We start from the raw sequence: 552358 nt of genomic DNA, 5'->3' as shown, positions 1-552358 counted from the left end.
AATTCTAATTGCAATTTTTAACCTTACCATAAGTGTATATAACTATATACACATATGATTTTAAGTGCTTAATTTTGACATAACTGAGGTTTATACGAAATTTGCAAGAATCGTGGGAGAAAACTCCTGTATACCCCTCACCCAAATTCTTAAAATGTTATCAACATTGTATCAAATTTCCTTTCTCTCTTTCTGTGTGTGTATACACGCCTTCACAGGTAAAGATTGTTTTCTGAACTGTTTGAGAGTAAGTTGTATATGTGATCCTCCTATACTCCAAGTTCTTCCGTTGCGTGTTTCCTAAAAAACAAGGACATCATCTTACATATGACCACAGTACGGAAGTTACCATTGTTACAACGGTAGCTAATCTACAGATTTTATTCAGATTTCAGATCTTATTCAGATTGTCATAGATATAGATTTTAAAATGTATTATGTAACATTTGATATGTAAGAATGCTTGAAAACGATGAAATGTAATAACAAAATGGTCATCTGTCAACCAATCACCAAACTTAAGTTCTAGAACAAGGTCAAGAAACTATGGTCCGCAGGCCAAATCCCGCCCGCTGCCTGGTGTTGTGGCACAGTCACACCCATTCATTTACACCTTGTTTATGGCTGTTTTGGAGGTACAAAGCTGCAGAGTTGAGTAGTTGTGACAGAGACCTTATGTTCCATAAAACTAACACATTTGCCACCTGACCCTTTACAAAAAAGTTTGCCATCCTCTGGTCTAGAGCAGAGCTGTCCAGTAGAACTTTCTGTGATGATGGAAATATTCTATAAATCTGTGCTGTCCAATACAGTAGCCACTAGCCATGTGTGACTAGCATTTGAAATGTGGTTAGCGTGTCTGAGGAACTGAGTTTTATTTTTTTTTAAAATTGTTTAAAAATTTTTATATTTGGCCGGGCGCGGTGGCTCAAGCCTGTAATCCCAGCACTTTGGGAGGCCGAGACGGGCGGATCACGAGGTCAGGAGATCGAGACCATCCTGGCTAACACGGTGAAACCCCGTCTCTACTAAAAATACAAAAACTTAGCCGGGCGAGGTGGCAGGCGCCTGTAGTCCCAGCTACTCGGGAGGCTGAGGCAGGAGAATGGCGTAAACCCGGGAGGCGGAGCTTGCAGTGAGCTGAGATCTGGCCACTGCACTCCAGCCTGGGAGACAGAGCGAGAATCCGTCTCCAAAAAAAAAAAAAAAAAAAAAAAAAAATTTTTATATTTGTAAAATAGAGATGGGGGGGTCTCACTGTCTTGCCCAGGCTGGTCTTGAACTCCTGAGCTCAAGCAATCCTCCTGCCTTGGCCTCCCAAAGTGCTGGGATTACAGGCATGGGCCACCATGCCTGCCCCTGAATTTTAAATTGTATTTAATTTTAATTAATTTAGAGTAATTAATTGACTGATTAATTAATTTTTTTGAGACAGGGTTGAGCTCTGTCTCCCAGGCTGGAGTGTAGTGGCGCCATCATGGCTCACTGCAACCTTGACCTCCCAGGATCAATTGATCCTCCTACCTCAGCCTCCCCAGTAGCTGGGACTAAGGCATGTGCCTCCATGCCCAGCTAATTTTTTGTATTTTTTGTAGCGGTGAGGTTTCACCCTGTTGCCCAGACTGGTCTTGAACTCCTTGACTCAAGTGATCCTCCCACTTTGGCCTCCCAAAGTGCTGGGATTACACATGTGAGTCACCATGCCTGGCCAATTAATGTAAATTTAAGTCAAAATGTCTACATGTGGCTAATGCTACCATATGGGAAAGCATAGTTCGAGAATGTCACTTGTATCTTTTCATCCACTCGTAAACTCCTTCCTATTCTACTTCCCTGTGTCCTCACTCCCAGAGGCAGCAACTCTCTTGAGTTCTGTGTTTATCATTCCATTTCTATTGCAACATATAATTATCACATTTGTTTTTGAACTTTATAAAAATGCTATCATTCTGTATCTAGTGTTTTGCAACTTGGTTTTTTTCATTCTGACTTACATTTCTGCCATCTTGTGATGGGTAATGGAAGCTTATTCATATTTCTTCTCTGTATGATTCACTGCGTACCTATACCAAAATATAGTTTTACCCATTTCCTGTTAATGCCTGTTGGGATGGTTTTCATTTTTTGTTACTGGGGACATTCTTGTACATATTTTTCTGGTGCCATAAGTTCATGAATTTCTTTAGAAGAAGAATTGCTAGGCAAGTAGAATATCAAATGTTCAGGCTTACAAATGGTACCATCTTGTTTTCCAAGATGTTTGTTTATGCTTATTTATGTTCCCACCAAGCAGAGTGTAAAAGTTCCTGTTGATCCGGATCTTTGCCAGCCATTGGTGGTGTCGGCGCCTTCTTCATTTTGCCAACTTAGTGGGTGTAAAATTATATCTCGTGTTGTCTTAATTTGCATTTTTCGGATTATTAATGAAGTTGATCTTCTTTTCAAGTGTTGATTGGTCTTTTGTGTTCCGCTTCGGAGAAATGCTCTTGTTCATGTCTTCTGCTCAGGTTTTCAGCTGGGCTGTCAGCTGTGTGTGTTGCAAATAACTTCTCCCAGTTGGTGGCGTGCCTTTTCATTTTATTATGTCTTGATAGAGAAAATTGCTTAGTTTTAACGTAATTAAGTTTATGAACATATTCTTTATGGTTGGTACTTTTGATCTTGTTGAAGGAAGCCTTTCCTGTTCTGAGGTCATAAAGATATTCTTCTATATTTTCTTTTATGAGTTTAAAGATTTTGCCTTTCCTGCTTAAGTTTTGAATCCAACTGGAATAGATATCACTTATGATTTGGGGAAAGGATTCAATTTTATGCTTTTCTGTGTAGATATTGAGCTGTTCATTTATTGAATAGCTCTTCCTTTCCCCAGTGATCTGCAATGCTACCTCAGTGTCATATATCACATTTCCATATATTTGTGGCTCATTTTGAGGCTCTTCATTCTATTCCATTGGTCTACTTAATCATCCCTGTGTCAATCTCATTCTATCTCAGTTACATTACATTTATAAGTCTTGATATCTGATAGGGCATGCTATCCCACCTTGTTTTTCTCCCCAGTTTTGCCTGTTCTTGTGCCTTTGCTCTCCTAAGGTATTTTAGAATGAACTTGTCAGGATCCACACAAATTCTGTTGTGATTTTGATTGGAGTTGCATTGATTTTATAGATCAATTTAGAGGAAATAGATACCTCCAAATATTGAGTCTCCTTATTCATGAAGGATTTTAAAAAGTTATTATTTATTGTCTCTCTTTTTTCTTTTTTTGAGATAGGGTTTGCTCTGTCACCCAGGCTGGACTGTAGTGGCATAATCATAGCTCACTGCAGCTTAGAGATGAGGTCTCACTATGTTGCCCAAGCTGGTCTCCAACTCCTGAGCTCAAGTGATCCGCCTTCTTTGTCCTCCCAAAGTGCTGGGATTACAGGTGTGAGCCATTGCGCCCAGCTGTGTCTTTAAGGTTTATAATTCTTTCCTTCCAGGTCTTACGTATCTTTTGTTATTTTTATTTTTATTTTTTTGAAATTGTAGATGATATATATTTTTAAAATGCATCTAGCCGGGCGCGGTGGCTCAAGCCTGTAATCCCAGCACTTTGGGAGGCCGAGACGGGCGGATCACGAGGTCAGGAGATCGAGACCATCCTGGCTAACATGGTGAAACCCCGTCTCTACTAAAAAATACAAAAAACTAGCCGGGCGAGGTGGCGGGCGCCTGTAGACCCAGCTACTCGGGAGGCTGAGGCAGGAGAATGGCGTAAATCCGGGAGGCGGAGCTTGCAGTGAGCTGAGATCCGGCCACTGCACTCCAGCCTGGGCGACAGAGCGAGACTCCGTCTCAAAAAAAAAAAAAAAAAAATGCATCTCTTAAATATAATTGCTTTAATTAAAGGTATCTTTCTCCTTTCCTCTTATGTTGTTTTTAACATCCAGTAACATTGTTTAATCTCTTATTCTAACATTTTATTTGTAGATTTTGGGGTTTTTCTTTTTCTTTTCTTTTCTTTTTTTTTTGAGATAGAGTCTCACTCTGTTGCCCAAGCTGGAGTGCAGTGGCACAAAATTGGCTCACTGCAACCTCTGCCTCCCAGGTTCAAGCGATTCTCCTGCCTCAGCCTCTCAAATAGCTGGGATTACAGGCGCTCACCACCATGTCCGGCTAATTTTTGTATTTTTAATAGAGATGGGGTTTCACCATGTTGGCCAGGCTGGTCTTGAACTCCTGACATTAAGTGAGTAAATTTTCAATGTTCTCACTACAAGAAATGATATGTATTTGAGGTGATGGATATGTTAATTAGCTTGATTTAATTATTTCATATTATATTTATAAATCATAATATCAGTTTGTACTCCATAAATATATACAAGTATAAGTTGTCAATTTACAATAAAAAATTTAAAAAACTTTTAAAAAGAAAAAAATGTAGTGTTTCTCATGTAGTCTGTTAATGTGATGAGTACATTTATAGATTTATAATATTGAAACTTCCTTGCAGTTCTAGGGTACACCCAACTTAGCCATAAAATACTGTCATTTTTATGTACTGGTGGATTCAAGTTGTTATTATCTTGTTTAAGACTTTGGTGTCTATGCTACTGAGTAAAATCGGCCTGTAATTTTCCTTTCTCACACTCTCTTTGTTAGATTTTGGAATCTAGGTTATACTGTCCTCGTGGAATGGGCTGGGGAGTGCTCTGTCTTTTTCTATTCTCTGTAAGGGCTTTTTAAGTTGGAATGGTCTGTGCCTTGATATACAGTTGATCACAGTATTTCACTTTCTATCTTTCTAATATCTTCTGGATCTGTAAATATGTTGCCTCAAAATTTTTTAATAAGAGTTTTTGGTGACTTCTGTCTTTTACTTTCCATCAATCTTGCCAGAGGTCTGTCTTTTATTAGCCTTTTCAAGAAACCAATTTTTGACTTTGTTGTGTGTGTACATTTTTTTTACTGCATCTTTGCTTTGATGTAATTAATTTTTCTTCTTAGCTTTATTATTACTTCCTGTGGACTTATTTTATGGTTCTTTTTATAAGCTCTTAAGTTGGGGCTTCGTTGATCAATTTTTGGGCTAAACTTTCAAGGTTCAACATTTTATTAGAAGTGCTGCTTTGGCTCTCTTTGTTTTGATAAGCACTGTTTTCTTTCTCTCTTTCTGTCTTTTTTTTTTTTTTTTTTTTGTCTTTTGAGATGGAGTTTCACTGTGATTGCCCAGGCTGCAGTGCAGTAGCGTGATCTCAGCTCACGGCAACCTCTGCCTCCCGGGTTCAAGTGATTCTCTTGCCTCAGCCTCCTGAGTAGCTGGGATTACAGGTGTCTGCCACCATGCCCGGCTAATTTTGTATTTTTAGTAGAGACAGGTTTTCTCCATGTTGGTCAGGCTGGTCTTGAACTCCCAACCTCAGGTGATCTGCCCACCTCGGCCTTCCAGAGTGCTGGGATTACAGGCATGAGCCACCACGTCTGGCCAATAAGCACTGTTTTCATTATCATTCTGCTCTAAGTGCCTTAAAATATATAGTTATTTCTTTGACTTATGAATTACTCAGAAGAAAGCTTTAAACTTTTCAAATGTATGTGAATTTTAAATTTATCTGTTTCTCACTGAGTTCTAATTTAAATGCAGCACAGTTAGAGAAAATGATGTGTGTGATGATGATTCTTTGGAATTGAGTCTTGCTTTATAACCTAGCACATGGTCAATTAAAATAATTTTTATAATCTCAGTATTTTGGGAAGCTGAGGTGGGAGAATCCCATGAGACTAGGAGTTTGAGACCAGCCTGGGCAACATAGTGAGACCTTGGCCAAGCATGGTGGCTCATGCCTGTAATCTCAGCACTTTGGGAGGCTGAGGTGGGAGGATCATGAGGTCAGGAGTTCGAGACCAGTCTGGTGAAACCCCGTCTCTACTAAAAATGTGAAAATGAGCCGGGCGTGGTGATGTGTGCCTGTAATCCCAGCTACTTGGAAGGCTGAGGCAGGAGAATTGTTTGAACCCAGGAGGCAGAGGTTGCAGTGAGCCAAGATCACGCCATTGCACTCCAGCCTGGGCGACAGAGGGAGACTCAGTCTCAAAAACAAACAAAAACAAAAACATAGTGAGACCCTGTCTCTAAAAAAAAAAAAAATTAGCTGGGCATGGTGGTGAGTGCCTGTAGTCCCAGACACTCGAGAGGCTGAGGTGGGAGGATTGCTTGAGCCCAAGGGTTCAAGGTTACAGCGATTTATGATTGTGCCACTGTACTCCAGCCTGAGCGACATAATGAGACTCTGTCTCTAAGAAAAAAAAAAATTAAAAAAAATTTAAAAAAATGTGTGCTTGAGAAGTTTAGTCTCTAGATGCAGCATTCCATAAGCTTCCATTCCACTTTGCTTGTTATATATTATTCAAATCCTGTTTGACTAATTTTCTGTCTGCTTGACCTGCCAGTTATGGAGATGTGAGTATTCAAATCTCTCTCCATGAGAGTGGGTTTTGTATTTTCCCTGCAGTCTCATCAACTGCTGATTTCTAATTTTTGAGGCTACTTTACATGTAGATTAAGAATTGTTGTGTTTTCCAGAAAAAGCTAACTTTTCTATCCCTTTTAAGATGCTTTGCATCTTAAAGACTGTTTTTCTTCTGATTTTAGTGTAGCTCTCCCAGCTTTCTTTTTTTAAAAATTCCTTAATTTTTTTTTAGAGACAGGATCTCGCTCGCTCTGTCACCCAGGCTAGAGTGTAGTGGCGTGATCATCGCTTACTGCAGCTTCGAACTTCTTGGCTCAAGTAACCCTTCCACCTCAGCCTCCTGAGTAGGTGGAACTATAGACACACACCACTATGCCTGCTAATTATTTTTTATTGTAGAGATGGGGTCTTGCTATGTTGCCCAGGCTGGCCTCAAACTGCTGGCCTCAAGCAATTCTCCCAGCTCGTCCTCCCAAAGTGCTGGGATTACTAGTGTAAGCCACCGCATTCGACCTCCAGTTTCTTTTGATTAGTGTTTGTGTGGTGCTTCAATCTATCTCCTTATGTTTCAGTGTTTTAGATATGCCACCATATGCAGCATAGAGCTGGATTTTTAAAAATCCAGTCTAACAATATGTATTTTAAATAGCGCACATAGACTTTTAGTTTATTGTGATTATAGATACATCTTGAGTTATTTTTGTTATCTTTCTTATTCTATTCCCTCTCCTCCTATTCTTTCTCTTCCTACTTGTTCTTCCTTCCTTTGGATTTATTGAGTTTGTTTATTTTCTTACTCTATCCTTTTCTACCTCCTTTATTGATTTGGAATTTATATACCCTACTTGTATATTTCTATTGAAATAGATAGATTGCTTCTATATTTCTATTGAGATAGATAGATTCTATTGATTGCTTTTGAAATTCTATCCTGCATACCTAAAGAAGTCTCAGGTTATTAGTATCTCAACCACCTTCCTAAATAATAGAAGGACCTTTGAACCCTTTGGCTGTGATCTTCCTCTACAGGTTTACATACTCTCTTTTTGGTGCAGTTTTTGAAATATTTCCTTACTGTTCCCACCTCTTGTCACTATTTTACATAATATTTGTATAGATTTATCTGTTTGTCAATTTCTTTGCTTACTATTCTTTTCTGCATGCTAGTCTTTCCTTCTGGGGTAATTTCCCTTTTTCTTGTAGCACATTCTTCAGTAAAGATTTGTTGTTGGTAAATGCTTTTTACTTTTCTTTCTCTGAAATAAAAAAATCCAGAGGTTTCCATTTCACCATCAGCTTTGGAAGATGGTTTTGCTAAGTTCACAATTCTAGGTTGACAGTTATTTTCTCCCAGAACTTTGAAGCTCGTCCCTGTCTTCTGGCTTTCACTGTTGCTTTTGAGAGGTGTGCTGTCATCTAATTATCCTTCCTTTGTGGGAGGCATGTCTTTTCTATGTGGTTGCTTTTAAGATCTCTGTCTTTGGTGTTATGCAGTTTCACCACACTGTGATTAGCTGTGGATTTCCTTTTATTTATGTTGTTAGATGTATATTACGTTCCCAGTGTCTGTGAAGTCATGCCTTTCATCAGTTCTGGAAAGTTCTCAGCCATTATCTCTTCAAATATTGCCTCTCCCTCTTTCTCTCTCTATCCTCTTTCTGGGACTTTTGTTCTACCTGCTCTTGCTTTTAACCTCTCTTTCATGTTTTCCATTTGCTTGTCTCTGTGCTGAAAATTGTATAATGTCTTCAGATTAATCTTCCAGCTCACTCTGTCTCATCAACTGTGTCTAAAATGCTGTTTAACCCATTTGTTGAATTTTTGGTTTCAACAAGTTATTTCATTTCTAAAAGTTCTATGCTGTTCTTTTCCAGATCTATTTTTAAAAAATTATCTCTTGTGATACGATCACTTTTGTGATTTCATTTTTTATTTCTTTAAAAACTTCAATTATAGTTATTTCATTTACTGTAATGATAATAAGTACAATTTCTGTTATCCTTAGGGATCTGTATCTAATGTATATTGTTTCTGCTAAGAATTGTCTCTCGTGCGATTGGTTTTTTTTTTTTTTAATTGTGGATTTACACTTATAGTTGGTCCTCTGTATCTGTGGGTTCTGCATCTTGGATTTAACCCATCGAGGATGGAAAATACTTGGAAAAAAATTCCACTAAGTCTCCAAAACCAAAACTTGAATTTGCTGTGTGCCAAGTACTATTTTGAATCCATCAGAACAAAGTGATATGTACACATTGTATTAGGTATTATAAGTAACCTAGAGACAATTTAAAGTATATGAGAGGGTGTATGTAGGTTACATGCAAATACTATGGCTTTTTGTTTTGTTTGGTTTTGAGACAGAGTCTCACTCTGTCACCCATGCTGAGGTGCAGTGGCACAATCCAGTTGCTCACTGCAGCCTCTACCTCCCAGGCTCAAGTGATCCTCCCACCTCAGCCTCCCAAATAGCTGGGACTACAGGGGCACAGGTGCACACCACCACATCCAGCTAATTTTTAATTTCTTTTTAGAGATGGGGGTCTCACGATGTTGTCCAGTCTAGTCTTGAGCCCCTGAGCTCAATCATCCTTTCACGTTGGCCTCCCAAAATGCTAGGATTACAGGCGTGAGCCACCATACCCAGTCCACTATATCACTTAAGATGAGGGACCTGAATATCCACAGATTTTGGTATCTGTAGTGGTCCTGGAACCAATTCCCCATGGATACCAGGGGATAACTGTATATTCTTTGGCAATCTTGAGTGCCAAAGTTGGGGATGCTATCCTTCAGAGAGGCTTTGTTTGCTGCCTGGTGCATGTTGTGGGTAGCAATAATAGTGCTTATTACATAGGATTGTTAGAAATATTAAGTGGGGCTGGGTGCGGTGGCTGTCTCCTGTAATCCCAGCATTTTAGGAGGCCGAGGAGGGCAGATCACTTGAGCTCAGGAGCTCGAGACCAGCCTGGCCAACATGACGAAACCCCATCTCTTACTAAAAATACAAAAATTAGCCGAGTGTGCTAATTACAGGTGCACACCTGTAATCCCAGCTACTCAGGAGGCTGAGGCATGAGAATTGCTTGAGCCTGGGAGGTGGAGGTTGCAGTGAGCAGAGATTGTACCACTGCACTGCAGCCTAGGTGACAGAGTGAGACTCTGTTTCAAAAAAAAAAAAGAAAGAAATAATAAATAATAAATGAAATACCAGATGCAAAGTACTCAGCTTGATGCCTTACACATAGTAGCTGCTCAAAAAATATGTTTTTTTTTTTTTTTTTCTGTTCAGGATTGAATTCTTTGAGGTTAGGAACCCTGTTATTTTTTATTTTTTATTTATTTTTATTTTTTGAGACAGAGTCACCTAGGCTGGAGTCCAATGGCGTGGTCTTGGCTCACTACAACCTCCGCCTCTTGGGTTCCAGTGATTCTCCCACCTCAGCCTCCCGAGTAGCCAGGATTACAGGCACGCGCCACCACGCCTTGCTAATTTTTGTATTTTTAGTAGACACGTGGTTTCCCCATGTTGGCCAGGCTGGTCTTGAACTCCTGACCTCAGGTGATCCGCCCACCTCGGCCTCCCAAAGTGCTGGGATTACAGCTGTGAGCCACTGCGCCTGGCCGGAATCCTGTGTTATTTATTTCGCTGGTCTCCACTCCACCTAGTGCAACATCTGGCACAAAGGGACCTTTAACAGAGATCTGATAAGTGGATGTGTACATGACATCTCACCTTTCCAGACAGAACTACCCTTCTTGGAGCATCTCTTGTTTCCATAGCCTGGGGCTCTGCAGCCCCCCACCCTGTCCCAGGCAGTACTTTGAAAGCTGTCAGAAGACCAACTACAGTTGTCTATTCTCAAAAGATTAAATCTAGTCAAGAACCGAAACATGTAGAGAAAATTCTAGCTTTTCTGAGCTCTAGCTAACAGGCAGTCCATATGCTGGGGTCCCCGAGTCTGTTATCTCCAAGGTTGCCTGACATAGTGCCTACCCTCTGCTTATGCTGAAAATCCTCCATCTGTTCTTGTTTTCAAATTGTTTAGAAGATTTAGAAGATTTTATGATGTCACACCATGTCCCGACGGGAAGCCCCATGTGAGAAGCTTCTTTCAGAATTTGTTCCTGGAAATATTTGTCCCTGTGGAGGAACTGATCTGCTTCCTCTTTTCTGATAGTAAGAGTGTTTCAGTTTTTACACTGGCGGCCAGGAAGCTCAAATCCAAATTTCCAGATTAATCACAGCATCTATGGCAACCCTTAAGATTGCCATTTTTTCTCTTGAGCTATAAGAATCCATTGAATGAAATAATCTTTCCCATTGGAATGCTATTTCATCTCCTTTTGGGAAAAAAATGAAGCAGGCATGTGTTTCGAAATTATGACAACGGCATGGTCAATGGAAGCCATGTAGGATACTATTGAGAGCTGCAGCTCTGGAGTCAGACTGCCTGTGTGCAAATCCTAGCTCTGCCCTTCACTCACTTAGGGCTTGTGTGCAAATGTCTGGTGGAGCCCCAGCCCTTCGGTTAATGTACCAGGGAGCCAGTAACTAGTCGCAGCCCCCTCTGGGCCTCAGCACATTAGTAAAATAAGTTCTTAAAATTCTGAAGAGAAGCAAAGGACGTTAAAGACAAAGAGAAAGCCTTTGGTGAGGAGCAGGTGACTTAGGCAAGAGCTATTTCTGGGCATGGAAGGGGAGGAATCAGGGGTCACAGGTTCTGACCTCGTGGGGCAGGGGAGGGAGGAGGAAGAGAGGCAGAGAGAAAGTTCAGAGCTCCTGCTAGACAGGGTGTGGGGAGTGGGCATTTGGAGTGAGTTGCCCCTCCCAGCCTGTGCCCTTCAGCCCTCCTGGAACTCCTGACTGGGCCACTCTTCCTTGTGGGGGGTGGATAATGGAGAGTCAGAGTCACTCCTCATCCGGCCTTGGGCTTGGTTTTTGGTTTTGCTATGGCTGCACCAACGGCTCTTTGAGTGATGTGGCCAAGATATGTGGGGGTGACGGTGGAGGGGTGGACTTGGGGGGACAGGTACATGCAAAGGTAGAAGGCAGCCACTGCCCTTGAGGGCAATCTGCAGTCTCACTGGGTGACCCAGGCAGTCTCTGGAGGGACCGAGCAGCAGACACCACAGGCTGAGTCCCTAGGCGCCCTCGGGATTTGGAGGAGAGGGGCAGCTAAGCAAAGCTGGTTTTTGAAGGAAGGCTTCTGGTACAGGTGGGAGAGGATGTGGGGCAGTAGAACAGAGGGGAGTGGTCCATGCCAGGCTCCGAGGGAACTGCAACGCTGTGGTGATGGGGCAGGTGATTTGTTTCAGGGGCAGTTTGGGGTGTGGCCCCTGCCGTCTGAGTGTGTGGCCCAGAGGAGGTGCCCTTCAAACCTGCCGAGCACTGAGATGGTGTACCATGAACCCTATTTGGAAGAGGTTCATTTAGAAAGATTGCTGGTATTGGGGAGGGCAAGTTGAGGGCTGACAGACAGGGCCAGGCCTACATCATTCTGCTCCTGTTTCAACAGTCCCGACTGTATCGCCAGTGCCCCCGCGGAGGGGCTCACTCCCATGCCCCAGACCTTCCAGTGGCTCCCCATGGCTGCAAGCTCTTCATGGTCTGATGGTGGATGGGGATCCAGGGAAACCAGGAAAACCAGCATGGGGCACTCCTCTGGACTGGCAGCCTGGCGGGGCGGGAGTGGTGGGGGGTTGTGGAGTAACTCTGAGAAACCGAGAATGGGATCAGGAGTCCCTTTGGGCCCAAGCCTGGTACTCAGAAGGCAGAATTTTTCCAACAGGTGACTTGTGGGGAACAAAACATCAGAGAAGTCCTTGCTGGGGCAGAGATTGGGCACTCCAGGGCAGGACACAGGGGAGAAGAAAAAGAGCTGGGTGTCAGAGTGGATCTGAGCAGGAAGGCCGGTGTGAGCCACTGCACTGCAGAAAGACTGTGAGGGGGAGTGTGGGGCAGGGCGTGTAACACGAGGAGGGCTTCACCTGCCCAGAGAATTGTGGGGGCAGGGATAACATAGGAGCTCAGAGTCCTCTGCTACCCTGCTGTCTGGAATTTTCCATAATAAAGAGCTTTTTGAAAAGAAGAACGCACATTTTGCTACAGTCACTGTCATCATTTCTAGGCCCCTGAGATGTTCCATCAGCCTCCAGAATGTCCCGGGGGAGCCCCCTGCAGCATCTTGGTAGCCTGTCTGCCCTAGACAGGGTTCAGGTGCCTCCCCTGGACCTGGAGTGATGCTTCTTGAAAAATGTCTTCTTGGGGCCGGGCGCGGTGGCTCAAGCCTGTAGTCCCAGCACTTTGGGAGGCCGAGACGGGCGGATCACGAGGTCAGGAGATCGAGACCATCCTGGCTAACACGGTGAAACCCCGTCTCTACTAAAAAAATACAAAAAACTAGCCGGGCGCGGTGGCAGGCGCCTGTAGTCCCAACTGCTTGGGAGGCTGAGGCAGGAGAATGGCGTAAACCCGGGAGGCGGAGCTTGCAGTGAGCTGAGATCCGGCCACTGCACTCCAGCCTGGGCGGTAGAGCGAGACTCTGTCTCAAAAAAAAAAAAAAAAAAAAAAAAAGAAAAATGTCTTCTTGGGATGGAGAAGGCCTTTCTTTTTTCTTTTTTTGTATTTCTTAATAGAGACGGGGTTTCACCGTGTTAGCCAGTATGGTCTCGATCTCCTGACCTTGTGATCCGCCCGTCTCAGCCTCCCAAAGTGCTGGGATTACAGGCTTGAGCCACCGCGCTCGGCCGGAGAAGGCCTTTCTAAGCAAGGCACAAACTCAGAAGCCATAAAGGAAAGTACTTTCAGGTTTGACCTCATAAAAATAAAAATCTTCAATAAGACAAATAACACCATAAACACAGTTAAAAGACAAGCAACAGACTAGGAGTTGAGGGGTAAAAAAGAAAACAGCCTCAACGTTCCCCACAAACATCTCTCTGTATGAGGAGAGAAGTCAAGAGGAATAATTTCTCTGAGAGAGGTCTTGGTGCAGCGGTGTCTCCACTGGACCAAACGTGAATTAACATAACGAAACTTCCTCTATCAGCCAGAAACGACATCACCCTTTTTAGGCAGACCACTGGCATTAGTCGATTTTCACACTGCTGATAAAGACATACCCAAGACTGGGTAATTTATAAAGAAAAAGAGGTTTAATGGACTCACAGTTCCAGCTGGCTGGGGAGGCTTCACAATCATGGTGGAAGGCGAAAGGCACATCTTACATGGCAGCAGGCAGGGAGAGAATGAGAACCAAGCAAAATGTGTTTCTCCTGATAAAACCATCAGATCTCCTGAGACTTACCACCATGAGAACAGCATGGGAGAAACCGCTGCCACGATTCAGTGATCTCCCACCGGGTCCCTCCTACAACACGTGGGAATTATGGGAGCTACAATTCAAGATGAGATTTCGGTGGGGACACAGCCAGACCGTATCACCACCTCAACAGGGAAGAGTTTGTAGTTCACTTTTCATGGCTTCCCATTTAACAGATTCCTGGGTAGGTTTATGGGGCCAATAGCCTGACACACCTCGCATAGAGCTCTGCAAGTCACGAAGTGGCTAGTACCTCCTGCCACAAGCTAGTTCCTGTGGAGAGTTTGCATGTCTCTGTCTCCCAGACATGATTCTAGTTAGTTGATTCCCCGCCACCAGCACAGCATGAATAATGCCATCCCCATTCCCTGCCCATCTCCTAGTGATCAAAGGCCCAGCTTGAAGGAAGCAAGGAGGATGGTTCCATGCAGGGGACACTATGGGCAGGATAAGGGGTGGTGGCGAGATGTGCACACTCATGGTCATTTGGATGGCCCCCAGGATCCTCAGGTGCCCTAACAGCCCAACTGTGGCACTTGTGATGGATACAGGGATCCTCCCCTCCAGCCGCCCTGCCAAGTGGTTGCTGATACCCTTAGGGTATGAGTGCCTGGCTAGTCCTGCCAGGCTGTCTTCTAGGGAGGCCACAGAGCAGGGACTTGACACATGCAGAGAGTGTGGATTCCACTCAAGTGAGGACGAGGAAGATGGTGGGTGAGGTCTTACGACATGGAAGGGTGATGGTTCCACTCACTTCACGGGCATCCTGGAACCGAGGGTTCTTAGGTCCAGCAAGCTCCTGGGCTGTCAAACATGTCAGTGTAGGCTCGGGAATGGGGGTGCCGCCACTCTGCCCTGCTGGACAACTTTGCAGGCCACTCATGGAATCCCCAGGGTAAATGGGGCTCTTGAAAGAGTGATAGTTGGCCGCGCACGGTGGCTCATGCCTGTAATCCTTGCAGTTTGGGAGGCCAAGGTGGGAGGATCACCTGTGGTCAGGAGTTCGGGACCAGCCTGGCCAACATGGTGAAACCCTGCCTCTACTAAAAATATAAAAATTAGCCAGGTGTGATAGAGCATGCCTGTAATCCCAACTACTCGGGAGGCTGAGGCAGGAGAATTGCTTGAACCCAGGAGGTGGAGATTGCCGTGAGCCAAGATCGTGCCATTTGCACTCCAGCTTAGGCAACAAGAGAGAAACTCCTTCTAAAAAAAAAAAAAAAAAAAAAAAAAAAAAAAAAAAAAAGGAAGAAAGAGAGAGAGTTTCAGGAGTGGTCAGACAGCAGCTGCTCAGAGCTGCCAGACCCCCTCATGCTCCCATCTGTTCTGAGTGTGCAGATCAAAGGGAGGGATGGGGCCCTGGCAGAAGGCTCAGGACCCTCCTTAGGTATACTGCCATGTCATTGTGGGCACTGGGGCAGACAAAGTCACACAATGAGAAACTGTGCCAAGGGTGGTGGGAACAATGGAGATGCCCCCAAATACCATCCTTTGACCTTATGAGCCCCACAAGATGACTTTGACCATCTAAAGAGGGACAGAACTCCAGCGAGTTCAGCCTCAGTTTTTCTGTTCCCAGGTGGCAGAGAATGTCAAGCACAAATGGGAAGAAGCCTGATTTCCTCTTTTTTTTTTTTTTTTTTTTAAAGACAGGCTCTCCCTCTGTTGCCCAGGCTGGAGTGCAGTGGCACGATGATGGCTCACTGCAGCCTTGACCTCCTGGGCTCAAATGATCCTCCTGCCTCAGCCTCCCTAGCTGGGATCATAGGCCCATGCCACCACACCTGGCTAATTTTTAAAAAGGAATGGAAAACCAAACATCGTATGTCCTCACTGATATGTGGGAGCTAAGTTATGAGGACCCAAAGGCATAAGATGGATATAGTGGACTTTAGGGACTGGGGGGAAGAATGGGAGGGGGCAAGGGATAAAAGACTACAAATAGGGTGCAGTGTATACTGCTCAGGTGATGGGTACACCAACATCTCACAAATCACCACTAAAGAACTTACTTAGGTAACCAGACACCACCTGGACCTCAAAAACTTATGTGAAATTTTTTTTTTTTTTTTTTTTTTTTTTTTTTTTTTTTTTATGGAGACAGGGCTCTCCTTACGTGGCCCAGGTTGGTCTTGAACTGCTGGGCCGAAGCGATCCTCCCTCCCACCCACAGCCTCCCGACGTGCTGGGATTACAGGCATGAGTCACTGTGCCCAGCCAGAACCTGAGTTCTAAAGGCAGAGGCCCACGTGAGAAACTCTTTGAGGCGGTGAGTCACAGAGGATGAGTCTGTACGTTTCTCGTCTGTGAGAGTCAAAGCCCATGGGTTGAGGCGGATGGCTTGCCTACAATGCCCAGGTTTGTCCTTCCGGGATTCGTGAACCACACGCAGTGGCTCCTGTGGTATGAGAGAGTCGTCCTTTAGCGTGTGGGTTCCCGACTGGCATTCCCAGCTGGAATGCCCAAGTCTGGGGCCACTGTTTTCATCGTCCTGGCTATTGGGAAAGTGTATTTGCTTGGGGGCTTAAACAAAAGGAAAGCTTCTTTCTGTGTCGTGTAGAAGCCTATTCGGAGCAGCCCAGGGCTGGAGAGGGGCTCTGCAGTGTCCCGGGCACAGGCTTCTTCCAGCTTATTGTTCTCATCCCCAGGGTGCGGCCTCATTCCTGTGGTCGCAGATGGCAGCTCCAGAAGCAGCTTGGAGGATGGGGTGCAGAAGGGGTGCGAAAGGCCAGCCCCAGCCTTCTTTGCAGTAAAGTTCCAGAAGTTGCCACACAACACTCAGATCTAGGTTGGGCATGGTGGCTCACACCTGTAATCCCAGCACTTTGGGAGGCTGAGGCAGGAGGATCACTGGAAGCCAGGAGTTCAAGACCAGCCTGGGCAACATAGTGAGACCCCATATACAAAAATAAAACACAAAAACTCTTCAAATTAGCCAGGCAGGTGGTGCACCTGTAATCCCAGTCATTTGGGAGGCTGAGTCAGGAGGATCACTTGAGCCCAGTGAGCCATGATCACCTCCACTGCACTCCACCCTGGGTGGCAGAGCAAGACTCTTTTCCCCAATCCCTCCCAAAAACCCCAAGGAACAAAACACTCAGATCCAGGGGCATGGTGATGTGACCAGACCTAGCTGCAAGAGAGGCTGGGACATGTGGGTTTTATGTGGGAGGAGAGCACATGTGTCAACTGGGGGAGTTTAATGGAATTTTGATAAATATGTAGAAGACATATTCAACAAAAAGAACAATGGCACCCATTGCCACATTTTTTATTCATGTGATATTCATATATTGCTTGCTATGTGTTAGTCATTCCAACTAAACACTTTCCAGGTATTAACTTGTTTAACCTTTTCAAGAGTCTGTGGAACAGCTAGCAGTGGCTCCTGTTTTTTTTTTTTTTTTTTTTTTTTTGAGTTGGAGTTTCGTTCTTGTTGTCCAGGCTGGAGTGCAATGGTGTGATCTTGGCTCACTGCAACCTCTGACTCCCGGGTTCAAGTGATTCTCCTGCCTCAGCCTCCTGAGTAGCTGGGATTATAGGTGCCTGCCACCATGCCCGGGTAATTTTTTTTTTTTGTATTTTTAGCAGAGATGGGGTTTTACCATGTTGGCCAGGCTGGTCTGGAACTCTTGACCTCAGGTGATCCACCCACCTTGGCCTCCCAAAGTGCTGGGATTACAGGTTCCCGACGAGTAAGCCATCATGCCCGGCCGGCTCCTGTTTTATAGATGACAAGAAAGCTTAAGTGAAAGACTTGGGGTTACACAGCAAGTGAATGACTGACCTAGGACTGGAAACCAGGCAGTCGCTTTAAGGTGTGTGCTCCCATCTCCTGCACTATTCTGTCACCCACACGGGGCTGCCGCCATAGGACTCAGCTGCTGCCCTTCACTTGTTTAGGGGGTGGGTTAGCCAGGCCACCAACCTCTAGGGTCAGCTGAGAGACTGAGCTATTGGGCTTTGAGTGTCCCTTGCTGCAGCCTAAGCAAGACAAGCCCAGGTGATGCCAGTCACTGCCAGAAGGGCCATGAACATGGCCATGGAACCTGGGGCTGCCCAGGAAGCACAAAGCCACTCAGCGCTAGCAGCTGCCCCTTACCTGGTAGGGAGACTTGGGACTTTGCCTGTGTTCAAGGGGCTGGTGGAGGGGGATAGGGTAGGTTGGGGTGAGCCACAGCAAACGTGATCAACTGCCCAGAGGATGAGAAAGTGCCTCTGAGTAGCTCAGGATGGATGAGGCCCGTCATGGTGGACAATGGGGGTACCCTTAGATAGAACCTGAGGACTGTGACCCCAACCCTGTAGGGAGTGGAAGGTGAAAGGTGAGGACAGGCCAGTGAGAGTCAGGGTTGTGATATGGCAGAGTGACCTCTTAGGCTGGGCACCTCCTGCTCTCCATGCATTGGCTTAACCCCACCATTTTTTTTTTTTTTTAGAGATGGTCTTGTTTTGTCTTCCAGGCTGGAGTGCAGTGGCATGATCTTGACTCACAGCCTCTGCCTCTCAGGTTCAAATGATTCTCCTGCCTCAGCCTCATGAGTAGCCGGGATTACAGGCACACGCCACCACGCCCATCTAATTTTTTTGTATTTTTATCAGAGACAGGGTTTCACCATGTTGGCCAGGCTGGTCTCGAACTCTCGACTGCAAGTGATCCACCTGCCTTGGGCTCCCAAAGTGTTGGGATTACAGGCGTGAGCCACCGTGCCTGGCTGGCTTAACCCTTTTGAACGGAAGTGCCCACCTAGGTGGACGGGAAAACAGGGGAACTCATGGCTGATAGGGGAGTCTTTCCCCACAGTGCAAATGAGGAAAGGCTTCCAGATCACAGAGCCAAAAAAGCAGCAAGGATCCTTCTCCTCCCTGTGGCCTCGGGGCAGAGTGGCCACACTATGGGGTCTTCTGTTTTGTGTAGCAGTGATTGTCTTGGGGGACTCAGCTGAGAACGGGGACTCTGGTGTCCAGCCTGGACGACCACCCCTTTTTGCTCTTTCCTCCCAGGGCCTATGGGAGAGGCAGTGGACGTTCTCTGCAGGGTGCTGAGATGATATCTTGCAGACAGTCTAACGGGGTGGGAGCATTTTTCTTCTCTTCCGGAGCCCTTTCACCTGTCCTGGTGGGGTGGTGGTGGCAGCAGCGGCGGTAGAGATTCAGCAGGAAGAAATGGAAAGATATCCCTTTACTTGCATTGAGGAGCCAGGACCCTTCCTATTTCTAACGGTCAGCTTTCCCTCAGCACTCAGGGAGCGAATGTGTGCGTGTGCACACCCATGTTGGGAGGATGGGGGTTACAGGGGGTTTCTGATGTTCCTTTAAATTCTCTCTTCCGAGCATTTCTGTGAGAGGAAAGAAGCAGAACTAGGGTTGTGTGTGGGGCAGTCCTACAAAGGGAAGGACCAGCCAGGGGACAGAGAGGCAAACCCAGAGGCCATGAACAGCTGGAAGCCATGACCACTCTTAGGCAGGAGAGACAAAGAGAGGACGCCAGGTTCCTAGAACGCAAGGGCTGAGTTAGCCTCGTGGTGGGCCTGGCAGCGAGGAGGAAAACAGTGGCTGTCAGAGGTGCTACCTGAGGTGGGAGGGAGGCTGGGAAATGCCCTGGCCCTTCCTCACATCCTCCAATCTCCCACCAAGGCCTCTTTCTGATTGGCCAAATCCAGTGAGAAGCCCGTAGACCAGGAGCCTGGGACACACGGCCTGCAGGGTTCAGCCTCCTGCTGCAGAGTACAGGAAGGGCAAGGAGGGGCTCTGTGGGCCAACAGATCTGGCACTGACATGGGGAGAAACAGGAGGAGAAGCTGGTGGGGAGACTCGGGGTGGGGGCTATCTCCCAACCATGCTGCATAGCAGGGCATTGCCCATGGGTTGCTGGAGTGTCCTGCCAAGGCCTAGGACCAGAGGACTGACCCGGCCTCATGTCTGTGGTATCTTGTGGGTGCCCTGCTCCCTAGTAGGGGATGAGTTCCCTGCTGGGTGCACAGTCCTTACACAGCACGAGCATGTGATCCTCTGGGGCACACAGTCCTTACATACTGCAAGCGTGGGAGCCACCGAGGCAAGCAGTCCTTACTCATCGTAAGCATGCGATCCTCCAGGATGCCCTAAACCCTCAGGGGGCCACAGGGACCTGGTGGGCCTGGGAGAGGTGGCAGAGGAGCTCCTGGAGCTGTCCTTTGTGGCTGGAGAGGGGCACAGCAGTTGGAAGGTACTTCTGTAGTGGTGTGGAGGGAGGCACTGGACAACACACAGAGGCGATTGTAGGTGGCCCAGGCCATAGGATGAGAGAAAATCATGGATCTGAGAGATTTCAAGGAGGGAGAATCAGTAGGACTTAGACACTGATTGGATGCGACCAGGGGAACATGACATGGGATACATTTTCCATCAAATAGGAGGGGGAAATAACGATGGTCCCAGGTACCCATGTGTGATGCGGGCAGCCACACCCCCTGGGAGCTTCTAAGGGCAAGTGCCTATGTCATACATCACACCTGGTTCAGAGAAGCTTCCAGGGAGAGCAGGCTCTGGGGGAGGGGCAAGTGGGGCTGTGAGGCTGCCTCCCGCCCTATTCTGGGCTGCCAGATCCCTGGAGTCAGGGGGCAGGTGGGGGTGCCCAGAGGAGCCCCACACCAGATGGAAGGGTGGGGTGAGCCCTTGGAGCTCTGGGCCCAGTCTGACAAGGGCGAGGCCTGCCACTGGCCTGAGCCTGGGGACGAAGGGTTCAGCTGGCCAGACGCCTGTGTTCCGGTCTGGTCCCTGAAGCTCTCCAGCATCCTGGGACACCCTGACCCATGCTCCTCAGGCACAGGGACCCCACTCCACTGGTCTGTAGGCCTCCAGCCTTTGCTACCTGATCTGCAGCTACGCTGGTCAGTTCCCCCCCACTCCTCCTCAGACCTCGACCCTGATGGACATCAGAGCCACTCCCCTTGTGACTTGCCTCTTTCCCTGCCCAGGTTCTCAGCTCACTGCTGGGCTCGCTGCCTTTCCTGGGAAAGAGGAATTACCGGCAGGTCTGAGGGCAGCACAGCTTCCTCCTGGACATGAGAAAGCAGAAATCAGAGATGGCACCACTGGGCTATGAGCCCTGGGCCCAGAACACAGACCTGGGCCTCCACCTTGTCCCATCACACCCATTTCACAGGCCTAGAGAGGGGATGTCATTTCAGGTCACCAGATGGTGCTGGGGTTAACCCATCCACAGGCCTGGCCCTTGAAGGAAAAGAGTCTCCCCGAGTTAGTGACTCGCGATGGGGTCCATTTTCCTTGCAACGTCCCCAGCTGCACCCCGACTGCCCCAGGTCCAGCTCTTCCTCTGGGCGGGCCTTTGCTTGTGTGCTCCCTGGCCTGCGTGCCTCAGAACCCCCCTGACTCCCAGGCACTGCCTTCAGCCTCTTCCCCCAAACCAGACTGTGGCTCCCCCATGTTAGAAACTGGGTGATCCCCTCTTCTCTGAGGTCTCCAGTCCACGGAAAAGTCTTTCAGACTTGAATGAAAGATGTTTCTTTTCCAGGGCTGGGCCCAGACCCTGGGGCTTGGAGGGAAACATGCAGACTTGGAGAGCTGTGACCTACCCCATGAGCCTGGTCACCACCTTCCCCTGGGCCTGTCCAGGAGATTTTGGTGGGGTCTGAGACAGGGAGAAGGACCTAGGGATCCAATCTAGTGCCTTCCTGAAGCTCCAGTCTCCCCACCCTAGCTGGCCATTGAGAGAAAGAGACAAAGGTCTCTTGTATATTCCTCCTTATGGCCAGCAGGTGGCGCTGTGCCCCCAGCTTTTCAGGCCTCAGGGCTCGGCTCTGCAAGTTTGCTTTGCCCAGGCGGGGGGCTGGGCTGCAGCCTTGGAAGGCCCCCTGAATCCTGCCAGAAGTCCCTCTGTGGCCCCCTTCCTGCCTCTGCTGGTGGTATCTGGTGGGGTGGGATGCCTCCCAGGCCTCAAGAAGTCTGAACACAGATTCCTGGCGTGCTTCTTGCCCCGGCTCATGCTGTGCCGAAAAGCCTCTCGGCTGCCCAGGCTGTCTCTTCTCTGTATTGTGCACTGTGTTAGGCGCGGCACACCCGTCAGCTCCTATATTTACCAGCAACTGTGTGAAGTAGGTGCCCATTGCACAGATGAGAACACCACGGTCAGGAAAGGCCAGCAAGTCCACTCAGGTAGCGTGTGGTAGGGCTGGGCGTGCTACCCAGGCCTGTCGGACGCCCACATGTGTTGTCAACCCCTGCACGGGACTGTAGCTGCGTTCCGGAGGAATTACAGCTCTTAGGCTAAAAGTCCCAAATCAGGAACTCTCCTAGCCTCCCTCACCCCAACACTGGGATTCTTTGTCCACCTACTCAAGGCCCTAAGCCGAGCCCCAGGGAGCAGTCTAAGCCTGTGTGATGGGGGGGGTGACACAACCTCACCACTCCTTTCTGCTGTTGGTGCAGGGGACAGGGACCAGGATGAGAGAGCAACCCTGGGAACCACAGGGTGGCAAGGAGTGCCCAGCTCCTGTCTCTGTCCGCGCTTTTCACACCGGGCCTCTTCCTCACCTGCTTCTCCCTAGCTCTGCCCTCTTCCTCTTCCTCAGCTGTCTAAATGCGTCTCCCTCCCCGACTCTGTCCCTAGTGCCCCCTTTTACTCCGTCAGCCTGTCTTTCTCTCTTTTCGCGTCTCGTCTTTCTCCAACAGAATCGGAGTTAAGTGACAAAAGACAAATGATCTCCTCCTGCCAGGGTTATTAAAATCATGTTCTACAATTGAGCCGCCAGGAGAGCCCGGCTAATGACGGATGATGAGGCCACAGCGTCCCCGCAGCTGGGAGTGAGGTGATAGGCCCGGCTGCAGGATTACCACCAGTTACTCTGGGCCGAGTGAGCAGCTCTTCTCGTCTCCTTCAAATCACCTCCCTCCTGCTCCTGCGAGATAAAGTCTCACCCCTGGTGGGGAAGCTGGAGCTGGGGTGATGGGGGAGGAGCTGGAGCTGCCATGTAGCCCCCAAGGTCACACAACCAGTAAGTGGTAGAGTGGGTACTTGAACTCCAGACTCCAATGTTTTAAAAATTCATTAGGCAGCCTCCCCTCTGGGAACAGGGCGTGAGAAAGGGGCGTGAGAAATTATTTTGTTTGCCAGAAAAGGATAGTCCTTGGTCAACTAGACTTGGATCCTACTGGGCCACAAAAAGAGTAAACAAAGCCGGGCGCGGTGGCTCACACCTGTAATCCCAGCACTTTGGGAGGCTGAGGAGGGCAGATCTTGTGAGGCCAGGAGTTCGAGATCAGCCTGGCCAACATGGTGAAAACCCATCTCTACTAAAAATACAAAAATTAGCTGGGTGTGGTGGCGAGCACCCGTAATCCCAGCTACTCGGGAGGCTGAGGCTTGAGAATCACTTGAACCCAGGCGGCAGAGGTTGCAGTGAAAACACATTGCAGCAAAGTGAATTTGAGTTAGACACTAGGAAGGACTTCCCAAAGGAGTGGGCTCTAAAATAGACGGTTGGATGTCTGTGGTTTCTTCCTTGGATGGTCTTTCACAACAAGAGGGGCCCTCTTGGCAGTCTTTCTAAGCTAGACAAGGTGTGGTGCTGTGGAATCCAGCCCGTGGAATTTGAGGATGAAACATGCTGGAGTCAGGGAGGCTTGACAAGGTAAACTGCAGAAGAGATAAGGAAGCCTATATGTTAGACGCAGCCCTAAAGCCCAGAGCCCGGCTCATATGTTAGACCCGGCCCAGAAGCCCAGAGTGGGTGAGGGAAGCCAGGGCCCTTCAGGCCGGCGTTGGTTTCCCGAGTCAGCTCAGTTGTAGATGCTGCTTCGTGTGGGCAGGGGGTCACAGCTCACAAAGCCCTCCCATGTGCAACTCATTTAAATCTCTCATCCATCCACTGGGGCAGACAACTGAGAAATCATTATCCCCATTTTGCAGATGAGAGAATGAGTCTCCAAGAGGGGAGTGAGTCAGTCAACGTCACACAGAGACAAGGCCCTTGTGCTGTGGCTCAGACCCCCGGCCTTCCCATGTCACCAGGCTCTGAGGCCAGTGGGGGCTGCAAGCTGCCCTGCACCCTAACCCACCTTTTCGTTCCAGTCTGACCAGTTGCTCCTTAGCTCCCCCACCCTCGGGGTGACTAGTCGGGGAAGGGCTGGTGCCAGCACCACAATCTGTTCAGGACGAATGAGTATCTCTTTTCCATCTGGATTCTATTATTTTTCAGTTTATCCTGGTCAAAAAACACAAGATGAACGTCTGGGGGAAAAATATATATATATATACTCTTTGAGAAAATTGAAAATATATATCATTGTTTGGGGTTGGGGGCTCAGGGGCCCTGGAGGTTGGCTCTCCCGGCTTATTCCTGGGTCTGGCTCAGCCTGTCTTTGCACACAGCCTGATTGCAGGCTCCGGGGGATCTCCAGGGGAACTCTCTCCCAGACTTTGGGGCTCAGTCTGGGATCTGGTCTCCTCTGTGTGTGTGTGTGTGTGCTCAGGTGCAGGGGGTGCTGGGGAGGAGAAGAGAAGTCTCAACCTCTTTCCCTGGGGATATGAGCATTTCCTGGATACTTCTGGGAGCTCCAGATTTTTCCCTATAGGAGAAATACCCACTTCAGCAATAATAGCCGGGGTGTACCGAGGCTTTACTATGTACTAGATACTCTTCCAAATACTTCCCATGTCTTCTAAGGACTTTTCATCTCTTTTATTCCTCACACAAACCCTGTATTTAGGTACCATCTTCTCCTTCTTGTAGCTGAAGAAGCTTAGGTACAGAAAGCTTCGGACACATGTCCATGTTCACATAGCTGGGAAATTTCAACCATTCAAATCCAAGTAGTTGAATTCCAGAGTTCACTTCTCGACCACGACTCTATAGAGCTTTCCTTCACTGGAAAGAGAAAGGGAAGAAGGCAGGGAGAGGGAGAGAATGTGCACATAGGAAGGACGTGAGCACGTCTAACGATGTGAGCACGTCTAACGCGTGTCCCTGGGCCGGACTGTGTGTGGTACACAGCTGCATGTGTCCTGCGTGTACTTGGCTGTAGGTTCATGTATCCATGCCTTCATCACCCACCTGCCCACTCATGTTCATCTGTCTGTCTGTCTGTGCATCCATCCATCCATCCATCCATCATCTGTTTTATATTTTTTTGAAATGGAGTCTCGCTCTGTCACCCAGGTTGGAGTACAGTGCTGCAATCTCGGCTCACTGCAACCTCCACCTCCTGGGTTCAAGCGATCCTCCTGCCTCAATCTCCCAAGTAGCTGGGACTACAGGCGCACATCCCCACACCCGGCTCATTTTTGTATTTTTAGTAGAGACGGCGTTTCACCATATTGGCCAGGCTGCTCACGAACTCCTGACCTCGTGTGATTCGCCCACCTCGGCCTCCTGAAGTGCTGGAATTACAGGCATGAGTCACTGCGCCCCAGCCCATCATCTGTTTTTAAGTGTGGGGTCACAGGCATGTGGCTACTTCCAGGTGTGTCTGTGCACATGTGTGCATAATCGGAACGTGTGTGATGGGTGTCAGGACACATTCAGATGTACAGAACTGTCACCCTCTCCCATGCCCTCTCCTGAAAAGCCACAGGATGGAGGAAGAGGCCCAGCCTCAGCAGGCCTGCTTTGGTCCTTGGCTCCCCTCCGAGCCCTAGCAGAGAGTTAATTAAATCCCTTTCCCAACAAGTGTGGTAATTAGTGCTAATGGTTCCACTTCCACTCAGAGGCTGGAGAGGTTCCTGCTGTGTGTGTGTGTGTGTGTGTGTGTTGTGTGTGTTAGGGGGTGGGTAGCAGGGCCCTCTCAGTTCCAGAAACTTATGGGGTGTGGAGAGGGGCTTCTGAGAGCTCCCCAATCTTCTCCTGCTCCTGTCTCCTGATCTTACGGGCTCCAGGAGGCTGGGAGTGTGGTGGGTCTCCTGCCAGCCTGCCTGGGAAGAACCTGGTTGTGGTGCCCTTAGCTTGAGGACTGTGGCTCTCTAGGAATCTGTGTGTGACCGAGAGTGTGCTTCTATGTGTGTGTGTTTGTGTCTGTGCGCATGCACAAGGGACACTCTGAACCATGCTGTGTGCATATAAATGACCATATATAATAGTGATATATGAACGGTGCCCCCTGGAGTTGTACGACGTGATGTCCCTGATTCACAGACCCCAAGTTGGCATGTCCGTGATGTGTGCATGACTCTGGGTTTCTGGGTGTCCTCTGTGTGTTTCAAGGTGTACCCGGAGGTGGGTGCCAGTGAGTGTGTGCCTATGTGTGTTTACGTGTGACAAAATGCAAGGAGCAGCAGGGCCGCTGGCTTCTGGGGCCTGACTGACACCCCTTGCAAATAAATGTGACAATGAAATATAGTCCTGGAATTGCTTTGGATGCTCCGTCAAGCAGGCGACGCGGAATAGGTGAAGTTGTAAAGTGTTCCCCGGGGAGCTGTGCGGCTGAGTGACAGCCCCACGCTGGCTCCCGCCTCTCTGCCTGGCTCTCCCTTGTGAGACCCTGGGGCTGAAGACTCTTATCCTGACCACAGCCTGGGAGACTCGGGAGGACCCGCTTCCACAGCCTCTGAGGAGTGAGGGCAGAGGGGACCTGGCAGGGCTCCATCCCTTCACCGTTGTCTCATTGATCTCTTTGGGTGGAGTGCCCAGAGTAGGGCTGTGTCCCGTCCCCGTCATATGCACTCAGACTGGGCTCTCTCAGGACAGGGTCCTGTCTCCCCCCTCAGACTGGGCTCTCTCAGGACACGGCCCCGTCTCCCCACTCAGACTGGGCTCTCTCAGGACAGGGTCCTGTCTCCCCGCTCAGACTGGGCTCTCTCAGGACAGGGCCATGTCTCCCCCCTCAGACTGGGCTCTCTCAGGACAGGGCCATGTCTCCTCCCTCAGACTGGGCTCTCTCAGAATGGGGCCCTGTCTCCTCCCTCAGACTGGGCTCTCTCAGGACAAGGCCATGTCTCCTCCCTCAGACTGCACTCTCTCAGGACAGGGCCATGTCTCCTCCCTCAGACTGTACTCTCTCAGGACAGGGCCATGTCTCCTCCCTCAGACTGCACTCTCTCAGGACAGGGCCATGTCTCCTCACTCAGACTGCACTCTCTCAGGACAGGGCCATGTCTCCTCCCTCAGACTGGGCTCTCTCAGGACAGGGCCCTGTCTCCCCTCTCAGACTGGGCTCTCTCAGGACAGGATCCTGTCTCCCCCACTCAGACTGGGCTCTCTCAGGACAGGGCCATATCTCCCCTCTCAGACTGGACTCTTTCAGGACAGGGCCATGTCTCCCCACTCAGACTGGGCTCTCTCAGGACAGGGCCATGTCTCCTCCCTCAGACTGCACTCTTAAGACAGGGCCATGTCTCCTCCCTCAGACTGCACTCTCAAGACAGGGCCATGTCTCCCTTCTCAGACTGGATCTCCAGAGGGCAGAGTTCTGCCTTCCTCTCCGGGGCTCCCTTGAGCAGGGATGTTTCCCCTAAGATTGGGAGACCGCTCAAGAGAGGGCCGAGTCTCCCTGTGAGGCCCAAGCCCCTGAGCACCCTCCGCTCGGTTTATGCGTGTATTGCACACTCATGAATGCATATCAGGTTGCAGATTTGGAGGCTGCAGAACTGTCTGCATGAGCCTTAGCTCTGGAGACCTGGGTTCAAATCCCACACCCGCTAACTTCATTAGATGTGATCTCAGTGAGGTAGTAACAGCTTCCACAAAGTCAGGGTGCTGCTTAGGGCTCTGGTTAGGGACTGACAGGACACTTTTTTTTTTTTTTTTTAAATCACAAAGGTGCCTTCTGCTCATTAAGCCATGTGCCCCCCCAGGTGGCACCTCGTTCTAATCATTAGGCCAGGGGTGCCTTGCTAAATTCTCCCCAAATAGCAGGGCAGGCTACCGTGGTCCTGCACAGAGGGTGTGGTGAGGACGCGTGAGGTGTGCCGTGGAAAGTGCTTGCTCAATCAATGCCTGGCCTGCGTCCAGCACCCATGGAGCCAAACACCACCTCTGCTGGGTCTTCTGGTGCTGGCAGTGAGTGCCAGCGTCCTCTCTGGGTCTGCCAGCTGCGTGGGGGACACTTTGGCCTTTGTTTCACCCCTTTATCTTCTTGGGTGTCCACTTGCCCTTAGAGCCAGAGGTTGAAGTGTGTGTGTGTGTGTGTGTGTGCGCGCGCACACGCGCACACACACAGGCAGGGGAGGTTGCAGATCGAAGTTTGCATGAGCCTTAGCTTTGGAGACCTGAGTTCAAATCCCACAGCTGCTAACTTCACTAGCTGTGACCTCGGTGAGGCAGTAACAGCCTCCTAGGGGAGGGCTGTGGAGAAGGCACAGAGACTATTCCTTTTCCTCTTCCCTCAAGCTGTGTCCTCTCAGATCTCCGTCAGAGACATCACGGTCCTTCCGCCGTGCGTGGTGGGACTTCCTGCATCTCTGTCTGTGCTCGGGGATTCTAGGTCGAGTGCGGAGACTGCACACACAGAGGGAAGCTCTTGCCATCTGTCTTGCCTCTCAGGCGGCAAGCCCCAGGAGGGGCTGTGGGTTGGGACAAAACCTATCTCGGCTGCTAAGGAGGCCACAACCTGTCCCCGGGCAGTGGGACATCCACTGTACAGAGCCTGCAAGGACTGTGAACCCCATGAGGGCCCTGACCATGGCTTCTTCATAGCGACATCCCTGCTTCCTCACACTGAATAGCTGCTCAATAAATATTTACTTCATGAGTGTGATATGATACAGGATCCATCAGCATCTGTGGCTTCTAGCATTGTGTGTGGCATGACAAAAATGAAGGCCGAGATTGCATGGCTGCTGGAGAGGGTTCTGGAGTATTCATAGCCCGGCAACCTATTCCACAGGACAGGGGTCAGCAAAGTCCTGGCTCCAAACTGATTAGCAGAGAAAGGTTTTCACGCTTTTCTAAGCTCCAAAGAAGCAAAAACTTCCATGTCTCCTTCTACCAATTTCATCTCCATCTCCATATGACTTTCTGGGCAGGAGAGACAGTTTGGAGCTGTAACTTTTGCTCTTCGTCCTGAAGGCTCTTGGCCCAACCTTGAATCTTCCAAATAGGCCAGCAGCTGACTTTTCACTTGGATATTCCTGAATTTGAGACTATGGGTAACAGAGAGAAGGAAATGGACATGACCACTTTCCCCAACTCAGCCTTGCTTACAGACAAGGGTGTCATCATTACGCCTTTAGATGGAACAGAGCTGTGTATTCTGGCCAATTCAGTCAGAACAAAAGGAAGCCATTATGCAAATGTCTGATCGTTTAAAACCACTCTGGCTTTCCTTGGAAGAGAATGGGGGAGGAAGCCACGTTCGAAAGTGTCTACCCACGCCTAGGTCGCTGCTAATTTCATTTTAATCTTACACCATTGTATGATGAATAATTACATACCTCATCAGAGTGAAGGGAAGACAGAAAGTGCTCACAGGGAGGCGGGGGGCAGAGGGGTGGAAAGCACAGATGTTGGCTGTTCTGCTGAACAGCAGGCAGCCTCGGGCACAGACTCAGCCACCCGGTGCCTCAGTTTCCTCATCTGTAAGACAAGAATGGCACTTCCAGGGCTTTTGCGTATGAAATGAGATTATGCATATAAAGTGTTCAGTTCATTGCGAGGCAAAATATTAGCTAGTATTATAGTGTTACATTCAGGTGCCTGTATGCGTGTGTGTGTGTGATGAATGCTTTCGTGTGTGTGTGTTTGTGAGGAACATTTGTGTGTATTTGTGTATGTGATGAACACATGCATGTGCACATGATGGATACATGTGTGTATAAGTGATGGATGACTCTGTATGTGACAGACACGTATGTGTGTGTCAGGAACACTGCCTATGTGTGTGTTATGATGGACTTATGTGTGTGCATGTGATGAATACCTGTGCGTATGGGTCTGTGATGTGTATGGCACCTTCATGTGTGTGTACACATGACAGGCACCCACACATGGGTGTGTATGTGAAGGGCAGCTGTGAGGTGACTGCATAGGAGCACGTCTGTGCACGTGGAGGCATGAATGTGAAACAGTGTGTACTATTCACATAGTGAAATAATAGAATAAAGTGAAAGAGCAGAGCATAAGCCAACAGCACGTGACTGAGAACTGGGTCCTGTGAGTCTGGTTTCCATCCCTACCACACACTTAATACGTCTGTGGCACAGAGCAGGCCCTGCTGTCTATGTTCTCATCTGCAAACTGTGATAAAAGTGATAGTGATAACTGTAGTAATGTTTAGTGAGTGCTCACTATGCACCAGGATAACCAACTTCATTCTGGCTACCCCACAGGATAGGTATTAGATGCAAGGGTGGTGCAGGAGTGCTTTACACACCAAGACATCTTGGCACACAGGAGGGGAGGCTACTGTGGATGCGCACACGTGTGTGTGTGTGTGTGCGCACAGCACAGCGTCTTTCTCTGTTTCAAGCCTGGGCTGAATGAACACACGCCTGTGTATGGACAACTGCACCCACCTGGGTGTCTATATGTTCCCCGCTACATGGCCACACCTGTGGTTTAATGTCATACCTGTGCTCACACACGTGCACCCAACTCAGTGCATGCTCACCTCCATGTCCACATGGCACATGCGTGGGTACGTGCAGCTCTGAGGCTGCACCTGTAACGAATGGTGGGCCCAGGCAGCCAGGGACTGTGAGTGAGGCTCAAGCCCCTGAGATGGGCTTTCTGCTTAGCACTGGTGAGATTAGAAGGTCAGGAGATCGAGACCACGGTGAAACCCTGTCTCTACTAAAAATACAAAAAATTAGCCGGGCGCGGTGGCGGGTGCCTGTAGTCCCAGCTACTCAGGAGGCTGAGGCAGGAGAATGGTGTAAACCCAGGAGGCGGAGCTTGCAGTGAGCCGAGATCGCGCCACTGCACTCCAGCCTGGGCGACAGAGTGAGACTCCGTCTCAAAAAAAAAAAAAAAAAAAAAAAGAAAGGGCTTACAAAAATTATCAGGGCATGGTGGCAGGCACCTGTAATCCCAGTTACTCAGGAGACTGAGGCAGGAGAATCACTTGAATCCGGGAGGCAGAGGTTGCAGTGAGCCGAGATCGCGCCACTGCACTCCAGCCTGGGTGACAGAGCAAGACTCAGTCTAAAAAAAAAAAAAAAAAAAAAAAAGAAAGTACCCCCACATCTGTGTCGAAGGAGCTGACCTGAACCGGTAACTCGTAGACTCTCCAGCCCCTTTGCTAAGCAGGAATTCTCTCCATAACCCTCTGACAAGTGCTTGCCAAGTTTTGTGCGCACACTTCCAGTGACGGGGAGCTCATTTTCCCCCCAAGTGACCTTGACAAGATGCCCTTTCTGGCTGCTGCCCTGAGCTGCCTCAAGTCAGTTTGCCCACGGTTTCTCCTTCTGCCCTCTGCGGCCACACAGCAGCAAACCTGCTCCCGTTTCTAAAGTGTTCCCCCGCCTTTTTTTGTTTTTTGAGATGGAGTCTCGCTTTGTCGCCAAGGCTGGAGTGCAGTGGTGTGATCTCGGCTCACTGCAACCTCTGCCCCTGGGTTTAAGCAATTCTGCCTCAGGCTCCCAACTAGCTGGGACTACAGGCATGCACCACCCTGCTCGGCTAGTTTTTTTTTTTTTTTTTTGTATTTTTAGTAGAGGTGAAGTGTCAACATGCTGGGCAGGTTGGTCTTGAACTCCTGACCTCACGCTCTGCCTGCCTCAGCCTCCCAAAGTGCTGGGATTACAGGCGTGAGCCACTGTGCCCGGCCAAAAAGTTATTAATTTTTTATGTATATTTCCAGAGATATTTTAAGATACGGAAGGCCATTTTAAGATATTTTAAGATATTATAAGTTTATTTTAAAAGATTTTAAGGAAATTATTATTATTATTATTTGAGATGGAGTCCCGCTGTGTTGCCCAGGCTGGAGTGCAATGGCATTATCTTGGCTCACTGCAACCTCTGCCTCCTGGGTTCAAGTGATTCTCCTGCATAGGAGGCCTCCTGAATTGCTGGGATCACAGGTGTGCACCACCACGTCGAGCTAATTTTTTGTGTTTTTAATAGAGATGGAGTTTCGCTACCTTGGCCAGACTGGTCTCAAATTCCTGGCCTTAAGTGATCCACCCACCTCGGCCTCCCAAAGTGCTGGGATTACGGGTTTGAGCCACTGCGTCCGGCCTAAAGCCTATCTTAACATACACATGGATTCCCTCTTTCTCTCTCTTTCTCTCTTCCCTCCCCAGCCCTCACTTGTGGTTGCTCCCTTGTCTGCCAAACAGCATATGGTTGAACTCTCTTTTTTTCTTTTTTTGAGATGGAATCTTGCTTTGTCACCCAGGCTGGAGTGCAGTGGCATGATCTTGGCTTGCCACAACCTCCGCCTCCTGGGTTCAAGCGATTCTTCTGCCTCAGTCTCCCCAGTAGCTGGGACTACAGATGCATGCACCACACCTGGTTAGCTTTGGTATTTTTAGTAGAGACGGGGTTTCACTGTGTTGGCCAGGCAGGTCTCAGACTCCTGACCTCATGATCTGCCTGCCTCAGCCTCCCGAAGTGCTGGGATTACAGGCGTGAGCCACTGTGGTGGGCCGGAACTCTCTTTCTATCAGTTTTCAAAGGGCAGACTGTTTACCTTTTGCTGTTTCCCTTCATGCTCTTGGTCCTAATGCATTGTTCTGGACTTTAGGGGTCATTTTACATTCTTCTGTTGGCCCTTCCAGCTTTATGGCATCTTTTCATCTTCAGATGTATTTGTCGTGCAAATCTGCAACGACCCTTTCCAATGACACTGCCTCTGAACCATTTAATCAACACGCAGCACAGCTTCAACCAACATATGATAATATTTTACCCAGCCTGCATTTTACAGAAATCAACATTGCTCTCTTGGGAGAGCGCCAAATGCGTTTCTGAAATATCTCTCGTGCTCTTGGACTCATCATTCCAGAAATGTTATTCAAAGTGGACGTTAGCAGGATGTAACCTTTTAAAGTGAACCGTTGTTGATTCCTGGTGATTTTTCTTTTCTCCCTGAGGTGTTAACAAATGACGATGACCACCCAAAGGTGAACATAGTGAGTGCTCTCCACCTGCCGGGCACGGTTTCCAAATCTTTACATACGTTATGTTGTTTACCCCGGCAAACAACCTTATGAGGAAGGTACTATTGCCATTCCCATACAGGGAAGGAAACACTTTCAGAGAGGTGAAGTAACTTGCCCAAGGCTATACAACTTGTAGGAGGCAGAGCCATGCTGCTTTGCTGGTGATATCCCATCAGCGGAATAATGTGCTGTGGAGTTCTGCCAGGGATTGGCCCGAAGTTTCTGCCCCAGGCACCACCATCATCTGGTTGGGCCTGCTTGGCACAGTGATCCAGGCTACTTGATGGGGTCTCCTCTTCACTGGGCTCCAGAGGGCACTTCACTTGCTGGGTGGCCCACACTCCTCCCTGGTGAATCTTCTTAGGGCAGTTTTGTGGAAAGAGTTTTAATTCACAGGAACTGCAGCAGCAGGTGTGAGTCTGGCAGTCACAGCCAACAGGACTTACGGGGACTGGGGATAGTGTAGTAAAAGGTAATGATTAAGAGTATAGGCTCAGGGTGAGGCCTCGTGGATTCCAGCCGGGTTCCATCCCTTCCTGCTGTGTGTCCTTGGACAAGTTACTTAACCTCTCTGGACTCCAGTCTCTACATCTCTACAGTGAGGAGAATTACAGACGATGTGTGGAAAATGGCCAGTGTCAAGGAGGTGCTCTGTAAATGTACCATCATCCCAGCCTCATTTGTCAGACTTCAGTGGCCTGGACCCTCCTCTCTTATCAATTTCCTCAATTAATTTCTCTCCAATGGCACAATTAAGGTCCTGGGCTGGGCAGGGTATTGTTGGGGCTGGAGAGGTGGGTGGGCTTGGTTACTGGCCACTCTTGAGGTTACTGGTGTGGGTTGGGGGTGGGACAGCCAGTGACAGACTGGGGAGCTGAGACCTGGAGAGAGGAAGTCTGGGTTGGCCTGCTCTGTCCTCTGAGGAAGGGGGGTTCCCTGGCCCCTCCCAAAGGAGAGTGGTTCCCCTGCTGGCGCTGTGACTGTGTGGTCTTTTTGGGGTTCTGGGTCTGTCCTATGGAGACACTGGCCCTTTGCCTGGCCTCTTCTCAGACCAGGGGATCCCCTGGAAGGAACCACATGTCCTGCCTCAGATTCGACTTCTCCAGCCTTGACTTCACCTCCACTCAGACCAGGGCCTCCAACGACAAGGCTGCCTCTCCCCTTAACAGAGCCTTCCCAGAACACGTGCAAGGCTGCCCTCTGACAGGGGCTATCTCAGGGCAGGGATGTGCTGTTCCTCTCAGAATGGGAGGTGCCCAAAGAGAGGCTGTGCCTCCCCAGACCAGGATGTGAGTTGGGTCTTCCCCCTTAGGAAGCTCCTTGAGGGTCAGAAATGTATCTCTCCCCTCACGGTTGAGATGCTCAAAGAGAGGTTGTAGCTTCTGCCCCACAATCTGGGGCTCCCCAGAGACAAGGGTTGTGTCTTCCTCCTCAGAGGAACTGGGGTTCCCCTGGGATCAACTTGTGTCTCCTCCTTCAGACTGGACCTCCCTAGCCCCTTGTCCCTGGGCTGGACTGTCTCTTCCCTCAGAGTAGGGCTCCCAGGGCGGGGCATTTGTTACCCCGTGGCTGCTCCCCCATGCCCTGGCCAAGAGTTCAGTGCCAGGCAAGTAATTGAATTCTTGCACGTTAACAAGTCAATCATGGAGTCTTAATGAGTTCCGAGTAATCTCAGACCTGCATGTTAATTGAATAGCTGTCCCGGTTCTAATCCACTGGAAGTTAATCATTAGGGAATTAGGAAATGTCAGCTGGGAACTTCATTAAGCTAGTGAGGGTGGGGTCTGGCTGGGAGAGGGAGAGATCCAGGGATGCAGTGATGGAAGAGAGTCCTGAGTCGTAGGATGGGGTGGCCCATCAGGGGGTAGGAGTGGGGCACACGGCTGCAGGGGTCCCAACCTCTTCTGAAGATCAGGGTCAGGAGCGACCCCACCCTGAGTCCTGGGAAGAACCCCTACTTCCCCTGTTCCTCGTCCCGGGCTGGTCTGGCACAGGCCTCCCTGCCCCTGCCTTGCCTCAGTCTCCAGTCCAGGAAAGCCCAGGAAGAGGCAACGATGCCCAGAAAGTGCTGAGTGCACAGCAGGGCAGGCACGGGAGGGCTCAGAAGCAGGAGTTCCCTCACCCTTCCTGGGTCTGCCACACCCCTGCCCTGCCACCAGCTCTCCTATCCCTCCTCTGCCCTGCTGTGTACCCCGGGAGGCAGAACCTGTGGAGGGCAGAGACCCCTCTGGCTTCCAGTTGTATCTGGCTAACGGGAGGCTTCTGTAAGGGGGCAGCCCAAGGCTTCCCCATCCCTGTTGCCCCCTTAACCCTACCCACACCTCTGCAACCAGGGCAGGTGTGAAACCCTCTCTCTGGAGCCCTGAGCAGTCTGTTTCCAGCCAGAGCCCTGATTAACACACCAGCCAGAATGATCCTGAGCCACGGACGGGTGTGTGTGTGTGTGTGTGTGTGTGTGTGTGTGTGTGTGTGTGGTGGCGGGGGACGGGCTGGGGGGCAATGCTGATTGGATAGAGCCTTGCCCAGTATCAGGGCAGATGCCCACCAGGGGCCTGGCATCTCCATGTCCAGTGGGGAGGCAGCAGCGGGCTGGGGTTGGAGCTTGGAGGCCACAGCTGGGATGACACTCCAAGTGAATTTGCGGCAGAATGCTTCGCCCTGACTGGCGTCTGGCCTCGGAGTCCTGAAAAGTCCCGTTAGGAGGAAGCTTTGGGTTCCAAGTGTTGGGCAGACAGAGATCTTGGTTTATACAAAGACTTGGGCTGGGCTCTGGGCTGTAACTGGGAAGCTGGGCAATTCTGGTGATGCGATGCGGGCGAGAGATGGGGCCTTGGGCTCTAAGGGGTGGGGGTCCTGGGGTCAGAGGTCTGTGCAGTAGTGAGCTCAGGATGGGTTGGTAGGTGTTTTATCCAGGGTTCTCCAGAGAAACAGAACCAACAATTCCAACTGGTTATGTAAGTATAACCAATTACTTTTTTTTTTTTTTGAGATGGAGTCTTGCTCTATTGCCCAGGCTAAAGTGTAGTGGTATGATCTCGGCTCACTGCAACCTCTGCCTCCCAGGTCCAAGCACTTCTCCTGCCTCAGCCTCCAGAGTAGCTGGGATTACAGGTCTCTGCCACCATGCCTGGCTAATTTTTGTATTATTAGTAGAGGCAGGGTTTCACCATGTTGGCCAGGCTTGTCTCAAACTCCTGACCTCAGGTGATCCACCCGCCTTGGCCTTCCAAAGTCCTGGGATTATAGGCACAAGCCACTGTGCCTGGCCCCAATTACTTATAATAAATCTTTTTATATATAATATATATTATACATAGAGATTATTTTGTATATAGTAAAAATACATAGAGATTATTTTATATATAGGCATATATAATATAAAATATAAATATATAGAGGTACATAAAGAGACATATATAAAAATATATGTAATCATATATGTAAAAATATTTATTATGGCTGGGCGTGGTGGCTCAAGCCTGTAATCCCAGCACTTTGGGAGGCCGAGACGGGCGGATCACGAGGTCAGGAGATCAAGACCATCCTGGCTAACAAGGTGAAACCCCGTCTCTACTAAAAAATACAAAAAACTAGCCGGGCAAGGTGGCGGGCGCCTGTAGTCCCAGCTACTCGGGAGGCTGAGGCAGGAGAATGGCATAAACCCGGGAGGTGGAGCTTGCAGTGAGCTGAGATCCGGCCACTGCACTCCAGCCTGGGTGACAGAGCCAGACTCCGTCTCAAAAAAAAAAAAAAAAAAAAAAAAATTTATTATAAGTAATTGACTTGTGTGATTATGGAGACTAAGAAGCCCCAAGGTCTGCAGTCAGCAGACTGGAGACCCAGGAGAGCTGATAGTATAGCTCCAGTTTGAAAGCTGGCAGGCTCAGAAAAAACCAACCAAACTAAAACAAACCAGAGAAAGCTAATGTTTCAGTTGGAGTCTGAAGGCAGGAAAAGACCCATGTCCCAGTTCTAGACAGTTGGGTAGGAGTTCCTTCTAACTTGAGGAAGAGGCAGACTTTTTGTTTTCTTCAGATCTCCAACTGATTAGATTCAGCCCACCACACTGGGGAGGGCAATCCGCTTTAGTCAGTGTGATGTTGTGAAATATGGATTTGCTCTTCATCCAGCTTCCTGGCATACACGTCTAAAACCCTTGGAATCTCTTAGGTGATAGGTACCTTCTTGAATGCTAATGAGATGTCTGGTGGCTGGCGGTTCAGACCCTGATAGCCTCAGGATGGAGCCTGGTTGCCAAGGAACCAACCACATGATTGGAAGGTTGGCATTTTCAGTCCCATCTCCGACCTCCTGGGAATGGGAGAGTTGCTAAAGGTTGAGTTGATCACCAATGGCCAATGATTTAATCAATCATACCTAAGTAATGAAGTCTCTATAAAGGCTCAAAAGGACAGGGTTTGGGGAGCTTGCAGATCACTGAACATGTGGAGGATGATGCACCTGGGAGGGCATGGAAGCTTTGCAGCCCTTCCCACATGCCTTGTCCTATGAATCTCTTCCATCTGCCTGTTCATCTGTGTCCCGTGTAATATACTTTATAATAGATCAGTAAACATAAATAAAGTATTTCCCTGAGTTCTGTGAGTCACTCTAGCATATTAAACTGAGGAGGGGATCCTGGGAACCTCAATTTATGGCTTTTTGGTCAGAAGCACAGATGAAACGATCTGGGGCTTGCAATTGACATCTGGAGTGGAGGCGGTCTTGTAGGACTGAGCTTTTAACCTGTGGGATCTGACACTATATCCAGTAGATGGTGTCAGAATTGAATTGAATAAGAGGACTCCACTGCAGAAATGGTTGTGTGTGGGGATTTTTGATGACCAGAGGTGCAGTGTTCTGTGTTAAGAGTATATTTTTGGCCGGGTGCGGTGGCTCAAGCCTGTAATCCCAGCACTTTGGGAGGCCGAGGCGGGCGGATCACGAGGTCAGGAGATCGAGACCATCCTGGCTGACACGGTGAAACCCCGTCTCTACTAAAAAATACAAAAAACTAGCCGGGCGAGGTGGCGGGCGCCTGTAGTCCCAGCTACTGGGGAGGCTGAGGCAGGAGAATTGCGTGAACCTGGGAGGCGGAGCCTGCAGTGAGCTGAGATGCGGCCACTGCACTCCAGCCTGGGCGGCAGAGCGAGACTCCGTCTCAAAAAAAAAAAAAAAAAAAAAAGAGTATATTTTTAACTGTGTGTGAGAGTAGAAAACACAGTTTGGTTTTTTCCTGTCTCAAACACTCAGTCTACCAGCTAAAATGTTAATCTCATTAAGAAAACACCTACCTGTCCATCCCCCACGCACCCAGAATGATGTTTGACCAAATATCTGGGTACCCTATGGCTCAGTCAAGTTAACACATGAAATTAACCAGCACAGTGGTTCACTCCAGGCTTTGAGCAATGAGAGTAAAAGTCCTTCCCAATTCAGCAGTCCCCAAAAGTTGGGCAGAGAAGAAGAGCCTGGTCTGGGAAGGGTCCCAAAGCCAGTGGCCACTGCTGCCCACTGCATATCCCATCTCTGGCTCCCTGTGTTCAACCCCGACTTATCCCTGGGGGCGGGTGGATTGGAAGATATAGGTGGTCAGTTCCTGCTCTCATGGTCTGGGAAGCTATGGAAGGAGAAGCCATCTGGGCTCCACCTCTCTCTAAGGCTCCAGCTGTGAATCTGGGTAATATGCGTGCCCCTTTATCCCAGCATTCACATGTGTTTCTCCCTAGTCAGTTTTCCTTACCCTGGACTGGACAAGTTGAGATTTTGAACAACTATTCTGGGCTTAGAATGTGGCCCCATCAAGTGTCTGGGTCTCTATGGTGGGTTAAAGATGGCCATGTATTCTTTGCCACTCCTTCCATAAGAGGTGGAATATATTTTCTTTCCCTTTGAATTTAAGCTGGCCTCTGACAGCTTTTACCAGTAACAAAAGTGATGCTGTGTAATTTGTATGGCCAAATCTTATGAGATCTGCAACTTCCACTTGTGTTGCTTGTGATACTCGTTCTTAGAAGACAGCTGCCATGTAAGAAGTCTATCCTACTGCCATATTGTGGGGAAGCCTAAGCTAGCCACATGGAATGAGAGAGACCATGTGGAGCAGCTTTGAGGCACCAGACATATGAATGAGATCTCATTGACCTTCCAGCCAAATCCACTTGTCAGCTGAATGCTGCCAGTAAATATACCAGCTGAACTCACACAGAGCAGAAACACCATTCTGCTACCAAATGACTTGGTGTATTGGGACTTCTGTGAGGCCAGCACTGGCAGTCCCAACTGGGACATGGCTATCACAGCCAAATGGTGATTCTCAAACCACTGCCAATATCCATTGTTGTTGTTGGCATATTTTTCTCTCCCCTGGGTATATAATTAGGGTACCTTTTCTGGCTATATCCAAGCCGTGGCTATATCCACATGTAGATGACTTGGATCCACATGTGATGACCCGTGCAGCCTGAGCCCCGCGTAGGGTGCTTCACCAGACAGAGAGTCATCAAAGGTTTTCTTTTCTCACCACCTCCATTTTGTGATCCCATTCCCATAAGAGATCATGAGGTTTTGTGTTAAAAACGCTCTGCAATCCATATACCTGAAGATCGTAGCTTTCCCTGATGGCTGGGTGGCCCCAAAATAGCAAATGCGAGTCACTGGCTGAGCTGTGGTCACAGCCTCTCAGAGACCTTGCAGTCTAGCTCTTGGATCCACTTTGGAGTTTGCTGGGGCTTTGCAGGATTAACTTCTCTTTCTTCTGGGCTCCCATGGTGCTCTGTGGGAACATCTGTTACTGCTTATTTTATTCTCTGGTCTTCTCCCATGAATTCCTATGTGCCACCCTGGCCCGAAGCTGGAGGGACGAGCGATGGCTGGCTCCCTTTAGTCGTGGATTTTTAGCTGAGCTCTAGCACCTCGATGTTGGTAGGACTCTTCCCTACCCTGAGCCTGATGGTGAAGGTTGCTATTTCACCAGACCAGCTCACTGCCTTGAAATGTTTTAAAGCCAATCCCTCATTCTGTATGGATTTCCCACCACAGCCTTGATTGGATCTTTGTTTGAATTTGGTTTGTCCTAGTTGATGACCTTAAGGGGCCACCAGCAGTGTCTCTCTGAGCAGCATTTGGTTTTGTCTCTCCCAAAGTCCCCAGAACACTGGGTCTGTGCAAAGTGGCAAATGTGCCCTTGTGGGCAAGGTTCTTGCTGATGCTGTTGGTGCCAAGGACTGTAAGCCCCTGGTCTATGGTTTCTAGAATCCATGTCCCTTTGGGAGAGCCAGAGTTGCATCTGCAGCTCCGTATGAGAAGGCCACCACCCGTTCCAGGCTTGAGTCCTGCTGCTGCTGACACCAGCCATTCTTGAGCCTGGATGCACTCAGTCCCCTGAGACTGCGTTCATCTGGCATGGGGAGAGGAGCTCATTTCCAGCCGCACTTTCTATCTGAGCTCCCATCTTTCCTCTCTCCTGGTCATGTTTGTTTGTTCAGCCCTGTGTAGATTGGGCAGATAGGGCAGCTGCAGGTCAGACACAGGCAGAGTGGCTTTCTCTGTGCTGTGGAGGACAAGCACGCTGGCCTCAGGCACAGCCCACTGGGTCACCCAGCTTAGCCTGGTACGTCCTCCCAGTGAACTAACCTGCTGCCCAGCTAGAGTTCCTGCTAAGAGGCCGGGAGATCCCAGTTCTCTAGTTTTTAAAAAGAAATCTGTCTTTCAGCAGGCAATCAGCCAGTCTTCCTGAGTTCGAATCCTGTCTCTGTCTCTCTCTGCTGAGGGAGGTGGATGAGTGATTTCAGACAACCTCTCTGTGCCTCAGTTTCCTCCTCTATACAACTGGGAGAATAACAGCACCCATTTCATAGGACCAGCAATGAGAACAGTGCCTGGCAGCTAAGTTCTCAATAAATGTTATTCTCCCTGAAGGCCAGCATCTGGATCTATGTCCATAATGGTTTGTTTTCTACCTGCTTTCTTCCCTTCTTCTCTTCTTTTTTTTTAATTCTTATTTTTTTAGAGATGGGGTTTCACCATGTTGCCCAGGCTGGTCTCACACTCTTGGGCTCAAGAGATCCACCTGCCTCGACCTCCCAAAGTGCTGGGATTATAGGCGTGAGCCATCACACCTGGCCTCTTTTTCCCTTCTTTTCTTCCTCATACAGCTATTTAATAACAATGATGATGGCCCCCGGCACAGCCCGCTGTTGCCAGATTGCCAGATTGGGGATCTCCTTGTTGCCAGATTGGGGATCTTGGAGTGAAGGGCACCAGGTCCCTGTCCTGTGGATTTACAGGCCAATTGCAGGCAGTGGGCTGTGGAGAAGTAAGTGATGTGCCCGGGGCAGGTGGAGCACAGAGGCAGGTGGCTAAGAGCTGCAGACGCTTATGGGAATGCCTTCACTGTTTATGGGAACCTTCACAGAGTGAATAGATTTTGAGCTTGTCCTTCAGGGCTTCCTTAGGTTAAGGTGAGTAGGGAGGTGACAGGTAACTGTAGGCAGAGAGAACAGGAGGTGGGGAACTATATGGCAGGTGTCAAGAGCAACTACATTGGTGACATAGGCTAAGACACCAGGCTAGTGGACAGCTTGGGAGTGGGTCCGAAGGACCTTGAATACCAGGTTAAAAATGTGGCTTTTACTCCTACTGTTTCAGGAGTCCTTGCAGGCTCTTGAGCAGACAGGGGACAGGGTCACAGTAGGGATCTGAGAAGGCAAATCTGGCATGTGAGAAGGATGGAGGTGGGCTGGAGGGGAGTTTGATCAAGGGCTTCCTGTGCTGGAACAGAGGTCTAAGGGGTGGGCCCAGAGGAAGCCCCTGCTGTGGTTTGAATAGTTGTCCCCTCCACACCCATGCTGAAATTTCATTCCCAATGTGGCACTATTGAGAGGTGGGGCGTTTAAGAGGGGATTGGGTCATGATGGTTCTGTTCTCATGAATGGATTAGTCCATTCATGGATTAATGGGTTAATGGATTATCAGGGGAGTGGAACTTGTGGCTTTATAAGAAGAGGAAGAGAGACCTGGGCTAGCACCTCAGCCCTCTTGCCATGCGATGCCCTGTGCTACCTCAGGACTCTACATAGAGTCCCCACCAGCAAGAAGATCTCACCAGATGCGGCCCCTCGACCTTGGACTTCTCAGTCTCCAGAACTGTAAAAAATAAATTCCTTTCTTTTACACATTTTGCAGTTTTAGGTATTCTGTTATAAGCAGCAAAAGACAAACTAAGGCACTCACCTTTGCTGCGTCCAGACCCACTGGGGGTTCCTGGCCTTCCATCTGTGTGTGGGGGCTGGGTTGGAGTTATTCTACCGGTGGAAGGAAAACTGGATGGCACACCCTGGGGTGGGGCTGGGGGATTTGGGCCGTGGTGCTGGCTGAGGGGCCACTGGGAGAGTGCCCTGTGGGCTGGGTCTCTGCAGGCTGATAAGGGATAATTCCTGCTTGGCTCAGAAGGAACACCTCCTCCTGACTTCTTGCTTTGGGGTGTGCAGATATTCTGGGTTTTGATGGCACTTGTGTCCATTTGTGCATGTCTGCATAACTGTGAGTGTGCACACAGGATAAGTTTTTGCTCTCATACAGAAGCAAAAACTTAACCCATGTGCACACTCACAGTGTTTTGCTAATCTCTGTATCCCCAGTGCCAGACATAAGGGTGTCTATGCATGGTTTTTCAATGAAGAAATGAATATTGAACTTAAGCCTTATGCTAGCCCTTGGAGGTAGTTACTTTTGTTATCCTCATGTAGAGATAAGGAAACATGCTTAACTTTCAGAGAAGTTAAGCAATTTGCTCAAGGCCACAGAAATAGTAAGGGACTCAGCCGGTTGCAAAGCCAGGCAGTCTGTATGAAAGCCTGTGTCAATATGTATAATAATGGCAGCACACGCTTATTATTATGTGCTGGGTACTGTTCTATGTTCTTCTATTACAGATTAACTCATTTAATCCTCACAACAACCCACGATGAGGAAATTAAGATTCAGAGAGGAGAGGTCACTAGCTCAAGATCACACAGCAATGAGAAGCAGAATTGAGATTTTAACCCAGGTTAGTCTGCCTTCAGAGGTTTCACTTTTCACTGGCAGACTCCATTGTCTCACAGGTGTAAGCATGTTTGTATGTGCACACATGTGTGTGCGTGTGTGCAGATCAAGGAGAGAGAGCCAATCTAGTGGGAGGAGGGGCAGGAAGCTTTATGAAGGAACAGCATCCCCAGCCCCCAAGGGAACACTCCTAGTCCTACTCTCTGTCTAGGCACTGGGGAGGGGCAGAGATTAGGAATGCTCCTCTCGCTCCCTTGCCCAACACATATCTACAGTTGGGACTGCAGGTGGGGAGGAGACTGTGCCCAGATCACTTGGATGACCTTGGGCAAGGTCCGACAGCCTTGCCCCTGTTGGGCTTGGGTGCCCTCCAAGTGGCTGGAGAATGCCAGCCTCCTTGGTCTTGGGGTCCCTCCCCTAGACCATTGCTCACCCCTCCCTTTTTTTCCTGTATAGCCTTCCATTTCCCTTCTTCCTCCTGTTCTTTCTCCCCTGCCTCTAGTCCCCTAAGTAAGGCAAAGGGAAACTGGTATCTGGAGTTCCAACTTGTCAGATGTCTGGTCTTGGCTGTGCCTGTCTCCCCCGTCAACACTGTTTGAATCCTACTACAAATAGCTTTTAATGCCCAAAGAGAAATCTTTATTTTTCTCTCCTCCCATAACAACTTATGTTAGGGGATTGAGATCAGGAGGAAATATAGGATGGGGATGGGTAGAGGGTGGGAAGGACAGAGAATGATTGAATTCATGGAAACATACTTTTATAGTTTCTCAGATTTCTGTCTCTACTTCTATGGTATATGCAGATTCAGCACCTGCCCCTAACCACACTCTTCCTTGGCCATCATCATGATCATCACCATAATCACTGGTATCAATGAAAATAGTTATTGAGCATGTATGTATCAGGCATTTGGTGTTGTGTGGTCACAGGGTATTTATTTCATTTCATTTCATTTCATTTCATTTTTGAGACTGAGTCTCACTTTGTCATCCAGGGGTCTCACTTTGTCGTCCAGGGTGGAGTACAATGGCATGATCTCGGCTCACTGCAACCTCCACCTCCGACGTTCAAGTGATTCTCCTGCCTTAGCATCCTGAATAGCTGGGATTATAGGTGCTTGCCACCACGCCGGACTAATTTTTTTTTGTATTTTTAATAGAGACGGGGTTTCACTATGTTGGCCAGGCTGGTCTCAAACTCCTGACCTCAGGTGATCCACTTGCCTCAGCCTCCCAAAGTGCTGGGATTACAGGCATGAGCCACAGCACCTGGCCGGTCGCATGGGATTTTAAATACCGTGAAAAACCCTCCAGTGGCTCCCTGTCTTGTCTGCAGTGACCTCTAAAGTCCTTCTCATGGCCACAGGCATCTCTTTGGGTTAGTCTCCTGGCGTGCCTCTTGCTCACGTTCCTCAGCAATATTTGGTCCTCAGACACTGTGGGCATGCTTTTGCCCCAGGGCCTTTGCACCCACCGTTCCTCCCATCTGGACATGACTCCTCTGATAGCCACGTGGTTCTCTCCTTTACTTCATTTAGATCTTTGCTCAAATGTCAGGTTACAGAGGAAAAGACTCTGGACAAAATATAAGCACTTCCCATCACTGTCTACCTCCCTTCTCCTGCTTCATTTTTCTTCAGAGCACTTATTACTGCCTGAAATACAGTGCTATTTGTTGTTGTTTATATGTTTCCTGTTTCCTTAAGAGAATTATACTCCTGAAGCGCAGGGGTTTTGTTTTGCTAATCTCTGTATCCCCCAGTGCCAGATGTAAGGGTGTCTGTGTGCGGTCGTTCGATGAAGAAATGAATATTGAACTTATTTAAGCCTTATGCTAGCCCTTGAAGGTAGTTACTCTTGTTATCCCCATGTAGAGATAAGGAAACACTTACAGAGTAGTTAAGCAACTTGCTCAAGGCCACAGAAAAGGTAAGGGACTCAGCTGGTTTGCAAAGCCAGGCAGTCTCACTCCAGATCTCTCATTTTTACCACTATTTTCTGTTTGCACCTGATCTTGGCGCTGTTGACCTCATGCTGTTCTCTATTGTGACCAGGTCAGGGGCTGGCTGAGTGGGCTACAAAAGGCAGGACTTTTCATGGACTCTGCTCCTGTGCCGCCTCACATGGCTTTTCACTCTTAGCCTTCCTGGAGTCCACATCGCTCTGGCGAGGAGCCCAGGACAAGCACTGGAGGTGAGCTGCCTTGCAGGGAAGAGAGAAGCCGTCACCAGCCCACTGCCCGATTCACTAGCCTGGTCCTCCCCTTGTCTTCATTACACTGAGACAAAACAATTCTTTCCCAAGAAAAGTCACACCAGAGTGGGTGACACTGGGGCCAGTACAGGTCACAAGACGATTCAACTCAGGTTTCTTTTGCCTAAGGAAGCCTTCGATGATGTTAATCTTTACCAGCCTCCGTGCAGTTAGACAGAGCCTTGAGATAGTCCCAACCAATGAAGTGAGTGGAGAGGACGTGTCTCATTCCTGAGCAAGGCATTTAAGAAGCTGGACGCTCACTTTTCCCACTCCGGGGCAACTTTGGAGGTCCCATGTTCCAGATGGCACTGCTATAATGGCAGGGTCACACTCTGTCAGCCCGGGTCCCTGAATTCCACTATGGGAGGCAGAGACTCTCTTGCGGAACCAGGTCGAGCCTGCACCGCGGGCCAGAAAGAAATCTTTGTTGTGTTATGCCACTGAGGTTTTGGGATAAATGTGTTCCTGCAACTTGGCCCAGCCATTCCAACTAATATACCACTTCTGATCTGTTTTTCATATCTTCAATATTAGTGGCCTGTATCTCATTCGCCACCAGTGGGAGTGGAAATTGGTACAACCTTTCTGGGAGACGAGCTGGCAGTATGTGTCTATGAAAAGCCCTGAGTAAGTGTATTGTCTTTGACTCAGAAATTTCACTTCTAGGAATTTATGCTAAGGAAATAATTGAACAAGTTCAGAAAGTTGTATGGATGAGGAGAATATTCATTACATAAAATAGTGAGAAATTGGGTCAGCCTAAATATCTCACAAAAGCAAATTGGTTAAATAAATTGTGGTCCGGCTCTACGATGGAATCCTAGCTGCTGCCAGTGGTACATATTTATTGACACAGAGAGAGCCACACTCTATCGCAGTGCAGCGTATGCATAATGTGAGCCCATCTCTGTTAAAAAAAATATATTTGCAGGCCGGGCGCGGTGGCTCACGCCTGTAATCCCAGCACTTTCAGAGGCCGAGGCGGGCGGATCACGAGGCCAGGAGATCAAGACCATCCTGGCTAACACGGTGAAACCCCGTCTCTACCAAAAATACAAAAAAAATTAGCCGGGTGTGGTGGCGGACGCCTCTAGTCCCAGTTACTCATGAGGCTGAGGCAGGAGAATGGCGTCAACCCAGGAAGTGGAGCTTGCAGTGAGCCGAGATCGTACCACTGCACTCCAGCATGGGTGACAGAGCGAGACTCCATCTCAAAAAAAAAAAAAAAAAATATATATATATATATACACACACACACACACACACACACATTTGCACGAAGACAGTCTAGAGGATAGTCAGCAAACACTTGACAATGGTAATTTCTGGGTGTGGAATCTCAGGTGATTTTACATTTATTGTTTTTATTTTGCCTCTTTTTAGAATTTTTATCAGCAATTTTGTATCATGTGTATACTTAAAAATTAAATGGGAAGAAAAATCACTGTGGATTGTGGACAGGTGAACCTCTAAGTCATGATTTCCTTATCTGAGAAATGGGCATAGTCATACCCACTTCACTGGGCAGTGGCGAGGATTCGGTTAGATCATGTGGCATGAAACACCTGCACTTACTTGGTGCTCAAAACCCATAACCTTTGTTATCAGTTATCAGTGAACTAAGGAAGCCTTAGAGGCTAATTGGTTCATTCATCCATCCATCCATCCATCTATCCATTCATGCAACAAGCATGTCCTGAAACCTACTGTGCACTTGGACATGTACTGAATAAATATGATAATAGCAAGAAGAATAGCAGATACTTGAATGGTATTTAGTGGTGCCAGGCACCATTATAAGCACTTCACATTGATTCATCTACACAATAACCCTATGAGGGGGTACCACTCTTAGCCCCATTTTATAGGTTATGAAACTGAGGCACAGAGAGGCCAAGTAACCTGCCTGAAGTCACAGAGCTAGGAGGAGGCAGAGTCAGGCAGTCTACACTCTCAACTGCTGGACTATACCATCCGAGGAAGATGGAGGTGGTGTCTGCCCCTCTATCAGGTCCCATCTTGCTCCCAAGCCAGGAGTAGCAGGGATAATGCAGGAGGGGCCCTGGCTGGGAGAGGTGAAGGTCTGAGATACTGGAGAGGTGATGAGCAGGCGATTAGGGGATTTCTATTAGTATGAACCCCCTGTCTGAGCTGTGGATGCAGGTGGGACTGTGTTAGGGGAGGGAGCAGCCTCTGACCTTGCCGCTACCTGGCTCTCTGAACCCAGGCTTGGCTCACAGGAAACTCAGGCTCCAGGTGGGTGGGGGCACCAGCCTCTGGGAAAGCTGGGTGGGAGCCAATAATGGCAGCATGGCTGATATGTACTGTGCACCCCAAGGACCAGGTGCTGGGCAAAGCACCTTCATGCATTATCTCATTTAATCCTCACGGCAACTCTGTGAAGTAGACACTATTTTACAGAACAGGAAACGGAGGCTTGGGAAGGTGAAGCGCCTTTCTGAGAGCCTCACAGCTAGTAAGTGGGAAGCCTAGATTTAACCTAGCATCCTGGGCTAGGGTCTTAACCACTCTGCTAAATGTCCCTTGGGGCCGGGGCTCCTCCATCTCCCATCCTCCCTCAGGGGGTCCTGGAGACCCTGGGGAGCTGGAAGACTTCCTATTTCAGGGACACCTTTGGCAGCTATTGCTGCCCCTGCAGCTGTTGTGGGTTGGCTGGCCCCAGCCACAGAACAGGGCAGAAGCAGGAGAGGAGCTGGAGGCCTCCAGGGCCAAATGGGACCACAATGGGAGTAATCTAGGGGCAGGAGAGCCCCTCAGGAGTCCCAGGAAACAGGCTGGAAGGGAAAGAATGAAAGGATCGCCCATGCCTTGGGCCGTCCCTCCAGCCGTCCCCCATGCTTGGCACTGCACTCAGATTTTCTCCTGCTGTCCTCACCACAACGCTGGGAGGATGGACTTATTACTCCCATTTTACTGATGAGGAACTGGAGGCTGGGAGTGGTGATGGGACTTGCTCAGGGTCCTCCAGTGAGCTGGAACTGGTACTTGAGTCCAGGTCTGAGTCCTTATGATCCTAAAGCCAGGATACTTTTCTCTGCACCAGCTGCTTCTGCTGGGATCCCACTGCCCCTTTAAGGCAAGTTATCAAAGGAGGATCTACTGTTTCACCAGAAAGTAGAGCATGAGCTGAGGATGGGGTGAGGTGGAGGGACAGTGGTCCCTAAGCAGTGCCTGGGTGTCTGGGACTCTTCTGGGACAGGAGAACAGTTAATGGAACATTCTTAGACCATCCCCCACTTCGGCCCAACCGTTTTGGCCATTGCCCCAACTTGGCTCTCTGAGTAGTGGCCTGAGCCCTGGGGGATCACTCCAGCCCCAGCAGGGGTGGGGGCACTCTGCGCTGTCTTCTGTGACCTACAGGCCTGTCTGACCTTCCACCAGAGTATGGGATTAATTCTGTTGTTAAAAAAATTCCTTGGCGCTGTATCTTCTCTTTTCTCAGCAGAGTCTCTGAAAAGAATCGCCAGTCTTCTCCATCACCCACTTCCTCCTCATTCTCTCTTGAGCCCAGTCCAGTGAGACTTTGTCCCCCATCGGTCCACTGGGTTCCCAGTGGCCTCTAAGTTGCCAGTTCAGTCATCAGTTCTCAATCCTTGGTGGCATCTGAGAGCTGATTATCCTCTTCTCCTTGAAACACTGTCTTTACTCAGCTTTACTCAGCTTCCAGGGACCCCTGTCCGCCTTCTCCTTCCACTCCCTGGCTGCCCCTTCTCAGTCCCTGGCAGGTCCTCCTCCTCCCAACCTCTGACTGGTGGATGGCTCTGGGTTCAGTCCTCAGACTGTTATATTTTGGGGTCTGTGTACATGTTTTCCTGGGTGCAGGGAGCTGGACCAAGTGATAGCTCATCCTTATAGATACATTATTTACTACTGGCTCATTCCTCTCAGTAGACAAACATGGAGTTTTTAATTCTGCCAATAATATGTACGTGCAATATAATTCTGCTACATATATATATATGTATATATGATTTTAGAGGACAGGAAACAGAGGCTCAGGGAGGCGAAGTGCTTACTGAGAGTCTCACAGCTAGTAAGTGGGAAGCCTAGATTTAAACTGGGGTCCTGAGCTAGAGTCTTAACCACTCTGCTAAACGTCCCTTGGGGCTGGGGCTCTTCCATCTCTCATCTGCCCTCAGGAGATCCTGGAGACCCTGAGGAGCTGGAAGACTTCCTGTTTCAGGCACACCCTTGGCAGCTGTTGCTGCCCCTGCGGCTGTGTGTATATATATATAGTATATATACATCTATATTATATATACACATATATACATATATACATGTATTATATATAATATATATATTTTTGTGGACTTTCTATTTTGTTTCTTTGTTCTATATGTCTATCTTTACTCCAAAACCACACTGTCTTAATTATTATAGCTTTAAAATCAATCTTGAAATTAGATAGCATTAGTCATCCAACTTTATTCTTTTTAAAAATTGTTTTTACAATTCTAGGTCCTTTGCATTTCCATGTACATTTTAGAATCAGTTTTTCAATTTCTACAAAAAATCCTGTTGATTTGATTTTGAGAAGGGACAGCCTTACCTTAGTCCCAATCTTAGGGAGAAAGTATTCAGCCTTTAGCCATTGGTATAATGGTACCCTAGGTTTTTCCGTTGATGCCCTTTATCAGGCCAAGGAAGTTCCCTTCTATTCCTAGTTTAATTTGGGGGGAGAATTGCCATCTTAATAATATCGAATCTTCCAACCAATGAACAAGATATATCAATTTATTTAAATCCTCTTTATTTTCTCTCAGCCATATTTTGTATTTTCAAGGTATGGGTTTTGCATATCTTTTGTCAGATGTATCACTAATTATTTAAGAATTTTTGATGTTATTGTAAGTAGTATTGATTTTTGGATTTCAATTTCCAAATGTTAGTTGCTAGTATATAAAAATGTACATTTTTTTCTATATTTTTCTTTCTTTCTTTTTTTTTCTTTTTTTTTTTTTATTATACTTTAAGTTCTAGGGTACATGTGCACAACGTGCAGGTTTGTTACATATGTATATCTTTTTTTTTTTTTTTTTTGAGACTGAGTCTCACTTTGTTGCCCAGGTTGGAGTGCAGTGGTGCGATCTAAGCTCACTGCAACCTCTACCTCCTGGGTTCAAGTGATTCTCGTGTCTCATCCTCCCGAGTAGTTGAGATTACAGGCATGTGCCACCACGCCTGGCTCAATTTTGTATTTTTAGTAGAGACAGGTTTCACCATGTTGGCCAGGCTGGTCTCAAACTCCTGGCCTCAAGTGATCTGCCCACCTCGGCCTCCCAAAGTGCTGGGATTGCAGGCATAAGCCACCATGCCTGGGCTTCTATATTTTTCTTTTATCCTACAAATTTTGCTAAACTCACTTATTAGTTCTAGTAGCTTTTTGGGGTAGATTCATTGTATATTCCACATAGATAATCACGTTATCTGTGAATAAAATATTTACCTCTTTTCAGTCTGAATCCTTTTATTTTTTCCTAAGATCTTTGTTTTGTTTGGCTTCATGGCACTGGCTGACATCTCTAGTATGATGTTGAGTTGATGTAAAGGGAGTGGACATACTTACCTTGCTCCTAATCTTAAGGAGAGAGTCTTCAACCTTCAGCCATTGAATAATGACACCATAGATTTTTTTGAAGATCCGCTTTACCAGCCTAAGGAAGTTCTCTTCTACTTCTAATTTGCTCAGGTTTTTAAAAAAATCATAAATGAATACTGGATTATGTCAAATTCTTTTTCTGCATTTATTGATCTGATCACGTTTTTTCTTTTTTTGTGTGGTAGGCCAAATAATGGCCCCCTAAAGATATCCATGTCCTAATTCCTGAAACCTGTGAAACTATCATGGCAAAAAGAACTTTGCTTAGATGATTACATTAAGGATCTTGCCATGGGGAGAGTATCCTAGATTATCCTGGTGGGCCCACTGTAATCACAAGAATCCTTAATAGATGGAAGAAAAAGAAGAAGGAGAAGGAGGAGAAGAAGAAAAGGAACAAGAAGAAGAAGAGGAAGAAGAAGAAGGAGAAGGAGAAGAAGAAGAGGATGAAGAGGAAGAGGAAGGAGAAGAAGAAGAAGAGGAAGGAGAAGGAGAAGAAGAAGAGGAAGAAGAGGAAGAGGAAGGAGAAGAAGAAGAGGAAGAAGGAGAAGAAGAAGAGGAAGAAGAAGAAGAGGAAGAGTGCACAAGAGAGACAGACAGAGATGGAGAGACAGAGAGAGAGAGACTTGGAGATGTTATGCTGTTAGCTTTGAAGATGGAGGAGAGGGCCATGACCCAAGGAAGGGAGACAGCCTCTAGAAACTTGCAAAGACAAGAAAATATATTCTCCCCTAGAGCTTCCAGGATTAATGCAATCGTGTATCCCCTTGATTTTAGCCTAGAGAAATCCATTTGGACTTCTGATTTCCAAAACTGTGAGGTAATTTTTTGTTGTTTAATCCACAAAGTTTGTGGTAATTTGTTATATAACAGAAGGAAATGAATATGAATTACATTGATCTAATTTTGAATGTGAAACCAACTTTGTATTCCCAGGATAAACTTCCTTGGTCATCATGTGTTATCCACTTTATATATTGTTGGATTTGATTTGCTAAGATTTTGTTTAGAATTTTACATATACGTTCAAGAGGGATATTGGTCTGTAGTTTTCTTGTAATGTCTTTGTTTGACTTTGTCATCAGAATAATGTTGGTCTTATGGAGTGAGTTGGAAAGTGTTCTTTCCTTTTTAATTTTCTGGGAGAGTTTGTGTTGAATTGGTGTTATGGTTAAAACCCAGTGTTTCTCCTACTCTCACACACGACTCAACACAATACTTCTGACACCAGATGTATGTGGGTTGTTTCTCCACACACCACGCAGTTCTCCAGTGGACACCAGCTGGGAGTCCTCTAATTGAATTCAATTCTGACACTGTCTACCTGGAGATAGCTTCAGGACCCCCAGATTAAGGGCTCAGTCCCACAAGGCTTCCCCTCACCACAGATGCCAATTGCAAGCCCCAGGTATGACCCATGCTTTTGGTCACCCAGAGGTTCTCAGGATTCCTTCCTTAGATTTGAATAATTTGCTAGAGCTGCCCACAGAACTCAGGGAAACACTTTACATTTACCAATTTATTATAAAGAATTTTTTAAAATTTAAAATAATTTTTAAATTAAAAAAAATGTTTTTGAGACAAGAGTCTTACTCTCACAGGCTGGAGTGCAGTGACATCATCATAGCTCACTGCAACCTTGAACTCCTCCGCTCCTGTGGTCCTCCTGCCCCAGCCTCCTGAGTAGCTGGGACCACTGGTGCATGCCACCATGCCCAGCCAATTTTTTATTTTTACTTTTTTGTAGAGACAGGATCTCACTATGTTGCCTGGAATGGTCTCGAATTCCTGGGCTCAAGCGATCCTCCCACCTCTGCCTCCCAAAGTGCTGGGATTACGGGTATGAGTCTCTGCATCAGGCCTATAAACGATATTAATAAAGGATACAGATGAACAGCCAGATGGAAGAGATGTATAGGGCAAGGCATGGGGGACAGGGCATGGAGCTTCTATACCCTCTCTGGGTATTCCACCCTCCAAGAATCCTATGTGTTTGGCAGTCTGGAAGCTCATCCAAACACTATCTTTTTGGATTTTTATGGAGGCTTCATTAAACAGGAATGATTGATTAAACCATTGGCCATTGGTGCTTAACTTAATCTTCAGGCCTTCTTTCCTCCCTGGAGATTGGGGGTTGGGGCTGAAGTCCCAACCCTTTAATCATGCCTTGGTGTTTTTGAAGCTCTCATTCTGAAGCTGTCTAGGGCCTGCCAGCCATCAGTCATCTCATTGGCATATGCTATGGTCTGAATGTTGGTGTACCCCCAAAATTCATATGTTGAAACCTCACCCCCAGGATGATAGTACTAAGAGATGGAACCTTTTTGGAAGTGATTAAGTCATGAAGATTACACCCTCGTGAGTGGGATCAGTGCCTTTATTAAAGAAGTTGGAGGGAGGTGCCAGGTTTCTTCTGCCCCTGGCACCGTGTGAGGACACAGCAGCAAGGCACCATCTGTGCTGCATGGAGTAAGCCCTCACCAAATACTGAATCTGCCAGGACCTTGATCTTGGACTTCCCAGCCTCCGGAACTGTGAGAAATACCTTTCTTCTATTTATAAAGTATCCAGCATAGGTATTTTATTATAGAAACCAGAATGGACTGAGATAGCATACGAAAGACACTCTTGCCACTCTGGAGATTCCAAGGGTTTTAGGCACTACGTGACAGGAAATGGTACAAAGACTAATATATATTTTACAATATCACGGCTTCCTTAAATGTTTCCTAAAATTCCCCAGTGAAGTTACCTGGTTCTGAAAGTATCTTTGTGGGAAGGTTTTAACTACAAATTCAACGTATTTAATAGATAGTCTTTTATTCCTTTCAATATTTGTAGAATCCGTTGTGATATAATTTCTCTCATCTTGATATCGGTAATGTTGTGCCTTCTCTCTTTTTCCGGGATCAGCCTAGCTGGAGGTTTGTCAATTTTATTGATTTCTTCAAAGAACCAGCTTTTGTCTTTGTGTTCTCGATTATTTTTCTATTCCACAGATTTCTGCTCTAATCTTTATTATTTATTTTCTTCTGCTTACTTTGGGTTTAACTGGCTCTTCCCCCCCACCCCAAGTTTCTTAAGATAGAAGCTGAAGTCATTGCTTTGAGACTGTTCTTTTCCACTATTGGTATTTATTACTATAAATTTCCTAGGTGCTCTTATAGAGGCACCCCTCTAATTTTGTGTTTTCATTTAGTGTTGTATTTTCATTTTCATTCAGTTCAAAATGCTTTATAATTTCCCCTTTTATTTCTCCTTTGACCCCATGGGTTATTAAAAGGGTGTTATTTAATCTCCAAGTATTTAGCGGGTGATTTTTATATATCTCTGTTACTGATTTCTAATGTAATTTTATTATAGTCAGAACTTCATTTGTATGACTTGAATTATTTTAAGTTTATTGAGACCTTCTTTATGACTAAGAATATGATCTATCTTTAAAAATATTCTCTGCGCCCTTGAAAATAATGTGTATTCTGATGTTGGGTGGAGTGTTCTAAAAATGTCAATTAGGCCAAGTTGTTTTATAGTGTTATTCAAATCACCCAAATCCTTAGTGATTTTTTGTCTGCTTGCTTTATCAATTATTGAGAGAAGAGTATTGAAATCTCCAACTATACTTGTGGATTTGTCTATTTCTCCTTGCAGTTCTATCCGTTTTTGCAACATGTATTTTGGAGCTATTCAATTAGATGCAAAAACATTTTGAATTATGCCCTCTTCGTTGACTGACCCTTTGATCATTCTAAAATGAACTTTTTTTATCCCTGGTAATATTTTTATAATCTGAAATCTATTCTGTCTGATATTAGTGTAACTATTACAGCTTTCTTTTATTTAGTGTTAGTAGGCTATACTTCTTGACATCCTTTTTCTTTTTCTTTTTCTTTTTTTTTTTTTTGAGACGGAGTCTCACTCTGTCGCCCAGGCTGGAGTGCAGTGGCGCAATCTCAGCTCACTGCAAGCTCCACCTCCCAGGTTCACGCCATTCTCCTGCCTCAGCCTCCCGTGTAGCTGGGACTACAGGCACCTGCCACCGCACCCGGCTAATTTTTTGTATTTTTAGTAGAGACGGGGTTTCACCGTGTTAGCCAGGACGGTCTCGATCTCCTGACCTCGTGATCCACCCGTCTCGGCCTCCCAAAGTGCTGGGATTACAGGCGTGAGCCACCACGCCCGGCCGACATCCTTTTACTTTTACTCTATTTGTGTCTTTATATTTAATATATGTCTTTGAAAGAGCATATAGTTGGGTACTGATTTTTTTAATCCAATCTGACAATTTTTACTTTTTAATTGGCGAGTTTGGATCATTTACATTTAATGTGATTATTGATGTGGCTAGGTATAAGTTTATCATCTTGTGATTTGTTTTATATTTGTCCCATGTATTCTTTGTTGCCCTTTTTATCTTTTTCTGCTTTCTTTTGGGTAAAATGAGTATTTTTTATATTTCCAATTTATCTCTATTGTTGACTTATTAGCTATAACTTCTGATATTGTTATTTTAGTGGCAATTTTAGGGGTTATAATATGAATCTTTAACTTACCACAGTCTACTTTCAAATAATGTTTTACTACTTCAGGTATAGTGTAACAATCTTTCAATAGCATACCCCTACTTTTCCTCTCTCAGTCATTATTCTATTGTTGTCATACATTTAATTTACTTATATAAAAAATACATATGGTGGCTCATGCCTGCAATCCCAGCACTTTGGGAAGCCGAGGCGGGTGGATCATTTGAGGTCAGGAGTTCAAGACTGTCCTGGCCAATATGGTGAAACCCCGTCTCTACTGAAAATACAAAAATTAGCCAGGCAGTGGTGCCACATGCCTGTAATCCCAGCTAGTCCAGAGGCTGAGGCAGGAGAATAGCTTCAGCCTGGGAGGCGGAGGTTGTGCTGAGCCAAGATCGCGCCACTGCACTCCAGCCTGGGGGACAGAGCGAGACTCTGTCTCAAAACAAAACAAAAAAAAACACAAAAAAACCCCCACAATATATATTGTTATTGTTTAGATAGTCACTTATCTTTTAAAGTGCTTGAAATAATAATAAAACATATATTTACCCACGTAGTTACCACTTTTGGTGCTTTTCATTCCTGGGATCCGTATTTCCCACTGGTATCATTTTGCTTCTGCCTAAAGGACTTCCTTTAATATTTCTTATAATGAAAGTCTGTTGGTGATGAATTCTTTACGCTTTTGTATATCTGAAATAGTCTTATTTTGGCTTTGTTTTTGAAAGATATTTTTGCTGCATTTGGAATTACAGGCTGACTCCCTTTTTTTGGATACTCTAATCACACATATATTAGGTTGTTTAATGTTGTCCCACAGATCATTGATGTCCCCTTCTTAAAAATTTGATTTTTTGCCAGGTGCGGTGGCTCATGCCTTTAATCCCAGCACTTTGGGAGGCAGAGGCGGGTGGATCTTGTGAGCTCAGGAGCTAGAGATCAGCCTGGGGAACATAGCAAGACCCCATCTCTGCAAAAAAACAAACAACTAGCTGGGTATAGTGGTGTGTGCACCTGTAGTCCCAGCTGCTCAGGAGGCTGAGGTGGGAGAGTTGCTTGTTCTGGGAGGTGGAGGCTGCAGTGAGCTGAGATTGCACCACTCTCCAGCCTGGGAGACAGAGTGAGACCCTGTCTCAAAAAAAAAAAAAAAAAAAAAAATTGATTTTTCCTTCTGTGTGTTTCATTTTGGTTAGTTTCTATTGCTGTGTCTTTATGTTCACTAATCTTTTCTTCTGCAATGTCCAATCTGCCATTCCTCCCATCCAGTGTAATTTTCCCCTCAGATTGTTTTTGATCTCTGTAAGTTTGATTTGTGTCTTTTTAATATCTCAAATGCCTCTACTTAATTACTATTATTAACATCTATGTACATTCTGAGTCAGTTTCAATTAATTAATTAATTAATCTTCATTATAGAGCATATTTCCCTGCTTCTTTGCATACCTGATAATCTTTGATTAGATGCCAGACATTGTAATTTTTACCTTTTTGAGTATTTTTGCATTCTTTTGGATACTCCAATTACATATACATTAGGAGTTCTTCATATTCCTGGTTATTTTTGCATTTCTACAAATATTCTGAACTTTGTTCTGAAATGCAATTAATTTATTTGCAGGAAGAGTTTGATCCTTTCAGGTCTTGCTTTGAAGATTTGTTAGGTGGGACCAGAGCAGCATTTACATTTAGGGCTAATTATTCTTCATTGTTGAGGCGAGAATCTTCTGAGTATTCTACCCCATCCTGCACTAATTATGAGTTCTGCTAGTCCTGGTGAGAACAGATCTTATTCCAGGCCTTGTGTGATTGCTGGGTACCGTTTCCTCTACACCTCTGGATGACTATTTGTTCAGCCTTGGGTATTTTCCACATACACGTGTGCTGATCAGTACTGTGATGAATACTTGAGGGGGACCCTCCGCAGGTTTCTGGGGTTCAGGCTGTCTTTATGGTCTCTCTCCTGTTGAGTGCTCTGTCCTGCAAGTTCTTGTGTTTGTCTCCCTGGACCCCCAGGTCTATCTTCTCAATTTAGGATGTTTCTCAGGCACTACTTCCATTCCTACTTCCTGTGATGCAATGGAGAAACTCTACCAAGACAGTACGCTGAGATGGTTTTAGGACTCACCTTGTTTGTTTTCTGTCTCTAAGGGAAACTATCCTTTGTTTTCTGATGTCAAGTATCTTGAAAACCATTGTTTTATATATTTTGTGCATGTTTTATTTGTTTGTTTCAGGCGAGAGGATAAATCTGGCTTCTGTTACTTCATTTTGGATGGAAGCAGGTGTCTCTCTCCATGGCTTTAAACACCATCTATATGGTAATGACTGACAAGTTCACCCCTGAACTTCAGACTCCTATATCCAACCTGGGATAGTCATGGCCAGCACCTCAAAGTCACCATGCCCCAAATGGAACTTTTCACTGCCCTCTCATCAAATCTCTCCTTCCTGCTGTCCCCATCTCAGGAAATGTCACCTAGATGTTCAGGCAAAAAACCTTGGACTTATCTTTTTCCTCTCTTTCTCTCACATTCTATAGCACTACCTCACTAGCTCTTTTTGGCTTGAACTTCAAAATGCATCTCAAATCTGAGACCCTTACATTACCCCCACCACTGATTAAAGCTCCTGTCACTATTCACCTGGAACCTTGTAATAGCTTTCTAACTCCGAACCAACTACGTTCACACTTCATCCCTCTTGCTGTCTGCTTTTTCCTTCAGAATCCAGCAGGCCCTTAAAACTTTTAGCCGCCCTGTGATTGTTCAAAACCCTCCACTGGCTTCCTAACACAACTTAGAACAAAGCCCTAGACCCCTGCCATAGTACACAGGACCCTATCTGATATGGCCTCTACCGCCTCTCCTGCTCGCTCCACTCTGACCACCCAGGCCTTCTCACTGTCACTTGAACTTGCCAAGGACCCTCCTGTGTCAGGGGCCACTTCCTTTCCCAGTGCCAGAATTGCTTCTCCCTACACATTTCCCCATCTCTTCATCCATCTCAGCTCAAAGTCATCCCTCTAGAGAGCCCTCCCATAGATGCCTTATCTGAGATAGCTCCCTGCTGCTTCTTCTCCCCTACTCTGCCTGATTTTTCATCATAGAACTTCCCTCCACCTGGAACCCTACATATTTACTTGTGTATTTATTGTCCCTCTCTCCGTGGAATGTCGGCCTTATGAAGGCGAGGGCTTTGTCTTGGTCACTACTGAGTTCCCTGTGCCTAGAACAATGCCTGGGGTAAAGTAGGTGCTCAATGAAGCAGATTGAGTGAATGAATGAGTGAGCGCTCTTCTTGGCCACTAGGTACGATTAACCGGCTGTGTGACTCTCGACAAGTCCTTTGCCATCTCGGGGCTTGTCTAAGATGGCTAAAAGCCCTAGGCTTTGCTCTTCCGTTCCCCACCACACTAGGCGCCACACTGGAGGGGCTGGGCCAGACGCTGGCCATGCCGCGCTCGGAGGCGCTAGGCGTCGGATAGTCACGATTACCACCAGAGGGCGCTCGATGCCCAGATTACGGACCAGGAGCTCTGGGTGGGTAGAAGCGTCACTGAGACTGTATTTAGGACCTGGGTATGCAGGTAATGTAAATGTGTGTGGGGAATGGGGAGGTATTTCTAGAGTCCTGACTCTGGGGTTCAGGATGTGGGGTCTCAGTTCTGCTGCTCACCCTCCCATGCTTGCTCCGCACCCACAGACAGACCCTGGGGAAAATTTTCACCTATGTCTTCTTGGGGAAGGAAAAAATGGAGTCCACTAGCATGGAAACTGTTTGGGGGGTGCTCAGTGGCTTTCCACATGTCCTAGACCCCAAAATCTCCTTGTGGCTTTGGGTAAGACAAGTAAACCTTCTGGTATCACTGAGCAGGGTGACCCTCTTGTCCTTGGGGTCCCTCCAAGGAGCCAGAAACCTGGCAAACCTGGCCCACCCTCTCAGCTCCCTTTAGGGCTGAGTCCTTCGTTGTCCCTCCACAGGTCAAGGAAGACCCCCTTCCCCAGACTGCAGGTGTTTCTCAGGATCCCAGGGCTCTCGCAGGGCAATCTCAGGCGGGACTGAGCAGATACTTTCTGAGTGGAGAGGCTCTCCTATGAGCAAGCTCATTTCATTCTCTCAATTAGTCGCAGTGTTTTTGCTATTGACTCACATGCAAATGGGAATACCGAGGCCCAGAAGGTAGGAAAGACAGTGAGAGGTCACATATCCGCATGTGGCACATGTAGTTCCATTGCTCCCTCCGTTTTGGGTGTGCCCAGTGCCCCTTTGGGCCATTCCCTTTCCAGAGCTCAAACACAGCCTCAGAGCCTTTGTACTTGCTGTTCCCTCTGCCTGGAACATCTTTCCCCAAGACCTTCAGGTGCCTGGCTCCTTCATGTCCCTCAGGCAGCAGACCAGATGCCATCTCCTCAGAGAGGACTTCCCTGATTACACCCTGTCTCTCTGCCTCACCAGCTTGTCTTATTTCCTCTAGAGCACTTAGCACCGTCTAATATTAATCAGTTTCCTGGTTTCTGGCCTATGCTCTGTTTTCCCCATCAGAATGAAAGCTTCACTGGGACAAGGACCTTGCCCAATGCGTTCCCAGTGGGCCACATTTCACCTATGGCACAGAGTATGAGGAGACCCATGGATATAGAATGAGTGAGTGAGGGGGAGGGAGAGTTGCCTGTCACCCATGCGGGTCCCCAGACAAGGTCTCAATAACACAGAGTCACACCTGACCCTTTCCTGGAAGTCCAGGTTCCATGATGCTTTGGGGCTGCTGTGCCCACTTATCTCTGGGGTTCTTCCTTCCCCATCTGCACCCCCGTGAGAGGGATGCTCCTCAGACAGGCAACCATGGGGTGTTTGATTTAAGAACAGCCAAAACCAAGATGTGAGAGAAGGAAGGAGGGGAGCAGTGGACCCTGAGGATGGGCTCCAGCCCATGGTGGTCTGGAGAGTGAAGCGTCAAGGATCTGGGGTACGGCTGGCCACACCTGTGATTGCAGAGGTGCTGATGCCTTTGTGTTTCCCAACTCAGGCTAAGTGTGTGCATGGGCATCTAGACACAACGACCGCCCTCTGTGAGATGGTCAGAGGTCCTGTCTTGTTAGGAGCTGCAGAGGGCACCCACTTCACTAGGTGTGAGTGCCAAGTGCTCCCAAGAGCCCTCCCAGTGCCAAGAGTGCTGACTTGCAAGATGACTTGGTGACTGGGTGGAGAGCAGATGATGGATGCAGCAGGAGAACGAGTTGTGTTTTGGGCCAAGAGGATCTGGATTTGGATCCTGGCTCAGTCACTTCTGTGCTGTGTGACCTTGGACAAGTGACTTCCTCTCTCTGAGTTAAGAAGAAATGAACTCTGAGAACTGTGCTTTCCTGGGACTAGCTCTGAAACTCCATCCTCCCAGGCTCAGCTTTTCTGTCTAGGGTTCCTGGTCACCATTCAAAGCCCAGTATAAAGCGCCCCTCCTCTGGGAAGCTATATCCCCATCCCATACCTGGAGGTTCAAGTTCTTCTTCCTCTGGGGCCTCTCTATTCTGCCTGTATCTACAGTACATTAGTGTTGTCTGTTTAGATGTCTGACCCCCTTTCATGGTGCTGGAGCCCCTGGCAGGCCGGCAATTGCATTCTTCATTTCTTCATCCTTCCTGCCCAGCATGGGGATGGCACACCGTAGGTGTGGTGGTGATACTGAGTGAGTTGGGTCCCTGAGACTGGGTTGATTTCTCTGCTCAAGGATCCCTCAGGATAACCTTGTCATCCTCATCGCCCCAACATGACTCCTCATCTAGCAATCCTTGCCCTCTGTACCACTTCAGTAGCGTTGCCCAGAGTGAGTTAACATCACCAATGGCACCTGACTTACCATGTTCTAGGCACGGTGCCACACACTCACCACACACTCACGTGTGTTATCTTACCCAGTCCTCATGGCCACGCTATGATACTATTTTCATAGCCATTTTAGACATGAACAAACTGAAGCTCAGGGAGATCAAATAGCTTGCCCGAGGTCACATGGCTCACAAGTGGTAGAGCTGGTGGTATGCTGGTAAATGTTGAATAATCAGCTCTCCAGACAAACAGATACAAGCTTCCATATGTGGAGTTTACTTATTCCTGTGATGCTCCACAGAATTTCAAGTTACCAATATGACATCACTGAACTTGGAGTTGGGAAGAGATGCCCACAGCTGGCTCTTATGGGTGGGTATGAGCTTGCTTCAGCACATCACGGGGCAAACTCAAGCCTGTTTGATACTGACCAATCAGCATTCTCTCTAGATTCCTAAGATCTGCTATTAAGTGATAAAAGTAAGGTGCATTAGGGTACATATCAAAGGGAAAAAAGAATATATATACATACACACACACGTGAAAGAATATACACATATTATGTGTAATTTGCTTGTGTGTGCAAATCTAAAAGGATTTGCCAGGAACTGACCACATCATTGGTTTTCTCCACTGGGTGGTAGCTGGAAGGCAGAGTGGCAGAGAGATTTCCTCTGGGTATTCTTTTGTACTTTAAAAAATTTGAGACATATGGGTGTATTAACTGTTCCAAAAAAAAAAAAAAAGAACAAACATGCAACAAATCCAGATAACTGAGCAACCAACCAATCAACCACAAACAGACTTTGGGCCTGCAGCTCTGCCCTGGGCTGGTCTGTGGGCCTGGAGCTGGGCAGAGGGTGCTGAGTGGCTGATTGGGGCTGCCCACCAGACCACACTGCCTTTCAGCAAGCCTTGGTCTGTGCAGCCAGACTGGTGTGTGGGGATGAAGGGGAGGCCTCCATGCCTGGAGTCTTCCGGGAATGTGAGGGATGGGTGCACTTGTTTTAATTCTCACCCGTGCGGCTTGGTCACTGAGACCATGGCACTGCACTCTAAACTCAATTAGAAATTTAACAAACCTTATAAATCCTCCCCGGCCTGAGCCTTGTAAATCTCCAGAGCGGGCTGGCTTAGCACTTATCCATCTCCGGCTTAATGACCTCCCCAGCCTGGCCTGTGAATGATTCAGGGCTGGCGACAGGTCTAATTAGTGAGCACGAACTGTAGCTCCAAGTATAGTGAGGAGGAAGCGTGTGCTCAGTCTCTGCCCCCGTAGCGTTAGAGAGGTGAGTGAGTCTTAGCCCTTAGTCCTCATCCAGCCCAGATCTTGGGACACTGGCACATGGGAGGAAGGGGCAAGAAGGGTGTGGCAAGTGTCTCTTTGTGTGTGTGTGTGTGTGTGTGTGTTTGTTTGAGACAAGGTCTGGCTCTGTTGCCCAGGCTGGAGTGCAGGGGCACGATTACACCTTCTTGAAGCCTCAGCCTCCCAGACTCAAGTGATCCTCCTGCCTCAGCCACCCAAGCAGCTGGGACTGCAGGCGTGCACCACCACACCTGGCTAATTTTTACATTTTTTATAAAGACGGAGTCCCACTATGTCGCCAAGGCTGGTCTTGAACTCCTGGGCTCAAGCAGTTCTCTCGCCTTGGCCTCCCAAAGTGCTCAGATTATAGGTGTAAACCGCCATGCCCGGCCCTCTTTGATTGTTAATGTAACCCTGGTGTTGACGGTGTGTCCTGTGTGTAATTGTTCGGGGATGGCTGTTGTGTGGCCTCTAACATTATTGCATCAAGGGCCATGTGGGAGCCAAGTAGTTTCCTAGGGAGGCAGTGAGTTTGTGGGCATATCTGAAGCCCTGTTGATGGCATGGGTGGTGAGTGCTTTGAGGGTGGGTTCTGATCTTCTCAGGCCTGAAAGAACTGTGTTCCAGAGACACACATATGAAATCAGAGAGGGTCCAGTTAGCCCCATTTTTAAGAGCTCAGTCTTCAGATTTAGTGAGAGGACGGATTTTCCAACCAAGCTGACTAGCCTTGTGAGGTAGTGAGCTCCCTGTCAGTGGACAGACCACTGGGATTCTCTACCATTAATGGAAGACCAGCTGGGTGCCCCATCAGGCACCAAACCTGCCGGTGCCTTGATCCTGGGCTTCTAAGCCTCCAGAACTGTGAGAAATAAGTGTGTGTTGTTTATAAGCCACTCAGTTTTTGATATTTTTGTGATAGAAGTTCAAATGGCCTAAGACACTGGGCGTGGGTTGGGTCTGAGGCCCTCCCTTTTCACCCATGACTTTTCCTCCTTAAATGCAGGAAGCAGACGGGCATTGGGGTTGCGTGGGTGGGGACACTGGGGTGATAGATGCCACCTCTCACCCCACCAGCCCCTCTAAGCCTCCCACCCCCGCCCACAACCCCAGAACAGTAACCAGGAGGAGGTCTGGGCAATTGGTTCCAACCAAGCCTCCTCCTCAGTGGCGGGAAAGGGAAAGTTATATTTTTATCTATAACTCACGATGAATAAAAATTTAATTACGCTGAAAAATTTAAATTTCATAAGAAATAAATATTAATCCTGGAGAGTGACTTTTGTAGGAAGATAACTTTCAAATGTCGTCAATCTGGAGGTACTGGCGTCTGAGAGGGAGGGGGAGCCTCCGATCAGGCTCTTGGTCTGGCCTGGGGGGTCTCCACTCCTGAGACTGAGGGTTCAAGGACTCAGATCTCCACCTAGCAAAGAGCCCACCTCTCCCCAGCTATGGGGGCAGCAAGGTGGCCACTCTGAAGGCGTGATATCTTCTCCTCTCCATTCCTGCCTCGGTACCCATCAGCTCCCTCCCTCTTTCAGTGGTAATGCATCAGCTGCCATGCACAGACATTTTTCTAGGTGCTGGGGACAGTGCGGGAAGGAACCAGATGTCGTCTTTGCCCACGTGGCGCAGAAGGTCATGTGAAGGAGGCAAACACAAAATCAGTAGCCACCAATACCACTGCCCAGTGCACACCCCTCTGCCGAGCACTGCACCCCGACCTCCACTTGGTTTACTTGACGATTACTGTTATTTGCTTAAAAAATTCAAGTAAAATGCACAAACATAAAGCGCATAAAACATACGCCCACAGCTCAATGACTGATGACCGTTGTATGAATACGCACTCTCCGGGTTAAGGAATGTAACACTGGCTCCCATGCTGGGGATTTGACGGAGGGGAAGGCCCTGCCTTGGGGCCCTTCACAGACTGTTTGATGGATGATTCTTGCTGCCTGGCCAGAGAGAGAAGGATCTGGGGGTAGGGTGGCCTAATATTAGTAACGACATCTCAATACCTACTGAGCATTTATCATATGCCAGGCTTGATTCTAAGTGCTCTGTGAGTATTAGCTCCTTTAACCCTGACAAAGAAAGCCCCATGAAGGAGGTGCTGTTATCACCTGTTTCATTTTCTCAGTGAAAAAACTGACACCCAGAGGGTAAGTGACAAGTCCGGAGTCACCCAGCTGCTGGGAGACAGAACCTGGTGATGCCTGAGTCCCTGGCTTAGAGTCCCCAGTCTCTTCTGTGATGGGAGAGCCCAGGTTTTGAGTCCAGGACACTTGGGATCTGGTGCTCTGGGGAACCTCTGCAAATCTTTTGATGTTACACCTCATTCAAAATGAGATCTGCTGTGCAGCCTCGGGCAAATGTCTCAGTCTCTCTAAGCTTCAGGTTCCTTCAAAAAGGTTTGGAGAAACGGAGAGAAAAATCCTCATTCTGTGCCTCCCAGGGTTTGTATGGGGTGGGAAGAGGTAACAGAGGTGGATATTATAGCCTGGTCATAATTGCCGTCAAACTAGTTCTAACAGTGAGCCACTCTGGGCCATGCCCTCTGCTGATGCAGATGCACCAAGCACACTGAGTGAGGCAGGCCCTGTTATTATTCCTACGGGTGAGGCATGGCACCAGGGTCTCAGGAGGAGTCTGAGGAGGGTGAGGTGGTCACATAAGCTTCCTTGGGGAGTGCTGGGTTAGTGAGGTGCTGCTCTGAGCGTGAGAGTGAAGGCAGGATTTGGGACGTGCTTTCTAGGGGCTCCCACGGGAGCAAAGGCATGGATGTGTGGATGCTGTGTTGGGGGCTGGAAAGGTGTTCTCTGATGGGCTAGGGTGAGGCTGGGCTAGATTCTGAGCTGGCCACCCCAATGGAATCACTTCTCCATTCCACAGTTGCTAGAGCCGAGGCCATCCTGAGCTGGAGTTGCAGAGCCCGGGTCTGCAGATGTGCGGCACCTAGGTGGAAGAATGGGAAAATAGGCCTAGGAACGTGGACTTGGCCTGGCAAGTAAAGGCCTTGACTTTTGAAGCTGAGACCAAGAGTAAAGCAGGTAGCTAGCCCAAGTGCCAGCTTGGGGCAGTGGGATGATGACAAGAGGGCCTTGTCCTGCAGTTGTTAGTGATGTGCCTGGCCGACACAACCATAGCCCATGCGTAGCAAGAGGAGTGTAGAGGAGGCCGGGGCCCAGGGGTCTGATTTGCACGTGATGACCCTCCATGGAGACTGGTGCCAGAGACCTGCACTGCTCCAGGGACCGAATGGACCAGGACTCCTTAGTATAGGAAAATACCTTAGATTTTTATTTGGCTGGCCCAGGGCCCAGAATGACGGTTCTTTAGGCAGCAGATGGGAAATTCATCTTTTGCAGCAAAAACACTGGAAAGTTTCACTACTCCCCAAAGACCAGACCCAGACACTAATATTCACATACACACATTTCCAGAGAAGGATATGCATGCAGCCGTCCGTGTACAGTGTGCATGCAGACACGAGGGCTCACAGAGACACGTGTGCACACACAAATGCCTGTACAAGGCGCCTGGACAACCGTAGGGACACCCGCGTGCTCCTGCATCCCTGGAACCCGCTCTCCTGGCTGTGTGCTGCTGATGGAATGCTGTAATATTTTTCTATTAAATGTTGCATTTGTTGTGCCTTTTAGTAGCTTCCCTCATTAAAAATGATATTATCCCCATAAATAAGCCAGCGTCTGAGAAGATTGCCCGACTCCATTTCTCTTCCTAATTGAGACACTTAGCTTTGATTTGCACGCTTGCACGTACTGAGTGGATTAATTTTCAATTAATGCTCCTAGGCGGGTGGCTATAGGCAGTGTGGGCTCAAGCAGCCCAGTAGCCTGGGAACAGGCACAGTGGGAACTGGGGATAAGGACAGGTGGGGACTGGGAGGACCCAGTGAAGGTTTTTCTCCAGCATTTCCTGGCCACGTGAAAGAGGCTGTCTGGAGCTTTATGGTTTTGTTCTTTGTGGGAAAGAGGTCTCTGGGGGCCTCATGTATGGGAAGCACCCTAGTCCTATACAGGGAGAGGGCCCCCAAACTCTAGTCCTTATCTAATAGAGGCTATAGGGTCTTTTCAATGCTTGGTTGTCACAGGCCCTACTTGGTGGGCCTGGTAGCTTTGAGTAAAACTGGTTATGGTGGCCTCAGTTTTGTCGTATGAACATTTATGCGACATAGGCCCTCAGCCTCTCCCCAGTATAGCCACCTGCACATCAGGCGCCAAGTCTGTGGCCCGACGTGCAGGTGGCTATACTTGGAGGGGAGGGGCTGAGGGCCTATGTCGCATGAATGGTTAAGAGCCTGGGTTCTGTGTCCAGACAGGCCTGGAATCACAGTCCTATTCTGTCACTTCCAGCGGGTGCCTTTAAACCACTTTATCTTCTCAAGACTTAGTTTCCTCATCTGCAAAGTGGGGATAATAAGATCAAGAGCTAAAAATGTTAGGCGAGTCAATGAAACAAGGCAAGTAGTGCTTCGTGCTCAACAATGTTTAGCTCTCCTTCCTCCTTCTCCTCTTCCTCTTCTTGCTCCTTCTCCTTTTTCTCCTCCTCTTCCCCCTCCTGCATGTCTATCCATAAGGTGAATTTCCTACCCATACCTGCCACTCTGTCTGCTTAGATCCTTTGACTTAGACCCGAACCTGCAAAGAGGAGCCTGCTTGCCCCACCTGGGGGCAGCTGCCACTGGGAATCTGTACTAATGGCCTTTCCCCTTGGTGTCTGTGGGTCTTTGGTGGCTCAGGGTCCTGACATGCTTCTTGGTACCCTGGGAATGCCCCCATTCCAAGCTTGTGGTTCCTCTGGGCTCCAGCCTCCTGTGGTTTGGCCTTCCTGTGGAACCCATATAAGAGTGAGCAGCTGCATTTCAGTCTCTGCTCATTGTCACAGTCAAAGACACACCAGTCTGGGAGCCAAAAAATGGAGAAATCCCTTGAATGTTTATCAAAGTCTTCTGAAGAACACTAAGGAAGTTCTTCTGTTCATAACAAGCAGCATTGCATCTTTTTATTTTTATTATTTTTTTTAGACGGAGTCTTCGGAGTCTTGCTCTGTTGCCCAGGCTGGAGTGCAGTGGCACAATCTTGGCTCACTGCAGCCTCTGCCTCCTGGGTTCAAGCGATTCTCTTGCCTAGGCCTCCTGAGTAGCTGGGATCACAGGTGTGGGCCACTACGCCTGGCTAGTTTTTGTATTTTTAGTAGAGATGGGGTTTTGCCATGTTGGCCAGGCTGGTCTCGAGCTCTTGACCTCAAGTGATCCTCCTGCCTTGGCCTCCCAAAGTGCTGGGATTATAGGTGTGAGCCACCAAGCCCAGCCAGTAAAACCCTAATTTTTGCTATTATCTATCTATCTATCTATCTATCTATCTATCTATCTATCTATCTATCTATCATCTATCATCTATCTATCTATTTATCTATCTATCGTCTATCATCTATCTATCTATCTATCTTCTATCTATCTATCTATCTATCTATCTATCTATCTAATCTATCATGCATGGCTGCTGTGCCTCAAACCTGTCCCCTCCCTCTCTCAGGACTCCCACAAACTCCACTTTCCCACCAAATCCAGCCTGTGCTTGCTGTGGTTCAGAGGTTGCAAAATGGTGACCCAAGGGCTTATCTTGCTCATAGACATATCTTATTAGGTCTGAACAATCTTACATATATATTTTTTGAAATACTGGGTAACATAAAATAGTGGATTTTTTTGGAAATGGTAAACAGCATTGAAAAAATGGGGATTTCCCATTGAGTGTGAACTTCCCATTTCACTTGAAGAATCAGCTCTGGCGACACGGGCCACCTCACTCACTTTCGACACCTACCTGGCACCTGTTGGCATCTGAGTGCATGACCCTTGCTCTTGTCTTCCTCTCCTTGCACCCCTTCTAGGCCTGCTCACTTTCTCACATTTACATTTTTTTCTTCTGTGGCCCTTGTGAGGTCATCCCCTGAGCCTGAAGCCGGTGCAAATTCTCCCAGCTCTTGGTCCCTGAGACTGGAGCTCCTCCTTCTCATCCTGACTCCAGGGCCTCTTGCCAGTCCAGTTAAAAATCCTTCTCTTCAAAGCTAACCATCCCCAGCTCAGAGCTCTCCCATCAAAGTGAGAGAATTTTCCAGAACCAGCATCTCTCTCTTCTAGATATAGCAACACCTGCTTTCCAAACTATAGTTTCTTCCCTTGCTGAGGCCAAGGTTTCTCTTGAAGAAACCTGTATTTCCTAATGCCCTCTGCTCTTGTATCATCTGAACCCTCCCGCCCAACCTCAGGACTTCACTCCTCGTGTGGCTCCCATAATTCCAGGTCATTGACTTCTTAGGCAAACGCTGGAGAGATAGATGGTCTAGCACTGGGGCCCAGTGGGCAGACTTAGGCCAAGTGACCTGGGGCCCAACCCTGGTTCTTCTGCTTAGCTTTGTGATCGTGAGGAACTTATTCCATCTCTCTAAGCCTCAGTGTCCTCTGTGAAGCAAGGATGATATTAATAATACCTGTCTCACTGGCTATTGTGCCAACCGAATGAGATACAGCATTAGCACCTTGATACTCAAGGTGGGGTCTTTGGACCAGCAGCATCAATATCACTTTGCTACTTGTTAGAAACACAGAATCTCAGTTCCCATCCCAGACCTGCTGAATCTGCATCCGCATTTCAACAAGATGCTCAGGAGTTCCCTATGTGCCGTCAGGTTTGAGAAGCTCTGGGTTAGTGGAGAAGCTCTGGGTTAGTGGAGAAGCTCTGGGTTAGTGGAGAAGCTCTGGGTTAGTGTAACTCTTGCTATAAGGTAATGGTAGCTGTCACGATTGATAGTCTAATAAGAATCCCTCATACTACGGCAGATTCTGGCAGTGGAGAGAAGACTGTGGGCTCCAATCCCGTTTCTGCAAATTAGTATTGTGTGCCCACTTCAGCCTTCCTCCCTGCCTCCTGATCCCTGTCTATTAAAATGGAGATAATTATGCCATTTCTTGGAGTCGATTTGAGAGTTAAATAAGATTAAGCAGAAGGTGCTTCAGAGGATTGTGGAAAGTGATTCCGAGATATGTAAGCTCTGAGAGCATCTTTGCACATGTTTTATGTGCACTTCCTGCTATTGTTCCCACCTCACTTTATTTTTATTTTGTTTATTTTGTAGAGACAGGGTCTTGGTCTGTTGCCCAGGCTGGAGTTCAGTGGTGCCATTGCAGCTCCTGCAGCCTTAAACTCCCGGGTTCAAGAGATCCTTCCACCTCAGCCTCCTGAGTAGCTGGGAGTACAGACCTGTGCCACCACATCTGGCTAATTTTTTGTAGAGATGGAGTCTTGCCATGTTGCCCAGGCTGGTCTCGAACTCCTGCCCTCAAGCTATCCTCCCACCTTGGCATCCCAAAGTGTGGGGATTTCAGGCATGAGCCATCGCACTTGGCCTTGTTCCCATTTTACAGAGTGAGAAGTTGAGGCATTTCAAAACCCAGGGTTTGTCCAAGCTCATGTAACCAATCAGCTACCGAACTGAGTCTGGTTCTCAGACCCTGAGTTCATGACCAGTGCAAGACCCTTTAGAGATCTAGATCTGCCAAATCAGGCTGCCACCGGGGTCCCGGAGCCTCTCCTCTGCTTGTGCCCCATCTACAATCCTCCAGTGGCCCCTCTCACTGTATCACACTGTTGGCTGGTCGCTTCTTGCTTCTGTGTTGGGGACAATAGTGGCCGCAGACCAGGGAGGGGTGGGGAAAGGAAGGGCGGGGCAGCTCTGGGATCTGGCGGTTAATTAAAACGTCCTCAGAGGAGATTAATCCACAGTCAGTGGCTTGAATCCGCAATGACCCAGCACCTCTCTGGCAGAGCACATGGCCTTCCTGGGGGTGGCAGGCATGAGGTCTGGCTGTCCTCCTCCTGGTCCTTGGAGCCCTGGCAATGGGCAGTGCTGTTGATGCTGCCACCAAAATATTCCCATCTTGTTTCCATAATAGCTTCTGTCACTGCTCTTGACAGGCCAGCCATTAAGTCTTTGGCAAAACTGTAAGAATTATTAACATATGAGGTTTTATATTATTTGACAGCTGTCGGCTCCTTTAGAATTTCCATCACCCTGTCCCCTCCCTTCCCTCCCATCCTTTCCCTCACCCTCCCCCTCCCCACCCCATAAGGATGGGAGGGGCCTCTCAGTCACTGGGGAACAGGGAAGAGAAGCCACTCAAGCTTCACTCACAGTCACTTCTGCACATCTGTGGAATGTTCCTTGTGACCCCTCTGCTCTTAACCTGGAAACTTCCTCAGCATCAGCTACACCTCGTGTACACCCCCAGCATCAATGGCTTCGGTGACGACTCTCTGCTCTCCACCTAACTCCTAACTCTGCCTCCTAAGCCCAGACAGACACACAGCTGTCTCCTGGACATCTGTCAGATACATGCTCAGTATTCCTCACCCAGCATGACCCAAACCAAACTTCTCCCCTCACCGCGCCCCATCTCTTTCTCTGGAGTGCAATGCTCCCTCTTCTGGTGCCCCCTTCCATCATCCATCCCATTCCCCAGCCAGAAATCCGAGGGTAACCCTGGTCTCCTCTTCTTCCATGCCCTCAGGGGCTCAGGTCCCCAAGCTCTGTCTATTCTGCTTCCTAAAAGCCTCTTGACTTTACTCTATCCTCCCCACCCCCATTGACCCCATGTAGGGCTCACCCTCTCGTGCTGGGCCACCACATTTGTTTCCTCACTGGCAGATGTCCTGCTCAGATCCCCTTGGGCCCTCCCATCAGAGTGCCTACCTGTCCCGTGCCAAATGCTTATAGGCTTTCTCTAGGGCTGCAGCTGCTCCCTCCACCCAGGCAGGCAGGAAGTGCTGCAGAGCTAATGCCTCTCCCTGCTTCTCAGGCTGCTCTCAACCAATGGCTGCTGGGAGTACTAGGGTAGGATAGTATTGGGTGTACTTGGGGAGGATAGCTCTGAGGCCCGTGGTCTACCCTGTGGATCACAGGTCTCTGTGGAGTGAAGCTCCATTCCCATGGTCGCAACTGGCTTGATCAAGGTCCCCTTGGCCTGCTGCCTTCTTTCCCTGCCCCACTTCCCCACGTCCCTCTTGGCGTTTCCTGGGATATCCTCTCAAGCAAACTGCTGGCACTCAAATCCTTGTCTCAGAGTCTGCTTCTAGGGGGACTCAAGCGAAGACAGGACTTGCTCTCTGTCCTGTGTGCACATCCGACTCTGTGAGGCCCTTCTCAGGACTCTGTGGGTTGGGGGTGGGGTGGGGGGTGTCCCTAATGCTTCAACTCTTGCTGCTACTGAAAGGGAGGTCTTGCTAATGCCCACGGGCCTCCATCCAGAAAACCTAACTGTAGGCAGTGTTTGGGGACTGTTACTTACATTTGAAAAGGAGTTGCCACAGGCCTCAAACGGTATGCTTTTCTGGTACTTTCATTAAATAAAGTTTAGCATTAACACAGCTATAAAATAATAAAAATATAGGGCATCCATGTTAAAGAGAAAATATATTCTCATATGAAAATATATCACAAAGCTATGCTCAACAAAACTTGTACTGGTTAGCACAAAAATTTGCAAATTAACAGATACGCCAGAAATAGGACCCTAATGAATGATAAAAGTGGCATTTCAAATGAGTGTAGAAAAGACAAATTAGTATGAAATGATGGTGGACAATTGGTTAACTTTTAAACTCACCTACTTCACGCAAATTCCAAGTGGATCAAAATATTCACATAAAAATGAAATCATAAAAGAATTAGAAGAAACAAAGGTGATTATTGCAGGATGAGTTGGGCTTTTCCAAGCATAAACACGAGGGGAAAAATCACAGATAAGACTGTAAGAACCGACAAAATAAAAATAAAGAATCCCAAAGTGAAAAGGCAGATGAAGTGGGATATCTCGGCAGTATATACTGCAGATTAACAGCAACAAAAATCAATTCAATGGGGTTTAGGTGAATCAACCTTAGTGTTCCTTTGCTCGGGACACCTAGTATCAAATACTTAAAAAATCAGTACGAGCTAGAACATATCCTGAAAAGGCAAATAAACATCTGGTCACCTGCTTGTCAAAGTGATTACCCTTATGAGGAGGAAGTTCTTCCTGATGTCCAGCCTGCATTCCTCTTGCTGGCAACAAGAGCCTCTTCTCTCTTTCAGTTCTTAGGGCAGTGGGAGGGCCTTTCCTCAAAATAACTTCAACCCTATGTGTGGCCTCCAGGGTGTCCAGGCCAGGAGGCCTTGGCACCTGCATGTATTGCCAGAGGTTCAGCCACACTTGAGGTCCAAGAGGGCACAGACTTCTTAGAAGGACACACCAGTTTGTCAGCTTGGACGCCCAGGCTCACAGCTGGCCTGATCTCATGTTGTCCTCCTGCCTGTCCCATCTCCATCCTGAGCACGCCCTGATCTACTCCATCCTGAGCCCCATTATAAGCCCCATCTGGATCCCACTCTTGAGCCCTCTCTGTCCCTTACCCTTCCGATCCCAGGCCTTGGTGGGGGCCCCATGGCCAGGTCTGGCCGGGCTGCATGGCCACTCTGAGCCAGGCCGGCTGTGCAGGGAACAGATGGGCTCCCTGTAGACGCGGCAGCGGCGCAGGAGCTAATCCACTTTTATCTCGTTATGGTGACAGCCACCCTGTTAAATGGAATGGACTATTGATTCGGGGCTCACTTCCAGCCCGAGGATTTTCCATCACAGGCCTGAGTAGAATAGGAGAAAAGCAACACTTATTAACTTGGGTGCCAGTCAGGGAGAGGCTGGGGTGGGGGCCGGGCTGGGCAGGCGCAGGCGCCAGGGCTGGCAAGCCAGGCCTCCGGGGTGCTGGGGAGCCAGGCTCAGACCCAGCGTCTGAGGGAGCCTCTCCTTCCCTCCTCCCTCAAGGCGGATAGGGGGACAAAGGTGCAAAGGTGCATGTCGCAGACGGCACGCATGCTCACACAACACTGATGCACACATATGCCAATGCTGACACACATGTACACACAATACTGACACCCACAATGCTGACACAGATATACACAAGCATGCTGATACACAGCAACACTTCTGCCCATCACTGACACACATACGAACCCACTGTTGACACACAGCTACACACTCAATGCTGACACACATGCAGACACACAACATTGACACACACACACCCCACACTGATAGACACACTCATGCAATGCCAGCACACGCATACACACAACACTGACACACATATGCATACAATGCTGGCACATCCAAACACACAATGCTGACACAGAGCACACCACGCTGACACGTGTATACGTATTGGCATGGGCACACTCACATACACACTCAACACCGACACACACATGCACACAGTGCTGACTCCTATCTATACAAATCGCTGACACAGACATACACACACACACCACTATCCTGTATACTCATACACTGATGCACACATATACACACACAATACACACCCACAGAATGCGGATGCTGATTACACAAGTACACAGACACACAGCAACACATACACCCATCATTGACACACACATGAACCTACTTCGACAAAAATCTACACAAACAGTACTGATGCGCGTACACCCAATACTGACAAAATACACACAGGATGCTACATACATATGCACACAGCACTGACACACATACTTAACCAGCACAGACCTACATATACAGCCAAGGCTGCCACATATATACATCCAACGTGGACACAAACACACACACACACAATGCCAACATAGACACACATATACGGATGCTGATACCATGTATGCACAGCACTGACACATAGAAATGCCGGATGCCGACACACATATATCCACAGTACTGACACCTCCTAACACTGTTCCATACATAAACATACGCTCACTGGGCCTCACACTGCAAACACACCCAGTACCCACCAGTATCCACATCCGAGAGACACATGTGCCATGCTGTAGCCTAATGCCATAGAAACAAACACAATAGTGATACTGGCATAGAAATTTGTCACCTATTACTGACACATAAGTTAATGATGCACACACACAAAACACACATAATATTGAGCCACACCTGTGCACACACACACACACGCGCACACATTGGCAGCCTCCTGTGTTCAATGCCTGGTCATTATGGATTGCTCTTCCTGCTTTGTCCTGGGGGTGCCGGGCCTGGACTGGAGAGTAAACCTCGGTCTCAGCTTTTGAGCAGCTTTACCTCTAGTTGGGGAGGGCGGGCGCTCACATAGAACATACAACCACATCATAATTACAGCAGACTCATCTACAGCACTTACCGTATGACCCTCACTAAAACGCAAATCTTCACATAGAAAACACAAATCGTCACAACAACCTTTGGCTGAAGGTTCTATGATTAGCCTCAGTTTGTAGATGAGGGACATGGGCACAGAGAGGTTAAGTGACTTGCCTAAAGTTGCACAACTCTGAAATGGTAGAGCTAGGATTTGAACTCAGGCCTCAGGCTCCAGAGTCTTCAGTGTAACTTCTATAAAGACTGTTTCATTACACCTGCTTCTGGCTGAAAAAACCCCATGTGCCACCGTTTTAGGCCTAGACCCACCTGCACACACAGACACACCCCCACAGTACCTGCATGCGTTTGGAATGAACTACCCAGGGAAATCCACCCCTGTTGGCACTTGGTCACTCTCCTGTGACGGCTGCGTGCCTGGAGGACTTTACTGTGACCCACCCCAGAAGGGAGGGGCAGCTCATGCTGGAAAAAGCCCTGGAGAGGAGTTCTGAGCAGCAGGGTTGGGAACTCTGCCAGGGCAGGGGATGGCTGGGCCAGGAGGTGTCCCATGGAGGCCAGCTCTCCTGGACCTCGTCTTCAGTCCTCCTTCCTCTGCTTGTGCTCTAGAACTGTTTTCCACATCCCAAGCCATGGCTGCTTTATTGCAGCTGGGTTCTCCTAGGGACAAGGGCCTCAGGGAGAAACACTGCCAAGGAACAGATTTTCTCAAACAGAGAAGAGGGGAAAGTGAGTCAGGAATCGAGACAGCAGTGAGTTGGGCCTCGAGGTCTTGCTTCTTCAGCTACATTCTGGAAAGGTGCAGTCGCAGTGACGAAGAGCCGGGAACTGGGCTGGCCTGACCACGTTCAATCCCTGTTCAGCCTGGACCACTTCTGCCTGACTGTAGGTAGGCCGTTCTCTAGTCCTCAGTCTCCCCATCTGAAAAATGGAGCTAAGAAGGTCATTTGACACACTTGTAAAATGGGGGCCTGGGTTGATGCCCTCCAAGGGCCTGCTGCATTTGGACACCATGGATGTTCGACACCGAGAGTTCAGGGTCATTCACAGCCCCTGAGGGAGTCTCTGAGGGCAGTGGTGGAAGGTGAGGCCCACAACCCCCGTCGCCTGCCCGCCCACTCCGCTGCCTGTGGATTTGTGGGGGTGGGAGGTGGGGGGGATGTGGGGGTGGGGGGTTTAGGGTGGGAAAAAGTACTCCTGCCTGTGACCCTCCCCTGACTGTGGCCTGGAGGCTGCAGGTCACAGACTGGCCAGGCCTTCCCAAGGCATTTCTGAAAAGTACGATGTGGTCCCAAACAGAAAATACATGGGGACTTGTCCACTGCCAGTGTCTCTACTGCTGTGCCATTAGCCAAGTGTCCTGTCTGCCTCAGTCAGCTGTCCCTACCGCAGCCCAGCTGTCCCCACCTCAGCCCAGCTGTCCCCTCACCTCAGTCCAGCTGTCCCCTCACCTCAGCCCAGCTGTCCTCTCACCCCAGCCCAGCTGTCCCCCACCCCAGCCCAGCTGTCCTCACCCCAGCCCAGCTGTCCCCTCACCTCAGCCCAGCTGTCCCCTACCTCAGCCCAGCTGTCCCCTCACCTCAGTCCAGCTGTCCCTCACCTCAGCCCAGCTGTCCCCTCACCCCAGCCCAGCTGTCCCCACCTCAGCCCAGCTGTCCCCTCACCTCAGCCCAGCTGTCCCCCACCTCAGCCCAGCTGTCCCCTCACCTCAGCCCAGCTGTCCCCTCACCTCAGCCCAGCTGTCCCTCACCTCAGCCCAGCTGTCCCCTCACCCCAGCCCAGCTGTCCCTCACCTCAGCCCAGCTGTTCCCCTCACCCCAGCCCAGCTGTCCCCCACCTCAGCCCAGCTGTCCCCTCACCCGAGCCCAGCTGTCCCCCACCTCAGCCCAGGTGTCCCCTACCTCAGCCCAGCTGTCCCTCACCCCAGCCCAGCTGTCCCCACCTCAGCCCAGCTGTCCCCTCACCCGAGCCCAGCTGTCCCCCACCTCAGCCCAGCTGTCCCCTCACCCCAGCCCAGCTGTCCCTCACCTCAGCCCAGCTGTCCCCTCACCCCAGCCCAGCTGTCCCCACCTCAGCCCAGCTGTCCCTCACCCCAGCCCAGCTGTCCCTACCTCAGCCCAGCTGTCCCTCACCTCAGCCCAGCTGTCCCCTCACCCCAGCCCAGCTGTCCCCACCTTAGCCCAACTGTACTCACCTCAGCCCGGCTGTCTCCATTTCAGCCCAGCTGTCCCCACCTCAGCCCAGCTGTCCCCCACCTCAGTCCATCTGTCCCCACCTCAGCCCAGCTGTCCCCACCTCAGCCCAGCTGTCCCCACCTCAGCCCAACTGTCCCCCCACCTCAGCCCAGCTGACCCACCTCAGCCCCGCTGTCCCCTACCTCAGCCCCGCTGTCCCCACCTCAGCCCAGCTGTCCCCACCTCAGCCCAGCTGTCCCCCACCTCAGCCTAGCTGTCCCCTCACCTCAGCCCAGCTGTCCCGACCCCAGCCCAGCTGTCCTCTCACCCCAGCCCAGCTGTCCCCACCTCAGCCCAGCTGACCCCCACCTCAGCCCAGCTGTCCCCACCTCAGCCCAGCTGTCCCCACCTCAGCCCAGCTGTCCCCCACCTCAGCCCAGCTGTCCCCACCTCAGCCCAGCTGTCCCCACCTAACCCCAGCTGTCCCTTCACCTCAGCCCAGCTGTCCCCATCTCAGCCCAGCTGTCTCCCGCCTTTATCTAACTACTCTTAGTATAAGCCTAGATGTTCCTGAACATGAGTCACAGTGTCCTCTCATAGCAGCCCAGAGCCCGGCGGCTTCCCCACATGAGCTTCGCCATTCTCTCACATCCACCCACCTGTTCCCCCATCAGTTCAGGGGTTTCCTGTGCCTGCCAGCTCTTCCCTTTATTATGCCAGTGGCCCTGCTCTTGCCCCAGGCCGGGCGCTCCCGCCCCTTTGCTCAGCTGCTCTCCCCCAGCAGCAGCCCAGCTCATCCTCCTCAGGTCCGTCTCGGTGCTGCCTTTCACATCTCCGCAGCTCTTCTCCTGTCACATCAGTCACGCTGTCCCCGTCGCCAGATCTTCTCCCCTTACATGGGTGCACTCGTTCTCTTTCTAGGCACCCTCTCAGTGAAAAGACTTTATTGGGTTCCCCGCCGGCAGCTTCTCGGGCATTGCTAGAGGGTGAGCCCTGCTCCGCCCACACTTTCCTCAGCACGGGGCCAGGGTCCTGGCTTGTGGAGTCATACCTGGCTCTTCCCTGAGAGGGACAGGGTATGGGGAGGAAGCAGCCAAGACTGGAAGGAGAAAGGAGGGTTCAGGCATCCCTCTCCCCTAGAAACAGGAGGGACCCCAGCATCATCCCCAATCCTTCTTGAAGCTGGGAGCAGGGTGTACCTGGTACGACCCCATTCCCCGAGGAGAGGCAGACTCATCTACAGCGCTTATCATATGCCCCTCGCTGGTCTAAGCACTTTACACATAGAAATACAAATCTTCACAACAACCTTTGGCTGTAGGTTCTGTTGTTAGCCCCGGTTTGTAGATGAGGGAGCCCAGGCATGCCACAGTCACACAACTCCAGATAGGAGAGGCGCCCCCCCAACATCTCCTGCCCGATCGCTACAGGAGCAACTCCTGGAATCATCTTCTCCACCCTCATCGGAACCCCCAGAGGAGAAAAGACAGATCTTGATTAAATATGCAAATTCAAGCAGATGGCGGAGCTGGGTGATGGACGGGCTGTCAGGAGAGCATGTCACCAGGAGATATGTGTCTGTGTGATTAGTGTGGGGACACTGTGTGGGGGAGGGGCCTAGGGCTGTGTTGCTGTCTCTGGGAAGTCTGATGGGGGTGTGGGAGAGGGGTGGAGGAGGGAATGCAGTGACTTTCCACCGCAAGTCAGCCAGGATCTCCCTGTGGCCAGCTCACCAGGCCTGTCCTGGCCCCTCTCAGCCAGGATGTTAATTCCACCAGGTCAGGGCTGGAACAGGAGGCTATTAGTTAGTATAATCCGTACCTGTATCTCTGCTCTTGCCATCGGCCAAACAATAAAAGACACAATATTTACACAACTTACCGGGGGAAGCAATATTGAGCCATTGATTTTGTGTCCCTTGGATTTTCACGGTCTAAACCTTAATGGTTTTTAATCATAAAATATTAGCGCTGCAGGGCACTTAGCACTGGCACCTCGCTGGTGAGGGATGACCTCCTCCCCTTCGTGGCTCCAAGGGGAGCGCCCCATGAAGGAGGGGCCAATATCCCCCTGCACACACACCCAGGGCAGCAGAGCCTCCCATGTGCCTTCTGTGGAATTGGCCCAGGCCTGGGTACAGCGTGGGAGCCCCTGGAGGACAGGGCATCCTACTGATGAGTCCCCCCCATTCTAGAGGCACCAGCTCCTCAAAACTGATCTACCTTCATCAGGACTTCTGAAAATAAGAGCTTCTGCCTTTGTTTCTCTCCCTCAGATACATTTTTCACCGCATGTCTGCTTGAGGACCCCATCCCCCTGTCCTGTCTCCTAGGTGGGGTGCTGCACAAGGATCAGACCAGCTCCTATTCATTTCTGTATCTTTGGCGCCTGGCAAAGTGCCTGGAACAGTATTGGTGCTCAGTATTGGTTGAATGAATGAGTAGATGTGTCAGATTCTAAAGGCAGGTTTCAAAAAGGAATTTTCCATTGACTCATTCATTCATTCAACAAATATTTATTGATCATCTACTATGTGCCTGATCTGAGAGATGAATCAGACCCAGGTCCTGCCCTCACTATACTAGATGCTGTACAGGGGACATCCCATATGCTAGGTCCTGGTGGGAGCTAGGGCATGGGCTCAGGGAGGGGATACTGGAGGATGAGATAGGGCTTTTCAGCAGGGATTCTGAGCCTCCTGAATGAAGCTCAGCCTCCTCAGGGGACCACTTTGAAGGCCCAAACTCATGAGGTATGGAGATATGAACAGAACACATGTCTCAGCCCCCTCTCATCCCAACCAGGGAGGGCTTCCTGGAAGGGGCTTCCTTGAATAAGGTTTGGACGTTGTGAGTGTGTTTGTGTGAGCAGGAAGTCCTACTGGCTCTCTGGGAGCGGCTGGTTCCTGTGGTGCCGAGGAAGACATGGGTGGGAGGTGATTGTTGCTGTTGTTTATTTGTACCGAAAATGAACACGTTGCCTACCCCACCCAGCTTCCCCCATCCCCAGCGCCTGCAGGGAAGTCAATAGCAATGGATTACACAGTGAGGGGAAGGCTGAGAGCACAATTGGAAGAAAGATAAAGATAATTAAAACTAATTCCAACTGTTCCCAGAGAAATCAATTTCATAACTTCAGTGTGTCCCTAAACTTGTTCCTGAGGCTCTGCAGCACTGAGCACAGGGCATGTGTTTGAGTGTGCGATGTGCAGACACAAGTGTGTGTGTACACAGGTGCTTGTAATGCGTGCGTGCATGTATGTGGCTTCATGCACACGTGTGCATGTTTGTATGTCCATTTGCATACTTTGTGTACGTTGGGGGGGACACACAGGTGTGCTGGGCAGCAAGTCCTCTAGGTCTCCATGTGGTACCAGCTTATGGCGTAACCTTTGGTTCTGCGCGAGGAGGGATGGAAAGGGTACGAGAGTTAGGGTAGGGTTAGGTTACCCTTCCCTATACCAAGGCCTTAGATGCCACCTGTCTAGTCCAACTCCTCCTTATACACATGGGAAGACTGAGGCCCGGAGAGGGGAGGCTTGCCATGGGGCACGCAGCACGTGAGATGTGGCATTGGAACGAGAATGCTAGTCTCCTGGGTTTCCTCTACTCTAAGGACTTACTGGCCATTGGGACAAGGGCAGCCCGGGTGCAAGGAGTGGTCGATCTGATTTTATATGTCTGGGAGCTCCCACATGAACAACCCCTTAATTTTCTAATTTCTTCATTCTTCTAACATAGGCTGAGAACCTGCTATATGTCAGGCCCTGTGGGTTCTCTAGCTTGTCTGGGGGACTGGGGGTTGTCATAGCTGGCTCTGAGACAGGCTGGTTCCTCTGGCGGAGAGGGCTGCTTGGCTGTGGGGACTGGTGGATGGTGACCTCGCCTAGTCCTTTATGGGGAAGTCTCTGAAGCAGTGTTCAGGACAGAGCCCTAAGAACCATGGGTTGCCAAATGGTCTGCCCTGGCTGAGAATGGTTCTGTCGGCATTGCTGTCACAGCTGGTGACTTCTCACACAGATCTCGTGGTTCGCCTCTCAGGCACTTCCTGGTGTAGCCAGGAGTCCTGCTCACACCCCACAACCCCTTGGTGAGTGTTCCTTGGGCAGCATCTGATATGTCTCTGAGTTTCCCAGGACCTGGCACAGACCCCAACACACAGTAGGTCCTTCTCCAGCACAGGACGGGCACATAAATTAGTGAACCTTTGAGAACTGAAGCGATCCCCTCCAGAAAACCAAGCCAGGAAGTTCATCCCTCTAAATGAACGGTTCCCTCTCCCTACCTGTGCCTGTGTCCTCGACTTTTAAATGGGGCACTATTATCCACATGACAGCTTCAGTGAGTGTGAGACGAGGAGGCATAGCACTTCGTTTCCCCTTCTTATAGGCCCTGAGCTTTTCCCTTCGTTTTCCCTTCTTCTAGCGACTTCGTTTTCCTTTCTAACAGGCCCTGAGCTTCCTTGAGGAGGGTCACTCCATGAGCAAGGAGCCACGGACCAGCTCATGGCCATGCAACTGCCTGGAAGTAGGTGGTGGATGAGGTGACCCTCCCAGTGCCTCCAGGCAAGGTGTTTGGGCACTCCATCCTTGGTCCAGCCTTCCATGGTGGGCCTGGGAGTGGGGATCCCAGAAGGCTCCTGGGCGGCGCATCAGTTCTTGCGGTGCCCCGGATGACCTCTGGATGGCAGCATTGGCGAGCAGGAGCCAGATGGGAGCTGATGGAGGGGGCTGGGCTGGGCCCGTGGGCTAAGACTGCAGCCCCTGTCCTTAAGCCCCAACCCTGTCCCATGGTCTGAGAGCAGAACATGGGTGGGGGTGGGGTGAGGGAAGAAGGCACCTTGGGAATTCCTGGACGGGGGAGTCAGGCTGGTCCCTTCTCTTCCTGAGACGGTCCCTCTGAGAGCTGGATTTCCAGCTGTTGAATTTGGAAGTCAACAGCTGGGCAGGACACTGTGGCTGGAATCTCTTCTCTCAAATACCCTCATACCCTGAGGAGCGGGACCTCCAGGGCTGTGGGCGTGAGGGTGTCTCTGGCAGCAGGGCAGTGGACACCCATACGGCCAGGATGCCCAGCAACCCCAGTGTGAGGAACCCACCTTCTGCTTTGCTCTACCCTTCTCAGCATCCCCTCCTCTCTCTCCCTTTCCCCAGGAAGTGGGAGAGGAGCAGATGGGAGCTGTCAGCAGCTCGTTAGGGTTACAGATGGGGTGCTGGGGCTGGAGAGGGAAGAGGGGAGTTGGAGGGGGCAGAGTTCTTGGCCAGGTCCCCGTGGAGTCCCAGGCAGGGCCCACTGTGGGAGGGCACTCTAGTCTTTCCTTCTCAGTTCTTTTCCAATCTGAGGAGAGGCTTGGGAGAAATCCCAGGCTCTCCGGGCGGCTGCATCTATTAGTAATCTGGAGGTGAGATGGGGTTCAGGGGGCTGAGAAGCTTGCAGGCATCCTTTGTTTTTTCCAGGGCCTGGCCTGCTGGTGCGGGCTGGATGGCAGCACCCCTCCTCACCCCTGTCATTCCAGGGCAGCTCTCAACTTCCCTGGGAGTCTGGGGATAGATATGATATAGGGTGGGAACTTACAGCACCCCCAGATCACAAGGGAGAGGGGACTCAAGACCATATTTGATCTGTAGGTGCTCTGGGGAGGAAACAGTGGGTGGGTCTAGACTGTGGGGCCCTGAGCCACCTGCCTTGGCCCCAGGTGCTGGGGGAGGCAGCCGTTTATACAAGGAGAATGTTTGGGACAGGTCACTGAGCCCCGACTGCCCAGCTAGCCTCTGGTGTCTTGGCCACAAAGCACTGAAGCAGCTGCACGGTGCAGTACCTCAGTGCTGCAGTGACACAGGAGGCCTGAGTGTGGGTGTCTGGTCTGCTACCAACTCCCAGTGACCTTCACCAACTCACTGTCTCTCTCTCAGCCTTAATTTCACCATCTGGTCAATAATAATAATAATAACAATAACAATAGTAATAATGGTTCCCTTCCATTGAACACTTACACAAGATACAACATTTTATGTGGATAATCTTATTTAACGCTCACAACCCCTCTGTGGAGAAATGAAGACTCAAAGGGGGTCAGTGACTTGGCCAAGGTCACACACCAACGGGCAAGAACTGACAACCAGTGCTGTCTGAAGTCAAGGCCTCACTCCTCCCCTGTCCTTTCCATCGGGCTGTCTGCTCTTTCTCTGGTGAGTGGGGGCAGAGGGCTGACACATCGTTCCTTTTTTTTTTTTTGAGATGGAGTTTTGTTCTTGTTGCCCAGGCTGGAGTGCAATGGCATGATCTCAGCTCACGGCAACCTCCGCCTCCTGGGTTCCAGGGATTCTCCTGCCTCAGCCTCCCAAGTAGCTGGGATGACAGGCACGCGCCACCACGCCTGGCTAATTATGTATTTTAAGTAGAGACAGAGTTTCTCCATGTTGTTCAGGCTGGTCTTGAACTCCTGACCTCAGATGATCCGCCTGCCTTGGCCTCCCAAAGTGCTGGGATTACAGGCGTGAGCCACCGCACCGGCCCCGAAACTCCTTTCCTAATGTCTCTCCAGGAGGCTTAGGAGTGGATGAGTGGAAGAGGGGTTATCGTATACTTCTAGATTTAGCCAATAAAAATCCAGGATGCCTAGTTAAATTTGAATGACAAACGACAAGTTTATAAGTATATTCCATGCAGTAGTTAAGATATACCTACACTAAAGAATTACATGTTGTTTATTGGCAACCCTGGTCAGTAGGATGCATTGCATTGTACGTTTACTAATTTCCAGGAATTGTGCTGGAGATCGGGAGATGAAGGCTGGGTGGAAGAGAGCAGAGATATGTGTGGGACACACCCCAGCTTTGCCACTCACTTTGCTAGGGCTGCCTCTTCGGGCTCGGTTTCTTCATCTGTCAAATGGGAAGAAAGGCCTCCTCTTCTGCCTTCCTAAGGGATAATATAAACATCCAACACCCAGTTAGTTGTGAGTGTCTGAATAAACCAGACAGCCTTGCCAAGATGAGCCCTGGTCTGGTTACTGGTGGGCGCCAGCCTGAACCTAGCCCTGTCTCCACCTCCTGGGCAACAACTGGTGAGCCTCCTTGCCCACTGTCACCCCCAGCTCCACAGAGGCCAACAGGGGCAGGCTGGTGTCCATGAAGGGTTCTCACTTACGATTTACAGGAAATCAGTAATCACTTAAACCTCCTGAGTGCAGGGGAGCCCTGGTCAGTGACAGGCCCAAGCAGCCTGTGTTTACAGCTCAGTGCCACCATTGTCCAGCTGGAGAAGCCCCTCACTTCTTAGGGCCTCAGTTTCCTCAACTGTGGTGTGGGTGAAAAGGATGGACATCTCCGAGGTCATTGTGAGAGTGCAGAGAGATGGCAGACAGTAGACACTCAGAACACGCTGGCTCTGCCCTGTCCCCAGCATTATCTCATGGCCAGGGACTCAGATCATGTAACCAACAACCGGGGCCCAACTCACTTGTCACCTTCATCTGCTGCAGACGGATGACAGGGTGGATAATCCGTATTTTGTGGTGGTCTCGGCTGAGGCTTGTCTGCTGGGGTAAGTGACAGGGACACTCATATGTGCTCTCAATAGCTGGGCACAGATCCACACGCATTCAGCCCACACACGAGATACACACACCCACACAGATAGGAGGCTCCTCTAACACATCTCCCCTCGACCCTCCCCTGACTGAGCTTCACCTTTTCTCTGTGAAACACACAGCCTGACGTCCACCCCACGCAGACCTTGCCATCCACAAAGCTGCTCTCCAATGCACTAGCCTGCGGGCCTCTGCTCCCTCAGGCTGAGTTACGGGCTTACAAAGAGTTGGTTGTATTTGTTTCCAAATTGGTTTATACCACTAGCCCTTGATATTGAAATTCACACAATTTAATTAAATAATAAGTACACCACAATACTGTGAGCACACAAAAAGTTGTTTCTATAAAATGAAATTGAAGTCTTTAGAAAGACTCTATAAAGGTGAATTGCTTAAAAAAATTGCTGTCAAATTAGGTGTGGATAAGCAACTCTAAGATAAGGTTGGGAACAAAATTGTGAAGATCTAGATGTGGCACTCATATCACTTTATAAGAGTCTTTTTACCTTCTTGCTCCACTTTAGAGAAATTGAAATTGGAAATTGAGGATGAAGTGTTGTGGGTTTGGTTTACCCAAGAAAGAGGACACAGCTTCAATCATTAGAACCACAGGCAAATGAAAGACTTTGTCCTGCTTTAGAGAAAACTCAAAAGGCAAAAAAAGCATATGCTTTTTGAAATAAAATGTTGATGTTGTGTATTTTGTTATGATTTCCCCCAGAACCAATATTTAGGATTATCTTGCTACCCAAACTAATGGTATTAGTTTAAACAGAAGGCTTTTTCTGTCAGTACACACACACACACACACACATACACACACACACACACACACAGAATCACACACCCTCATAAGCATATCCATGTACACACATTCACACATACGTACCCCTGCACATATACAACCCTGCACACACATATATACACATGGACACATGCACTCACCCAAGCCACATACACACAGGCACATGGGTACAGACATTTTCACACTCCCAGGCTCACACATGTCTATGCAGAGGCACACCTGCCCATCAGTAACTCACACGTACCTGAGTGCACACGTGCATACATACACAAGCTGAACACTTTTCCCCCTGCAAGAACAGCCAAGGCAATAAGCAGAGGCTGGTTTTTAATCAGAAATTCACCCTTTGGTGTTTTTCCTCCCCTTGGCACGCTGGGGGACTGGGGAGGACGATGAGGGGGGAGGAGGGAGGCCGGAGAGGGAGCCGGTGGGAGGAGTCAGGCCTGGGGCTAGATTCATCTGGCTGGCACCCGGCTGGGCAGACATGTGGCTGCTGCAGGTGAGCTGGGTTTGAGCTGCATTATTGAGTGTCCTGTTCCACTTTTATCTAAAATGTAGTGAGCACTGGCTGAGAAGGTGGCCCTTTGGGAGGACCAGGAGGGTGGTGTGGGGAAGGACTCCTGAAAAAAAGGAAGGGGATGCAATCCCAGCTACTCGGGAGGCTGGGGCAGGAGAACTGCGTGAACCCGGTAGGCAGAGGTTGCAGTGAGCCGAGATCGCGCTGTTGCACTCCAGCCTGGGCGACGGTGCGAGACTCTGTCTCAAAAAAAAAAAAAAAAAAAAAAAAAAAAAAAAGAAAGAAAAAAAAGAAGGGGAGCAGGCTTTGTGGGGATTCAGGGTTGGGCTGGGCCTACTCAGCCCAGCTTTCCCTTGCTAGGTCTGAGGAGATCCATCTGAGATTTTCTGATGTGGGGCTTCTAGACCTGCATCAGATCTCTGGGCGCTAGCTAGCTCAGACCTGCTGCATCTGAATCTCTGTGAATCAGGCTAAGGAATCTGCATTTCTAAACTTCCCTTAGTACTCTGATAAGCAGCCAGGTTTGGGAACCTTAGTGGAGAATATTGCACTTCCATGGAAAGACTTCTGTCTTTGGGGATCCCCAGAGATGTGCTGTCTCTCTGGGATCCTTCAGACCCTTCGTGATCTTGGCCAGGAGTGGGGAGCTTTCTAAGAAAAGGGTAGAGAGTCCTGGAGTTCTGGGAGCTGGAGGTAATCTCATCCTTGGGTCCTTTATTTTCTAAAAGGGAAGACAGAGACCTGCAGGAAACAGGACTTGCTCAAGGTCATCGGAGAGTCGATGGAGTTGCTGGGATTTGAGTCCGAGCTATCTGATTCCAAAGCTCATATTTTGTATATCAGTCAGGACAGGCCAGATTGTATGTTGCCTTAACAAACATACCCAAGTCTTGGTGGCTTAAAACAAAAAAGATTTATTTCTTGTTTCTGCAACGTGTCCAGCAAGGGTCAGCAGAAGCTCTGCTCATTTCAGTCACTCATGACCTGCCTTGCCTTTTGTCAGTTTTGGGGCAGAGGGAACAAGCACTCAGAAGGGTGCATTGGCACTGAAATGCTCTGGCCCAGAAGCGACCACACCACTCTGTTCCCAATCATTGGTCAGAACTAGCTGCATGCCTTGCTTCCACCTACAGGAAGTGAATCTCACCACCTGCCAGGAAGGGGCAGAATTGGAAATATTAGGTGCATTGCACCAGTCACATCCAGTCTCTGACAACTGCACGTGACCCTGGAGTCCAGGAGCCCCACTATGTCCCGATGGGAGCCGTCTAGAGGAGCCAGCCTGGGGCAGCCTTCCCCTCCCCTCTTCAAGTCAGTGCCAGCCTCTCCAGCTCTGTCTCTGTCTTCTCCCTTCCCCGCTCATCTCCTCTTAGGCCCACCTTCTCCATTTTATGCTCCAATCCAGGGGTTTTAGGTTCCAGTCCTGGCTTTGCCTCTAACCCATTGTGCAGGGTGACGCAGGATGGGTCTCTTCTCATCTGGTGGACCTCAGTTTGCCCATCTGTATGCTGGGACTCTGCCTCTGAATCTTGGCCCCCACTGCTTCTGTGGAAAGCGTTTCTGGAGGCCGCTGCTTGTTGAGACAACAGACCTAGGGGAACAGACTTTATTTTTCCTCCTTTCCTGTCCCTGTTTTAGAAGATCCCACATATGTTGGGCCTGAAGGCATCCTACGCGTCCTGGGAGCTGAAGGGGCTGCTGCTTCTGCCAGGAAAATTTCTTCTTGAAGGTGGGGAGCTCTCCCCAGAATGAGGCCAGTCCAAACCTGTTTCCTCTCCTCCTCCTCATTTCCATGGGGGTGGGGGCAGGTCCCAAGGCAGCCAGCAGGGGAGCCTTGGCCAGTGTATCAGACTAGCAGCTGGGCAGAGACTCCTGGCAGCTCCCCTCTCCCATTCACCTGGAGACAGCCCAAGAAGTGAGCTTCATATCTTGAAGGGTTTAGATTTGATGTCTGAAAGGGCTTCCTGGCAGAGGCAGTGGCTGCACGGGGGAGTGGAGGACAAGGGAATCTTTTCTGATATGGATTTAATTTTTAATTAGCCTACAAAGCTTAAACATTTCTTACATTTTTAAAATTTGTTTTTAATGTTACAAAAATAATACATTCTCACTATAAAAACAACACACAGAAGTGTGTAGAGAACAGAGTGAGTGTTCCTCCCTCCCCCAAGCCCATCCTCTAGGGGCAACCGGAGTCGGCAGCTCGGTGTGTGTTCTTCCAGGCCCTTCTCCACATACATACAAATGAGGCCAGGAGGTTTTAGGATCCATCTTTATAAAAATGGGATCATGTTTTTGTTTATACATCGAGTTCTGCAAATCACTCACCCACTTACCCATCCACCCACCAATTCACTCATTCATTCACCCACCCACCCACCTACCCACCACTCCCCCACTCCCCCACCCACCCACTCACTCTCTTTCCCCCTCCCCGCAGCTAACCCCGTCGCCCACTCACCCATTCACATTTGAGACGTGCACTGAGCCCCTGCTGCATGTCTGACCCTGTGTTGGTCCCTAGGGCTTTTCCGTGGCCCTCCCTCCCTGGATTCCCTAGCTTAGCTGAGGTGGGGGCACTGCTATTTCTTCCTTAGTACTGGCTGTATACCAGATGATTTCCTACATGTTTCTAATCATTCTAGTGCTAGCTGGATTAAATGCTGCTTCCTCCAGGGAGCCTTCCCTGGGAGGGAGTGAGTGGTGGTCTTTCTCTTGCTGCTGTGAACTCCTGTGCTCTTTTCACTCCCCTATGTACCCCCTTCAGAGCGATGGCCTGTTTGTACCTCCCACCTCCCAGCAGACTGTAAACAGCTCCCTGAAGACGAAGATTGGGGTCAGGTTCAAATCCGTACCTCCCATTTCTGGCACATGGAAGACGCTGGCTCCAAAAATGAGTGCAGCTTCCCGCTAGCCCCGTACAGGCTCAGGACCCAGGTGGTCTCAGAAGCTTGTCAGAGAGAGTGGTGAGTTTCTGCATCTCCTTGTCATAGTGTGAACATCGTTTTGGCTGGGAAACTCACTACCACGCACATAACCCCTTCCTGTCTGCTAGGAAAGCCTTCCTTGCAAGGAGCCAAAGTCTGTTCCTGATACTGGAAATCACATCCAGTCAGCTCAGGATGGGCCCTGGATGCCGGCCAACCAGCTCACCCCACCTTTCACAGATGAAGGCATTGCATCCAGAGAGGTTAAGTGACTTGCCCAAAGTCACACAGCAAGTGAATAGAGGATTGGAATTCTGGCTCCTCTCCCGACCAAAGGTCCTGGTTCTGACCTCTGAGCCTCACTGACCCGTGGGCTTCCTTTGTCTCAGGGGTTGGATGACTGAGGCCCTGAAGTGGGAACCGTTCCTATCCTGACCACCCCTCTCCAGACTGTTTGTGTGTCTGTCCCTGGGGCAGAGCTGACTGGCCTTGAAAGGCTGCAGTTCGGCCCCGCCCCGCCTTGCCTCCTCCTTCTCCAGCTCCTCTCATTTTTCCTCTGAAAGGAAAGAATTAATAGAAAATGTAAGTGAGCAATCTCGCGGACGAGGCGGGTTTTCATTATTTGCGGCTGGGGAAGGCAGGCTGGGGCGAGGATCCCAGTGAAGCATGGATTCTGCCAGGAGCCTCGGGAGATAATTGAGCGGCGGCAGCAGAGGCGGCAGGCACGGGGTGGGTGCAGGCTCGGGAGCTGTATTATCATTAGAATTTACATGACACATTAGCCAGAAGTGGCAGCGTTCATCTTTCTAACCAAATCTCATTTACCAAATGAGCAGCCGACACTTGTTTTATCAGCTGGCTCCTTCTCCACGCGGCTTTCTGCGCAGAGCACTCCGAGTGGGCTGCTGTCCCTCTGGGCGTAAGAAGGAGAGGCGACCGGCAGTTACTGAGTTCCCCCTGTGTGCCAGACACTTGTTTACATGTTATTGAATCCTCCTAATTCTGCCTACCCTCATAATTCCGGGTAGGCAGTGTTAGTCTGCCCATTTATGGGGAGGAAAACTGAGGCGTAGAGAGGTAAGGCTATGCTTTAGTTTTCCACTGTTCTAGCAATAATAATAGTAAATTTAAAAGGGTGGACTCTGAAGCCAGACTTCCTGGTTTTGAATCTTGGCTCTTCCACTTGCCAGCTGTGTGGTCTTGGGCAAGTTACTTAACCTCTCTGGATTGCCCTGTCCTCAACTGCAAAATGGTATTAATAATCATGCCTGTATCAGGGCTATGGTGAGTTCTAAATACAGCACTGAGAGCAAAGCAATGAACATTGAGGGGGCGTAAACCCAATGAGCACCTTGACATGTATTAGTCGTTACTATGATTCTTTTTACTGCTTGCATTTATTGCGCCCTGTCTAGGTGTGTTGTGTTACACACTCCGTTCAAGATAGCATTTGATCTTCTCAACAACACAGCGCTTTTTCTGTTGAGAGACCTGAGGCTCAGAGAGGTGAATTGGCTGGCCCAAGGTCACTCAGCTCCTGAGTGGTAAAACTTTTTCCCGAGCTGGAATCAGGTCTTTTTGAGACCAAGACCGGTGTCCTTCTGTCTGTACCAACTGCTTTCCTGCCCAAGAAGGGAGTCTTCCTTCAGAGAAGGATGGCGAAGTCCTTGATGCTCCTCCCTGAGCTGCTCCCCTCAGCTCTCCCTCTGGCCCCTCCTCTCTGCCCCAAGGGACCTGTGGAGGTGGGGGTTGGGGATGGTGGCTGCTTCTGCCCCAGGAATGTCTTCTGCTAAGCACATCACTCTTGCCAGGGAGGTGGGGAGGGTTAACAACGGGAACCCCTGATCGAACACCTACTACGCTCTGGGCCCTGGGGTGAGACAGAGATGAATGAGATGCAGCCTCCAATGACAACACAAAGGGTATCACTGGATAGAACATGATTAATTGCGGAAGGAGCTGCACGGACAACAGCCAGGGCTGGAGTTTGCAGGCGGAGAGCGCTGCCCTGAACAGGGAGCCGGAGGAGCCTCAGGGCGGTGACGAAGCACTTGTTCATTCATTCAGCAGATATTCATTGAGTGCCCACTATGTGCCGAGTTTTTTTCTAGGAGCTTGGAGCTATCACTAAGAACAAGTCTTTGCTTGTCTTAAAAAAGTCTTTGTTCACCTGGAGTTTAAAATCCCATGGGGATGACAATGAAGCTCATTTCAGTTGGTAAATGCTCTGAAGACAATGGAAAAGGCTGGTGGGGCAGAGGGACTGGGGAGGCGTGGTTAGATGTCGAAGTCAGAGGAGGCTTCCCAGAGGAGGTAGCATTTGATCAGTGACTTGCAGCCGGAGGAGCCAGCTATCTAGGCAGGGGAGACAGTGTGGGGGCATGGCTGGAGGGTGCTGTGTGAGGGGAGGGGAGAAGGAGATGAGGTGGGAGTAGGGACCCTACCTCTTTTCTGAGCAGCATTGCTCCTCTCCAGGTTGGCCTCTTTGTGTCTCTTTGTCTCCGTTGCCAATGTCCTTTTCTGCTTGAAGGTCTTGTGGATGCACCCTGAGGGGTGCAGCCAGCTCCTGGAGCCAGGGTTTCCTCGTCCCCATCACCGCCCTCTGGCCTCACCTGCTGCTGCTTTCTTGGCTCTGCACTCCAGACTTCAAGCTCTTCACACCACTGTGCCTTTGCCCAAGCTATGCCTTCCATTTGGAATTCCTCTCTGTTTCAACTTGGCAAACTCCTGTTCCTCCTTCTAGACACAGCTAAAACGACACCTTCTCAGAGAGGGTTGACACCCGCTCCTCTGAGTCCTTCCATCCCGAGGCTTCCTCTCTTAGAGCACAGGACACATTGCAGTAAAACCACTGTTTCCTGGAGGTGGGCCCTACTCATCAGAGTCTGTTGATGAGTCCAAGAAGGAGGTCCCTTTTTGGTCTATGGCTCTTTAATTTCTGAGGGGACTCCTGGCTGGGGTTGCAGCTGTCACCTTTGGGATCTCTCTCCGTCTCTGAGGCTGAAGGCGGAAGAAGGAGAATTTGCTCTCTTGGTTTCCTCCTCTCCCCCATGGGGAGGTACCCGACATACTGACCTAGGCTGGGGGTGGAGCAGCCCCCTGGCTTGGGAGTTTGCACTTCTGTGCGCCAGGAAATGACTTGGAGATGCTCTGTCAAGCACAAGATATAAATTGCAGGCAGCTTTTAAACGTTTGGAGAGATTGCTTTTTGAGTGGCAACCTGCATCTGTGCATATCGGAGGGGGTGGGGCAGGGCTTCATTTACTCTTCTCTATTCTCTCTCCTCCCTGGGGCTCAGTCCCTTCTTGGCCAGGCAGGACCCTGGCTCAGGTCTGGGGTAAGAGGTAGAGGGCTCTGGGTACCATGGGGCCTGGTTGGAGAGGTTCCCTAGGCCCAGCCTCTGACCTCCTTCCGAGGGGAGCTGAGCGAGGGGTTGGCAGGCCCTGGCCAAGGGGTCAGTGGACAGGCCAGCAGACAGAAAACAGGCTTACCTGCTGGTGGGCAGTGTCCCCATCCCCACTCCTCGCTCTCAAACAAGATAGGCTCAGGGCCCTTGCTTTCAATACCTTTCTGCTAGACCGACTTTCAGGGAATTTGATTCAACTGCATTTTCTTCTGTTTTAGCCACACTCATCAAATCCCAGAGCGGCCCCAGCTCAGCCTAGATGTTCTCATTTTCTAGACCTTCTGGGGCCTCTGTGTCTGGCTGTGCAGGTTACTGAGGCTTGGGGTTAACGGGAGATAATCTGTTAACCAGGATGATTGCAATGAGGCCAACTGCTGACCCCAGAGGCAATTATTCATTTGTTTCTTTGTTCATTCATTCATTCATACAAGAAATGTGTTTGAGTGTTTACTCAATACTAGGTATGGCTCAGCAGCCTGGGAATAGAGGGGTGAATTAACTGGAGTAGGATCTGCCGTCATGGAGTTTACACAGGAATTTGTTCTTTAGCTTCAGTTCAGCTTTCTCGTTGTTTCACTGTGACAGGAACCGTGCTCCCCCCATGGGGAGGTTTGAGGAATCAGACCGAAAGGCTGCAAAAGCCCTGTGAGGCTCAGGGAGGACTTCATAGGTGAGAACCACACCCTGCTTCTGGTGTTGCCCTTGTTAGCCCTGCACCCTTAGGAAGCTTCCCGAACTTTCTGTGCCTCAGTTGTAAACCAAGAGTGATAGTAATGAGGTATGGATGTGGAGGGTTGTGGGAGGATTGAAGGGGAGCCACGCCTGGCACAGGGTGAGGGCCACGGGGTGTTTGCCACCCTTTCCCCCTGTGGTGTACAGAGGTGGGCAGCAGCCAGGTGGGGCATTCCATGAAGGCAGGGCCATATCTGCCCCGCTCACCATCAACTCCCAGGCCCCAGCTCAGGGCCTGGCACACAGTAGGCATTTGGTAAGTGATAAAGGGCACACCCGTCCTAGTAAGTGAGTAAAGGGCATGAGATGCTCGGCTTGAGGAACGACCCAGCTCTGTTCTCAGGGAGCCCCAGCCCGAGGGAAGGAGTCCTGTGTGAGGGGAGCTGTGTCCCAACCCCGGAAAAGCCCCAGTCTGAGGAGAGACATGGCAGAAACTTCTGGTCCCAATTCTCTCATTCTGACTTCCCGGGTGGTTCACCCCTGACTGCTCTTGGAGCCCAGTCCCAATCCTAGCACAAAGCTGAGTGAGGACTTCCAAGTCAGCCCTGGTGGGCTGGTGCTCCAGGCCCCTCCCTGTCCATCCCTGCCCCTCCTTGCCCATCCCTGCCCATCCTCCCTGCCCATCCCTGCCCCTCCTTGCCCATCCTCCTTGCCCATCCCTGCCCCTCCTTGCCCATCCTCCTTGCCCATCCCTGCCCCTCCTTGCCCATCCTCCTTGCCCATCCCTGCCTCTTCTTGCCCATCCTCCCTGCCCATCCCTGCCCCTCCTTGCCCATCCTCCTTGCCCATCCCTGCCCCCCCTTGCCCATCCTCCTTGCCCATCCCTGCCCCTCCTTGCCCATCCTCCTTGCCCATCCCTGCCTCTTCTTGCCCATCCTCCCTGCCCATCCCTGCCCCTCCTTGCCCATCCTCCTTGCCCATCCCTGCCCCCCCTTGCCCATCCTCCTTGCCCATCCCTGCCCCTCCTTGCCCATCCTCCTTGCCCATCCCTGCCTCTTCTTGCCCATCCTCCCTGCCCATCCCTGCCCCTCCTTGCCCATCCTCCTTGCCCATCCCTGCCCCTCCTTGCCCATCCTCCTTGCCCATCCCTGCCCCTCCTTGCCCATCCTCCTTGCCCATCCCTGCCTCTTCTTGCCCATCCTCCCTGCTCATCCCTGCCCCTCCTTGCCCATCCTCCTTGCCCATCCCTGCCTCTTCTTGCCCATCCTCCCTGACCATCCCTGCCCCTCCTTGCCCATCCTCCTTGCCCATCCCTGCCCCTCCTTACCCATCCTCCCTGCCCATCCCTTCCCCTCCTTGCCCATCCTCTTTGCCCATCCCTGCCTCTTCTTGCCCATCCTCCCTGCCCATCCCTTCCCCTCCTTGCCCATCCTCCTTGCCCATCCCTGACCCTCCTTGCCCATCCTCCCTGCCCATCCCTGCCCATCCTCCCTGCCCATCCCTTCCCCTCCTTGCCCATCCTCCTTGCCCATCCCTGCCTCTTCTTGCCCATCCTCCCTGCTCATCCCTGCCCCTCCTTGCCCATCCTCCTTGCCCATCCCTGCCTCTTCTTGCCTATCCTCCCTGACCATCCCTGCCCCTCCTTGCCCATCCTCCTTGCCCATCCCTGCCCCTCCTTGCCCATCCTCCCTGTTCATCCTTGTGCCCTGTGTTCCTGTTGGCTCCCTCAAGCTATTCTCGCAGGCCCCAGCAGCTTCTCCCAGACAAGACCTCTGTCCCTGCTCCTGGGGACATGAGGACCCCATCCCAGAAGGAGTACAGGGGAAGCAGAGCTTCCTGGGCAGGGGTCAAGGATTTGCAGTCAAACTCATAGGGAATCAGTTTGCTGGGAGGTTGAGGGTTGCTTCCAACCCCAGTAAGGCTTTGGGCCGTGCCATGGTCTCTGCTCAGGTGGCCCTGCAGTCATGTCCCCTCACAGAAAACCACCCCTGAGAGGTGGACTCAGCTGGACACAGGGCAGGGGGCCCTTGAAGGGTAGGGGCCTCCTGGGCAGGCATGGAGCTGGGTTGAGGGCATAGGCCATGCAATTCCCCCTCCCCACCTGGAAGAGGGAGCTGCCAGCTCCTCCGCAGCAGTCAGAAGGGCTCCCAGAGGACCTGGCCTCCCCAGCACGCTTGGAGAGCTGGTTATGGTTTGAGTTAATGCTCCTTAGAAGGAGCCGATGGGTCCCTCCGGGGCCTTTCGGGAGATTACAGATTGCATTCAAATCAATCCACCCTGGAGAGGAAGAGGGAGAGGGGAGACGAGTGCACTAAATCAGCCATCTGAGCCCAGGGAACCAGGAAACCTGGAGAGGGCTGGAGGCAGCACTAGAATAGTGGTAAGGCAAACACTTCCAGAGAGCAAACTGTGTGCTAGCCCTGGTCCTAGTAATCTAAGGGATCAGCCCCACCTCGGCCTATCAGGTAGGTGCTATTATCACGCCTATTTGACAGTGAGGAAATAGACTCCGAGAGAGGTTAAGCCACTTACATAAGGTCACAGGGCCACTAAGTGGGGCATCAGGGATTCGAAGCCAGGCAGCCTGGCACCCCAGCAACACTGCTTACCACGGTGCCGCAAGGTAGAGCAGCACCTGGCGCTACATCAGGAAGTGGATACAACCAGGAGCTAGCGCTGATGTTGAGACCTGGCTGAAGCTGTGTGGACAGGTGCTGGCTGCAGCTCATGCCTGCAGAGAATGCTCCCTATCCTTCTTTGTGTCCAGTGGGCTTGTGGGGGAGACATGGAGCTCACAGTCCTGGGATGCCTTGTTCTCGGAGTCTCAGGGTATAGGGGGTCTGAGAGATGGTCCACCTTTACCACTCCTGGCTCTCCCTGCCTGGATGGTTGGCCACTCGCTCGCGCTGAGGCCCAGGACCGTGTCTGCTTCTCCGATATTTTGGGAGGAGATATTCAGGTCTGGGCTATGCTCTGCTCTGAGGGGGCTGGCGGGAGAGGGTTGGGCTTGCGGGGAAAGTTCTAAGGGGCTGGCATTTGCAAGGGCATTTGCATCAGGAATAGCACATGCTCAGTCATGGGTAGCCCTATCTCCTACCCCCGGGCCAAGGGAGATCTCCATCTGACCTCAAGCTGGCTGTGGGATATGACAAAAGTTCCTAACCCGGAGCTGGAGGGAGGGTGGGTGGGTGTGGCTCCAAAAAAGTGAGAAGTCACTATCCTGAGAGACCAAGGAGCCTTCTCTAGCCCTCTTGTCCCCTGGAGTCTCAGGTCCCTGAAGTCCCAGGCCACTTTCTTGCTTAAACATTTTCAGTGATTTGTAATTGCCTGCAGAATAAAGCTCAGTTTGGGCTCCATCTGAATTCCAAAGTTCCTTCATCTTAGCCTTTTGTGGCTAGTCAAGGTACAAGGAGTCTCAAGGGAAGAGCTGGGACGGGGCTGGGAATGTGCAGCCTCCCAGGGCCCCATGACAGTGTCATGGAGGTATTCAAGGTTACATTGTTACCTCTCTGGGACACACACCTGCTCAGGGCCCCGGCCAGAGGGGCTGGCTCATTTGCATGGTTCATTAGGGGATGAGTCCCGTCCTTTCTTCCCCTACAGACTGGGCTTCAGAGTCCCTTTCTCTGTACTTTTGGCTGCCTTATCCCACAGAATCCTGGATTTGGCAGGGTAACTGATACAATGATAAATGGCAAATTGCAACTTCGGGATGTAAACAAAATGCAACATTATTTGTGTCTCCCACTGTGCTTTTGCATTTTATCCTCATGGCTTATTGGTTCACTTTCATGTAAGAAGTCCATTAAAAAGTCACTTTTAGGCATAAAATAGGTTTCAATTACAAAATAAGGATGTACAGTCCCAGACAATAATCCACATTTCAGATCTGATTTAATGTCGAATCTTTTCCCTCTTGTGGAGGGAATCTGGCTTGTGGCCAGAACAGCTGACAGATTGTAGGGGACAGGGCATGCTGTAACTGAGCCCTCCAGGGCTGGGGAAGGGGATGGAGGAAGGGAGGAGGGCAGTGAACTTCCTTTCTCGTTCATTCTTGGGTGCTGACTGACGATACACATCTTCATCCGTTTCCCCTCAGCTTCCACGTCTCTAATGGATCCTCTCCACACAGACTCTTGCTGTTGAGTCCCAGTTCTTCCTGGAAGTCCCCTTGGCCAGGACTCAACGTGGTCCCGAGCTGTTCTCTTTCTGGCTCTGCAGTGAGCACACAGCCTTTGTCCCCTCATGCACTGGGCATGCAGACACCCCTAGGGCAGCTGCTTCTCCTCTGCCATAGTCTCTTGCCTATGGCAGGAGTTAGACCCCAGGATGGAGTCTTGGTCAGGCCCCACACTTCGGTAGGCAGTGTCTGTTGCATCTTGGTGCCTCCGTGGAAACTTCTTTTTAAACTCCCCACGCGTTACGTGTGCCAGAGGACAGTTCTGCCTCCTGCCTACGACTGAGAGGGTTGGCAACAGAGTGTCCAGAACCAGCCGTGTACAGCTGCCTGTGGGGCTCCCCTCAGCCGTTCCCTGCACACTGGCCATCAGGCAATAAGACTGATAGGAAATCGTCAATCTGAGTAAACTATAGAATATTGAATCCCAGCTCTATCCCTAACCTGGTGTGTGACCTTTGTGGATGATATGGCCTCTTCATGCTTCAGTTTTGTCATCTGTGAAATGGGCACACTAGTACTTACCTCATAGATGGTTGAGAAGAATAGATGAGACAACCAAAAATACTTCGAGCAAGGTGCTTGGCACACAGTAAATATCAATAAGTAACAATCTATTATTTCTCTTATTATCTATTACTCTGGAATTTGGGGGGAAGTGGGGGAATGGTAAGGGCATGGGGTGTGGAATTTGGAGCAAGACAGGTCTGGTTAGACTCTGGCTCAAGTTTTGTGACTGACCAAATTACTAACCTTCTCTGAGCCTCAGTTTCCACAGCTATAGAATAGGGCTGTCATTCTGTCATTTTGCCTCAGGGCTGTTGTGGGGATTTATTGAGAAAAAGTCGATAACGCTCCGAACTCAGAATTTAGTTTATACTAGGCAATTGATAAAGCACAGTCATTGTATCCTATTGCTGACGGGAGACAGGGTTTTCCCAGAGCTCTAGGAAGTGCCAGTCCTCACCGATGCCCCTTTAAATCAGCCACTCTGCCCTGACTTATCTGTGCCACTTTAATCACCAAGGAAACAGTGGAGGGACCCAGATATGACTGAGAAGCCCTTGATTGAGAATTACTGCACCTCACAGGCAGGAATCTCTCCTCCGCTGCCCTTGTCCTGGTGTTGCATGGTGGAATGCAGCTCTCCATTGTCGAGAGCTGGGAACTCAGCCTCAAATTTAATGCAAACAGATGAATATCTCTCATCTGTGTTTTATTCCGACTCTCCAAGCCATCCTGGAGAACAGGGCAGTGGCATCTCAGGCCTGTCTTGCTAATGAGCAGGTTCATTCTCCGTACCCTCTTCTTGCCATAAAAAGAGAAGAATTGCTTTTTCTGTTTGGCAAGCCAATATCAATATTTCCAGAGTGATATGACAAAACAACCCCAGGCTTTATGAATCTTCTGGTAGCTTGGGTGAGACTGTGGGAGGATTGCTGGGAATGTGGTTCCCCTCCTCCCTGGTCTCACCCCCTACCCATGCAGAGCAACCCAGAGAGTCAAGCTGGGTTAGAGACCCACAGGTGGAAATGCCCCTTGGAAACAGATAGAGGTCCAGACAGAAGATGGATGTGCCCAAGTTCACAGGACAGAGCTGGCACTAGAAACAGGCTTCCTATCTCCCTGTTCCATACTTTCCCACTGAATTGAGATTTTCAAACGTTTAAAAAGTTACAGAATCAGGCCAGGTGCGGTGGCTCACGCCTGCAATCCCAGCACTTTGGGAGGTCGAGGTGGGTGGATTATGAGGTCAAGAGATCGAGACTACCCTGGCCAACATGGTGAAACCACCGCTCTACTAAAAATACAAAAAATTAGCTGGGCATGGTGGTATGCACCTGTAGTCCCAGCTACTCAGGAGGCTGAGGCAGGGGAATCACTTGAACCTGGGAGGTGGAGGTTGCAGTGAGCCGAGATGGCGCCACTGCACTCCAGCGTGGTGACAGAGCTAGACTCTGTCTCAAAAAAAAAAAAAAAACCCCAAAAAACCAAAAAAACAAAAACAAAACAAAACAAAAACAAACAAACAAACAAAAAACTTACAGAATTGAATACAGAACTCAACATAGAAAACAGATAAAGTGGAGATGCTCTGGTTGAAGTGTGTTTGGCAGAAGGGCAGGAGCTCAGTCTAATGGCCTCCCACACCCTGGTTGGACCTTGAAACTGATTCAAAGAACCTAGGGTTCTATGGCACCCAGTTAAAAAAATTCTGCAGATACTCAACATCTGCGTTTGGGGAAGAATATTTGGAGGTTTGGATTCTAGTCTTTTTGAAATGAACCAGAATTTTGGGATGCTGCTTTGTTGCCTCTCCTTTGACTGTGAGCGTTGGCTAAGAAAGGACAGGGCCAGGTGCAGTGGCTCATGCCTGTAATCCAGCACTTTGGGAGGCCGAGGTAGGCAGATCTCCCGAGGTCAGGAGTAAGAGACTAGCCTGGTCAGCATGATGAAATTCTGTTTCTACTAAAAAAAAAAAAAATACAAAAACATTAGCTGGGGTGGTGCACGCCTGTAGTACCAGCTGCTAGGGAGGCTGAGGCAAGGATAATTGCTCGAACCCAGGAGGCGGAGGTTGCAGTGAGCCGAGATCGCACCACTGTACTCGTTTGGGTGACAGAGCAGGACTCCATCTCAGGAAAAAAAAAAAAAAAAGAAAGAAAGAAAGGATAGAGAAGCTGCCCTTCAGTTTCAGAAGAAAGGGTCAAGAAGAGACCAAGCCTCTGAGTGGGATGGAATCTTCTTCTGGGACCTGACTTCTCTCTAGCTGGGTAGGGTCACCATTTCCTTTTGGTGAGCAGTAGGAGCCAGTCTGTGAGGGACTGCCTCCCTTTCTCTGGATCCTGGAAGGGGAAGGACTCCTGGGTTCTCAGCCCTGGGCTGTTGGGGGCAGCTGTGTGTCCGTTGGCAAGGCAACTCACTGGGCTAAGCTAAGCCTGCTCACCTCTGAAACAGGCACGACATGACCTGGGTTGTTGTAAGATTCAGTGAGCGAAAGGGCATGCAGGTGACTGACCAAGTTCCTGGTTCATAAGAAGTGCTCTATAATTGTTAGTCCTTAACTTCACGTTTTCATTTTTTATTCAACAGATGTTGATTTGAAGCCCTGGGCCCTGGGCTGGTTGCTAAGGCTACGGAGCTGGCTGGAAGGATTGCTGGTTGGAAGAGGTGGGGCTGCACAGGGTTCCTGGCCCTGCTGCTCCTACCTGTGCTGATGCCCTCCCGCCTTTGTCCTCAGCCCCTTCTCACCAGAGCAAAAAGGGATTACGGAGCGCATTGGTTTTTCAAATATTTTTTTCTTTTCTTTCTTTTTTTTTTTTTTTTTTTAAAGCAAGAAGCTGTTTGTGAAAATAAGTAATAATGATGGAATTCTTACTATGGCCTGGGAACAATTTTAGCTCCCAACAATCCTGTGATTCTACCATTATGTCCATTTTGCAGCCGAAACAATTGAGAAAAGGAGGTTAAAGAATGTTCCTAATGTCGGTTGTACTACATGGTGACTCATGCCTATAATCCCAGCACTTTGGGAGACCAAGGTGGGTGGATCACCTGAGGTCAGGAGTTCGGGACCAGTCTGACGAACATGGTGAAACCCCATCTCTACTAAATTCAAAAAATTAGCTGGGTGTGGTGGCATATGCCTGTAATCCTAGCTACTCGGGAGGCTGAGGCAGGAGAGTCACTTGAACCTGGGAGGCAGAGATTGCAGTGAGGTGAGATTGCGCCATTGTTCTCTAGCCTGGGCAACAAGAGCGAAACTCCACCTCAAAAAACCCCCCAAAAAACCAAGAAACCAAACAAAAAAAGTCACAGAGCTTATGCAAAATTCTGATACATGAGGAGGATCTAAATGGGCCTTAAAAAAGAAATTGGAGCTCTGGCTTTCCCTTTACCCCCTCCCTGCCATGTAGTCCCAGCATGTAGTTTAAGCACTGTGGATGCAGGTCAACCTTCTCATCTGCTGAAAGGGAGAAGTGAGGAGCCTTGGTCAAGTTCATTCAGTGAACCCAGTAGCAGAACTGGCACCTAAGCCCAGGGCTCTGGACTCCCAGCTCAGGGCCATATCCTTGGCTGCATCAGGGGACATGGAGCAGCATTTTGGCTATGTGAGATGATCTCCGTGGCCTCTTTTAGTGAGATCACTTCTGCGTCCTCTTCTTGTAGTGGGTCTGGGCTAGGCTGGGCTGATCTGGACTAGGCTCTCCTGTAAGGGAGGCAGAATATAACCCACCTTGAGGGGAGAAATGACTCACTTCTTAGACTCCCAGGCAGCCCCCAGTTCAGACTTCTTTTCTTTCCTCTTTGAACTTCCCCAAGTTACAAACCACACAATTAAGAGCTCTCTAATAAGCCATCCATCTTGTCCCATAAAGAGAGAGCTGCAAGCTCCCCGCCGGCTTCCTCTTCCTCTGGGAGGGGATCAATGCCTTATCTCAGTCGGGCCTGTGTGGAGAGGAAGGAGGGAAATGAAAGCACTTAATTAAGGCGCAGAGGAGCGGAAAGGGAACACTGCATCCTCCCTGCTCCCATATCTCCCCTCTGAAGGCAGCGGGCAGCTGCAGAGTCCACGAGACTCGAGTCTCCTCTGCTCAGGCTGCAGACCCCTCTGCAGGAGGCCAAGGAAGAGGTGTTGAAGTTGAGAACTACAGGGGACCCTAATGTCTGGGCCCAAGCTACAGTTTGCCCCAAACGCAAATGCCCCCCCTCCGCCTTTTTTTTTTGAGATGGAGTCTTGCTCTGTCACCCAGGCTAGAGTGCAGTGGCACAGCCTTGGCTCACTGCAACCTCCAGCTCCCGGGTTCCAGCGATTCTCCTGCCTCAGCTTCCCAATTAGCTGGGACTACTGATGCACACCACCACACCTGGCTAATTTTTGTATTTTTAGTAGAGATGGGGTTTCATCATGTTGGCCAGGCTGGTCTCGAACTCTAACCTCAAGTGATCCACCAGGCTTGGCCTCCCAAAGTGCTGGGTTTACAGGCATGAGCCACAGTGCCCGGCCCGCATTCTTTATTGTCCAGGCTGCTGCCATCCCAAGTGGCCTGGCCCTGGCTGTGGACAGTGAGGATGGGTGGTAAGCAGCAAGCATCCTGCCTGAAAGTGCCCTCCTGGGTCTAAATTTCCTCCATGACAGTGTATTCTGTCAGGTAAGGAAAGCTTTATTGGCTTTATGTCCCTTGATGACTATAAAGGCTTACAGGAGGGAGCTCCTCTTCTGTGCTGCATAGAGGAAGCAGCTTGGTTCAGGATCCATATTTCCCTTCCCTTTACGCCATGGGAAGTACTTAAAAACACCCCTCAGTGCACTGGGAAGGTGAGTGTCCACATGTAAAAGCATCGTGCACTTGGAAGACCTATTGCCAGACTTTTCTGGGCTGTTCAAAAGTCCCTTTGCCACCCGAGGTTCTTCCTTGCTATCCTGTGTGACTTTCTCCTCTGGGAACCTGGCTGTTGACACTTGGACATCTCTTGCCTCCTTGGCTCCTGGTGCCTTCTGTCCTGACTGATGCCAAACTGTCAGCCTTCATGAGCCCTGTGGCTGCCTGGCCTGGATGTGATCCTTGCCTCTGGCTTTTCCAAAGGTGACTCTCATCACACCTCTAGCTTTTCACATCCATTTCCAGGACAGTGGGTGGCACCTTCTTGGCCCCGTGACCCTGACGGTCCTGCCCGCAGGTGGAGGACTGATGGGGTGCGAGTCATTTTCAGAGGATCCGGAGCTTGGATGGAGGGTCCCCAGCCAAGCAGTCCTGTTCTGCCCTGCCCTGGGAGGCCTGAGGTCCGCCTGTAGCCACCACCTCTCCCTGCCTACTCCAGGGATTCAGTGGCGGAGAACTGAAGGTGCTTTGAGCCACAGCTGGGGGAAAGTTGACCGTTCCCACAGGGTGGGCCCTGTTTCCTCGTCACCCATGAGGGCTGGGCTTAGTGGATCTACTCAATGGGACCAAGGGGGATGTTCCCAAGGGGAGAGTCCTCAGTGCCGATGTGCCCCTGAGAGCAAAGGTTTTTGAGATAATTTATTAATTTGATTTTTTTTGAGGCAGTAAAAGGGGGAATGGAAAACTGATCCCATGCCAGGGGATGAGCCCTGTCAAGTTTTTAAATTAACATGAGTGTGTAGAATTGTCGTCCGCTGCTGGTCACCCACAGGTGTAACTACAGTGTAGCTCTCACCTTGGCCTCTTATCCCTCCTCAGCCGGGTATGGGCTGAGCCTTAGTCAGAGGTGTCCAGGCTAGTTTCCTTCCCAGTGCCCATCTCAGCCTCCCCTCCACTTGTCTCTTGGGGTCTGGGTTTCTCTCTTACATTGTTCACTCCTACGTCCCATCTGATGTGGCTGGCCTGCTTCCTGCTAAACTCATCAGGGGCCTTGCTCTTTGTCTGCCTGTTCTTGTTCTGGGTATCATCTTGTATGGGCATCTCCCATGTCCACCTTTCACTCCAGCCATTGCTACCACAACCAACTTCAAGCTTTTGTACCCAACAGCACCTGGGGCAGCTATACCACATTTCTCTCACTTCCTGCCCCAGGGCTTCCCTGTGCAGAGTTTGAGATTCCTATAGGGACACACTCAGCACCCACATATATACAAACCTGGATGTGGGAGTCAGTGAGCCAGCTCATACCAGCTTGTAAGAGCTGATTGTTAGATATTCAGAACATTTACTAGACAGGTGCTAAACCAGCGACAGCTTGAAATGAACTATGGTGGGGGTATTTACACCATGGAAATTGGCAAATAATACAAATCAGTCTCCCCTTCATCCCAAGAGCTGATTTACTAGCACACTACTGGACGGTATGACCATCCAGTATGACCCCACTCATCCTCTGGGGCCACCCTTCACCAATGGGTGGTAGATAAATACTCTCCCCTTTCATTCTTCGGATGGATATTTCTGAGGTGCGTTCTACACAGTGCAGAAGGGTCTCAGAAGGCCCCAGCAAAATCGAGCTCCAGTTTCCCACAGCAATGGCTGGTCAGATAGTGACCTTTGTCTTGAATTTTCATATTTTTCTGTTCTATTCTTTTCAGCCTCCCGTTCCTGTATCCTGAGATACTTTCCAAAATAAATGAATGGGATGTGAACCTTTGTTTCAGACTTTAGTTTTGTGGGTAGGGGCACAGCTAAGACTATTTCTCTAAGTACAGACTATATTTGCTTACCTTGCCTAGGGCGTGCCATCTCTCTGCTTTTATTCCCTTGGTTTTTATTTCTGTGTCTAGCTGTGATTGTACTGAGTCCTCCCAAAGCAATGACTCCTGCGTTGCCTTGGAACACCTTCTGAGAAGTGGAAAGGAATTTAAAATATTCAGTCAATTTGGGCAGAAAAAAGAACATCTTCTGGCCCGGGTACTCTGCAAGTCTCTTGCCTGTTATTCTAGCAACTTTCCTCTATGATTGATTTCAGTTTCCATTTGCAAGTATAACCACCACCTGTGTCTTCTCCTTGTGATTGGTTTTCTCTATCGTATCCCCCCACCACAGCTACCCAGGAACCTTAAAGCTGAAGGTACCATCCTAAGTAATTTGGCCAGCCCTCCCCTAAACAGATTTTACATGTCGTCGTCTTGTTTCTAGTTTCTATCCCAAATCATCGGTCCTGATTGACCTCAGACTCTGCCCGCTGATATGTTGCTGATTGTTCAATGTTCTGACTTGTGACTCAGTTTCTCATTGTTAGCAGAATTCCATGGGTTGCACTTAATGGAGCAGATTGGGTGATGGTTGGGAGAGCTTTCTAACGAACTAGGTCATGAACAGTAGCTATGGTCATCCTTGTGCTTTTCTCCTTGAGATGGTCGTGCCCCAGGAAAATTAGATTGGGCCAGAGTGGAAGGGGGCTGGGCATTCTTCCGCTTCTTGTCCCTCTACTAAGGTCAGGTCCATTTGACCCACATAGCTCCATGAGTTATCTGCCCCTTGTCATCAGTCAAGTCATTAGTCCTTGATGGGGGATGGAAGGAAGGATGAAGAAAGGAGAGGTCATGGTGACCAAGACCCCGAGGGAAGACAGAGGGAGGAGAGAGAAATGGTTATAGTCAGTAGAAAAACTTTCCATCCAGGACCAGGCTCAGTCTGAGAAGATCCCACTAGGCCACCTGGGGGATTGGTACCATCAGGAACCTCCCAGATGCTCCACATCAGGTGCTCCTAGGAGTTCTCTCAATTCTGTCTTATGCCTCGGATGTGGCCTTGAGTTTGCACATCTTTCATATTCCATCTGCTGAACTAAGGAGAGGATGGCAATTTATGGAGCTAGCCTCTCTTCTCTCCCTCTCAGGAACCTTCAGCCCATGGAAACTGGCAAATTTGCAGACTAGTACATTTTTGAAGAACCCACTGGGAGGCCCTAAACAGGAGAAACACAGACCAATGTTCTGAGACTAGTTTCTTCTGTAGCTTCTCTTTGTAAAGAGAAGGCAGACTATTCTCTACCTCCTGATTCCCTGACTTTTGAGTCCCTAGAACTCAGGCCCTATGATAGAGACCAGTTGGGTGCTCTAAATACCCACATGCTACTGCTTATTCTCAGCCTTCCTTGCAGTTAGGCTTGGGCTATGTGACTGGTTCTAGCCAATGAGATGAGTGCAGAACTGATGTAAGTTTCCTCCAGGATGGCTTTTGAAAACATCTCATGAAATTATCCAGTCCTCTTTTCCCTTTCTGTGGCAACAATGAAGGCCACACCTTGAGGATGGCAGTGCTACATAACACAGGAGCTTGGATCTCTGAGTCGCCACTGGAGGAGAGCCACTCAACCCACTGCGTTAGGCAGAATTTTGGCCCCAGTGATCTTTGCTCTTGACTTTATATAATATGTTACATTCCATGGCAAAGAGGACTTGCATATGTAATCAAGATTATTAATCAGATGACTTTAGATAGGGAGATTATCCTAGATTATCTGGGTAACTTTAATGTAATCAGATGAGTCCTTAAAAGAGGAAGAGGGAGGTGCAAGAGGAAGTCAGAGAGATTTGAAGTATGAGAAGGATATGACACCCCATTGCTGAATTTGGAGATGGAAGAGGCCATGAACCAAGTAATGTAGATAGCCTCTAGAAGCTGAAACTGACTCCTAAATGACAACGAGCAAGGAAATGGGAACTTTAACCCTATCATCTGCCAACGAGCTGAATGAGCTTGAAACTGACTCTTCCCAGAGCCTTCTGATACAAATCCTGTTGGCTGACACCTTGATTTTGGCCTTGTGATACTCTTAAGTAGAAGAATCAGTCAAACCCCAGCCTGGACTTTTCACCTATTATGAGATAATACATGAGTATTGTTTTAAAAGCCACTAATTTTTGTGGTAATTTGTTATGGCAGCAAGAGAATACTAATACACCCACCTAGGACTTTGTGTGCATAAGAAAAAAATCTTCTGGCTGGGCATGGTGGCTCATACCTGTAATCCTAGCACTTTAACAGGCCAAGACAGAAGGATCACCTGAAGCTGGGAGTTTAAGACCAGCCTGGTCTCTCTTTAATGAGACCGAGACCCTAAAAAAATTAGCTGGTTGTGGTGGTGCATGTCTGTAGTCCTAGCTACTATGGAGGTTGAGATGGGAGAATCACTTGAACCCAGGAGTTTGAGTCTGCAGTGAACTATGATCATGTCACTGCACTTCAGCCTGGGTGATGGAATAAGACTCTGTCTCTTAAAAAAAAAAAACAAGAAAAAAGAAATCTTTTAAGTCAGAGAGACATCATAGCTTGCCTCTTGAAGCAGCTAATGATGCTCCTTCTGACTAACACAGGCTCTGTGGCTACCAGGGTGCAGGGACCTCCATCCTGGAGGCAGAATGACTAAGAGACTGGGTTCTAAGGCATCTGAATGCCTGTTCAGGCCTCCTGGGAGTTTCAACAGAGAAAGTGCTCAATCAGCAGTGAAACTGAGGTCTCATGAGCCCTGGGGAGTAGGAATATGGCCCATGAAGAGAAGTCTAGAGCAGAGAAAGGTGATTGTCCAAGATTAAAAGCAAGATATTGGCAGAGCTGGGGCTAGAACCCAGGCTTCCTGACCCTAAACCTGGGCTCTTTGCTCAGGCTGGGTGTGAATGAGCTTTTGCATGTGCAGGTGTGCTGGCTCCATGAGTGCCTGCCCTGCTGGATTCCTCTTCTGCAGCTCCTGGCTCTCCAGGGTTAATGCTCCGCTCAGAGGCTGAGAAGTGCAGCCTCTCTACTTTGGTAATTGAAATCAATTTCTCAGCCTTATCTTTAGGAAACCTATATAGTCTAGACTGTAATCTGAAAGCTTGGGCTCAGGCAACTTTTAAATGAAAACCCCTCTGCGAAGGGGGAGAGGGAGAAAAGAACAAGTGGCTCACCTTGCTCTGCAATTTCTCGAGAAGCATATGAGTGTGTAAGTGATGTCTCTCTTTTTCTTGGGGTATTTGGCTTTGGAGTATGTGAGAATGTGTTTAAAGATGTGTGAACTTAGATGTATATGAGGACGTGAGTGTGATGGCATGAAGTGTGTTGGTGTGCATGTGTGGGGATGGGGGATGTGGATGTAGATGTAGGGGTGTGTGTGTGTGTGTGTTTGTGTGTGTGCATGCATGACTGGATACAAGTGTGATGGCCTTCTTTTTGTTTTGTTTTTGTCTCTGAGATTGAGAATGTATGGATGAGGGAGGTGGATGAGTGTGTGTTCATGAGCATAAGTGTGTGTGTGCAGGTGCCCAGAGTAAATTCCTAAGCTTGTAAATATGTGTGAGATCAGAGGATTTATGGGTATTTATGTGTCTCATTTCAGAGGGCATTTCCCAGTGGGGTCTTACCTCTGAATTCTCCTGGGAAAGGAATAGTCTCTTTTAATGCCTTGAGTGGCCTTCTGGAGCAGCCCCTTACCCCTTAAACCTTCATCCTACCCCTCTAGCTTTCCCCTGTGCCCATGGAGGAGAGATCCTGCATTCGCCTGCACTGGATAGGTTTCTCCAGCATCTCCCCGCCCACCTCCCTAAAGCCTGCTCTGCTTCCCTCGGGATGGCTTCTCTCTAAGGGTTGATGTGCCAGTGGACACAGAGCCTTCTTTGGTTGATCCACTGGCCTGGCCATCCACAGCACTCTGCATGGGTCCCTGGGAAGGCTGGAAGCAAGGTTAGGAGGATTTTACAGCCTCCCCTTGCAGCTTCTAGGTGAGGTCTCCCAGGTATCAACCCAGTGGGTGGATGCTCCTTTGTCAGAGCTGTGGTTCTAGACACAGAGGCACATGCAGGTGAGGGGAGCTCCCCCTGCCCCCACCCCCACCACAGCGAAGGGTCCCCCGCCCTCTCCGAAGCCCCATGGATTTCTCATTTGAAGTCAATCAGCCTTGAAATCCCTCCCAGTGCCTGCAGAGTAATTATGGGGCTGGTAATCAATGCCAGACACTTGGCTGCCCAGAGTGGGAGTGGCATAGGTATGGTTTTTCCTGGGCTCCAGGAAAAACTGGAAGTGGTTGTGACAGCTGGGATCAGGAAGGCCTGGCCCAGGAATGACTTTGCCCCGTTTGGGGTTCCTGCCTCCCACTTAGATAGGGGAGATATTGGGAGGTTGGCATTTGAGCAACTGCCTCTCTGAAAGGTGTAAAGGCAGAGGGTGGCTGTGGCATCAGAAAGGATGGGTATTTTATTAGCTTGAGGATAAGGAAGAAGACTGAGGGGTCTGTGTGGAAGTGTGGGGGATGCAGGTGAACGCAGCACAGTAGTGGGCAAACTCATCTTGGGTTGGTGACAAATGAGCCTAGGAAGTGTCTGAGATGGGCCCCTCTCACTTTTCTCATTAGTTCAGGTCCCATTTTAAGATATCCAGACACTAAATGCTTTGATAAGTGACAAGGATGGTGGTGGTGCTAGGGATGGTGAAGGGAGTGATGGATTGAGTGACAGTGGTGACGAGGAGCTGAATGGTGGTGTTGGGGGATTATGCTGCCATCAGAGGTGGCTCAAGGAAAAGGTGGTAGTGATGATTATGGGAGTTACAGGTGATGGTGTTGATGTTTTGGGAGTAGTGAAGGTGATGGGGATTGTGACTAAAGGGACAGTTTTGTTGGTAGTGATGGTGGCAGTGGTGGGGATGTGAGAGGTGATGTTGGTGTTAGTAACTATAGTGTGATGGTTATCACCCACAGGGGGTGGCCAAGGCAGAGCCAGTTTGAACCCTATGAGTTGTCCATGGTGTGAGGAGACATTTTAAGGTACGACTGGCTAAAGCTAGGCAGAGGGTCACCAGTTCAGCAGTCCGGGGGTGTTGAAGGCCCCGTTGGGGCATGAAAGTCTGTGAAGGCAAAGCTTGGATCTCAGGGAAACAGCTCAGATAGAATCAGAATCCCAAGTAGGGAGCTGAGCAGGCAACAGGGATTCCAAGGACCAATTGTATAAGAGACTGGAAACCAGACTCCTTCACCATATCCAAGGGTCAGAAAGATGCTCTGGTTGGGCTTTGGGAGTTAGAGAAATACAGATTAGCACCATGGACAGAGAACAATGATGCTGGACAGGGACCCATCAAACCCATGGGTTGTAACCGAACCCATGGCTTTGTTACAATCTATCTGTGTGGTTTGGCTTAAAGCAGAATATAGAATGGAGAAATCCTGCCCCATGGAGACAAACTCAAGATTCCCCAAAATAATGGATGAATGCATGGGAGGGTGGGTGTAGGGGGAGGGATTCTACAGATCTTAACAGCATTGAACCTGGCCCTAAATATGCTAGAAAGAAGCGGAACCTTGAACCCAGATGGAGAGCCCAAGTGGTAGATAAGAGGACACTCAAAGCGAGATGACTGGGAAAGTAGAACAAACATTGGCTTGGTAACCAGACAGACCTGGGTATGAATACAGATTCTTATTCACTGTATAATCTTGGGCAAGTTACTTAGCCTGAGATTCTGTTTTCTCCTTTATAGACTAGAAATAATAATACCTATCTTGAAAGGATGTTGAGAGGATTAAATACGCTGATGTGTGTCAAGGCAAGAAAACAGGTGCTCAGTAGAGGTGACATCCTCAATTTCTTCAAGGTCACCTTCCTTCACAAATGTCCTCAAGCCTGTCCAGGAGTGGAAAAGTGGATCTGCTATGAGATCCGGAATGCAGAGAGGTAGGCAGGAGCCAAGGGACAGACTCATATTGTTCCCAGGAAGAGCTGGCAAGAAGAGCTCCAAGTCAGCAAAGTTGAGGGACCCATCCTTGCAGCCATGGTCAAAATGCCAACCTGAGGATGGGGAGGAAAATGTCCACTGTTTCTCTGGGGCTTGGCAGCCTCAGCCCTGGTGTTCTGGGCTTTAGCAGCCTTTTGCACTCTTAGGTGTCATAGTCAGATCAGTGACTGCGGACCTGGGTGCCTGAGTCTTTCTTGTTTAAAAAGACTCAGAACCTTGTGTCCTGGGGCAGTCTGAGGGTGCTGCATAATCCTTAAATGACAGGACCTGCTCCTGCCAAGTAGGTAGCTGTGGGCTTACATCTGAGTTTCCCTTTTGTGGCATTGCCCTGTGACAAAGACCTCAGGTTGCGGAAGCAACACACCAGGGTTCAAGTCCTAGACCTTGCTGTCTCTTTCCACTTGTGTGACCTTGGGTAATGTCCCTAATGTTGATAAGACTCAGTCTCCTTTCTTGTAAAATGGGGGTGGTGTTACCAGTTCTCAAAGTTGCTATGAGAATTGAGTGTGGCAGACACTCATCCAAGTGGTTCCCATAATCCCTGCCTTTTGGTGTTCATGCCCTCATGTAATCCCCACTCTCGAGCATGAGCTGGATCTATGACGTGCTTCTAACCTACAGAATATGTGAAATGGATAGGCCATCACTTCTGTGATTGTATTTAACATCACAAGGTGGTAATGCCATCTTGCCCTGAGACTCTTTCCCTTGCTGGCTTTGACAAAGCAAGTGTCCGTGTTGGGAGGCCCATGTGGCAAAGAGCTGAGGGCAGCGTCTAGCCACTGGCCAGCAAGAAATTAAAGCCCTCAGTCCTGCAACCTCGGGGAACTGGATTCAACCAACAAATATGTGAGGGTGGGAGTAGATCCTTCCCCAGTCAGCCTCCAGGTGAGAGCCCAGTCCTGGCTGGCATCTTTACTGCAGCCTTGTGACACTCCTGGCCCACAGACCCCCTGGGAGAATAAATGTGTGTTATTTTAAGCTGCTGAGTTTGTAGTGATATGGTTACACAGCAATAGATGAGTACAGTGAGGAAGAGTCTATAAAGCACTGAGTCCAGTGCTGGCTTGTGGAGGTGCTCTGTAAGGAGTTGTGTTATTACTGTTGTATTGCTAGTCTGCTGGTTACTTGCCTAATGCTGTGTGGGGCTTGGACTTGCACTGTGCCGGTCCCTAGTGGGGCCAGGTTCCATGGCTCTGACTAGCCCTGCTGGTTCTCATACCCTGGTACAGAAAGGAAAGAAAGATTCCATGACTCAAACACACACACACACACACACACACACACACACACACACACACACACCACACACACACCCCAGAGCCTTGGGCCTTGGTCTCCCACGGACTGATCTCCCAGCCCAGTCCACATGATTCTGAATTGCACCAGCTGCATGGACCCAGAGATTGCTGGAGTTTTGAAAGCAGCATCGGTGCACTTTGGAGCCACACTCTCCCTAACCATAACTGGGAAAATCACTCACTGTATGTCTCTTCTCTTAGAGGAGTCGGAAGGAGTAAGGATGAGTGGTTGAAGATGGGCAAGTACAGGTGGGAGTGTGTGTGGGAGAAGGAGTTTCTGCAGCAACTCCGGTGGCCCAAGGACCCAGTACGCAGGAGAGGGAGGCAGAGATGGGGCAGGCACAGGGGTTTCTTACCATGAACCAAAGCTAAGAGATGCAGAAGCACAGAGACGTATAGACAAAGGACAGAGAGAAATGGAGAAACACAGAGACAGAGAAGCAGATGGAAGGAGGGGGAGAGAGGAACAACCAGAAATAGGTCAGAACAGAGTGACACACACTGTGTGTATGCGCATACAGTGACATGCACAGGAAGACACAGGGACACACGACTGACAGGGGACAAAGACTCACTCAGAGAGAGAACCTGCAGAGACACAGACATGGGTACACACTGACATAGAACCCAATTCACACAAAGATACACAGACATGTGAACCCAGACTCAGAGGCAGCACAGTGAGAAATGCAACCAGACACACAGAGAGGCACATCCACACAGAGAAACAAATGTGTGTGTGCATGTGAAACACATATACAGACACACACACACCCACTAGGGAGGGGAGCATGTGCAGAGACAAGGTCAAGCGGCAGTGCACCATTCCTGGGTACACGGCTGACTGAGCTAGGCTGGCCCACCCCACTAAGTGGCTGCTCTTTCACATCCCCTCCAGATGGGGCTGCACAGTGGGGGATGGAGCATTTCTGGGTGATGAATGGGGGCTCAGAGACCTACTTCTTTTCCTGGGCCAGCTGACCCACGCCCTGCTGTGGAAGGTTCCTGGTGCTGTTGGTGGAGGTTTGTTGGGGAGGGGCTTGAAGGAGGGAAGGGTGAGGTACAGGGTCAGCGCGAGCCTATCCATGGCTGCCAGAGGCTGCCCCCGCAGTCCCGTTGTTCCTCTGCCCCATGCAAGGGCCAGACACTAATGTTGGTATCTGTCCCCACCCCTCTACATTCCCCAGATAGACTCCAAGAGGTTTTCTCTCAGGCACTGCCTCCTGAGGCTCTTCAGAGGCCACTGTACCCAGAAATGAGGCCCCCGGGTGACCCCAGGACAAGCTTCAGTGCCCATGCTTAGCAACAGCACCTTGAGGGGCTGGTGTCAGGCTTAGGGTGACTCTGTAAATCAGAGCATTTTGATGCATAAAATCTGGAAACATGAGTCTATGAATTGTAATCGAGCATGACGAAATCTCATCAACAGAAGTAAATATGAAATGCGGGGCGACAGGGAGACGCACAGATGTGGTTTCTGCATCCTGACCCCACACCCCAGCTCTGGCTCACAGCTCTACCCCCAGATTTATTCTCTGCACACACGAAATTAGCTCGAAGTATTTCTGTTGGTTCAGCTCAGCTGCTGCACCCTTCCTGTCTGTTCCTGGAGGAGCTGGAACATTCTTCTGCCCTCCACCTTCATGGCAGGAGCCATCTTACCTTTGTTGTCCACTGAGGCATAGACTCTTGGTTGGAAAACAGTCTGGAGAGGCCAATTTCTCCACAACAACTGCAGACCTGGAGCTAGTAATAGTGGGCATCTGTTTACTATCTTTGTTTGTGCTGAATGTTATTCCTGCCCCACCTTCTTACAGGCCTTCTCAGAGCCGTTGCTCTGCTAATCTGTAAGGCGAAATTCCAAGGAGGACTGAAGCAGGCAGGGTTTCACAGACGTATTTGGCCATAGGCAACTTTCTAGCCACAGTTCATCTTGGCCTCAGCATCTCCTGGGCTAGGATAATGTTGGTATGAGGCCTGTAAGCTCATTACCTGATTGCAAGGCAATTTGGGTCCCAAACAGGACCTCAGCCCGACTTGGGGGGCAGAGGTGTCTCAGCCTTCTGACCTCCTTTTGGAGAGAGCAGGGACTTTGTAATCTCATGGCAGGTTGCAGGGGGGAGATGCCAGGGAGTGGCTTCTTCCAAAGAGCAGGAGTGAGATCTGTCCCTAGTCAGGCTGATCTTGCCTTGGAGTGAGTCATACCAGTGTGTGTGTGTACATGCATGTGTACACGCACATACGTGTGCATGTGCGCATGTGAGCCAGGTACAATGGTAACTCAGCATCTCTGAGACGCAGACCAGACGCTGCATGTGGCGTGTGGTGGAGAGTACAGGACCCCATCTTGGGAGACTCCCCATCAGCAGGAGAGCTGAAATCCTTACATTAAAAAGTCCTTGGTCTGATGGAGTTCTGGACTTCAGGGGCCCCAATCTTTATTTAAGGCATCTGCAATCCCATTGGGAAGAAAACAGCCCACAGAAAACCACACTCATGGACATATACACATGCATATATGCACCCCAATATACAACCACACGTACATATAGACCCAGAATAAGTGTGTGTGTATAATGTATCTCTCTCTCTCTCTCTCTCTATCTATGTAATATACACTGTGGAGGGCAGAATTCTAAGATGGTCCCCAAGAACCCTACCCCCTTGTGTCCATGCCCTGTATAATCTCCTCCCCTTAAGTGTGAGTGGGTAGGACCTGTGAAAATGATGGGATATTGCTCTTGTGACTAGGTTATGCTTTATGGCAAAGGTGAAAGAATTTTTCAGGTATAACTGAAGTTTCTAATCATCTGATTTTGGGTTAATCAAGAGGGATATTCTCCTGGGTGGGCCTGGCCTAATCAGATGAGCCCTTGAAAGAGGCTCTGGAGGTCAGAGAGAATCTTCTACTGCCCTTGAAAAAGCTGCCACGAGGGCTACAGCTATAAGGAAACACGATCTGCCAACAACCACGTGAGCTTGGAAGAGGACCCCAGGCCTCAAATTTGATTGTAATCCTGGCCAACATCTTAACTGCAGCCTGTGAGACCCTAAGCAGAGGACCAGCTAGGCTGTGTCTGGACTCCCAACCCACAAAAATTGTAAGATAATAATTGGGTGTTGTTTTCGGCTAAGTCTGTGGTGATTTGCTATGCAGCAGTAGAGAACTAATGCACAGGCATTCCATTCAGTAAAAGTCACAAAGATACCCAAAGATATCCACATGTACATAGGTGTATATACATGCGGACATTCACATACTTCCATTTACAGGTACACCACACTCACCGTACGCATATTTACGTACATAAATGTGTATACAGACATAAGCGCATATGCATTCTTAGGTGCACACACATGCACATACACACATATATACACACGCATGCATCCATAAACACAGAGGCATGTAAACAATCTATACATCCACATTTACATGAATACTCAGGCACAGGTATATGCACATATTACACACATAATCATACTGAGGACAAACATTTATTAAATGCTTTCTATGTGCCAGGCACTGGCCTAAGTTCTTCATACATATTAACTCACTTAATTGGTAATCCTATAGACGTGCACATGCGTGATATATGCAGCCGACCGGCCTATCACCGAACTTTTGCAAAATACTACACCACCATATACTGCAGGGGCGCAAAGTGAAGAGCTCTCAGCTGGGTCAGTCCCTCAGGGAGGTTTCTGGTGGAGTGTTTTTCTTTTTTCCCTCCTCTAATGCCTGACTGGTGGGTAAGTCCAAGCAACTTCACTCTTCTTCCCTCTGCCAGGAGGGGCCCAAAAGCCACCCACAGGCGGACTGCAGTCTTTCCACTAGGTGGTGCTAGACTAGCATCTGTGGGCTTGATGGGTGGAGTCCCGGCTGACTGGGGAGCAGAGCTTACACCGTGGATGAAGAATAGACACATGAAAGAAAAAACTTCTGGCCATAACACCCCCATTCCCCATCTGTTCCTTTCTGTCTAACACGGTTCAATATATCCTTGGAGCCCTAGGACCACTGGTGTCCACCTCAACCAGGAGCCAAGCCTCAGGTGACAGTGCTGACCAGGTGCTGGCCTTGCTTGACACCCTGCTGAGGACATCCAGACTTTATTAATTTATTTAACAAACCCTTATGCACCATACCGTGTGGCCTAGCCACTGTTCTAAGTTCTTTACAAATATTAATTCATGTAATCCTCGTTAACAATCCTATAACATAGTTACTATTATTATTACCATTTTATAGATGAGAAAACTGAGGCACAGAAAGGTTAGGTAATTTGCCCAAACTCACACAGCTAGTAACTGATGAGAGGGAAGGAGACAGGGCAAGGATTCTTCATCCCATTTTAGTGATGGGGAAACTGTATAGCCCAGTACCAATCGCAGAGTCAGTGGAGGAGCTTGACCTTGAACTCAGAACTCAAGTTTAGCTCAGGGCATTTCTCCCTGGGCCCTGAATTGTATGGAGATAAAGGCTGAGGCTGCTGTTGAGTTGGGAGTTGTGACAGGAGCAGGAGACACCCTCCTTGGCATGCTCCAGTGACCCCTAGGGTTTGGAGCTCAGGAAGCAACTTCCTGGTCAGTGGAGCTCTCTTTGGGATTTTCACCTGGATTCTACATAAAGGCATAAAAGGTAGGGCCAGCTCCCAGGTGATGGCCAGCCATGGGTGAGTCTATAGACTCAGATGCTGGAACGGGCCTTTTACAAGATACACAACCCATTCTACACTCAATTGCGTCCTATAAATCAGGTTAACCTTTTCAACGCAGCTCGGAGAAAATTAATTACTCATATCGGAGCACATGACCTTTTTCCCAGGCAGGATGAAATGAGCTGCTCTGAAGCACTGGGCTCCTTATTCTCCACACTGCGGCATCCTAGCCTTTAGGCACCCACCCAATGACCTACACAATCAACCAAGGATGGCAGTTACCTGTGTGCTTCCCAGGGGTGACCATAATGGGCTATTCAATGCTCCTCCCAGGGACTGGGTCCTCCTCATTGGGGCTGATGATGGGAAAAGAGCACCTCCTTGGTCCTCGCAAGCTCTGGCTTGACTGGGCAGAGAGAGGGAAAAAGGGGAGAGAGAAGCATTTGAAGGTTTCTTTATTCCCTGGGAGAGCTTTTTTTAGAAACCAAAGAGAACCCCCACTGGGTTTTACATGGTAGGTTTGCCACTCAGGGAAGCCCCCTACATCACCCCACACTCTATCAGCATCCAACTAGCTAACCAACATTTGACTAATTGGCCCATCCAACCATCCAAGCAACCAACCCATCACCCACCTAACCTACCAGTAGAAAACCATGCAGAACGTCTGTATTAAATTCTTTGTGCGGCCTTGGGGAATGTGGGTGAAAAAGATGACACAGGTCTTGCCCTCTAGGGGCTTATGTTTCAATTGGAAACAAAAAGTGTAAAGCAGGGAAGAAGATTGTGTAGAATCGTTGAATAGGTAAGGGCAGGCTCTGGATTAATCTTGGAACTTATCTGTTCTTGTAGGGATTGAGTAACTTCTGTCTTTTTAGTACCTATAGTTGTCAGCTGCTGGCAACAGAGGGCGGGTTATCCAGTAATGTGTAGTTGTCCCTAACTATTGTTTCAGCCACATATGCGTGTCCTGGTCCAGGGTTTTGCCTTTCAATTTGGACAGATTTTCTACTTGAATCCTGGCAGTCCTTAGGCAAGTTACCTAACCTTTAATTTTGTTTTCTTACCAAAAAATGGGTATAATAAAACCTACCCACAGGGCAGCTGTGAGCATTCAGTAAGATAATGCTTGCAGAGTGCTTAGCACAGTGCCTGGTACATAGTAAGTGCTCATTAAATGTCAGGTATAATAATTATTATTATCAGTTGCCAGAATGATTCATGGCAAACCAGTGAACCCAGTTCTTAACTCAGTGTTGGAGAAAGCATGTGCTTTAAAGTAAGTGCTCTCAGGGACACATTGCAAGTTTTCGGTCAGTCAGCTTGCTTTTAGGGATTCTGAGACTGAGAGGTCTTTGTCTGTGTTGAAGCATATATGGTGGAGGGGCCTGAACCAATGTGCTTGTGCTCCTAGTTGTACACAGGACCCTGAGTCTCTCACTGTTTTGTTTCATCTAAGGGAAGGACATTCAGTGATCAGACCTCTGAATGCAAGAAGCCTTTCTTCTCATTCTCGCCATGGTTTGGGGCTCTAGATCCCACTAACAGGATCACCTGCCTGGGAGGGCACGAGTGACTGTTTCAACCCAGTTATCTGTGGTCCCCAATCTGGGAGATTTCTTAGATGGTGATATGCAGGAGGGTGGGGCTGGGGTAGGTGGAGATGAGGGGTTGAATGAAACCAGAAGACTCTGTGGACCACAGTCTTCAATGGGGAAGAGATGCTGTTACGGGCAGGGTATGGGAGGGTGGGCACCAAATGCTAGGACAGAGGCAGCCAGGTGAGAATGAGGCTGTGGTGGGGGGCAGCATCCAAGGCTTCTCTAAGTTGTGGAGGGTATGAGTCTAATCAGAAACTAAGGGTGCTCTTGGGGACGGGGCTCATAAGGTGCTCTCCCCCAGGTCCCATTCTCGGCCCTGGTGATCCCACGGTTCCTGTAGCTTTGGCATCACCCACCTTACGATGACTCTGACACAGACTGACCCACCGTCAGCTGTATTCTTGAGTTCCAGGCCTGCACATCTGAGTCCAACAGGACACCACACCTGGCTGGCTCGGGATGCCTCACTCACCAGCCTGATGCTGACCTTTGTCCTTTACACTCGTTTGTCAGAGAAGTGCCAGGCATACCCGAAGGGTGGGTTTCTGTGTGGCTCCACCCCCACAGCCATTCATTGCTGGTTGGACCAACTCGGACAACTGACTCAACTGTGGTCTCTCAGATTTCTCTCCCAGTCTTGGAACTGATTGATACTGGTCAGTTCGGAGCGCTCTTTGAACTGAGGCACTCTAAGCTCAGGAGTGGAGGTGGCCATCTTTGGTTAGACCTATGCGTGGAGAAGCTGAAAGAGAAGGAAGGGGAGATAAAAAGAAGACAGAGGGAGAAGGTCAGGGCTCCCATCAGTTTTGCAGTCGTTTTGAGACTGGGTTCTGGTCCTGTCCTGGGTTTCATAAAACACCCCTATATCTGATAACACTCTGCTTTAAAAAAATCCTGTGTGTGTCCTTCAGGTTCTGTTTCCACCCATCCAAAACCCTTTCATGCTGCTGTTAGGAGAGGCTCCTGCCCTTGCCAGTGCTGGGAGGGGAAGGAGGATGAAGGGGCCAGAGACAGAAAGAGACAGTAACGGAGGCCCAATCAAATATGTGTGACAGGGCGTTTTACAAGGAGTGTGAGGAGGACAAAGAGATCAATAGTCTGTGGGTCGTGTTTGTGTATGAGACATGAACACACACACACTGACAGAGAAATAGCGAGTGAGAGAGAGACTTAAAGTTGATCAATGACATACACCTACGTGCAGAGGGAGAGAGAACAAGGGAAAGTCAAGAGACACGCTCCCAGCAGAGGGAGCAGCGAGGAGACCCACGGAGGACACCGCCGGGGCACACAGAGAACGAAAGTACGATATTTTCGCCATTGCCCACCGGCCCTAGAGGCTGCCTGCCTGCTACCTGTGGGGGTCGAAGGGTCTGTAGATGGCCAGGCTATAGCAGGGGACTAAGACAGACCCTGCCCCTGTGCCTTTCTGCCTCTGTGGACACAGGGCCCATAGGCAGAGGTCCACTTCCAGTCTGGGGAGATTTTCTTCTCTCTGGCTGCTCCTTCCCACCCACCTGGCTGGATGGCCTTAGCTGGATGGAGCTGGAGCAGGAGAGAAACCAGTGCTCGAGCCCAGACACTGATCTGTCTCTTGCCATCATCCTGACCCCAGACATCCGCACAAACGGTCACACTGACATACACACAGACACAGTCACGCAGACACAGACACACACCAACATAGACACACATGGACACACTGATACAGTGACATCTGCACAGGCGAACACACTGACATATGCACAGACTCACCACACAGACACAGGCACACACCAACACACACACCTGGACATACCAATACACACAGTGACATACACACAGGTACACTGACCCATACACACAGATACACGGACACACACCCAGTCATACACATATGCATCAACACTCAGGCAGACACACTGACACACACAGACACACTCACACAGACACAGATGCACCCCGACACACACGCCCGGACATACTGATACACACAGTGACATACACACAGGTACACTGACACAGACACACTGACATGCACATAACCATATGCACACACACTGACACACACAGATACACCGACATACACAGGCACTAATGTACTCATCACACAGACACAGACATACACCGACATACACAGACACACTGACATACACACAGCTGTGCACACACACACACATACACACTGACATACACAGCCATGCTCACACACACACACACACAGTGACATATGCAGGTATGCTCACACAGACACACATAGACACAGATACACAGGTGCAGACACACAGATGTACAAAAGCATAGAGACATACACATGCAGACATGCTCCAATATACACGGCTTTGTAGATTTACACAAATGTATAAGAACACCCACAGACATGATGATCCAGAAATACACAAACAGAGACACAGAAATGCACAGACACACAAATGCAGGTAACAGATATGCATAAAGAGTCACAGATACCCAGACATTCACATATGCCTGCAGGTATGTGTTCAGACCTTCACTGAATGCCAAGGCAGACGTGGGCAGCACAGATACATGAACATAAACACACAGGTGCAGGTGCACCCAGGCACACATACACGCGCAGACACACAGCTCCATGCAGACACGGCCAATGGCCCCGACGTGAGCTGAGCTTGATGGCACAGCGGGTCCTGGTAGAGGGGGTCCTGCTGGTGGGCCCCCAGGTGTTGTCTGGTGATCCTCTCATTTTACAACTGGGGAAAGAATTATGGGGGAGGAGGGAGGTGACTGCTCTCCAGCATGGTGTGTGGTGAGTGGGCTCCAGGACAGGGAGGGGCCATGGCAGGCTCCTGGCAGGCTGGGAGCAGTAGAACCTGAAGTAGCTGGGCTCCTGCTGCAGGCTGTCAGTCAAGCCTGGCTGTCACTGGCCTCAATCTGGCATAGAGAATCTGGGCTTGCAGGAGCCTCCTTGGAGCTGTGGCCTTCCCAAACTCCTACCCAGAATCAGGAGTCATTCGCCTGGTCCTGGTGATGTGGCTGTGTTAGTGTATGTGTGTGCAAGTGTGTGTATCTATGCGTGTGTGTTTGTGGGTCCGTGTGTGTGTATATATATGTAGGTATGCCCACAGGTGTACAGGTTTACACCTGTGAAGGCATGTAGACAAACACATGTTTATCTGCATGCAGACACACATGTTTCTTTCTTTTTTTTTTTTTTTGAGACGGAGTCTCGCTGTGTCGCCCAGGCTGGAGTACAGTGGCCGGATCTCAGCTCACCGCAAGCCCCACCTCCCGGGTTTACGCCATTCTCCTGCCTCAGCCTCCCGAGTAGCTGGGACTACAGGCGCCCGCCACCTCGCCTGGCTAGTTTTTTGTATTTTTTAGTAGAGACGGGGTTTCACCGGGTTAGCCAGGATGGTCTTGATCTCCTGACCTCGTGATCCGCCCGTCTCGGCCTCCCGAAGTGCTGGGATTACAGGCTTGAGCCACCGCGCCCGGCCAGACACACATGTTTCTAGGTTTGATGTGTTTGTACATTGTAGGACATCTATGTATGCATATGTGTGTGCATGTGCATGCTGACATGCATGTGTGTACAAATGCTGTGTATGTTTGTGGATGTGGATGTGCGCACCATGAGAGGGCTGTATTCTGAGCTGTCATCACTGCCACTGTGCTCTGCATACCTCAGCCTGGGGCAGCTCCAGATGTTGTTCCAACATTCCTCATTTGCTGCAGAAAATCAAACAAACAAATGAAAAATTAACATCATTGTTAGCCAGGGATGCTCCTGAACTGAGGAAGCTGCCTCTAGCCAGCCCAGCTGCAGCAGATGGTGGAGGCTCCTGGGCTCACCTTGGGCCTTGGCTCTGGTGTAGACAGGATCACCAGGAAGCTGGCAGGGGCAGGTTGCTGTGGGTTGGGTCCTGATGTGACTGCAGAAGGCTGTCAGCGCCTCAAGGGAGTGTCTGTCTTTCCTACTCATCCCCATCCTAAGGGTCTCCTGCAAGGTGTGGCCCCAGGGCAGGAGGGGAGGAGGGCAGGGGAAAGTAGGAGGAGATGCACTTGCATTGGCACCTAGCATATAGTAGGTGCTCACTAAATGCTGTTGATGACTGAACTTTATGTATACAAGCCATATACATAAAGTTTAGTGTAGACTTTATGTATAGTGAACTTTATGTACACAATGCTCACAACAACAGCATTTTACAGATCAGGAAACTGAGGTTCAGAGAGATTATTTAGGTTGTCCAAAGCCACACAGCTTGTGAATGGAGGTACTGGGATTCAAACCCATCTCTAACACTCTCTCAAATCCAGGGTTTTTTCACTATACTGTCAGTGTGATACACATGGTGGTATTAAAGATGGCTGCAAAATTTCCACCACTTTTCCTGTTGAAAGGTGGAGTCTAATTCCCCTCCCCATGAATCTGGGCTGGGCTTAGAGACTCCCGAAACTAGGCCATAAGAAGCCTTGTAGCTTACACTCCATTAGGATATGGTCTCTCTGAGCCACCATGCAAAAAGTCATCAGACTGTCCTGCTGGAGAGGGCATGCTTAGGTGTTCTAGTTGAAAGTTCTGGCTGAGTCCAGCTTTCCTCATCTCTGCCGAGGCACTGGAAGTGTGAGTGAAGTCAGCTTGGACTCTCCAGACTATACAATTCTCCAACTGAATATTGTCACTTCTGTTGACACTCCATGGAACACAGGAGGATTTTCCAGCCAAACCCATCTTGGATCTCTGATCTACAAAATCACGAGCTATGATTAAATGATTGATGCTTTAGCCACGTAATTTTGGAGTAGTTACGCAGCAACAGACAACTGGAGTAGACACATACTCACATCAGTACACACACACCACAAACACACATGCTTAGATACACATACACCACAAACACACATGCTTAGATACACACACACCACAAACACACATGCTAAGATACACATACACCACAAACACACATGCTTAGATACACAATCACCACAAACACACATAGATGCACACACACCACAAACACACATGCTTAGATACACACTCACCACAAATGCACATGCTTAGATACACACATACCAGAAATGCACATGCTTAGATACACACCACAAACACACATGCTTAGATACACACACACCACAAATACATATGCTTAGATACACACACACAACAAACACACATGCTTAGATACACACACCACAAACACACTGCTTGGACACACACTCACCACAAACACATATGCTTAGATACACACACACCACAAACACCACAAACACACATGCTTAGATACACAATCACCACAAACACACATAGATACACACACACCACAAACACATATGCTTAGATACACACACACCACAAACACACATGCTTAGATACACACTTACCACAAACACACATGCTTAGATACACACACACTACAAACACACATGCTTAGATACACACACACCACAAACACCACAAACACACATGCTTAGATACACAATCACCACAAACACACATAGATACACACACACCACAAACACACATGCTTAGATACACAATCACCACAAACACACATGCTTACACACCACAAACACACATGCTTAGATACACACTCACCAAAAACACATACGCTTAGATACACACCACAAACACACATGCTTAGATACACACATCACAAACACACATGCTTAGATACACACCACAAACACACATGCTTAGATACACACTCACCAAAAACACATACGCTTAGATACACACCACAAACACATATGCTTAGATACACACACACCACAAACACACATGCTTAGATACACACACACCACAAACACACATGCTTAGATACACACACACCACAAACACACATGCTGAGATCCACACTCACTGCAAACACACATGCTGAGATACACACTCACCACACACATGCTTAGATACACACTCACCACAAACACACATGTTTAGATGCACACACATCACAAACACACATGCTAAGATACACACACACCATAAACACACATGCTGAGATAGACACTCACCACAAACACACATGCTGAGATACACACTCACTGCAAACACACATGCTTAGATACACACCACAAACACACATGCTGAGATCCACACCCAGAGCAAGAACGTCTCTCTGTCTGTCACAGGCACTTGGGTCCCTTTCTGATTTCAGTCCTTTCATCACCCCCACCCCTCACATCAGGCTCCTGGGTGTAATTACATCCATGTTTTCTGGGGTGAGAAGTGCTCACGTCCAGAGAAATGACAGTGGCTCCTCATTATCCCCATCTAGTTTAATTGTTTGTGGGGTTTTCTGATTTGAATTCTTCCCAAGGAATCAGAATGAGTAATTTTATATGGAAATGTATGAAAAAACAATGATTACCAGCGGGTGTGGAGTAGTAAACAGTTCTGCTGTGGGTCCTATCCGTGCTTGGCTATGCCTTTCACGTCCATCTGCTCCAGCCTCGCACCTACAACCGAGAGCTGGATGAACTGAATGGCTGGGTAGACAGGCAAGGGAAGGTGTAGAATGTGCTGGAAGGAGACAGAAGCCTTCTGAGAGTGCCGAGAAAGAAAACAACCAAACACAAAAAGAGCTAAGAAGGGTTGTCTTAGTCCTCAGGGTCCTAGAAACTACCTCCCAGACATCACCCGAAACCAGCTGGCCTGGCTGTGTGTGTACAAGTGCACATGGGGATCTAGGAGAGTGAGTGGGTGAGGCGTGCCCTCCTGTATGCACAGGCTGTGTCTGTGGGTGTGAGATGGTATGAGTGGCACTGTGTGTTACAGGTGGGGACACATGTGTACCAGTGTCTGCATATGAGTGTGTGACTATGGCTGTGGGTGCATGACGACCCATGTAACAATGCATGACTGTCCTGCATGGCTCTCTGTGGGTGATTATGTATGTTCATGTACATGCATGCCTATGAGTGTGAGTGTGTGGGACTGGGGAGAACCACATGGCTCTATGTGCTGTGTATGGCCAAGTAGCTCCATATGCCTGTGTATGGCTGTGTGTGACAACGTGTCTCTTGTGCCTGTGCAAGTGTGTGGGCGTGTGTATGTGTGCATGCCACCAAAGTGTGTGTGCGTACGTGTGCGTGTCACCAGGCACCTGTGTGGGCCTGATGCTATGTATTTTGGTGAGAAGCCACACTCCTGTTAAGGCAGAGTGGTGGTAGTGGAAATCACTCATAGTTGAAGGTCATTTCTGATGTCAGGCACTTGGGTGTTCAATAACAGTCATTTAAACCTTTTTTTTTTTTGAGCATTGATGTTTGGAGATACAGTGAAGAACAAAACAGGCAAAGAGATCTGCATTCCTGGAGCCAATAGTTATGTGAAAAGATGGGGAAGAAATAATAATTATAGGATAGTCTAATAATTACATTATCATAATTTGATAGTTTCTATGAAGGCAAAGAAGTCAGGGTTGTATGAGACCTTAAAGGTCCTCATTAGCTTGTGGGGGCAAAGGTTAAGAAGGGCTTCTTTGAGGAAGTGACATTTAGCCTGAGGCCTAAAGAATGAGTAGGAATCAGCTAGGCAAAGGGATATAGCAGATGCGTGTGGGGAGGAAGAGTGTTAAGGCAGTATATGAAAAGACTGTGACGTGTAACAGAGCAAGTTTCTTGGAGAAACTGCAAGAAGCCCAGGGAGGAAGCTGGAAAAGTGGCAGGCACCAGATCTTTGGGGCCTTCTGGGTCATGACAAAGGCTTGGGACTCCTACAGGCAACAGAAGTCAGGGAGAGTTCCCATGTGATCATGGCTGCTGTGCTGAGAGCTGGTCGTCAGGCTGCAAAGAGTGGATGCAAAAAAAAAATCAGAGGGGAGGCCGATGCAGTGGTCCAAGCAAGGGTGGTGTTGGCTTGGCCCAGTGGTGGAAAGTGGTGAAGATGGAGAGAAGGAAAGAGAATTCAAAGGCTGTTTTGAGGTTAGAATTGACAAGCATCAGTGGTGGGTGGCACATACGAGGGCAGGAGAGGGAGGTGTCCAGGATGACTCCAGGCTTTTTGTTCTGGTTTCAGGCTTGTTGGAAGTGCCAGTGGCCAAGACAGTGAAGCAAGAGGAGGACAACATGTTCAGACGGAGGGAGGAGTGAAAAATTCTAATTTGGGCACATCAAGTTTGAGATGCATTCGAGACACAAGGGTGAAAATGTCCAGGAGGCAGTTGTAGACAAAAGTCTGGAATCAGGAAGGAAGGTTTAAGCTGAAGACAGGGGTTTATGTAGAGTGGAAACTAGAACCGGGAGGGAAACCAGCTCTGGTGAGTAGATTGAGGAAAGAGGGGTGCCTTTCTTTGCCTTAATTGCGAAGTCCACTGTTTAGGGACAGTTGAACATGGTCATTAAGACTCTGAACTCTGCTTCTGGGTATATGTCTTTTGATTTGAAGGCAGGAATTTGAGTATTTTTATAACCATGTGTTCATAGTAGCATTATTTGCAACAACCAAAAGATCGAAGCAAATGTCCATTAATAGATGAATGGAAAAAACAAAATGTGGTGTAGACATGCAATAAAGTGTTATTTAACTTCAAAAAGGGAGAAAATTCTGACACATGTGGCAACATAGATGAACCTTGAGGATATTACACTGAGTGAAATAAGCCAGACACCAAAGGACAAGTATGTATGATTCCACTTCAATGAAGTGCCTAGAGTAATCAAATTCACAGAGACAGAAAGTGAAATAGAGGTTACCAGGGGCTGGGGGGAGGGAGGAGTGGCGCGCCACTGTTTAGTGAGTACATGAATATGTGTTTCACTTTGGGATGATGGGAAAGTTCTGGAGATAAATGCTGGTGACAGCTGTACAACAATGTGAATCTATTTAATGCCACTGTATCAAGCACCTAAAATGATACATTTTATGTTATGTATATTTTACCACAATTGAAAAATAAGATTCTAGACTCTGGAGAAACCAGATTACTATATTTGAATCCCAGCTGTCCCACAAACAAGCTGTGTGATGTCAGGCAAGTTGCTGGACCTCTCTGTGATTTGGTTATCTCGTCTGTCAAATGAATACCTTAATAATACCTATCTTAAGGGCTGCTGAGGGGATAAAATGAGTTAATATACGTGCAGTGTTAAGAATGCATCACAAGCTTTGTGAGTTGGCTGTTATCCTTATTAGCAGCAGGCCAGAACCTGGGGGCCTGTGAAGCAGGGCCAGTGCTTTGGAGCCATCGGAGGGGGCCGTCTGCATCCCTGGGAAAGAATGGGTCCCACTTGCCTCTGCTGCTTGTGCGTTGCCCCTGTTGCTTACAGTCACTGAACAGTGAATATTGGGGAACTGCAGGAGGACCAGGCTCTGCAGGTAAAGGTCTTTGGGGCTTGTGTGGTGAAGCAGAGGGAACCTAAGAGCGAGGTTAGGAGGAGAAGGGGAACCTCATGGAAGGACTGGACAGCTTGGTCCAGCCACCCTGTGCTGCTGCCTGGAGAACCTCCTTCCAGATGAGAGTTTGGGTGAGCCTCTGTTACTGTAGTCTGTAATCCCAGTGCTTTGGGATCACTTGAGTCCAGGAGGTTGAGACCAGCCTGGGCAACATGACAACATTCTGTCCCTACAAAAAATTAGCTGGCTAATAATTAGCTGGCTGGTAATATAGTAGTCTGGTGGGCTCCAGAGTCTAGGATCTTATTTTTTAATTGTGGTAAAAGATACATAACATAAAATGTATCATTTTTAAGTGTTTGATAGAGTGGCATTAAATATATTCACATTGTTGTGCGACTCCTGACCCCTGATTCTCTCCTGGCCTTGACTGGGACATGCAGAAGTGTTCAGATCTCCCCGCATCCCCCAGCTGCTTTCTGATCTATTTCCTACAAAGAGCCACTGCGATCTCCGCAACATGAGTCTGATCGTGCCACTCCCAGCTACAGGGAGAGAGAACATGTGCTTTTCATTGCCTAAAGGCCCTGCTTGCTTCTGACCTAGCCTCTCCAGCCATATTGATCCCCAGTCCGTTCTCCATTCCTTTTCCTCACATGGGCTTTAAAGATGCTGGTTCTGACTTCTTAGAAGGATCCTCCACCTCTTACCCAGATCTCTTGATCCCCATCCCCTGAAATCTGCCCTCACTGTCTCTTCTCCATTGGGCCAAGCTCTGGGCTCGACATTGAGGACATGCAGGTGGGTAAGACATGGGCCTGGATGAGGAGAAGGGATACAATGACAGCGGATTGAATAAGGTGCAGCAGAGTGGAGAACCGTCGGGAGAGAACCGTGGAGGGAGAGCATGTCCTATCCCCAACATGACTTCCCCGAAAGGAGTGCTGACTCAGCTAGACAAACACGCCGTGTCCTGCTTACTAGTGGGCCGGGTTCCTGTAAATGCGAGGCCAGGTGCATGGTACAGACTCTCTCTTCTGGTCCTCATGGTGGGATTAAAAGCTGACCTGAGCAGTGTCAGCATTATGGGGTGGCTTTGGGGGAACTTTAGCACCCCCATCTCCATCAGCATTTCCCCTCTGAAGTGGCATGGAATAAAATTTGAAATCAAAACAGTGTGCTTGTTATTCAAACATGCCTTCAAAATAAGTCCTCCAGCTGCCTGTTCTGGTTGAGATATCAACCGTAACCCATGTAGAAATCCTGGAACCAAGGCTGGCGCCAGGCATCAAGCCTCACTTTTTTTTTTTTTTGAGACGGAGTCTTGCTCTGTCACCAGGCTCGAGTACAGTGGCATGAGCTCGGCTCACTGCAACCTCTGCCTCCCTGGTTCAAGTGATTCTCCTGCCTCAGCCTCCCAAGTAGCTGGGTCTACAGGCGTGCACCACCACGCCCAGTTACTTTTTGTATTTTTAGTAGAGATGGGGTTTCACCATGTTGGCCAGGATGGTCTTGATCTCTTGACCTCATGATCCGCCTTCCTTGGCCTCCCAAAGTGCTGGGATTATGGGTGTGAGCCACCACGCCCGGCCAAGCCTCACTTTCTTTTCAAACAATTCTCCTACAGAGTCTCCATTGTTTTGGGCTTGGCCACTGTTTTCATTGTCTATTCTGCATCACAAATGACCCTAAAATTGGTGGCCTGGAAACAGTAAACTTTTTTTTTTATCTTACAGTCTTCTGGGGTTCATCAATTTGGGAATGGTTTAGCTCAGTGGTCCCCAACATTTTTGGCACCGGGGACTGATTTTGTGGAAGACAATTTTTCCACAGACGGGTCAGGGAGATGGTTTTGGGATGATTCAACTGCATTAGATTTATTGTGCACTTTATTTCTGTTATTACATTGTAATATACAATGAAATAATTCTACAACTCACCATTATGTAGAATCAGTGGGAGCCCTGAGCTTGTTTTCTTGCAACTAGATGGTCCCATCTGGGGGCGATGGGAGACAGTGACAGATCATCAGGCATTAGATTTTCGTAAGGGTTGTGCAACCCAGATCCTTTGCAAGCTCAGTTCACAATAGGGTTTGTGCTCCTATGAGAATCTAATGCCTGACAGGAGGTGGAGCTCAGGCAGTCATGTGTATGATGGAGAGTGACCATGAATACAGATGAGGCTTGGCTCGCTTGCCTACCGCTGACCTCCTGCTGTGCGGCCTGGTTCCTAACAGGCCAGGGGGTTGGGAAGCCCTGGCTTAGCTGGTGTGACCCCGGGCCTAGGCCTGTCATATGGTTGCAGTCAGGACATCAGCTGGGGCTGGAGGATCTGCTTCCAAGACAGCTCACTTACATGGCTGTGGGCAGGAGGCCACAGTCCTCACTGGCTATTGGGAGAAGCCCTTAGTTCCTTGTTACACAAGGCTCTTGATACTTAAATGTCCTTCTGACATGTCAGTTAACTTCTCCCAGAGCAAGTGACCCAGAAGGAATGAGTGAGGAGGAAGCCACAGTGCCTTCTGTGACCTAGTCTCTGAAGTTGCTCACTGTCAATGCCACTTGATTGTATTTATTAGAAGCAAGTCACTAAGTCCAGCCCACTCAAGGGGAAGGAAATCTGGCTCCATCTCTCTCTCTTTTTTTTTTTTTTTTTTGAGACAAGTTCTTGCTTTGTTACCTAGGCTGGAGTCAGTGGCCTGATCATGGCTGACTGCAGCCTTGACCTCTTGGGCTCAAGTGATACTCCCACCTCAGCATCCGAAGTAGCTGAGACTATAGGTGTGTGCCACCACGCCCAGGTTTTTCTGTAGAGACAGGGTATTGCCATGTTGCCCAGGATGGTGTTGAACTCCTGGGCTCAAGTGATCCACCTACCTCAGCCTTCCAACGTGCGGGGATTGCAGGTGTGAGCCACTGTGCCTGGCTGGCTCCACCTCTTGAAGGAAGGACTAGCAAGGATTTCTTGAACTGTTTTTTTTTTTTTGTTTTTTTTTTTTTTTGAGATGGAGTCTCTGTCACCCAGGCTGGAGTGCAGTGGTATGATCTCAGCTCACTGCAACCTCTGCCTGCCGGGTTCAATTGATTCTCCTGCCTCAGCCTCCCAAGTAGCTGGGATTACAGTCGTGTGCCACCATGCCCAGCTAATTTTTATATTTTTAGTACAGACGGGGTTTCACCATGTTGTCCAGGATGGTCTCGATCTCCTGACCTTATGATCCGCCTGCCTCTGCCTCCCGAAGTGCTAGGATTAGAGGCGTAAGCCACTGTGCCTGGCCAGACATTTTAAAAAACCACTACAGCCACTAATGTGGTAAGGTTTAGATTCAGGGTTAGGACATTGGACACTGACCCAGCTAAGAATAAGGGGCCATTTTGCTGTTTTTCCTTGGGTGTGTAGTTTAAGGAGGAATAATTAACAGAAAAAATGCACGCATTCCTGGGCTCTCCAGGCCAAGGCCACCTACTAAATCAAAACTTCATTTAGAATACGAGTAAGAATGACTAACTCTGCCTGGGTGAGGGGGAGAGAGAGGAAACCAGGGAGGGCTTTGCGTAGGAAATAACACAGTAACATTAGGTCTTGAAACAGGAATAGAAGTTCTTGAGGAAGACAATTCATGAGGCAAGTGCGGCAAAACAGGAAAATACAAGCTTTGAAGTCAAAAATGACATAGGTTCGAATTCTGGCTCAGTTACTCGCTGTGTGAGCTTTTGCAAGTCACTTCCCTTCTTTGGGGCTGTTTCCTTACCTGTAAATTAGAGATTATAGAACCACTGATGCCGCGGGCTTATTGTAAAGACTGGTGATTGTGCACGTGAGGTGCTTGGCAGGCTGTGTGTATTCAATACACGGTAAGCCAAAATCCTTGTTAGTGGGCACCCATGTTCAGAAGTCTGGCCCTGAAAAGGTCTGATGTGTGGGGAGCATGGATGGCAATTCTGTAGGCTCAGTCATGTTCACGGAGCTCAAGTTCTTTCCTGTCTTCTGCCTCAGCCCAGCCAAATTCACTGCAGTCATTTACTCGACCAGCCAATAATGATTAACTTACACATGGAGAAACCTGGGTTCCTGCCAGGCTCAGGCTGGAGGCACGGCTGAGGGAGCAGGTGAGGAGGGGGCGGTTTTGTCTCCCTTGTCTGCTGTTCCCAAGTCAGTTCTAGGGGCAACTGACGTCCGTCTGAGGGAGTCTCAGAACCGCAGAGATGAGTCTTGTCTGAGTGCCCTCCTGTCAGCCTCATCGCTGCCCTGCTGGCCTGCTCCGCTGGCCTGGTGACAGCCGCATGCTGTGGACAGGTGTTAGGGTGGGAGAGATCAGTGTATCACACGTGTGGTGGGCAGGGTGGGTCATGGGAGGGCGAGTTAGGTGGTTGGAGGGGAAATTGCCTGGGTTTGCTGGGCAGGTTCTGTGCTGACTCCGTATCAGTTTCCCTCCCTGGCGTATGTGCGCAATGGTGACTCCACGGCCTGGCTGCAGGTGGTGGGGAGCTGGGCTTTTCTCTGCAGTTCATCCTGGGTCTTAGAAGGACAAAGTGGGAAGAGCTGGGAGCTGTGTTCCTTGGGCTTCATGCTACTCATGCCACGTTTTTTCGGGGGTTGGGGACATATTTCGTCATATACTCTCTGAACCCTCCAGAGAAATTCGTCGTACGTGTAGTCTTCCTGTAAGACAGAGCAGGGAGCTCATTGGAAAGGAGAGCTAGAGACCCCAGTGAAGATCCCAGCTCTCCTTGGGTGACCTTAGACACATTATTTTACCTCTCTGAGCCTTAGTTTCCTCATCAGTTGAAGGGGGATCCCAGGCTGCCAGGGCTGTGTAAGTTCAGATGAGCTAATGGCTGTGGGTGAGCTTTGGCTGCTGTGGGGATGGGCCACGAAGGCAAGAGTCGGGGGTCTCTATGCTCACTGGACTCCTGGAAGGGTCTGAATTCTCTTTGATGGGATGGGCCCTTTCTGTCAAGGGTAGGGTCTGCAGAGTCTTTGGTGCCAACCCCTTGTTTACACAAACCCTGTGCACACAAAACCCAGGTAAGCATGTTCTTAGAAAGAGGTTGCAATTAGAAGCCTTGAAGGCAGATGTTCTCAGAGAGTAGGACCTGGACCAGCAGCATCCACTGGGAGCTTTTCAGAAATGCTGATTCTCAGGCCCCATCCCAGACCTCGTGAATCAAACTCAGGCATTGGGGCCAACCCTCCCCTCCAGGTGATACTGATGCTGAAATTTGAGAATGGCTACGCCTTCCGCATAGTTGCCCCTCCTTACCAGCTGGGGGCTCCTCTGAGGGAGGGGGCTTCAAGGACTATACCGAATCTCCCTGCTAGAGAGAACCCTGGGCAGGATGGGGGCCTCTTCCCTCTGACTGACTGAAGACGTCCCCGAACCTCACCAGTGGGGTTGATGCCAGGATATCTGCATAGCTCATTAGCTCACTCTGGGCTTCCTCTTAATTAGTTTTGCAAAAAATCTTCATTTAAAAAACCTAAACTCATCAGAGAGAAACACAGGTCCTTGCTAAGTTTGTCTTTGTGCTCGTGTGTGCACGTGTGAACACACGAGTGTGTGCTGAGGGAGGGTGTGTTGTGGGAGTGCAGGTGAATTGGAGGGTGTGTGCTTGGGCATGTGGGTTTCAGCGACTGTGAAGGTGCCTATGTGTGAATGCTGTGTTGTGTCTGTGCTCACACAGCCTCTTCATCTCCAGGGGTCCCCACGAGGCCGGTCACTCCTCCCTTTCTCACAAGTCACTATTTCTAATGGAGCCAAATTGCAGGGAAACATCAGGCTTTCAAACTTCCTCTGCCCTGGTGTTTTGCTTGTCTGGTGCCCATTGCTCAGCACCAGCTTGCCTAGTGCCCCCCAGCTCTGGGTCTTGTGGCAAGGACAATGCCCTGGCCAGCCAAGCAGCCAGGGGATAGCATTGCCTCCACTACTGGGCCATCCTTTGGGTCCAGTCTGAGGATATGAAGAGCCTGTCAGGTGTTGCCTTACCTGTGTGCCATCACCTCATGCCTGGAGCCTCCAACCCTCCTTGTTCCACCTGGGGCCCCTCTGCTCCTCCGATTGGACTGCAGATCCTCAGGCTGCCACCTCTACCCTCATCCTTACCCCTACCCCCACCCTTCGGAGAATCAGCCAGCAACAAGGCTGCCTATGGGATTGAGGAGAAGTACAGTTTTGTGGTGAAAGGGTTGGGGGTGTCTAAAGATGCTTAGGCATAGAGTCTGGGGGTACTCCCCTATCACCCCGTCCCCACTCCCCTACTGCAGTCTCTGCTGGCAACAACCCTATTTGGAGCCCAGTAAATTTATGGCATAATCCTGCATGGAAATGCATGGAAATGCTGCCAATTACCATCAAGCCAAGAGAGGAGGCTGCATCCCCTGGCATGCCCTCCCCAGTCGGCTGTCTGCAGGCTCTCAGTCTTCCAGAAACCACAGGGACTAAGGAGCTAGCTGGGACGGCCTAGATTGGTGGAGCGGGACAATTTGTATAAAACTCTTTATTCATCTCACCTGGCCTTGAAGGTTTGCAGCAGGAACGGCGCCTTTGCATTAAACCTGAGCAAACCAGGGAAACGTCATTCCCTGAGTCTCAGCAAAGCCGACAGCTGATGCGATTTATCTAGCTGAGATCAGTTCATCAAATTTGGGAAGAGCTGAGCCACTGGAAAGACGGGGGAAATCAGATACAACTGCGTCTGCTTAAAATGCAAAGGCTTGTGGAGATTTTGGAACACTGTAAGGAAAGTCTCAGTGAAGCCAGGAGGAACGTTTAGTAGGCACCAAGATGGAGGTGGGGGGAGTGCTGAGGGAGGGGGAAGTTCCTGCTCTGTTGGGGAGGACGGAGGCTAGGCGGAGGGCTTGTGCACCTGCACTCTCTGCCCTGTGCTGACCCCTGCTGGCCTAGGGTAGATCCACTCCAACAAAGAAGGAATGACACCTATGATGTGAAGATTCAAACTGGCCTCTGGGGCTTTGGGGTGTGGGTGATGTGAAACATGGCCCCATCCTTGAAAAACTCACAGTCTAATGGGGGAGGCAGAGACATGACAACTTGTACACATAATGAAGTCTATGTCCAGCGTCCAGGGTTTATAACAGAGGCTAAATGTGCTGATAAGAGACCAAGGGCAGGAGAAGGTCATGGTGAGGCACTCAGATAGGCCTGGCTTAAAGCCTGGTCTTTCCACCTATGTACCAGCTGTGTGTCCTTGTGTGAGTCACTTAACCTCTCTGAGCTTCACTTTCTCATCTGTGGAATGAGTGTAACAATTCCTGCTTCTTAGGGAGTTGGGAGGGTTGATGAGATATTGTTATATAAAACGGTTAGCATCAGACTTGGCGCACAGCAAGTGCTCAGTAGTGGAGCTAGCATCCTGCTGGAGGATGTGGGAAGGGCTCTGGGAGGAGGTGGGGATGCCAGCTAGGCCATGAAGGATGTGAAGGACTTTAGTGCATGGAGAGGGTAAGGGAATGCCCATAATTATGAAGAGAGGCATAGGAGCTGGCTGGCTGCTTGTCACTGTCCCCACCACAGTCCTGGTAGAGGAAGAGGGGGAGGCTCTGAGGACTGGGGTGATGGGGGTGCCTATCTTAGTGGAGCAGGGCCTCTCCCCTCCCCATAAGTCCCTGACCCCGGGAAGAGGGTGTTGTGCCCCTCCCCCCGTTAAGCCCTCCCCTTGCTCCATCTTGCTTCCCTCCCTGTATCTTGCTCCCCGCTCCATGAGGATTTATCAGTCCTCCTGCGATAGGCTTAGCGGGGACCAATTTCCTGCTATCAGTCAGAAGGGGTGGCATTTGTAGGGCAGCACCCAGGCCTGGGAGGGGAAGGAGGGACCCACCGTGCCTTTCCTCTGTGGCTGCTTATTCTGGGCTGCCCTCTGTCCTTCAAGTCTGTCTGCTTTTCCCTCTGGCCAGGGCTCTGCAGCCAGGAGGATGAGGAGAGATGAGGGGATGAGGCGAGGTGGGGCTGGGCTAAATGGAGGGGTAAAGCTGGGGGAAGGGGTGGCAGGGCAGTGGGGGCCATCGTTCAAAAGAGCACTGAGTTTTGTACGAGCAGGTACTCCTGAAACACGTCCTTAATATTCTGGATTCCTTCAACTCTGTGGCTCTGCATCATTCAGAGCAGGAACATGGGGGCTTGTGACAGACTCCAGGCCCAATGGGAAACTGAGGCAGCAGCTCAGGTCTAGGAGCAGGTAAGCAGAGGCTGTGACTCAGGTCTCCTGGGCTCATGGATCTCAGGGGTCCAGGCTGTGGCAGTCCTCTCTGCCTTCACAAGAACATTATTAATTTAGAGTTCTGGGTTGGCCTCAGGACTGCAGCTGGCCATTGCCAACAGCCTCCTCCAGGAAGCTTGCCTGGATGCAGCCAGGCCACCGAGGCCTCCCTTTGGGCTAGGAGTGATACCTGGGTCTGCAGGGCCTCCGCAAGTCCCTCTCTTCTTAACTAGACACAGAGCTACAATCTATTGAGCACTTATTACATGTCAGGCCCTGGGCCAGCACTGGATAAATATTAACTCATTGAATTCTTTATCGACCTGGAAAGACAGACATGATTAAAATTATCCCAACTTTTAGGGTAGGTAGATAACCGCTGAAGGTCTTCTTTCAAATGTCATCTTCTCAGAGCCTCCTTCCCCGACTGCCTATTTCTCTATCCCCTCTTCCAGTCCACCCCTGGCCTTCCCCATCTCACCATTTTCTTTTATTTTCTCCTTGTTTATCATCTCCCTCCCCTACTAAAGTGTAAGCTTCCTGAGGACAGAGACCTTGTCTGTCTTGTTCCCCTTGTGTGTCTCAAACAACGAATATTTGTTGAATGAATGAATGCTACATAGCTAATATGGACAGAGCAAGGATTCCAACAGGGTTGTTTGGTCCAGAAAACATGACCTAGGCTGAGGCAGGTGGATCACCTGAGGTCAGGAGTTCGAGACCAACCTGGGCAACATGGTGAAACCCGGTCTCTACTAAAAATACAAAAATTAGCCGGGTGTGGTGGCACGTATGTGTAGTCCCAGCTACTCGGGAGACCAAGGGAGAAGAAAACACTAGAACCTGGGAGGCAGAGGTTGCAGTGAGCCGAGATCGCACCACTGCACTCCAGCCTGGGTGACACAGCGAGACCCTGTCTCAAAAAACAAAAACAAAAAAAACCCCACAACCTGCTTGTGGTCCCTGCAGCAATGCTGACTGTCTCTGTCAAGGCTAAAGCAGTGTCCAGGGGAGGGGTCATCCCATGTAGAGGAAGCCTTGGGCCTGGGGTCCCAGTGAATCTGTCTCAGTCCGATGGCAGCCATGGAATGAACAGTGTTAAATGTGAGATGCTAACGTTCCCACCCCAGCCCCTCTTGTGGTCAGTGGATAGAGACAGAGACTAGTTTTGAGTAGCTGGGGTGGAGGTAGGGGGCTGTGAGAGGAGTGATGACTTTCTTTGCATTCAGCTGGGCTCCTTACCATCCGGGCCTGCTCTGGATTTGCTATCTAGACTGAGCACAGCGGGGGTGATTGGGGGGCTCTGCACAGCTGGTGCTGCTCCTTGAGCTCAGCTGTTTGTTAGGATTGGTGGTTGGGGGAGGGATTCTATTTGTCTGAGAATGACGGGGACGGGGAGAAGGGCTTTCTGGAGATGAGTGGCAGGAGAGATAAGCCTGATGTGTGACTTTCTGATGCTTCGTTGGTTTGAAAATGAGTCCTGGGCCCAGATATAGGATTGGCAGGGGGATCAGAGAGGGCTGGGAGTCAGGAGACTGGGTCATAGTGCCAGGGGAGGAGGCAGCTGGGTCCTGGGTCACCTTGACTGGTCTGCTGGGGAAGGATGGGTTGCCAGGCTGGTATGTTTTGGAATCAGCCTCAGTGTCTCCAAGTGCCTGGGCTTGCCTTTGCTCCTGTTCTCTAAAGAAGCCCGAGTGGTTGGAGCTCACAGACCAAGGGCCAGAAATTACACTGGTGTCAGGTGTGGGCAGGCCTGGACATCCTCCGTATGCCTCTCCATATCCACCCTCTCCCCATCTTGTGCTGCAGAAGGCTGGTCCATGCCCACACCTCAGGGGGCTCCTTTGTCCCTCTGCTGGTTGGCTTGGCCAATGGGAGACATGGGCAGGGAAGAGAAGAGTGGCCATAGCTTTCATCCCCTCCCTCCTTTCCTGCCATGTGGTTGGGGGTTGATTGCAAGCCTCTACCAAGGTCACAGCTGCTGTCATGCAGCCCTCCCCCTATAGCTACAGTCTTTAGGTTCCCTTCCCTTTTAGGCCTGGGATGTGACAACTCTCCACTCTCGCAGGTCCCGAGGTCCTACACCACTCCTTGTTGACTTTCCTGCTTCCTGCCTATGCCTCTGTAAATAGTCTTTTTTTTTTTTTTTTTTTTTTTTTGAGATAGAGTCTCACTCTGTTATCCAAGCTGCAGTGTAATGGCGCCATTTTGGCTCACTGCAACCTCCGCCTCCCAGGTTCAAGCGATTCTCCTGCTCAGCCTCCCAAGCAGCTGGGATTACAGGTGTCTGCTACCATGTGCGGCTAATTTTTGCATTTTTAGTAGAGATAGAGTTTTGCCATGTTGGCCAGGCTGGTCTTGAACTCTTGACCTCAGGTGATCCACCTGCCTCGGCCTCCCAAAGTGCTGGGATTACAGGTGTGAGCCACTGTGCGTGGCCTGTAAATAGTCTCTTTACTAATTTCTGTTTAATTTGAATGTGACATCCCTTCCCTGCTGGGATCCTGACTAATGTATCACCCTTGTTCCAAATGGTTGCACCTAAGCATGACTGGCAGGCCCACAGATCTGTCTCTTGCTTCAGACAACAGTATTTTCGTGGAGCAGACCCGGGACTCCCCCTCTTTTAGCTTCGATTGCTCCCAATCTCCTCTTTAGTCACAACCTCCAGGACCATCTTCTTGGCCTCCCTCTGCTTCCTGGACCAGCCAACACCGTTTCTATGATGAGCTCCTTATTGCTGACGAGCCGTGAGCTTCCAGATTCATTAGAATTATTTCACGCATGTGGAGGCTGCCAGCAATTGTCTGGTCCACCCGCATCTACAGGCCTCCTGGACCCACCTCTCTCTGGGCTTTCATTTCAGTCTTGATGATGTGGCTTGGAGGGCATGGGACAACTTCGAGTTGGTGGAGGAGAAGCCTGAGGGCTCTGAAAACTTGAAAATTTGAAAATGTATTGGAAACGCAAAACCAGCCCTGTGGTGCCAAACCAGGACCCTGGCTGCACCCTCTTCTAGGACATGCAGAAGCCATCCCATGATGAGAGAAGTGAAACCCTGGATCGCACGGTAGATGCCCTGGTTCAGAAGAACCTGAACCAGGCCCTTTTGCACCTGAGTTCCCTGGGTTCTGTCCACACAGGCCCCACCTCTCTGAATTCCTGGAGAAGCCACTTTCTTATCAAGAAGATGAGCAAGCACCTAACCCACCTCCGCAGGCAAAAGGCTCACCCTCAAGCAGGACAGGGACCTTCTGGACCCCAGAGGGCTTTGAGGGGCCTCTCTGCACCTCTCTGGTAGCAGGGCTTCTGCCTGAGCTGCTTCCTGCAGCCATTAGACAGCTTTTTAGCCATCCTGGAGCCCTCGTCCAAGCCATGGACCAAATGGAAACAATAAAGCTTTTTGCATTAAGGAAAAAAAGTGCTCCCGTGGGTATTCCCAAAATGGTCATCAGTATAGAGATCATGGAAACACGTGTGTTGCCTAGATTTCCAAAGGCTGCTTTCCTGCCTATGCAGGTTGGCCCAACCTCGGGGCAAAGGGAGAGCCTCACTACTAGGGGTTAGGAGACATAGGTGGCAGATCCTCGGCCTTTCCCTTCTCTCTTCTCAAGATCAGTTTTCTCATCTATAAAATGGTGGTAATGATAAGTGTGGTGACCACTAGGTGCCTGTATATACATGACCCCATTTGTCTTCCTGGAAGTCCTGTGAGATGGCCTCTCTTCACATCCCTAGCTTATGGGCAGGAAACAGGCTCAGAGAGGCGAATTGCCTGGCTCCAGTTCACACGGTCTGAAAGTGGTAGACTAGAATTCAGACCAGGTCTCTCTGTGCCCTACACCCCTTTGCCTTCTCTGCTAATCTTTTTGGGCCATTTGAGACAGAGGGAGGGGTCGCTCCTCGTTCTTTTTAATGGCTACCTATATCTCATTGGATGCACACCCCACTGTTTAAGCAATTGCCTATGGATGGACATTGAGGTTTTTCTCATTCAAAAAATTCTTTCTGATAATGATACTAGGAATAATTTTGTATACTCATCAATTCATACATGTTCATGCATATCTTTTTGTGTAATTCCTAGAAGTGTAATTGCTATGGAAAAGGGTATATTGATAGATGTTACCAAATTGCCTATCTTTCCATAGAGATTGCACAGGCAGCAATGTGAGATGCCAGCTTCCTCTCGTCTTCACCAACACAGTATGTTAGCAAGCTTTTTGATCTCTGCCAACCTGATTGGTAAAAGGTGTATCGGGTGATTTTATTTCACATTTTTCTTAGAGGTGAGGTTGAGCACCTTTTCAAATGTTCAAGACCTATCTATTTTCTTTGCTGGGGACTATTTTCATATCCTTTGTTCGTTTTTCTATTGTGTTGCTGGTCTTTTTCTCAATAGAATTGTAAGACTTTTTTTACACAAGTGGGAAATGAACCCTTTATCTGTGACAAGCACCAGATATTTCTCTTGGTTTGTTGTCTTTTGACTTTGCTAATAGTGATTTCTGCCATGAGGAAATTTTCTATTTTTATATATACACATTTAGCAGCGCTTTTAATTTTTTGGCTTCTGGGTGTCTTGTCAAAGGCCTTCTCACATGAAGATTATTTTTAAAAACTTCCCCATGGTTTCTTCTAGGCTGCTTATTACTTCATTTAAAAATATTTAAATCCTTGAATTTAAACAAATTCATCTGGCATTTATTTTGGTATAAGGGGTGAGAAATGAACCTAATTTTAATTTTTTCCTCAATGGCTGCCCCATTGTCCTAATAACATGATTGAATAGTTCATCTTCTCTTCAATGACCCCCCCCAACAGCTGTATTGAGGTATAATTGACAAGTAAAAATTGTTTGATGTATGATGTATAACATGTTTTGATATATGTTTCAAAATGACTGAATCAAACTAATAAACATCCATCACCTCACTTTTTGTTGTGGTGAGAGCTATTAAGCGCTAATCTCTTAGCAATTTTCAAGTATACAATAGTATACAATATATTATTAAATATATAGCTACCATGCTACACAATCTGTCTCCAGAACTTATTCATCCTATTTCATTGAAACTTGGTACTCTTTAATCAACATCTCCCAATTCCTTCCTCTCCCTGCCCAAACCTGGCAACTGCCACTCCACAATATGCTTCTATAAATTAAACTTTTTTAGATTTCACATATAAATGAGATCATGCAGTATTTGTCTTTTTGTGCTTGACTTATTTCACTTAGCATAACGTCCTCCAGGTACAGCCACATTGCCAAAAATGTCAGGATTTCCTTCTTTTTTATGGCTGACTAGTATTCTATTGCATACAGATACTACATTTTCTTATTTATTTATTTTTTGAGATGAAGTCTCGGTCTGTCGTCAGGCTGGAGTGCAATGGCACAATCTTGGCTCACAACCCCTGCCTCCTGGGTTCAAGTGATACTCCTCTCTCAGCCTCCTAAGTAGCTGGGATTACAAGTGTGTGCCATAACACCCGGCTAATTTTTTGTATTTTTAGTAGAGATGAGGTTTCACCATGTTGGCCAAGCTGGTCTTGAACTCCTGACCTCAAGTGATCTGCCCAACTCGGCCTCTCAAAGTGCTGGGATTACTCTCAAAGTGCATGAGAAACTGTGCCCAGCCCAGATACCACATTTTTTTAAATTCATTCATCTGTCGATGAACACTTACGTGGATTCTATATCTTGGCTATTGTAATAATGCTGCAATGAACATGGAAGTGCAGATGTCACTTCAAGATCCTGATTTCAATTCCTTTGGATAGATCCAAATTTCTTTGAAATTGCTGAATCCTATTTAATTCTATTTTTAACTTTTTGAGGAACCTCTATACTGTTTTCTATAATGAATGGCTATGCCAATTTGCATTCTCACCAATAGTGTACAAGGGTTACTTTTCCTCCACATCCTTGCCAACACTTGTTACTTTTGTCTTTTTGATAACAGTCATCCTAACAGATGTAAAGTGATATCTCGTTATGATTTTAATTTGCATTTCCCTGATGATTAGTGATGTTGAGAATTTTTTCATATACCCACTCACCATTTGTATATCTTCTTTTGATCCTTAATGGTTTTGAATGCTCACGTTTTAAAATTTTTCTGTGTCACGCCTGTAAATCCCATCACTTCGGGAGGCTGAGGCAGGTGGATCATGAGGTCAGGAGATCGAGACCATCATGGCTAACACGGTGAAACCCTGTCTCAACTAAAAATGCAAAAAATTAGCCGGGTGTGGCGGCGGACACCTGTAGTCCCAGCTACTTGGGAGGCTGAGGCAGGAGAATGGCGTGAACCTGGGAGGTGGAGCTTGCAGTGAGCCAAGATCGCGCCACTGCACTCTAGCCTGGGCGACTGAGTGAGACTCTGTCTCAAAAAAAAAATTTTTTTTTCTGTGCTTTTTGTTTTGTTCCATTGACATATTTTTCTACTCACAACTTACTACTATACTATTCAAATTATTGCAGATCTATAATAAGTTTAAATATCTGATAGGGCTAGTTTCCCCTCTCATTACTTTTCAGAATTTTCCTGGCTCTTTTTCATGTTCTTGTTTTTAAATATGAACTTCAAACTTACCTGATGACACATAACATTCTTATTGGGGATGAGTGCAGTGGTTCACATTTATAATCCCAGCACTTTGTGAGGCTGAGGTGGGAGGATCGCTTGAGCCTAGGAGTTTGAGACCAGCCTGGGCAACATGGTGAGATCCCATCTCTACAAAAAAAAAATTAGCCAGGCATAGTGGTGCAACACTGTGGTCCCAGATACCCAGGAAGCTGAAATGGGAGGATTGCTTGAACCCAGAATTTCAAGGCTGAAGTGAGCCATAATCATCACTGCACTCCAGCCGGGGTGACAGAGCAAGACCTTGTCTCAAAAAAAAAAAAAAAATTCCTGTTGGTATTTTTATTGGAAAATGTAAGTGTTACAGAGTAAGAGAATACTGATACAACTTCATGATGTTGATTAGTCCTATCTAAGAACACGATGTGTCTTTCCATTTGTTCAAGTCATCTTTTGGGTCCTTCAGTGGCATTTTAGTTTTTACAAAAATACATATTTTGCACAATCTTAGGCATTTTATCTTATCATCTGTTCTTCCAGTATATGCCCCAACTGGTTGTCATTGTAAAATATGAAGGCCAATTATTTTTGCATATTAATTTTATAGGTCACATCATTGAATAGTTTTTTAGTTGATTCTCTTTGGTGTACAAGGTATACAGTCATATCTTCTGCAAATGATAATTTTACCTTCCCTTCTCAATTTTTATATAGTTAAATTATTTTTCTTACTTTATTGCAGCAGCTGGTACCTACAGAACAAGGCAAGGTAATAATGAAGATATTGGATGTCCCAGTCTTGTTCCTGACTTTAATGGGAATGCTTATAGTATTTCTTCATTAGGAGTTAAGGTGAATATATTTTATCATGTTAAGAAGTAGCTGTTTGTACTTATTTCATAAGAGTTTAAAGAAATTAAGAATGATTGCTGATTTATGCAGATAATCTATGCTTAAATCCTCTAATATGGTAAATTAATAGATTTTCTGACACTAACCTCCTAGCATTTCTTAAGCTCCACTTGACAGATATACTATTTTTTTTCTGTGCTGCCAGATTCTGTATGCTACTGTTTTACTTAGAGTTTTTGCAGTGAAATTTATAAGTGAGATTGTTCTTTGTGTGTGTGTGTGTGTGTGTGTGTGTGCTTTCAGTTGGTATTGGTATTAGTATTCATGTTACACTCGCTTCATAAAAAAATCTAGAAACTTTCCTTCTTTTTCTACGCCCTGTAACAGTTTAAATAGCACCAGAGAGATCCATCCCTTAAAGATTTGGTTGAATTCCAGGGCGCCAACCTCAACCTGCTGCTGGTACCTGGGAAGAGGGTCTCAATGGCTCAGATGATTCTGTGACCTCTGCAGTTGGTCCAGCAGGACAATTTCAGGGGTGCTGACCAATTTCAGAGGTGCAGACTCCCAGGTCCTCTCTTCCACCGTCCTGGATCTCCATGCTGGGCGGGGCTACAAACATTCCAAATGAAAAGGTCACAGTGAAGCTGGGTGGGCAGACACAACCCGCGGCAAATAGGGCTGGATTTGGAAGAGAGCACTTCCTCAGGCTGGGTTTAGGTGTATGGTAGGCTGCTGAGGTTGGGCTGCGCTCCGAGCACCCTTTGCCTACCTTCCCTCTCTGGGTAGTTGGGTCTATCCAACCCAAAATCTACAGTGGTAGCCTGCTGTTCTCTCTGTCTTTGGGTCTCCAGGTGGTCGTGAGGCCTTTGCCTTTTCATGGTCATTTTACCGTCTGCTGTGGCACTTTGTGACCAGTGATCAGCCACACGTGGGCAGCCTCCAATCATTTCTGTGTCTTGGCCAAGGACGCTTCTTGCCGACTCTCCTTAAACACTACGTTATAAGCTGCAGGTACTTCTCCCCACCTCCTCCCCTCCCTCCCTCCTGCTCCCAACCCTTCAGGCCTGCTGGCACAGTTTAATTTCCAGCCCTGGTATTTCTTCCTAGCCCGTGACAACCTCAGGTGGAAGCAATTTCACCGTCTTGTAACTCACCAGGTCATTATAATTAGTATCCGGGCACCCGGGGCGAGGGCGGAAGGAAGCAAAGGAAGAGTTGATCCAGCCAGGCGGAGAGCAGCCTCTGTAGGGCTGGGGGCTGGGCACCCCTTCCTCCAGCTCCAGATTGTAACTCAGATTTTCTCAGGGCTCTGATTCCGCCAGCACCTGCCTCCCCTCCGTGTGTGTTGGGTGGGAATGGATGAGAAATCAGGACTCTCTGGCCTGAATGAGGGACCCAAGAGTCTATCCCTGAGGCTGGGGTGGGATGAGGGGCCCTGTAAGGAGAGGACACACCTTCCCACCTCCCCTGCCCTAAAGGACCCAGTATTCCATCATGCCACCCCTCCCTGCCTCTGGGTCCCTCAGAACCAGAGCCTACAAGAACTGGTGATGGTGGCAGTGGGGTAGACCTGAGTACAGCCCAAGGCACTGCCAAGAGTCTGTGTGACTCCCAGAGAAGCTCACAGGGTGAGGAAATGTGACTTATCCGGCAGCAAAATTTCTCATGTTGGTGAGGGTTTTTTTGGTTGCAACAGAAATGGACATAAGCAAGAAAGAGGGTTTATGGTCAGGATGTTGGGCTGTTTGTCTCAAAGTTAAGAGGAGATCAACCAGCTTGGGAAGAGTCAGGACTGAGGTAGCCCCAAGGAACCCAGAAATAGAAAAGCGTGGGTCATCAGCTTATGCAGCTAGTGGGAATCAGTTCCCATAACACCCTGTCTCTGTGTTTCCAAGTGAAAAGTTCCAAATTCCTCATAGAGACCTATTTATTCATTCATTTGTTCATTAAATATTCATCGAACCCTCTGGGGCTGAGGGTCCGTTTGACCAACTGCAGAGGTCACGGAATCAGTAGTGAGAATCAGTTCCCACAACCCCCAGTCTCTGTGTTTTCAAGTGAAAAGTTCCAAATTTCTCATAGAGACCCATTTATTCATTCATTTGTTCATTAAATGCTCCTACGCAGAATTCTGGGCACTAAGGATATAGCAGCGATGCAACGAGACAAAAATACTTCTTTTGCATCCTGCATTGTAGTGGGGGAAGAATCTGATTGGCTCAGTTTGGGTTAAGTGTCCACCTCTAAACCAGTTGGCTGTGGCCAGGTGGGGTTCATGAGCTGGGAGTGGGCTCTACTACAATGATCAAATAACTTTTTAAGACACAGGTCGGCTCTTGATTGACATTGCAGAAAGCAGGCAGTGGGCTTCCGAGAAACAAGGCATGGTTGAGTCCATTCAGTCATCGAGACAGCAAGCATTTGCTCTGGGCAGCCTGGGTGTTCCCCGGGAGCAGCTTGTTCATCCCGCGTACCCCGGGATCTCTGGATCCTCCGCTTCTAAGCAGGCGGAGCGGGGCTGGCGGAGGTCCTCCCACACCATCAGTTTTCTCCCTGCACCAGACCTGCCTCTCCAGGGCCTGGGGGAGAGGGTTGGACTTCTCCCCCTTCTGGTGTCGTCTGTACCTGCGCTAACTGGAAGGTTCCATAGACAGGGACCGGGCTTGCTCTTTCTGCCGTCCACCATAGCAAGAGCCAGTCCAGGGGCAGTCGTGGTGAGGGTTGTGATGTATCTGTTCCCCACACTCCATCTCTGACAATCGCATACCCCTAGGGACCCAGTCTGTTTAGTTCACTGGCCCTCCCCTGATTCTACAGCTCAGAAAAGAGGCTCACAAGCCTCCCTCACTCCTCCTCCTCTTCCAAACCCTGGGTTTTCCTGACTGAGCCTTGGGAACCCTGGCTTAGCTGTGCCTGGTTTCAGCAGAAAGTGCCTGGGATGGCTGTGTGGACTCTCCAGGAAATTCCTGAATCAATCACTGGGGGCTTCCCACTTCAGACCCAGTCTGTAAGGTCCAGGGCCACCACCCCTCCTGGGCTGGAGCCTTGTAAGGGGACTGTTGATAACAATACCATTATTGTCCTTAGCCGGGGGCAGGCTGAACCCTCACTGAAGCAGGCTTGCCATTAGAACCCTGCAGAAACAAAGTAATAGGCTGCACAGAAAGCCATTTGTAATGTTGCTATAATTCCCATGATTCATTAAACAGGAATGGAAAATGATAACATTTCCCCTGGAAAAAAACTCCTCCTGGAGTCGCATGCTGGGTTCACTTGGCTCAACTATTTTATTGACTAAGCATCTTGTTGTGCTGATATGAAGAGCACACAGGCCCAGCGCCATTTAGTTTTACATTCCCTGAAATGGAAGCAGGGGAGGGGGTCCTGCCGGGGCCAGGAATTGACCTCGGAAATGGAACCTCTACGCTGTTTGGGTGGCCCAGTCCGGTATCCCCTGCAGTCCTGGACTTTCTGGGGCTAAGGATCCATTTGACCAAGGCCCCTTCAGCATCCTCTCCTCCAGGGCGGGTGCAGCATGGGAGGATTGGGTCTGCCTGTGTCAGAGCCCCAAGCTGGCAATGCTCAGCGCCGTGGGATGCCTGCCTTGAGAAATGCCACACAGTCTCCCAGCCATCCTACACACGTGACCTGTGATCTCCCAATGGCTTGCTCATCTCCTCCTTTTCCTTTAAATGGTCTCAGACCACCAGGCCCTCCAGAGTCCCCGACAGAGAGGCCTCTGACACCCAGCTTGCTTCTGGCTCCTCTTCTCCCTCCGCTACTGCTGCCCTAGTTGAGGCCTTACTGTCTCCTGCCCACCCAGTCATGCCATGCCCTGCTACTCAGCTGCTGTCCCCAGCCTCCCCAGAGAGGCTTCCATACAGTGGCCAGAGTGATTGTTCTAAAAAGCAAATATGACCATGTTTACCATCTTGCTTAGAACCTTGGCAGGCTCCCTACTCTCCAATGGGCTTTATCCAGAATGCATTGTGTGGCGTTCAGGTTTGTTTCCAAATTAACCTCAGTTGACCTTTCCAGCGTTATCTCCAGCCGCTTCCCACCCTCGCCCCACCACACTCTCCAGGCTTTAGCAAACCCTCATGGTCACATGGGGCCCCCAGGTCACATTATATGTGTTCAGGCCTTTTCTTTGCTATTCCCTCAGCCTAAAATGCTCTTGTCTGTCTTCGTTTCTTGGGAAATCCTGGCTTCCTCCTGGAACAAGCTGCTCCTGCAGCCTTCCCATCAGAGTTAATGGTGCTGCTCCCTTCTGGTTGTTCAGCTCCAAACCTTGGTGTCATCCTTTTCTCCTCTTTCTTTCAGCCCCTGGGTCCCTGTATCTGACCTGTCACCAAATCCTGCTGGCTCTCACTTCTAAAGATAGCAAGACTGTGACTGTTTCCCAGCACCCACTTCCTGGAGCGTGCCTGGATTCTTGCAGCCAATACAGAGTGCGATGCAGGTACATTGCCACTGTGGGCACTTGGAGCTTAATTCTGCTGGCCACAACGTAGAACATGTCTGGAAATTGTCCCAGTCAAGGGGCAAAGAAACTGGGGTGTTTTTTCACCAGCTGGCCTCAGTCATTGGCTGTCACTCACTCTGAGCACTTCCACCCGGCCCTGTGTATGGTTGGAGCATGCTCCCTTCACCAGCCAGCTGGTCACTGGCTGTGAACCCCAGTTGGCAGTGAGCTGGGGGAACATGGATGGGGCCCTGGCCACAGCTGCTCTATTGCAGGATAGATCCCTTCTGCCTCTGGCGTGTCTTCTCTGGGCACCCGTGCCCTGATGCTTGCATCCTCCAGCCTGTCTATCACCCCCATCGCATCGGCTCCACTCCCACAGCTCTGTTCCCCTCTCTCTGGCCTGCTCCCTGCACAGCCCAGTGTTGCCATCCCTGATGTCTCCCATCCAGTTCCCCAGCAAGTTTTTCAGCTCCTGTCTCCGCTCACTCCAGGCCATCTCTTTCCCCTCACGGCTGCCAGCACGAGCTTTCAAAACTCCCCTGTTGCAGCACTTCTCACACTGCACCAGTGTTGTCATGTTGACACGACCTGCTCACCAGTTGATGTCCTCTGTAGACTGAGCTCAGGAGAGTGAGATCTGAGGATCCTGTCCCAGTCACTTAGTAGGTGCTCAGTAAATGTTGATTGCACTGAACTGGCAATGCACATTCAATCACGTCTCTCCCCTGCTTAACAGCCTTCACTGGCTCCCCAGTGTCTTGAGTACAGAGCCCAAGCTCCTCAGTCTGATGTACAAGGTCCAGCATGGCCTGTCCCTGCTGATCTCTCCAGCTTCGTGTTCCAGAATGTTCTCTCCCAGGCCTCCATCTGCCCATGCAGGAGCCTCGTGCGTTCCTTCCTTTCCTTGATTCTAGCAGGGTAACAGACCCAGGGTCTGCAGGGGTGAAGCAGTCTGGGTGTATGGCAGCAGGGAATGATGGTGACTACAGCAAACTACTGAGAGCTCATGTCACACCTACCAACGTTTATGTCCCAATGCTTAGAAAACTTGGTCCTTGTTAACCCAGCCAGGCTCTGCCCATGCAGCCTGCTTTGTTGGCAGTACCCTCCTCCTGCCTTCCTCTTGTGAAATCTAGCTCCTCCTTCAGAGTCCAGTTCCAGTGACACCACCTCCATGAAGCCTGCAAGGATTTTCCAGCTGGAAGGACTCTGTCTACTCTGTGCTGTTCCAACCTTTGGAATGTGTGTTCCTTTTTAAAAAATTGAGCACTTATCCTGTATAAAGCCTCATCCAGGGGACTTCTACATACTTTATCTCATTTAATATATATTTTCATTTAATATTTTTGTGACTGACACATTTAACACATACACAAAAAGTACCTAATATGTAAATATAACAAGTAATGATAATGCAACTCTCCATGTAAACACCACCTAGGTCAAGAAATAGAACTTGGCCTGGTGTGGTGGTTCACACCTGTAATCCCAGCACTTTGGGAGGCCTCCATGGGAGGATCACTTGAGGTCAGGAGTTTGAGAACAGCCTGGCCAACATGGCGAAACCCCATCTCTACAGAAAATAAAAAACTAGCCTGGCGTGGTGGCACATGCCTGTAGTCCCAGCTACTTGGGAGGCTGAGGCAGGAGAATTGCTTGGACCTGGGAGATGGAGGTTGCAGTGAGCTGAGATCACACCACTGCACTCCAGCCTGGGTGATAGAGCAAGACTCTCAAAGAAAAAAAAAAAAAAAAAAAGAACTTATTTGATTGATGAGGAAACATGGGCCCCAGACAGGTTAAGTGATTGCCCCTGGTTACACAGCCAGTTAGAGGGAGAACTGGGATTTGAACTTGAGAATGTCTGACCCAGGTGCATGATTTTTATCACATCACAGCTATCTCACTCATGACTAGAGTGCCAGATTTATAAATAAAAATACAGGATGCTCAGTTTAATGTGAAGTATAGATTCATAATGAATAATTTTTAGCATAATTATATCCCAAATACTGCATGGGGCATACTTATCCCAGAAAGTTATTTGTTGTTTTTCTGAAATTCAAATTTAACTGAATGTCCTGTATTTTAGCTATCAACCTTATGGCCCACATTGTGGGCTTGGTCTTTCTTGTGTGGTGGTCATTTGAGTCTGTACTTCTCCTTTCTCTTCTGAGGCTCTTACAGGGCAGACCTGTCTTGTTTATGTCTGAGTTTCCCATGTACACCACAGGACAGGCTCAGGGCATGCTCAGTAAATGCTGCTTGTATGGATTTGACACAAATTCTTTATCTCTAAGCAAGATTCTGGGGCAGTTTCTGTTGAACTCGGCCCTGCCTTCTTGCTTCACAGATCTTGGATGTTTTAGAGAAAGGAGATGAGGCTGGGTACTGTGGCTCACGCCTGTAATCTCAGCACTTTGGGAGCCTGAGATGGGCAGATCCCTTGAGCCCAGAAGTTCGAGACCAGCCTGGGCAACATAGCGAGACCTGGTCTCTATAAAAAATATGAAAAATTAGCCGGTACCGGTGGTGCATGCCTATAGTCCCTCAGGAGATTGAGGTGGGAGGATTGCTTGAGCCGGGGCAGGCAAGGCTGCAGTGAACCGTGATTGTGCCGCTGCACTCCAGCCTGAGCAACAGAGCAAGATTCTGTCTCAAAATTAAATTAAATCAAATTAAAATTCAATTAAAAAAGAGAAACGAGATGAAAAGCAGTTGAGTCTCTCCATCTCTTCCACTTTGACCCCTGTCCTAGCCCTGGCTGTCTGCTCCTGAGACTCAAGCTCACCCTCTGAGGACCAGCTGGGGTGGTGGGATCTGGGGTTCCTGATCTGAATGTGGCCCTCTACCCCAGGAGCACTGAGGATCTTAGGTGAGGAGTATTGTTCCCATTACGTAGATGAGAAAACTGAGGGTCAGCAGGGCTAAGTGATTTGCCAGAGGTCACATGGCTGGTTCGTTTGTGTTTATTTATATTCGAATGGGATTTTGACAGCTTGGTGGAAGTGGGGTTTAGTTCTAGGTCTTTCTGACTATTGTTCTGTCTAGTTCCCTCTCCTGCCCCAGGACTGTGGATTCCCAGTCTCCAGGGCTCTTCCTGGAGAGAGAAATGAGCCTTGGGCTGGTGGTGCTTGGGATAGGGAAAGTTGGAGGCTGTTCCTACAGACCTCAGCAGGGAGGGTCTAGGGACACTGGGCTGCTCTCAGTCACAGACGCTCCTGAGTAGGCACTCCAGGGGCCTAACTGCCCCCACCCATACGCTTCGGGGTAGGCAAGGGGGTGGGCTGGCTAGGGGTTGGCTTCTTTGCTGTTGATGTTTCAGGGCAGACCCCAGGCTCGGGTTGTTGTCATTGCTTCAGTCTTATTTCACCTCATTAGCCAAAAAAACCAAGTCATTGATCAGCTTCCACTTACTGTGTAGCTGGGCTGATTGCAACCAAGTCATTGCTGTTTGGCTTTGAAGCTCTGCTGGAGCTGGCAGCCTCAGGGCCCTCTGTCTGCTTCCTGGGACATGCTCAGGGCCTTGGCCACGCACCAGTTCCAGCCCTGGTGTCAATCTCAGGCCCAGCTCCAAAGTCACCTCAACCCAGTTCCATCCCCAGCCCCAGGCCCAGTCCATCTCTAGCCTCCGGGGGTCTGATGGCTCCAGGATCTCTGGTCACAGTAGCCTAAGAACCCTGGGCTCACTTTCTCTGGGTTCATCTGAGGACTCACTCTGCCTCCTCAGTTCCACCACACAGCAGCCAAGTCTGCAAACAGGAGACTGCCGACTCCTGTGTCATCCCTGCAAGGGTCCGCCTGTGCACGCTGAGACTTCCAGCCAGCTCTACCAGGGTGCTTTCAGATTCTCAGCCTTCTCTGCAGGCTGAGGGGCTGGAGCTGGCCCAGGCATCCTCCTGGTATGAAGGTCACCTCTCATCGGCAGCAGCCTGCCTTGTGATATTGCCCCGAGGACCAGGGCAGCACCGGTGCCTGGGTGGTGTGTGGGTGAGGATGCGAAGACCTGAATGTGTGCACATCTATGTCGTGTCTGCATGTGCTTCTGCACCTGTGCTGCTCAGTGCACACCTGGGCTCCTGTCCACTCCTGAGTCCTAGCCATAGGAGGGACACACACAGTCTCTAGGGAGACTGGAGTATACCCAGAGAAGAGGTGACTTGGGGTGGGAGGGATTCATCGTGGAGGGAGCAGAGAGGGAAGATGCTGGGCACGGTGGAGGGCAGGCTTGGTGGTCACCGAGCTGTACCAGCTCTGAGTACAGAGGGCAGTTCTCTTTACCCAGCTCAGGGTTGTGGGCGGGGATAAGATATGTCCTGGGCTAAGACCACTGCGGCCTCCCATCTTGAGCTGTCCCTTGGTAACCAGAAGCCATGAAATGAGGTGTTTCAGTTCCCTGAGCCAGAAATGGGCAAACCACAGGGAGGTGATTTGCTTTTGAGATACAGCTGTTCCGGCCACAGGCTATGCACCTGAGCAGCCACTTCTCCCCGCCCTACCCAAAATGCTGCCTGGCCTGACCCAGGGAGGCCTGGGCAGGCTTGGGCACACAGCCCCCTGCTCATCCCTAAGCCCTGGGAAAGAGAGGACAGGTACACCATCCCATCCCTCAGCTCCCACAGACCTGAGCACCCTGTGGCCTCCCACAGCCTCGGCAGCCCCCACCTCAGGGCATCAGCACGTCACTTCTATCCACTCAGACAATGGGTATTTATTAAGCACTTTCTTTGATTTAGGTCTTTTTCTGGGTGCTGGGGAACATAGCATATAAAAACCCTTGTACTCCTAGAGCCATCATTCTGGGAGGCGGGGGAGATGGACTATAAAAATTAATAAGTAAAATGGAGAATATGTGAGATGTGACAAAATGAAGCTGGGATGCAGGGTAGGGAGTGTTAAGGGTTGCAACTTTAATTAGCAAGGCCCAGGGAAGAGATGTGAGCCAGGACTCAAAGGAGGAGTTGGGGGGAGTTGTGCAGGTTCCTAGGGGAGGAGAGGATTAGGTGGGTGCTGGTGGACTCCCCTGACTTGAGGGCACATGGTGAGGTGAGACTCCTCTGTCAGCGGTTTAGAGCTGGGGAGTGAGTGATAAAATCAAAGACCGACAGATTCAGCGTCTCACCACCATGTACTGAGTGATGTTATCCGCCATAATCTTTTCCAAACATCTCCGTAATGCTGTCTCAAGAATTTCATGATAACCCTGGGAGGTCCGGAGTAGGATTATTCCAGTTGAGTAGATGAGGGAACTGAGGCTCGAGGAGGTCACATGTCTGTTCAGGGTGACACAGACAGAGCCTTGATTGGAATCCAGATGGTCAGACCCCTAATCCTATGCTCTTAATACCCCATGGTCTCTTGAAAATGGGAATAAAAGAGCTACCATTTCTTACATCTTGGGCTGCTTGGAGTCTCTGTGGGTCCACACCAAAGTCTGTCTACCATCTTGCCACCCCCAAAAAGTCTTTCCTGGTTGAGCCTTTGATACCTGGTGGCTGCCTGTCTGTCTGCCCAGTCCTGACATCAAATAGCTCCTTGGCCCTATTTTCCTACTTGCCTCCTGTTATGGGCTGAATTGTGGCCTCTCCCCAACCAAATTCACACGTTGAAGTCCTAACTGCAGAATGTGACTGTATTTGGGGACAGGGTCTTTAGAGTGATTGTTATGGTAAAATGAGCTCATTAGGGTGGGCCCTAATCCGGTATGTCTGGAGACCCTGTAAGAAGGGGAGATTAGAATGCAGACACCTACAAAAGGAAGGCCTTGTGAAGACACAGGGAGAAGATGGCTCTTCAGAAGCCCGGGAGACAGGCCTCAGAAGAAGCCAGCCCTACCCACACCTTGATCTTGGGCTTTCATCTTCCGGAACTGTGAGAAAATAAATGTCTGTTGTTTAAGTCTCTGATACTGTGTTATGGCAGCCCTAGCAAACTAAGACACTGCCTTCTCCCTTTCTCAAACCCCTGCTCTGGATGGAAGGGCAATGCCTGCTGGGCTCCCTCCCCGAAGCTAGAAGCACAGCAAGCCCCCACCTCTGTGTTACCGGCCCTGGCCCCAGGGAATAGAGGTCAAGCCTTGCTGACATCCCATCCACCGACAGCCCGTCGAAGTAGCATTCCCCCAACTGACACTCCAATAGGCAGCTCTTCCACCACACTGCCCTTCTGACACACAGGCGTTCTGCCACCCTGTCATTCTGATGTGTCAGCCGTCCGCCTCGCTCACATTTTGCCACAGCAAAATTCCATGGAACTGACATAGAGAAACATAGACTTTGGCCGCAGCCGCATCCTGCCACGCTGCGTCTTGCCCCCCGGATGCTCTTGGGGCTTGAATATACCGACCCCTCCACATGCTGACCTTCCTGTTGGAATGTCAGGGTTGGTCAACCCTTCCATTTCACTGGCTAATGGGCATATTGTTCATTTCTCTCTTTCTCCGTGTGTCACTAACATGTTCCAGCCGCCTGCCCACCACCCCATAATCCGTTCTGCTTGTCCTCACTGTAGCCCTCTGCACTGACCTTGCCCTGTCCTGCTCCCACCCTCTCAGGCCATGTCCCCACTCCTTCCCCCTACATGCGCCCGTGAGGCCCCAGTGCACTAGACAGGCTTCAGGCTGCTCACACCACCTTCTGAAGAAGCACTCACCCCCATCGCCTGCAGAGGGCCACAGGAGATGCCCCGGCTCACAACCAGCCATAAATGGGCACTTTATGTAAGAGAGGCCTTTCCGTAGTTTGGTCATGACCCATTGAATTGCTTTTAGTCACAATGCATCTGACACCAAATGCATGGTGTTTTCTAACACCAGCAACCGATTCTCCCATTCTCTGGACACCAACTGCGTGTCTAACAATTTAATTCAATTCTGACATTATCTACCATGAGTTAATGTCAGATCCCACAGGTTAAAGGACTCCTTCCTACAAGACTGCCCCACTTCAGATGCCAGTTGCAAGTTCTGGTCCTCCTGTACTTCTAACTGGCTATAAATTGGGGGTTTCCTTGACTTCTACCTCAGGTTTGATCCCTTGCCAGCGTGGCTCACAAAACTCGGAAAGGCATTTCACTTATGTTTACCAGCTGATGATAGAGGATACAGCTCAGGATACAGCATCCACATGGAAAAGATGCATGGGGCAAGGTATGGAGGAAAGGAGCATGAAGCTTCCATGCCCTCTCCGGTGTGCCACTGCTGGGATTGGAGAATCCCAGCAACCTGGATTCTCCAAACCCTGTCATCTAGGGGTTTCTATGGAGGTATAATTAGGCGGGCATGATTGATTAAATCAGTGGCAGTTAGTGATTAAACTCCTCTCCCCAGAGTTCGGGCATGGGGTTGGAATTTCCAACTTTCTAAGTATGCTTTGGTCTTTCTGGGAACCGCCCCATCCTGAAGTTAGCTAGGGGTCTCCAGCCACCAGTCATCTAATTAGCATACAAAAGATACTCCTTTCACGCTGGAGATTCCTAGGCTTTTGGGAGCTGTGTGCCAAGAACTGTGACAAAGACCCAAGTGTTTGTTTTGGTATCATATCCATGCACTTGTGTAATTTCAACAAATCCCCTTTTCCCTGAAGTAAGGAATGAGTCTGTCTGCAGCCACTGAAAGAGCCCCAGAAGCTTCCTTTCTTTTTTTTTTTTTCTTTTTTTTTTGAGACGGAGTCTCGCTCTGTCACCCAGGCTGGAGTGCAGTGGCCGGATCTCAGCTCACTGCAAGCTCCGCCTCCCGGGTTCACGCCATTCTCCTGCCTCAGCCTCCCGAGTAGCTGGGACTACAGGCGCCTGCCACCTCGCCCGGCTAGTTTTTTGTATTTTTTAAAGTAGAGACGGGGTTTCACCGTGTCAGCCAGGATGGTCTCGATCTCCTGACCTCGTGATCCGCCCGTCTCGGCCTCCCAAAGTGCTGGGATTACAGGCTTGAGCCACCGCGCCCGGCCTGAAGCTTCCTTTCTTATACTGACTTTTAATGTCTCTTTTAGCCTTTTCTCACTGCCCCAGTCTGCCCCCTGCAACCCTGGAATCCTGGATTTTAAACTCAGCTACTCTGTGTATTAGCTGTGTGACCTTTGGCCAGTTCCATTGCCAGTCTGAGTTTCAGTTTCCTCATCCACAAAACAGGGACACGAATAGCAGTATCCACTCCATAGGGTTGCTGTGAGACCCCAGTAGGCTCAGAAAGATGGAGTCACATGGTCCAGGCCACACAGAGTGGGCAAGAGATCCACAGTGCAAACCTACACCTGTGTGACTGCAGAGTTCATGCCCAGTGAACTCTACCTTCACCCTGAGCTGCTCCATTTTCAAGGTTTGGGGTTCTGTAACCCCCCCTTTCTGAGCAGAGCTTGTCTCTTACCCTCTCACTCCCTAGAGATGCCTCTTGGGGACCTACAATCACTGAATGTGCCCCCTGCCCCTAATCAGGGTCCATCAGACTAGGTGTTAGTCTCAAGATTGGCCACACCAATGGTGTTCTCTCCCGTACCCTAGGATCCCTTGTCTGTTAACCTTTCTGTCCCTGGGTCAACTTGAAGAAGACCTGGAACTGGTGAATAAGCACTGAACTTAGAGTCAGGTTCAGGGATTCAGGACTGCATGGCCTTGGGCAGCTTGCCTAATGTTTCTGGGCATTTGTAGGTGTGGCTGATCATACCTCCCATGCATTAGATGAGATAATGGGTAGAAGATACTTTACAGACTTCAAAGTGTGTGCAGGGGCTGCTGTGGATCCCACACAGTCACACGCTCCACTTCGAGCTGGGTTAGGGCCTGGACCCCTGAACTGCTCAGGGATCTATCACTCATCTATGAGGGATTCCTTCTCAGAGGGCAAGTGGTTTCATATCACTGGATCAGGGGCTCCCAGGGGACAGGCTATGTCTGAGTTATCCTGTATCCGGCCTCATTCTGCACAGGGTCTGTCATGGGTCAGGGTAGTGTTTGTGGGTTTGAGTTTCAGCTCTGCCACCAACTTTCCAACCTTGGACAAATCACATCACCTTTCTGAACCTCTGTTGTTTTGTTTAAATGTATTCTTAGTTTGTTGTGAAGGTCTGTCAAGAGAGTATACGAGCATAAGTGGGAGCTAAGCTGTGAGGATGCAAAGTCATAAGAATGATACAAGGGACATTGGAGACTCAGGGGGAAAGGGTGGGAAGGGGGTGAGGGATACAAGTCTACAAACTGGGTTCAGTGTGTACTGCTCAGAGACAGGTGCGCCAAAATCTCACAAATCACCACTAGAGAACTTACTCATGTAAGCAAATACCACCTATTTGCCAAAAACCTATGGAAATAAAAAGAAAGAGAGTGTATGAGAGCCATTTATAAATGCTGACTAGTAAAACCCCTTGCCCCTGACCTTGCATTTGCCCCCAGGCCCTCTGACTACCTTACTGGCCTCTGGTCATCAACTACCTTCTCCTTCTTCTCTTCTGGGCATGGCCCAGCCCCCATGCATGTCCTAGGTCCTGCTCCCTCCACCAGTTGAGCCTCCATCCATCAGTACATCTCCAGTCTGTTATTTTTAAAAATTTATTTTATTTATTTCTGTTTTGAGACGGAGTCTCGCTGTGTCACCCAGGCTGAAGTGCAATGGTGTGATCTCGGCTCACTGCAACCTCCGCCTCCCGGGTTCAAGTGATTCTCTTGACTCAGTCTCCTGAGTAGCTGGGAGTACAGGCATGTGCCACTGTGCCTGGCTAATTTTTGTATTTTTAGTAGAAATGGGGTTTCACCACATTGGCCAGGCTGGCCTCGAACTCCCAATCTCAGGTGATCCGCCTGCCTCGGCCTCCCAAAGTGCTGGGATTACAGGCGTGAGCCACCGTGCCTGGCCATGTTTGTATTCTTTGCCTAGAAAACAATTTCCCTCAAACACAAAGTTTCTTGAACATAGCACCTCCCCCCATACATAGCTTAGCTTTCCTTCAGGGTCAAATTTCTAGAAGAAATAGTCTAGAGGTAGTTAATCACATTCTGGCTTAAGTTGCAGCTGTCTGTCTTGGGCAAGCTCCTTCATTTCTCTGTGTCTCAGATCCCTCATCGTAAAGTGGGCTATTCTTTACCTTACCAGCATGTTAGGAAGATTAAACTAGTTCATCCATGCTAAGCACATAGTGCAGTCTGGTACATAGTAAGGGCTAATTAAATAATTAGAGCTGGCCGGGCGCGGTGGCTCACACCTGTAATCCCAGCACTTTGGGAGGCTGAGGTGGGTGGTTCATGAGGTCAGGAGTTCAAGACCAGCCTGGCCAAGATGGTGAAATCCCGTCTCTACTAAAAATACAAAAATTAGCTGGGTATGGTGGCGCATGCCTATAATCCCAGCTACTTGGGAGGCTGAGGCAGGAGAATCGCTTGAACCCAGGAGGTGGAAGTTGCGGTAAGCTGAGATTGTGCCCTTGCACTCCAGCCTGGGCAAAAAGAGTGAAACTCCATAAATAATAATAATAATAATAATTAGAGCTAATTGAATTGTAAGTTGCTATTATTATTGCTGTTGTTATATCCTTACCTTCCATGTTATCCTCAATCAGCTACAGCTTGATTTTCTCCTGCCGCACCCATCACCTGACCAAAAACCTCTCTGGTTTGAATCACCAATGACTTTCCAGTGGCTATTCCTCATCTCCCTTTCTCTGCAATATTTGACATCGGTTTGAATCACCAATGACTTCCCAATGGCCACTCCCTTCCCAGGCACCCTCCCAGCTTCTCTGCAGTATTTGATATGGTAGGAAAAGATCAGGACAAGGTTGAAGACCCACAGAAGTCCTCCGGGGAATGTCAACCTGTGGCCAGTGGGAAGCTCATGGGCCAGCCTCACATGAATGAAGAACTCGATATGGGGCTTGGGATGTTGTTGGTGCTCAGTGTTTGCTCTTGAGTAGATAAGCCCTCCCAGGAATAGCACTGAAAGTCGAGGAACCAGGCTCCCATGAGCTCCAACGTGTTTGGAAGTTGATTGTGGGTTGAAACTCGGCCATTCGGAAGATGTTCATAAGGAATTTGGACTGGCACCCTCCTCAACGGCCAGGACCATGTTTCCTTTGATGAGTACGGAGCAGTATCCACAATTCTCTCTTGAGGATTAACAGAGGGACAGGGTTGAATGTTCACATGGAACCAGCTCCGACCCGTCTGTGTAGTTATGAGGAGGAGCAGGGGTTAATGCGCCCATGGAGTGAGCACACAGCTCTGTCTCTGCACTTCCAGGGAGAAACCTTTTTCCTTTTTAGCTCGGGCAGGCCGGCGCCTGCATTGCACAGAGTTTCCTGGTTTGATCTCTTATTTATTACAGAGAATATTCTCTGTTATGGTGAGTGTAGGGGATGGAGTTCCAGAGGCCTCAGTTTTTCCTGCTGACTTTGCAGCCAGCCTGCTGGGGACCTCTAGCACCTCTAGTGGCCACCCTGGTACTGCATTAATTCTCCCATTCATCAAATGTGTTGAGCACCCATCACATGCCAGATCCCTAGCCAGGTGTAGGAGGGGCCAGAAGAACAAACATGAAAACTGCCAAATAGACTGAATAATGGCCCCCAAAGATATCTATCCATGTTCTAATCTCTGGAATCGGTGAACCTCACCCTACATGGCAAAATGGAATTTGCAGGTGTGATTGAGGATCTTGAGATGGGGAAATCACTCTGTATTATCCTCATGGGCCCAATGGTATCACAAGGCTCCTTAAAAGGCAGAGGCAGAAGGAGATTGGGCACAGAAGAGGAGATGGTGATGGGAGCAGAGATTGAAGCGATGTCCATGGTCTGTGAAGATGGAGGGAAAAGCCACAAGCCAAGGAAAACAGGAAGCCACTAGAAGCTGAGACAGGTGAGGAAACAGATTTTCCCCTAGAGCCTCCAGAAGGACTCAACTCTGCCAACACCTTGACTTTAGCCCAGTGAAACTGATTTCAGACTTCTGACCCCTAGAATTGTAAGAGAATACATTGGTGGTGTTTTAAACCATTAAGTTTGTGGCAACTTGTTACAGTAGCCATAGCAAACTAATATAACTGTCCTAAGGTATTCAACAACTAGGGGAGAAAATGGACACCTTTGCGCAGGGATTGGGGTTGCAATAGGTACGGCGGAAGGGGGAGGGGCATAACAGAGGATGTGATACATCCTGCAGGGTTGGGGAGGTGCTGTGAAGGTTTCCTTGAGGAGGAGCTGCTTGCTGAGCTATACTGCAAAGAATGTGTAAGGATTCCCCGGATGGGCACTGGTGGAAAGGAAGGAGGAGAGGGCTTTAGGAACAAAGAACAGCAGGTGCAAAGGCAAACCTGGAGTGTGGAATAACAAGGCATATTTGGGGAGCTGTGGGAAGTTAGGGAGTGGACAGAAGTTCAGAGCAATAAGAGATGAGGCTGGAAAAGTGGCCAGGGTAGCTCATGGAGCGTCTTCGTGTCAGGAAGTTGAGACTTGACCCTGAGGGCAGTGGGAAGCTATTGTGGTGAATCGCATGAATGGCTCCAATTTTTCAGCCCTCCCTGTATCCAGGCTGTTGCTAGGTGTCTTTGCGCATTCATCCATAAAGGTGAGATGTATATTTTTCTGCCTTGTGACCCTAGTTCAGCACGTGTCTTGCTTTGGACAATACAGTGATGTGGATTGATCAAGTGACAATTCTGAGTCTAGGTCTCAAGGGACCTTGCGTGTTTCTGGTGGTTCCAGGAGCAGATTGTGCCCCAGTGAAGCCCAGACTAGAGACAAGCCCCCAGCTCACCCGCAGACCACTAATGACTCCAGCCAAGGTCAACTGATGCAGCTGAGCCACAAATGCATGAGCTATTATATAAAAACAAATGACAGCTCTTTGAAGCCACTGAGTTTTGGGGTGGCGGGTTATGCAGCAACAGCAGCTGATTGACACACCAATGAGGGTTCATAGAAGAGTGAAGAGTGTGACATGGCCAGATCTGCACTTTAGGAAAACCTCCTTGGCATTGAGATGCTGGAGGATGGATTGTAGGAGGTGAGTCTGCAGGCAGAGATTCAGGTGAGAGGTGGTGAGGGCCTTCCCTAAAGCAGGAACAGGGGAAGGAGGAGACAGATACAAGCAGTGTTAAGGAGGCAGACCATACAACAAAGCTAAGTTACACATTAGAGTGGTCAAAGGAGAGAGGAGATTTGGATGACGCCAAAATTTCTGGCATTGGAAATTGCATCAGAATAAGGTGTGCATGCGGATAAGCTGATAAGGTAATGACAAGCTTTGTTGTGTTGGTTTGCAGTGCTATGGCCAGGACAAAGTTATAATTACAAGTCTGAGGTTTGAAGACACAGACTGGGGAACCATCAGAGAATTAGTGAACTAGTGATGAGTTACTAAAAGTAGATGAGGTGTTTACAATAAGCAGAAAAGAGGGCAAGTTTTGGGCTCTGGGAACCCCCACCATTTATGGAGCTGCTGGAGAATGAAGAGTCCAAGAAGGTAATAGAGAAACAGTCAGAGAGGAGACAGGAGAACAAGGGAGGAGCTAGACTGCAGAAACCCCAGGGAGGAAGCGAATGGTCAGCAGGGTCATGGGCACAGTGTCAGGGAGGATGAAGACCCAGGAGGCTGAGGGGTGAGCCCAGGATGTGATCATGGGTCACTTTGCTGAGAGAGGTTTTGGAGGCTGGAGGCTGGCTGGTGGGAGATTGCAAGGGGCAGAGAGTGGAGAGCGACAGTTAAGGAACACCCTGATGATGAAGCATGGTCTTGGGACAGTGCTTTTTCTCATGATGGAGAGACCTGAGTATGGCTTGTTGTCAAGGGTTCTGAGCAGGGAAGATAAATGGTCTGATTTAGACTTTTTTTTTTTTTTTTTGAGATGGAGGCTCGCTCTGTCTCCAGGCTGGAGTGCAGTGGCACCGTCTTGGCTCACTGCAACCTCCGCCTCCTGGGTTCAAGTGATTCTCCTGCCTCAGCCTCCCAAGTAGCTGGGACCACAGGTGCGTGCCACCATGCCTGGCTAATTTTTGTATTTTTAGTAGAGACGGAGTTTCACCATGTTGGCCAGGATGGTCTCGATCTCTTGACCTCATGATCCACCTGCCTCGGCCTTCCAAAATGTTGGGATTACAGGCATGAGCCACCGTGCCCGGCCTGATTTAGATTTTTAAAAAGATCATTTGGGATGTTGTGTGGCTACTATATCCTAGGGTGGTAAGTTGTGGGAAATAGGGAGACCAGTGAAGAGACTAACTTAATGGTGCAGAAGAGAGATGACGGTGGCTCTGACCAGGGTGCTAATTGTGGAAGTACACAGCTACACAGCTGAAAGAAGTGGCTAATTTTTTTTTTTTGTCTTTTCTACATTAGGACCAGAAGAACTTGGCTATGAATCGGATTGTGTGCACATGCATGTGTGTGTGTGCATGTGTGTGTAAGTTGTGTGCACATGCATGCAAATGCACGACGAGAGGAATGTAGGATGACTTCCAGGTTTTCACCTGAGTAACTGGGAAGAAAGGCTGAGAGAAGAGCAGAAATAGGTTTTGTTGAGGGGGAAGTTTGTGGACTCATTTTTGTCTTAGAGACTATGAGTTTAAAATGCTTTTAGAAATGCAAATGTAGATATTAAGGAAGCTGTTGAAAGTGCACATCTGGTGTTCAGAGGAGACGTTTGGGCTGGAGATACAAATTCGGAGTCATCAATGTACTCGAGCATTTAAATCTGCATGGCTGGGTGAGAATTTCCTGAGCGAATGGAGTTTCTTTTGCTCAGTGTCATCTTCTCTGCTAGCCTCTAAGTGCTGTGAAAGCAAGGCCCTTGTCTGCCCCCTCGTGCATGGCTGCTTGCCAGTGCCTAGAACAATGCCTGGCATAGTAATTGCTCCATACATGCTCATTTGAGGAATGAGAGAAATGAGTGTCACAGGAGTTGGGAAGTTCAAGCTGCTGAGAGATCTGAGTATGTCAGCCTATGAGCGGGAAGCTGCCTTGTTACAACTCAGGAGGGAATGATCAGGAATCATTTCTGTTTCCCACTTGCCACGCCTTTGCTCCTGCCATTTCCTCTGTCTGGAATTCCCTGTGACCCCCTGCATCCCAGACCCACAAGGATAAATCCTGCTGACCCTGCCCACTGAGTCATTACGAACGTCCTGAGCTCTGCCATCCAACTCCCTCTTACTTGTCTGGTCCACAGGAGTTTGGGAGACTTCTCTAAACCCCTGGAGTTTCACTAGATAGAAAAGGACATGAGGTGGGTCTAGCAGGCCTCCTTCCAAGACTTGCCTTCCCTGTGGACACAAACTGACATCCTAGGCTCTTGCCAGGATGAAGACCAAGTTAGGAAAATGCTCCTTCTCTATATTTCCCAAAATGAAGACATTTTGCCTGTTTGGAGTTTTCTTGCCCTCCTGTCCTGTAGGATTTCTGGCTTTCTCATCCTCTCAGACAGGAATTTTTCTGGGGTTTGGAGATGTGTCTTAAGAACCTGCCTGTTACATTTCAGTCCCCTTGGAGCTTCTGGCAACTTTGGGGGCACCTATGGTCTGTGTAGCTCTCTGCTTGGCCAGTGCTCCTCTGCCGTCTGTGCAGACACCCTTTACATCTGGGCTTACCAGGGAGCTGTTTCCTGAGACTTCAGACCTGCCTGTCCTTCCGTATCTGGACTACTCCAGGTCCTGGTTGACTGTGACATTTCTGTTCCCCCCTCTGGAGCTGTCTTCCCCTTTGAAGATCCAGACAGGGCCTTATATCTCTCCATGGGGAAGATGCTTTAAAATCTGCCTTTTTCTAGAGGAGGTGCATCTGTCAGACTAAGTTCTGCTTTTCTCCTCTCTGGCCCCACAGGGGCAAGCACTGCTAAGTCCCTTTGTTCCACTCACTTTTGTTTCCCCAGGGGTGAGTTACTGGCCAAAGTCTCTCCAGAAAAACGGTTTTTCTTGTTGATTCTTTAACTGATCTGAGCCTGGGCTTCTTCATTTCATTATACAATGGAAATGATAGCACCTGCCTGCTAGGGTGGTTGCGAGGATTAAATGAGATGATATATTTGAATGTTCTCCGCTTCCACATACAATGGAAATGATAGTACCTGCCTGCTAGGGTTGTTGTGAAGATTAAATGAGATGATACATTTGAAGCTTCTTCGCTTCCATATACAATGGAAATGACAGCACCTTCCTGCTAGTGTTGTTGCGAGGATTGAATGAGATGATATATTTGAATGCTCCTAGCACCGTTCCTGACCCTGAGCTAGCATTGAATAAAGTCCATCACTCTTCGCCCTCCCCTTACCTCCCTTTCATTCCTGGCATTTCCGTTCCTCTCTTCCTCTTCCTGTGAGTTATGAAACTGACAGGAGTCACCTAGGTCTTTCCCAAGCTGCTGGGTGGAGGATGGAGGGTGGATGCCCTTCTCTCCCATGGCAGCTCCGGTTGGCTCTTCTACAGGGGAACCAGCCATTTGTGTTTGCCTAGAACTGAGGGGCTTCCTGAATCATGGGATTTTCCTCAGAAAAGTCCCAGGCAAACCAGGAGGCATTGTCACCCTACTTAGTCATCATTTTAGAGGCCGTTATCATTTTAGAGGCCAGGAGCAGGCTCCATGTGTCCTATTTCTGACTTTACCTTGCATGGGGCATGTAGGTGGTGCTTTCTAAATCTGATGGTTCTAGCCTTGGCAAAGGACAGCAGTTCTCGGCTCTGCCAGCAAGCTTAGTGATCCTGTCCTACCACCTACTCAGTCAGAGGCCTCCCGTCTTCACTTCTTTGGGAGTGGTTCAGAGTTGCAGGCAAGCGGCTCTGAAACTATTAAAGGCGCCAGTGTTGACTCCTTCACACCATTGGTTACTGACACTCCGAATCATTTTCCAGCAGTCGCCGACACCACGGTGCCATGTGCAAGTCAGTTCCCATGCATATCCCCAGGAACTCATCTTCAATCTGGGTCTGTTGTGATAGTATCAAGACCCTTCCAGTGTTCTCCCTGCCACATCCTGGCTGGCCCTGGAAATCAGGTCTCTGAGAGGCAGCTGCCATTTCTGCTGCACCAGCCTGAGGTTGGGCCTCTTGGGCCAGGCAGGGGGCTCAGGCTGCTCCCCTGGACCGTTCATATCAGGAAGCCAGGCCCCTATCCCAGTGGTCTGGCCTGTACCTGCTGGTGGTACAGCTCCTGGGGAAAGAGTCTATGTGAACAGGTACCTGGGCTCCCCTGGGCATGAATGACCTGTGGGTTTTGAGTCCTTTGATGTAGAAAGACTTGGTTTTCATTCCCCAGTCTGCCATTTACTCACTGTGCAACCTCAGGGACATTGGCCACCGCCTCTGATCTTGCTCCCTTATTTATCTATAAGTGGTCATGCCTTTAACACAAGATCACCAAAGGAGGAGCACCCAGCACAGTGCGAATGTGGTGCCAGGCAAGAATCTGGTGAGTGCTGGTCCTTTCTTTCCCTGTTTCCTTTTCTGTGGGACTTTGTCGTTTGTCTGTTTCTTTTCTCACTGGTATTACCATATCTGCCAGCATCAGGTGTAGATGGGATAATAATAAACAAAGACAGTCATAATTTGAGTTCTTTTTCCAAGGCCTGGAACAAGTTAACCTAATTTGACATGGCCTTTTATCTATCTATGTATCTATCTATGTATCTATCTATGTATCTATGTATGTATGTATGTATGTATGTATGTATCTATCTATCTATCTGTCTATCTATCTATCACCTCTCTTAGAGATGGAGTCTTGCTATGCTGCCCAGGCTAGATTTGAACCCCTGGGTTCAATGGATTCTCCCCAGCTCCAACACAGCCTTTTAAATGTGGATCATTCACATCCTAGCTTCATTAGAGCATTGGAAGTGGGGCCTGATGGCTTTGGCTGACTTGGTCATGGAAGGGAAGAGAGGCCTCTTTTCACACCCTCACCTCTTCCTTTTGTCCAAATGTGAGTGGCAGACTGGCCTCCAGGCAGGGCATGGCCTCAGGGTGCTGCCTCCAGTCCCCATTTTCTACTGATGAGCTGGTATCCTGGGCGAAGCTTCCAAACTTTTCTGAGCTTCCCTTTGGTCGTTTGTAATTTTGGGGGATATTGATGTCTACCTGCTAGGAGTTTTGGTAAGCTTCAGGAAGACAGTGAGCACTAATGCTCATTGCAAAAAACAAGGTGCTGAGTGCCCAGGAGTGTGAATGAGGTGATTATGTGATTGTTAGGGGAAGTGTCGGGTCTGTGGCCTTCTTTTCCTTAGAGCCATAGTGGTGATGGTGAGGGGACATAGGATGGGTGAGGGTTTTTTTTTTGTGAGATGGAGTTTCGCTATTGTCGCCCAGGCTGCAGTGCAATGGCGCAGTCTCTGCTCACTGCCACTTCTGCCTCCCAGGTTCAAGCAATTCTCCTGCTTCAGCCTCCTGAGTAGCTGGGATTACAGGCACCTGCCACCATGCCTGGCTAATTTTTGTATTTTTAGTAGAGACAGGGTTTCACCATGTTGGCCAGGCTGGTCTGGAACTCCTGACCTCAGATGATCCACCCGCCTCGGCCTCCCAAAGTGCTGGGATTACAGGCATGAGCCACTACACCTGGCCTGGATGGATGAGTTTTGATGGTAGAAGGTGGGGGCTAGGAAAAGGGCCTAGGGGTAGGGGGACTGCTGTAGACAAAAGGCCCACTGTCCAGTCATCTGGGCAGCTTTCTCTCGCTGCCTTGCCATCCTCGCCCTGCCTGGCGGCATTGATTTACTGGAAAGTTTTTAATGGGTTATAATTGGAAAAGGCCTGGGTGAAATTTGCATATTGATTTGACATTTAAGTATATGATTAAATAAAAGCTGACTGAGGTCATCACTTGACTAAATTGGCTTAATGAGTGTTGATTACCCTGTGCATGTTAATTTCATTTACCCTGATTACTCCATCTATCTTTCTCAGGGATCTATTAGCACCTTTGACTCAATTGTACTCAATGGGACAAGAAGCAAGGCAGGGGTCAGTGGGGGGTGGCCCTAGTCCATCTGCCTGTCCATCTGGCTGTCCGCTGAGCCCCAGAGGTTCTGACTCCCTGTAGCGTTTTATTTTTCTTTCTCTCTGGCTCCCACCATAACCTCCTAATCACAGAATCTGATCACCACCTCTTTCTAAACAGGAGTGCCTCCACTTTAGAAATCAGGCGCTGAGGAGGGCGGGGAGAGGGGACAGGTTGTGATACTGAAGAGAAGATGAGAAGCTTCTCCTCTCCCTGTCACTCCACCCTCCCCTCCTGACACACACAAAAACATACCTTCCTCCTTTGAGCCCTCTGGGGCCCCAAGGACTGGTCTGTTCCCTCTTGCACAGGAAGGACAGTGGCTTTGAAGGCAGGGGTCCCTACAGCTGGGTTTGATTGGTGCTTTCTGTTTGACCCTCTGGACCCATTCTCTGCCCCTGCCAACTCTTCTCTAGTCCCTCCACCCTGCTGACCTCTCTGTCCCTGACAATGAGCTCCTTTGTCCTCTGGTTTTCTGTGGGGTTCAGCCGATAGGGAGCCTAGCAGGAAATTGGAGGGAGGGAGGAGAGGGGGTTTGGGGTAGCGACTCCTCCCTGCTGGCTGACCAAAAGTCTCGGTCTCCTTGGCCAGCCTTCTCCACGAGGCTGTCTCTGGGTTCCATGGCCATCCCTCCCCTTGCTCCTTCAGCCCCAGGGTGGCAGCAGAGTCATGATCCCCTCTCCCCATACAAACCTGAGGGAGCTGCAGTAACCCAAGGCTCCCCTACACCCTGCCTACACCTTTGTAAAGAGACCCTTCATAAACTCTCCTTAAATTGCCCAATTTGAGTGTGCCATCTGTTTCCTGCTGAGACCCTAACTGATACAGCAGGCAACAGATTTTCCCATTCAAAAATCAGGACACACATCCCAGCAAGTCCAAGCGTGGTTGTAGGACACAGGACCAAGCCCAGATCAATCCAGCAATACCTCCTCTACCCTGTACCCTGGGTCCCTGGGCACTGGTGGAGAATTCGCTTACTCAGGACCTCCACCATCAGAGCCCTTCTGTCTCCTCCCGGCAGCCCATTCTTCTCACTGGCTGCACCAACCACCTTGACCTTCCTGAGCCCCTGGTCCTTGCTTACCCCTTGACTCTCAGAAGACACCCCCCCACCCAGCTTCCTTAGAAAAAGAGGCTGTTAGTTGGGAATGTGCCTTAATGCTGTGCTCTTTCTCACCCAGACAGTTTATCTCTTTGTTCTCATATTTTTTGTTTCCTTCTATCCAAGACAAATATCCCTGCTTTTGTATTGTATCCCTTCCCATCCGTTTCTCCAGAGACTTCCCTGAGGTGCCATGAGTCCTTTCTTCTCTATTGTTTCTTTCCCTTCGTCCAAAAATGCATCTAAGTTTCTCCCTCATCCTCTCTATCCTCTTCTCCTTTACAGGCAAACTGCACTCATTTTTATGATATCTTCTGCCCTTCTGTCCCCACCCTTCATGGTGAGCTGCTCCTGGCGCCTCACCAGTGACCTCCATGGTAACATCTCAGACCCAGTCCCCTGGGCTGAGGGTTGCCAAAAGCAAAATCCCTCTCTCCTTTCCCATGTCAGCATGAAGATTATGTCCCCACATTGCCCAGCTTGGAAGCTGGGAAGGTGATGAGATGTGATGTTCTGACACACCTGCGTGAGTCAAATCAAGGGCCCATCAGGATACATCTGAGCCTGGGGCCCACCTTCATCCCACCAGGCTCCTGGACATGATGCCATCAGCTCCACCCTGTTATCCAGACTTCTTCCCCTTTCCTTTCACTCTCTCCAGTGTCTAACGGGCCACACGTTCAACTGAATCTGTCCCTTCCTTTCCATTCCAGACAACACACCCCAGTTCTGGCGTCATCATCTCTTACTTGGGTTGTTACTGCAGACCCTTGGCAGTTCCCTCCAAACCATCCTGCACTCACAGCAACCACAAAGACGGCTCTGAAGTGCAAATCTAATCCTGCTATGACACCTCTGCTTGAAACCCTTGGTGGCTCCCCATCTCCTTCTGGTGCAAGGTCAACCATTTTTTTTTTTTTCATGGCATACACTGTGGGAAACCACACAGGGTCCAGGGAGCTTCTGTTTATCCTTTAAGGTCCATTCACTGGTCTTCTCCTTGGTGAAGCTGTCCTGACCCCGTCCCAGCAGAGCCTGCTCCCTCCTCTGAGCCCTGCACCAACTCATTCTTTTCTCTGCTAGAGCATGCATGATGGGGTGCCATAATGATCGGTGTCTTTGTCAGTTTCACCCACTATCTGGGAGCTCAAGACCATGTCTAATGTGTCCCTGTAGCCCTGACAAGGCCTGGCAGAGAGAGTAATTCATTCACTTAACAAATATTTATTTGGGCTTCCTATATGCAAACTGTTGTTTGAGGATAAGGTACTGGGGTACCACAGTAAACAAAAGCAGGCAAAAATCCCTGTCCGCATGAGCTTACATTCTGGTGGTGGGTGGAGGGAGAGACACAACAAACAAGATGATTTTAAAGAGATGAAAGTGCTGTGAAGAAAACACCACAGGGCAATGCATTGGAAACTGGATAGGAGCAGAGTGGTGGCTAATTTAAGCTGAGTGGTCAGAGAGTGCATTACTGGGGAGGCAGTGGTTGAATCAGACAAGGAGCCAACCATAGAGGTCCAAAGGCCCTGAGGCAGAGGTTAACTAGGAACAGAGAAAAGATCATTGTACCTGCAGCAGTGGCTCGGTGAAGGAGGGCAGCAGGGGAGTGGTCTACTCCGGAGGGAGATATATTTTATCACTGACATTTTTAGATTGGTCTCTGTGCATGATAATAATAACATGCAGATTAATTCTTTGTTGGTTTTGTTACCATGGCAAGAAAATTGGCACCTTGGTGAGTGAGTCTCCAACCACTTAGTGTGCAGGTGAGTGTATGGAAGATTCTCTGCAAGATCTGAGAGTGTTCAGCTGGAGGTCTGGCAGGAGGACCTAGCCACATTCCCACTTCGCGTCCTTGGACAAGTTGCTCGATTCCTCTGGGCTTTATCACCCAACTTCCTGCTTCTTGCATGGATAAGTGGGCTTTGGGGGCCTTCTGTTACCCAGGCTGGAGTACAGGAGCAAGATCATGGCTCACTGCAGCCTCAATCTCCCAGGCTCAAGCACTGCTCCCACCTCAACCTGGAACCACAGATGCGAGCCACCACGCCCGGCTAATTTTTTTTTTTTTTTTTTTTGTAGAGACGGGGGGTTTCACCATGTTGCTCAGGCTGCTCATGAACTCCTGACCTCAAGTGATCTGCCTGCCTCAGCCTCCCGAAGTGCTGGGATTGCAGGCGTGAGCCACCACCCTCAGCTGGCTTTTCAGGCCAGTGCACAGAACCCCCTGCAGGCCTCTCTTTCTCTAGACTGGTTCCTGGGGAAGGTCTGATGGGTTGCCACAGACCTCTTCTCCACCCACAGTCCACCTGGATCTTTCTCTGTATATGTCAGGTGGCAGGGCAGAACCCCTAGGCCAAGGGCAGTGAATCCTGGGGCTTCCATTCTTTGTTCGGTAGAATCCTAGGCTAGGTAAGAGGGAGGTTATTTAGTCTAAATTTCAAGGCTCCAAAAGGGGATGTGTCTTTCTCTCGATCATAGAAAATCAGCAGAAAGAGCAGAACTTAAACTCTGTTCTTCTGATTCAAGTCTATTGCGCCTCTCATCTCCCCCAGTGTGATTAGTGGACCTGGGTTGCAGTCTTCTCTGGAGGATGTGCCCAACCTCCCAGCCTCTGTTTGTCCACCAGTAATGGAGGGGAAGTCATGCTTGCCTGCCTCCCTTGGGGATTGGCTGGTGTGTTAGTTTCCTAGGGCTGCTGTAACAAATGACCACAAACAAGGTGGCTTACACACACACACACACACACACACACACACACACACACACACACATTTATTCTCTCACAGTCCTGGAAGCTGGAAGTCTGCAATCAGTGTCATCAAGGTCATGCTCCCTTGCAAGGATCTAGGGAAGGATCTGTCCTTGCCTCTTCCTGGCTTCTGGTCACTCCCAGCAGCCCTTGTCATTCCTTGGCTTGTAGCTGCATCACTGGAGTCTCTGCCTCCGTCTTCTCCTAGCCTTCTTCCCCGTGTGTGAGTGCCTCTCTCTCTCTCAATCTTCCTTTCCTTATAAGGATACAGTCTTTGGATTTAAGGTCCACCCTAATCCAGTATGACTTCATCTTAACTTGATTACATCTATAAAAACCCTATTTCCAAATAAAGCCACATTCACGGGTGCTGGGGTTAGGACTTCAGCATCTCTTTTTGGGGAACATCCATTCACCCAACTACAGTTGATGTGAGAAAGGACAATGACAGGAAAAGGCTTAGAACCGAAGACTGGGAGGGAAGACCAGGGCCTGCCTGGGGCAGGAGCCAGGCAAAATTTGGCTTATGTTTTGAGGTCCTGTCCTGGGGGTGAGGAGACTAGGGCTTCTAGCTCAACCCTGCACAGTTCAGCAATTGGTAGGATGACTCAGAGATGGGGTTGCCAAGGTTGAGGGTGTCCTAGAAATGCAATCCTGTGCTCCTGGCATATTTTCCTCACCTTATGGGGCTGAGAAATATAACATTTTTGGGAACTTGAAAAGCTTGGGTTAAAAAAAAATAACCCAAACCTTTTATTTTTCTTTATGGGGAAAAATAGAAATTTTGGGAAATTTTGAAACATATGCAATACTTATTTTTGTAGCACCCTTTTCGTATCTAAAGTCACTCTCTTAATTTAGGAGTGCAAATGCAACCTTATGTAATTTGGTTTGCTCAATAAAATGATCATGTTTGGCAAATTCAATCAAAAATTATAGCTTGCTCAGACAATAATGATAAATTTGCTAATTGAATGAAGTTTTCAATGTTTTAGGCTTTGTGATAAATGGAACTCTGTGCAGCTGCACTTTAAGCATGAGCTCCACTGAGATGAGCAGAAAACAATATCAGTGGCTGGGTGTGGTGGCTCATGCCTGTAATCCCAGCACTTTGGGAGGCCGAGGCGGGCAGATGATGAGGTCAATGGATCGAGTCCATCCTGGCCAACATGGTGAAACCCTGTCTCTACTAAAAATACAAAAATTACCTGGACATGGTGGCGTGCGCCTGTAGTCTCAGCTACTCAGGAGGCTGAGGCAGGAGAATCGCTTGAACCCAGGAGGTGGAGGTTGCAGTGAGCTGAGATGGCGCCACTGCATTCCAGCCTGGTGACAGAGCAAGACTCATCTCAAAAAAGAAAAACAAGAAAAAAAAAAAAAAAAAGGAAAACACTCTCAGTAAACTAGGAAGAATGATGAACACATAAGCACACATATGCATGTATGTTGTAGACAATAAAGTGACATGTTTAATATTAACAATACTACTAAACAACACATCTATGACATCTATGACTTATTAGGTGCCTGCTATATTCCCTTTTCATTTAATCCTTAAAATATCCGCATTTCACAGTGAGGAAACTGAGGATCAGAGTGGTTAAGCCACTTGCACAAGGTTCTACAACCAGTAACTGGCTGTTCTCAGATGCATGAAGAGTTGAACTTCAGTTCACTTATTAATAAAGATTGACTGTCATCAGCACTGTCCAGGCCACAGAAGTTTCTGTTCCTTGGATTTAGTGTTTACTGTGTGAAGCAACTGTGGTTTCCTTTAGCATTAAGAAGTAAGCTGAGAACATGAGGGTACTTTGGGACCCTACAGGAACTAGGGTGGGGACAAGGCAGGGGTCTTGGGCCCTGGGAGGCAGTGTGAGGATGCAAGACAAGGGAAGCCAGGCCTCAGGTGGTAGGTAGGGCCCTGGGGGCAGATACCCATGGGGAGGGCAGCTGGAAGGGAGGGTCACAGAGGAGTTACTGAATCCCTGGGCCAGGGGCTGCCTGTGTTGGTCTATAAAAGGCCAAGGATGACGCAGGATGTGTGCCAGGGGTGAGCCAGGCAGGATCTATTCTTGAAAACCTACTCTAAGCTTAACAGATGACTCGGTTCTCCATGGGGCTAGAGCCAAGCTCTAGGTGAAGGGGAGAGCCAGCTCCAGAGGGATGCCAGACACAAGGGGTGGAAGGGAGCCGAGGCCAAACAGACCAACGTCCCTGAGCACACCTTTGTCCCCGGACATGTCCAAACCGGCCTCATTTCTGAGCCCTCACTATCCTCAGTCCCTGCGTCTGTACCTTTATTATTTCACTTTGTAGCATCTCTGGTGGCTTAGAGGAGGGAGGGTCCCCAGCATCTCTGCCTCTTCCTTACCTAGGCTTTCCTGCCTGGCAGCGTCAACAGAACTGACTTTCTCACCATTAGGACCTGCCTGGCAGGTTGGGGGACATGACTCCGCTTCCATTTCCCCCTCCATTGCCCAGTTCTCTGACCCTGGGTGGCCTTTCCTTCGTGAGGAGGTAGCTGGTTTCCTGGGCGACGACAGGCGCGGGGAGTGCGTGAGAGGGAGGAGGCTGGCATTCCTGCTGCCGAGGGCTTAGAGGAAGCATATGCCATCCCGGCTGCCCTGTGAATTATTCAGCGGCCGTGAGAACTGACTCGCTCCCCAGTCTGCTGTCTCCTCCCGAAAACTTCCTGCTGCCTCCTCCTTGGCAAATCCACCTCTGCCTCAGCCTTGGGGGCTTAAATTGCTGTCTGAGGCCTCTGTCCTCAGGATGCTCGTTTCTGGGTATCTGTGAATCTCTCCCCACTTCCTGTTTCTCCCCCTCCCCTTTGAGTCACTATGATAGGTGATTTCTTCTCTACCAACTATTGTGCTAAGTGCACAGATATGGAAACTGAGAGTGGCCAGGTGCAGTAACCTGCTCAAGATAATACAGCTATGAAGTGGCGGAGACAGAACTTAAACTCAGGTCTGACTTCAGCCTGTGTTCTTGGGTCCTGAAATGGCCCTCGGAACGATGGAGAAGATACTCTTCAGAATCTGCCCCCAGGCTGCCTTGGGGAACTGGCGAGGGGGTGTTGGACAGATAGGTTAGGCCAGCGCAGGGTTTGTCCATGTTGGCTGTGGACGGTCCTGCCTACCCACACATCTGCCTGGGTACCTGGCCCCTGGGCTCCCAGAGCATAGCGCAGCCAATGAAGCAGCCTGCTGCAGGTCTGGCCAGAGCACAGGCTGGTTGGAGGTCGTCTCCTGGTGTAGCCCCTCATCCTTTGGAGGAACACAGGCAGGTCGGGGCTGGCCTAGGTGCCTCACTAGGAGCCTTCAGGTCCCTCCCCTGCACCCTGGTTATTCTGGAGAGAGGAACCCTGCTGTGGGCGAGGCTCCAGCACTTGGGTAAAGGCTGCCAAGAAGGGAACCACAACGCTTAGTGGAGCCACAGGCAAGACATGTACCTTGCACTGAGTGTGGGGAAAGGGTCGAAGGTGCAGTGACTGGAGATGGCAGCAGTGGTGGTGGCCGAGGGACAGGCCTCTGGGAGGGATATGGGAACCTGGCGGAAGTGCTTCAGCTATCCAGTTGTGGACCCTCATGGTTTGGCTCTCTGTGACAGGTGCAAGGGCTGTCATTCTCCCAGGCCGGTACTCTGAGGCGCATGTAGACCAGCTATGCTTAGAGGCTGGGAAGAGACTGTCTTTCCCTTGGCTCGCTCCATTTGACCCAAACACACATGGATAATTTTGGTCTAGTTCGTGGGGCCTCCTGTAACCAGGGACACCTCCCTGGGAGGTTACGTGCTGGGATGTCAGGTGGGACAAGGCCCCTGCTCCCAGATACTTCTACGGTTGGTACCTAGATTCTCTTCCCTCCTCCCCTGTGTTCCTCTGCTGCCTGTGAACCACTCAAAGCTGCCAACCTTGGTGCTTCCCACCCAGTTCGGGGATTAAGTCAAGAGAGTCATCTTCACTGAAATTCAAAAATGAGCCACTATGTGAGTGACTAAGGTTCAGGTTGATTAGTGGTGTCCCCCCAGGAAGCCAGGTGCCCCCAAAACTTTGCACTTTGGTGGCTTTGGCTGTGGCTGGGGTTAGATCTACTGTTGGATGTGGGCAGTGTGGGAGGTTGGGTGCCTTGAGTGAGGGCCTCACTGGGTCAGGTGTGTTATCCTGATGTTCACCTGATGGCTAAGGGGCCTCCCTGTCTATCCACACCAAGCCTGGGAACACATTTTGACTGATCGAAGTCAGCAGGCACTGGGTTTCCTCCAACTCCTGCCTCCCACTGGCCTGGCTTGGACCATTTTCCTGCCCCTCCCAGGAGTCCTCCCTGTACCTCTCCTCCCTCTGGCTCCTCAGAGTCCTCCTGGAGGTGCAGTTCCCCTGTGCTGGGCTGCGTTCTGGAATCTCACCATTTCCCTCTTGCTCAGCCAGGGCCCCCACTCTGGCCCCTGGGCCCAGGAGAAGGAAGACCGTTTTGGTTCTGGGTGACTTCTTTGCCTCTGATCCCTCGTAGTCACTGGAAACTCTTTGGTCGACAAGAAACCTTCACAAACAACCACGAAGCATCATCCCTGATGACTACCTCATGCTCCCCTCCAGCCTGGGACCAGTGCCTTTCCCTCTTCCTGTGTCTCTTCACACCCACCTCCCCCATTAGAAGCTGTTCTAGTCTTTCAGGTCATCATGCACACAATCTGGATAGCTGCCATTAGGTGGACTGTAGTGTCTGGGCTAGAGTCACCTTGAACAAAGAGCCTCTCCATGGTTGTGGATAATTGCGGACCTTTAATGTTTTCTCAAATACATGCATTGCAAAAACAGAAAATAGAAACCGAAATATATGTAGCAATACACATTACGTATATAATCTATATACATATAGAGTGTGTGTAGTAGAATTTATTAAATAACAAAGCATAACAACGAGCTATTCTAATTAATGACTACATATAAAAAGTGATAGCTATAATGACTACATATAAAAAGTGATAGAGCAAGATGTAGAAATAGCCCAACATTTAGGTAAATCGGGCATCCTCATTAGCCCTTAACTGCTAATAATTAAGCTTAATTTTACATTGACTCTTAACTTCTCTCATTCTCAGAACAATTTAATTTTGGCTTCTTGGAGGCTTCTCTGAGCCCCCTGAGACCTCTGGTCAGCTAGATGAGGTGTTAAACCCTGATGCCTTTCCTTTCTGTGGCTTTAACTGCCCCGATGAAAGAACCTTATCTGTGATTGCTTTCTGCAAATCCCCTGGTCCCCTTTGTCTGTGCTTGCAGCCCCTACATTGTCTCCTTTTCACAGAGAAACTCAATAGAGAGGGAGAGAGATCATGCTACATGTGTGCGTATTTTCTTAGGGCTGTCTTTTTTTCCAATTAAGAAAAGCATTTTCTCATCCTGACCCCTTCTTCTGGCCAAACTCTTCCACCTTTGGAACTATATCTTGTCTAAAATCTGTTTGCTTCTAATTATTGAGGTCATCCATTGACCTCATGTCTCTGTAATGCTTTGGCTCATTACAGACCTCTTCTCTGTGGAACATTGCTCTCTGTTACCAGGGTTTAGAGTTAGGGCAATGCCAACTTATGTCAGACTTAGCTTTTTAAAATATCATGAGAACTGTGTAATGACATTTAAAAAGGAAAACGTATGGTTTCCTCATAGGGAGGTGTGATGTGGGAAATCTCTGATCTGGTGAGCAATGGAGTCTCATTGAGGGGGCCTTGGGACTATCAAGTACACAGGCCACAGGTTCCCACTCCTTTCTGCCCCAGGGGAAAAACAGAGGAGCTGCTCTTGTTTCTGTTTGCAACCTTTAAGACCCAGGTCAGGCGGGAAGCAGGGAAGGAGCTAGGAGTAAGAGAGGAGAGAGGGAGGGACGGAAGCTCAAAGCTCAGTTCAATTCAACTGAGTCCAAGTGCCAGGCTTGGTACAAAGTGCTAGAAATTCAGAGGATGACCAGCTACGTCATTTGTGGGGTACAATGCAAAATGAAAATATGGGGCCCCTTGTTCAAAATTTATTAAACATTTCAAGATGATGACAACAGAGCATTAAATCAAATGCAGGTGAGAGAGGGGTAGACACATCATAAGGTGCCCTGGGTTCTGAGGAATACAGCGTGAAAAACACTGAAAGTAGAGCCTGAGGCAAGGACCTGGGTCCGGGTGATTTACCTGACCCCAGGAAGCAGGAGTGAGGAAGCAGGGCGGTGAGACAGGGAAGGAGGAGAAGCCAACATAAGAGCAAGCTGTGGGGTTTGTTTCTGGGGATTATGGGATCATGATCCCACCAAACCTCCTGGGAATGCCCCAGAATCTCTGCCCGAAACATTAAGAGCTGAGACATTTCTCCACCAACTCCCAACCCCATTGGTTGAAGGATGCCCATGGGGGTGCTAGCTTTCTTGCATTTCTTTCTTCTTCTTTTGTTTTTTCTTTTTGAGACAGGGTCTGGCTCTGTCGTTGGAGTTTACTGGCATTATCATGCATCGTGATCTTCCTGGCTCAGCCTCCTGAGTAGCTGGGACCACAGGGGGATGCCACCACGCTGGCTAATTTTTAAAATATTTTTTGTAGAGACAGAGTCTCACTTTGTTGCCCAGGCTGGTCTCAAATTCCTGGGCTCAAGCAAACCTTCCATCTTGGTCTCCCAAAGTGCTGGAATTACAGGTGTGAGCCATTGCACCTGGCTCTTTCTTGCATTTCTAAATTGAACTTGCCCTACAACTGTGCAGTTTCCCAGGCTCCTGGAAGGTGCTGGGGCAGAAGTCGAAAGATACCCAGAATGGCTCTTCGAGGTGGAACTCTTCAGTGCAAGATGAGTCGGAGCTTTCAGACAGCTGCCCTTCACAGCCATCAGATGTGGGCCGATAGGAGGTGACACTGGGCTGAGAGGTGTCTGCTATCAAGACTTGAGTGGAAAGGGACGCAGCCTCTACATGTTGGAGGCTTTTTTTCTGGCAGCTGGTGAGGACTGGGTCAGAAAGTGAGCAGTGGTGCTGAGGTTGTTGCTCCAGCCCTAGGAAGAGGGAGCAGGAAGTGTCTTGTCCGAACCCCCAAGCCCCTTGAAGACCACATCCCTCCCTTCCCCTGCTCTAATAATTAGTTCCAGGTTCTTGTCCTCCTGGGACCTAGTTATTTCCCTGCTGCAGTAATGAGGTGGTGGGGGGGCAGTGGGGGCCAGACCTGAGCTGATTAGACCTTCCAGGCCAGCAGCAGTAGGGCTGTCTGAAGTCGCTGCCTAAGCAGTAAATGCACCTTCCCATTTGTCACTAGCATTAGAGCTCACAGGATGACCTGTCCGCTGCATTCTCATGCCCAGAGTTCAGGAGAACGGGTCCCGGACGGCCAATGCGGATTTCCAATTTAGAATTTCTGTCCATTTACCAGGGAATTACCCTTAAAGAACACCATTTATGGAGCTGACAAAGGCCAAATTAGATTTTGGATTTTGTAGCTGTGTGTCGGTGACAGGCTGAGGGGAATGAAACAGCAAGGAGGAAGTTGCAGACGCCGTGTTTGTGCGAGGAAGCGCCTGCTCATCCTCTCTCCGACAGCCCCTTGAGTCCTATTTCTCTGTCAGTGGCCTCTGCAGCTTGCTCTGTGACCCTTTCTTGACCGCTGTCTCTTTCTGGGCCTCCCTTGGCCTGTGTCTGTCACTCTACATTCTGAGCATCCTCTTGTCGTCCCCGCACCTCCCTCTCCCCGCCTTTGTTTCTCACGGCTGTGTTTCTTGGTCTCTAACTTCCAGACTTCTTTCTTGGGGGCTCTGCCTCATTGTCTGTCCATTTTTGGTGGTTGTTTTTTATTCAGCAGATGGAGGCCCCTGTTCTATATGATCAGAGGGCTGTGGCAGAGACAATGGGATATGTTCACCAAATCCTATTTCATTCTCTCCCTGGGTAAATTGGAAGACTACATTTCCCAGCCCGTTAAAAGGGATAATGTTTAAGTTGAGGCTCAGAAGATGAAAAGAAGCCAGCCAAGTGATGAGTGGGAGGAGGTGGGAGAGGGCATTCCAGGCAGAAGGAACAGCTTGGATCAAAGCTGTAAAGGGGCAACAGCTGTATGTGGGGATGGACAGAGACCAAGATGACTGGATTTGTTTGGTGGAATTGTTGATGCCAACTCATCACTCCCCTGTCGTTACACTCCACACCTACATACTTGCCATGGCCTCACATTGGCAGGAGCACACTTCTCCGTGGTTTTAATTAGGGCTTGACCATGTGACTTGCTTTGATTAATGAGATGTTGGGAGAGATCTTGAATTGTAGAAACTTGGATTGTTCCTGTGTGGTTGGGTCTGTGGTCCTGTGCTCTGCTATTGCTCAGAGAAGGACATGTCCCAGGATGCCCCAGTGGCACATTGGTCCCTGAAGAATGAGAGACGTGCATAGGAGACCTGAACTCAACCGGTGGCCAGGAGTCAAGATCAGCCAAGCCCAGACTAGATGAGGAAAACCCTGGTGAACCCACAGACATACTTGTAAGCCACTGAGTTTGGGACATTATTGTGGCACTGACTAAACTGATACATGGAAGTTGAGGGAACCATGGGGACTGGGGACTGGGATGAGGCTGGATAGGTGGGCAGGGCCAGTTTATGCAGCATCTGTCAAGGCATGGTCGGGAGTTTGGATGGGAAGCCTTTGAAGGGTTCTACTTTCTAGGTATAGGATATGGTAGGAGTTATTGATACCATTGTGTAGATAGGAGAAGACATTTTAAATTCCCAGATAATTTAAGCAAGTTGACCACTGTTATAGAGACAGGAAGGTGACAGAGTGGTATCAGACCCCAGATCTGTCTGAGTCACAAAATGGTTGTCTGAATTCCTCCCCTTGGGTCAAATCTGTTTGCCTCAGTTTTATAGGGTGACATACTCTGATCCTGTCTCCAAGGTTTTTGGTGCTGATTGCTTCTTTCCCCTTCCCTCCCATCCTTTGCATGACTGTCCATGTGGCCAAAGGCCCTTCTGTTCACCCCTGCTCTCATAGTACCTTGCGATCCAGCAGCACATCCCCTGCTGCCCCACTGGCCCAGACCCCTGGGCAGCCGTCCTCTCCTAATCTCGTGGCTCCTCCGGTTTCTTAGTCCCATGACATCACTGGTCAGCACAGTCCCCAGGCCTAAGCAGACTCTACACCTGCTGCCTCCCCTTGCACTCTAGGACTGCCAAGTGGTGCTGAGGATAATTATAGACTTTGGTTCCCAGGTCAGTGAAAAGAGCATGGGGGTCGGCACCTACAGACTCATGTTCAAATACCAACTCCTTAGCAGCTGTGTAACCTTGGACAAGTTACTCCATTTCTTTGAATCTCAGTATCTTTGTCTGTACATAAGGGATAATGGGGCCCCTGTCACTAGACTCTTAAAAGAATGAAGTAACTTAGAGGCAGGCACTCAACAGATGGGAGCTATTGTAGTTGTTGTGGGTAATGAGGATGATTTCCAACGCCACCTAGGCCCTCACTGCTCCTTGACCGTCATTATACCCAGCTCTGTCAGCCTGTCACATCTCCCAGTTGCCCCCACCAAACCTTTCCACCCTCCCCCACCTCCATCCTCTTTATACCAGTCATGCTCTGCAGACAACCTCAACTTGCCCTCTACTGGGTAGATCAAGATCATCAGATGTGGGTTCCCTAGATTTCCATCCATCTCTCTCAGTGTCCTCCCCAGTCCTACTTCAGAGGGAGGGGCTCCATCCTCTTGTCCCATCCCCCCACCTCTCCAGAGTGCCCTAAATCATATTGCCTCCAACTGGCTCCAAGACCCTTCTCCATCAATTAGCTTCCTATGTCTTAATTTCTTTGTTCATTTACTCATTCGTTCAACATCCCTCCTCTTTCTCCAACTCTGCATTAAGCCCTCAGTCTGCACATTTGCTCATACTTTTCCCAACTGGAAAGTCCTTTAAATACTTCCTCAGCAATTGCCCCATTGTCTTTCCTTCCCTTCCCAGCAATGCTCCTTTCCTGCTTCCTCACCGTGCTTGCTGTCCTCACCAGCTCCATTCCTGCTTCTGTCTCCACTGAACCACTCTTGTCAAGAATACCAGTGACCCACTTACCAAATCCAATGACATGTCTCGGTCCTTATCTTACTAGATCTCTTGGCAGCAGCTGACATTGTCAACTGCCTTGTTCTGCTGCCTCTCTCTTCCCCTGCTTTGAAATGTCTACTTTGTCCAGATTTCCCCCACCTCTCTTGTTAGTCCCTTTCTCTGCTTCCAGCAGCTCCCCTCAGGGATTTGTCTTGGCCTTCTTCTTTGGAAATGACACCTAACTGCACAACATTAACTCCTGTGTGACTTCTACCTTGCCTTCCAGATCTGTGTCTTCAGCCCAAACCTAGCTCCTGTGCCCCAGGCCCATCTAGACAACTTTCTCCTGGGTACTTTGTGCGGAGCCCAGACCCATTGTCCTGCCTTCTCCAAACCTGCTCTGCCATTTGTGCTCTGTACACAGGCTAGTGGGACAGTTCATCGTATTTCTGGGGTCAGAAATCTCATCTTCGCCTCTGGCATATCATCAGTTGTCCAGTTCTGTCAGGTCTCCCTCCCTAAGATACCTGGCTGAGACCTCACCTCTCTCTCCTACATCTCCCAGGAACCTTCTCTGACCTCTAGAGAGGCAGGACCTCTGGCCCTTAAGCATTTGCAGTTCACTGTACTTCTCCTGGGCAGTACTTCATCACACTTGCAATTGAATAACTGATCGTATATGTATTTATTTAATGTCTGTCTTCCTGCCAGATGGTGGGGTCTGTGAAGGCAGGGATTGTCTCTCTCCTGGTTGTTTCTGTGTCCCTAGTACCTGGCATGGTTGCTGGCATATGTTAGGGACTCAACAAATACTTGTGGAGTGCCCAGGCAGCAGTAGGAATTCTAGATTGGGGAGAGGTGGGACGAATGTCCCGGCATTAGGTGCCCACGTGGGAAAGCACAAAGTAAAGCAAGGTGCACCCCTGAACCCTATTGCCTCTGCTCCCCTCCCCGCAAAGCCTCTGAAGACAGCAGCTATGGAGGTTTTTGTTCTATTGACAGGAGGCGAAGCAGCTACAAGCTCCTTAATCACCTCTTCACAAACATGGGGAAGCCTCATTAATCCCAGCGAGCAGATGATCTATGGTTCCCAGCTCAGGTCTCTGGAAAACTGGCCTTTCTCTGCAGATGCAGAACCCACCCCCACCCCACTGGGCAGGAGCATTCTGTCCCCTTCTCTCGTGTAGATAAACCACTGAGCCTTGGGAATCGTACCCTTGGTGGGGGTTCTTTGCCCGGGTGAGCCCACAGTGTACACCGAGACCAGGATCAATCTTCCACAGATGGCCACTGCTCACCTACCACATAGACAAAAACTGGAAAAGGTTTGGTCATAGCAGTGCTGCAGGGGAAAGGAGCTCTCATGTGGTAGTTGGGGTGTGTGTGTGTGTGTATGTGTGTGTGTGCGTGCGTGTGTGTGTGTGCAATTTGGTAGTATGAGTGGTTACATTCATGAACTTTGGGGACAGACTGGGTTAAAATCCCAACATTGGCACTTGCTGGCTGTGTGGGCTTGGGCAAGTCATTTGTTTTCTCCATATCTCAGTTTTCTCATTTGTAAAGTAGAGAAAATAATAGTATCTACTCACAGGGTTATTATGGAGACAGGTATGTTAATATATGTAAAGGCTTGGTTTCAGTCATCCTCTATCTGAACTGAAACACTTTAGAAGCTATACTCCCTCTCCTCACCCTGAACTAGGAGACCAGAGGCTTGCTATGGAAAGCATGGGTAGAGGAGCAGGCTCTCGTTGGCTGCTCTTTGACCAGTGGTTTGGGGGCTCCTTAGAAGTAAGACTCAAGGAATTCAAGACCAGCCTGGCCAACATGGTGAAACCCCATCTCTACTAAAAATACAAAATTTAGCTGGGCATGTAATGCCAGCTACCTGGGAGGCTGAGGCAGGAGAATCACTTGAACCCAGCAGTGAGCCGAGATCATGCCACTGCACTCTAGCCTGGGGGACAAGAGTGAGACTTCATCTTAAAAAAAAAAAAAAAAAAAAAGGAAGTGAGACTCAAATATCCCCAGCCACGCCCTGCTGTGTAGCTGCATGTCCTGTGTAAATGGCTGTGATTAGAGGCTGGGAACACTGGACTCTTATCCTGATTTTGCATCTGACTTGTGTAAACCTGGGCAATTTGCTTTCCTTCTGGGCCTCAGTCTCTCTATCTGCACAATGAAGGAGTTGGCCTAGAAAGGAGATGGATTTTATTTCATATGCCACTTCAGATCAACTGGTGGTAGCTGGAGATGTGGATGGAGAAGGATTCTGAAGCTGTGCCCAGGCTCTGTAGGAAAGGGTGTCTGTGATTGATGAGCGGTATCTGCAACAGACCTGGGATAGAGGTGTGATGGACAGCGATTCTTGTATTTGCCATCCCTAAGCTAGATGCTTGATTTTTAAGGGATCCACCTTGATCTAAAGGTGTTCAGAATGTGCATGTTCAGAATAAGACTCATTAACAATCCAGACATGATCTTGGCATTAGTCCCAGGAATCCCTGCTCATTGAGCTTCAGTGCTACCTGAGTTTGAGGAGGAGAGGGGTCTTCTATAGTCCTGTCCCAAATACCTGTAAATATAGCTGATGGTCACCATGAAGGGGTGAGAGACGTTGTCTCTAGAGAGTGGAACCTAGAAGGGGACTGGGAAGCATATGAGGGATGACACCTAGCCAGGGAGGCGGTAAGGGTGGCAAGCATGATGAGATGCCATGGAGCAGCCAGGCATGGGTGGATCATCTGTGAGTTTTAAGGCCAGAGGGGGAATAGTCAATGAGATTAAGGGAGACAATCTTACAAGTGTGCCTGGGGCAGGCTCTGCCCAGAGTAGGACCAGTGCTCAGGCTGGGACACAGGAAGCCTCTTCCCTAGGAACTACTACTTCCTGTAGACTCCAGCTGAAGGCCCTGGCCATATTGGCCTTGCTCCTAACAGAACTCACATAGAACTGGACATAGAAAACAGGCAGGAGGCAAAGGCCAAGAGGAATTGGCTGGGGTCAGAAGTATTGAAAGCTCCGAAAGTGGAAGGTGATTTTCTGAGTCTCCTTGGAAACCTGAGTCCCTATAGTGTTCCAGGTTGGGAGGAGGTGAGTAGCCGGGTGTGAGTAAGGGGCTCCATTCCTGGTGGTGGTGGTTTTATTTGAGGGCATTCATAGGTCTGAGGGTTTCCCAGCCTGCAGGCAGTTTTAGAATCGATGAAGTTCATAAGCACAGAGCTCATCAACAATTAAGCTCATGTAACCATTTCTCTCTTTGTCAATTCATTGAAATTTAGGAGAATGAATTTTATTCTTCTTTAAATTTATTGTCTGCTAACTCAGTCAAGGTTCTTTTAGCAACTTAATTGTTTCTGTATTACTCCTAACTCAACAAAAATGTCAGAAAATGAAGTTGATAGTTTAAAAAACCTTATTCTACATCCAGCAAGTACCTTCCCTATCGTTAACAATGAGTCATTTTCTGTACTTGGCCTCTAAACACAGAACAGTCTATAGAGTTACACAGCTGCTGTCACAAATGGCTAGTCAGACAGGCCTGGGTTCAAAGTTCTTCCCCTGCCCTCCACTGCTGCATGCTGGTGGCATGACCTAGGGTAAGTAACTTAGCCTACTTGCACCTGAGTTTCCTCACCTGTAAAATGGGTATAATAATACAGATCTGCACAATGTCATATTGTATGATTAGTAAGGTAATTGTATGTAAAGCATGCAGCAGAAGAGGGTCTAACACCTAGAGTGTGCTTAAGGAATGGTAGCTATTGCAGTTTTATTATTGGAGTAAATGCATATTCACAGTAACATTTAGTTGCAGTTAAGCATGACTTCAGTAATAAGTGCTGTAACACCTGATACAATAACATAAATACAGTAACACAGATTTATGGTAATACCATTAGAGTCCTACATACAATAACAGAATCGTTGCATGGAAACAGTAACATACAAATGTAGTAGTGTAATTGCAATAATGTATAGCCACAGTTACATATGCATATAATAACTTTTAGCTATACTAAGGATGATAAATAACACAGTAACAGCTACAGTATCCATATACAGTATCACACAACTATAGTAATATATATATGTTACAGTAATATATAGATGCAACAACTTAGAGTAAAAATAGACAGGGTAAGTCACAGGTAGAGTGACATTCCCTATAAGAGACAGATAACTACAGGAATACATAGATCCTATAATATGGTTAAATTTTCTTATAGGAATTATAATGTGCAGTCCAATAACATGTGGATAGAGTAATGCACAGAGTCAGACCCGTAGGAACATTGATAAAAAGCAGGCAATGTTGCTTCCAGCATTCTGTCTACAGTTGGAGTTCTTATTTTTATCAGGTTATAGTTTTTCTGAGAATCTTATGAAAGCTATGGATGCTCTTCTTAGAAAAAACAAACCTTCCAAAATGCATTTATAAGTGGCAAAATTCTGTATCTGTGTAGTCCTAGCTCTGGTCTGATATTTAGTGTTCAGATGTCCCAGATTCAAACACTTGAGAATCAGAGCAAGGAGAAATAATCTCTTAAGAGATCAGACTTCTGTCCACATCCAGGCATAGTCTATTCCTGCTTACTGGACTCTGATTTGATTTGATTTTTTAGGTGACCCAGTCTTCTGTATTGTTGGAGCAAAAGGGCATCTCTTTTGATCATGGTTTTGAGGTCCAGCCGCTCCTGTTGGCTAATCTGACTTCTGCTGAGGAGATCATCTTTGTTTGAGCAAAAGTCCTTTTTGACCAATATCCTGTAAAGCCCAAAAAAGTCAGTTCCAAACAGCCTATGCATAGGCTGGTCAGTCCTTTTGTATGGAGATGTTGGTGGCAGTTGCAACCTGGCTTGTGCCTGGGGCTGCAGTGGAAGATGAGTAACTATTTAGGGGCAGCTGGTGTCCACTAAAGTCAAACTGACAGACCACCTTCTTCATAGTTACATTTCCCTGGACTTGCTATATCAGTTAGCTATTGCTGTGTAACAAAATAGACCAAAGCTTAAAAAATACACATTTGTGGAGGGCGGAGCAAGATGGCCGAATAGGAACAGCTCCAGTCTCCAACTCCCAGCACCAGCGACACAGAAGACCGGTGATTTCTGCATTTTCAACTGAGGTACTGGGTTCATCTCACTGGGGAGTGCCGGACGATCGGTGCTGGTCAGCTGCTGCAGCCCGACCAGCGAGAGCTGAAGCAGGGCGAGGCATCGCCTCACCTGGGAAGCGCAAGGGGGAAGGGAATCCCTTTTCCTAGCCAGGGGAACTGAGACACACAACACCTGGAAAATCGGGTAACTCCCACCCCAATACTGCGCTTTAAGCAAACAGGCACACCAGGAGATCATATCCCACACCTGGCCGGGAGGGTCCCACACCCACGGAGCCTCCCTCATTGCTAGCACAGCAGTCTGTGATCTACCGGCAAGGCAGCAGCGAGGCTGGGGGAGGGGCGCCCGCCATTGCTGAGGCTTAAGTAGGTAAACAAAGCTGCTGGGAAGCTCGAACTGGGTGGAGCTCACAGCAGCTCAAGGAAACCTGCCTGTCTCTGTAGACTCCACCTCTGGGGACAGGGCAATAACAAACACTGCCGAAACCTCTGCAGACGCAAACGACTCTGTCTGACAGCTTTGAAGAGAGCAGTGGATCTCCCAACACGGAGGTTGAGATCTGAGAAGGGACAGACTCCCTGCTCAAGTGGGTCCCTGACCCCTGAGTAGCCTAACTGGGAGACATCCCCCACTAGGGGCAGTCTGACACCCCACACCTCACAGGGTGGAGTACACCCCTGAGAGGAAGCTTCCAAAGCAAGAATCAGACAGGTACACTCGCTGTTCAGAAATATTCTATCTTCTGCTGCCTCTGCTGCTGATACCCAGGCAAACAGGGTCTGGAGTGGACCTCAAGCAATCTCCAACAGACCTACAGCTGAGGGTCCTGACTGTTAGAAGGAAAACTATCAAACAGGAAGGACACCTACACCAAAACCCCATCAGTACATCACCATCATCAAAGACCAGAGGCAGATAAAACCACAAAGATGGGGAAAAAGCAGGGCAGAAAAGCTGGAAATTCAAAAAATAAGAGCACATCTCCCCCGGCAAAGGAGCGCAGCTCATCGCCAGCAACGGATCAAAGCTGGACAGAGAATGACTTTGACGAGATGAGAGAAGAAGGCTTCAGTCCATCAAATTTCTCAGAGCTAAAGGAGGAATTACGTACCCAGCGCAAAGAAACTAAAAATCTTGAAAAAAAAGTGGAAGAATTGATGGCTAGAGTAATTAATGCAGAGAAGGTCATAAACAAAATGAAAGAGATGAAAACCATGACACGAGAAATACGTGACAAATGCACAAGCTTCAGTAACCGACTCGATCAACTGGAAGAAAGAGTATCTGCGATTGAGGATCAAATGAATGAAATGAAGCGAGAAGAGAAACCAAAAGAAAAAAGAAGAAAAAGAAATGAACAAAGCCTGCAAGAAGTATGGGATTATGTAAAAAGACCAAATCTACGTCTGATTGGGGTGCCTGAAAGTGAGGGGGAAAATGGAACCAAGTTGGAAAACACTCTTCAGGATATCATCCAGGAGAACTTCCCCAACCTAGTAGGGCAGGCCAACATTCAAATCCAGGAAATATAGAGAACGCCACAAAGATACTCCTCGAGAAGAGCAACTCCAAGACACATAATTGCCAGATTCACCAAAGTTGAAATGAAGGAAAAAATCTTAAGGGCAGCCAGAGAGAAAGGTCAGGTTACCCACAAAGGGAAGCCCATCAGACTAACAGCAGATCTCTCGGCAGAAACTCTCCAAGCCAGAAGAGAGTGGGGGCCAATATTCAACATTCTTAAAGAAAAGAATTTTCAACCCAGAATTTCATATCCAGCCAAACTAAGTTTCATAAGTGAAGGAGAAATAAAATCCTTTACAGATAAGCAAATGCTTAGAGATTTTGTCACCACTAGGCCTGCCTTACAAGAGACCCTGAAGGAAGCACTAAACATGGAAAGGAACAACCGGTACCAGCCATTGCAAAAACATGCCAAAATGTAAAGACCATCGAGGCTAGGAAGAAACTGCATCAACTAACGAGCAAAATAACCAGTTAATATCATAATGGCAGGATCAAGTTCACACATAACAATCTTAACCTTAAATGTAAATGGACTAAATGCTCCAATTAAAAGACACAGACTGGCAAACTGGATAAAGAGTCAAGACCCATCAGTCTGCTGTATTCAGGAGACCCATCTCACACGCAGAGACATACATAGGCTCAAAATAAAGGGATGGAGGAAGATTTACCAAGCAAATGGAGAACAAAAAAAAGCGGGGGTTGCAATACTAGTCTCTGATAAAACAGACTTTAAACCATCAAAGATCAAAAGAGACAAAGAAGGCCATTACATAATGGTAAAGGGATCAATTCAACAGGAAGAGCTAACTATCCTAAATATATATGCACCCAATACAGGAGCACCCAGATTCATAAAGCAAGTCCTTAGAGACTTACAAAGAGACTTAGACTCCCATACAATAATAATGGGAGACTTCAACACTCCACTGTCAACATTAGACAGATCAACGAGACAGAAAGTTAACAAGGATATCCAGGAATTGAACTCATCTCAGCAGCAAGCAGACCTAATAGACATCTATAGAACTCTCCACCCCAAATCAACAGAATATACATTCTTCTCAGCACCACATCGTACTTACTCCAAAATCGACCACGTAATTGGAAGTAAAGCACTCCTCAGCAAATGTACAAGAACAGAAATTATAACAAACTGTCTCTCAGACCACAGTGCAATCAAACTAGAACTCAGGACTAAGAAACTCAATCAAAACCGCTCAACTACATGGAAACTGAACAACCTGCTCCTGAATGACTACTGGGTACATAACGAAATGAAGGCAGAAATAAAGATGTTCTTTGAAACCAATGAGAACAAAGATACAACATACCAGAATCTCTGGGACACATTTAAAGCAGTGTGTAGAGGGAAATTTATAGCACTAAATGCCCACAAGAGAAAGCAGGAAAGATCTAAAATTGACACTCTAACATCACAATTAAAAGAACTAGAGAAGCAAGAGCAAACACATTCGAAAGCTAGCAGAAGGCTAGAAATAACTAAGATCAGAGCAGAACTGATGGAGATAGAGACACAAAAAACTCTCCAAAAAATCAATGAATCCAGGAGTTGGTTTTTTGAAAAGATCAACAAAATTGACAGACCACTAGCAAGACTAATAAAGAAGAAAAGAGAGAAGAATCAAATCGACGCAATTAAAAATGATAAAGGGGATATCACCACCGACCCCACAGAAATACAAACTACCATCAGAGAATACTATAAACACCTCTACGCAAATAAACTGGAAAATCTAGAAGAAATGGATAATTTCCTGGACACTTACACTCTTCCAAGACTAAACCAGGAAGAAGTTGAATCCCTGAATAGACCAATAGCAGGCTCTGAAATTGAGGCAATAATTAATAGCCTACCAACCAAAAAAAGTCCAGGACCAGATGGATTCACAGCTGAATTCTACCAGAGGTACAAGGAGGAGTTGGTACCATTCCTTCTGAAACTATTCCAATCAATAGAAAAAGAGGGAATCCTCCCTAACTCATTTTATGAGGCCAACATCATCCTGATACCAAAGCCTGGCAGAGACACAACAAAAAAAGAGAATTTTAGACCAATATCCCTGATGAACATCGATGCAAAAATCCTCAATAAAATACTGGCAAACCGGATTCAGCAACACATCAAAAAGCTTATCCACCATGATCAAGTGGGCTTCATCCCTGGGATGCAAGGCTGGTCCAACATTCGCAAATCAATAAACATAATCCAGCATATAAACAGAACCAAAGACAAGAACCACATGATTATCTCAATAGATGCAGAAAAGGCCTTTGACAAAATTCAACAGCCCTTCATGCTAAAAACGCTCAATAAATTCGGTATTGATGGAACGTACCTCAAAATAATAACAGCTATTTATGACAAACCCACAGCCAATATCATACTGAATGGGCAAAAACTGGAAAAATTCCCTTTGAAAACTGGCACAAGACAGGGATGCCCTCTCTCACCACTCCTATTCAACATAGTGTTGGAAGTTCTGGCTAGGGCAATTAGGCAAGAGAAAGAAATCAAGGGTATTCAGTTAGGAAAAGAAGAAGTCAAACTGTCCCTGTTTGCAGATGACATGATTGTATATTTAGAAAACCCCATTGTCTCAGCCCAAAATCTCCTTAAGCTGATAAGCAACTTCAGCAAAGTCTCAGGATACAAAATTAATGTGCAAAAATCACAAGCATTCTTATACACCAGTAACAGACAAACAGAGAGCCAAATCAGGAATGAACTTCCATTCACAATTGCTTCAAAGAGAATAAAATACCTAGGAATCCAACTTACAAGGGATGTAAAGGACCTCTTCAAGGAGAACTACAAACCACTGCTCAGTGAAATAAAAGAGGACACAAACAAATGGAAGAACATACCATGCTCATGGATAGGAAGAATCAATATCATGAAAATGGCCATACTGCCCAAGGTAATTTATAGATTCAATGCCATCCCCATCAAGCTACCAATGAGTTTCTTCACAGAATTGGAAAAAACTGCTTTAAAGTTCATATGGAACCAAAAAAGAGCCCGCATCTCCAAGACAATCCTAAGTCAAAAGAACAAAGCTGGAGGCATCACGCTACCTGACTTCAAACTATACTACAAGGCTACAGTAACCAAAACAGCATGGTACTGGTACCAAAACAGAGATATAGACCAATGGAACAGAACAGAGTCCTCAGAAATAATACCACACATCTACAGCCAGCTGATCTTTGACAAACCTGAGAGAAACAAGAAATGGGGAAAGGATTCCCTATTTAATAAATGGTGCTGGGAAAATTGGCTAGCCATAAGTAGAAAGCTGAAACTGGATCCTTTCCTTACTCCTTATACGAAAATTAATTCAAGATGGATTAGAGACTTAAATGTTAGACCTAATACCATAAAAATCCTAGAGGAAAACCTAGGTAGTACCATTCAGGACATAGGCATGGGCAAAGACTTCATGTCTAAAACACCAAAAGCAACGGCAGCAAAAGCCAAAATTGACAAATGGGATCTCATTAAACTGAAGAGCTTCTGCACAGCAAAAGAAACTACCATCAGAGTGAACAGGCAACCTACAGAATGGGAGAAAATTTTTGCAATCTACTCATCTGACAAAGGGCTAATATCCAGAACCTACAAAGAACTCAAACAAATTTACAAGAAAAAAACAAACAACCCCATCAAAAAGTGGGCAAAGGATATGAACAGACATTTCTCAAAAGAAGACATTCATACAGCCAACAGACACATGAAAAAATGCTCATCATCACTGGCCGTCAGAGAAATGCAAATCAAAAGCACAATGAGATACCATCTCACACCAGTTAGAATGGCGATCATTAAAAAGTCAGGAAACAACAGGTGCTGGAGAGGATGTGGAGAAATAGGAACACTTTTACACTGTTGGTGGGATTGTAAACTAGTTCAACCATTATGGAAAACAGTATGGCGATTCCTCAAGGATCTAGAACTAGATGTACCATATGACCCAGCCATCCCATTACTGGGTATATAACCAAAGGATTATAAATTATGCTGCTATAAAGACACATGCACACGTATGTTTATTGCAGCACTATTCACAATAGCAAAGACTTGGAATCAACCCAAATGTCCATCAGTGACAGATTGGATTAAGAAAATGTGGCACATATACACCATGGAATACTATGCAGCCATCAAAAAGGATGAGTTTGCGTCCTTTGTAGGGACATGGATGCAGCTGGAAACCATCATTCTTAGCAAACTATCACAAGAACAGAAAACCAAACACCGCATGTTCTCACTCATAGGTGGGAACTGAACAATGAGATCACTTGGACTCAGGAAGGGGAACATCACACACAGGGGCCTATCATGGGGAGGGGGGAGGGGGGAGGGATTGCATTGGGAGTTATACCTGATGTAAATGATGAGTTGATGGGTGCAGCACACCAACATGGCACAAGTATACATATGTAACAAACCTGCACGTTATGCACATGTACCCTACAACTTAAAGTACAATAATAATAAATAAATTTTAAAAAATACACATTTGTTATTGCTCATGCATTTATGGGTCAAGTGGATGGTTCTTCTGATGTGGGATAGGCTTGGCTGGTTTTGGCTGGACATACTCATACCTCTACAGTCAACTGGCTGGTCTAGGATGGCGCTGACTGGGAGAACTGGCTCAAATAGGTGTACTGTCCATGTATCTCTCACATCCCTCTAGCAGGCTTGTTTACAAGGCAGCATCAGGATTCTGAGAGAGAGAGAGAGAAAGAGGGAGGGAGGGAGCTGTGTGTGCAAGCCTGTTGAAGCCACAGCTTCAACTGGGGCACTGGCACTCCTGCTGCATTCTATTGATCAAAACAAGTGATGAAGTCAGCCCAGACCCAAGGGGTGAGAAAATAGACCCCAATTCCTGATGGAGGGAGCTGGAAAGTCAAATTACAAAGGTTTTGGTACAGAGAAGAGTGGAGGACTGGGGAACAACCACACCTACTTTTCAGGGAGAGTTGCTGGGGCCTCTGCCAAGTCCTCCTTTGGATCCCTCAGCAGAGCCAAAACTGTATCTTGGGCTGATTTCTGACCCTGCACACCTGAGACCAGGCTCCACATGGGCAGTGGGGCCCATTTGCTGGTCTCAAACCCTCATAAATGCCTACTTCCCTTGGATGATTGGCCCAGAGGTGAACACTTGACCCAAAAGGGCTTATCCACTGGCTTCTAGTGATCTGTGCCTTGCAGGATTTCTCCTAACAATGAGCTGGGCCACCACAATTCTCTACTGGGAATTTGAAATCTGGGCCAAGAGGTGATGCAAGAGTCACCGGTGGGTGGAAACTGAGAGATCATGATGAGGGAGCAGAGCAGACTCTCAGAGAGAAATGTAGAAGAGAGAGACCATGTAAGTATAGAAAGGAGGCAAAGAGAGAAGTGGACTGGCCCCAGGTGCTTTCCTGTTTCCAGAAAACTTGCCTGAACTTTGTTTTCTGTCCTTGAATTCAATGAAAGCTCTGTTTCCATATAATATGCCCCTTGCTTTTGCTTGAGAAAATCTGATGGGGGTTCTATTCTTTGCAACCAAACACTGTTGATTAAGGATCCCCTTTAGTGGGGAGAAGGCCAGACAAAGCTTCCATGGGGGCCCCAGCTTGTTGGCATCTATCCCATACATCCCAGAGCATTTTCTCTCTTGGGTCTTGCTGACAGCTCAGGCTCAAAATAATTAGCTTTCGATGTTTAGTCTCTGCCCCAAATCAGAGAGACACTTGATATTTGCAAAAGAAAGTCATTGACATTCATTCCTGGATGTCCCCGACGCTCCACCTTAGGGAGAGAGCCACATAGTTCACCAACCACAAAGATGATTTCCCCAAACTAGGGGTGAATGTTCCGCCTTTCACTTTTATATAGGGCTGGTAGAGACACAGACACTTGAAAAGAGTTTCTACACTTTCTTTTACACTCTTGTTGAAAACATTGTCCTCTACATGAGATCCTATGTGATAAATTTATTTAAGAATTCAGTGATGGGTAAAAGTTATGAAGAACATTTTATGAGAGAGAGAGACCTCTGAAACTCAATCCTTTCTTTTTTGTTTTTCAAGGTTACAGGGAAGCTCACACCAAAATTTACCACTCAATCACTCGCTGACAGTTCCCAAACATGCTGATACTGATTATATATATATATATATATGCTAGCATTGTTGCAATGAACGATCACAAACTTAATGGTTTAAAACAACACGCATTTATTATTTTACAATTCTGGAGGTCAGAAGTCTAAAATTCATCCTAAGGGCTGAAATTCAGGGGTTAGCAGAGCTGCATTCCTTCTGGAGTCTCCTTGGGAAAAATCTGCTATCTTGCCTTTTCTAGAAGCTACCTGCTTTCCTTGGCTTGTGGTTCCTTCTCGCACCTTCAAAACCAACAGTATAGTATCCCCCAATCTCTCTCTCTATCTGACTCTGATCCTCTTGCCTCCCTCTCATAAGAGCAGTTATGATTATATTGAACCTACTGAGATATTCTGAGATTATTCTTTCTAAATAAAATCAACTTAATTCCATCTGCAAAGTCCCTTTTGTCATCTAAGGTAACCTAGTAACAGGGTCTGGGGATTAAGATGTGGACACCATTGGGGGGGGCTATTATACAGCCTGCCACAATATATATCTCAGCTCCCCTGTCCCATTTATGGGACAATTCTGAGGTGTGTTCTACAGCCTCACAGCAGATCCCCGGCAGGATTGAATCTCCGTTGCTCAGAGCATAACCCACTCATGAGCACATCTTTATTGGCTCTCTTCCCTCCTTGTGTTCCTACTTCCTGACACACTCCTTGGGATCACCTCTGATAAATTATTTGTACCCAAAGTGTTGTTTCAGAATCTGTTTTGGAGGAAACATGAACTGAAACAAGAACCATATTAGCCTAGATTTATCGGCATATTTTCCTTTCCTTCTTTCTCTGGAGTCCTCTGAATTTTCTATTTTTAACACTTATGTAAAAAAAAAAACAGCATAATATAGAAAAGAACATGAGATTTGGAGCCAGAAAGACATGGATTCAAATGTGAACTCAATTTCTTATGAATTGTGTGTTTTAAAGCACTACAAGTTTCTGAAATATCTTCTGCATCGTCCAAAACATTTTTTTCCCTGACTAGTGTGGTATTAAAGTGCATTTCATGTTGCTCTTTAAAACTAATAGATAATCCATGCATATACATTCTGGTGTGCAGAATATGTGCTTCACCAGAACATTTATTTCATGATCTGCTGAGATACCAGAGGTTTCCCAGTGCATGGTGGTTAATGAGGACCTCTAGTTTCGCATTATTGAAGCCCATGTTTCCCATATACTTAAAATTATCAGAGTATCTGTTCACAGGTTTCTGATGCTTGTTGGGTTGCATGGGACCCCTGTTACATGCCGATTGTGGAAGGGTCTACATTGCCTGCTTCTCATCACCTGAGGCTGCAGGCCCTGTCCATGGTCCTGATGTGGACTCAAGCTCTTCAAGAGCGACTCTCTTCAATGTGGGATTCTCAAGATGACCCTTTGGAAGTGCAAAGAAAATATTAAAATGGTGATTTATCTATTTAAAAAGATCCAAGTTCAGTTTTACTAGTATTTAATATGTGGATTGATATTGGTGTCCTGTTATAAGTTGGGTAGTCATGGTACATGGAAGGGCCAAGGTGTGCTGAGGGAGGAATAGCATTCCACAGAGCAAGAAGATTAATGGTGGTATCTACCTTCATATGCCACTCCTGGCCATGTCATTCCAGTTTACATGTGACTGTTTAAGGGATTCATGGGTTATGAAATTTAGTTTGACTTTAAGCAAAGTTTTAATTACAGGATAATTTATATACAAAAACGTATACAAATTTTAAGGGTACAAGTCAATAGACTTTCACAAAGTGAACACATCTCTTATAACCATATACTCCAGATTAGAAACAAAGTTTCCAGCACCCCCGAAGCCACTTCTATGACGTCTTCCCATCACTACCTACCCCTCAGTAACCCTTATCCTGATTTCTAGCACCACCTATGAGTTTTATATGTTTTTGAACTTTGTATAAATGAAATCATGCGTTTGAATGACTTTTTAAATTCAACATTACACTTGTGAGGCTCATTCAATCACATTGTTTTGTAGTTTGTTCATTCTCATTTTTGCACAACATTACACTGCATGCACACATCCATTCTCCTGTTAACGAGCACTTTTGGTCCATCCACGTCCTGGATATTATAAATAGTGCCACTAAGAACATTCTTATGCATGTCCTTCTATGAGATAATTTAATTTTAACTAAAATAATCCTCACAAAATGGGCAGATGGCTTAAAAATTTCCTGCAAATATACCATGAGTTGAAGATAATACTAATAAATGCAAGTCCATCAGATAGCTATAAAATGGAAAGGATGATACTTCTAGTCCAAATAGAAAGTTTTGGACCAATGATGAGTATTTAATCATACCCAACAAAAAATTAGCAAAAGAGGAGGAAAAATTTAAGAAGATTTTGCTATGTACATGTGACTATTCATGATAGATGTCGAGAAATTAGCTAACGAGAATGTAAGTGTCTGCAGTTAGCATGTGTGGATGTCATTGGCTCCATGCACCAGATATTTCTGATTCTTTTTTAAAAGATTGTCTCTTTTTTAAAAATTTTAATAGGTTTTTGGAGAACAGGTCGTGTTTGGTTACATGAATAAATCCTTTAGTGGTGATTTCTGAGATTTTGGTGCACCCATCACCTGAGCAGTGTACACTGTACCCAATGTGTAGTCTTTTATCTCTTACCCCACTTCCACTCTTCCCCTGAGCCCCCAAAGTCCAGTGAATAATTCTTATGCCTTTGCATCCTCATAGCTTAGTTCCCACTTATAAGTGAGAACATGCGATGTCTGGTTTTCCATTCCTGAGTTACTTCGCTTAGAATAATGGTCTCGACATCCTGGATAACACAGTGAAACCCCGTTTCTACTGAAAATACAAAAAATTAGCTGGGCATGGTGGCACGCACCTGTAGTCCCAGCTACTCGGGAGGCTGAGGCAGGAGAATCGCTTGAACCCAGGAGGCGGAGGTTGCAGTGAGCCCAGGTTGAGCCATTGCACTCCAGCCTGGGTGACAGAGCGAGACTCTGTCTCAAAAAAAAAAAAAGAAAAAAAATGATCTCGAACTCTATCCAGTTTGCTTGCTACGAATGTTATTATTTCCTTTCTTTTTATGGCTGAGTATATATATATAAAATATATTATATATATATTATATATATATATTATATATATATAATATATTATATATATATTTTATATATATATATATGGAATATCTCCATGGAATATATATACCACATTTTCTGATTCTTTTTGACTGATTGACTTCCTGGCCTGCTTGGAGTTAAGTGTGGCCATGTGACTTGTGTTGGTCATTGAAATATGAGAAGGAGTGACAGGTGTCACTTCCAGGCAGAAGCATTAACAGCCAATGTGCTATTTATCATCCTCTCTTTTCCCTTTGCCACAAGTACTGGCAATGTTCTGTTCTGGAAAGAAGCTCAGTCAGTCTGGGTCCCAGAGTGAGGCTGTGCCACAGCTGACCTGTGATGTGCACTTAGCATGCAACAAGCTTCTACTGTTTTAAGCCACAGTTAGTGGGAATATTTGTTATCATAGCAAAACCAAGTCCCTCCTAACTAATATAACACTATCCTTTAAAATGAAGCATCCAGAACACAAAGACAAACCCCTAATATTGTTTTCTGATGATATCTAAGGTTATGTGATGCTCCCGCAGGTCCTTTACATAAGTTCTGATACTTTGTGGCAAATGTTTAGATGCCTCTTTTGAAATTGTTTTAAACAGTGAAAGATAAAAAGCCACATATCATCAAGAAAATGCTTGTTCTTCCTGCCCTCAGAAAAAAAGGGATGAAATAATCCACAGAACACAATCCACGGACAAACTAAAATGCATTCCCTTGTCAGCAAATGTAGTTGGAAGATGCAAAGTGAGTACTGCTAAACATGTGAAGAAACAAGTACTAGAACAAATTATGCAGTGTAGGAGATCTGCTCTACAATCAAATAAAGGCACAGATATTTCTAGCCTGTCTCAGCTTATGGTATGCACTGGATTTGGGTTACAATAATGAAATACACAAAGAATTACTTTTTTATGAGATGTACTGAAGAAGAGACAGTTTTAATAACCAATGACTTACTTAACGAAAACAGTTTTTTTAAAAAATGAAAAACAATATAAACAGCCATTGAGAGAGTGGGTGCTTAACTGAAATACATGAAGTAGTCTGGATTAAAGTTATTGAGAGTACTCCAAATGTAAAATTCATCAGAAAACTAACTGTTGAAGCAAAGAAATTGAGGGCAGAAGTGTACAAAATAATGCAGGATGTTATTGATGAGATTATATTATCAAAATAAGACCTTTAATATATAGTAGAATCCTTACAATATTTTATATTGAGGATATAGAGGTTTGATTATTTTTAATGAGATAACAGAAGTTTGATGGTTATCTTGTGGCAGAATACTGAAATGTGGAATTTTATTTTAAGATGTTATACATTTTTCTTTTTCTTTCTTTCTTTTCTTTTCTTTTTTTGTTTTTTGAGACAGAGTCTCGCTCTGTCGCCCAGGCTGGAGTGCAGCGGCGTGATCTCGGCTCACTGCAAGCTCCGCCTCCCGGGTTCACATCATTCTCCTGCCTCAGCCTCCCGAGTAGCTGAGACTACAGGCGCCCACCACCATGCCCAGCTAATTTTTTGTATTTTTAGTAGAGATGGGGTTTCACCATGTTAGCCAGGATGATCTCGATCTCTTGACCTCGTGATCCGCCCACCTCAGCCTCCCGAAGTGCTGGGATTACAGGAGTGCGCCACTGTGCCTGGCCATACATTTTTCTTTTACAAAAAAAGAAGTGTTTTAAACTTGCTGACCATTTAAATAAACGGCTGTCAAAAGTATGCTGTATAACCAAACATTAGATATATATATATAACATATATAACATATATTATATTCAATATATTTATATTAAATATATATATTTAATATAATATTATATATATTATATATATATTTTTTTTCTTGAGATGTGGTCTCCCTCTGTCGCCCAGGCTGGAGTGCAGTGGCATGATCTCAGCTCACTGCAACCTCCACCTCCTGGATTCAGGTGATTCTCCTGCCTCAGCCTCCTGAATAACTGGGATTAGAGGCATGTGCCACGACTCCTGGCCAATTTTTGTATTTTAATGGAGACGGGGCTTCAGCAGTTGGCCAGGTTGGTCTCAAACTCCTGAACTCAAGTGATCCACCTGCCTTGGCCTCCCAAAGTGCTGGGATTACAGGTGTGAGCCACTATGCCCGAGATATATATATATATATATATATGTATGTATGTGTATATATATATATATGTCGTCTCAGTGCCACTGAGACAGGACTGTCACGAAAGCAGAGGTCCAAATATATATACATATTTAAAGACAGGGTTTTGCTTTGTTGCCCAGGTTGGCCTTGAACTCCTGTGCTTAAGCGCCCCTCTGGCCTCGGCCTCCCAAAGTGCTGGTTTTACAGGTGGGAGCCACTACACCCGGCCCAAACATTTTTTAAGTGAATTTTTAAATTTTGAAATAATTTTATATTACAGAAGAGTTGAAGAGATAGTACAGAGAGTAACTGTATGCTCTGTGCCCAGTTTCCCATAATGTAAGTTCTTACGTAACCATGATATATTTGTGAAAACAAAGAATTAACACTGTACATTGCAATTAACAAAGCTCCAGACTCTGGATTTCACCAGATTTGCCACGAATGCCCTTTTTCTGTTCCAGCATAAAATTCAGGATACCACATTGCATTTAGGCAACAGAGATCTTGAAAGAAAAAAAAAGCACACACATTTTCTTTGTCTCTGCATGGTACATTTGACATGTGAATAATGACTGAAAGAGAAATTACTTTCTGAAAGCAACTAGTGCCATGGAGAGAGCATTTTTTTTTCTTTCAAAACAAACATTTGGAAATGTTGTCATTGTTTGGTGATTTTTGTGATAGAAAATGTTGTACATATATCACCCATAACAACTCCTATATATGAAAACTTTAAAAACTTGGAAACAATATTTTAACCTGTTTAAAAAAATCTTCCAAAGTGTTTCAGAACTGATTTGCTAAAAATACAAAAATGTAACACCTTTTGATTAGTTTGCAAGAACCACTGATCGACATCAGGGAAGATGGAAATTTGCTTGCTGAATTTCAACAAAAAACTTTGCATAGTTGGTGGATGAGAATGAAAAACAACTATGAGTATTTAGTAAGCACAGCCAGCATTGTTGTTTTCCCATTTAGAACAATGCATCTTTGCAAGTTATTTTCCTCCCCGACACCTCCAGTAATTAAAACCAAGTATCAAAAGAATCTGAATTAAGAACCACGCCTTTGACCTACTGTATCATACAGCTTTGCTGTTTAAAAATGAAACATTTTCAATCACATGGTTCCCATTTAATCTTTTAAAAAATTTTTATTTATTTATTTATTTATTTATTTATTTAGAGATGAAGTTTTTCTGTTGTCGCCCAGGCTGGAGTGCAACGGTGCAATCTCAGCTAACTGCAACCTCAGCCTCCCGGGTTCAAGCAACTCTCCTGCCTCAGCCTCCCACGTAGCTGGAGTTACAAGCACCCGCCACCATGCCCAACCAATTTTTGTATTTTTAGTAGAGACGGGGTTTCACCATGGTGGCCAGGCTGATCTCGAACTCCTGACCTCAGGTGATCCACCCACCTCGGCCTCCCAAAGTGCTGAGATTATAGGCATAAGTCACTGTGCCTGGCCTTCATTTAACCTTTTAGTGAGAACAAAAATGCTTTTAACCATTAATATTAATAACTATGTACAATAAAATGATTTAAAATATTTTATCTTTATCCTATCAATTTAAATCTAAATAATTTTAATTATGTTGTACAATACATGTAAAATATTAGTGCAGTGATACAGAAATATACTTTATAAATAAACATGCCAAATGCAAGCATGTACCCATTTTAAAAGAACTGGCAGGGGTGGCTGGAAAAAACTGTTTGGGATGTGGATACCTGTGGAGCTGGTGCCTGGTAGATGCTGAGGGGAGAGCTCTGCAGATGCTTGGAGGGCTGCCTGGGGCAGGGCGAGTCAAAGCCACCAGGCTTCCATGGTATTAGTTAGACGTCAAGACTCCGTGCCAGGGAGACAGTCAGGACTGTCACGAAAGCAGAGGTGCAATCCCATTCCAGGTGTTGGGGAAGGAGAGGAGTCTAGAATTAAACTGGCAACCTCAGTATCCAAAGATATCCCCTAAGCACTCATGTGCCCACCAAGTTGCAGCCCTCCCCAATGCCTACCTCTCGTAACTGGTCTGGTCCAGGGTTCCCTGTGGACTTCGGTGCCAACACCCAGTGTCTTCTCTGAATCCTGGCACTTCAGGTTGCTTGTCTCTATGTTGTCTCTGCCCAGGCCAGGCAAGCTCCTCTCTGCCCAGCATCCCCTCTCACACGGCTCTTCTCATTGTCTGCTGGGGGTTCTATCATGGGGGCCCACATCCTGCTTCTCTTTGCCTGGCAGACCCCCACTGTCATGGGTTAAATAGTGGTCTCTAAAAAGAAATGTCCACATCCTGCCCCCCAAAACTTGTGAACGTGACCTTATTTGGAAAAAGGGTCTTTTTACACATCATTAAGTTACAGATCTTAAGATGAGATTGATCATATTGGATTGCCCTGGGCAGACTCAAAATCTGATCAATGTCTTTATAAGAGACAGAGACACAGACACACAGAGGAGGGGAGAAGGCCACGTGAAGACGAAGGTGGAGATTGGGGTGATGCAATCATAAGGAAGGTCAACAGCCACCAGGGGCCGGGAGAAACCTCTCATCTCCTAGAGCTTTTGGAGGGAGCACAGTCCTGGTGACACCTTGACTTCAGATTTCTGGTCTCCAGAGTAGTGACAGACTAAATATCTCTTGTAAGTCACCCAGTTTGGAGCAGTTTATTAAGACAACCCCAGGAAATTAAAGTACACACTACCTTTTTAGCCCCAGTTTGGACCACTGGGAAGCCACCTCTGGCCTCTCTATTCTGGGGTATAGCCACTCCTTTGGGCTTCTGACATCTCCCTGGTAGGTGAAGAAGGAATAAGTTCTCCTGTTAGAACATATTCGTATGTGTTAGAAATACATCTGTCTATCGATTCTCTCTCCCCTGAGCTAACCCAAAGAACTCTGCAGCCTCTCTGATTCCCCAAAGCTCCCGGGAGCACAATGCTGTCCCAGATGAGTGGGTTTCACTGGAGGTTTGAGGATAATGAGAGTGGTTACACAGGCCAGCACATGACTTAAAATCAAACCCACACTCTTGAGCCTCAGCCATTCCTGGTAATGTTCATTGGCCATGTCTCATCTTCAAGCCTATCAGTTTCCACCATGTTGCTCAGACTCCTGGACTCTCAAAGCCCTTCTTACATCTCTTCTCCTATATCTTGGGGAGACACTCATCATCTTGGATGTCTTCAGCTGAGTTCACTAAGAAGGAGACCTGAAGTAAGGATATGAGTGCAAGTCATTGTTTTGGAGGTGCTCCCAGGAAGCATGGGTAAAGGAACATAGAAGACAGAAGGGAAGGGGAAGGAAGGAAGGGACAGGAAGAGAAAAAGAGGAGGAGAGGGGAAGGGAGGGAAGAGAAAGGGAAAAGGAAGAGGAAGAAGGGGAGGGAAAGGAAGGGGAGGGGAGGAGAGGGGAGGAGCCCCGATGAGCCCCGATGAGCCCCGAAGAGGCTTACGTTTCTTCATAAAGGAAGGGATATGGGAAGGGGTATGGGAAGAGGAAGGGAAAGGGGAAGGGATATGGGAAGGGAAAGTGGAAGGGGAAGGGGTGTGGGAAGGGGAAGGGGTATGGGAAGGGGAAGGGGTATGGGAAGGGGAAGAGATGGGAAGGGGAAGGGATATGGGAAGGGGAAGGTGGGTGGGAAGGGGAAGGGGACAGGTGGAAGGGTGTGGGAAGTATGGGAAGGGATATGGGAAGGGGGAGGGGAAGGGGTATGGGAAGGGGAAAGGATGTGGGAAGGGGAAGGGTATGGGAAGGGGAAGGGATATGGGAAGGGGAAAGGATGTGGGAAGGGGAAAGGGTATGAGAAGGGGAAGGGATGTGGGAAGGGGAAGGGGAAGGGGTAAGGGAAGGGGAAAGGATGTGGGAAAGGGAAGGGGAAGGAGTATGGGAAGGGGAAGGGGAAGGAGTATGGGAAGGGGAAGGGGTGTGAGAAGGGGAAGGGGTATGGGGAGGGGAAGGGGAAGGAGTATGGGAAGGGGGAGGGGTGTAGGAGGGGGAAGGAGAAGGGATATGGGAAGGGGAAGGAGTATGGGAAGGAGAAGGGGCATGGGAAGGGGAAGGGGTATGGGAAGGGGAGGGGGAAGTGAGTCAATACAGAATGCTGATGAGCCATCACTGTGGGCCACAGGGGCTCCATTTCACTGGGACCTCTGTGAGATGGTGTGGAACACACCTCAGAGTCGGCCCACCTGAGGGTCAGAGAAGCTGTATTTAGCCTCCAACTTCTGTCTGCTATTGGCTGAAGGCTGCTCCCAGTGGCAGTGACTCCCTGGCAGGTCCAACCTGCATCTCAGGCAGGCCCTGAGAAAGCCCTCATTTGGAGGGTTTCAGAGCCTCACAGAGGCTGAGCATGGAGGGCGGGGGCACAAGGGCACCAGCAGCATCTGCTCCAGTGGAGTAGGCAGGGTTGCTCTGTCTTACCACAGCTCATTGAGTCCATGCTCTTGGAGGAGGGGAGGCAATTTTCCCTCTAAAAACAGCCATCAAGGCGTGTTGCCAAACAAAGGACAATCCACCCTGGGGAAAAATTATGCCTCTTTCTCAAAAGACAAAGGGTCTGTACACAGTGGTGGCTTGAAAAAAACGCAGTTGCTTCTGTATACCATGAGGTAGATACTATTATTACCCCAGTTTATACATTAGGTAACTGAGGCCGAGGGAGGCAGTGAGGGAGTAACAAAAGCCAAGATTCAAACTCTGGTCTTCCTAATAGAATAACCACATGCACTCCCAGCTGCTTTGTGGGGCCTGGGAGTAGGGCTTGGGTTAAGTGTGTGAATGCACAAAGCTTTGCCATTTATAATCACATCCTTCTCCCCCATCCTGTGTGCAGGGGGAATGGGGCTTCTCTTGTTGTGGCCATTTCACTGAAGAGTAACTAGCGGCATGGATAGATTTAAGTCACGTGTCCAAGTTCCCATAGACTTGAACCAGGTCTGTTTGACAACAAGTTGTTGAAACTGCCCCCTTTAACATCCTTGAAACACAAGGTTCCAAGTGCTGATGGCTCCAGGCAAATCCATCCCCACCATCAAAGGCTGCAGCTGCACCATAAGGGGAATCAGAGAGAGGCGTGATCTTCAGAGACAACAGGCAGGATGCCATCCTAAGTGTCCCCATCATCACCACCCTCATTCCCATCATCCACAAGTGGCAGGCACTGCCTAGCCTTATGTTGTTGAGTACTCACTAGATTCACAGAAAGAAATAGGATCTAAAGAAGAGATGGCTATGAGCCAAGAGGAAAGGCTTAGAGCAACGAAGAGCACAAGCTGCCTAGGTTTGAATCCCAGCTCTGACATCGGCCAGCTGTGTGAGCTTGGGCAAAGTACTTAAATGCTCAATGCCTCAGTTTCCCCATCTATAAAACAGAGATAATGCTGTCTATCTCAAGGGATGCTGGGAGACTAATGTATAGAGAGAGGCTAGAATGTAGGTTGTGCCATGGAAATATAAGCAATTATTGAGTAGGTATTCAGGGTAAACTCCAGTCCCTTTGGGAATCGTGGGGAGATAAGCAGGGAATCTGAGGCAGAAGACAGGTCATATGGAGTTAACTTGAGAGTAAGGTTGAGGGGAGAATGGGTGGGGCCTCCCCAGGCACATGGTTAAGGGCAGTATTACTAACACAGAGCTCATGCCTAGTGGGACAGGCCTCCTTAAGCCCTCCCTCCCCAGTGGCACCCCTGGATTGAGGAATGAACATGGATGTCCTGTGGGTGACCAGCCTCTGCAGGCAGAAGTGTAAATGTAGCCAATAATCTGGCCTTTGGAATCTGATAGAGCCAGATTTGACTCCCAGTTCTACTGCAAGTTATTTTGCCATTACACCTGTGAAACAAGAATGGCAAAGGCTTCCTTTGAGGATTGACGAGTAGGTGGCCCTGGTGACCACTCTCCCCTTGAAGTCCTTTCCTCTGACCGCTCCCTTCCAGACTCCAGCATGACCTCCTCTTCATGCCCTACCTCTCAAAACCAGCACCCCTGATGTTGCTGTCCTGGGCCCTCCCCACTGCTCGGTCTCACACCATCCCTCTGAAACCATGTCCACATCACATCCGCACCACAGCTTCAACTACTAACTGCCGCGCAGGCCCTTCCAAGTCTACCTCCCCTGCACAGACTTCCATCTTGAGCTCCAGATCCTCTTTCCAACTGTCCATCTCCCAAGGACATCTCCATCTCCCAAGCAAACTCAACATATTCAAAACCAACTCATCGTCTTTTTCCAACCTGCTCCTTCCATCTCAGTAAACACCATCACCTTCCACTGAGCCACCAGGGCTAAAACTGCACCCCATCTTCCACCATTTCCTCTCCCTTGGCCAAAAAACTCTCTCCAATCCATCTACCACCCTAGACCAGGCCACGGTCATCTCTTGCCTCCATCTGCATCCATCCTTCATCCTGCAGCCAGAGGGATCTTCCCAAAACCCAAATATGAACACCTCCCTGCCCACACTCTTTCACGACTCACCAGTGTCCTCAGGATCAAGGCCAAGCTTCTGAGGCTGGACTATGTGATTTTCACCACCTAGGTTCTGCTTCTCTTGTTGGCCTTATCTCTTACCTCCAGCTACAGATATACCCTGGAGCTAGGATTTCGGCTTGGCTGCTCCTAGGATATGCCTACCCTAGCACCCTGCCAGGTAGGGCCGGATCTGAGTCATCCCTGCAACTTCCATGGCCAGCAGGGAGAATGAATAACCTGCACGGTGTCTTTCCAGGTGAGAGGGTTTATGAAGACTGGGAGGCTTGGAGGTGGTGACTGGTGGGGCAGGTGCGGGTTCTGAGGGATGTAGTCCTGGCACTTTGTCTTGAAGAAGGGAGTACTGGCACACGAAGGACAGGTGCCGTCAGCAAGAATGCCACCTCCCTCTTGTGACCTTTACCAAAGACATTTTCTCTGAATGTCAGGTTCATTAGACACAGGATGGGGAGTGGAGGAATTGCTCTAAGACTGAATGAGAGACAGGACAGACAGATAGACCTTACCTACAGGACAGACAGATAGACGTTACCTAGACTGTGATAAACCAGCCTGTAGGGTGAGCAGACACCCCCTCCACAGGCATGTGCTCCAATTCGAGGGACAGAGCCATGCTCATCCTCCTCAGACTGAAGGTCTCTGGGTCAGGGCCATGTCTCTCCTTCAGAGTGGAGAAGGACAATGTTTGCATGTGTGCATCTCACCGCCTCTCACCTCCATATTGTTCTCTGCCCCAGGGTCCCAGGGAATGCAGTACCAAGAATGGGGCCTCAGTCCATAGTACTCACCAAATGACCCATTAAGATGTGGTGTCCTGATTCTCAGGAGGGGCAGCTACACTTACTCCATCACCCTGCCCCTCCCTGGGTCATTCAAAATAGGTCCCTAGATTTGAAGCATCTTTTCCTGCCCAACCCTATTTCTCTAGCCCAGTTCGTCATCTGAGGATCTGTGTGTCTGACTCAGAGACCCACTCTAGGTCCACCTCATGTTAGACATTAGAGAAATAGATCAGATATTTGCCCCACCCTCAAGGAGCTCCAAGTCTCATGAGGAAGACACGTAGATATACAAATATTACCAAGTGGTGGGCTCGGTGTCATAATAAAAACAGGTCCGAGGTAGAGACATGCTGTGGAAGAGTCCTTGTAGGTGGAGGGTCATGAAGGGCTTCCTGTGACAAGGTAACATCTGAACTGGGCTTTGAAGGATGAATAGGAGTTTGTCACTTTGTGTGTTCTTTCTAGGAGACTTGGTTTCTGAAAACAGAGTAACCTGCTTCTGTGAGCGGTGAGCTCTCTGAAGAGCACAAGGTGACTCTGAGTCCTTGTCCTTCAGGCCACTTTCATTGCTGTGCACCATGGTCAGGGCACTGGAGAGCAAGGAGCCCTCAGATCTCGCTCCTGCTCTCTGCCTCCCGGTTCTCCTCCACGGCCCTCAGCATAATTGATGGTGCAGTGATGCATGCTGGGCACCTTCTTCTCCCAGACTAGCAGCTCTCTCCCGGAGAGCTCCCAGGAAATGGGCTCCCATGCCATTGGCTAGGGTTTCACGTGTTAGCGCCAGGTACATGTTGGGTTAGGGGGAGTCAGGGACAAGACCCAGAATAGCAGGCTTCTCCAGTCTGGGAGCTTCCAGACTTCAGGCACACATACACGTGCCATCCTCAGAACCTCATCCCCCATCCACCCCGTCTCCACCTCCCTTAAGACCTTGGTCCCCTCCTGGGGATAACTGACCCTGACCCCACAGTTCTTCCTGGCAGCTCTGCCTCCTCTTCCTCTTCCTGCCCTCTGAGAGGCTCCTCTGTCTTCCCGGAAGCCGCCATTGCCCATCCTGAATGCAGAGCAGCTCCACTCAGCGCCTGGCTCGGCACCCTCGTAGCTTCTTGGTTGCCAACTCCATCTTCATGCCTCCGAGAGGATCAGCTGTCAGCTGGTGCTGGAGATGGGGGAGACAGAGACAGGGAGAGATGCAGTGCAAGGAAGGGAGAGATGGAGAGAGGAGAGACAAAAGGAGGAAGGCAGAGACAGGGGCTGGGAAAGAAGGGCAAGAGAGAGAGTCAGAGGCCCCATGAAGGGGAAGTGGAGAGGATAAAACAGGTAAGGGGGAGACAGAGAGAAAGGGAAAGGCTGGAACAGAAGAAGGTGGCAACCCTGAAGGCGACTCATCTGCCAAAGTCCATTCCTGCCATTAGAAGTGACAGACACAATAACGCAGGTTTTTACACTCTATGCAGAGAAGACAGGGAAGACATGACCTGTAGTGCACCAGAGGAGGGGCTGGTTTCCAGGGAGGTTGGGGAGCGGGAAGAACACTTACAGTTTAGCACACAAGCAGCACAAATACACTCGCATGCACACACACACACACAGAGATATACATATACACACGCATGTGCACACACAGAGATATACATATACACACGCATGCGCACACACACAGAGAGATATACATGTACACACAGAGGCACACATACACACATGCATGCAAACATAGACACACACACAGAGAAAACCAGAGATACACATGCACACATGCAAACATGGACAGACACCCATACACAGACACATGTATACAGCATAGACATACTCATATACATACACACATGCAAACACAGAGACATACATTGACACAGACACATGGGCTCTTCAGGGGCTGAGTGGGTCAATGGCCCCACTGTGGGGAGGCTCAAACCTGTCTGTGGTCTGGAATGAGGGTTCTCTTCTCCTCCACATAAGTCACAGAGGCCAGGTCAACCCAGCTTCCCACTCCTGCTTTAGAGGGTGTGTCCACGCAGGATGCAGGGTACCCCCAAACAGTTTCACACTGATCCGAGTCCCAGCACCCATCATGGTGGAGCTGTCCCCAAGCCCTTTTGTGCAGAGGGTAAGGAGGCACAGACAGGGAAGGGACCTGCCCAGGATCCCTCAGCCCAGCTGCATGGGGCTGGCCTTGAAGCCTGAGGCACCTGATCCTTGCCCCCATCTGGCTCTGCAGCTTCAGGGATTGCAGTGCGACCTGGACACTCTGTGGGCACAGGAGGTCTCCTGCTACTCACACCCCCCTCCCAGGAGAAACTTCTTCTCCAACCCCCAGCACAGGTCCCAGCCAAGTGGAGCCTGGACCCACTGCACCCTGAGAAGAGTGCAGCCTGGCCTTCTCTCTTGGCCTGTCTCAGGCCAGGCGCTCTCTAGGCTGGGTGAGGCTGTCACTGCCAGCAGGGCAAGTGAGTGGGAAGCACATCCACTCACTCAGTCTTGTCCCCTGCCAGCCTGGATGAATTCTGCTCTCAGACCAGCTTTATGGGGGTTATGAGACACTGGAAAGTAGGTCCCCTCTTCTGCTAGAGATGGAACAAAAGGGAAGAGGGGGCTTCAAGGTGGGAGAGAACCCAGCTGGAGGCAGGAAGACGAATAGGGTGGACTATGGAGAAACTGCACCAGAAGCCAACCCAGAAGACTTAGAAATGCAACCTAACAAGGTCTTTCTGATGTTACCTGTGGTAGGCCCCATGCTGGGAGCTGGCGGGGAGAGATACTGATGATAACGGGCACCCATTACTGACCACCCACTGACCTAGGCGTGCATGTCATAACTCTTTTGACCCTCACAATGTCTTGTGTACTGTTATTAACCCATTTTATAGGAGAGAAAACTGAGCCTCAGAGAGGTGAAGAGCCAAGCCTGAAATTCCAACCTGAGTAGCATCAAAGTCCACCTTTTTTCTTCCACACTTGTCTGTCTCCCTGTGTGCACAGAGAGACCAACAAAGAACGTACAGATTAGAGCAGGAATTGCCCTTAAGCAGAGATTACATGTTTGGTGGGAAAAGATTTTTCATAAACTCATGTAGATGTAAGTTTAGCCTCCGCGCCTGGAGCTAAGGTTACAGGAGAAGCCAAAGAGTGCAGTAGACTGTAGAATGCCAGGCTCGGAGACCACACTGCCTGGACTGAACCCTGTATCTGCTGCTTCCTGGCTGTGTGGCCTCGTCCCTTGTCCCCAAAATGGGGATAGCAAAAGCTCGTACTTGCAGATGTCTCATGAGGTTTAAACGTGGTGATTCTATAAAGTACCTAGAACAGCTCCTGGCCCATAACAAGTGCTTGATAAACGGCAGCTACTGGTGTAGCTCAGGGAGACGCTCCTCTGTTTAGCCGAGGGTGGAGGGAGACAGATGGGGAAGGGTTGGAAAGCAGGAGGGAAGATAATGGGGGAAGGAGCAGTGAGAGAGCACTGTGCACTGAGCCCCCCCAAGACACCTCCCCCACCACCACTCAAGTGTGAGCACATCCTGAATGCTTGTTGAGACTGGATTTCTTATAAAAACCAACGAAGTAGCAGCTGAATTCTTCAACCCAAGTGGGCTCAGAGGAAAGGGATGCGAACCAGAGACCTCAAGTCTCCCAGATCTCATAGCAATCCCAGGGAGGGAGTGGGACTCCTCCAAGTCACAGAGATTGGAAAGTTCCCCCAAGTCATAACTCAAATGCAAGAACATGGAGGCACCCAGCTGGCATTTGGGTTATCCAAGCTAGTGAGGTTTGTACAGTGTCAAGGGGTTAGTGTAATAATCATCTCAGCTGATACTCACTACATGCCTGTATTGTTCAAAGCATTTTACACACGTGATCTTTCTTGTTTAAGCTTCAAAACAATCCTATGAGGTTGGCACCATTATTAGTTTAGTTACAGATTGAAACCAGAGAGGTTAAGCAACCTGCCTAAGGTTACACAGCTAACCATTGGTGAGGCCAGGAGGCGGACCCAGAAAGTCCAGCTCCAGAGTCCATATTTTTAGCCATTACTCCTATTACTTCGTGAGGAGAACCAATGGTAGAGAGCCACACTGGGCTTCCAGGAGAGTGCCCCCTGAGCCTGCCTCATCTCAGGTCTGCAGGCATGGTCACAGCACAAATGTGATAACCCAGCCAGGAGCCCTCATATTCCTGATTCTGGGCTCAGCATCTCTCAGAGGCTCCAGTGAGCTCAGGGTCTGCACCACTCCCTACTAGGCACCGATCCATGTGAAGTGACAAGTGCCAGGATTGGGGCAACAGTGCCAACCTCAGCCAAACCTGTCACAGGCCAGCAGCTCTGAACCTACCAGGCACCATCCCTCCAGCCTGAGCCATGCTCTCCACTGAACACTTGGCTGACCAAGCCTGGCCCACCTCTTTCAGCACCCCTCTCCTGGCTCCATCCCACTGCTCAGATAATGCCACCATCTGGGGCCCATCTGCAGGGAGCCTGCCTGGTTGTTAGAGAGGGGGCATCTTCCATCTGCATCCTGTGGGAGCATCCTAGGACTCCATAAATCTCAGGTTGGGCAGAACAGCACCTGCCAGCAAAGGGCCAGGGTATAAAACACAATCCTGTTAGCATCCTTCTAGGGAGGACACAGGCCATGCCACTCAGGGTAACTCCAGGAAGATTTGTGCAATCAAAAAGGCAACTCATGGTGGAAGGAGCAAGGGCTTTGGAATGGGATCCTTCATTGGAAGGGGCTTCAGGCAAGCCGGTTCAGTGATCTGAGCCAGTTTCTTTATCCGTAAGATGGAGATAATATAGCACAGATGTCACTGGAACTCCATCTTAATCATTTGCATATCCTTTACACTTAGAATAGGGCATGAGAGGGCTGGGCGCGGTGACTCATGCCTGTAATCCCAGCACTTTGGGAGGCTGAGGCAGGAGGATCACGAGGTCAGGAGATCGAGACCATCCTGGCTAACACAGTGAAACCCCATCTCTACTAAAAACACAAAAAATTAGCCAGGCATGATGGTGGGAGCCTGTAGTTCCAGCTACTCGGGAGGCTGAGGCAGGAGAATGGCATGAACCCAGGAGGCGGAGTTTGCAGTGAGCCAAAATCGCACCACTGCATTCCAGCCTGGGCAACAGAGCGAGACTCCATCTAAAAAAAAAAAAAAAAAAAAAAAAGACATGGGAAAGATGTTTGTGGAATGAATGAATGCAACCAATCCAATGGCCATTCTGCCTTCATTCTTGCTAGCAGCGCCCCAATTCAGACCAGATGACAATTGTGCCTGATGACTCTGAAAAAGTCATGGCAACCCTGTGCCCCTTTGTGGTGATTGGTATGGGCGGGGCGGGGGGGGTGGGTGTGTGACCCAGTTCTAGCCAATGGAATATAAGGAAAAGTCTACTGGGAGTTCTGGGATAGATTTCCATCTCTGATCAAAGAAAGGAGGTGTGTGAGGAGAGTACGCTTGCTCTTGAAGCTTCCTTCCTGCTGTCAAGATTGTTAAGGAGAGTGGGGGGTTTGGTGACGAAGTAACCAACTGGCAACCACAAGTGGAAACAACACTGTCATCTGAGGATGGCAGATGAGAGAAAGAGACGAGCATGGATCCTCAATGATACTGTATTACACTGGGCTGCCAAATCAGTCCTGGGAACTCCTACCATGAAATCTTTAGTTGATTAACAATAAATGTCCACTAAGTTTAAGCCACTTCTAGTTCCTATGCAGACACTTGCAGCTGTAAGCATTTCTATCTGACACAGTGACCAGTGAAGGAATGAATGAATGTCTTGTAGCCTGAGCAATGCTATGCAAATGTTTGTTATTGTTGACAACATTAATGCGGTAACACCTCATTTATTTAGCATTATCAGCAATGGGCTTTGCTCAGAAGGAAAGATTCAAGATAATTGAAGTTTATCCCCTTTAGGCACCAAAGTATTATTTTGATTTTAACTGATTTTGATTTTTAAAAATCTGAAATGTATCGCACCTCCATCTATCTCTCCCCTCTCTCTTTACCTCCCCCCTCCTCATGTACATACACCCATACACAGGATGCTGATGAGAATTCATTTAACTTGGCTTGGACATGGTCCTCACCAGCAAATGCCCATCACCAAAGTGAGATGAACCTAGCAATTGCCCTAGAGCCCGCAGAGGTGGGGGTGAGGGTGGGGTGGAGTTGCATAGTCTTGCTCTGATTTCCAGAGTCATCGCCCCTTCCAGCCATGTCCTATCAAGCTGCCAATAGTCACAGAATGACTGCCTCTTAGAACTCTCCCCAACTTGGACAGATTTCTCAGTCCTGAGCTGTAAAGCCAGACCACCATGCTTGCTAGACTTGTGTGCAAAATGGGTTCTTGTGGCAACCTCTGACCAAGGCACTGCCCAAAGGTGCCCAGGTGGGGAAGCCCAGGCTTCCACCCCAAAGAAGGGATCATTCATTTACTCAACAAATAGTTACTGAGCACTTATTCATTGAGGCAATAGAGGCTACGAATGCAAACTTTGGAGCCAAAGACCTGAGTTTAAATCCTGCTCCTACTATTTACAAGCAGTGTGAACCCAGGCAGGTGACATCCCCTCCCCGAGCCACAGTTACTCTTATCCATATAATAGAACTAAAAAAAAAAACCCTTCCACATATGAATGAGGCTAGGAATAAATAAGTTACTGTGCCTAATGCCCTCAGAACAGTGACTTTTACTTGTAAAAGTAAAACAAATGTGAGCTATTATCACCATTTTTACTATGCACTGGGCTTTTTTCTGTGGACCAGAGCAACAATGGTTAACAAGAATGGCATGGCCTCCGCCCCAGGAAAGTAACAGTTAATCAAGGTTCTACTGACAGGAGGCAATACACCAGTGAGATAGAGACTCAGCCAAAGGAGAAACTGGATGTGAATGATATTAAGGAGAAACACGTCTCTTCAGGGCTTGTTGGGGCTGCCGGATTTCCTACCATATGTGGGATGCGTGGGGGCACCGTTTTACTCACATATTACATGCAGGGTGAACCTTAAGACCGGATCATGTAGGGACATCCGGTGCCTGGCAACTTGAGTTTATGTGTGGGAGGCACCTAGCACAGTGCTTGGCTAGGCCCCTTCTGAGAAAGGAGGTTTTCTGGGCAAAGCCAGGCACTCACAAGGGAACAGACGCTTGGCCTCAGAGAACTGAATTTGAAGCTGCTGAGCTAACCTGCCAGGTCTCTGGGAGCCCTCTCCACTCCTCATTCTCTTCTTTGTTAAGCAGAAAATGCCAGTGCAGAATGCTGTTCCTCTGGTTAGCTTTCTGAATGTTCTTTCTAGAGCATTCAAATCTCAGATATTGGTGGCACTTGATTTCTAATGTGTGGCCAAGCATATAGAGTCACAGATAAGACTGTGAACCAAAGTTGCTAAGTGATCAGGAGGCAACCATTTTTGGCTCCCCCTTTCGTGTTATAGCTGTAGTATTTTTCTTTCTGCCTCAGGGCCTTTGTACAAGTGCTCAGAATGTCATTCCCCCAACACCTCTCCTCTTTGCCTACTCCTGCCCGTCCTTTAGATCTCAGCCCAGGCATAGCTTACCAAGGAAAACCATCTTAGATGCCAGGTTCCTTTCTTACAGAACTGTGTATTTTCCTCCAAATCTCAATCTATGCGATTATGTGAATAGTAATAGTGTCTGTAGCACCATGAGGCAGGGATTGTGCCTGAGTTTTTTCCACACTGTACTGCCAGCATCTGCACAGCTGGCCAGAGAAGGTGCTCACTAGATATTTGCTGAAGAAAGAAATGAAGGTATTCTTAGTCCCTGGGTAAAGGGATGAACTTGGTCCCCATCTATGGGTTCCAGGGCTAATGAGGCCCCTTAATGGCCATCTTACAACTGTCCTGCCTCCAGGGGAGCCATTCTCCTGCTTAAACTGTGAATGATCCCCAGCCCTGGCACAACTTTTCCCACTGTGTGACTGGGCAACATTACTTGTGTGGGGATGCTAGCGTTACACGACCAAGGGTCGCATGGGATGTATGTCTGGAAAATCAGAAGGTAAATTCCCTCCCTCCCTCCTTCCTTCTTTCCTTCCTTCCCTCCCTCCCTCTTTCTTTCCTTCCTTCCCTCCTTCCTTTTTTCCTTCCCTTCCTTCCTTCCTTTCCCTTCTTCCTTTCCCTCCTTCCTTTCCCTCCTTCCTTTCCCTCCTTCCTTCCTTCCCTTCCTTTCCTTTTCCTTCCTTCCTTCCTTCCTTCCCTCCTTCCTTCCTTCCTTCCTTCCTTCCTTCCTTCCTTCCTTCCTTCCTTCCTTCCTTCCTTCTTTCCTTCCTTCTTTCCTTCCTTCCTTCCTTCTTTCCTTCTTGGAAAGTGAAAATGGGGATGAGGTGAGGCTCAGTGGGTGCTGCACATAGTATCTGCCCGAGCGAAGGTCATAGGCCAGACTCCACCGGCCACTTCTAGGTCCTCCCCTCACACAGCCTTTAATGGACATTGAACAGAGCTGTCCACTCTTTTCCTTCCTGACACATTGACTCCTCTGGGCCTCTAGGATACCATATTTCAGCTCACTGATACCCCCCACCTTGGATCTCCAAATGTTGGAGGGCCCAGGGGCTCAGTCCCTGACCTCTTCTCTGTATTCATTCTCTCTCAAGTGATCTCATGGAATCCACTGGCTTTAAGTGTCATCTCTCTGCTGATATCACCTGTCTTGCCTTCGCCACTGAGATCCAGATGCATTTACCCAGCTATTGATCCAAAAGCTCTACTTGGGTGACTAATAGGCACCTGAACTTAACAAGACCAAAGCAGGATTTTTGATTGTCCCCTCCCTGAAATGTGTTTCTTCTCTGGTCTTTCTACTTCAGAAAACGGCATCATTACTAACTTAGTCGTTCAAGCCAAAAACCCTTCAGCAGGTTAATCCATCAGTCAGGCCTGCAAGCTGTATTCCTAAACATAGCCTCAATCTACCCCTTTCTCACCATCTCCTCTACAATCATGCCACCGTCATCTCTCACTTGGACCATTGCAACAGCATCCAAACTTGTCCCTGTTTCCTTACTTTCCTCCACAATTCTTCCCATTGCCATAGACCACAGGGATTTGGAAAGAGTGGGGGCTTCAAAGTCAGACAAACCTGGGTTCATATCCTGGTTCTACCATGTATTATCTGTGTGACCTTGAAGGAATGACTTACCTTCTCTGAGGTTCAGTTTCCCATTCGTAGAATAAGGATTAAAGCAACCAACTTGCTTTGGAGATGAGGTGTCCATGGGGTCTTCTCTCCTATAGTTGAAATAATGAAATGGGGCTGAATTTGAATTTACTAGGAAAACACAAAATCAGACTAAACATCATGGGAGAATTGCATTGGGAAAAATGCACGTGGTAAGTCTTGTGACCATCATAATTGTACCTACTAAGTGTCATGCCCTGGCTCAGGTGATGCACATATACTAATGTTTGCTTTTTAAGACAACCCCATGAGACACACCCATGTGGGAGACTCAGAGTAGTTAAGTAACTTGTCCAAAGGCACACAGCTTGTAAATAGGAGGGCAAAATTTTGCACCCTGGTTCCCTGACGCTGGAGAAGCCCGTGCTTTCACTTTGTATGGTTAGATCAGATGAGATTGGGTGCATTCAGGGTGGTGTGACTGTAGCCTGCTGGCCAGATCAATGTACAGTACAGCCCTACCCATGTGGAGGCAGAGAGCCCTGGACTTGGAGTTGGACTTGGGCTTGAGTTTAGGCTCCGCTGTTTGTAAAAAGTATGCCTCAGTCAAGCCACTAAATCTCCTAGAATATCTATTTCCATGTGAGAGGAAAAAAAGTGTCAACACAACAGTATTACCATATTGGGAGGTGCGTTTGTCTGTTTTGCATCACTATAAAGGAATACCTGAGACGAGATAATTTATAGAGCAAAAGGTTTATTTGGCTTATGTGTACAATTGTACAAGTGTACAAGCATGGCGCCCGCATCGTCTTCTGGTGAGGCCTCAGGAAGCTTTTACTCATGGCGGAAGGTGAAGGGGGAGCAAGTGCATCGCATGACCAGGGAGGGATCAAGAGAAAGAGGAGGAAGTGCCAGGCTCTGCTTTGCAATCAGATCTCGCGATAACTAACAGAGTGAGAACTCACTCGTTAGTGTGGGAGGGCGCCAGGCCACTCATGAGGAGTCCATCCCCGTGACTCAAACAGCTCCCACTAGGCCCCGCCTCCAGCATTGGGGATCACATTTCCACATGAGATTTGGAGGGAATACACATCCCGACTATCTCAGGTGGCATGAAATCAAATGCAATATTATGTGCTAAAGTATCCTGGAAACTATAAACACATAAATGGTTCTTTCCTCACATAGTATTTGTGGAAAATACGAGCCCAGAGAGGCTGCGCCTCTCTTTGGGGCTCAATTCTACTTCTTCGTGGGCTCTTTTACATCCAGAATTACTATGCTGTCCCCATAGTTGCTCTTGTTTTATTGACTTAGTTTCTCTATTAAACTCTCCAGGCTCCCTCCTCCGGGCTCCGTCTTTCTCTCCCACTGCTCCAGCCTCCTGGGAACCCTGCCTAGAGTCCATACTTGGAAGAAAATATCTGCAGCAGCAACTCCCATTGTACATTATGAGTATTGGCACCCCTAGGGAAGACAAGAGTGTTTTTAGCCCACATGTAATAGTAAAGATTTTCTCCAGTTCCCATTTCCGCAGATACATTTTTTACCTGGGACTGGAGTTGGGAGAGGCTGCTTCTCTTCGGACCTGCGGCTTCCTCTGCTTCCCTGTGATAAAGGCCCCAACCCATGCTGGGCAGGAGGAGTTGGGTGCAGTGATGCCTGTGGCCAGTCGGGGGCAGCAGAGGGCAGCAGAGCAGGAATCACGAGGGGCTGGCAGAGACGGCGGGTGGTGCTGCGGCTGCGGTGAGGGGCCCTGGGCGGAAGCGCGAGGCCACTGGATCTGCTCTGCCCCAGATCTCCAGGCCACACTTTCCGGACTGGCCTGGATTAGACAGCAAAGACGTGGGAATTGTTTCCAGAAGGCCAGTAGAGAGAACATGTCAGTAACAGTGTGACAACATGGTGGTTCCAAGCGACAGAGGCTCAATTTGAACCAGACAAGACAAAAAGAAGACTATGGCTCACGGAGCCCGGGTTTCAGGGAGAGTTGCAACCAGGAACTCCAACGCTATCAGGACCATCTCCCTCCTCTCTCTGTGTTGGATTTATCCTTTCCGCCTGCAGATTGGTTTCTTCCAGGGACCGGAACCACTGCCACCAGCAACTCTTGGCTCAGATGTTCCGTGATTTGTTGTTTTCCCTGAGTTCTGATGGGACAAACCTCAGGGGAGGACCTTCCATAGTCTCAGTGTGGTGCAGTCATGCTCTCCTCTGCGGCTGGGGGTGGCGTCCTCTTACTGGCGGCCGGGGCTGCACCCGGTGCACTCTCCAGGTGAAGGGCTCTCTCTGTGGAGGAATAGATGGGCGCCATTCACATCAACACACCTTCCCTTCGGCACAACAGCACCAGCCTATGTCTCTGATTTGTGAACTGACTTTCAGAAATCAGGGTGGCAACTTCACTCACCCCTACTGTTTCTGAAACGAAGGGACAGGGTCCTAGGAGGACCGCAGCTTGTCTCTCCATCTTTTTGTTTTGTTTTGTTTTTGTTTTTTTGAGACAGAGTTTCTCTCTGTCACCCAGGCTGGAGTGCAATGGTGCCATCTTGGCTCTCTGCAACTTCCGCCTCCCGGGTTCAAGCGATTCTTCTGCCTCAGCCTCCCAAGTAGCTGGGATTACAGGCGTGTGCCTCCACGCCCGGCTAATTTTTGTATTTTTAGTGGAGACGGGGTTTCACCATGTTGGCCCGGTGTTTCTCCTCACCTCAGGTGATCTGCCCGTCTCGACCTCCCAAAATGTTGGGATTACAGGCGTGAGCCACCGCGCCCGGCTGTGCCTCTTCATCCTAAATTCACCTCTCTGCTGGTTGCCTTGGTGAAAGCGGACTCAAGGAAGGGGTCATCATGAGAGAGCGCCTGAGCTGAAGGGCAGGAGAGGAGAGGAAGGGTCTGAGCGCTTCAGCGAGGCCTCAATTGGGATCAGTAAATAAGAGATTGTTGCAAATGTTCTGCAAGATGCATTGTATAGAGTGATTCACTGTGTGCCTGACATTTCCTGATAGCCCTGAAAGCTAAGCAGGGGCTGCTTAGCGTTGCAATAAATGTCACCATCTGAACATTATTAGTGGTGTCTTCTGACCTGCCAGATTATCTGCTGAGTCAAAGATGACGGGGGGGGGGCGGGGTCTGTGGAGATTTTAGGAGACCCGAGCAGTGTCCTGGAGCCCCCAGAGGAGGAGGCAACAAAGGATGGGGAGAGTGGTGCCACACACATCTGGGTGCAGGATCTGTCACGAGTCTGGTGGTTGGGGAATGGTGGTGAGTCAGGACTGAGGGAACTGGCCAGACCTTTGGACAATTTTTACCCAGATTCCTTACATGTGTAAAGCATTCAAATGCACCACCTTGTTTGACCCTGCCAGCCTTTGGTTCCATTTTACAGTTGAGGAGACAGAGAGAGAGAGAGAGACAGTGACTTGTTTAGAAATCCCAAAGTCAGTCAGCAGAGTTGGGACTGGGACTCAGGTTTCCTGGTGCACAGACCAGGTCACTCTCTGTTCTCTGGAGGGTGGAGCAGAGGCAACTGGAACAGGAAAAAAAGAAGGCAGCTGCTGGGACACAAGCATAGACATCTGGGGATAGAGGCCATTCAGCAGGCAGCACCTGGGTCCAGACTTTGCAGCACACTGCAGGGTGCACAGGGAAGCTCTGTAAAGTGAGTGCCTGGGGCTGCCACACTGAGAATTCCCCATTGCTGAATGCCCTTGGAGCAAATGGGTGTGTATTGACTTTTCCTGCAAACGATTGCATCCCACCTTTTGGCACCTTCTGCACACCCAGGTCTATCTCCTGAGCTCCAATCTGTATCTGCATCTGGAACATCCCTATTAGAAAGCCCGCAGGCAGCTCACACTCCCTACTTCTCAACCTGTCAACTCCCTCCATTCCCCAAACTGCTCCTTCTTTGGGCTCTGCCCTCTCTGTGAGAGTCATCTCCCCCAAATCATTCAAGTCAGAAATCTGAGCATTGCCCTCAAGTTCCACTTCACCTCCGCCTCAAATCCAGTTAATCATCAAATCTCCTGGATTCCTCTTCCTTAATATCACACAAATATACCCTGGCACAAGTCCCATCCTGTGCCAGGTAAGCCAGACCATGGAAGCTGGAAGGGCTTCTTCAAGCAAACTTCTTCCCAGGAGATGGCAGGTGCTGAGGTTGAGGCATGAGGAGAGATGCACCCATTGGGGAGGGGGCAGCAGACTTGGCATCCTTTGGGGAGGGAAAGTGAGCACGGAACAGAACTGTTGACAGACTCCAGGCTGCTATATTGGGAAGATTTGACAACACACACAAGGAGAGAGTGAGGGCGCGTTGATGGCTGGTGAGAGGCGCGGGGGCCGGCTGGGGACGTGCTGCCACCGCCCACGCAGGAGGAAGTTGGGAACAGATTGCTTGGGACCTGTGCCAGCCTCCTGAAGAGCCATCCACTTCCTTCCCTCTCTCCTGGCTCTGGCACCTGCCGAGCAATCGGGGACGGGGCTGCCTGGTTGTAGCCAGTCTGGCCAGCGACATGGGCTGTGAGGATGTGTGCTGAGATGAGAATCTAGCTTTGCACGGAAGAGCCTCTGCCATTTGGCCTGATTCCCTCACCCCATCACTTCACATCCAACATCAGCCTGCACCTTTCTATTCCCATCCTGTCTCTCTCCCGTTCCTATCTCCCACCCATATTTATCAGTACAGGACATTTCAGGTTTTGTTTGTTACTGTCTTACCTTGAGTGGATGAGGAAACAAGAGAGTGAATTTTATTTATTTTAGTATTCCAGGTGATAATTAATCATACTCTGACTCGCCCCCGACACCCAGCTGGTCAGGGACCAACTAAACAATTACACAGGAATGGGGCAGATGGAGATCAAAGAAGTATCACCTTTACCATGAATACTATCAATACCAGTTAATAGTATCTAGAATCATCTGTGCAGTGAGAGGGGATTCCTGACTACAGTCATGGAGAATGTGGCTTGGAAGTGTGGTCATAACTGGGCCTCCAAGACCTCCTTCTCTACACTTACCATCCAGAAACAAGCAGAACTAGACAACAGCAGGTATCTCCCAGCGGGTATTCTTGGGCCAATCCACCTCTCATGTTCCTTCTCCCCAATCTCCCATCAGATGAATCATTCCCTATGGTGTCAATAGAGATCTTTCTACTTCAATACCCCGGGCATATGGTAGGATTACATTTCCTGACCCCACAAGGTTGAGCAAGACTTGGCTGTAAAGTAAAAATGTAAATGATTTCTAAGTATTAGTACCCTCCCCCTTGCCCAGGTGATAGAGAGAAGTTGAGAGAACAGTGATTAGACTCCCACATCACTGACTAGGAAATAAGAAATTGAGAAATAGCCTCCTTTGAAAGGGCTTGAAGTGAGTTCAACTCATTGAACACATGTTGGTGGCTTGGGGAGAATTGAAACTGGCCATCTTTAATTCCTCTGATTTTAATTTCTTTATTTTAGGGGCTGTTCTGCAACACCACTTCATTTATTCCCATCCCATCTCCTGGAGTCCTCTGAAATGGGTCTCAGGACAGGGAGTATGGGGAAGATAATAGATTCTAAGAGACTGGCAAGTTTCTGCCCCGCCCCCATCTTCTCTTCCCCTCTGTGAAGAGCATTAGGGGTACACTGTGAGAGACCCAGCATGTGGGATGGGCTGAACCTGTCTTGTTGGCTCCCCATCTTCCTGCTTGGGCCCTCTTTGGCTCTCTCTGCCTCAACTCTCTCGTTCTCATCTGGCCTCCTCCTCAGCTCTCCACATCACATGCCCACATGACTTCCTGACCTGGCTGGAATCTGGGTATGTTCACAATGACCTATTCTCTGGAAAACTGCTGGTGCTGATGAAGTTGGTGATCACCTGCTTCATAAGCCAGGCAGGCCTTTTTTTTTTTTTTTTTTTTTTTTTGAGGCAGAGTCTCACTCTGTCTCCCAGGCTGGAGTACAATGGTGCAATCTTGGCTCACTGCAACCTCAGCCTCTCGAGTTCAAGTGATTCTCCTGCCTCAGCCTCCTGAGTAGCTGGGCTTACAGGCGCCCACCACCATGCCTAGCTAATTTTTGTATTTTTAGTAGAGACAGGGTTTCACCATGTTGGCCAGGCTGGTCTTAAACTCCTGACTTCAAACGATCCACCTGCCTTGGCCTCCCAAAGTGTTAGAATTACAGGTGTAAGCCACTGCACCCGGCCAGCCAGTCACTTTTGTCTCTCATGCCTCTCAGTGACAAGGGGTCTTAAGTGCCATTCAGAGACCTGGGACAAAGTCCAGCAATGAACGAGTTCCTGGGAGGAAGGACTTGAGCAGAACTTGTTGATGGCGTGTGTGTTGGGGGTGGGGCCACAATCTGTGAAGACCCCTAAGCTGACCAGTTAATACTATCTAGAACCACCTGGGCAGTCAGAGGGGATTCCTGGACTTAGGGTATTAGAGTCAGAAAGATGTCTGACCATGTTTTGACTCTGACAGTAACTGCATGACCTTGGGCAAGCCCGTTCATCTTGTGGGGCATCATTGTCCCATTGTGCAATGGGTGCCTGTGGCCCAAGTGACCCCCTGATGGGTCCACCGATGAGAACATGGCTGAGAGAATCCCTGGAGTGCCAGATGCTCTGCAATTGCCACTGACACTGACGACCGGCAATTCTCACCAGTCATCACCTGTGACATTCTGGAAGACAGCCGAGTCAGGGACCCAGGGCAAGGACAGGGCTTCTAGCTGGGGCACCCTGGAGGACTCTGGAGGAAACCTGCCCACTGGTTGGGCCTGGAGGAGGGTCAGGATTTCAACAAGCAGCGACGGAGGCATTTCATGCCAGGGGTAAGGCTCATGTGGATGTCGGTGGGCTGAGGTGGCGCCACCTAGAGGTGGGTGTTCAGGCATGTAGGTTGATGTATGAGGTTCCTTGGGAGAGCAGATTTGCAGAAATTCTGGCATCTCAGGCTGGGGAGGCTGGAGAGCTCAATGTGGCCAACTCATTGTTTTCACAGATGAGCAAACCAAGACTCAGAGAGGGGCAGGGGCATTTGTGCTCTACAGCAAACTGGATAGCTCAGAGCTGGGAACCGTGGCTCCCAATTCCTCCAATTCCAGAGGCCTCAAATGCCCAGCTAAAGCACTGGATTTGATCCTGCTGCCCCTGGGAAGGATTTGATGCCTTTTGAGTGGGGAGGTGTTGCTGAGAGACAATAGTGGACAGATTGGGTTGTCTTTGCCTCATGTCTTGTTGCCCTTTCGGCTCATGACACAGACATCCCGGGGTCTGCTCGGTGTTGTGCCCCCTCAAGTCTGGATACTGAGCTGAACTATGGGCCTGCCTCTAGATTGGAGGCCCCCAGTCCTGGCTGCATGTCAGAGTCACCGGAGAGCAGAACAGAAGAAAGATGCCCAGCCCAGCTCAGGGCTGTGAAACCCACTCTCTACAGGTGACTCTCTCCGGGCCAGCCTGGTCCTCAGGGCTCCATGGGGAGATCACAAAGTCCCCCTGGAGGAGGAGTCTGAGAAGAACATGCTGGAAGTGTGACTTGTTATAGCTGTATTTGCAGAAGCACATGACGAGGGAAGGGATGGGCCACGTGTGTCAAACACCCCAGCCCAGACCCGCTGAGCTGCACATTTCCAATCCCATCCCATGCCCTGTCGGAGGCTCCTCACCCTTCGGCGGATTCTAATGATACAGCGGGCCCTGCCATCTCCATCTGCCATGAATTGCTAACTATTGCTGCCTCTGCTATAGTCATTAGCAACTCAACATTAATATCCCCCATGTCCATCACTGCAGTGATTAGGATCCTGGACTTGCAGGGCACCTCACTGGAGACAGGGTGTGAGGTGGATCCCCAGGGCCTGGCTGCCCTGCCCTGAGTGGGTGGGGAAGGAAGGGGACAGGCCAGCTTGTTAAATCTAATTACCTGGCTCCAGACAGTGGGCCCGAGCTCTTCTGAGAGCTGGCTCTGCCCACCGTGTAATCCTCTGCCTGCCTCTCCGCCATAACGAGCCGGCCCGCCACCAGCTGCCACGCGGCTAGAAGGGGCTGAGTTTAATTGCTACCCCAAATGTCAGCCCTTTCAAACCCACAGTATTTCATCACTTACCTTTAAAGAAGAGGGGAAAAAAAACCAATTTGGACCGTGAGTTTCGGCAGCAAAGCCTGCAGAAAGGGCTGCCCAGTTCTTCAGGGGAACGGTTCTTTTCATTAAAATAGCTATTTTTAAAACTCTCTCTCTCTCTCTCTTTAACAGGAGATGAAAAATCCCAGCTACAAGAAGAAACCCTTTCATGAGGGAATAATAATATAAAAAAAGAGTTTAAAAAAGCCCACTTCTAAAATGGGTCCCCTTTTTTTTTTAACCTCTCAAAGGTTAAAAAAAGAGAAGAAAATGGTTTTATTCTCAAAGGGCTTTCACACGTGTGATCTCGTCTCAACCACACAGAAGCTTGGGGTGCTGGGGGAGGGCAGGTGTCATTGTCCCCATTTTACAGATGAAGGAACGAGGCCCCAAGATGAAGGAATAAAGGCTCTGCTGTGGGGAGGGGGTCATGCATCTATTTAGGGGGCAGGAAAAAGAATCTCCATTTTCTGCTTTCCAGACTGGACTCTTCTTACGGGACCACGTGTCCCGTCCCCAGATACACCCACATGCCAAATTCAAGCTATTTACCTACTAGTCAGAAAGTAGAAAAAGGGGACATTAAAAAAAAAAACCCACAGAGACTCGTTGGAGTTTAACACTCATTTAACTCTCCGTGAGATCACAGCCATCCTTTCTTCCCTAGGGAGAATTTTTTCCCCATTCCTTTAGAAGAAAGGAACGTAATTCTTTTGGAGATTACATTCCCTGGAAACTGGTTTCTTAAGCTCCCGCCTGAAGAAGTGTTCCAAAGTCTGCAGACTAATTAACCCCATTGTTCAGAATTAATCACCTCAGGAATATTTGGAGTCAACAAGAAATGTATCAATTGGGCTCTTAATAAACCTAATGAAACGACTCAACATAAAGGCATATGAAACAGACTTTAAAACATTAGCATAAACCACCAGCCTCCCAGAGCTCTCGGCAGCACAATCAATCTTAATTGACACTTTATTAGCACCAAGAATTGCTATCAACTTGGCAGGTCCCCCCACATTGCCTGCTGAAATGATAGACAAAGTGTTTTTTCTTTCTTTTTTCTTTTTTTTTTTAAAGAAAGGAAAAAAGAGAAAAGTGGCTTGCAGATTTTGGTGAATGAAGACAGAGGAGAAAGTGAATCGAGTCGTGGGGCAGAATGGAAGTGACTGGGTCCACAGCTTCTCCCCCGCTCACCGGGAGTCCAGTGGAGGCAGGGGTTTCAGCCACCATATCCTGCAGGGTTGAGGAACTGTCATTGACACACATTGGGAAACTGCCCCAATTGTCTGCTTGACTGTGTTTACCAGGAGAGGTATAGCTGGAGTATTTGGGGGCAGGGTGGGGCGTGGGGAGTCCGGGCCCAGATGGAAATGAGAGAAAGCTGTGAGAAGGCGCTTGGAATTATTTTTGCATTTTTGCTTCTCTTGGGATGAAACACTTGCTCCCAAAGGTTGGGAACTGTTTCTAATCCTGTATTATTCAGTTCCTCTTAATTTCTAATATTTCTGTCCTAAACTTGGAATAAATGTCAGAAGAGGCCAAATTCTCCTAGCGATCTCAAGTCAACCATGAGCCAGGAGATAAAGCACCCTGGGGTTTTATTTCAAGAGACTTCACGTCATTTGGTTGTTTGTCCTGGGTGTCTATGAATACTCTGACACGGCCATCTTCTCTCTTCCCTTCCTCCTCTTTCTTCTTCTCCTTCTCCCCTTCCTCCTTCTGTGATTCTTAGGGACAGTTTTAGGGCTTGGCTCAGCTGGGTGAGGTGGCCCCACACTTTATGGAGTGGGTCCTGTGTGCCTGGAGCAGTTTGGGAGGAAGAAGGCTTAGGAAGAACACGGTGCTGTCCCAGAGCGGTCACTGGCCACCGCAAAGCATCAAGCCCAGGACAGAGGTCTGGGAAGTGTAGAGGAGGCAGCTCGAGCTTGATTTGAGACCGATAGGACAGGCTGGCAAGTCCTATCCCATGGCCCCGACTTGGATTAGAGTTCTGCCTTGTGAAGATATTACTAATATAACACAGGCTCTGGGGCCAGCCTGCATAGATTTGAATCCTGGCTCTGCTGCCTCTTAGCTGTGTAACTTGGTATGCCTCAGTAACTTCATCTGTAAAATGGGATGACAATAGTATTAGCTCCTGAAAGCATTGTTATAAAGATTAAGGGAATACTGTAAAGTTCTAAGAACCATGCCTGGCATAGAATGAGCACTATATCAGTACTTTCTTCTTGATATTTATAAAAGAAGCTAGAGGAAAGTAATAGTTATCATTTATTGATCACTGATTCACTATGTGATGTGATGAAAAGCTTAGGGTGGAAGGAATTGTGAGAGGAGAGAGTGAACAGGGTCAAACACTCCAGATCAATAAGATGCTGACCACTGAGACATTGGTGAGCCATGGATCCAGACTTGTTGGAATCTGAGGTCAGGTGAGGTCAGGCACAGTTGCAAGCACTTCACATGTACTCTCTTATTCTCACAGAATCTTACGAGGTAGGTACAATACTTACCATCATTTTACACACAAGGAAACTGAAATACATAGTAATAAGTATTTTGCTCAAGATCGCATAGATAGTAAGTAATAGAACTAGGATTCAAACCCTGGCAGTCTGGATCCAACATCTGTAATCTTGGTCAGTTAGCCATGCACTGGTTGGGCAGTGGTGCTTCAATTTTGAAAGACAAATTCAAATCCAACATCAAAGAACATAACCAAACATAACCACAACCGTTTCTCTAAAAGTCCTGTCAGAGCTCAAGTCAGAGAAGAGAACTCTGGGGTCTTTCTCTGAAGGTGATTTAGTTTGTTCTTCTAGCATAATGGACAAACTGATCCTAAATCTCCTATGGAAATGCAAGGGACTCCAGGTAGCCAAAAACAATCTTGAGAAAGAACAAAGCTGGAGAACTCACAGTTCCTGATTTTAAAATTTACTACAAAGACACAATAATCAAAACAATGTTGTGCTAGCACAAGGACAGACACATAGATCAATAGAATAAGATTGAGAGTCCAGAAGCAATCCCATACATCTGTGATTTTTGACAAGGGTGACAAAATCAATCAATGGGGGAAAGAATAGTCTTTTTTTTTTTTTTTTTTTTTGAGATGGAGTTTTCCTCTTGTTGCCCAGGTTGGAGTACAATGGTGCGATCTTGGCTCACTGCAACCTCAGCCTCCTGGGTTCAAGCGATTCTCCTGCCTCAGCCTCCCAAGTAGCTAGGATTACAGGCATATGCCACCACACCTGGCTAATTTTGTATTTTTAGTAGAGACGGAGTTTCTCCACATTGGTCAGGCTGGTCTCAAATTCCAGACCTCAGGTGATCTTCCGGCCTCAGCCTTCCAAAGTGTTGGGATTACAGGTGTGAGCCACCATGGCTTGCCAAGAATAGTCTTTTTAATAAATAGTGCTGGGACACTTGATTATCCACGTGCAAAAGAACAAATTTGGACCCTTACCTCCCATCATATAAAAAAGTGAACTCAAAATGCAAAGACCTAACTGTAAGAGCTAAAACTATAAAAACTCTTAGAAGGAAACAAAAGTGTAAATCTTAGTGATCTTGGATTAGGCAACAGTTCCTTAATTATAACACCAAAACCACAAGCAGCAAAAGAAAAACTAGATATACTGACTTCAACAAATTAAAAATGTTTGTGTTTCAAAGGATACTATTAAGAGAGTAAATAAACAACCTACTGAATGGGAGAATCTATTTGCAAATTATATATCTGAGAAGAGTCTAGCATCCAGAATATATAAAGAACTCTTACAACTCAACAACAAAAAGACAACCCAATTTAAAAATGGGTGAAGGATTTGAATAGACATCTTTCCAAAAAAGATTTACAAATGGCCAATACACACATGAGAAAATGCTCAACATCATTAGTCATTAGAGAAACAAAAATCAAAACCACATGAGATACCACTTTACACCCACTAGGATGGCTTCATAAAAAAACAAAAAGGAAAATAACAAGTTCTGGCAAGGATATGGAGAAATTGGAACCCTCATACAGTGCTGGTGGGAATGCAAAATGGTGTAGTCATTGTGGAAAACAGTTTGGCAGTTCTTCAAAAAGTTAAACATATAGAGGTGCCATATGATCCAACAATTTCACTCCAAGGTATATATCCAAGAAAATTGAAAACATATGTTTCCACAAAAACTTGTACACGAATGTTCATAGCAGCAATACTCATGATAGCCAAAAAGTAGAAACAATCCAAATGTCCATCAAATGATGAATGGATAAACAAAATGTGGTCTATCCACAGAATGGGATACTCATCAGTTGTAAAAAGGAACGAAGTACTGATACGTGCTGCAACATGGATGAACCTTGGAAATGTGCTAAGTGAGAGAAGCCAGACATGAAAGACCACCTACTATATGCTTCCATTTATATTAAATGCCCAGAATTGGCAAGTTCATAGAGACAGAAAGTAGATTAATGGTTGCCAGGCCTGAAGGGATTGAGGAGTTGGGAGACACTGCTAAGAGGTATGGGGTTTCTTTTGGGAGTGATGGAAATGTTCTGGAATGAGAAAGTGAGGATGGTTACACAACATTGTGAATATACACCCCTCCCCCAACACACAGAATTATACATTTAAAAATGGTTAAAATGGCACCTCAGCACTTTGGGGGGCTGAGGTGGGAGGATCCCTTGAGGCCAGGAGTTTGAGACCAGCCTGGGCAACATAGTGATACCCCTATCTCTACACAAAATTAAAAAAAAAAATTATCTGGGTGTGGTGGTGTGTGCCTGTAGTCCCAGCTATATGGGAGGCTGAAGTGGGAGGATCACTTGAGCCCAGGAGTTTGAGGCTGCAGTGAGCTGTGACTCTGCACTCCAGCCTGAGTGACAGAGCAAGTCTCTGTTGCCAACCTCCCCCCCGACAAAACCAGTTAAAATGATGAACTTCATGCTGTGTGGATTTTATTTCAGTTTTAAAAATTGCAAAAGAAAAGTATAAGAAAAATGACCTGATCATGTCAGTCTGCCTGAAACTCTATCACTGGCTTTCTGTCCCTTCTGAGGTCTGCCTGTGCTGTTCCCCGCCACCTCCCAGTCTCATTGCAGCCTACTGGCCCCTTCCCTTTGGATTCCAGCCTTTTTTCCTTCAATACGAAGGGAATGTGCCAGGCTTCCCACCCTGCTCTGCGCCTTTGCACTGGCTGTTCCCTCTGCCAGAAACACTCTTGTTCCACCCTCTGCATCTCTGAAGGAACATTCCATGCCCTTCCAAACCATCTCAACACATCACTTCTTGTTCTTTCCTTCTGAACATTTGCGCCTATTAGCATGTTTGTGTGAACATGCACACACAGAGAGACAGGTTATTTGACTAATGTCTTCATTTCCTACCAGACCCTAAGCCTTACTCACCATTTTATCCCTGGCCATTCACATGGTGGCCAGCCAGCCACACAGTTGTGAACTTAATCCTCTGTTGAGACCAACAGAGGATTAAGGGACCAACTTCACCAGGCCCTTGTTCTTCTTGGCAGCTCCATTTTCTTCCTCTAGCCCAGGGGTTCTCAATCCTGGCTGTTCGCTTGGATTACCCAGGGGAGTTTTAAAAAATGCCCATGAGCAGGCTCCAATCAGACAACTGAATTTCTGGGGTTGGGACCTGTGCAAGGGTAATGTAAAGGCTGCTCAGGTGTCTGATGTGCCGCCGGGGTTGAGAACTTCCCCTCCAGTCTCATTTCCATCCTCTCCAAACCACTGCAGAGTGGGAGGGATTGATTATCCCAGCTTTTCCTCTCATCCTGCTCAACTCAATCCATCCTCATTTATTCTGAGCACCTACAATGTGTCATGTCCTGTGCAAGTCCCCTAGAGCACAAAGACCTAAGACACCATTCCCAGAGACAGTGTGTCCCTCTTTGGTGTTTTCTTAAGAGCACATAAATACCAGCTACTATCAAGAAACAAAGTCAAGCAAAGAAAGCAGCAATACATTTCTGAGCTAGCAGAAGGAGTGGAAGTTTCCAGCTCACAGTCATTGCTGAGGACACCTCTGAATGTTGCTATGACATCTCTTGGCCTGAGGCTTCCCCAGCACTTTATCCCCACCTTACTTTTGCCCACAGTAAGGGGCTTCTCCAATGTTCTTTTTGGGTAAGTCCCATTTGGGTAAGACAGAAAACCCTAGGGGGTGGCTTCAGATGTTCGGGAGGTTAGGGTAATACACATTTGCGACTCTAGCCTGGTTCTGCCTCAGGAGGCTTCCATCTCATGCAAAAAACTCATAGGGTGGCTCCAAGTTTCTTCATGGCAAGGACTGGGGTAACAACTTGTTTGGAAGCAGTTTGAGGTAGGGCCAGGGGATTTGTGTTGCAGCTACATTTTTATGAAAAGCACACAATTTTAACTTAGGTTGTATTAAAGATGACTATTTATAATTCACATGAGGCAGAAAACATCACTTGTCCCTATTGGAGAATATTTCTATTATTATTTTACAGTAGTTCTGGGGGTGAAGATTTTGGTGGGTCAAAGCTATCTCTTGGCACTGTCTCTAAAGTGAGTTCTCCAATCTTCCTGGGAAATGCTGTGTTTATTCTGTGAGCTTAAACTGAGAGCAAAGCTCACATCCTTTAAATCATGGGCATAGCATTGGCAGGTGGAGCAAGGTGACAAGAGATTTGACCTCAGTTTCCACTGTGACTTACTATGGGACATAAGAAAAGTAAGCACCTCAGTTTCTTCTTCTATCAAATGGGGTTAGTAACTAAAACCTACCTCTTTGGGTTTTGGGAGACCCAATGAGATGATACATGTACAGACATACCTCGGAGATATTGTGAGTTCAGTTCCAGACTACTGCAATAAAGCAAATACTGCAATAAAGCAATTCACATGAATTTTTTGGTTTTCCAGTGCACACAAAACTTATGTTTACACTATACTGTAGTCTATCAAGTGTGCAATAGCGTTATGTCTAAAAACAATGGATATACCTTAATTTAAAACAACTTTATTGCTAAAAAAATGCTAGCAATCTCCTGAGCCTTCAGCAAGTTGTAATCTTTTTGCTGGTGGAGTAGAGGGTCTTGCCTTGATGTTTGTGGCTGCTGACTCATCAGGGAAGTGGTTACTGAAGGCTGTGGTGACTGTGGCAATTTCTTAAAGTAAGACAACAGGAAAGTTTGCTGCATCCAGTGACCCTTCCTTTCATGAAAAATTTCTCTGTGGGATACGATGCTATTTGATAGCATTTTACCCACAGTAGAACTTCTTTCAAAATTAGACTCAGTCCTCTCAAACCCTACTGCTGCTCGATCAACTTAGTTTATGTGATATTCTAAATCCGCTGTCGTCATTTCAACAATGTTCACAGCATCTTCACCAGGAGTAGATTCTATCTTAAGAAACCACTTTCTTTGCTTATCCATAAGAAGCAACTCCTCATCTGTTAAAGTTTTATCATGAGATTGCAGTAATTCAGTCACATCTTCAGGCTCCACTTCTAATTCTAGTTCTCTTGCTATTTCCACCACATCTGCAGTTACTTCCTGTACACAAGTCTTGAGCCCCTAAAAATCATCGCTGAGGACTGGAACCAACTTCTTCCAAATTCTTGTACATGTTGATATTTTGACCTTCTCCCATGAATCATGAATGTTCTTAATGGCATCTAGAATAGTGAATCCTTTCCAGAAGGTTTTCAATTTTCTTTGCCCAGATCCACCAGAGGAGTCACTATGGTAGCTCTAGCCTTACAAAATGTACTTTTTAAATTATAAGACTTGAAAGTCAAAATTATTCCTCGATCCATAGGCTGCAGATTGGATGTTGTGTTAGCAGGCATAAAAACATTAATCTTCTTGTACATCTCCATCAGAGCTTTTGAGTGACCAGGTGCACTGTCAATAAGCAGTAATATGTTGAAAGGAATCTTTTTTTTCCCAGAGCAGTGGTTCTTAACAGTGGCCTTAAAATAGCTAGTAAACCGTGCTGTAAGCAGATATGCTGTCATTCAAGCTTTGTTGTTCCATTTATAGAGCACAGGCAGAGAAGATTTAGCACAAGTCTTAAGAATCCTAGGATTTTCAGAATGGTAAATGAGCATTGGCTTCAACTTAAAGTCACCAGCTGCACTGGCCCCTAACCAGTTTGTCCTTTGAAGCTTGGAAGCCAGGCATGGACTTCTCCTCTCTAGCTATGAAAGCTAGATGGCGTCTTCTTCCAATAGAAGGCTATTTCGACTGCATTGAAAATCTGGTAGCCACCTTTATCAATGATCTTAGCCAGAGCTCCTGGAGAACTTGCTGCAGCTTCTACATCAGCACTTGCTGCTTCACCTTGGCTTTTATGTATGGCCATGGCTTCTTTCATTAAGCTTCACGAACCAACCTCTCCTAGCTTCAAATTTTTCTTCTGCAGTTGCCTCACCTCTCTCAGCCTTCATAGTATTGAAGAGAGTTAGGGCCCAAGGGGAGGGAGGGAGATGGGAGAACGTCTGGTCAGTGGAGTAGTCAAAACACACACGTTTATCAATTAGGTTTGCCATTTTTTATGGGTATGGTTTCTGGCACCCCAAGACAATTACTATAGTGACATCCAATATCACTAATCCCGGATCACCATAACACGTATAATAATAATGAAAACATTTGAAATATTTAGGGGGCACAAACCCCATCATGAAGGCAGAATTGCAGAGGGACTTCAGAGCCAGACTATCACTTGCCTAGTTCTTAAACTCTCTGGGCCTCAGTTTCCTCATCTGTAACATGGGGATAATTGTAGTACCTTAACCTGTAAGGTTGTTGCAAGGCTTAAAATGGTGCCTGGCACGTACTAAGTGCTGAATATATGTTAGTTATAGTTAATACCGAGCCTGAGTCCTCATGGGAGCAGTGTAGAACTTCCCATCTCCTCCCTCACATTCCCCCACAAGAGACTGGGCACTCTAGAAGAAAGGGACTATGGCTTGTTCATGTTTGCATTTCAATGCCCATCGCAGGACCTGCCACACAGGTGCCCAGAAAATACCACTAAGCCCCAAGACAGTCTTACGGGATTGGGATTGTGAGTTCTACTTTACAGAGAAGGAAACTGAGGCTCACGGAGGAGCAGAGACTTGTCCTAAGCCATGTGGGGTTGCCAGTGAAGGATCTGGGTTTGACTCCAAGTCTCTGGCTCTTTCTCCTCTACCAGGGGGGTGATCCAGGCCTTTCCATTTTGGTGGCCAGTCCCACCCAGCCCTGAGCCCCTACCCGGCATGACAGCTCCCTGCTCCCCACGTGGGGAAATGGGCTTGGCAGAGCCACCCCTACTTGGGGGCCCAGCATGGCAGCTCCATAGCAACCTGAGAATGCAGCAGTGGGGTGGGGAGCTTACCCCGGGGGAGAGGGATAAGATGGGGGAGGTCCGCAAACAGGATCTAGAACAATTCCCATACCCCGAAGAGTTCCTTCATGCTGGGACTTTGTAATCAACCTCTCCCCATCCCCAACCCTTGATCTGTTCTCTGGCTCTATAGTTTTTCCTTTCTCAGAATGTTGTACAAATAAAATCAACAGCTTAGAATCTTTTGAGCCTGGCTTCTTTCACTTGACATAATGCATTTGAAAGTCATCCATGGTGTTGTGTGTATCAATAGTTTGCTCTTGTTTATGGCTGAGTAATATTCCATTGTATGGCTGTACCACATTTTCATTATCCATTCACCTGTTTAAAGGATATTTGGTTATGGAAAAAGAATATTTTAAAAAAAGGACATTTGGGGTGTTTCCAGTTTTTTGTAATTTTGAAAATTTATGTAATTTATGTAATTATGTGCTTCTATCAACATCTGTGCACAGGTTTTTGTGTGAATGTAAGTTTTCATTTCTCTGGGAAATAAATACCTGCGAGTGAGATTGCTGGGTCATGTCACAAGCATTTTGAGAAACTAACAGACTGTTTTTTAGGATAACTGTACCATTTTGCACTTCCACCAGCAATGTATGAAAATTCTAGTTGTTCCACATCCTGTCTAGCACTCAGTAATTGGCAGTATTTTTTTTTTACCTTTGCCATTCTAAATAAGATGCGCAACCCAAGCATGGAATTGTGACAAAAAATCTTAATAAATGGTGTCAGTGGCTACAGAAATCAGAATAAGGCTTGCTAGAGTGAACTGGAGCAAACAATTACATCTCAGACACTAGAAAGGTGGTGGAGGTGTGGGAGGAGGATGCCCTGGAGTGATAGATGGAACTGGGTTGTTTAAGACAAATTCAAGGGGGACCTAGGATTGTGGAGTGACTCTCCGGGGTCAGGGCTGCAAAGCCTTCAGACTATCAAACTGCATCATCCCTCCATTGCACCAAGGTGGAGACCAAGGTCTGATTGTCAGGGAAAGGTCTGCCTAGTCACAGGAAGTACTTTGGCTTCTTAATAAATTTGTGAATGACAAAGTGGGGATTGTCTTCAGACTTCCCCTGGGGCTGGGGTATGGCGCAGTGCTCGCCTGAAGGTGGCAGGTGCACTGATTGACCTCTCCTGGGTCATTTGGACAGCGGGCTTCTTCGTGAGGGACACAACACAGAAACAGCTCCTTGTGGCATTGCCTGGCCCAGAGGGACCCCTGTGCCCACTCTAAGAAGGAGGACAGGCTGTGGGACTGGGAGGGTGGGAACTGGGGAGTGTCACAGGGTTGTCTGCTCCGGAGGTATTAATTGTCCCCATTGCATGAAAATCTGGTCATTTCCCTTCTTCTGTGTGACCGTCGAGTCTCTGAAGGCATGACATCCTCATTAAGGCCACCAGGCCTGCCCCACAGGGGACAGACAGCACTGACTAGGAAAGCATCCAGCCTGTACTCCCCAAGGCCTGGAGCTGCCCAGCCCTCACTCCACTCACCCCTCTTGCCTCTGATGTTCAACAGGGAAAGGCCCCAGGGAGGCAGGGTTAAGTGGATGGACTATGGCTGGATTCTGGGGGTGAAGGAGGGAGGGACCCATGATTACCTAATGTATCTGAGCCAGGCTGTGATTTGGCCCCAATCTCAGCTCCTGCAGTGGGTTGGGGAGCCCTTTGACTTTTGTATCTCACACGAGGAAGGAGGGGAAGCAGAGAAAACCCCTATTCAAGAAGCTCATGGCCATATACATTGCTCAAGGGGGTGGCCTGTGCCAGTGATTGTAGCGGCAATGGCCATCTGCCTGTCTCTAAATCTCACTCCACTGCCCTGCCACCGTACCTGGAATTCTACCATTGGGGTCAGGCCTTTGATTAAAGCTGTAACTCTGGAAGAGCCCTGTGAAAATGTATCCACATTACTTAGAGAGGGCAGGCATTGTTTTGTGTTGCCTGATTAAATTGACTGCTGCCACTTAGAGAGTGCCTACTGCAGGGCTCTGAGGGGCTGAGACATGAGGGGGGTAACTTATGATGAGTGAGTGGGGGAATGGAAGAAGAGAGATTGGTGTGAGCAAAAGGAGTGGCCTGATCACGGTGGGCAGCATGTGCTGGGGGCAGAGGTGGCTCAAGTTGGGGGGAATAAGTGGGGAGGGTGGTAGAAGAGGCAGACTGACCACAGGGCATTGAAGGACAGGGGTGTGGGGCAGACGAGGGTGGTGTGGGATGGGTCTGAAGCCTCCTCTTTGTCTGGTGTTTTCTGAATGACTGATACTTTGAGAAGACTTTGTGCTCCTGAGACCTTTAGATGCTGCCATGGAGCTGCTCTTTGGGGCATACGGGAGCATCCTTTAGGATTGTGGCTCTTCCTCCATTACCTTCTTTCAAAGCGGACTTTGGCTTCTGGAGCTTGTGACCAAGGAAGAGGGCTCCTACCTTTTCCTACACTGGCAACATCAAAGATGACAGTGCCACCTCCTCCAAGTTAGTGCATTTGGGGCTGAGGAGATACATTGTAGTACAGACAACAACCATAGTGATGACAATGACAACATCTTGACAATGTCTTCATCAAATGCCATTGTTGAGTGTTTACTTCCCACCAGGTGCTGTGTAAGCAGTTCACGCACATTTCATGTAATGCTCATAAGGACCCTATTGTCACCCCAATTTATGGAGCAGGAGATGGAGGTACAACTTGCCCAGGAGCATGTGGTGAGTACAGAGAACAGCTGGAATCCAGATGCAGACCTGACTGCAAAGTGAATGCTTTTGACCGCCACTCAAGGTCAAATGGAACCGAAATGGTCACGCCTTTAATTCAGGTGGACAGGGGAGTATGACATGAGGAGTTCCTAGAATTCTAGGTCTGCGCTGGATGGGGAATAGGGGACCTGGGACCAGACCCTGCCCCAGAGACTCCCAGTCCATATGGGGGAGATGGGATGGCACTCTAGGGGGATGGAGACAGCCCTCTCTGCTGAGCAGCACCTACCCTCAGTTGGGCATTCACAATGGGATTTCCCTGTCTTGTCCCCATCGAAGTTTATCCAAGGAGTACATGACTGTAAATTTTTCCAACTCCGCAGCCACCCAGCCCTGGCCCCAGCCTCGGCCAGTGGATGCTGCTGAGCAGACAACAGATTTGTCACTGGGCAAGTCCCTGAGCCAGCACAGCTGTCAATGGGGAGGAGTGGCTCTGCACGGTGGCCATGGCAAGTTTACCCTTGAGCGTGACAGGTGCAGACAGAGACCTCAGAATTTGTGGCTCTTCCCTCTGAGTGATGGATAGATCTAGCTCCTGAGCCTGGGCTCCAGCACTTGCTGTCAGAGATGAGTCCTGCTCAGTGGGGTGAGGAGTGAAGCAGAGGGCAGAATGTGCCTCTGAACAACTTTGGGACCACTTTCTTGGTGGGCAGGGCTGGGCGTGAGTGCAGTGACCTTGGCCAGGATGGAAGAAGGGAGCTTGAAGGTTGTGAGCTTGATGTGTGCTGCTCCCAGCTGCCCCCTGACAGTTGGCACCCTGTCCTGCACAGCAAACAACAGCAGGGCACGACTCTTGCTTTCTTTCTCTCTTGCTCTCTTGCTTTCTTCCAATGATCCATCCAGCTGACAAATATTTATGGAACATGCACTCTTTGCAGGCACTGTGCTAGGTTCTGGGAAAAGAGTAGGAACAAGATACCCAATCTCCCTGTCCTTAGAGTCACATGGGGGCAGAAACCAACAAACACCTTAACAGATGAGAGACACCTCAGGGAATTGCGAGGTCTATGCAGAGAATTTGGAGTGGTGAGAGAGAGTGACCAAGCAGCCACTTTATGTGACCAGGAAGGTGTCTTTTAGGAAGTGACACTGAGAGATAACAGAGTGCCGGCCATGTGTGGCTTCAGGGAAAAGTCCAGTAGGCAGAGGGAACAGCTGATGTGAAGGGCTGAAGGCAGGAATAAGCTCAGAGGTTTCCAATTTGAGAACAAAGGCATTTTGGCTAGAGTGGATCCCGTGCTGGGGACATGGCACAGGATAGAAGGCCAAGGCTACTTCTTCACAGGGCCTAAGTCAGCACGAGGAGCTTGAGTTTTATCCTGCGAGGAGCTTGAGTTTTATCCTGACTACTGGGAGATGGGCAGCTATTGGCTATGGGGGATTTAAAGTAGGGGAGAGGCATGATTTGATTTATGTTTGAAATGATCACTCTGGTTTCATCAAAGCAGATGCCACTAGCAAAATTCAAACTTGCTGGAGTTCTCCAGCTGCCAACACACACGGCCTGCCCAGAATATCCAATGCTATTTGTCCTGGTGCCATTCTGACCACATAGAATGCACTGTGTCTAAAATGATTTTAAATACATAAAGTTTTGTATTAATGTCATTATACACAGACACATATCTCATGAGTATTTCTTTATGAGACATGTGGACAAGGACCAATCTTATCCAAGCAAGATACAGAGCCTTGAGTGAAACTGGCACCATTACCAACCATCCTGAGTCCATCAGTTACAAAAACTGCTCCTAATAAATTGAGTAAAGTAGGGAAGTTAAATGCAAGAGCCTTAGAAGCGTGGGCTCATTGGCTCAAAGGGATTTAACAGATTGGCATTTGAGTGTTGATGTTTGTCGAGCTTTGGGCAGCATCGTAATTCAACACATGGTTTGGTATGACAATGCTTAGTGTGATATGTTGAATCTGAGATGAGCATGTCATATATAAAAGAGAGAAGAGCTAGCCCAGAGCTTAGAAAGGAAAAGGAGAATAAAAATTGAGAAATGTGTATTAGAGCATAATAGGAAGGAATTTCAGTGTCCTGGAATTGAATTGGAAAGAATAGCATGAATTTAGGATGTTAGCATTCTGCTTAATCCCCTAAATAAACCAGGCTCCCTCTGGACTGATGCATGGGGTCCTGGTGGTGTCATGATGTAACTGTGTAGTCCCACTGACCATGGATTAGTTCTTTAAGTCACTTTGTATTCCAAGGAAGCAAGGGCTTCCTGAAGGATAAGGTGTGCTGGATCTTGGAGAGGAGATGTCCTGGTTTCGGAAGGCAGTGATGCTTTTTTTTTTTTCGGTGACGTAGTCTTGCTCCGTTGCCCAGGCTGGAGTGCAGTGGTGTGATCTCGGCTTACTGCAAGCTCTGTCTCCCGGGTTCACGCTATTCTCCCTCTTCAGCCTCCCAAGTAGCTGGGACAAGGAAGGCAGTGATGCTTTTAAAGATGCCTATAAGAAAATTGGAATGAGCACAGTGGCCAGCCCAAAGAGACTCCTTCTTACCCCCTGTTAGTATGCCCAAGCAGGAACAATCTGAGCATAAAAGTCAGTAATTATGGGCAAATGGCACAAACCAAGTCTATAAACGAGCCTGAGTCCATAAGCCTATTGAAAAATGAAAGCTAACATGAAGTGTGCCAGAAGAAGTTGGAAGGCACCCCATCAGTTTTTCCGTATGGTTTACTGAGAGATATTGATTAAGTCACGTGGCTAGAGGCTCACACCTAAATTGTGGCTAGCACCTAGGTCTCCGATCCAAATTTTTGTCAACTTGTTCCAATAATTGCTTAAGAGATTAAAAGGCAGAATTGTGCTGTTCCTTACGATGTTTATTTGGTTGTGCCCAGTGTTGGATGTTTGTAAAAAGCCGGGGTGGAATGCAGTGATCTGCAAGGCTTATTTCAAACACTTAGCAAGCACCGGTATACAGACCCACAAGACCCGGATTTTGTCGTTATAAAACTTTGCATGGCACATCCACATTGTCCTTTGCCCAGGTGACTTTGTCACCAGGGAACAGGCACATAGCACATCCAAAAGAAATCAAGATGCCTTGAGTAAAGGTGAACAGGATGGTCTTATTGTCCTGAAGCCAGGACATCTGACACTCCAGGGTCATATTTAGGGTCACGTACCAACAGGTACATGAGTACACGTGTGGTTTTTTGAACTTTATACGTTAAAAAAATAAATTATTTTAAAATTTAAAATGAGAAAGATTTTACACATAATCCTGATTTTTCCATTTCTCTCTCTCTCTTTTTTTTTTTGAGACGGAGTCTCGCTCTGTTGCCCAGGCTGGAGTGCAGTGGCGTGATCTCCGCACACTGCAAGCTCCGCCTCCTGGGTTCACGCCATTCTCCTGCCTCAGCCTCCCGAGTAGCTGGGACTACAGGCGCCCGCCAACACACCCAGCTAATTTTTTGTATTTTTAGTAGAGACGGGGTTTCACCGTGTTAGCCAGGATGGTCTCGATCTCCTGACTTCGTGATCTGCCCGCCTCGGCCTCCCAAAGTGCCAGGATTACAGGCGTGAGCCACCACGCCCAGCCGATTTTTCCATTTCTTTTGAAAAATTGAAAGATCTTCACAGGACGCTGGAGTTGAGTAGGGACCTCCCTCTGGACAGAGGTTGCTACTCCAGTTAACCCCAGTCACCACCACTCCCAGTCGTCTTCTATGTAGATTATCTTCTTGAACTCTGTAGATATTTGAGTGTTTGACTTCTGCTAGTGATAGCAATGGAGGACAGAAACAGTGAAGGGCCCATTATTGCTGCTTTATGGCTAAGGAAACTGAGGCTTTAGAGGGCTCAAGTAAATTGCCTGAGGTCACAGGCTCTGGGAGGAACTACTAGCTGGCTGCCCTGTCATGCATCCTCCTCTTCCTCATTACTAACTGAACTCTATTAACTTTTTCTTTTTGAGACACAGCCTCTCTTCTTATGTTCCCCAGGCTGGCCTTGAGCTCCCAGGTTCAAGCGATCCTCCTGTTTCAACCTCCTGAGTAGCTGAGACTACAGGTTCACACCACAGTGCCCAGCTCACAGCCCAGTGTGGCCTGGTGATTAAGTTCTGGCCAATGACATGTAAGCAGCATTATAAGAACCATTCGAAAAAGCATCCTGGCCAGGTGTGGTGGCTCACGCCTGTAATCCCAGCACTTTGGGAGGCCAAGGCAGGCGGATCACTTGAGGTCAGGAGTTGAAGACCAGCCTGGCCAATATGGTGAAACCCCATCTCTACTAAAACCACAAAAAATTAGTCGGGCATGGTGGCGGATGCCTGTAATCCCAGCTACTTGGAAGGCTGAGGGATGAGAAACACTTGAACCCGGGAGTTGGAGGTTGCGGTAAGCTGAGATCACACCACTGTACTCCAGCCTGGGCAACAGAACCAGACTCCATCTCAAAAACAAACAAACGAATAAACAAACAAAAAACCAAAAAAAAATCTTAAGTTGGAAGGAGATGTATTCTTTCCCCTTTTGTCTTCATTCCTCATGCCTGGAATGCTGATATAATTAATGACTGGGGCCCTGTCAGCTGCATTGGGCCATCAAGAGACTGAGAATGGAAGCTGTGAATTTCAGAGAAGACAGACAGGAACTGGATTTTCTGATGAATGCGTAGATCCACCACACCAGTACTGACCTATGTGTTTCATGATAGCTAATAAACCATGTGTATTTTAAGTCTCGCTTACTGTAACTAATACAGTGTTAAGGCCAGGATTCACACTCAGTCTGCCGGACACCAGTGCCTGGGCTCTTAGGTGCTGCAGTAGTAGCCAATCACAGACATTCCCTATTGCCTGAAGCTGGCCTAACCACCCTCCTCCTTGCCTACTGGAACCACATGCTTTGTCTGGCTAATGGCAAGTGGCAGTATTCCAGTTCTACAGAAACCACAAAACTGACCCAAACAAGGGCAGTTTGGGAGTTCCTTGGTTGGGAACTGCAGTTCCATATGTCACCTCACTGTAAGAACAATAGCCTCTGAGCTTCCGTTCTGGGCTGCCCTCCAAGGCCAAATGACAGATAAACAATGACCAAAAGGGAGTGGGTTCTTCAGGGAGACCCCAACAGTCTGCTGAGGCTGTCACCAGCTGCTACCTTATTTTTACTAATGTGTAGTGTGCTCCTGTAGTGATGAGTGTCCTTTTAGTTCAAAGTAATGGATCTCTCTTGCATAAGTTGTTGGGGTTATTAATTTTGCTTTTGGCACAAGAAAAACCCACAGGAGGCCGGGCATAGTGGCTCACGCCTGCAATCCAAGCACTTTGGGAGGCCGAGGCAGGCAAATCACGAGGTTAGGAGTTCGAGACCAGCATGGCCAACATGGTGAAGCCCCGTCTCTACTAAAAACACAAAAATTAGCCAGATGTGGTGGCGGGCGCCTGTAATCCCAGCTACTTGGGAGGCTGTGGCAGGAGAATTGCTTGAACCCGGGTGGCAGAGGTTGCAGTGAGCCAAGATTGTGCCACTGCACTCAAACCTGGGTGACAGAGCAAGACTCTGTCTCTAAAAGAAAAAAAAAGAAAAAACCCACATGATCAGATATTGAGATGTCTCTGGGGGCCATGAATGAAGATGGCCTTCTGGTTGGAAAATTTGCAAGATTTGTGCTCAAATCTTTCTAGTCTTAAAACCAATGATGATGATACTAACATCACTTCCAGCCATGACACCATCTTCCTTCTTGCCTTCTCTTCTCCCAAGAATGATCTCAGCCCCTTCTCCCCATCACTTCCCCTCCCTTGGGCTCCTCACCTAAGTGGCATCTGCTTCCACCCCCACCACTCCCTGGAGGCCACTCTGGCCAACATCACCACCCACCTCTGGGTGCTAACCCAATAACAATCTAATCAGCTGCCAGCACAGCCAGAATAAAAGCAGGCAGAAGAACGTGGAAAGACTAGACTGGCTGAGTCTTCTGGCCTCCATGTTTCTGCTGTGCTGGATGCTTCCTGCCCTCGAACATCAGACTCCAAGTTCTTCAGCTTTGGGACTCTTGGACCTTCCACCACAGACCAAAGGCTGCCCTCTTGGCTTCCCTACTTTTGGGGTTTTGGGACTTGGACTGGCTTCCTTACTCCTCAGCTTGCAGACGGTCTATTGTGGGATGTCACCTTGTGATCATGTGAGTCAATACTCTTTAATAAACTCCTCTTTATATATACATCTGTCCCTCTAGAGAGCCCTGACTAATACAGATTTTTTTTTTTTTTTTTTTTTTTTTTTTTAGTTTTTTTAATGTGATTGGACCTCTCTGTGGAGTTTGGTGCTATTGCCACTCCCTCCTTGAATATTCTGCTCTTCCGACTTCCTGACAGTAGAATCTTTTGGTTTTCCCTCCTTATCTCAGGGCAGTTCTTTGGTCTGAAGCTCATCCACCCTTGTTCCTCGTCTTGGTCCCCTCCCTGCCTCCTTTTCCTCCTTTCTCCTTCCCTTCCTTTCTCATCTCACTGTGCGCAAGGTCCCCAGGTTCTCTCTCCAGTTCCCTACATTTATCTTACACGCACACAGCGGTGATGGCTGACTTAGGTCAGCTTCCTCAGAAACAGACTCTGAGATGGAGATTTGCTGGCAGAAAGCTAAGTGGGGAGCATTCACGAGAACGACACCTGACGGGGAGGAAGGGCCGGGACAGCAATGGCAGGATTACACTGAGACGTAGTTCAACCAAAGGCCTTGGCGATCGGCTGGGGGGACCCTGGACCTCGGGAGCTCCTTCAGGGATCTCCTGAATTGAGGCCAGAACTTAGCTATTGTGTCCCTGCAGCAGCCGGTCACTGGATGTGAGCTGCCCCTAGGAAGGGGGCATCACCTTGGGTGTGGCTGCTTCCTTTTACCAAAGGGAATTCCTAAGACTGGCCCAGCTACAACTGACAGCAGCCGATGTCGCCTGCAGCTGGGGAAATGAGTTTTTCCATCCTGATTGGGGGATCTAGGTAGCACCACAGGATCCACAACACAATCCCAAGTCTAAATTTATAGTCCTGACCTTTTTCTGCGCAAGCACCAGGCTTACCTATCCACCGCTGCTGAATGTAATCCCTGCCCTGCAATGGCTCCCCAGTCGCAGCCCGCTGCTCACTCCGTGGCTTCCTCATAGTCTCTCCCCTCTGCCTGGGACGTGCACTCACATGCTATATTTATCCATTCTACATGTGTTCAGGGAGTGTGCCCCCTGCTAGGTGCTATACTAGGACCTGGGGCACTTGTCAGGGGCTGGCTGACTAGAATTCAGCTCTCGGGCTGGAGTCGACCTGTCTCCTTCAGGGAGACTGAGTAGGCAGCTCTTGATTGATGGAAGGCAGGGTGGGTGGCACAGAGTGTACCAGGACCTGGGCAGGGCCAGGCTCACTGGCTCTGAAAGCTCCTTGTATCCAAGCAGCAGGATGAGGGGGAAAGCAAGACCCAGGGCGGTGGTAGCAGGAGCGAGTCTGAGGGCCTGGGATTAGGGTCTTGGACGACAGGTTAGATGTGTGCACGGCTTGGGGAAAGTGGAGCAGGGCACCTCCTACCCCACACAACCCCTGCCTGGCTCCCTGGAGAACCACAGGCACTTCTCTGTTTCGGACAGTTCCCCAGCTGCAGAAATTGACCTGTAGTCCCCAATGCTTCAGTAGGGCCAGCCTGTGCCTATCTAGGTGCCCACAAACACACCTGAGCCCACTGTGCACAAATACATGATGATTCTTCTGACTCCCCCAGAGGCATGCACATAAGCACATCCATGTTCCCCACTTACATACACATGGTTGGACATACATGCAACTCCCGTACATACCTGTGGCCCTGTGTCCGCACTTGAAACCCCACCTGCCCTGGCCCACACAGGTGAGGCCCATTTTCTCACTGGCACACACACATGTGCAAGGACACTCACGGACATTCTCATGTGCTGGTGCGGGCACACGCCTTCGCGTGCTAGTTTGGAAAGCCTGAGTGACAGCTGTCACAAAGCGGCTTTGTGGGCACCTTCCGGAGTCGCTGCTGCAGGGCAGGAAGAATTATGGCTCTGGTTGCGTCAGCCTCCGGAGGGGAGAGGTGAGTCTTTTCTCTTTTCTCTTTTTGGGGCCAGCCTTCTGAAGTGCCATGAATAAGAATTCAGTTGCCTTTCCTCCCCAGAGACCAGGTTGCTCTCTAAATACCAAGGCAGGAAAGTGGAGACTGAAAAAGGTCATTACCAAACATTGAGAGGGTGGTATTTAGCTGGTGAAGCAGCTCCTGGAGAAGAGACCTCAGACCACAGCGGGAAGCCTTTATTTTCACCTTCATTTGCTTCCCTGGGTCTGAGAGGTGGGGAGGAGCAGGAGGCTCCATCCTCCAGGGTCGAGCTACCCCTTGAGTTGGGGGGACACACCCCCAAGGGCGGGAGTGGGGCTATTTGGGATCAGAGAAGGCTCTAGAATGGGAAGCAATGGTAGCTCTATAAGTGCTGATCCTGGGGGTGGGGGGCCTAAGGGAACTCCCCACTTTTTCTGGGGAGGAGGTGAGAGGAGGCAAGGCAGGGATTCAGTTGCCACCAAGGACTACAGAGGCCTGGCAGGGGCCACAAAGGCCCATCCCTTTGCTTCCAGACCAAGGCAGAGAGGTTTCTAGGAGAGGACAGTCATTCCTCCCTTTGGGAACACCTCCCTGTCTCCATTCTTTTGTAGCTAAAGTGGAAAAAACAAAGATTACTTAACAGCTTGACAGCACAATTCCTCTTAGGGTCTTCGTTTAGGGAAATACCTTGCTAAGCTGCCTCGGCTAGAAGGTGAGATCCTGAGGGCAGCATGTTGACAGGAGCCAAGGCAATAAGAACAACTAATTGGCTCAACTGTTCTGCATGAGAAGGTGAGAGGAACTGGTTTTTCTGCAGAGAAAATGGGAGAGAGAAGAAAGGTTGGGGGTGGGGGCGGGGAGGTCAAGGGAGAGCCGAGGAAGGAGTAGGACACTGGGGTGCTGGGTCTTCTCCATTCGTCCCTCCAGGTCCTGTGCCCACCCTTGGCCACCCTGCTGTGGGTCCCTGGCCTGACCTCTGTGAACACCTCTGACCTCAGGGCACTCCTCTGTGTCTGGCCTTCAGTTGGGTTTGGCCAATAGGCAGCACAGACAGGAGATCAGAGGGTGAGATGAGAGAGAGGTGGGACATTTGCTCCTTACCTCCCTTCCTGCCTGGCTGCAGGTCACAGCCCCACAACGGAGGCCCCCTTGACTATGGTTATGCACACAGTTCTGCCTCCTTCCTCCAGGCTCAGCCAGGCCTGTTTACTGAAATGCTGAGGTGACGTTACTGAAGACGAGGTAAGCCTTAGGGACAGGATGCTACTGTCTGCTTCTAGTTTGGCATGGCCACGAAGAGAGGAAGAGCTGGCACAGGTGGATGGCCATGGGGCCATGTTTTGGGCGTGTAGTTGGGGAGGGGGCATAAAAAGGAGGAGCATGACCCTGATGTGGGGCCTTCTGTGTGACAAAAAACTTGAGTTGCCAGGCTCTACTGCCTGTGACTGGGGAGCTGCCCCCTTCTGCTCAGGATCAGGTGGCGCCTGCTCCTGGTCTACTTGTGACCACCAGGAGAGGGGAGCTCGGGTGCAGGTGGGAGAGAAGAACTCCAGAAACCGTGACTTGTGGATTATCTCTCTGGTCCCTGCAAGATGTGGGGATCGGGGGCAGACAGGCAGAGGGGAGGCTTTCAGGACCCATTTTTTTTTCCTGACTCATGATGCATAATGTAATCAGATGACATTTAAATATTCATGTCATAAAAGAGGATGCAGATGCAAGTGTGAGACTGGTGGGCTGGGGCAGAGGGGAGGGAGAGAGGGATGAGATCCACATGCGGCATTTTGTGGAACCACAGGATCTCAGCGTGAAAAAGGGCATTTGGGATCATTTAGTTTGACTCTTAACTGTGGCAAGAATCTCTTTATGGGATGCCTGATGGGTGGGCACCCTCCTCACCAGACTCACTCCATCCTAAAATGAGACTTTCCATCATGCAGCAGCAATCCTTGCTCTGGGAAATTCTTCCTTAGACTGAGCTAAAAATCTCTCCACTGCTACCGTCATTGGTCTCCCCCACTGGTCTTAGCTATGGCCCCAGGGACCACCTACAATGTGGCCACTCCAGTGTCCTCTGACAGCCCTCAGAGATCTCCAGCAAGTGATCTGTCTTCCCAGCTCTAAACCAAGCAACCTAAGCCTTTCTGCTCTTGCCCAGAGCTTTCTTAAGGTGCCGCTCAAGAGACCCCAACAGGAAAGCAAGGAGAGAGCGTGCATTTTCAAATGAATGCTCATCCTGAGTGGGGGCTGAGCCCCTTGGACACTCCTCATGTCTGGACATTTGCCACCTAACTAGAGGGTGGATAATGCCTCGCTTTCTGGGGAGCCAGCGAGGGAGTGGGGTGGAAGGAAACCAACACAAGTTTGGGGATTAGGAGACTTGCAGTCTTGATCTAACCTGGGTACTTCTGGCTGTGCAAAGTCACTTCACCTCTCTGAGCCTCAGTTTCTCATGTGTAAGGTAGGGACACCTCCCTTATGAGGTTTCATGAGGATTATTGGGAGCTGGGAAGAGCAGTGTCCCTTGGCTGAAAGGGCCAGGACACTCCACTGGGTTTGGGGTTCTCTGGCTCAATGCTTGAGGCAGAGGGAGAAGAAAGCAGATACTTGAGGTTCTTGGCCATCCAGGGTCCATCCCAACAGGCTCCAGATGGCAACGACTCAGTGATGCGGCTGGAGGATTGATGCACCTGCTCAGGGCTGGGCAGGAGCTCTTCATAGTAGGGGCAGTAGCCTTAGCTGTAGAGTGGAATAGATGGGACAAAACCCAGAGCCATAGGGTATAGTTTTGCTCCCCCACTGGCTTTGCGATTTTGGGGAAAAGTCCTAACTTCTCTGACCCTTAGTTTCTCTATTTGAAGATAATAGGAAAACAAAAAATGACCAGATCCTTCTGGTGGATGATCTAAAGATAAAGGAGGCATTAATTGATTGAATTTAACAGGAAATGAACCTGAGTGGGCAGGGCTTCTCAGAATATCAGGATGGGTAGGGTCATAGGTGCTCCCAAGAGCCATGGGGAGCCATGGGGGATGGAGGAAGGTGTCAACAGGACACTGGCTTGGCCATATCTAGCATTATCCTTCCCCACCTGGGGGCAACAGTCCCACCCCATCCCATGCCTTTAGAACCCATGACAGGACAGGACATTGAGGGTAGTAGTTCAATGACCCACCAAAGGTGGGAATCCCCACTACAGATCCCAGCTGAGAATTTGTTTTCTTTTTTTTTTTTTTCTTTTTTTTTTTTTTACAGGATCTTGTGTTGTTGCCCTGGCTGGAGTGCAGTGGTGCAATCATAGCTCGCTGCAGCCTCAATCTCCCAGGCTCAAGCAATCCTCCTGCCTCAGCCTCCCAAGTAGCTGGAACTACAAGTGTGTACCACCATACCCAGTTAATTTTTTTTTTCTTAATTTTTAGTAGAGACAAGGTCTTGCTATGTTGCCCAGGCCAGTCTCGAACTCCTGAGTTCACTTGGCCTCAAAGTGCTGGGATTACAGGCATGAGCCATAGTGTCTGGCCCCAGCTGAGATTCTTGGCTTCAACTTCCTGACTGAGGTGGAACTCACCACTTCCCACAGTATGCCACGGCATTGCTAGAGAGGCTGATAGGAATTCTCCCTCATGCTAGAGTGAGTTTTCCTTTCCCCACTGACCCCTCAGCTTCCTTGACCCCAGACAGGCTTGAGAAGGTTTAATAAGCTTCTGGCCTTGAGGCTGCAGGAAACAGACATCACAAAACAGAGCAGTGAACAGCTGCAATGAAGGAAGGGCCCGAGCTCCCTCCTGTCCCTGCACAGACACCTTTCCTGTTCTCAGGAATTGCTGAAAGCCCTCACCACTGTCCCAAGATTCCTCCTGTCCCAGTCTCTCCAGGCAGAGGCCCAGCCTCTTACTTTCCTTTTATTGAGGTCTTCCTGGGACTGAGGCTCCCTCAGCCCCCTGTCCCACCACACTGCTCTATGTCTGTCTCTGTCCTCACACCATTCCTCAGACAAGCTGCTCTTCCTCTCACTATTTGGTCAACCTTCCCTGCACCCTTGACTCCTCCCCCAGCCCCTGTGCCCTTGACTGCATCCCTCCACTTTCTCTCACGGGCCTTTCTCCATGAGAAACTCCTCTCTCCTATATCACAATCTCTCTCTGCTTACTGCCTTGCCCCCTTTAGCCTAGAAACCTCCTAAAGGCTCTTCCATTGTAGAAAGAAGCCAGCAAACAGACAAATAACAACCTCCCTCCCTAGACCTGGTGGCTTCTTTGGCTGTGACCCTGTCTCTCCCTTGCCTTGAATCCAGGCTTCTTGAGCAGTCCACACTTCTCTTCTCCCATGCCTGTGTAATTGGTCTTCTGCTCCCACAAAGACCTTTCCAAGGTCACCAGGTGACATCCTTGATGACCTGATTGGACACACTTTGGTCCTTATCTTGCCTGACTTCCTTGCAGCCTTTGGGACTGGCGATCACACTTACTTTCTTTGGACATGCCTTTGGCTTTGAAGACACCACTGTCGCCCACATTTCTGCCCAACATCTGGCCCTAGCTTCTCAGCTCATCTTTCTCATAGCTGAGTATCTTAAATATTGATGCCCTTGGTTGTCTCTGCTCCTCACACTCTCCGTGGATGAGACCATCCAGTGGGTGACCATGATTGCATCTGTATGCCAAGGACTCTTGAATCTCCATCTCCAGTCAGGACCTTTCTCCTGAGTGCCAGACCTCATATCCAACTGCCCACTGGACATCTCTATTTGGATGCTCTTCAAGCTCACCATGTCCAATACGAAGTTCATTGTCTTCCTCCCCAGGGCTCTCTGTGTCAGGGAATGTCACCCCTATCAGCCATCACCCAAGCCTGTGGTCCCCCATTGACTCCTTCTTTTCTCTTGCTCTTCTACTTCCCTCCAATGAGTAGGTGCTTCCAGGTCTTTTTGTTTGTTTGTTTCTTTTTTTGAGACAGAGTCCCGCTCTGTCGCCCAGGCTGGAGTGCAGTGGCCCAATCTTGGCTCACTGCAAGCTCCGCCTCCCGGGTTGACCCCATTCTCCTGCCTCACCCTCCTGAATAGCTGGGACTACAGGTATCTGCCAACATGCCCAGCTAATTTTTTTTGTAGTTTTAGTAGAGACGGGGTTTCATGGTGTTAGCCAGGATGGTCTTCATCTCCTGACCTTGTGATCCACCCACCTCGGCCGCCCAAAGTGCTAGGATTACAAGCATGAGCCACTGCGCCCGGCCCCAGGTCTACTTTCAAATATCTCTTGACTCTGCCCTTTCCTTTCTGTTTGTGAATACTATTGCTCTGGTCCAGGCCAGCAGTATCCCTTGCCTAGATACTGACACAGCCCCCTACTGGTGCCTCGGCTTTCATCTGCCTCCTGATCCCAGCAACACTAGCAGTGCTCGGCCCTACGGAGGAGGTGAGGTGTCTGGAGAGGTCATTGGGACAGACCTCTAACCTTCCCATCCCTTGGACCTTGGCAGAACCTGGGCAAATCTGGAATTCTGGTTCCTTGTGAACCAGGACCTGCCATGGGAGTAAGGAGTACGATTGTGTATGCGTGTGTGTGCTTGCACTGTGTGGGTAGTGTGTGTGTGCATATGCGTGTGCGTTTGTATGCACAGGAGAAAGGGGATGATCAAGGAGGATCTCCTGGCCAGGCACAGTGGCTCACGTCTGTAATCCCAGCACTTTGAGAGGCTGAGGCAGGTGGATCACTTGAGGTCAGGAGTTTGAGACTAGCCTGGCCAACATGGTGAAACCCCATCTCTACTAAAAATATGAAAATTAGCTGGGCGTGGTGGCGGGCACCTGTAATCCCAGCTACTCGGGAGGCTGCGACAGGAGAATTGCTTGAACCCGGGAGGTGGAGTTTGCAGTGAGCCGAGATCGCACCATTGCACTCCAGCCTGAGTGACAAGAGTGAAACTCTGTCTCAGAAAAAAAAAAAAAGAAAAAGAAGGAGGAACTCCTATTCCCACAGTCCCCAAAGATGTTTCCCCAGAGCCTGTGTCCTGCCTGCCGCCCGCCCACGTGGGAGGACAAAGCTCTTTCTGGCTGACTGCCGCCCGTGTTAGCTGAGACAAGAGTTGTATATCTCAATTTTTATCACATGAAAATGAAATAAAGAACGCTAGAATAGATCCTGAAGAGGCCAGACTGAAGAGATGACTACTTCTTTGCTGTAGAGACCCCTCATCCCCTCCACACCCCCCAGCAGAGCTGTTCCTGTTGAGATACCATCACTCCCTCTCCTTGGGGCTTTCAAAGCGGGTGTCATGGCTCTTACATTTTAAAACACAGGAAGAGTTAAACGCACGGCAGCAGCAAGAAAAACAGCTCTGAAATGCGGCGAGTGTGTGGTGCCAGCCCGCGCGGCACCGCCTTCACAGCCCTGCCTTGATGTTGCTGCCTTGACTAGACAGAAGATGTTTTCCTTCTCAATTAGGAAAAATCCACAGCTTCACGCCTGCATGGGAGGTGGCAGTGCTGGAATTAGCACTGGGGGAGGGGAGGTGACAAGGTGACAAACATCTCCCTTGCCTTGGTTTCAGCCTTGGCCTGGTCCAGATGAACATTTTGGCTTCCTTTAGGTCTTTCTTTCCGCCCACCCCACCCCTCCACCCTTCACTTACTTACCCAGGCAAAATGAACTGGAGCTACTTCCTACTCTGCCAGGCCTTGTGGAAGATCTGAGTTCACAGAGGAATAAAATGTGGTCCCTGCCCTGGGGGAGCTCAGAGCTAGTCCCAGAGACTGATGGTAGAATAGATAAACCCAGGTGCCAGTTAGACTCTTCCTGCCCTTAAGATCCAGGTCAGCTCGATTCAAACCCTCATTCAACAGACTGTACGCCAAAAATCTCCTGAGGTCTCTGCGCATTCCTGGCGGGCTTCTCACAGAGGGTGGTTAAGAGCACACACTCTAGTCAGACTGCCTGTGTTCAGATCTTAGCTCTATCTCTTGCTAGAGCAACTGACGCTACTGAATTGCTCTGTTTCCACATCTGTAGAAGGCTGATAATAATAGTACTGATTTCATCGGGTTGTTGCGAGAATTAAATGAGTTAGTTCCTGTGCAAATGCTCAGAGCGGAGCCTGGTGCATGGTAAGTACTATGAAAGATTAGCTCTTATTCTCACTGTCATTTCTAGCTCTCAGCTCCTGTTTGCATTGAATTAATGCAGTTTATGCATCTTCTTACTGCCTGCTGGTGTTGTCAGTTCCACCCTGAGTCAGGCCAGACATGGACCTCAATCTTTTCCTTTGTGTTTCATTAAAAAAATCAGCCTCACCCCTAAAACAAAGCATAGCTGGGCACACAAAGTCTCTGTGGGTAGCAGACATTTCCAAAGGATAGGAGAAGGGATTTATAGATTGCAAAACCGCCAGCAGTGTAAAAGTCCATCTTTGATATTTCCATTCCTAGAAGCCCCTCAGCTTCCACCATCTGAGCATCCACCTCCTGTTACATTGTTTTATTATTTTCTCCTTTGCTCTTTCCCTCTCTCCCCTACCTCCCAGTTCTCGCTTGTTTCCCATGCAGAGCATTTTAGCTATCTCTTTCAGTTCCTTGTCTCTTGTCAAATCATACCCTTAGGATGTTACCTCCCCCCAAGTGCCTTATCAAGGTATTTTCTTATACAAAGACATTTGCTTCCCTAAGAGGAAATCTGATGTTGGATGTTATATCAGCCAGGATCTAGCCAGGAAAACAGAAACCTCTAAACGTTTAGGGCAGAAGGGATTGAATGCAGGGCGTTGGTTGCCGACGGCAGAAGGGTAGAGGAGCTGAACGGTGTGGCTGCTCGGTAGGTGATCTATTGAAATGTTCCTGCTGGTGAAGAGCCGTCGTCCCTCCTGTGCTTCCCCCACCCGCCCTCCCCATGATCCAGTCACTAGAGGGTTCACCCTGTCACAGCAGGGAACCCCCGGGATCTGCTCCAGGGTGTCTTCCTCTGTTAAATATTTGGAATGTCACTGCCAGTCTGGATGAATGGGGCCATGGTGAGTGGCAGCAAAGGAGTAGCAAAACCTGATGTGGAGACTGCAGAGGATGGAGCAGGTGGGATGAGACTGGAGGCAGGGGGACAGTTAGGAGGCTTCGTGGTCAACAACCCAGGGGGGAACATCTGAACATCTCACTGCAGTTTGTTTCTCGGCAGTACTCCCTCCTCACCAGGGATGAGATCTTGGTGGGACATCAGCCCCATCTTTTTATTGATAGGGAAACTGAGGCCAAGGAGACTGAGGTTTGCCATGTCACAGAGCAAACAAGGACCAGAGCTGGGGCCCCCGGACTCCAGCTGAGGGCTTTCCTCACCATGTGCATCCCCAGAACTGGGTTGTTGCATGGCATATCTGGGTCGCAAGGAAGAGAGGAGAAGCGAGGAGGACCTGAAGGTGAGCAGAACTTGCTGGAGGGAGACCGTGGGGACCAGTTAGTTCTCTGCAGGACACAGCAAAACCGGAGAGGCCTTTGACTGACTGCGAAGGGAAGCTACAATGCAGCAGTCAAGGACATACACGGCCCCACTTTTTCTGGGAAAGGAGGAGATGAGCTGTAATCGGGGGTGGTGAGAAGTGTTTCCAGGGTGGCAACAAGGCAAGGAGATCAACGCTCTCAAAACAAACCTAGCACCAGGGCCCTGCTCTCTGCATGTTGACTTCCACTCGTCTCATCAATGCACAGATTGTTGGAATGAAAGAATGTCAAATGGAGATGGAACATCTGGTCCTTGGGTGAGTCCGGGTCAACCTGGTTCTTGCTTGAAAGTAACAAAAATGAACTGTGATCAATTTAAGCAAAATGGCATTGACTGGAAGTCTTTGAAGTTATCCCAGACCCAGGAGGAGACATTAGGACTGCCCTTAGGCACAGGCAAGAACTAAGATGATGGTGGTGGGCCCGGGGAACAGAAGGTGGTCTTGAGGCTGGCACAGGCTGGGGGTGTGCAGCTGTGGCCAAGGCTGACCTTCAGCCACTTGCTCTGCCAGCATCCCTCAAGAGTCACCTGGGAGGGGAGCTGAGGCCCCCTGTTCACTCCCTGGCTGTGCTAGGGTCAGGAGAAAGAAAAACTCAGCTTTCAGACCAGAAAGCAGTCACCTGGAATCTTCTTCCTGCTGAGACAACACTCAAGGTGGGAGAGGTCACTCCCTGCCCCTACCCCTCAAATCCGGGTGGTGTTAGAATATGGGCTTTGGGGAAATCAACACCCAATCAGTACTCGCTGGCTGGGGTTCTTTGGGGGTCCCCCTCCACCCTGTACTCCCCATCCCAGTCCCTGAGCACTCTCCTCCCTCCCTCAAGCTCTCTCAGGGACAGTTTTTCATTTCAGCTGCTGCAATATCTGCTCAGGCAATCATCTCTCCATCTCCACTTTCCTTTGGCAGCTCCTTGCTGTTCACTCTCCAGTCAGGACATATTTAAAAAAGAGAAACTTTAAATTAAGTTTGAGAGAGTCTAAATGAAAGAAAACAAACCCTCACCATTATCACAGGTAAGAAAAGGGCTTCTGGCTCCTGGTGGAGAATTGTAGACTTTCCTTCATTTTGAAGCCAGGAAGAAAATCAGGAGGTTTTTTCCTCTACCTCACCCTGGACACCCTGCCAGCCTCCTGCCAGCCGTGCCCAGGGTTAATGGAATACGGAGCATTCGCCTTGCTCTCTGAATGCAGGATTGCTCGCCCCCTGGACTCAGATGGGGTTTGCTTATGGGCTCTGCAGGCTGAGAGGAAGGCGGCTCCTGACTCAATCATTTCATTCTCCCTCCAGCATCCTGAATCTCTCTTTTGGGGGAAGGGCAGTGTACTTGGAAGGAAGGAAGGAAGAAAGGAAGGAAGGAAAGAAAGAAGGAAGGAAGGAAGAAAGGAAGAAAATAGGTAAACTCTGGGTTCTGGGCAGCCTGCTTAACCTGGGAAGTCTCAGGAGGAGTGGCTGTTCTGTCCTGGCCCTGAGGATCTCCTGGGGTGAATTCCGTCAGGAGGGCCTTTCCTGCGCTGTCCTTGGTGCTGCTGGCATAAAAGAAGACCCATGTGATATGGCTCACTGCATTGCTTCCTCTGTCACTGCTCCCAGGGTGGACTGGGATCGAGGGCAATGACACTTACTGGCCTCTGTGCTTCACCCTGCCAGAGACAGAGGTTCAAGTCTTCCACTCAAGTCCTCTCTCTCTCCCCCTGCTCACCTCTGGCTTTAGGCTCTTGGGAGGCTAGAGCTGTTGGGTTCACCTCAAGTGAGCATTTCCAGGGCATCCAATGTGTTGAGGTCTGGGGCTACATCTTGCTCATGGGCTGTCCTTCTCCTGGAGAGCAAGAGGTGGATGGTTAGGCTGGTTCTGCACCAGGCGTTGGGATAAGCATTCTTTTCTGCTTCTTTCTTTGTCTCCTGTTCTTGCCTGAGCTTTAGGGACAGGCATTTGGGGTGCAAAGCTGGGGGAAGATGCCAAGGAAACTGCCGGATCTGTCTGCTGTTGTTAGCTCAGAGCCACCCAAGATGCAGACTGAGGTTCCAGAGCTCCTCGTGATCCAGCTCAGGCCCTCAGACAGCAGCTGGGGTCTGGGGCTGAAGCCTAAGCCTCAGGAAACCTCTCATCATCCCCTCCTGTCCAGCCCATGGCAGAAGCTGGCTGCTTGGAGTTCGGAAGTTCTGTCTCCACCATCTGCCTGAAACATTAGCTCCTATTGCACTTACTACAGGCCAGGTTCAGCACTGTGAGTTCCACTGACATTGTCTCTTATTTTTTATTATGGTAAAATACATATAATATACAATTTACCATTGTAACCATTTTAAGTGTGCAACTTAGTGTCATTAAATACACTCACATAATTGTGTAACTATCACTACTATCACGTTCTACCACGTTTTCATCAACCCATACCCATTCAGCCGTCCCTCCCCATGCCCTCTTCCCTCTAGCCCCTGGCAACCATTAGGATGCTTTCTGTCTCTACAGATTTGCCTATTCTGGCTATTTCATGTGAAAGGAATCATGTAATATGTAGCCTTTTGAGTTCAGTTTCTTCCACTGAGCATACTGTCTTTGAGGATCATCCATGTTGTGGCATGTAGCAGCCCTTTCCTTTTTTATGGCTGAATTGTATTTCATTGTATGGATGTACCACATTCTGTGTATCCATTCATCAGTTGATGGACATGTATATTTTTAATGCCTTTTGGCTATTACGAATAGTGCTGCTATGAACATTCATGTATAAAGTTTTGTCTGAGCACTTGTTTTCGATTGTCTAGGAGTGGAATTGCTGGGTCTTATGATTATTCTACGTTTAACTTTTTGAGGAACCACCAAACTGTTTTCCATAACAGCTGTACCACTTTACAATCCCACTAGCAATGTATGAGGGCTCAAGTTTCCCCACATTCTTGCCAACACCTGTGATTTTCTGCTTAGAAAATTATTACAGCCTTTGTGTGTGTGTGTGTGTGTGTGTGTGTGTGTGAGATGGGGTCTCACTGTAACGCCCAGGCTGGAGTTCAATGGCGAGATCTCGGCTCACTGTAACGTCTGCTCCCCAGGTTCAAGTGATTCTCCTGCCTCAACTCCAGAGTAGCTGGGATTACAGGCATGTGCCACCACGCCTGGCTAATTTTTGTATTTTTAGTAGCCATTTTGATATGAAGGAGAGTGTAGTTTTTCTATCTTACAATAACTTCATGAAGCAAGCACTTTAAATTACTCCCATTTTACAGATGAGGAAATAGGGATCCAGAGAAGGGAAGTTACTGTGTCCAGGGAACACAGCTTGTGATGACCAAGTCAGGATCTTAACTCAGGTCTGCTGACTCCAAAACCAAGGCCCTTCCTCACAAGGCTGCCCTGCATCCCACTTCTACTAACGGCAGAGTGCCTTTGATGTGGGGAGGAGTAGAGAGGCCCCATTAACAAGGTGAACTTGTGGAAAGCAGTTAACGTCCCTGAGCCCCAGTTTTCTTATCTGTCAAAGGGAAATGTTGATGCCTGCTCCAGAGGGTCCATGAAAATAGTCTGTGGGTGTGAAGTGCTGCATGGTTGAGAGGATGGCTCTTATTTGCAGAGGGTCCAGACAATTATCCCAACACACAGAAAGCAGAGACAGACAGACAGACAGGGCTTTTTGAAGGACAGCACTGAGATCTGGAGGAGATGGAGAAGCACTAGCATTTATTAGTATTAAGGTGCAGAAAGTTTAATGTTTAAATACATATCTAACATGAAAGGGTACACGTGTATACCCTTTCACATTATTTGGATGATAAAAGCAATCCATGTTTTTTTTTTTTTGGAAGCCTGGAAAATATAGAAGAGCATAACGAAGGAAATAATAATGATCCACAGTCTCACCAGCTAGCAACATGTACGGTTAGCATTGCCTCGTGTCTTCCCGTCTTCTTTCCCTAGACATGATGCAGCGTGCAGGGGGCTTCTCAGCCTGTGCAGAGTGTGTCTTGCTCTGGAATTCAGCCGTGCTCTGGCATAGCTGATGAGCTGGTGACACAGGACCACCACTATTTCTTCTGGGACTGAAGCGCCTTCTGGAAGAAAACTTATACTGCGATAAGAGGCAGCTGAGCAGGGCCAGCCCCGGGTCTGAATACCGGCTCCACCATGGGTGGGTGGGTGGACTTGGGCCCATTTTCCTGCTTCCTAATCTATAAGATGTGGGATAATAGTGGAGCCCAATTCACTGTTGAAGACGGTTGCATGAAATAACAATACCTGTAACAAGGCACAAGTGACAGTATTTTCATATCTAGAAGCTATCAGTGATTTCTCTGTATAGACCAGAGACAGAAATGGAGCAGAATTCCTCTTTATGGGGAATCTATGTGAGGCTTCCTCAGAGTAATGCAAATGTAAGGCCAGCAGGCAAACTTACTGAGGCAGGAAGACATTTGTGTGTGTGTGTTGCATAATAAAAGAGCTGGTACCTGGATGCTCAGGTGGTGCTGGCAGGATTTACACCTGTGCATGGACTGGTTGCGCCAGGCAGACAGGACTAGTCTTTAACGGGAACATTCTGTCTCTCACTCTACTGGTGTTTGGAAGCAAGTTTGACTCCTTAGGGCTTTTGAATAACACAGAGGTGATGAGGATTGAGGCCTTGAGATGGAGTCACTGAACTGTGCGATTAATATAGGTGGGGACTTAAATAATTGGAAACTTACTAACAGATGTGTCTGCATTTTTACCCCCACCTGCTGAGCTGGGCCCTTGCTGGTAATAGGTAGGTTAAGTACTTTGAGGGCTTGGCACACAAAATGTATACAATGAATAGAAGTGGTTATAAGGCTGTAGAGCCAGATGGGAGAGGTGAGCATACAGTGGGAATTATAACTCAGGTTTTCCCATGAGCCTGACCTATGAATGCATATGTATGTCACTGGGAATATGGAGGGGAATTAAGCAAAAATGAAAAGAACACTTTGACTAAAAGCTCTACAAGTCCTTGGGGACATTGACAGAACTCTTGGCATATCCCCTTCCCCAAGAGAAGAACAGAAGGATAGGCTGCCTGCCTGCACCTGTTCCCTTCTTCTGGGAGCTGCTTCATCTCCTATCCCATGCCACCCTGTGGTTTGAGTGGGAGCTACCAATCATGGTATTCACCCGTATAGTTACACAAGTGATCACATGACCCAGGTCCAGCCAATCAGGAACTTTCCCTGAGAATTTTTATTTGGAACGAACAGAGAAAAGCCAATCCTTTGAAGGCAACACCATGAGCTGTCATCCTCCAAGTTATCGTGGGGTTGGTGGACCTTTCCCACCCTGTGGGAGAGAGCAATCTGAGTAGCAGGAGGCAGAGCTAATCCATCAAGAGAAGCAGAGGTGAGAAATGGAGTGGTGGGGGTTGTTAGAAGGCATTGAAATCCTGGCTGTGGTCATTCCTGTACTCCAAGTACACCCCTCTACTTCCCATGGTTTGGACATGTCACCCAAGATGCTCTTCTTTTCGTCTGGCTACCTCAAGTTGGGATTCCAGAACTCGAAGGTCCTGTAGTACTAGGTGATTCCACGTGCATTGATAGTGATTTGACTGAATATATTGGGAGCCTGGTTGGGGGTGATGGCACCTGCTGAGAAGGGCCATGCCCAGCAAAGGTGGTGTTATCCCATAGGAGTGGCAGAGACACCCAGGAGAGAAGGCAGTGCTGGGGAAGATGCACTGCCCAGCAGAAGCAGCAGAAAGTTAGGGGTGGGTGGAAGTGGGCACAGAATTGAGCAGACTTATTGGTGAAATCTATCATACATACATACAATCGATGCAGTCTAGTATTCTTTTTATTTCCACTTGCCTTTACACCTAGGGCATTTTCCCTTAAAATTAAATATGATTTGAGAACATGATTTTTAATGACCACATAGCATTCCATCATATGAATCTAACATAATCTATTTAACAAATCCCGTAGTATTGGAGATTGTAAATCAATTGTCTTCATATTTTTTGTTTTAATTTTTTTTTTGTTATTGTATACTATGCTGCCAGGAACCTCCTTGGAAATAAATCTTTGTGTACATTTCTAATGATTTCCCTAGGAGAAATTGTTGTAAATGGAATTGCCTTATCAAAGAGTATGGGCATTTTAAAGCCTTTGATCCACATAAATAAATTGCCTCACAGAATGATTGTGACAATTCATACTCCCTCCATAAGGTAGAACAGTTTCCTTTCCTCTGAACCAGTGCCAGCCCTAAGTACCATGATTTTTTAAAAGCTTGGTTAAGATGACCGGCAAAATATATGTCTCACTGTTTTAATTTTGATTTCTTTTATTACTAGTGATACTGAAATTTTTCATGTATTTATTGGCTATTTGTAGTTTTCTATTGTAAATTTCTTATTTATGTCCTTTGCTCCTTTTTCTAATGGGGTTTCCGGATTTTCTTATTGATTTGTAAGTTATTCACCTTGTCTGTGATGTATGTTATAAATATTATTTCCTAGTTTCCTAGTGTGTTGTTTGATTTTTAATTTTGTTTATGATATTTTGATATATGTTATGGTTTGATTTTTTTTTTCTTTCCTTTGTTTTTTTTTTTTTAGATGGAGTCTCACTCTGTTGCCAGGCTGTAGTGCAGTGGCTTGATCTGTGCTCACTGCAACCTCCGCCTCCCAGGTTCAAGTGATTCTCTTGCCTCAGCCTCCTGGGCAGCTGGGACTACAAGTGTGCACCACCACGCCCAGCTAATTTTTGTATTTTTTTGGTAAAGATGGGATTTCACCATGTTGACCAGGATGATCTTGATCTCTTGACCTTGTGATCCGCCCACCTCGGCCTCCCAAAGTGCTGAGATTACACGTGTGAGCCACCATGCCCGGCCTGATTTTTATGTTTTTAGATTAGTTATTCTTTTTCTTCGTGCTTTCTTCTTTCTAAAGAAAAGAGTGCTTAGAAATACTTTCCTTACTCCAATGTCAGGTAAATATCCATCCATGTTTTCTTCCTGTTCGTCTAAAATCTAATAGATTAAACTTCCTTATCCATCTAGAATTTATTTTGATGGAGGTGAGATAAGGATCAGGTTATTCCCTCCTCCAAATGGTAAATAATTTGTCCCAACACCATGTGTTAAAAAAAAATCTATTCTTGGCCATAATTAAAAAGTCAAAAAAAATATTGGCATGGATGTGGTGAAAGGGAATATGTTTACACTGCTGGTGGGAATGTAAATTAATACGATCAGGATGGATATTCCTTACAGAACTAAAAGTAAATCTACCATTTGATCCAGCAATCCCACCTCTGGGTATCTACCCAAAGGATAAGAAGTCATTATCTGAAAAAGACACATGCACATGCATTTTTATAGCAGCACAATTTGCAATTTCAAAGATATGGAACCAACCTAAGTGCCCATTGGCCAATGAGTGGATAGAAAATGTGGTATAAATCTATGATAGAATGCTACTCAGCCATTAAAAAGTATGAAATGACACCTTTTGCAGCAACTTGGATGGAGCTGGACACCATTATTCTAAGTGAAGTAATTCAGGAATGGAAAACCAAATGTCACATGTCCTCTTATAAGTGGGAGCTAAGCTATGAAGATGCAAAGTCACAAGAGTGGTATAATGGACTGTGGGGGCCAGGCGCAGTGGCTCATGTCTGTAATCCCAGCACTTTGGGAGGCCGAGGTGGGCAGATCACCTGAGGTCAGGAGTTCGAGACCAGTCTGGCCAATATAGTGAAACCCCATCTCTACTAAAAATCCAAAAAAAAAAAATTAGCCAGGCATGGTGGTGTGTTCTTGTAATCCAAAGTACTCGAGAGGCTGAGGCAAGAGAATCACCTGAAGCCAGGAGGCAGAGGTTGTAGTGAGCCAAGATCACACCACTGCACTACAGCCTGTGTGACAGAGTGAGACTCCATCTCAGGAAAAAAAAAAAAAAAAAAAAAAAAAAAGGACTGTGGGGAGAGGGGTGAGGGATAAAAGACTTCATATTGGGTATGTGTACAGTGCTTGGGTGACAGGTGCACTAAATCTCAGAAATCACCACCAGAGAAGTTATCCATGTAGCCGAAAACCACCCATACCCCAAAATCCATTGAAATAAAAAAATCAATTCTTTTTTTTTTTTTTTTTTTTGAGACAGAGTCTTGCTCTGTCACCCAGGCTGGAGTGCAGTGGCATGATCTGGGCTCACTGCAAGCTCCGCCTCCTGGGTTCACGCCATTCTCCTACCTCAGCCTCCTGAATAGCTGGGACTACAGGCAACCGCCACCATGCCTGGCTAATTTTTTTGTATTTTTTTTTTTTTAGTAGAGATGGGGTTTCACCAGGTTAGCCAGATGGTCTTGATTTCCTGACCTCGTGATCCGCCCACCTTGGCCTCACAAAGTGCTGGGACTACAGGCATGAGCTACCACGCCTGGCCAAAATCAATTCTTTTTCCACTCATTTGGAAGAGTACCTTATCACCTACTGAAGTTTTTTAAGTGCTAGGATCTGTTTCTAAGCTTTCTGTTAGGTTCCTCCAGTCTATTTGACCATTCTTGGACAATAATATAATTAAATTAAAAAACCCAAACCATGAGTCCTTCTTTTTCCATAGGGAAATTTAATTCAGTTGTATTTCTTGTCAAAATTGATTAATTTTGCATTCTCATTGAGTTTAACGCTTTTTTCCTTTTTAATGCTTTCGCGTGTGTGTGTCTTGTTCACTGCTGTATCTTCATTGCCTAGAATAATGCCTGGCAAAGAGCAGGAACTCAATAAATGCTTATTAAATTAAGGTATATGTGAATTTAGTATAGGATTAAAGTGGCTATTTAAGTGAAGAAGGATAAGTAATGTTTCTGGCTAGTTATCCAGAAAATAAATAAATGTAGATTCTTACTTTATATCATGCACAAAACAAATTTCAGATAAATTAAACATTCAATCTTCAAAATAAACTAAACAAATATTAGAAAATGTTGGAGGATGTGTTTGTAACAGTTGAGGAGGTAAGAGTCTCTTAAGATAAAAATGCAGAAGCCACAAAAAAAGGTGGATTATTCTGTCTACCTCCAAGGTTAAAACTTCCCTAAGACAAAGATGTCATAAACTAATCCAGGTAAAGCAATCGACTAGGAGAAAATACTTGCAATATGTATAATAGACAATAATCAGAATAAATGAGATTCCACGAGTCAAAAGAAAAGTAAAACAAAATTAGTACAAAACAGGGCAAAATATATGAATTGGCAATTCACAGAGGGGGAAAATGGCCAAAAAATAAATTTAAAATATTTTGATAGTCAGGGTTATAAAAACTAAAATGACAGTGAGATAATCCTCACTCATTTGGTTAGAAAATACCAAGCAGTGGCTTGGCTAGGATATAGGGAAGGGGTACAGTCATACATGGCAGAGGTGAGTGTAACTGGCATCATAGAAGGCAGTTGGGCAGAATCCATTACAATAAAAAATACACAGGTCCTTTGATGCAGCGATTCTACTCCTTGGAATTTACCCTCCCTAAGAATTACTCTCACATGTGCAAAAAAAAGGCAGATATAGGATGTTTCTCCATCTTAAACAATTGTTAAAATTGTAAAAACCATCATTATCTTTTTATGGAGGAATGATGAAATAAACTGAGGAATATTCATAGTAAGAGTGTTTAAACATTTTGTGCCATGAACGCTGCTGGTATTCTGGCAAAGCCCGTGGATTCCCTCTCAGAATAATGTTTTTTGTGCATAAAATAAGATACATAAGATTACAAAGGAAGCTAATTATACGGAATGCAATTATCAAACTATTATAAAACTCAGATATGGTGATATATGTATTCTTTTAAGATCAATATTTAGCAGCAGGTCTATTAACTACTAAAATTTCAAGTTAAGATGATTGTAAATAATATTTTGAGATACTTGGAGTAACTGTAGCCTGAAATAAAAATATCTGTGATTTCTGTTGGTGACAAGGTGCTAATTCCACTGTTGTTTGTTTCCAACTGCATTCATTTCCCATTGCTGCTTAGTTTATTATCACAAACTTACTTTATTATGTCACATTTCTGCTGGTTAGAAGTCTGAGGTCAGTATCAATGGACTAAAAGCAAGGTGTTTGTGGGGCTGTGTTTCATTTGGAGGTCCGAGGGGAGACTCCATTTCCTTTTCTTTTCCAGCTTCTGGAAGCTTCTTGCATTCCTTGGCTCATGGACTCGCATCATTCCGACCTCTGCTTCTGCCGTCAGGTCTCCTTCTCGGACTTTTACTCTCCAGCCTCCCTCTCATAAGGACCCTTGTGATTACACTGGGCCCACTAGGATAATCCAAGATCATCTCCCGATCTCAGGATCCTTGATTTCATCCCATCTGCAAAGTCCTTTTTGCCTTGTTAGGTTCCACAGTCACAGATTCCAGGAATTGGGACGTGGATGTCTTTGGGGACCATGTTCTGCCAACCACTCCTACACTCATAACTAAAAGAAATGCTAAATTTCAGTTAGGGTTTAGTAGAAATAAATATGCAAAAATTTTCTGCTCAGGTTCATAGACTGCTTCTGAATTCCACCCATGAACCCTAGATCTGGTATTGATACCTATTAACAAACTGCCATCTAGAAAGATAGTACTGATTTATACTCTCTCAACAGGCTATGAAAGTGTTCATTTTCCTCAGGTTGTTTCCTAGGTCAGGTTTTATCATTTAAAAAGAGTGAAAGGAAAGGAAAGTTGGAAAGAAAAAAGAAAGGAAGGAAAGAAATCTCCGCCAGTCTGAAAGGGGGGAAAACACATATAACTGAGAATTTAGCTTTTTCTAGATATTACGCTACCTTTTATTTTATTTTATTTTTAATTTATTTTTTTGAGATGGAGTCTTGCTCTGTCACCCAGGCTGGAGTGCAGTGGTGCGATCTCAGCTCACTGCAACCTCTGCCTCCCGGGGTCAAGCAATTCTCCTATCTCATCCTCCTGAGTAGCTGGTATTACAGGTGCACGCCCCCATATCCAGCTGATTTTTGTATATTTAGTAGAGACGGAGTTTCACCATGCTGGTCAGGCTGGTCTTGAACTCCTGACCTCGTGATCTGCCCGTCTCAGCTTCCCAAAGTGCTGGGATTTCAGGCGTGAGCCACCGCACTCCACTATGTTACCTTTAATCTGAAAACTTGCTTGAAATTTCAACACCATCTTCTGACTCTAGAGTAAAGGTTGGCAAACTTGCTGAAAATGGTCAGATAACAAATATTTAAAGCTTTTTCTGCTCTATCATTTGTGCTGTGCTGGACACTCGATTCTGCCATTGTGGTATGGAAGAGCCGTAGACAATATGTAAACAAATGAGCATGGCTGTGTCCCAATAGAGCTTTATTTACAAAAGCAGGTGGTGGGCCCGAATTGGCCTGTAGGCCATAGTTTGCCAACCCCTATTTTAGAGCAGTACTTTACATTAAAAATATAATGCGAGCCACATATGTAACGTAAAAATTTCTAGTACCCACATTAAAAAAGTAAAACAAACAGATGAAATGAATATATTTTATTGGATTCAACATATCCAAAACATTATCATTTTAACATACAATCAACATAAAAATTATTGAGATATTTTACAATTTTAATTTTTCAGTATGTATTCACAATCTGGTGTGTGTTCTACACGTTCAGTGTTTCAGTTCAGACTAGCCACATTGCAAAGAACTGAATAATCCTCTGTGGATGGTGGCCACTGTATTGGACAGCGTAGTTCTAGAGCATAAGTCTAAGCCCAACTTTGTTTTTTCTTTGCAGGAACCAAGTCTTTTTTTTCTGTTAAAAAATTAAATTTAACTAGTATATATTTAAGTAGAATATGTTCAATTTTTTTTCAATATTTTTGTCTGCTATTTAGAGATTGCTTTCAAACTGTGGACTCGGTTTTTTTTTTTTTTTTTTTTTTTTTAAACACAGAACACATTTCTTCTGTTTATGTCCTTGATTATTGCTATGGTTCTCTTCTTTTTTTTTTTTTTTTTTTTTGAGACGGAGTCTCGCTCTGTCGCCCAGGCTGGAGTGCTGTGGCCGGATCTCAGCTCACTGCAAGCTCCGCCTCCCGGGTTTACGCCATTCTCCTGCCTCAGCCTCCCTTGTAGCTGGGATTACAGGTGCCCGCCACCTCGCCCGGCTAGTTTTTTGTATTTTTTTAGTAGAGACGGGGTTTCACCGTGTTCGCCAGGATGGTCTCGATCTCCTGACCTCGTGATCCGCCCGTCTCGGCCTCCCAAAGTGCTGGGATTACAGGCTTGAGCCACCGCGCCCGGCCGGTTCTCTTATATGTATTTTAGCAGCACTAATTATTTGTATATTGGGTCTCAATTATTTCTCTTACCTGTTTTTTCATCCCTTTTTCTTTTGCATTTTGGAGAAACTTTTAAAGCTTATTCTTCACATTACTAATTCCATTTTTATGCTGTTTTTTAAATCTTTATAGGCTTCTAATGAAGATATTGTATTATTTACAATATTTCCTTATATAGCCCTCTTTTTATTCCCACTCAGCCAATGAGTTTTCATACAAACCTTTTGACTTATCAATTACTTTCCTCCCATTTTAAATTCAATTGATTAAACATAAAAATAAGTTTATTCACTTAATTCTCTGTTAAAAACCTTAAAATATTATCTTTAAACTGTCTAGTGTGTTTGACAGCTACTGCCACAATAATGCTGTATAGCAAGTCTCCCAAAACACTGTGATAAACAACAATAAATACTTAGATTCTGAGTGTTGGTTGCGGTGTTCTGCCTGAGGCTGTGGCCTGCCTGTTGACTGGGCTAGCTCTGCTCCACGACTCACTCTGGGCCAGTCCACCTGAGACATGTATTTTCAGGATGGAATTCAAAGCTCCCTGAGAGCCAAAGAAGAAACACTGTATAATACCTAAGTATGAGGCTCAAAACTCACACAGGATCACTTCCGTTCACATACCATTGGCCAGAGCTAATCATCTGACCAAACTCAAAATCAATTGGGTGGAGCTTTGTCACTTCACCCTTTATCACTTGTTTTATAGAGTCAATTTGGCCAGGCATGGTGGCTCTGCCTGTAATCCCAGCACTTTGGGAGGCCGAGGCGGGCTGATCACGAGGTCAGGAGATTGAGACCATCCTGGCTAACATGGTGAAACCCCGTCTCTACTAAAACATTAGCTGGGTGTGGTGGCAGGTGCCTGTAGTCCCAGCAACTTGGGAGGCTGAGGCAGGAGAATAGCTTGAACCCAGGAGGAGGAGGTTGCAGTGAGCGGAGATCACACCACTGCACCCCAACCTGGGTGACAGAGTGAGACTCCGTCTCAAAAAAAAAAAAAAAGAGTCAGTTTATAAAACCATGATGATATACTATTACATACTTACTAAGATGGCTAAGGTAACAAACTGATCATGCTGCTCGTGAGGATGCAGAGAAACTGGAACTCTCCTGTAATGCTGGTAGAAGTGCAAAATGGTATGGGCCCTTTGGCAAACAGTACATCAGAGTTTATAGCTAAATATACATCCACTATGTGACCCAGTAATTCCACCTCCAGGTATTTACTCAAAAGAGATGAAAACTTATACTAAGTGAAAAAAGCCGGATTCAAAAGGCTGCGTACTGTGTCATTCCATTTAGCTGACATTCTAGCAAAGGAAAGACTATATAGTGACAGAGAACAGATGAGTCAGTTCAAACAATGAATGCAAACAAAAGCTGAGGCCTTTCTAAAAACGCCTTTTGTTTCCTTCAGTAAATTGTTTTCATAAGAAGGCTCTTCTCCTTGGCATAGAGTGCTTAACCTCTGTTTTATATTGCAGCATATTTCACAGCCTGTGTTGTTGGATTTTCCCCCTTTCTAGTCATTTTGTTTGTTTGTTTGTTCATTTTGAGACAGGGTCTCACTCTGTTGCCTAGGCTGGAGCACAGTGGCGCGAGCCTTGACCTCTCAGTCTTAGGTGATCCTCCTTCGTCAGCCTCCCAGGTAGCTGGGACTACAGGTGTGTATTACCACACTTGGCTAATTTTTTTTTTTGTATATATATATATATATGTGTGTGTGTGTGTGTGTGTGTGTGTGTGTGTGTGTGTGTGTATATGTGTGTATATATATTTTTTTTCTTTTTTTTTTTGTAGAGATGGAGTTTCACCATGTTGCCCAGGCTGGTCTCAAATTCCTGGCTCAAGTGATCTGCCCGCCTCGGCTTCCCAAAGTGCTGGGATTACAGGCTACTGTGCCCAGCCGCTTCCCTAGTTTAGAATGAAAAAAATTTCTATCTACATCTAGTGTTTAACCCTAATTGGAGAAGGTGACTTCTACTTGGTTCTTCTCATTCTCCCTCGTTGTAATTTTTCTATCTGATTCAAACAAGAAGGTCGGTTTCTACACTGGATTTTCTGTCACTCATGGCTGGGCCTGGCCCAGGTAGCATCGCTGCAGGCTATGCTGGCACCAGAAACAGTGTCCAACGGGCATCATCTGGAGTGCCAGGGGGCATGTCCTAGACTTAGGGAATCCAGGTTTAGGAGATGACGTGTGATGCCTTTAGTGAGTTTTGAAAGAGAAGGCTGCCCAGGAAAGGGGCCTCAGAACAAAGGAGATGCAGGCCACTAGCTTGCTAGGCTAGGTGACACCTGAGCCTGAAGAAGTTACGAGGACTTATTCCATCCCCTGGTCTTGCCTCAAAGAGAGGCCAGGAGTGTGGTGAAGGCAGAGGAAACAGGTGTTATCCAGGCTTGCCAGCCCTTGGGCTCCTCAGTCTGCCTAGTTTCTTCTCTAACTGAAACCTTCCTTACCCTCCTCCATCAGCCCCAGCTCAGCCCCCCAGCAGGCAGAGTGCACATTAATAACTAGTAGATTCACGGCTAAGAAGCCTGCCTAATTCTGCAGAGAGGAGCTCCCAAAGGAAGCTAGTGGTTTGGCTGGTGCTCCTGGCCACCTCCTCTTGCTTCTGAAATCATCCCTGGGCAATCAGTGACTTCCTTCCCCTGCATGGTCTGCTCTGAGCATGCAGGGAGCCCGTTGGTCTCCTTGGGCTGACCCTTGGCCTGGGGGATGCCATGGGGCAGGGGCAGCCTGAGGGCCCAGCCAGGGTGAGAGCAGGGCCTGCTGCCACCCCACCCCCAGCCTGCAGGGCTTCCCTCCAGGGCAACTTTCACTCCCTCACCCCTGAACTCCACTCACGTTCCTGGACCAAGCTTCCAGCCTGGCCTGGCTGGTGTGTGATCTCGGGAGAGGCCTTTCTCAATTATTCAGGGAAGTGACTCATCCCGGGAGGAGAAGGAAGCACTGGGGTGATGGGTGGTGGGCCTTGGACTGAGGGAGGAAAAGTCACCTTTTGCTGCTGGGCTTGTGTCACTTGGGCCTGGACTGAGCTGAGCTGGCCTCTGAGACAATGTTCACCAAGGGACCTCACACGCGTACTGGGCCTGTAGATTCAGAGGGAAGCCACAGACAATTGTGCCTGTAGGTTACTCCATGCTGAACTTTTCTTCTGTTATTCTCGAACCTTCAGCAACCTTGTTAAACGTCACAGTCTAGACTCAGATGCACTGGGGGACGTAGGAAAGACTGCCCTCCCCTTGCGGGACAGAGTGATAAAGGGGCGGTGGGCCCTGCTTTTCCTGTGGCCCCCTTGGAATATCAGCAAGGGCCTGAAAGGAGGCTGGTGCCTCAGGGCGGTGGGGGGAGATGAGGTGGTGTGGCCATGTGCGGAAGGGGCTCAAGGGGAAGGTTCACAGCTTTGACTCCCTCACCCGTGAACTCCACTCACTTTCCTGGATCAAGTTCCCTGCGTATCCTGGCTTGTGTGTGATCTTGGGAAAGGCCCTTCTCCTAGGTCTCAAAATGTCCCCAGCGTGTTGTCTGACATTTGCTCAGGTGGCCTCCTTGTGAGGGTAGATGCTGCTGGACAGTCTAGTGTACTCTAGTTAAAAACTTCTCCTTTTGCAGTATCCACCCTAGAAGGTGGGGACATTCTGGTGACGGGTTATTCCTGTTCTCCGTGAGCTCTGGGGAAGAGACATGAACGAGGTGCCACGGAAGCGCCTTGGAAGGAAGCAGTGTGTCCTTCCGTTTGGGTGGGGAGAAAGCTTCCCAGAGGGGCTGTTGGAGTGGCTCTCGGAGGGCACAACAGCGATCATCTTAGTCCATGTACCTTCCTCTACTTCTCAGGCTATTTTGTTCGGAAAAATTCCTAGAAGTGAAATTTCTGTGCCCAGGATAGGGCATCCATCAGGATTCTTTTGCTGTAGTGGCCAAAAGCCACCCCCCAAAGCCGACTTCTCTAAACGAGGCAAGTGTGGGTGGGGGTTGTATTGGCTCACTTGGAGTGGGCAAGTCTGCGGAGAGACAAGGATTCCGTCAGGTGGGACCCACGACTCAATCCATCACCCTGGGATTCATCTTTTCTCCCTTCATCTCTCCGCTCGGCTTTCCTCTGAAAGGAATTAATTTCCTTATTCTGAGGCAGGCTCTTCTGCCTGCTGGAACCCCTGGAAGCTCCAGACTTATCTCCTGCCAGCTTAGCCATCTGCACAAAAAGAGAATCTTTCTCTTTGATTTGGTCTACACAAGGCCTGGGCTGAGTCTCACTGGACCAGTTTGGGTCCCTGCATCGGACACAAGGCTGGGAGAGGCAGTGCCTCTGTTGGTGAGTCCTGAGTCCTGAATCCTGCACCTACTCCTGGAACCTGGAGGGAGTGCCCATCCAAACCAGCGGATGCGCTTCCCGAAGGAAACCAGGATGCTGCTACCCAGAGAAGCTGCACAGCAAACTGCACAGACGTCCACTACCAGCTGGGGCATTCCTTACCCTCTCGATACTTCAGATTTTATCTTCAGCAGTCACTCAATGGCAGGAGAAACCTGTTGGAGTAGAGGATCAAGGAAGGCTAGAAATCCTTGAGAGAGTCATTTATTTGTTGGATTTATTTATTTTACGGGTTGAAAGCTGCTGCATGTCAGCAGCTGCTTGGAGCTCTGGAGGAAGAGTGACTACATAGTCAGGCGCTGTTCTGGGCCCAGGGGGTTAAACAGTGAACCCCCTGGTTACTGTCTCAGAGGGCTTTCATTCCGGGTGGGAGAATGTGTGTGCAGAGATAATGGATAAGCAGAATTGGCAGGTCACAGGGTGCTCTGAAAGCACCGTGGCTGGGCACCTAGGCCGGTGGGGGTGGAGCCAACCCTGGGCATGGGGGTGCCTGGAGATGAGGCTGGGCTCTGAGACTGGAAGGATGACTGGGGGTGGAATGTCAGAGAGAGGAGACAGCCCAGTGAGGGTCAGAGATCCAAGAGAGGAGAGGGCATTCAGTAACTTCTGACGGACTTTTGAGGCTGGAGAGTCCATGTGGGGATGGGCCTTGGGGAGGGATGGCATCTGCTGACGCCCAAGGGTTTGTTAAAGAAAACTAACGGGGAAGGAGGTCCTTGCCAAGGGCTTGGGCTTGATCCTGGGCAATGGGAAGCCAGTAAAGGGTTGTGAGTGTAAGAGTGGCTCATGCAGGTGTGTGTGGTCTGGGGCAGTGGGGGTGGTTCACGGGGGGGCCTGCACCTAGGCAGCCAGGGGGCCAGGTGGCCTGGGAAAGATGAAGAGTAACACAGGACCATACCTGTCTCTTTTTCTCCCCCTCCTGCCTCTCCTTTCTCCGGCCTGTCTTCCTTCTCTCCCGCCCCTTTATTCCCTCATCCCTTTTGTCTCCTTGGAGGGTGGAGAGCTGCCTTTCCAGAAATAGGAGTTTATGGAGAAGTTTATCCTTGGCATGAGAGACATCCGCCTCACTCCAGAAAACCCAGGATAAAATAAATCTAATTAAATCTGTTACTGTTCACAGAGACTAGTTTTGTGGGCAATTGACCTGTTTTATTTATTATGTAAACCATCATGAAACCCAAGCTCCATATTATTTATGCTAATGGAAGGGAATAGGTAATAAATCCCGCATGAGGATGTGGGCAGACCAGATGGTGCTGGTGGCACTTTGATGGCTCGTGCTGGAGGAGCTGGTGCCAGACGTCGCTCCCAACCCCAGGAGAAGGGCTGGGAGGGGCTGGGAGGGGGTGGGAGGGGGTGGGATTGAGTCCTGGGGCAGCTTCACTCTCAGCAAATTGAAAATTGCTAATGAGAAGATGGGGGCTTTCTGGGTCATCTCCTTCTCCCTTTCGGGGGAAATGCCAATCTGTGATACATCCCCTGGAGAAATCGGAATAAAATTAGATGGCGCACCTCCCATTTGTCCCATGCTAGGGCAAGCCTGCCACCTGCATGCTCACATCAGATTCCACAGCAACCCTGAGAGGTAGGCCTCATTTGCCCCCGTTTTATAGGTGAGAAAACTGAAGCAGAATCAGAGCTGGGGGTTGAACCCAAGGTGTTTGAACTTGGACATGTAAGCCTCAAGTCTTCCCAGGGCGCTGTGGCCTTTCGTAATACAGATCTGGGAAGGAAGGGTAGAGACCAGGGAAGGAGAGAGGAGGAGAGGAGGAAAGAGGAAAGGGCAAAGAAGGGTGGCAGCAGTGAGGGGTCTGGGAGGACTGGAAGCGAGGCAGGAAGGAGGGGAGAAGGAGAGGGAGAGGAGAGAAGGGAAGAAGGTAGTGTGAGGCAAGGGCAAGGGGGAGTGGGTGGGGAAGGGGGAAGAGGAGAGGGAGAGGTACTTCTCTCTCCCCCTGAGAGCAGCTGGCCTTAGATCTTCAGAGGAAATGAGAGTTAGATAAAGGTGGTAACTGTTTCTCTCTCTCTCTCTCTTTTTTTTTAATTTGAGACGGAGTCGCTCTGTTGCCCAGGCTGGAGTGCAGTGGCCAGATCTCAGCTCACTTCAAGCTCCGCCTCCCGGGTTTACACCACTCTCCTGCCTCAGCCTCTGGAGTAGCTGGGACTACAGGCGCCTGCCACCTCGTCCGGCTAGTTTTTTTTGTATTTTTTAGTAGAGATGGGGTTTCACTGTGTTAGCCAGGATGGTCTCGATCTCCTGACCTCATGATTCGCCCGTCTCGGCCTCCCAAAGTGCCGGGATTACAGGCTTGAGCCACCGTGCCCAGCTGGTGGTAACTGTTTCTAGCTATGAGGGCAGCTGCCCCTTAGAGAAATGGAAAAGCAGGGAGTGTATTTCCTGCCAAAGGCCGAGAGCATCATCTTCCCTTCAAAGAAAAGAAGAAAGAAACATAAGTCAGGAGGCCATAGAGAAGAATCTAAGTTTGCAGTAGCCTTGCAAGTAAGCAGAGTTGGCTACCAGCCTGCACTGCCTTCCCCAGCCAGCCCCACCCCCTGCAAGTAACAGCAGGCACATGCCATTGCTCTTTTCTGTATGCCAGGTGCAAATTCTTGCTTTGCTCACCCATCTTGGGTCAAAGGGCCTAAAGAGAGAATTTAGTCCCAAGGCAGCGTGATTTATTTTCAAAGATTTCAAAGGCGTTGGGTCTTCTGTGGCTATGGGAAGGATTTGAACTTGCCATGTGGACTTGAACAAGTTACTTAGTATCTATGAGTCTCAGTTTTCTCAAGGGAACAGCCATGCCCACCTCCAGTGTTGTGGATGAGGACTGAACAGGGCAAGGCATGGGCCAGCATGGTGCCTGGCACAGAAGAGGTATTTGCTTAAGTCAGATTCCCAGGGTGGCACACTCTTGAGATGGAGGTCCCAGGAAGTTTGCTGCAGGGTATAGAGGAGGGAAGGAAGTAGGATTGGGCAGAGGAAAGAGTTCAGTGGTGGTTCAGTTGCAACAAAGGCCTTAGCCCTACAGGAACTCTGGAGCTGGGATGCATCTGCAATAGTGACCAGCTGGCCCAGTTTTCCCAGGACTGAGAGGATTCCTGGGATGCAGGACTTTTGGTGCTAAAACTGGAAAAGTCCTAGGGAAACTGGGATGAATTGGTTACCCTACCCTGCAGAGGTGTCCTGCTTGTGGCAAAGGGGCTGGACTTTTATGTCTCAGTGGATTCGAGCTGCCTTGAAGGAGGGAATTTAACTTTATTTGGCTGAGGGCAATTCCTGGAGAGGGACTCAGCTGTGAGCCATCAGTTGCCAACACTTCAGGCAGTTGGGGGAATGAGTATCTTGTTTCTGAAGATGGGATCTGGGGAGCGTACCACAACATCCCCTATGTTGCTGGGTAAATATAAATTCTCTCCCCATCTCCTGTGAGGCAGGCTGGGGTAGTTATAAAGAGAAGTTCCCAAAGGTGTCACAACTAGTGACATTTTAAGAGCTCAAGGAGGTCTCCTCCAAACTCTCATCTTGGCTTGTTCAAAGGGTAAGATCTTGCACCTCTGTTGCAACATAGAGGCATAGGATCTGCACCCCACAGCACCAGGAACTCCCCATTACAGGTATAGTCTCTTGAAACACCCATGTGGGGCAGTGGAACTCATTAGATTTTTTCAGCAGGAGAGCTTTTTGCTTTCCTTCCTGGTGATTATTTTTCCCTTCCTCTAGTCTGGGGGACCCAGGCTATCCTCATCCTAGAAAATTAAAATATCTATAACACAAATAATAACAGCTGACATTTATAGAGCCTTTACTCATGTCAGGCACAGTTCTGAAAGCTTTACATGTAATACGTCATTTTATCCTCCCAGCTGTCCTATGAGGTAGATACAGTTATCCTTATTTTACCAACGAAGAAACTGAAGACCAGAGAAGGTTATAAATGGATGAAGTTTACATAGGTAAGAGGTGGTAGAGCCAGGATACAAACCCAGGCAGTTTACTTCCTGTGCTTTTCTCATGTGCAAATGACACCATTAGATTGAGACTGTCAACTCAGTCCAAACTTGCAATTGTTTCCTGCTGGTGGTTCTGTCCCTGCGTCCTTTCACAGTGATAACAACAATAAAAACAGTGAGAGTTATAACTTACCAGGTTTTAACTCTGTGTCAGACACTGTGCTGACTGCTTTACCTTCATCACTTTCTTTGATGATTATCATAAGCCTACAAGTAGCCTCCTCATTTTATAAATGATTGTCACTTACCCAAGTTCACAAAACTGGTAGGGTTGTTCTGGATACTTACTGCTGGGTAACAAACTCCTGCAAACTTACTGACTTAAAACAAGGGCCATTTTGTTATATCTCACCATGCTGTGGGTGAGAAATTCAGGCAGGGCTCAGCTGAGTGGCTCTTCTGCTCCATGCCGCATTGACTGGGGTCCCCGGTGGTACTCAGCTGATTGCTGGACTGGTCTGGAGGGTCCAAGACAACTTTTCTCATGTGGCTGGTGTCTTGGTGAGCCCAGCTATGTCTCTCTCCTTCTCCTTATAGTCTCAGGGCATCCCCATGTGGTCTCTCCAAACAGAGTCATGGGATGTCTTATGTGGTCACTCAAGATCTAAGAGTGACTGTTCTCAGAGGCAGGAAGTGAAAGCTGCTAGTCCCTTAAGGCCTGAGCCTGGAAACTGGCACAGCATCACTTCCAACATGTTCTGTGGCTCAAAGTCATGACAGCGCTCACGCTAATGCAAGGAGGAGGAACAGACCTCACCTCCCAGTGAGAGGCTTGTCAAAGAATTTATTGCAGTCTTAAATCTACCACAGAGACCAAGTCTGTCTGCTTCCCAAGCCCTGGTGTTTAACCTACTCCCTACATGCATCTCTACCTTCCCTTAGGAGCTTTCTCTTTTCCCTGTGATTCCTCTTCACTTCAGAAAACCCAGCGGCTAGTCATTCCTCTGCTCATCAGCCTTCAGAGCCCTGAGCTTGGCCAGCAGGGTCGAACTGTCTGGCCCTCTGCGCCCCTCTCCCTAGCAGCCTCCTTCTCTCCCCTTTTTTCTTACCTTCCATGCCTATGCGACAAGCCTCCAGCCTGCCTGGCAGCTCTGCCCTGGATTGGCATGGGGGCCCTGGCAGGGGATGAGGCCGACCCACAGGGCAGCACAGTGGCTCAGAGGAGAAATCCACAAGTGAATGCTGGCAATGGAGGTGGGAAGTAGTTAGGGTCCACCAGGGTCAGCGCTGATGGGGGCACTAAGGCAGCACAGTCTTGCCAGCCTGGGGAGACTCCAATGTGGTCGGGCCATCATGCCCCTGCTGAAAACTCCCCATGGCTCCCCATTGCCCTCAGGCTGAAGTCCTGCAGGAGCTGATCTTGCCTACTCTGAAGCCTCACCCCTCAGCATTTCCTGCTTTTCTTCCTAACCTTCTTCTCTGGCCACACTTCTGTTTATCTGGGAAGACATGGAGGTTGAAGTGCCGTAGCTATCTTGAAGCCATAAGAGGCCTGGGAGGGGAGTGAGAAAGTGGAACTGAGAAGGAGAAATAGAGGGAGAGAAAGGGAAGAGGGAGAAGGAATAGGAGAAAGAGAAATAGAGAAAGGGAGAGGGAGAGGGAGAGAGAGAGAGAGAAAGAGAGAGAGAGAGAGAGAGAGAGAAAATCTGGACAGTTGTTTGAGACTGGGATCAAGCCATATGTGATTAGGTATACCCAACTTTCCAGTCACATGAAGCAATGTATAATCTATTTGTTTGAGCTAGTTTGGGTTGGAGTTTCTGTCATTTGTAACAGAAGAGCCCCAGTGTTGGTGAGGGTCCTGAAACTCGGGCTGGGTATTCAGGCCTTGGTAATGATAATACCTTTCTACTCTGGGGAAAATGCTTAGAACTTGGCTGTCTTGGCTGGAAGGTCCCAACTCATCACTGTATACATGGGGAAACTGAGGCCCAGAGAGGCAAAGTCATACGTGGAGGAAGTGACTGCCACTGGAGATGCTTCAGCAGAGAGGACCTGGGCTTTCTACTGAGGCCGCTGACCTCACCCTGCATGGTGGGACAGTGTGTGAGGCTCTGTTTACACACAGAGGAGGGATAGGAAGGCCCAGATCTGACTCATGGGAAACCATGGTAGTTGGACCTGACCCAGGTTAGGGAGTTGCTGAGACCCACCTGGCAAACCCTGGGCCCCTGGTCTTAGTAGTAAACAGAGGCTGCAGGCCCAAGGGTCAGGAGGGCCTCATGAGTGAGGGCAGATGGGGCAGCCTCAGGACCACCTCTGGCCAGCACAGGAGGCTGAAGGGCTGCAAGATTGAGGCCTAGTTAAGTGGGGTGACACCATGTTGTCCTGCTCAGCTCACTGGATTCCAGCCACCCTGGCCTGCTCTTTTCTGAACTGTGCCTGGCAGTTTTGGCACCAGGGCCTTTGCACATGCTGTTTCACCTGCGTGGAAACTCCTTCCACCCTCCCACTCTGCCTTGCCATCCTCTCGTCATCTTCCAGGCCACAGCTTAAACGTCACTTCTCAGTTTTTTTTTGTTTTGAGACAGAGTCTCGCACTGCCACCCAGGCTGCAGTGCAGTGGTATGATCTCAGCTCACTGCAACCTCTGCCTCCTGGGTTCAAGCGATTCTCCTGCCTCAGCCTCTCGATTAGCTAGGATTACAGGCGCCTGCCACCATCCCCGGCTAATTTTTTGCATTTTTAGTAGAGATGGGATTTCACTATATTGGCCAGGCTGGTCTCGAACTCCTGACCTCATGATTTGCCCTCCTCCGCCTCCCAAAGTGCTGGGATTACAGGCGTGAGCCACTGCGCCCGGCCTAGGGACATCCTTTCTTATCTGCCTTCAATCATTCAACAAATATTTTTTGAGCTCCTAATATGTGCCACATAATTTTCTAGACACCAGTGGTGAACAAGACCAATTTGAGGTTATATTATCTCTGGGTGGTAGAGGCAGGTGGGTAGAACACACACATACGCAGACACACACATAGACACTCCCAGACACACACTTATATAGACACACAGAGATACACATACATAGACATAGACACCCAAACGCAAACACACAGAGACACACAGATACAGACACACACACACACACACATAGACACTTCCAGACACACAAACACAGACACTTATACACAACACACAGAGCCACCCAAACACAGACACTTATACACACACACCCAAACACAGATACACACACACACACAGATACTACCAGACACACAGACACAGACAAACACAGACACTCATACTCACACAGACAGAGACACCCAAACACAGACACACACACACACACACAGACACTCCCAGACACACAGATACAGACAAACATAGACACTCATACACACAAACACACAGATATAGACACCCAAACACAGACACACACACAGACACAGATACTACCAGACACACAGACACAGACAAACACAGACACTCATACACACACAGAGACACCCAGACACAGACACACGCACACATAGACACTCCCAGACACACAGATACAGACAAACATACACACTCATACACACACACACACAGATATAGACATCCAAACACAGACACACACACAGACACAGATACTACCAGACACACAGACACAGACAAACACAGACACTCATACACACACAGACAGATAGAGACACCCAGACACAGACACACGCACACATAGACACTCCCAGACACACAGATACAGACATAGACACTCATACACACACACACACAGATATAGACACCCAAAGACAGACACACACACAGACACTCCCAGACACACAGACACAGACAAAAACAGACACTCATACACACACACAGAGATAGAGACACTCAAACACAGACACACACTCACACAGACACTCCCAGACACACAGATACAGACAAACATAGACACTCATACAGACACACACACAGATACAGACACCCAAAGACAGACACAGACACACACACAGACACTCTCAGAAACACAGACACAGACAAAAAAGACACTCATACACACACACACAGAGATGCCCAAACAGAGACGCATACACACAGACACTCCCAGACACACAGACACAAACATAGACACTTATACACACACACAGAAAGACACCCAAACACACACACACCCACACTCCTACACAGACACAAACACAAGACACACACACACTCACAGATATAGACACCCAAACACAAATACACGCAGACGCAGACCAGACACACGCAGACACAGAAACAGACACACACAGGAAACCGAAACAGAGAGGTGGGGGAATTGATGCTGGGGAAAGTGATAAAGAGTTTTCAACCGCATGGTTGGAAAATAGCTCTCCGAGGAGTCTACATCTGAGAAAGAACTTGAATGAGCGGAAGGAACGCTCTGGGAGAGGGGTGTGGCATTCTAAGCAGAGGGAGCAGGGGAGGGGATGGGGTGAGCCACCAGGCTGGGTGGGAGCCATGAGTGAGGGAAGGAGCGGAGGGCCCAGGTACAGGCAGAGCTACAGGTCAGGAGCCCTGGCCTTTCAAGTCCCAGTGAGGACAGGGATCTTGAGAAGCCACTGAAGGCTTTTTTTTTTCTTCAACTTTTATTTTAAGTTCAGGGGTACATGTGCAGGATGTGAAGGTTTGTTACATAGCTGAACATGTGGTGGTTTGCTGCACAGATCATCCTGTCACCTAGGTATTCAAGCCCACCATCCATTAGCTATTCTTCCTGATGCTCTCTCTCCCCACCATGCAACAGGCCCCAGTGTGTGTCCCCTGCCATGTGTCCATGTGGCCTCGTCACTCAGCTCCCACTTACAAGTGAGAACATGCGCTGTTTGGTTTTCTGTTCCTGTGTTAGTTTGCTGAGGATAATGCCTCTCAGTTCAAAGGACACGATCTTGATCCTTTTAATAACTGCATAGTATTCCTTGGTGTATATGTGCCACGTTTTCTTTATCCAGTCTGTCATCGATGGGCATTTGGGTTGATTCCATGTCATTGCTATTGTGAGTCTACAGGGACCTTGAACAAATTTACAAGAAAACAAGCCACTCCATTAAAAAGTGGGCAAAGGACATGAATAGACACTTCTCAAAAGAAGACATACATGTGACCAACAAACATATGAAAAAAACTCAACATCACTGATCATCAGAGAAATGCAAATCACATCCACAATGAGATAGCATCTCACGCCAGTCAGAATGGAGATTATTAAAAAGTCAAGAAACAACAGGTGCTGGCAGAGAAAAGCTGCAGAGAAATAGGAACGCTATTACACTATGGGTAAGAGTGTAAATTCGTTCAACCATGGCGGTAGACAGTGTGGCGATTCCTCAAAGACCCAGAGGCAGAAATATCATTTGACCCGGCAATTCCATTACTGGCTGTATACCCAAAGGAATATAAATCATTCTGTTATAAGGATACGTGCATGCGTATGTTCATTGCAGTACTGAAGGCTTTTTAAGAAGGGGGTGGCGCAGTCTGAGTCACGCTTTAGCAGGCTCCCGCTGGCTGCCGTGGGTGGTGGACAGCGGGTGGAGTGTGGAAGCCGGAAGCCACGCCAGCCGTCCAGGCAGATGATGGTTGCTGGGGCTGGGACAGGAGCAATCATAGTGGGGAAGGGGTTGGTTTTTGGATATAGTTTCAAGGTCGAACCAGTGGGATTTGCCAAGGACCTGGATATGAGGCATGAGGGAAAGCAGGCAATGGCTTTGGCCTGAGCTGCTGGGTGCTGCTTAGTGAGATGCGGAGGTGGGAGAGGAGATGGGTCTCAAGGGAAGCCTGAGTTTCATTTAGGTTGTATACAATTTGGGATGCCTCTCAGGCCAATGGAATGCCTAGCAGGGAGTTGTATATGTGAATTTCGCGTTGGGAGACAGGGGTATGGCTGGAGACCCACATTCGTGCATCCTCAGTTTACAGAAGGCATCTAGCACTGCTTTGTCCTCGATGAGCTTATCTAGGGAGAGAGAGTGGAGAGAGAAGCCCAAGGCCTGAGCCCCAGACATCTCTGCTTGCTTCTGAGACATCACTCTTCCCTGGTTGTCACCTAGCTGGTTCTGAGGTCAGGACTAGTAGAGGGCTTGGGTTTATTTCCTAGAGCTGGCATCACAAATTACTCTAAACTGCTGGCTTAAGAAAAAAATCTATTCTGTCATAGTTCCAGAAGGCACAGCTCCAGCATTTAGGTGTCTGCAGGGCTCTATCCTTTCCAGAAGGTCCAGGGAAGAATCTTTTCTTGATTTTTCCAGCTTCCGGTGGCTCCAGGACAGGGGTGTACCCCGGAGGTAAGGAAAGCTGGGGGAGAGGCCCCTGCTGAGCAAGTTACTGGTCAGTCTTGGGGTTGCCTTCAGGGCTGGTGGGCTGGGAGCAGAAGCTCTGAGCTCTTCTTTCTAGAAAGAAATTCGCCCTCAAATCCTTTCCTAACACCTGGGGAGTGCCACCCACCCTCTTCAGCCAAGGTGCCAAATGCTAATCCTGGTCTGGGCCCAGATAAGCTGCTGTTTAAATAGTCAGAGATTAGTTTTCAAATTGACAAACAGAGCCCATCTGGAGTGCTCGGAGCTGCCCCCTCCAGGGCCTGGCTGAGCAAATCCAGTTTAATTAGTCTTGGTGCTCAGCCCAGCAGGGGTGGGGACGGGTTGGGGGAGGGGGTGGTGGCCTTCCTCCAGCTCAGCTACTGGCCTCTCCAAGGCAGTTGGGCTAGCCCTTGTCTGTCTGTCTGTCCCAATCCTCCTCCTCATTGTGCTGGGCCCTCAAGAGTTAAAGAACAGGAGCAGGTGTGAGGATTCACTCTGCCTGTCCCCTAGGAAGGATGGACCTGAGCCCCTCCTTCCACAGCCTCCCCTCTACTTCTCCTCACTGTGCAGCGGGCTCCAGCTGCAGGGAGCCACCTGAAGTTCCTTCACACATCTCATGCTTTTACCTGTGCCTGTGTGTGCCACTGCATCCCTTCATTCATCTGTCTAATAATTATGGAGCACCTACTGTGGCTGGGCACTGTTCTAGGCACAAAGGAGACAAAGGCTCTGCCCTCTGGAACTTTTGGTTTAGGAATGGGTGATAGATATTGGCCAAATAATCACACAAACGGATGTTCAGTCCCAGACTCTGCAGTGTGTTCATAGAGTACAGTGTTGGGAGCATGTGGGGGCTCAGTGTGGCTGGCAGGGGTGGGGGACATAGAAGGGTCAGAGGAGGCTCCAGAGGAAATGGCATTTGAGTTGAGATTTGAAGGGCGATGGGGAGTCAGCCAGGTGAGGGGGAATGAGTTGAGAGAGAGAGAGTGTGTGTGTGCTCGCAAGTGTGTATTGCGTGCATGTGCGTGTGTGCACACATGACATTCCAAGCAAAGGGAACACTGGGCACTTGCCCTAAGGCGAGGAAGCCTGGTACCCTTGCACACCCAGGAGAAGGCCTGTGTGTTTGGGAATGGGAAATGGGGTGAGGCCAAGAGGAAGCGGTGCGGGGGTGGGCAGGAGGCTGGGCTTCCTCAGCATCCAGTCCATCTCAGTCTTTGAACCCAAGAACAATGGGAAGCTCTTCCAGGCTCCAGGCAGGGGCATGATCAGATTTACATGGAAAGAGACTGCATTGTGTGCAGTGTGGAGATCAAAGGCCTCTCTGCCTGGAATGCTGCCCCAGACACCTTGCCCTCCTGGGCACCTCCCGGGGGAGCACCTCCCGGGGGAGCACCTCCTTGTCCTCACCCACCACAGCCCACGGAGCAGGCTGCATGGCTACTGCCTGTTCCCAGGTCTGAGGCTCCCCTTGCACCTGTCTCTGTCTTCTCGGTGCCCACCTTGGTGCTAAATAAACATGTTGAATGAGCGAGTGAGTGAATGAGTGCATAACTGAATGAGATTTTGGCTCAAGCGTTACCTCCGTGATGAATAAAGACAGTCCTGACTGAGCTTGGGGCCAACACATTTACCCACTCCTTCCTTTGTGTGTTCACTGACCTGCACAGAATCTGTCATCTCCCCAGCCCCAGGAACTGGTGCTGTGCTGGCAAACAGGTAACAGCCGGCTCTCCAGAGGGGGAAAAGCCCTGCTTTGTGGTGTTTGCTCATCTAAGCAAACATGCCTGCTCACCATGGCTGATTTGAAGCTGCTTACCTGACATCACTGAACACAGAATTGGGTGGGGAAGTGTGCAGTCAGCTCTTGGAAGCCGAACAAGGCAGCTCCAGCCAGCACTCCCTGAAAAACTCTACTGTTAAGAGGAAGCCGGGCCCACAGTCTGGTCAGGGCTGTGAATGTCCCAGCAGGGCCTCAAGTGGCCACGGCTGCTTGGGAGAAGCAGCATAGTGTCGTGGTTAGGACACAGGTTCTGGACCCAGACTGCCTGGCTTTGAGTCCTGGCTTCTCTGCTGATTAGCTGTATGACTGAGGGCAGTTAGCTAACATCACTGTGCCTCAGTTTCCTCATCTGTGAAAAAGGGGTGATATTGATCATTAGAACTCCCTTCCTAGAATGATGTCAGGATTAAATTAGGCACGGTTTGTAGAGGACTTGAAAAGGTGTTTGGCACATAATCCATATTTAATAAGCTCCCGTGGTGCCCTCAACAAAGAGGCCTCCTTTCTATCCATCCTTCAAGGCCAGTGCAGCTGCACCTGCCTGTGAGTACCCATCCCCTGGGCCCAGGCTCCTCACATCCCCTGAGCATAGGCAGCACTTCCTGGGCCCTCCTTTGGTCTTTAGAAGGGAGCTTCTTGTCTACAGCCAATGACTGCAGCACTTCCGCGCCCCCATGCCCAGATCTGAGATTCTAGACCTGGTTCTTTGTGGGGAGGGTCTTAGGAACCCACAGAAACTGCTAAAATTCCAATGATACAAATTCTGCAAAGGAAACTGGGGTTATAATTCGGGAATTTTTAGTTGAAGTGACTTAGAAATGTTCAATTTAATGAGATGTACACCCTCTAAAAAACTGGGAAATCCCAGTCGTGCCCAAGGACACAAGTTCATGGAAACCCCAGGCAGAACTGAACAAGAAGAGACCAATGTAAGTTTCTCACTAATCATCATTTGGTGCTCATTGATTTGTTTTATTCTCTCTGAGCTGTGAGAGACAAGGAGGACCTGGATGTTTAAAACAAAATTAAAAAGGGGACCATTCTGAAATGGGAGGAAATTGTATCCATTCATTTTATTTTATTTTTTTCTGCAGATTTGGAAGAGACAGTGTCTATTGGGGAAGTCCTGGTGAGGGACAGATGGCATACTCAAGTGTTTATGAAGGTGAGGATGGGGGCAGGGGACCCCCCAAGGAGACGGAAGGTGGTGGCAGGGGGTCATCACCACCCTGGATCCAGTGAGTGCTTTCTAGGATGCAGAGAACACAGCCGGGGCACACACACTGTAGCCAAAGTCTCCCTCTGATATCCTGGCCTGGAGCCTGGGGCTGTGCATAGGAGGACTGGACTAGAGGATGTACTGGTTGCTTTGTCCTTGAAACCCTCACTTCGTCTTCTCCCAAGTTTGCTGCAAGTCTCAGTGGAAAGGAAGGTGGCTGGGGCTTGCTGAAAGAGAAAAAAGAATCTCTTGTGAGAGTCTTTGCAAACAGTCCTTGGGCACCCCAGCCAGGCTTGGCCTGGACACATACATGCGCAGTGGACCAGCAGCTCTGCCATCCTTCAGGACACAGACGGGAGTTGGCCCTCGAGTTGGAAAGTGGCAGTTGGCACAACAAAGGTAGAGCCAGGCTGGGCGGAGGCCAGGGCTCCCTGATGGGTTTGCTTTCTTCCTGGTGATTACCCATTACCTCCCGTCAGTGGGTGATAAACTGTTATCACGGAATTATCCGCCGCAGGCTCCAGCATCAGTATGAAATCCATTACTGTCCGTCAAGCCCTGTGGCTAATGGGAAAAACCCGGCAGCTGCCTGGTGCGCCAGGCGGGGCTCGGACTGATCCGTTATCTGTCTAATACTTCAGCAATCACACCTCATAATGGAATCTTGGACAGGAAATGACAAGAAGTCCCAGGATGTGTCGTTCCGATGGGCATGTGGTGGGTGAGGCTGCCTGGTGGGTTCTGGAGTGTGGAATGTGGCAGGGAGGTGAGCCAAAGGGTCAGCCTCATTGCCAGCCCCATGAGCTACAGGGAAAACTTTTGCTTGTGGCCCATGCACAGGTTCCCAGTACACAGCCAGACAGACAAACATGTTTGTGGATAGGAGGCTGACTGACTGGATGAATGGACGGATGGACAAAAATGTAGATGAATGGATGGATAGATGGATGGACAAAAATATAGATGAATGGATGGATAGGTTGATGGACAAAAGTATAGATGGATGAATGGATTGGTGAATAGATAAATGGATGAACAGAAATATGGATGGATGGATGGATGGATGGATGGATGGATGGATGGATGGATGGAATCCCAGGCCACATCCCAGGAGGCTGGGATCTGTGCCTTGCTCTGTTCCTACTAGCCCCCTCTTCCTGGGCTGAGTGCCTGTCTCGTCAAAATGCAGGGATCAACCAGTTCGGCAATCTGGTGTGAGTGTGAGCACTGAAGTCAGACAGATCTGTGTTTGAAGCCCGACTCTCTGGCAGCATAGCCTCAGACAATTGACTTCATCCTTTTCTGCCTCTATGAAGTAGGATGATACTAGAACAATATCAACTGGCTGATACTTGGTGCCACTGGGTGGTGAGGGAGGCATCCCTGCTCTTGTCCCTCCCTGTTGATGACACCCAGTGATGTCATAGAGACGTGCTCATAGAGACAAGTGCTTAAACCCAGACTCTGAGCATACTGCAACCTGAGCGTGGGCTAAGCACTTCTTTCCCTCAATCCTCCCATGCCTCATCTGTGAAAGGGGGCTGATGGTATGTACCTTGAGGTATGGTAGAGGGCTTTTGTGAGATATCATCACCTCTCTGGTTTCATTTCCAATCCTCTCCTCTGACTCACTCTGCTGTAGCCACACTGGCTTCTTTGCTGTTCCCCAAACATGCCATGCTCACTCTTATGTCAGGGTCTTTGCACTGGCTGTCCCCTCTATCTGGAAGACCTTTCCCCAGATGTCCACCCACTATCTTCTTTGGTGGATGCCGCTCTTTACCACATGTCCCCAACTCCACAAAGCCTTTCCCAGCCACCTGATCTAAAATTACAACCCTCCTCTCCATTTCCCACCCTGTTGCCCTGGTTGTTTTCACCCTAGGCACTTACCACCCCGTTTACACACTGTTGGCCTAGCTCCTTCCTAGCACGGAAGTTCCCCGACAGCAGGGAGTTTTGTCTCTTTGATTTGCTGCTGTATCCCCAGCAGCCTGGGCAACATCTAGTTCATAGTAGATGCTCACTAAATATAAATGTGAGTGAATGAATGATAGATAGATACGCATAACACAGTCTCCTCCCTCTGTATACCCTGAAATATTGCGTTGAATTAATTCATGGAAGCAGAGGAGATATCTCGGGTGGGGAAGGATTGGAAAGGAGCTAAGCAACCCACTGGCTCAGCCAGGCTCTGAGGGAGACTTCCAAACCCAATTAGCAGTTTTATTAAAGGCAATAGGATTAGAAGCATTTGCAGCAAACGTTTACTTGGCTTGAGCTCTCTCTCTCCACCCCCAGGGCAGTGCCTTGCTTCTCTGTCTCCCTGCTCAGGAGACAGGGCTCCCAGCCGGTCTGTGACCGGACCCAGAAGATGGGGGCTGGAGATCTGTAAGACTGGACTCTCCCTCTCTCTTCTGTCATCCCCCACTTCTACCCACTGCCCTAGCAGGTGTCCCTCCCCTCAGAGCAAAAGTGGGAACTTCACACCCCTGGGCTTCTGCTCCCTGCAGGGGAAAATGCTGTGTACATTTCCGTAGTCAAATTTCCTTTATTTTTACCCTCCTCTGGGCTTTTGCACTAGCTGTTCCCTCTCCCCAGCTCTTGGTGTGGCTGGTGCCTTCCCTCCCTTTAGCTCTATGCCCAAATGTCACCTCTTTAGGGACACCCCCTCTGACCACCCTACCTCAAGGAGTCTACCAAAGTCACCTTGCTTATTTCTTTCGTAGCTCTTACTCAAGTGAAATGATCTTGTTTTGCATTTGCTGTGCAAGTAAATGATCCTGACATCAACCTTGTCATGTTAATATGATATCATTCCCATTTTACTGATGGGAAACAGAGGCACAGAGAGGTTATGAAGTAACTTTCCAAAGCCACACTGCAGGCTGGGGGTGGAGCTGGGAGTAAACTGAAGTTCAGTAAATGCCAAGTCCCCGCTCTTTCCTTGCCATCGCAGAGAGTCTCTCCTTAATGAATGGAGAGCCCTGAGGTGACTTGCATTCACAACTCCTGTATGCACAGCCTCATTCAAACACAGAGAACACAAGAATCCCAGCTGGGGGCTGGGGGTTGGATGCATAGCCCAGCAGGCCAGCCTCCACGCCCCCAGCCTGCTGACTGCTAAAAGCAGAGGTCAGCCTGTGGACCCAGGCACAGGAGGGACAGTCACAGGCTGCGTGTCCTCCAATTTTCAGCCCAGTGGGGCCAGGAGGCTTCACCGCATTGGGCAGCAGTATATTCCCACCTGCTGCAGATATTAATTTAGGGTTTATAGAAAAATCCATACGTTGTGAGTTACCCAGGGCGGCGGTCGCAGGGAGAGGCACAAAATCAATAGTGAGAGATTGTCCTCTTTCACAGCTTCTGTAAACGGGGCTGCCTGGGCCACTCAGGGTAGGTACAAGCAGCCGGAAGTCAGTGGGCTTCTGGCCCTGTGTGGTGGCGCCTCTGGCTGCCAGCCTCAGGAGACTCGTTTCGGCGCCTGCTGGGACTGATTTGTAGTCTCTCTTGGCACTGTCAAAGGGCTCGGTAAATATTTATTAACACTTCTCCGCAGGCGATTGCGCCTTCTTGGCTGCAGTTCCTTGGGCATCAGACTGTGGCAGAGATGCTCCTTGCCATACCCCATGGCTTGCCTGTGTCATGCAGTAAGGGTGCCCCCAGGGAGAGCAGAAAGTGAGGTCCCAGCCCAGGGTGGAGGCAGTGGCTCCATCTTCAGGGAGGGCTCACGAGGTTTTTGTCAAGGAATCAAAGTTGTGGCTGGGCAGATGCTGAGTCAGAGAGGACCCCACTCCCACCCCCAGTGACTGCTGGACTCACGGCTGGATCCACTTGATTTCATTTGCAAGCTCTGTCTCACTCTTGGCCGGGATCAGAGGTGTTGGAACAGCGCTGTCTAATAGAAATCTAATGTGAGCCCCAAATGCAATTTTAAAATTTTCTAGTAGCCACATCAAAAAAGGGAATAGACCAGGCTTGATGGCTCATGCCTGTAATCCCAGCACTTTGGGAGGCCGAGGTGGGTGGACCACCTGAGGTCAAGAGTTCGAGACCAGTCTGGCCAACATGGTGAAACCCAGTCTTTACTAAAAATACAAAGATTAGCCAGGCGTGGTAGCCAGCAACTGTAATCCCAGCTACTCGGGTGGCTGAGGCAGAAGAATTGCTTGAACCTAGGTAGCAGAGGTTGCAGTGAGCCGAGATTGTGCCATTGCACTCCAGGCTGGGTGATAAGAGCGAAACTCTGTCTCAAAAAAAAAAAAAAAAAAAAGGAACAGGTACGATTAAATTTAATAACATACTTTACTTAACCTCATAGATCCCAAATGTCATCTCAATATGTAATCAAAATGAAAAGGCATAAACGAGCTATTTTACATTCTTTTTGTTATGCCAAGTCTTTGAAATTGGGTGTGTGATTTTATGTTTAGAGCACATTTAAATTTGCACTAGCCACATTTCAAGCGCTCAGCAGGCACAGCTGGCTACCGCATCGGACAGCACAGTTCTAGAAAGCAGTCTGGGCTTCATGTCTCTGCTCAATACCAATACAGAGCCAGGTGCAGGGTGGGTGGGGGGGCTGGATGTGTGGCCTGGCAGTGTTACCCACCAGATCTTTCCAGTTCTCTTGGGCACAGAGTAGTCTTGAACTTGCTCAGTCCCGGAAGGTGGGGGTGATCACATGACTTGTTTTGGCCAGGGAAGTAGGGCTGGACGTGGTAGGTTAATCTTTAAGAACCAGGGAGCGATTCACCAAGCTCTCCTTCCCTCCGCACAGGGACCAGCAATGATCCAGATGGTGGCTGTGCTCTGTCTGCGTGGGTCCCAGAGTGAGACGCTGAGGTGCCGGTCTTGTTGAATGGGGAGGGCTGCTCTCTGCTCTGGAGATGGCACTGTGCTCTCACGTCCACATTGTGGAAGGCAGAAGGCCAAGAGACACTGAGTGACGCGTCTTCTGTAAGGGACTCAATCCCGTTCGTGAGGGCTCTGGCCTCAGGACCTATTCATCTTCCTAAAGGCCCCACCTCTTAACACTGTCACACTGGTGATTACGTTTCAACACATGAATTTTGGGGGGACATCATCATTCAAACCATAGCACCAGGTGTCACTTGCCCTGTCCACCTTCTGGGGCTGTGGGATGCCAACTCCGGGGTCCCTGGATCTCACAGCAAGCTGCAGGTATGTGGAGCAATGCCTAATGAGTGAGAAGATTCCCTGAGTGGCTCTGGAACTACAGTAGGGCAGACAGAAGCTACTTAAAGTGCTGGCCATTTTATGCCCAGTGGAGCCCTGGCCCTTTCCCACAAATGCCTACTATTTGCTAAGGTTCTCAGAGTGCACACCTGAAAAAATCACCTCTGTCTCTATAACTTTAAGGGGATGGGATTTCCTTGGGTCCTTTGTATATTTCCCAACCGCAGTCATCCTAGGACTTTGTGGGAGTCTGTGTAGACAGCACACCTGGGGAAGAATGGCTGAGGCCAGGCTAAAAGGTATGTGTACACCATGGTGGCTGTAGAATTATTCGTGATGACCCATCTGGAAGCAGCCCTCAGCCCATCAGTAAAGAGTGGAGGGTGCTTCAATGATGGGATCCTGCCCCATGGAACCTCTCCCACCCAGTGGATATGGCCACAATGGTTACAGAGCAGCCCTGGGAGATCCCCACCACAGCTGGCACTGAATGGCATCAGTGCCCAATGACTGATGCAATCATATCAAATGTGCAGGGCAGCCAAAGGAACTCGAAAAAGGGAAGAGTGAAGAGCCAAAGGATTAGAAATGATTTTCTCTCTTTATCTAAAGAGTCTTTATTGTTTGTGGGGCAGGAGGAGTGATCATTTACCACTGCTCTGGTTTGCAGGGAGAAGCATTTCCACTGAAACATCTCCCAGACCTAGCTCTTCACTCGCTCACCCCCGCCTCCCCTTGGGAAGAGGAGGAACTCCTTTGATTGGTGGGTTCGGGTGAAGGCACTGAGCATGCTCAGCTCCCGACCCTCCTCTCTCTAGGTTCTGCCTGCCTGCAGAAAGGTTCCCTGCATCTTTTTTCACTAGCTGAGTGGGCTCTGCCTGGGCGAGGCAGATCTGTAGTTCCGGGGAAGAGGTTCTGTGTTCTCCTGTGCACCGAAGCTGGAGTTTTGATCTCCATTTGTCTGATTCTGGTGGGAAGAGAGGGATGTTATATTGGGCTTTCTCAAGCCTCATTGGTGTCAAAAATGTATCTTGGTAAAAAAGGAAATGGATGATATATATATATTTTTTCAAGTCGGGTTTTTGCAAAATGCTTTGCTTCAGACGCGGTGTCCAGTGGGCGTTGCCCTCAATGCTTCACCTGGGGCGCTCCACTGAATGCTGGGGGTGACTGGATCATGTCACAGTAAAAAGTAACTGAAAGGCACAGTAAGAAGCACCTGGATCTGGAAGAGGCTGGGAGGTGAGGCCCCACATGTTACCCAGCCAGGAGAGCACCAGTCTGCCATTCACTACCATGTGTCCTTGGACAAGACGCCTCAACAAATGTGGGGTGTGGGCTTTGGAGTCACACAGACCTTGGGGTGGTGTCTGACTTCCCCACTTACTGTGCGATCTTAGGAAAATCGCTTAACCTCTCTGAGACTCAATTTCCCCATCTATCAAACAAGAGTAAGAGGCATTCTTCCTCCAGGGGTCCCAGGGTGCACATGATGGTGCTGAGTTTAGGGCACCATGACCTTTCACCGCTGTTGTCCGGTGGGATGGATGGAGGTAGCCAAGAGATACCTATGGGCCTCGGAAAACTCTGGAAATACTGGAATTGGGCTATTTTCCCTTCCCCCTTGTCTCTTCTGTTCCTCATCTGTCTAATAACCTTTCAAAAACTCAGCCCACCGCCCACCACAGAGGCAGGGAACATGTTCCATGGTCAATGGTCAACCCCCACCTCAGTGTTTTGGGCCGATTTCACGCCAACACGTCTTCGCATTTTGACTCCATCAGATCTAGCCTCTCTATTTCACTGCAGAATTGTGGGTTTTTCTCATAAAGTGTTTACTGGGTATGTAAAATATAATCACAGCTTTATGAATATGAACTAGATTATTTTAATGATTGCAGGTAATTTAAAACTTAAGGGCAATCACATTTTCCAGTCGTCTTTCAGTGCCTTAGAAACACGAGCGAGCGGTTCTGAACAGCCGCGGTCTCGCTTGCCTGCCCCTCAGCAACGGCCCTGCTCCAACCCGGTGTTACAGTGATCTGATTATTGTAATTGATGACATTAGGAATAAGGAATCCACACAGAATAATACAGGTGCCTGTCATGCCAGAGTGGTTTTATTCATTGTTAGAGAAGTTCATAAAGTTGAAAGAAAGCATCTACGTGGGCTAGAACAGCACAAAGCATGTTTTGGTCCTTTCTTAATTTGTGAATAAAATGATGAATTCCAGAAGCCTACTTTCACTGACAATTGAAATCAGCCCTGTACACCCCCGTGCCTGCTCTCTACCCCTGGGAGCTCTGCTCTGTCTTCCAGTCTCTGCAGGAAGCTCCTGCACTGGCCAGCCCTAGGCTCCCTGCTGTCCCAAGGCCCCAGTTTCTGTTTCTTCTTCTTCCTTGCTGGCCTCATGCAATCTCTCCCTTGGACTCTCTCCTCATGCAGAGCCAGCCCCTTTTGGGTATGACCACTGATAATAGACATAGGGATCTGAAAACTCTCATTCATCTTTCTAGAAACCAGATCCTCTTTTTAGGGGGCAGCTGTAAACTCTGTGGATTTCTGCTGTCCATTTTACAATTAAATATAATACCTATCATTTCTTGAGTGTTACAATGTGCAAGTGTGGTGTTTAACGGCACATAGATTAGCTAATGGAATGGCTTACTGCCACCTCATATTACTGATTTTCTTATTTCCATTTTACAGATAAGGACGCTGAGGCTCAGAGAGGCTACATTATTTGCCTAAGAAAGTACATTTTAATTAGTGGCAATGACAAGATTCAAACCCAGGTTTTGTGTGCCTTTCAATGATTACAAAGTTGCTTTTCCTCAGAGAAGCGAGGGAGGAAGAAAGTGGGATGTGGATGCAGGAAAATGTGGGTGCAAAGGTGTAGAGGAGTGGGATTTGGAGATGTTCCTGATAATACTTGGAGGCTGTTTTTCTGCAGGGGAGTGGGAGGGGAATTGGAAGGCAGGTCCTTGGCTGAACAAGAGATAAGGAGTTAGTTGAGTGGCGGAATGCAGATTGGTGAAGAGGAAAGAAATTTTAAAATATGGAAGAGGAGAGGTGGAAGAGTTTATGGATCAGATGCACTCAGGAGGAACTGAGAGTTCAGATGAGGTAGATGTCTAAGAATGAGGAGACTCTCCAGACCACATGGTTGCACGAGGTTGTGTGATGTCCTTTAGCCATGCGGGGGGCAGTGGAGATGAAGAGGTGAGAGGTGAGAAGAGATGTGAGGCTGCCTCCTGATCCTCACCGCAGCGTGTGCAGGAGGGGTGGGGGGGGGGTTCAGGGAGCATAAGTCATGCAGCTCCAGCCCATGGACAACAGGGGACCACACCCAGGCTGCTCCCACACCCCCGTCTTCACCTCTTGGGCCACCCAGAACTGCACTCTGCAAGGTGACGCTGCAGATTCCCAGCTCAGGGACATGGTTAAGGGAGGATGATTTTCTTCTCATTCCTGCTAATTTGCTGCTTCTGCTTAAGCTCATAAAAAGTTTCCTAGCAAAACCATTTCGGCCTGAGTTCCTGCTGGAGCCCGCTGAGCTGCTGTAATTAAGCTTTGATTAGCCGGCTATAAATTCCCTTTCGGAAGCCAGCACTGCCCTTGGAGGGCCCCAGCAGTGTGTTCGGTGCATGCCTGCCCCAGAACTTGGGTGATGATTCCCAGTGTCAGTGGTTAGTGAGCATTGTCAGGGATGGAGGCAGAGATCATCCTACTCAGTCTGACTGAGGTGGGCATGTGCAGGAAAAAGACCCAGGCCAGCTCACTACCTCCCAGAAGTGGGACAATGATGGGCTGGGGTTCGGAGGCAAAGGATGCTGGTATGAACAGCCCCTTTGGAAAGCCCTTCCTGGCTTCTGTTTTATAACTCCAAACAATAGGCCCCGGCCAAATATATTTTTGTAACATCACAAGCTTGTTGCAAAGTCAGTTTTATGGATGCACTAAACCTGCCTTTTAAATTATCATCAAGTGTAATAAAACGGCAGAAAATCATCAATTTTCCTGAGAATGTGAGTAAAGTGAAAGTTAGTTACATGTTGGCATGTGAACTGCGGTCCAGCTGTGTCTATAATCGGAATTAAGCCCTGCAAGCTTTGTGAGAACAGCTGTTTTCTGATGCAGCAGCCAGGCTTATATTTTATTTGGAGGAGGTAAGGCTGGAACCTCAGAGAAGTGGCCCCTGCCTGGGAGACAGAGAACTGAGGGCCTGCATGCCTGTACACTCACCCACAGGCCTCTGAGGAGGAACAAGAGGTTCTGAATGTTCCCCGACAAGGACCCACCTTCCACTCCAACTCCATTGAAACAACTTCCAGCTGAAAGCTAAGACAATCAAGATTCAGGATGACCTGGACTATGCAGTGGGGAACAGGCAGTAGTATGCTACACATCTTTAGTAACTGGCTCTCAAAAAAAAAAAAAAGAAAGAAAAAGAAAAAGAAAAAAAAAGCATGATGTGGCTGGGTGCAGTGGCTCATGCCTGTAATACCAGCACTTTGGGAGGCTGAGGCGGGTGGATCACCTGAGGCCAGGAGTTTGAGACCAGCCTGGACAACATGGTGAAAACCCGTCTCTACTAAAAATACAAAAATTAGCCAGGCGTGGTGGCAGGCGCCTGTAATCCCAGCTACTTGGGAGGCTGAGGCAGGAGAGACGCTTGAACCTGGGAGGCAGAGGTTGCAGTGAGCTGAGATTGCACCATTGCACTCCAACCTGGGTGACAGAGCAAGACTCCATCTGAAAAATAAATAAATAAATAAATAAATAAATAAAATATATATCTCTCTAAAACAAAGCATGATGTGTAGCATTTGCTAGGCTCCATGGTGTAAATACTAACAATTTCAAAGTACCAAGGTTGGTGCCACCGAGTGGAGCTGGGAAGAGATACACAGCAGTGCACCATTGTATTTCCACCATATGGATTCAGTAGACATAAATAACGTACGGGAGCATCAACGAGTGCGAAATATAGCACAATAATTAAGACATGATGAGTTTTGAGTGTTCATTACCTTTGTTTCAATACAATTTATTTAACTGTAAGTTAATATAATTTAATTTTTAATAATAGCTGTGTCTAGCTGTGTTTAACAGCTGGTTTGCACATTCTTGAAAAATTAACCATGGACTCTTACGAGCCAGTTTGAGCCCGCACCTGCAAACACTGGCACAGGTCTGGGAGCGTCCTGCCAGATCGCAAAGTCTCCCAAGGCAGGACCACCTCTGTCTAGCTCACTGCTGGATCCTTTTCACCGAGCTCAGTGTTCAGCGCTCAATAAATGTATCTTGAGTTTATGAATAACAGGTGGCAGGAAATGTGCTTTTACAATGGTGTTCTCCAGGGGCTGGACTGATTCAAAGCCAAACAGTTCAGCCCCACCACTGCCTGGATCCACCAGGGACACCACAGGATCTTCCTGGAGAAGGGAAGGGGAGGGAGGGAAAGGAAGAGGAAGGAAAGAGAAGGGGAGGGAAGGGAAGGGGTAAGGGAAGAAAAGCGAAGAGGAGGGACAGAAATAGATACAGAATGCCAGCACCTTGACTTTAGCCCCATGAAGCTGATTTTGGACTTTTGGTCTCCAGAATTATAAGATCAATTTGTGTTTCTTTTTTTTTTTTTAGAGGAAGGAATACATCCCAAGTCGTTAAACTGTGTGTTATTTTAAAGCCACTAAATTTGTGATAATCCGTTACAACAGCAATAGGAAACTAACACACCTCCTGAGAAACACACCCAGCTTCTCACTACCGTCTTCCCTCTGACTCTGACCTGCCAAGCCTCTCCTCCAACAGCTGACCTCCAGGAGTCCCATCTAGGCTCTAACTTCCAACTCTCACCTGCAGAGCGTGACTCAGGGTTCACGCTCATCTTTGACACCTTGAGTCTCCTCTCTGATGCCATATTCCTGATGCTCACCTCCCATCTCTCAGCTCCTGAGGCTGACTTCCAAACTCCGACCCGCACCACTCACCTCCAGCTTCTCGCTCCTCCAAGTCCCCCTTCAACATCTGGTCTTCTAGCCTCCTGCTTCCTCAGTCCTTGGGACCTCTCCCACTTAGACCTCCCTATAGCCAGCACAGGCAGAGCCTCGTGTGTGATAACTCTCAATCCCTCTTCCAAGGATGGAGCAAGAGGGCAGGTGCCTTTGGGGTGGCTCAGCTTGCCTGCGTTTATTTATATGTATTTATTTGTTTCTAACTTATATTCAGGGTACATGTGCAGATTTGTTATACAGGTAAACTCATGTCGTGGGGGATTTGTTGTACAGATCATTTCATCACCCAGGTACTAAGCTTAGTACCCAATAGTTATCGTTTCTGTTCCTCTCCCTCCTCCCACCCTTTACCCTCAAGTAGGCCCCAGTGTCTGTTGTTCCCTTCTTTGTGCTCATGAGTTCTCATCATTTAGCTCCCACTTGTAAGTGAGAACATGCGATGTTTGGTTTTCTGTTCCTGTATTAGTCTGCTGAGGATAATGACCTCCAGCTCCATCCATGTCCCTGCAGAGGACATGATCTTGCTCCGCTTTTTATGGCTGCATAGTATTCCATGGTGTATATGTACCACATTTTCTTTATCCAGTCTGTCACTGATGGGCATTTCCGAGAAGTGCAGAGGTGATAAGAGTGCACAGAATTGTCAGCATGTGGGGATTAGCAGGCTGGCACATTTCCTCCTGCAGGCAGCCCTGCTCTGTGGTGCTCAGGACATAAGGCATTTCAGGAGAAGCATCGTCTCCTATGACTTTGGCAAGGTGAGGACTTTCGGTGTCCATGGATGCCACCTGTCAGCAGGAACCCCTAGCTGCTTTAGGACACAACCCCATGGGTTACCTAGGTTGATTCCATGTTTTTGCTATTATGAATAGTGCTGTGATGAAGATTCACATGGGTGTGTCTTTATGTCTTTATGGTGGAATGATTTATATTCTCCTGGGTATATACCCCATAATGGCATTGCTGGGTCATTCCCCGTGTTTTATATGTTCCAATAGCTGCAACCACCCAATGGCAGAACAACCGGCTGAAGAGGGCAGAGTTCGACATTGTCATCGACTGGGAGAGAAGAACCGGCTTGTTTTGACAATATACTTTAATAAATTCAACCAAGTAGTCAATAAATATTGAACTGAATTGACCTGAATAATCTAATAATAATCAAAGCTACTGTTTATTGAGGATTTATTACGAGTCTGACACTTCAGCTTCATTTTTCTTCTAATTCCCATAGTTACCTCTGGGAGAAGTACTATTATTTCTCTCACATTATAGGTGAGAAAATTGAGGGTCGGAGAGGCCAAGGGAATTACCCAAGGACACACAGCCAGAAGGTGGTAGAACTGGGATTTGAACCAGTGTGGTCCAGCGCTCATGTTCTAACCACACTCTTAATGATTTCTTTTCATTTAAGCCTCAGTTTCCCTAGCTGTAGAAGGGGGATCATGGCACTATCAGCCTCACAAGCTGGTGTGGAGGTAACTGCAGAATTTCTCTGGGGCTCTCGAAATGCCACTACAGCAGTTGGCTGCTGATGGCAAGCCCTAGCCCAAGCTGGGCACTGGTCACTCTGGGTCCTCAGGGACCCTGCTCCTTTTGTGTGGAGCCTATAATTCCTAGAAAGCAGCCACTCTTTTCCCATGGCCTTCCCTGGGTTTCCTTTTAATGGCTGCTCCGTGCCTGGACGATCCTTCTCCTGAAATGCCTTATGTCTGTGAGCGCTGCGGAGCAGGGCTGCCTGCAGGAGGAAACGTGCCGGCCTGCTAATCCCCACACGCCGACAATTCTGCACACTCTTGCCGCCTCTGCACTTCTCAGAAATGCTTTTTAAGTGGCAGATGCAGCTTATGTTTCCCCTGTGCCAACAGGAGCGCTTGCTGCCAACGCTGACGGCCGCCCTCAGACCTGGAGACAGCCTCATGAGTCCTGGGAGATGCAAATACTCAGGGCATCTTGAGATGGGGTAGGGCTGGGTTCTAGAGCAGCTAGGGGTCCCTGCTGACAACAGGTGGCATCCATGGATACTGAAAGGGCATACCTTGCCAAAGCCTCCCCTATCCCAGTCCTGATGTGGTGCTTACATTTCCCCATTAGTGCCCTTAGGATAAAGGGCCTAGCTCCAGAAGGCTCTTATTAGAATACAAATGTGGTATCTAAGATTAATGAGACATTAATAAAGCAGGGCTTGACTTTCTTAAGGACCTCTAAGGACTGGGAACACCATGAGTCTCCCTGAGGGAGGTGCTGAAACAGGGTGCCAAGCTGTGCTGGCTTGACATCAGAGGTAACCCAGGGTGTAGCCTGATCTGTCTCCTACCAGCTGGGTGACCTTGGGCCGGGATCTTAACCCTTGCTTCACTTTAAAATGAAGCAAATGATGGAATCTATGTTAAAGGGTGTTGGGGGGATTAGATGGGAGAATGCACCTCAGATGCTTAGCGCAGTACCTGCCTCTTAGTAAGGGACCAGTAACAGACAGTCACCTGAGATCCTGAGGACACCAAGCTCCAGAGCCCAAAACTTCCTGGCCCCAGGCCCCCTCAGCCCAAGACAGCGTGGTTCCTCTGCTCCTGCTCCTTTCTCTTACCTCTAACACCAGCTCAGGGTGAACGTTCCCGGTGGGATATGGGCTCATTGGTTATTCTGGTCCTCTTCTGAGCTTGCAGGCTGCCCCTCTGTCCTCTGGCCTGGATCCCTCTCCCCTGTGCTTCCCTCATCCCTGGGCCAGACGGAGCCTGCACCCACACTCCTTGCCCTTGCGCATCACCTCCCGACTCTCCTAGTGCCTGCATCACCCAGCTGGGGCCTAGGGATATGGATTCCCATTCCACCTGCCTGAGGCCCTGGGAGCTGCTGAGTGTCAATTTTCTTAGGCAGTCCTTGAACATATGAGGTGGAAAGTGCTCCAGGGATCTTCAGACTCAGCCCCTTCACTGAGCAGAGGGAGTGCTCTGAGTGCTCAGAAAGAGAAGGGACTTCCCAAGGCCCTGCAAAGTGCCATGGGGTAGTACCCGTATTCTCTGGCAGGGGACATAGTTCTGGGAGTAGACAGGGAGGGTATCCTAGAGGGACCTTTAACTCCAGGAGAAGCTCCCAGTGAATCGTGGGGATCTGTTGACTCTTCAGGGACCCTGTTTCAGACAACGCTCTTTCCTGGTGGTCTACGTAAGAAGCTCTGCCTTTATTATCCCAGCTAGCCTCTGAGGAAATAAAAATATTTCACTCGTTTGACATGGTTTTTGCACTGTTTTGCTTTTATAATCATTCCCTTTTAAATGCATTTAGTTTTAAGCTCCTCAAATCCTGTTTAAGTACATGGGGATAAGACTTCAATGAATAAAGCAATAAACAGAAAAAGAGTTGTGGATTTCCTCCTCTCTGCTCAGCACCTCTCTCCCTGAAGCTGGTACCAAATGCCCCTCCTGACTCACAGTAGCTCAGGGCCATTCCCCACAAGGCAGGGGTTCAAAGTTCACCCAAGGGCTAGAAGCTCAGTGTCTAGGTGTGAGGCCTCTCTGCCTACTCAGCCTGGGCCAGCCCCAGGTCATGGCCTGGTTCCAGGGCTACCCCTAAACCTTAGACTCCGTTTCTTGGAACCCTGCTTGGTGTCTGTCTTAGGTTCTCTAGAGCAGAGACTGAGAAGGGGACTTAGGCGCCCAAAATGTATTGAAGGGATGTGTTGCTTTCAGAAGGAGAGTGAGGGATCAGGATAAGGCTGGGGCGAGAGTTGAGTGAGCAAGGATGAGGTCTCATCTGGGCAGGCGGTAGCTTCAGGCAAAGCATCACAGAGTTGGTCCCATCTTAAGGAAAGGGGGCGGCCTTTTTCTGGCCACATCATAGGTCACAGGCTGTGTGCTGCTCTGGGTGGTGGAAGACTTAACCTCATGGGTAAGAAGGTGCCTGAGAAGGGGACAACTGGGAGCCATGAACAGCCAACATTCCCAGCAGTGGAAAGACAAGTGCACCATGCAATCAAAGGGGTCTGGGTGGGGAATCTCCTTTGTCCACTACAGTGGCTCAGCATCTCCAGAATGGGCCTCTGCCTTCCTCCACCAGGCTTTCCCACTGGGGGCCAAACCTCAAGGGGAAGAACATTTCAGATCCACCTCACTGCATTTTTATAAGTTCACAGGGCAGGGCTTCTGAGCACTTCTTTACTGATGAAGCTCAGAGAGGTTGAGCAATGAATCCAAGGTCACACAGCTGTTGAGTGGCAGAGCCAGGGTTCAAATCTAATTTCCAAAGCTCCTGCTGGCCCCATGTTCTTGTTCCTGTGCCTGTTAGTCCTCCCAGACTCCACTTTCAGGGAACCTCATTATCTCCTGCCCAACTGCCCAGCGTCCTCTACAGTTTCCCCTCTGGGCTGATGGTTCCACTTTCTGGCTTCTGGTTCTCTGCCCTTCACCCCACGCAGCTGCACCTATCTGTCCCCCACACACCCAGTCTTCCCTACCCCACCTTCAGGGGCCCGAGTTCTGGCAGGAGCTGGACATACATGACTTGCCCACAAATTACATCTCACAGGGAGCCCGGTTCCACCACCACTGCCTGTGCTGACACCTCCATCAACGCAGATCCTCCTTAAGACAACAGACATTTATCCCTGACAGTCAGAGGCACAATTGCAATCAGATGCTGGAGGCCTGAATTCTGGGTTGTCACCGAGTTGATGACGGTCCTTCAGTCAGAGGAAAGGGGCTGGAGGAGGGTAGGGGAGGGCTTCGGAAACAGCCCGTCTTCTGTAAGGAGCTATTTCCCCTGGGCCACTGCTGGGCTTCAGCTGAAGGGCAGCGGGGGCCTGCGTTTCCTCTGCCGCTCTTTGGGAGAAGACATGACAGAAATGAAGGAGGAAATAGGAAAATTGCCAGCAGGGTGTGAGTTGGCTCTGGGTCCAGGAAAACGAAGTGGACATGGGTACAGAAAAGGGCCAGTAACCACAGGTATGGAGGAAGACATCACTGGTGCTTCCTTATCACAGGATCTGGCTGTCTTCTCCCTCCTGGGCACGGGGAGGATGTACTCCTACTTCCACTTTCAACTAAGTGGAGTCACATGTCTAGCCCTGGCCTCTGAAATGTGGCTGGAAGGAATGTATGTCGCTTCTAGGCTGAGGCAGCGAAAAGCACTGATATCATTCTCCAGCCCGTTTGTTTCTCAGCTGAGGCAATTATGAGACGGCCTCGTGTTAAGATGATGGAATCACAAGATCAAAGTAGCCTAAATCACTGATTTTCACAATGGAGGACAGCTGACCCATGGAGGAATCAAGGTGTATGAGAAATAAAGATCGCTGTGTTAAGCCACCAAGACACTGGGGCTCATTGTCACAGCATAGCCTGCCCTATGCTAACTAATGCAATTGCTGTTCATTGATCATTTACTATGTGCCAAGTATTGTGCTGTGTGCTTTCCATGTATCATCTCACTAGATCCTTGCAGCAGCCTTCCAGGCAGGACCTCCTATTAACTGCATTTTACAGATGAGGAAACTGAGGCTTAGAGGGATTAAGTAACTTCCACAAGTCAGACAACTAGCAGGTGGCAGAGCTGGAAGTCAGGCCTGGGTCCTGAGCTGTAATTCTTAACACAGAAAGTCCAAAGAGGCCACCTTGGGTTTTCTGCCCTTATTGGGCTCCTGGTGCCAGAGCTTGGTAGGATACACAGGAGCATGTGAAAGCGGTCCCCAGTGTGTTCCAAATGTCAGTGGAGTCAATCCCTGAGTTGTGCTTAGTCTAGTAGGTGGGAGTCAGTCATGAGCCACAAGCACACCACTTTCTGCTCCTGTGGGGCTCACAGTCTGGAGGAGGGACTGGCTAAGCAAATGCATAGAGGTTGAAATGAGTATTGGGTGGGGTGTGTGTGTCCCCATGTGGGTGCATGCATGAGCAAGAATGGGATAGAATGGGTTCAGCAAGGAGACTGGCCAGGGGAGTTCAGAAAGGAACCTGGCCAGATGGGTTCAGGAAGGAGCCTGGCCAGGTGGGTTTAGCAAGGAGCCTGACATGCTGATGAGGAGGGAGGAAGGTATGTACCAGGACAGAGAGAGAATGGAGCCCCATCCCCATCCTCTCCAGGGAGAAGTAGAGATGTTAGGTTGAATGGGCGCGTGGGTCTGCCCTCCACTCATCCAAAGCCCTCCTGCTCTCCAGCTCCATCCTTCCCACGAGGACCCCCTACGCCCTGCTTTCTGTTGAGGAGGCAGGAGACTGCATCAGGGGACCTCTTCCTGTTTCAGGGTTATAGAGTGGAGCTACAGGAACAGGAGAATGGTCCCAGGAAGCAGTGGTGAAACCCTTTGTGGACTATGGTCTTGTCCCCACTCCAGGGATCAGGCTGCCTGCCCAGAAGGCAGAGAGCAACCTTGTTTGGCTTAGTTTTAGCTTTTGCAAAGTCAAGGGCTGAGTCCTAAGCCGGGCATAAGACGGCATGTAGACTAGAAAGAGACAGACAAGCATGAGTCCAAATCCAGCTTTTACCGCTTCCCCATGAGTGACCTTGAACAAATCTCATTCTGTTTATCAGTATTCTCCTCTGATCAATGGAAACAACCACATGTCCCTCAAAGGCCATGTATGAGGACTAAACGGTGCACAGGAAGATCCTCTCCCTCCCCCCAACAGCCCCTGGAGGATGGAGGGCAGACCACGGGTCCTCTCTGACTTGGGAGCCCTCCTCAGACCCTTCTCTGGGCCATGGAGGGAGGCCTGAGAGGGCTACCAAAGGCCCTGCTGTGGGTGCCCCTGCCTTCATCTGGAAAGGAAAGATCAACCTGAACATAAAGCTGCCCTAACTTCTCCCAGCATCATGTCCCCAGAGGGAGTTTTCAGGCCGAGTAATGTATGGCTCCATTTTTAGATGTTGCCGAATTCCATTTGCTGGAGATCTGTGTTTTATTGCCGTATCAGTGTTTCTAAATCGCACTATATTTTCTTAGCTTGATGGGAATTTACAGCAACTGGATTGGAGCAGAATTGGGCTCTCCCCGAGGCTGGGAAATCACTGGGGTCGACTGCTATGGCTGCTGCCTCCCTCTCTGATTCTTTCTTCTAATTATTCATATTAAGAAGGGATCTGAATCTGAGAATAGAGGCCTGGGAGGCCCGCATGGTGAGACATCCATCAGGGCTGGGATGTCTGGGGCTGCTCCCCACAGGGAGTTGGGCCACCCAGGAGGAGGTGGGAGGGCTGTGGCAGAGGTGCTCGGGCAGAGATGAGTTCCAGGATAGGGAGTTGAGGGAGGCCTAGCCAGCAGCCAGCCTTGGGATTGGTGTGTCCAGGGAACACTAGACGTGAGGTTGACTGCCACAGTAACGGGAGCCATAACGCTGCATGTCAGAACATCCCTTAGTGGCCCCACAGCCTTCTACGTCTTCTTGATTCTCCCGTGAGGAAAAGAGGACAGTGAATATCAACCCCATTTTCCAGATGAGGAAACCGAAGGCCTAGGGAGTTAAGTCACATGGTAGAGCTAAGGTTAAAACCTGGGGCTGTTTGAATCCGAACTGGTGTTTACTCTCACCCCCACACTGGTGGATTTTTGTTCCCCCTCCATTTCCACACTGGAGACTTGGGCAGGGTGCTCTCATTTACGGAGCCCTCACTATGCATCAGGCACTGCACTATAAATTACAGGCATCTTCTCATTTCATCCTCCTACAGGTGGGGGGTACTCAACCCATTTTATGGAGTCGCCCAGGATGTTAAGGCACTTTTGCAAGGTCAGACAGCGACTCCTAAGCGATAAAGATGAAATTCCATCTTAGCCACCATGCTCTACTGCTTCTAAAGACACCAGCTCTTCCAACTCCTGCTGATGTAGGAATGAGTTGCCAGGCTATGGGATGGGAGTCCCGATGCATTCTGGGAGTCAGATGGTGCCCGTCTGGTGCTGGGCATCCCCCAGGCTGCAGGTTTGCCCCATGAAGGCTGGGTGCTTAGGCTGCACCTGCATTTGAAAGACACCGTTTCCCTGGTTCCAGCCTCCCAGGGTGATACAGTACCACCCAGGGCATTGGACAGAGAGAGGAGGGGACACAGCTGGGGACTGAAGGAAGTTCTGGCCCATCCCTCTGGCAGGTCCAGGCAGTTTATCTCACTTGGCAGCGATCCTCTGTCTAAAAGCACGTCTGACGTTTTGTGCAATAAAGTTAATGGACTTCTCCATCTTAGAGCAGCTGAATTCTCTTGGAGCAGATGCTGAGGGTTATGGATGTTCTAATTAGGAAGCTGCCTTTGGCATTGAGGAAGGGAGGGGAGGCTTGTGATGTTCCACACACTCTGCAAAGACCCCCTGCCAAACTGCTTTCCCTGAGCCTGCCAGTGCAGACACACTGCAGCAGAGGAAGGAGGAGAAAACATTTCCTTCCTCTCCCATGTTCCACTTCCCTTCCGGTACCAGTGGTCCTCCGCACTGAGCCGGAAGTGACCAGGGGGACCAGGTAGCGTGGCCATAGCGTCCCGGGTCTGAGCAACCACAAGCAGAGTTTAGGGCTGTGATCAAATGAAACTCACAACCAAGTTAATCCGACACATTTATTGATGTGCATAATTGTTATTGGACTGCGCTGCAATTAGGCATAAATGGTAGGTCGTTCCTGTGACTGACTATAATTAGTAATTCTCAGTTTTGGCCCAATCAAGTTTGGATGTTTGTTTTCCATAAGCATAGAAGTTCCCCAGTGTCTGTAAACAGCATTGATATTGACTGTTTTCTGATTCACTCATTCATTTGTTCATTTCCTACATCTACGAAACAGAGGTCCCAGACTGGAGCCCTCATTTTGTTGCTTACTGGGTGATTGTGGGCGGGTAATTCCACTTCTTTCAGCCTTGGTTTTTCACATCTGTAATATGGGGATGGCATCTCTAGCGTATAGGCTTATGCTGAGAATCCTATGAGTTGGGCATGCTCAGAGCCAAGCACAGTGCCAGGCCTAGAATTGTCACTCAGTTAGCTGCATCCTGTTGTTATTAGCATTATTCATATTATTATTTTATTATTATAGAGATGGGGTTTCACCATGTTGCCCAGTCTGGTCTCGAACTCCTGGACACAAGCAATCCATTCACCTTGGCCTCCTAAAGTATTAGGAATACAGGCATGAGCCACTGCACCCAGCCCATTATTATTATTGATATTATTATTATTATTATTGATAACAACTTCTCCCGGAAAAGAGCTGAGCACTAAGAGCTCTGAAACCTTCGGTCTCAGATGGGAGGATGATTCTGAGTGCAGAAGAGTCCTGTCCCTTGGACTTCACTGGGACTGGAGGAGTCTGGATTATGTAAGAGGACACAGAACCAGTGATATTTGGGTTGTGGTGACTGTTGTGGCCTCATCATTACCTGTAGGCAAGTGGAGCTGGGAAGCTTCAGGTTTTCCACATCTTTAATTTTACCACCATCCAGCTCCTGGGAAATATGGCGCTGGATTAAATCTCCCTACAGAGAGGAGAGCGCCTGCACAGGGCACAGTGCTTAGAAGGCTCTCATGAAATGCTTGGCTCTGTCCCAGAGGATGTGTTATTGGAGTTTAGAGAATTCTTAGTGATCTGAGGTTGAATTAGGGGGAAAGAGGGGAAACTGGTCCTCACAGCAAACTGCAAGTAAGTCTTTGGGCTAGACAGACAGAACAGAGGCCTATGCCCTCCTGAAGAAAAACCTCTCCACATCTGCGAGCTGCTGAACTCACCGGGAAGAGGGTGTGCTTTGCCAACACACTTCACACTGGGAGGAGATGATCTGGGAGGCAGTCTGGAGCAGGAAGAGATTGTAGGGGCTGTCAGCGAGGCCAGAGCTGCAGGAAGGAGTGTAGGGGGTCTGGGGTCAGGTGGGGATCTGGGCAGGGACCCTGGGAGCCTGAGCTTACCCAAGGTCCAGTGAGGCACTGTTGGCTTTTAGAACCCGGGAGGCAGAGAGCCCTGGGTTAGACTCTACCCTGCCACATACTCCCTGGACCTTGGGCAAGTTATTTGGCCTCTCTGAGCCTTAATTTCTTCATCTGTGACATGGGGCAGTAGCAGATGCTGTCAGTGTCTTGCCCTTACCCCTTTTGTGCAAGCTGCCCAACTTCCCACTGCCAACATGGCCAATGCTCTGCCTGAGGCTTTGTCCTGGCCTAGAGTCCACCTTGCCCCCTTGTGGCATGCGAGAAGTACCTGGGATTGGCAGTCTCTGGGGGACCAGCCCTAAACCAAAGATTGATAGGACTTGGTATATACTTGATATATATATACCCCAGCTCCCTCGCTCCTTTAGTGGGAGATTCTTGAGTTGCGTGTTCTATGCTGGCTCCCAGAGTTCTTCATGGAGTTAAGTGCCAGCTGCCCACGGGGTTGGCTAGCTTGATGTTGTACCCTTCATAAGCTGGCTTCCCTTTGGCATCTCACATCCCTATTCCCCTATCTTCACCTTGTATTCAAGCCCTTGTCTCAGGGGCCTCTTCCAGGGGATCTCAAACTAAGGGGATAATATCATACTTTTCTCCTAGCACTATGGGCATGATGCAAATTAAGTTACTAACATATTTTGCTTCCCATCTTTTCCCTTGTATCCTGTTGGGTACTGGCAACTTAGTCTTCAAGGGGCTCCGGCTATTGGGGAATCAGGGACAGAGGCCTGAGCCAAGCTGGGCTGACATTCAGGCCTTTGCAGATAATGGGCCAGGGCACTCCTGGGATGGAGGGAGGAGCTAGAGGCTTGTCTGGAGGGAAGCCGGGTGTTGCAGGTACGGTGGCTGCTCCGGAAGTCCTCTCCGTGGGGCCTCCTCATCTCAAATCCTTTCTGGAGGCCGAGGCAGGCAATAAATCCCCTTGGTAGAGCTGGTCCCAGCATGGGCCACCCTGCAGAAAGGCTTCATCAGCGGCCTGATTTGCATAAGATAATGAAACCGCAGTAAAAATAGTAAAAGAAAAAGTGGCCTGGCAACTTTGTTTCCATAATGACAGATGCTTCTTAAACACTCAGCTTCTGTTTCCCAAGGAAGTGCCATCAAGGCTCCAAGGGAGCCGTGTACCCTGGCCCAGCCTGGTTCTTGGAATAGGGGCCTGCAGCCCCTGGGGCACTCCAGCCCTGACCTCCTGCTGCTCCTTGGCTTGCTCCAGATGGACCTGGGTGGCAGGGTGGTAGGAAGGGAGAGAGGGGAGAACTGACTGAAGAGTGAAGGACCCTCACAATCAGCCCAATGCCTCACACTTAACACATGCTTTCACATGTCATTTTTAAAATTCTCATGTGAGCTCCCTGTTACAGTCAAAATGGGCACTCCCAATGCACAGGGGAGTAAACTGAGGCTTGTGAATGGTCCAAGGCCATCTGCTTAAATGAAGATGGTAGAGGGGCCTTAGAATTTGCCCCCTATTCTTAGTCCCTGTCTCCTGTCTGGACAACTCCATGAGTGACAGGAGGCTCTTGTCACTGGGGATGGCTGGGGAGAGGGCAGGTCCCAGACCTAGGAGGGGATGGGGGATCTGTGGGAGGTGGGAGCCATCTCCACAGGTCTCAGACCCCTGTTCCTTGAGCAGGGTGAGATGACCAAGGTCAAAAGAAAGGGCGCCATTATGGGATGGGACTCTCCCAGACCTACAGAACAAAAAAATAACCATATCAGAGTGTGCTTCAGAAATATTTTGTCCTCTCACCTCCAAGCCACCAGGGTTCTGCAATGACTGCCCCGGAAGCAGAACTAATGACAGTAATAATAGTAATGAATAAAATAATGGCATGGGCGCTGTTTCCCCAGCTCAGAGGAAAATCTCTAGTCTAGTTGCACTTGACTAGGGTCAGGGGTTCCCTGCCATAGCACCTCCTTTCCTCTGAGTGTTTGGGGCAGAGTCCTGATTTCCTGATTCACTGAAAGAGGGCTTAGCTGCATGGGGTGGGGAGAATGGGAACTGAGCAAGTTCTCAGGACACAGATGGTCCTGACTCATGCAAGATGGCCAGTGGGAGTCACCTGGATGCTAAGGCAAGTGTCATTTTGAAGCCACTAAGCTAGACATCTAGAAAAGCACCTCTCTAGGCTCTGTACTGGACTCATGTAGGCAGAGACGGTGGGTCCATTCCCCACGGCTGCCTGGGACTGGCAACTGAACCTGCATGTTCTGGCAGAACCGGGGAGGCCTCCGCAGTGGACTCCATCTCTGTCTGGTAGTCCCTCTCCAGTTCCCTCCCAGCCTGCGGAATCTTTGGCCTAATTTGAGAGGCAGTGGAGGGGAAACTTCCAGATGTTTTGGGTCTTAGACTGGGACCAACACCTTTGCACTTAAAGCTGAGTGTTTGACCACCTTTGTTTCCTGATTCCTCTGTGCCTGGGCTAGTTTCACCCTTGGCATATTGGGGAGGGGTCAAGTCATTATTTACCTTCCCTCCACAGTAATAGCTAACGTTGGCTGAGCTAGACTGCGTGCCTGGCATGGACAATCTCATCAAGTCCCTATAACCCTCCTCTGAGGTGGGTCTTAGTCTCTCCATTCTGAAGCTTAAAGAAGACAGCGAGGTATGGTGGTGAGCACCTGTGGTCCCAGCTACTTGGGAGTCTGAGGTGGGAGGATCACTGAGCCCAGGAGGTCGAGGCTGCAGGGAGCTCTGATTGTGCCACTGCACTCCAGCCTGGGCCACAGAGTGAGACCCCATCTCAAAAAAAGGTGTGGGAGAAAAGAAGACACAGAGCAAGCAGCAGAACCCAGGAAGCTGGACTCCAGAGTCCCTGATCCTACTGCTTGGGGAGGATTGCCCATCAGTCCTAGCAGAGGGGTCCTGAGTGAACTTGAATCCTGAGGGACTTGGGGCATTCCTGCCAGCATAGAGATTCTGGGGCTAGATGAGACAGAAAAATATGGGAGTGAAGTGGGAGGCTCAGTTAATCAACATTTCAGATGGAGAATTAAGGGCTCAAGGGAGGGTTCATTTCTATGACGCTCTTGAATGGGGTGAGTGGGGCTTGTGCCTTCAGAGCATGGAGCAGGAGGGTTCTGAGGCCCATGCTGCATTCAGTGACCCCTGCTCCCGGCACCATCCCACCACAGCCGGGCCACTTGCTGTGCTGGCAGCGTGCCAAAAGCCCGGTAGGCCCTGCGAGCTGTGGGCAGTGCAGACATCCAAGTCTGTCCCAGACAACTGGACTCCAGCCTTCATTTGAACAAGATCCACAGGGCATTTTCAGAAGTGTAGGTCTAGAGCAATTCGTCAGATATACCTGTTCTCTGAGAACTTCACCATCCAGCTCTCTCTGCTGAAGGAGTGGGCGGATGGTTTGGAATTGGGACATTTTCACTGACATGGGCCCTGAAGCTGGGGAGACCTGAACCAAGATGGGGGTGGCCATATCCTGCCTTGAGCAAGGAAGTGGAGGGGGGAGGAAGGGAATGGAGATAGAAAGAGAGAGAGGGAGAAAGATAGAGGGAGAGAGACTTGACTATCTTCCATCAGACCTCTTATCACGAAGCCCCCTTTTTGCCCTGGTGAGTTTGAGTAGGTGTCTGTTTCTTGCCACAGCGATTCCTGACTGAGGAGCCTCCTTGAATGTCTTGCTCCTGGAGACTGGTGCACTAGAACTACGAGCCCATGTATGTCCTGGAGATGGGAGGAGGACAAGGCATTGGCCAAGGAGAGGCTGGGACAGAAATGGCTGAAGTTATAGAAACAGGGGCCTGAGCCAGGACAGCGACATCACTGCTCCTGCACCCATTTTTGCAGGAGTCAGTAATCTGAGAGGCCTGGCCAGCCCCCGTCCAGAGCCAAGGGTGTCACAGATAGGCTTCTGAGTTAGGGTTAGCCCTGGAGGGAGGAGTCCCCCTGTCTCTCCAGAGAGGACTCAGTCCATAGTAGCTCCTAATTTTTCTTCTCCCCATCTCTCTCCTTTTTCTTAATGAAAATAGCTGTCATTTATTGTTGGCTTATGATGTGCCTGCCCTGTGCTAAACATGCAGTGTAATGTGCTTTTTCTCATTTAATCCCCACAAGCACTTCATGAGGGGGCAGCTTTCACACCCATGCATTTTACAGATGAGGAAACAAGCTCAAGGATGTGAAGTCACTTCTTCGAAGTTACACAGCTAGTAGCTGGTAGAGCTGGGACTCATACATAAAATATTTAGTTAAGTCTGTGAATGGATGGATGGGTGGATGGATGGATGGCTGGATTGATGGGTGGGTGGATGGATAAATGGATGAAAGGGTGGAAGGATGGATGGGTGGATGGATGGATGGGTGGTTGGATGCATGGGTAGATGTATGGGTGGGTGGATGAATGGATGCATAAATGGGTAGATGGGTGGATGGATGGGTGGATGGGTGGATCAGTGGGTGGGTGGATGGTTGGGTGGGTGGGTGGATGGATGGATGGATGGCTGGGTGGATGGATGGATGGATGGGTTGGTGGATGGGTGGATGGATGGATGGGTGGATGGGTGGATGGATGGATGGATGGATGGCTGGGTGGAAGGATGGCTGGGTGGATGGATGGATGGATGGGTTGGTGGATGGGTGGATGGATGGATGGGTGGATGGGTGGATGGATGGATGGGTGGATCGGTGGGTGGATGGATGGATGGGTGGATGGGTGGATGGATGGATGGGTGGGTGGATGGATGGATGGGTGGGTGGATGGATGGGTGGATGGGTGGATGGATGGATGGGTGGATGGATGGGTGGATGGATGGATGGGTGGATCGGTGGGTGGATGGATGGATGGGTGGATGGGTGGATGGATGGATGGGTGGGTGGATGGATGGATGGGTGGATGGGTGGATGGATGGATGGGTGGATGGATGGATGGGTAGATGGATGGATTGATGGATGGGTGCTCTACCTATTCTTTCATCCCCACTGTGGGCCTCATTTCTACCAGGTCTCTTATCCGTATCCCCCCACTCCTTGCTGGACCTGGAGCCTACCCTGACCCACAGGGTGCTCCTCTCCAGGGATGGTCCCGACCATGACTATAAATGGCTCACACCTGCAACCCAGGGCCTTTCCTTACTTCCTACCTGGCTCAGACCAAAGTCTCCTTCTGGGCTGTGGCTCCAGGTTAGACCAGAGCTCCCAGACACTGTGGCCTACTGGGTCCCGACTTCCTCTCCATTCTGCAGAGATTGCTGCTGGGGCCATGGCTTGGCTTCCCTGGCACTTGTCAGCTGATGGAAGGGGAGGTGCATATTTTAGGAGACCTGCCAACTCATGTTGCCTTTTTTTTTTTTTTTGACTTCTCCAGTTTTCTCAACTCTCCTAAAGCAGTGATCCTGGGTCCCATAATTGTATTACGTGACCTCTTTCTCCCTCGGGCCACAGCTAACTGGACCACAAGTGGCCACTTGACCCAAGCTGGTGCAATCATAGCCACTTTCCTCATAATTAGGCCTGGAATACTTAATCCCGTGTCAAGGGTGGTGGGCATTTGGACTGAAAGGTTGTGCAGAGTCAGGGTCTGAGATGTGTCAGGGTCTGAGGGACATCTTTCATTCAAAGTGGATCATATGTGTTAGGAGCTTAGCCAGCACCTGCCACATAGAAAGTGCTCAATAACCATGAGCTATTTTTAAGATGATGTCATAGGATAACATGGAGGATTCTGGTTGGAAAGGGTCTCTACCAATTCAGTCTGTTTGCACGAGAGTTGGAGGCAGAGGTGAGGCAGAGGCCACCTTGCCACTCCCCTTTGGGCTGTTTCTGTCATGGGAACATGAGATTTTTCAGCAGCTTCAGTCCACTACTCATCTCCAACTTCTTGGGTGCTGAGGAGTACCATGATGTGGGGTGGTGGCGGCCCCAGTGTCTTGATGGACTTCCTGGACCCTGGATTGCAGCTCTGGGGTGTCTTTCCTCCCACCTCAGAGGTGGTCATGCCCTAGTGGGTCAGTTCTGTATTATTCTGGGAGCCATTCCTGGAGGCCCGAGTTGGCCAGGCTCCCTCATCTCTTCCACTGGTTTTATAAACCTCCATACTGAATCCCTTCCTGCTGGAAACGCCCTGTCCTGAACTCTGATTGTATGAGCAGTTTCCGGCTCCAAAGGGCAGCTGACATAGAGCTTTCTCATTTCCAGTCTGAAAAAGCTCAGGCGAGACTCTGGCCAAGCTGGGATAAGGTGTCCACCTGACCTCACCAGCTATGACCAAAGGGACGGGGCCACATGAATAAGTATGTGGCAACTCCCAAGGGAGTTTGTGGATGGAGATGAGTTGGGGAGGGGTGTTGCCAAGGGAAGGGAAGATAGAGGTCAGACAGTCCCAAGGACAGACCCTACATCCTCAATGTCTGAACCAGGAGGCTGGCCGGAGCCACCCACCTGCTGGGCACCAGTGTCTCTTGCCTGGGACACAGTCATCCCTGGGGGAAGATGACAAAAGTTCATCGTCCAGCACCTTCTGGTTCTAAGGAGAGAAGAGAAACAGAAAACACACCTCAAGGGAGCCCTGTTTTCTAGAAATATTTTATTTAAAATTTAAAACCATATTACTTCATACAGCAAACTGTGCACTTTGATATATCACAGTGTCTTAAAAAGGAAAATAATCGGATTTGTTTGGAAATTTATTTACATCAGCCTAGAATGATTGGCAAGTAACACAGTTACTATGAAACCCAAATTGTTACAAAATGTTTACAAAAAACTATATTCATAGAAATTCTGCATGTCCACAAAGGGCATCCCCTGAATGGCCCAGAGACCAGTGTGTGGGAACCATGTTGAGTGGGAGTAGGGGGCTTCCAGGCACTCTGGTCTGGGTGGTGGGACAGGTCTAGGGTCTCAGAGGCCCATGGTGCTGCCTGGGGGCTCAGCCCAGAGCCTGGGAACTGAGGCCCCTACCATGGGAGGCCCAACCAGGAAGTCGGCCCAGGCAGAGATGGGATGGGGGCTTGACGCACAGTGGTAAGAGGGCCCATGATTCCTATGGAACCAAGACGGGATGCTCCTCATGGGGCTGGAGTCAGGCGTGCTTGGTCAGGGCCCCAGAGGCAGACCCAGAGTTCAGTGCAGACCAGCCTGACACCCGAGGCCGAAGCTGGGGCAGGCTGCTGACTGCACAGAAGCCCACTTCAGATATCTCCTCCCCTGCATGCTCCAGAGATGCTCAGACCTGCAAAAGAGGCTAAAGGAATGGAACTGCAGAGAACAGACCGATCTGGGTGAGCCAGGGACAGAGGTCTGCAGCCTCCTGGGGAGGGGGCACTCTGCCAGCTGCCCTGCCAGGATGCCGCAGGGGACAGAAGGGCAGATAGATGGAGCCTGGCCCGTGCTAGGCTAGGAGCTACCTTCTTGCCTCTCATCTTTCACCTCTCTGGCTCTGAGGTCACTCCCTGGCAGCTGGTCTCTGGGTCAAATGGGGCTGGGGAGGTTGTCTGAGGTGAGGCAAACCCTTGGCTGGCATTTGACTGAATCTATGGCTGCTTCTTCATGTCTGGAGGCCTCAGAGTTTTGATTCATAAAATGGAGACAATCTGGGAGGTGATGTGAGGTCCACTGTTCTAGAAGGCAGGAGGACAGGATCAATAACAGGGGCATGGGAACACTGTATCAGCATGCTGGCCATGCCCTGGGGGCATTCTCTTTAACAGGTGCTTTCCCTAGCTGTGAGCTGTGTTGTGTGCAAGTTGTGACTGCTTCTGCAAGTGGGTGAGAATCAGAGGCAGAGGCTTTTGCTACCGAGACTAGCCCCACCTTCTAGGGTATCCTAGGTGGAGCCTGAAACCTACCTGCGATTCTGCAGGCAGGTGTGAGAACACGCCTGGGGAGTGGTCTGCTCTTTCCCAGCTCTTCTGCTCCTGATGAACTGCCCCAGAACTAGAATGTAATATTGGCACAGGGGCTGAGTACTAGCATGACATTGCTTCTCAGACACACCCGGCTGTCCTGCCTCAGACAGGCTCGGATGGAGATGAGGTCCGTTGGCCAATCCTGCCCCTCCCACAGGAGGCCCTGGCGGTGCAGGACTCACCTGGCAGCACCATGGAGCTCTGCCCTCTTCTTCAGGGTCTGGAGCTCTGATGTGTGGAGGGCCTTCCTCACCCCAAGGGGCTCTCTGAGACCTCCGTCCCAGACTTTGCTGCTGCAGCCCCCATCTCTCACCTGGTCCCCACCCATGCTGGCTGGGTTATGTACACTCTGTGTGCAGACGTGCAAGAAAGGGTTGTATACACATGGGCTACAGGTCATATATACACTGTGCATATATATATATATACAGTATATATATATATTTTACATTCATATATATATTGTACAGAACATTAACCTTCTACCTAAAAGTTTTGTGACTTCATGTACGACCTCAGCTCTGAAATTTTAACTCCAGGGCAAATTCAGGACTGAAGGGAGGGCTTGCTTTAAACTGCCATGGGGACAGAGGGCACGGCCCTTCCATGGTGGCCAGCAGCCGGGCCCCTTCCAGATGTGTCCACCTGACCTGCAACTTCCAGATGTGTCTAATCCAGAGACCTGCCCACAGAGTTGGGCTTATTTCTTGTATCTGTCCATGGGGCTGGGCCCATCCCAGATGATAAGTCCATGCAGCTGTTTGTTCAAACCTCTAGCCCCTTTGCAGATGGGTATCCACACAGGAACATTCCAGATGTGAGCCACAGAGGCCAGCCTACTTTCAGATGTTTGTGCATGTAGCTGGGAGTGGGTCAGGGAGGGACCAACTTCAAGCTGAGTGACGAAGCGGAAGCTGTGACCCACCCCACAGACCCACCATCCCTGGAAAAGTAGGCAGAAAGGGAGCTTTTGATTGTTCTTGGTGAGCGCACACCTGGTGGAGAGGGAGCAATTTCTAACCCGTTTGGCCCTTTTCCCTGGCCTGGGCCAGGATTCCCATTTTCCAGGGCCTGGGGCATGGCAGGGATTGGGGGTGGAGCCAGATTGTGCTTCCAGCTTAGACAGAGTCTTGGCTGTGAGGAGGGGGTGGCCCTCTTACCCCTCAGACACTCAAAGTCAGCACATTGGCCAAGGTGGCATCTCCCCTCTCGAGAGACTCTTGCAGCATGGGGCCACCTGAACACTGACAACGCTCTCAGGATTTTCTTCTGTCCAGAGCAGAGAAACCAGCAGCAGGACAAGTGGAGAGTGATCGGGAGGGCTCACTGTCCTTAAGCCTCAGGGCCTCAGCAGGGGTGGTGGGGTCAGTGTCTTCTTACCACTGCCCCTCAACTTGGCCAGCTTGAGCAGGTGGAGAGGAGGCACTGGCATTTGGGGATGAGGTGGGGACATTCTTCTGTTCAGGGCTGGCATGTGGCACCACGCAGGGGCAGTCCAGTATCTGTTCAGGCAGATTCCATCTTATGCTCCGTCCAAACAAGCTTTCATGTTTCCCATCACCTCTCAGTGCCTGTGTGTGCACACACACTACACGTGCATACACACACATACACACACACGTATGCACCTGCCCCAGCTCAGCTCCATGCCCACTGGCAGGACAGACCTAAACTTAAAAAAACACCAGATCTGCCTCACTGGAAACACTTTCCTACTCCATTCCCCCTCACAGATGTAGCATCACTTTCAGTCCCCCCGGACAGAGCTCATGCTTGGGCAGCAGTGGTCCCCACTGCACTTTTAATACTAGGCTGGTCTGTAGGACAAACGCAGGACATTGACCAGAAGTCGAATAACAGCCACACTGACAACACTTGAACCTCAGGATGCCAGGCTTGCACGGGAGAGGAGATGAGGCAGTGTGCCCTCCTGCTTCCACACAGGAGTCTAAAGACCAGTCCGTACCTTTTGGGGGATTTCTCTAATTGAATTGTGCCTCTATTTATCCACTATTCTTTGTTCCTTTTATAAAAATTCTCACCACTTCTTCCTCCTGTCACAATCCACATATATGCATAGCCTCAGAAGAACATGCTCATGTAGCATCACGCACACAACACATGTGTGAGACAAGAGCAAGAATGAGGCACGTGCTATGAAACTGTACTGGACAAAATAAGATGGTGGTTAATGATTGTGTTTGCTGACAGCAAATTGGCAAATACCTTCATTAGAATCCTGTTACCTGGGAATTACAAAAAAAAGTTTTCCCTTCAAACAGGACATGATGTCTACAGCAAAGGCATCAGCACCATGAGCCCCCGAAGGGTTGCGCCCCCATCTCCTGGCAAGTGTGCCCATGCAACCTTGGTGACTCTCTGTGACAAATGATCTCTCCCATGACAGAAGTGCAAACAGACCCTGGTGCCTGGCCTTCCTGATTGTCTGTCTCTGCTTCCACCGTGACCTGGAACATATGTGTGTGTCCCGCATACACTCGGAAACTTCAACTCCACATGACTTCTTGTCTACAGCACACATTGACCCATGTCACACAACTCTCTGGTCCTGGCCTTCCCCCTGCTTCCCACTGTGCACACATGCCTGTACACATGTGTGCACATGCACTCGCACATGGACCCCTTAGTGACATGGCTTCTCCTTTTATGCATATTTGGCTAGCTGCAGTTATGATCCTGTCCTTCATCCTATGCCATTCAGTGTACATATGCACACACACACACCAGCATGCACACACATGTGCATGCATGCTTACATATGCATACTCACCAGGGCCCCAACATGACATGGCTTCTCCGGTTTTTACATATATGGGGCCTTGCTGCTCACCCAGATTGTCTCCCTCGTCCCCAACTCACTCAGATACACATACACACGCATATGCACACATCAGATCCCCAAGGATTCACCTATTATTTCATGGCCTGGACTATGTTATATGTCCAGATCTGTCCTGTGCCCCAGCCCCTGAAATTCACACATACAAACACAAAGACACAGACACACATGCACACGCCCTCGGTACCCTGAAGCTTATGACAGCATGGCTTTTCCTAACATTACATGCATGGGGCTTTGGTGTGTGTCTAGCCCTCCTCTCCCTCGTCCAATGTACATAGCCAGCCAGAACTGCTGGGATTTTGGGCACCCGCTGGTTTGGCCCTGCAGTTCACAGTCTGGAAGAGGGACAGTGTTTATCACATGAGCCCACTGTGGTCTCCTGCTTTGCTAGAGATTACCCTTCACCCAGATGAGAAAGCCCTTGAGATCCAAATGTAGCTCTTCCCTAACCGGGCTTCCCAAGCAGCACGGGACAGAGGTGGGAGTGGAGTGGCTGGTGTACCCCAGTTCTCATCCAGAATCCCCAGAACCTCCCTGCACTGTTCAAAGCCTGCCCTCCATCCTTGGCCATGGCAAACCTGCTGGCCCATCGTGTTCTCTTTAAGGACACTTTGTTCCTAATCCTTCATGTCTCATTCTTTTCCAAGACTCTTAAAGTTACAGACCTCTAGAGCATTCGTCACAGCAAGCTGGAACTCATAGATCATCTGGTCCACCCCCTGGCTGGTCCCCAACCTGCTGCTACTTCTCTGCTGTCTTCCCCAAGCCCCACAAGGTCACAGTTGCTCTGGACAACAGACAAGGGGCCAGGATGGCCTCGTGTCTCTGTGTGGGGTCTTTGGTTAATTCTCCAGGAGGCAGCTTCTTCCTCCCCACCCTTGGGGCCTCTGCCAGCTATGATATTATGTCCCTAGAAACTTTCTTTTTCTGGGGAGCATCTCTACATTTGGTAAGTCTAGGAGACCAGAAGCTCTTTTGGTCCCTTCTGGTTTCCCCCACCTAGCCCCAAGTTAGCCTGTGTAGTAGGACACTGACTCCTTTTTGAGGAGGGGCAACTTGACTTTCACTTCAATCAACTCTTTTCTTTCAAAAAGACAGAGGAAGGCCAAGGGTAACCAGCTAGGAATGGGGAGTTGTTGATGAGAAGATGGCAAAGAGCCCAGGTTTCCAAATGCGAACAGGGTTTAGATAACAACTTGCTAACCAGGAAGGTGAGATCCATTGGCACAAGAGCCGGTGGGACTTCCGTTGAATCTGCTTTTCCTCTGCTGGGCTTCAAATATCGGCTGAGTCTTTGGGCATCCTTTGTTAGAGATTCAGGGGGTCTTCTCTCCTCTGGCCAGAAAGCCGAGAAGAATTTTCTGTGGCCACTCCCCACTTATATTCTTAGAGACCTCCTAGAGCATTAGGAACCACTGGGTCATTGTCCATAAGAATCCAAAATGGCGACTTCTGTTTGTGCATTCTCTTCTCTCCCATACCCCAAGCTCCTCTTTTCCCCGTGTGACTCTGTCTTCAACTCTGCCAAAACAGGGGCTGCCAGGGGTGGTGCCAAGTCCAGAAGATCAGGATCATGTGAACAGCCCCAGAGGGATGAAGTCTTCCTTCTGCCCAGGCATATGGGATGGGCATCCCTCACCATGAACTCCCGTTGGCAGCCATGCTAGAACTTCCTTAAGGCGCCAAAGGCTTGTGTCTCTGGCCTCATGGTCAACTGACGGAGGCCTGGGCTCTTGGGGAAGAAATGGTAACATGAGAGATGTCTTCCATTTTCTGTGGCCTCTGCAGGGCCATGGCAGAAACTTCTGACTCTGGAGGAGAGTAGAGGGGCGGGTGAATTTGGCCTGAGAGAGGCATGTGCTTCCTTTGGCCTTGGCTATCTCGGCTGGCAGCTTTAGAAACCCACAGAAGATCTGAGGAGGACGAAGCCCAAGCAGCTGGCCTGAGAGCCTGTTGGCTTCCTGGCAGGTAAGGGCAGGAGGCTTCTGGCCCAACAGGCAGGTGGCAGCTCTGGTCCCCAAGCCCAGTGTGAGGACAGGGGACGTTCCTTCCAATCTCCTTTGCTTTCCTCTGCCCAGCCCCCAGGCCTGTGGTCCCCACCCCAGCTGTGCCTAGGGGAACACAGGGGCTAAGGATGTGCTGCAGGCCATGCTGTCCTTGCCGGGAAGCCGGCGGTCATTGAATGTGTGCATGTTGATGACGGCGTCAGTCTTGACCATCATGGGAGGCTGCGGCTTGTGCTTGACTCGACGTTGGCAGGTGAGGGAGAAACGGATCTCATCGGCCACGGTGCTGCAGAAGGAACGCTGCAGAAGGGTGGAGGAGAGGGGTCGGAATAGGGGCACAGAGTGATGCCCGGCCCTGTAACTCCAGCCAGTTCTGCCCCTTCCTCCCAGAGTCTGTGCTAAGGCTACCCATCTTTCTCATACCTTCACCCCACCCATCCCTCTGCCACCTGTAAGGTGATTAGTTTGTGCAGCAGTCTACGAAACCTGACATTCTTATTTGGAGACTAAGGTAGGTGAGGCATCATCTTAACCTCACTTACACATGAGCAAACTGAGGTTCTAAATGGCATGCACATTAACGTCTGAGGAGCTCTGGTTTACCTGTGCCGTTTTTCTTCACTGGACTCAGAGGGCAGGAACCAGCCAGTTTTATCCCCATGAGCCCAACTCCCGAGCCCTGACCAAAGCACTAGCTCTGGCCCAGGGTCAGGACTGAAGAAACATTTGACGAATGAATGGATAAACTTTCTCCTGGAAGGGCTTCCAACTAAGGGGAAGAATCAGTATCTTCTCACTCAGGGAAGTTCAGCACATGTTTCTTGAGGTGGGAAACTGGGAGGCAGGTCCCTGTAGGGCTGTTGGGTGTCAGGGACCTCCTTCTGGCCTGGGTCCCTGCACAGAGCCAAGAGGGACAGCAGGAGCGCAGCATTTCCCACAGGTATCTGATGATGGTGGCTTCCAGAGGTTGTTCTGCAGCTTGCATGGAAGGCAGTGGGGGCTGTTGATAGCTCAACTTACCCAGTGAGGCCAGGGCACTAGCACCAGGTCACTTGTGTGCAGGGGACTAGGCTTTGAATTCTTGCTCTGCCTCCTACCAGCTGTGACCCCTTCAGGCTTCCCTTTCCTCACCTACTACATGCAGAACGTCATCCCTCCTTGCCTCCTTTTCTTCATTCCACAAATATTTAATGCGACCCTACTATGTGCCAGGCACTGCTCCAGGCGTTAGGCATGCAGCAGTGAAGAAGATGGATGAGGTCGCAGCCCACTCAGGGAGCTTGCAGTCTAACGATGGGAGGGAACAGATAATGAACACGTGAACAAATAAATACTTTCAGACAGTGATAGCTATTAGGAAGAGAATCAAGCAGTGAAATGGGATAGAGAGGGACTGGGAATGGGGGCAGGTAATGAAGGCTACTTGAGGAGGTAACATTGGAACTGAAACAAGAATGGCCAGAAGATGTCAAGAACATACCCTCTGAGGGAGGAGCATTCCAGGAGCAGCATGTGCAAAGGGCCTAAGGCAGAAATGTGCTTGGTGTGTTCAGGACTGAACAAGAGGCCAGTGTGTGTGGAGCAGAGTAGGGGAAGAGAGTGAGGGAAGGAGGTGGTCAGAGAAGTGGAGTAGATAGATCCTTTAGGCTTTTTGGTGGAATGAGTAGCTCCTGTGTTTTTGAGATGAAATCTCTGTCTCCAGGTTGGAGTGCAGTGGCCCAATCTTGGCTCACTGCAACCTCCGCCTCCTGGGTTCAAGCGATTCTCCTGCCTCAGCCTCCTGAGTAGCTGGGATTACAGGTGCAAGCCACCATGCCCAGCTAATTTTTGTGTTTTTAGTAGTGACGGGGTTTCACAGTGTTGGCCAGGATGGTCTTGATCTCTTGACTTTGTGATCCGCTCGGCTCGGCCTCCCAAAGTGTTGGGATTACAAGCGTGAGCCACCGAGCCCGGCCGGGAGCTCCTTTTAACTGTAATGGGAATTCTCAGAGAATTTGGTTGTTGTTCTTTTTTGATGTATCATAATTTTGTATCAACAGAGAACCATTCTCTGTTGTTAGACATTTAGGTGTTTACCCCTCCCTGCCATCTTTTCGTGTTATAATTTACACTTCAGCAAATTTCCTTGTAAATAAAACCGTGTCTATCTTTGACCACTTACACATGGTACATTTCTAAAAGTGGAAATTGATAGGCCAAAATGTATGGATACTGTGGAAGACTCTGAACATAAGTTGCCTTCCAGAAAAGTACCTGCATAGACTTCCCTCAGCAATGCTGGACAGTGTCCCTTCCCTTCCACCCTTGCAAATTCCAACATCGAGTATTATCTTTTCCCCTCCTCTTTGTTGACTGAGGCTTGCTGGTTATAGAGGATTCCATTTCGTTTTTTACGGATATGTAAGTTGCTTGTTTATAATGGGCCCCTCTATATATAATTTAACTGCAATCTCTTTGAACTTCTCTGTGAGTTGTGCTTCCCCCCCCGCGACCCCCCCCCCCCCCCCCCCCCCCCCGCCCGCCTAGCGGCCCTTAACTCAGGCACACATTTAAATCACCCTGCAGGCTTTTGTAAAAGCACAATGCTGGCTCCACCACAGACCAATTAAAACAGAGAGTCTCTGGGAGTGAGTCCAGAGCATTAGCACTTGAAAACTTTCTCCCTGTGATTCTAATTTGCTACTGGGACCCAGAACTACTGCCCGACCATGCTTGAATTAATCAGAAGGCTTGAGCCTAGTTCTACTGTCTATATGCTTGGGCCAACCCTGTTAACTTTTCCTTTTTAAACTTTTGATTATGGAAATTTCCAAATATATGCAAAGGTAGAGAGAACGGTATAATGAACCACTATGCAACCATCACCCACCTTCAACAATTACCCTGGAGGGTTTTATGCAGGAAAATGATATGGTTTGAGTTAAGTTTTAAACAAGGCACCGGTTGCTGTGTGAATTGTGGATGGTGCTGGGGAACCGTGGAGGCTGGAAGGCCAGTTTGAAGGCTGCGGCATAATCCAGGCAGGAGGTGATGGGGCTTGGCCTGGGGTGGGGCAACAGCGATGGAAAAAAGTGCTAGGTCAGGACAGAGGTAGAGTGGCAGGGCTTGCTGGCCCACTGGATACAGGGTGAGCTGTTGTGAGGCTGCGATGAGACACTATTGTGTGCCTGGCACATAGAGGGGTGAAGTCAGCGTGGATCTCCTTCCACGTCCTGTGCAGGCTCCAAGCTCTAAGGCTTACCTGCTCTCTCTCTGCTGTTTTGCGGAGCTTGTATACAAACTCGCCCACGGCCACCAGCACAGAGAGGACCAGCCCGGCGGCCAGGACAATGAAGATGCCCCCGATCTTCTGGATCCCCAGGGCGCTGGCCTCTTTGTTTTCCTCCTCAGGGCACCCACTGCCTCGCCACCATTTCTCCTTCATGATGTGCAGCTTGTCCTCCTCCTGAAGCTGCAGGATGGCGATGGTGATCTTGTCCCGGTATGGGGAGCCTGAGCAGGGAGAAGGGACCCCTAGCCATCAGTGGCGTGTGGCCCATGCTGTGTTTGGCCCTGCCAACACCCTGGTCAGGCCACCACCACTAGCCCTCTGGATCAGCTCATAAAAGGGGGGCCCTATCCCTGTGAGTCCTCTTTAAATCAACACATGGTATCTGGGTGGGTGGAAATGTCCTGTTTGAGCAGGGAGGTCGTACCCATTGTGTATCAGTCCCTGTGGGTTCCCTGAAGGCCCAGTGCCCCTGAGCTGCGTCAGCAGGGGCAGGAGAGGGAAGGCAGGAACGGCCTCTGGGAACTGTCCCTGAACCTTGTGTCTGTCCCAGCTCTCATTGCTTAGGTCAGGGCCACCCTCAAAAGGCATGCAGCTCCATCCCTCTGCTTCTGGGCTGAGAAAATGTCACCTATGTCCGGGCGCGGTGGCTCACACTTGTAATTCCAGCACTTCGGGAGGCCAAGGCGGGCAGATCACCTGAGGTCGGGAGTTCAAGACCAGCCCGACCAACATGGAGAAACCCCATCTCTACTAAAAATACAAAATTAGCCAGGCATGGTGGCGCATGCCTGTAATCCCAGATACTCGGGAGGTTGAGGCAGGAGAATCACTTGAACCCAGGAGGCGGAGGTTGCGGTGAACCAAGGTCATGCCACTGCACTCCAGCCTGGGCAACAAGAGTGAAACTCCGCCTTAAAAAAAAAAAAAAAAAAAAAAGAAAAAAAGAAAGAAAAGAAAAGGGAGAAAAAGAAAATGTCACCTTTATCAGCCCCATGGAATGAGCTGCGAGAGGGAGCGTGAGTGGACACGGGGGTGGAGCTCCCCCTCTGCCCACACCCCTGCCCCTCCCACACGCAGCCCCTTGCTCACCCATGGGCGTGCCGATGCCGTAGCCCTTGGAGTCAATGAGTCCCCCAATCTGGGTGAGGTTGCAGTTCCTCTGCGTGACGTACTCGATGGTGGTGGACTCCATGAGCAGCGCGTAGTCGGCCGTCAGGGCCCTCTGGATGCCCTCCTCGTTGTTCTTCACCAGCGCCGAGGGCTTGCTGCTCATGAAGGCCCACATCTTCTCGAAGGTGGAGATCTTGGATTTCTGGGCCGCGAGGGAAGGGGTGATGCACACACTGTTACTAGCCACACCAGGGACCAAGCACTGCATATCCTGCTCAACGGGGGTTGGGGCCTTGAACTCGGTCTACAGTCTTCAGAGAAAGGGAGTGCTACACGGTGCTCCGATATAGAAATTGAGGCCCTGGGAGCAAAGGTCCCCAAACACACAGCCGGCGAGGGATAAAGCAGAAATGCAGACTCAGGCCTGCTTCCTGGAAACCCTGACCATGGCACGAGTGGTCTTCAAACTGACTTTAAACATGGATTTTCTTTCTCTAAAATTTATTAAAAGTTAGCACGTTCAGGCTTTGTTCTAAGTGCTCTACCTGCATTAACTCGTTGATTCTTCACAGCGATCACAGGAGGCAGGTACCATCATGAGCTCCATTTTACAGATAAAAAGACTGAGGCACAGCTAAGTCACTTGCCTAAGTTTACCCAGGCACTAAGTAGCAAAGTCAGGCTTCAAACTCAGGCCATCTGGCTCCGGAGTCCATACCCCTAACCCCTCAGCTGCCCTGCCTCACAGAAACCACTGTGAGGGTGGAGGGAGAGAGACGGCTGCTCACTGGGGCAAAGATGAGTGGGTCCTGGGCCTCCCCTTTCGCTTCAACCAATGGAGGCCTCTTTTATGTCCTGTTTCAGGGGAAGATTTTGCCTCAAACATGTTCTACTTCATTACTGTGAGGAAGGAACAGGGTGCAAATTGCAGTGGGGGAAAAAAGTAAGAGCAGTCAGAGGAGGTGGTCTGCAAGCCCCCTTTAGCTGCACCAGCGCTCAGGGTTGTAGGGTCCTGGGCTGGACACTGTTGCATGAGCAAACCAGAATCCCTAAGACCAGGTCCAGGGGGTAGGATGCTATGCCTGCCCTGGGGAGACACAGAGAGGTTACTGGGGCCAGGAGAGAGGAAGGCAAGGGCTGAGTGTCCCTTGCTGCCTGGGGAGACTGCAGACCAGGGTGCATGGCATTCATGAGATTTCTTGGGAACTTAGTGCTTTGCCAACTGCCTGCTCCCAGCAGGGGTCAACCCTGCCCTGGCTGATCTCAGGGGAACAGGTGGCTCTGCAGGCCCCACTGAGCCCGGCTGGTTCCAAGTCTAGCTGTGCCTGTCTGTGATGTCAGCCTGTCTGACTGGCACCCGGCCCAGCTCCAGTGTGCCTGATGGCATGGGTGCACTTGAAAAGGCTGGCGCAGGACTGGGGAATGGGCAGGGGGATGGGGAAGAAGCCGTGCCTGCTGGGAGGGGGCTGTGGAGCCTGGGAGGAAAGTGTACTTTCTATTCTCCCGGTGCTTCCTAGCTCTGGCAAGGGCTGTGCCCTCCTAAACTGGCTTCTAGAGACCCAAACATGTCCTGAGGAAGAGCAGTGGGAACAGGAGGGGGCCCCAAAGCCACAGGCAGGACTCCTTGGAATTACATCTGAGCACCATTGTCAGCTGAGTGCCAGTGATGCCTCCTCTGGGAACAGGGCTGGGGGCACCTTCACAGATAAGCAGTCACTCCCCAACCTACAAATTTACCTGCCCCAAAGCCAAAGGCATGAAAGGGCCCAGATGCCTGCAGCTTTCACTGGCCTCTCCCAGCCCCTCCTGGTCCTCAGCCTGCCCTTCTTTCAGCCATTGCTGCTCTCCAGCTACTCCAGCTCCGCAGGACTCTCTTACCTCTGCAATCCCTGCCTCTAAGCCTTTTGTGCTCTCTGCTCTCCCACCTCCCCAGCTATTCTTCCACCTCCCCAGCTATTCTTCCACCTCAGTGCTTCCTGTGGCCCAGGTTTTGCCCCACTCAATATTCTTGCCCTTAAAAATCTTCCTGATGTTCAGCTCTTCTGCCTCCCCAGTTGTTTCTTATTTTCTGGAAAATTTCCGATAAGCAGATTCTTCCACCTCCAATTTCGCCGTCTCCCCAGATTCTCCTGTTGTAGAAAGCTCCTAGTGATCCCCATCTCTGGTATTCATACCTTTGTGTAATCCCCTCTTCTTGAATGTGGACTGAAACTAGTGACTTGCTTTTAACTCCCCACAAAAGTGATGGGATGTCATGTCCAAAATTAGGTTACAAGAGACTGTGACTGGTACTCTCTCTGGCTCGTCTCACTCTGATGGAAGCTGGCTGCCATGTTGTGAGTTGCCCTATGGAGAGGTTCCCAGGACAAGAAACAGAGGGCAGCCTCTGGCCAGCTATCAGTGAAAAACTGAAGCCTTTAGTTCAATCACCTGGGAGGAGCTGAGTCCTGCCAACAAGCATGCAGTGAGCTTGGAAAACATGCCTTAAAATAACTGTAGCATTAGCCAACACCTTGACTACAGCCCCATGAGGGACCCTGAGCCAGAGGGCTCAGTGAAACTGCCTGGATTCCTGACCCACAAGCTGTGAGACAGCAAATGTTCTTTTAAAACATGAAGTTTCAGGTAATTTGGTATGCAGCAATAGATAACTTATACACCCTTTCAACCACATACTCACATAAGCGACTTCTGCTCCCAATATAGTTGCTTTTTCAAATAATCATCAATTCCAACTATTCCTGTAATCAAAGTATCCTAGTCCAGTCATCCCTGCTTTGCCAGATACACATGTTCCCGATACTCTACCATCCTGGTTATTGGAACCTAAATACTTTTCTCCCTCCAGTGATTGCGGCTCTTCAGCTCCTTTCCATCCTTGTCTCTTCTGCTTTCCCAATTCTCCCTCTTCTACCAGAGGTGAGAACCAAAGATAGATGAAGCAATCAGACCTCCTAATGTATCTGCCCATCTAATCTATCCTTCCATCCACCCGTCAACCCATCCATTCACCCATAGATCCATCCATCCATCCATCCATCCATCCATCCATCCATCCATCCATCCACCCACCTACACATCCACCCACCTACCCATCCACCCACCCATCATCCATCCATCCAACCACTCACCCACCCATCCACTAACATATCTGATCATGCTACCATCCATACCATCTACACACTAGTTAATTCAACTACTCTGACTATCCACCTATTACTTATCTATCCATCCATTTAACCATCTATCCAACCATCTATCTATCCATCCATCCATCTGTTCTCTTACCTACCTATCCATCCCCCAATCATCCATCCCTTTCTCCTCCTCACCCATCTTACCCACTCACTCTCCCATGTCACCCACCCTCTCAGTCATCCATCCAATAAATCTCAAGTCCTTAGAAAAGTAACTTGACAATGAATCACTCAGGAAGCCCCACCTACTCCTTCTGTCTCAGAATGGGTTAAGAACTTCTCTTTCTCTAAACTCCTCCTTGTATCCTCCCCATACCCCAACACTTTATTCCTCTTATATACAGGCCTGCCTGACACCAAACCATATGCTCTTTCCAGTAACACAACACCATAGATGGAGACAGAAAATTCGGTTGGGGGCTGAAGGGAGTGTTGAGGCAGATGGGCTCTGAGGAAAGACACAAGAAAGGCACCAGTGGGTAAAGGAACTGAATGAGGAAGATGGGAAAGGACAACAGAGAGCTTGGGCCAGTGGAGATGGAAGGTGAAAACAAGGCAAGAAGCTGGCTGTGACGTTAATTTTAAGAGACTCCTGGCTCCAGTACCAACTAAATTATTATCTCCATCACCTTCAGGTAGATGTGTCTGAAATCTGCTTTCCTAGAATGGTCCCCACTGCCCTCGTCTTCTACCTTGGGGCCCCCATTCTCAACCTCATCTGCACATGGTCTCTGCTTCCCCTTAAGTGCTGTCCTTCTGTCCTTGAGTAGTTCAGTGATTCTGGGGCACAACCCTGAAAGGGTTCCTTCTGGCATATCTAAGCAGGGATAGATAAATCCAGGGCCCTTCATGGACCCCCAGGTTCCTCTCTCCCATCTCTGGAAGAGTTGCCATCACAGGCCTGAGTTGCCATCACTGGCCACAGCTATCATCACCACCCCAGGGAATAAAGTCCCACATACCTACAGCTCCTGTGTTGTCCTGCCTGTCCTGGCCCTGGAGAGAACCTTACTAAGGATTGTTTCAGGGCTAGTCACCCAAATCAACTAATGGAATCATCTGGAACAACCAATACACGGCGGTGTGCCAGGACAGAGATGCTTTTTTTATCAGTAAAATTGGCAAGAAAGTAAATTCCAGGCTCACGACTTTCAATTCCAGCCTCCTCAAAGAAGCAAATTGATTTTCCCTGACTGAAGATACTTAATCTTGAGAATTTAACATTTCTGTACAAGAGAATGTATATAAGTCTACATATATATATAGCAATTCAAAAGGGAGCTGAGTTTCAGGGAATGTGTGCAGAGATGCAGTAGCGATGGGATTGCATACAAGACCTTGGGTGTTTTCCATCCTGGAAAGGAGACCTTTTTCCATATTAAATGGCTTTCTTATCTCTGAGTGTGGAATCTTTGGCCTTACTGGATCCATGGACTTGAGCAGTTAATCATTTCTCTTGGGTCATTTCTATGGAGACAGGAGGCCTCTTTGGAGTCCACTGCCTCTGCCCGCTGCTACAGTCCCCCTGGTAAGGACAGTCTAGCTCCTTGCTCACCCCCGATCCTGGCAGCGGACCCTGTTGGCTGCACATGCCTGAGGCTTGCTTGTGGGGGACTGCAGGCTGGGGGTGGAGGTAGTGAGAGGGGTCAGCTCTACTACACTCTGGGGTCACACCAGCTTGGACTCAAATGCCTGCTCCTTCTGTGACCACAGACAAGCGACGTCACCTCTCTGAGCTTCACTTTCCATATCTGTAAAACGGGTGTTGTAAGAGTACCTGCTACTTAGGGTGATCGTGAACATTGAACAAGACAAAGGGTGTGAAGTGTTGAATACAGAGCCCGCCTCTAAGGCTCCATAGGTGGCCGGAGTCACTCTTTTCCTTTAAGGCTCCTTAATTCTCCTTAAGGCCCAGTTTTCTCATCTAGAAACTGGGGAGAAAATTCTCTATAGTGCTGAGTGGCTACGGCACTTAACGGGGTAAAAACTCAAATGCCGACAGGGGCCAGGCTGGGTATTGAAGTAACTAAAGAAGGCTGGAGGCCGGGCGTGGTGGCTCAAGCCTGTAATCCCAGCACTTTGGGAGGCCGAGACGGGAGGATCACGAGGTCAGGAGATCGAGACCATCCTGGCTGACACAGTGAAACCCCATCTCTACTAAAAAATACAAAAAAACTAGCCGGGCGAGGTGGCGGGCGCCTGTAGTCCCAGCTACTCGGGAGGCTGAGGCAGGAGAATGGCGTGAACCCGGGAGGCGGAGCTTGCAGTGAGCCAAGATCACGCCACTGCACTCCAGCCTGGGCGGCAGAGCGAGACTCTGTCTCAAAAAAAAAAAAAAAAAAAAAAAAAAGAAAAAGAAGGCTGGGTGAGAGTCTGTAAACTGGAGATAAACATTGCCTCTCAGCTGCTGAGAACTCCTGCAATTGATGCTTTTAAAAAATATGCATATATTAATAAGCAATGTGTGGCCCCTCCAAATCATGTCTATGGGCTGCACAGGCCTGTATATCACCAGTCTGCAACAATAAACAATAAAAAGTTAGCATTCACTGCATGCCTACTTTGTGCCAGGTAATGCTGTGAGGTAAATACACGAATTATCCCATTTAATAATCTCAAGAGCTCCACAAAGTGGGTGCCCATTAGCTGGTCATCTCCAGTGTGCTCCAGTTAAGTAATCTGCCCCAGGAGGGAACTTCGGGGCAAGAGGAAAGTGTCCAGCCTGCTTCTCTGGCTTGTGTTCAGCCAACCGGAGGGCTCTGCGGAAGAGAAAGCCTTTGACCTAAGTCCTCCTGTATGCCTGGCTCTGAGCTAACCACTGTACACTGAACCCTCTTGCCAATTGCTGCATGGTGAAAATAAGTATCTATGTCATACAGGGGAGCATATGGAAGCCCAGAGAAGTGAAGTGACTTGGCTAAGGTCACCAGCAGAGACATCACCCCAGACTCAAATCCTGGTCTGTCTGACTTTAAAACTGATGTAACTTGATGACGACAGGCGGCACCACACTGAATTTTGCCTGGGCATTATGTTTTGGTCCCCCTACCTGCTTCTGCTTGAAGGCAGGGCTAAGGCTGTATGTGAGAGAGGCCAGCAGATGGGTCAGGAGAAGCTGGAAGCTGAGTTTGGGGAGCATATTCCTAGGCCCTCCAGCTCAGGGAAGGGTCTGTCATGTAGCTGAGAGGCAGGGGGTGGGCCGGGTGACCTCTCTGAGAGCATGCCCAGGTCAGATGCTAGGACTGAAGCTGTGCAAGGAGGGGGGCCTGACAATGGCCACGGGCCCAGGTAACCTGACATTCTCGGGCCCCTAGTTCCCACTCCTTCCCTAAGCCACTATCCCTCTCACCTGTTATGTGCTCCCTCACCCCCAGCACTGAAAAAGGTCTAAGTGGTTGGAGAAGCTGTCTTCCAACTTCCTCTCTCATCAAAGCTGTGTGGCCTTCCCTGCAAAGAACACGCTTTCGCAATGTTCTCCTTTACGTTTTGCCTACATATTTTTACAGCCAAACAGTGCTTTCAAAGGCCTCCTTTTTCATCTCCTAATTAATTTTTATCTTCCAAGACGGAGGAAGGACAACACAGGAGACACTGTGATGTCTGCTGCTCCCTGACAACTCTTCAAATGAAATTTCCTTTGGAATGATGGGGCTGCAGGGTGGGGGCGAGGGATCGAGAGACCCCCGAGAGCCCAGCGTCCCGCTTCCTGCTGCTGTTGTCTTTGGACAGAAACAGGTTTTCTCTCTCTTGTGAGTTCTACTCTCAGTCAGGGAGTTTTTAAAGACTGTGTGCTGCTTAACCAGGAACATGCTAACCACAGAAATCAAGTTCATCTGTCCTGCACTCTGGACCTTCAATACAGGCTGCCCACTTGGTTCTTAGTCCTTGATATTGTCTCCTGCACTTGTGCCACTTGGCTACTGCCATCTTTAAATCCCATCCTTTCACTCAACAACAGCATCCACTCAACATGTATTATTAGAGCAACTACGACGTGCCAGGACTGTGCAGGGCTGCGTATGTGGTCAACTGACTGTGGCTTCACTTTTCCCCAACTGCCTCCTGAGGACTGTGGCTGGGTCCTTAGAGAAGCCATATGAACACAGTGACCAAGAGCATAGGTACTAGAGCCAGGCTGCTTGGGTTCAAATTCCAGCTCTGCATTTCACTAGCTGTGGGACTTTAGGCAAGTCAGTTAGCCTCTCTGGGTCTTCCTTTCATCATGTGTCAAATGGAGATGATTATAATAATCTACCTTCCAGGGCTGTTATTGAGGATGTAATAAACAAATACAGGTAAAGTGTTTGGAATGGTGCCTGGCACAAAGTAAGTGTTCATTAAGTGTTACTGTTATTGTTGACTTTGCCAATGTCTCCCAGACATCTGATGGCTCCTCCGGGAGCTGCCTCCTGTTCAACAGTAGTGCAGCCTTGCCATAGACTCTCACGGGCAGGGGAGGACCACCTCTCAAGGAGAAGACCCTAGAGTGGATGTAGGGGAGGGCACTGTGCGTGAAGACAGAATGTCTGACCTTGTAACCGGCTCCACCACTGATCTGCTGTGTGATAATGGGCTGGGCCTGTTTCTCTAGGTTAATCTCAGGTCTCCTTCCAGCTCTAACCTGCAAACATTCTGTGCTAACCAGGAGGCTATCACCTGGTCTGGAGGAAGGTCTAATTAGGAAGTCCAACTACAGAGGGCAGGGGGGTGGCAAGGCAGGGAATTGGTTCATCCAGGGACCTTCAGCGGGGGCACGGGGTAGTGGTGCTTCTAGCTCATCATCTCAGGTGGGGGCAAGTTAATGTATCTACATTCAGGCTCTTCTCCCATAAGTAACAGTCCCATTGCTGCTGCCGATGACAGGGAACCTGGGCAAGAAGAACTTCACTTGAATTAAGGCAGGAGACAATGTGGCCAGGCATAAAGAGGAATTAATTGACCATAGGGAGAGCAATAAAGTGGAGTTGGTTATGCAGGGGGTGTGGAGTTGTTGTTTCTGACCCACAGACTCCTGTGAGCATGGGCTCATGAAGCCCCAGCATCCCAGCTAGGTGACAGCATTTGTATCTCTCCTTTGCCCTCCTCACTGTGCCATTCGCAGGGAAGGTGGGTGAGGGCAGAGGAGGCTGCGGGAGGTGCTGCTTGATGCTGAGGGCAGCAGCTCAGTGGGGAGCTGGGACTAGGTTCTGGGAAGCCAATCTGAGCATCTTAGCATGGAGGGAGACAAGGACATCCAATCAGCAGCAATGAGCTTGCACCAGGCTTATTTATGCCATTTCCCTTTGATCGGGAGCCCTGCTTAGAGATGGGCTCATGCGTTATGCATGAGAGATGCTCTGGCACAGTCAAAGGGCTGGGCCACAGCCTGGGGATAGGCATGAGCAGGCAAGCATGTGTGTGCACGCACACACACACACACACACACATGCAGACACATATGCATGCACAGTCCATTATGCACACACACACGCCCAGAGACACATTCGTACGCATGCATGGACCATTATACACATACGCAGACCCCCCACCACCATACAGAGACATATATGCATACACGGGCCATTATACACACATACATGCAGACATATATACTTGCATGGATCATTATACATGCACACGCAGATACATATGTATGCACAGGCCATTATACACACACACAGAGATTCATGCATGCGTAGGCCATTACACAGGCATACACGCACAAAGGCTAGTATACACACACATGTATCATGCATAAGCAGGCCATTACACACACACAGGCCCATCTGCCCTCCACTTATCTAGACATACCCATGAGGATATCCAAGCAGACAGACACATGTATTTTCTCTGTACACATATACATGTAGACCTTCTGGTACACACTTGTACACATTCACTGGCACGTGTCCACGTGCTCAGATCACAGACATGCATCACCCATATGTTCAAGCACACATACACATAGATGCAGACACATGTCCAAGCACAAATACACACATGTCCCCACACAGGCAGAGTTGTGCACAGGCACATGTGTGCACACACACACACATGCACATTCCCACATATTATATACTGCTACATGTCCATGTGAAGCCATGCATGTATACACATCCTCACCTACTCACTCATAGGCAGGAACACATACAGAGTCCCATAGTGCTCCCAACATGCCTTTGATAATGCCGTTGTCTTCCCCTCACTCTAAATACACAGTAGTGACCTCTTAAGCAAGTCAACCAACATCCCTCTTGGCAACATCCAAGAGGGAAGCTCCTTTCCTCCCTCGCTGTCTCTTCACTACAAGGCTGTTTCCAACCTCAAAGAGGGACATGGTGGGGGCTGGGCAGCGGGGAAGGGAGAGAGTGCTAGAGGGCTGCAGTGCCCAGGAGGTAGAAGGCTTTCCCACCCAACCCCTCTGTCACCCAGGCTGGAATGTGGTGGCGCGATCTCGGCTCACTGCAACCTCCGCCTCTGGGTTCAAGTGATTCTTCTGCCTCAGCCTCCCCAGTAACTGGGATTACAGGTGCGGCGCCACCTGTAATTTGTATTTTTAGTAGAGATGGGGTGTCACCATATTGACCAGGCTGGTCTTGAACTCCTGACCTCGTGATCTGCTCACCATGGCCTCCCAAAGTGCTGGGATTACAGGCGTGAGCCACTGTGCCTGGCCTGCCTGCAAGCTGTGTTTCAACAAGTCTTCCAGGTGATCTGAATGCACACCCAGGTCTAAGAACCACTGTTGTAAAACAGGGGCTTCGAGGAAGGCAGGCCTGGGTATCACCTGGCTCCTCCAGCTGGGCGTCCTGGACAAGCCACTTAGCTGCTCTGGGACTCAGTTTCCACACATGGAAAGTAGAAATAATTCGAGTATCAGCCTCCCAGGATTTGTCACGAAGATTAAATGAGGCCCAGCATTTACTACAGGCTTGGCCTACTGTGAGATCTCAGTGGCAGTAGCTACTGTCATTACTACTTTAATTTCTGGGAGAACCTTTGCAGCTTCTGGTTCTCGGGGCCAGCCAGAGTCTCCTAAGCCCTCAGCTACTACAGTAGAAAGTGGAAAACATGAGGGCACTGAGCCAACACTTCACAGAGCAGGAGGAGCAATGAAATCATGGCCAGATACCCATTAGAACAGTCACTTGAGCAGGTGACAGGGACTTTATCTGCTGACGCTAGCATTCTTAGAGTGTAACATGCTCAGTAATGTCTGTAAACACTTGTTCAAGTTCTAAACCTCCTCCCTTCCTCTCAAGATTTGGCCCTGCTGCCGTCTCCCCGACCTCAGACTAGCTTCCTCGAGATGGATGGCATTGAGATCTGAAGCCAAGGCAGGGAGCCCCCAGGGCCTGTGTGTCTGGGCAGCTCTTCCCCTGCTTCCCCCTTCTCCAGGCCCCTCTCTCCACCTGTCTCCTTCTTATGACTTAAGGAATCGTAACATGTTCACATTGCTCATCTCAGGCACAGAAACTTCTAGGATTTGTGTTGAGGCCAACCCATTTGGCCCACATCACCACAGCTCCCCAAAGTCAACTAGTCCAAACAAGGTGGGGCTGAGGCCTGGGGGATTCTGACCCATTGGCCATGCGTGGTTAGGGAAGGGCAGAGATGCCCTTTCCTCTTCTGCTCACTAAAGGTCTGGAGAGGATCAGCTCATGGTGCTGCAATAGAAGGGAGAGGGCCTCACCTTGAAGAAGGTCATGGTGGCCCCATCCTTGACAGCCCCATACTCGATTTTGGTTTGCTTGGCCAGGTCGTCAGCAGAGTCAATGGGTGATTCCATGCGCTCCACGGTCAGAAAGGCAGCCAGGTTGGCCGTGTAGGAAGAGATGATGATGAGCGTGAAGAACCACCAGATGCCACCAATGATGCGTGTGGACAGGGCTTTGGGCATCAGCTCAGACCCTGGGCGAAGAGAGGATATAGGCAGTCCCTTACAACATCCAGACTAGCGCTGCTCAAGTCCCCTAGGTCACGGATTCCTCTGATACTCTAATGAAAGCTAAGGCCCTTTCCCAAGACGAGTGGTTCTCAAGAGTGTAGTCTCTGGACCAGCAGCAACATCACCACCTGGAACTTGTTAGAAATGCACATTCTTGGGCCTCTCCCCAGCACTCACTGAATCAGTAATTTCTGAGGGTGAGAACCAGCAATATGTTTTGAGTAAGCTCTCCAGATGATTCTGACGCAGCTGAAATTTAAGGATCGCTCTTCTAGAACAACATACATTCACATTTCACAGGCTCATCAAAACCTCAGATGCCTAACCATAGACCACTTATGTGGTCCCAGCTTAAGAACACCTGGGAGTCAGGACCCCTGGGTTCTTGAGTGAATCCTGCTCCCAACTCTCAGTGTGATCTTATGCCTGATACTTCTCCTCTCTGCAAAATTCTGCAAAACATGAAGAATTGTCCTTCCTCTGTCCCAGCCTCACATAAATACTGTGGTGCTGCAATGATATAATTTGAGAAGAAATTGCATTGGAAATACAAATGGTATACAAATACAAGATTGCTATGCAGTGCTTTGCAGGAGGGGAAAAAAAACCAACACTTTTTGAAGCTCTTTGCCGAAATATATTACTTTTCTTCCCCAACCTTAGGTGTGGAGCACAATAGAGATGACACCTTCTAACTGAAGTAATTAACTAGTTGGCTTTCAAGAGATTTAAATTGCGAGTGACTCCTGAACTTTCCAGAATATTTGGACCTGCAATCTGAAAAGCGTCTGCTTTGATATGGATGATTTTTTTTTTTTCCTCAAAGAAGTCACTCAAGGGAGAGTTTTTCAAATACATAACTATTTTTCTCCCTCCTAATCAAAACCACACGGAGAATACATCAGGGGCCAGTGCTTTGAATAGCAGCAGGAGGTGGAAGAGGAGAAGCTATTACTGCATTGAGGGGCTTCCAGGTCTTTCCCAACTGTCACCGAACAAAGATGATAGACAAAAAAGCAAGGTGAGGCTCCAGGACACGCATTAATAGCAAGGACAGATCGAGGCACTTCCCTTGAAAGTTGCCTGTCACTTCCTAGCTGCTAGAGACCACTGAGGCTCCGTGTCCCCTCCCAAACCGGACACTCCCAGCCTCCCCTGGTTTCTCCAAACCAGGCTTTGGGCTGCTCTCAGAGAGGGAGCACCTTATTTGAGTCACCTGATTGGTGAGTTCTGCCAGGCTTGCCAGACCTCTGCCCAAGTCCCTGCCCTGGCCTCTGCCATGGCCGAGAGGTTTCTCACATGTGGGACAGATTTACTTTTTTCCTCTCCTCCTTCATTCAAGTACCCAGCACAGAGCCTGGCATGTAATGGGTGCCCAGGACACATTGGGATAATGCCATTTGCTCATTTGTTTGGCATTTGCTGATGGATGTCTACTGAGGACCAGGGTTTGTGAAGGTTATACACAGATGACTGAGGGACAAGGACATTTTCTCTGTCCCTTGAAGCCCCTTCCCTGCCTGCCCCTTAGGTAGGTCGCTCAGTGAAACTCTAATAGGCAGAGACTTGTCTGCACTCCCTAAGATAAGAGACTCTGGACATGGGACTCCACCTGCAGAGGCAGTGAGCACCTGGTTTGTGGCCGGCAGGACCACGGGGTGGTGTCCTTCCTGGGGGTCTTTCCTGGCTGGTGATCCCCTCTCCCTGTGCTTGCCCTCTTGCTCCCTACTGTCTCTGCATCTGACTCTCGGCAGTTAGAGCAGGTGCTCTGCTTTCTGAGATATTGGAGTAGCTGCAGATATTTCCAAAGCACACTGGCCCTCCTTCCAGAGGATGTAAGAGAATTGCATCCTTTTGTGTATCTCATCTTTGAAGCACTTGGGCTGAAGTCCCCAACTCAGCCATGATCCTTCCTACTCTCAGGAGCCTCACAGCCAAGCGGCCACGGAGTTCCATCCACCGTGTATCCTGAAGCTCTCTTAGTGCATTTCTGCCCTCCACTCCCAGGGCCACCACCAGGCTCAGGTCTTATCACCTCATTCCTGCAGTGGCCCTCCCACCCAGCCTCCCTGCCTCTAGTCTCCTTCCATCCACAGCTCAACCTGCTCAGCTGGATTGTGTGGTGATGAGGCCATGGGCAGGGTCAGCCGCAGCCAGCAGGGTGCTCTATATCCATCTCAGCTGGAGCAGGTGGTGAGGGATGCATCCTGCATGCCCTTAGCTTCAGACCTTAGGTCTTAGCTTCAGACCCTGAGCCAGCTCCAGCCAGAGTGGAGGTGGAAGTTGGGGGTCTGGGGCAAGGGCACACACCTGGATATCTCTGTGTCTCCAACCTTCTGCTGGCTCATCAGGGTCTAAGGCTGCCCCTAGAGGTATGGGCTGGCTCTGCTGATGCCAAAGAGGCTGAAGACCCCTTGGGGAAAGGAGACCCTGGAAAAGGAGGCCGTGGGAGAGGTGCATACCTTGTTGCATCAGGGATCCCATTCCAAACCAGAAGCTGTTAAGCAGAGTGAAGTTATTTTCCACCACCTCAGAGCCAGGGTTGCAGGGGTGAGCATCGTACCACTCATAAGGGCTGAACCTGGCACAGGAGGAGAGGGACAGTCAGCCTGGGAAGCAAGGAGCATCCATGCCCCAGCAGGCAGTGGTTTAGCAAACACAGCTGTGCCAGCCGCCTCAGTATCAATATCCTCATGGTTCTTCTGGGAGGCAGGGCAGGGGAATTTCTTCTTGTTCTTTATTGTTAGTGCCCTTTTCTGGTTATAAAGGTAATTCACCAGCATCTCGTAAAATTAAAAGTGCACATGCCCTTCAGCCTCCCAATTCTGCAACTCATTATCCATCCCAGAAAAAGCACTCTTACAGGAGCATCAAGAGAAGCACACAAGGGTGTTTATCAAAGCATTGTTTGTCATCGCAAAAACACTGGAAACCACCAAAATGTCCTTCAATAAAGGAATGATTAAATAAACTACGCCACACTGTACTGTGAAATATTATGCAGCTGCTAAAAGAGAATGAGATACTTGAGATGTGCTGGCGGGGAAAGATCTTCAACACATATTGTTGAAGATCTAAGCAATAAAAATATTAAAAGCAATGTATTAAAAGCAATAGAAAATAAGAACAATATGACCACACTTATATAAACAGATTCCTAAAGACATAACTATTCAGTGCTTTATGTATACTCATATGCAAATGTATACTAAAGGGTCTGAAAGGGTCTCTAGATAAAAAAAATCAGTGTTTACCTCTGGGGAGGGGCATCAAGACAGCAGAAGGAATTTCAGGAAGGCCAATTGCTCTATCTGCATTATATAAATTTTTAAAAGTGAGAACATGCTTTTGAGTTTTGGGCATAATAAAAAACCTTAAAACGGGAAAAAAAGCAGAAGACACATTTTATAAAATATTCAGACAGTATAGACGAATACAATCTGAAAGTGAATGTACTCCAGCATCCTATCCCCTGGAGAGAACAATGCGTTATATAATTTTTTAGATTTTTGTCTTTGAATATACAAATACATATATGACAGGGAAAAAATGATTACTTAAAGCCCCCTACTGCCTTCTAAGGAAGAGGAGTCCTGATTACTGAACTGAAGGGAGTTTTTGTTCACTGCGTGAGTTCCAGTTGAGGATATCTATGTTTAAAGAAGCTTGAGGCCGGGAGCGGTGGCTCAAGCCTGTAATCCCAGCACTTTGGGAGGCCGAGACGGGTGGATCATGAGGTTAGGAGATCGAGACCATCCTGGCTAACATGGTGAAACCCCGTCTCTACTAAAAAAACTAGCCGGGCGAGGTGGCGGGCACCTGTAGTCCCAGCTACTTGGGAGGCTGAGGCAGGAGAATGGCGTGAACCCGGGAGGCGGAGCTTGCAGTGAGCTGAGATCCGGCCACTGCACTCGGTCTCAAAAAAAAAAAAAAAAAAAAAAAAAGAAGCTTGAGAGCTTGAGAGCTTGAGAGGACCCTGGAAAAAGTCCCACACTGGTGGACATTGTCTCTAGGTTTGTGGGGGAGGTTTTAGGATGCTGAGAGGACACATTTGGAAGGGGAGACAAGTCCAGTGGAATTTTGTTTCATTTTTTAAAGTGCAATGCCCTTTAAGTGTGATGTTGTGACCTCTCTTTTCTGTCTCCCTTCTAAAAGCTGGAATATATAATACATTGATTACCAGTGGTCATGTGGAAAGAATTTTATTTTCATGAAGCCGGAAGATCCCTCAAATAGGAAATCCTAAAGAAAGGTTTCAAACCAAGATGGGGATCTTCAAAGGAAATGGCCACAAACTGGTTAGAGGCTCTAAAACCCACAGGGAAGAGATCTAGGATGGAGAAAGCAGAGATGAGAGGCTATTGTGAGAAGGGTTTTTGGAGAGAGCCTTTGGAGAGTTGGGTGTCCAGAGCTCCCGCTTCCTCTACCACATCGAGGGAGAGGGGCTTCCCAGGGGGCGAGGCAGCTCAGTGCCCGGCCCTGTAACTGAGCAGATGGACCTGGGAAGTGTGAAGGGCAGGGGTCGGCTGATGGGTGCTCTGTCAGTGGAATCAGGCAAGTCCCTGCTGCACGACATTGGCCTGCAGGCCCAGACACCACCAGGCCTCAGGACGCTGGGTCCACAGTGCTTCCCCTGGACCAGATAGACCCATGCAGAAGACAGATCCAGCCCAGGCCGACTTTGACTCCCATCCTGGAAGGCAATGGGATTCCAACAGGGAGAGGCCATGGGGCACAGGCCGCTGGAGGACCAGGGGCTGAGTGGGTAGTGGGCCACAAAGGGAGGCCCTGCTGGAGGGGGCCGTGGGAAGAGCACCCACCTCTGAACACCCTGGAAGGTGGGAGGCAGACAAAATAAAGCCGATTTCTGATGAGATCTCCCGAGTCCTGCTCTTTACATGTACCAGGCACACATACACAAATATATGACACATAAGATACTTTTAACAAAAAAATCCCCTATCATACCACTATACTGTCCGAGAACTTTGTTTTTCATTTAATGTTACCAGCCTCTTTTCAGGTCAGTTCTTCCAGATCTACCTCATGCTCTGTAACCACTCTGCAGGTGTTTCTAACCATGCCTTGACTGATGGGCACTTAAGCTGTCCTCTCTTTCCAACTGTGGTGCACTCTGCTGGAAAAGCATCCTTGGACACACCTCTGTGGGCCCTGATGCCCAAGGGTGGCCTTGTCTTCTGGGGCTTGGCTGCAAAGGCTTTCTAGATTTGGGAGAATGCTAAAGTGTGGCTCAATGGTGATGTTTCAACAGGATGAAGTTCCAAGGGTGGAACTGCTTATCATAATAAAAATAACTGGTTCTAGAATGGGCTTCTTGGCTATCAAATGCTGTTACAGGCCGGGGTCCTCACCGCCTCCTGAGAGGTGAAAGCCTGCAGGGTGCCCATTTTACAGATGCAGAGGCCACAAGGATCCTGCAGTCAATGGGACAGAGTGTCCAGGCTCTAATCCTCCTTGGCCACAGGAGAGAAGAGGAGTGGGATGGTCGCTGGACAAGGAGGGAAGGTGTCACCTGGAGTTAATGGCAGATCTTGGATTTGTAGTTTGTGGCTGCAAGGGCTTCTCCAGTCTTGAGAGTAAACAGGAGTTAGAAGTTGACCTGGAGACATTCTGTCTCCACAGAGAAGGTTACAGTCCATCCCCAGCTGGAGTGTGGAGGTGTAGACAGGGCATCCACTGTGGCCAAAGCTCTCGCCTCCCTTGGATACTCAACCCAGATTTGGCTGCAATGTGGCTCGCAGGAGCTAGATGGGCTGCTCACCCTCAGCCCTGCCTTCTGGGTCAGGCACTTAGGATCATCCCCTGTCACGAGTGCCAACTGTCCTGCTCTCTGCGGTGAGAAGGCACACCCTGGGCTCCCTTCCTGTTTCCTCCTACCTCACCAGGCATGAAGTCGAATATCTTGGTGGCAGCGAAAGGCCTTGTGCAATGCCTGGTCCCCAGATGCGGGCCAAACAGACCAGGCCAGGCCAGTGTGCAAGATGGACAGTCCCGTGCCAACCTGGAGTTGTCCCAGAGTGGACCTGGACACCTGCCCACCCTTCCCAGGCCCTATCTCTTAGAACTGTGGGCAGCTGTGTCCAGATCTCCTTCAGCCAGCATGGTCACCGGGAGTGAAGATGGCCGCATTCCCCCCACAGATATGTTGTGCTTGATCCTGCCAGTGTTATAAAAAATTCAACTAGTGGCCACACAGAAAAACTGAGGGACATCACATAAAAATCCAAATCTCTCTCTCAAAATCATGAGCTCTGCAACACTGGCCCTGCATCTCTGCCTGGTACAGCCTGTTGGAGCTGAGCGCGGCTGCCCCCTTCAGCCGGGTGAGCTCTCCAGGGTGCCTTAGTCCCTACCACTCTCCACTGCCTATCACTATGCCTGCTTCACTCCCTTTGGCCCTGGCAGGTACTTGCGTTTGCCACCCTTGATATAAAGTTGGACCGGTCTGGGTTTGAAGCCCAACTCTGCCAAAGAAATGCTTTCTGATTCTGGGCAATTACTTAACCTCTCCAAGCCTCAGTTTCTGCTTCTATAAACTGGTGATAATTATACCCATCTCAAGAGGTGTGAGTGGTGTTGTGTGGGTGCTGGGCGAGGTGATAAGTGCACTCTGAAGCTCTTCCTAGCTCTGTGGCCAAAACTCTTGTCCCTCTCTTCTCTTCTCAGGGGTCTCCTATCATTCCAGCAGCTCTAGGAAGCCCATCTCTTCTAGAAAGTCTCCCAGCCTAACCTTGGGAAGGAGGCTCCCACCTTCCTAGCCAGGAGGCAGGGTGGGAAGCAGGCGTGCTGGTGAAGGGCCAGGAATGAGAGGGGGATGGGACACACATCAAAAGGGCGGAGCGGATGCTGGAAAAGCCCGAAGGGGTGGGAGGACCACTGGAGCTGCTAAAATCACGGTGTGAGCTCTGGAGAGTGGCTCCTGGCTTTCAAAGGCTTGTTAGACCATTAGAGACAAGAGGCACAAATGAAGGCCTCTCTGTGGCAGGCTTGGCTGCTGCTGCGCCCGCCAGGCAGGGCGAGGCCAGCACGGCAGCTCCAGGCCTCCGGCAGCACAGGGCCTGGGGAGCGGGACATTGCATCACTCACAGCCTTCCCTTTAGTCTCTCGCAGTGTGGGAGGAGGGAGCGGAAGGGAGTGAAGTGGGGGGAGGGCGGCTTTTAAAGGCGGCTCTGGAGAAAAAAAGGCTGAAAACGCCAAGTCGTTGGATCTCAGATTGCCTCTCCAGAGAAGTCTCTCTTTGCACTTTGTTAGGATTTAGAGAAAAAAAAGGACCAGATCAGGGGCTGGGGCTGGAGCCCGGAGAGAGAAGGCAGAGGGCTCCGCTGGAAAGCCGTGGGGAGCAGGCCCCAGCAGCCACCAACCCGGGGCAGGGGCGGACCACTGGACAGAGATGTGGGTCATAGACAAAAGGCTTGGTGACCCCCACAGTCAAATGCTGCAAGTGTCACCTATTGCTTGTATGACCTTGGCAAGGGGTGAGACTTTCTGAGTCTCAGGTGTCTCCTCTTCAAGGGAGGCTGTAAAGTGCAGAGCACAGTGCTTGGCAAGCACTGGGTGTTCACCAAACACTGGGCAAAACCTGTCCCCTAGTGACCTCCTCCTACCACCCACCAGCAAGGGTGCGCTGTGTCTACTTATGTGAACAACAAAATGTGCAAGCATGTTGCTAGCATGGAGTCCAGACAGGAATGTGTGTATGTGTGCCTCGTTTCCGCATGTGGGGACGGTGTGAGTTTATTGGGCACTGTTTGCCCTACCGTTGTGGCGTGGATAGACGCATCCTGTTTTCCAAGTTCTAAGCTACCCACTGGGCCGCTCAATGTCCTGAGTCTGCTGCACCAGGTGCCTGGCTCAGGTGGTGCAGCTTTGGGCAACCACTTGACCTCTTCAAGCCTGCTAATGGGACCTGAGGTGCAACTGCCGCATCTCAGGGTTATAGACACAGACCAGGGTGAGGACCAGGTGATTCAAGCCTGGGGGTGGGGAGGGACAAGGCATGGAAAGTTCCCTGAGGGATATAAAGGAATCTGAGCCATAGGGAGTAGAAGAGGAGTGGGCATAGCAGTGGCCTGAGCCTTGGGCCTTCTATGCCAGGGGCTGAGGAGGTGAGGACCTGCCTGGCCCCTAAACCTTCAACCTTGGGCCCGACATCTGGCCAAGGAATTGCCTTACCTGGCGATGACGAAGAGGACACAGCTGACCCCCAGGTAGGCGAGGAGCACATACATCCAGATGTCTGGGGACAGGGGATTGAGGAAGGAGAAAACGCTGGGGTTGGTGCCATTGGGCTTTCGATACAGGATGCTCACACCGAGTGTCATGAAGGGCTTGGAGAAGTCGATGGCCTTCTCTCGAACATGGGTGATGGTCAGGGGGGCCACGGCCAGATCTGCCTTCTGAAACCAGACACACAGAGAGAGAGAGACAGACTGAGCAAAGTCTCAGAATAGCGAGAGACAGAACACCCTTGCTGGAGGAGAGATGAGGGTGAAGTCAGTTGTCTCAGCCCGGGGTCACTAACCGCTCTTCTGTTTCCACATTTACTAACCCTCCTTGAGGGCCAGATCAGGGTGCTGGGGAGACAATGATGAATTTAACTTAACCTCTGCTCTCTAAGAGCTCATGGTCTTGAAGAAGAGAGTGGTGGAATAAACATGCAGAGAATGGAACTCTATTAAAGCTGTAACCCACGTGCTCCCTTCTCAAAATGGTGCTTTGTCAAATAAATACAGTTCAGTAACCCACAAACATTCAAAAATAGCTCATGCTTTTTATTTGTGTCTTTCAAAACCACAAAGAGGACATAGAACACACCAGAATGCCTATTTAATTCTGTTTTCCTCTCTCATCTACTTCTCGACTGCTTCACCACATTCTGGATATTCTATATATCCTAAAAGCCCTCCAAACACAAGTTCGGCAAAGATAATACCCTCCTTGGGAGAAACTAGACAGGCAGGCTGGGTGCTGTGGCTCATACCTGTAATCCCAGCACTATGGGAGGCTGAGGTGGGAGGATCGTTTGAGCCCCGGGGTTTGAGAATAGCCTACATAACATAGTGAGACTCCATCTCTACAAAAAATTGAAAAGTTTACTGGGTACAGTGGCACGTGCCTGTAGTCCCAGCTACTTGGGAGGCTGGGGTGGGAGGACTGCTTGAGGCTGGGAGGTAGAGGCTGCAGTGAGCTGTGATCGTGCCACAGTACTCCAGCCTGGGCAACAGAGAGCTTGTTTCGAAAAATAAAAAAAAAAAAAAAAAAAGAAAGGAAACAAAAGAAGCAAATCCAGGGCCCTTATTAATAGGAGGTGGTGTGGAGCGGGAAAGAAGGGGGTGGGGTAATACTAGGAATGCTACGTTAATAAATTTTAGCCCATCACAATTTTAATAAGGGGAAGAATTCAAGTTCGATTCTTTGGTCTGAGCTTTTCCTGATTAGAAATCTAGATTCCCTCATTCCCATCCGCTCTTTCCAGGACCCCATTGGCATCCTCCCCCACGAGGCCCCAATTAAACCACTTCCTGCTTACCACAGCCCCTCCTTCAGCCCCATGCTCTGCACATCCCACACTGTTTAGGATGTCCTCTTCCTGTAGTCTCATTCCCACCACTGTCTGCCTTCCTCTGCACATCCTGCCTCTTCCAGAAACCCTCCCTCGCAGCCTCCATCTCAACTTCCATGAAGCCAGCTCTGCTCTGCATGAATGGTGGTCTGTGTCCCGTGTGATCTTGTGTCTGACCTGCTTACGTGCCTGTGAGTTCCTGAGTTCGGCTGGAGCTGGGGTGGAGTCTCTGCTTCTTTTTTCCATCTCCAAGCCCTATCTCAGCCTCTGGAATATTTGTTAATTAATAACCTTCCCCTCTGAGAGGCTGCCCCTGGGGCTTCTGTGGATATTTACATTTCAGAATGTGAACTAAGTTATCACTTCCCTTCCTCACATAGGACAGGACAGAAAGGGAGGCTGGGGTCTAACAACCAGCATTAAAGACCTTCTCGGCAAGGGGGGAACCTCCCTCTGAAACCCCTTTCCAAGGCAATACCTCTAGGTGGCCATCCATTGACTTGGTCCAACTCCATTCAACCACTCATTGTGTCATGAAATCCAACAGACACCAGGGATACAGAGCTGACCCAAAGACGTGACTTCTGCCCTCATGGAGCTTACAGTCTAGTAGGGGAGATGGTCGTTAATCAAACTGTTTAATAAAGGGTATCTGCTAACAGTAGCTCTGACTTCACTCATCTTAGAACAGGAACTAGCAATCCATTCAAAATCAGATGTCAAGGAGGGCAGGGCTAGTATGGGTGGAACTGCAGCTTCTGGACAGCTCTGCAGGTGCTCCCTGCTGGGAGCAGCTGGGAAATACAACTTTGACACTGCCCACCCAATGTTTCCCCTTCTAAAGGCAGCCCCTACACCCCATCATTGACACTTGGAGTCCAAGGATTTGATGACCTTCAGAACCTGGGAAAGATGGGGGAGGAGCAGCCTATTATAAAGGCTCTTTCTTTTGTAAATGTCTGAATGTGTGAGTTGGGATTTGCCTGGCTGAAGGCAGAAGAACAATGAACGGGGTAAGCTGCTGCCACCCCAGTTCCCGGAGTCCTCTCAGTTCAGGGTGTGTACAAAAGAAAGCAGAAAAAAAAAGAACAATTAGGGAGGGCATAGAGTGGTGAGCAAGAGACTGAGTCCCTGGTGTCATGGAGCTTCCAGTTGAGTGAGCTCTTGCTGGGGCTATAGACAGGATCCCTTGGTGGGGTGGGAGCCTGAGTGAGATACCCTGAAAGGTTCTTTTCAGTCCTAAAGATCTAGGATTCTCTGTAATGTTGACGTGACAGAGATATAGAGGGCCCTTTGATTCCAGAACTTGGTGTCCCCAAGTCCTGTCCCTTCAAAGTCCAGTCATGTGCTGCCTAACTGTCTTGGTCAACAGTGGACTGCATATACAATAGTGGTCCCATAAGACGATAATACTATTTTTGCTGCACCTTTTCTATGTTTAGATAAGTTTCCATACACAAATGCCTACAGTATTCAGTAGAGTAGCATGCTGTACAGGTGTGTACCTAGGAGCAATAGGCCATACCATATAGCTGAGGTGTATAGTAGGCGCTACCATCTAGGTGTGTGGAAGTATAGCCTATGATGTTCCAACTACGATGAAAATGCCTAATGACATTTCTTAGAATGTATTCCAGTTGTTAAGTGATGCTTGACTGTATATTGCTTTGGGAGGTTTTGTTCTCACTCCAAAGTCACTATCATTGCTCAAAATGCCTTTGGAACTCATCTCTGGAAATGGAGTGGATTCTTGGGAAGAACCTCAAAGTCAATGGTGGTGATGAATCTTCCTTTGACTTTTGATGGCAAGTTGGATAAGAGAGTTATGGCTGGGGGACTGAGGTGTGTGTAGCCAATGATTATTCCAAAGGCTGGTGAGAAAGCTAATCACATGGCCACAGGTGATTGGCCTTCTGGCCAGCCCTTCCCCCAGATTCTCAGAGCCTTTGAAACCTCCCTGCCATTCTTCCTGCTCTTTGGTTTTAATGGGGTCAGGAGACCAAGGCATCCACAGCATTCTGTACCTACGGTGGCAAGACAACTGGCCAATATAACCTTCACTGGGAGTTTGGATCTGTGTTTTCTCTTGGGCTTCAGGAAGGCTGGAGTTCTCCACTTCGTTTCTGGTTAAGGCAGAAAATACTACATTTCACCGTTGGTTACGATTTCCCTGAAAAAGGCATTATTTTGTCCAACTTCCCTTGAAAGATGGGAACAGATGTCAAGCCTTTGCTGTTTCAGTTCATTACTCAGAATGAAAGGCCCAATCTTGGCAGGCTCTTCCCACTTGTGCAAGTTTTCTTTGAGGATGATTCATAAAATCATAGGCTGTCAGAGGTGGATGAGAGAACTTCAAGTCTATTCGAGGAATACATCTATTCCAACCCCACATTTTTTTTTAACAGAAGGAAACTGAGGCTTGAAGAGAAGCTCCTTGGTCTTTGCTATAATATTTACAGCAATCATGTCCTTGAACGACATCAAACCCCTGACTTGTACAACACTTTCATTGGTCTAATGGGTGTTTTGTTAGCTCTCCTGCCTCACCAAGGACCTTTCTGTATTATTTCTAAACCTCTGGAGCAGGCAGGATGGTCTTCCCAGGACACTACTTCATCCCCATAAGCAGCTTTCCACTTACCAAGAATCTGTTGGGGCCCTCCTGGCTCCTCCTCCTCCCAGTCTCCTCTATCCTTGCATGAGGTCACCTGGCCCCACCCACTCTATCACACCCTTGAAAGTAAGAACAATTCAACCTGCTATAGCTCCATCTTTTGGTCCTCAGTCTCCAGATACCCTGGCTGCTGGTTGAAACCTGCCTTGTACTCCAGACTAAAACCTGGACATCTTCCTACCAGGAATGGGGTTGGGACTGTGGTCCCAGCTCTAACAACTTGTCACTGATCAGCCTTCTCTTAGGACAGGGGTCCTCCCAAGGGTCTGAGATCTGGCCTCTGACTCCCAGCTTGCTGCCTGTGTCTGGTGTCCCTGCTGCAAGCTGCCTGATTGGATTCCCAAGTATAGTCCTTACCAGATTCCTCATCTCCGTTTTCCACCTCTTACTTGGGATCCCCATCGAACATGCCAAGCATGACTCAGTGTACTGCATATGCTGCCTATGCCTATGCCATCTTCCCAGTATCCCTGCCAGGTGGTCAACATCCTCGCCATATTCCAGATGGGGACAGGGTGGCTTAATCAGGCTAGGAGGCTCGTTTAAACTGGTAAGTGGCTGAGCTGGTACTTGGACCCAGTTCATTGTGATCTAAAAGCCCAACATTTTACCACTCTACCATGCAAGCCACATGTAGTGGATTGAATTACGTCCCCCCACATTCTGTTCAAATACTAACCCCTGATACCGGTGAGCGTGATCTTATTTGGAAATAAGGTTTTTGCAGATGAAATTAAGTTAAAATTAAGTTATACTGAATGAAGGTGGGCCCCAAATCCAATGACTGGTGCCCGTATAAGAAGAGAAAAAGAGGAGGCCGGGCGCAGTGCCTCACGCCTGTAATCCTAGCACTTTGGGAGGCCGAGGTGGGTGGATCACTTGAGGTCAGGAGTTCGAGACCAGCCTGGCCCACATGGCGAAACCCCGTCTCTACTAAAAATATAAAAATTAGCGGGGCATGGTGGCATGCACATGTAATCCCAGCTACTTGGGAGGCTGAGGCAGGGAAAAAATTGCTTGAACTGGGAGGCGAGGGTTGCAGTGAGAAGAGATCACACCACTGCACTCCAGCCTGGGTGACAGAGCAAGATTCTGTCTCAAAAAAAAAAAAAAAAAAAAAGAAAAAGAAGAGGAAAAGAGGATGCACAGATACACACGGAGAAGGCCATGTGATGCTGGAGGCAGAGACTGGAATAGCAGATACAAGCCAAAAGCACCAGGGACTGCCAGCCACACCAGAAGACCGGAGAGAAGCATGGAACAGGTTCTCCTTCAGAGCCTCCGAAAGGAAACAGCCCTGCTATCACCTTCATTTCTCATTTCTGACCTCCAGCACTGGTGGTTTATGGCCATTTGATGTGGCAGCTCTAGGGAACTAACATACCTACCACTTAGACCCTGTGCAGGATGCATGGGGCTCCTTCCACAGCCTGCTGCTGTCCCCACCCTAGCACCTGTCCCACTCTGAAGGGCAAGCTGCATGGCTGGACCCACCCTGCCTTGTCCTGAGTCCAGTGTCGCATTCCCAGAGACTGAACTTGACTCTGGCTCCTGACCATGGGGCTTCCCAGCATGCACTTCACATTGCCTGGCTTGGGAGCCTTGCAGCTGCAGAAAGCTGCTGGTATACCCTTGCCACCTCCAGGTCCCTCTGCTGCTTCCACAGCTGCCTAAGTAAACCAGCCTCACTCCTGCCATGCATACGGGACTCTTCCCCAGGGACTCTGCTGGCATCCCGCCCACCTCTCTGGTATGTGGCATCATGGAATTCACCTTCTGCTCTTTTCCCAAAGTGGTGTTTCTCCAACTAGAATCTGTCCCTATCCATGGTGCTAATTAAAGTAGGTAAGGACTTCCTAATGCCCTTAGGATAAAAATATTCTTACTAGGGTTGCTTACAGCCATGCATGATCTAGTCCAGTGCTGTCCAACAGAGCTTCCTGCAACGATGAAAAGGTTCTCTATCTGCACTACCCAATATGGCAACTGTGGGCCACACGTGGCTGTCAAGCATTTGAAATGTGGCTGGTAAGACTAAGGAACTGAATTTATACTTTAATTGAATTTTAATTAATTAAAGCTTAAAATTAAATAACCCCCCGTGGCTGGTGGCTGCTGCATTGAAAGGCTCTCCCACATTTCTCACACTGTCCTCCCCTCCTGTCTTCCTCCCAGCCTTCCTGCAGCCCCTCTGATCCATGTTCTCTCTCTTACCTCTGGATGCTGCACGTGCACTGTTCTCCACCCGGAACCTCTTCCTCCCCAAACTCTTTGTCTAGTGAATGCTGACTTCTGCTTCAGATCTCAGCCCAATCATCGCTTCCACAGACACAAGCCTCAGAGGAAATCAGGACTCCCTGGTGACTGCTCTCATCACACCAGGCACTTGTCGCTCCCAGCACTGATCATGGTTGTGATTTTAGAGGCATTGGCTGATTCTCTGGGTGTTTCCAACCCCCCCGACCATGAGCTCAGGAGAGTGAGGCCAGAGCCTGTCACCTTTTCACCGTTGTGTGCCCCATGGCTGCAACAGTGTCTGGCACATAATAGGCCTTTCGTAGAGACTCTGTGAATGAATGAGTAGGATGTTGCTGGTTTAGACGAGGCACCCAGCGAGCGTGTCCTCTGAGTCACTCGCAGAGCACATGGCCATTTACAAGAGGATAAAGCAAGTCACAGATGGTGTCTGTGGCTGAGCCACAGCCTTCAAGCTTAAGAACACACTGTGTCCCTGAAGGGCCCTGGACATGAACCTGACAAACCAACACCCTGAACAGTCCACACATTTGAACAGAGGGGAAACAGGTGCTAGCTCATTCATAAGTGTCAACTGATGGGTCAACTACTAGTACCTGTGATTCATTCACTGGTTTCCTGAGCTGGCAGCAGCCTCACTGCCTAACAGTGAGGAAAGATGTGTGTACCCTTCCTGGGCCTGAGAGGATATAGCCCAGTTCCTGAGACCCAGCAAGCTCCATCCCTGTGCCTCTGTCCTTCGGGAAGGATGGGTAGGTCTTCCCTGCTTCATAGACCCCATAGGGGTCCCCAGGTTGGATGCACCATGGGCTCCGTGTCCCATCACTGCAAGTTCTCTCCCCACACCTCATTCCCTGACAGTCGTATTAGCCCAGACAGGGCAGGACCTGCCCTAGCACAGCCCAAGGGAGCTGAGGGCACTGAGCCCCCCTGCCCCCAGGCTAGGTCCTGGTTACACACTCCTGTAGCCCCCGCACTGTTCCTCTGTGCCTTTATCACTATGGACTTTTATTTGTAAGCCACTGTGGGATGCCCAGCTCCTCTGCCAGGATATACAGTCCAGGAGCGTGAGGAATGAGCTTATTTCACTCACTGATGTGTCTCTAGGGATTAACACAAAGCCTGGCACAAAAGTAGGGGCTCAATCAAATTTTGCTGAAAGAACGAGCATCAAAATACCCCCAAGGGTTCTGCTTACCCCAGCCTAATGGGCTAAGCTCTGGTCTCAGGTCCCCTGCACTAACTCCCGCCGGTTCACCTGATCCTGTCCCCTGCCCGCCTCTCTCCAGAGTTTGGAGCCTGCTGCTTGTGCCCTGGCCCCTGATGAATCCACCTGAACGTTGCTACCCCTCTTCCTTCTGACCTGTCAGTGGACCCTAGCACTGACAGCCCTCACCTGCCCTCATTCCCACCTCAGAGAGGTCTTGGTGAATCCTCAGCTCCACAGAGCTCCCCAGTCACTGCCCTGGGCAACCTGGCTGGCCTGGGAGGGTCCAGCTTTGGAGCCCATCTCTTTCCCCTGCCCCCAGGTGAGCTCCCAGCATGTCCAGCTCCAAAGAGCCCTGCTCTAGGCAGGGGCAGTGGGATTGGGTGGAGCCATCCCTGGCACTGCAGACAGGAGTTGGGGCCAACACATGAAGGCCAGAACCAAGGTCTAGTTCCTAGTTGAGAGGAAGACGGGACACAGTGGGGGCCATGGTAGTGTGTCTTTGATAACAGATCTTCCCATCACACCTGCCAACCCACCTGGAGGCTGGGAAACCAGAGTTCACAGTGCCATGGCCATAACTGGGGTTGGGGGACAACTTCCCAAATCCATGTCCTTCTTTACCCAAACCTCATCACCAGCTTCTGCTGCATAACCAGATGCCCTTCCTGGATTCCTCTGACTGCTGCTGGTGAAGGGGACAGGGCATGGCTAGCTCCTACCTCTCAAGTCTCCAAGATCTTCCCCCAAAGTTTCATGGGCTGGGTCACAGTGACTACCCACTGCTCTCTGATCTATAGGACCTGTCAGCCCAGGCCCCAGTCTGGGAAACAGGGACAGTCTTCCACCCAGCCACATTCCTTGCCCAGAACACTTGCCCTTATTGAATATTTATATCTGTTCATATGTTCACAGATAATTGCCCATTTCTTCCACTAGAGTGTAGGATCTTGAGGATCAGGGAAGGGATCCTGCCTATTTTGTTCACCCCTGTATCCACGGCTGCTATCATGGGGCCTGACTCGATAGATTTATTGAAGAAATGAATAAATCAGTCACTGGGAACACTGGAGGTTTAAAAGAGACCCCCCCAGCAGGCGCTGTCTCAGGAGTGCCACCCTCCTGAGTTGGCAGGGCAGGGAAAGGGGAGTAGGGGCAGGGGGATAACAAGTCAGAGAGAATATCTGTGGATGACCTGCCAGCTAGCTGTCAAACTCAACAATTAGCATTGTGGCCATCGATAATGTTGGAAAACAGCACCCTGAAAAGCCCACATATATCTAAATAGATGGGGAACAGGTGCTAGAAAATTCATGTCAACCAGTGAGTCATGTCCCTGTGGTTGGCACACAGGCCTCCTGAGCTGACGGATGTCTGACAGTGAGAAAGGGCGGGTGTGCCTCTCCCAAGCCTGGGAGAACTGCCTGGTTCCTGAGTCCCCATGGGTACCAGCCTGTGCCTGTCTCTTAGGAAGGCTCCATGGGATTTCCCTGCTTCAGGGCATACTCCAAAGGATGCACCACAGTCTCTATCACCATCTCTAAAAGAATCCCCTCCCCACTCCCTACATGTCCACAAGGGTGCTGTCTGTCCAGGGCCAACCCCAGCACAGTCCTGCCAGTGCTCCAGGACTCCATGCACTCAGCTACAGCCCCAGCCAGGCCCTGACCAGGAGGAGACTTCAGCAGCCTCCGCCATCCACCCAGGCATGTGTCTTAGACCTGCCTGGGACATCTCTTCCTCATTCTTCGGGTTGCAGCCTAAGAGTCACTTCCTCAGGGAAGCCTGAGGCCTTTTCTTCGGGGTTATACTCCCAAAGCCCTCTATCTTCCCTCTATCTTTGCAGCACTGGTCAAAATCTTAATGAAATCTCACTTGTCTGATTCACTGTTTGTCCCTGGAGGGTAAGGACCATGTCTGCCTGGGTCACCCCCACTCACTAGTCCCCAGGTCTGGCACATTAACAGTCGGGGCTGGGCTCAGACCCCTCTCATGCAGATTTTCAGATCCTCTGGCTCTGGCCAACCTCACGCAGGTCCAATCTGACAGCATCTCAACGCCTGCCCAACTGGCCACCTCTGGCCTCCAGCCCTGTGGCTTCTCATAGATGCTGCTGCAAGATCCCGATTGGCTCTTATGCCCACCATGCCAAACCCAGAATGCATGGGAGTCAGGAGCCAGTGGATAAACCTGTTTTCCCTTTCTCTGCTTACCCCAAGAGATGGTCCTGAGACACACTTTGCAAGGCATTTCCAGGGTGCAGACTCATAGACTGACAAATTAGTCGCCCTCTATGGCAACCAGCTCAATAACACATCCTTGTGTTGCCTTCTTCCTTCCTGCTCCACATCCCTTGCCCTGCCCCTCATTCTCCCCCTGGCATCACAACCCCTAATTGAGTAATGGCATAATCCCCTGCCTCAGGCTCTGCTCTGCAGGCTCCCAGGCTGAGACATTGTTCAATAAAGTTTCGTGGAATTGATGAAAGAACGAATGACCCTCAGCAGAGGAGTTTGCATGTTTCAGCTGCTCCTTCTGACCTCAGTTTCCTCCAATACTCCCTTCATCCCTGAAGCCCTCTTGCTCTCCTACACCTGTTTGTCTGGACCTGGACCCCTGCCAGGCTCTTTCCAGGCCTTTCCCCAGGCTGGTCTCTGCTCACTGAATTCTGGAGCTGACAGTTCTGCGGTGACTTTCCATGGGGCCCCAAGTCCCTCCTGCACCCCTCACCTGTTTCCCTGGTTTCCCCAGACAGACCCTGGAGACATCCCGAGCTCCACCAGGGCTCCACAGTCATTGCTCTGGGCAACCTGGCTGCTCCAACAAGAGCCCAGCTTTGCAGTTTCCCCTGCCCTCAACTGCCCTGTTCCCTCCAGGATTCTGACGCGCCCTAGGGGAGCTCCCAGCAAGCTTTGCTTGCAAGTGTGCTGGCCCAGCCCAAAGAAGGTAGCTTGGGCAGAGCATTTCCTGGCCACACAAACAAGGGTGTGAGGCTCCTCCTGACACCCATACATGCGGGCCAGAACCCAGATCTGCTTCCAGTTGGAAGATGGTGGGCACAGTGGGTAATGGGGTCATGGCCTTGACATGAGACCCTCCTCTCACACACCACGGCTGGGAAGCTAGCTAGTCATGACCCCACAACAACCATGCCTCTGGGCAAAGCGTGCAAGCCCATGTGTTCACCCACGTATCCCTCATTCAGTGAGGCTGCTCTGTGTATGTCCAGCCCACGCCAGGTGTTGGGGCAGCAGCCAAGTTTGGCCCATCAGGTGCTCCCCATCGGTAAGAAGAGTCACACAGGGAAATGGGCACTTCTAGCTGTGCCAGTCTCCCTGGTCTGCACTCAGTGTTACTGGGAAGCAGAGGGAATGTGTGGGTGGTGCAACTTCTCCATAGGAAAGTGTACAATACGTTAAGGCTACCCGTGATGACTCCTTGTCTCCATTGTGTTCCATGCTTCATCTTGGTCCAGCCCCATCTATGAGGCAGGGAAAACTTCTTATCTGGCCATCCATACTGCAGTGAGATGTAACAACTTAGAGAGAAAAGAATGAATTTCCCGAGGCCTGCAGAGCTTTTAGGCATCCCTATTAGCCTTCCTCCTGCTCTGATGCAGGGGGCTGGGAGAGCAGCCAGGACAGAATCCTGGGTCTCCGAGGGTGAAATTTGAGAACAGGAGCACTCAAGGACCCTGCTGGGGCTGACCTTGTACCCCCAGGAGGTCACGCTTGTGCCAACTCGTGGATGCTCATTCCTCATCTCCCTTGACCTTGCGGCCAGTGACCCTATCCCCTTTCTAGTAGCCTCTCCTCCTTGGGCCTCCTTCACCTCACGCTCTCCTGATTCTCTTCCTTCCCCTCCAGCCTTGCCAGCCTAGGCATCTTGTGGCTTCCAACCTTTCATCTGTGCCATTCAGGGTCCCACCCCAGGTCCTTATCTCTGCTCTCCCTGAGCAGCTCTCGTCTCCACCTCCCAGGCTCCCTGCAGAATGTGCTGATGACTCCTAGAGCTCAGCCTCCAGCCCTGCTCCTTCCTCCAAGTGCCCAGCCACAGGGCCAGCCATCTATGAGGACCACAATCCCAACACATCCCAAATGAGTCTCACTATGTTTCCCAAATCCTCAAATTTCTCCAGGGGGCTTTTGATGTGAGCAGGACACCATCACCTCCTTAACTGTCCAAGTAGAATTCCATGCCCTGTCCGTGATGCCTCCCTTATCCCCGCCTTCTCCATCCAACCAATCGCCAGCCTCATCGGTTCCACCTGCTTGTCTGCTGGCTGTGCATCAACTTCCCTCCTTTCCTAAAGCAGCACTCTGAGTGAGGCCACCATGCTCGCCCTGCTCAGGTCCCAGCAATGGCCTTCATACTGGCTCAGGTTTAGCCCAGCAGCAGAGTGACCTTCCTCAAGTGCCAAGTTGATGTCACCCCCTGGCTCCACATCAGTGGGCTCAAATTCTCCACAGCCCTCGGGATTAAAGCCCAGTTCCTCGGTTCAGCACCTGAGACTCTGAGGCCTGCCTCTTTCCCCCTTTTCCAGCAGCAGCCCTCCTCTTGGCTCCAGGCTCTCTAGGGGTTCTGCCTCTGCACTCTCCCTAAGTGGGCTCCTGGGCACCTAGTGCCGGGACACAGAAGCTCTGGATGGCAGATGGGGACTCCCAGTGTCAGAAAAGGCCAATGCCCCAAGTAAAGTAAGAAGGTGGCACCTTGGTGGGTGCCTCAGTTCCCTATGCGTCTGATCAATGTGAGTCAGCTCCTCGAGGCTCCCTGTTTGGATCCAGTGGGGGTAAGGTCTAGGTCCTGGACTACTGTGGCCTGGCAGGAAGACCATGGGTGAGGGGCCACCCTCCCACCGCCATCACATTCAATCTTGGACATACTTTAGATAGGGAGGCTGTCCCTGGAAGGAACAGTGATGAGAGGGACAGCTTCTGTGTACTGAGCATTTACTGAGCACCGGGAACTCGGCGAAGCATTTTGGTGCCATATCTCATTAAATCTTCCCACCAATGCTGGGCAGGAGGCTCTTTTATTGTCCCCATTTCGTAGATATGGAAATGGAGGCCAGAGAAATGGAATAACTTTCCCTCTGTCAGCTGAAATGTGCTGGACCCAGAATTTGAACCCATTTCGGTTAGATTCCAGCGTCATCAAAACACGTGGGAATAATTTAAGGCACGGATGTGAGTAGAAGATTTTTGAAAGAGGAAACAGACAAGCAGGCAGTAAATATAGAGAGAGCAAAATTTGGAAGAAAGATGGGGGATGGAGGGAATAATTGCTGCTATGTCTGGTTGTGTTTGTTGCCCCTATAGTTCAAGGTGACTTGGGGCAGGTGAGTGTGTCAGCAGGAGGCGATGCATCCTCTAGCTACCCCATCCTTCTCTGCAACCCTTGGAAGACCATGGGGCATGGGATGGAGGCGAGCAGGGAGTAGCCAGGAAGGGCTTTTTAAGTCCTGCTGGTCAGAGACTCCACCCAGGGCCTCCAAATGGGCCCTGGGGGGCAGATACTTACAAAGGTGGGCATTCATCATCTTTATGCCTACATTCAGATCCCTAATAAGGAAGTAATAATATTGCCAAGCCTTTACCATGCTTTCTATGGACTAGGGAGAAGACTAATTATCTGACGACACTAATAAATGGTTATGATGTTATTAAAAATGGCACCAAGCTAGGATTAATAGGCTCATCAATTGTAGGGAATCGGGCTTAACAAGGTCTCCTGCATGTCCCGTCTGGCCTGTAACCCTGATGAATACTGGGCTGCCCAAAGCACTGCCTGGCTGCTTGGAGGCCGTGGACGACACTCCCTCCTTTTCCCAGCTGAGGGTCAACTTAGGGAGGTCAGGCTGATGCTGGGCTTCTCTGATCATATTCCCTTGCAAACAGTTCTTCAAAGCTCTCGGGCCCCTGGAGATGTTGTGAGTGGTGAAGGTGGTCCAGCTCCGCTCACCTCCGCACACAGCCTCCACCTTCCGCGTGATCCTCCTTTCCACTGCCCAGCTTGCCTCTGCAAATGACAGCCTCAGAGCCTACCCGGAGCCCCAGACTCCAAGTCCCACTCATAAACGCAGGGGAGTGGATAAGATGGAGATGCCTCTGGGACCTGCTGACTAATTTCCATAATAATTATAGTTATTACTAATAATGGTGACAACACCACTCCCTTCCGTTTATATTGAATTCTACAATCTAGAAGCTGCTTCCCCACCAGTTGTCTCCTCTGAGGCTCACAACAAGCTGTGAAGAACACGGGGCAGGTATTATTATTCTCACTGTCAGGTTAGGAAAGTGCAGCTCAGGGAGATAAGGGGACTTCCTGAAGCCCCCTCCCCAGCCTCCAAGGAATAGGTGTAAGGATAAAAATAAAAATAATAATAGTAAATACTGACATGGTGCTGACTATGTAATACACTATGTTAACTTAGTCCTCCCAACAATCTTACGAAGTAGGTCCTATTAATATCATTTCCCTTTTACAGATGCAGAAACTGAGACACAGAGAGGTTAAGAAACATCCAGGAAGGCACAGCTAGTAAGTGGAAGAGTTTGAATCAAACCTGGCTCAAGTTCACGCTCCTGACCGTTTAGGTCTCCTATTAGACTTACACAGGAGCCCAATTTGCTGGGGACTAGGAAATGACTTCACTGGGCCAGGCTCCAGCCTTCATGCCTTGAGCTCCAGCCCCTCCCCACTTGTGACCTCCAAGGTCTCTGCAGGGCAGCTCCCCTCAGACAGAGGCAAGGGGGCTTAACTGAAGGCCCCGATGCTGCCGGCTCCCATCCTGGAGAGGTGAAGTCATAATAAACCTTTGGCTGGTGCTCTGTGCGTTGTGAAGATCTCTGCATGAACCTTCCTCTGTCCTGCCCCTGGGGTCAGGATGGTTCTTTGTAGAAGCTGGAACACAGGGCTACAAGGCAGGGAGCCTCCAAATTCTGGCTCCACCACTTCATCTCTCTCTGCCTCAGTCTCTCCATCTGTAAAATGGGTGTTAATAACAATACCTGCCTCACTGGGCTGTTAGAAGGATAAATGGGAGAAGGAATCTAAGGGGTCCAGTATGGATCAGGTCCTTGAATTCAGCAGCAACTCCTGGATAGAAAATGCTGCAGTCAAGTTGAGGGCCCTGAGCTGAAAGGCAGGTCATGTTTATTGTGTGCCAGGTAAGCCTGTGGAAATGGTGCCGTATTTAATTCCCCCAACAACCACAGGAGCTATGGTAGTCGCTAATTACTCCTATTTCAGGCAGGGCATGTTGGCTCATGCCTGTAATCTCAGCCCTTTGGGAGGTCAAGGCAGGAGGATTACTTGAAGCCAGGAGTTTGAGAACAGTCTGGACAACAAAGTGAGACCCTATTCTCCACCAAAAAAAAAAAAAAAAAAAAAAGCGAGGTGCTGTGCCTTGTGCCTGTAGTCCCAGCTACTCAGGAGGCTGAGGCAGTAGGATCACTTGAGCCCAGCAGTTTGAGGCTGCAGTGAGCTGTGATGGCACCACTGCACTCCAGCTTGGGTGATTCTGTCTCTAACAACAACAACAACAACAACAACAACAACAACAACAACAATTACTCCTATTTTAGAAATAAAGAAATTGAGGCTTAGTGAGATTGATGAACTTACCCGGTCACACAACAAAACTGAGGCTTGAACCCAGACCTGCTGGGCACAGCCTGGGCATCTGAGAACTATGGTGTGTTTGCTCACAGCATCTCACCAGGGTCCCTTTTACTGAACTTACTCTGGGCCCAGTCTTGTGCCACTATGACAACGATCGCATGAGGAAGGGGTATTAACAGGCCCAATTTACAGATGGGGAAATTGCTCAGACAGGTTGAGCAACTTGCCCTGTTCACAAAGCTAACGAGGAAGAACTGGGACTCGAGCCTAGGACCTCCTGATTCTTCCCTTGCAGGGGTGTCCCCAGCCTGTGGCTTCTCCCTTTTCCTCCCAATGTCCCAAGAAGCCCAGGACCCCCACCCCCCACCCCCACACCTGCCTGCTTGGTCTCCCAGCTGTCTTCAGTCCACTCCTGATCCCAGGCAGAGGAAGAGGCTAATTCCTTGGTGCTTTCAGCCTGGCCCTGCTCATCCCTTCTTCCCAGCTCTCAGCTTCCTGGACTCCCACTAGACCCAGAGTTACCCTACGCAGTGACAGGTTTCTCTCTGCGTCCCAGAATTTGGTGAAGTGTCTCGTGTGGGTGCCTTGCCCCATAGCTGCGGCATCCTCTGGTGGCTTTTAAAGGAGCAGAGGATACCAAGAAGCTGCAGGCCCCCAGAGCAAGTTCATCAAAGATGCCAGTGGGGCTAGTTCTGAATCAGATGGGTGCCCGTGCATCTTTGTGTGTATGGAGGGGAATGGCGTTGAGAGCATGAGCAAGGCAGCCCACAAAGCTGGGGTGCACTTCTTCAGCTGAGGCCCCCCAGTCCTCAAGGTCATAGCATTCATCTCCATCACGCCTGTCCCCAGCGCCTTCCTCTGCCAGGCTGCCCAGCCCTGTGGTGCAGACAGTGCTTGACCGAGCCTCCCCGGGGTCCTGCGCCCTCCCGTGCTCCCATCCATGCTTACGTGGTCGATGAGCTCCTTGACCATGCCGTTCCACTGGCCCTTGTCGTCCTGCGCCCCGTACTTGCCATCCTCCACCAGCCGGATCTCGTAGGAGAAACCAAGGATGTGGGCTAGCTCCTTTAGCAGGTCGATGCAGTAGCCCTCGAACCGGTCATTCCCGTACAGCGTCCTGTCTGACTTCCGAAACATGACAAAGGGCTCCTCCTGCAGAGACAGATGGGCAGGGAGTGACGAAGACTGAGAGGGTAGGGCGGAGGCAGGCTTGCGCTGGAGAGTCAGAGCTAGGACCTCTGCTCATGTTTTTATAAACCACTTAGAGTGGCTTAGATAAAGGGCCCGTGAAGTCAGGAGCGGGAAAGCACATGTCTTGAGAGCCAGCTGGGGGCCTCGCAAACGGCTACCTGGTATGGGGTGGGAGCTCAGTAGGCACTTCCTGATTTAACTGCCCAGTAGTTACAGAGCTAGTGAGCGGTGGAGCAGGGCTTTGAACTGGAGACTGATCCCAAAGCCCATGGTCTCTTTGCTGCACTAGTAATAGAGGCCAGGGTTCTCAGCGTGTGGTCCCTGTACCCGCAGCATCAGCATCACTTGGGAACTCGTTCGGAACGCACATTGTCAGGCCCCACCCCAGACCTAACTGAACCAGAAACTCTGGGGAGAGCCCAGCGATCTGTGTTTCCATCCTTCCAGGGAATTCTGATGTCCACTCAAGTCTGAGGACACTGCTGTAGAAAGCCCTTCAGAAAGCCGTCTGCTCTAACTTCTCTTCCAACTCCAATTTAAAAGATTAGATTTACACGCTGCCGGATGCTGTTCTCTCTTTCCAAGAACCTCCTCACCCCCCTGTGTTAGGATCCCAGGGGAATGATTACTGGTAACAGGGACAGCTGATTGGTATGTGGCTGTGCCGGGCATTGGTCAATTAGCAAATGAGTTTATGCCCATGGGGGGCCTAGCACAGAGTCCAGCAGAGCCCCAGAGCTCAGCAGACAGGAGCTGGTATCGCCTCATTTCACCTTAATGTCAGCCCTCTGGGGTGGGTATGAATAATCCCATTTTATAGATACAGAAAGTGGAGTTCATGAGGATATGTGACTTGTGCAAGCCCCCCTAGCTGTCAGGGAGAGAAGATCTGAATTCAGGTTAGTGTGATCCCAGAGTACAAGTTCTGTGCCTGAGGCCCTGAGACCTATGGTGCCCCTCCCTCGGGGGCAGGTGATCCCCAGGAAGATGCTTGTGCGTCAGAGATGCCTGTCCCATGCCAGACCTCCCATCATCCACCCCCACCACCCACCACAGGCTTCTTCCTTTCTGGGTGATGGGGAGCCTGGGACGGGATTTGACCAGAGCATGACTTCGTCTGATTTCTCATTTAGAAACAAACCCCTGGCAACCCTGCAAAGAATAACTGGGAGAAGAGGCAGAAGGGCCAGTGGAGAGAGGCGATCCACTTCATCCAGTCGAGACATGCAGCAACTGTGGGCTCTGATGCAGCAAGGTCCCCAAATCCAGGTCAACACGCAAGTCCACGCTTCTGCCGGCACCGTCTACCCGGCTTCACTCACAAAGCCCCATCCCGCGTCCGTGATGGATGCGCTGAACTCCCAGAAAATTCAACACAATTGAGTTCCTACTCTGCACCAGGCACTGATTTAAACTCTTTGTCACAGACTGTTTGATTTAAGCCTCACTAGCTTGCAAGATAGTAACACTGTTCCCATGTGATAGATGAAGAAATTCACGCTCAGAGAAGGTCAGTAAGTTGCCCAAAATCACACAGGAGCTGAACTACAGAGATGAGATCCAGTTCCAATCCTTCCCAGTCAGCTGCACCTCTGTCTGGCTTGGCTCTCCTGTCTGTTCCCTGGGGTCAGACATTCCGGAGTTAATCTGCTTTTCCAGATCCCCAAATCAGGTAAAGGGCTGCCATCCTAGAGCCTGTCCCTGGACAACTCTAGTCTTCTTCTGACTCACCTGAACCTCCTTCCTTCGCCCCCATCCTGTTCCTGCCTATAGCTCCTAGGCCTCTTTCTGTCAGCCAAACGTCCCCAGACCTGCCTCAGCACCCCCATGTAACGGAATGCCTCAAGCCTTTAGTGACTGTGTGACCACGGTTAGCTGACAGAATGCATGGAAACCAGAAAGCTCATGTCCGCATGCCCAGATTAAGGCACATGCTTAACTATGGAGGCGCCTCATCCTTCTTTTTTTTTTTTTTTTGAGACGGAGTCTTGCTGTGTCACCCAGGCTGGAGTGCAGTGGCCGGATCTCAGCTCACTGTAAGCTCCGCCTCCCGGGTTTACACCATTCTCCTGCCTCAGCCTCCCGAGTAGCTGGGACTACAGGCGCCCGCCACCTCGCCCGGCTAGTTTTTTGTATTTTTTAGTAGAGACGGGGTTTCACCGGGTTAGCCAGGATGGTCTCAATCTCCTGACCTTGTGATCCACCCGTCTCGGCCTCCCAAAGTGCTGGGATTACAGGCATCCTTCTATCAACTGGCAGGGTCATTCCCTTGACCTCATAAACCCCTGGATGGGATGGGCAGTGGAGGGCCGGGTGAAGACCCTCATCAGAGGTTCTAGGAGCAGATGCTCACCAGCAGCCTCCTGCCAGGCTCCCGTTGTGGCGGCAGGCTTGAGTCTTTGGCCCTCTCTCCCAGCAGTGCTACTTCTCTAGATCCCATCCTGATCCATGCTTGATCCACTGGAACTTTTCAACAGTCCTTTGGGATGCTTCAGGGAAAGAGTTGGTGGGAGTAGGGCAGTCTCTGAATCCCCAAGGGATTCCTGACTATCCAGGGATTCTGAGAAAACCACTTCCCAGTCTAACTGGGTAGGAAGCTGGACCCTCGGCTAGGTGCCATGCTTAATCACAGTGCCTCTCTCACTCGCCTTCCAACCAAGTAGGCAGCTCAACAAGGTTGGAGAAGAGTCCAGGTGGGTCCTGGGAAAAGTGCTGAGGCTGGAGGCTGGAGGACATTGGCTGGTTCACGCACTGCCTTCATGCAAATTCATCTCTGGGCAAAACTCCTGCATCCCGGCATGGGTCCTGGCGAGCAGGGTCTTTTGGTTGATGCTCTTGTGCAATGGACAAGTTGCACCATTGCACCTGGTGGCCCTGACTTTAGCTGATGGAAAGAATTAGAGAGAAGGTACCATCTTTCCCAGAGGATCCACCAACCACACATAGAATCCTAGGCAAAATTCACCTCCTTCTGTAAAATGGAGAAAACAATAGAACCTGCCTTACAAGGTTGCTGTGAGGATAAAATGAGTCAGTCTATGAAAAGCACTCAGAATAGTGCCTGGCAACTGTTAGCTGCCATTATTATTATTATTATTATTATTATTATTATTAATCATCATCATCCTTATCTTTTTCTTGTATGCTATTTGGCCGGTTACTGCAATGACCTTTGCAGCCTAGAGGCCACGCCCAGTGTCTTCAAAGGTTAAAACTCATGGCTGATAGTGGAAAACCATTTCAGGAAATGTCCCTGAGACAGCTCACTTCCTGACCCTGTCTTCACGCCCCTCCCTGGCCTGATCCTCTAAAATTAGCACTTCATTTGTGAAGTCACCACAGCCCCAGAATCTATACATCTCCATATAAATATGCTGCCTTCAGAGCAGCTGTAAAATGCCATTAATTTCGGGAAGTGCTTTGCGGATGGCATACATATTTAACAGCCAAAGCCCAGAGCATTAAAATGGTGCTCGCCTTAGTAATGTGTCTCTAGACCTGCAACATTTCCTAGGGGGTAATTCTGAACTCCGCCAACTACTTATTCATGGACTATTTCACAATTTATTACTGGAAATGTCCAGACAGCCAATTCACAAGCTCTTTCGGCTGCTAATCGATTGCTCAGTGAAGGTGCCCTCAATTTCATAACTTCACGCTCTCCTATTGCTCTGGGAGAACAGCCGTAGGAACAGGGGTAATATTTCTCTTCAACAAGTCACAGAAAACAGGGGTCCAGAAAAATAACCGTTTCTGACTTACCACTGCTGGGGCTCTTGGTCTGGTTTGTCTCTGATCACTTACGCCAGCGTGCAAGCCAGGCCTAGTGCTAAGCCTCTCCCAGTGACAGGGCCCATGGAGTTGGAAGAGGGAGACTTGGGGGTTATCCTCAATTCGGGAAGGATCCAGGGGTTAGCTACCTGATACCTGGGTTCTGAAGCTCCCTTCTGACAGGTAATATCAGCCCACAGTCACACATGCACGCATAAGTATACACAATGTCCTTGGCACAAATGCACCACATTTTCAGATGTCCTGTCTGCCTAACCCTTCTCAGACACAGAGGCCAAGGACATTGGACCTGAGGTCTTGGCTTCAGCCAGTTAGAACCAGCACACAGTATCAGGAGTCCTGTTCTCCCAGCAGGAGGGGCCTAGAATGGTTCCCAGCCTGGGATAGTTCTCCCAGCCCACATTCCAGCCCCAGCTTTTTCCCCTCTCCTGCTGCTGGGTGCTGAGTGTTGGGCTTGCCTGGCAGGCAGTTGAGCCTATGTGGGTCACGATGTGCACACAGCACAAATTCACCCATCAGTTAGTATCCAGATACCCGTGTGTAGCTGGTCCCACACCCACCCACACACCCGCAAGCATGCCCACATCGGCAGCCAAACGAATCTTGAACCTTCAAAAGCTGGGCCCCGAAGAGTGGGCCGGGTGTGTTTTCTCAGTGTGTGAGCTGAGGTTTGGGCAGATGAATTTTTCATGAGCTCGTGGAAGAGTGGAACCAGAACAGAGGCTGGGGCCGGGCGGCGAGAGGGTGGGGGAGGGCAGGCATCCAGGCTCCTGCTGCTGCTGTTTCGATCTCAGGAATGGGGAAGGCTGCCAGTGGCTCTGAGGGGCCAGAAAGGGCAGTGCCAGGGCTCTGTCCATCTGTCTGTCCAGAGTAAAGCATCTTTAGCACCTAACGCTGGGAGTTCAAGAGAGGGGAGAATAGTAGGTAGGCTTGGGGGCAGCTCACACAGAGCTGCTGCTTTCTGCCACACCGGATTCCTGGGAAAGAAAGGGGAGGAGAAACTCCCCCTCATCAGGGGTCTTGGATCCAGGCCCTGTTCCCTAGAGGCAGAGCAGTTTGATGTTGTGTACTGGTACCTTGGGACCTGCCTGTCACTCAAAGTGCTGTTGCCCTGACAACATTCTCCCAGACAGGCTGAGGCTGTGCTCTCAGTAGGAGGTGCTGGCCCTACATTCAGGCTGCCAAGCATGGGGCTGGATTTTCAGCCACAGGGACTGGGGCTGGGCCAGGCTGGGCCACTCCCTGTCACCTTTTAGCTGTCCCAGAGAGCCTAAGCCTGAGAGCATTCCCTAGGGCTCCAAGGCACGCAGACCATGCTGAGCCTTTTGGGAATATTCTCTGGAGTATCTGGAGCAACTCTAGTTTCAGGGGGCCCTAGACCAGTCCTTGCATGGGAGCGAGCATCTCTTCTCTCCCAGGAGACTCCGAGGACACTTCCGGCTAGACAGACTTTCTTGGAGGCCCATGTAAAGACTGTGTCACATCCTCTGTCCCCATTAGGGATACTCCAGAGGTCATTCCCTCCATTCCCCTGCCTCCAGGAAGAGTAGGCTTCTCTCACTGCCCCATAGGGAGAAGCACACCTCACCCTCCAATGATCTCTGGACACTGGGGATGGAGAGAGCTGAATCATCAGTCACCCCCAGGCCACGTGAGTATTTGATACTACATCATGGGGTTAAGATGGTCAGTGGCCCCATCCATGGGCGGCGGGATATCTGCTTCAGGAGCTGAGACCATGGCCAAGGTAGAAGGTGAGGTGGTGGTTGATCTGGAGTTCTATATCTCAGTAGGAGACTAGAGCTATGAGGGACCCATGAAGCTGCAAACCCTAATGCCTCCAAGGGCCAGCTGAGAAACACAACTATAAGAAGCAGCCCAGTGTAAACAAATAGGGAGGGCTGGGGGCAGAGTGAGGGACTGTGGTGAGCCAGGGAATGGCCATGAACCTGGAAAGCATTCAAAGGCAAATTAAGTTTGTAACACAACAGCCTGTGTTAGAGATCACCCCTGTGGCCATGGGCAGGGGTCTTTGGTGAAGTTCAGGGCTCTGCCTATGGACAGAAGTGGAGGTTTTCTCAAGATCTCTCACTCTGCATGCTGTATTCAAGCTGAGTTCACTGGGGACTGGATTTGTAATCAATAATAATGAATAACAATAGCAGCTGTCACTTAGCACTCTGTGCCACTTTATTAATCATTCATCCTCTGAACTCTACGAAGTAGGTACGACTATTATCACCTCCCTTTTTCAGGTGGAGAAACTGAGGCACAGGGCGGGTAAGCAATTTCTCAGGTTCATAAGGCAAATCAACATCAAAGCCAGGACTCCACCCCAAAGGTCTGTGTTTTTGATCATCAAACTGTTCTTTCCTCATGTCCTGGTGCCACTGCCTGTCCCAAAGAGCTGCTGGGGTTGTGTCTGCCCAGATGCCTTGCAGCTGAAAGGCTGTGGGACAGATGGAGCTGTGACCAGGCTACGGGCCAAGACAGGTTCTCTCCTTTCGTAGCCCTGGGGTTCCTAGGAACCAGCAGGATACTGGGAATGCAACCTCTGGGGACTCAGTGAGCACAGCAGGTCAGGGATCTTTGCAAGAAGCTGCAAGTATTGACAGAGAAGCTGTAAGTACTCACAGGTCAAGAGCATGGGGTGTCTCCTGGATTCTGCCTCTGCTTATGTAGCAAAAATCCCCCGTGCCTCTGCAGAAGGGTTTTATGCCCTTGAAATCAGGCTGCTGCCATTTTAATAAAATTTAACCCCATGGTCTTTCAAGGTGCTTATATTTTGTATCCTTTTGGTATATTATCTTTAGCTTGCCTCTTACTGTTCAGAGTATTGTTTTGTGACTGAATCACCTTAGCTCATTTAATCATCTCTCTTCCTAATCTCCGAAATCATCCTAGTTTTACCTTTTTTTTAATCTTGCCTTGTGAAAAGTGTTTTATTTATATCTCACATTTTATGCAGCTCTGCTTTTAATCTTTTACCACCTTTTTATTATTTTATTTTTACCCTTTTATATTTTAGCTTTGTCACACTTTTATCCTTTCGCTTTTTGACATTTGGGTGTTACATTTTTTACCTTGTCTAGTCAGAGCTGTAAATTATTTAATTTTTCATCTTTCTTACTATCTTTCCTTTTTATCTCATTCCTTATCTTCATTTTCTCTTTATTATTTTCCTTTTAACCTTTTTATTTTGTTCTCTTTTTAACCCTCCTTTATCTTTTCTATTTTTATCCACATCAACATCCCTTTAATTGCACATTAGTCTTCACCCTAATCCCTTTGCTCTTGTTATTTGTTTATTTTCATCCTTTACATTTTTACATCACAGTTTTTTTTTTTTTTTTTTTTTTTTTTTTACCCTGTTCCTCTTGAGACATTTTTGCTTATTGGTTTTAGTAGACTGATTTTTATATTTGTTTAGTAAACAAAGTTGATCAATAAAGGCCAGCAGGATGTGTGGTTTTAGGGAAGATGCTAGTAGGGGTCTTGCTCCAAAGAGGGGGACAGGTGTCCCCCGAGACCACCTCCTCAGGCTCTGTCAGCAGCTTTTCTGGCGCTACCGTGAGATCTCTATCATCTTTAGCTCAGATCCTCTCAATCATCCTAACCCCGAGGGCTGATGGTGAGACTCACAGGCTAACATTTATCTCTGGATGCTGACAGGATGCCTGGTATCTGCCGCTCCCTGGGCTACCTGGAAGAACGGCTTTTCCCCCGTTACTTCCCTTCCTGTTCCATGACATCTGCCACCCAGCCACCAAGCACATATACGGTGAATCATCCCAGGGAGGAGGACCTAAGACCACCCAGTAGGGCATGGTTCAGCTGCCTCTGGGGGCACGTGGGTGAGAACAAGCCCCATCTGAGCACCGTGGAAGGGGCCAGGTATAGGGTGACCAGTCTGGCCCTAGTTCTGCTCCAGGGCAACCTCACTATATCCAAACCAGGTTGAGCTCTCTTTTGTGTAGAGGATTGACCCCAGCATGTGGTCCTTATAAACATATTTGCTTTATTATAAGTAGGAGCTGACTAGAGCCAGCATTGTCCTCAAAGGGTCTTCAGTCATAATTCACCAGGCTGTGACTGGGCTGCCTCTCCCCAAGGTGGCCCGACTTGAGCCCCCAAAAGCAGGGCTGTGTCCCTGAGAGGATCTGTCCTGAGTCTCTGGATACCCCTGAGGCCTTCCAGGAGGGACAGGCACACATGGAGCGGGCACAGCACTGGCAGCACAAGGAGGCCAGCAGCCTGGGTCTGTTCTCCTGCCCACGTGTGAGCTCAAAGGTGCAGAGAGCCCATGGGAGGCCCCCAGAGTTGCTTCTTGGGTTGAAACGGGTCAGGAGAAGGCAGTGCTATTCAGTTGGGGAATGGAGAGAAGATGGGGTGTGATTCCAGTCAGGGGGTGTGGCGGTGGTTGACAGCTCTCAGAAGGGCCACCGTAGAATGCGGCATGTGTACAAGCTCCCAGCACCTGCTGGGCTCTCGAGGTGTGGCCACAGCACCCACCCCAGCTGGGGTGGAAAAGTTTTTGCCTGGGAACTGGGGTGGGAGAGGCAGATCCTCACTGAGGTTGCAATGGGCAGTCAAACCTCCTTAATTCCACTTAATATCCAGCGTGGTTCCTACTCAGACGTCAAGGAACTGGGGAGTGAGTGGGAGTGAGATGCAAAAACACAGCAGCTTCCGCCCGTGGCAGTGAGCAGCACTGCTGCACTCCAGCTGCTCTCTGAAAGCTTTCTACTGACTCTAAATGTCTCCACCTACCTGCAGCCTCCATCTTCTGGGTGGAGGGGATAGAGGGGACTCTTCAGCCCAAATGGCCACCCCACCCCCAGGTTGGACAGTCCTTCCTGCAGGGGCTGCAGGCTCTTACCAGCACTGTGGTGACAATGAGTGATCTGTTTGTCAGAGAGTCGGTGACATTAGGACCTCGGCCTTTGGCAACCTCTGTGATGTTGAGCCCGTCGGCAGGACTCCACACTCCAACCTGGATGGACAGACAGACAGAAAACAGGGTGTCGAGTTCTTGGTCTACCCATCCTTCCTCCATATCGACAATGAGACCTTCATCTCATTCCCATTCATCATGAGCCTCATCGTCATGATCATCATCATCATCACCACTGCCACTGTGTTTCCAGTTAACCGCTCTGGACAACATCCCTGCTGCTCTCCCTCCTCTCCTGACGAGGGTCCCAAGGTATTGAATCCCCGAATTCTGCCACCTCCCTTGATGGCAAGCCCATCACAGCTGAAGGGAAAAATACAGAGAGAGACAGCAAATGTGAAGGCAGCCACAAGGGTCTCAGGGCTGAGCAGCTGCCAATCAGGGGCTGGAGGGAATCAGGGGTCTATGGTCAGTTTCAGGTCCTGCCTTGGGACACAGTCTTTGTGGCTGTTTGGGGGTGGCAGCACAAGGAGGGAATGGACCTCACTGGGAAATGCTGCTGGGTTTGGAGGCGGTTTGCTTTGTGGTTTTACGTTTAAAACTGGCAGACACCCAGACCGAGGTGGAATAATCTCTCTCCCTACCTCGTCCTTGTGGATATTAGGCCTGAGGCTAGAGGTAGAGAAGGAAAGGTCAAGTTTAGAAATCATCCTAAAGCCCTGGGCCTCTTGAAGATCATTTTTGACCCAACTCTGGACAGCTCTGCCTGATCTCAGCTCCTCTCACTCAAGGAAGGTTTCTGCATGCCCACTCTGTCCTTGGCCCAGTTGGGGGGTACTCAGGACACTTAATCAATTAAACAGAGAGGCTGAATGCAAACATCCCATTAAGAGAGCTGTGCAGAGCAGATAGCAGAGAGACATGTAATTATGCTTCGGTAATTCTGCCTTAATCCTCCCAAAGCCACCGGTTGGAGCTGGCTGGATCAGCTATGACCCGGCTTAGCAAACAGAAGTGATAATACGAGAGGCAGAGTGGCTGTGTGTGGGAGCTCAGCATCCTCTCAGGGCAGGATCCCTGCCTACGTAGACCACCCAGGGCCATGAGGAGAGGAAACAGGCAGACGGCATCAAAGAGGCTCTTCTTTTAAGTGGGCTGAGCTCAGAGCCAAACTCAGCTTGAGCGTGCCTAGCAGAGCACCTGGGTGCAGGAGGTGCTCGGCAAACATCTGTTCAGAGGCCACATGAAGAGCACAAACCTTCACTCCAGCAAGCATCTACTGAGCTCCGACTGCATGCCCTGTTAGATTCCAGGTGCTATGGGGATGTGAGGCCAGTTAGGACTGAGGAGGACCCAGCCTGTGGAGGCTCTGTGCTCACAATCTGGGTGGCTGTGACCCGGGGCTTCTGGTGAGTGCCTCTGGCAGGCTAACCTCTGCCCAGGGATAATAGAGCTTTTCTTGAGTATTAGCTATGGCCAATTTGAACCAGCTGCCTGGAGGGCTGTTTGGAGAAGATTGTTGCAGGTGGGCTCAGATGGAAAGAGTACTCGAATGACGGATTATTGATGCCTTTTATGGCACGGGGCGGGAAGTAGTGGCATACGTGCCACCTAATTGCCCTCCCTAGAATTTTAGGTTATCCCTAGAGATGGGTAGCTGAGAGAGCAAAAGTGGGACAGCTACTTGAGTGAATACTGCATTCACTCTAGCACTGCCAGAGGAGGAAGTGTGCTCTCCATCACTGCAGGAGCTTAAATAGAAGCTGGACGATCTCTTGATGAGAACTCACAGAGTCTGTGTAGGGTTAAGCAAACTGGCCCTGATGATCTTAGGAGAGGAGGCCATAACCCCTGTTATTAAGGGACTGATACTATATATGGCGTGAAATAATTACAGAGTAATAGGGAGGCTTCCCCAGCCACCTCCTCCCCTGCACAGTGGCTCCCATGAGTCGCTGGGAAAGTCGGGAGAGACTGGAATAACTGTGGCCACAGGTACAAGGAGGACAGCATTGAGCTAGGCAGAGCCAGGCCTTTGCCTGAGGGACAGAGGTCACATCTTGCAACCAGGGCAATTGTGTGGGCAATAGCCTGGAGGTACAGGAGGGAGGGAGCGTGATGGAGCCATGGGGTATGTTTCAGGGAGATGTGGAAACGAGGCCCAGAGAGGCCACTTGGTGCATTTCTTGGAGAGCTGAAGTTTAATGACTTGGCACTAGGGAGCCATGGGCAGTTTTAGAGCAGGGCAGAGCTGTGCTTGGGGAAGCCTCATCTGTGTATATACTCCGGATGGCTGGAGGGCTCAAGAATCAGAGCGGCATGTTAAAATAATCCACATAAAAGGCTTGAACCTGGGCACTGCCAGGGTGGAGAGGACAGAAATCAGTCTTGAGGCCCAGAGGCATCTGAAGTGGCCCCTCCACTCTGCTGGCTTCTGCTCCCTACATTTCATAGACAACAACTTGCAGGGTTGTGGAGGTTCCCTTGTGGCTCCCAGGAACCCACTTGCTGGGGACAGAGTGTGGCTGAGCCCCCGGACGCCAGGTCCCAAGGGATGCTGTGAATTGAGAGCTCATATTAAATCTCCCTTCTTGGCCCAGTAGCCTGACATTGACAGAATATGCTGAAGGTTCCCAGGGACTGGGATTGGCCTTATTAAAACATCTCTATGTTAGCCAGATGGGAGGCCCCAGCCCCAGGCAGGCCCACTTTCCTGGTCCAAACTCTCTGGAATCGCAGAGGCCTTAGAAGCCCAGAGCGAAGGAACTCAGAATCACAAAGGAACTCAGAAGCACAAAGAAGTTGTGCTTCAACTTCTTTCCAAGGGTAAGAATCACCTTCAGTCTCCCAGACAAGCAACGGCTCTACCTTTGCTTAAATGTCTCCAGTGACAGTGAGCTCACTACTCAAAGGGGAGACACTCTCTGGTTAGAAAGGTTTTATGTTTTTTGTATTCTTAAATTTTTACCCAAGAACACGTCTGTCCTTCTGCTCCATGACAGCCCTGCAGGGGCTCAGAGACAGTCCATCCACCCCATGGGCCTTGGTCATGCTTCCCAGGTTAGGCATCCCTGGCGATCCTTATGCACAGAGTGACACTGTGGGTGTCTGCCACAGCCAGGCCACTGGCTTCTGTACCCTCCAGTCCAACCAGGCCTTCCTGTTCTCTGACGGGTCCCCAAGAGCTACAGGCTACACTGGACTGAGTCAATCCCTGAGGGGCAGCTGGACTCTGTCTTGCCCCTTGCCTCTGGGCCTCTGCCTGAGGTCTGCCCTAGGAGATTTAAGAAGGCCCTGCTCCTCCGCCTGCCCTCCCTCTCTTGAGACCACGCACCTTCTCCAGGCCATCCTCTTTCAGGCTGATGATGTCCAGATCAAAATCCGTCCGCAAGCCACTAGTTTTGTTGAAAACAATTCGTCCAGTTAATCCTTCCCATTGAGCCTGCGGAGGGGAGAGGGCAGAGCGGCAATTCCTTGGGCTCATAAATCATCATTCGGTACAACTGTACAATGCTTCATTTTAATTACTCCTTGCACTGATACTGTTCCCCCAAGACCATGATTAATTAATAATCACCTCCATCATTGCTCGGGCTGCGGTGCGAGCCAGCGATTTCCATAAATTCTATTATGCTCTTTAGCCAGCTTTACATTTGCACCTTCTCGTGTACAACATCGATCTTGGATGCGCTCAAATGAGTCCCTGCCCTGAAGTCATGGGAAGGGGGAGCCCATGTCAGATCCTGGGAGACAGGCAGGGAAGCAGGCGGGCAGAGGTGGGGCAGGCAAGGCCTGCCAAGAAGCAGAAAAGCCAAAGGGCCAAGCTGGCCTTGGCTGTAGAACCAGATGTTTGGCGTAGCCCCTTGAAAGGCAGGGGAGACTGAAATCACCCCCCACCCCCGCCTCCCAACTCCAGTCCCATGTGTGTTGTGGTTAAGAACTCCGGGGTCTGAATGCTGGGTCCAACCACAATTAGCCATGTGACCTTGGGTATTTCATTTTACCCCTCTGCCCCAGTTTCCTCATCTGTAAAATGGAACTAATCATTGCATCCATCTTACCAAATGCTGTAAGAGTGAAATGAGATAAGCCATATAAAATACTGAGAATGGTCCCTGGCACAAGATGAACCCTGAATACATGGTAGCTTTTTTGTTATTTTTGTATCGTCATTAGCATCATTAACACAGAGACAGGCAGGCAGAGGTTGGGGCAGACCTAAAGTGGGAAAAGCTCCATCTTCTACATCAGGGGTTGGCATACTATGGCTGGAGGGTCAGCCTGGCCCCTGGCTGATTCTGTAAATGGTTTATTAGCTCACAGCCATGCCCCCGTGTTTACATACTGCTTTTGTGCTGCAACTGTGGAGTTGACTAGTTGCAGCAGAGACTGTGTGGCCTGCAAAACCTAAACTATTTTCCATGTGCCCCTTTACAGAGAAAGCTTGCTGACTTGATTCTAGATAGCATCTTTCCTGCGGGCCGAGAACATTGAGTCTACAAGGTCCTTTCACATTGTTCACGCCTTGTAACCTCCACAGCAGCCTGGGAGGCGGCCACGCAAGGATCATGGTTCCCACTTTACAGACGACGAAGCAGACCTCAGGGGGGGGTCATGGGTTGTCCAAGCTCACAGAGTAGAACAAGAGGCAAAGCCAAACTAGAACCTGGGATCCCAGGGCCCCACACCTCAGTCTGGACCTGTTTCCCTCCTCCAAGAACTTAGGATGGCAGCTGGTGCACAGTTAAATACCCGAGCCTTCTGTGTCAGTGGCAAGAACAAGGCCCACACATCCTGGAGTCCTTGGGAACAAATGTGGGCTTGGGAGCAAGAGGAGGGGAGAAAATCTGGGAGCTCACACAGCCAGACTGGGCCAGAGAGAGGGTGGGCGAGGGAGGGAGGATATCCGGAGAAGAGGCACGGGGCAATGGAAGGAGGTCTGAGTAGTGGGAGCCTGGCTCCCAGTCCTTGCTTTGCCGCATTGCGTTCCTAACCACTCCGAGCCTTGCTCCCTTGCAGATTCTGAATGGGGCTCCACAGCCTCTCCCTGCGGAATGCCCCCAGCACCCATGCATACACTCACAGTTCAACCCACAAGGTCATGGGTCCACAGTTCCCTGGAGTTTTATTGACAAATCCCAAATGAAAATCCTTAGACATCTCCAAGCACATGGGCAGCTCTAAGACACTTTTACAGGTAAATGGGTAGGTGGGTAAATGTGCATAAAAAATCAGGCAGTGGGGCCATGCTTTGGAGGAGAGGAGGCTATAAAACCAAAGTGGTTAGAAAGTGGGCTCTGCACAAACAAAGCAACCACTCTGAGCTTCAGGAAGAGAGAAATTACCTACTTCACAGGTATGAAAAGGCATATAGAGTGCTGGGCACAGTGCCTGCATACACGATCACAAGGACGTGACAGAGGTTATTATTTCTCCTTCGTGCCTTCCCTCTGTTCAGCTCCCTTAGATTAGGCCTGGCCTCTGGCTGGGAAGGGAGGACCAGTCACTTGGGCCCTGGCCCAAGGCTCCAGTAGAAAGCTAGTCACAGAGGGCTATTATCCTTCCCCACATGAGCTCATTCAGTTCTCACCGTGACCCTGCCAGCTGGGCATCAGCATTGCCCCCATGTTCCAGATGTGGACACTGAGGCTCAAAGAGGGACTAAATGATGCAGGTCTCAAGTATTGGGTGGGACAAGACAGATTTGCTGCAGTAGCAGCACTGAAAGGCCTGGGGTCGAGGCACCCAAGGTGGAGTCGGGGAAGCTTACATGGCGCCTAGGGAGCTGGGGACCAAGGGGTCGGGAACAGAGATTAAAAGATGCATCAGAGAAGGTAAAAGCCACTGTTTATGACTTCACAGGGAAGCTCAGCTTCCCTCAGGCTGGCTCCCCAGTCCCTCCGTCTTCTCTCCTCTGTGGGCCCCACGCCCTCGGGCTATCTCTTGGCACCCAGGGGAAATCACAGCAGGTGCCTTCAAACCTGCACTGTGAGGAAAGCCTTCCTGCCTGTCAGCTACAGAGGCATTAAATGCCAGCAGGTGCACGGCCTGTCTGTGGGCGGGTGGGCAGGGCAGGCCAGGGAGTGCAGACAGCTCCTCCCCGTGACATTTCCTGCGCTGCCCGCCCCCTCTAGCCACCGCTCAGGACTTGCTAAATGAAAGATGCTTCACACGCTCTGAACTCCGGCCTGGTATTTTCCAGCTCCGCTCAGAAATGCCAAGTCTTTAAAATGATTTACTGTCATGCAATCAGATGGGGAGACGGGCAAGTTGGAAATGGTATGAGGGAGGACTGTGCTGGGCTCAGGCAGGCATCTGAGCTTTGGCTGTGGCCAGCTGTGGGACCACAGGCACCACGGGGCTACTCTGGGCCTTGGCCACGTCCATGGACCTAAAATGGAGATAGGATAAATGTTTCTGAAAGAGTTCTGTAAGGGAATGTGAGCAGTGAGGGTCACTCATTGGGCCTGGGAAGGAGAACAGAGCTCCTTTTTCTATGGCGGGCAGTGGTGAATCTGCTCCCCTCAGGGACTCACAGCTGAGCCTCAAAATTTCCAGGGGTTGAGAGGTGAAGTGTGAACAGGGTGGGTGTCCCTGAAACAATGTGGCCTGGAGATCTGGTAGTGGAACCCCATTAGCAAACAGGAAGGCACAGTGATAACAGTAGCGATAGCGGATGTTAACGGTGACGGCAGCCAACCTGTTCGGCACCTGCTATGAGCCAGGTGCTGTCCCTAGTGTGACACACGTGCTGAAACTCACTAATCCTCAGAACAACCCGATGATAAGGTGCTATTGTTACGTCCACTGGATGGAGGAGGACACTGAGGCACAGAAAGCTTCAGTAGCTTGTCCGAGGTCATGCAGTTAAAAAGTGGTGAAGCTTCCAAGTCACTTTTGTCTGGCTCCTAAGGCTCCCAAATTTCCCGATTGAGCCAGAGGAGCAATAGGACCAAGTTGCGGCCTGGGACACTGAGACCCTCACAGTGGCCTCACACACGGCTGCTCAGCAGGAGGCCTGCCGAGGAAGGGGGTGCAGGGGGCTGAAAGTCAGGTCTCAGAGTTCCCTGAGAGCAAGCCAATGATTGCCCAGCCAGGGCCCTGCTCAGGGCATTGGACAGTGGGATGTCCTGTGCAGTTTTGAGGGATGAGAAGCTGGATGAGAAGGGATCATCAGGCCCTCCTATACCAAAACATCTGGGACTGGAGTCCCTTCTAGGGGTGAAGGAACTATATCCAGGCACTGAATTATCTCTTACAATAACTGTGAGGTGGAGTTTGCCAGGTGTGGAAACTGACTCAGAGATGTCCCGTAACTTGTCTGAAGCCACACAGCTGCGAGGAGGTAGAGATGAGATCCAAAGGCACATGTGTGGTGCCCTAAAGCCTGTATCTTATCCACACTGATTGTTCTACTGTGTGAGAGGAGCTGTACTTGGTCTCATCTGGAAGCAGCAATGGTGAACTTGGGACGTCAGGGGAAGCTGCCCTCCCTCAACCCCCTTCCAAGGTGGGGAGTTTCTCTGCTGTTTGCTCTCGTAGAGCTATCTTCCTTTACATATGGGATTCTCTCCATTAGTGCTGTGACCTGATGAATGCCTCCCTCTCTAGGCTCTGCGTGTGCACAGGCGAGTGAGTCTGTTTTAGCCCCGTTGGACCCCCAGGGCGTAGCTGGGAGCCTAGAACCCAGTTGCCAGTGACAAAGTGCGATTGAATAAATGAGTGTGCTCCTAAGAAGGCAGCCAGCTTCACTTCTGGCCCACTGTGATTGTTACAGAGAGCTCATCTATCCTTTCCATCCGGAGTCCTTTCAGAAGGCTTCCCCCACTGCCCTTGGTGTTACCTTGGACATGGTCACTCCCTCTGGCCCAGGATAACTCTGCCTAGATCTCGTTGTCCCGAACTTTGTCTATCATCTGCTGGGATTTGACTCTGGCCAGGTCCTGGGTTAGGTGCTTTGCACATAGTTTTTCACTGTCTTCCCAACACCGCCTGGAGGCAGGCACTCACTATACCATACTGAAGATCAAAGAGTTAATCATCTCACCCAAAGTCACGCAGCTAGTTGTCATGGAGCCAGGATGCAAGTTCCGGCCTTAATGTTCCCCATCCATAAAATGAGGACAATAAGCCCTGCCACCCAAAGCTTACGAGGACAGGGGCAGATGGAGAAGCCTTTGAAATAAAAGTAGGCACTGTGTGTTCCAAGGTCTTGGCAGCAGGACAGGTTCCATGTTCTCTGGTTTCTCTAGAATCAGCTCCATTGATGGGGTTTTCCACAAGAGAGCTGGTGCCAGCAGAGGTGCGTCCCAGTGAGGGTGCTGGCTGGGAAGTTGGTCAGTGGGCCCATGATGTGAAGATGAGTTTGTGGGGCTGATTATTATGTATTGACCCTCCTCCTGCACTAAGCACTTTCCAAGCAATGTCTAACTTCATCTGACATGCCCATGAGGTAGGTTACGCTTCATATACCCATTTCACAGATGAGGTGACTGAGGCTCAGCAAGGCTCTCCAGCTTGCCCAAGGTCATACAGCCAGGAAGCAAACACCCACATTTGTTGTACTTTCGAGCCCATGCTGTATCCTGCTGGCACTGCTGACCACCTGCTGCCCAGATGTATGCCCCTCAATCATACCATAAGCTTGGTCCTATGGAGCCCATTTTCACATGGGAAACTGAGGCTCAGAGACATGAGGCAACTTGCCTGAGGTCACAGGAATGAGAATCAGTCCTACCTGACTCCCAGACCACTCTGCTGCTCTGCAGGGCCCACAGCCCCGGGGAGACAACCCTGGCGGGGGCTGCAGGGCACTCACCTCCTTGATGAAGTTCATGAAGCGGCCGCCAAAGCGCCAGGCCTTGTGCCGATGGCACTGTAGGGAGTTCACGGTCATCTGTGGCGCCCGCTGGTAGCACACGGACACGATGTGGACAGCGTCGTACAGTAAGGCTGCATCAGTCTGCAGGGAAGGGCCTGCCTGAGAGTGGCTCCCAAGGTCCTCTAGTCCTCAGCCCACCCTGTCCTGTCTCCCTTCTCCTCCCCTGCCACAGGGACATGATGTCCTGGTGAGCAAACAGGCCTGGAGGCCCTGGAGGTGACTCTGTCCACGCCTCTGAGGAGTGGCCAGGCTTGGTTGACTCTGCTGCTCTGCAGACACCCTGAGCACCACCCTCTGCAGCTCAGACCTTCTCCTGCCCACCCATTCCACCCCACCTCTGACACCTAGGCCCTGACCACACCTTCTTCTTTCTGCCTCCTCGGCCTTCACACCTGTGTGTCACAGCCTGAGGTCCTCTGTGACCAGCATCTCTGGGCCTTATTCCTGTTCTCTGTGACCTTTTGCTTACATGTCTGGATCCCCATCAGATGGGGTCCCTTGGGGAGGGACTGTCTGTTTCACGTTTGTGTCCCCAGTCCCTAGCCTGGGGTCTGGCTGACACATGGAAGGTCTCAAGAAGAGAAGTGGTGGAGGGAAGAAAGAAAGAAGAGGAAGGAGAGAAGAAGAGAAGGCAGGCAGGTGGGGAGCCCCTGGAATTCGCCCCGCCCAGCCGCCGTACCATCATCACTCCGTCCAGCAGGCCAGACTCGGCCCGGGGAGCTGCCTGCAGTCGCTCCATGGACCACTTCTCCACAATGGCCGAGACGTGTGGGTTGTCCACGTTGAGAATCCGGAATCCCGTCAGGTTCACGCCTGAGTAGCGGTAGGGCTCCAGGTCTAAAGCATAGAGATCCTGGATAGAGAGAGGTTTGTGTAAATCAAGGCATGCACACTACTGAGAACTCAGCCCCACCTCCTACCCACCCCCTAATCAGGGTCGCCCCAGGGCCTGAGGTCACAGCTCCCTGCAGAGCCCTGCAGGAGGGGTGCAGGATCTCGGGGTAGTCACAGGAGCGCCCATAGGACCACTGCACCTGGAGTCTGACTCAGAACTTGGGCAACTGACCCCCCCATGATAACCAGGGGATCTCAGCCTGTTTCTTCATCCACAAATGGGGTTCACTACCCTTTCTAGGACCCAGTGAAATAGTTTACATAAAATACCCAGCCTCACATGCAGAGGAAGCTTAATGATGCTGCTTCCTTTCAAAAGGTGAGACCTACTAGTTCTGGGCATCTTGTCACACAGAGGGAGGCTGAAGGGAGCATTTTACCCCCTAGAAGAGGATATTTAAAAACAGTCTTTTCTGCCTAGGACTCAAAAAGTATGGCCCTCTTCTCTCCTGCTTTTCCCCCGATCCCAGCCAGGACCTCCCCATCCCCTGCCTCCTAGGAGCAGCCGAGCAGCGGTCAGCCTATCTGTTGTGGGCCAGGCAGGCCCTGCCAAGGGTCCAGGAGAATAGGGTCTCAATACAGATGAGGCTGGCTCTAGCCCCGCCCTGTAGCTCTGGCTCTGGGGGCAGGGTAGGCTGGTGAAGGAAGGAGGCAGAGAGGGGAAATGGGTGGAGGGAGAAGCCAGGTGTCCCTAAGCTGGGAGAGATGGTGGCAGAGGAGGTTGCGGGTGGGAGTGAGGAACAAAGCTGAGCTCTGTCCTGTTGAAAACCACCCCAAACCTGGAAATCAGGCAGAAGGAGAGCAGCGTGCTTTTCCAACATGACAACGAAACATGGTTTACCAGGCCTACCAGGACTACTTCATTCTTCTGGAGAAGGCACCTGGGTTTGACCCCATTGCCAGCTACTCATTAAAAGCTTAGACTCTGGGTTAATTTGCATAATTTTGTCACATAGAGGAGATACTCCCCAAGGTTGTGGTTTTAGTGCCTTACAGGACATTAATCCTTTTTCTATCCAACCTAGAAGTCTTAGTCTGTGCTCCCCCTAACCCCACCTATAAATACCCAATTCCTCAAACGCTCCCTGAGTCAGCTTTTCCATCCTACTGGTTCTCTCGTCAGTGAGTTGAATCCATCTCTGACACGTGTTCCTTCTATATTTGCATGAGACTCATGGTTTGGATTTTTTGAAATATATACTTGCACAGTCTAGATTGGCCCTATCCCACTAGTGGAGAAACTGAGTCTTGAGGTCACTGTCTGAGCTCCTCCTCATCTATTGTCTGTACTCTCCCACACTCTCCCCTCACTAAGCTGCCCTCCTTCTGGCCCCCAGCCTGTTTTCTCCCCTGGGCCCCCCACTTAGTCACTCTATCTGGTGCTGGGAGGGAGAGGCTGGGGACACACTTGGGCTGTGCTTGACTCTCTGTGACTGCCACCGTCATGGGGAGCATCCAGCCCCATCGCAACCGCAGCTTTGGTGAAATCAACAATGATTCATGAAAAGATGATGACTGATAAAACCTAGAGCCCTTTCACGCTGGACTGGCGTCCTCTGATCTCTGAGCAATATTTCTAATGGGTGTTAAACTTCTCCTGTTCCTCCTGCACCCCCAAAGTGGCCTCCTTCTGGAATGCACTGTGTTGGTTTCCTGTTCAATGATTTGGGGAGTAGGGAAGGGGTTTGGAGCAGACTTAAGCCCAGGCAAGAAAGTCTGGTCCCAAGCTTGCCCAAACAAATACAGCCTTGACTCCAGGTCTGGGACTGGGAAGGGGCTAGGTGACAGCAGGAGGGAGGGGCTTCAGCAGATGGGGGCTTCCCTCTGAGATGGCCAGAGGGTGTCTCTGTGACCCCAGTGTCAATAAGGAGTGGGGGGTGGCAGTGCTCAGCCCTGCACATGGACTCCATGGCTTCATCTTCACAGTCCTCCTGTGAGGAAGGCATTGAATAGCACTCTATTCTATTTTTATAGATGAGAAAAGAGAGTCAGAGAGGTGAGGTGACTTACCTAAGGTCACACAGCTCATACAAGTCAGAGTTGAATTTGTACCCAGGTCTGTTTCAATGGTGTGCTGCCACTGGCTCACACTGGCTAGTGAGAGCTGAATGTTAGCATTTCTTCCTAACTGCCTTCAGTGACATTACATGGCTAGCCTGGTATTGGCCATGGTAGGAGTATTTGTACCATGGAAATTTGCAAGCATTACGAATCAGGATTTCTGTGTTATGTCTTTTTCTCCCTTTCGGAGAGCTAGCTGTCAAACATTGACTGATGCATCATTGATCGTCTTACTCCAAACCCTCTGTGTTCTACGTCGCCGGTGGGTGTCCAGGACGAGATGTGCATCAGAATTGTCTTTGGGGATTTTATTTTTGTGGAGTATGAACCACACCTAGATACTCTGCTGCACAGTCTGTGGTGGAGCCTGGGGAGTCTGTGTTTTGAGAAGCCACTAATCTAAGTGATACTCATGACTGAGAAACACACACAGATGGGTCTGGGTTTAGATCAGGATGCCTCCCGAATCAGAGAAAGGCGGCAAGGAGGGGAGAGAATAAACATCCCAGGAGAGGTCTCCCTCCCTTGGCTCCTCCAGGGCGGCTCCCTGAGGCAGCCAGACACGGGCCAGACCACCTGGGCTCCAGTTTCACCCTCTCTCCTCACCTCAGTTGCCTCATCTGCAAAATGGGGTTGATAACGTCACCTACCACATAGAGTTGTCATGGAAAAGAAGTGAGTTTGTAGATGTCTTTAGAACATGTCTGGGACATATTAAACATCATGTATGTGTTTGACACATGTTTATGTTCTGCCTCGTCTGGCAGCAGGTTGTGACAGCTACTGGGTATAGCCCCTAGGGCAGACATAGGTTGGGGTCTTCCTACCTTACTCCTCTTGGCAATATCAGAACAGTCACAGTCAGTTCACATCTACTGAGCACCTACAAATCTCAGAATGGTAGGCATTGTTCAAAGTACCTTATTTGTATTAACTCATTTGATTTACATGGGCACTCTACTAGGAGGGTATTATTTTATATTTATAATATTTATTATAATTATTATTATTACTCCACTCTACTAGGAGGGAAAGAATTGAACCACACAGATATTAGGCCTTTTGCTCAAGTTTCTGTATCTGGGGAGTGAGAGTCAACAGCAGGCTACCCAGCTCCAGAGCCCTCCCTCTCCCCTGTGATGACGCATCTCCTCCTACCCAGAGGCTCTGACCGCCCGGCCCCCAACTCATGCCCACTGCCAGGGCAGTCACCTCCAGGCAGGGACTAGAGGGACCTTTCTAAAGTATAAATCCAAGCCTGTCATTTCCACACTTCAAATACTTCCACGACTCCTTGTAGTCTTTTCAGAATACAGTACAAATTCCTTAGTACAGTTTTCCAAAGCTCTCCACCCCTCCAGCCTCACTTTCCTTCCTACCCTCTCTCATTTTTTGTCCCAGGAACACCCAACTGCATTAGCCTCCCTTTCCCAGTCTCGCCGAACCCTGTCCCCTTCGTCCTGCTTCTCATTCCTCTGTCCAGCACCTTCGTATGCCTTCTATTTCCTGGCAAGAATATCTGTCTTCTTGACCTCCCTTGGGTAAGCTATTCTCCAAGAATCAGTTCAAGCGTCACCTCTTCCAGGAAGCCTCTCCTGATTGCTCCTGTACACATGCATAACAGAGTGGGTCAGAGGCAATTCTGCTCTTATCCTGAGACTTCTGGGCTTTCACGCCACTGGTAACAACTGCTTGTGTCTGGGTCTGTCTCCCCTATGAGCTGTGGGCTGAATATTCCTTTTACTCAAAGTGGAAAGAAGGGTCAGCCAACTGACTGGCTCCTGGGGCACTTAAACATCACCGGGAAGAGCCTGGAAAGTAGCCACAAGTGTTTCACATCCTCCTCTCCGGGGGAGCTTCAAGGAATGGCAGATGAAAATACTAGGTTAGTGCAAAAGTCATTGTGGCTTTTATTATTATTTTTAATGGAACCAACCCAATATCTTCCCCATGATGTAACTGTTATTGCCGGGAAGTGGCATTAATTGTGATTGTTTATCTATTAATTTATTATAATTCTTTTTTCATCTCCAGGCTTTTACCTACACATGACATGTAGCAGGGGCTCAGCTGGGGCTGATTAATTTGGGGTTATCTACAGACTGGAAGTTGAGAAGAGGGTGGGTAAACTGCCTCGGGTGGAGGATGAGATCTTCTCCAAACTGCCTTTCAACCAGGAGGGTCTGGGGAGCTGGAAGGATTTCGTTTTGGACAGTGGTGTTATGCAAGTTTGGGACCAGGGCTGACCTACTGCGGCCATGGAAGAGAAGCTGAGCTCTGCCTACAGGGGGCGCCCTCCTCACCTTTCCTCGCATGGCGTTCAGCCTCTTCTCCAATTCAGTGTTGACCTGATATCTGAGGCTTGAAAGATGCCAAAGCTTTAGACTGCCCAGGGCCTCCATGACTCGGTTCACCCTCATCTAGGTAACCAAAGGCCAACCTGACTCAGTGTGAAGGGCAGCATCTCTGGCCTTGGTGGGGGCTTGGGTGCTGGTGGCAACAGCCCTTCTGGTCTCCAGAGGCAGCATTTGGTCTGTTGAGACTGACACAGAGGCTGTAGCTGATCACAGCCCAGGAGGGGGCAGGTTGGGGTGGCAGTGCCTGGGATCACCTTCCTCCCTGTCATCCCTGAGCCTGGGCTTAGCTGCAAAGTGTTGTAGGGCCCGAGGCACAGAGTGCCCCCATCCCCGTGACATGAGGACAATGACAATGGGGAGCTGGTGAAGAGGCTGTTTTGTCCAGCTCTAGTTTTTTTGTTGTTGTTGTTCAGACTGCCCAGGGCCAAGACCCCAAGTGCTGTACACTGTGAACTGTGTGCAACCTTGCTGCTTGGCAAAAAGTTGCGTTCTCGATGCCAAATGTTGACACACTGAATTCAGTATCGACGAGGGACCTTTTAGAAACATTCAGCATAACATAATAGACTAATTCATTAGCACCCCATGGGTCTGAATGGGTAGGAGCTGATGCTTGGAAAACATCGCCTTAAGGAATGACAGATGAAAATATCTTCCCCATGATATAACTGTTATTGCTGGGAAGTGGCATTAATTGTGATTGCTTATCTATTAATTTATTATAATTCTTTTTTCACCTCCAGGCTTTTACCTACACATGACATGTACCAGGGGCTCAGCTGGGGCTGATTAATGCGAGGTTATCTGGGAATGGCTCAAAGCTGGTTGGAACAGATAATGGCAGCTGGGGTAATTAAAATGTCTTCTGCATGGAAGAAGCAAATTTGGAGAATTTTTTAGAGGCGAAGAGTTGGTGATGCGGGTTTCCTAAAGGGAAGGAGATAAATGCCAGATGCCACTGTGCTCCCAAATAAGCCACAACTGACCAATGGGCACAAAGAGGGAGGATCACGAGGTAGAGGTATCAGCAACAGGGCTGGAAGAGGATCCTGAAGACCGGAAGCAGGATATGACTGAGGGAGAAGACCAGGGGGACACAGCTGGTGCTCTGACCGATGGGGTTCTGCTGGGAGATACTCTGGTAGACCCCGCCCCATACTCCACTGCAGAATTGTGTGTATTGCAAGGGCTGTGCCTCCCCGGAAGGGTCCATTCTTTCTGACCCTCAGATTGTGTGGGGAGGAAGGACAGTAAGCTGGAACAGCCACGGACAGAACCGGGAGTCAGGAGCCAAGGCCTCTTGTCACTGATCTGCTATGAAACTTCGGGGAGTGCCTGATGCCAGGTTTCCCCACCAGTCAATGGGGAGTGCAAACTGCCCTGCTGCTGGCCTCAAATGCGTAAAGAGGAAAATCAGAGGGCTTTCTTCTTGCTTTCTTTTTTAACGTGACAGAGTCTGGCTCTGTTCCCCAGGCTGGAGTGCAGCGGTGCAATCATAGCTCACGGCAGCCTCTAACTCCTGGGCTCAGGCAATCCTCCTGCTTCAGCCTGCCTTCCAAGTAGCTGGGACTACAGGTCTGCCCAACTATGCCTGGCTAATATTTTTATTTTTGTAGAGATAGGGTCTCACTATGTTGCCTAGGCTGATCTTATACTGGCCTCAAGCGATCCCCTTGCCTTGGCCTCCCAAAGAGTTGGGATTACTGGTGTGAGCCACAATGTCCAGTCCTAAAATCAGAGGGGTTTGGAACTGGTGAAGCATGGGCACTGCTGGGATTTCAGGAGGCTCCGTTTCCCCATTGACCTCAATTACCATGCCTGAACCAACATGGCCAGGCATTGTGTGGAATCTGAGCCGGCCAGAGGAGGCCAGGGAACACTTGTTGTGGACTTTCAGCATGGTAGGTTTCAGCAGAGGGCTTTGGAGCTGGACAGCTTCCTGCTGCGAAAAAATCCTTGCTCTGCCCCTTTCTTGCGGAGTGACTTCGAGTCTCAGTTTCCACGTTTCTATAAAACTGGGAGAGTCTATCTCCCTTGGAAAGTTGTTCTGAATTTTGGATGGGATGGGGTACGTTGAGCACACAGCAAGCAAGAGCAGGAGTTATTTATTTAACACTTACACAGTAGTAAGTGCCAAGCATTGTTCTAAGCATTTTATGATGTCAATGCACTCTGCATAACAATCCTCTGAGGTAGTAATATTACTGTCACCATTGTATAGATGAGAAAATGAGGCACAGAGAGGTTAAGTAACTTGCCCAAGGGAGTGGAAGAGTCTCAATTCTAACTCAGGTCAACTGGCATCAGAGTGGTTTTAACTGACTGCTCTGATGTGTTGACAATTTCACTGATTACTTTCCACATTGCATTACAGTCATCCATCCATCAATCTGTCCGTCCGTCCATCCATCCAGACATTAATGAGCACCTACCATGTGCCAGGTTCTATTAGGGCGCTGGGAACAGAGAGGTTAACTGGGCACAGTTCTTGATTCTTATACACATGAAGGAAGCCACCAGCTTGTGAGCTTTGTGTGTCCATCTATGGACATCCCTCCCACCCAAGTGCCTAGTGCAGTGCCCAGGACCTTGGAGAGCATTTGTATATGGCTGCTGGATAAATGAATCAATGAATGATTAAGAAAATGAAGAAAAATGGACACTGGCCGGGGCTAGTCTCAGTTCCCTAGAGACTTCAGCACACCACAGCTGCCCTGGGTACATCATATCCCAATTGTCCATCCATTCCTCCTTTGCCTCTTCTCACCATCTCTTTCTCTGATTATCACCCACTTTCCCGGGTCCAGTTGTGGATTGGCTGAGTATCAGTCAGTGTGTCTCAATGGGGCACCATAGGCATCTGGGGCTGGACGACTCATCTCCAGAATCCTGCCCATCATGGAATGTCCAGCATCCCTGATCCCCACTCACTAATTTCCAGTCTTGGTGGCAAATAGATGACTGGCCTCCACATAGCTAAATGCTCCCAGCGTGGGGGTTGTGTCACCAGCAAGATTGCAGAAACCACCCTTGGGACAGATGACTACTTCTTGGCCAGTCAACTGAGGTCTGCCCGTGGGAAGACAGAAAGAATGCTCTCTAAGGTCCTGGGCACTGAGCTAGGCACTTGGGTGGGAGGGGTGTACAGAGATGGATCCAACACGGAATACAAGATAGGGCCACCAAGCAGAAAGCCTTGGGGCATTGGGAGGTTCCGGTAGAATTGGGTGTGGTCAGAGCAGGAAAAAAATCTACCTATCTCCTTCACCCACCCTGAGTACTGCCCTTGCCACCCACTCTGCACGCACAGGGCCTGTGATTAAACCCCGTCTGGGCCTTGCTCCCAGTCCCAGCTGTAAATATCCTATTAAAAGCATCTCTGCCTGGCTCAAGCCTCATTCCGAGGCCAGAGCGGGTGGGTCCTTGAGCTGGCCAAATGGCAGGGCCTGAAGCTTTGGCCCCTCAGCCCTGCAGCCTGGCTGACCTTCCAGGACAAGACTCTGGGGAAGGCACCATCCCAGTGACCCCAGTACCCTGGCCATTAATGCCATTGGCCACTGGGTTCAAGATCGAAGGCCTTAGAGAGAGGATCCTAGTGTCCCCGGGTCCAGGAGTTGTTCTTAGCACCCAAGGATCTCAGGATGGGATAGGGAGGGCTGCCATGAGTGGAGAGAAGGTTGTGGACCCCCGGAATGTGCCCCACCCACCTTCCCAGTCTTGCTCCTCTGCACTGCTCCCAGCTCTGGACAGAGGTAGAGTTTCAGGGGTCTGGTAGCCTCATGCTAAGCCTCCATTGACTTTCCAGGAGACAGCATGGCAAGAAGCAGCCAGTTTAGGTGGTCGGAAATCCAGAAGGGATTCAGGGGAGTTGACTTCACCCTGCCTGATCTCAGTTGCCAGCTTCCAGGATCCCTTTCTCCCAGTATGGCTCCTGGCAGGTCCCCAGGTCTGAGCCCTGGATCAGGAGAATCTCAGGGTGGCCCCTGAGTTCTGCTGTGGACACAGGGTGCAGAGGGAGGGGCTGTAGGGAGCATAAGTGCTTAATAACCAGCTCTCTGGGGGAGGGGCCCTTATTTGTAGCATTTGCTCACTTCCATTGTGTGAGCGCGTGTAAGCTCTCCCATCACAGTGATTTCAAGCTACCAACATGACACAGGCTTAGGAGGAGATAATGCAATTGGCTCTCACCCGCTGGATCAAGCCAGCTCCTGCATACCACGAAGAGCTAACTTGCCTCTTGGCCTTCGCTTATGCTGTTCCTTCTGCATACAATGCTCTTCCTCTTTCTCCCTTGGTGAACTCCTATGGACCATTTGAAGCCTAGCTCAAGATCTGCTTTTCTGTAAGACTGCGTCAAACTTCCCACCTTCCACCAGACCCTCGGAACCTAGGGGCTCCTAGGTTAGGGGAAGCTAGCTGGGTGCTGGATAAATGAATGAATATGGTTAGAGGTCTGCAGGGCTGCAGTGGCTGGGCTGACACATACTGCAGGAGGTTTTTTGAAAAGCGACAGGGCAGTCAGTGAGGCTGTCACTCGCCCCAGATCTGGGATGGGTGGACTAGTCTGCCCGGGGCCCCAGCAGGGTCTGAGGGTGTCTATCTGCAAGGCAGGATGGCTCAGGGTGGGTGCCCTTTTGGCACAGGAATCTCTTTATTCTGCTGATCTCAGGCCACAGCTAATTATCCTAATGGGTTTAAATGGCCCTAAATGTTCTCAGAGTTTGGACAGGACCCATCTGGAGCCTGTAGGTGGGCTGGGCTAGCTGACAGTGAGTGGGCAGACTTCAGTATGAATGTGGACAGAATCCAAAGTGACAATTCCCGTGAAGCCCGAGACATGCGTGGGGAAGTGTGGGTTAGGAACCGAGCGTCATGATAATCATAGTAATGAATACTTCCAGAACTCCGCATGTACCAGGCAATGCGTGTTACCTTATTAACTCATTTGGTGCTCACAGTAATCCCAGGAGGCAGAAGCCCATTTTGCAGAGGAAGAAACTGAGGCAGGGAGGTTAAGTGACTTAGCCAAGGAACCACCAGTGGTGAGCAGAGGAGCTGGTGTTCACATTCACTCCAGAATCCATGTCCTTAATTATAATATGATGCTGCCTCTCAAAAGTGGGCAGGTCACAAAGACATACTTGTGCCCTTACCTGGGGCCACCCCTACAGCCTGAGGAAGCAAGTCCAGCTTGGGTCTCCTCTAGCTGCAGCAATTGTCTTCAGTGGGCTGGCCCAGGCTAAGCCACAATGACCTTGATCCAAGAGAGTCCCACCCCTTTCCTGTGCCAGGACCCAGAGGTACATTACCAGAGTGGTGAAGATGAAGTGGTAGTACTCAGTCATCATGCCCATGGCCATGGCCTACGGAAAAGCAGAGTGTTAGTGATCAGCAGGGAACCCCTGAGCAGCCCTCCCCCAATCCCCACCCAGGGCTGAGAATGGGACTGGCAGTGGGTTGGGGAAGGCTGGCTGCTTGGAGTGGGGTGTCCTCTGAGACCACCTCTGAACAGTGACAATGACTGCCTGGCAGAGAGCAGTTGATTTCACACTGGAGTGTGCTGTAAAGTCACCTGGGACAGATTAAAATGCAGATTTTTGGGTCACATTCTTCAAAGATTCCAAATTCTGCAGGGCCCGTGGGGTCTAGCTGCCTCTTTTGAGTAAGCGTCTCTCGGCCTGCCACACTTAAGAGAAATGCTGATGGCATCAGTCCGAGGCTGCCTTCTTAAGTGCCCTGGACTCCACTCAGCTGAGCTCCCTGTCCTGTATCCAGAGGAGTACGTTTCCCGCCAACCTCGCTAACCCCCTGGCCCAGTCAGGCCTGAGCTGGGAGGTCTGACTTCAGCCTCCCCAAGAAGGGCTGAGACATCCCTGCTCCCCTAATCCTGGCTGACCACAAAGCAGGCCACGTGGCCACTGTGGAATTCTTACTGTCCACCATCATGAAGTCTACGTATTTTATTAGAAGCCTATAATCTATTATACTAATGACTATAATGCATTTTCTACAGAGTTCCTCAGAATGCTGGGCCCACAGAGGGCTCTGGGGGAAAATGTCACCGGGTCAAGTACACTTTGCAAATGCTGCCCATTCCCTCCCACCTTTGAAGAGTCACAGCCCACCTCAGCACGTTAAAGGCTCAGGGAAGTCCTGCAAGAAGCAGATTGGCTTAACTTCGTTTAAATCTGACTTTGGCTGAGCACAGAATCTTCACTTCTAATTCCAGAAGTTTTAAAATCAGACAGACCTGGGAGTCCCTTCTGGCTTCCTGCCTGGATGACCTTGGGTCCATTACTTTCCCCTTGAGCCTCAGTTTCCTTACCTATAAATTGGGCAAGAGAATTGTCCCTGTTTCCCAGTGTGGTGGTAAATGACGAGCTACATGGACCCGGCAGAGAGCAGCTGCTCAGTAAACCAAAGCCGTGATTGTCACCATTCCTCTGTTACACATGCCGTGGAGGGGGAGGAGAGGCACTGGGCACAGCTGACCGGGAGGCTGAGGGTTATGGGCTTTCTGGGGAGTGTATGTTTCCTCGACAGCAGCTTGAAAGATGCCCAACGCCAGGTGTCAACTGCCTGCTGGGTGTCAGAAGAAACTCCTGATGTTTTCCTCCTTGCACTGAAGCCTCCATAATAGTATGAGACGGGGATTATGAACCCCATCTACAGAGGAGGGGAATGACTCCTGGGCCGCTTGCTCCAGGGCACACAACGTGAAAGGGCAGAAGCAGAACTCAAACCCTCAAATGAGCCTTTTAAGTGTGGCATAAAGGAGCTTCCTTTGCGGGGAGCTGGGGATAGAGGCTGCCATTCAGGCCCGGCACCCTGATGGGGCCCAACTGGAGGATGGGACTTGAGCCCCTCAAGGCCTTGAGAATGCCCCGGTTCAGCATGTCTCCTCCTGCACCCCTTAAATCACCTGGACCCTGAGGGTCATGTGTCAAAGCCCCACAGAATGCCACCTCCAATCACCAGAAATGCTTTTGGGGATGACATAATTGCCTTTTATAAAAAGCACCAGCTCAAATCAGTGTTTTTGGTTTCAGCTGTGGCACCCTTGGAGGGGGTGGTAGGCGATTTCACTGTTTATTTTCTTAGGTGACTGGCGGAGCTTGGCTCTCATCCCCAGCAGGCCATGCTGAGCTGTGTTTGGGAACGAAGGCCCATCCGCGACTGAGAGCCATTCTCCTCCCCCTCTTTTGCTGCAGAGCTGAGCAGATGGTACGAGAGCCTCGATAAACCTTCCAGTAATAGGAGAGTAACACCAAGTGCCGTGGGCTACGGGGAATTAGTCACTGGAGGAGGCAGTGAGGCATTCTGGGGGCTGTTCCTGAGAATCTGAGGCCTCTCTGCTTCCTGGAGTGCTCTGCTCCTGTGTGGCTATGGGCACCTCCCGGCAGCCTCTGCCTCCAACCAGCGCTGAGGTGGGATGGAAACTCGCGTCTACTCAGCACTCTCCCTGTGTCAGGCCTGGCTGGGCGGATCATCCATCCTCACGCCAACTCACACAGTAAAGACTGCAGTGTCCGTTTTGCTGCTTGTGAAAATGAGGCTCAGAGAGGCAAAGTGACCACCCAAAGTCACATAGCAGGAAAGTGGCAGAGCTAGGAGTCAAACTTAGATCTGGCAGCATCACACCCGAATTTGGGAAGGGGAGGTGGGAGAAGTGGCCAGCAGCTCCCAATCATCCCTCCCGCTGGCCAGCACTCACACACCTGCTTGAGGATCTGGGCTGCCATAGTGTGGCTGCAGTCGAAGATAATGCGGAATTCCCGGCCTCGTTTCATCTCCTTGAGCAAGGGGCGCGAGTCGTCAGAGTCGACGGGGAGCTGACGGATCTTCAGGCGGATGTTGTATCTCGATGGGGCCATGATGAGCTCCTGCAGTCGGATGAGCCCTGAGGCGCCATGGAGCACAAAAGACACATGTGTACCGCATGTATCCACAGCTCCAGGCATCCACTCAGACTTGTGTGCACACACATGCCCATGGCCACAGGTCTACAGACACACACAGATACGTGGCCCAGAGACTTGTGCACGTGCATGGACAACACTGGGTATGTGTGTGCACATACAAACACATGGCTACATGCATGTGCATGTTGATATGGGCAGGAATACACTTGGGCTTATCAACACATGTGCATATGTAGATTAAGGCCTGTGCACACACTGGTGCATGTACACACATATGTAGATTCAAAGGTCGGCACAGATAGCAAATTCCCACTGACCACACCCCTCTGCTCCTCTCTAACTTAGAATGGCTGTAAAGCCTTCAGGGTCTAAATCAGAGTTCACCCTTCTTCTTCTGTACCCACTCCCAACATCGTGAGACATGGGACATGGGACATGATTTCCCTCAACGTCTCCAGCGAGCTGCTTCCAGGATATGGGCACAAAAGGCAGCTCCAGCCTCAGTGGTACTAACCTGCGCCAACCACTAGACTGGGTAAGGCCAGGAGGTATTTGCGTCTCCCTCCTCGTCCCCACTAAGGGCAGGCTGCCTTGCTAAACCTTACCCACTTTTTCAGGTTCAGTGCAACCACCTCCTCCATGAAGCCTTCCTCTTTTGCTCTGTCCAGAAAAGATCACCCTCTCCTCCAACTCAGTGGCCTCCTCCCTCAGCACTGGCCTCCTCTGGCACCAGGTCATTCTGCCACCAGTGCCTTGATATCTGGGGCTGGGTTCCCACCACCTCCAGCACAGGGCCTGGCACTCAGGTGGTACTCAACAAAAGTTTCCATAATTGGATTGACTTACTGTTTTATTTTTTTTTCCTCCCACACTGAAAAATCTATCCTCTACCTTGGTTGGCATTTTTGTAAAACCACTTAATCTGGGGACTTCTAGGGAAGACTAAATGTCACTTCCTGGAGACAAATGGCTTGCTTAGCTCTAATTAAGTTCGTTTCTGTCCCTATTTCAAGGTCCATTTTTGCTGACTTCTTTCTGCATAGCCTGGGAGCAAGCCTGCTTGCTACTCTCTATATGCTTCCCGCCCCCTCCTCCCCTCCAAAGAAGAAGCTGAGCCAGCACAGGGCCAGGTCCCAAGCGGGCCATCCCCTCTTGCCTGCTTGGCCCCTAGTCATCCCCAGGACTCAATGTCATGTCCGGTCCTGGCCGCATAGTTCACACAGTATGTTCCACCTCTGCCCCCTACCGCCCCCTCTCCGGCCACTAATGGCACTTCGATTTTCCTTTGGGGTAAATCTCCTCCCTGACGCTTACTTTCTGTGACTCAGGAGGGGTCCATCGCCAGCTCTAGGGGCAAAGCATGTGGCCCCAGCCTGGGAGTAGGTATTGACTCAGAGATAGGTGCAATACCGTCGACTCCCAGAAACTGTGTTAGAGCAACTGGCACAAAAAGAGGGTAAGAAACACTCTTTTTCACTCAACTTCAAATAGGGAGGTTGTAAGTCTGGGGTCCCTACGTAGACCTTGAGAAGGATTCCAATAGGACAGATGTCAGAGAGAATAAGCAGCAAAGAAATCCTAACGATCTTCACTTCAGCCTCTGGATCAAATGGTGCCTGAAGCTAAAATTAGCTCCAAACTTTCCAGTAAAGGAAACCAAATTGCTCCCCCACCCCAACTGTTTTTTGCTTAAGCCAGTTTGCACTGGATTAAAGTTTGCAATCCACTGTTACTCTATCTGGAGAGTGCCCCCGACCCCACTCAGATAGCCTTCTCCAAAAGCCTTCCAGCAGAGAGTCCCAGTTTCCAAAACAATCTCTGGTACACACCCCCGAGTCTGTTCTGCAATGATTCCCATTCCTGAGGGCTGGACATCAGGAAAGCAATCTGATTGGTGTCCATCATCTCACTTTGCTTCGGGGACAGAAATACATGCCTGTAACCTAAGCCTCCTAAAGTACTTCCACACAAGCTTTGCCATGACTGGGCATCAGGAGCCCCCAGCCCACTGAAGACTCAAACCCATGCGCTGGAGTTGGGAGATGGCTCTGGAGTCCCGGAGTGGTCTGGGTCAAACAGGTGCCCTGTGCTTCCTAATACCAGACTTGTTGGGGAGGAAGAAGAGGCTATCAGTTGACCTTCATACAGAAGGAGGAGGCCACAAGCTAGCTATCCCCAGACACACACACAGGCTATCCCCCTCCCAATGTATCCCAGAAATTCTTGATTAGGCTGAATGATGCTTCCCTTTCACACCTGTTACCCCGTGAGGTCCAGGGTGCACAGTTTGCTCCTCCCTGTTTGGTTTTGAGGCTTATGTGCAGCATCAGCAGGCACGTGGGCTTTGGGGACTCAGGCTATGAGGACTGGGACAGGCTGGATGCTGGAGCAGAGGCCACCAGGGCCTTCTTGTCAGCCAAGCACATCGCTCCGTGTAATGCATGGTGACCCACATTCTCCAGCAGCAAATGTCAGCCCTCCTTCCCATCAGTGTATTCCCAAAGGAGACCAGAGGCTCCTCTCAGCCCACCCCAACAGAGGACTAGGCTCTCTTTGTTTGCCTGAGATGAGCTTTCCTTCCTGGCTGCTCCCCTAATCAATCTCTCTTAAAATATCTGCAGTGAATCATGGTTGTTGGAATCATGCTTTTCACTCACAAAGCGCTTCTGCATTCATTACCCTATTTAACCATCTCTCAGTCCTAGAAGGCATACAGAACAAGGATTTTCATTCCAATGTTACAGATAAAAATCCTGAGGGCCATAGAGGTTAAGTGACCCCACAGAGGTTAAGTGATTAGGGAATCATAATTAGAGACCGAAAAACATTTTGGCTCCTGGGCTGAGGCCTTTTTCTTCATCCCAGGGTTTTGTTTGTTTGTTTGTTTAATCCCATCCTTTCACCCTCAAGATGAGTTTGCCTTTATGCATAGAGTAGATTAGGCACAAAGCTCGTGGGACAAACACTGGTTGCCTCCTCAGTAGCCATTCCCCTTAAGGAAGATTGCAGCCGTGACCCCAATTCTTCACCTCTCCTTATAACCACACCCTTTGCCATGTAACTTTGCAGAGCCCTCCAATTGGGCTCACCCATGTGAATTGTTTTGGCCAGTGGGATGTTGGTAGGTACCATGCAGGCAAATGGTTGAAATGGAATTGTACGTTGGGTTTGCTCTCTTGCCCCTCTGCAATGTGCCTGGGCTATCCTGCTGGAGGATGAGAGACATGTGGAGAGCTGACTACACCTGCCATCTCAGTCAAGCCAGCCTAGATCAACCAACAGCCAGCTGACCCCCAAGCAGGTGAGTGATCCAGGTGAGCCCAGAAAAATGACCTGGAAGTTCAAGAAATCACTGACCCTGTGGACTTGTGAGTTAAACAAATGCTTATTATTTTAAGCCACTGAGTTTTTGAGGTGGTTTGTTACACAGCATTATTATATAAAGAAATAACAAATGCACTCTCTTCTAGCATAATAAAATAACTGTGATTGTGTTTGGGTGACAATGCACCAGTCCCATGAAATGACATGTGATTGGCAGGAGCCAATCCGTGGCAATTCCATTCCATCTGACAATGTCTAGAATACTAGCCATGGACCCAGTGAGCTATACAGGATTGTCTTCTAGAAGGTTCTGAGACAGATCTTCCTCTCTGATAAGAGGCATGAGTCACATTAAGAAAAACCTCATTGGTCTGGTTATGGTGGCTCATACCTATAATCTCAGTGCTTCGAGAGGCTCAGGCAGGAGTTTGAGACCAGCCTTGGCAATACAGCAAGACTCTGTCTCTATAATAAAATCTAAAAATTAGCAGGGCATGTGCCTGTGGTTCCAGCTACTTGGGAGGCTGAGGTGGGAGGACTGTTCGATCCCTGAAGTTCAAAGTTGCCAGGAGCCATGATCGTGCCACTGCACTACAGCCTGGGTGACAGAATGAGACCCTGTCTCTAAAATAAATAAATAATGAAGAAGAAAAATCCCTTTGGCCCCTACCTCCTGTATGCCACCTACTGCATGCTCGGAGCTTCAGCAGCCCTATTGTGACTATGAGCTGAAGGCCAAAAGAACTGTGGCAATACTGACCCAGCACCCTGACTTTGCCAAGCTGCTAAATCAGCCGAGGAAAGGCCCATCTCCTGAATTCTTGTCAGGGAGATAACTGTCTATTGTTTGAGTTAATGTGAGTTGGGCTGTCTGTTACTTGCAGCCAAAACATCCTAATGCACACAATCTCCAAAGCAAACACAGCCAAAGCCCACTGTGGAGTACTTCCCACTCCATGGGTTTGATGACCCATACATTGTCCTGCCCTTTGACATACCCGGATTCTGGGAGCACACTTCTTTCTACCCACTATACATCATCAAGGTTATATTATTTGACAGGCGCCAACCCTGAATCCCTAGTACACATTGTCTTCTTGACCAAACCCACTGCCCCATGGACTCCCCTATGTTTTAAATATTTGTTGAACTGAATTGAGTTGAATTTAACTGAATCAAATGGAAAATGAAGTTGAATTAAACTCTAATTAAATATTGAAGGAAAGAGTATAAGGATGAAAAAAATGCAGATGTTGTTATCCTACCTCCTTTTGAGAAGTTAATTGTATTCCAGAGGAGTGGGTGCCCGCCCAGTGGTCACAGGTAATTCCAGGCCATCAGAGCAGAGAATAAAGTGACATGTACTTAATAGTCAGCGCTAAAGGCACTTGTGGGTAAGAGCTGCAGACCTGAGCATCAGCTCTGACCAGTTTTGCTAGCATAGCATCCATCATCACGACAAAGCACCTTTTCTTCTGCAAAGCCACTTCCTCCACCCTCCATCTAGACTATGTCAGTGTCTGCTCTGACCACTCTGTACCCACGATATTCCAGTTACATGTCTTCAACATTACCCTGTTCATATCCCTTTCTTCCCTTTCATTCTGGCCCCATGTCCTCTTCCAAGCAACCCTTGAATCTGGCCTCCTTTGCTCCTGCCTGGACCAGTGCAGCCCCCTGTGATCTAGTGCTCTAGTCTCCTTGCTCTAGGCTCTCCTTCCAACCCTTCCTGTGCATTGCTCTTAGAACCACCTTCTAAAACTCTGCTTTGATTATTCTACTCCTTTGCTCAGCAATACTCAATGATACCTGGCTGCTTTAAAGATAAAACCTGAACTCTGAGGCTGGACATCAGAGACATTGCATAGCCAGCTACACTCTGTTAATCTGACTTTTTCCTCCCACCTTCCATACCTGAATCCTCTCCCCTAGTCAGGCTGTCCTCTTGGTAAAGCTGCTAGGTACAGTCCAACCTAATTTTTGCTCGTGCTATTCCCTACACCTGTAATTCCCTCGTGATTCCTCTCATTCACCTATCCTCAAGGCCCTGCTCCAATTGCTCCTCCTCTGGTAAGTCAGCTCAGACCAGCCAAGGCCATAGAGCTTCCTCTCCCCAAGCGGTCTGGCTCTGACTAAATGTATGTGCTGTCTCATTCTTAGCTCTGATTGCCTAGAATTACGTGCGACCTCTGGGCAGACACCCACTCTTCTATACTCAGATTAACTTTTCAAAAGAAGACAGGATAACAACATCTTCGTTTCTTCACCTGTATACTCTTTCCTTCAATATTTAATTAGGGTTTAATTCAACTTGATTTCCAATTCAATCCAATCTAATCCGATTCAATCCAATCCAACTCAGTGCAACAAACAATGAAAAACATCTACATTGTACCAGACCCTGTGTTAAATCCTGGAGGCACTGAAAGCTCCTGGCCTGGAAGCAGAAACAGACTCATCGACAGATAACCATTCACAGTGGTACATTAAGAAACAACTCCACAATGCAGCTGAAACACTGGAGTGGCTGGGAGGTGGGCAGGGGTGCCCCTCAATGGCACGGTCTTTGTGCTGGGGCGAATAAGCCGGGCTGGGGATCCCTGTCGGGTGCTTTGGAAATAGCAGGAACTCAATAGATGCTTGTAGAAGCCTGAGTTAAATAAACAGCTTTCCAATTGTCTTTTCTGAGGGAGTCTCTCCCTACTATTTCCAGTCCCCATTAGGAGGTAATCAAAAGCTGACATTGAATCACAGGCAGCTGAGAGCTGGAGGGTTCTTTCAAGGCTGGATGCAGCAGCTCTTGACACGTGGGCAGAGCAAGGCCAGATGGGTTAAGTGACTTGCCAAGGTCACTCTCTCTTAAGAGGCCAGGCTAAGAAATGTCTTGGGACTCAAGTCTTTGGAAATAAAGAGGAGGAGAAGAAACAGCTCCATGCTGGCTAGCAGCATGGACATTAGGCTCAAACAGGCCTATTAGGTGCGTGCTGGCTCTGGCACTCACTAGCTGGGTGACAGTGCACAAGGCGTGTGACCTCTTTGGGTCTCAGTTTTCTCATTTCTAATTCATCGCTCCAGGGAGTTATTATGAAATTTACATGAAATGAAATGAGATCACACTTGCATCACTTGGTTTGCAGCACGTAAACAGTAGCCTTCTTTAGGAGATGAATCCAGAAGCATGGATGAATTCCATCTCTAGAGGACTCTCCAGGTCTGTCCCTGCCCCACACACCCTCACAAGGATGACTTAAGGATGAAGGCAGGGACTGGACAGCGGTCAGCGCCCTCAGTGGCTCTTCTCTCCCCTCTCCCTTCCCTGCTTGCTCTTTTTGTGACTTATGGCAGACCATTAGCTCTCTGTATATACAGCTACATGGAGACGACTCCATTCATGGAGATGGCTATGTTGTCCCCTGTTTGTGTTTCCCTACAACATAGTGCTTGCCAAGACCAAGAACTGAGTTTTGGTGCCGTGTGGTGACTCACACCTGTAATCCCAGCACTTTGGGAGGCTGAGGCGGGAGGACTGCTTGAACCCAGGAGTTAGAGACCAGCCTGGGCAACGTAGCCAGAGCTTGGCTCTACAAAAAATACAAAATTAGCCAGGTGTGGTGCTGCTATTTGGGAGACTGAGGTGGGAGGATCTCTTGAGCCCAGACAGCCGAGGTGACAGTGAGCACCACTGCACTCTAGCCTGGGTGACAGAGTGAGTGGGTTTTCTTTATTCCAATATCTCCAGCTCCCAGCAATGAATGAGATCCAAAAGAAGGGCCAGAGTGCGTTTGCTGGATTTGTTGGTGGTTATCTGCTAAGTGTGTGCTCTGGGCCCTCTCTAAGGGTCTGGGACTTGAGAGGCAGGGGGTATCACGTTGGAGCAAGGGTTTTCTGGAAGGCAGGGTCCAGGCTGGACTTGGAAGGCAGGGTCCAGGCTGGACTTGGAAGGCAGGGTCCAGGCTGGACTTGGAAAGCAGGGTCCAGGCTGGACTTGGAAGGCAGGGCAGGAGTGGGTCTGGTGGGTCCTACCCAGAAAAATGTGGGCAGCATTAGTTCCCACTGGCAGAGCATGTGGGACAGGTGCAGCCACATCAGGGAGCCCAGCTTTAGGCCCGTGGCTCACAGTTACAGGCCCCAGAGCCCATCTCCTCCCTCTGTCCTGGCAGGATGAGACAAGAGCCTGGTGCTGAAGTCTACAGGCTTGGCCCTGGCTGGGGTCAGCGGTCAAGTGGGTATGGCAGGGGCTGGTGTGTGTGTGAGCAGAGCTGGGCATGTGCAGGTGTCTGTGTGTGTCAGTGAGGGTAGAGAAGAGTGTGTGTGTGGCGGGTGCAGGTGTGAGGAGGATGAGAAGAACCAACCTTCAGTGCTCACTGCATGTCAGTGCTTGTCACTGTCATCTTGTAATCCCATATTTTACAGATTTACATTTTATAGGAAACTGAGGCACAAAGAGGCTACACAGCCAGCAGGTGATACAGCTGGGATTTACACCCAGGTGGTCTGTCTCCAGTGTGTATACACATAACACTAGACCACGCCGTAAGCTATGTGTGTGATTGTGCAAGTGTGAGGGTGGATGTGTTTGCAGCAGATGGAAATGTGTGAATGTAAGAGCGTGGGCAGGTGTGGGCGTGGTTTGCAGACGTGTGTGCTGCTCAGTGCAGATTTGAGCACTTGTGCTGCTAGAGGAGGAGGTGAGTGTGAGGCAGGGGTGAGGTGGGCTGGGGCTGAGTGAGATGTGAGTGTGGCTGGGGTACATGGGGTGTGAGTGGGTGCAAAGGTGAACATCAGCATAACCGAGTGGAACTGGGGTATGGAACACAGCCTCTTCCCCAGGGGCAGCTGTGCTGGACAAACAGACAAGAGCCTGATCCTGGGCCTCTGCCCCCCTCACCCGTTACTCCCAGCCTAGCCAGGCCTGGCCACCCACCTGTACTGTCATCATAGACCACGGTGGCCGACCGCCACTTGAGGTACTGGACCAAGTCGAGGATGGCATGGCTGAGTGAGGCGTAGTCGGGGTAGAGGTTCACGTAGAAGGTGTCCTTGTTGTCCAGCGGGTGGTGCTTCCAACGCAGCTGGATGTGGGGCACTTCCAGGGCATTGCAGATGGACTGGACGGCGTTGGTGCAAGAGCCCTGTGACGGCCCGAAGATCGCCACCACGCCCAGCGCCAGCTGGTCACAGGCTGTAATAGAGGGTAGGGCAGCACAGGGGTCAGCATGGGGGCTGTGGGTATGGGGACAGTGATGCTGATGATCCTATAAACATGTGGGAAAAACAGCAACTGGAACCGTCGGTGGGTGCACAATGGATGAGCTCTCCGAAGCTCAGTTTCCTCATCCGAAAACAGGGGTTCTAACAGTCCCTGCCTTGCAAGACCACATGAAGGTGGAAAGACATGGTAGTGGGAGACTGGAGCACAGTGCCAGGGTACGTCCCTTTTCCTTGGAAGTGCCCATGACAAAGAAGTGATCACCACCTTTGATGTTATTATCCTGGGATTAGCATCACCAGCTCTGTGTCAGGTCCTGTTCTGGGGGGAACTTGAGAAACAAATAGAATCAAACATCTGCTGGCTGATGATGCTTCAACTTCAACCTTCAGTCTGGCCTGTTTCCTTCCCTGGACCTGTGCATCTCACCTCTTACCCAACATCACCAGTTGGATAACTGACACACACATCAGATCTGACATGTCCAGCACAGGATCCCCTCTTCTCCCAGCCTCCTCCACCTCAATAAACAGCAGCTCCATTGTCCCTGGACCCATATGCCAAAAGCCACGGGTCTGTCTTGATTTTTCTCATTCACTCATATCCAATACCCCAATTCATCAACAACTCCTGTGGCTTCACCTGCAGAATACATCACAACCTGACCACTTTCTGCCACTCCCAGCCCCTACACCCACCCTGATCCAGGCCGCCATCCATCATCTTTCGCTTGGATTATTGCAGAAGCCTCCTCAGTCATCCTCCCTCCTGTCTATTCTGCACTCAGCAGCCGGGGTGAGAATTCCACAGTGTAAGGTAGATTATGTCACTCCTTTGCTCCAAGGGCTCCTCAGTGCAAAAGCCAAAGTCACAACAGTGGCCAGAGATCCTGCTTGTTGCGGCTCCTCCTTTCCCTGTCCCCACCACCACTTTTCTGACTTCATCTCCCATCCTTCTTTCCCTCCCTCACAGCATTCAAGCCCCACTGGCTTCCATGATGCTCCTTGAACATGCTAAGTGCACTCCTGCCTATTTGCACTGTTCTCTCTGGCTGGAATGCTCTTCCCTCATAGAGCCTCCAGACTCCCTCCTCCTCCTCCTTGAGGCCTCTGTGTCTGTGTCTTACTAGGGAGGCCATCACTGTGCAACTTATGATCGCAATCCCTGTCCCCCCATGCCCTGTTTATTTCCTTCCTTATTAAACAATCACTGTAAGTTGTCCATTGGTTGACTTTTTCCTCCCAGTAGAATGTAAGTTCCAAAGAGGCAGGGCCTTGATCTATGTAGTTTACTGCTGTATCGACAGTGCCGAATCATCATCCAAATGTTGAATGAATGCTGAATCACTGCCTTCAAACAGTTCAGGTTCTTGGGGAAGTCCAAAAACTTAGGCAGATGAGGCAGCAGATGCTTTCCCACTGGTCTGGGATGGTCGAACATCAGTGGGCACAGCAGAGCATCAAATGAGCAAACCCAGGGCAGCTGGGACTCAAAGTGGGGGATTCTGCCTAAAAGATCCATTAAAAGGGGACCTCTCAGAGTCATTCTGGGGTAGTTGGGAGAGCTCCCCAGGAGGCATTCTCCCTTTTATCCTCAACCGTCTCCAATTTTCCTTGGGGCTTCACCCCTCTTTTCCACTGTCAACCCATTGGTGCAAAGAATGCGGCTTGCACCCAGAAAAACACTCACTGACCTTCTAGTTCACAGCCATGGGTTTAGAGGACAGTTGTGGGCCAGTCAGAGCCAGTGGGATGCCATGAGATCCACTGGACTGAGAAAGGGGCATCTCCCTCTTTAAGTGAACCTTCAAGGAACTAAGAGCTGGAGCTGCAGTAGCCATCTTGTGCTCATACAGAAAGAGGGGTGACTGAACATAGTCAGTGTGGGTTGAGCAGAGCCAAGAGAGAGAAAACACAGGAGTCGCCGATCAGGCAAAACCCTGGACTTATAATCTGCATGAACCAAGACTTACGCCGTTTAGGTTTTGGTTTTCTGTCACTTGTAATCATCAGAGATTCACCAACAGCGCATGAGCAAGCTCAGCTACCTGTGGACAGGGGAATGACACTACGTGCACACGTAGGACATCTGATGCACACAGGAGGAGGCAGGACAGAACACTGAAGCAGGAATGAATACACTGGATTCAGACATGTCCTGGCTGCCTCAAGGGCCTCTTGGAATGATCCACTGGGCACAGGCCTACCCCTAAGGTTTGCAGGGCCCAGGGCCAGAGTATAAGTGGAAGCCCACATACCATATGGCTAAATAGTTACATGTTGTTAGTTAAGCTAAAAAACTGTAAAATGAAACATGTCCTTTTCTCTTACCTTGACAAATGGACCTTCATCACAATCTGGAAAGTCAGGTGAGGATGGAGACTTCTCCTACACAGTGACATGGAGGGAGGTGGCACCAAGACCCCATCCTCCCCCTTTCTCTTTTACTACTGGTTCCATCCTGAACCATAAGGGGCCTTGCACTCTCTGTGGACACCCCAGTCCTTATGTCCAAACACTGTCTACACCCACTGCAAACAGCTGCCCCTTAGTCACTCCTAGGGCCTAAAAGTGCACCTTCTGGAAGTATGGCTTTCCCTCTGGAAGAGAGACCCAAGGAAGAGGCCCATGCACATCCTAGAAGTGGGCTCAGGGCCAAGTGGGCAGGAAATTTAAGGTTCTAGATACTTAGAGGAAAGTCTGGAAGGGCAGGGCACAGGCTCCTGGTGGGTATGTCCCCTGGTCCCACTGACTCCTTGTCCAGAGAGGAGAGGCCAACCAGAGGAGGCAGAAGGCAAGACATCAAAGCACAGGCCCTGGGAAAGGGTCCCTCTTGCCTGGGCTTAAGGATGATCCAGATTGATCCAGAGATACAGGGTAGTTTTGAATCCATCAGAATATGTGATCTTGGTGTGTTTTTCCTGTTGACTCACATCCACCACTCCCACTGCCTCCTGGAAATGGGAGATATTATATAAATAAGTTATTTTTCCTGAAATCTGTACTTCTACCGGGAACACCAGACACTGCCACTTACGGGCAAGGTGAAAGATATAGCAATGTGAAGAGCTGGCTAGTTTTTGTTAGGAGTCTGCGGGAGCCCCCTGGAACACGGAGCAGAACAGCAGCAGTGCCAGCACAGAGGGCATCTCCTGGGCGACCCAGGATTCGTTGTGGCCAAGGCCAGGTGCAGGAGAGCACATACAACAGGAGGCACGTCATCCTTTTGGTGCTTCTGTAGTTCTGGGACTGGGAGCCAAGTCAGGGAAGCACCATCTTGTTCCTGCTCTTATCACCTTCAAGTCAATAAGCTTTGGGTAGCCCTTGGTGTGAGCGAGTGTGCGAGACAAACCACAGTGATAATAAATGCTTTAAAAACAGAAACTCCATGTTTGCTCGTGAATTGTCAAATTTAGGACTAGTTCTTTTTTCAGTTCCCTCTCCCCAAGGAGGCCATGCTCAGACCTGCACCCTCACTGCCCATCTGTGCTATTCTTCTGCCATCTGGGGGTGTTGCTTATCTTCCCCAACCACCTTGTCCCCTTCAGATTAGGCACTTCCTGAGGAAGGAGTCCATGTGTGAGTCACTCTGCAACCATGGGAGCTGGGTACCAACATGGAAGAGATGATAACAGTGAATGACACCAGTCCAGGGCTTGCCCAAGCCTGAGGCTGTGGACATCCCGTAAACCGTGTAGATTTCCCTCATACTCTCTCCTGCCTCCGTTTTGAACCTTCTAGCTGTCCCCTGATGTCTCTGGTTTCTGTCCCACTATATTCTCTTTCTATTCTTTTTCCCGGAACACCTCTAGTTTGAAGACTTGATTGAATGATTTGAATATCTCATTCCCTCCCACTAGCACCTCTAAGAATCTGCCTCTTAGATTTCTTTCATTGATTGATGCCTTGAAGCAGGCAGGTCCAGGCTTCCCTGCCACCGCTACCCTTACACGGCCTGGACTTTTAGGTCATGTCCAAGGTCTGGGCATGTTGTTTGACCAAGGCAAGTGACAGTGGACCAACAGAAAGTTTGATGGTGCAGAGGACTGCAAGAGTGTTCTTCAAAGAAGTGACTTTTATTTTGACATAGACTGTGAGGATTATGACAAAGGCAACTGAAATCATTGTGATAGTAAAGACCATATTGTAAGGCTGCCGATGATGATAATGGTGACGGCATTGCTGAGGGTGAAATTAATCATGTTGATGTTGTGATAGTAATGGTGGGATGGTGATGTTGATGTTGGTGTTGATGAGACTGACAATGATAAAGGTGTAGGTGCCTTCACTGTAATGGTGATAATGACAGGATGATGGGATGTCAGCATTGATGAGAGAGGAGGTGATAACAACGTTGGTGGTACTGACAGTATCAGTGGGATAGCGGCAGAGATGTTGCTGCTGACGAGACTGGGGATGATGAAGATGTTGCTGTCATGGCAGTGATGGAGGTGATGACAGTAGAGGTAGTGTTGGTGGTGCTGATATTAAGAGTGGAGGTGATACCATTGTTGCTGGTGAAAACAGTAATTGTGTTGCTGGTGTACTGGTGTTGATAGTAGAGTCAATGGTGGTGGCATGGTGATGACGACCACACTGGGTTTCATTCTGCAAGAGATGCAGTGATTAGACTTCACTCTTGCATAGCAGGAAGCATCAGTCCTGGCCTTCACTTCTTGCTTTTCCTTGGCCTCTCTCCACTTCCCCTTTCCTGTCTCCTTCATGTTCCTTCCACCCTCTGAGGACTTCCCAGCTGGGAAGAACACTGCTGCCCCACAGGGACCAGGGCAGAGCTTACAGCAGCAGCAGCAGCAGCAGCTTTTCCTCCAGATGTTTCCAGGGCAGCAGCCAACTCTTGTTCTGGCAGCCCTGATCACACTGCAGTAATTACATTATTTGTGGCTTCAATTTTGAATCCATTTTCTGGTCATTTTACAGTAACTCAGTGGTTCACAGTCAATGCAGGAGTCCACAGCCTGAATGCCGTCCCCCCACTCCCTTTCCATGGCAATTGTAGTTATAGCAAAAATTATCCCAATCAATTTGTGTCTTAAAAGAAATTGAGCAGCCCAGAGAATAAGTGAAGGCGGAGGAGCCTGGGGAGCCCTGGGTCGATTCCAGGTCCACTCCGGTCAGCCTTGGAAGAAAACACAGACACTCTCTGCGCTGCTGCTGCTTCTGGCGCTGCCTGGAAGTCACTCATCTTTTAATTTTCCACAAAACATGGAAAGATAAAGACAATAAGTGAAAGTCCCTTTTAACAGGGAAAGGCCCCCTGGGCCTCACGTGGAGGGAAGGACTAATTCAAGCAGAGTTGGCAGGGAAGGCGGTGCCAGGCTTTGTGCCTCTGCGTCCCCTCCCTCCATAGGGCCCGAGGTGGCTGGATCCAGCTGGAGAGGAAGAAAGCAATGAGGAGGACTTCTATCTAGGGAAAATGAATTATTGCTGGATTAATTAGAATTTGCCCCAAGCCCCAAGTTTCTTGGAAGAGCCCTAAAGATGCCTCCAGAGAATGCAGTTTAAAAAACCAAAGATCAAAAGAAAAAATAAAGATCATGGGAACATGGGGCTCCCTGAGGGACGGAGGGTGCCCAACAGCAGGAATGTGCCAAGGTGTGACAGTGGTGTTGCCAGTCACAGCAGAGGGATGGCATCTGTCTTAGGCATGTCATCTCAGGGACATTGAGGGTTGCAGAAAGATGGCACTTCATTTTTTTTATTGAGATATAAAATATAGTAAAGTGCATTAATGGTAAGCACAGGGCTGTTACGAATTTTCACACAGAATTTCATTCATACGTCACGCACTCATGTGTGCTACACTATCTCAGTCAAGCTAGACAGCATTTCCAACACCTAAGAAAGGTCTCCCTTGCTCCTTCCCAGTCGATATCCACTCACTGCACACTACTCCCTCCCCCGGAGGAAATCTCTTTTCTTTCATTCAATGCTGTATCTGTGAGGTTCATCTATGATGTTGAGTGGATAAAGTTTATTCTTTTTTTAATTGCTGATTAAAATTCCACTGTATAATTATATCCCAATCTCTCCATTCTCCTATTGATGGACTTTTAATTTACTTCTAACTTGTGGTTATTATCATTAAAGTGGCTAGAAACATCCTTGTAGGCACAAGCTTTAGTAGATTCTGCCAAATAGTTCTCCTAAGAAACGGAAGGTTTTACTCCCATCAGAATTGTATAGAAAAAACTAAGCCCAAACCCCTACCTCCCACCGTACACTGAAAATCAATGTGAGATAGATCACAGAACTCACTATGAAAGATAAAACAACATCGCTTCTAGGAAAAAAAAAATGAGAGAATATCTTCATAACCTTAGGATAGACAAAGACTTCTCAAACAACACAAAAGACATTAACCATAATGGAAAATATTGATAAATTGGACTTCTTTAAATTAAGAACTTTGCTCCTCAAAAGAAACTGTTAAGAGAATGTCAAAGGAAGCCCACATGTAATGGATATATGCAATAGAGATATCTCTCCAACAAAGGATATAAGAATATACAAATGAAGAATACAGGGGCCGGGCACAGTGGCTCATGCTTGTAATACCAGCACTTTGGGAGGCCGAGGCGGGCGGATCACGAGGTCAGGAGATCGAGACCATCCTGGCTAACATGGTGAAACCCCGCCTCTACTAAAAATACAAAAAACTAGCCGGGCGAGGTGGCGGGCGCCTGTAGTCCCAGCTACTTGGGAGGCTGAGGCAGGAGAATGGCGTGAACCCGGGAGATGGAGCTTGCAGAGAGCCGAGATTGTGCCACTGCACTCTAGCCTGGGTGATAGAGCGAGACTCTATCTAAGAAAGAAAAAAAAAAAAAAAAAAAAAAAAAAAAAAAAAAAAAAGAAGGATATAGGCCTTCTAAGGATATAGGGTGTGGTGGCTCATACTTGCAATCTCAGCACTTTGGCAGGCTGAGGCGGGTGGATCATAGGTCAGGAGTTCGAGACCAGCCTGGCCAACATGATGAAACCCCATCTCTACTAAAAATACAAAAATTAGTCGGGTGTGGTAGTGGATGCCTGTAATCCCAGCTACTTGGGAGGCTGAGGCAGGAGAATCGCTTGAACCCAAGAGGCAGAGGTTGCAATGAGTTGAGGTGGCACCATTGCACTCCAGCCTGGGCAACAAGAGTGAAATTCCGCCTCAAAAAAATTTTGAGAGAGAGAGAGAGAAAGAAAGAGAGAGAGAGAGAGAGAGAGAGAAAGAGAGAGAGAGACTCACTACATATGTATAATGAGACTCACTACAGAAACCACCAGAATGGCCAAAATTTAAAAATAAAACTGACTTTACCAAGTGTTAGTGAAGATGTAGGGCAAGTGCCACTCTCAAACATAACTGCGGGGAGTGCAGACTGTGCAGCAGCTTTGGAAAACTGTTTGGCTAAACATATGCACATTCCGTGACCCCCACACTTCCACTCCTAAGTACATACCAACAAAAATGAATATACATGTGCATCACAAGTAGATGCAGAACCAACTCATAAGTGCGACAAAAGTGAAATGGATTTTTAAAAAAATGGGTATATTCATGTAACAGAACATTGTACATCAATGAAGACCAATATATTCAACCATGTAGACAATCTCACGGATATGAGACAGAGCAAAGAGCAAGGCTTAAAATAGTAGACACTGAATGATTTCATTTATGTAAAGTTCAAAAACAGCAAAAACCAGTGTGGGACACCAGCAGTCAGAACGGTGGTGACCTTGGGAGAGGAATGACTGGGAGGGGTACGGGGGCTTCTGAAGGGCTCGCATGGTCTATATCTTGATTTGGGTGGCAGTTCCTTTTTTCTCGATCTAGCTTGAGTAGGTGTCTGTTTCTTATAAACCCATGCTCCTTGACCAAGCTAAAGCTCCACCCTCCCTTTCCTGGACTCTCTCTTGCAACTCCCAGTACAGCACCTGTTGCTTCAGCCACTAGATTATAAGCTCCATGGTCACAGGAACCAGCCACCTCTGTCTCAGCCACTTTGGGATCCCCAGCACCTGGCACACAGTGGGTGCTCCACAGACTTCTCAAGTGCATCAACTGGCTCCTTCAAACAACTTGTATTTTCCACTCTACCTTCTGCCTTATCCCACTCCTCACTTTTTTCCATCATCCTTCAAAGCTCAACTCAAACCTCTCCTCCTCCAGGGAGCCTTCCTGCTTGTACCACAACACTTCTATAGTTCTTTCTCATTTTCTGGTTGTTACAGTTATTGGTCCTATGACTTAGCTTCCTTGGGCATGACCTATAAAGGGCAGGGCCTTTTTTCCTGCAGGGATCATAAGGAACAATATTCGTTAAGTGGGTTTGACACAGGTTCATTTGTGTATCCGATCAAACCACCAGGACTGATTTTGTGCCTCCTGTGGGCCAGGCTCATGCCAGGTTCTATAGTGGAGCAGTAAAAAGGCACCGGGGCTTGCAGACAAGTGGAAGAAATGTCCAATAATCACATGACCTCTCTCTCACACACACATCAGGCTTATGAAAGAAAAGTTCAGAGGGTTAAAAGCAAGGAGAACTGACCTTGTCTAGGGGTTCGGGGAGGGTCTCCCTGAGGACTGGAAGTTTGAGAAGAGAAGGATGAGTTGGCCAGGCAAAGGGCAGGAGAGGGTGGGCTGGAGAAAGGGAATTACAAGCAGAGGGGGCAGGATGTGTGGAAGCCCAGAGGTGGGAGGAAGCATGGCACCCTGAGGAGGGCAGGTGTGGTTAGAACCCAGGGCCTAAGGGAGCAAATGGCATGGATGTGGCTGGAAGGTCAGGTTGGGGCTAGACTGGAAAGGCCCTCATGGGTTCTGATGATGATTTAGAGAAAGACCATGAGATGTTCCATCCAAGATTTTAAGAAAGCAAGTCATGTTGTTTCGGGGGGAGGCGGGGATTGGAGGGGTTGTGGCTTTGGTCACTTGGAAGCCCAGGGCTAGATTTTCAGGAGCTGGGGGTTTCTGTCTTGGGCCTGCTCACCAACAACTTGGCAGTTTCACATAGGGCAGGACTATAATTTCCTGGAGGAAGTAACTCCGGGGAGGCTCAGAAACTCTGCCCCGGGTTCCCTGCCTGGATGGGGAATGTCCCCATGCTGAATCACAGGTGTACCGCTAGAGAGTCATTGTATTATTTGAGTAACTTTTAGAAAACATAGACAAAAAACCCAGTCTAGTTTTTTGTGGGTGGCTGTACCCATGAGGGCCTCTGCACTCTGATTCCAGGCGTTTGTTCTTTGTCCTGACCTTTTTATTGAGCAGTTTTGGTTGAGTTCAGTCGTTTTCTAACTGGACAAGGCCAGGCACAGGGTGTCAGCATAGACTCAGCAGGGAGATGGACACTTCACTGCACAGGGTAGGCTGCAGGGCATGCTGGGAAAAGAGTGGCAGGACACAGGCAGGGAGGGGGCAAAACAGCAGAGAGAGGGGTCACGGGTGAAGCATCACTCTTCGGATGATCCAGGCTAAACCAGGGTGGGGCGCCTCTTGTCTGTCTGCAGATCAGCTCTGAGATGCAGCAGCGTGGCCTCAAAAATGTCAGAATGGCCGGGAGCAGTGGCTCACGCCTGTAATCCCAGCACTTTGGGAGGCTGAGGTGGGTAGATCACCTAAGGTCAGGAGTTCAAGAACAGCCTGGCCAACATGGTGAAACCCCATCTCTACTAAAAATACAAAAATTAGATGGGTGTGGTGGCATGCGCCTGTAGTCTCAACTACTCAGGAGGCAGAGAGAGGAGAATTGCTTGAACCTGGGAGGCAGAGGTTGCAGTGAGCGGAGATCACGCCACTGTACTCCAGCCTGGGCAACAGAGTGAGACTCTGTCAAAAAAAAAAAAAAAAAATATATATATATGTATATCAGCAGTAACTGCTCAATATCAGGGACTCTGACCGCCAGAATGCAAGGCAAAGAGAAGCAGGTGGGTGGGACACAGAAATTGGGTCCCTGACCTGGTAGCTCAGTATGTGGAGGGCAAAGGAGCCAAGTGCAGTAAGAGTAAAGTCCTATATGGTACTTCCTACATGCCAATGCTTACTATTCTAAGTACTTTACAGAAATGCATCCATTTCGCAGATGAGAAAACTGAGGCACAGTGTATTTTGTCCAAGGTCACACAACTAATATCAGAGTTGCTAGGATGCAAGTCCAGGCACTCTGACTTCAAGCCCAAACCAGGTAGAAAAACCTACCTGGAGCTCTGGCCCATTCCCAGGATCTTGGCCAGCAAATGCAGCGCTTCTATCCCCAGGCTGGGAAGAGAACAGAGGCAGGAGCTGCACACTCACCCTTTTTGGTCGCCTCGAAGCTGTCATGGAAGTGAATCCTCTGTATGTCATAGGTCAAGGTTGTATTGGGCAGCAGAGTCCTGTTCCTGTTAATGATGTTGGCAGAAAATCGAAAGGCGTGTTCCTCGGCGTTCATGACCTGGGCGTTGGGGCCGTCCGCATACTCGAAGATTCCTCCTGTGAAAGATGGGTAAAATTGTGTGTGGTTGGGAGGAGGGATGGGGCTCTAGCAAGCATGCCTGGCTCAGAAGGTTTTATAGACAAGCTGCCTGCTCCCTGAAATGTTCAATAATATCCTAGGTAACTGCCATACCTAGAAAGTGTGCAGGAGCACAAGAAATAAGAAAATCCTCCTCGTTCATTTCACTCAACCAGCAAATTCCTGATAACAGAGCCTGGCAGGGCCAAAATAAGATTACCAACTTATTAATATTGCTGTGAAAATTCTCAATAGAATTCTGGCAAGCAGAATCTACCAGGATATTACCAGGATAACATACCATGATCATGCAGAGCTTTATTCTAGGAATCTAAGACTGGTTCAATATAAAGAAATCTATGAATATCATTGTATCACATCAATAGTTCAAATAAGAAAAAAACATAACCAACTCACAAAATGCAAGACGGCATTTAATAAAATCCAATATCTATTGCTGTTAAGAATGCTTAATAAAATAGCACCAGAAGAGATACTTCCTTGAAGCTTTTTAAGCTTAAATCAGCCTTTAATATCATACTAATGGTGAAAAACTAGAGGCATTCTCATTAAAGAAAAATAAGAGGCATGGGGGAGGATTCGCACCACACCATTAACCAATGAAATAAGAAAGAAAAATAATTTAGAGGCACAACATTTGGAGAGAAATAAATTCTTATTTGCAAATGATATAAAAACCTTAAAATAATCCCTAAACATGAAAACAAGAAAGAGCTGGCAGGAGAGTTAAGTTAAATGACCAGTTAGCACAAATTAGTAGTGTTTCTTCATATCAGTGACAATCAGTAAAAAAACTTAATAGCAAATGAATTCCTTTTACAATATCAGCAAAAACATTGAATAACTAATAATAAACCAAATAAGAAGCGTGCAATTCCTGTTCTATTTATTTGAGATGGAGTTTCACTCTTGTTGCTCAGGCTGGGGTGCAATGGCGCAATCTCTGCTCACTGCAGCCTTCACTTCCTGGGTTCAAGCGATTCTCCAACCTAAGTTTCTCAAGTTGCTGGGACTACAGGCACATGCCACTATGCCCGGCTAATTTTTATATTTTTAGTAGATATGGGGTTTCACCATGTTGGCCAGGCTGGTCTGGAACTCTTGACCTCAGGCGAACCACCTGCCTTGGCCTCCCTCCCAAAGTGCTGGGATTATAGGCGTGAGCCACCATGCTGGGTTGCAATTCCAGTTTTAAAACATAACAGGCCGGGCGCGGTGGCTCAAGCCTGTAATCTCAGCACTTTGGGAGGCCGAGACGGGCGGCGGATCAGGAGATCAGGAGATCGAGACCATCCTGGCTAACACGGTGAAACCCCGTCTCTACTAAAAAATACAAAAAACTAGCCGGGCGAGGTGGCGGGCGCCTGTAGTCCCAGTTACTCGGGAGGCTGAGGCAGGAGAATGGCGGGAACCCGGGAGGCGGAGCTTGCAGTGAGCTGAGATCCGGCCACAGCACTCCAGCCTGGGCGACAGAGCGAGACTCTGTCTCAAAAAAAAAAAAAAAAAATAAATAAATAACAAAAACAGACTGGGAGCAGTGGCTTATGCCTGTGCTCCCAACACTTCTGGAGGCCAAGGTAGGAAGACGATGATTGAAGCCAGGAGTTCAAGACCAGCTTGGGCAACATAGTGACACCTTGTCTTTACAAAAATAAAAAGAAAAGAAAAAAAACTAAAAAATGACCCCCCCCCCAAAAAAAAACCACTTTCATGAGAGATATAAACATAGCCTTAAATGAAGAGGCATGGTGTGTTTCTGAATAGTAAAGTTCACGTATAGAGGTGTCAGTTTTTCCAAATTAATTTTTCAGTTTAATTCCAATCAGAGTCATGAAAGGATTTTTCTTTTCCTTATAAAATGACTCTAAAATGTATCTGAAAGACTAAACATGAACTAATGACCAAAACATGTTTTAAAAAGAACGAGAGGTGACTTGTACTGCCAGATTTTAAAATATATCATTAAGCCAAATAATTAAATTCATGTTGTAATAGCATATGAAAACACAGATAGATCAAAGGAACAGGATAAAAGCTCCCATAAAGAGACTCAAGTAGAGATAAGTATTTAAAACATGAGAAAGATGGCTATTTCCAATCAGTAAGTAAATGAATTATTCATTAACTGTGCTGTGACAATTATTCAATTATTTGGAAGAAATTTAAGTTATAATTCAATCTTAATCTATACATAAAATAAATTCCAGATAAATTAAAGATTAATGGCAAATGGGTAAGGGGAGGAGGAGATAAAATACTATAAAAGTACCGAAAAAGAAAATATAGGTGAATATTTTACAATATTGGGTAGAGGAGGCCTTTCTAAACTTTTCAAAAACATCAGAAACCATAAAAGAAAGATTGAGAGATCCACGCACACACACAAAAATAACATAAAACTTCTACCCATTAAAAACCAAAGACAAAATTAAATTACAAACACAAACGAATTAAATATTTGTAACATATGTGGGAGCATAAAGATTAATGCTCTTATTTTATAAAAAGCACTTAAATTCTACAAAAAGGACAAATACTCCCATAGAAAAATGTGCAAAGAAAAAGTATGAACATTTAACAAAAGAAAAGAAAATAATACAAAGGAGCTATTAATGTATGAAGAAGTGTGCAACTTTCCTAATAATTAAAATGAACTCAATTTAAACCAACAATGAGATTCCACGTTTTGCTCATCCAGCTGGTAAAGATACAAAATAAACTACGGCTCCAGCTTTGGTGCGGGAATAGTTGTTTAGAAAGAGACACCTGCTTAACTGTGGGTGGAGGGGGCAATGTATACCCAGCCTGTCAAGATGGACATTAGAAATTTACCAAAAGCCCTAAAAATGTCCACTCCTTTGACTCGGGACTTTGATATCTAGAAATGGACCCCAACAACAACAGTGGGCATATGGATCATGTATGGGGAAGGAGATCTAGGGACGTCCAACCAGGGGAAGGAGATCTAGGGACGTCCAACCAGAGAAATAGGAGAAATAGTGAACTATTGTCTATGTACCTACATATAATCACAAAAATTTAATGACACAGGAAATATCCAAAGTATATTTTTAAGTGAACAATGAAGGCAGAGGTGCAGTACAATTTCCTTTAGAAGAGGAAGAACTTATGTCTTTAACATAAGAATAGAAGACATTTCTTGTTTTGTTCTTAATGCCTTTCTATATTTTTTTCCAGTAAAACTTTTATTATTTTTAACAATTGATTTGGTTGAGGTATTATTACATTCTACAAGATTCACCTGTTTTAAAGTGTACAGTGATTTTTAGTCAATTTACTGAGTTCTATGACCATAAGCACAATCCTGTTTTAAAACCTTCCCGTCACCCAGTAAGAATCCTCGTGCCCATTTACAGTCAATTATAGTTTTCATTCCCACTCCCAGGCAACCACTAATTTACTTTTTGTCTTTTCTGAACATTTCACATAAATGGAATCATGCAATAGGTGGTCTTTTGCATCTGGCTTCTTGTATTTAGTGTGCTTTTGCGGTTCATCCATATTAGTATAATGTATCAGTACTTTAATCCTCTTTATTGCTAAATAATATTACTTTGTATAGATGTACCACATTTTATTTATTCATTCACCAGTTGATGGGTATTTGGATTATTTCAATTGTTCTGAAAATTCTAAAAGGTAGTGATTTCCAGGCTCTGGTCTGGCATGTAAGAAGCTTGAAAGTTGCCACTCTGTCCTAACAACCAGCGAAAGCTGAACAAACTGAAAAATCAACAACTCTTCTTAGATCTGTAAAAGAAGTGAGGTCACAGGGCGAACCACTGCCCCCAGAATTGGAAAGATAGGTAAATAGAGGGAATTACAACTTATTGGAGCAGAAACTTCCATGGGAATCGGTGTGCAGGTAGGAAAACCGAAAGTGTAATTGACTAGTTGCTGGAGGCTCAGTGTGCATAACTCTTGAGAGACAAAAACCTCAAGGGAAGCCTTCACTGAGCCCCCACGCTTTTTTGAGTTTTACTCCTGAAGTTCTACCAGGTTCTTAAATGAATATTGGAGAAAAATCCTCATGTACTTCTGGCAGTGAAAGGGGAAAAGGAATCATTTCAAAATATGCCACAGCATTCCGTTCTTTTTAACAAGGTTTGTCATCAGGGGAAACTAGTTAGCCAGAGCCTAACCTGCTGGGGTTTCATGAGAGACTAATTGACCAGGTGGAAGGGAAATACTCAACTCCAGCCCACCCTAGCCATCCTATCCCATCTACGTGTGTGTTGCGGGGTAGGTGGGGGAGAAGCACCTGTGAAATTCACAGCCCAGGGGCACAGGCTCACCAAAAGACTGAGATGTAATCATAGCACTATAGAATGCTCCCCCCCTCTCCCCACCCCTTACCACTACATCACTAAAGGCCTTATTTTCAGCAGTTCCTTTCACCCAGTACATCATGTCCAGCTATCAAGAAAAAATTACAGGGCATACTAAAAGGCATAAAAACCATAGTTTGAAGAGACAGAGCAAGCATCAGAACCAGATTCAGATATGGCAGGGATTTTGGAATTATCAGACCAGAAATTCAAGACAACTATGATTAATATGCTAAGGGTTCTAATGGATAAAGTGGACAGCATGCGAGAACAGATATGCAAAGAGATGGGAATTCTAAGAAAAAAAATAAATGTTAGAGATAAAATACAAAACAAAACAAAACACTGGAACAGAAATGAAGAGTGCCTTTGATGGGCTTATAAGTAGACTGAACACAGCTGAGAAGTGGGTCTCTGAGCTTGAGGATATCTCAATAGAAACCTCCAAAACTGAAAAGCAAAGAGCAGAAAGACTGGAAGAAGAAAACAGAATATCCAAAAACTGTGGCTGTAAAAATGCCTAATGGAAATGCAAGAAGGAGAAGGGAGAGAGAAATGCTCAGGAGAGATATTTGAAAACAGTAATGACTTTACCCAAATTAATGTCAGACACCAAACCACAGATCTAGCATCCTTAGAGAACACCAAGCACCAAGCAGGAAATATGTCCCCAAAATGACACTGAGGCATATCATATTCAAACAATAGAAAATCAAAGATCAAGAATAAATCCTGACAGAAGCCAGAAGAAAAATACGTCTTATCTATGGAGGAAAAAAGATAAGAATTAAATCTGACTTCTCTTCAGAAACCATGCAAGCAAGAAGAGAGTGAAGTGAAATATATAAAGTATTGAGAGAAAATAAAAACCAACCTATAATTCTGCATCCTGAGAAATTATCTTTCAAAAGCGGAGATAAATAAAGACTTTCTCTGACAAACAAAAATCAGTGAAATTTGTTGCCAGTAGATCTGCTTTGTAAGAATTATTAAAATATGTTCTTTAGAGAGAAGGAAAATAATATAGGTCAGAAACTTCAATCTACATACAAGAAGAACATTGAAGAAAGAATAAGTGAAGGTAAAATTTAAAAAAATGTATTTTTCTTATTCTTAATTGATTTAACAGACAATAGTTTGTTCACAATAATAATAGCAACAATGTATTCATATATATTTACTTATGTATGCTTATTTATGAGCAAAATGAATGACAGCAATGATATAAGGATGGGAGGGAGGAATTAGAATTATTTTGTTATTATAAAAGACACTATCTGTGAAGCAGTATAACATTATTTGAGAGTGGACTTGGATTAGTTGCATATGTATACTGCAAATTCTAGGGAAAATACTAAAAACAGTACAATTGACATGCTAAGTGAGGAGAGGAAATGAAATGTTAAAATATACTTTTAAAATCGCGAAAGGCAGAAAAGGGCAGGAAGACAAAAATAGAAACAAAGAACAAGGGCTACAAATAGGAAACACTGATGAATAAGGTGGATATTAATCCAATTATATCAATTCTCATTTTAAACATCAAAGGTCTAAATGCATCAAGTAAAAGAGATTGTCAAAATGGATCAAAAAATAAGATCCAACTATATGTTGTCTACAATAAACCTACTTTAACTATACAGGTGCACATAAAATAAAAGTAAATGAACAGATGAAAAATTTATTCCTGGAATGCAAGGATGGTTCAAAACATAACAACTGATCAATATACTACATCATATTAACAGAATAAAGGAAAAGAAAGACATGTGATCATCTGAATCAATACAGAAGCAGCATTTGACAAAATTCAACAACTTTTCATGATAAAAGACACTCAGCAACTAGGAACAAAAGGGAACTATCTCAACATAATAAAAGCCATTTATGAATAGCCCACAGCAAATGTCATACTCAATGGTAAGAGACTGAAAGCTTTTCCTCTAAGATCAGTGACAAGGCTAGGATGTCCACTTTCACCACTTCTATTAAACATTGTACTGGAAGTTCTATTCAGAGCAGTTAGGCAAGAAAAAGAAAAAGAAGGCATCCAAGTTAGAAAGGAAAAAGTAAAATTATCTGTCTGCAGATGATATGGTCTTATGTCCATATAATAAAATTTGGCAAAGTAACAGAATACAATATAGAGCTAATAAAATTTGGCAAAGTAACAGAATACAAAGTCAATACACAAAATCAGTTGCATTTCTATACCTAACAATTAACAATCTGAAAATGAAATCACAAAAATAATTCCATTTATAATAATCTCACAAAGGACAAACTACTTAGGAATTAACTAAGATGATGAAAGTCTTGTACCTGTACAATGAAGACTACAAAATAAAATGGGGAAATGATTTAAATAGACATTTCTCAAAAGAAGACATAGAAATGGCAAGCAGGCATATGAAAAGATGCTCACATCATTAATCATCAGAAAAATGCAAATCCAAACTACAATGAGATATCATCTCACCCCAGTTAAAATGGCTTATATCCAAAAGACATGCAATAGTAAATGCTGCTGAGGATGTGGAGAAAAGAGAACCCTCATACCATGTTGATGGGAATGTAAATTAGTACAACCACTATGGAGAACAGTTTGGAGGTTCCTCAAAAAACTAAATATAGAGCTACCATATGATCTAGCAATCTCACTGCTGGATATATGCTCAAAAGAAAGGAAATCAGTATATTGAATAAATATCTGCACACTTATGTTTGTTGCAGCACTGTTCACAATAACCAAAATTTGGGAGCAACCTAAGTGTCCATCAACAGATGAATGGATAAAGAAAATGTGGTGCTTATACACAATGGAGTACTATTCAGCCATAAAAAGAATGAGATCCTGTCATTTTCAACAACATGGATGGAACTGGAGGTCATTACACTAAGTGAAATAAGCCAGGCACAGAAATACAAACATCACACACTCTCAAAACAAACCAAAACAATTGAAATAATGGAGATAGAGAGTGGAAGGATGGTAACCAGAGGCTGGGAAGGGTGGTGGTAGGGTGGGTGGGGGGAGGTGGGGGTAATTAATAGGTACAAAAAAAGATAATTAGAAAGAATTAATAAGACCTAGTATTTGATAGCACAATAGGGTGACTATAATCAATAATAATTTAATTGTACATTTAAAAATAACTAAAAGAGCATAATTGGATTGTTTGTAACACAAAGGATAAATACTTGAGGGGACGGCTACCTCATTTCCCATGATGTGATCCTTACATATCGCATGCCTGTATGCCTTACAAGAAATACTAAAAGATGTTCTTTAGAGAGAAGGAAAATAATACAGGTAAACATCTCATGAACCTCATAAATATATATACTTATTATGTACCCACAAAAAATAAAATTTTAAATGTAAAAAATCCTTCAAAACATTGTTGAAGGAAATTAAATAAGACATTAATAAATGTAAATACATCCCATGTTCATGGACTGGAAGACTTAATATTGTTAAGGTGTCTGTAGATTCAATGAAATTCTTATTACATTTCAATGTCAATGAAAATCCCAATGACTTTTCTTTTCAGAAATAGAAAAACCAATCCTAAAATTCATGTGGAATTGCAAAAGAATCCGAATAACCGAAAACAATCTTGAAAAAGAAGAACAATGTTGAAAGACATTTCCTGATTTCAAAACTTACTACAAAGCTACAGTAATCAAAACGGTGTGATACTGGCATAAAGGTAAACTATATATAGAGTCCAGAAATAAAACCTCATATGTATGGTTAAATGATTTTTGACAAAGGTGCCAAGACCACTGAATGGGGAAAGGATAGTCTTTTCAAAAAATAATGCTGGAATAACTGAATATCCACATGTAAAAGAATGAATTTGGATCCTTAACACCATATACAAAAACTAACTCAAAATGGATCAAATACTTAAATGTAAGACCTAAAACTATATAACACTTAGAAGAAAACATAGAACAAAAACTTTATGACATTGGATTTGGCAATAATCTCTTGGATACAACACCAAAGGCACAGACAAGAAAAGAAAAACAAATTGAGCTTAATAAAAAATGTCCAAAAAACTGTGTATCAAAAGACATTATTAACAGAGTAAAATGCAACCAATAGAATGGGAGAAGATATTTGCAAATCATATACTTGATAAGTAATTAATATCCAGAACATATAGAGAACTTTTAAAACTCAAAAACAACAAAAAATAAACAACCTGGTTTAAAAATATATAAAAGACTTGACATTTCTCTAAAGAAGATTTACACATGGCCAATAAACACATAAAAAGATGTTCAATATCACTAATAATTAGAAAAATTCAAGTCAAAACTACAGTGAGATACTACCTCACACCCATTAGGATAACTACTATATAAAAAAAGAAGTGTTGGGGAGGATGTGGAGAAATTGGAACCTTTGTGCACTGTTAGTGGAGGTGTGAAATGGTAAGCCACTGGGGGAAACAGTATAGTGGTCCCTCAAAAGATTAAAAATAGAATTACTATATATCTATATATATCTAGCTAGATATATTCCTTCTGGGTATATACCCAAAGGAATTCAAAGCAAAGACGCAAACATATATTTTTACACCCATGTTCATAGCAGCTTTACTCACAATAGCTAAAACATGGAATCAACACAAGTGTCCATTGATAGATGGATGAATAAGCAAAATGTGGCATAGACACACAATGAAATATTATTCAGTCTCAAAAAAGAAGGACATTCGGGCAAATGTTACAACATGAGTAAACATTGAGGACAGTATGCTAAGTGAAATAAGCCAGCCACAAAAAGACAAATACTGTATGATTCCACTTATATGAGGTATGTAGAGTAGCCAAAAATCAGAGAATCAAAAAATAGAATGGTGGTTTTCAGACCCTAGAGGAATGGGGAAAAGTGGAGTTATTCTTTATGGGTATAGAGTTATAGAGTTTCAGTTTTACAAGATGAAAAGAGCTATGGTGACAAGTGGTGCTGATGGTTGCACATTATGAATGTATTTAGTACCACTGAACTGTACACTTAAAAATGGTTAAGATGGCAAATTTTATGTTATTTGTATTTTACCACAATAAAAAAGTAAATGAATGAAGACATACCATCCTAATATCAATCAAAAGAAATTGAAAGTGGCTGTATTCAGACAGAGAAGATTTCAGGTCAAGGAACTTTATCAGAGATAAAGAGAAGCATTACATAATGATAAAGGGGTCAATTATCCAAGAAGACATAACAATCCTTAATGTATAAGTGCTCAAAAGAGAGCATCAGAATACAGGAGGCAAGGAGAGATGGATGAATTTACTATTCTACTAGGAGACTTCAACACCCTTTTATCAGAAATGGACGGATTCAGTTGACAGAAAATCAGTAAAGTTATAGTTAAACTCAACAACAGCCTTAGTGAATCAGATATAATGTACATCTATAGACTACTTCAGTCAACAACAGCAGAATACACATTTTTCTCAAGCTCACATGGAACATTCAGCAATATAGATCATATTCTGTCCATAAAGCACATCTTAACAAATTTAAAAGAATAGAAATCATTTAATGTCACTCTTAGACCACCATGGAATTAAACTAGAAATCAATAACAGAATGAGATCAGGGAAATCCCCAAATACTTGAAGATTAGACAATGCTCCCCTTCCCCTTCCCCTTCTTCCTTCTTTCTCCTCCCTTGTTCTCCTCCTCCTCCTCCTCCTCCTCCCCCCACTCCTCCTCCTTGTCTTGATATATGGACTCAAACTCCTATGCTCAAGTGATCCTCCCACCTCAGCTTCCAGAGTAGCTGGGACTACAGTCACGTACCATTATGCCCAGCTTAAACAATGTACTTCCAAATAACACATGGGTCACAAAAGAAATTTAAAAATATTTTGAACTAAATAAAAATGAAAACATAACATCAAAATTTGTGGGATGTAGTGAAAGCAGTGCATAGAGAGAAATTTATACCACTGAATGCATAAAATAGAAAAGAAGAAAGATCTAAAATTAATAATGCAAGCTTCCACCTTAGGAAACTAGAAAAAGAAGAGTAAATTAAATCCAAAGTAAGCAGAGGAAAAGAAATAATAAAAATTAGAGCTGAAATCAATGAAATTGAAAACAAGAAATCAATAGAAAAATGTCAATGAAACCAAAAGCTGGTCATGTGAAAAGACAGATAAAATTGATAGGCCTCTAATCTGGTCAATTAAGAATAAAAGAGAGAGGATACAAATTGTTAGTATCAGAAGTGAAAGAGGGGACATCACTATAGATCTCATGGACTTAAAAATATAATCAAGGAATATTAATAACTCTATATCCACTAATTTGCTAACCTAGATGAAATGAATGAATTTCTTAAAAAACACAATTTGTCAAAATTCACGCAAGAAGAAAGAGACAAGTTGAATAGGACTATCTCTATTAAAGAAATTGAATTAATAATAAACCTGACAAAGCAGAAAGCACCAGGCCCAGATGGGGTTCACTGGTAAATTCTACTTAACATTTAAGAAAGAAATAATACAAATTCTCTACATTCTACTTCAGAAGATAGAAGCAGAGGACTATTTCTTTTCTTTTCTTTTTTGACTGTTTCTTAACTCATTTTACAAGGCCAGCATTACCCTAATACCAAAACCAGACAAAGACATCACAAGAAATAAAACTACGGATCAACATCTCTCATTAATACAGATACAAAAATCCTCAACAAAATGTTAGCAAATAGAATCCAACAATTTATAAAAAGAACTACATAACACAATGAAGTGGGATTTACCCCAGGTATGCAAGTCTGTTTCAAGATTCAAAAATCAATTAATGTAATCCATTATATCAATATCAACAGGCCAAAGAAGAAAAATCACATGATCATATCAACAGATGCAGAAAATGCATTTGACAAAATCCAACACCCTATTAATGATGAAAACTCTCAGTAAAGTAAGAATAAAGGGGAATGTCCTCAACTTCATAAAGAATATTAATAGCAGAATACACATTCTTCTCAAGCACATCTACAAAAACCCTACAGTTGACATTATACATAATAGTGAAAAACTTGAAGCTTTCCCACTAAAATCAGGTACAAGGGAAGGCTGTCCCCTCTCCCACTGCTTTTTGACATCACACTGGAAGTCCTAGCAAATGCAATAAGACAAGAAAAGGAAATGAAAGAAATTCAGATTGGGGAGGAAGAAATAAAACTGTCTTTGTTTACAGGTGACATGATCCCCTATGTAGAAAATCCACATGAATCAGGAACAAAAGAGAAAGCTACCTCTTGGAACTAATAAGCAGTTATAGAAAAGTGGCAGAATATAAGGTTAATATGCAAAAGTCAATTACTTTTCTATATACCAGCAATGAACAAATGGAATTTGAAATAGAAACAAGACCACTTACATCAGCATGCAAAGAAAAGAAACACTTAGGTTAAAAATCTAACAAAATATGTACAAGATGTATTTGAGGTAAAACTCACAACTCTAATGAAAGAGATCAAAGAATAACTAAATAAATGGAGAGACCTTCAATGTTCATGGATAAGAAAAGTCAATTATTTTCAAGATGTGAGTTTTTCCCAAATTGATGTATAGATTCAGTGCAATCCCAATCAAAATCTCAGCAAGTTATTTTGTGGCTATTGACAAACTGATTCTAAAGTGTACATAGAGAGGCAAAAGACCAGAATAACCAACACAATATTGAAGGAGAAGAACAACGTTGGGAGATTGACTGGCTCAACTTCAAGAATTGCTATAAAGCTATAGTAATCAAGACAGCGTGATACTGGCATATAAATAGACAAATAGATCATTGGAACAGAATGGAGAGTTCAGATACAGACCCACATAAATAAAATCAACTGATCTTTGACAGGGGAGCAAAGGCAATACAATAGAGAAAAGATAGACTTTTCAACAAATGGGCTGGAACAACTGGACATTCACATGCAAAAAAAGAATCTAGACACAGAACTTACATCCTTCACAAAAACGAACTCAAAATGTATCAGAGACCTAAATGTACAATGCAAAACTATAAAACTTCTAGAAGATAGCATGGAAGAAAATCTAGATAATCTTGGGTTTGGCAATGGCTTTTTAGATATAATACCAAAGGCATGATCCATGAAAGGAAGAATTGATAAGCCGGACTACATTAAAATTAAAATTTTCTGCTCTGCAAAAGACACAGTAAAGAGAATGAAAAACCAAGCCACCGACTGGGACGTATTTGATGATGGACTTTTGTTTTGTTTTGTTATGAAACAGGGTCTTGCTCTGTTGCTCAGGCTGATGTGCAGTGGTACAAACTTGGCTCACTGCAACCCCTGCCTCCTGGGTTCAAGTGATTCTCCTGCCTCAGCCTTCTGAGTAGCTGAGATGACAGGCACCCACCACCACATCCGGCTAATTTTTGTGTTTTTAGTAGAGACAGGGTTTCACCATCTTGGCCAGGCTGGTCTTGAACTCCTGACCTCAAGTGATCTGTCTGCCTCGGCCTCCCAAAGTGCTGGGATTACCATGAGCCACCGCGCCCAGCCTGATGATGGACTATTATCCAACATATGCAGACCACTTTTAAAATTCAACAACAAGAAAACAAACAACCTTATTATAAAGTGGGCCAAAGACCTTAACAGAAGATATACAGATGGAAAATAAGTACATGAAGATACTCCATATCATATGTCAGTGGGGAAATGTAAATTAAAACAACAACAAGACACCACTACACATCTATTAGAATGGCCAAATTCAGAACACTAGCAACACCAAAGCCTGGCAAGGATGTGGGACAACAGGAGCCCTCATTCATTGCTGGTGAGAATGCAAAATAGTACAGCCACTTTGAAAGACGTATTTTTCAGTTGCTTATGAAATTAAACGAACTCTTACCACACAAGCCAGCAATGGCACTCCTTCGTATTTACACAAAGGAGTTGAAAATATGTCCACACAAAAGCCTGCACATGGATATGTACAGCAGCTTTATTCATGATTGCCCAAACATGGGAGAAACCAAGATATCCTTCAGTAGGGGAGTGGATACACAAACTGGCTACATCCAGACAATGGAATATTATTCAGCACGTAAAAGAAATGAGCTATCAAGTCATGAAAAGATAAGGATAAAACTTAAGTGCCTATCACTAAGTGATGCCAATGTGAAAAGGCTACAGACTATATGATTTCAACTACTGACATTCTGGAAAAGGCATAACTATGGAGATAGTAAAAAGAGCAGTGGCTTCCAGTGGGTAGAGGTGGGAGGGATGCATTGGTAAAAACACAGAGGATTTTCAGGGCAGTCAAACGATTCTGTATGATACTATTATGGTGAATACATGTCATTATACATTCGTCGAAACCCACAGAATGTACACCACCAAGAGTGAACCTTAATGTAAACTATGGACTTTGGATGATGATGATGTGTTAGTATAAGTGCATTCATTGTAACAAATGTACCTCTCTGGTGGCGGATGTTGATCATGGAGGGAGGCTATGCATGTGTGTGGCCAGGGGGTATGTGGGAAATCTCTGTGCCTTCCACTCAGTTTTTGCTGTAAAACTTAAAACTGCTCCAAAAAATACAATCTATTAAAAAGAAAAAAGGGTAATGTTTGAACATGTGAACACATAATTGTGTCCCTTCCAGAGTACTCCAGCATGCTTACAGTTTGTAACACTTAAGTGTGTATGCGTGTGCATCCACACAGGTGTGCATCGACGTGCCACACACGTGCATAAAACAAGACAAGAAGAATTCGTACCAAAAGTTAAGGGTGGTTTTCTCTGAGTGGTAGGCTCATGGGTAAATTGAATTTCCTTCTTTGTGTTTTTCTGTATTTTTAAAAAGTTCTGCAGTGAACATGTGTTACATTTCTCATCAGAAAAGCCATCGTGATTGTGTGTATGTGTTTAAAGGGAAATAAATGATCAAAATACCATATGACCCAGTAATTCCATTTCTAGGAATATAAATTTAGAGAAAGTTGGAGATATATAAACACATCTATGGATAAGGTTTTTTTTTTACATAATATTGAAAAAAATAGAAACAGCTTAATGTCCAAAAGCAAGAGATAACTCAATATATTAAAACCCACCCATATGGCAGAACAACTTGTAGGCATTATCAATCAAAGCATAGGATGATATGGTACAGTGACTGGAACTGGATCCAAAATGTGGGAGGAATTTTACTCACATGATGCAAAGTGGGTACAGATGGGGCAGAAGAGGCCATGGATTTTGCTGGGGCCAGATGAGGGGCACATGAGGATTCGTTATGCTACTCTCTCTCTGTGTGTATGACAGATATTCTTCGTAATAAAATATTCCTTAAAATCATGATATGAATAAGATGAAAATAACAAACCACGATGTTGCAATCAGAAAAGAGACACAATTAATGTTACTTGCAGATGCTTATTATGGTTCTCTTAAAAACACAAGAGAATCAGGTGAAAACCCAGCAGAAAGTAAACAGAGAGCTCATCAAGAGGCCAGCATACAAATATAGAAAAACATATAGCCTCCCCACATAGCAGCAATAAACAGCAAGGAATTATAGGGGAAAAAAGAGACCCTACTCACAAAAGCAACAACAAAAAAATAAAATACCTTACCATAAATGTGCAATTCCTATATCAAGAAAACTACAAAACTTTACTAGAGGACATAAAAGAAGACTTGAATAAATGGAGAGACATAACTTACTCCTTGGAAGGGATGGCTCAATATTGTAAAGATGTCATTTCTCCTTAAATTAATTTATAAATTTAATGCAATTCCAATTAAAATCAAAAAGGACACACCAGAAGGACACACACTGAAATGTTAACAGAGGTTCTTTCTAGAAAGTAAAAAGATAATGGATTGCTTTTGCTTGGTGCTTTTTTTTCTTTTGTTTTCCAAGCCCTCTGCATTGAGATAGAGCTTTGGTAATAAGAAAATAAAAAACAAAGCTTTAGCGAAATGTTCTTAAAGAATACTTAATGGCATAGAAAACTTTCATCCTCTTCTTGCTCCCCAATGCTACAAAATAATATTACAGTATGATAATTATGGATAATTTTTATTGTGTTCTTTGTATTTTCTTGATTTTTCCAAAATTATTTACAAGTATGTATTATTACTTCAAAATGTGAAAACAAACACACAAAAAAACAAAACAAAAAAAGCCTGGAAAGAGGTCTGGTTATTACAGATCTGAAGAAAGATACCTCTACCCATCCCAAATGGGGATAAAATGTCAGGGGACAAAGCCATCTCCATAGGGCTTCACACCCTCTTCCTGGCCTCTCAGACCTTGGCAGGTGGGGAGGAGAGGAAAGAGAGGGGCCATCGTCTCAACAAGGGTGGTGACATGTCTCAGCCATTAAGACCTAAGCCCAAAGGATGGAGCCTCCGTCTTATCCTATATAAAACAGCTCCATTAATACCCACCAATCTCTGCCCTGTGCCACCCTGTCACTGGGCCCTGGGATACCAAAAGAAAGTCAGCACTAGGCTACTGCTTTCAAGGACTGCTCAACCCCGCAGGGCAGCAGAGAAGAACAGACAACTAGCACATGTGTGGCACTCCACTCAGGTGCAATACCGGGGAGGTTCCCAATTCAGGTTTCAATGACAGCCATTCTTCAGTCCCAAACCTGGCTCTATCCACTGGAGGAAGTTACTTAGTCTCTCTGAGACCCAGTTTCTCCACCTGCAAAATGGGGTACACATCTCAGAGGGCTGATTATTGTGAGGAAGACCTAAAACAATGAAGCTATTGCATGGCACATGGCAAGGACTTAATACACAGTAGCTATCAAAGAACGAGGGAAACAATGAACGCTACTATACTATTTAGAAAACAGCAAATAAATGCTACCATGCCATTTAGAAAAACAAAGTGAATTGTGAGCTTCCGCATTTTCTAGGGCAGGGTTGACAAACTTTGTCTGCAAAGGATCAGAGGGTAAATGTTTTAGATGATAAATAATTTTGGCTTTGTGGACCAGATGGTGGTTGCTGCAAGGACTCACTTCTGCCACTGTAGCATGCTGGCAGCCGCAGACAATGTGTCACTGTGGGCACAGTTGTGTTTCAGTAAAACTTTATTTGCAAAAATACAGAGTGAAGAGAGGTTTCATGGGCACAAATATATAGCTTGGTAGAAGAATTAAGACCTAGTGTTTGATAGATCAGTGGGATGACTATTAATGTAAGTTTACAATAACCTATTGTTTATTTCAAAATAGCTAAAGGAGAATAATTTGAAGGTTTTCAGCATAAAGAAAAGACAATTATTTAAGATGATGAATATCCTAAGTATGCTGACTTGATCTTTACAAATTATATGAATGTATTACATTATCATATGTACCCCAAAACCCTGGACATCTATTATGTATCAATAAAAACATAAAATTAATTCAAAAAACAGGTGGTGGGTGGCTGGATTTGGCCATTAGGCTGTAGTCTGTACTTGTTCTGGGGTTGGGCAGCCTTTATTTCAGAGGTGAGTGTTTCTTAGGAAAAGCACCTCAGGGCCTGGGTAAAGAATTAAGACTATGACGGAACCAAATCATGATGCAAAAGAAACAAAGACGGAATGCTGGAGTTTTTGAGTGGAGAAGTTGTGAGAGAAGGAGGAAGGACTAAGAGAAAGGGAACAGAGATGAAGTGGACCCCAAAGGACAGAACCCAGGCCCAAAGATGGGCAAGTCCAAGTCCAGTAAGAAATTCACCACGGCAGGAAGGGGCCATGCATTTTTCATACAGTGATGTCTGATGCTGGGTTTTCAGTTGAGCCTCCCTTCCTTCCAGGAGCCCCATTGTTAGAAAAGTTGGCCACAGAAAACTGACACCAGCTCCTGCTATTTGGAGGAAAGCGACAGAAAGTGGGCATGGTCCAAAACAGAGTGAGTCGGGACAGAGAAAGGACAAGAGGCACAAGAGGCGAGATGAGAGGAGACAGAAGACTCAGCAGAAGACACTGGAGCATGAGGTCATTAGGAGAAACAGGAAGCCCCAGAGCATCCTCAGAGACATGGTGGGTGACAGGCTGTCCCTCCACCCCCAAACTCAGTACAAGGATGGGAGGTGTTCTAATGAGCATGTAAGGGCAAGGAGGCTGCAAAGGCCTGAATGTCTTGGGACATCCAGGCAGCAAATATTGGGGGGCACCACAGAGGTTCAGAGAGTAGGTTCTAGGTACAGGCAGACCTCGATTTGAATTTTGGTTCCACTCACAGGCTACCCCTTTCTCTAGGGAATTGTTCTCAGTGAGAGAGGCCCCCTTGCCCAGGAGGAAGGGTCACTCACCTGGGCCCCTGGAAGCAGCCTGCTGTCAATAACCGACTAATAATAGGGCTCAAAACGCCAGGCAGTCCCTTGCCTCAGGGCAGGGACAATCTGCAGTATGACATATTCTTTGGAGCCCCTCCCCACCCTCCCCACCTTGCATCAGGCAAAGGTTAGATCTTGGCAGAGGCGCATCTCTGCCCAACCCCATCCCCTTCCCAACCCTGCCTTATTCATTCCCCTACAGGGTTTTGCTGAAGAGCACTCTTCCCCTCTATAAACTCCATGCATCCGAATCCCTGCCTCAGGCTCTGCTTCCAGGGGACCTGACCTAAGACAGGGGTGACATTACTGGGGGGCGGTGTCAACTGCACTTACTTTAGTGTTGCTGGAGACGGGGAAGGGGACACTGAACCTCTTTAACTGCTAAATGGCCAAGGTTCTCCACTACCCTCTCCCTCCTGGGTCCTCCTGCTCCCTCCCGCTTCTGCGCAGAGGCTTCTAAAGAGCCCGCAGCTTTGGGAGCTCAGGCGTCTGACTGTCCTGGGTTCTGATCCAAGCTCCGCCCATGCAAGAAGGGCTGCTTTGGGTCTCAGCTTCTGGAGAGAGTTCCCTGCCCCACCGGAGGCTGCCCCCCTTTCCACTGGCTCCTCTCCATTCTCTGCCTTCCCATACATTCCTCATGATCGTTATTTAAAGAGGCTAATAAGTAGGTTGGCACCGTTGATTAATGCATAATCTTAATCATGATTGCATAGTGTAATTGGCATTAATTTGAAGAGCCAGTTCATTATGAAAATAATTGTCACTGCTTTCTGCTTTAATAAAATGAAGCAGAGACACTAAGGCCACTAAGAAATGGGATAGGGTGTGTGTGTGTGTGTGTGTGTGTGTGTGTAGGGAGGGGTGTGTAAGATGAGTCCCAGAAGACGTGAGCAGGAGTGGAACAGGGTGCAGCTGGAATATTTTCTTCAAACAAAACCTTGTGTGGAAGCCCAATGGGTAAAACAAACAACAACAACAACAACAACAACAACAACAATAACAACTGACTGTGTTCCAGGGATGATGCTGCATGCTTTCAGTTGCTACATTTAACACTCATGAGAGCCTCTGCAACCCCATTAGAGGGGAAGTCACATTGCCTCAATTTATACAGGAGAAAACAGGAAGTCCAGGGAACTTAAGGACATTGTTATAACTACAAAGTGGCAAATTCTCTTTTGCAACCAAAGCCGGTGGTGTGCTGAAGCCAGCTAGTACCAGCTTTCAGGAACCAATTGTTAAATTTTCAGGAATTCTGAAAACCAGTTATTAAACCATTGGCAGCCTGAAATCGGCCATAGCGGAGAGTATTTACACCACAGAAATAAGCAGATGCTACAAATCAGGGCAGTTTTTTTGTTTGTTTGTTTTTTTCTGAGATGGAGTCTTGCTGTGTCACCCAGGCTGGCGTGCAGTGGTGCAATCTCAGCTCACTGCAACCTCCACCTCCTGGGTTCAAGCAATTCTCCTGCCTCAGCCTGTCAAATAGCTGGGACTACAGGTGCGTGCCACCCAGCCTGGCTAATTTTTTTTGTATTTTTAGTAGAGACGGGGTTTCAACACGTTGACCAGGCTGGTCTCGAACTCTTGACCTCAAGTGATCACCTGCCTCGGCCTCCCAAAGTGCTGGGATTACAGGCATGAGCCTCCACCCTTTTTTCTTTTTTATCGGCATGCCTCTGCCCAAACCCATTTGCATCACTCGGCTCTGAAAGACTTGATGCCGCAGCTTCTGAGAAGGCTCTGTAGCTTCCTGGGCTCTGATTGTGGCAAGAAAACCACTGCTCAAATCTAACCCCTAACTGAGAGCCAGGGATGGGGAGGAGGGACAGAACTGGCTGTGTCAACTGCAACCAACTTCTTTCTTGCTCCTTCTACTATGATATGTTGTTATATGTTTCAGGGAACATACTGAATACCCTGAGCATTAGTGCATATATTTTTTAAATTGCTTTTTATACCTCTGGAAATGTGCCCAACAGTGGAATTCCTCTGCCTCCCAGGTGAGGATGCTATGGTGGCCTGTGTCAAGCTGAATGTGACCTCCAAAACCAGGGGGAAGCATTGTCACCATGGCCCTGGCACACTTCACCGTCAAGGACAAGGGTCCTGGAAATAGCCCACTGCCCCAGCCCCCAGACTCCCTCTGGGCAAGATGATCCTAGAGACTCCCCAGGCACAAGTGCTGGGCCGATAGGAGCAGAGAGGCCAAGCTCCTTGCTTAAGCTTGGTCCTTATGACTGTTTAGGTGTCCTCTGGAACCCTTTGAGGTTTTCCTTTCTCTTCAATAACTCGGTGCTCTTAAATTTAGCCAAGGAGCCCAGCTGGCCTGGCCCAGAGTGCAGTGAGCCTGAGGAGGCACTCAGGCAGGACTCGAGGCCTGCCACCACTATGAAGAGTCCCAGAAGACAATCACGCTCTCAGTACCAGGCCTAGGCTCCATTTGTCCTCAGGGGCCTGAGCCCACTCTTCCTTTTCTAGACTGCTTTGTACTTTTTCTGAAGTTTCCAAGGTGTTGTGGAGATTAATTGAGACGTGGATCAGCGAGATGGTTGCTAACAGCCTCTTCCCAGGGCCCGCCTCGCTGTCTGTTCTGATCAGGGTTCTCTTTGCTTCCTGCCAGGGCCCCCGCAGCTCAGTGCAGCTGTGGGCTGGAAGATCCAGGCTCTGCTCTCTGCTGCACCCTAGCCAGACCTTTGGGGGCCCTGGTGGTGTCTCTGAACTTGCTTCTTAGGCACCTCTGTGCCATCTCTCAGCAGGAGTGGTGGGGGGCGGGGCGGGGGCAGGGACAAGTCAGTTGCTTCCCCTGCTGGACACAGCACGTGGTTTACAGAGGTTGAGCAGCACCCAGCGAAGTGGTCCAGGGATGGGCATTCTCACATCCTGGGAGAGGAAAGGGAGACGAGGGATGTGTGTCCCCCCTCTTGTTCATTCAGTTCTTCATTCATTCATACACTCATTAACTCATTCATTCCATAAGCAGGTAATTGGCTACAATCCGGAACAAGGCACTATGCTGGGCACTGGGTGAGTCAGTGAGAGATTAGACTCAGCCCTGTCCTTCAGGAGCTCTTAGCTCAGAACAGGAGGTGAGTGGAGGGGCACAACTGAAAACTCTGTCAAGGTGAGAACGCTCCATGTGATAACCACGGACTAAACCTAAACGCTGGGGAGACTCAGAGGAGAGGGCATCTTGCGGACGTCTTCATGGGGGAGGCAGCACCTGACCTGCTCAGAGCTGAGCTGTGGATGGAACACAGCAACCAGCAGGGGCACTGGCCTTGGATGGGTTATCACAGTGACGAGGACCTATACAGACCCCCTGTGGAGAGAGGGAGGGAGGGGTGGCAGGAGGGGAGCTGCGTGGTTGACTTTTCTAGGATTGTTCAATAATAAGCTGAGGGAGGGAGATGGGGGTCTGGGAGAGGGTGCATCCAACATGACCCCAGTGTTTGAATGAGGATGAGGTTCAGCTAAGCATATGGGCTCTGCAGCCAGATGGCACCACTTCCCAGTTGTGTGACCTTGGGCAAGTCCCTTGACTGCTCTGTGTCTCTGTTTCATCATCTGAAACAAGGATATTAATAGTGCTTACAACATAGGGATATTTTGAGGCTTAAATGGCATAAATCACTGAAAGCACATTTTACGCCTTTGATAAGAATAAGAAATTGTTATTAGGTGACAGGAAGGCTGGAGGGCCTTCAGCGGAGCTGTGGGCAAGCATCGAGAGAAGGGGCAGATCTGAGCAGAGGATGTGCACTTCCCTGGGGTCCCGGGGGGGCTCCTGATTGAGTTCCGGGGCCTGGTGGCAGTTGTTTTAATTGATCTAGTGCTATGAGGAGATTTGTCTGTACAACTCAGGGACATGTAAGTCAAATATTGCAGAATCGACCGTGTTGGGAGGATAGCTGGAGGCTCTTGTGCTGCCCAGAGACTCTGATGAGGGATGGGCTGTCATCAGGCAGGAGGAGCAGGAGCCGGGGCTGTGGGCAGAGGGCTGAGCGGGGGGCTCTGAAGGGGCCCTGTGAGCAGTGCCTGTCCTTGCTGGAGGGGACAAAGGAATGGAGATCTAGAGCCACCATGTGGGCCTCCCCCAGACACCGGCTGGGCTGTCCTACCTCTGCAGTCGGTCAGCAGAGCAATTCCACAGCTCCACCTTTAAGCACACCCACCGGCAGCAGAAAGGCCAAGCTCCTTAGCCTGGTGTTTGGGGCCCTTCTCCGTCCAGCCCAGCATCTCTTCAGCGTCCACTCTTCCAGGCAGGGTGTCCTCGCCCCGTGCTGTTTCTCACCACTCCCTTCATGCATGCCTTCCTCTGCATCTCGCTTTTCCTTCTTTCTCTGGGTTTCGTCCTTCCGACTCTGGGTCATGCTTTTCTCTTCTGAGCCTTGTACAACAGACATGATCCTCACTCGTCCCCTGATCCCAACCCCAGAGGCCACTGCAGACACTTTCCTCTGCATGCCCTCAGCTTCCATGATCTCTGATATTCTCTGGCAAAGGCGCGGGTTTGGCCAGCACATGGGACAGGCTAGGGAGGCCTGGGAGCTGGTGGGTAAATGCCCAGCTTCCTTGCCCCTCATAGGCACTGTTGGGAGGCACATTCTATGCAGTTTCTCAATAGGCCCCAGCAGAACAGAATCCCCCTCCTCCCCATCCCGCTGCCCACAGTGTAACCCATGTGCCTGCACACCCTTGCTTGGTTCCCCTGCTTCCTGGTCTTGCTTCCCTGCTCCCTCATGGTCCTGATTCCTAGAGCCGCCTCCCAGATAAACTACTCACACCCTAGCCCTCCTCGCAAGGCCCGCATTTGGGGGTCCTTGACTAAGAACTTTCCTGAGCTCCCTATGCGTCCTCCTCCATATCCTCACACATGGTGGGGGGCTGCATTGTGCTGTGCTGAGTCCTGGGCTCCACTCTCCCCACTTTCTATTAGGCTGAGGTCATCTAGAGGGTGAGGACATGCCTTCGTCATCCTAGCATCTCCCCCAGTGCCTAACACACTATCTAGCACAGATAGTATGTCAACATGTTTGTGAAATAAATGTATATGTATGTGTGCTTAAAACACATATGCTGCTTGTTTTAAGAAGCTAATTTGAGTTCAGGACTTTGATATTTACGTGACAAATCAAAGAACACGCAAATATCTTTGAGACCATCTGTAATGATTATGCACAGCCAGGAGGACACCAGCTCCTGCTGTTCTCAAGCCCTTCCCTACCCCAGCTCCGGCAGGGATCCGCTATTAGTAGATAGGGAGACTGAGGCTGAGGGACCTTCAGTAGACACCCTGTCCTTTGCAAGAATGGATAGTGGCCATGTGCCTGGCACAAATAGGCAGCTGCAGAGAGAGGGCCTGGATCTCCCTGGATGGGGATGTGTCCTACCACCATCCCTAACTGGGGCTCATCTCCAAACCCGGGCAGCTGCTCTGTAGCAATGCCAGGATCAGGGAGAGAGCCCTGTCCCCAGCAGCCCCTCTGTGCCAGCCTGCCCACCCATAGACCCGCCCTGAGAACACCAGAAGGCCCAATCTAAGGCCACTCCAGAAATGAGAGTGGGCAGAGGTGAGGGTCAGGGGAGCAAGACCAGGAAAATTAGTGGAGGAGAACACAGCCCCCTGTTCTGAGTTATTGCTTCCATCCTTGTCTGTTTTAAATATCAATTGCTATGCAGGTTAAATACTTATTCAGATGCCTTTTAGCTTAAAAGCAAGCTAATTGATCTCTGGAGATCCTGAATGAACAGCGAAGAAATTGCACTAATTATAGAATCAACTTCCACTCTCAATTTTGTTTTGTTTCTTCTCTAACAATACTGCTGGAGTGACAGAAAGGGGCCTGGTGGAGCAAACGCACAAAGCACACGTCATTCTTATCAGGCGGCAACACCACGCCCCACTCCCAATTCCACCCCCAATCCCAGCAGGGCCTTTGACCTTCTGGGAGGAGCTCTCCCAGGCCAACCTCTCCCAGATGGGCACTCTCAGAGGCAGGACTCTGAGATGCTGAAAGTATCAGTGCTGTCCACCATCAGCCAGAATCCACTGAAGTCACCTGCCTCCGGCCCACCCACCCTGCAGGTTCTACCTTCCTCCCCCAAATCCCCACAACTCTCCCAAAACCAACACAAATGCTGCCAAAGCTACTCCTGCTCAGATACTCTGACCTCCTCTGGGGTCTCAGCTCCTGACTTGTCACCAGCAACCTGGAATTAAAGGCACAGCATAGCTCTGCTCTTGGCACAGCCCTGGTCCCTGTCCCTAGCTCCCTGCTTACCAGGGAGGTCCTAAATTGCAGCCCCACAGTGCCGGGGCAGGTGTGGGAGCCTCACCTTTCTCATCTAGCAATAGTAGAATAAGACTGTATTCTTTCTCCCTCCTGCTTGGGAAGATGTGCCCTCTTGCTTCCTCTTCTCCCCTCAGCTCAGCTTTTGACTCCACTTACTATGCTGCCTGGGGTAGAATGGAGAATGGACACCTCTGGCCTGGCTGGAGGGAAAATTGTGTCATTGCTCTTTCAGTGACCCAGGGAAACTGCAATCAATGTGCAGAGAAGCTAAAGTCTTCTTTACGTTGAGAAAACTAGAAGTTGAACAAGGTTGAGCAGGTTTCTTTTCTGGAGGACTTCTCTGGGCATTTGCTCTGCTCACGTGCACAAACAGCCTCTGAGAGGTGGGTAGCAACATTTCCCAAACTTACTTGACAACCGGGGAAACCTTTTCTGGCAGAGCATCTTACTGGAAACACGCTTCTGGGAATTGCTGTGTTACAGTGATTTGGGCAAACGTTATTTATCCTGCTTCTGAGATGTGAGCTATTTGAGGTCCAGGGCTAGATCCTTCACATCTCAGTCTGCCCCACACATGGGGCTCCCCAGCCCCATGCACTAGAGACACACAAGAAGAATAAGAAAGTACAACAGTGAAAGTATTTGATCTATGGAGCCCTAGGGGCCCTGAGTGATGGATTTTGCTTTTTAAAGGTTGATTCTGGGGCATCAGTGACCTGTTGTTTTAACACAGCCTTGGAGGTGTGATTACTCCACTAGACTCTCATTCGTGCATGTGTATACACTTGGGCAGGTGTGAGCACACATCTCACCTAGGCACGGCACAACAGGAGGGACGCCTGGAGAACCAATTCATCAGCCTGTCTTTGTGCCTCTCCCTGATATATTTGGTTCAAATAAGGGATTCTGACTTAATTATGATCATTAGCACATGAGGCTGCTTGGATCTTCACAAGTTCGTGCAAAGGAATTCTGAGCGACCTTGTCCTTTATCAACACCACAGAAAAAGATGTTGCTCCATTCAGCCCTTCCTTCACGCAACAAACACTCAGGGAACACCCAGTATGTGTCCAGTTATGGGCATACAGCAGATAAACAGTAGGGGAGACCTCTGCCGCTGTGACACCTTGCTTGCTTTCTCAAAGTTTTTCATGCAGCTGAAATGACTTAAATATCTATTTGTTGTCTAGTGTAGAGTCCACCTCTGCTCCCCACCCTCAGCACTTAGAAGTTCTTTGGGCCTGCAGATCTTATCATCTTGTTCATCTCTTTCTCTCCAGTGCCTTGAACAAGGCCTTGGCATTCAATAAACATTTCTCAAATATAAATAAACATACACAAACATACAAGTATAAATAAGCATGAAATGGCTAAGCAGCAAAACTCCAGGGAGAGAACAAGTGGATAGTGGTTTTTAACCAGAGCTGCTGCCTGGGGGAGTGATATGGTTTGGATGTGTCCCCACCCAAATCTCATCTTGAATCCCCATGTGTTGTGGGAGGGACCTGGTGGGAGGTAATTGAATCATGGGGGCAGGTCTTTCCTGTGCTGTTCTCATGATAGTGAATAAGCCTCACAAGATCTGATGGTTTTAATAAAGGGGAGTTTCCCTGAACAAGCTCTCTTCTCTTGTTTGCCACCATGTAAGACATGCCTTTCACCTTCCATCATGATTGTGAGGCCTCCCAGCCACACGGAACTGTAAGTGCATTAAATGTCTTTCTTCTTTAAATTGCCCAGTCTTGGGTATGTCTTTATTGGCAACATGAAAATGGGCTAATACGGTAAATTGGTACTGGGAGTGGTGCATTGCTGAAAAGAAACCTGAAAATGTGGAAATGACTTTGAAACTGGGTAACAGGCAGAGAGGCTGGAAAGATTTGGAGGGCTCAGAAGAAGACAGGAAAATGTGGGAACGTTTGGAACTCCCTAGAGACTTGTTGAATGGCTTTGACCAAAATGCTGATAATGACATGGACAATGAAATTCAGGCTGATGTGGTCTCAGATGGAGATGAGGAACTTGTTGGAAACTGGAGCAAAGGTGACTCTTGCTATGTTTTAGCAAAGAGACTGGTGGCATTTTGCCCCTGCCCTACAGATTTGTGGAACTTTGAACTTGAGAGAGATGATTTAGGGTATCTGGTGGAAAAAATTTCTAAGCAGCAAAGCATTCAAAAGGTGACTTGGGTGCTGTTAAAGGCACTGAGTTTTAAGAAGGAAACAGAGCATAAAAGTTTGGAAAATTTGCAGCCTGACAATGTGATGGAAAAGAAAAACCCATTTTCTGAGGAGAAATTCAAGCCAGCTGCAGAAATTTACATAAGTAATGAGAAGCCTAATGTTAATCCCCAAGACAAAGGGGAAAATGTCTCCAGGGCATATCAGAGGTCTTCATGGCAGCCCCTCCCATCACAGGCATGGAGACCTAGGAGAAAAATGGTTTTATGGACCGGACTCAGGGTCCCAGCGCTGCATGCAGTCTAGGGACTTGTTGCCCTGCGTCCCAGTCACTCCAGCAGTGACTAAAAGGTAACAAGTTACAGCTTGGGCTGTTGCTTCAGAGGGTGGAAGCCCCAAGCCTCAGCAGCTTCCATGTGATGTTGAGCCTGCGGGTACACAAAAGTCAAGAACTGAGGTTTGGGAACTTCTGCCTAGATTTCAGAGGATGCATGGAAACACTTGGATGCCCAGACAAAAGTTTGCTGCAGGGGCGGGGCTCTCATGGAGAACCTCTGCTAGGGCAGTGCAGACGGAAAATGTGGGGTTGGAGCCCCCATGCAGAGTCTCTACTGGGGCACCACCTAGTGGAGTTGTGAGAAGAGGGCCACCATCCTCCAGATCCCAGAATGGTAGATCCACTGACGGCCTGCACTGTGCATCTGGAAAAGCCACAGACACTCAATGCTGGCCCATGAAAGCAGCCAAGACGGGGACTATTCCCTGCAAAGCCACAGGGGCAGGGCTGCCTACGACCATGGGAACTCACCTCTTGCATCAGTGCGACCTGTCCAGTGAGACATGGAGTCAAAGAAGACCATTTTGGAGCTTTAAGATTTAAGTGCCCTGCTGGATTTCAGACTTGCATGGGGCCTGTAACCCCTTTTTTTGGCGAACTTCTCCCATTTGAAATGGCTATATTTATCCAATGCCTGTAACGTCATTTTATCTAGGAAGTAACTAATTTGCTTTTGATTTTACTGGCTCATAGGTGGAAGGGACTTGCCTTGTCTTGAATGGGACTTTGGACTGTGGACTTTTGAGTTAATGCTGAAATGAGTTAAGACTTTGCGGGACTGTTGGGAGGGTATTGGTTTTGAAATGTGAGGACATGAAATTTGGGAGGGGGCAGGGGTGGCATGATACGGTTTGTCTGTGTCCCCATGCAAATCTCATCTTGAATTCCCATGTGTTGTGGGAGGAACCCGGTGGGAGGTAATTGAATCATGGGGGCAGTCTTTCTTGTGCTGTTCTCATGACAGTGAATAAGTCTCATGAGACCTGATGGTTTTAATAAGGAGGGGTTTCCCTGCACGAGCTCTCTTCTCTTGTCTGCCACCACTTGAGATGTGCCTTTCAACTTCACCATGATTGTGAAGCCTTCCAGTCACATGGAAATGTAAGTCCATTAAAACTATTTCTTTTGCAAATTGTCCAGTCTCAGGTATGTCTTTATCAGCAGCTTGAAAAGGAACTAATACAGGGAGGTTGAAGAGGACACCACAGGAAAATGTCATTCAGGGCTTTTAAGCAGTGGGGGGAGATTCCTTATAGGAGCATCCAGATCAGAAAGCTGAGCTGCTCTTGCCAAAAGCCAGAAGGACTCATACACCCACCCTAGTCACAGCCACTCAGAAACTCCAAGGGAGGTTTATAACGGGAGACCAGCAGCTGCATTTGCAGATCTGGAGCAAAGCTGCAATCTCAAAATCTGCATGGGTTGTCAGCAGCTATGGAGAAAAGAAGTAGCTTGAATTTTAAAAATATAGGTTTAAAGACACTGTACTCCTCTAAGCCCTGCACTTTGAACAAACGCAAAGACAGGACTTTCTGTATAACTTTCTGATGTTGTTTAGCAGGGGAACCCAAAGCAGCTCTGAAGTCATAAAAACAAGAAGTATCACTAACCCCTATAGAACCTGTGTTCCAAGCCTTTCCCCTCATTATCTCATTTAATCCTCACAGCAACCCTAGTAGGTAGATTCTGATATTATTCTCCTCTTTCATATATCAGGACCCCATCTACCTTTCTGCCCTATGTCCCTTTAACCTTCCTATGCAGTGTGCAGTTTCGCTGTATCAGACAGCCCCTCAGCAAGCCCATAAACGGCCACATCTTTGCCCATGTCTTTGCTCATGACATTACATTTATTATTAATGTTGACAAAGCATCTGATCCCTTCTCGTGCATCAGGTAGTGTGCCAAATGCTTTATGTGAATCATTTTGTTTAATCTCTAACACACCCCTAAATATTAATATTAGATTCCCACTGTATCACAGATGAAACTGAGGTTTAGACAGTCATAACCTCCTTGCGGTTCACACCTTGCAGCCAGGTGTGTCCGGCTGTGTCCTCCCCCAAACAATGTTGGTTGGTTCCACCTTTGGTTCAGCATTTGCCCTGTCAACCGTTTCCAAGTCTGTCTCCCACCTAGACTGTGTGACCTTCAAGGGATGTGCTGTCCAGTCTTGTACAGTGCCTGGAAACTGAGCCAGTGGGAATAAACGCCACATTCTTGGCCCTGTGTGAGCAGCCCTCTGACCTCTCTGAGCAGCCCTTCCCTCATTCATTCATTCATTAACTCATTCATTCATTCATTCGTTCATTCAGTTACTGTTCATTGAACACCTATGACAGGCCAAGGACTGTCCCAGGCACTGGAGATATAGTGCTGAACTAAGCAAACATGCTCCCTGCCTTTAGGGCACCAACCTTGCTTTGATAAAAGCTATGAAGAGACCTATGAAGGGTGAGATGATGAGGAACCCATAGAGGGAACTGTTTTTATGGCTCTCCCAAGGGAGGTTCAATGCAGCCAACGTCCACTGGCACCTTCTCAGTGCTGGGGTAGAAAAATGGGTAAGGGCCAGTCCTTGCCTTTGTTTGTTCACAGACTGAAAAGAGAAAGCGTCAAATGGAGAAATAACCAACAATCAGGGTGACGAGTGCTCTACTGTGATAAATGCAGTGTTCAAGGGGAAGAAAATGGCCTGGAAGAATCCCAGAAGGCCTCTCAGAGGAAGTGATATTTGGGCTGGGCTTTAAAGAGTGAGCAGAGGAGGAGTAAAAGCACCTGACATGCAGAGGGAGCAGCTGGAGCAGCAGGAGAGCCTGCTGGTTTTGGCAAATAGGCAGGAGTCGGGCATGGTCATGCCTGGCTAAGTCACACCCTGCCCAGCCATCTCCTCCCAGGTATCAGTTTTTCTCACTCTCTGTCTCAGAACAGAAGTGCTGCCTCGAGGAACTGCTGCTCCCATCTCCAGCACTGTTGTGCCCGGCTGTCAGCGGAAACACGGTGATGGCATCTCCACTGTGTCTCCCACAGTGCTGGCTCTGCCAGCGAGCCCTGCAGTGGAGGACTGGAGAGTCTTGCAAGAGAGTTCAGTGACCATGGCCTCTGGGTCCTACCCGCTGCAGGTGCATATCCTCATCTTCGGGAGAGACGTGCATGGTGTGGGGGAAGAGGAAGACGCTCCTCCTGCGTGGAGAGCCAGCTCCATCCCTGCCATCAGCAGATGCATGCAAGCTGCAGCTGCGGATGCTGACTGGATGCAGTATGGCTTCTGGTTGTCAAAAGCAAAGTGTGTGTCCCACCCCAGGCTCAGCTCTGCCAAGGGCCAAGGACCATGGCTGAGAAGAAATGGCATGGAATTAAGGAGCTGTAGCAGACTGACCCCTGAAACTGGTCTGTCCTGAAGCTGGTCTGCCTTGGTTCTGTGAGCTCATCTTGCCCTGTCTGGGTCTCTTGCCTAATGCCTCAGTTTCTCTAGAGGAACCAGAGTCTAGTGGCCTGGAGCCAGACTACTGTGGTGCAGTTCATGTGCCAGCTCAGAAACCAGCTGTTATTCACCCCCTCTGCCTGTCATTTTTTCCATCTGTGAAACAGGAATTTTGCCTCCCAGGGCTGCCGGACAGGTTAGAGGCTGATGCACATGAATCCTTTGGCCCAGGGCCTGGATGTGTCTTACCTGCTCCAGATCCTCCCTCCCTGCCGCTCTCTGCCTGAGGCCCAGGGTAAAGCCTGATCCAGAATTTACCATCCCGGGACCCCCCAGAAGCCACCATCTGCTGTTGGGGTGGATTTTGCACCTCCCACCAAGCCCTCGGTCTGTCTGTTCAACACCTGCTCCCCACGCCCCATATCCCATGGGCTCTGGCCTCTCGTGTCCACCTGAAGTCCCCTGCGGTTACTGTTGGCCACCTCCCCCATGTACCAGCTCCTGTGCTCCTGCCCCGTTCTCTGAGGAGGATGAGCCCAGGCTGGCCTCCAAGGCCTCTGTGCCCCTCCAGAAGGGAGCCATGGAGGCCCCAATGCCATTCCCCATACCCACACCTGAGTTTCACTCCAGCCAAGGCCCTCACGCTGCTTTCCTGGTAATGTTTGGGGGAGTGAGCTGATGGGCAAAAAGAGGCTCCATTTCTCTCTGGGACCAATTTGTGAGTTTTCGGCAGCAGCTCTCATTCTCAGTTTCTGCCTCATCCCTGCATGCCTGCTGCCCCCCGCCCCCGCCATCCATACTGGCTGTTAGGATTCTGGAGGAGGCAGGAGAGGTGGGAATCACCCTCTGCCGGGAAGCCAGCATGGAAAGCAAGTGCCCATCTGGAGGTGGAGAGTGGGCATGGCGGGGCGGCCTCCAGAGGGCTGGGAGGGCCAGAGAGAAGGTAAATCCCGTGGGTGCACACGGATGCAGAAATTACCTCCTCTGCCATCCTTTGCTTTTGAAAAGAGACAATAAAGCCTAGTGGTTAGGAGCACGGCTTGGAGTTAGATGAAACGGGGTTTGAAGCACAGCTCTGGCCCTGCTAGTTGATGACAGGATGGTGGAGAGGCCAACCAAGTAGGCTCTGCAGGGGTTCACATCCCGGCTCCTCTGCCACCTACCAGCTGCATTTGACCTCAGACACACAAGCTCCATGTGCCTTACTCCATGTCCTTACTACAGATCTGAGGGATGATCCTGTTAGCACAGGATCATACTCAAATACTACTGAAAGATGATTACGATGGTCCTTGTGGCCTTTAACACTGCTTAACCTCTCTGAACGATATCTTGATTCACAGGGTTCTGTGAGGATCGGGTGAGATGCTGCATATACAGCCCTCAGCAGATAGCTGGGTGCATAAAGAGCTCTTGATAAATGGCAGCTAGTGTTATTTTTATTACTATATTTCATTGATTTCAAATCACACTTTTTTTTTTCACATTTTAACATCCCTGAAATTGAGATAGGTCTTGCAGTAGATGATAAGAAAGCACTGTGTCATAGTTTAATTGGAGGCATTTTTTTCTTTCTTAGGGAAGTACATAAAATTATGTATATTACAGTCGATGTGTCTTAGATTTTATGAAATCAAAGCAGACCAAGGCAGAAGAAGGAGTTTACATTGAGGAACTTTCCCTGCTTTGTCCTAAGGGTGTCTCACCTGCCCTGCTCCTATTGTAGGACAAATCCCTCGGGTCATCTGGGGTCCAGTGGCTCCTTCCCTCCCACCTCTCTCCTTTCCCCAGGAGTGAGCTCTTAATGTTCTCCCAGACAGGAATGCTGGGAGCCCTTAAAGAGGCATTTGTTTTGCTTTTATGCTGCTCACCAGGGTCACAGGGGGTAGGCCCCTGTGACCACAGCACCAGGCTGAGAGGTGGGTGTCGGGCAGAGTGCACACTGGGATCCAGTTCCTGTCATGCCACTAGGAGGGTGCACAGTGGCTTTGCACCAGTAACCTCCAGAGCTATGGGAAAACGAGACACAGAGCTGAGTGGGTGGACGTCAGTCCCAGAGGCTCAGCTCAGCAGTGCGAGAGGCCACCCTGAGCTCTGGCGGCCTCATGGTTTCTGAGGAAGGAGGAGAAAAATGAGAACCCCAGGAAAGTCACAATGTAGGGGAGGTCAGACTGTCGGTTCTGCCCAGTGGCAGGCACCACCCACTCCCTTAGTTAAGCAGCATCCCCAAGCTCCTGGAAGTTCTGCTGCTGTCTCAGCTGCTTCAGCTCCCTCCCTGGGGAACCCCCTCCCTGAACTCCCCATGAGCCAGCATCTAAATGATTAATGCCTGGCCATACTGGGGGCTTTACTGGCTGCCACCCTCCCCCTCAGGACTGGTGGTTACATATGCAGAATATCACCATTCACTCCCCCAAGGTGATCCAGACGTTCACCAGGGATCACTGGGATTGGTCCCCAAGACAGGGGGCCATGAGCTTATTTATCAAGGAAAAAAACCTTCCTATGTTGAGTATCCACTCTATGCTTGTGCTTGGACTTCACGTAGACTTTCTCCCTGAATCCTCAAAATATCCAAGAGGAGGATGAGGAAACAGGTTCTGGGAGGTGCGGCTGCTTGCTCAGGGCCCAGATCTGTCTGCTGCAGCTCCCTTCTCTCACAGCTCCCTCCACTCCCTAAACCTCTAAGCAGGGATCCAGCCTCTCCTGCAACCCATAATCTAACAATAAAAGCAATGATCAAAGGCAAAGGCAGGAGATGGCCCTTATCTGGAGCCCGGGGTAAAAGGAGGCTGTACTGCAGGGTTGCAGCCTGGGAGCCCACACCAGGCCGGCCAGCAGCACCCCCAGCGCTCACCCTTGGTCTGCAAAGCCATTAAATATGCAGAATCTCATCTTGTTCCTGGGAAGCCGAGGGCTCTGAGTCACAGGAGGTGACATTGCTCTCCAACAGGTAAGTTGTTCAACAGATGGGCAGTCGAGTGGCAAAGAAATACATTATTAATGTTTCTGGTTAAATTAACTGATTAAAACCACCCCAGGTAAAAATGTACATATCAGCGCTTTGCCCACAGCAAATGAGGAATTAATGGAATATGGCTGTGTCTTTGTAATGAAACACAGAGAGAGGCTGTCTGGAAAGGTTCGCTCTCTTCAGAGGCAGCAGCAGGGGGTGGGGGTGGGAGGCCTAATCCATCTGTTAAAGGGACCTCTGCTGATTGGCACAGGGAAAGGGCAGGGAAGAGAGACCCAAGGGGACATCCCCAGGTCTGACCGGAGACCTTAGACATCCGGCATTTTGACCCCTAATTTGCTGGAGCCAAATTTTGCAGGAGGGGGCTTAAGGCAGAAGCAGCAGGCCATAGATGGGGTGGGCGGGTGAGGGGGACACCACTGCATGGGAATGAGGATCATGGAATGCCGGCCCTAGCCCTGTCTTTGCAGACTTCATGCAAGCTAACTTCCTGGCAGGATCTCAGTTTCCTCATTAGTAAATTGGAGAAGTGAATGAAAAACTCTTCAGTGCTCTCTCCTAACTCCTTGTCTCAAATTATCGGCTTCTAGGATAAATCCTAGTGTTTACCTTGTCCTTATCTTCATCCCATAACCTAGTGAGAAGCTGAGCCCCACCGGGGATGTATCCAGAGATTCCCTCCATTGCATGGATTTTGGGAAATCCCTGTTCTAATTCAAGTCCCAAAGGCACTCTAATATGTGTCTATCTAGTGGGCTGTAAACACATACATGTACACACACACGCACTGGCTGACCTCCCACACACACATCTGCATTCAAGGGCCCACACACACAAGCAAACCTGCACCAAGACACATACATCCCAGAGCTCTACACATGAATGCACACATGTGTACACACAGCTGCGTAGAGAGTGAAGTCCTGTTGTGCAAGGGCAGGAGGATGTCACACACATTTCAGAGACAGCGGTGGGGCTGAGGGGCAGAGAGGGCACTTCCAGGGCAGAGGATCAAGGGCCGGTTTTTTCATCCACAAAATCGGTTTTGTGCCAGCGTTTCAGGAACTCCCAGAGGCTATGACCCAATTCAAGCAAGAGTGAGGTTTTGCATAAATTAACCAGGTAATCGCATTTCCACTAGGGTTTCCCTTGATCCAGAGCCCTGGAGTGGCTGGAGTCCCACAACCCCAATCCTGGCTTCATCGGGTGCAACTGGACGAAAGCAGGGGTTGGTGCTGGGCGATTTTGGCATCCTCCGCCCCGCCTCCTCAGTGATACGTTGGGAGCTCTCCAAGGTGCTGATGGCTGAGGGTAGGGAGGGATTAGCTAAGAGAAGTTGTTTTTCTCCACTGCTTGCAGGCTGGCTGTGGGGTGGGGAGGGGAAGGAGAGTGGGTTAGGTGCTGAGTCCCTATCACACACACAGTTGCTGTTGTTGCTGGGTGCCCTGTTTGGGAAGTAGGAGAGAGGCACAGCCAGAGCCTCCTAATGCCTCCCAGCCTGTGAAGAGGGCCGCGAAGGGGTCAGCGCTGGCTTCGCAGTATCATTAGCTGTTTACCCTGGGAAAGTTCACACTTCCAGAGGCCGTGCTCGAGCTGTCAGAAACACTGCACAGCAGTGCTGGCAGCTCTGCCAACTGTGATCCCCAGGGCCCAGCAAAGCAAATATTTAGCAAACGCCTGGCTCTTGAGCACACGTGCACACACCAACTCTCAGGGGGCACAGCATGCCAACACACGGATACCAAACATCTGCACAGACTTACTCTCAACACCCACAGAGACCCAGAGCAGACACACACAGACGTGCACACGAAAACCCACACTCTCAGGATAATGGAATCATGTGATAAGTATCGGGCGTCTACTATGTGTCAGGCAGTATTTCCAAATGGTGACTATGCCTTATTTAATCTAATGCTCCTGACAACCCTAAATGGTAGGCAGTATCATGTGTCCATTATTCAGATGATAACAAATGAAGCTCCAGCAGGAAGATTCCACAGCTCCTGCTCTTCCCATTCACTACTCTGACATACATTCACTCACCCAAAGGCAGTATGCTTAGATACACATGCACAAACATGGACATGCTAACACACAGAGCCAAACTTGAACTCACACATGCGAACATTCACAGAAACATGCCGGAATACACACATGCACAGACACACACACAGCACACACACATTACACAACCAAATCCACAGCAGCATACTCCATGCACATCCCTCCTGGCAGAAGTACTCTGCCCCAGTCCCCAGGGGCCTAGACACACTGCCCCAGTGAGCCAGTTCGTGCCCTCTGAGCCTTTCCCCTGAAAGCTGCCCAGCTTCTGGTCAGGCTGCCTGGTTGATGTCGATAACAGCATTGGCAGCCACCAGGAGACAGTGAGCTTTGATCAGGAGCAAGTCCAGATTGTGGCAGTAAGCCCCAGATGTTGTGTAGAAACAAACCAGCCTGCTGAAACCAAGAACTTGGCTCTGGCCTGGCCTTGCAGTATGGCCCTCCCAGAGCCTGGGGCTCTGCTGGTAGTGCGGCCAGTGTGGCAACTGCCACAGACCAAACATGGCGCAAGAGCTTGGCAATAGAAAAAGAGAGCTCAGCTCTGAGGTCCAGACTTCTCCAGAGCTCTGGGCAGCAAAAGGCCATTTGGAATGTCTGGGTCCCTGCATCCTTGGGGAGGCATGGGTGCTCAGTGCTGGTGTAGTAGGAGTGTGGCTAAGGAACCTTGAACATTACCAATTATCTTGGTCCCCACTGGTCTGGTCCACTTGGGGACCTGGGCCTGATCTGTAACCCCCAAGCCTGAGTGTTCTTCCCTGAAAGTCATCACTCACTAATTCACCAGATTTCTACTCACTGATTTCCAAGGTTGATGCTTTAGATCAACGCCTCACTAATTTTCAAGGTCATTGTTCACTAACTCCCAAGGTCACTGCATGATGATTTTGGTAGTCATTGGCCAGTGGTCATCAGGACCATTTTCTTATGATTGCTGAGATCACAGTGATTCCTCGGGCCAGTCCCAAGAATTCCTAGGGCCCTGCTTCTACATTAGGAAGGCTCAGCCCTGCCCTTTGCCCTCTGCCCTCCCTATTTGTGGTCCTGACAAAAAGTTAGGAGCTCCCTGAGCAGTGGTTAGCACCGCAAAGCATATGGGAGGGCAGACAGGGGAAAGGCAATTGGGGAGGTGAAGTCCAAGACTTCAGGTGAGCTTCACAGTTCACGAACAATGCATGTACTTGAGGTTCCTCCCTCCTCTTCTCTCCCTTCATCCCCCCTGCCTCTACTTCCCACATTTTTTTTTTTGAGATGGAGTCTCGCTCTGTAGCCCAGGCTGGAGTGCAATGGCATGATCTTGGCTCACTGCCACCTCCGCCTCCTGGGTTCAAGCGATTCTTCTGCCTTAGCCTCCTGCGTAGCTGGGACTACAGGCACACGCCACCATGCCCAGCTAATTTTTGTATTTTTAGTACAGATGGGCTTTCACCATATTGGCCAGGCTGCTCTTGAACTCCTGACCTCGTGATCTGTCCGCCTTGGCCTCCCAAAGTTCTGGGATTACAGGCATAAGCCACCGTGCCCGGCCCTACTCCCCACTTTTTAAGCAGGATCTCCCAGGACTGTTGAAAAGGAATCTGCTGTATACGTGCCACATTTTCTTAATCCAGTCTATCATTGGTGGACATTTGGGTTGGTTATGAGTTCATGTCCTTTGTAGGGACATGGATGAAGCTGGAAACCATCATTCTCAGCAAACTATCGCAAGGAGAAAAAACCAAACACTACATGTTCTCACTCATAGGTGGGAATTGAACAATAAGAACACTTGGACACAGGAAGGGGAACATCACACATCAGGGCCTGTCATGGGGTGGGGGGAGGGGGGAGGGATAGCATTAGGAGATATACCTAATGTAAATGACGAGTTAGTGGGTGCAGCACACCAACATGGCACATGTGTACCTATGTAACAAACCTGCACACTGTGCACATGTATCCTAGAACATAAAGTATAATTAAAAAAAAGAAAAAAAAAAAAAAAGAAAAGGAATCTGCTATTGTCTCCAGCACCAGGGCAACCCACGTTCTTATAATCACTCCCACTTTTTGATCTCAAGAAAAGATATTATTAGCTCACCCTCTGATCAGGTAAGTAATTGAGTCTGTCGGGTTCTCCCAGGGAATTGGCATGAAAAGAAGTAACATGCCAAAGAAGTGACCCTCTAATACTAGAATTTCAGACATCATAGAGTTACAAGGAGAAGCTCCTTTCTAAAGCTGAACAGACACCTCTCCCTTCCCCAGGTACTGCCTGAATTGCTAATCAAGGAAAACATACACAAATAAAGTGTCATGTCCTGACATTTGATAATTTAAATTGAGCGTCAAAGAGCATCTGCTTAATTACACATGGAGCTAAGTGTGAACACTAAGAGGGAGGCTCCAGGGGAGACACAGACCCTCGTTCAAGAGCTCTAACAGCCTTGCAGCCCAGGGCATGCAGACAGTGAGATTTGTCTTCTGAGGTTAAATTAAAGCCTGCGTTTCATTTTTGACGCAACCTAATTCTTCTCGTTTTCTCCATCTACCTCCAGAAACTGGGGCCTTAAGCAGAAAAGATGCATTGAATAGCAAATGCAATTCAACAAATATTATGACATGCTGTTCATCACGAGCCCTAAATATTTAACTGTTCGACTTTATGGGCTTTTCATTTTGTTTTATTTTCTTTTTTGCCGGATGTGATGAATTTAGCACTAACAGGCCCCGTGCCGAGGAACTGCCAGTGTCCTAGTTTGCAAAACGAACAAAGTGAATTTCGTTCAGGTGTTCTGTGACCTCCGTCATTCAGGCCACACTCTATGTCGCCTTATCTTGGCTCTGCCCAGCTGGCTTTCTAGAAAAAAATATAAAAGTAAGATAGAGGGAAAAAAGAGGGAAAAGGGAGGCAAGAACGAAGAGGGTCGGAAAGCCTCTGTCGGCCAATTCATTTCTGTTTAATCCATCTCCGCGCTGCAGAAAGCTCCTTTGTGGTGGAGGAGACCAAAGGTCGGTAATAGATTTCAACAGGTTCCGAGAGGCTGTTGACTGCTTGGAGCTGAGTGGGAGAGTGTGAGGCTCCCCGAGAGGCAGGGGGAGAGAGATAATTGGAGACCCGGAGCCCTGGCTTGCCCTGTGGTTCCTGATTTCACAGATTTAAGAAGAAAAAGAGATTGTCTAGAATTCCGCCTCTGGAATTGTGTATGAGAGGGAAGGAGAGCAGAGGTGGGGGGCACCAGGCCGTGACTGGCCCTCCCTGGAGCTGCTGTCACGTGACCACTTGTCCTGCTCAAAGAGAGTGGGCTGAGAGGGAGGTTAGGAAGCCTCTGAGCCAGGCCTGCTGGCTGGGAACTGCCTCTGGAGAGCTGGGAAGGCCCTTGGGTCATCTTTGAGGCTCCTTTGAGGTAGCTACTAACTTGGAAATGGGGTGAGGAGGGGAAGAGGTGAGTGGAGGCAGGGACTGGAGAGGTAGACACTGAATTAAATTTACCAGCTCTATTCTGCAAAATCCCTCTGAGTGTGCAAGGTAGCTGTAGCAAGAAAAGGAACTCCTACAGCCATGCTTTATCCCACAGCTACCTGCACCCCAGATTTCTAGGCCTGAGGACACCATATTACCACTTTCACCTTTCATCGTGGCTGCCCAGGTGAACAAAGGATGGTGTGACCTGGTATACCAGATTGTCTGAATCAAAATGGCAATGGCAAGGGTTTGGGGTGGGGCTGGAAATTATGATGTCCTTAGCTTTGGAGTCATTCCCTGCCATGCAAAACCACTGTCTGCCAATGCAGGGTTTAGAACAGCATTCTGCTTGCATGCATGTAGGTTCAGTTTAGTGGTACGTCATTCCAACAGTAGACTGAGCCAGGCCTGGCAATAAAGGGCCAACTGGCCACACCTTTCCTTGCAACCCTCCCTGGTTTCCCATAATCCAAGAACCCAGCCTAGACTTCAGCGTGACAAAAAATTCTCCCCAAACTTCTTCAGCCTCATTCTTTTATATTCTCTGCTTTGGTCATATCAGGCCCCTCTTTGTCCCCGATTATGCAGCAGGAAAATGCTCAGATGGAGGTAAGATCAGGATGTTCTCAAGGAAGGAGAACTAGGGGCATCTTAGTCAGCCTTGGGGTACAGCCATCAAGGAACATGTCCTGGAGGAGATAGCACCTGTGCTGAACCCTAAAGAATGGGTAATACACATAATGAGAATGACTCATGTTTATTGAACATTTATTATGTTCCAGGCATATAATTAGCACTTTACCTGTGTTATTTCATTTGATCTTGAAATCTTTCCTATGGGATAGGTACAATTATTCTCAGTTTCAATTTACAGACGAGGAAACTGAGTCACAGAGCAGTGAAGAAACCTTCCCAAGGTCACCTAGCTTGCAAGGGATGAAGCTGGGCTTCAGAATCAGGCATTACAACATCCAAGGCCACACTCTAACCACTCTGCTAAACCCCATTGAGCTCTGAGCCTTTGAAGACGGAGACTCTATCTCCATCTTTGAAGGTGCTCATGATGAGCACTAGGAGCACAGATTCACTCCTATATTCCTGGTACTCACCATGGATTCCAGCAGAGAGGCATCTGTGAACATTGTAGAATAAATGGGTGAAGGTACTGACGGAAGCATGAATAAATTTAGATATATTTTCAACCCCAATAGATCCTGGGGTTAACAAGCACATAAGATTATAGTACACTGGTAAAAGTCAAATGTGCTATTTATCCTAGAATGGTAATTCCCAAACCACATTGCACAGGACATGAATTCCTGGAAATGTTAGGCACAAAGGGTATCCAGTATCATGTGGGTTTGAGAATCCCTGGGTTAAACAAAACTCAATAGCTTTCTTTATTTCAGGGATTTTCAAGTTTTTTCCTCAGTGGGATTTTCAAGTTTTTTCCTCAGTGGTGCCATTGGAGTGACCTCTCCTGGGGTCAGAGACCCAGCAAATAAAGTTTGGGAAACACCATATTCGAGTCCCTGCCTTTGGAATTTTGGGGATGGTGTATTAGTTATTTATTGCCGCATAACAAATTGTTCCAAAACTTGGTGACTAAAAACAACAATAAACATTGTCTCACAAAGTTTCTTTATAAAATTAGAAATTCAGAAGCAACTTCGTTGGATGGCTCTGGCTTAAGGTCTTGCAGGAGCTGCAGTCAAGATGTCAGCCTAGGCTGCAGGCTTTTGAAAGCTTGGTTGCAGCTGCAGCATCCATTTCCAGTGGCAATTTGGTCTTTGTACTCTGTTCTCATCTGCTGCCTCTCTTGACCTCTTCAATCCCTTGACCTCGTGGAATCGTAAATCCTAAGTGTCAGAGCTGGAAACCACCCAGCCCAAACTCTAATTTTATAGATGAGAAAATGGAGGCCAATACAGGCAAAGGAAATGTCCAGCATCACCATGCCTTAGTTCTTATGCTCTTGTCCATCACACATGCTTGATGAGATGTGAATGTAAATCTAAGAGCCTGAAATTCCACATGGGGCATCACATCACTACCCAAAGCCTTGAACTGTCCACGGGCCTGACCACAATGGGCCAAGGTAGGTGGACTCCAGGCCAGGGATGGTGTGAGTGGTGCCATTGGAGTAAGGTATGGGGGAAATATTATGAAATGGGCTCCTTATAGCCCCATTTGGAATAGCACCATTTCCCTGAGTGACTTTGTCACCACTATCCAAGGGAACAATAAGGACTAGGAGTTGTCTCCTTCAAAACCTGTATCTTGAGACCTACCCTTCTCTGCCAGCATGAGCTCAGCCAACAAAACAGGCAGTGGAACTAGCTACTCTTTTGGGTAAGAAAGCTGAGTGTATGCTCCTGAGATACCTACTGACCCTGTATCTCTGGCATAGCTTGGAGGTTCACAGCATAGTCTCAGGGACTATGTCCTTCTAGGTGCGGGGCCTGCCTTTCTGGTCACCATTGCAGCGGCTGATGGAGCCAAGCTCAGCAGAGTCTCCCCTTCACTCAGTCAGTTGGAACTAGAAAGTATTTATCACAAGTCTTCATATTAGCAAGTTCTTTCTCTGTAAAGTAAATTTGTCAAACTATTATAGGAGACCTGAGATGACTCTTAATAAACGCAGGATAAACAGGAAAATTCAATAAGGAACAAGACTGACTAGAAGTAGAAACATCTGTCTGCCCTTCCTGCTGACATCAGCTCCCTCTCAGCCCAGCCTCCCCCGGAGAGAGGCACAAGTGGGTCCTCATCACTCCACGGGTCTCAGCCTAAACCCTGCCTCCTCAAAGAGCCTTCTCTGATCACCTTCTCTGAGGTTTCATCACTCTGTTATTTATTCATCATTGTGAATCCTGTTTGTTTCCCTCCTCATCCTTAACACATTTTGTATTTATACATGTATTTATTTACTTGTTTATTGTCTATATCCCCTAAAAGACTGCAAGTTTCATGAGGATATGGACAAGGACTGTTTTATTCCCCAGTCTGTATCGAGCGCCCAGCACAATGCTGGCATTCAATAAATGATTGTTCTCGCCTCAGTACAAGAGTGTTTTTCTTTGCCATATGCCTGGGAGTGGAGACATCTGGAGGAGAGTCCATCTTCCTAATTTGGCATCAGGACCAGATGAGAGCTTCTCCAACCCACTCCCACAGAGCGGCGTGTGCAGCCCCTTCTGTCTGGGTCTCAATGCTGTGTCTCTGGCATCTGGTGAGGAGTCCTGTCTGCTCCCCAGCTGCCTGGCTGGGGCTGACTTTGTGACCCCTCTCTTGTCAGCCCCTGTTTCTCCAGAGGAAATTGTCCATGACATTTTTCTCCTTTCTGGTCCTGGCTGGATCTTCCAGAGGACCCAGCTCTGCATCAACTCTTTAGCCAGGCCCTTCTGCCCTCCTCATCCTGTCCTGCCCCCTGTCTGACCTGAAGCTTGCTGTGATGGCCTGGATTCATTACCCTCTCCCCTTCCTGGGTGAACTTGTTCTGTGGTTGTGGCTTCCTTGCGGGGCAACATCCCACAGATCTGCTGGCCTCTCGGCTTGTTCCTCCTTCCTTCTCGAGGGCAAGGCTGTGAATTCCGACATTCACAATTTCCTGCTGATTGACCTGAACTCGAATTTGACTGATCTCAGTTGCCACATGACTTCATCCGATGCTTGTTTTAATTCTTATCATGCTGTAGAGCTTCCAGGTGTAGAAAGCTTGCCCTTGGTTTTGGTTAGTGCGAATCTCTAGAAACCCAGTGAATGCCACTCCCAAGCATGCAACAGCCACAGTCTGCTCTGGCCCCTTGGGACTTGGATGTGCCACAGTCTCCTCTTAGACCGGAGTAGGAGGTGTAGGAAACACCGAGCACTTCCAAGGTCATCCTTCGTTTCCTTGTTCATTGCTACCAGGGACACTGGGAGTTCTGCATCCTCTCCCTTCTGGGCTGAGAAGTCAGAGACCACAGAGGCAACACTCCCAGGGCCTTCCATTTCCAATGAAGGTTCCGCAGCCAAGATGACCACTTTTACCGCCAGTGGCACGTCTTCTATTAAGAAGCTTCTTGGCTAAAATAAGATTGCTGTTATTTTCCAAACAGCCACTTGAAATCTGTCCACTCTATCTCCTAAATGAACTTGATTTTCTTCTTCTTTCATTCTGTACATTTTTGAAGGGGATAGATAGGTAGTTACACCTGGTCGCTGTCACAAGTGTATCTGCAGTCAGTTCACCCCTGGAAACACCCTGAGGCCAGGTACTGCGTCTGTTTGCTTGCTGTAGTATCTCCAGCCCAGGGCCTGGCACATAAATCTATTTCAAATGCACATACTGGAATAATGGAGGGGGGAAGAGGTCATGGAGAACCCCAAATCACTGCTAACGCTAATAACCAAAACCTTCCGAAGAACAGATTTAACGTGAACTGATTCTGTTACAATTGCATCCAATATGTAGAACCACATTTACCATTCATTCTGCAGTCTGTCGCATTGTCTGTTTCTATCTGAGCTATCTTTTTTTTGTGAATAGAGAACAAAGCCTACACTAACACGGCTTGTCACTGAGCAAGCTGAACTCTCTGCTTTCTAAACAGTCTGGCAGCCCGCACGGGCCAGGTGACTGAGCCCAGCAGCTTCAGAGCCTTGATTCTGTGCCCCCCACCCCTGCCATTCCCCACCTCTCTGCCAAGTGACTTCACTTTGCTCAAGGTGTCAAACCTCAGTTCACACGCATTACAGCAGAGTCGCTCGCGAAGGTGTTCTCATCAAGGTGCTCACTACTCCATGCGCTGCCTGAACTGATTGCCGATGGGGAGGGATGTTTTCATGCTGCCGGAGACACCAAGCAGACCTAATGGTAACTACGTAGTTTCAAACAGTTGGCATCTTTTTAAATAGAGATGTTATCACTGATTAGTAATCAATTTGATTCCCCGCCCCCACCACCACATCTGCTTTTCCTATTATTTTCCCTAGAATTATTTGTTTTCCTATGGTTTGCCTGCCAGCCAGTTAATCCACTCACCAACAACAGAGTGACTAGATCATAATCAAAGGTATACTATCTCTAGTTGTTTTGGTTGGCTTGAGGCAGCAGGAGCCATTCATGTGTCTTACATACTTTTTTCCCAACATCACTTCCAAGTTCAAGGACAGCAGCAAGGTACGGTAGAAAGCACACAGGGCTGAAAGTCAGATGCTGCTGTGTGACGGAGGTCATGTCCCTTCTCTGTCGCTTCAGCTGGGTAGACCAGGTAAGCCCTGGGTGTGTGGCAGGAACATCACTGCCCTCTCTTCGAGTTTCTGCTTTTCCCCAGAGGAAGGAAAACTTCCACTTGAGCATCTCGTCCTCCACCACCCCATCTTTATGCCCCACTGCGGGATGAGGAATTGTCAATTTGCATGGTCAGAGACCACTGGGCCACATTTACAGTGGGCAGGGATACTGTGTCTTAGAGGCCAGGGCCTGAGCAGTAAGGTCACCAGGGGCTGCCCTCCGCTCTCTCTTCCAGTGTCTCTTCTGTCTGAGGGTGAGTGAGTAGGTGGGACAGGTCTTCCCTGAGGTCCTGGTAGTATTGGATGGCATAGGGTGGTAAGGACGCAAGGCTCTTTCACTCTGGATTTTCTGGATGAGAGTCTGTATCCAATCTGTACAGCTGCCCCGACCTCCTGGGCCTCCCTCCCTCTGGCTGGCAGGCAGCTCAGATGGATGCCCAGTCCTTTCTGCCTGCCTACTCTCCTGCGTGCAGACTCCCATGACATTGCTCTCTCTTCCTGGTCACCAAGCACTTTTCTCAATCTCATCTTCTTCCTGATGCTAAACCCGCAGTTCTTTCTGCCTTAGTCATGGCGATCCTGTTTCATTTCCTTAAACAAAGAACTCTTCACCAGCTCAGGGGTCCACAAGGCTGTCCCCTCTGGTGGGATGCTCTCATCCACTCTTCTTAGCCGACTCTTATCCCTCAGGTCTCAGCTCAGAATGTCACATCTTCAGATAAGCCTTCCACGACCTCCCAGTCCTCAGTATTTTCCTTCATGGCTCTTGTTACACATTGTAATTAGACGTGAAAACTGCAAGGCAGGCAGATTTCTCCCAGTGCCACGTTGCTGCGGCCTCACTTATCCCTGTACTAAGGTGCACCACCTGCCAGACATGCTCACCCCCAAATAGAAACACATTTAATGTGGGAAGATGGAGCAGAGGAGTTCAGCATACATCACCCAGCAAGATCATGCTAAATATCTCTTCGACATCTCTTTCCCCAAAGTTCCAACCCCAAGGCAACTGCCAGTTCTCTTCTGTTTCATCTCTTTAGCCTCCCTCCTCACTGGTGCCTACGCCCCCTTTTCTTCTCCTCCATATCTGGCACCTTTCCTTCCAGGCCTTGATTTCCATTTCCCTATCATATTTGGAGTAATTTAGCTCTTTCTTAATTCTTCCAATCTCTTCCTCCATATTTTCCACCAGCCAATCAAAGGATGTAAAAGAAGTGGGAGAGTAGCTAGTAACTCTATTCTATTACTGGCACTTAGGTATATTTGTTCAGCAACTGTTGCCACTACCATTTGTAAGTTTCATGACACTCACATGGCCTCATGAATGTTTTATTCACCACTGTACACCCAGCACCCAGTACAGTGCCTGACACATAGTAGGGGTTCAATAAATATTGGCAGAATAAATGCATATCATGGTTCTCTAAGGCAACTCATTTTTTAATTTCAATTTAAATGTCTGGGTCCCTGGATATGCAATCCTGGGTGCACATTTACCCAGGTAGAATGTCACCATAGACTGTGAACACATTCCCTGGCCTTCTTAATATCCAAATACAAGCATTAGCATCCAGAATTCTCCACCACAACTTAGATTACACTTGTCCCATTCAGGCAGGGAGTCCTCTGAATCTGGGATAACTGGGGTCCTATGGTGGCTCTGTATCTGGGAAAAACAACCTTCCCTTCTCCTCCCCTCCCCTATCTCTTCTCTCCGCCCTGCCCCCACACCCAGCAAAGATGAGAATGACTGACACAAGCATTAAAGATATGGAAACTTCCCTCCTGAATGATCTCACTAATGGTAAATTGATGGGATTGAATACATTCAAGTCGGAAATGATCCAAATATATGCTAATGAAGCTGAATATGCATTATTTAGACTAAAACAAACTAACTGCGAGTCAGGAAATAAAGTAGGTGAATTATTAGTTTGGCAACTCAGAGAATCGGAAAACTCAAGCACCGTTCCAGAGACAGGCAGAGGCAGGCAGGAAAATGTGGTTAATGGATTCTAAACCAATTCACCGCAAATTGATGGTGTGCTTGAAGACTCGCCACCCCAACTCCCTCAGATTGCTTTCTGAAAATCTGAAAAGAAAACGCTGTTGCCATGCACTTTTCTTGTCTTCCGTTCCTAAATGTGCTGTCCTGGATACTCGAGTCTCAGGGAAAACAGAAAACTACAAACAAATCCCAGAAACAGGGAATGGGGCTATTCTGGCCACAGGGGGAGATAAATAATGCAAAGAGGAACTTCCACCCCTTCCTTGTCAAACAGCATCATCCTCAGACTGAAGAGTAAAGTGAGCCTTGATGGGAGGAAACTGAAGCCTGAGATGGGTGAAGAAAATACAAAAACATGCTTTGCCGGTCCAAGCTGGAATCATCCCTGCGTCCTGGAGGAATCCCAACCCAGGGCAAATCAGGGGACGGCAAGGGGGCTCACCAACGGGTTTCATGAGACGAAAGAGTCACTAGGAAGGGATGGAAAACAGAAGATAGCACGGTTTTCCAAAGGTGGAGTCTAGAAATCCCAAAGCATTTGATGATAATCAAAGAAAATTCTCAGGTTCAATTCTTAAAAGGTCATAGTTTGCCAGACCTTAGGAAAGAAAGGAGTGATGAGTTAGAGCCAGCAGGAGTTCGCCAGAAGCTAGATATTAGCTGAAAGGGCACCTCGGCTGATGAATGCTGTCCTGATCTTGCTACAGAAAATAGCCCTGTCCGCCCTGCCCCTAACCCACCCCATTCCCATTCTCCAGCTTTATTTACTCTCTGGCTTTATTAGAGCAGTTAACACCATCCAGCACGCACATATGTACTTGTTTCGTACTTGTTTATTTTCCTGTCCTCCCACGGGGATGTAAGCTTTATGAGGACAGGGACTGTGTCTATTCTGTCCTCTGCCAAGTGAGTCTGGCATGGTAGGGGCTGTTAAGTGAATGTGTGAACAAATGGAATGGAATGTCAGACTTTAACCTCATTTTTTTTTTTTTTTTTCTGACAGAACATTGGTATGAGAAGGTGAGGTAAATTCAGTAGATCTGGGATTTTAGTAGAGCATTTGACTATCTCATGATGTTATTGTAGAAAAGATGAAGAATTGGGAGCTGGATACAAGATCAGGTCCGGGTGTAGGATCCTCTCCACCTACAGAGTGAATGATCACACCTGAGTGGTGAATGGACACACAGTGGAGGATATCGGGCTGTCCTCTCCACCAGTTTTCATGTTGGCTTAGCTGAAGATTCAGAAGTCAGGGACCTTCAAATTGGAGCATGTGACATAGCCAGAAGCACTGTGGAGCAGGATGGAAGACCCTCGGCAAGCAGGAACAATAGGCTAGCTCTGAAAAGATGACCTGTCCCTGGAGTAAACGGAATTCCCATCCTTGGAGCACGGAGTGGGATGGGGAGACGTAGCGTGGTGCCACCTCCTCGAGTGAACAACAAGCCCAGTGTGAATTGGCTTCCTAGATGGCTAAGGACAGCCACCACGTTCATGGAAGTGGGGAGGTTGAGAAGGGAGAAGGCAAACTCTTGCTGTACTCTGCATGCAAGGATGGAACTGGACTCAGTTCTGAGGTCTAAAATTTGATGATGGAAGCTACAATCAGCCTGTGAGCTATTTCTCATTATACGATGACTATCTAAGACATCACAAATTTTCAGCCTGAGTCTACTGTGATTCAGTGAAACAGAAATTTCAGTGGAGAGAAACAACCCCAGAGACAAAGTCCTGTGCCTCCTATCCCTAAATGATTAAGAGGAGGGAAGTACAGCGGTGGAGCAGAGGTGACTAAGGTTTAGTTCCTGTCCTTGTGGAATTGACAATCTAGTTGAGGAAATAAGTAAGACTCAAAAGAAAAATAAAAAGAAAATAAACGAACTCTTCAGAAACAGCCATTCCAATTGAGATCGCTTCAGGTTTATAATGAACAATCAAGTGTCCCATCAATTAATAATAGTACAGGGACCTCTACATCCACGAGTTAAGCCAGTAGGAGGAGAATACCCTTATGTAGTAAACCTGGAGGGCTCTCACATAAATGATGGTCAAACTGCATGGAGTGGTCTCTGCTGGACAGCTCAGCCTTCTGTTAACCTAATCTGCCAATGTACATGCCAAGCCTTTATACATTCTTTTGTTTAATCAATAAGCATTCCCTTAAAGATATACTACGTGTCCAGCCCTGTGTCATGTGTTAGGAATGGACCCGTGCATAAGACCTAGTCCATGCCCTTCAGGCACTCATGGACTGGTAAGAGAGAAACACACACACAATTTCAGTGCAGTCTGCACCTGCAGAAAAGGCAGCATGGAGATCAAGGGCGGGTGCTGAGTCTGAAGGGCAGGGGCAGGAAGTGGTGGGTGGCCTCCCTAAAGTAGAAAATGATGGCACCACACCCTGGGTCCACTGCAGGTGACTCCAACCCAGACCAGGCAGAGAGAGAGGATGGAGGAGGCAGGACCCGTTCCAGGCCAGGCAATGGACGTACTTTCCCATAAAAAGCACGAGGGTGCTTTCAGCGAAATCCAGCACCTCTGAAACCCAGAGTTGAATGACCACATAGCAGGGGTTTGCAATGATTAAACAGTAAAACCTTGACCTGTTACTGCCAGGGAGGGAACCAGTAGTGTCAGTCAGAAATTCCATGATGCTGCATCTCTGTTGTTCATTGGAGAAATGTGTTTTCAGCCTGGACTGACTCTAAAAGATCTCCCTGCTGAAAGGCCAGGAGATGAAAAGCCCCCACTTATGTCAGTCACAACCCATAGTGACTTTTCCCAGCTCACACCATCCCCAGCAGCAGTGTTTGTGTCACCCCCCAGACCCACCTCTTTTAGGACAGTGACTCTCGTCCTCCCACTCTCAGCCTGTGTTCTGAATGGGAGCTGCTCTTCTCGTACCTGAGCCCAACTCCCTGACCACAGTGACTGTTGGGGGGTTGGCAGCTGACCCAAGCTTAGCCAATGGAGTTCTTTCAAACAACAGAGGGGATGGAGAAGACGTTTTCTCTCTCGATATAAAACTACAACAAATGAAAGCCTGGAGCTCCCAGAGGCTATGATTCCCTTGTGGGGAAGCCAACTTGAGAGACTGAAGACGATTCACAGTGAAAAGCAGGGGACACATGAGCCAGCACATGACAGAAAGAGAGAGAGAGAGAGTTTTGAGTCTTGTCTCTTTGAGTCCTTGGCTCTGGCTGTCCCTAAGGCTAAGCCAACACTGCCCTTCCCGCATTTGGCTGTATGAGTCAGTAAATATCACTACTGACACATCAACTACTTGATACAAGGCTTCTATTACTGGCAATCAAGCCTAATATCCTTCCACCACACAACGCATGGAAGTGAAATACGAAAAGCTGATCATGTACCCCCAGAGGGAGTGGGGCGGAGAGGTGCAGCCCCCAAGGGGTGTAGCAACATCCCAGAGTCAGAACAGCAGCCTTTCTCCTGCAGGGTGCTGCAAGGGTGCTGGAGGAAGAAACTCTCTCAAACAAAGCAACAGAGAAAGACCCTGGACTTGGCTTTGCATACTTGCAAGCAAAGAACAAACCCCTTCTGCAAATAGTAAGGAGAGCTACGTTGACACAAGCTGGCACCAGCCATCCCTGCTGAGAAGAGGTGGGACTAGAACTGCATGCAGAAGGCAGATGGGGGCCTCCTAGGAGGGATCATTCGGGAAGAAGAGCAAATGAGATGGCACAGCACAGCATGTGAGGCCAGGGCTGTCATCAGGCCCTAAGGAAGAAAAAGCAGAAATGCATATTACAAGGATAACGCTTTTTGATTTAACTGGTGGAAAATTACAAACAATATTTAATCGTTGTCAATAATCCTGTTGCCACCTTCATAAAGTTTTAAGTTGTGGAAGCCGCTCCAAACCCCACTCCAAACCTCCCTTAATGATTGTAACCTAGATAGTGTGCTCAAGTCTAAATGTTGCTATTTCTCAGAGAATGCGGGTAGAAGGATTCCATGTGAATCAGAGGCGGACCCTTGTTCAGGAAGAGCTGCCAGAGGAGGCCTGGTCCAGTACCACTACCACTGTCCCTGGACCCTCCTGACACAGTCATCTGTATCATACCTGAAAAGTATCTGCAAATGGGGTCCCTCAGTGACCCCTCAAATCCACATCCCATTTATCAAGGGTCTACTGGTCCTAGGCACTATTCCTGGAGCTGGGTACATAGCTGTGAATAAGACAAGACAGTCCCTCTGTCCTCAGGGACTTCCATGACAGGTGGGAACACAACCAATAGGCAAGTAAACAAATAAAGGAGCGAGGCAATTACAGAACGTAATAATTATACAAGCTACTGTGACGCTCGGCATCTCATGGAGAGGAAATGGAGGCCCAGAGATGGGATAGGACTTGCCATGAGCAGAAGCAGCCCACCCCCAACTGGTACAACCCCAGCTGTGTCTCCACCTCCATCCTCTGGCCCTGGTAGCCCCAGAGAGGCCCTATGGCTCTGTCCAGAGAGGTCCGTTGCTTTTGGGCAACTTCTGGAAGGATATTATATCTGCCTTTGTCTCTATTGCATCTGATACATGATCAGAGTAATCATATGTCTTGCTGTCTTAGGGACAGTCTTAGCTGATACCTGTTCTTAGAAGTAATTATTAATACAGCCCACTTTCATTTACCCACTTCACCCCAGGTTTGGATGGTGAATATTCATGGGGTACCCAAGTCTCTGGGTCCCTGGAGCATCTTGATGCCAGAATGAAGTGTTTGGCATATCCTTGAGATATTGCACAACACTAAGAGTCTTGCTGCATTGTGCCTCAGAAAACCCTGGGGCCTGCCTCCCCGGGCACTGCCCAGCATCTGAGGGGCCTGGTAGAGGAGAGGGTATCCCCTTACCTGCCTCTCCCTGGCTGATCCCACTTCTGACATCCCAAGCTGTGGCTCTGCCTTGCTAGTTAATCTTTGCACCTTGCAAAGGATTTCTCCTGAAAACAGAGCTCACACTCACGGCACTAGAAGCTCCTGAAGAGAACCAGCCACATCCCCAGCAAAAGGGAGCACCACTGTTTGCTGACTTGGAGAGGACACACAACACTCTTCAGGGAAATATATCTCAGAGAGGAGCCTGTGGTTCCCAATCTGACCCACACACACATGCATTTTAAATGCCCACCTCCCATCCCAAGAAAATGTGATGATGTTTGCCATGTGTATTGGGTTCCTGGCCTATTAGACCCCCTGACCTCCTGAGTTTCTGGCCCCATAAGTGGCTTCTTGGGTCTCAGTCTCCTGGGCTAGAAGCCCTTCTCTATCCCAAAAATGACAAGTATGGTGCAGGTGCAGGTCTCCCATGATAGAATGATTTCAGATCAGGATGGACTCCCATGACTCAGTCTCTGGGACCAAAAATCCAGGCAGCCTGGCAAGATGATCCCCGAGCCAGGACACAGCCTGCATCTACCTGTGCACACCCACTCCAAGTGCCAGACACACAGCTGGGCAGCAGCAGGCAGCCTCTTCATGCAAATTAAATAAAACAACCTTTTTATCTGTTGGCTGATTCCCTCTTTTGAAGAAATCAACTACAAATTCATTTTTCGGGAGAAGCAATTACAATGATTGATGGAATGTCAGGGAAAAGGAATCAAACAGAAGCCCAGAGGCCTGGGCTGGGGGTGGCTTCACGGGACAGGAGAGTGGGGACAGCTGCCGTTGGCTCCCATGCTGGCTGGCTCTCTCTTTCTCTTCATCTCCAGTGGGGTGGGTGGGGGTGCTGTACAAAGGGGCCCCTCCGACCATGGCTATGGTCTACTTTGACTCTGTGAGAGGCGGTCAGAAAAGACACAGTAAGAGGCATGGCTTGTATTCAATAGACCACAAGCACCTACTGTGCTGGGCACTTTCTAGGCATTACCTCGTTTTATCTCCACAACTGCCCTGCAGAATCAAGCTTATTTTACTCATTTCATAGATGGAGAAACTGAGATGCATCCATCGATTTGCTCAAGATCATGCAGCTTTTAAAGGGGAGCAGAACTAGGACCTAATCTTCATTCCACTGCAATATGAGCCCTTCTAAGGAAAGCGAGTTCAAGCTCAGAATCCTGGAGACTAGGTAGCCTATTCATCCCTCACCCTGCCTGTGTCCAACATGCAGATGCAGGAATAGAGGCTAACTCCAGGCCGCGGCACCATCGTTAGAGGAATTCATCTGTTTATTCAATCAACAATAATCTACAGGGCCAAGCACTCTTCGAGGATGCAAGAGCTCCAAGTTCAGTCCAGGGATTCCACTTGCCAGCCCGGGGTTGGGAGACCTGGAGGACAGGAAAATCCCATGGGCTTGACGCAGGACCCCACCGGAAGCCCAACTCCATGGCACTACCTGCAGCTGCAGCAGCACACATTCGATTCTCCGTCGAGCAGCTCTCTGTGCTGGCGAGGATGCTGGTGCTGCCACCGTGGGGGGACTCACATGAGTCCTGTGGTGCCAGTCCAGAACCAGAAGCCCCTGGCACTCAGGAAAGGGCTGAGCTGATGGCAACGTCTGCCAGCCTGTCAGTTCTGGGGAAACCCTTCACAGAGATGGGTCTGGGCTTGGACTTCAAAGGCTCCTCTGGTAAAGACCTGCTAATTGCTTGAAACACATTTTCAGTGAAGTGTGAATTCTCTCTCTCCAAACCTCCTGTGAATTCCAGGAGAGCTCAAGCTGGAAGGAACTAGGGAGGCTGTTCCCTTGCCTGCAGCTGGAGGGGAACTGGGAAGTCAAAGGCCAAACCCCACCCCCAACCCTTGCCTGCAGCTGGAGGGGAACTGGGAAGTCAGGGGCCAAAACCCACCCCCATGCCTTGCCTGCAGCTACCGGGGTACTAGGAAGTCAGGGGCCAAACGCCGCCCCCATGGTTCCGCCTCCCAGTGGCTCCTGGGCGCTAACCATCCCAGGAGAATTGAGGTGAAGCTGGCAGCTCAGGGAACTGCTGACCCTGGGGAAGTGGGGGACCACCCTCCTGACAGGGCAGCTCAGTGGACTGAGGGTTTGAGGCTCATTGCAGACTCCCCCCACCTTCAGATTACAAGGCTATGAAAAACAATAACAACTACATGAAGCTATGTGGCAGGTGCTATTCTAAGTGCTATACCCACTACACATTCCCACTCACCAGCATCCCTCCTGCAACCCATGACATAGGGATGACTATGGTGTCCCTTTTTAGAGCTAAGGACATCGAGGCATGAGGAGTTTAAGTAACTTGCCCATGGTCACACTCCTCTAAATAGAGGAGACTGGACTAGACCTAGACACCTGGTAGCCTCTGCACAGGGTGCAGGGGATGAGGGTGGTTGTGGGGCGGCACATAAAACATGAAAAGAAGCGTGTGGCTGCAACTCATCCTCCCTCCCCCATCCCAGGGCACTGGCTGAGAGGTCAAACAAGGCAGAGAAACTGAGACCAAGGAGAGAGGGGAGGCATTGAAGTCACATAAATCTGGGAACAAATATTACCAGCCAGGTGACCAGAGGATGTAAAGTAGCCTTTCTCTGACTCCATTTCCACCTCTACGCAATGGAAATTACAATACCTACCAGCAAGGTTATTTTCAGGAGCTGAGCTAATCAGGCACTAGCATGACCCTGACAGCAATGTCTCCTTAAATTTTGTGCCTGAGGCATCTCATTAGTCTCTCCCTAGTCTTGGACCTGGAGATAATTATATGTTAAGATCTGAACCAGAAAACTCCTGACAAGAGTAGACAATAAATGAGCAAATAAATAAAAGAAAATGAATTAATAGTGGCTGAATTAATGATAATCAGTTACCATTCATTCATTAATTCATGGTCTACTCTTATCCTGTGGGCACAGTAGTCACTGGGCTCTAGGATGAGCAAGGCACAAGGGAGCTTGCTCTCCCAGCTTACGCTCTAGGGAGAAGCCCTGGGAAGCCAGGGAGACCCGTCTCTGCCCCACGCTGCTCAACCACGAGTTGGTCTGTTGCAAGCCTTGGCCTCACCCTGTTTTTCCTGGTCCTGCAGGTACCTGCCAGATATCTCCATGTGGGTGAAAGCTTCATTCCAGACAGGGACCTTAGATTGGCAGAAAGGTGCCCCTGGCCCTTAGTAGCTTCTTACCAAGCTCTTAAGCAGCTCAGGACATGGCATCTCACATAGTGCATTTGAGAAAACCTGAAACTGTCACTCTGCCTTCCACCTGGGATACATGCAGCTCAAACTGAGTGCTCCTCAAAAGACTGCAACCTGTCTTATAAATCCCATTCCCCAAGAGGAGGAGGGGAAATGAAAAAGGGATGGAGGGAGAAGAGGAGAGAGGAGAACAACTTTCCCAGGGCTTCCTCTGCTAGTAAATAACTAGCTAGAAGGTGTTTTGTCACTAGCAGAGCAAGCCTTGGGAAAGTGGGCTGAACTTGGTTGAAGAACGTTGTGCCCTGGAGATAACTATCAGAGATGGCACAGGGGCAGTCCCTCAGGCCGAAGGGGCTGCAGGCTTCCCACTGATCTCTGCAGTCCCTCAAGTGTTGGAATTTGGGAGGAAGCAGGAAACTGAAAGTTGCAAGACACCAGAGAAGCAGGGAGGGAAGAAGAAAAGAGGAAGGAGGAGGAGAGGGAAGAGAGTGTTCTCAGTTCTCTGCAGGACTAAAGCCACAAGAGAGGCCAGAGTCAGATCAGAAGGGAAGAGAAATGGGGCCCTGGAGACTTGGGGTAAGGGTTGCTGGAGTTTTCCATTTCTGGCAGAAAGTCTCCCCTCATATTGCACCTCAGTCCTCCACCGCACTCCCTTCCCTACGATCTCCCAAGGCCACTGAGGGTGGTGGTTAGGGGCTTGTGCTTGGGGGTCAGAGAGATGTGGCTCTACGTCAATTTCCTCATCTGTAAAATGGGAGAACAACCACCTAGACGTCTCAAGGCTGCTGGTATTTTCAGCGAGGTAACGTCTGCAGAGCTCTCAGTCCATGCCTGGCAGAGGACACAAGAAGAGTCTAGTGAACACTGGCTGGTGCCATCTTTATATTATGGCCTCTAGCAGTGGCTGAGCTGACCCTGGTGCCCTCTCAGAAGGGCCAGCTGCCGAGCCTGGTGGTAGCAAGGCGAGACCTAGAGAGGCTGCCCCAGCCATGCTGGCCTGTGGGTAGCAGGTGTGCCCAGCTGGCTCCACCCCCTGGCCACCGGCCACACTGTTCATTAAGCAAATGGCCCACAGTGGCCAATGATCACTGGAGCACGAGGGCGCCCGTCTCTCTCAAACAGGCCTCATCAAAGGCCGGTGTCGAGCTAATTTAATGATCTAAGTGGAACATATTTCTCCTGATGCGGCAGTTTCAATCGACTTGTATTGTCTCCAGATAAACAGTGGAGTTACAGCAATTAGTTTCTGGACAAAGCACCAGTTTAGGGTAGAAGAAGCAGTGGAGTGGAGGTTGTGGGGAGTGAAGTGGGACTGGGCAGCTGGAGGGGGCCTGAGCCAGTCTCAAAGACCAGGCCTGGGCCTCTGCCTGGGCAGGGATGGGCTCTCAGGCCTCTGGGTTTCTGCCAGGGAATGGAAAAACCCAAGTGTCAATCATAGGCTTTCAGACCTGGCAGAGACTTGCAACATCATTTAGACTGATCCTGCAACATCATTTAGACTGATCCTGCAACAGATGGGAAGACACCGGAGATGTGCAAGAGAATACAGATAGCTCAGAGTGTCTCTCAACTTAGAGGCACAGTCTGAGCCTCCTGACTCAGGTAGGAAAAGGTAACCAATATTCTCTAGCACCTGCAGCCTTCAAAGGTGCTTTTGGTGTGTGTAATGTCATACGATCAGCACACTGTCCCTGAGAGGATGCAATTGCTAGTCTTACTTCAGAGTTGAGGAAACAGAAGCTCAGAGAGATTAGGCGACTTGCCCAAGGTCACACAGCTGATGAATAGGGGACTCTGGATGTTCTGCTCTTCTCACCACCCATGCCGGACAGGGAAGTGTCTTTCATTCCCATGGGTCCCTGCAGATGAAGCCCTGTTGTGCTCCAGGGGGACTTACCTTCTGGAGCATCGTGATTTCCCTAGGATGACAAACTCTTGGCCCCCCGCAGGAAATCTCTGTCCAAGGTGAAGAACCAGGGGACACCCATGAGAATGACTGACAGAGAGTGAGAGGGAAGGCAGAACTGCAAGAGGCAGCCCGAGGAAATGCAGCCAGGATAGGGGCTGGGCCTGTGATCAGGGCAAAGCCAGGTGCCTGAAGTTCCTCCATTAAAGCTGAGGCCCTGGCCAGGGACAGGAGAGGGATGGGTATTCAGAGCCTCCTGGGCAAGCCCTGACACCTGGAGCTTGGGGCTGGAGGCAGGAGGCAGGAGTGCACCGGGACAGAGCAGGTGAGACACCTGGGACACCAGCCCTTGGCCTATGTGAACACAGGTCGTGCAGTGCAGACCGGGGTCCTGATCTTGGGGCAACCCAGGGTTCCTGGCTCCAGCAGCAGTCTTCAAGTGACCACTGGACCTTCCACAGGGACACTGAGCATCCAGTGGCTGCTTCAGGCTGCAGGAAGGATGCCCCGAGGGGCTGCTGGACAGCCCTTCTGGAGTGGGGCTGTGGATACTCGGGCACGCCCATTATCAGGAAGGACTTGGGCAGTCCAGCCTGATCCTGGAACACACACTCCCCTCTGAAGGTGGTTCTGGCATGGGAAGGATCCATCTGGATGGACAGCCTCACATTTGGCGAATAAGTAACAATACCACAAACAGTAATCATAACGGCAGCCGCCACCCACGCAACCCTTATGTTGTGCCAGGCCCCGTGCTAGCCCATGCACCTTCTCATTTCACAGATGAGGGATCGGAGGAGCAGGCACATCCAATAACTCACCCATCACGGTGCTGCTCATACACGGCAGGGCTGAGATGCAAACCTTATTCCGTGTGACACAAAAACCAGGGCATCCCACTACCCCGACACTATGCCCGCCCCAACAGGCTGTCACATACCCCAGGAAGACCTGGACAATTTGATTTGTATTATACCCTCTACGGATCACTGGCTCAGAAGGGGTAAGAAAGGACAGAGAAGGAGAAAGAAACACATGTGAGATGAAAGCAGAGGAGAAGCCCAGATACTTGGGATTTGGACTGTGGAGTTTCTAAGATTGTAGCGGGAGGCGCTAGAGGAGGAGAAGGGAAAAGAGGACATGGGGGAAGGGAGAAGGAGGCTCAAGGGGAGGAGACGGACAAGGAGGAGGAAAACAACAGCTTCAGAAGGGATGGACCATCTGCTCCTGGCCCACTCCTGGGCCTGGTGTTTGCATTTCCAACCGCGGTACCCAACTCACCCTCACACGCCTTTCTGTTTGGTCCTCCTCCTTCAACCTCAAATCAGAAAATGCCACCTTCACACAGACTTGGCATCTGCCCCTCTGCTTCCCCGTCCCCATCACTACTTGCACCCAGGCCCGGCATCTCCCACCTGGACCACTGCCACCCCTCCACGCTGCTCTCAGCTGCCCACAATTCTGCCATCTTCTCCTTCCTGCAGCTCTCATCCCATCCCTCTTCTGCTCAAAAGCCTTCAGAGCCTGGCCACTGCCTACAAAATCCAATCCAAATTCTTTGCCCTGGAATTCAAGGCTCTTGGCAATCGGCCACCACCTTCCTGCCCTCCCTTCCCTCTGCCTGTCAGGTTCTTCTCGCCCCGTGACCATGCCCTCTCCCTTCCTGGAGTCAGATTTCAGCTTACATGTCATCTTATCAGAGAAGATGTGGAAAGAGCTCACCCCCTTCAGTGAGCTCCTCACCCTTCCCCTCCTCTATTTTTCTTCAAAGCACTATCAGCAGCTGACATCTAATATGCTGCTATTTTCTATCCTCCTGGCCCCACAATGAAGCAGGATAGTTTTATCCAGAGCTGTAGCGTCACAGCTTAGAGCCATGCCAGCCCCTCACAGCTCCTGATACTTGTTGAATGAGGGAATGATACTCCACTCCCTCCACAGTACGATACTTTGCTGCAGTGATCAGTGATGGTTCACGGCCATCCCCGTGGGTCACCCTCACTCTCTACACTTGCCTTTGCACTTTTGCTGACTTGAGAAACTTGACTCATCTCTAGGACCACCTCCTCCAGGCAGCCTCACTCCTTACCCCTGCCTCAGTCATGGGTTATTTGTAAACGGCTGGTATTTCATCACTTGGCTGTCGGTTCTTTAAATAAGAATAAAAGGCTTATGTCTTCCTTACTCTGCTCCCCCATGCAACACCTGGTACCAAACTGAGGCGGTACTAGGTACACAGTACATACTTCTTGAGCACAGTGAAGAGAGAAGGAGAACTTGACCCAGGAGACATTTTTCTGAAACTTGCCTGCTCCGAAGCACACTCTAGGAAGGCTGAGGCCCTACTATGTGCCAATGCTGGAGGAATATCTACTGCATGCCAGGTCCTATACTGGGGAAGGCCTACTATATGCCAGGCTCCGTGCTGACAAAGCACCTCCTGTGTGCTGATCTGAGTTGGCCGAAGACCTACTGTGTATAGCTCTTGTTTGGATGAGCTTCTAAGATGGAAGGGGAACCTATGTGCCTGGCTTCCTGCTGACAGTACACCTACTGTGTGCTGGATCCTGAACAAGGCACTGAGCCTCAAAGAAAGAGGTAACCCCTGCCTCTGTGCACCTCACAGTCAACCTGGGAAAATCACAAAAAGGGAGAGGAAGGGGAAGAAGTAGAGTGCAGGGGAGATTAATAATAACTACTTATTCTGGCAAATTACGAACGCATGTAGGGCCATCTGTGCACACAGCTCCATGCCGGCTCCTCACCAGCAAGGCCCAGTGCAGGAACCCAGCTCAGCTCTGGGAAGCAGCTGGGCCTTCCATCAGCTTGTCAATGCCTGGGGGAAGGAGCGCCCGGCCTCCTTGTCTCCAGTCCTCCAGCCCACTGCCCACCAGGTGGACGGGCAGGAGCTCTTCTAAAAATACAGCTAAGGTTTGGCACAGGTGCTCTGGAGGATGCCCCCTCTTGCCAGGCCCGAGCTGGCTGCTCCTCAAGCTAGAAGATGCTCGGGGACCAGGGCACCGAGCACAGCTCCTGGGAACTCCCTGAGCAGGGTTGTCAAGGGCACTGCTGGGTGGCTCAGACTGCCAGGGAAGGAGGGCAACATGCGGCCTATGAGGAGGCTGAAACAGGCCCCAGGGTGAAGGCGGGACCCAGAGAAAGGCCATCCAGGTGCAGAGCCCAGCCCCGCACTGTGGAACAAGCCCCAGGACCTGCCTGGCTCCACGAGAAAGCCAGAGACAAACTTGGGCCCTGGCCCCAGACACAGACATGGTTCCTTCCTCAAATTCATCTTGATCTTGATCCAGATTGAACCTTGACCTTAAACTCCATTCTGATCTCTGATCCTAGCTCTACACTGAACCGCAGTTTTCATGGTGGTCTCCAGTTCCCCGGCTGAAGCTACTAGAGGGCCCTCACTCTGTCTCTTTCAACTCTGGAACAGCCAAGCGGACAGGGCTCTCCCCGGCAGGGCAGACCCACAGCTCACAGAGGGCTTTCAACCCCAACGGCTTGGAAAGAAAGCAAAAGAACATGTACTCAATAATAAAGTAATAGAGCAATAATAACATCTTTATTGTGCTCTTACTGTGTACGTTGCCTGTATTAATTCCTTTCTTCTTTCTTTTCTTTTTTTTTTTTTTTTTTTGAGATGGAGTCTCGCTCTGTTGCCCAGGCTGGAGTGCAGTGGTGCGGCCTCAGCTCACTGCAACCTCCGCCTCCCAAGTTCAAGCAATTTTCCTGCCTCAGCCTTCCAAGTAACTGGGATTACAGGTGTGCACCACCATGTCCGGCTAATTTTTTTTTTGTATATTTAGTAGAGACAGGGTTTCACCATGTTGGCCAGGCTGGTTTCGAACTTCTGACCTCAGGTTATCTGCCCGCCTCTGCCTCCCAAAGTGCTAGGATTACAGGCATGAGCCACCATGCCTGGCCTTAATTCCTTTAATTCATATCACAACCCCACTTTACAGAGAAGAAACAGAGGCACAGGGTGGTCGAGCAACCTTCCGAGAATCACACAGCTGGTAAGGATCAAAGCCAGGATTTGAATCCAGGCCACTCGGCTCTAGAGTGTCTGTGTGTGGCCATCATACTGGAGTTGCTCTAAAAGTGTGCCAGATCTAGCTTCAGGGCACACATACACACAACACACACACAATACACACACACACGATTTCATTTTCTTTCTCGGAACAATGCTATGAAAATGACTTTTATTACCCTAGTCTTAGAAGTGTAGAAATTGGAACTCTGGAAAAGAAGTGGCTTGCCAAAGATAGCACAGCTGAGACACGATCAAATTGGCATTCAAACTCAGATTTTTAAATATAATCATTCCTGCTCACAAAATGCATGTCCATTGAATAACATAAAGAAGTTAACAACATTTATAAATTCTCCATCCAGAAAAAGCACCATTAGTATTTTGGTAGAGGTCCTTCCAGGCTTTTCTCCATTTATAAAATAATATTTTTCCAATAAAATGTGGATGCTCCATAATTTATTTGACAAATCCGAACAGATTGGCAGTTAGGTTGTGGCCAATGTTTAAGCCCATCTTTCCACACTTCCAGACAAATCAGATTTCAGGAAGATGAAGCTGGAATGGCCTTTGGACAACCTGCTCTGGGCTTGGCTAAGCCAGTCTTTGGCTGTGCAGATGGTGGGGTGACACAGCAGAGGCACAGAGGGACAGAGACTATGGCCCAATAGGTACCCACATCCTGCTGCACAGCTTGCTTTGGTAAAGGCAAGAGGCTACATGCGATTTATCTGTTTGTTTATTCTTAGAAACTGTCTGGATGAGAACTTGATGTTTTCTGTGCAGCTGAGCAGAACTGTGGCTTTGGAGGTTCACAATTTGTGTGGGAGCTGATCTCGTGAGCGATCGCATGCTCTCACCTACCAATTCTACACTCACTCCCCTGGGATGACAGGAGCCTCTGAAGTTACAGCAACAGGGAGCGGAGGGTCTGGAGTGGGGCAGGAGGGTCTGGGGTGGGGCACGGTGCAGACTCTGCTGCAGACTGGGACCTGAGGTTTTTCTAAATATTAGTGGAGGCAGGGCGGAACAAATGTGCTAGGACCCAAAGGGAAATTTTCCCAGAGCAGGGCCCAGGAAAGGAGAAGGTCTGGAGCATGCAAATGACCTTTGTCTTTCTGACTTTGTAGAGGAGCTGGCTGGGCCAGGAGGCCAAGCTGCTCAGTGTCACCTGCTGCAGAAGCTCACAGCAGGCGACTGGACACCGGAGTCCTCTGAGGGTCAGGACATGTGAGCAGAGACTGAGACTAGTGACTCCAAGTCTGGCAGCACCCTCTGAAGGGAAGGACCAACAGAACCCTGGACTCAGGGTGAAGAAGAGTGATCACGATCAAGGACAATACCAGCAAGGGACAGCAAATACTCAGGGGTCCTTGGGCTGAGAGCAAGGACATGTGGAAGAAGGGACAGCAGATGCCCTGGGGTCTTTTGTTTCTCCTTCCTTTTCCTTTGTCTTCTTCCCACTGCACACTTGGGGGTGGCCACGTGACTGCTGGGGGACTAAGTGGCCAGAGCCCAAGGCCCCCTCTCCTCGGCAGCATGGCTTCTGTCCTACTTATGTCGAACTGGCAATGCTGGTCGCATGCAGATTAATGAGGCCACGGCTGAGGCCCTGCGTTGGGGGACTGGCCTTGTTTCTAGGTGACCAGGTACTTGAGCCTAAATTAACTTTGACTACCCTTTGTGCTTTCCCCCTTGGGCAGGGCAGCAGGAAAATAATGGGGGAGAAAGAAAAGAAGGTGAGGAAGAGGAGGAATAAAAGGGGGAGGGAGAAGGAGGAGAAGAGGATGAAAGGGGCTGAGGAAGAGGAGGAGGAGGGAGAGGAGGGGGAAGAAATAGGGGGGAACAGGGAAGGAGCAGAGAGTAGGAGGGTGGAGGGCGGAGGGGTGGGAGGACCACAGGGGGCAGGGTAGGAAGAGGGCAGCTGCCCCATGCTCTGCCCACTCTGCCAAACAGCCAGGGCCTCTGCCAGGTGGGTTCTGTCTTGTGGGGAGGAGCAGCGAAGGGAAATGAGTGTTCCTGCCAGTCAGCCACCTCAGCTCACACTCTCAGAGCAGGGCCTGCCTCGCTTTGCAGATGTAGAAACAGGGTCAGCAAGGGAATGTGATTTTCCCAAAGTGACAGGGATTGGGGATGACTGAGACGCAGGCCTCCTGAGTCCCTGTCCAGGGCTCTTTCTGCTGTACAATACATACCACTCAGCCACAAGAGCTTACTCATCCCTCAAAATCCTACTCAAAGAGCCCTTCCTCCACGGTGTCTCCTCAGGGCCCAGGATGTCCCTTAGGGCCTCCTCCTGACCACTGTCTGTGGTCCCCTCCCCTCTGGACTGAGCTGTCGTCCAGGCAGCAGCTGTGATGACCCATCTCTGTGACTCTGTTCCCAGCACGGGGCCTCTGCACAGAGCGGGTGCTGAATGAATGAATAAGAGTAAATGAGATAGTCAAATCTGGATGTGAACCTCCACACCACCTCTCTCATTAGCTTTGTGACCATTGGTGAGTTTCTTCACCTCTCTGGTCCTCAGTTTTCTTATCTCTAAAGTGATTCCCTGACAGGGTTGGAAAATAAGTTACATAATGCAATCCTTCCTTTACACATGTAATGAGCACCTACTGTGTGCCAGCAGGCTCTGATGGGTGGCAGGTCAACAGTGAGGAGGAACTTGCCCCCAGGGAGTTTACAGTTTGGTGGGGCAAACAGATAATGAGAAAGCATATGAATGAATGAATGAATGAATGAATGAACGAATGAATGAATGAATGACTGTTTCATTGTGATAAGCGCCAGAAAGGCAAAGCCAAAAAGAGATGATAGGAAACACTGGGTGTTGGGGGCGGGGGGGGGGTGTCTAATTTATACACGGTGGTCAGGGAAGGGCTCTTCAAGGTGAGAACACTTGAAGCCAAATCTGGAGGAGAGGGAACCAGCCATGTGCCTGAGAGAAATGCTCCAGGTAGAGGAAACAGCATGTGCAACACTGTACAAGGCGGCTGACGGAGAATCAGCATCACCATCAGGATGTCCACATTGTGTCCTCCAAAGGGCTCTGCAGGCTGACTCAGGACTACTTGGGTGAGGAGGAGCAGCAGGAGGCGGAAGAGACAGTGCTGAGGTGCCCTTCACTCATGCATTCATTCAGCACACGTCTGCTGGGCTCCATGTCTGTGCAGACACAAGTCTTCACTACTAGCGCTGAGGACAACGTGTGGACAGCCCTGTCCCTGCCCCTCCCCCTGCCCCTGCCTCATAGCACTTAGTCAGGAGGAGCTGCCCCTGCCCTTGGGCTCTGGCAAGTACGAGGGGTTCCCAGCTTGGGTAGAGCAGATGGCAAGAGGACCTGGCCGGCACAGGTAGAGGGGAAGGGGAGTGAGGTCCAAGGGGGCCTCCCTGTGGATATGCTGTTGAGCTGAGGCCTGCAGGATGAAGGAGTTAGTGGGTCAAGTGAAGGGCAGGAGTCTTATCCCAAGAGCAATGGTGAGTTATTGATGGCTTTAAGTCGGGGAGTGCCATGATCAAACTTGTAGACCCCATGTGTGAAAGAGATTGAAGGGTGAGGGCTAGGGCAGATGCAAGGAGAAGAGCTCAGGTGGTGATTACAATGGCCTAGGGCAGGCTGCTGGCAGAGGGAAGAGGGCTTGGGTATGCTTAGGTGGTGAATCTGCACAATGGGGCCATGGACCCAGCAGGGGAAAGGAAAGGTGGCTAGGAAGGAGGCGGTAGGGACCCCACAGGTTTCCAGCTCGTGGAAGCGGCACCCGAAAGTGCCAGCTGGGGCTGAGTGCCTTTGAGATGTCCAAGCAGAGATGCAGGGCAGGTTGTGAGAGATGTGGGCCAGCGGCTCAGAGGGGCTACTCACACAGGCTTCACTGGCTCCGCAGCAATCAAAATGTGGCCCTGAAGAAGCTCCCCTGGAGAGGAAGCACAGAGGGGGCCCTCAAATCAATGGCTTGATTGAGGGAAGCTGCTGGGAAAGAAAAACCAGAGGGCAGAGGACCCCCAGCCCCTGTCTCCCCAGGGTGCTGCCCCTGCAGTCAGACTGCCCTTGGCCTCCTTCCTCTGTGCTGGCTGAGCCAAGCTCTGATGGCAGAAAACCCTTAGTCCTAAGAGGAAAGGGATCTACTAGGAGCAAGGGGTCAAGGGGGACAAAGGGCATCCTTTCCGCTGGGGAACCAGATGAGGGGCTGTGCCAGGGACTCTCAAAAACAAGAGTGCTTCTCAGGGTAAGATGGAGAGGGGCATTCCTGTTGGGAAGCTCTCGCCCCTCACCAAGTTCACCTCTCTCTAGCACACCTTACATTTGAGCTCCAGGATCTTGCCACTGCACAAGCCTAAGACGTCTTGGAATGCCGGTGCGTGATTACCCCTGCTGCCTCTCCCGGAGCCCAGTACACAGCCTCAGCACCAGAAGACTTGCTCAGTAAAGAGTCACAGAATGCCTTTCAGTAGGGGAAGCCACATGCAGATCAGAGCGGCCAGAAAGGTCACCTGCAGGAGCAGTGAGAGCAGCCTGGACCAGGCTCCCAACCCTGAAGGCCAACAGAAAGCATGTGGGGAGCCACTCCAGAGTTCTGGGCAGGGCAGCATTGCGTGGCATGTGTGGGTCTCCAGGAGTTTGGGGGTAGGGAGGGGGTCTGAGGCCAGCAGCAGGAGCACAGGTAGGACACGTGTGTGTTCCAAAGGACGGGTCCCTGAGGTTCCCCTGATTACTGTAAGGAGGCTGGGGAAAGAGTGTGCACGCACATATATATGCATACGCAGGTCCACACACATGCAGAGAAGCACATGTGTACACACCTGTATACGCACAAGAACACACACATGCATAGACAAATCACAGAAAAAAGCCAGCTACAGATATATGAGTTCAGGTACTGAACTTACATGAGTTACTTATACTGACAGGAGTATAAGTGCGTAGTGGGAAAGTGCCTGCAGCTGTGGACCCAAGGACACATGCCTATGTGTACCCACCTTGCACATGCACATTCACACACACGGACACACACACACAGGTCCATAGGAGTCCTGGGTAAGGGCCTATTCCTTCGAGAACAGCGGGGGAGCCCAAGCCAGCTCTACATTGGATGGTGGTGCTATAAGTGGTGTCAGGCTGGGTGGTAGACAGAGGCCTCAGCCACATGGGTCTCCAACCCCAAGCAGCCTTCAGCAGTGAGAGGCCACCCCAGAGCGGGTCCTGAGCTCACTGATTTGCTGAGGCTCAGATGAGCAGCCTGTCAGCCAGCTGCTTCCCCTCCTGAAATAGCAGCCCTAAATAAGTGACAGCCCACCTGGCTAAGGGGAGGGCCTGGCACAGCTGTCATCAACGCTGCCAGCAGGACAGGAAGGGTCAGGTGTGGGGCGGTGGGGTACAGGGGCTGGGCCTGACCCAACACCACCCCAACTGTGCTTCCCTGTCCACACCCTGAGCAGCGCACACGTGCACACAAACACGTGGATGGATACACAGAGGCTGACAGGCACGAGCACACTCACAGTACCTAACACACAGCGGAACACAGGCACTGAGTCACAGCCCTCTCTGGGAGGCCCGCACATCACTCAAACCCAGAACCACAGACACAGCACACACAGACATCCCCGCCCCCGGAGAGCACGCATGCACACACAGGCTGCCCTGCTCCATACAAACACAGGGCACATGCACATACATCCACACACAAGCATATCTGGACAGCTGCAGCCAAGCATACTGAACAGGCTACCTCAAGCACGCACACATGTGAACACAAACAGCAGAAGGCTCAGAAACACCCTGGCACATGCTGTGTAGACGAAGACACATCCGGTGCACCAAGGCGCTCAGGACCAGACACACTTGCACACATTCACACAAGTCCTCACGCACACATCCAGAGTGTTTGCGGCCTTTCTGGCTCACAACCTCGTCCCTGTCAATAAGGATCCCCTCCTGGCCACCAGGGCCAAGGTCTGGTGTTTTAGCTGGCCAGCCATTGTGGGACAGACAGGGCCTGTGGCCAAGGCCTTCTTAACAAAGGCTTGGCATCAGACCAGATTCTCAGAACTGGTAGGTGATGGTGAGGAAGATAAGGGTCTTAGTGACACCTCCTCCTGCAGGCCTCCAGGCTCCACTGACAGCCAGAGGGGGGCCTGTGGGGTCTTCAGTGGCTCAGTGGGGGAGGAGTCCTGAGCCGTGGGGTGCCCAGCCTGGGGGACGGCAGGCCCTAGAGCTCTGCTCCCCACCCTTTTCAAATCATACTCTCCCCTTCTCAGACTAAGCCAGCAAATGGTTGAGCCAGGGAAGCAGAGAGGGGAAGAGGCCCTCAGAAGACAGGGCTGGGGATGGGAAGCAGGCAGTGTGATTGGCAGGAAGGGGCAGCCGCCTTGGTTGGGGACTGGGCCAAGGTGCTGCATAAGCAGAAGCCCAGAAGAGGAAGTTACTTAGGAAGATGAAATGAGTCAGTGCAGCATCTCACCAGCAGCCATTTAAATGACTCAAAGCCTCATCGTGAAACTGCCACAGTTTACCCAGATGGCAGCATTCCACATGCACACCGAAAAGGGAGAAACCCGCTAACTCCTTCCACGCTGGTGTGTGGGCAGACAGGCACAGCTCCCAGGAAAACAGCTGCCCAGGGCCACGTCCACCCCACACCACTCTCTCGACCATCACACACCATGGTCAAGCTGAATCCTTGTAAGGCTTCCAAAGAACTGAGAGAGGCAGACCCTGAGCCCAGCATCCTTAGGAAGGTGAGGGGAGCACAGAACAAAGGCCCCTGAGGTGCACAGCAAACATTTCAGGTGAAATTAGACAAAGTCGGTGGGGAAGGATGAAGCCAGACCGGCCCCGAGCCAACAATTGACTCTGGGGGATGAACACACGGTACTTGCTGTTCTATTCTCTCTGCTTCGGCATATTTTGAAAATTTGAATTTTTTTTCTGAAATAAAACGTTTTTTAAAAAGCTTTGTGTCCTCTCTTTGAGAGAGAGCAGTCATTCATTGTTTGTTCACTTACCCACGCTGTCCTGTGAGCGAAGCACGATATCTCCATCCGCATCACCCTGGGCAACGCTCAGCACCAAAGGGAGACCAGAAGCAAGACCCCCTCTGCTGGAGCAGACCACAGAGCAGGCTTCAGCAGATGCTGCACAGCTATGGAAACTGAGGCTCTGAAAAACAGGCTCCAGAATAAGGCTGGGCTGAGTCCTGAACCCTCATCAGATTGGCTAATTGGGGGCCTGCGCTCTTATCAATAGAGAGGGACATGCGTTTACTGCAGGGAACTTTCCATGGCCAGCGGGACTGTGATCCTGAGAAGCTTCCAGGAGCCTCTGTGCTCTGTGAGCCTACCTGTTCTGTGAATCCGTGTGCCCGTGAGCCTGTGTGCCCCACAAGCCCATGTGCCTCATGACTCTGTGCCCCGTGAGCCTGTGTACCCAGTGAGCCTATGCCCTGTGAGTCTGTGCCCTGTGAGCCTGTGTGCTCTGTGAGTCTGTGCCCCTCAGTCTGTGTTCCCCATGACTGTGCCCCGTGAGCCTGTGTGCTCCATGACTCTGCCCTGTGAGCCTGTGTGCTCCGTGACTCTGTCCCGTGAGCCTGTGTGCTCCGTGACTCTGCCCTGTGAGCCTGTGTGCTCCGTGACTCTGCCCTGTGAGCCTGTGTGCTCCGTGACTCTGCCCTGTGAGCCTGTGTGCCCCACAAGGCTGTGTGCTCTGCGTCTGTGCCCTGTGAGTCTGTGTGCCCGTGACTGTGCCCCGTGACTCTGTGCCTGGTGAGCCTGTGTGCCCCGTGACTGTGCCCTGTGACTCTGTGCCTGGTGAGCCTGTGTGCCCCGTGACTGTGCCCTGTGACTCTGTGCCTGGTGAGCCTGTGTGCCCCGTGACTGCGCCCCGTGAGCCTGTGTGCCCCGTGACTGCGCCCCGTGACTCTGTGCCTGGTGAGCCTGTGTGCCCCGTGACTGTGCCCTGTGACTCTGTGCCTGGTGAGCCTGTGTGCCCCGTGACTGCGCCCCGTGAGCCTGTGCCTGGTGAGCCTGTGTGCCCCGTGACTGCGCCCCGTGAGCCTGTGTGCCCCGTGACTGTGCCCCGTGAGCCTGTGCCTGGTGAGCCTGTGTGCCCCGTGACTGCGCCCCGTGAGCCTGTGTGCCCCGTGACTGTGCCCCGTGAGCCTGTGCCTGGTGAGCCTGTGTGCCCCGTGACTGCGCCCCGTGAGCCTGTGTGCCCCGTGACTGTGCCCCGTGAGCCTGTGCCTGGTGAGCCTGTGTGCCCCACGAGCCTGTGTGCCCCATGACTCTGTGCCCCGTGAGCCTGTGTGTCCCGTGAGCCTGTGTGTCCTGTGACTCTGTGTCCCATGAGCCTGTGTGCCCCACGAGCCTGTGTGCCCCACGAGCCTGTGTGTCCCACGAGCCTGTGTGCCCCACGAGCCTGTGTGTCCCGTGACTCTGTGCCCCGTGAGCCTGTGTGACCCATGAGCCTGTGTGCCTGTGAGCCTGTGTGACTCATGAACCTGTTTGCCCCATGAGCCTGTGTGCTCCGTAAGCTTGTGTGGTCTGCGCTCTGGTGTTTAACGCAGTGCTTGGCACCTGTACATGCTCAATAAACATCACTGGGTGAATGGAAGTTACAGGCCAGTGGGGTACTGGGAGCCCCTGGAGAAGGCAGGGGACACTGGGACAGAGTGAGGTCTGTGAAGGGACCTGGGATGGCTGAGCAACTGCCTCTAGGCATGAGGTCCACTCCTGGGCTGGGCCCATGCTCCTCTGGCCCACTTCAGAGTCACCGAGAAGTAGGGGAGCAGAGCAGAACCCTGTATAAAGCCTCAAGGCCCATCCTATCAGCACCTCCTGGACTTCCGCTACTAAGCCTGGCACCTTAGAGGTGCTCCATTCATCCCCTGGACACAGAACTGCCCCTCTGGGCCTATTTGGTCAGCTCTACTGCCTGGTATACCAGCATCCCTCCTTCCCCCACCCTGCGATGACCAACCAGGCCGAGGGAGTAAGCGCCTCAAGGTCCCTTCTAGCCTAGGACAAGCTGGGGAGATGGGGTGGGGGACAAAGTGCAATCCCTCAGAGAGGAAAGGGTGCTGATTTGGGATTTATCAGGGAAGTACAACACATAGGTCACCACCAAAACAGCTTTGGGGTGGGTCAGTGGTCATTCCACTGCTAAAGCCACATACTTGGAGACGACCTGTCCTCAACTCTCATATCCCAGGGACAGCAGCTCTCTCGTTATCCTGTCCCTGTTTCGCTGGTTTCTGCAGACATCCGGTGATGCCTATTCTCCCCTGCACATGGAGGTAGACTCCGTGCAACACATGTGTGCACACACGTGCCCACCTGTGCACACACCCACATCCTCACTCGGCCGCCTGCCCTCAAGCACCCACCATCCCTCCCTCCACAATCCTGCCTGGCTCAGGCCCAGGCTGGGGGTGAAGGGGCATACGGAGGCAAGCAGGAAAGGGGCCTTGGCCTGAATTCCAAAGTCTGAAATAGCCCACCACAAATTATCTTTGTTCTGACAGGCTGATTAGCATAATTATCCCATCAGAGAAAAAAAAACAGAAGAGAGAGGACGAGGACAGTGGTAGAAAGAGAGACAGCCAGGGGCAGAGACAAAGAAAGCAGCAGGCACTGAGAGGGGTGGCTCTCAGGAGGCCGCAGCCCACGAGCGAGCACAGATGCCCACCGGGCCCCGGGCATAGCCCTGGGGGAGCCCCTTCCCTCTGACAAGCCAGGCTTGCTGTGGGCTTCAGGGCCCACCTGTGAGATGGGAGGGCTCAACAAAGTGATCTCCAAGGTCCTGCTGGCTCCGACATGAATGTCTCGAGATGGCAGAGCCGGGATGTGCTCGACAAAATCATTTTGCCGAAGGATGCAAAGACCCTTGAATGTTGTCCTGCTTTCATTCAAGTCACATCTCTTTATTCTCCAGCCCCCCTTATCAAGAGCCCAGAATGTGAGTGCCCCTGCTCTGCAATGGCACTGTCCTAGGTGCTGGGGACTCAGCAGTAATCAGGACAACCGACCACCCTTGCTTTCGAGCTCACAGCCCGGTGGAGGGGGACAGAGAAACCCAGCCAGGTGATTCCATACGTGGTGAGAACTGGTCTGAGAGCCAGAGTCAGGGTGCTCTGGGGATGCAGATGAAGGACACCTGATCCAGGCATGCTGGTGGGAAGACAAGGAAAAATTCAAAAGGAAGTGAGGCTCACAGAAGGACTGAGGGGCAGGTGCCGGCCAGGTGGGGCAGGAGCACCGGCCCTGCACAGACAATTCCAGGTATCACTAGGCATGGCTTCTGCCCCCTGGCCGCCCAGTACCTGCTTCTGAACAGGTCCGCATGTATCAGCTTCTCCTCTTCTACCAGATGGAAAGATCCTCGCAAAGAGACACTCTCCATTCCTCTTATCTCTGCCACAGTCCTGGGCACACAATAGGCTTAATACATCCTCACTGAATGCAGGCTCGGTGCATTCCCAGAAACAAGCCACAGATGGAAGATCCTAGCCTCAGGTCCCTGGGGCTCCCTCCGGTCTCCCCTAGGTACATGCATGCCCCAGGGGTTAATCTCAGCCCCACGCTGCTTTTCAAGAAAGAACTAAAGGGATGCGTCTAGATTCAGGAGAAAGGGACGGGAAAGGGTCAGGGAAGGGACTGAAGGCCAAGAAACTCAGAAGACCTGGAGACTCCTAAGCCAGGACCCTGGGTTTGTGTGCAGTAGGGCCTGAGGCGAGCAAGCAGATGGTGGCTGGAGAAGTGGTTAATGGTAGAGGAAAGTGAGAGAGGGGGAGATGAAGAGAGAGAGAAAGCGAGAGAGAACAGAAGTGAACAAAAAGTCAGAGGGAGAAGGAGATATGGAGAGGCAAAGAGAGGGACCAAGCCAGGTGGATAAAAACCAATACAAAGGGATACAAAATGAAGGAAGGAGGGAGGCTGAGGCAAGAGGATCGCTTGAACCCGGGAGGTGGAGGTTGCAGTGAGCCGAGATCTTGCCACCGCACTCCAACTTGGGCAACACAGCGAGACTCCCTCTCAAAAAAAAAAAAAAAAGAAAGAAAGAAAGAAAGAAAAAGAAAGAAAGAAAGAAAGAAAGAAAGAAAGAAAGAAAGAAAGAAAGAAAGAAAGAAAGAAAGAAAGAAAGAAAGAAAGAAGGAAAGAGAAAAATCTAGAGGGACATCTAAATAAAAATGATGAGGAGAGAGATGAACTGGGGTGGGTGGAGGTGGCCAGGGGCAATGCAAAGGACAGAAATGGTGAAGGGAGGCAGAGTCAGAGAGCTTCCATTCCAGGAGGAGAGAGGAACTTGGAAGGGGGAGGAGAAGGAAGAAGAGACATCAGCCAACCCTGAGGTCAGGGACCGAGGCAGGGAGGCTGGGTGAGGGATCGGCTGCATGCCCAGTGTCCTCTCCCCATCTGCCTGCCCACGGGAGCTAATCCTTGGTCTTCCACTCCATCAGGCTGGCAGGACTCTCTCCCTTGCCTCCTGCCCACTTGGCTCCTTAAGTGTGTCTGGGGGAGGTAAGCGGTGGTGGCAGGCAATAGAGAAAACAGCTCTGGGAATAAACAAACCCCCTGCTCAGCCTCCTGAGACCAGGACACTTGAGACACCAGGCAGAACGTGAGAGTCACACCAATGCTTCCCAATGGTTTCCTGGATGCCTGGGAGGAGGCTTGGGAGTTGCATTAATAACTACGATGGAGAGGAATGCCTTCTGTGTGGCACGCACTTGCTGAGCTCCTTCTATGCATTATCTCATTCAGTCCTCACAACCACTCTGAGCCGCACGCCATTACTCACTCCCTTTGAACATCTGAGGCTCAGAGAGGTTCAAGAACTCGCCCAAAGTTGCACAGCTGGGAAGTGGTGGAACCAGGATTTGAACCCCTGCTTTTAACTTCTATTCCTTGTGATCTATAAAGAGAAGTGAGGTCGTGCTGGCCTCTCTGTGAGAGTTCCCCACCTCCGAAGGCCCAGCTTCCTTTAGGAAACAATCCCCAGTGAGATGTCCCCCTCAACCCCCAGCAGCCTCTTGCATGCTTTCCAGGTTGGTGCGACCTCGGAGGCACCTCTGCATTGAATGGCTGTATGGACAAAGGCCTTCCAAAGCAGGCAATGCGTGGAACTGTCTCTGGTGACCTGAGCCTCAGATTGTATCCATTTGTCCATCATCCCCAGAGACAAAGAATTAGCTGGTGAGGATGAAGAGACAGAGTTTAAAGCCAGAGCCTTCTCCTAAGGAGAGGCAAAGGCCTGGGAGGCCAGCTGGGGATCCTCTGTACCACTGTGGCCATGAAGACCCCATGGAAAAATGCATGCAGAGGCAGGAGGTGCTAAGAAGCCATGGTCCTGGTCTGGGCAAGAAGAGAGTCACTCATTAGTATGGGGACACTAGGCTGCTTACACAGCTGGGTGAGGTCTGGCACAGATGGGCCAACTGTGTTGGGCTGCTGTACTCCTCTGGACAGCACTGGAGTCCTCCTCCATGTCTTGCCTGGAGACAGGCACCAGCTGAGGGTTCAGGATTTCTCAGAGCTCAGGTGATCTCCCTGTGGAGGGGGGCCCTGAGCCCCAGCCTGGGAGCTTCATCTATAGCAGCTGGCAAACACCCCAGGGGAGGAAATCAGACCAGGAGGCTCCATGACTCAGGGGTGGCCTCCATACAGTAACACCTCTTCCCTCCTCACACGTGCAGCATCCATAGACAAGTTGGACCACTGGAAACCAAACCCCCACATCTCTGCCCTTCTGATATAATCAACATGGACCAGGGCTCCCTGTATGCGGGGCTCCGACTTGGATACTTTCTCATGTTCATCTTTTATAGTTTTCAGTTACTCTGAAAGGGTCAGCTCCTGATACCCATTGGATAGATGAGAAAATGGAGGCTCAGTGAAATGACTTGCCCAAGACCATGCCCACAGTGAGTAACAGTGCTTGATTTCAAGATCATTCATGTCCTTTCCACTACCCATGCCTTCGCCAAGCTACCCCACATGATATGACCAGTGCAGCCATCACTAATACCATCAAACTCAAACCTCAAGTGCCACGTTGAAAAGAGGAATCTCCAGGCATATGACAAACATCCTGCGGGGGACAGAGCCCATAGGAAGGTCCCCATAGCTGCCATCTGCCACCATCACAGCCCAAGCCCATTAGCTAAGTCAGTTTCCTAGGGAAGGTTTTGAAAGGCTGTTAATTCCCCCAATTATAAGACAAATGCTTGTTGATCCCGTCAAGGTTCATCACACAGTAGTGCCACCTGAGTGACAGCTAAATCCGAGGGGCCCAGTGCCATGGAGTGGAAAGCGTGCGGTACCTGAAAAAGCAGGCTCAAATCTCATCCCAGAGCTGTCCTCACTCAGAGTATGACCTTGGGCGAGTCACTTAACCATCCTGGACTTCTATTTCCTCGCCTGTCAAATGAAGGAGTTGAATTATATGGTCCCCAAGGTCCTCGCGGGCTGAACTTTCCAGAAGACGGTGATTCGTGATTCAATTAAAGTTTACCAGGCTGCCTATCAGAAAATTTAATGACTCTTCCAAGTTGACCAAGGCAGGCAAAAAAGATTATAAATGTAATTTCATTGAAATGGGAAAAGATGAGAATAAGCAAGCAAATAACATCTGAACACAGGCCACACTTACCAGCGAACAGTGAGTCACTGCCTTTGCGTGGGGGAAAAAAGAATGAAATTGGATTCTCTGGAGCTCACATGGACTTGTTTTCCCAGAGCCTTGCAGAGGGCTTGCCATAGCCAGGGGATAGATGAGACTCTTGGGGTTAACTAGAAATGGGGGGAGAGAGGTCCCAGGGGAATGTGATTTAAGCCAACCTAAAAGAGGAATTTATGACGACTGCAGTCATTTCTTCTCCATTTGACCCACAGGCCTCCAGACTTGCTGGGATGTGGCTCTGAAAGATTCTGCGATAGTTTAGACTGAGTCTCAACGGGAATTTTGTTCCCTGGGAGGTTAAAGGTTCTCTGTGGAACCTCAATTCCCTAAGAAACATTTGCAAAGAGGGTAATTTAAGCAAAAATACTATTTGTTTCCCAATTTACAAGCAATTACACATGATTTACAGCCCAGCTTGCCTCTTGCACAAGCAGCTCTGTAATTTACAAGACCATAAAGTCGGGGGCTCCCATGCTCCCGCCACAATAAATCTGGCCTGGATGGTGACTTGGGGCGGAAATGATTAATCTGCCCTCTGAGGGATAAGCCAGCAGAGTGCTATATTAGCCAGGGAAGCATCGTGCTGAGATGGCACTTCTCAGCCCCACCCGTGACACCTGTTTTGCTCTGGAAGAGAAATTTGCCCCATGGTCCCAAGAGACAGGGACACAGGACATGCTAGCCAGGAAAGGGTGCCAGCCAAAGGTGCAGGTCCAGCCACCTGTGCACTGATGTGCACATTATCTGTTGTCCTGAGGGTTCGCCCCAATTACCTCTCCACAGGCCCAGATCTGCATCAGGTGGGGCAGCTTGTGGCAGATTTGTGATGTCTCAAGCTGGACATGGTACCAGACAGGCTATCAGGCAAGTGACAGACCGAAAGGCCACGGTTTGGCCTGGACTGTAGCTAAAGAGTTTGCCAAGCCAACAAGGCCCTCGGACATTCATCAGAGCAGTCCGCCTTGGACTGGGTGGGTCTGGATCAGAGCCTCTTTGCCAGGACAGAGACGGCTAGGAGGTCAGCACCAGGGACAGCTCCAGCAAGGCTCTGCCTGGCTAAGGCTGAGGATGACCATGGTCTTTTGACTTCCCACAGTTGAACTTAGTGGGGGAGTGAAGGTGAGAAAAATTTCTAGCTTGAAAAACCTGACTGAAAAGGCAGGCCCTAATCTTTGTGGATCCATGTAAGAGCCCTCTTTTCTTCCTCACGAAGCCGGGTGTCTCTGGACATTCAGAAATCACTCTGAATACCACTGACTCCTTGATGGATTTAATCATAGCTTATTTCCAAGACCCTCCTCATCAGAACCCTCTTCCAGGGCACAGACCACGCCCTGCCCCTTGGCATTCTCACCTTCATAAGGATTCTGATCTTCAGGCTTAGGTCCTGAGAAGAAAAGAATAATAGATCCAGGCACGGTGAGCCCCTCATTCATTTATTAACCATATAATATATAATAAGACCCACCATTTGCCAGATAATGTGCTTGTTTTGGGGGGATGCAATGGTTTAAAAAAGATGTATGGAATCCTTGCCCTCTTAATAGGTGAGAAGGACAATTAAGTTAACGTTAACAATCATGAATATTTGTTGAATTCTTATTAAGTATCAGGTCTTGTGTTGGGCCCCTTTATAGACAATATGTCATTTAATCTTCAAGCCACTCCATGCAGTAGATGATAGTATCAGATAATCACACAGTTAGCAAGAGGAGGGGCTAAAATTTGAAGTTAGACATCCTGACTCTAGGGCCTTCCCTTTTAACCACTAGACAATGACAATATAGTTTGATCAGTGCTGTGATGGAGTGCAAGAGCCTTTCTGGTCCTCTGGTCCTCACTTCTCTTCTCCAGCTCCTCCTGGTCCTCCCTTCTTCACTGAGAGCTGAGACCAGGGGTAAGTGCACCTGTGCCCTTTCTACTGGGACCCACAAATCTCTGAAATGCTTCTCACTCTGATGCTTTTCTCTGCCTTATCCTGGATTTCTGCTCCAATCTCCATGCCCAGCAGGGCCTGACTACCCTCTGCTCAGGGATCACTCTACAGCACATAGCTCACAGCCCTGAGAAAGCATGGGAAATGAGGGAGCAGAGACTCATGGGTCATCTGTGTCTCTATGGAAACACTGACACCAGGATGCAGAGCCACAGCCTATGGTCTGGAAAGGAGGAGGCAGGTGACAGGTAGGAGGTAAAGAGGAAGCAGGATGGAAAACCAGGTAGGAAATCCAGCTTGACAGAAAGAGTGGTGTGGACAAAGGGTTGGACCCATTGGCAATGCTCCTAGAAGGTAAACGACAAGAGGTGAAGGGTAGAGGGTTAAGATAATGCACTTGGGTGCCAGACACACCGAGTCAGAAGCCCAACTTTACCACCTATAGACAGGTTACTTAAACTCTCTAAGGCTCTGTTTTCTCATCTATAAAATGGGGCCAATAATAGCAAAAGCACATCCTGCTATGATACTTGAGATAACAGATCTATGATAAATAGTAAGCACTCAATAAACGATAGCAATAATGTGATAATAATGACTTATACTTTGCCCAGTGAGCCTGTCCTGAAGAACCTGGTCCCAGGCAACAGAGGCCCAGATTCAGTGCCAGGCCCTTGGGTGTGTTTTCCACTAGGCCCTCTGTCTTACTGAGAAACTGAGCTGGCAGAGCACTGGGGTTCTGTGATGGTGGCAGACTCTCTGCCCCAACCCTTCCCCAGCTACCCACATCTCTTGCAGGCAGAAACATCCCTGGAAGCTTTTACAGTGAGCAATGGGAGCACTGTTATACACTTCCTCACAGTTTCACCTGCTCTTCTCTCTCTTTCGCTCTCTCCCTCTCCCTCTGTGTGTGTGTGTGTGTGTATGTGTGTGTGTGTGTCTGCTTTGTTTCCCTCTGTTCATGCTCCCTCCATATATTTATTTTTGTCCCTGCCCTTCCTGTCTGTGCCCCTCCCCCACCATCACTCCCACTACCCCACAGGGCAGGAAAACTGGTGGCCATTGGGAGTGACACACATTCCCATAAGGCAGGTCAGAAGCACATTGTCAAGGGGTTGACTGAGTATCCTACCTGCAGGTGTTGATACTCCCCCAAGAGCGGGGAACGTTTTAACCTCTTTCCAAACAAGCTTTGGGCAGCTCTGAAGATACTTCCACCTGCCCTTTCAAAGGTCCCTCACTAGTAGCTCCTCTGCCTCTCTCACATGCACCTAGTCAGCCCACTGGTCACACGCACAGGGGCATGGTCCCAGTAGCTGCCCCTCCTTACAGTCTGGAGCCTCCACAGCTGCTGGCCCCATCTGCCACAGCTCCACGTGAGGCAAGGCCAGGACCTCCTGGGGCCTTTGCAGTGACATTCAGGCTGGCAACTGGGTAGCAACGTGGTCCCCATTTCCTCAGCAGTGGGTGTCTCAGGAGCAGATGTGCCTGTCGGGACAGCACTGACACCCCCACCTGGGAAGCACTCTCTACTGTTGTTTGACAATCGACAATCTGAGCAAACAGAATGACTCATCCAGAGACAAAGCCAAGGCAGGCAGCTTTTCCAACCCTCTCCCAAGGGAGGTGAACTAATTTGGGGGCTTTGTCAAAGTGCCCACTCCCTTCTCTCTCTACTCCCCATGAAGAGGCCAGATGAATGAAATTGATGCCATATGCCACCCTCTCTTCCCCCAAATTACACTGGCTCCCAAGGCAAAGCAATCCTTCCAGAAAACCAAACCGGCATCCTCCAGCTCATCCCCCAAGTCAAAACCTGAAGGTTACCATGCCAAGAGTGTCATCAGGGGCTGAGCAGGGCCCCACCAATGGCAGGAGCCAGTCAAGACAGCCAGGGGGAGAAATGGACCTAAACAGCTCAGGGACGTCACACCTGCCCCTCAGAAACCAGCAAGGGGCTGTGTCTGGTCATTCTCCCTCCATCCTGTGAGAACAGCAAACAGTTAATAAGGAGACAGGGCCCACGTTCAAGTCTGCCACCTGGGAGCAGAGTTAGATTTGGGTTTTGGTTTTGTTTTGTTTTTGGAAGCAAGTTTGATCTTGACAAATTAACCGCCTCCCAACACACACATAATCACTGACAGATAGATTTATTTGTCCATTCATTCAACATTTGTTGGCACTAACCATGTGCCAAGCCTGTTGCTAGGCCCTGAAGGTGCATAATGAAAATCCTAATGGTGGAATAAGTACTGGAGTAGAGACCTGTGTAAGGTACCCTGGATGTGCATCATGAGGAAAGAGTCACTACTTTCTGAGGGTATTCGAAAGGGCTTCATTGTAGAGAGGACACTGGCATAAGCAACAGGATAAGTGAAATTCACTAAAGGAAACCACGGAACTCACAGAGTTCAATGCAGTCTTGGGTCCTGGCTTCAGGCTGTAACACACATCTTCTCAAACCCAACTGGGCATGACACACCCAGAAATCACAGAGCTTTCCATGGAACCCCATGAGGATGTGAATGGACAGAACTCTATCATGTGAGCTAAGAACAATTCAGCTAATCGAAACTATGACCATATGAAAAATGGCAATATGAAATACTGTTAAAAATTTTGGCAGGGGAAAAATTATATAATACCAGTGTTATCTCCAATGGCAGTGTGAAGGGCAAGGTTGACAGGTAGGGTAAGGATGCTTGATGTCAGGTGTGATATCCAAAAACTGAACAGTCATTCGCCACGTCAGCTGCTTCTGCTTTCTGGAGACCCATGTTAGCAGGCACCAAAGGTTTAATAAACACATACAGAGGCAGGATTGACTGGGAAAATTTTATCAACCAACCACACAGTTTCTGCAATTTGGGAAAAGACCACTCTCTGATAGGAGGTGGAATGGGTCTCTCTGCTCCTGAAACTACCTTAATGTGAACTAGGAGGGCATCCGCATGTCTTCCACAGGTGGTGAGTGGGGCCACCGTACCATATTAGGCCTCATTGCCCTCAGGAAATTCCTTAAACACCAGAGTCTGAAATCAGAGGTCCGCATACACTGACTCAAATGACATTTCTAGCTTTTCTCTCATTCTAGTCCTCTAATCTAGCTGGGTCATTTTACACACCATTCACCTCACATTCTCTACTCTTTTGCCCACCATTGGAAGCTCAATTCCTGGCATGAAAATGGTACTCAGTAAATATTTTTTGAACAAATAAAAGGATGGATGGGTGGATGAATGGTTGGACAGGTCAGTGAATTCCTATCACAATGCCATTTGCTCTGATTAGAGTAAGTCTCCCCAGATCTAGCTTGTCTTGGAGAACTGGCTCTGAACACTTCACCTCTAGGGTTCCTCTTCCCCAGCCCACTCCATTGCACATAGATTACTTGTTCCTCTTCATTGCTGGTCATGGGTCTGCCATGCTCACTGGGAAATCAATCATGCTTTGATTCCACAGATTGCCCTGCAGTGTCTCTTATATTCCTCTTGGTTTTGTAATTGGTTTTTCATGACTTTGTTCCCCCAATAGTCTTTGACTACCACAAGAAGAATGATCCTATATTTTATTCCAAGACAGTCCCGGACCATTGGACAAGTCCCAGTAGGAACTGACTAGGTGATGATGTGCTCATAAAGCCCTTGTTGGGGAGCCATGCAAAGCTGTGAGATACCACCAGCCAGGCAAAGCAAAACTGGCCTCTCTCCGGCTCTGCTGCTGTGGGACTTTGGCTGACCACTTGCCGCTGGACCTCCTGGACATAGTCTGGCTCTTCTGTGGCCCTTCCCTTGGAGGACCTCCTTCACCACCTGGTTTTGGTAGGGCTGTCAGTTATAGAGCATCTTCTCCAAGCCATAGAGATGGGCAAGCATCTAAAATGGCAAATCAGCCTTATCATCCTTCTGACTCCAGGATAGTCAGACCAAGTCCAGGTCAACCGGAAGGGCTTTATTCAAGAGCTTGGAGGGGAAACATCCTTCCCACACAAATGGAAGCCTGCCTTTGCCATAGAATTGAATGAGGCTGCAGCTAGGCCTCACAGAAGCAAAGTCAAGGGATAGCATGGTTTGATCACCCAGGTCTAGCCACATCTGAACCAGTCTACCTCTAGACTGCCCAATTCTGAGGACCTGCTAATTCCCTTTTTACTTAACACACTTACAGTTGGGCCTCTAAAATCAAGAGAATCCAGGGTCTAAGTCCTCCCTCTGTGCCTTAAGAAGGATGGGAGATGTGCAAATTGCTTCACTTCCAGAGAGGGACAGTGGGGAAAGGTTATACTTGGGTATCAGAAGCCTCTTAGAAGTTCTTGGCAGCTCCTAGAACCTTGCCCCAATCCCAGGGAGGCTCCTGCGTGGCCTTCGGCAGCTCTGATCCTCAATGCTCAAAGACTTCTAGGTGGATGGCAGGGTGAAGGAGACTGCTGCCTGCCATCTCCTCTCCAGCAGAGTCATCAGCATCCACATTCCTCTACCTGACACCCTCCTTTTCTTCTGCTCTTCTTGCAGCCACATGATACAAACAGGCCCGCCCACAGTCACAGAGCCCTGGAGACACCCTTTTGGAGGGAACGGGGAAACTTCTCCAGCTTACCTCTCCGCAAAGTGCTTCTGCGGCAGAACCACTCCCCAGGGCCTGGCACCATCTGTTGTTAGAAATCCCCTTTGCTAATTATTAAACTTCTCTGAATGGAAATGAATCATAGAGCCAGGCAGGAGGGGGCTTGAGGAGGCACTGGCAATTTACTTAGCGGCAGTAATCATCCCAGCCAGGCCACACACGGAGGCTCCTGATCCATCTTTGGCACGGGCTCTGCCACGTGCTCTGCATCCCAACGAGGCTGTTATTTCTGAAGGAGAATCCATGGGGCCTGGGAGGCCTGGGAATTTCCTGCAGAACTTCAGTGGTCTGGAACCTCCTTGGAGCCCCTAAGGACCCCACTCTGCCTAGGCCCAAAGAGTCAGCCAGGGCTGAAAGTGGACAGATCCTGATGGAATGGACCAGGCCTTCCGTACTGACTCCAGCATCTTGGAAGCAAAGTAACAGGCTCACGGCACCCCAGTCAGCTCCTAGATGAGGAAACACAATGATGTAATAGGATCTTATCCCTGAATTACACCACAGAGAGAGTGGAAGGGGTAGGAGCAGGGTCTTGAGAAACGGGAGGTGGGTGCTATCCTAACGAGGGCTCCCACCACCTCCAGGGCTTCCCGTTGCCACTCTTATTCCCCTTTCCCTCAGGTAGGCTGAGCCAGGTTACGTTCAGGGAGTCAAAATGAGTGTAGGGTGCTAGGAAAAAAAATCCCCATGTCTTGAGCACTTTCTAGGGTCCAATCGCTTTGCCGTTTTCTCATGGAATCTGCCCAACCACCCGTGCAAGACAGGCATTATTCTCATTTAACAGACTAGAAAACTGAGGCTCAGAGAGGAAAAGTGACTCACCCAACGTCCCTCAGCAACCTGGGAGCAGAAGTCAGCCCAGTTCCATGTGACCCTTTTCTCTCTACTACACTAGGAGCTAAAGGATGGGGAGGAACATCTGTGTCCAGAGCAGGATTCATTGACACTCAGGGAAAGCACATGGGGGCCTGGCCTGCCCAGGCCGTAGCAGGCCCAGGGTCACCATCATCATCACCATCAGTTCTGAGCAGGTACCAGGTGCCCACTGGCCTTGAGAGTACAAAGACCTGAGAGGCTCCCACTGTAGACCCTTGGGAAGAAAGTCAGGTATCGGTGACCCATGCCAGTCTGGTATCTGCCCCAGGACAACAGAAGAAAAGCGAATCTCCAGGCAGTCCCTTCATGTACCTATCCCTCCCTTGTTCAGATACTTCCAAGGCTACCCCCAGCCCTTAGGATAGCAAACAGAGGCCACCAGGACCCTGCAAATCCTGTCCCCTACCCGCCTCCTTAGAATCATCACTCCACCTCTCCTCCCTGCGTTAGCAGCGCTGGGCTTCTCTGGGATGGGAAAGTGCTTGCTATGTCTGCACACCAGGCCTTTCCTTGAGCTGTTTCTTCCACCAAAAACACCCTTCCCACACTCTTTGCCTGGCTACCTACTCTTTCTTTGGGTGTCAGCCTAGACATCACTTCTCTCTCTTTCCTTCCTTCCTTCCTTCCTTCCTTCCTTCCTTCCTTCCTTCCTTCCTTCCTTCCTTCTTTCCTTCCTTTCTTTTTTTTTTTGAGACAGAATCTCACTGTGTCATCCAGGCTGGAGTGCAGTGGCCTGATCTTGGCTCACTGCAACCTGCACCTCCCGGGTTCAAGCAATTCTCCCATCTCTCAGCCTCCTTAGTAACTGGGACTACAGGCATGCACCACCACGCCTGGCTAATTTTAGTTTTGTATTTTTAATAGAGACGGGGTTTCACCATATTGGTCAGACTGGTCTTAAACTCCTGACCTCAGGTGATCCACCTGCCTTGGCCTCCCAAAGTACTGTGATTACAGGCACGAGCCACTGCGCTGGGCCTAGACATCACTTCTTTAGGGGAAAACTCTCTCAAAGCATGAAATGAGGCATGAAAAATGATTGTAGATGACGTAGCAGACGTTTATGATGCCGCATGCCACGTCCTCCCAGCTCACCTGATTTCAGAACAGCTGTCAAGGACAATACCCTGTCCTTGTCTCACCTGAATTTTGGAAAGGTCACTCAGCCCTCATGAGAAACCAGGAAGTGTGAGGGGAAAGTAACGTATTGGGTGTTGGAAATTGCAGACATGTGCCCAGCTTCTCTGTCCTCCAGTGAGATGACTCTGTAGTGTGTTCAGCTTGGTTCTTCGGGCCACCATGGGATTGAGGCCCCAGCAAACCCATGAAATACTGAGCAGCAGCCACCTCGGCATTCCATTGGCTTTTATCCCTTCCCTGTCTCAGTTTCTCCACATCTGCACTCCTGCTTCTTCCCAAGTAAACTACCTGCCCTCATGTCCTTATTTTAGGCTCTGCTTTCAGAACAGGTGATCACAGAAAACTGTCTTTTTATTAGGTTGGTGCAAAAGTAATTGCATTTTTGGCCGTTACTTTCAATGACAGAAACTGCAATTACTCTTATACCAACTTAATCCTTTATTAGTTATGTACCTATGTGTTAAAATACGTTAACTGGGAGGCCGAGGCAGGCAGATCACGAGGTCAGGAGATCGAGACCATCCTGGCTAACACGGTGAAACTCCATCTCTACTAAAAATACAAAAAATTAGCCGGGCGTGGTGGCGGGCACCTGTAGTTCCGGCTACTCGGGAGGCTGAGGCAGGAGAATGGCATGAACCCGGGGGGCGGAGCTTGCAGTGAGCCAAGATCGCACCACTGCACTCCAGCCTTGGCGACAGAGCAAGACTCCGTCTCAAAAATATATATGTATATTATATATATGTTTAACATATGCATATATTAAAATATAAACAGCACAGATAATAGCCCAAAGGTGGAAACAACCCAAATGTCCATCCCTGATGAATGGGTCAACAATGTCGTATAAACACAAATGAAATATTATTCAGCCTTAAAAAGGAATGCCATTCTGATACATGCTACAACGTGGATTAACCTCTAAGGCATGCTAAGTGAAACAGGCAAGACACGAAAAGACAAATATTGTATTTATTCCACCTATATGAGGTACCTAGAATAGGCAAATTTATAGAGACAGCAAGTAGGACAGAGGTTACCAGGGGCTGGGAGGACGGGTAATGGGAAATTATTGTTTAATGGGTACAGAGTTTCTGTTTGAGATAATAAACAGTTCTGGAAATGGACAGTGGTGATAGCTGTACAAGATTGTGAATCTACTTAATGTTACTGAATCAGATACTTAAAAACTGTTAAAATGGTAATTTTTTATGTTCTGTATATACATCACAATAAAATACTTCAAAAAACTTTAAATATACATAAATAGCACATTGAGATTCAGGTTTTCACAAATAACATCGCTCAGGACAAGGCTAAAAACATCAATGAGCTTATCTAAAGTTTTTCTTTTTTTTTTTTTTTTTTGAGAGGGAGTCTTGCTCTCTCGCCCCAGGATGGAGTGCAGTGGCACGATCTCGGCTCACTGCAACCTCCACTCCCTGGGCTCAAGTGATTCTCCTGACTCAGCTTCTTGAGTAACTGAGACTACGGGTACGTGCCACCATGCCTGGCTAATTTTTTGTATTTTCAGTAGAGACAAGGTTTCACTTTATTAGCCAGGATGGTCTCGATCTCCTGCCCTCATGATCTCCTGCCTTGGCCTCCCAAAGTGCCGGGATTACAGGCGTGAGCCACCATACCTGACCTAAAGCTTTTAAAGAGAAAAACAATGAGAAGTAAATGATTATGGAAAACGGTATGCTGATACAGCAAAAATTGTGAAGGTGGAATTTAAATGATCAGTTTTGGGAAGCCCTGCCCTAAAGGAGATGTTATCCCCACTGCTGTGTGCTCCTGGGGCACCCTCCACTTTCTCCTTTTCCTGTCACTCATTACAGCCGCAAATTCTTATTTTCTTGTCTGTTTTCCCCACTGGCCTGTAGGTCACGTGAGAGGCCGCATGACAGCAGTAACCCATCTGCCCCATTCCTTTCCGTATCCCAGCATGTAGCAGGTGGGAAGTGTTAATGAACAAGTGCTAAATTGGATGATATGAAATTAGATCTGAGCAGGATGGCCTCCTGAAAGAGGAGAGTCTCCAAAAGTGAGCATGATTTGCTTTAACAGTGAAGAAGCAGAAGAGCATCCCAAACAGCAACCCAAAGTAGTAAGACCTGTGGTGTGTTCTGGAAGCACTGGGTTCTCCTGCTTGGCTACAGCAGGGGACGGACACATGGGAGGGTGTGTGTAGTGGGGTAGTCAGAGAGAAAGCTGGAAGGGAGATGGGCCCTTGAATGCCAACCTCAGGCATTTGGGTGAGTCCCTGCAAGCCAACAGGGCAGTGATGGGGGAGGCTCTCGACTCCTTCCTTTTTACCAGAGTTTTAAATCTCAGCTACTTTCCCCTCACGACAGGAGGTCCTACCTAGGGATGGTCTTCAGGACATCTATGACCTCTTACATTCTATGCAACTTATTATATGAATGTGCATTTTTTTCAAGGGAAAAGGGTTTATCATTTTCATCAGGTCTAAAAAACCTCTGTGACCTCTTAAGCAGTAAGATGCTCCTGGCTCTGGGGAAAAAAGCCAGTTGGGTGGTGTCCCACTCAAATTGTCCCCACCCCCATGGGCCATGGACCTTGGCAGACAAGAATGCCAAGGTGGACAAGGTCTACCCAGTGATCTCAGCCACTATCCAGCTTCACAACTGCCCAGATTGAGGATTGGGACTCAGGAGGTATGAAATTGATTGCATCTCAAGGTATGCTATTGGTTGAAGGGATGATAGGTGTTGATCTTGACCCCCTCCCCATGGTTCTTGGATCTCTCTGTCCTTCCTGGAGCTCTGAGTCATCACCTGAGTCAGAGCCCCTTCCATTCTATACCAGCACAGTCCCAAAGCACCAGGACTCTCAGGTGACCCCCCTTATGAGCCCCACTTCAGGGTTTAGGGTGGGCTGATCGATCCCCTCCCCAGTCACCCACACTTCTGAAACACATCCCTCTGCCAAAAAGGCCTCTGGACATAGAACAGATGAGAGTCACTTATTTTTCTGTCCTGACCCAGCATCTGGCATAGAACAGCCAATCATAATCTAAGAGTCCAAGCAGGTGTGACCAGCAGCAATTATGGGCAGTCTCGCTTGGTGTCTCCCTCCAGAGGCTGGCTGTCAGCCCCCTCCCCTCCCCCCAAGTAGCCAGTCCACATCATCCCTCTGGTGTTGGAGTCAGGTAGATGTGGATTCAAATCCCACATGGACCATTTGCCAGCTTGGTGCAAATTACTTCCTCGAGAATCCTCCATTTCTTTAGCTCTGAAATGGGGTTAGTAATCCTTACTTCATTGAATCCTTATAGGGTAACAAATGAAATCATGCCAGCCTCTCCCAAACCAGGTCCCATTGTCTTAAAGATTTGAGACTCATATCTCCCTCTTGGAGATGTATAAGATGCACTATTATACTAAAGGTTCTGAGAAGTTCTGTATAAAAGAAACCCAGAGCTGGACCATGAAATTCTAATATGAGAGCACCCTTACCACTGTGTGCACAGTCGGCGGAGAAGCAGAGCTGGTGTATGTAAAAGCAGCAGCTTGAGCCTGGCAGGCAGTAGATGCTCAATTAACAGGCTCTGTCTTCCCCTTTGCAGAGCCAGATATGCAAAAAAAAAAAAAAAAAGTAGAAAATTAAGATAATAAAGCCATTCCCCTGCGATGCTTCCTGTGACAGCTCTGAAGGCAGTCTTAGGGGAGAGGGCTGGAGAGACTGAGGACCCAAGGCAACAGTTTCCTGGGACCAGCTGGTTGATTCTGGGGAGGCTGCCCTGCCGTGCTGAAGAGGGTGGGTGAATCCTGACAGATTTGAATGCTTCTTAATTCTCATGAGGGTTTCTCTTCTGACAGCCAAGACCCACCCACCCATTAGCAGGACTCGGTGGCCAGAGCATTGAGAAGAGAAAATCAGTGAAAAGGAAACAAGCCAATAAACAGAGTCCACCCACTGCCAGAAGCCCCAGAACTCCATGTGGAGCCAACTCTTAGGGCAGGCCCTGCAGGGCAAGACCTCCCCTGCACAGCCACAGGGACCCAATGGGGCTGCTCTCTGCACATCACTCCCCCTACACTGTGTCCGCTGATTATGGCAGTGTTCCCTACTACAGCATAAACGAATGCATTATGTCTTTGTTATGCTAATGTCATAGCACGACGCAATTTAAATAGCACTTCCAGAAAAATTAAGTATGTTCATTGACACAGTGAAATGTTTTCACCCTCAATGTAACCTTCACAGATTCTGTACAAAATCCATCAGTCAGTGAGCTATTCATTTGCGAATGCTTAGCAATTATTATGCTAATGCATCACAATGCATTACAGCAAATTCTCTGTAAGTGGCAGGAAGTGCAGCTGCCTGGCACGCACCGCACCCAGATTACGGGGCATTTATCAATATACTGAGCCATCACTGCAACTCGAGTCCAACCATATTTTGAGTCTTGCCTTCGAGGAGCAGACCTCCACAGGTTTATGGATTCAGCTAGAAAGCAAACATCAACACATCCTTAAAGGTCTCCCAGCAGGGAGGCGTATCAGTTAGCTACTGCTGCATAACAAATCATCCCAAAATTCAGTGGCTTAAAGCTATAAGCATTTGCTATTGCTCAGGAGTCTATGGATCAACTAGATGAATCTACTGACCTGGGCCAGCTAGGCAGACCTAGGGTGGGCTCACTAGTGTGTCTGTGGTCTGTGGGGGTTAACTGGTCTAGGATGGCCTTGTTTCATGACGGACAGTTGGCTGGCTATCAACTGGGGCAAGGAGGGTGACTTGGCCACTCATCTCTCATCATTTAACAGGAACACCAGGCTAGTCCATATGACAGTAGCAGAATTCTGAGAGAGAGTAAAAGCATGCAAGGAGCCTTTGCAGAGGTCTAGGCTTAGAACTGGCACAATGTCCCTCCTGTCACATTCTGTTGGCCAAAGTAAGTCACAGGGCCAGCTAGATTTGAGGGGTAGGGAAACAAACTCCACCTCTTGATAGGAGATGCTAGTCATGTTGTATAGACCAGTAATACATGGAGGAATGAAATACTACAGCTGTTTACTATCAGTCTACTGCTGGAGAGCTGTCTGAATTGTACATATTGGAAGACCAAGGTAGGCTGGCCTTGACCATGCTCAGTTGCTACCTTAGCAAGCAGTAGAGCTTGCTAAGTAAATCAGGGTTGCTACTGATTATGGTGACTTCTATAAACTGAATTGTCCCTGTAGGTATGGTACTCACCTCCAATTTAATAGACCGGTCATTGCAATAGAAGAGGGCTTCAGATCCACCAGCCCCCGCTACAACACATGTTCTACCTGTAGGGTTAGCCTGCAAGGAACCATTCACACTCCTTGTTTCGACCAATGGCATGTGCCAATGAACCCACAGGCCAGGTCTTACCTGTGGCTGGGGACTGGTGTCCAGTTCTGGTCCATTCCATAACTCAAAGGCTAGTTTTGGCTTCTTGACACAACCAATTGAGCAGTCAGATCTAGAAGGCTTGGAGCTTGAAGCTCTGGTGCAGGAATGCTCTCAATTTGGAAAGGGCTCATACTGTGCCTGCCCTGTCTGCACCCTTTCCAAGGGACTTGCCTTATTCATAGCCTTCGCTTCCTTGGAGGTCAGGTTTTGTATCACATACTCCTTAGACACAGATGATTGGATGAAGGGAGAGGCACTTGACTCAAAGACAAACAACCTATGACCTGGCTCATAAAGGAAGAGTTGATCCAGAGTTTTTCTCTTGGGAATCTCAACTAAGAAACACAAAAAAGCCTTGCTGGTCAGTGGTGGCCGGAACTGCAGTTGAAAGACCATGAGGTGGAGTCAGACCAGAGAGGGTATGATGGGCTGTGGGGCACAGAAGCCACAGATTGCAGAGGATGTAGATGGAGGGAGAACAAGGCTGGCTCAAGTTTCACAGGGTTGAAACCACACTGCCTCTGAGATGAGGGTAAGGAGAGGTCGGCAAGAGAAGAGAGAGAGAATGCTCCCCAGAGTCCCCTGGATTTCAGAAGGCTCTCCAGGTATAGCTCCAATCCACAAGCATCTTGAGAGGACACCCTCTTGAGCGGTAACTCAACAAACCCGACCACAGCACCACAAGCTCACATATTCCCAAGCGTCTGGGTCTCCGTGTTCCCCTGTGTCTTTTCCTAGTAAAGCTCCCTCTGAGAATCTGACTTTATTGTAGTGGAACAAGCAGAACCAAACCATGAACCCCCCAACTTATTATCCACACAGTAATCAGAGGGATATTTTATTTATTTATTTATTTTTTGAGACGGAGTCTCGCTCTGTCGCCCAGGCTGGAGTGCAGTGGCGCGATCTTGGCTCACTGCAAGCTCCGCCTCCCGGGTTCATGCCATTCTCCTGCCTCAGCCTCCCGAGTAGCTGGGACTACAGGCGCCCACAACCGCGCCCGGCTAATTTTTTTTGTATTTTTAGTAGAGACGGGGTTTCACCGTGGTCTCGATCTCCTGACCTTGTGATCCGCCCGCCTCGGCCTCCCAAAGTGCTGAGATTACAGGCGTGAGCCACCGCGCCCGGCCCAGAGGGATATTTTAAAAATACAAATCCGATCAGGCCATAACTCTGCTTAATGCCTTCGGATACTTCTCATTGCTCTTAAGATCAAACCTAAATCCTCCCAAAGTCTACAGAGTGCCGTGTGATCCAGCCTCTGCCCAGCCCTCTGGCCCCACCTCCTGTGCTCTGCCCCTGCCCTGCACGCTGTGTTCCATGTGGGCACCCAGCCCCCTGCAGCGTGAAGGTGCCAATGCTGCTTCTCACACAGGTCTTCTCTTTGCTCCTTCCTTTGCTTGGGACACTCTCCCTCCTCCTTCTGTGGCACCACTTGCATCCTTGGCTACTGGGATCCAGTTTGTGTGGTTTGGACTCTGGATGCCTGGATTTCCTCACCCCTGAACCCTTCCCACCTAGACTCAGGGACCCCCCCCCCCACCCAGATTGACACGTGTGAAAAACAGGCACCTGGGATGCTGCAGGCCTGGACAATCAGCCTTGCCCATCCCCAGGGTCCTGCAAGGTCTGGCTTCCCTCAGTAGGTATCTTCTTCCCTACCCAGTCCCACACATGGGAAACAGAGCATAACTGCAGCAACGAATAAGAAGGATCAGTTTAGGCTCCACAGTGAAGAGAATCCCTTCCTGACGACCCCGATGGTATATGTCCACTCAGCAGATGAACCACCACAAAATCCCAGCCTGGAAACCTGAGAGAACTGCCTTGACCTTTTATTTATAGATGAGGAAACTAAAGCTCCCAGCACCTGTCCATCCCTTTGCCCCCCTTCCTGTCCCATTGGCTTGGCTAAGAAACAATGAGTGGATGATTATATCCTCAAAAAACGATGACCATAGCTGAAACATACTGAGTGCTGGATGTATACCAGCACTAAGTGTTTTATGTGGGTTATTTTATTTTATCCTTACAACACATTAAACAGATGCATAAACTGAGGCTCAGGGAAGTGTTAAGCATCTCATACTCATTACATGGAGACACTGGGATTTAAACCCAGGCAGTCTTGTTCCAGGGCTAATGCCTTCTCTGCTACCCTGAGCTGCCTTGGTCAACTTGAGTTATCTGGGGTTTCTCCGTGGAAGCAAGTGGCTGGAGGGCAGGTGAACAGAGAGGGGTGTGCAGTGCCCACCTGCCATTGCCATAGGGTTGGGCTGGGCCTCTGCGAGGGTGAATGGGTCACCCATCGCCATGTCCCTTTAGTTGCCTGCCTGGTGACCAGGGAGAGGGGGCAGTGAGCCAGCCTGCCAAGGTCAGGGATGATGGAGGGACAGGTAAAGGGAAACTGCCATGAGAGCTCTATTCAGCAGATGCTTTGAGACTCCTCACAGCCACACAGTAGGATGAGGATCCTTGTTCCCATTTCACAGTTGAGAAAACTGAGTCCTGGAGAGAAGAATTTGTCTACAGCACATAGCCTGTAAGTGACCAAACTAGGCCTGTCTCATTGGAGTCTGCTCCACTTCACCTAGAATCCAGCCTGGACCTCCACGGCGTCCAGGGTTGCGGGAGAGGGGTGAGTCACGTGTCTCTTTACTACTCTTGTGTATCCATCCCAGGAGGCTATACAGGCTGCCTACAGCATTCCTGCTGTGAATGTTTTTGAGCACCTACTATGTACCAGGGACTGTTCTGGGCATTGCATATATGGCAGCCTGGAGCCTGATCAAAGGAGTCACTATAACCCAATAAAGGCAGAAGGCAATGCCAAAGAGCAGCACCCCAGCTGAGCTGCAGGGGAGCCGTGTGCGTGTCTCAGAGCATGTGTGCAAAGGAACATGAGCTAATAAGCAAACAGGGAGTGGGGGTGTGGAGGAGGTGCTGCAGGTGCAACAGAGTCCTCCCCAGGTGCCCAGCGCTGCTCCTACGTCCTCCCTACTCCCTCCAGCTCCTCCTCCAGCAATCCCACTCTTGCTGCCACAGCTCAGCCCACTCAGCCAGGACAGGTTAGGACACCCCACATGGCATGTCTCCTATAAACTCTCGGCAATGTGCCAGTTTGTTTCAGCTAAACTGGGTGGGAGGGAGGAGTGAGTGCGTGGTGCTGGTGAAAAGCGAGTACCTGGGACAGGACTCTGATGGTCAGGGCCCCGGCCGGGCAACAAGAGGCGCTGTGGCTGTGGTCCTCAGGGGCAGGGTCTCACATGAGGTTACTGCTCCCACAGCTTCCAGAGGAGGCGGCCCGGCTTGGTGCACCATCCAGAGGAGTTGGGAGGACACAATTCCTTGGAGAAGGCCACTCTGCCCGCAGCTGAAAGCCTCGAGTCCTTGCTACTTAATGTGTGACATGTGGACCACAGCATCTGTGCCATTAGGAGGCTGGTTAGGAATGCAGAGTCCAGGGCCGAAAGAATAGATGTGCATATGAACAATTCATGGATTCAAACCGGAGAAGAAACACCTCAGGCGACTTACTTAAGGGAAAAATCCCATGATTCCTCATGGGTCTGAAGGGAAGGGTAAAGTTCCCGCCCCCAGCCAGGCCAAGCCTTCTAAGGGACGGTCAAGTCACTGGCCTTTCCAGTCAACTCACTGGTCAGGAAGGAAGGGTGGAAGGGGCAGCCCAGGGACCGGGGTCTTTAAGCAGGGAGGAAAGTGGAGGGGTCAGGAACAGAGCTGAGGCCAGGAGAGGGTGGGAAGTGAGCAGGAAGTGGGAGTGGTGGGGGAAGGAGCAGGAGCGGCTGCCAGGCTGGCTGAAGGTTGTTGGCCAACAAGTAGGGCAAGGAGCCGACTGGAACTCGCAGATAGAGCCGCTGACAACTCCCCAGAGCCCGATCATCTCCGCGGACAATTAAAACCCGGCTGTCTCGGCTGTCTGGAGCGAGCCCTGGCTGAGCCCAGCCCACCTGCTGCAGCAGCGGCTCTGGCTCCAGCCCTCTTCTTGTCGCACACACATGGGCTCTCGCACAGCCACACGATCGCACATTCCCTACAATCCTCACACCACACATCAGTGTGCACCCATGCATGTGCACACCCGAGCAGCGTGCAGATTCTCCCCCACACGGACGCTGAAGGTTGCCTGTGCTGTTGAAATCTCTGCTTCTCTGGGGCATGGTGCACACACAAACACACCCTTCCCACAAATGGGATACTCACATTGTAACACGGATGAAAGCATTCACACGCACACTCTGGGATGTAGAGCCCCATATACCCACATCTACTCTGCCCCATGCACACACTCCTACACGCGTGTTCTGCTCACACACCCACAGGTACACACGGCACAATGGCACACTCCCACATGCATGCACACCCCGTCTGGCACCAGGTGTAGGAGGGGTGATAACTCCAGGGAACACTCATGAGAACCTCCTGTATGCCAGGGACTGTCCTAGGTGCTCTCCATGTCTTTATTCCTCACTGCAACCCTAGGAGGTAGGGGCCATCATCATTCTCATTTCACAGATACGGAGGCAAAGAGAAGTCAAGGCATTTGCTCAAGGTCACACAACCAATAAACAGCAGCAGAGCTAGGCCTCGAATCCACGCTCTTGACCACTACTCTATAATGCTCTATCCCATGATGCTTATGGCAGGAAACCTTCAAAACAGGCCCTTCTTGACCCCCCAGTTTAAATCAAATTCCCCTGTTATATGGTCTTGGAATGCCTCCAGGATTTTCCTTGATGTTAATTATCACAGTTAATAATATATTTATGAAATTTTAGATTTTCACTCATTCATTCTACAAATGCTTATTGGGCATCCACGAGGTGCCTGGCACTGTTCCGGGCACTGAGGCCTCTTCTAGTCTCTGTCTCTCCCACCGCTGCCCACCCATGGGGGTGGTGATTCTACCCATAGTACCCAGCAGGGTGTCTTTGACACGGAGCAGCACTCAATAAGAATCCAAAGAGTGAATCGGTGAGGGCATTCCTAAACAGACTAGACTGCAACAGCGTGTTCTTCCACTTGCACACACAGGTGAAGAGCCTTGGGATCCAAACCTTGCATGCCTGCAATGTCCCACTCAGCCTCAGCACCCACATGCCACCACTCACGAGCCACACACATGCTCATGCTCTAACACACTCACACGTTTGCACACACATTTACTTTCTCCCATGACATCACAGCCAGGCACACTCACACCCACACATGTGCACACTTGTTCTAACGCTCACACCACAGTCAAAGCTACCCATCCTCACACATGCACACTATCTCCCACCACATTCACATCCCTCATTCCACACTGGTAAAGACAGGAGCCTGAGTCAGAAGCTCTAGCGGGAGACAGGGCTAGTGTAAAGAGGAAAGCTGTCACTCAGGGCACCTGGCCCCAGAAAGCGACCGTCTTAGGCAGCCAGAGATCCTCCCCCAACCCCCCAAATGGCTCCTTCCTGCTTACCCAAAACTCCAGAACTCTTATGAGCTCTGGGCACCATGAAGACTGGGTCAGTGTGGACAGTGAGGTGCCTTTAGGGTGTAAAATCCCTCTGGGTCTAGTAGGGAAGAGTGGGGCGTGGATGGAAGACTGCACGGTGCCTACAAACCCTTGGGAGAGAAGGTGGTAAATTCCTGTCGGAAACTGTCCCAATCCCCCTCTTTCATGGCCCTTTGTCTGCATGGCTGAAGGGGTGCCCTCACGCTGGGATCATCTGACCAGGTGGGCTGTGAGGTGCAGAGCCCAGGCCAGAAGGGCTGCAGTGAATGACAGCAAGGTTGAAAGTTAGTCAGGATATTCCAGGCCTCAGGAGCATCTCAGGCAGAGCCTGACACATGCACAGTGGGCAGCTGAGGGGGTGGTGGGGCCAGGCTGGACAGGAGGGAGAAAGGTCCCAGCTCAGGCTGGGATGTGGCTTGAAGCCTGAGCAGGGACCAGCACAGTGGTAAGGGTTCTGTGAAGCCAGGGCAGGAACAGAAAGGTGGCTCTGGGCACTGGCACTCAGAGCGCCTTAAAACAGGATCATCCCTACGGTGGGGGTCCAGGCATGTTGGGGAGGGCTCCCAGTTCTGGGGCAGGCCAGAGGGGCAAAAAAGAGGGGGCGGGAGAGGAACAAACACAGGTTCTTAGGTGGTGGTGGCAAGCCCTTTCTCTTTAGAGCTCTCCAGGAGGAGACTGAGATGGGGCTGGGGGTGCTACTTTGGCCCTGCCTTGCCCCCTCCTCTGGCTCCAAAGCAGAGCAGGATGGTCCTGGCTATCCCTAACAAAGCTGTCCAACGTGCTAAAAACCTGGTCTTTCCCTGTACCTGGAGCACCCTCCCCACCAGCCCCAAGCCCTCTTGTGTCAAACTACCTCCCAGAGCTTCCATCATTCAGGGACACGGGCCTCACAGCATGATCTTCATGGAGCTTTCCTTGATCTCTGGAATGGGGGCTGCAAGAGCAGGCATTGTAAAGTTCATGCCCACCTGCACACCTGCCTCAGGTCCTTGTCCTGCTGGGCAAAAGGTGTGGGTACTGGTCCATCCCCAAGGTGCCATGGATGGGTCTCAGGTGTGGCAGTGGGATGATCTTTCCTGCTGGGGCATTGAGGGGCAGAGGAAAGGCCCAGGGATCCCGACCTTCTTCCTACACCACAGTGACTGCTGAATGGCAGAGGGCAGCTCTTCAGAGGCCGTGCCCTAAGCTGCTGTCATTTGACCTCAAAAGTACTCATGCTTCCTATCACTCCCCAGAACTCCTGCCACAAAGTTGTGTGTAGGCTCCCCATCTCCCTGCTGTGCACATCACACTTGGGGTCTTCTCTGTCTGATCTCCCACAGAGTAGGACCCGGCAATGAAGGGTGAGGGTGGCCCCTTCTGGCTGAGTTCCCTCCCTCTCCTCCTCACTGTGGTGTCCTTGTAAGGAATGTAGGGGCAGGGATGGTGGAGACACATGCCCGCTCCAGGAGAAGGTAGAGACGAAGTCTCCCTGGAGCACAGCTCCCTCCAGCTATTCCTCACCCAGCCCAAGAAGAAGGGACCCCACCCTTCAGCCTAGAGGAGCTCTCGCCCTACCCCAGGGACCCAGAGGGAATCCTAAGGAGCTGGATGCCCAAGAAGACAGCCACTGTAGAAAGCTGATGAGTCTCAGTTCTAAGGCCTGGCTTCAGCACAGAATGGCATGATTCGTCAACATCCATCCAATGCATCCATCCACCCACTCATCCCACCAGTCCACCCATACATCAGTCTGTCCATCCATCTATCCATCCATCCATCCATCCATCCATTTGTCCATCCATCAATCCATCCATCCACCCTGTCCTCATCTCTCTGTCCATCCTTCCATCCATCCACCCATCCATCAATCCATCCATCCATCCATCCATTAATTAAGGTCATGTTCCCTGAGCTCTGTCTGTGCCAAGCCCCGGGTTCTAGGGACAAAGAGATGAATAGAAACAATCCCTACCCGCAAGGAGCTCCCAGCCTGATCAGAGAGAAGATGTGAAGGAAGAGAAGTGACAAGGCAGTGTGATAAGTGCAGTTACCAAGCCCTGAACAGGGAGCTGCTGAAGCACATCTGCCAAAGCCTGGAGGAGCTGAGGAAGGCCTGGCAGAGGAGGTGACATTTAAGCTGAGTCTTAAAGAATGAGTGGCAGTCTTCCAGCCAGAGATGTGGGGGAGAGCTCATTCTGACTTACCTTAGAGATGCCTTGTGACAGTTTTAGCTCCACAATTAATAACTTTGGGGTCAAACTAAATTCTCCCCAGCCATTGAGCTCAAAACTAATGCAGTCATTTTAGACCTTGATCTAGGAATTGCAGCCTCACAGAAAATAGTCACTCACCCCTCCCAAGGATACAACCTTCCCTTAGAAATCCTAGCACATCCATTTAGGGGACTATGCTGCAGCCCTGTCTGGCTGGGCACTCCTCTGCCCTCTCGCAGAAATTCTGATCAAGGTTGAATTATCAGAAGCAGAGCCCAAAGCAGTGGACACACTATGTCCAAAGTCAAGTCAGTGGGTGAGGGAGGCAGAGTTCAGGTCACAGCTCCAAGCCTATCAGGTGGGCAGCACTGAGGTTCAATTCCATGTCTGCTCAGCAGAGCTCCCCCCAGTAGCAGACCCTGAGGCAAGGATCTGAGTTCAAGTGCTTTATTTGGGACTTACTCCCCGGAAACACTGGTGAAGAGAGGGAAGGTGAGGCAGGGAAGGGAATAGAGCCAAGAAGGGGAGTGTTGGTGAGCAGATAATCACCAAGGGCAACTCAGGCTCAATCCCATGGGGAGGTGCCAGGAGACATATAGACTACTCCCAGGATGATCCTGCCAGAGGAGTAGAGAAGCTGGGGTATTCATCCTCTAATCCCCATCCATTATTCACCAAGGCTGTTCCTGAGGCTTCAGCACCCCAGCTTCCCTGGCCTGGAGAACATCTCCATGGACTCTTGGGTGCTTGCAGCAAAATCCTGCTGGCAAGACTGAAATGGTGGGTACATGGGGCTACAGGTGCAGCCCGGGCCAGGACCCCTGCTGACAATAGCAGGAAGGGCATGGAAGTGACAGATGGGCTATCTTCTGAGATGAGGCAAGTCTTAAGTTCCAGATGCTCAAAAGAAATCTAAGTTATGTACCTAGGAAGACCCAACTTTGCACAATGATCACGGACTACCCAAGCAGATAAATGTCATCCAGATGGCAAGCACCTGCTTTAATAGAACTCAAGCAGGGCACGAAAGGCACCAGGTCTGAGGGGCCAAGAGCTTTCATGCAAACGAAAACCTAAGCCTGAGGCCGGGCACGGTGGCTCACACCTGTAATCCCAGCACTTTGGGAAGCCGAGGTGGATGGATCACTTAAGGTCAGGAGTTTAAGACCAGCCTGGCCAACATGGTGAAACCCTGTCTCTACTAAAAACACAAAAATCAGCTGGGTGTGGTGGCACGTGCCTGGGATCCCAGCTACACCAGAAGCTGAGACATGAGAAGAGCTTGAACTCAGGAGGCAGAGGTTGCAGTAAGCTGAGGTCACACCACTGCACTCCAGCCTGGGCCACAGAGCCAGACTCTATCTCAAAGAAGAAAAGAAAAGAAAACCTGAGCCCGGGTCCGTCCTTCCAGAGTCCAGGGCATTGCTGACCCAGTGGGGCAGGAGCAATGCTGCACTTGCCCTCCCACCTCTGGGGCAGCAGGAAGAAGCATCTGCAGGCGTTGGGAGCACCCAAGCCCGCCCAGAGGCCCTGCTGGCAGGGCAAGAAGCAACCGTGGCCGCCGGCCAGATGGGCAGCGACCTGAGAGCCCTTTCCGTGGGAGGACTTGGGATGTGCCCAGAGTTCCTGTAAGTGAAGAATAACTTTACTCCTGAGTGTTGCAAAGTGAAACTCCACAAAGTGCCGAGTCACAGAAAACGCCAAGATTCTTCACACATAGAATAATGAGGCAATAAAACTCAACTATAAAGTTAAATAATTTACCATAAATATCTAAAGCTCTCAAATTATTCTCTACATTAACTGCCTATGTTTAAAATGATCTTTGCATTCACTATGTCACAGATGGCAAAAGCAGACAAGAGAGTCCTTGACAACTCTAACTGCAATTAGCCCTTCCCAGCTGCGGTGATTTAAAGGCCTTTTCAGTTAAGCTGAATGAAACACCCGCGCTTTATAAATAAAGGCTTTACCAGGGCTGACAATGAAGTATTTGAAACGTACAGGCCCGAGCTGCTGGAGAGGGGGCGGCGGGGAAAGGACTGTCACTACATCCTAAAACTGAAGCCCTACACACCCCTCAACCCACCACCTCCCCAGTCTCACACTCACGTGATGCTCAGACACACCCCTCTCCCTGCACAAATGCAGGCTCACGCCCTCCTCCCCTCCCCAAAGACACACCCTTACTCCCCCTTCACATTCCCGTACACATGCTCCACGGTCCTGTAACCAAGCACACGCATCTTCTCTCCGCACACACACGCACGCACACAACTGAAGAGGTTGTGTGTCTCCAAGAAAGGTGGCTGGGATCATGAGAAACATTCCAGCATGTAAAGGCCAAATGAGGTCAGTCGTCTTGAGTGGGAGACCCGAGTGCCAGCGCTTGTGGCCAGGCCCAGGAGCCCTCGCCTGCACAGCTCCAGCTGGCAGAGGAGGAGAAGAAGGAGTTCTCTCTGCGCTGGGGAGGAGTTGCCCTTCAACAACACAGAGCACCTTGGAGACAAGAGTTAGGAGGCGGCTGCGGCAGTGTGCGAAGGAGGTCAAGGTTACCCTGATTGCCGCCAAGCGCTCCTCCCGGGGGCCTGGCTGGTTAATTGCTTGGAGTCTGGCATGGCAGAGGGAGCTGTCAGCAAAATGGTCCCTCTGAATCACATGCTTGGATCTCTGGGATCCTCCTGGGGGACCAAGGCTAGCCCCCCCCTGCTTCCCTGCCCAGTCTCTCCCATGGCACAGTGGACACAGACCAGGTCCCAGCCTGGCTCAGAAAAGCTGGGTCCATGGGGTCTTCTTCCTGCATCTCCTGCGGGGACCAGAGCTTGTCCCAACCACAGTCTCAGCCTGAAGTAGCCCTAAACCATAGCCTCTCCCATCCTGTACCCACAACACAGTGATAACCATACCCTGCTTTTACTGAGCAATCACTTCATCCCAGACACCATGCTAAGCCCCTCCCAGACATTATTCCTTTTGAGGCTCATTAAAATCCTATGAGGCAAATACTATTATTTTTAACATTTAATTCGGATGGGAGAATGGAAGCACAGGGAGGCTAAGGTACCTTGCATAAGGTAGGGCAGCAGGGATCAAGGTGGGCAGTGTAGCGTCCGAGTGGGCCCCTCAGCACTGCGCTGGACAAGGACCCCCTGCTTCATACCCCCGAAGCAGGCTGTCCTGACTATAGCCCTCCAGAAACCTGGACCTGCCTGGTTGAGCTCTAAGCCCCTGCCCAGCCCTTCCAGTGCCTCCCTTAAGCTTAGGATCCTGTTTCTGAAATATGAGCCAGCCTTGACAGTCACGATGCCCCATCCACCCGACTGGGCACCACCTGTCCTGACACCATCCTGCTGTATCCGCTGGGCTAGGCTCTCCCTGCATAGACATGTCTGCCACTCCTGGGCCGCCATCTGGGTCTCCCATCACAAGATCCTGCTTCTCTTCCCAACTTGGAAGGGCCAGTACCCTTGCACCAGGGCCAGCAATGTTCCCTGGGGCTGGGAGAACTCCCAGGAGGAGCTGGCTTCAGGCAGTCTCTGAGGCTGCTGGAGGACTGGCAAGAAGTTCTGGAGAAGCATTTGGGCTCCTGAAGGGCTCCACTCCAGACAAGCTCTCATTAATTTGCTGTTTATAATATTTGAGTTCCAGAGAGCTGCCTGGGCTGGGACCCAACTTGCAAAGGAGAAAAATAAAACTCATTCTATCTCTGATGACAAATGAAGGCATTTATAGGAGCTTAAGATAAAGGGATGGGAGGGTGAATATGGATGCACAAGGGGCTGGTCTGAGGTCTACAGCTACTGGGCAGCTGCAAATTGCTGAGCCCAGGGCCCTAGGGATTCTGGCCAGAGTTCCAGGGAGTGGAGAGGGTGGCCCCTGGAGATAGGATAGCTGGGGTCAGAAGGCAAGTGGGCAAGTGGCTCTGCTGCAGACTCAAGTCTCGACCTTGCTGGGGCCATGAGCCTCCTGGAAAGAGGCAATACTTTTACCTCCACAGTCAGTGTGGGTGTGGAGACTGGCTTCAGGGCCCCACTCCACCTGTCCATGCTCCCTTCCCCACAACTGCTCCTTCCTTGGCAGGGGGCAGAGGGTATCAATTGATTACCCTGAGGTGCCTAAGGAAAGCACCTGAGCCCTAGAGCCTGTATCACCACTTCCTTGCTGTGTAAGCAAGAGGTGAAATCACTTCACCTCTCTGAGCTCGTCTTCTCATCTGTAAACCAGGAACACTAACCCGCAGCTCACCCAGGATTCAACAGGCTCGTGTGCATGAGGCACCTAGAACGGTGTAGGTATATCATAGGTGCATCATAAATGCAGTTCCCTTTGCTCTTTCTACTTCTCTTTTCTGGACTCCCCGTCACAGGACTCCTAGATGATCACAGGTCTGAACCCGAAGGCGCCACAGACACCATCTTCCTTAACTTCTGCATTTCATAGGCCCAGAGTGAGGCAGGGAGAAGCCTCAACCACACAGTAGTCCAACAGCAAAGGCTTGGCTCAAGCCTCAGTTCAGACTCCCCAGCACCCCAGCTGTCCCAGAGGGTCACCTCCACGGGGGGCTGCTGGATGAGCTTCCTGTCTACAACCTTCATTTTACAGATGAAATCAGGATCGGGTGTGAAAGGCAACGTGCCCATCACTGGCCATACCACCAGCCAGGGAGAGGCTGGAACGCCAACCCATGTCTCGCTGACTTCAAAGGGAGCTCTTCCCAGGAACCTGACATTCCCAGTTGAACTCTAAGATCCCTGAGGGCTGTAGCCCTGTTTCAGGTCATTTGCTTTCCCTGGCATCTGCTGAGGGTTCAGCCAAGGTCCAGGGAACAAAGAGTGATTGTAACAGCAAAGGTTCTCAGCCGAGTGGTGAAGAGGGCCCAGGACCACTGGCTGCCTCTGTGCACAAGTGCCCTGTATCCTGGAGTGTCCCAAGAGGCTGTGACTGATGGACAAGACTTGGTTTGGGTCAGTGTGCTGGGGAGAGCTGGTGTGGCCAGCCCTCAGCTGCTCCCAGCAGTAGACGGGGCTGGGAAGTAGCCTGGAAATCCAGGCAGGCCAAGCCTGGCAGTAAAAGAAGACATGGGGGGTGGTCCCCAGGAGAAAGCCCAACTCCTGGTCTCCAGTGGAGCTGACACCCTTCCATCGTCTGCTTCTCCTTGTGCTTAAGTTTACTCATATCTCTAAGGATTTGGATCCTGGGTGTAGAGATGAACACCATGCCATTTTCTGCCCTTCCCAAGTTTGGGAAAGGAACGGAGGTTGACTTCAAATACAAGAGTGCCCAGATGAGAGAGGTCCTGAGGCAGGATGTGCAAGGGAAAAACCAGGAGTGTAGTGAGGCAAGACCCTAGGGGCCTGCAGGCAGGGAGAGGCTGGAGAGGGAGGTATGGGCAGGATGGTGGAGTCACAGATGCCCACCTTGGGAAATCAGACAGCCTGAGGGCAATAGGGAGGCATGGGAGGACTGGAAGCAGAAGAGGGCCATAACGAAATGTTCACGTTACAAAGTCAAAATCTGGGGGTTGAATGACAGAGGCTGGATGGGGTGGGCTTCCTAAAAAATACTGAGTCCAGCGAAAGACGGGGCCAGCCACAGCTGAGGTGCTGTTAATGGGGAAGGCAAGGAGGGATGCGCGGCTAAGTTGTGGGGAGGTGAAGAGGAGGAGACATGATGGCTGATGGGTGGGAAGGGTGAGGGGGCACCTGCTGAGTGCTCCTACCTGGGCTCAGTGGAGGTTTGTACTTATAAACATCATCATGAGCAAGAATCAGAATAGCTCACATTTATGGAGTGTTGACTCAGCGTCCTAAGCGACTTCCATGCATCAGCTCAGCAGATCCTCACACCTCTGTGAGGTGAGTACACCATCATTACCCACATTTTACAGATGGGAAAGCCGAAGCACAAAGAGGCTACTGAACCAGGATTGGGCCTGGACAGTCTGATCCTAGGGCCTGAACTCTCATCACTTTACTGCCCTGCAGTCCTGAGATGGGATGGTAAGTCAGTGATGGACATGGTGACTCCAAGGTGTCCCTTGGACATCTGGGTCGGATAACCAGGAGAAAATGGAAGTTTTAGAAACATCAGTGCGAACATGGCAGATGAAGTCTTAGGGTGGGGGTAAAGGGGACAAAGGGAGGGGCATGTTCAATGGATCAGCCATGGAGGAAGAGCCAGAGAGGTGACCACACATGGCAAATCTAGGGTGCCATGTGCATAGGTAGCATGGGAAAGCGCCGGGACCTGGTGCAAGCAGCACTCCAGCTGGAGTGAGGAGGCTGGGCCTGAGAGTCCCTACTTTGCCTCTTGTTGGATGTACATACTTTTTCATTTTTATTTAGATATGGAGTCTTTCTCTATCACCCAGGCTGGAGTGCAGTGGTGCCATGACAGCTCACTGCAGCTTAGAACTGGGCTCAAGTGATTTTCCGCCCCAGCCACCTGAGTTGCTGGGACTACAGGCACACACCACCCCACCCCACCCCACCTGGATGTGCATCCCTGAACCAATCTCTCAGCTCTCTGAGCACTTGTGCCCATTTCCGATCAAACAGGACATTAATAATACTCAGTGCATAGGGCATTTGGGAGGATAAAATACAACATCCAAAAGCCTTTTGTTAACAGGAGCTCAGATGGACATTAATATGCATCCTTAAGGTGACATGATGTGAGGCTGGCAAGGTATATGCAGATGACAAGTGTGAGGCAGAGAGGGGGTGTGGTGGGCACTGTGATGTGCTCCTGGGTGAGTCCCCTAGAGCCAGAAGTGCCCTCAGCCAGCACCTGCTTTTAGGATTGCCTCGGCTAAAGAAAACTCGCCCAAGGTCATGCCTCCTTCCAGAAGTGGCCCATATAGAATAACTGACCAACACAGGGGCTACAGGCCTGGCCCTCTTGCCCCAGTACAACTCAGCTCTGCAGGGCCATCCAGCTGCAGAGCCCCACCTGGGGCTGACAGAGGCCTTTTTTTATGACTGCACTGCAGCTCAATTTATCTCAGCCTAATCCTGCTTCCCCTCCCTTCTTCCCCAGGGAAGGATCGCAAGGACAGTCCTAATACATACCCTGCCAGGAGCCCACCACAACCACGCTTCACCATCCAGACCAAGAGACTCCATCTGTCCAGGTGGCCCCGCCCATGCATGGATAGTGCTGGCCCAACAGGCTGCTACGATGACCTCTCTGAGGATTCCACACATGGTCCAGCTGTGGGGTCCACATAGATCAGGGTTACCCCCTTTTCAGTTCTCAATTCGGTGACCTAAAATATGTTACCTCACCTCTCTAAGCCTTGGTCTCCCCATCTGTCAAATGGAGATAATAACCCCTACCTCACACAATTGTGTTAAACCAGGAAACACTTCTAAAGAACTTCACACACTATCTGTTAGGTGATATGGGCTCTGCCTTCAACCATTTAACCATTAAATTTTACCAATCCCATTTATCAAACAGTTTACAAATGTCCAAGTTTCAAGTTATTTAAGCTGTGTAACCTTAAGCAAGTTACTTAACTTCTCTGTTCTTCAGTTTTATTACCTATGAAATGGCATCAATCTCATAGGGTTTTTGTGAGGATAAGCAAGTTCATCTGTGGAACACTTACAGAGCAGTGTCTTACACACAGTGATTCTCCATAAATGTCAGCTGTTACCTTCAGAACTCTCCTTTTGTGAGTTAGTACCAAGAACTTAATGCAATACTCTTGGCTGTGGACTCTCCCATGCAGAGCAATGTGGTACTATCACCTCCTCTACTGTAGAGCCTTTATTTTTAATAATGCTGCCCAGAATTTTTGGAGAGTGATTCTTTTCAGCTGCCATACCACACTGGGCATCATTCTAAACTTCCGGGCAAAAAAATAACAATAATAAAAACGAAAGAACTTTAAATTTTTAACACATACTTCCAGGGTACATGTTCCCTTTTTGACTCAGGTTAGATTCTAAACCTGCATTGGGAATCACACCTTTCTCTCCGTGACAGTTCTCCTTGTTCAATTTCATTCAGCCCGGTGAGAGACCTTCACAAACAGCAGACCAAAGAGAGCTCACACATGAGACGGACAGACGCTGCTGGTGACCTTTGCAGAGCGGCGAGCCTGAGAGCAAGCTGCGAAAGCCTGGAGCTTCACAGATGCCCACCAGAGGGAGGGAGTGGTTTCATGAAACCTACAGAGCCATCTAGATCCTTGCAAATGTTGCTGCTGTCATCCGATGTAATTGCAATTTCCCACAATTTGACACTACACATGAATTTATCAAGCAGACATATACCTGCCACCCCATCAATAATAATCATCATCATTATTGTTCATGGTGATCATATTCAGTCACCACGGGCTGATCACGGTCAGTCCACCACATCTGTCGAAGGAACAGCCCTTGTGCACCTTTGTTTTGCATTTTGAGACCCCTCCTCCCAGTTTCCAATGATTGACTAAGCCTGGGGGCTCATCCACGGGATGGCCAGGGTCCACAAACATGGCCACTGTGTGAAAAGTACGTGCTGACTAGGTAACAGACATTATGATTACTTCTGGCTACTTCTCTAAGCCTGTTCTGTATATTGGCTCAATGTCGCAGCATTTGAAAGTCCTGGGGAATGAGGTCTCCCAGGAATCACACCACTTCTCACGCACCTTCATGATCAACCCTCACTTCTTTTCCATCCTTGGAATGTGTCTACCATAAATCCATTCTCACCCAAGAGCTTCCTGAGAAACCACACAGTTTCCTCAGGAACCATCCCATTGCCTTATCTTCTCCTAGGTTGCTGTGCAGCAACACTGCCAGAAACAGGACCCTGCAGTTTTCCCAGTTCACTGAGATCCCTGTCTCAGCCCATGGAACCCTGTTCCCATGTCCTCTGAGCTTCAAAAGTTCAGGCTGCATCCTCCCCAGACCTCACAGAGCTGGCAAGGCGCTTCCTCCCAGGTTCTCATCATGCCCCTTCACCAGCCGCCTTCTGGCCAGAATTAGATCCTAGGTAGCTCTTTTGGTTTAATTGTCTTTGTGTTGGGGGCTGGGCTATGATCAGGCAAGTCAAGAATTGATCAGAGGCTCTGTGCTGGGCTGAGGATACTTGTAGCTAATGTCTGGTGGCCCAAGATCCTCCATCACCTGCCTCCGTGTTAGCCTGTGGTCAGCACCATCCACTTCTTCCATGGTCAGGCCAAGGTCAGAGAGAGCACCTTCATGGACCAGACCCAAAGTGTTCAAGGCCCTGCTTCCAGGATCTTATGGAAGAAGGCTTCTGACAACAAGTGGGAAGAGATGGCCTGTGTTGCCACAGGCAAGTCTCTCTAAGCCTTGATTTCCTCACCCATAAAATCACACCGAGCTAATCACGCCTAATCCACCGGGCTGAGGCTGAAATGAGATGACACACATTGAACACATGGCTTATGGGCAGCAGCTCATTCAGTGACTCTTACTCCCTCTGGGACCAGTCGGTGAGCTGAGCAATGGACAGGCCTTCCCTGTTGGCGCACTCTGTTCCAAACAAAGGGCATTCCCAAGACCTGGACTCTCAGTGCCAAAACCAGGACAAGCCAAGACACGCAGGGCAGCTGACCTGCAGGAGCTACACAGAGGACAGAGCTATTCAAAGAGACTTGACTCCATTTCGTCCTAAGCTGAGAAGGAGGTGGGAGAAGAAGTGAAGACCAAAAAGATGTGAGAAAAAAGTTGGATCTTCACACAGACATGTGTGTCTGTGGCCTCCACCTGTCAGCTTCCCCGCCGGGCACTTTCCTTGTTCCTGGTGGGGAACAGCGGTGTCTGTCTGTAGCTCCCATTCTGCTAGAACTCGGTCATGTGTGGAGGGATAAGAATGAGCTTCCAGGGGCTGTCCAGCTCTCCCCGGCTCCGCATATCCAAGGGTGTCGGGCTGGAGCCTCCCTGCAGGACAGTGGCTCTCAATCGGGGGTGATTTCATCCCCCAGAGGATATTTGGCCATGAAGGAAGACATTTTTGGTTGTCACAGTTGTGGGGGAGGGTGCTACTGGCCTCTTGCAGACAGAGGCCAGGGATGCCACTAAGCGTTCTACAATGCACAGGATAGCTCCCACAACAAAGAATTATACCCGGCCCCAAATGCCAAGAGTGCTGAGGCTGAGAAGGCTGGTTCTAGGGACAGTCAGAAGAGGCCAATTCCATGTAGGGAATTGGGACCCCAAGGGTTCAGGGAACCCATCCCTGTATCTCTAGGTCACTGAGCTCCGCCTTCAAGGACTCAGAGATTGGGCCTCCACCCAGCCAAGTCACAACTAAAAGTAGACAAATGTCAGCGGCAGGCCCTGGAAGGAGGCAGAGGGTAGGGGCAGGCACTTTGGGCGTGAGGCCGGCAAGGAGCAAGGTTTATGGCGCGTTCTGTTCAGAGTTTTAATTACGCGTCTCAAATCAGGATTTAATTGGGCTGTAACAAGCCAGGCTATTGTATGCGAGAGAAACACCTGGGGATTATTAGAAAACATTTTTAAGGCAGTAAAGCTGCAGCAAACACTCGCAGTTATTAAATCAAGAAATGTAATTCCAGAGCTCAATGCCACACACAGAGATGGGGAGCCAGCCCCCCTACACTCCATGGCCCTGGGCAGGGGGGCACGTGAGGTCTAGAGAGATGGACCCAGGAGGGTCAGGTTGCAACCACATTTGGAGCGGTGGAGGTGCCCCCAGGCAGAGGGACTCAGTCCAAACTGTTGCCAGCTTCTGGGGAAAGTGAGCGTGGCCAGGCCCACCTTGGGAGGGGCCAGGGGTGACCACACTCAGTCTGAGGAGTGCTGTGGTGGTCAGGCCCAGTCTGGGTCCTAAGAGGGACCAGGAATGACCAGGCTTAAAGCTGAGTGGTACCCAGAGTGGTCAAGCCTAGCCCACATCCTGGAAAGGCCCAAGGGTGACCAGATCGAGCCTGGGAGGGCTTAGAGCTGACCAATCCAGTCTAGGAGGAGCCAGGAGTGGCCATACCAGGCCTAGGGAGAGCTAGAGGTGACCAGGCCCATTTTCCTGGCCATCTCTATCTCTCCCTCAACTAGAATTTAAGCCCTGTTAATCCAGGGTCCAGGGTCTGTTTTGTTTCCTGCTGTGACTTCAGAGCATAGAACAATGCCTGGCACATAGCAGTAGGCATAGCTGACTGACCGAATGAATGAATGGGAGGAGGCAGTGTTGTTCAGGCTCATCTTATAGGGGCCAAAGTTGAGCCTCTAGTATAAGTTTCTGTCTGGAAGACACTGGGACACTAGCAAAAACAGGTAGCCATTAGCCTGATCCATATTTGGGGACAGAAGGCCCTGGCTAAAATACAGCTGCCTTCTACTAGTGAAGAGGCCTAGCACCCCAACATCAGTGGCTCTTCCCATCAGGTTAAAATGGAAATCTTCCCTGACCGTGTCCTACTCCTGGACTCCCCAACACCCTGTCTCGTATCTGCTAGGACCTGACCACAGGGCTTGTAACTTAGCTTTGCCTCCGCAGTAAGACTGTGGACTCCACAAAAGCCAGCCTCATGTCTAGCTGGCTCTGTATCTCTAGCATCAGCCAAGGGTATAGACACAGAAGATGCTTAACGAATGTCTGTTGGAGAAGTTCATGCATGAACGGGTGATTGACACACATGTGACAGCAGCATCTTCTTCACTGTGGCCATCACTGATCGGACTCCCCACCATGTGCCAATCACTGTGTTCAGCGCATCGTCTCACCTGAGCCTCCCGATAGGTTTGTGCCATGGGGTTATCATCTCCATTTTATAGAAGGGGAACTTCTACAAAAGCTCAGAGAAGCCCCCTTTACTTCACTCTGTTACTCTTCCCAGGGTCCCACAGTGTCAAAGGGAGACCCTCTCCCACTGACAGTTTGAATTTCAGTTTGAGGCAGTAAGGAGGAGCATAGCAAGCCTCCAGGTCCCCAGAACCACTGAAGGACCCCCTCCAAGTGGCTAAAGCCCAAGGGGCTTCTGAGGCTTCTGCCACAGTGATTGAATGTCCATCTAGCAGGGTTTGTAGCTCCCATAAGAGCCTCTCTAACTTCTGCCCTGCCCTACTCTGCAGAACTTCGGGTGTGTGTGTGTGTGTGTGTGTGTGTGTGTGTGTGTGTGTGTGTGTGTTGGGGATGGGGAGGGACGCAGCACGGATGGTCCCCCCCCAACCATGAACAGACCTGGGAGGGTGGCTCAGGGGAACAGATGGGGCATGGAGTAGAGTGGAAAGTTCAAGCGCCCAAGGTTGGAGCCCAAGTACACAAAGTAGAGGGCGGGGTGAGTCAGTTGCACATGGAGGGAAACCCAGGAATCAGGGAGAGATGTTCAGGAGCACAGAGTTGGGGGCCTGAGGGGTATGGTCTGGGAAGGGGGCCCAGGTGCACCGAGGTGGGAGAGGAAGCTGCAGGGGCAGGTAGAGGAGCAGAGAATCCCTGTCTGAGAGCAGATGCTGCTTTCTCAAAAGGAAGGAAACCGCAAGTCAGGAGCCAGGTTGGGGAGCCAGGTGAGTACCAGGGCAGGTAGACAGCACAGGACGCAGCATCCGACCTTCCCACTTGCCTTCTGAAAAAAATCCTTTCTGGAAAGGACACTGAGGTCCTAATTCTATCTCCCCTGCTCACCACCCACAGAGGCCTGAGGCAGCTAGAAAGGGGCCTTAAGGTAATGACCATTTAATCTGCCCCACCTCAGCCCAGATCCTTCAGCCCCCTTCCCTAGAAGCACTGATCTATCACGGGTCCAGCGCAGGGCCTCTCAGGGAACACTGAGCCCACCCCTACAGAAAACACCTGCAGAGCAGGCACCAATCACAGTGCCCCTTGTGGGGGTGACACGTCCCAGCTCTTTCAGGTCTTTGCTTAAACTGTCTTCTCAATGAGGCCCTGGCAATCCTGACCCCACCTCCTATTTCTTATCCCTGCTTACTTTGTCCCCTTAGAACCTACTATTACTAAATTAGCTGGGCATGGTGATGGGCACCTGTAATCCCAGCTACTTGGGAGGCTGAGAAAGGAGCATCACTTGAACCCTGGAGGCAGAGGTTGCAGTATGCCAAGATCACAGCATTGCACTCCAGCCTGGGCAACAGAGCCAGACTACATCTCAAAAAAAGAGAGGATTTAGTATTACTGAGCACACTCTACATTTTACTTTAATTGTCATGCTTCTTGCCAATGTCCCCATAGGATGTAGGCTCTCTGAGGCCCAGGAGTTTTGCTCTTTTGCTTTCTGCTCCCTCCCTAGTGCCTAGAAAGTACTGGTTCACAGAAAGCATTCAAGAAATAGGTGTTGAATGGATGACCTTCAGAAATCCACTGTCTCATTTGAGCCCTCCTACGGTTAAGGTTGACAAGACAGGTGTTATTTTTATTACCTTCATCACATACACGAGTGAATAATAATTACAGTAATAATGGCTACTTTTATTGAGCATTTACTATGTGCCAGGTCCTGTGAAAAATGTTTCATGCATATCCTCTAACTAATTCAGCCTTTATAACAATTCTATGAGGTAAGTGCTATAAACCCAATTTGACAGATGGGGCAAATGAAGTTCAGAGAGGTAAAATAACTTGCCCAAGGTCACACAGCCAAGTGCCAGGCACCAGGCTGAGTGCTTTATGTGGATAATTACATCATTCAATGCCTACAACTATTTTACAAGGCAATAAACTCTATTTTACAGAAAAGGAAACTGAGGTCCAGTGAGTTGCAGTGACTTGTTAAAAGCCACACAGCTGGCAGGGTGCAGAGCCAAGATTCAGCTCCACGGCTGTCTGAATCCAAATTCAGTCTCCTTTCCCTTAGGCAGTATACATCCCATCAGAAAGGGCATTCAGAGGGACTGGAAATCACAGTGGGAGAAAAGGTGAGCTTTGAAAACGGCAGCGCAGATCCAAATTCCTTTCTCGGGTCAGAAAGCCCAAGGGAGTCTTTCATCTCCGAGATCCACATTCAACAAATATCCACTGGCAAATACCGAAGCATTGCGCTGGGCACCTGATTCCACTTAATTCTCCGTCAGGAAGGTGGCCAGTGGTACCCGGCTACAGAGGTTAGGGTGTAAAAGGTATAAGATTTAAGCAGTCCCTGCTTCAATTCCTGTCAGTAACTGCCCAGAGAGATTTCTGGGATTATCAACCAGCAATTTTCATTCAAAACTTAAAGAATCAAATGCCTTTAGATGCTGCAAATGCGTGCTCCATGTCCCCATTCTCACTGTCCATAGCACTCAGAAAGGCAAGCTCCCATGAGCCAATGGCTTCTTTTCATTGTCCCAAAGCAGGAATGGCTGTGATAGACAAGTGGTCCTTCATCTGGCTATTGTCAGAAAGAATAGTCTGAGATCAATTGTTCTAAAGCAAAAATCAATTGTATTTGGCAGTTGTCCTCTCAAATTTAACATGTTTATATTCAATAACTCCATACATCAGGGAACTTAACTTAGTTACTTGCAGGATGTTCTGTACCCAATTCCCCTGGCAGGAAACCACACGGTACCAGTCCTGGCCTTCCCCAGGTGCACGATGGAAGTCCTCCCTGCTCACGGTGGAGGCCTGGAATGTCTGGTAAGGAAATCTTCCAGGCCAGAATCATCACATCAAGCAGAGGCCTGGCCATTTGCTCATTTGTGGGACTAGACTGAGTAATCGTCTTAAAGAAAAAAAAAAAAAAATCATGGATCCTCCTCCTTGTCAAAGTGAGAAAACCAGATCCTTGAGAGGTTCCTCAATTTCCTCAGAAGAAAACTCTTAGTTTGGATTTTCCTAGAGGCAAAACCTGAGATAAAGATTTGAGTGCAAGTAGTTTATTTGGGAGGTGATCTCAGGATACACAGGTAGGGGAGAAGGAAGTGAGACAGGTGAAGGACCGCTGTGCATAACAGGTGTATTGTCAAGCAAATTACCACTGCGGGCAACCAGAGCTCAGTCTCTCCACTGGGGACCTCTAGGAGACAATGTGGACCTGCCTCAGAGGCCTCACAACGAGGGGGAGAGGAAGCTGGGGTTGTGACACACTAAGTCCATCTGTCATTGGATGAAGCACCAACTCTGCCCCTTCCAGCAGGATATTGCTGAAGCCAGAAAAATGCTCTCAGAGAGCAGCAAGTATCCAAAGGGGAGTGTACCCAGCCTCAGGACTGCGAAAGACAATCCGCTGCAGAAGAGAAAGAAAATATTAGCTTCTACCAATGTTGATTTGAATCTCATCCCTTCCAATTACTTATTTTTGGGTACGATTTACAAAATACACAGTAGATTAAGCTAGTTGTATATAACATAAAGAACAAATAACATTTACTGGGGGCATGCTAAGCCTTGTTACTGGTTGGGCACATAGTCAAAGAAGCCTGGTGATGGCTGCTCTAAATTAAATGCGAGTTTCCTCCAATCCAACAACCAGCTGATGTCAGACCTTGCCAGAGATGGTCACCTTAACCACCTACTGCCCAACGTGAAACAAAAGTGCGATGGAGGGGAAGACGGCATTACGGAGAGTGGGGAGAGAAGCTGGCCAGCCACCACTTTCTCCAGATAGTCTAGGATTTATCCTTGGATCAAGCTGTGCACTAGAACCGCATCTCTCGGCTCCTCGTGGAGTTTCACTCCCTAAACTGTGTTTTGCCATCACGTCTCCAGGTGACATGGAGAAACAGACAGTACCAGACACGGTCTATGAAATCTGCTAGCCACTTGTTAGAAAGATGTTGCATTTATTTTCTTTTTCTTTTCTCTTTCTTTCTTTCTCTCTCTCTCTCTTTCTTTCTTTCTTTCTTTTTTTGAGATTTTGAGACAGAGTCTTACTCTGTCACCCAGGCTGGAGTGCAGGGACACGATCTTGGCTCACGGCAACCTCTGCCTCCCAGGTTCAAGTGATTTTCATGCCTCCCAAGTAGCTGGGATTACAAGTGTGCACCACCATGCCTGGCTAATGTTGGTATTTTTAGTAGAGATGAGATTTTGCCATGTTGCCCAGGCTGGCCTCAAGTGATCCACCGCCTTGGCCTCCCAAAGTGCTAGGATTACAGGCGTGAGCCACTGCACCCGGCCTAAAATATGTTTTCTTATCTGGAGCTTTATGTGAAAGGCTGTAAGAAATGCAACATCGGCTGGGTGCAGTGCATCACACCTGTAATCCTAGCACTTTGGGAGGCCGAGATGGGCGGATTACGAGGTCAGGAGATCGAGACCATCCTGGCTAACATGGTGAAACCCCGTCTCTACTAAAAGTACAAAAAATTAGCCAGGCATGGTGGCAGGCGCCTGTAGTCCCAGCTACTCGGGAGACTGAGGCAGGAGAATGGCCTGAACCCAGGAGGCAGAGCTTGCAGTGAGTGGAGATCGTGCCACGGCACTCCAGCCTGGGCAACAGTGCAAGATATCATCTCAACAAAAAACAAATAAAGAAAGAAAAATAAAAATAAAAAAAGAAAACACATTTTAAAATAAAGGGCTAATAAAAGCTTTTTTTTTTTTTTTTCTTTTTCTTTTTTTGTCCCAGAGGTACTAGGGTGACTTTTTCACCACAGGAAAGATATAGTTTCCCTTTTCCCTTTGGCCACCAGGGAGCACAGAGTCAAATGTTTGGCCCAATTATAGCAACTATTGGACATCATGACTTAGCTATAGGATTTTAGTTTTGCTCCTGAGAAATATAAACTTTCTAGTTTATATTTTTCCTAGCATTGAATTGAATGAAAAGTGAGCTATCATATTAAATGTAATTCTTGTAAACAACTTTAAATTGCTTTTATGAAATGACATGGAATAGTTACTATTTCATTCATTAAAAATTAAGCCCAGCCAATGGCCCAAATTGTACTATCAGACACAACCGTGAAACATTACTGATGCCCTCCCAGGTCAATTCCATATTTCAGCGCCGTTGGCATTGGACATGCATGCCTTTGTTCAACCTGCATGGTATTAGCCTCAAAAGGTGAAGATGTCTGAGCTTCTGGATCTGGAGGGGTGGGGGTCTGTCTGGCCAAGTATCTCCCAGCCTCTCCTTCCTGCCCCTGGCCCAAATGGCATTGCCACTCAGTTTGTTTTCACCTGTACTCTTAAATCAGCTCCTGGCTTTTCTGAGCACTGGCTACAAACCCATGTCTCTCCCCAAACTCATCTCGACCTCTCCTCAACTTGTCCTGCAACTTTTCCTTTGGCCCCTTGGGTGGGTACTAGAGAGCCAGGCTGTCCTTCCTCTCTGCTGTCTCCATATTTACAAAGTCTGAGTCCAGCCCCATAACCTGCCACCCTGCTGGGCTGATGGGCCATCTGCCACCTCCTGTGCCTGCCTCGTCACCCCATAGGCTCCCCAGCTCCCACACTCTTCTGCCTGATGCTGCCGCACTGCAGAAAGAGGGGAGAGGAGGGAGGGGGCTGGGAATGGTGTCTGCCACCTGTCAGGAGCCCCAAAACGAACTTGAGGGAGTGGGGAGGAAGATGAAATACTCGAGGAAGCACTCGGCCCAATCTCTGCCTTGGCACCCCTCTTAGACACACGGACCCCAGAAAACATCAGGGCCTTGTAGACAAAGGAAGCCACCTTCTAAAAAAACCCCACACATCAGAGGGTAGAGGAAAATGCAACAGGGCAGGAAGTCACATGCTTCTGGTTCGATCTAATCCCTGCTCCAGAGCCCACCCTCCGAGGGGGCTCGGACAAGCCACAGCACCTTCTCTGAGCCTCAATGTCCTTATCTATAAAGCAGAGATAATAATACCAGCCTATCTCACAGGAGGGTGTATCAAATGGAAAACTGTGCACAAAAGGGCTTTGAAAAGGATAAAGAATCACACAAAGAGGCAGGGAATTGTTACTGCAATTGTTCCCTCTGAGAGCTAAGTGACCCCAGAAGAACTAGGGAGAAATTGAGCTTCAGGTTGTGGAGGGCAGTGGGGGTCTGGGGTCTGATCAGAAGACTCCCAGCCCCCACTTTCCTTCCCCTTGCCCAAACAGAATCACCACTCACTTGGTTTTCATCTGTGCTCTTGAATCAACAGGCTTTAAGTCTTCACAGCAGGGGTCTTACGGGGACCATGGCAGGGAGGGACATCAGGTCCCTCCCCAAGCTTCATGCCTGGCACACTATGGTCATAGCTGAACTCTGTGTGTATGCATACGAGTGTCCTCAAAAGGTTTCCAATGGAAGATATGGCACCCGTGTGACTTAGGCAGGACAACAATGGGGACAGTGATTAACTGCAGTGCCTGCAGACCACACTAAAAATACACCTGTTATGCATAACTTGAGCTTCCTCATCCCTCCTCCCACTCTTGAGACCACTGTGTTCACACCTGCAGGTCCAGCCAAGAAAGAAGGGACTTGACCAGCCCAGCCCAGCACTGCAGGAAGGCAGCGCCATCAACGGCCCCAGCTGACCAGCTGGAGCCCTCACTAGGCCCCTGGGTGTGATGCAGGGTTCCTGCTTTGTTTCCTGGGCTTAAGTGCCTGTCTCAGACACCTGTCTAACAGCCTCTTCCCTCTAAAGACAGTTTATCTAATGACAGTATCCTCAATTCTGTTTTCACCTGCTGCCTTGCCTCTGAACTTAACCTACTCCTATGACTCCCACTCTGGGCTCTGCTACTTTCTGGCCATTGTATGCCCTATGCTTTGCCTCCCTGGTGGCCCTGCTTGCCTGGGTCCCCAACTGATGCCAGATGCCAGCCTCTTTGGACATCATAATCTGTCCTGAAAGGACCAGGCCCCATGCCTTACCTGTGGCTGCATCTCTATCCCCACCTTGCAGCCCACTAAGGCTGACCCTGGCCTCCTGGGCAGCTTCTATCCCATGTTTCCCACCCACATCCACTGACAGTCACAGAGGAATGCTAGGCGGTGCTGGGGGCCAAGGGGGTTAAGGCATGCTCATGTCCTAGACCTCAAGGGGTGTGTAGCCAAGTCCAAAAGCAGACACAATCCCCAGAAAATCAGAGAACGACGAAGGCACTGGGTCCCTAACAACAGTGCTGGAGTTAGGAGGAGGAATCGCCAGGGGCTGGGCCAGCCGGGAGGAAGCAGGCCGAGCCTTGAAGGGCAGAATGATGGTGCACACTGAAGAACAGGAGGGCTGGCCTGGCTGCAAGTGGCTGTCAGAGCAAAGACGTGACAGTGGGGAAACTGTAGATCATGGCATCGTTTGTTCACTTGTTCAGCCATTCATTTGTTCAGCAAATATTAATTGAGCACCTACAATGTTCTAGTTACTCTTCAAGGCACTGGGCAACCTGGAATAAATAAAGCAGACAAATTCCCCTGTCCCCGTGTAGTTAACTCTCAAGGGGATTTAGGGCTGCTTCTGGGGACACAGAGGTAGATGGGGGCCAGATCGTGGAAGGCCTTGAATGCTGAGAAGGCTGGACTTCATCTTATAAGCAGTGGGGAGCCCTTGAGGGTTTCTCAGGGAGGGTGAGGCGACCTGCAGAGATATACTGGAGACTGTCAGAATCACCAGCATGAAAGGGGACAAGGACTGGAGTTAGGGAGGATGCTGTAGCCACCGGGAGAAGGGGGTGCATTTGAGTCTGTGGGAGTGAGATGATACTGAGTCAAGAAGGCCTGGTGCTGGGAAGCCTCCTCCCTTTGAAAGCTGTCTGCATCCCTGGGAACTGTGGCTCCCTGGGGTCTCCTTCTGCTAAATGCACAATTTTCAGAGCCATGTATGAATCCCAGACCTTGGAGGGCAGACTCCAGCGGTGTTGACTGGGGCAGGGCTTTTCCTCCTGCCCTCCAGGCCTTAGCCCTCTGGCACCCACAGTGACCTTAAAAACCCAACGAGGGAGGAATTCAAAGGCCTGGCAAGGCCTAAATATAGCCAGGCAGGCCACGTGCAGAAATGCTCCCCTGAATTTACTAAAGAACAGAGGTTGCCATGTTCCACTGGGGACCGCACTTTGTTTCAAAATCACGCCAGCCAGGCTGAGCCTGATGGGCCCTTGGAGCTTTCTTTAAACACAGAGAAAACATTAAATGATTTTCTGCAAAAGCCTCAGCATGAGAGGAGGAGGCAGCTAACGGGAGGTTTGAATCAATGCCCCACAGGACTCAGGTGAACTTACTCTTTAAAAATGTAAATCCCTCTGGACAAAGGGCAGTCTCCATGCAAACCAGGCACGTGGGCTAGACATCAGAGCAGGAGCTCTGTTCTGAGTCACTTGCGAGAGCTGCTGGGTGAGGGAGGTGGGGCAATCAAGACCAGCCTGCAATGAACCGTTGGCAGCTATGGGATGGATCCTGGAGGGGCTGGAGCTTGGCAGTGCTCCACGCCTTAGGAGGGGGTACAATTATTGTCTTCACTTCACAGGTGAGAAAACTGAGGCCTGGAAGGGGTTAAGGAACTTTCCAAAGGCCAGGGAGCAAACCAGTGGTGCAGCCAGGATTGGAACTCAGGTCTACCTATCACCAGACTCGCTTCCTATGACCGAGATGCTGCTCCACGGCCCAAGTCCAGCAGCCCTGCAGCTAATCTCTTCCCTCTGCTGTGCAAGGCTCTGAGATGGGAATGGAGGCAGGTAGTCAAAGAGGACAGGCCCACATCCCTGCCTTCCTGAGGCCACTCGTAGGGAGCACAGCTAGCAGAGGCTATAGTCTACACAAAAGAAAGGGAGCACGGCATAGGGCACCACTACATGCAGGCACTGAGCAGATGCGCCCCATATCCTCACTCATTTAGGTCTCTCAATGAGGTGGGTGCTATTATCATGCCCATTTTGCAGGCGAGGAAACTGAGGCACAGAGAAGAAAAGTAACTTACCAAGGTCAGGTAGCCAGTAAGTAACAGAGCTGGGAGTCAAACCAGATGGCGGGCACCTGACTCTGCTTCTAACACTAAGTTCAGGTGCTGGGGAGTGGGAGAAGAGGGAAGAGTCCATTCCTTCTGGGAGCATCTTAGAAAACCTGCTAGAGGAGGTGGGATCCAATCTTGATGGGTGTTGGGAAGGGCACTCCAGAGAGAGAGGACAAAATGAACAAAGCCCAGGAGAACTGATCCACAATGGCATTCGGGAGCCACCGGGCCTCGCTGGGGATAGGGGTACCAAGCTCCTTGGGAAGTTCCAGATGAGGACACACAGATGCTCCCGCACTGTGTGCCTACTATGCGCCAGGCCTTGGGCTAGGCACTTTTGAGGTGTTTTCCCAGCACTATCAGCCACGTACAACTGGCTGAACAATGACTTCTTCACTTCACGGCTGAAGAATGGTGATCCCGCAAAAGCAGTGAAGTGACTTGTCTGAGGCTGGCTGGGCACAGTGGGGTTACGAGAAGGGTTACGAGGAGGGCAGTGATGGGACACAGCCTTCACTGTGGAAAATCGAGCAGCAGCAGCAGCAGGAGGTGCATGTGGGGGCCCCAATGCAGGGAGCATTATGAGCCCAGAAACCACTGCCTGTGCTGAGGGCTCTAGTGCTCTTCAGTGCCCTGGATCCTGCATTCCCAGAAGCCCCAGGAGTAGAGTCATTGCTGCAAAGGTTAATGTGCCCAGCACAAGCCCCCAAGAGAAACACCTTGTGTCTTACCTCCACCTCTTCTTCTCTGACCACCACATATGTCCCTTTCCAACACCTGGAGGGGCCTGGGTGAGAGGCTTCACCTGCCACTGTCAAGTGGACTTACGGTGTCTCACAGGAAAAGCAGAGGCTGGGGTAGAAAGGAAGAGCCAGACTTGGGACTCAGAGAGCTCTGGGTGCAAAGGCTGGCTCTACCCTTACCGAGCTGGGTTCCCCTGGGCAAGTTTCCTCATCTGCTGAGCCTCAGCATCCTCATCTATAAAATGGGAGCAAGAAGCCGCCTTCCATCAGGTTTGTGTGAGGACTGCAATGACTGCATAAAGAAATCACCCAGGACAGTGCCTTCACAAGGAGCAGATGGTGACTGAACAAACACCATGTGGGCACAGGGGCATTCACTGTAAAAGTCTTTCAACTTTACTGTGTGTTCAAAATTTTTCATAATTAAACAACGGAGAAAAAATAAATACCATATTTTCCCTCCCTGACATTGGCCCAGACAAAGCAATCTACTTTGCCACATCTTCCTGGCTGGTCCACATGAAGAGACGGGGACACAGGAGGGTGGGCAGGTCACAAGGAGAGCCTGGGTGGTGCCAGACCAGTGTCCCGTCTCCCTGGAGAGCTCTGTGCACTCACCACCCCTGCTCCCAGACAGTGATGGCCCCTCTTGCCTGGTTTGGTCTGAGCTCCACCACCTCCAGGACACCGAGTTCAGAAAATTCTGACATACTGATTTCTGAGAAATGTCAGGGAGATGAATGGTAGCCAATACCTTGCCCTGAGTCAGGAGAGAATTAAGTCATTATCATAGAATTAGAACAATGGAATAATTCCAGCCCATCTCCCTGACTCCTTTCTTGCTAAAAAGGAAGAGGCAGCTGTGATATCGTTAAGACCACGGACTCTGAAGCCAGACTGTCCGGGTCCAAATCCAATCTCCACCATTTACTTGCTGTGTGACCTTGAGAAAGCTACTTACCCCTCCGAGCCTCAATTTCCTCATCTGTAAAATGGAGATGTAATAATAATAATAAGATCAACCTCAAACTGTTGTCATGAGAATTAACTAGTTAGTGCATGCGAAATGCCTGACAGATGGTGAGCACTCAGGAAATGTTAAGCTACTTTATTTGACTTGATTAAGGAAGAAAATTTCCAAGGACTTAATTTCAGAATGAGTGGGAACAAGGCAAGGATTATGGTATGATGTAGGACTTGTGATTTTTCTCTTCTGATGGTCTCAAGAGGAAGAGAAAACTGAGGCCTAGGCAAGCTCAGGACTCAAAGAGAAGGGGCAGGTCGAGGCAAGGCCAGAGCCTGGGCCCCCTCACACTCCCAGTCCCAGATTCTCTGTGGAGCTAGGCTCTGGCAGCCTCTCCAGGCTCAACCCCCGGGGGGCTTGCTGAAGCGAAGTCTGCATATAAATCGCCTTGGAGGAAAAATACTTCTTCATTTTCTCCCTTTTCATTTAAAAAAAGAATTCACGGCACTGGGGCTAAAACGGCAGTGTGTATCTATGGCTGGAGGGGTGTGTGTGTATGTGTGTGTGTGGTCCATTCGTGGGGAGCCCATGTTACCAGAGTTCGGGGAAATGTCAGACTCTTGGAGGAGATTTTAATTAGGTTAGAGTTGCCTCCAAAAAGTACTAAAATTAAATATGAATCCATAATGCATGGCATCATAGCTAATGGTATGCAAATGGGGCTGGGCTGGGCTGGACTGAAGTAGGGACTTGGGCAATCGTGGTAATGAGGAAAAATGGCCCCTGGCCGACAGCCAGTCCTGAGGATGCTGTGGGAGGGAGCAGGGGTGGGGACTGTTGCGGGGAGCTTGGAGAGGGTGGCCTATGCCCTGTTAATGGGAGAAAAGGAGGCAAGTACTGGGCCAGCTGAGCAGGGGAGACCTCAGCACCAACACACACACCTAGAAAGAGGGAGGAGCGGAGTCTTCAGAGAGGCCAGTTGTGCTGTATTTACCGACATCTTTGGGGGTGGCTGGGTTTCCCTTGGAGCACGGGGCTTCGAACAGGAGGGCAACTGTAGTGTAGGAGAAAAAGATCCGCAGATGTGAATTTGAGTTGTGCCTCTCTTCTAGCCAGCTGTGTGACCTTGGACACGTCACCCAAGCCAGGCTGCTCCTTGCTCAGCTGCAAGTTAAGAAAGACAAACTCAAGGCTTCAATCTCCCAGAGTTGCCTGAGGGTCAGAATGAGTTGTAAATATGTTAACAGCCATAGAAATGGACACTTATTCTTTTTACTTTTTACGTTTATTCTTGAGAAAAATAAATAAGAGGTAATGTCTCCTGAGTGCTTTCTGTTCACCAGGCCTCTTATCCCACAAGATCCTTTCTACAATCCTAGAGAAACCGAGGCACAGTCAGGAAGTGGTGGAGCCAGGATTCAAACCCAGTGAGTTTGATTCATGAACCTACTCTGGTAACAGCTGTGCTACAATGAGGTTAAAGGTGGTCCTGGAGTGAAGGGGGTGCTATTCATAATTACACAAGGCAACAGAGCCAGGATAACCCCAGCAGTCTCCAGTGTGCAGTGTCCGGCTGTAATGTTTGTAGAAAGAACCCAGGGGTCACCCAACCTTCCTGTCTGTGTTCGCTCCAGCGAGTCACTGCGCCACCGCAGGCGTCAGTTTTCTCACCTGTACCACTTTTGTCCTGCCGGTCCAGGTGTCTTCCATGTGCTTTCCAACTTCAAAGCACTATGATTGCACCAGGAAGTCCAGCACTATGGAAAAATGCTCTGAGCTAGAGTCAGGGTGGCCACGTTTAAATCTCTGCTCTGAAATCCTGGTTAAGACACTAGACCTCAAGAAGTCTCAGTTTTCTCATCTGTAAAATGGGGAGACTAACAGTTCTTGTCTTGTAGCATTGTTGTGACAATGAAATCAGACGATGGTGATACTAGCTTACACGCCCTGAGCTCTGTGTAGCAGACGCTGCTCTGAGCACTTCACACTATTAGTTCATTTCATCCTCAGCAGCGAAAGGCAGCTAACATGTGACTTATTATGAGCCAGCACACAGTGCTTCCCATAGTCACTCAGTTTATCTCTTCCACAACCCTATGGTATAAACGCTTTTCTAGTCATTTTACAGGTGGAGAAACTCAAGCACAGAGAGGTTAAGAACTCACCTGAAGTTCGGAGACAGGATTCAAAGGTGGGCAATGGCTTCATCTGCAGCAAGTACGCTCAGCCCAACACCTGCCTTTTATTAGCATGCAGTGGAGGCTGGTGTTAAGTCTAAGGGGGTGAAAGTTAACTTCAAACATTTGCCCTTTGGTAAGGATCCATTAAGATTATATTCACATGGTAAACTCCCAGCACAGGAGAAGGGCTCAAAAAATGTAACATGAGTGAACGAAAGAGTGAATTTCAGGGAAGACCACGGGCCTGTTATGACTCCTGGCTCTTCCACGCGGACAGGTGTTTCTCCCAGCAGGGCTACGAATGATGGGTCTTGCAGGCCCAAGGAGGATGCCAAGCAACAGTGATGCCAGGGCATCCAGAGTGTCCTAAAAAGCAAACCTTTTTGGGGGGACGTGGGCAGATGGATTAACTCCACCTCCCATGGACCCCCCAATGCCTTGGGCCAGAATAATCCCTGCCTATGGCCCCAGAAATCTCCAAGTCCTGTCTGGGCAGGTGCTGGCCGAGGCAGCAACCCCTGGGAGTGATACACAGAGGAGAAAAATGGGACGGGAAATGGCACCAAGGTTTTTAAGATGGAAAAAGTGTAAAAGCCCTTCCTTTGTGTGGGAATGAGTGCCAGGGGGCCATTGCCTATTGAGTTTTCATCAAGGTAATTTATTGATCAATACAGCTAACATGGCTAGTTCAGCGATTTTGTAAAAAATAACCATGTGTTGGATGCGAGAAGCACTTTGCTGGATTGCGGCGAGCAGGGCCCGGCAGGATCGCTGTGTTTTATGGCCTTCTGGGAACCGGGCCCTGGCAGTTACGTCTCTGTGGCTTTATCTTCATGACACCAAAACATTTGGCTGAAGAGGAAAAAAGATGGGCCAATCTTCCAGATGTTTTGTCTACCTGGCAGCAAATATCAAGACGTTTCCTGTGCAAGGTCACAACTGCAAACCTGAAACGCCACGAGGCCAGGAAGAGGGTGACGTGTTAAGAAACGTGCTGGCCCAGAGTCAGAAGGCCAGAGCGGGAAGGGAGTTTTATATTTACTAAGAACCTACTGTTTACCAGGCCCTGAGCTAAGCATTTCGACACCACATTTCTCTATGTTTTCAGATGAGAAAAACGAGGCTGGTACTCTGTTCCCAAGGTCACAGAGCAACTAAACGGTAAAGGAATGATTCACCTCCAGATGTGACTACAAGACTTTCCTAATGCAGCTTTTACTAGTTTGACCTGGAATACGTGAGGTGACCTCGCTGAGCCGCAGTTTCTTCATGTGCAAACTGGGGCTCCTCAGTCCAGCTCTGCCTACCCTGCTCACTGTTGGGAGCATCAAACAAGACACTCATGTGAACACACTTGGCAAGTCAAAGAGAATTCCACTACTGCAGACGGTGGTTTCTCTTCCTGGGGTACCCCGAAGCACCTAGCTTGGCCCCTGTATTAGTCTGTTTTCACACTGCTGATAAACACATACCTGAGACTGGGTAATTTATAAACAAAAAAAGGTTTAATGGACACACAGTTCCATATGGCTGGGGAGGCCTCACGGTCATGGCAGAAAGCAAAAGGCATGTCTTACATGGCGGCAGGCAAGAGAGAATGAGAGCCAAGCAAAAGAGGAAACCCCTTATAAAACCATCGGATCTCGTGAGACTTATTTACTACCACGAGAACAGTATGGGGGAAACTGCCCTCGTGATTCAATTATCTCCCATTGGTTCCCTCCCACAACATGTAGGAATTATGGGAGCTACAAGATGAGATCTGGGTGGGGACACAGCCAAACCATGTCAGCCCCAGACACAAATTTGTGTTAAATGATTCATCAGTGGATTGAGCCAGATGGCCTGGCATCTTGTCCTCCAAACATCTGGGTGCTTGGATGAGTGTGTGTGTGTGCCCTTCCTTCAGATGCCTGGGCTACTCCTCTGGCACTCACTTCATGAGTTGGCAAAGCCAACCAGAACCTTTGCCACTAAACTTCCCACTTGTCTTCAGAATAAGTAGGCTCCCTTAGGGCTCTACAGTTCCCTCACCTGGATTGAGAACTGGCCAAAAGATATAAATCTCCCTGGGAGAGAAGGCCCCTCCCCTGCAGAGAGCTCTGCTCCTCAGCCCTGCAATGCTGGATCCTCCGTTGCTGTATCAAGCGCATGTTTGGACCAGGCTTTGGTGAGGTGCCTAGCTGGAAGGGGTGTCACTCACCAAGAGCAGCTCCAGGGAAGGATGCAGAGGAGGAAGAATGAGGCTGAGTCCTGAAGCCTGAAAGGGCCAAAGATATCAAGGGTCTACAGCGTGAGGCTGGCCTGTGCCTCAGACCAGAACCTGGGTCAGCGGGGGAGAGCCCCAGGACAAAGTTGGAGCAGGGCTTTGGAAATTCACCTCATCACATGTCCAACCTCATCGAATGCCTTGTCCCAGCCCCTTGAACCCCAAGCCCCAGACACATGGGCCTTCTTTCTGTTCTTTGACCCTGCCAAGCTCTTCCCACCTTAAGGCCTCATACACTCTGTTCCCTCTGCCTGGAGTGCTCCTGCATTCTTCACAAGGCAGGCTTCTCTCATTATTCAGGCCTCAGCCTAAACGCCACCTCTCCAGAGAGGCCCTTCCTACTCCCAAACCATAGCATGGCCTTCCAATTGTTTCCATGCATAACATTTGCTGTAATTCAGAACTATGCATTATCTGTTAATTGTTTGTTGCCCTAAGTAGAGTAGACAAGGTCCCTCTTTGATCACTTCTTTGATCATCACTCTATATCCAGCACCTAGGAATGTGCCTGGCACACAGTAGGTGCTCAAGCAACATTTATTAAAGGAAAGAAGGAAGGGAGGAGGAAAGAAAGGAGGAAGGGACGGATAGGGAGGGGGAAAGAAGCCCAGCAAGGTGAACCGCAAACCAGCTTCTGAGAGCCAGCAAAGACAGATGTATTCCATCTATAGAGTTCCTTTTCTGGCAGATTCTTGGACATCTTTTCATACCTGAATGGAGTGATGAGGTCTTATCACGTGTGCCCCATCTCGTTTCTCCAGGAAAACTCCACCAGGTAACCTGTTAAGCCCCACTCTGTGCCAGGCAGGCACAATTTTAAGCATATTATGGTACTTATCCAATAGAAGAAAAACCACACCCAGTGGCCTCTGCTGGGAAGCTACAAACAGGCAGAGGCCAGAAACACAGGTTGGGATTAGAGAATAGTTATCCCAGTTGGGCTTTTAGGACATTCACACCTGCCATTTTGACTGTGAGGATGCTTTGACTCCACTGGGCATTTGAGAACTTGGTCATCCCAGTGACAGAACCCATTTAGCCATTTAGCCTCTTTTCTTTTATTTTTTCTTCTCTTCTCTCTCTATCTCTGTTTTTTTTCTCTCTCTCTATATATATATATAAGTGTGTGTGTATATATATATGTATATATATCTGTCTCAATCACTGGCTTTCACTTTCTGACTCATTCTTCACCTCTCAATAAGAATTCATCCACATTGGTTCATTCAGGGGTTAAAACAACAGGGTCAAAACAGCAGGGTCAGAATATCCTGGTCCCATCTCTGCATCAAGAGATTCTGAAGCCTAAGAAACTTCTGCCCAGATTCTATTTGGGTTGGTGCAATGGGGAAAGATATTTCTGTCTTCCTTGGGTAGGAGAGAAAGGAAAAGCCACATTTCCCTGGAGATTATGTGCTACAGCAGAGACCCCAAGGGGCAGACAGCAAAGGGAGCCTGTGGGGATAACTCATACACCCAAAGTAAACCCCAGCAGGCAGAAAAGCAAAGCCAGCCCCAAATGTCAAGAAAGTAAGAGCCCTTATTTGGTCCAGAACTTAATCCACTTGCCTAGAAAGCCAGAGGTTCCGCAAAGAAAACATCTCCCAAATTAATCTGAAGCTTCCCACTGCCACCTGGCTCCAACGGGCTGGCAGAATAATAAAATTTCAGGATTTGTGCAAGGTGGGATTTACAGACACTATTCTGAGCTAGGGAGCCAGTGCTTTGTTCATTACTAAATCTCCCTTCTGCAGCCACCTCCTGACAATGTCCACAGGGGACTCTTGACACCAAAGAGCCCACACTCTTGCCACAGGGGCCCCCAGGTCCATAGCCTAGCCAGGGAGAGGGTGCCAAGCATCCTGTTCCTGTCTAGGGTGGACAGGTCAGCCTCTCCCCACTGTCCCCCAACTCCCGCCCCAGCAGAAGGTGGCAGCTTTGCAAAGCCTCCCATGTTGCAGTCCAGGAGGGGAATGGGAAGGGGCTTGTGTCTGTGTGGTTTGTTATCCAGGCCCAATTAGTTGCTGGGTCTGTGTCGGAGAGATGGGCCTGCGGCTACTGTGAAGACTGCAGGGAGCGAACAAGGACAGAGGTTGTTAAAATGCTCCCGCCGAGCTCCAGCGCCTGCACCATGTCCATGCACCTCAAAGACATGGTAATGCAAAAGGGACTCAGAGCAGATTTCTTGCCCAGCACATGTTAACTGAACTCTGGGTAATGCCGCCCAACAGATGCACAGCAGCCGCTTGTGCCCAGCCAGGCACCAAAGGAAGGAAAGAAGAATCAGGAGCATCCTAAATGTGCCACTGTCCACCTTAAGGTCGGAAGTTTCCCACCTGGCCCCATCCCATCCGTGACTCTGGAATTCAAGTTGACGTGTCCAGCACTTACTAATTGCCAGTTGTGGGCATTGCTAGGGGCAGCTGCTAGGAATACACAGGGGATTACAATGGAGTCAGGCAGACAGGAGTTCAAGTCTTAGTGACACCCATCACTTACTCCACTGGGTACCTTCACCTCATTGAGGCTCAGATTCCTTATCTGGAAAGTGGGAATAATTAGACTCACCTTTGGGTTAAACGAGCTCGGAAAAGGGCTCAGTAAACAATTGCTGTTATCGTCACAATAAACAGAAATGGGACAAGATCCCTGCCTCTGAGATGCTCTTTGCCCATGTGGTAGGTCAGTGGCTCAATGCCTGCAGGACCAACAGAAACCCAGAGTGAAACAGGGCTGGTGAGAGAAACAAATTTGAAAAAACTGGCCCTCCTAGTCTGTCTTTTGTTTGCTTCTGAAAATAAAAACATTTTACTTTTCCTTCGTAACTTTACTGAAAGAAAAACAGCAGCAGCAGGACAGTGACTGATCCTAGCACAGGAAATTACTATAAGGAGGGGTGGGGACTGAGGCATATGTGAATGTGGGAAGAGAAGCTGGAAACCCAAAATTTCATATAAAACGTCCAAATTTTTGAATGTTGGCTGATTCAACTTAAAAAACCAATTAAACTTAAAATTAAATGATGAGGGTGTGGAAGGGGTCATAACGTAGAAATAGAGTTTAGAAAGAGAATTTCTTGAATTCCAAGCAAAGATGTTAGTCTTCAGAAGAGTGAGACATCAAAAAGTGTTGAGGGCTGGGCGCCATGGCTCAAGCTTGTAATCACAGAACTTTGGGAGACCGAGGTGGGTGGATCACCTGAGGTCAGGAGTTCAAGACCAACCTAGCCAACACAAATTAAATGTTTAATTGTGTTAAATGATTCATCAGTGGATTAGAGACATGGTGAAACCCTGTCTCTAATAAAAATACAAAAATTAGCTGGGTGTGATGGCACACACCTGTAGTCCCAGCTACTTGGGACAGCTGAGCAGGGAGGATCACTTGAACCTAGAGGTGGGGGTTGCAGCAAGCCGAGATTGCACCACTGCATTCCAGCCTGGGAGACAGAGTGAGACTTCATCCCAAAAAAAAAAAAAAAAAAAAAAAAAAAAAATGGTGTTGAGCTAGGCTGGGTGTAGAGGCCCACACCTGTAATCCCAGCACTTTGGGAGGCCAAGGCAGGAGGATAACTTGAGCCCAGGAGTTTGAGACCAGCCTGGGCAACATAGGGAGACCCTGTCTCTTAAAAAAAAAAAAAAAAAGGTGTTGAGCTGTTTTCTTTAAAAAGATTTCTTTTTTTTTTTTTTTTTTTTTTTTTTTTTTTTGAGACGGAGTCTCACGCTGTTGCCCAGGCTGGAGTGCAGTGGCGCGATCTCGGCTCACTGCAAGCTCCGCCTCCTGGGTTCACGCCATTCTCCTGCCTCAGCCTCCTGAGTAGCTGGGACTACAGGCGCCCACCACCGCGCCCGGCTAATTTTTTGTATTTTTAGTAGAGACGGGGTTTCACTGTGGTCTCGATCTCCTGACCTTGTGATCCGCCCACCTCGGCCTCCCAAAGTGCTGGGATTACAGGCTTGAGCCACCGCGCCCGGCCTTCTTTAAAAAGATTTCTAAAAACCATAAAAAAAAAGCCTGAGAGTATTCTTCACAACCACTACTACCGGCCTTGACCTTCCTGGAGTTTGCATAGCCAGGAGCAGGCACTGGCCTTTTCAGGGAGCTCGGAAAATCTGGATTTTTTTATAGCATCTCTTGCCGCACAGTTGGGCATGCCTAGAATTTCACAGTGAAAGGAATCCAGAGCCCCTTGATAACACCCCTGGCCAATCTGTGCTTGAGAAGCCGAGGGCAAACCTGAATAGGCTTGTCAAACCTTAGCCAGCTTTGCTTGCTTTTAGCTGTTTTTTTTTTTTTTTTTAAGACTCTCCAAATTCACTAGAGATAACACCTCTGACATATGGATCACAATGCTAACAGTTGCCTAAGTTGTTTTTCAGAAATTTAGAGTCTGCTCCTGTCCAGTTCAAACTGAGTGAGACCACTGAACCTTCAACTGGACCTACACAAATGATGGATGGGTAATGAGTCCTCTTTTGACGTCACAGGGCCAAGAGCTCCACCCTCAGGTCATGCTAATGCTGCCATTTGTTTCAGACATCGTCCTATGAAGTGCCATGAAGCTTGACTACACTTGTGCAGAAACTGATTGCCTCACTTCTCCTCACCCCCAATCACCTTTCCCCATGCCTCAGACCACTCTGCTCCTCTATCCCATAAACAACCCTAAAACACATCTTTGGGAAGGTGGATTTGAGACCTATTTTCCTGTCTCCTCGCGTGGCTGCCACATGAATAAACCCTTTCTCTGCTGCAAAACTCATCGTCTCAGTGACTGGCATACTACACGGTGGGCAAAACAGGTCTGATTCGGTAACACCAGAATCTGGCTCATAATAGGAAGCCCACTAGACTCCAAGGCACTACACTTACTGAATCTTTAAAGAGCACTGAATGTGGATAGCTGGTATTGAATCAAAATCTGCCTTCTTGGACCATCACTCACTGGCCCCAATTCTACTGGGACCTGTAACACCAGATCTGCTCCTTCTCATACACTGCAACCCTTAGAGATTTAGAGATGGCCACTCCCACGTGCATGCCTCCAAATTCTGGTCTCTGAGCACCCTTTCTGGTCCTTTGTCTCTACAAACTGTACAATGGGGACAGAGCTTACTGCACCTTATTTCTCTGGCAGAGCAGAGACTAATAAGGAGAAAGCATTAATATTTTGCTGAAGAGCCCCTGACCCTCCTTACCGCAGGTCTCAGATCCAGGATGGGGGAGCAAAGTCACTCATAGAAAAAGCCACCTTTTGCCAGACGAGTCAGGCTCAAAGGCTGTCTGCCCTCCCCAGCCCCAGGGGGAGATTGATGTCTGCATTGACGGATTGCTCCAATGTATTAGGTAGATAAAGAAATTGATTATTCCATAAATCATTGTCTCCATGAAAAAAAACTCCAATTTTTTAAAAAAGAAAATATTATAAATCTACTCAGGCCCCCATGAGCAAAAGTACAGCCATTTCAATTTAATTGTCTGAGAGCCTCTTTGGTGGAGCCCTAGAAAGAAAAGCCCCTAAGCGACTGACTTCCAAGCTAGATATTCCCTCCTACCCTCCAAGAACAGCCATGTCCAGGAAAGTCCATGGATGAGATGGATTTACACTGCATCAGGAATGATCTGGGTTAGCCAGAAAGAAGAATTTCCTCACCAGAGGAGACAGACTGTGTCCCTTGGAGACTTACAAATTGGATACTAACCCCTTCCTTTACCTTTCACCCCCCTACTTACACATGCATCCATCCATCTAGAAAAGTTAAGGTTCAGTTCTGCTAAAAGACAGGGAACTGGACAAAATGAATCCTGAAGGGGGATAAATGTGACAGTTCAGGGGTGAAAGAACACTCTCGGAACAACATAAGTGATGAACTGATTTAGAAGGGGCAAGGGCAGAAAGGAGAGCAGGAGTGAAGGTGAAATGGAGATGCAGCCTCCCTGCCAACTTGACTGTGCGACTTTCAGTTTGTCTCTTCATCTCTCTGAGCCTCATTACTCTTCCCCAGGACTCCGCAGAATGAGGAAGATCCAAGTGCAAGGCTGTGGTCTAAACTGTACATACCGAAATGTTCAAGGAACCACGGCTATTACTAAAGGTCACCTAATTGGACCTACCACGAGGACATTCAAATACCACCAAACCCAGGAGTGCTGTTTCATTGCCCCCGCATCCCGGAGCCCCCACAAATCCCCTGACCCTATGTACTGTGCAGTATACAGAGTGGGTGCTCCATAAATGTTTGGTGAATCAATGAGTCAGCCCAGAACCCATGTGAAAAAGACAGGAAATAAACACAAAATTACAAACAGCATAAAAATAACCACAATTTTCAAAGCAGATTTTTCTGATTCTGCGAATCCAAGCAGGAGCATCAAAAAGCCCCAAATCCCCTCATACTGAGTTATCTTCAGCCAGAGCCCCTAAAGTAGCCCTCACTTTGTAGCTACCATAGCTCACTTCCTCCCAGAATATCCTGGATTTTTCTATCTGTTGTGTGACGTCCAAGATGCCATCTTACCTCTAAAATCCTTGGGGTCCATTTGCCTAAACCTCACTTCTTGTTCAGAGGCAAATTCCTCAGAGGCGAGTGAAACAATTCCTCTGACTCTATCATTCTAACACTCTTCACCTTCTCCGGTCCTGTGAACTCTAGTCCAGGTGCTCCCAGCCAACTCTCCATACCCCAGTGATGGATAAAAGCGTACCATTTCTCTGAGAAACACTGAGGTCACTCCTGGCATGACTTTTCTGTCTGAGAGAGGCTTTGTCAATTCCCAGCCCCATCATAAGCGTTCCCAGACACATCCAGGTGGTAGAGCACCTGGAACCGCTGGGGTTGTTTGGGGAATGCCACCAAGCTGTGACACATTTAATTCCCATCACCTGAATGAGGAATGATTTTATTTACTAGCAGGAAATATGGCTCTATTATAGGTATGCAGGTCTCCACAACTCAGGAAATAATAACGCACAAAATACTTTTAAGAAATCACATTTAGCAATCCTACTTACAAAATGCGATGTGAAAGATGAGGCTGACAAGCCGAGCCAAGATGCTTGGTATCAGGTGTGATATTTGACAATGGAATGCTCACTCGTTTTGTCATCTGCTGCTGCTCCCTAGCAGACAAGCCGTACAAGGCACCAAAGGTTTAAGAACAATTTATGTGGAAGGGAAAAAAAAAGGAGAAAATTCCATCTATTACCTTGATTTTCTTTTACCTTGCGTTATTCTCTTTGAACAACCACAAATAACAATTCTTACTAGCCTACCAGAGTTCTAAAGGAATAGCATTTGAAAGAAAGAATGCCTGTCTAACAAGACCTTACAATAACCACACCGCCCATACTAGAAGAGCCAGCACCCGCTACCCCCAGGCCTGGCTGCTCTCCGTGGTGCTGAACACAGAGGTTGGGGAGACCCTCAACCTCCCTGGCTCTTGCTGAACCACAAGGTGCATCTGTTATTTTTGACTTTTTCTAAACACATGTGAATCCAATTTGTATTTCACTTGCAGTGCGGAAAAGTGTTTCACAGGTTTGCTTTTCCACATCGGAAAAGTCTAGGCTCTTTTGCTCTCTTAAGACTGCAAATGTAAAACTTCAAATTCGCAAGTATGTGTGTGGTGTGTGTGTGTGTGTTTGTGTATAATAGGAGGGTAGATCAGGTTTTCTTAACAGGATGAAAGTCAGAGGACCCATATGTTTGTCTGTTTTTTCCCATGGCTCATCAAGGGACATGGCACAAATCATTTTCTCTTTTCTGTCTTCAGCATCCCAATCCGTGATAGAAAAAATAATGGGGACAAGTAGTGCTCCTGTAGCCCTAGCATTTGGGGTTCCTCCATTTGTGTTCTGGTTCTTCCACTGACTCAGAGACCACCAAACAAGATTACCTTGCTGGCCTGGCTTCCTCAAGCACTGAACGATTTCCTGGATCCAGAAGGAAGATGCAAGGCTCTGCTTCTCTTGCAAGAAGACAAGGATTCAGTTTCTCTGCTCAACTCTCCTCCAGCCCACAGTCCCCATGGACCAGCCATAATTCAGCTAAACCTGAGAGTTCACCCATATTTTATTTACTGATTCAATGTTACGAGACAAGTAAAATAGACGGCTGTCACCTCTATTAAACTGGGCAGGAAAAATGGTCATGTAGGCAACAGGCTCTTTCTGCTCATGATGTGTCATGTTTCCCCAGGGAGGGAAGCAAGAAAAGGGGGCGGGCTGGCCTCAGGGGAGAGCTCAGTTCCGTTGTGTTCAGGAGGGGAAGCTCAGGGCTCCACTGCAAAACCTCTCCCATCCTTACTCTCAGCCACATTGGTAGAGTAGACAGATCAGCCCAGTCAGTCAGGAACTGGGACCATCCTTTAAGTCCTCAGTTTCCCCACTGATACAAAGGAAAGTCACTACTCACTCATCAGGCTTGGAATAAAGAAAGATGGTTGAGCCCCAATTTCAGAAGTCTGTGCTAGAGACGCAAACTTCCATATGGTCATCTCTTACAAGGACACAAACACACATGCACACACTCACTCTCCCCAGAACCTGATGTGGATGATGTATATATTCCCAGGGCTAAAGGGCCTCAGTTGACTGTCTATAAAGCCTGAATCTCCAGGTTAACTGTCAACACCTCTACTTTACACCAAGCTGTCATGTAGACCAGTTGTCTACATATCCTTGCAGGAGCCAGTGATGTGGTAAAGACAGAAAAAGGAGAGACCTGACCTATGATGGGCAGCAGAGCAATGGCCCAGCCACAGTTCTGCCTGACAGCTGTCCTGAGTGCTCAGCCTATTAACAACAGCACAGCAGAGGTTCTCTTCCTTGGTTCAGCTCCCAGAAAGAGCAGCCGAGATGCTGAGTGGCAAGTGGGAAGGAGAGAAGGGTAAGGTCAGAAAAGGCAGGAGGACTGTGGTCTCTCCTCTAGTCTCTTCTTTAAGAAGACAGCTTGTCTCTCTCAAGAAAATCATCATGATAGGAACAAGACAATGAATGTAAAGTCCAATCCTAGACTTGAAAAAGAAGGGCTCACTCCCCCAAATATTCCAGCTCTGCCCAGTAGACTAAATCTAAAAGGTCCTGGCACAGAAAAAGTTGCAGAACTGGTGTGTCAGAAGACCACCACAGACAGCACGAGAACCTTGACTTCGTGGAAGAAACTAACAACATCCTTCATAAAATCCTCATTGACGAAATGGAAAAAGTGTTGAGCTGTATGCCAGGGCAGTTAGGGGGACTTACATTCAAATGACCATATTCACCATTGCATTCATTTATTCCACAAATATTTATTAATTATCTACTAGGAGTCCCGCACTGTGCTAGAAGCACTGGATACTTAAGTGGTGAACAACCTGGCTATGGCCCATGCCGGTACAGCACTTATCTCTAAAATAACCAAGAATTACAATACAGCAAGTGCTACAACAGGAAAAGTAGAGGGTGCTGTGGGACTCAGAAGGGGATGGAGGTTGAGAAGTGCTTCCTGGAGGAAAAGACATGTTCACTGAAACCTTAGTATGAGCAGAAGTTGGCCAGAAAGAAATGGAGTGCAGGCCGGGTGCAGTGGCTCAAGCCTGTAATCCCGGCACTTTGGGAGGCCGAGACGGGCGGATCACGAGGTCAGGAGATCGAGACCATCCTGGCTAACATGGTGAAACCCCGTCTCTACTAAAAAAATACAAAAAACTAGCTGGGCGAGGTGGTGGGCGCCTGTAGTCCCAGCTACTCAGGAGGCTGAGGCAGGAGAATGGCGTAAACCCCGGAGGCGGAGCTTGCAGTGAGCTGAGATCCGGCCACTGCACTCCAGCCTGGGCGACAGAGTGAGACTCCATCTCAAAACAAAAGAGAAAAAAAAAAGAAAGAAAGAAATGGAGTGCAGGCCAGGTGTAGTGGCTCAAGCCTGTAATCCCAGCACTTTGGGAGGCCAAGGCGGGCGGATCATGATGTCAGGAGTTTGAGACCAGCCTGGCCAACATAGTGAAACTCCATCTCTACTAAAAATACAAAAATTATCCGGGTGTGGTGGCGTGCACCTGTAGTCCCAGCTACTTGGGAGGCTGAGGCAGGAGAATCGCTTGAACTGGGAGGCAGAGGTTGTGGTGAGCCGAGATCACACCACTGCACTCCAACCTAAGCAACAGAGTGAGACTCTGTCTCAAAAAAAGAAAAAGAAAAGAAAAAAGAAAGGCAGTGCAGAGGCCCAGAGTGTGGGGGAAAGCACAGTGCCTTCTGGGGACTTAGATGTTCAATGCAGTGGATCAGAGAGGGTGAAGCAAGGAGGGACAGTCCATGAGTCCAGAGATGCCAACCATGGCAAATCATAAAGGGCCTGAGGGCATAAGGAAGCCAGTGGAATTCTGAAGCTCATTAAAGTGTAGGATAGTGGATCCAAGACCATTTGAATAAAGCCATCAGACTCTGACATTGCTCATTTCCTGCTTAATGTGTTTATGGCAGACCTGGCTGAAGGGAAGGAGGATATGTTTATCCCAGGCTCAGATGGCATGAAGCATGCGAGACATCAGAATGGGAATCCCCAAAAGCTTCACTATTCAGAACAGTGATTCCCAACCCCAACCATACTATAGGCTAATAACCACTTAACCCCTCTACCACAGACCCCAGGAGGGAGGCAGGGGTTAGAAGAAGAGGGTGTAATCCATACCTGCTTTCCAAGCATGGAGACATGGTAATAGGCCCTGGTGGTCCAGAAACAATGAGTAAGAATAACTGCCTGAAGGTTCAATGATGGAACTTACTTGGGGATAAATGATAGGTTTTGCCTTTAGGCTCAAAAGATCAACTGCCAAAGGGAGGATGAGAAAAGTTACAGATCAGTGGCAATACTCGTGGAAAAGACCTCATGATCTCATGAGACCACCAGCTTAGGATAAATCAACAGACTGCAATGGCTGCTAAAAAGCCTGAAACAGTCTGGTGTTGTACAACCAGACACCAAAGCTGAGACCTGAGGAGGTGATGGTCTTACTGGTTTCAATAAATAAGTAGCACTGTGGTCAGCTCTTGACACCATGCTGGAGGAATTAAGCCACTTTAGTCTGAAGAAATAAATGCCTTTGTGTTTCTGCAGAGCTCTAGTGTAGGACAGGGAACAAACTCAAGCCAGAGTCAGTGGGCAGGGAGATCATAATAGTAGGAGTAATAGACAACATTTACTGAGTGCTTACCATGGCTGTGTTCTAAGCACTTCACATGCATTAACTCATTCAGTCTTTACAAAAACGCTGTGAGGCAGGTACAACTATTATTATCATTATTATTTTGAGATATTAAATACTTTGCTCTTGGGAGGCTGAAGAGGGGAGATCACAAGGTCAGGAGTTAGAGACCAGGCTGGCCAATATGGTGAAACCCCATCTCTACTAAAAATAGAAAAATTAGCCGGGCGCGGTAGCGGGTGCCTGTAGTGCCAGCTACTCAGGAGGCTGAAGCAGGAGAATTGCTTGAACCTGGAACCTGGGCGGTGGAGGTTGCAGTGAGCTGAGATCACGCCACTGCACTCCAGCCTGGGCAAAAGAGCAAGACTCCATCTCAAAAAAAAAAAAAAAAAGTTTGCTCAAGATTAGACAGGTGGGAAGTGAGGGAGGCAGCCTTCAAAGTCAGGCTGTTAGATCCTAGAATCTATGAGCTTATCCTCAAGATTAGACTGAGAGCTAAATGTACTGAGAGATTCGTTTGTGCCAGGCATGCTAATTCTCACAATAATCCCATGAGGTGAAATCTGCTATTATCCTGATTTTACAGATAAGGAAATCTAGACTTAGAGAAAGTAAGTGACTTACCCAAAGTCACACAGCCAGGAGAGAAGGGATCAAGAGTTGAAACTCAGACAGAGGAATTTCAAACCTACACTCAGACCCCAGTTATATTGCCCTCCTGGAACTGCAGGGAGACACATGTTAGCTTTTTAGAGGAAAATTTGCAACAAAGATTAGCATGGGCAAAACATCTGCAGTAAAGAATGGGTGGGGCCTAAAATTGGTGAGCTCCCATTGCAGGCGGCATTCAATCGGAGACTGGCCGTCCACCTGTATGTAGTGGGGTCCTCCACTGATCTGGAACAGCAGTTCTCAAAGTGTGGCTCCCGGATGAGCAGCAGCATCATGATCTGGGAACCTGTTTAAAAGGCAAGCACTCAGGCCTCACCCCAGACCCACGGAATCAGAAGGTCTGTGGATGGGGCCCAGCAATCCGCATCTTAACGGGTGCTTTGGGTGATTCTGGCACATGCTAATATTTGAGAACTAGAGGCCTAGAATGACCCCTGGGGTTCTTTTCAGCCTAGATTATTTGATTCTTCACCATAGACAGGAAATGTGATGCCTGGAGCCCTGGAAAGTCCTTGGCTCCCTGCTCCTGCTTTTCCGCCCAATTGGGCAGCTTTTTGGAATAGCATATTTCAGTTCTGCAAAGCAGATGCAGAAAGGCTTTGCAGAAGTCTCCCTCATTCCCATATTTAAAGAGCTCATCTCTGCAGTTGTTCTGAGAACTCTATAAACCCCCTTTCATCGGCAGCCTGTCTGCATCAGTCCCTTTAATAGCGCAAGACCTAATCGTCTCCTACGGATTGGAACCCTCTTAATACAAACCAGAATCTTAGCTCCTTCTTGCTGCTTTTCCCCTCTCTGCTATCCTTAACTACCATTCAGCATGGCACCAAAGGATTTGGAGTTGTAGCCACCACTCCCCCTGGATCTCACTCCATCTCATTATCTCCGATCTGTACGATCACCATGGGGACTTTCTCCTCCCTGCCTTTTGCCTCTGTCCTCATTACCTGGTGTCTCCTAGGAGAGCCAAAGTGTCTATCCCCTAGGGTCTCCAGCCTCAGACCCTGTCTAGTCTCCAGTGGCCTGCCCAGGAGGCGAGATGGTACTCCCCATCTCAGAAGGGCTGATCAAGACTCTCTGGACCAGCCCCTTAAGGACATCCCATAATCAGGGTCTTCCCAGCTCTGAACATAGGCAAAATGCATTTTAATCAAAATGCTGCAAAATAATGGGCCAGGCAGTGTCTGGGAGCTGACATTAGGAGCATCCAAGGAAGGGTACCTCTCCTGCTCCCTAGCACAGTGGGTAACTGGTAAAGACTGCTAGGCCCACCAACTCCAGTGCAGAGCCCATGGGTATGTGAGCAATGGGCAGATGCCATGTACGAGGCTGCATGGAGTATGGGGCACTAGGGGTTAGCACAAAGCCAAGGGCACACGAGATGCAGACAGCCTCAGAGCTCAGAGTCAGTGGAGATGTGGCCCCACCCTTGGGGAACTCTCTTTTTTCCTCCTAAAATTTATTAAGCATCAGGCACTATGCAAAGAGCTTTACATACCTTATCTCCTTTAATCCTCACAACAACCCTATGCAGACAGTACTGTAAGGGTCAACCACAAGATTTTTGTAGGTCAACAACAGCTGCACATGGTTCAACCTAACGTTAATACTTCTATTTTATAGATGAGGAAATGGAAGCTCAGAGGTGTGGTGACTTCCCCAAGGTCACACAGCAAGTACACATTGGACTCACGTTCAAAAATAGATCCACCACATTTCATCAGACCCAAGACATGCCATTCTTTCTTAGAGTGCCAAGAAAGAAAAAATTCTGCAAGTAAACTTAGACATGACATGTGAGACACGAGTTGATGTCAGAGATATGAAAATGTGAAAAAAAAATCCCATCTTAGAATCAATGAAATATATTAGTGACTCCAAAAAAATCATTCTGCTTCTTGGAAGTGATGGGGGAGAGATGGCCTGAGACACCCTTGAGAAGCTCCTTGTCTAGTCAGGGAGGCACGACACACATGCATTAGAGAAAGCCTAGACACCCACTCGCCCCCAGATAACCACGGCCAAGGTCAATACTATTAGTAAACAAGGTGTAAAGGTCAAAGGAAGCAAAGTGAAGGACCTGGGCAGCTAAGCTGTGAAGAAGGAGAGGCAGTGTGGACCCTGGAGGTGATTTCCAAAGGAAATAAAACAAAGAAAGGAAGGGCAGAGGGCTCTGGGGGCATGGCTGCTATGAAACATGGCTATGAGAGACAAAAGAAAATCTGAACAACCTGTCGTCCTCAAACCCAGTCTCCTGGCCCTCAATTTGGTGTCATCTCTCCAAATCATGCTCAATTAGGATTTGTCTCTGGAGCACAAAGAGAAGTAGGAGGAAAAGTATACTCCAGAAGCAAATTCAGATGCTGGGCCAGGGCCAGGATTTAAGGAGGCACCCACTCTCATGGTCCGTCATGCAAGCAAAGGGTCCTCATTTGAGGGCCTCCTTAGAGTTGGCTCCCTGGAGGCCTCCCTAGCATCACCCTACTCCCAGACCTGTGCACAGACTCCTCCAAGGGCAAAAAGAAATGCTCAACTGTGGACAGCACGTAAGCTTTTTTGAAAAGACATCACACCTATTTAACCCAATGGGCAGTATCATCCCCATTTTACAGATGGGGAAATGGAGGCCCTAGAAAGTAACATAACCCTTCTGACCGTGCCTGTCCCAAACCTGTCACCTTCGTAGTGACTTTGCGCAGTGCATCTTCCCCCTACTTCCAGAACAGCTCAGTGCCTGGCAGCTACCATTATCCCAGGCTCCCCTGTCCCCCTGGGAGAAGGAACACCGCAGACAGAGAAGGGTAAGTCTGGGTTTGCCTTTGCCTTTGCTCTTGCAGATGGAATGGTGGATTAGGAAGGCTCTCGCATCCAAGTCCCCACACCCAAACCACGGTGTCTGTGACACAGCAACACATAATCCAGGACCCAGCGGCAGCAGGCCCTATTTAGAAAGTCAGGATGTGACTCTTGCTTAAAAATAAAACGACCATAAAACCTATTAGCCTTGAAGGGATGTTGGCAAGAAGGAACAGGACTGAGGAAGGAAAAGGGAAGTGAGGGAAGGAAGGAATAACAAAGACAGCTAATTCTCTAATCACCTTCTCTTTCCAGGTCACTGGGTGAGGAGGATGGGGGGTGAAGGAGACACAGACACGAGGCCTTTGGGCTTCCTCAAGGCTTTGACAATGTCTTTGAGGACAGCCTGGTGGTTCCAATGGGGACATGTAGACTATAGACCCCAGAACAGTGGGATCCCTGTAGGTGAACTGACCTCACCCAAGGGTGAATCCGTCCTTTATTTAGGGCTTAGATTAAAGCCTTGAGCAGAATCCAGAAGCCAGGACAATGTGGGAGGTAGTAAGTGGAAGGATGTGTGTTGGTGGGAAGGCTGGGAAAGGCCATCCACACCTGTGCCCTGGAGGCGGCGAATCTGCCACACAGCTCATCAGCAAGGCCAGTCCGACACTGAAAACTAGGACTGGTGGAATTCAGCATGGTAGAGCCCAGATGGCCATCCTCCCAGAGCAGGACCAACACAGCCCAGCCAGTGAGACCTCACTCAGCAAACAGAACGGAGAGTGGGGGCAAGGGCACTGCATTCAGCCCCTTTAGAAACCATTTCTTGCCACCTCCAGACGGCAAAGCCAGCTAAAAGCACAGGATCCAGAGGCAGGCAGACCATACTTCTTATCCTACTTCTACCACTCACTGGCTGCGTGATCTTGGGCAAGTGACTTCACCAAGCTTAGTTCCCTCACCTGTAAAATGGAATACAGGGATGCCTGTAGGTGGTGAAGGCTACCCAGTATGAAGAGAAAAACCCTATGGCTCCATTTATTGAGCACTTACTATTTACCCACACTATGAGTCATTGTTTGAAAAGCATTTGGCACAGTGCTTAGTGGCTAATAATTGCACAATAAATCGGGGCCATCGTATTGTTGTCATTGCTGTTTCATTATTCTGATTTTGCTCCAGACCCAGGTGGGGCCCCAGGCAGAAGACACTGCGGTGGCCGTCTCAGCACAGGCACACTGCCCTCTGGTGCTGCTGCTGGAGAATCAGCACCTGGGAGAAGAGCGACTCCAGGAATCAAGCCCAGGGCCAAGACGCCAGCCCCATCTGCATCAGCTCTATTTCCATACCAGGCAGGCCCTTGGTGCATCTGTCTTCCCAGAGCTGCAGCCCTACCACACCGGCCTCTGGAGGACAAGCGAGTGCCTGCTGGGTGCTAGCCTCAACAAGGGCCCTGCTCTTGCAACATCGGTCCTCTCTGTTGCCAGGCGGGGAGTGCGGAGCCCTCCAGTTCCTCTGCGCGCTGCCCAGTGGAGTGAAGCATCCGCTCTCTCAGTTCCCTCTGGAAGGTTCTGAGCAAGCAAGGGAAGCCAGGCTGCAGCTGCGGGAGGAAGAGACAGGGGAAGCTGCTGTGGCAGGTAGAGGAGGCGCCACCGCAGCAGACCAGAAACACAGTCCCAGTCACTGAGATCAAACAGGTCTCCTGCTAAAAGAAACCCTTTCACGAAGCAGGCCTATAGTCTGTGCTGCGTATGGCCTTATACTTCTCTCAAGAGGAGCGATAGTTCCACAGCCCACGGGGGCATCTGTGCTTCCTCCCTCATGGAGGGGACTGTTTCCTGGAGCAGGGACAGAGTACCTGTGGGACCGTGGGGATTCGGGAAGGCTCACAGGCCCTACAAAGGATCCTAAAAGCAGCTAGGTAGCTTGTATTCCTGGAGGTGTTGGGGATAAAGAGCCACCCCACAAAGCCCTTTCAAAACAACACATGAGCTGGACTTCTGAGGTCAGCCATCCTGCTGGCTACAGGAGGATGCAGGTGACCTTGAAAGAGCCTAGTGAGGCCAGGGTGCCTGGGCTCACCTTGCATAAACCACCTCTAAAGACCCTAGGTCATCCTGACATCAAAAGACTGTTTAGTGCAATGCGAGGCAGGCATCAGGAAAAAAATTAAACTCCAGTTGAGAAGCAGGAAAGCTGGGGCTGACAGCAGCCGCTGGGCTGAAAAGTGGAGGTAGAAATTCCTCAAGTTAGTGATCTCTAAGGCCCCGCGGGCCACTCCCAGGTCTTGTCTGAAGCTATTTACTTCCAGGGGGGAAAACCCTATTGATCTTCATTCAGCGGCTGTCTGCTCCTACAAGGCGGCGATGTTTCAGCGCATCACCAGTCACTGCAAGAAATTTCTCATTGTTTTACACACAGCGGCTCCCAAACTCAAGAGATGAATGTTTAGGATAATTTGGGTGAACCGATCAGAAGAGTTACAGATGGGGCCGGTTTGGGAACTCTGAGGGAGGGGGCGTCTCTCCCGGGGGATCGGCCGCGTTGCTTGCTGGGCCCCTGTACATTCACGAAACTCAGGACCTTGCAGCTCAGTTCTGCTCTATCTGTAGATGCTCAGAGTCCAGAGCTGGGCCAACCCTTCCCTCTCCCCACCCCCCACACACCTGCTTTATGTCTCTGCAGTCATTTGGCTTCAAACCTCCCCACTGGCTGGCTGGAGATCGCCACCAACCACTTCAGCTCCTCAACACACAGAAGAGCTGGCCAGGCTTCCCCAGCTGCTGCTACCACTGTCTAGTTCCCTTTTCAAATTCCAGGCTGGCCCTCAATCCTACATATGCCGGTAACATGAGGGGAGACCTAACCATGAAACCTACAGTAGCATAACAGTGCCCACCAGGCTGCACTAAAGGGAACTTTGAAACCACAGAACATACCAACCATTAAGGCCAACCAAATAGTTTACAGATGGAGAAACTGAGGCCTGGGGTTCCAGGGAGAGGTGTGATTTGATGAAAATGGCCCAACAAACTGGTGGCAGATGCAGCAGAAAACCAGACCTCCTGGCTCCAAGTCCAGCAGCCCCTCCACTACAGCTTTGGGGTCAGGCCACCTGGAAATTCAGGTCCTCGCAGGAGGTCACTCAAGCCTGTTTGGCTGAGAGAATCTATGCATTAAACTGCCTTCCATGAGTTAAGACTGGGATTCATCCAAACAATAATAACGATGATAATAATAATAAAATGCCAAACAATATGCCTTGAAAACCTTCAATGAACAACATTTGATAATCATACACAGAATACATCTTCCACATATTCACATAAAATAATCAATGATCATTTTTTCCCGCAGACTACAATCCAATTATTCTCTCTCCCTTGCTCTCTCCCTCACTGTCTTTTGTTACTTGCAAACCATCCAAGCAATCAATGCCTTGACCTCTCCTTCTGATAGACACAATTACAAAAAGACAGAGCAATGCAATTCATCTATTCAAGACAGATTGTTTGAACACTGTGTCACACTGCTGAGCTATCCATCTCCTTGTCTAAGAGGAAATTTCAGCCCCCAAAAGAGGCACAAAGAGAGGGGGCGGGTACGATGCTCCCCAGCCCAGAGAGCCCCTCTCACACCTGCAGGAAAGCCCTCTCCGGGCTGATACTCGGCAACGCCTGGCTGCTGGAGAAGGATTCAGCTCCAAGCTCAGCCAGCTGAGGCGCCAGTCTTGAGAACCAGAAGCACCTAGCACACTCCAGAGGGCCTCAATTCTTATAGCCCCAGCCAGAGCCCTGAGATCCCAGGGATGGCAGAGATGGGAAAAGGGAGATGGCACCTGGCCCAGCCAAGGCGGTGTGTTTGGGTTTTAGCATGATATTCTCATTCTCTCTCTCTCGCTCTCGCTCTTTCTGTCCATGACCACTGTAGCTCCCTGGCTCCAGCTGGGGTTCGAGCAGGGGCTCAGAAGGACAGAAGCTCAGCTCCCCAGGAGGCTCCAGAGAAGCCCAGAAGCCTCAGAGGCCTCCCATCCTCCGCCCAAACTGGCACAGCTCTGGCGGTCACGTTTGGCGCAGGCACAACACCCCAGTCCATGGGCTGAGAATCAAATGGGGCAGGGCTCTTGGATATAAATGGCCTGGGCTGACACGCTAATTAATCCTGGGGCTTAATACGAAGAAGATTAGAAGAGAGGAGGGCTCTGCCATCCGTTAATTGCATTATTACACGCTGAACCCAAGAAAGGGCGGGTAGGCTTGGGGATGCTCTTCCTAAGGGCTGGGAGGAACTCCCTAACCCATTCAATTTCACAGTAAGGATACATCATCCTGCGCCTTCCCAGCTTATCCCTCTGAGGCTGCCCTCACCGTAGCCTGTCTTTCTGGGCCTCCAAAGACTTCCCTTCCTGAGGCTGGGCTGGGAGCACACCCACCCCACCCCTATGAAGGAAGGACCAAGGAAGAGGGAGCTGCAATCCGTGCGATGGGCAGATAGCGTCTTCTCAGTCTCCCCACCTTTTTCCCCAAGGACACTCTACGACGCAGGCCCCCAAAAAAGCAGAGGGGAGGAGACAGGGAATAAAGGAAGCGCTGGTCCATTACTGGCGGGGGTGGGGGGGGCTTCTGCCCCTGGAATGGTGCCAAGTTGGGCTCGGGGCAGGCAAAGGCACAGAGATAGAAGACATTTCGGTTGTCAGGAGCAGCCTGGGCTGCAAATGGTTAAGTCTGACCATAAGGGCTGTCCCCAGAGTCCCCTCCCGTGCCTGGCCTCATCTGCCTCCGGTGCCTGCCGGTGTTTGCCTGCCAGGGTCCTGGGCATGGACCGAAAGATCTCAGCGTGGGCAGAGCCGAGGACTGTGCTCTGCCCCATCCAGACAGGAGTTCAAGAGGGTCCGGTCCCCGGGCGGCCGCCTGGGAGGAGACCCATCCTCTGGGTTTCTGACCGCCTCCTAGGAAAATCTGAAGTACGGAAACCAAGCCCGACACCGGTTCCGGCACCTCTTTCACGTCGCTGACGGCCCAAGGTCCGCCCTGGAGAAGAGCTGCAGAGGAGGAGGGTGGCCCTGGCTCGGCGGAGTCTGGCTTGCCTCGTGCCAGGCGCTGGTGCTGGCGCCGAGTGAACCCAGGCGGCCCAGGTCTCCGGCCTGGCGGCGGGCGCAGGGCCCTCGGTGATGCAGGCTCCGTCGTAGCCCAGCCAGGCCCAGCCCTGTCGGTCACCGGCCCGGGACACGCGCAGCGCTCAGGCCCGCAGGGTGCCTTGGGCGGCCACAACAAAGTTAAAGCCCGGAGTAAGAGTCTCGGGCGAGAAGAGACGCGGAGAAGCCGGAGCCTCGAAAAGCCGCGCGCAGCCCCGCCAGCCGCCGCCAGCTGCGGAGGAATTTGGGCTAACTTTAAAAACCGCTGGCGTCCCTGGGCCGCCCGCCCGGGCCGCGCTGGCCGGCCTCCGTGGTCCCTTCCCTCTACCTGCGCTGCCCCGGGCGGAGAGAGGCCTTGGCCCCAGGGACCAGCTGCAGCGGGCAGCAGGGGCCTGCTCCCTCTACCCCCGCCCCATTTGCACGGGGCTGAACCGGTGCCACCGAGGCCAAGGGCGACCACCGGGAGAGAAGACCGGCTGTCCTCGTCATGCGAATCTGTGCCCTGCGACCTCGCCGCAGCCGCTCGAGCTATGCCCGAGGTGGGGACGAGGGGCCCGCGGGGAGTGAGGTGAGCAGAGGAGATAAGTTGGCGCCTTCCCCAGGGTCCCCACTCTGCGGAGAAGCCAGATCGCAGAACTCGGTAGGCTGCGGTTCATGCTGGCAGTCGCCGCGAAATGCGCCCGCGACTCGGGATCGCACTGGAAACCTTCGCCACACTCTGCCAGGTCTGACCTACCAGGAGCGCGCCAAGGGCCCCTCGCCGCTGCGGCCCGGCGGCCTCCTCCCCAATAAGTAAGGCCCGTGACCCCGACTCTGGAACTTTGTCCTCACAGGGACGAGCTCCTGGTGGTCTCCGGCTCAGCAGCCCGGAGAGAGGTTAGGAAAATCTCTCAGGAACGCGTTCGGAGGCCCCCCATTCCCGCCCCCGCCCGGGCGCACGTTGATCCCCGGCTCCAGAGAGCCCTTACCGATCCGGATGACGTGGGGCATCCCGCGCGAGTCCGGGATCCAGAAGGCGCACACGAGGAGCCCGGCCCAGTATTCCCAAACCAGACTCCGGAGGCGCCGCCAGGGAGCGGTCATCGTTGGGCGCCGCCGAGCGTGCCCGGGGCGCGGCCGTGGCGGGCTCCCTGGGGCGGCAGCTCTAGGCGCGGGCGCGCAGCAGCCCCGAAGGCGCCGCCTGGCCCAGCCGCCCGGCTCCCGAGCGCCGCTGCGAGTGGGGGGCGCCCCGCGGCGCGGCGCACATCTTACTGGGGGGCCGCCCCGCCTGCGCCCGCCCCGCCTGGCTGCCGCCCACGAGCTGCCCGCGAGCGAGGCTCCTGGGCTCCGCCCGGGCTCTGCTCGGACTCGGCTCCGGCTCCGACTCCGACTCGCGTCGGCTTGGCTCCCGCGCGGGCTCCCACCTGCCCCGGCTGCCGGGCGCTGGCGGGCTGGCTGCACGCGTCTCCGGCCGCTCCTCCTCCAGCCGCCGCCGATGCTATCGCCCGGGCTCGCACAAAGCCCCGGAGTGGAGTTGCACGCGCGCACACTCTCCCTCCCAACCCCCTCCCCCGCGCCCTGCCTCCCGCCTCCCGCGCCGCCCGCGCTCCCTCCGCGCACTCCCCCGCGCACACACACTTCACATTCACACCCGCCGAGGCACACACTCGCGCGCTCACACCTGCGCGGGGAGCGGGGAAGGGGACCCTGGCCCCAGCGTGCGGGGACGTCCGGAGAACGAGGACTCTCCTCGCTTCCCAGACGTCCCCATCCGCCCCGCCGGCCCCAGTCCCTTCGACTGCGAGGGCACCGAGCCCGGGAGCCCGGCGTGGAGCGCGAGAGCTGGCACCGCGAGCTGGGAAACGGCGGCAGCCCAGCGGCCGGACCAGCTGGAGGAGACGCGCCCGCTGGAGCAGCCAGACCGGGAGCCCGCCGTCTGCGGAGTCTGGCCTCGCGGCTCCCACGCAGCGGGCGCTGGCTGGAGGGCGGCGGCAGCGGGAGATTGACCCGGGAACTGGCTTCCCTCCCCAACCCCATCCCTCCTGGAAGCAGAGTTGGGGCTGGGGGTTCGGAGAGGCAGAATTCAGAGAATTGTCTACGCTGGGCCAGGGGAGCTTCGGGAGTTGGTAGAGGTGGGAGAGCCCAAGCCAGACCCCCTACTGTGGGAAGCTGGACTTGACCCGTGCGCCGGTCCCGGGGCTGCGGAGGAGGAAGACCGCTCACCCCGCAGATATAGCGGGGGGGGGGGGCATGTGCGCGGGACCCGCTCCCTCTCAGCCCTCTCCCGGAACTGTGCAGGAGGGGGTGGTGCTCCCTCTCTCATTCTCCTAAGAAAGAATAAAGAGAAACTAATTTGTCGTGGGATGGAGTAGGATCCATGGGGGAACAAGCTAAAGGGGTTAAAAAGAAAAACAACGTTGTTTATTAGCAATAATAAATTTTTTTTCAAGTGGCGCTGGGTGTCGAGGGAAGGGAAGGGCTGTGGAGCGAGGCTGGAGCAGGAGGCTGCGAATTACGCAGTTAGGCGAGTTTAATGACCTTTTTGACAGAGACAAAGCGGTGCCGATACAGTAGATAAATAAACGGATCTGTCACCGGGCAGCGGCTAGGCTGTGTGTGAATTTATTTTTCTCATTTAAATAATTTGATCCATTCTATCATTTCCAATCTCTCCCATTTGCCAGCTGTCTGGTAAGAGCATGGCCCCCAACATCTGAAGAGCAAATCTTTAATTTTCTTACAAATATACTATGAGGCGAGCTCTCACCCGCCTGTTAATTTCTCTCTTTTTCCCCTCCCTGTCTGGGTGCAGGGGCCCGTGGCATTGTGTGGGGATGTGAATATCGCAGTGTGGCCAATCCTGCCAATTAGGAGGGGACGCCCTCCCACCTGAGGTGGAGGCCACTGTGGCTGTGGGAGGAGAGACTCCCTGGGCTCCTCATAAAATAACACAGAGGAGTGTGCCCGTCCTGAGGACATCCTCGAAAATCCAGCAAACAAACGGAGGTTACCAGTGTCTGTCTCTGCCAAAGTTGGGCCTCCCTCGCCCTGGAGCAGGAGCGGCTGGTTTCCCAAGCAGCCACTGGAAAATGTTGCCCGAGGGATCAGAGGGAAGGACACCCAGACCAAAGCTAGGGAAGCAGCAGCTGCCACCTCTTGAATAAAAAGTAAGGGCTCCAGTGGGCACCATTAGGGAGGAAGTGCAGGAGAGGGGAGCAGAGGGCCAGGCCTCCAGGTTATAGCTGGGGGAGCCCCTTCCTTGAGGACGCACACCTGTCCCCATCGCCTGCCTATCAGCTTCTGCAATTGGTTTGGTTGCCCCAGGGAACCAAAAGGCCTAATTGTTCTCTAAGGAAGAAAATTCTGAAAGGGATCTGAACTTGAGGCAAAGGACACAGGGCTAAAACGGCATTGCCCAAGGCTGGTTTGGGGACAGGCAAGGGGAGTGCCTGGATGCTAATTCTGCCTGGGTTGTCCTGCAGGCAGCCTGCAAGTGGCTTGGCAAAGAAACAGAAGAAGTGGAAAGGTAGAGGTGTGGCTCCCAGGAGGGAGTAGATCCAAGGCCAGAGGAAGGGAGGGATAAGGGGAGGGGAGCAGGAGGAGAAGCAGCAGCCTCCAAAAAAGCTAGCATGAAAGTGGTGCTAGAAACGCGAAGGGAGGAAGGCAGAGGGGGATGCTGAGGCCCCCAGAAGGTGAGAGTGTGGCTCTGTCACCTGCGAGCCCCCTCGGCGCCCCAGGGAAGCAGCACAGGCTGGGCCTGCTCCTCCTGCATCCCAGGGTGGGCGGGAGTTACCCAGCACACTGCGGATCGAGGCTTTTTTCTGCTGCCACGTAGAGCTTCCCAGCTGCAGAGGCTGTGGGGCCCAGTCACTGGACTTGGAAGACAGCTGGAACCCTGGGGCCAGAGGGAAGCTGCCATCCCCAGCCTGGGACTGGGCCTTTTTCTTGGCCTGGCTGTGAGCCATTTTGTAACACAGAGGTTTCCCCAAAACTAACAGCAGCGTGTTCCCTCCCGGTCTAGGGGAGGGTGGGATGCATTGCAAGAAGAGAAACGACAGCAACAATTCCCATAATGACCCCTAGTATTCATTACATGTTTTTATGTTTCAGACAATATACTCACTAACTTACACACATCACTTCACCTCTTCCTCTCCACACCCACTGCAATAGGATCTTTGTTTAAAATAACAAATCCATTTTACAGATGAAGACTGAGCCTCAGAGGGGTTAAGTAGGAGATACAAAGTCACACCGCTGGTATGTGACCTTTCTTTCTTCCCTCCATTCCCCTTCCCTCCCTCTCCTCCCCTCTCCCTCCCTTCCTACCTACCTCCCTCCCTCCCTTCTTCCTTCCCTCCCTCCCTCTCTTCCTTCTTTCTTCTAAAACCTATTGGGCATCATCATTTGCCAGGCACTGTGGGTGAGATGTCAAGGTTCACATATAGGCTCAGCCAACTACTGAGCTCATAGGATTAACCCTGTCCTCTACCACCTGGGCTGAGTAGGGGACAAGCTGTAGGGGCCAATTCTCATCACTCCTGCGGAGCCCCACTGGGGCAGCTGCCTCCTGTGGAAGGCTAAGAGCAGAATACGCAGACACTCTACCAGGGCAGATCGGGGAGCCCGGTCATCCCTAACTCATGAAGAGAGACCTGCAGCCCTCTCTGCCAGCGGCATGACATGCCTCTCCAGGTTGCCTCGACACCAGCAGGCACCAGGGCTGGCACTATCTCCAGCCGCATCTCCTCCGGGCATTGGGAGCCGCCAATCCTGGCTTTTTGCATTGTTGGTAAACAAGTCTACCCACCAGCCAGGCCTCGGCTCCCTGCTCCCCCACGAGGCAGCCAGCGCCGGATTTATGAGGCCTCCAAACCTCATTCAGACTAATGCAGCTTTTCATTCCCAAATAAAAGGGGCCGCTGTCTGAAAGGACAAGTGCTCCCGCATTTCATTAACATCCCTGAAAACGGCTGAGCTGGCCCGAGTTGCTGCCAGTGAGATTCATGTCTCCCACTGGCTCACAGGTGGGGGGTGAGGGTAGGATTCCCAGGAAGAAACCTGAGACTGCCAGCACCTCCCTGGCCTCCTCCCCCCACCCCTCCCCAGCTACTTCGGGTGACGGACGGGCGGGGCCCCCAGTGGTGGCCGATTGTGCTCTTTGGGGGAGTCCCCTGTGTGTGTGTTTTGTTTAGACTGATCCACTCTGGCTCTCAATCCCCCCACAATCGCAGTGAGCGATGAGGCCCTGGGCTCGAGTTACCGAGATTCATGATCTCTGCTTCCCTGGGAAACCACGGAGTAGACGCGTGCAGTGGCTGAGTGCGGATTCCTAGGACTTGAGTGCCCTCTGCCGAGGCCTGCCTACCTTCAGCTCCCTTCCTGCTACCCAGTAGGCAGGCTGCTGGCGGTGGCTGGACGCTGAAGCCATGGGGCTTCAGCCACTCCCCTAAATGTCCTACCATGGGGCCAGGCTACTCCACAAGCCTGCACCCGGGGTGCCTTGGTGGGAATGGGGGAGTGATTCCCTTGCCTCATCTCACCCCAGAGTGGGGCCATGATGAGAGGAAGGCAGCTGCCAGCC

General features: G+C 49.1%; 1 protein-coding gene and 3 long non-coding RNA genes across 5 annotated transcripts; 1 reads left to right on the top strand and 3 right to left on the bottom strand.

Annotated features, from left to right (window-relative positions):
• Positions 1-68715: 68715 nt before the first annotated feature.
• On the bottom strand, positions 68716-73123 carry LOC105494727 (uncharacterized). Its single transcript, XR_011609338.1, has 3 exons — positions 72879-73123; positions 71776-71855; positions 68716-70430 (listed from the first exon to the last, which is right to left on the bottom strand). It is a non-coding gene; the product is annotated as an uncharacterized lncRNA (long non-coding RNA).
• A 207900-nt stretch (positions 73124-281023) lies between these two features.
• Positions 281024-282536, bottom strand: LOC139363086 (uncharacterized). The gene is made up of 2 exons (XR_011622995.1): positions 281495-282536; positions 281024-281411 (listed from the first exon to the last, which is right to left on the bottom strand). It is a non-coding gene; the product is annotated as an uncharacterized lncRNA (long non-coding RNA).
• Positions 282537-282622: 86 nt separating this feature from the next.
• On the top strand, positions 282623-293542 carry LOC105494728 (uncharacterized). Of its 2 annotated transcripts, XR_011622994.1 has the most exons (4): positions 282623-282731; positions 285965-286368; positions 287054-287146; positions 293400-293542. It is a non-coding gene; the product is annotated as an uncharacterized lncRNA (long non-coding RNA). The 2 variants fall into 2 exon arrangements; XR_011622993.1 differs by lacking the exon at positions 287054-287146 and having other exon boundaries at positions 282625-282731.
• Positions 293543-308812: 15270 nt separating this feature from the next.
• LOC105494730 (glutamate ionotropic receptor kainate type subunit 3) lies at positions 308813-548291 on the bottom strand. Its single transcript, XM_011763465.3, has 16 exons — positions 547764-548291; positions 404701-404877; positions 394117-394374; positions 385665-385846; positions 383256-383309; positions 373314-373487; positions 372572-372715; positions 367088-367195; positions 363739-363852; positions 354825-355028; positions 338724-338947; positions 332993-333111; positions 330276-330493; positions 319386-319608; positions 318267-318517; positions 308813-315325 (listed from the first exon to the last, which is right to left on the bottom strand). Exons 1-16 carry the CDS (start codon positions 547876-547878, stop codon positions 315131-315133), a joined length of 2760 nt encoding a protein of 919 aa, XP_011761767.1. The 5' UTR covers positions 547879-548291; the 3' UTR covers positions 308813-315130.
• Between the last annotated feature and the right edge of the window lie 4067 nt (positions 548292-552358).

The sequence above is a fragment of the Macaca nemestrina genome, chromosome 1, assembly GCF_043159975.1.
Source record: "Macaca nemestrina isolate mMacNem1 chromosome 1, mMacNem.hap1, whole genome shotgun sequence".
NCBI lineage: Eukaryota > Metazoa > Chordata > Mammalia > Primates > Cercopithecidae > Macaca > Macaca nemestrina.
Note: the sequence above shows the minus strand (reverse complement) of the source record. Positions and strands in the feature narration are given on the sequence as shown.

What these genes read in the sequence shown, in the direction of transcription:
- LOC105494730 (XM_011763465.3), bottom strand. Translation starts at nt 547,878, where the DNA reads ATGACCGCTCCCTGGCGGCGCCTCCGGAGTCTGGTTTGGGAATACTGG. An exon ending in TGCTGGACGGAGTGATGATG is followed by an intron (nt 372,716 to 373,313) that starts GTACGGCGGCTG and finishes CCTTCCCTGCAG; the next exon opens with ACTGATGCAGCCTTACTGTA. An exon ending in TCATTGTCACCACAGTGCTG is followed by an intron (nt 355,029 to 363,738) that starts GTAAGAGCCTGC and finishes CTGTCTCTGCAG; the next exon opens with GAGGAGCCCTTTGTCATGTT.